This window comes from Peromyscus maniculatus, chromosome 5 (assembly GCF_049852395.1).
Source record: "Peromyscus maniculatus bairdii isolate BWxNUB_F1_BW_parent chromosome 5, HU_Pman_BW_mat_3.1, whole genome shotgun sequence".
NCBI classification, from domain to species: Eukaryota; Metazoa; Chordata; class Mammalia; order Rodentia; family Cricetidae; genus Peromyscus; species Peromyscus maniculatus.
The window spans coordinates 105375035-105889888 of NC_134856.1; the positions used below are offsets into that span (position 1 = coordinate 105375035).

At 45.1% G+C, this 514854-nt stretch overlaps 7 protein-coding genes across 36 annotated transcripts in view; 3 read left to right on the forward strand and 4 right to left on the reverse strand.

The window, feature by feature from the left end:
• Window positions 1–11094: 11094 nt before the first annotated feature.
• Window positions 11095–53791, forward strand: Slc17a1 (solute carrier family 17 member 1). 7 transcript variants are annotated; one of them, XM_042278270.2, is made up of 13 exons: window positions 11095–11314; window positions 14249–14317; window positions 17965–18137; window positions 18799–19032; window positions 19113–19200; window positions 19893–19979; window positions 21975–22093; window positions 22195–22356; window positions 25855–25987; window positions 26079–26226; window positions 33797–33887; window positions 39883–40019; window positions 42849–43134. In XM_042278270.2, the coding sequence occupies exons 2-12, from the start codon at window positions 14290–14292 to the stop codon at window positions 40015–40017; spliced, it is 1398 nt and encodes a 465-aa protein (XP_042134204.2). In that variant the 5' UTR covers window positions 11095–11314; window positions 14249–14289; the 3' UTR covers window positions 40018–40019; window positions 42849–43134. The 7 variants fall into 7 exon arrangements, 6 of the variants coding, with proteins under 6 accessions (XP_042134204.2, XP_042134205.2, XP_076429154.1 ...); XM_042278271.2 differs by lacking the exon at window positions 11095–11314 and adding an exon at window positions 11540–11662; XR_013051526.1 differs by lacking the exons at window positions 11095–11314; window positions 42849–43134 and adding exons at window positions 50490–50929; window positions 53509–53791.
• On the reverse strand, window positions 46768–66317 carry Slc17a4 (solute carrier family 17 member 4). 2 transcript variants are annotated; one of them, XM_015986665.3, is made up of 12 exons: window positions 66190–66317; window positions 57719–57845; window positions 55321–55520; window positions 54256–54489; window positions 54082–54169; window positions 53569–53655; window positions 52458–52576; window positions 52199–52360; window positions 50780–50912; window positions 50557–50704; window positions 49228–49318; window positions 46768–47734 (listed from the first exon to the last, which is right to left on the reverse strand). In XM_015986665.3, exons 2-12 carry the CDS (start codon window positions 57807–57809, stop codon window positions 47600–47602), a joined length of 1488 nt encoding a protein of 495 aa, XP_015842151.3. In that variant the 5' UTR covers window positions 57810–57845; window positions 66190–66317; the 3' UTR covers window positions 46768–47599. The 2 variants fall into 2 exon arrangements, with proteins under 2 accessions (XP_015842151.3, XP_042134203.2); XM_042278269.2 differs by lacking the exon at window positions 66190–66317 and adding an exon at window positions 65078–65313.
• Window positions 66318–92025: 25708 nt separating this feature from the next.
• On the reverse strand, window positions 92026–92517 carry H2bc1 (H2B clustered histone 1). The gene has a single exon (XM_006993136.4). The coding sequence runs from the start codon at window positions 92453–92455 to the stop codon at window positions 92072–92074; it is 384 nt and encodes a 127-aa protein (XP_006993198.1). The 5' UTR covers window positions 92456–92517; the 3' UTR covers window positions 92026–92071.
• Window positions 92518–92740: 223 nt separating this feature from the next.
• Window positions 92741–93271, forward strand: H2ac1 (H2A clustered histone 1). Its single transcript, XM_076573042.1, has one exon. The coding sequence runs from the start codon at window positions 92766–92768 to the stop codon at window positions 93156–93158; it is 393 nt and encodes a 130-aa protein (XP_076429157.1). The 5' UTR covers window positions 92741–92765; the 3' UTR covers window positions 93159–93271.
• A 14826-nt stretch (window positions 93272–108097) lies between these two features.
• Scgn (secretagogin, EF-hand calcium binding protein) lies at window positions 108098–149550 on the reverse strand. The gene is made up of 11 exons (XM_076573043.1): window positions 149199–149550; window positions 148059–148129; window positions 140032–140124; window positions 137662–137751; window positions 134247–134303; window positions 133474–133551; window positions 123762–123817; window positions 116706–116751; window positions 116035–116094; window positions 113603–113671; window positions 108098–108649 (listed from the first exon to the last, which is right to left on the reverse strand). Exons 1-11 carry the CDS (start codon window positions 149278–149280, stop codon window positions 108521–108523), a joined length of 831 nt encoding a protein of 276 aa, XP_076429158.1. The 5' UTR covers window positions 149281–149550; the 3' UTR covers window positions 108098–108520.
• Window positions 149551–170097: 20547 nt separating this feature from the next.
• On the reverse strand, window positions 170098–463741 carry Carmil1 (capping protein regulator and myosin 1 linker 1). 23 transcript variants are annotated; one of them, XM_076573045.1, is made up of 39 exons: window positions 463193–463697; window positions 458953–459050; window positions 342814–342864; window positions 339220–339279; window positions 329976–330097; window positions 317829–317926; window positions 317427–317497; window positions 317126–317199; window positions 305253–305328; window positions 300900–300988; window positions 298939–299033; window positions 278896–278982; window positions 273136–273239; window positions 270216–270293; window positions 270016–270092; window positions 266631–266735; window positions 264047–264116; window positions 256948–257029; window positions 256333–256432; window positions 256178–256232; window positions 251693–251865; window positions 249805–249873; window positions 246033–246126; window positions 238182–238280; window positions 231291–231419; window positions 229302–229433; window positions 222120–222295; window positions 218596–218683; window positions 216003–216152; window positions 201047–201064; window positions 196643–196709; window positions 195868–196064; window positions 189715–189827; window positions 186714–187137; window positions 183766–183847; window positions 182432–182626; window positions 180239–180379; window positions 177335–177484; window positions 170098–171123 (listed from the first exon to the last, which is right to left on the reverse strand). In XM_076573045.1, exons 1-39 carry the CDS (start codon window positions 463230–463232, stop codon window positions 170987–170989), a joined length of 4266 nt encoding a protein of 1421 aa, XP_076429160.1. In that variant the 5' UTR covers window positions 463233–463697; the 3' UTR covers window positions 170098–170986. The 23 variants fall into 23 exon arrangements, with proteins under 23 accessions (XP_076429160.1, XP_042134212.2, XP_076429159.1 ...); XM_042278278.2 differs by having other exon boundaries at window positions 182432–182644; XM_076573044.1 differs by lacking the exon at window positions 201047–201064 and having other exon boundaries at window positions 182432–182644; window positions 463193–463701.
• Window positions 463742–510605: 46864 nt separating this feature from the next.
• The window catches only part of LOC102905039 (cytidine monophosphate-N-acetylneuraminic acid hydroxylase), a 150572-nt gene continuing 146323 nt past the window's right edge, over window positions 510606–514854 (forward strand). The window contains exon 1 of the mRNA XM_042278290.2: window positions 510606–510949. The gene's annotated coding sequence lies outside the window, so the exon portion shown is untranslated. The remainder of the gene's footprint in view (window positions 510950–514854) is intronic.

Genomic DNA, 514854 nt, shown 5'->3' on the forward strand with positions numbered 1-514854 from the left:
CACACAGAGATCTACCTAGCTCTTCTACCAAGTGCTGGGATTAAAGGCGTGCGCTGCCGCTGCCACCACCACCATGTTTTTGCTATAGCTCTAATAGCTCTGACCCCCGGGCAAATTTATTTATTAACATACAATGAAAATCACATTTCAGCACAAATAAAATACCACCATACTCAGCTATCCCTACTTTTCTTTAACCAGCCTACCTACTGTTTCCACCAATGTATATGGAGTATCTGGATCTATGACTTTCTTTGTTCTGTTTCTGCAATGACTTAATGAAACTGCTTTCACATTAGAACATAGAACTTGGAGTAACTTAAATCTATGTTTCCAGGCCATGGTCACTCATATTTGGATCCAGAATAAAATGTGTCTTATCCTCTTTGAGGTTAGTGTTGTGATTTTTGTATCAAGAAAGTGAACACTAAAAGGTTTTGTATAATATTTAAGGGTCCAGACTTAAATTTATATGATTCCAGGGGCCCAGGAGAGACACTACCATTGGCTTGGGAATGAATCCAGTTGCTCAGAGCTCTTTAGTTCAATTTGTCTATTCCTCAGTCCTCATCCTTCAGTCACCAGTTCAATTCTCCAGTCTCTCCTTTCCTTGGTTCCTTTTTCCCTCTTCTCTTAGTTCCCTTAGTTCCAGTTCTCTTAGTTTCCCTAAATCCTAGTTCCCTCAATCCTTAGTTCCCTCCATTCCTCCCCACTTCTCCCGGGGCTGGTCTACATCCTATCCTAAACAGTAACACCTTATGTTTTATATACAGCACAAGATTGTAGGGGTCCTCTCTAGAGGCTTCCTGGCAATTTTATTTGCAACCCAAAAGGGGAGAGATAAGAGTGGAGTCAGTTAGCAGTTGAAATAAATCAGAAAAGGAATTTAAGTGCTGGAAATATATTCTTATTGTGGTTAAGTGAAGGCATTACGAATCTATCAACTATAAACTTACAGGTGACAGGGTAGGGAAAGTCTGTGTAGGTCACTAAAAGTTAAAACTGTCACTTTTTTCTTCTGCCACCAGTTTCCTGACAGGGCAGGGGAAAAGTACTGATAGCTAGCCAATCTGCATCACAGCTTGGTAAGAGGAAAGTCCTTTTTGATCTAAGAGGTTCTCTGGGGTGAGAGAGAGAGGGGGGAGGCCTTGATTTGTACAAGAAACAAAGGTTGTTCGTCTAGTTGGCAGGCATTTGGCCTGTGAGATGTGTAGTCTCAGAAAGGACATTTTATCTTAGTTCTGGGGGATTTCAGGCATCTAACAGATGGCCTGGTAGCTATCTGTTCCTTGTTTGTCTTTAAAGCTTTGTTGGGGGTTGACTCTATCTTAGGAAGTAGCTCAAGGAGGGTATTTGCAAATGGCAGATACCCAAAACCAATGCTAAAGAGGGGGCCTGGAGCTCAGAGGCAGAGGGTTCTGTCTATGTGACTCTCTGGGTGCTTTGAAACAGAGATTCACACGCACACATACACATTTTAGGAGAATTATGAGCACAAGGAATTCATAGCAAGGCACAACTGAATATTAAGCTGCATAACATCAATAGACCTTGCTGATTGGCTTCCCACTTGACTGGCCCTTGGCCTTGTCAAGGTATAGCTTATAATATACAGCTGGACTTCTAGTTCATATTCCTGTGGCTCGCCACAAAAAGGGAGGTAGATCAAGCAACAGAAATATTTTTACAAAGTTTAATTAAAATAAGGATATGGAAATATAGTAGAGGGGTTGTCGGGTAAAGGTCTGACCTAAGAAAGAAGGAAACAGTCCTTAAAGAGACTTTGAAGGAAGAAACAGTGGTAGAATGTATGAAAGAGATGATTCAAAGGCTAGTAGGACACAGCAAAGGCTCTGAGGCAGGAGATTGCCTTCATATAAGTATAAAAATTTTTCAAATATATAAACTTTCAAAAACAGAAGATGTCTTTTTTTCCCTTTTTTGTAAAAGGCCTCTCACAACAATCGCTAAACTAAGTTGGGTATTGAAACGTAGATGCACATTTTCTTGATAGAGTCTCCTTGTTCCCTTTGATCACAACAGCTAGTGCTGACTTACAGGTGCAGCCTGGGAATGTTCCCTTCAGCATCATTGCCTGTTACACTTGCTGCCATTGTAAAGTCGTGACTGTTAAGTAAGTGTCTCTGTGGAAATGAAAAATGGTTAAAACTGAACCAGTTGATGAAAATGACACCACCTTAGGTGCTTTAAAAAAATGGATTATGCAATGAACTATTTGAAGTTTAAGACAACAATTTTACCCTGCTTAGACAGTGGACAGACCCTTAAATGAGACAGATAGGGACTAGCAATCCTGACTAATCATTGGAATGCTCAGGGGAGCCTTGTGACTACTACTGTGGGAGACCAGAAGGTATTTTGGTTCAACATGACTAAGTAGCCAGTGTTGGCTCAAACTTCAGGAGTCTGACCCTGAGAAGTTTATTTTAGACCTGCTTAAGCACATTACAATTTGGTGAAAACTTTCCTGGTGATAATTAACTCGATCCCATGTGTTCAAGCACAAAGGTAAGCTAAATAAAGATTGAGAGGACCAAGCAGACACTATAATAAGCTGCTTGGTCTTCTGTCAGGGATCAGGCCTGCTGTGGGATGGTCTGTATGTCAAATGCTCTGATTGGTCAATAAATAAAACACTGATTGGCCAGTGGTGAGGCAGGAAGTATAGGCGGGACTAACAGAGAGGAGAAAGGAGGGAACAGGAAGACAGAGGGAGTCACTGTCAGCCTCCACCATGACAAGCAGCATGTGAAGACTCCGGTAAGCCATGTGCCACATGGCAAGGTACAGATTTATGGAAATGGATTAATTTAAGCTATAAGAACAGTTAGCCAGAAGCATGCCATGGCCATATAGTTTGTAAGCAATATAAGTCTCTGTGTTTACTTGGTTGGGTCTGAGTGGCTGTGGGACTGGTGGGTCACAAAGATTTGTCCTGATTGTGGACAAGGCAGGAAAACTCTAGCTACACAGGCCTCAATTTCAGTTTCCTGAGACTGAGCAAGCAATTTCTGAGGAAGCCACTAACAAAGGACAATCAATCTTCAATGCCCCTAACAGCAGAGAAGAGGGAGATAGTGCATACCAGTGCATGTTAGGTCAGCCAGCTAACAACAGCTCCAGATCATAACCAAATAAGGTCAGAGCCTGGGACTTGTCCAGGCCTGTCCAAAAATGGAAAAACTGTAGCCTTAAGCCCTTGACTAGCCTTAGCCAAATAGAACATACTAATATGATTGCCACTTGCTTAAGTCAATCATATCAGAAATGACCTAACTGCCCTAGGAACTCCCCTTAACTGTGCTTAAAAGGAGCCCACACATCCCTCTTGGGGTCATTGCCATTTTGCCTTTGTGTAGAATGGTCATCCCCAGAATGCCGGAATAATAAATGCTCTTGCTGATTGCATACATGAATGGTTGTCTTTTGTGAGACTTCTCCAGGACCCTAACAAAGATCAGACATGGCCACATCAAAACTTTTGTAAATATATATGACACCTTCCATAAAGATGGATTGTGCAGAGTAAGTAAAACAAGCTCATGATAAAGATCTGGGGAATATCTGGTGTGGTCTCCACCATAAAGATAGCAAAAGGTCACCAGGCTATTAACCACGTCTGCTCCCAGCCTTCTGAGAAGATAACAGGTTATACATCTTTTCTTTTGAAGGAACAACCTTGTGTGTTTAACATTTCAGGTTCCCCTAGTACTTAACTGTTAGCACAAAGACCTCTCTATGTCCTATAGGAATGTATTCTCGAGATGACACAAGGACACTCAGGACCCAAATCCCATATGGATATTTGTACTTGATATGTTCCTTTAAGCATTAAAAGCTATATCTTGTGCCTTAAACATATCAGGTGTCAAATAAAAGGCAATTGTGAAAGAAAAAAAAAGATAACACAGGCTATGGCAAGGAATATCTAAGGGAGCATTCTACAGTGAAGACTCCAGAACCATGTCCCTGATAAGAAAAGTCAGAAATGCACATTATTTCAAGCAACAAGCTTATCCACTTCACCCGTTAGACATGATGTCTGAAAGATGGGACTGTGGGGGGGAAATGAACTTGTACTTCTCAGGTGCCCTGTCCAGACTGGTAGGCTTTTTGGTGATCAATCAAAACCCCTTTCTTTATTCATCAACATTTAAAACCCTGAGACAAAGAGCCAGGTGTGGTAGCACATATATCTTTAACCCCTGACTTGGGTAGCCAAGGCAGGCAGATCCCTGTGAGTTTGACGTCTGCCTGGTCTACACTGTGAGTTCTACAGGACTACATAGAGAGAAACTGTCAAAACAAAACAAAACACAAACCCCAGACAAGGTCTCCTTCTTGGCAAGACATTTGGGGTCCCCTCTTAATTACTGGGAACTTTTTTTTTTTCCATTTAGTTTCTTCTCATTGCTTCTGCTTCATGGCCCTTATTCTCTGTGGTCACAAGACAAGGACCAAGACCAGAAAACCTGAAATGCTGTTGCAAATAATATAGTTTGCTTTGTTTTGTTGAGGTAGAGTCTCATGTAAACCAGCATGACCTTGAATTTGCTATATAACTGCATAATTTTGGATTTCTGATCCATCAGACTCCATCTCCAGAGTGCTGGGATTAAAAGAGGGCACCTCCATGTTTGTCTCGCAATGATGTCTTTAAAAGTGATTTTGGTTGCCTTCAGAATTCAAAACACATATTTCTCCCCTTGTTTTCTTTAGCTTTATGAGCACCACCAGTGAAGATGTGTTCTACTTGGATCAGGAACATTTGCTAGGAGTCAACAAACTATATTTGTTCATTTATTAAATCTTTATGACAACTCCACAGACTGGCATTTATTATTTCAATTTCCTTATGACCATGAGGTTAAATGGCTTCCTCAAAGTATTACATTAGAGGCAAGAAGTTAATCATGGCTAAAATTTCATAGCACAAAATAAACACACTATGAATCTTGGTTAGTATTTCTATTAATCTCCAAAGAAGTCTTTCCTACATAAAGATGTAACTACAGAGCCTATCAATGAAGGAAAGGGGTGAAAATTAGTGTGGTAAGAAGCTGAATGTATTTGAGACGTTGGTTTGCTTTTCTGAATTTGAAGATGTTGGTGAGCTTGTCCAGATGGCAAGTTGCTCAGGGTGCCATATGTGTAAAATACTAGACTAGCATCATGGGTTAGTGTGGTTCTGACAGTGGGGATGAGCAGAGCCAAAGGGAAACTTCCAGATGGTTTGTAGGTCTAGATGACAACTCAATCAGCATTGCCTCATATATGATAGTCCACTGGGAGAAATTTGTATGTTAACAAATTTACTCATGAATCTGTGTATACAACAGCACACAAAAATGATAATGACTTACTATGTTCACTGTAGAATTTGTCTCAATTTTTTCCCTTTCCTGCTTCATGGTAAATTCAAGTGTGTAAGGCTAATGTTTTTTCCTCTCTGTAATGTTTCAGATTTGCATCAGCCTCTCTGGGCATAGATACTTATTTTCAAATGGACAGAAGTGATTGTTCTTGAGTAATAGCAATAGTGAACATTACTAATGCTCCAAAAATGACTTAGTAGCTTGGCCAAGGTCCAGCCATGAGCAGCAAGACTGAGGTTCAGTCCTGAGCAGTCTAACCCAAAAAAACTGTGCTTGAAGTTTCTGCCTCACACCACCCATGAAGATGTGTTCTACTTGGATCAGGAACACTTGCTAGGAGTCAACAAACTACGTCTGTTCATTTATTAAATCTTTATGACAACTCCACAGACTGGCATTTATTATTTCAATTTCCTTATGACCATGAGGTTAAATGGCTTCCTCAAAGTATTACATTAGAGGCAAGAAATTAATCATGGCTAAAATTTCATAGCACAAAATAAATATACTATGAATCTTGGCTAATATTTTTATTAAACTCCAAAGAAATTGCATGACTGCACTAAACAATGTGTTGTCTTATGCTGCTGGGTCTCCATAAGTGAAAGTTTACCTCATTAGCATAAGATCTATCACAGGCCAAAGACCCACCAGCTAGCTGTCTCTCTGGCACACACAGTAGCTTCTATTTCACCATGGGAGTTGAGAACCATAGAGAGAAGACATCACATGGGTAGGTGAGCTATCAAAGTCCAACCAAATCTCACAGGATAGTCCTCTCAAATACCCCTCTCCCCTGAGGATGGGTATAACCAAGGGTGGCCGTCTCTCTCTGGTCTTCATATGAATTTACCTTTGACACGTTCCAAATTCTATCGTTTGAGTCTATGTGTCTTTCCCAAAGGACCGAGTCATCTAGATAATACTCACTACCTGAATGTGGTGGAGCTCAGCATCATTTAGAAGACTGGTGAGGATTCCTAGTCACTTCCTGAGACTACGTCCAGACCTCATCCAGTACCTTATGTACTATCTGCCAGCCTTCACAAGCCACCCTCTACTTCACACAGCATCAGCAGTTGAGGCGTGTCCAAGGGGCCAATCCTTGTTTTCTCATTTCCTGCCAATTAATTTCCATAATAAAAGTACATATAGGCACATATGTACTATTATTCTTCAATCTCAACATGGCTTCTCCAAAGTCTCAAAAGAAAACTGAACTCCTCCTCAAAAGAAGCATTGTCAAATGAAGGAAGATTATTCAATGAAAGTGAACAGATGAATGCATTTCTGTTGAGGCAAATAACCACTCTAATTAACCTGTTGAAGCAAATAACTGCTCTGCTTCATGTGCAAGCTTTCAATGATGGTAATTTGAAAAGGCATTATGCACAAAAACATGCTGCCAAGTCTGGTTCATATCAAGGACTGTGTTGTAAGGAAAATGAGCGGAGTGGAACAAGAGTCTGTCTTCTCAATAAAAAGCTTTTTTTTTTTTAAGTTGCAATGTAAACAGATTCTCTTACGACAGCTAATTATATGGTAAAATATTTAATAGCAAAAGTACCAAAATCAGTTACTGATGGTGAAGTTATGAAACAATGTAGGGGATAGTGTGGCAGACATAAACCATGCTGAGAAGAAGGGAGGATTACTCAGATCAGTTTTCTCGTCTGGTGAATTAAAGACACTGGAAAATCTATTAAATGAAGTTTAGAGATAAAACTTTTTATTTTAAATCTTATGCTGTGGCCATAGTGGCAGTGCTAGTGACACAAAAACAGCTCAACTAGCAATTTTTTATTAAAGGTGTCAATCAATGAGAACTATAACGTCACCAAGGAAACACACATATAAATCAAGGGATTTATATGAAGCAATCACAGGATATGTTAAAATTGATATTCTTTGTTCACTATCAATATATCTGGTGCAGTTTTTTTCTATTTTTTTTTTTTTTTGAGTAGCTCACTGTATAGCCCTGGCTAGCCTAGAAGTCCCTTTGTAGACCAGGCTGACATGAACTCACAGAGATCCATTTACCTCTGCATCCTGAGTGTGGGATTAAAGGCATGTACCAGGCTTTAGCAATGATAGGTAAAAGAGGGGGGCTTTTCAAATTAATAGAAGAAACTGGTGCCCCAAGCTCATGCTTAATGAAATGTTATCAAGATATTGTATGCACAAAGGCATTAGAAATGGATAACACCAGGCAAATGATCATCAAAACTGACTTTCCTAAGGGCCAAATCATCATCAAATCCAAGAATTTCTTAAAAGTGTTGGTGTGCTGACTATGGCAATGCATCATTTGCATTTGGATATAAGATGAGTAAGTCAAGGACAAATGTTGAGAGATTATCATTTGCTATATGTTATCTAGTCATTTATGGTATCAAAACAGAAGTTTGTACCAAAATTTGCTCATGAAAACAGGCTTATATATTTAGCATTTTTAGAAGCCTCATTGGTTCATTTAAACTAAAACAGATTTCATAATTTTTGGTAAAATAATCAGTATTTTGGTATACTTGCAAGTCCATTTTTAGTTGACACAAGTATATTGCCTGGCAGTTTTTAAATGGAACATCGTCTATTCCAATCTGAGCTGCAAACTGACCTTCCATTTAAAAAAAATCTTTGTTCCTTGTCTTAGTCACTGTTCTCTTCCTGTGAAGAGACACCATGGCCAAGACAACTCTTGTAAAAGAAAGCATTAATTGGGGGCTCGCTTACAGGTTCAGGGAGTTAATCCACCATCATCACAGCAGGAAGTGTGGCAGCAAGTAGGCAGGCAAGGTGCTAGAGCAGCACTTTACATCTTGATGCGCAAGCAGCAGGTAGAGAGGAGAGAGAGAAAGAGACTGGGCCTGGTGTGGGCTTTTGAATTTTCAGTGCGTACCCCCAGTGACATACTTCCTCCAACAAGGCCATACTTCCTCCAAGCAGGTCACATCTCCTAATCCTTCTAATCCTTAAATGGTTCCACTCCCTGGTGACTAATCATTCAAATATAGGAGCCTATGGAGGCCATTCTCATCCAAACCACCACATGCCTCTTTTATTAGACTTCTATAGGTCCCTTCTCCCCAAAGATGAATATCCTTCACTTTTCAATCACACCTTTTATTTGTGTTATAACTTCTTGCCCAGGACTATATTTGTGAGAACCTGTTTTCAAGAATGAAGCACAGTCCAAGCAGAATTAGAAGGAAAATATCTGATGAACACTGTTAGAACTCAGTGAGAAAACAGCTGTTTCCATTAATCCAGATGTTGAGACAGGAGCTTCTCAAATACAACACCAAATGGCCCAGTAGTTCCATGTTACCCTCTTTTCTTTTACTTTTTTTTGAGGGTGGGGTGTAGAGACAGGGTCTTTCTATGTAGTCTTGGCTGTCCTGGAACTAACTCTGTAGACCAGGCTGTCCTCAAATTCACAGAGATCCATCTGCCTCTGCCTTCTGAGTGCTAGGATCAAAGGCATGCACTACCATCGCCTGGCTTTTTCTTTGACTTTTATAATGAATTTTTAAGTCAATGGAGTTTTATTACTTAGATGTGTTTACTTCCTTTATTATTGATCACAAACTTGGAGCCTTCTCATCAACTTTGAAAGACTCTCCTAGTGGGGCACTATATAATTGGGGCTACTGTGTAAGGATGTTGCTTAACTGTAGTGGCAGAAAGACACAGACACTTTTGTTTACTCGTATTTACTGTGTGGAAATTTTTCATCTTATATAGCCTAGGAAAGCCAAAGCGTAGGACACCCCTGGCCTGTGTAGACTATGATCTCTTTCCCTTGACTAGCTGTGCCAGATGATTTCATTACCATGAATGTCCTCAGCTTTAATAGAACTATTTTTTAGAATACTGGATCTTAATATGGATCTCGGGCTGAACTTTGGACCTTTGAACCTTCTGTGTAGTCCTAGTTCACCTCAAGCTCATGACCTTGAGCCTCAATCTCCTGAGAGCTGGGATACAAACATGTTCCACCGCTCCGGGTTCTATATAGCTATTTTTATTACATGATTCATCTATTTATTATTTATTTATTCAGATAAGATCTCAATATTCAAGACAAGTTAGCCTGGAACTCCACATGTATCCCAAGTTGGCCTCAAATTCATGATTCCCCTGCCTCAGTTTCTCAAGTGCTCAGATTTATAAGCCTGTGACAACATTCCTGATTTAATATGAACTTCTTACAGACAGAAGGCATGTGGTACTGGGAGTGAATTGTTTAAGGGTGAGCTATGTTATAAATTTATGGTATAATTTTTCTGATGAATTAAGTTTTTTTTACTGAGGTTTTTATTTTGTTTTTTTGGGTTTGTTTTTTTTTGTAGAAGAAATTACATGATGTCTGATAATTGTGTTAGAACACTACAGAAACAACTATTGGACAGAGAAATTCAATGCTAATAATAGTTGAAGCTAGTTAATAGGTCCATGGTTTCATTGGACTGTTCTATTTCTTCTGTGTATTTGAAATAAGCAAAACAAGGAATCCGGATGAAGCAACTTCAGAGCCTCATGGTGCAATGGAAAGTGGAGACAGTCCTTCTTAGGTAATCTGTACCTAGACCTTGGGACATTGATGCCATGTGGGAGTGCTGTTTATTCCACATGTGGACATTGAACAACTGCTAACTTGGGCCTTTCAATCATTAAAGGTCCCCCTTTCTGGAAAGTGCAAGAAATCACCAGATGTAGTATCCAGCAGATAATAGAGACTTGTTGGGCCACACTGAGGATCAACACCTCCTAGAATCACAACTCTAACAAGACAAGGCTCCAGAGTCAGGGGTTTGAGTCAACATTTGAGTTTTCTTTCCCCTCCTTCCCCTCCCCTTTCTTCTCTCCCTTCTCTTTCCTTTTCTGATACAGGGTCTCATTGTACATCTAGGGCTTGTCTGGACCTTGTTATGTAGCCCAGACCTGCCTCAAACTCATGATTCTCTTGCCTCTGCCTCAAATACAGAGCTCATAGGCCCATACCACATCTAGTTTCAACATCTGTTTAGGAGGAAAAATAGGGTTCAAGTCATGGAGTACCTGCTAAATGTCAACTATTGATGGGAATTGAAAAGGCATAATAAAAATTAAAATGCTCAAGTTGATAATTATTAACCAATTATCAACAGTGAAAAATTTCTGATTCAGGGCTTTGATATCCCTAACTGATTAGCTGATTACATTCAAAGAATTTCAGCTCAAATGTTTCAGAAGACCCAGGAGCTGAGCCAGGAGAAGCCACAGAGCAAGTCATAGCTTTGAGAGGCAGGCCGTAGATGACACACGACCTTCTGAACCTGTCAAATATCAAACAGATACGATCTCTGAGGAGTGGGGAAGAAAGGAGGGGATGGGAGGGGAAAGAAGAAGGCAGCAGAGGAGGATAGGAAAGAGAAGAGAGAAAAGAGAGGAAAGGAGGGACAAAAGGAGGGAGTAGAGGGAGAAGGGAAAGAGAAGGGAAGTGGGTGAAAAGGAGGGAAGGAAGGGAGCAGAGCGGGAGGAAAGACAATAAATCTAATAGGATATCTCTAAAGCCGTGGCATTTCTGCAACAATCCATGGGATTCCAAAGTCCTCCTCAACTGAGACATCTTGGGAACACTTTTGGAAGGCAATCTCCCTTCTGAGTAACCGGTTAAAGATTAAAGGATCTGTTTATTAATACTGAAATTGCTGATGGGTTCCCAGAAGGTTCTAGTGCAGTGGATGATCTCAAGACTTGGGCATCAGAAGATGCAAGGCTACACTAAAAGAAAGGTTAAAAATTAAATGTTCCCCCTTGACGTGACGAGGTCAAAGAATGCAGTATAGGTTTACCAGTGAGTAGAAAAATTCCTCACTGAAGCTGAGTGAAAAGTCTTCCGGGAAGGAGGAAGGGCTGTCTGTCTTAATCAGGTCAGTGTGCTCTTCTTCATATGCCAAGGGAAATTACTTTTTAATTCTTCAGAGGGCTTTGGGGTCCCTAGTGGAGAATCTCCCAAGGTAGTTAGCAAATGTGGGGAAATTTGTTAGAAGAATCTGCTTCTCTGTAGAGGCTTTTCACAAGCAAGTGAGGGAAAGAACATATTTTTAGAAGTAAGTGTGTGTGACATGGGCAGTACTTGCAGGGATACCAGGGAAGAAGAGGTGGAGACTGTGTGGTGAGTGTGACAGGCTGGGGACTGTGTGGTGAGTGTGACTGCTGTAGTGTGACCTGCTGGAGAGAAGAGTAAGTGCTTACAGCCTGTGGTCCGCTGGCTGCAGGTGGGTATGGTGTGTGGTGTGAGCAGTTTGTGCACACGTATCATTATATGCTATAGAGATAGATGTAGAATTGGTTTGTGGGTGGAGGTGTTTCTACCGGATGTGAGGAGGGTTTGCATTATTCGTGTGTGTTGTGTCTGTGTGTAAAGTGCACATTTACATGTGGTTTGTGTATGTACAGTGTGTGTATACTGGGTTTGTGTATAGTAGATTTGTGTGTATAGTAGGAGTGTACTGGGTTTGTGCATAGTGTTTATGCATGATACGTATGTAACATGTTCTTGTGGGTAGAGTCTGTGTGTAGTATGGTTATGGGTGTGAGATGTATGTAGTATATTTGTATGGCTGTTGTATCTGTGTATTGTGTTGCATGTGCAGCATATGTGTGCTTTTCTGTGTGTAGTATGTATTTAGTGCTTCCCTGTGTGTGTATGTGTGTGTGTGTAGTAGTAGTAGTAGTAGTAGTGTCCATGTATTGTCTTGTAAGTATGTTGTATGTGTCATGTTTCTCTTTGTATAATGTTTGTGTGCATGTAGTAGTGTAGTCTGTGTATATTGTTTTATGTGCATAGTGTTTTGTTTGTGTGTAAATTTGTTTACTGTGTTGTATGTATAGTACGTATGTAGTGTTTTTCTCTGTGTGTAATATGTATGTATAAGGGACTTGTGCATTGATTTATATGCATAGGATGAATGTAGTGTTTTGTATATATGTATTATTTATGTGTGTGTGGTGTTTTTCTCTGTGTCAAGTATTTGTGTACTGTGTTGTATGCATAGTATGTATAGAGTGTTTCTCTCTGTGTGTAGTATGCAAGTGTAGGTTTGTATGGTGTGTGTGTAGTATCTGTGTACTGTGTTCTAACTATAGTATGTATGTAGTGTTTTTCTGTGAGTATGTGTAGTATGTCTGTATTGTGTTGTGTGTTTGTTGCATAAACAGCAGTTCAAAAGAGGCTCCAGTGTGTGAAAACTGTGGGTGACACTCTATGCATTCTAGAATGCTTCAAATACACAAATCTTTGGAGTCTTGGGAACACAAGGGTCATGTGAACTGATGAAATCAGATCTCATAGTATAGACTCACAGCATATGTGGGACTGAATTCTAACTCAGCCTCATTACCCCCTCCTCCAGCAGATACAGGCTTGGCTGCAGTAACTCTGTTTCCAGAGAAACTGAGGCTATAGACAGGTTTACATGGGGCTATGGAGAACAGTCTATCTCCAGAGAGTAGAACATTACTAAGAAGACAGTCATACTTCATCTCTCTTGACAAACAAAACAAGCCAGACGGTGGTTGAGCACATCTTTAATTCCAGCACTTGGGAAGCAGTGGTGGGTGGATCTCTGTAAGTTTGGGGCCAGCCTAGTCTACAAAGCAAGTCCCAGGATAGCCAGGGCTGTTACATGGAGAAACTCTGTCTCAAAAAACAAAAAGGAAAAAAAAAATCCAGAAAATGAGTTTTCATTGTATTTACTCCTTTCCCAACATTTAGCTTTTGTTCACTGCAGCCTCTTCCTGACTATAGTCTTCTGTCAGTCTGTCTTGCAGGGCAAGCCTACTGGCAGCAAATGTCCTCAATTTTTGTTTCTGTAATGAAGTCTTTATTTTTCATTGAATAAAAAAAAAACTGGATTGACAGGGTTGCTTGTTTTCTATAGTTACCAAATTTTCAATACATTTAAAATGAACCAAAAAACTAGCCTTCCCCTGTACTCAGATTGGTATCTACCCTAATTGTCATCATAGACCCTACATCCAGTGACTGACAGAAGCAGATGCAGAGACCCACAGCCAAGCACTGGGCCGAGTTCCTGGAATTCAGTTGAAGAGAGGGAGGAGGGACTATAGGAGCAAGTGAGGTCAAGATCATGATAGGAAAAACCACAGGACAGCTGACCCAACCTAGTGGGAGATCATGGACTCTGGACTGACAGCTGGGGAGCCTGCATGGGACTGCACTAGGCCCTCTGAATGTGGGTGACAGTTGTGTGGCTCAATCTGTTTGTGGGTCCCCTGGAAATGTGACCAGGAGTTATCCCGTGTACATTTTTTTGTTTTTTCGAGGCAGGGTTTCTCTGCGTAGCTTTGCAGTGCCTTTCCTGGAGCTCACTTGGTAGTTCAGGCTGGCCTCGAACTCACAGAGATCCGCCTGGCTCTGCCTCCCGAGTGCTAGGATTAAACTGGCTTTTTAGAGCCCATTCCCTATGGTGTGATGCCATCTTCAGCCTTGACTCAGGTGGGAGGGGCTTGGTATACCAGCCTGTGTTGACTCCCCAAGGGAGGCCTTACCCCCCAAGAGGAACGGATGGGGCTGGGATGGAGGAGGATGGAGCTAGTGAGAGAAGGGGAAGGAGGGGGAACAGAGGTCGGTACATAAAATGAAAAAGGGAAATGTAAATAAATAAATAAATAATATTATGACAGTGGAATGTTAACTAAGACCCCCAGGGGGGGTGGAAGGGCACTGGTGTGATGGGGGTGAGTCATCCTTTGATTCTGGCTTTCAGCCAGAGAGGAGTCCTGAGTGCTTGCTCAGTTTCTTCCTTTATTATGCTGACCAGCGTGTTTTGCATCCACAGTGGATGGAGACCAAATCCATCAACAAGAAGATAAGTATCAAATGGAGAACCAGTGCCTTCCCAAGAAAGGTAGTGCTGTCCCCTTGTACGGGGGTTAGAGGGGGTGGAGGAGGCGTCCACCTTCTTAAACACAACACCACTGATGGCATGTGAGAGAACTGTTCTATGGAAGCATAAACTCAGAAATATTCAGAAAAGGCAATAGAGTTTTCACATGATTCTTAATGTTCTTCTGACATCCCATAACTACCATGCAACTAACAGTGCTTAAATATTAGTATATCATCAACAAGTCCCATATAAGTGATAAAAACAAAATAGAAGAAAAAAAAATAATTTGCTTAATACATATATGTATAGTCACAAATGTATTCTTAACAAAACAGGGAAGAAATAAATAGTAAGGATAACTACTGTTGCATTTTCTGGGACTGATCGCATGTCATAGTTAGTATTTATAAATAGGTCATGTGTCATAGCTGATGTTTATAAACACCACCTTCCACAGCCTTTGTCTTCATGAAGCACCTCAATGGACTGAGGTCTTTACCTGGTGAGGGATCTACAGCTTGGTTTCCAAAGGTCTGCATCGTTTGTAGTTCTGCTTGGGTAGGATTGTGATTGAGTCCCATTGGCCTTAATCACTAGGCTGGGAAACCCCAAGAGAGACACTAAAAGACATTGCTGTTTGCCACACTCTTGCTTGCCAAGTTAGAACGGAAGCCAGATTTTCCTATTGGTAGATCAGATTTATCACCCATGAACCTTTAACTCCATTCATAGCCCATTGGCTCAAAGTCCCCAAGGGGAGAAGCCTTATCTTCCCGTGGAGTCCTTGCTACACCATCAGTGTCTGAATTTCTCCCCCTGGAACCAGTATGTAGAGTCCAGCAGAGCAGTGGTTCCTGCAAATAGAAAGTGAAACTTTACTGAAAAATCCCCAGGGGTGATGGTTTCTATTTCAACCCCGTGATCCCTGGATTCATGAATTTTGACTATGGGGAAAACAGCACTATGTGTTGGATGCTGATTCCAAGTATACACAGTTTCCAGCAGAATGATGTTCCAGCTCTTCAGAGTATTGCCACCAAGCTGATGCTGTAACTGTGTCTTCAAAAGGCCATCCCAACACAAGTGTAGTAAGACCAACGAATTCCATGAACACAGGCCCACTACTTGACATCTCTGAATGGGAAGTGAGTGACCTCCTGTTGTGTTATAGAACACCATGATGGGGAAACAAGGCATTCTTTGAATTCAGAGAAAGTTATTTCTAGAGAAACATTGCATAGAGGAAGGAGAAATTCATATCCAGAAGAACTGTCTATCTAGTAAATACAAAACACTGACCCATCTATACAGGAAATTATCTAATACAAACTATCTGCTATCAGCTTGCTAGCTGAACACCCACAGGAACTGGCTTATTGTGGACTCACTGTTGGTGTCTGTTGCTGGCAGGTTGAACATTGAGCAACAGCCATAGATATGTGGGGTTTGGTGAGCGCTGTGCCCATGTGTAACTTCTGTCAATCTTCTAACTGGTGTTGTGAGTTAGTTCGCAGGGATCTTGATTGTTTTTCTCTTTCAGAAGGTATCATAGTGGTCGATTATATCGATGACATTATGTTGATCAGCCTGCATGAGAGGTAGCAGCCTCCAGGGACTTACTGGAAAAAATACTCATCTGAATAGGGACCCAGATTCTAGACCTCTCTGGAAAATTCTCAAAACAAGCCCAAAAGTATAAGTTACCATGTTTCTGGTAGTTTCTCAAAATGGTCAAACTGACAATGAAAATGTACCCTTACAGTTATCAGATTATAACACTTTATACTATTTTATTTTATAAGTAGGATAAAAATTCATATTTTAAAACCCAGTATTTGTTCAGCTGAACTTCAAACCCATTGCGGATTCATGACTTTTTTCTCTTTTAGAATTTTAATGTTCATAGTTTTGCCCCTGCCTGTCCCATTCTTGCATGCTGGCAGTGGTGAGAACTTAAATTTGTCTCTTCAGCAAGTCCACAGGTAGCTATTGTAGCCCAGTCGGATCGTTCCTGTAAGGGTCATCTGGGCCTGATTTAGAGATGGTGAGATTTTGCAGTTTGATGTAATGAACTTTTGATGAGGTTCAAGGTAACATTACAATAAAATGGGGACTGGGGATACTTAGGATGAGTTGACTATGTTTTGCATGTGTGATGAACATAAATGTTTAGGGGTCAGATGATGGACCATGGTAGGCAGAATTCTAAGATCACCCCTAACATATCCTAACCCTGGTACATGCAAACCATTTCCTAGTAAAATAGGGTAATTATCAAGGGGAATCGATTGAATCACATAAGACTCGAAATCCACATTTAGAGGTCACAGATGGAGCAGTCGGACAGATGCAAGACGTGAGATGGATTTGGCATGGTGGAGATTCTCACTGCTGGTTTTGCCTATAGGAGAGGCCACACCAATTATTCTTGACTGTTAGGGGACTTCGTAACAATAGATTGTTGCCACAGAAGACAGCCTTTGGTGACAAGTTCTTTAGCCTAGCATGTTTTGTTGAGATGAATCCAGACAGCTGAGTCTTTCAATGCCTCCTTCCTTTTTAATTCTGATAAGTATGCTTTATATTAGTAAATGCAGTATGTAATTCTTTCTAAACATTCTTTTATTTTGAATAAAATTGATTCAAACACTTTCTACAAATCATTTTTGTGAGCATGTATTAATTTTTCTTGGGAAAAATGCTATTCTTGAAAGCAGACATTATTTTCCTTCGTTGAATTACATTTGCCCAAAGTGTTTAGAAGTTGGGTCATGGATTCATCAGGAAAGCATTTGCAACACTAGCACGGTGACCCAAGTGCAGACCCCTGCAGACCCCAGCACCTATATGAAAGGCTAGGTGTGGTGCTATGTGCCTGTCATCCTGGTGCTGGAGAGATGATAGAGGAGGATTCCTGTGGTCTGTTAGCCAGACAGTCTAGCCTAATCAGAGTTGTCCAGGTTCCATGAGAGATGCTCCCTCGAAAACTAAGGGAGATAAGGTGGAGAGCAATAGGGGGAGATGCTCAGCATTGATCTCTGGACTCCACTTATGCACAACCACTTTCCCCCAATGTGAACATGTATACAGATGTGCAAAACACACACACACACACACACACACACACACACACACCACTTAGTCATAGATGCACATATATTTCTGGAACCCTGCTTTCTTCCACTGATGAACATATTTGGTTTTATACCAATACTACATTCTTTACCACAGCTTGATACTTTCTCGGTAAGTTTATTCTCTTGAGAAAAAAAAAAATCACAATGCGAAAATATGAGTTTTTCAACCACAATCGTCATTCAGTTTGAAGATTAAAGCAGTTTCTTTGAGAGAAAATACACTGATATCACTAAAGGGACTTACTTCCAATGAAAACCAAAGGTATTTGTCAAAGGTTCCTTTAAAATAGACATGCACCAAAGCATTTGCAAACTGGATTAACATTCCAGGACATTCTAATTGAAACTATATCTTAAGGCAATAGGGATTATTACATCAGTCCCACATCTTCCTATTATATGGTAATTTCTAGAAGGATGTTTCTACAATAAAATTTTAATTTACTATCTAAGACATCTAGAGTTCCCAGCGCCTGACTTTTGACTCTAACAGTGTTACTAATTGCGATGTCCTTCTCTACTTCCCAGCTCCAGGTTTCTGTTCCTTTCGATATGGACTGGCTATCTTTTTGCACTTCTGTAATATTGTCATCATGGCCCAGAGAGTATGCTTGAACCTCACCATGGTAGCCATGGTGAACAGCACAGAGCCACCTCATTTACATAATGGATCTACATTGGAGACGCTAGATGATCTAAAGGTATATTGAAAGTATAAAGTACACATTTAAGACTTTATCTTGTTAGCTAGTTTCTACAGAGGTCATATATTATTGACAGAATAATAATAACAATTAGAAAATAAAGTTCAAGTTGCAGTCTATGAGTAAGGATCTAAACAAGCATATTCTGTGATTAAAGACAGCTCAAAAGTTGGAGAGATGGCTCTGCTGCTAAAATAGCTATTGTTCCAGAGGTCCTGAGCATCAGCATTCATCTCTTTCTTCTTCCTAACTGTGGGTGCAAAGCAGCCAGGCATCTTACCCGTGATGCCATGAGCATTCATCTCTTCTTCTTCCTAAATATGAGTGCAATACAACCAGGTGTCTCACCTCTGCTGCCAATTTCTCCAATATCCAAAATGATTTGAAACCTTTCTGGTTCCGAGCATTTCAGATAAGGGTTACTTAACCTATAATTGAAAATATCAATGACAAAAGGTACATATGTATGCTAAATGACATTATAAGATGATAAAAGTTTTTTTTTTTGAGACAAAAACAAATTTTAGAAGGCCGGGGGGGGGGGGGGGAGCTACTTTACACAGACTGAACAGGAAGACCACATTCCTGGAACCCATGAACACCAGATTACATCTCCAGTGCCAAGTCCTCAGACATGTCTTCCCTTTCTTTCTTTTAGAACCCTGTGTATTCCTGGAGTCTTGATATCCAAGGACTTATTCTCAGTTCTGTCATGTTTGGTATGATCACAGCTCAAATTCCTGTTGGGTACCTATCTGGAATATACCCAATGAAGAGAATAATTGGGTCTTCATTGCTCCTCAGCTCTGTGTTGTCCCTGCTCATCCCACCAGCAGCACAAGTTGGAGCAACCTTAGTTATTGTGTGTCGAGTACTCCAGGGAATAGCTCAGGTATTAAGACATGGTTAAAACTGACATAGAACTTGGATGCAGAGTATTAGAGTTCAAAAATCTTTATCTTTCCATTTCAGGGGACAGTGTCAACGGGCCAGCATGGAGTATGGGTCAAATGGGCACCTCCCTTGGAACGAGGCCGACTTACCTCAATGACTCTATCAGGTAAGTACTTAAGCCAAGAATGGTTAAGTCCCGTTTTCACCTCCTTGTGTCAAAGTCTTTCTGAGAGTCATTGAAAATGTGAGCTTTGAATTGCTAGGGGCCTCAGAAACATCCCCTGCAATATTCTTGCTTTAATTAGGGTTGAGAAGGCTTAGTGGATAAAGTTTTTGTCACACAAGCGTGAGGCCCCTGGCACCCATGTGAAGTAGCATCATGGCAGCCCACATCTGTCACCTCAGCACAGTCGGGGCAGAGCCAGTGGCTCACTGGCCAGCCAGCCCCACTGAAACCGTGAGTTCCAAGTCCATTGAGAAACCTTGTCTCAATACAGAGAGCATGCAAAGAGAAGAAAACACTGGACTTCAACCTCTGGCCTCCAAATGAATGCACATGGACACACACACACACACACGCATGCACATACACACGCACACACACACACACACACACACACGCACACGCACGCACGCACGCACACACACACACACAAGTTGTTTTGGAATGAAAAAGAGGTGTCTTTATCTTAAACAACAGAAAGGAGAGAAGAAAAAAGACTTTCTCTGTTCCTCCTGAGCATTGGAAACACAAACTTCTTTCATGGAGATTGTTCATTATGACACAGAGTTTTATTAGCTGCATTTCCAGGTGCCTTTGTTAAGTTAACAGGGGTGTCCTCTGTGCCCTTTGATTAGGGTTTTCAATGGGACCATTTATTGTCCTGCTTGTGAGTGGATTCATCTGTGATCTCCTGGGCTGGCCCATGGTTTTCTACATTTTTGGTGAGTCTCTTTTTATAAAACCTCAGTAAGGCAGCAAAATTTAAGAATACACAAAAAAAAATCTAAATTTAATATAACATAACCCTATTTTTAAAAAAAAAAAAAACCTGCAGGCAGAAGGGAGTTGGGGAGAGGGACTGGGAGGAAAGGAGGGAGGGGAAACTGTGGTTGGGATGTAAAATAATAATAATAATAATAATGATAGCAATAATAACAACAACAACAACAAACAACCCACAGTCTTCACTAAGGGAAAGAGAAATCAGCATTCAGCAGGATGATGATCAGAAATGAAGTTCGTGATTTCCTACCCAGTTTACACAACTACATGTTATGGTTTGGTATATATTACGTAAAAAAACTCTCTGGGGGAATAGACTATCATAATAGTTACCTATACTGATGTCTGAGAGGTCATATGATAAGTGTGTTATATATACTACATACCTGTAGTGCTAGGCTGTAACCAAACATAGCAACATCTTCAGGGGAAAATGCACTGCACAAATTGGAGTAAGTAAGCAGAATAAAGAACAGATGTTACCAAGTGAATTATAGAGTCACTGCTGGATTCAAGCTGTGGTGTCTGCCCCCACAGACTAACTTCCTCCAGTAAAAGTCCCTCCATTTCCCGAAGATTCCACAACCTTTCACTGCTGTGCCACCACCAGCTGGGGACCAAGTGTTCAACACAAAAGCCTCTTAGGACTTCCTACTTCCTGCTCAAGTCACATTGGTCAAAGTCACAATTATGGCAAATTTGAGATTTATTTACTGACTTCTTAACTTTTCTATTGCTGTGATAAGATATCATGACCAAGGCAACTTATTTAAAAAGCATTTAATTTGGGGGCTTGCTTACAGTTCAAGAGGGTAAGTTCATGACCATCACAGTGGGGAGCAGGGCAACAGGCAGGCAGGCATGGCTCTGGATCAGTAGCTGAGAACTTATGTGAGGCAGAGAAAGAGAGAGAGAGAGAGAGAGAGAGAGAGAGAGAGAGAGAGAGAGAGAGAGAGAGAGAGAGAGAGAGAGAGCTAACTGGTGTGGGCTTTTGAAATCACAAAAGGAATACATCTCCTCCAACAAGGCTACACCTTCTAATCCTTCCCAAACAGTTCCACCAACTGAGGATCAAACATTCAAACATATGAGCCTATGGGGGCCACTCTTATTCAAATCATCATATTTACCAAGCAATTACTTTGAAAGACAGATTGTAGAATTACAGGGACAATGTCATAATGTAAAGTTAGGTTACAAGATCTACCACTCTACCCCTGACCCCTACCCCAAGACAGCAAATGAGTCAGAGTTATCAGAACCAGTCAAAAAGTCCCATAGATTGGATGCCTGAAGCACACCCCTGTTTAGTCATTAAAAAAAGGCATATAAGGAGGTAACTCTAGGAGGGAGATGTCATAGGTTTGAAAAGATACTCTGCTCTTGCTCCCTCTCTCCCTCTCATCCCTTCCCAGACTTTCTAATGGCCAAATTCAACAGGAAAGTACAGGGATGGAGGGCCTGTTGATATTTATTCAAGCCATCTTTGGCTAAGTCAGTGTCAGAAGGCTACAGGAAATGCCTAATTCCCATAGTGGGCCAAAGGCAGAGCCAGAACTTGGAAGCACATCTACCCTTTCAGTGATGGTTCAAATCGTTCTGCTGTCTAGCTCTGTGAAAAGTCAGTAGGGCATGCTCTGGAGGTAGGCAGCATTACAAATCTGAGAACATAAAGGGCCAACATTAGGGAGCCCTAAATGAGTGGATGGACTCACTGGATCAGGACAGAACAAGTGCTCACCGACACCAGCATTTCAGTAAAATTCACTCCACAACAAGGACCAGCTGTGGTTACAAAGAACACTTTCAAAGTGTGAGCCTCAGAGGGTTTTGGAGAAGAAAGAGATCACTTAGATTCTCAGACTGGTGCTCTGAAGTGGGCTCGATCCAGAACTCCAGGTAGAACTTCCTTGTGATGTGTGATTCTCTGATAGGTATCATTGGCTGTGTTCTGAGTCTTTCCTGGTTCCTTCTGTTCTATGATGACCCCAAGGACCACCCGTATATGAGCACCAGTGAGAAGGACTACATCACATCCTCTCTTAACCAGCAGGTAAAACACCTAGCTCCTTTTGGACAGCTCCTAGATTTTGCTCCAAACAAGACACATTCCAGCTGATCCTCACTCAGAATGATTCTTGATTTCTTTTCTAGGTAGACTTGCCCAGACAATCTCTGCCAATCAAAGCTATGCTTAAGTCTCTTCCACTCTGGGCTATTATCGTCAATAACTTTGCTTTCATATGGTGCAACAGTTTCCTGGTTACATATACGCCGACATTTATTAGCACAGTGATTCATGTTAATATTAGAGAGGTAAGTGTACTACCTATTCTCACCTTTAACTTATAAAGGACTCTCTCCTTATCTCTCTGTGTTTTGTGACCATAGACTCAGTCTTTGCCTGCCTCATACACTAACTAGTTCTCCTTATCTGGAGATGCATGGTTTCCTACATGTGAATTCTGCCCAGACAAAGGGTGTTGGGACAAATACAGTGTCTGGAATTCTACCATCAACACACATGCAACCACATTTCCACACAGTCCCCCAGCTCCTCTCAATATGTCGTAGTGTGTTACTTAAGAATGTTACAAGTTAGTATTGTGGTAAATGCCTGCCTGCCATCTCAGCACTTAGAAACCTGAACCAGGCAGATTGCTCTAACATTGAGACTAACCTGGGCCACAGTGTGAGATTTTTATCTCAGAAAAATTGAAAATAGCTTGACAGTACCATTCTCTGTAGGGAATGGAGTCCTAATGTGAAAGATACTGAGCCCGCCTCTGTCTGTCATTGTGCCTAGCTGTTGTCAACCTACTGTCTTGGAATAAAGCTACAACCCCTGGGCTTTGGGTCTTACTCTTAAAGGGTTCCCATTGCTCATCTGACATTGGGAGTCAATTGTGCTTAGAAGTGCTTATCATTTGATACCAAAGTAACCAGAAAAGACTCCATTATGGAGTCTCAGCTCCCAACTTTGGAATGTTCTCTGGTGTACTTCCTGCCTCAAGCTAGCGGCCAGCATAATGTTCTGGTCACACAGGTTCTCACTGATTCAGCCTTATCTTAATGAAACCATGGAGTCATTCCTAGAGTTAACCATGGCCAGTTAGGGCAAACATGCAATTGTCTGTCATCAATTATCAATATCATCTCTGTCCTCCATCATTTTCCTCAGGGTCGACACTTCCTGTTCTCAGCAGTCTTCTCTTGCAGTTTTCCAGATGCCATGACACTAAAAACGAAAATCTATAGACTGTTGTTTTTCATTAAATTCAACTCAGTAGCTGTCCCTTATCAAAGACTATAGGGGTCCATCCCTTTTCAGTCTTTTCCCAGGGTACATGGAAGAATCTAACAACCAGCTGAGGATCTAAACACACTGTGCTCTTAATCCATTCACTTATTCTTCTAAGTCAATGATATCTACAGAGCTTCTTTTCTGTTCTCATACTTAGCTCCTCTCTGTCCCTTCTTCCACTGTTCTCTCATTGTTCTATCTTAGTTCTTTCCATCTTCATTCTTCCTCAAGTCTCTGAAGTTTCCAGTTTACATACACACACAATCAGCAATTCTCTGGCCAAGGCAAGGTCACAAGGATTGAATTCTTTCAGGGTCATAAAGGCAGATAAGAGTTTACTGTGGGAGCCCGTTCTGGGGTTCCTCATGGCTTTACCCAGCAGGTCCGAATAGAGGATGATCAGGACCACGGACCTGAGTGCAGGTGTCTGAGATGGTCTGCACTTGGTTGTGCTGGGGGAGGAGGTCTTTTGCTCCACCCCTTGGCATCTTTATAAAAACCCTGGGGCAGAAACAGTCAGGGCCCATTGGAATAGGTTCCAGGCCCTCTCGAGGCTATCCTTTATTTTCTATCTGTTTATCTCCGCAAGATTCTCCGCTATAAATCCTTCTATCTAATATTTCCTGCTGCTCGCACTCAAGAAAACTCTGGGGAACTGTGGGGGTGGTGGGTAAACACCCCACAGTTAATAAGGCTTTCTTCTACAACCCAAAAAAGGGAGTGACTAATGGGAGTTCTCTGGTAAGGTCAACTAAGGGCTGATATCAATTAGGGGATTCTAAAAAGGAATTTATGTGCTCAGACTATGTTCTTAGAAGTGGTTAGGTAAAATGTTAGGAGACTATATGTCAGTAAGTCACTAATAAAGTGAAACTGCCTTTTTCCCCCTTGGTGCCATTTTTGTCCCAGCTTTCTTGGCTGTGCCACTTTCTGGTGTGTGTGTGGGGGGGGGGATTTTACTTGGTTGCTAGGCAAAATGTGTCACAATGTGTAGTATTCAGTTAGTAAAAGCACTTTTGCTCTGAGTTAATTGCTAAGGGGGAGTCTTTAGAAATAGAAATAACACCTGGGCTGAGATAAAAGAGGGGGGATTAAAGCTTGATTTGCACAAGAAACAAAGCTTGGCACCCATCATCCACCTGGCCTTGTTGACAGTCTCCTTGGGACAGCAGGAATAATTACCTTTATGTGTAACTAGTAGATGTCCAAACACCATCTCAGAATAGTAAGTAGTAAATCTCTTAAATTAGAGTCTTGTGTTAATAAACTGGGGTGAAGGTAAGGAGTTAAGGATTTAATTGTCAGTGGTTATTTTCTTTTACCTGTAAGTGAGATGAGCTAATGCTTATCTACCTGCACTCTGTCCTTGGATGTAGGAGAAGTATCTCCGATGAAATACTTTTGTCCAGAGATGGCCCTGGCCAGATGTTTGCTAATGAAGAATAAACACAGCTGGGGAATATTATCCAAAATAACCCAATAGTATAAGCCAAGTCGTGCCCAGCAAATGATCAACCACAGTTAGAAGTTCTCGGGGAAAGAATCAAATGGGAAGGCTACAACAGCACACAAGAAATCCACTGCAGGCTATAGTTAATATATTCAAGAGCCAATGTCACCAATACTCCTTGAGTTTTGGCTTCATCCTCTGGAAGAGTCCCTGACTTTTCCAAGTAACAGCTTTTCCATAGTCAACTAAATTCCTACTTCACATTTCTGTGGCTCACAGCAGCCCCTTAAGCAACTGTGGTCCTAATCTGCAATTGCAACTCTGCAGCTACCAGCAGCTGTTAGGTGAAGTGGCCAAAGTCAGGCAGGAATTCTGTCCCCTCGGGCACCAGCTCTGTCACAGCTGCTGAAGAGAACTTTATCTAGATCTCTATCCTTCTATAGAATTCAGGATTCAAAGGTTGAGGTGAAATCCTGCTCACCCAGAGAGGCTGAATAGCAAGTAGCTAACCTCCTCTCCTAGCTCGCAGCTCCCCTAAAACAGGGCATCCTTCTGCTCAGCCCCCACTTAAGAACCCTAGGTACATGTGGTTCCTCCCTACCACTTCCTGTCAGCTAGTTGCTGACTCAGCCTCCTGACCCCAAGTTAATTTTCTTTAATCAAATGAGTATAACATGTCTTTGCTTCATTAAACAAATATTCTACAGCATAAATGAATGCAATACACCTTAAATTAATATTCCACAACAATAGAGGATGGTGACAATTCTTACCCCAAAACTAAGTTTCTCTTTACATTGGAACTCATATTCCCAGACACAACTCTAGTGCTGCATGTAGCTGGATGGTTTCTTGTATCAAAGTACACATTTAATCCATTCATTAATTAGATGGGACTGGGGATTGAATCCAGTACCTTGTGCATCCCAGACAAGAACTTTACCACTGAGTCACATCTTCAAGTCCAAAGCTTACATTAGTTACTGAATTTCAGTGAAAAAAAAAACTGTACAGGACTGTTTCTCCATCATACACACTCAGAATAATGTTTCCTCCTCAGAATGGGCTGCTATCTAGCCTCTCCTATCTGTTTGCCTACATCTGTGGTATGGTAGCAGGTCAGCTGTCAGACTTTTTCCTGTCCAGGAAGATTTTCAGCGTACTTACTGTCCGGAAACTCTTCACCACACTAGGTAAGGAACATCCAGGGCAGATGAATGCTTGGGGAGTCCTTTGGCTCTGTGTTCAGAAACACTTAACTGTATGGTCCGGATCATTCTGCAGGGATTTTCTGTCCTGTGATCTTCATCATGTGCCTGCTCTACCTGAGCTTCGACTTCTACAGCACCATCATTTTCCTGATTTTTGCCAATTCGATGCTCAGCTTTTCCTTCGGTGGCTGCTTAATCAATGCCTTGGATATTGCTCCCAGGTAGGGCTCTCTTAAAATGTATTTATTTTTGCATTAATAAATAAAATTGCATGCATTTATTGTATACAGCATGATGTTTTGAAATGTATACATTGTAGGATGATTAAATGGAGTTAAGTAATAATATATATATATATATATATATATATATATATATATATAATAGAATTCATTTCTTTTGTAATGAAAATGCTTAAAATCTATCATGGTAACTCTTTTCAAGAATACAAAAGCAGTCACTGTCTTTTGATAAGTCTCTTGAACTTATCATTGAAATTTTATATCTTTCAGTCAGCATCTTCCTAAACATCTCTCTTCACCCCTAGACTCTGATAATACCCTTTCTATTCTCTACTCTAATGAAGTTACCTTCTTTATATTCCACATGTCCATGACATTGTGTGCCATTTGTTTGTGACCTGCTTATTTTGCTCAACATTATATCTTCCAGGGTCATCCATATTGTTAAAAATGACAGGATTTCTTTTTTTAAAGGAAATAGCATTCTATTTTGTGTGTGTGGACACTAGCTTTTTCTGTGTCTTATCTAGGTGGGTAATGTTATAATAAACATACCACTTCAGATGTCTAACATATCGACTCAGTCTCTTTCTAATGTGTGCTTAGCAGCCATAGCTCTAGGAAATATGGTGAGGCTCCTTTATACTGTTTCTCTAGTAGCTGCACTAATTCAGTTTTCTACCTCTTACCAACACCTCTCTCGTTTTTTTTACAGCCATCCTAACATACAAGGTAATGTCTCACTATGTTTTGAATCTGCATTTCTTTGATGATTGGTGATGTTAAACAATTTTCTTATATATTTGTTGACAATTGAGGTCTTTTTTGAAAAGTATCCATTTGGGTTCTTTGCCCATGTTGATTTAGGTTGTGTTTCTGACATATTTCTGATAGTCATCCTCTATCAAATGTGTAGTTTACAAATTTCCTGTTGCCTATGCTACTTCACTAGACTGACTGTTTCCCTGACTTTGCAGAAAAGTGGTAGTTTGAAGGAATTCCATTCTTCTCCTTTTGCTTTTGTTGCTTGTGATTTTTTTTTCAGTCATATAAAAAAAATCATTGTCCAACCAAAGTCTTGGAGTTTCCCACAGTGCTTCTTTGTCATGACTTTATAGTTTCAGGCCTTCAGTTACTTTTGGGTTGATGCACTATATATTGTCTGAAAGAAAGGTACAATTCTGTTTTCTTCTGTGGGTAGACTTACATTGGTTTCAATACTATTTACTGCCCATTTTCTGTTCTCGGCAACTTTGTTAAAAATTAATCCTGCCATAAATACCTAGGCTTATCTCTTGGCTCTGTATTTTGCTTTGTTGCTTTGACGTCGTCAGCCCAGGTCCCTTTGGCTGCTGTACCTTCGAGGTATATTTTGAGGGCAAGTAGGGTGAGACATCCTACTTTGTTATTTGTTCTTGGGATTGCCTATCTTTGTGAGGCCATATACAGTTTAATAATTTGTTTTCTATTTCTGTGAAAAGTGTCATTTGGATTTTCACAGGGCATGGATAGAGTGTTTAGATCACTTTAAGAAACATAGATATTTTACCAGTTTTAATTCTTCTGATCCTTTGCATGTCTTCAGTTCATCAATGCCCTATAGATTTAGAAGTACAGATCATTCCATTCCTTGGTTAAATTTATTCTTAACTACTTTATTTTCCAGTTCTTTTAAAAGTAATTATTGTAATTTTTCTTAGTTTGTTATTGAGTAATAATTTTAAAATACCATTCTTTCTGGTATGGTGGTATATACTCTAATTTCAGTTCTGGATGTTAAGGCAGAAGAAGCAGGAATTCAAATTCAGTCTCAGCTATCTAGAAAATTTCAGGTTACTCTGGGCTATATAAGACCCTATTTCAAAATGCCCAAAAAAGAAAAGGTATTTTTAAAAATACCTTCTTTTTCTTTATTGAATCCTAATTTCAGGGGCACCTTAGGATTTCAAATATTATGACACTCACAGGCATAAGAGTGACAGTTCTGAGGGAAAATCATGTATGTCAAATATAAATAATGATGTGAATAGTTGCACATATAGACTGTACACCTATTACAGACCTATAGAGAATAGCCCAGAGATGGCAAGTGCCTATTTTAAAGTCATATTATTGCATTATTGGTCTAGATGGCCATTGACCTCAAACAAACCTTTGTGTTGATATCCTCATCTATGATCTGGAGAAAAAGGAGAATGCTTAGCTTGTGAGTTGTTAAGAGTATTAAGGAAGCATGTGTTTGGCACATATTTGTAACCCGGCACTCAGGAGGCAGAAGAAGGAGGATTGCAAGACAGAGGCCACCTGGGAGAGTCTCTGACACACAGAGAGAAAATGAAATAATAAAAGAGTCCTGAACAATTCAGTATAGATAAAATGTGCGCAGTAGTGCTTTGGATGTAGCAAATGTCATTGGGACTGTCTATTTCATCGTTCCTGCTATTATGTGCAAGTTTAGATGTTAATTTCTTAACAAACTATACTTATTTATTACCAAGGAGATTTATGTTCAAATACTTAATTATGACCACTGGTTTGGAATTTGTGTTAGTCAGCTCTCTATTACTATAAAAAAAACTTGAAGTAAACCTATTTATAATGAGAAAGGGTTAATTTTGAGTCATAGTTTAGGAGGCTTTAGTCCTTTATGAGTTAGCTCCATCGTTTTGGGTCCATAGGGAGGCAGGTCATTGTGGCAAGAGTTCATGTGAAGCAAAACTACTCATCTTCCTATCTGGGACACAAAAGAAGGGTCAGGAACAGAAAGACTACATCTCCTTTGAGGGCATATCCCCTCAATAACCTAAAGACCTTCCAACAGGTCACCCTTCCATCATCTCCTGTAGTATCAGCCTAGCAACCAAGCTGGGAGCAACCAAGCCCCTGGCAACCAAACCTCTAGAACATACATACAAACCACAGCAGGATCCTACAGAAGATTTTAGTGCATACTTTCTTAGCATGAAAACTGCTTCTTACTATCATATGTCTGTCCTTTGAGAGATTGGTGTGACTAACAGAAACAGCTCTGTAATTCACGCCAGGTTAACAGACAACACTCACACTGTACTGTGGGGCTAACACTCCATGGAGAACACAGGCAAAATATTAATAGGATTATCCAAAGCAGTGACCTCTAGTGACGTAAAACAAACAAAAAAAATCATTATCATAAATTTGAAAAGAGCCTTGCCCACCAGGTTCACATAAAGTATGGGCCATAAGAAACAACAAATGTATCCATTTCATTTATTTAGTCTTGAGGCTTGCCTTTAAAAATGCCAGCAAGTATTCTAATTGCATGGAATTATAGAAAGACACAAAATTATTTGATAAAGAATGAGCAACATCAATTGCTTCTCAGCCTTTTGACTAAGTTCAAGTGTAGAAAGTCAATTAAAATGTGTTCACTTAAAGATTAAGACTATATCCACAAATAATACCTGCAAAATCTTAAGTAATTATCATGTTAGTTATCTTTTTTTCCTTTTATTTTACAATACTATTCAGTTCTACATAACAGCCACAGATTCCCTTGTTCTCCCCCTTCCTGCCCCCTCCCCTTCCCCCCAGCCCACCCCCCATTCCCACCACCTCCAGATCAAGGCCACCCCCAGGACTGAGATTGACCTGATAGACTCAGTCCAGGCAGGTCCAGTCCCCTCCTCCCAGATTGAGCCAAGAGTCCCTGTATAAGTTCCAGGTTTCAAACAGCTATCTCATGCAGCAAGCCCAGGACCTGGTACCACTGCCTAGATGCCTCCCAAACAGATCAAGCCAATCAACTGTCTCACCTATTCAGAGGGCCTGATCCAGTTGGGGGCCCCTCAGCCTTTGGTTCATAGTTCATGTGTTTCCATTCATTTGGCTATTTGTCCTGGACTGCTACTCACATCACCAGTGAGGCTACCTGTAAAACAGGACCCCAAGAAAGACATGGGGATCACCCAATGACGGAGAAATGGGTGAGATCTACATGAACAGCCTGGACATGAGTGGGAGCAATGAACGGTGAGGGTCGAGGGAAAGAGAGCGGGAGATCCCACCTGGATCAAGAACAGAGAGGGAGAACAAGGAATAGGAGACCATGGTAAATGAATACCACATGAGAAAAGGAAGAAACAAAGTGCTAAAGAGGCCCACAGAAATCCACAAAGATACCCCCACTAAAGACTGCTGGCAATGGCCGAGAGACAGCCGGGACTGACCTACTCTGGTGATGGGATGGCCAAACACCCTAATAGTTGTGCCAGAAACCCCATCCAAGGACTGAGGAATCTGGATGCAGACATCCACAGCTAGGCCCCCGGGTGGAGCGCTAGGAGTCTAATTAGTGAGAAAGAGGAAGGTTTATATGAGCAAGAATTGTTGAAACCATGTTAGTTATATCTTATGTGCCTATCATGCCCTGGTATGACTATAATACCACTCTTATAGGGTAGGAAAACAAAGGGTGGAGGCAGTGAGGATCCACACCTAAATATGTCTTTCTGCAAGACTAGCTACAGTCAGTCACGTCCTCAGTGATGCTGTCTATCAGCATCTGGCAGCATGTAAGCTATCTAAGCAGGTAATGACCTGGGTGACATCTAATCTGGCCTAAGCTGCATCACTCCAATGGACTTAAAGTCCTTTTTATGAAGGAGAGTCATGCAGATGTGATTTCATGAAAGCCTGTTTGGGAGGATAAGATTGAGTGAGACAGAGATGGCCTGGGACCGTAGTAGCCACCATGTCTTTGGGGAGCAGTAAGAGAGATGGTACTGGAGGTTCTTAGGATGCTCTGTGGTACAGTCAGACAGCAATGCCATCTTCTCAAGGCAGCTGCAACAGTGATGTCAACAGTTTAGCCATTTAATCAGTAAGTGGATTGTGTGCTCTTGAATTCTCCTTCCCTCCCACAGTGGACTGCACCATTGTTCAGACATCTTAATTTTGTTCAGGTTTGATTCCACCATTTTTATGCTCGAGTATTAAATCAGTAACACGAAAAACCTACTGCCATGTTTCTTTTTAATTTGCTTACAAAATACTTTAAACCATTGGCTGTTCCCCACTGTGAGGGGACTGAGGGACGTGAGATGATGGGTGAAGCCTGCCTGGCCTGTGTCAGAGAGGTGCTCCATCTTGTGGGTGTATAATGGATTCCAGAGGAACACTCCTAACTCTGCCTTAGCCCCCCACATGCTGGGCCTATGAGGGTGTAAGTCCTGTGTCCAACTTCCTGATTTCCTGCACAGGTTAACTTAAATCTACAAGGACATATGGCTCTGCTGCCAAGAAGAGACACTGATTAAATGAACGAGGATTCTAAAATCAACCAAATAAAAAGAAGCCTAGCATTACTATCAAAATATCAGATAAAATACACTTTAAGTTCAAGAAACATGGCTAGAAATTTTAAAATGTACTTCATAATGGTAAAGAGAAATATATCCGACTTCGACTTTTGTTCAAACTAAAATATTCCTTTATTTATTTATCATTATTATGCATGTGCATGCAGGTGTGTGTGTGTGTGTGTGTGTTGCGCGCTCACGCACATGTATGTGCAAGTGTGTATCTGGTGGTCACAGGACAACTTTGTGAAGTCAGTTTTCTCCTTTGACCTTTTTATGGGTTCCAGGGGTTGAACTCAGGCTGCCGGGCTTGCACAGCAAGTGCCTTCACTCACTGACCCACCTGGCCAGCCCAGACAGTTTTATTTATATTCATCATGAACAAAGAGATTCAAAGAATTAAGAGGTTCATGCTGTGTCGACTGAACTAGACAGGCACTACTCTCAAATAATTACACACAATTACAAGTAAGGGACTTTTAGGGGTCTCAACAGATCACCCACAATAAGAGGTAGACAAAAAGTTGGAAATGATTTTGATGATTAGAAGGACAAATGAACATACTTGAACTGATTGACATAGGCAAGGCAGCACTCAATAAGGACTGAGTTTATGTAATTTTGAATGGTCTGTAAGAGTCAACTGAAGCTGACAAACATGCATCATCATAAAGCAAGCTGCAGTTAATTCAACGTGACTGTACTCACCCAGAAGGCATTCTCTGGTCACGGTGGCATATGTTTACCATTGAAAGGAAAAGAAGAAAGTCCATAGCAAGAAATGACTTTAAGAATAAATTCTCACAGTTTCTATTCATCCAAAAGCCAACCCAAATTTAATTCTGAAGCTGCAGTTAGCTGCAAGGGATGCTGTGAATGTAAATATACCTGAGCAACAGGTTCATGCCAGTTTACCAAAAAGACATGGCTCAAGAGGGACCCACACAGGTGTTTCCATTTATTTTAAGATTAAAAGACAAAATATAACTTTTATGGTGACAAAAATAACTCAGTAGTGTTAGTGTATTAGTGTATTTGTCCTTATACAAGTATGTATGTATATATGTGTACACACACACACACACACACACACACACACACACATATATATATATATATATATATTTAAAACTGACTATTTTTATGAAGCTCATAAAGACAGAAGTAACAAGGGCTCAGAAAAGTCATAACTGGCTCCAATTCCATCCAAGGATTCTGTTGCTGTAGCAAATAGGTAAACTGTGGAAACTGAGGCCACTTAATGGTCCCTGCCCCCACCAATCCCTGTGTCTGTTCACAGGCTTAAGTATTCTTCGCAATAGAAATAGGCAAAGGTTAGTATCCTAATGGATATACTATCCACCTCTCCCAAGACTGAGGTCAAAATCTAATCTGTGACCTCACAGTGTTGAGGGTTCAGCTGCGACCCTTTCCTGAGCAGGGGCTGGTGAGTTAACTGACAAGCTCTATGTTCTTCCCACATCAAACATGTAAAGGCAAAGTGAAACAGTATAGACCACAGGAAATAAAACAAAAGATTCTGAAGACTTTCCTACCCATGAGACCTTCTAACTCAGAACCTCTAATGCCGAGCTGAAGGCCAAGGCTCCCAGCCTGAACCAATCTGGTCTCCACTAAGCACTGGCTCGCTCTTTGTGACTGATGGACTTGCCTTCTCCTTGGTCTATGGCTTTCCGTGGCCTCCTCGTTTTTCTTGCTCGTTTCCTGCTAAGGTTGATATGAACATCCAGGATTGGCCAATCATAGGTGCTTACAGACAGCCTTTTCACTTCTTCATCAGAGTCTTGACGGCAATCCTTGGGGTCAGTGGTTCTGGTCTGTGTGATTAGACCAAGTAATCGAACAGAGAGCCTTCAGTCATTAAGTCTCAATCCACTTCCTACGAGCACCTCACATCACCCTCTGAGTTTCTTGGCTGTACTTGGAAGTCTCAAACACTGCTGAGTTTTCCTCTAAACATGGGACCATTTTGATAATGTGGTAGATTCTCTATTGCTGTCAGCCTTTCTGATACTGAAGAACAAGAACATTGCTGCCTTGCGTGCTTTCTGCCGGGCTGATGAACTTAAACAGTTGGAATGAGTATTCGTTGCATCACAGTTCCCTCTTCAGGCCTCATTGGATCGGGGTAGCTTTGCCTGAAGCATTTGGACCACTTACCATCCACGTTCTCTTTCCTTTTTGTACAGATATTATGGACTTATTAAAGCAGTTTCATCTTTATTTGGAATGACTGGAGGCCTAATTTCTTCAACTATGGCTGGGTTGATCCTTAATCAGGTAAGTAGCATGCAGATATACATAGTTGTTTTCAATTTTTTTTTTGCTCTTAATTGTATAAAGAGAGTTATATACACGCATGCACAAAACTTGTTGGAGGAGATGCCAACAGCGAGTGGTCCTCTGGGTCAGCAGACAATATATTCTTTCTCCTACAGACAGTCTATTCTTTCTTGTTGTGCAGCAGCTGCTGGTGTTGGGAACTCTTCAGTTGTTTGAAAGGAAATGGGTCTCTGGTTTGAACAGGGAACAGTAGCTTGAAACGGGATTTGGCTGAGTGAGGGTCGTGGAAGTACGAAGGTGAGCTTTATCAGAAAGGAAGTCAGAAACAGGAAGACATGGAACTAAGGGTTGGGGGGGCACTGTCACTTTTACTGAGGCAGGCACTGTATTGCAATTGTCACAGAGTTATTTAAAATCCTTTTGCTGGACACAATTGAAATACTCTGCCAATTTAAAGTTACTTAAAACACACGCTTCAGGCTAGCATGATGGTTGGGGGGGCAGTGGTAGGGGGTGCAGCACAAGCCTAACACCCTTGTTCGAACCCTGGAACCCACACGATGGTGGAGAGAGAGAACCAACTCCACAAACATTCCCTCCGACCTCCACACCCAGGCTGTGGCACATGCGTTTTCAGATGCACATATCCTGCGACACACACAAATAACAACAATTTTAAAATCCATGCCTCATCGTGAAGAAAACAAGCAAAAGAACATTTTAGAGATTCAGAAAAATTGATTCCAGGGAGGTGAACGACCACAGGGCCACTGGCTGCTGTGGATCATTGGACAAACATTGATCCAAAAAGGCAGAGCCAGGATGAGCATATGGCTTAAGTGTGTAGTGAGAAAGGACTGCACCCTCATTCTGCATCCGAATACTGAAGTTTATGCTCCCTGCCACCACGAAAGCTGTGAGCAGAGGCAGGAATTGCATCTTTAAGTGGCACTTGAATTGGAATGTTCGAACAGTGAGTTGAGAAGGCAGCGGGTTAAGATCCTAGGGAAAACTGTAGCCAGCTGGTTTAAAGGGAAGCAGTTAATCATTCTAGAAGTCCATCTTGCCCCGCTGGTCAGGTGGTCAGCAACATTGCTGAGATTTGTGATGTCTGTACCACTCTGGGTGTTGGGCTTTGCACTTCGCCCTCATTCTCTAGGAGCCTGAGGCCAGTCCCTTCTTGAAATGCTGAGTCTAACTGGCATCTGCCTACATGAACCCTGTGTCCTTCCACGTGGGCTGAAGCATTAATTTACAACAGTCAGATGCTAGCACTGTGTGTGCTCTAAGTTATTGATAGCATGCACGCGCAGGTTCCTTTCTACCTTATGGAGGACAAAAGTACCCTTTACAGTATAGAATACAAAAGGGTCCTTATCTACCCCAACCCCATCCCCTATCAATTTCACTAGCTCATAAACTGGTTTGTTTAGAGAAAAGCTCTGACATGGAGAAGTCATGTTGGGGATTTCTTCAACCCACCACACAGCATGGGCCAGGGTGAGGTGGTCAGCATACATTGTGGCCACATTTCCCATAGAGGAGCTTCCCCAAATCCTGCTTCACATACTTGTGGTATCATAAAGGCGGAAGTCACAGACAGTGCCATGGAGACTCCCTAGGAGGAATGCTGGCCTCATGAGAGAAGGGAAATTCAGGGCAACCAGGATCAGCTCTCTTTCTGAGCATAAGAGCCAACCACACCCTCCTCTCCCACTGCGTCTATTGAATGCCCTGAGCCACTTTCCAATCACGGTCAGCTGGGCAAACTGCTCCTCTAACTTCTGGAAGGTGTGAAGAAATGTGATTTCAGAATTCCACAAAGTTATCTCTGCCCAGGAAAAAATCTCATCTGCTTTTGGCTCAGTGTGAGGGAAGAGAAACATTGACTAAAATGTCCACCGAGCATGTGAAACAGTAAGCCAACAAGAGTTTGAAGTCTACATTCAAATCTCTTTTCTCTCCCAAATCCTTTTTTTGATTGTTTTTATTTTATATAATGGTTGTTTTTCCTGAATATATGCCATGTGTGTGCCTGGTGCCCCCAGAGTCTGGAAGAGAGCATCATTTGCTCTAGAACTGGAGATACAGTTCACTGTGCGACACCATGTGGGTGCTGGAAATAGATAATCCCAGTCCGCTGGAAAAGTAGCTAGTGCTCTTAACCTCTGAGCTCTCTTCCCAGTCCCATCAAATCTTGTTTCTTCTAAATGTCACACACCAAGAATTGTTTTTCAGAACCTTAACTGCCTGACTGGAGCAAATTAAAATTTTCTAGAGAAACATCCTGAATTCATGCTCCATGGGGGTTTAGTAAATATGGCTCAAGACTGAAAAAAAAATCTCAAAACACTCAAAGAAATGTGAAAAAACAACAAACAAACACAAAATTAGAGCCTCAAAGATACTGCAAACAACGCGCACGTTTTAAAAAGTGAAAGAAGAGACTGAAGATGTAAGAAATATGACCTATGACAAGGAATCCAATTTACCCCCTTGTAATCAACAACATACAAATCAAAAATAGAAATATCAGACTTAGTGTGAACAAAAGGAACCTCTAAGGACTCTACTTCCATCAATGGGAGAGTGCACGGTTGGGTCAATTTTCTTACTGGAAACAGTCATCGAGGCTGAAGACTGGAAGGCGCATCTTCTGTGAGGCTTGAGCCGCTGAAGGTGCGGAGACAGTAACAGGCAACATCTGCAAGGAGCAGCAGCCCGGAGAGCTGTTCCAAATGACTGGGTTTGTTTTTCTGTTGGGGAAAGAGCTTCTGATTCTAGGGGTCCTCTCCAGAGTACATGGAGGATAGAGACCCTGATAAACAAAACTTTTGGACTTTCCAAGGGCTGCATCTGAGGAAAAGGGTGATCAGAAATCAATAGCCAGTCCTTGTAATCTGCCTGGTGTCATTTGGGTGGCAGAAAATACCAAGTCAAACTGGGGTGCTTCGGGAGTGCTGAGACCTCCCAGTGAGCCCCAAAGAAGCAAATCAAAATACATCTAGGTAGAGGTGACACCATCCATGAAACTGTCCCTAGAAATTTCCTGTAATTGTAAAGCAGCTTGGGAATTTATAGAAATTGGCCACGTAGAAATTGTTAATGTACAAGTGCAATGACTGTAAACGGACCAAGTCACACACAGTGTACCCTTTCAACCCAAAGACCAAACAACAGTGACTGTAAAAATCTATGCACATCTGAGAGCTTCTTTGCAGGTTCCAGCAGGGGGGCACAGCTACCCATATATCCTTGACCAAAGACTAATCTTCCTCTGTTTAGGGAAGGCTGTCCTCTTGACCAAGCATGCAGCTTCCAGAGGAAAGTACATGGAGCAGTGAGGGATGAAGGGGACCCCCACCTAGCCAGCCAGATCAGCCAAATCAACCCTGGTGATCAATGGGTGACAGATGTCACCCTCACATCCACATGTTTGAAAATAAAAGAAAAATACACTGCACCAGCTAGCCCAATTGTTAGCTCAGTCCTCCCACTGAGAAGAGGGCATTTGTTATCAGTACACGTGGATTTTTGTGGTGGCTCAGTGGATAAAGACTCACCAAGACTCATGGCCTGAGTTTGATCTCCAGAGCCTACATAGTGGAGGGAGAGTACCAACTCCCTGAAAACCATCGTCTGATCTCCACTCTTGTGTCATGACACCCACACACATGGACACACACATACACACAGAGTAAACAACCCAAATGTAAAAGAAAACGCTCTCAAGAGACACTAGTCTGGCGTGTTAGCTACCTTTTCACTAAGAATGACCTCTTCCTGGAGTAAACTGACAGCTCAGAGATAAAGAAGTGGAGCCTACCTTTCCACAGCAGAGGGGAACGTAGGTTACAGAAACTGCAGTTCCGATTCTAGATTAGAATAAGATGGGCCCACATCTAACAGGTAAGGGTGAACTGGAAGTTGGTTATCCCTTATCAGAACGCAAGAGTCACCTTGCAGTTACTGCAGAAAACAGCACAGGTCAGGGCAACGTGAGATGGTTTTCCTTTGACACTGAGAGCAAGAAAAGGAGGCGATGATCTTAGTAGCTTTGTACTGTATTCTAGTTCAAATATGAAAGATACTCATGGAAAAGGGAAGCGATTCAAAGACAATCAGAAGGCTCTACAGCTAAAGTATGATAACAAACAATTTGACATAATTTCTGATATAGTATAAATATATAAATAGTATAAATCAATGGTCTGTATGAATTATTTTCTAAATATCTGAATAAATAGCACAAAATAATTTTAGTATATAATTTATAGCCCTAAAATAAAATAATATATCTAAGAATATATTTAATGAACAGTTTACATACCAGTGGGGAAATCAGGAGATAGTTTTTACAAAATTTAAAAATCTCATAAATGGCAAGATACACCATTTTCTTATATTAAAAGACTTAAAAATTTGTAAAATGCCTTCAAATTCTGTTATAAGATCTGCTGGTCAAAACTTTAGATTATTTTTATGGGAAATGATAATGTTTTTATACAACTAGCATGTGTTCACAAAGGGCTAAGACTAACTGAGGGGATTTGGGGTTTTATTTGAGACAGGACCTCACTGTGTAGGCCTGGCTGACCTGGAACTCACTATGCATCCATGCTGGTCTCCTACTTGCAGCTATCCTCCTGCCTCTGCCTTCTGAATGCTGACACACAGGCGGGTGCCACCACACCCACCACTGTGAAGGCCTTGAAGAAGAAAACCTGGACTGCTTTCTCTTAATTGTATCATGGGAAATATGAGATAATATGAGAGGCATCATAGCAAAATAACAATTACTGTACATAGAGTGGCTAAAAATAATAGTTATAGTGCACAGAATCTGCCAACTGCATTTAAAAACACACTTTCTCGCCGGGTGGTGGTGGCACACGCCTTTAATCCCAGCACTCGGGAGGCAGAGCCAGGTGGATCTCTGTGAGTTCGAGGCCAGCCTGGGCTACCAAGTGAGTCCCAGGAAAGGCGCAAAGCTACACAGAGAAACCCTGTCTCGGAAAAACAAACAAACAAACAAACAAAACCCACTTTCTCTATATACCTATCTGTGGAAGTTCACAGAGGCTTTCTAGTGAGAACCTACTCAGTGTCTGAGAATCTGAGCTAGCTTTACCCAGCAGGGCTGCACAAGGAGATGATTTGGCCACAGGCGTGGTTACCAGGTGTTTGGAAAGGTCTACACTTGGCTGTGCGGTGTGCTTTGATCTTGCAAGGGGGAGGTCTTTTGCCTCTCCCCTTGGCATGTTATAAAAAGACCTTTTCAGTACAGAATGAGGCCGTTGGGTATTGATCCAGGCCCTCCCGAAGCTATCCTGTGTTTCTGTCTTTCTTCTCATTGGCTAGGTCTCTCTATCTATCATTTCTTGAGTCCTCTCTTCTCCACCTAAGAACCCTTGAAAAAGTGGGAGCTAGAGTCCCACACATATCTATACATGCTTATCTGGTATAACACACTGCTGTCTGGATAAGTATCTTGAAAGAGACAGGAAGTTTTAAAATAATAAATCTTGAGAAAAATGATGCATTATTTCTAAGAAACTGATATATTGCCTGGTGGTAGTAGGGTACCCCTTTAAATACAGTAATTGGAAGGCAGAGATAGGTGGATCTCTGAGTTCAAGGCCAGCCTGGTCAACAGAGTGAGTTTCAGGACAGTCAGGGCTACACAGAGAAACAAAACAAAACAAAGAAAAAGGAAAAGAAAAAAGAAAGAATTCACACACACACACACACACACACACACACACACACAAAGAAAAAGAAACTGTCATATTAATAGCTGGTGAAAACAGAAATTTCTATATATAAAAGCAATTACTTGTGTAGAGTGAAATGATGACTTTCTTACTAGTGTTTTGAATGCTTAAGTGACCTGTGTTGAGTCTACATACTACTTTAATACTACATTTTAAATGTTATAAGACACAAAATCAAGATCAGTCACTCACACTTACTTTGTATCTTAATCCCTCAGGATCCAGAAAATGCTTGGCATATAATCTTCTTCTTGATGGCAGGCATTAATGTGGCATCCCTGACTTTCTACCTTCTATTTGCCAAGGGAGAAATTCAGGACTGGGCTAAAGAAACAGAAAACACACGACTGTGAAGGTGAGACATTATCAGATTGAGGAAAGTTTGGAAGCTCAAGATGCAGGCAAGAGAGCAGCTGGTGATGAATCACTGAGAAGCAGATGTGGGCTGGGGGAGCAGGAGCAGGCCACACCTGGAACAATATCACTGACACCACACCGCCCAGCAGTACAGCATCAGAGCTGCTGTAGCAAATTTGGGAAACTGAGCTTCTCACAAATGAACAGCTAAGAAAAATGCAAAAGAGATGTGGACATACCTTCAGAGATGTGGAATAAGGGTTAGAAAAGTGGAGTGTTGGGGAGAAGGAAGCAATATCTCTGGAAAGCGCTGTCCAGGACTAAAATTACATCGGAACTAAAACTTACCACTGGGTTAGGCACAGCTGTCATAGAGATGATCCTGGCAAAAACAACTTTCAGATGAATGATGAAGACAGGGGGGCAGTGAAGGTGTGCTCAAAGAGAAGCTGGCAGTTTGCTTTCCATATAAACTGTGGATGGTGAATAGATGGGAACAGAAATGACTCCTGGATTAGAATTGGCAGGAGTGAAATTGCCCTGTTGCTAAGCCCCACTGAATCAAGACACCCTGTTGTGATGAACGCCAACAGCTGTTAGGAGAGACAAGAGGCTGTGAGCCCACTGTTTTTAGGCATGAGGAAAGAGAGTGCATATGTGTGTCTGGGCTCATGTGCACGTGTGTGTGTGTGTGTGTGTGTGTGTGTGTGTGTGTGTGTGTGTGTGCCAAAGATAGCTTCAGATGTCATCTTCATGCTGCCTACCTCTTTTGAGACCGTCTCTTATTGGTGGGCAGCACAACACTTGAGTCTCCTGGCTGGCCAATCAGGCCCAGTGATCCTCCTGTCTCTGCTTCCCCAGTGATCAAGTTACAAGTATGTGTGTGTCCCTTCTTTTTACATGGATTTGGGGTCTCAAACTCAGGTCTTTGTGCTTGCAAACCATTGAGTCAAATAATTGCTTTCCACAGTTTTCTGTTGTCTGTTCTATCTGTAGAGGGAAAAAAGGAAGAAAGAAAGAAAATATGGTGGGAGGAAATAGAAACAGTCAGAATAGACAGATATTCCTCCTGAAGAGGAAAAGAGAGAAATGTGGAGTCAAAGAGGATTTTCTCGTCGCCCCTGGCTGTTTGATTTGGAGTAGGATATAATTGCTTGTAAGCCGGTGGTACAGCTGAGCCACTGCTCATTGGTCCTTTGTGTTGTTGATGTTAATGTACTTTTATAATATCTGCTTTGGTCTGAGTGTGTTACCAAGTGTGTTATCCCTGGGTAAGAGCTGGTACCAGCATGTGCTGATGTTGGGTGGGCCTGGAACTCGCTATGGAGCCCAGACAGACTATCCCAGAACTTCTGCCCCCACCTCTCAGACACTGACATTACAGATGTACATCACTGTGCCTGGTTTTTAAATTCTACTTTAAGTGGAATGATTTTCTCAGTTTAATTTTTGTATTAAATACAATAGACATGCCCTACATGTTATTAACTTTGTAATGCCCTACAGTTTCATGAAACTCATCCTACCAGCTTCTAGTGGGTACTGTCTGATCTCCACATAAATGATTTTGTTAGCTACAAATATAGGTGATTTTACTTCTGTTTCCAGTCTGAATAACCTTCATTTTTTTCTTCTCTAATTGCTCTGCTTAGAACCTATAGTATAAATGAATGCAAGGGTCAAGAGAAAATATCTCTTATTTGGTGTTTTTCTTTGTTGGTTTGGCTTGACTTGAGGTGTGTGTGTGTGTGTGTGTGTGTGTGTGTGTGTGTGTATTCAGGACCTCAATAAATATAGCTTAGACTAGGCTTGAATTTTCTATATAGCCCAAGCTGACCTGTAGCTCATGATTTTTCCACCTCCATTTCTGAGGGCTTGAGTTATGTGTGTGTGCCATTATGACCAGAATTAAGGACAGACATATTTGTATTGTTCTGACCTTCAGGCAAAACAGGCTTTTTTATATTGTTGCAAAGCCTTTCTCAACCTCAGCTCTCCCAGGGCTTCATTTTGGGGGTGTATATCTGCTATGTGTTCCCTGACCATACTGAAGGCACCATTGTAACATCACAATTTGGCCTATTATTCAAGGACTCACCATGAATTTCTGAGAACCATTTTATCACAGATAGGCTACCCCACATTAGGAGAACAGAAGTAAACTACTGAGAAGAAATCTGTGGATTCAAGGCAGTGACAGCGCCGTTGAGAGGTGTTCCAATACCTCCAGCATCTGGAATGCTTCCTAGAACAGGCAGATGACGCTGGAGTGCAGGACCATGGAAGTTGGAGTGTGTGCCTGGTGCAGAATCACCAAGAAACGTTTTATTTTCATTTTCTTAATAACAAGTTAGTTTATTAAAAGCTGAAATTTGGAGACACGGAGAATGTACCTATTAGCACTATAAATGCACCGTGCTATTTCGAGAGTAGCGATACCAAACCACCGGAGGGCCAGCTCTATGGACACCATGGCTTTTTATCTGCTTGTTTTATTCTCAGGATACAGCCTCAACACATAGCACTGAGGATCTCATGCCCTGAGACTGGACCTAGCATAATGCTGCAGTTACTCAGATATTTTCACATAGATTTCCCATGGTAGGGCAGAGGAAGGAGGCAGGTTGACCCCTGGCAGTCCTATTTATTATTATGTCCATAGTGGAGACATGTGAGGATGGCATGGATAACCTGTCACTGGACAAAAGACAACTTGGGAAAAATGTCCTAGCCTACACTAATTTCTTTGGGGTGTTGGCACAGTCTCCAGGTGCAAGGACTCTCCAGTGATGTCTCTGTGTGTTTTGTTTTCCTTTGTCTACAAAAGTTAATAGAAAAGTGAGCACCTTCGAAGCACAAGGTCAGAGTCCTTATTGAAAGGAAGAGGAACTTGCACGAGACTGCTATCCCCCGGGAGCCACCAACACCAGGAAGGGGTGACATGAGGATCCTGAGGGGCCAGGCTCAGCCACTAAAGTCTGTGTGCGCTTCTTTTTGCACTGTGGATTGTATGTGGCAAGTTCCACATCTGAGTTTAAAGGTGGCTTTATTTATCTGTCTTCCTCTATGATCCAATAAACAAACATAAGATGAAACGTTACAACCTCATGAAAGGCCTTTTAGTTTGGATTTGTTTTTGTTCATTTTGTTTCCGTTTTCAACATTCATTCTTCTTTGTTGCAAATATACAAACCATTTGAAAAAATCTTCAATGATTTTTATTCTTTCAGGATGGCCAATTTTGAAAGAAAATATAGAAGAAATCAGTTTCCTCTTTGATGGGCCCAGGGAGAAATCAAACTTTTTATCTGCAACAGCTAAAGATGAATGATGAACAAACAAAAACTAGGGACTGGCAAGATAGCTCAGCAGTTAAGAAGACTGACTGTTCTCCTAGAGGACCCGGGTTCGATTCCCAGCACCCACATAGCAGCTAACAACCACCAGTAACTCCAGTTTCAAGGGATCCAATGCCCTCTTGTGGCCTCCATAGCCACTGCACACTTACAGTGCACAGGCATAATACATACAGGCAAAACCCTTGTATGCATAAAATCAAAACAAGTGAATTTCAAAAAAGGAAAAGAAAACAAAAACTAAAAGAGTCAAGGGAGGGAAAAAAGATGGATTAATGAAGACTTTGGATAGCTGACTCTGTGCCTTAATGAGACCTGGGTCAGTTCAAGGATTGCCAAAGAGAGTGGTGGTGTCACATCCAGGTTTCTGACACTGTAACACCATAAGAAAAGGAGCCCATGGGCTCTGAAAGCAAGGTGCATAAATTTGGGGCAAAATTGGTTCCTTTTCTCCTGTCTCCATTAGCTTTAACTGTCAACTTGACATAGCCTAGAGTCACCTGAGAAGGGAGTCTCAATCAACGTATTAGTCAGATCAAATTGGCCTTTGGGCATGTGTATGGGATTGATTGATTGTTAGCTGGTGCAAGATGGTCCAGCCTGTTGGTGGGCAGCATCACCCTAAAGCGCATAGTCCTGGGCTGTATAAGGAAGTTAGCAAAATATGAGCCTGTGGGTGAGCTGGCGAGTGGCATTCCTCCATGGCTTCTGCTTCACATCCCTGCTTGAGCCCCCACCCTGACTTCCCTCAATGATGAACCATGACCTAGATGTGTAAGTCAAATAAATCCTTTCCTCCTGTAAGTTGCTTTGGTCATGGCATTTGTCTCAACAACAGGCCAGAAACTAGGACACTTTCCTATTCTTTCTGTCCCCCAACTGGTCTTCTATACCAGCTCAGAGCTGCTCCAATAAGTGACTTATCAAACATTTATTGGTACTTACTGTAAATGGGATCCCACACTTTGCTGAAGATGTGTCAAATAATACATGTCCTGGTTTCTGAACTTTCTGGGTTTATATTCAGGTTGGGTAGTGGAAATTGCCATAAATGGACCAGAAGAGGAAGAATGTGTAGGTATTCCAGGGGTTGTAAGGAAGGCAAAGACCTTGCCTGGCCACCAGCAGGGCATCTCTGCCATGTTGCTCTTCTGTCTAATAAGAACACTGTAGCCTTTGTCTTACCCACAAGCCACAAGCCACATATGCACCCTCTGTACTTCGAAGTAGGAGGAACGATACTAAGAACGAAGCCCTCCTTGGATTTCTCACTAGCAAATATAGGCATGACCTTGGACTGTCAGTGAAAAGGCAAGGCCACCTTCATTCCATTCTTGTTATCTTCCTAGCTGGGCTTTAGGCACAACAGCCCTTCCTCATCCCTCTCCCAGGAATTTTCCATTCATACTTGATGCTTTTGCTTAAGACACTTTGATTTCTCAATGAGCTCTGCCTCAGGGGTCTTCAACAAGCTTGCTCCACACTTTCTTTGATCTGTATCCTCTCACCTTCCTCCCTCCCACTCTTTTGCCCCCCAATGTCTCAGGGCTGGGCGCCTTTCTTCTCACTCTGTTTCTCCTCATCAGCCAGATCTCTGCAGATTGATCACTCCTTTTCATAATTCATTCTTTCCACTTCTCCATCTTAACACTATTTTCTTGGTTTGCCTTCTATACTTTTCTTCCTCCCTTCCTCTCTCTGTCCTTTCCTCCTCCCTCCCTTCTCTGTCTAATTATCCTCTACTGACCATTAAACACTTGAAAAATTAGTCATAGGCTTTCTCTTTTATATCATGCTGTCCACCCACACAACCTTATCCATACTGAAAATTTTAATTATGACCTATGTTTAAATTGTTACCAAATACATAACTGGACTACAAATGTCACATGTGCTATCCAGACCTTTGTGTCCATTTTCCTGTTTGTGGTCTTCATTGTGTATGCTGCTATCATTGTGAGAAGCATCCCCATTGATCTAACAACAAACCAAAATGCAACTGTTGCTGTGGACATCATGCATCCTCTCATAGAGTATGAGTGTGGCCAGGCTATCTACTTGCTTATCTCTCACTACTCCCTCCACCACTACTCTCCTGGACTGCAATGGGACCTCCTCACCAATTCTTTGATGCAGTGTGACTATTGAAAATCAAAACCCTGATTATGTCCTTTTCCATTAAAATACTACCACTGATTTTTTTTTTTTTTTTTTGGTTTTTTTCGAGACAGGGTTTCTCTGTGTAGTTTTGGTGCCTATCCTGGATCTCGCTCTGTAGACCAGGCTGGTCTCGAACTCACAGAGATCTGCCTGGCTCTGCCTCCTGAGTGCTGGGATTAAAGGCATACGCCACCACCACCCAGCTTTTTTTTTTAACCACTGATTTTAACATAAAGACCGATACTCTTCACCAGGTCCCCAATGCCCTGTGTATTCTTGACTTAGATACTTCTATAACCTCCTCACAGCTCAGTTTGCTCTTACTCATTCCTGATTTTTCTTCTTTAATCACCTCCCAGCCAATTCTGCTCTTATTCACTCCTGACATTTCTCTCTTGCCACCAAACCTTTGCATATGCTGCGTATCTTCCCACAGAGTCTTTCTACAACATTCATTCCATTGGCCTCTACATCAGGTGACCTTCAGATACCAGCTCAATTGATGCTCTGTAATGGCGGCCACCACTCACCCTTAAATTAGTGCATGCCACTTCCTTATCTAGTAAGATGTGAGCCTCCTTATTCCATATTCCATAGCTGTCACTGCACGCTCACTTGTGATACTTTTATTAAATCCATCTATCCTCCTGTGATAGTGAGCTATTTTGAGCTATGCGTGACTATGATGTCCGCCATGTCTCCATACACACTAATGTATTCATTAACATTCATTTAGTGTTTGAGTGTTTCTGTTCTTTTGTAGTTCCTGTGTCACCCATGTGGATTCTTTATATATATATATATATATATATATATATATATATATGATTCTTTTTTGAAATAATTTATTTTTATTTATGTGCTTTGGCATTTTGCCTGCCTGTACATCTGTGTGAGGGTGTCAGATCTTGGAGTTACGAACAGTTGTGAGCTGCCACGTGGGTGCTGGGAATTGAATCTCGGTCGTCTGGAAGAGCAGTCAGTGCTCTTAACCACTGAGCCACCTCTCCAGCCCCTATGTAGATTCTTAATGCAAAGAGACACCATACACACTCTCTAGACATTTGAAATGAGCTGAAGCAAGCATGGGTCTTACCAACATTTTAGAAGCCATTTTACATTGAATGAGACCCATTGAACAGTGGCTGAAACCACAAGAGTCAGAGAAGCAGGCACAGGGCAGTCATGATGAGACAGATGCCGCAAAGCAATACATGAGGAGACTAGAGACACACGAGACAAGGTCTACTTACTAAGACTAAGACAGAAGGGATGTGCACAGATCCACATCCAGATGAGGGGCCCAGGTCAGAGGGGTTAGAAAGAAGGTAGCTGTGGAAGAGTTGACTCCAGAGAGCGCCTGGGTGGGGTTTATATTGCAAAAGTGGTTTTGATCCAAAGCCAAGATCCACAGACATAAAGTTGTCCAGAATGGTTGAATTCCATTACCCCTCTTGTATTAGGTGAAGAAAGTTCATTCCTTTTTGCATGACAGACTCACTCTCCGTTGTTCTTTATCCTGACTGGTTTCAGTTAGACACCCTACACACACCAAGGCTCACAATGGCTCCTTAACCCCCTCACTTAACATAAGAGCAACTGTCCACTTTGGCCTCCTGCCCCAGGACTTCAGCCTGTAGACATCCTCTTTTCTGGGTTGTCAGGTCTCTTTTGCTGACAGCTTAAAGAGTTCATGGTACCACACTCCTATGGTTCCAATTCATCACTCCTGTACTTCTGGCTTCCTCTTTAGCTTTGATGGCAAATTGTCCTCCAGCCCCTGATGCTTTTACCATGGCAACAGGGGAAAGTATAGAGGATTCATAGACAGTTGGACACACCTGTGCTTCCAGGAGCATACAGTTATAAACAACCAATCCTTTCCTTTCCTTGTGAAACCTCCAGTTGTGTGGAAAAAATACCTTTAGTGTTACATAGCCAGGATCTCTGAGATGATCCTGGAAACGAAGCCCCTTCCAGTTGGATGGCTTTAGTGGTCAAGCAGGCACAAAAGCAGATCTTTGAAGGGAAGTGTCATGATCTCACACATCATTCCCTTTTCTCAGAAATGGGTGAATGTCTGTTCCTTAGCCCAGTCCTGTACCTCTGCTCGGCCAAAGATGAGGTAGAAGAGCAGGCCTACTACATCAATAGCAGCTGCAAGCAAGAAGACATTTCTCCAGCCAAACTCTGGATCCTGGAGGCAGGAAACTCCTTGTTAGTAACAGTGGCTTACTTCTTGTACAAGGTTCTACGCCTTGATGCTCCTTCTCCTAACTCACCCCCGTCTCTAAGACTCCCATCTTGCTTCTGGAATATACTGCAGCATGTCTGACATTGGACCATCACACCCCCTGTTCCCTCTGCTGGAAAGCATGTCCCATCAGGCACTCTTTCCTGACTTGCTCAATGTCACCTTTTCAAAGATTGCTTCTTTGACCACACTAATAAATTGGTCATGTTTCCCATTCTCTTCTCTCTGCACTTACCACCAATATGTCTACAGTTTTCTGTCAGTTTTTTTTCAATATTCATTTCATGAGGCAGGGTTGGGGGGGGCTTTTGTGGGTTTGTTTGCTAAAACAATTGGCATAGTACACACTAATATTTAATAGTTTTTAATGAATTAATGAATTAATCAATCAACTGGCAAGAGGAACAAGGTTTATGCGAGGATTTTTCTTTTAACCAATCCCTAACAATGTTTTCAGAGACTAGAAAGGGATAGAAGCTTTGAAGGCAAGAGAGGACTTGATTTTATTAAAACAAAAATCCTTTCTTTGTGAATCTCCTGTCTTTTTCTGAGTTACTGATACAAGGTCATGGGAAAGTTAGAAATGAGATTTTCATAAATCTCCCAGACATCCTTTTCCATGTGAAATTTATATCTATATAATTCTTAGGCAATGTTCAAGTCATCAGGTTTAATCATTTGCTTATTCTTACTTTTTTCTTCTTTTAGGGATTTGTTTGTGAGACGGGGTCTGACAGTGTAGACCAAGCTGGCCTCCCACATGCTGGGATTACCAGCATGCACTGCACTGTCTTGCTTATTTTAATGACATCATAGTGCCTCTACAGGAAGGCTTCAGAGTGAAAATCCAGCATCCCAGCAGCACTGGTGGTCCCGGGTGCTTCTGGTCTGAGTAATGAGCAAGATGAATGAATGGCAGAGAGAACTCAGGAGCATAGATGTGAGGTACAGGGAGTTTCCCACTCTGCCATTCATTAAACATCTTGCTCACCAATTTCCAAAGACTTTTTAGCTTCCTAGACAGAAAGCGACCTCATCCTGGTTTGCCCAGAGCATTCAAGATGTTAACACTGAAAACCTCTCAGAAATTCTGAGAGTGCTCAATTTAAGATAAAGCACGATGGATGATCATACTGGACTGTAGGGGAAATGCCATGAATATTACTAGAAATGTGGGATTTTAACACGAGAAGCTCATCTGGTAAGAATTCACAAACCATAACCCACTGCACTGAGCATTCTCACATATACCACAGCCACAGAATATGGAATTTCCCTACGTAAGTTGAGCTGAAAATGAAGGTATGTTAGGGGCTCCAGACTCAAGAGTTCTGAGTTCTTCCTCACTGAGGAATTAACAGTATCTTAGACTGACTTCTGCTAGCTACCGCCATTCAGCTTCTCTTATTACTATTCCTTATGATGTTTAACCTTACCTGACTGAGGAAAAATCCAGCCACAGTAGGAGCTATGCCTCCTGCTATATGAGAGAAGACCTGCAGCAGCCCTTTGAGAAAGCCAGCGTACCTGGGGAGGGGGCAGTCACATGTAAGCAAAGCGCTCATCCTGGTTGCATTGCGCTGCTATATCACTATGCATATATCTGGGGGTGCTTAGGGTGGTGGATACTAAACCTGGACAAAATACACTAACTAATGATCCTTATACTCCTAGGCTACAGGCTCACCCTTTCAGGAATAGTCTACACTAACATGTCAACTTCTTGGTTCTTACTATTGAGCCCAATCTTGCAGCCCTATTTAGGGATACAAAAGTCTCCTCCTTATGCATCAAAAACCTTCATGTGATGAGAGGGTTACTCTCTGAGACCAGCCTATCTCCCACATGTCTCAGTGGCCCATTGCGTAAAGGTGAAGCATATCCTGTTGCTTGAGTTAAACCCTGGAAGTTTTATGTCTGGTCTCAGTTCTCTCAGGCATGACTGGCACCAAAGAAAAGGATTTTTCCTTGGGTTCTATGTCTTTTCCCTTTGTTTTTCTGGATGTATATGTGTTTACATGTGTGACAGTATGCATGCATGTATGTGCACTGCATGTGGAGGCCAGATGACAATCTTGGGTACATCCTTGAGGTGTTGAACATGTTTCTTTTGGAATTAGTGTCTCTTACTAGCTTGGGAATTGCTCATTCGGCTTGGCCCACTGCAAGAAGCCACAGGGCTCTCCGCCTTTCGCCAGCTTCCCGGCACTGGGATTGCAAGTACACACCACTGGGATTGCAAGTACACACCACTGTACTTACCTTATTTGATTTTGTTGTGTGTGTGTGTGTGTGTGTGTGTTTTTTTTTTTTTTTTTTTTTTTTTTTTTTTTTTTTTTTTTTTACAATGTGGGTTCTGGGGATAAAACTCAAGTCCACATGTTTGCCTGGCAAGCATTTACCAGCTGAACCATTCCTCCCAACCCTCTTTCTCCTTATTTAAGCCTCACTTAGGCCTCCATCATGGGATCTCTTGAGACCATTCAGTAACCAACCCAACGGACTTGCTGCATTCTTCAGCAGAGACTGACAGGTCAGGTGTCTGCACGGCCACAGACTGCTCTTGTTTCATCTAGGAAAGGCTGCATTCACAATGGCCAACTAGCCCAGGGTCCCTTCCAGAAATTGCAGAGATGTAGCATTGATGTTACTATCCTCTGTGACCTGATGTGCACACTCTCTTTTACCTTTGCATCAGAGCAAGGGTAGGTAGGTTCCTGGACCTGAACTGAGCTTCTGTGAGGATGAGGCAGAGGGGTCCCTACCGTGGAGCAATATCTAAGAAGTTAATGAGGGCCCCTGAATCACAGAGGCTGCAGAAGACAGAAGATATAACCAAGAAGGCCATTGTGGTGCTGCGGCTGGATCTGACCCAAGGCAGGGGCACGAGGATCCCGGATGAGACAAGGACCCCTGCAGCAGAACAGAAGACATAAGAAAGAGGCTCCCAAGCTCCCACAACCACCTAGCAGTCAGCTTGGCCCTTACCTATAGCAGTGAAAAGCTTCCGGATGGTTACCAGTCGGAGGACTTTCCTGGAGAGGAGAAAATCTGCCAACAGCCCCCCAAGGATGATGCAGACACAGCCAGCCATGAATGGCAGGGCCGACAGGATTCCACTCTGGAGATTGGAGATGGGTAAGTATGAGCATCCTCAGCATCCTTGTCATGGCCCTGACTGATCCTGATGGATGGTCCATGTCTGTGGCTTTGCATTATACATACATCACTTTCTGTATCAATCACCTTCTTTGCCACTAGAATTTCAATTTAACTTTAATTCTGGAGGGGAAATATGCACATAACTCAATCTTCTTAATTTCTTTTTTGACAGAAATTCTCACTGTGTAGTCCTAGTTGACTCAGGATTCACTATGTAGAGCAGGCTGGCTCAAACTCACACATATCTTACAGCCTCTGCCTCACAAGTGCTGGGATTAAAGGCATGCACCACCATACTTGACTTCAATCATTTTTCAATAAAAGCAAAGGACAAAGGCTTTCTTCATATATACATATCATGTATAAATAGCTATTTTAAAGATTTTGAGCTGGGTTTGGTGACACATACCTGTAATCCCACAGTGGGGAGAGAGAGGTCAGAAGACCTGGATTTTGAGGCCAGCCTTGGCTACATAGCAAATTGCAGATCAGCCTAGTCTACTTAGTAAAACCCTATCTCAGAGGAGAGAAAGAAAGAAAGAAAGAAAGAAAGAAAGAGAGAGAGAGAGAGAGAGAGAGAGAGAGAGAGAGAGAAAGAAAGAAAGAAAGAAAGAAAGAAAGAAAGAAAGAAAGAAAGAAAGAAAGAAAGAAAGAAAGAAAGAAAGAAAGAAAGAAAGAAAGAAAGACAGGGAGGGAGGGAGGGAGGGAGGGAGGGAGGGAGGAAGGAAGGAAGGAAGGAAGGAGAGAGAAAGAAGGAGGGAGGGACAGAGGAAGGGAGGGAGGGAGGGAGGGAGGGAGGGAAGGAAGGAAGGAAGGAAGGAAGGAAGGAAGGAAGGAAGGAAGGAAGGAAGGAAGGAAGGAGAAAGAAGGAGGGAGGGACGGAGGGAGGGAGGGAGGGAAGGAGGGAGGAAGGGAAGAAGGGAAAAAAGTCTAACAACATCTTATTTGCAATAGAATTTATTAATCTTTTACAAAATTTTATGCTGCCAATAAAGCATCTTGTTTATAAATGCTGACTTCATTAAGTATAAAATTTTTGCGAAACACTTTTAAAAGTATGACACCATGACCTGATTTGGAACCATATCTCTGCTCAGATAAGCAGTGGGCCACACTGAGGTCAATGTGAATCCAAATTGCATTTCCTGTGGGGGTTCCTGATCTAATCCCTCATCCTGTGGCCATGAGTGAGGTCATACAGAGAAACACAGTGACAGTGCCTGGGTACACTTTCTTTGTACTCACATCTCTGAGGTTTGCTTGAAGTACAGAGCTGATATATGTGGGTGTGTATGCCATTACTGTGGATAGCAGCCAATATTCACAGAAATAAGATACCACAATGGCCCAAAGTGGGAGAGATTTGACCATAGCTTTAATAGGAAGAGACCATCCTGGTGAGCAATCCTAAAAGAAAACACATGTGATTATCCCCTCCATGGCAAGATAGGGGCTCTGAGACGTCCAGGGATAGGGAAAATGACAGGGAAATGCCTCAGTGTACCTCCTCAGCCAGGGAACACACAATGTATCTCTTCTCACCGGTGCTGATAAAGGGGTGATTCTGTGGGTCATCATATACGAGAGGAAACCAGATCAGGCAACAGGCACAGCCAATTCCACCTACGGTAGAAGGCGCAGTCAGCACTGCATTGGCATTTTCTTTCAGTTTGATGACTCCTAAGGCTGACAGAATAACTAGTGCCCACGCCTCACCCCACCCCTGACATTGCACCCTTGAATGGCGAGATCAAGGAGGGTTCTTCCCCACCATTTGGTTTTGGTCTTGTTCATGCAACTTGCTTTCGCCCATGCCCTTCGGCAGCTGCCAGCTGAGGCAGTAAGAGACACTGCCTTTCTTCTTTGTCCTCTATGGAGGAATGAGCTCCCGTGACTCCATGATCCGAGGCAGGCGAGAGAAACAGGGAATAGAGGTCACCAGCTGTTCCATGGGACTTCAGGAAGAATGGCAGCTGCTGCAAACCACTGAGTTCACAGAGGCTTTGAAACACCCCCTCCACACACACACTGTTTCACTAAAGATACACACAAGCTCCTGGTGCGCTTCTCCCTCACAACTGAGCACCAGTCAGCACTTCTGTAGGTTGTACCGCAAAGTTCTCTTCTTCACTGAACCTTTTCCTGCCTTTCTTTTATCTTTCTTGTTGTATGTGCAATTGATTACCTAGATCACTTCTACATGAAGAATGAAATTAACCATCATCAAAGAAAATTTATCTAATATATACGAGTGTTTTGTCTGCATATGCGTATGTGCACCTGTGGAGGTCAGAAGAGGGCATGGGATCCCCTGGAAGTGGAGTTACAGATGCGTATGGGCTATCTTGTGGGTGCATTGAACTGAACCTGGGTCCTCTGCAAGAGCAGCAAATACTCCCAACTGCTAAGCCATCTCTCTGGCCCCCAGAATACTACAATTTAGATGCTCTTTTGTAAATTAGCAAGATTTACACCATGACTAAATTTGAACATTGCCAACTTTATATAAATGCTATGTGTTAGAATTTGGATAACCAGAGATACTTTCATTGCAGATGCCCAGCATTCTGTGTTATAGAGAAACATTTTGAGATTTTAAAAAAGAACAAACTCACCGAAGATGTAGAAGATATAAGGCCATCCAAGGTTCTGGCAAAGAAGCCCACCAGCAATGAGGACAAGGAAGGTCCCAAGCATTGACCCTGAGCAAAAGATACGAGGACATTATGAGGATGAGAGCTGGCCTTGGGAATCAGTATGCTTCCCACAGAGTTGAGGGATAGTGACTGAGGGTATGGACTTCAATCCAGACTACCAAGTACAAACCCTGCTCCTTCACTCATGGACTGTATGATCTCAGACAGTCTATTTGTGTCTTGGATTCTCTACACTGTGTACTTACTTTTAGCTGATTTATAAGGTTCCTATCAGGGTAAAAGAAATGAATGTATACAAAATCCAAAAATGTTTGGTGCATTGTTAACACACCTGATCAAAAAAGATGGTCTAGTTCTTAAAAGCAAGGATTGTGAAGACAGAGTAGCCAGGATACCAGGCTGTCATTCTCTTAGTCCATTGCTGAGTACTTTTAGACAGTGCACATAAAATGAGATTAAGATACCAGTTACCTGATCCAGCAATGGTGGTGAGTTGACTCCTTTCCAATGGGGGAGCCCATTTGACCCACATTGAGTACTGACCTGTCAACACCATAACCTGGGGGAAATTTTCCATTCTTAGAGATAGGAGATCATTTGAGAACATAGATACATGCCAGTTATACTCGGTAAAGATCTCGATACCTGAGCCATGCCTTGGATGACCCGAAGGACAATGAGCAAGGCTACTCCAGCATCAGCCGCCAGGGGAGTGAAGAGGGTCAGGACGGAAGAAATTAGCAAGCCTGCTCCAACCACATACTTGGCTCCAAACACTCCAGCCACATAGCCAGTGGGGATCGGAGCTAAGAATGATCCATAGCTCAGGGAGCTGAGGAGGATTCCCTGGATCTCAGGAGTCCAGTCATACACAGGGGCCTAGGCGACAAGGAGGGCCTCATTGTTGGCTACACAGGTGGCATGTTTCCTTTCCTTTCATTTTGTACTTGAGACAGACAGGTTCTCGCCAGCCCAGGCTGACCTTGATCTCTTAGTCCTTCATTCCCACCTCCAAAATCCTGCGATTACAGCTGTACCTCACACCTGGCTCAGCTGTTGACTGCTCACTGTAAGACTTGAGACACAAGAAGCACTTTGCAGTTCATTTTAACCTCTCTTCAATTCTTCCAATTCACCAGTTTTATAAAGAAAAAAAACAAAAACCTAAGTATATACACATCATACTCTTTCCTATCACCCTGACATGATTAACTGACCAATTAAAATAAGGGAGTTCATGCTGGTACATGCCTGGAATCCAACAACTTAGGAGGCTGAAGCAGGAGGATAATGAGTTTGAAGACAGACATAGAAAGTCCCTGTCTCAGAAAGGCAAGTACATATAATATTCATACTATATTTCATATATTATAGATAGATACATATATACTATATATTTAATAGATTCGGACAGAAGGGAAAGCTCATAAAGAATGAAACATCATAGCTGAGTTACTGAGTATTATGTAGAAGAGAAAGTAGACATAATCTATGAACCTGGTTTCATCCTTACAGAAGAAGAATTTACTTTTACTGGATGATTAACCATGTTTTATTCTGACTTAGCCATGCTTTTATTTACAGATACTAAATAGAGAGGGATGAAAATCTCCTCAGATAATCATTATGTTCTCGTGCCAGGGGAATCTCATTTGCTCATAAGGTAGCCCTGAAAGAAACAGTTCAGATTTTCACAAAACACATCGCTACCTTAGATGCCTGTAGTGTTTCATTCCCGAAGTCTTGGGAGTCAGTAGGGGGCCTTTCGGTGGAAGCATTGAGTGGGCTGGATGCTACTGTGGTGTTCACCATAGCTGTTATGGCAATGCTCAAGTTCATTTGTTGGGTATAAATTGAAAAATTACAGAGATGCAAGATGAAGGCTAGACCATGCCTCAGTGAGCAGAAGCCTAGAGGAAAAAGAGACAAAGGTCATCCAGTCAGCCTGCTTTGTTCCTACACTTTCTAGGTCTGGAGGAGGTAGAAGACTGGTGTCTGCTGTTTCTCGGAAGTACGGGGGGGGGGGGGGGGGGGAGTCCAGACACTGTTCTGTGAGAGGCTCCGTTCTCCTGAGATGGAGAGCTAGTTCCCTTGGAAGCAGAGCCTTGAAGAACGTTTGGGGAGCCAGCCTAAGAGATGGGCTTTTAAGGGCTCTGGGATGAGCCATCAAGGGCAGGAACAGGTTTAGAGCAAGAACTGCCAGGAAGTTGAAATTGCTTTGTGTAGCGTCTGGTGTGTGTGTGTGTGTGTGTGCGTGCGTACAGGGGGTTTGAAAATGACTCCCGGTTCCCTGCTTAAGTTGTGGAGATCAGTGTCACCTGTAACTAGCGGTAGGCTCTTTCACTTGTTCAGGGCTTTGAAGGAGAAGTGTGAGTGGCAGGCTGGTACTAGGTTGAAGATGTCATCTTCATCTTCATACTATAAGCTAGGCTTGCAAAAAGCTTGCCTCTGTTCCAAACACGTTAATTTGACCACAACTGGGAGGCAAAGGTAACATGTGGTCACTGTGGTCAGGCTGAGTTTACAATTTCCACACTTCAGCCAGGCAGCGGACGAAGCTGAGGTAGCCGGCCCTACATCCTGGCATGTGGAGACTCACTTGCTAAGTTCAGGATTGACAGGATTGATGAAATATAAATTAAAATCACCTTGCCCTAAGTCTAGGACCATTTAACTCTGAAAAGCCTCTCTCTGGAAGTTACAGTGGAATTTGGGTCATTGTTTTGACATGTCATATTCCAATAAGAAGGGTGGCCAGGTTGTCTTCTCCACGCTTCACCCATGTAGTCAAGTTTTTCTCCGCCCCAAGAAGAAACTGTAATCATCAGTTAAGCCCTTGTAGGTTTTATGAAGTACTTTGTGTTGCTTCTATAACTGAATTAATTTTACTATCATGGTCTTTATTATCTGTTTGTTGAGACAGGGTTTCATTATACATACCAGGCTGGCCTCGAACTCAAGATCCTACTCTTTTACCCCCCCCCCCCCCCCCAGTGCTGGGATTACAGGTGTGACCACACCGAGTGCATGTCATTTTCATGTTTCTTTTGCTCCTTGGGCTTTGATTGGATAGATGACAGACAGACAGACAGACAGATAATACATATACATGACACATCATGGGGGAAAACAATTCTCTTTACTGTTTGCGGCATTGATATCATCTTTTTATTTTGTCCATCAGCATGGTGCGGGGAGCACTCCTGCTAGATCAGAATTTATTGGAAATACTCCTTTATGTTGTTGCTTGTGAGTGAGTGTGACATGCACTTCAACCACACTAAATATCCCACTCCCATTTTAATATTCTTGGGTTTTATCAAATATCTTTTAATTTTGGAATCAGTCACTTGGATCTCCATTCAAGTTGCTCTACTAGTAGCAACTTTTGAAAGTCTCTGTGGCTCCTGTGCTTCGCCAGGGTTGTAAAAGAATCTGTAGGTGTCATGAGGAGAACTGAAGCATTCACACAATGCACTATGATGGTGGTCGCTAACATCTGAATCTCCTTGCATTCCTGAAATACTCTCTTCTTATTCACAGGCTGTTTCTAATAACAGAACAGCTTGTTTTGTTACTTTAACTAGGATTTTATTTAGCGTATGTAATTGAGTTGAATTTGCTGTCCATGTACATGTCTATCATTCTGTCCTTGTTAGCTTTGTGGGGGGAAAGGTGTAAGTTTTCCAACTTGACAGTGATCTGAAATGATTTAAATAGACCCCAGCCCTTAGCCAAAGACCAAACTCAGTTTCCTATTTCAAATCTGCTCTGAGGTGATTGGAGTTTGTTAGTCTGTTGGTTTTTATGGGTGTTTTGTTTTGTTTTCTTGTTTTTTTGGTTTTTGGTGGGGTTTTCTTTTTGTTGTTGTTGTTATTTTGAGTTTGTGTTTTCACTTCCAGATAATGCCACATGATTCTTATCTGCTGTGTATGCCTTCAAGATTACCTATGCGAAATGAAATAATTAGGAGTAAAAGTGCCTTATCACTATCTAGCTCTGTTGACCATTGGCAGTAATGAAAAAAATGCTAGCTATCAAGAAAAAGGAAGTTGGGGTGACATCGGTCCTATCTTTCACATAACCAGAGGTCTGTGTGTGATTTTACCTTTCTTGAAGGATTGCTCTTGGGCCATGTTTAAATTGCTGTCATTGGGAATGGCTCCCACTCTCGCCTTGGTGTCTGCTCCAGTAGACATTTTGTCTCTCTTCTCCTAAGGTCCAGCATCTACTTACTGAAATAAGAGCATGTAAGAGCAAACACAGACAGGAAAGCATCCTGTATCTTACATAGTGTGGTCCCCATCCTTAGCTCTGTTAGTAACCAAATGTGAGGCCTTGGAAAAGATATAGTTCCCCCAAGTCTTACTAGCTATATCTTTGAAATGGAAGAATCTAGCCTGGATTGTTTAGATCAACCATAAGACTGTTTCTACGTCTGTGTATTCCCTGTTCTTAAACCAGTATTTGTAACACCTGGACATGAAAATTTAACCATTTATTTAAAATCTTATCTGGAAGATTCCAACAGATTAAATTTTCTGGGGTGGTGGAAACTGTCCCTTAAAAACACTTAGACTTGTAAAATATGGCAAACAGTTGTCCTTTGAGGCACATTGTGCCAAAGCTAGAAAGAGCTGCCTCCATGGATTCAGTGAAAACTTAAGGGTTATGTACCATGGTGATGTAGGGGTGGGGTGCAGAGGCAGGGTCCATTGGTGGTGCAGGAGTGCGGCCCAGTGACTCTGAAGGATGAAGCCAGGCCCATGGCAGGAAGGAGATGATGAGGAAGTGAGGAAGATCCTAACACACAGCCAGAAGCCCCAGAGGCCCCAAACTTAAGGAATCTCTGCACTTTCCCCAGCCTCTAGTTTAAAACGGGGACTCTGAAATTTCCTGGAGAACTGGGTTGCTGTGGGATGTTCTGCATGGCAAATGTGTTGCTCTGATTGGTCAATAAATAAAATACTGATTGGCAAGTGGCCAGGCAGGAAGTATATGCGGGACAAACAGAGAGGAGAAAAGAAAGAACAGGAAGGCAGAAGGAGTCACTGCCAGCCGCCACCAGGACAAGCAGCATGTGAAGACACTGGTAAGCCACGAGCCACGTGGCAAGGTGTAGATTTATAGAAATGGGTTAATTTAAGATATAAGAACAGTTAGTAAGAAGCCTGCCATGGCCATACAGTTTGTAGGCAAAATAAGTCTCTGTGTTTACTTGGTTGGGTCTGAGTGGCTGTAGGACTGGGGGGTGACAGGGATTTGTCCTGACTGTGGGCAAGGCAGGAAAACTCTAGCTACACTGGGGTTTTGAATTCACACTATATTGTCTGAGAACTAAGCCCCTAATGCAAAAATCAAGGATTGTAGCTAGGTTCTTTTGGTATACACAGATCACAACAAATTACCACAGGTAAAGTTCCACTTAATATGAGCTTGAGGTTCAAAATGATAAACATCCGGAGAAGAAGCCTTTCTAAGCCAAGTCCTCAGACTTAACACACAGAAGGTAGATAGAAAGTACCTCAAATATACTAGCCTTATAACCACATTATGTAAGCATGCTTAAAGTGATTAAGGAGGGGCCAGAGAGAATGGTTAGCAGTTCAGCTCTTGCAAAGGGCCTGGTTTTGATTTTGGAGTGCTGGAAGGTGCTGTGCACACTACCAGAGGAGAAAAATGATCATCCGCCTTACCCAGCTGCAAACTCTTCAAGCTGCAATCACTACTGACCAGGCAAGACATGCTGCCTTAATTAATCAAGCACCATGACCACAGCAACTTATAGTGAAAAGTGTTTATCTGAGCGTACAATTCCAGAGGTTTAGAATCCACAATAGTGGACTGAAGGCATGACCGCAGGGGCAGGAAGCTGAGGGCTCAGGTCTTGAACTGCAAGCACCAGGCAGAGAGTACACACTGGGAATGGAACATGGTTTTGCCCCCAGTAACATACTTCCTCTAGCAAGGTTACACATTCTGAACCTACCCTGTAGGGAGCAGAGGAAGCCCCGAATGAATGAAGTCCTGAATGAATATGTATTATTGATATGGGTATAGCCATACAAGAACCAAGGGCTCAGAGCCGTGGGAGATGGCAAAGCCTTTCTCCGTGTGGGTGAGGCTTGAAATTGACCAAGCCTCCTTCTTCTAGTCCAAGTACCAGTGTTTATAGACGATTGATGAGTGCATGCAAAAACTAGCAGCTGCAGCTTCCTCCTCCTGGGTGCTTACAGCCGCAGACGGCTCTCCTACAGAGACCTCCCACCAAGACCAGCTAACTTCTCCCTGAGCTGTACATAATAAACACACTAAGGTTCTGGGTTGCAGGAGAAGCAGGTGCAGCTCCACCAGTGTGCACACACCCTACCTGACCCTAGCTTTTCCGTATGTGTGTCTGTCAGTTTTTCACTCCCTCATTGTCCTCTGTTAGGATTGCATAACCAAGCCACACTCCCCAACAGTGCCACCAACTGGGGGATCGAGAAGCCAACGGCCTGAGACGATGGGGTCTTCTTGTTCAAGTCACCACACATGCCCATTAGAACAACAGGGGAACAGACATCATGGCTACAGCCAACCACTTCCTGCTGGTGTTTAAGGCCCTCTCCACAAGGAGACATTCATGCCGGAACCATTAACCAGCCAAGAAGAACTTGTGGACAGGTCACATGCCAGGCTACTATTATTCTGTTGAATGGGTATATTATTAAACCAACTCGTAAAGGTTTAATATACCAATAAATTAATACATCTTATAGCCCTAATCAAAGAAGCCTCTGTTTGCAGCAAGACAGAGGTGTACAGTTGGTCAAGGTGTGGGAAATAAGAGACTGCAGAATGTTCAGCCCTGAATGGCACACACACACACACACACACACACACACATATATACACACACACATAAAATCATGCCCCCACCCTCCCACCCCCCGCAAGACTCAGGGATTATTGCAGAAAAGGACGTAGAAAGATTTTAAGAGCCAGAGGAGTAGAGGACAACAAGAAGAAAATGCGATGCTTTCCAGACACAGCAGAAGTGGCACATATGAACTCACATGACAACATGCCCAGGACCTGTGCAAGCTCTGCAGGACTAAATCCCCAAGGAGAGGGGAAGTGTGCACAAAGTCCCACCCATAGCTGTTAGGACCCGCCCAGCGCCCTGACGTCATCCTACGTCATATTACGTAAAGCCCCCTTTAAGAGAAAAACCCTCCCTCTCCTTCCCCTCTCCCTCTCTTTCTTCACAAGACAGCGTGCACCTCTGCTTCCCTTTCTCTCCTTTCTTTCTCTTTCCCTCTCTCCCTCCCTCTTTCTCTCTATTCTCTCTCCTCTCCCCCTTTAATAAAACTTCCCACGTGGATGCCATGCCTGTGTGGGGTGAGTAACTTTCCACCGCGCTGTGCCCCGCTGGGCCGCTGTCCCAAAAGAACTGTGTCTCCTCAGCTCAAACCTGCCAAGGCCTCTCGCCTGCCATTTCTTAACAACAGCTGAGAAGCTGCTGGCCATTGGTTGCTGCTGGGGAAGGGAAAGGGAACAACACGGGATGTAGGGAGGTGCGGAATGGATCCGAGAGGAGCTGGAGGAGGGCTGGATATGCTGAACACTCATTGCACAAAATTCCCTAAGAACTAATTTAAAAAAATGAGAAAACAAATGAAGTTGTTAGGTGAAAAGCAAGTTGTAGAAAACTAAAAATTAAATAAGACAAACTCACATGAGGATACACTTTACATATTTTATGTGCACATAAGTGAGCTAAAAGTTACGAAAGAAAAATGAACATCCATTAATCTACTGGGGCTTGTCATCTCTGTAAGGGGAGCAAGACAGGTAAAAATGGCCACACAGGAATTTCATTTCATCTCTGAAGTCTAATCAATGTTTGTGAAATATTGGTGTGATTAAAAATAATTTTTAAGGGTCTGGAGTGACAGCCCAATGGTTAAAAGCCCTTGCCACTCTCTCAGAAGAGGACCTGAGGTCAAGGAGGCTCACAACCACCTGGTAATCCAGCAGGTAGCTGACCACCAAGGCCCTCTTCCAGCCTCCTTAGGTACCGCACACAGGTTACACACACACACACACACACACACACACACACACACACACCGCACACAGGTTACACACACACACACACACACACACGCGCGCGCGCGCGCGCCATAAACATAAATGAATAAAATTTAAAGCAACAACAACAAATATTCACCACAGCAAAACTCTGATTACAACCTGTAGGGTGTGGAAATTGTTCATTCTGATGACATCTTCTTGTGTATATGTGTGTGCGTGTGTCTGTGTGCCTCTCTGTATGTAATGGGACTCTTGCCTCCCATCTGAACACATAATGAGAAGAACATGCTACATGCTGACCCCTACCTGAACTTGGAAGAGACCACCTCAGAGGTCTCAGAAGAAAGATGCTGCTGAACTGAATGCAGAGGCACAAGCCAGCTGAGATGGACAAGCAAAAGGAATGTCTTATCCATCCAGATTTTATGAGAGGAAGAGAGACAGGGCCAACTCATAGGGCTACCTGCTAGGGGGCATTTATAGGGCTACATATGTGCCCAATAGAGTTTGTGGGAGGAGGGGCAGAGGCAGAAAGGCAGAGAGAAGGGAACTGGTGAGTTCAGATGCCTTTGAATCCAGAGGGCATGTGCTGTAACTGAGTGTGTGTTGTGTAGAGGAGAAAGCTCCCACCCCACACCGAAAGCCTGTGATGCCTTCACGGTAGCAGGTGCGAACACACTGGGACACAGACCCACACATTCCATTTCAACCAGATGTGCACGACTGGAGAGAAGTCAAAGTCACAACTTTCTAAAGTCTTTCCTGCAGTAGAATACTATTTTAAGGTGTGTTACTTGTGTTTATGTTGCATTTGTTTAACTCTGTGAGGGTGTGTTACTGTGTCTGTCTAAAACACCTGACGGTCTAATAAAGAAGTGAACGGCCAATAACAAGGCAGGAGAAAGGGTAGGCGGGGCTGGCAGGCAGAGAGAATCTACAGAAGAAGAAAACTGGGAAGAGAGCTCTAAGATCTAGCAGCCAGAGAAGGAGGAGGACTCCAGGGGCCAGCCACCCAGCTACACAGCCAGCCACAGAGTAAGAAACAAAGAAATGTATTTAGGAATAGAAAGGGAAAAGCTCAGAAGCCAAAGGTAGATGGGATAGGTTAAGGGAAGCTGGCTAGAAACTAAGCCAAGCTGAGGCTAGGCATCTATGATTAAGTATAAGCCTCTGTGTGTAATTTATTTGGGAGGTGGGTGGCAGGCCCCCCAAAAAGAGCTAAAACCCCCCAACAACACTTTCCAAGAGCACTGCGTAGAAGGTGTTCTGTGACCGCAGCAGAAGTGGACTAAACGAGGTTCAACAGCTGGGAAAGGAGCCGAAAATCACGAGTGACCCCTGACAGGAGACGGGCCATGGAAGTCCCCAGGGAGGTGTCCTAAAGATGCAGTCAGAAAGACACTGCCTGCCTCCTCGCAGCCTCTGTGCCCAGCCCTGGAAGGATGAGAAGCTTCAGCTAGGAGGAGAGCAGAGGGGAGGGGCTGACCAAGAAAGGAAGCACGAGGCTATCCCAACAGCCCCTTCCATCCAGGGTCCAGCCTGGAACTGGGAAGTTTCACTTCAGATAAAGTTTGGAACTTGGTGCTCTCTGCTTTGTTAGGCCTATTATCTATGGGACTGGGATTATAAGGAGTCTGAAAATGCCTTCTTACTGCCTGAGGCTGAACACAGATGACGAAAGGCCAAGCCTGGGTAAAGGAAAAGTAAGGGTGGACGAAGCCTCTGGTGAGGCCAAGCCATTCTTTACCTGCTTTCTAGGGAACATGAAATCTGTTCATACTCAAGAAGATGTGCAGCATGAGCAGGATTTGGTGTGACCCTGTATTTCAGTGCCTTTGGAAATGTTACCTACTGTCCACACATGTCACTACTACAGCTAAAAGTGAACCATCAAAAACAAGATCCCTGCTTCCACCATTGGCGGTTAGATGGGTGAGCCTGTCAGCCTGCATGAGAATTCAGAAATAAACAACTCAACCCAAACCAACACTGCATGGTGGAATCAAACGGGCCAAGCCTGGGAATTCTGCTGGAAAAACTAAACTGAGGTGCGGAGTCTTGTTCACACCTTGGGGGGACCTGGTTGAACAGAAGCTTCCACCACTGGCGGAACGGCAGACAGGATTCAGGGCAGTAGTTTCCTCTTTACAGACCTCCCCGCCAGGTAACGCCTCAGAGCTCACTGACCGCTGGCTCCGTCATTGATTCAGTAAACATTCGTGGAGCAAATGGAATGCTCTGCCTCCGTGGCTTTCTCCAGCGTGACTGAAGGTCTTGACTCTCACTAACTGCTTTCTATGTCTACTTAACCAGCATGGATGCCTGAAAATGGACTTTCTGGAGTTTGTGAGATAAGTGGAGTTTGCCAGTTGAAGGATGAGGGTGGGTCAAGGCTGATGGAGGCAGAGAGACAGGACCGTGAACACCACCCAGGACACGTGCCCTGGTGAATGAGAGGGTGTGCAATATGACAGAAAACAAACAAACAAACAAAAACAAAAAATAAACCAAAAATGGCCTAGCTGGAAAGGACGGGAGAGTCGGGGTGATACCGACTAAGGGGCTAAGACTGCCAGGTAGGGCACCAGCTTTGCCTGGTCTAACCACCTAGTCTGCTGGTACCCAGTGGCTCTCCCTGAGCCGAGAGGGAAGTCCAGCTGCCCATGAGTGTGGCAGCAAAAGGAAAAAGGAGGTTTGGCTTGCTTTTGAAGGCAGAAGGCAGAAGGCAGTCTGACGGAGCGGGCACAGAGTGAGAAAGGAGATTCAAGGTGGGAGCTAAGAGGAAAGCAGCGGGCAGGGCCACAGCAGGCAGGGTCCCACAGGTCTGGCAAGGCACGGGACACAGCAGGCAGGGTCCCACAGGTCTGGCAAGGCACGGGACACAGCAGGCAGGGTCCCACAGGTCTGGCAAGGCACGGGACACAGCAGGCAGGGTCCCACAGGTCTGGCAAGGCACGGGACACAGCAGGCAGGGTCCCACAGGTCTGGCAAGGCACGGGACACAGCAGGCAGGGTCCCACAGGTCTGGCAAGGCACGGGACACAGCAGGCAGGGTCCCACAGGTCTGGCAAGGCACGGGACACAGCAGGCAGGGTCCCACAGGTCTGGCAAGGCACAGGACACAGCAGGCAGGGTCCCACAGGTCTGGCAAGGGACAGGACACAGCAGGCAGGGTCCCACAGGTCTGGCAAGGGACAGGACACAGCAGGCAGGGTCCCACAGGTCTGGCAAGGCACGGGACACAGCAGGCAGGGTCCCACAGGTCTGGCAAGGCACGGGACACAGCAGGGAGGGTCCCACAGGTCTGGCAAGGCACGGGAATTACTCTAGCCGTGTGTGATGCACGCAGGAAGACGGCACAGCAGACCTGGGCGGCAGCTGTTCCCACCCTGTGTGCAGAGTCGATGGTGGGCGGGCTGAGCTGCCTTCCATGAAAAACCCCACATTCAGGTTGTGTTTGGAAACCAGCCAGTGGGACATGCTGAAGAGATGGCTGTGGAGCTGAGGAGGCAGAGCAGTCGCCACTGGAGGCTCTAGGTGGGTGGCTTGAGGTAAGAGTCAGTCATGTCCCATGGAGGTGTAGTGATGGGGGTGGGGTGCCATTTTCCCAAAAGACAGCAAGGGTCCTCCCCCCCCCCCCCCCCCAGTGCACACAGAAAGGAAGAAGGCCAAGCAGGCCCCAGTCTCTGGGGACAGAAGGCTAGGGCAGAGCTATAAATTTGGAATTTCTCAGTCTTATCTATTGCTTCTTAGGGCGGGTAAATTACAAAGAGCCAGGAAAGCAACTGGGTCCACTGACTGTAACACGTTTTCTTACCAAGATGGTTTCTTTCTGAGCCATTGGTGTTAACCTGCTTCCCACCCCTCCCAAGTGCCCGTTTGCAGCGCCTGGTGAGGTTAACAGCTCTCCACTCTGGTTTCTCCTTGTGAGAAACATGGCATCGCTCTCTCCACAGCTCCCAAGTCTCCTCACCCAGGCTCTTTACTCTGCACCACTGCACGAACCTTGGGAGGGTTTGTTTTGTCCCCCCACTTCCCCATGTAAATTCCCTGTGTTTCCTCTGTGTTGGTTAAAAATCCTCTTGAAGATACCAGCCTGGATTGCCCCCATCTGTTGGTTAATGCTATTCTTCAAATTGGTGGATCTCACAAAAGCAAGTTAAACGCATGCGTGCTGTGCTCAACGTTCTAGCATCAGTAACCCTTAGAAACGTAAACCCCGAGCTTACGATCACCATCTACTTCTAGGTGCGTCAGACAGTATTCTCCCCCTCCCCCCCGTCCCCCACTTTCCTCCCCACCCCCCATCTTCTATCTCCCTGCTTCCCTCTTCTTCCAGCGTTCCCAGGGACCTCATTTGTTTTAGGAAAAGGCAGCACCTGTCTCTCGTTTCAGAACCATCTCCCAAGAGAAACACAGTCTTGCTCGCCACCTACAATCTCAACAGGAAAGGACCCGCTCCCACACCAGCAAAACCAGAGCAAGAAGTCGAGAGCGAACCTGAGGAGGGTGGAGTGCGTGGTTCTGGTTCCGGTCACTATCGCTTTCTCAGCTTTCTGAGGCTGTCTAGCCCCTAGGAGTAAATGATTACTCAGAACCTTTAGCCCTTATCTTACCAGCTGGAGGATTTTATTGGCTCAACCGTTTAATTTTTAACTTTGTTTTATTATTTAATTGATAAGCTGATCAAGTTCATTGACTCTTCCTCATACTTTGAGTTCATCTGAGGTCACATATGTCTTCCTCGATTCTCTGAGGATCCTGATACTCTGCCTGTGTCATTTTTCAATTTATGTTTGTGTTTATTTATTTATGTGGTGACGTCTGTGTGGGTAAATGTGCACTTGCTGAGGTCAAAGGGCAACTTTCAAGCATGGGTTCTTTCCTTCCACCATGCTGATCCCAAGGGTGGAATTCAAGTTGTCAAGACAGTGGCGTATATTTCCCTGCCAAGCCATCATGTCAACCCTCAGTCCAGGTCACTAATGCCATTGTCACCTTCTATGGTCTCAGAGGTATTGTAGTCTTCAAAGGACGGGGTGACATCTTGTCTCCTGTGTGGCCAGTTCCTACCATGCCCACGTTTAATAGAACCGATTTTACACAGATGGCAGCTATGGGCCTGCTGCCTCCATCAAAGCCAGCACTGACCGCTCACCACATTCCCAGGCTAGAGGCTTACTGCTCTGGGATCCGTCTGGTGGCTTTGGCTCTTGGCAGCCGCCATCTTCCCCAGCTTCCAGCAGCAGTGGATACAATAAGCCAGTGGCACCTTCTGCCCTGGTACAGGCCTCAGGCATGGCCCTCGGCCCTACAGTGATGGCTGCTGCGTCGTTCAGGATTCTGCGCTGTTGGCTGAGACTGTTTTACAGCTGAGGACCTGCAGTGTCTGAGACCCGTTGGTAGCTCTCAGGAACTCTCCCAATGACCTCCTCTGCTTCTCTTCAGCTCCCCACGGCTCACACCAGCTCTGCCCCACAACCACTTTGCAGCCTTTGCTGTCTCTCCTGTGACCGGTGCTCCAGCTCCACAGATGCAGCTGTCCTCCTCAAGCCCCCTTGTCACCTCACTCTGTCTTCCTGTCACCAGCTAACCCTGCTCTGAAATGATAAAGATCAAACAGGTAAGAATAGACCACTTGAGAGAAGTTCTTCCTCGGGCTGGAGCCTCAGGTTACCACATCAGGATGGTGCCTTCCAGCAGAGTGGCAACAGCCTGCTAATGTAGATAGGACAAGGGACAGCAAGGGAGTCCGCCCCATCCTCCAAAGGATGCTTCCTCCAAAATGAAAACCGCACTTGCATCCCTGGGAGCGGCTCATGCAAGTGAAGGATTGTAGGAACCAGCTACTAATCCTTTTGTGGTCACGGGGTGGTGGGGAGCGCTCCCCCTCTGGTGAGTGAGAGGCTTCTGAAACAGTCTGGGGAAGTGTTGGGGTTATGTTTGAGCAGCTGGCAGCAGTGGTTGCTCTGTTATCCTCTCAAGTGGTCTTTGGGGCATTCAAAGCAGCAGGGCTGGCATAAAAGGAGGGCTGCTGGCTGTAGGGTGGATGGTCCTTCTGCCAAGGCAACCAGGGTACCACAGAAGAACCTAAAAACCGTTCCTTAGGAAGTCAAGTGGCCCTGCTCTCAATACCTTAGCTTATTTGAAAGAAAAATGACTATTGTAAGAAGTGCTTATGATAAAAACGTATTGTTAACATCGACAGCACTCCAACAGTGCTTTGCAATGCTTTAACAAAGCTTAACTCCTGCCCCAGTAACCCAGGGAGAGGTGGGCCCTTCAGCTCAGTGCCACAAGAAGCCGTGGAAAACTGCTGGGCAGAGGAGAGGGTCAGAGGAGCTGAGAGGCAGCCAGGCGCTGTGGTGAATGCCGATAACCCAACACCCAGGATATGGAGGAAGCAGGAAGATCATGGGTTAGAAGCCAGCCTGGGCTACATAAGGAGTTCGATACCAGCCTGACCTACATAGTAAGAAACTAAATCAAGCAAGAGCTGGGCTGTAGCTTAAGAATAGAACATTTGCTCAGCATGTGCAAGGCCCTGGATTAATTCCCAGCTGGAACAAAGGACAGAAGGGAAAGGAGGTATATTAATAAGAAAGATGAATTCTCATGCAGCTAGAAATAATCTCTGCCTATACTACAGAAAATTACAACATAATATCATAAAGACTAATACATCCTACCAAATGAAAATAAAAAAATATCTTTTCAGTTTAAAAATCTCAAAAGAAAAACACAAGAGACCATATGACAAGGAACTGATTTCTTGAATAAAAAGATTCCAGGGGTGGGTGGAGTATATACAGTAATAGCCCTATAGATAAAAAATTACAAAAATATAAATAGATTTATACATATAAAATTAGAATAAGATAAAAAATTGAAACTCTGAGGCAGCTTTTGTAAATGTTCAAAAGTTATCAATGTTCAACATTGTAAATGTTAAAAATTTGATAAAATAGATTTAGAAACTAGGGAAATTCCTGTTCAGGTGTGTGGTTGGTGGAGAAATATGAACTGAATGTCTGTATCCTCAAAGTTTATGGTTAAGGCTTAACATTCCACATGATGGTATTTGGAGTTGGAGCCTGCCAAATATAATTAGGTTTGGATAAGGTACAAGAGTGACCCCCAATAGTATGTGTGTCTGAGGAGAAGGAGGAGGAAGAGGAGCCAGAATTCACTCAGTCCATCCCTCTGCCCCTCTGCCTTTCTCTCCACCCCATCTCTGTGCCATGTGAGCTCACACTGAGGATACAGAAAGCAGACACCAAAAACTGAGCCAGGCCAGACTTTAACCCTGGAGTGCCAGCCTCCAGATCTATGAGACTTTAAATTCCCATTGTTTAAACTACCCAGTCCAGGGTGTCTTGTTTGACTAATGTAATGAGTTTGCAAATTGTTATGATCTCTATAAAAACAGCAACCCTGAGAAGTCTAGTGGTATTTAAATGTCAAACATACCTTGACATAATCATTCAACATGTGAGGTTTTACCTGCACCCACACTTTCGAGTATAGGGTGTACATTAGCAGCTGTTGTTTGTAAAGAGGCCACAACAGCAGCCTTTCTATGGTGTTCAATATGGAGCAGACTCTGTTCAAAGGACTTTACACACATTGGCTCCTTGCCTCCTCTGACCACCATAAGTAATTATACTCTTCAGAGAATTTTTAAACATTTTGTCAATTAAAAATATTGACACTTGGAGGGATTCCTGAGTAGACTGGTAAATGTACTTGGAAGGAAGCAATTTGGAATCCCCATGCAGCTGACAAAGCTTCAAACTACTGCTTGCTTTAATAGGCCATTGCCCCTCCCCCAGCCCTCAACACACACACACACACACACACACACACACACACACACACACAAGACCAGATATCTAGCAAGTTCCACAAAATCTCAGGGACTCCTCTGATGCCTGGCAAGACTCCCTTGAACCTTACTGGTGCCCACCCTCCAGCAAGGCCAGGGTCTCATCCTGAGGCTCTCTCTACACAGGCTGATCTATTAGCTATTAGATTTAGTAATCTCTATAATAAACTCTCCCTTTTCAAAACTAATTGTGTCATTTCTCACTTTTTTTAAAAAGTTGAGCTGAGATTGATTTAAAATGAGCATGTTCAGGAAGAAAATAAAAGACATCAACAGTGAGCTTCCCAAGGCAGAGTCACGCAGATTCCCAGTGAGTGTGTGTGTGTGTGAGAGAGAGAGAGAGTGTGAGTGTGTGTGTGTGTGTGTGTGTGTGTGTGTGTGTGTGTGTGTGAGAGAGAGAGAGAGAGAGAGAGAGAGAGAGAGAGAGAGAGAAAGAGAGCGCACGCATGTGTGTGCCTGTAGAAGCCAGAAGCCCACTGTCTCAGGAACAGTCTGTCTTGTTTGTCTCTCTCACTCTGGCACATGGAATAGGCTAGACTGGCTGGCCAGAGAATCTCAGGGACCCCCTCCCCCAACGCCACCATCACTGCCTTCACAGCACTAAGGGTTGCAAACACGCCAGCGTCCCCTTTATAGCCACGGTGCTCAGGGTTTCTCTGTTGGTGATATTTTTGGAAATTTGTTTTGAAAGGTCTTCGTCTTCAGTGTCAAAGGTTCTTTCTAAGCACTCTGAACTTGGAGGTGGTGATAAGGTGTCTCTTTATTAGCAGTCTATTGCTGGTGAATCAGTCGGCAGCTATGCGGACTGATTTCCACTTTATGACTGAAAGAGGCTGCAGTGGCTGTGACGAAGCAATCTCCAAAGTGATGTCTCATCACTTCTTCCCTTCCCCAAGTTCTGTTCTCAGGGACACACAGCCAACCCAGAGACCAGGGGAGGAGCAGCACAAGACGCTGGAGACAGGGGGCGCTCTCTTGGAAACTGGCTACCACAGTCCTCCAAAAGGGTCATGGTGACTGGGGTTTACCGTGGTAGAGTCTACGCTTAGAAGTTTTGCAGACTATTCTGAGACCTGTGTTGGTGATAGGAATGTTTCTAGGGGAAAGGTGATGATCCCAGTGACAAGAAAACAACTTCATTGCTACACTCAGAGTGTTGGAATTACTTAGGGATGTATCTGTCGGCAGTTTTTAGGATTTATGCCATGATCCCTGAAGCTATAACTGATTCCTTTCTCCTTCTTTCCTTCTACGCTCTTCCTTCTTCCTCTCTCCCTTTCTTCCTTTTTCCCTCTTTCTCTCAAGACCTTCCTTCCCTTCATTTGCTTGTTCTTGTCTTCTCTCACAGTCTTGCTATGTAGTCCAGACTGGCCTGACATGTATGGTTACCCTGACTTAACCTCTCAAGTGCTGGGGTTACAGGCGTGTACCATCATGCCCAGCCATTTCAGTGCATATTTCGTATCTGATCTTATTGATCTCGTTTTATTTCCCGAGTCACTTCTATAGATGCCCTTTTCTAGGGGTCCTGGAAAGTTTGCACTCCGGAGAACAGTCCTGTGAGGCAGTTGTCCAGGGCTCAGGCTACAAATCAGCTGATCGGGTCATCAGGGATGACTTTTTAGAGCACTAAGCTTCTAAGCTAAGAGCTGCCATCAACTCCTAGCTCCTTGAGCACCTGCTCCTGTTGAGAATCATGCAGGTAATTCCCTAAGACATGGGGACTCTTTGTTGGATTTGCATACAGACGTAGCACATGTTCGAATTTACCAGGGTGACTCCGGTTGGATTATCTGTGAGAGCTGCAGAGTCGCTCTCTCCTCTGCTTGAGCCAAGTGTGATCTGCTTCTGGGTGTCTCTGTGAAGTCCGCGGAAGCAGTCTTGTGCGGTGGCACTTTTTCTTGAGAGTCCCTCTGGACATGTTATCTGGACGTTATAGACTGGATATGGGAGGACAGGGTTTTTTCAAATAAAGGAGGAAGGCAGAAATGTGGCTCAGTGGGTAGAGCTCCTGTTGTGCAGGCCTGGCACCTGAGCTCAGTCTCCGGGACCATGGTGGGGGAAAACCGACTCCCAAAAGTTGGCTCCCAACCACCACGCACTTGAGAGTACACACCACACACACACACATACACACACACACACACACACACCTCCCACAGCAGTAACAACAAATTAATGAGAAAATAAAAAAGGTGGAGCTGTAAAGACTCAAGCAGGAGGGCTGACGGGATGGCTCAGTGGGTAAAGAAGCTCACCGTCAAGCCGCAGGACCTGAGTTCTATCCCCGGGTCCCATGTGCCAGAAAGAGAGGACCTAATCCTGCAGGTTACTTTGTCTCCCACCTCCACACATGCATGATGGCATGCACCATCAATCAATCAATCAATCAATCAATGTAGTTTTTAAAGCTTTAGAGTCAAGTGGTGAGTGTCCTAACCTACCACATGGTTTTGGTCCCCACACCTCTCATCCAGATCTGTTTACTGTAAGCCTTTACTGCAGGGGAGGTTGTTCATCCCATACTCTGGCCTCGTGGCCTACAGGACATTGTCTGGATTCAGTAAACGTTAATGTTTCCATTTGGTTCTCTGTGCCTTCTACATCCACATTCCACTTGTGTACTGTTGTGGGGTGTCTTTCTGTATGCTGTGAATAGGCGTTGCTCTGACTGGTTGATAAATAAAGTTGCATTGGCCTATGGCAAGGCGGCTTAGAGGCAGGCGGGAAATCCAAGCAGATATATGGAGAGAAGAAAAGAGAGGGAGAGAGATGAAGCAAGATGCCAGCTGACCAGTAATGCCACAGCCACGTGGCAACTTACAGATTAATAGAAATGGGTTAAGTTATAAGAGCTAGCTAGCAAGAAGCCTGCCATAGGCCATACAATTGGTAATTAATATTAAGCCTTTGAATGATTATTTTATAAGCGGCTGAGGGACCACAGGGCTGGGCAGGACCAGAGGAATGTGGGACTGTGGGGCCAGGCGGGACCTGAGAAACCTTATGGCTACAATGTACTAGTGAATGTTTAACAGCTAGCTACGAGAGAAAAATGAATGAACTTACATACACACCTACAAAACACACACTCATAAAATTCAAAGTCCCACAAAGCTTAATGCAAAATAATTTTCTGGGTTTTTTCAATTTCTTAAATCCTTATTTATTATGTGTATGTATGATGGGGAGTGGAGGCATGTGTGCTGTGGTACATGTGTGGAGGCCAGAGGACAACTTTGTGGAGTCAGCTCTTTCCTTCTGCCTTTATGTGGGTTCTAGGGATTACACAGCAGATGCCCTTTACCTGCTGAGCCATCTCCCCAGCCCCTTAAGTATTTAATATAACTTTTGAAAATAAACGTTAAGCTAGAATGCTTCCTTGGCTTTCGATTTAGACCTGTGGCTGTACAAAAATTGGCATCTGTTGTGAAATCTGCTTTCCACTTAAAAGTAACTTAATTGCCAACAACAGTGCCACAAAGTCAGCCTGAACAGCTGCCTCACTGGCATTTCACCACAGTAGTGACTCACCCTTCCACGCTTAGAATTTGGATATAAAGCATTGAAGATGTGGTCTTCAAGTGGTGGGTCCAGTCTCTGAGAAGTGATTTGCATGAGGGCTCTGACTATCCACTGAGGGATTCCTAAATCGATGGTGTTGCTGGGAAGTGGTGGGAAAACTTGAAGGTAAGGGTCTAGTTGGTAGGACTACATCACAGAAGTGCTCTTGGGGCCACTTCTCATTCCAGATTTTTTCTCTTCCTGCTTCCTGGATGCCATGAGGTAAACAGATCTCTACCACACCTTACCCAGGGCCAAAGACCATGAAGCCAGATCACTACACACTGTGCTCACTGTGAGCCTTATAAACTCTTCTTCCTTTAGAGTGTTTTTAGCAGGCACTTCACCAGAGTTAAAAGTGTTAATGCATTAGCTGAGCTCAATCCCGATACAGGGAATGGTTCTTGAGAACAAGAAAGAAAGAGGAAAGAGAGAAAGAGGAAAGAGGGAGGAAGGAAGGAAGGAAGGAAGGAAGGAAGGAAGGAAGGAAGGAAGGAAGGAAGGAAGGAAGGGAGGAAGGGAAACAGTGAGGAGAGAGAGAAAGAAGGAAGGAAGAAAAAAGACAGACAGACAAAGAAAAAGAAAAAGGCTCACTACATATAATGAAAGTGCATTGGAACTTTGCCAGGTATCAGTGGAATGAGCAATTCCCTTGCCAAACCAGCTTCCTGATTTTGAATACTAAAAGAACATTTCCTTCATGCTGGGTGGAGTCTGTTCATAATGTAACTATGGCTACATCACACCTTTAAGCTCAATCTATGTGTTTAACACTTCCTCCCAGATTTTCATAAGTTTAGACAATAGAAGAATAACTGGAATTCTGATTTCTAAGGTGGAACCAAGTCCAGCCTGATTACCAGCTGCTGGAACATCACTCACGGTGGAGCTGGGGTGCCACACACAGCAGTGTGTCCTTCAACAGCATTTCCCCTTCAGAGAGAATTGTTGACAAACCGCCTTGGAGCCTAGGCAGTAAAATGCAGATGCTGGCAAGCAGAATGCGATGAGCATTCTCACTGTCCTAAATTTATTCTATTGTGATTTTATGTAATTTAATTTTTAATAATGGTAATGCTTACCAGTCGGCGCACACAACGGTGGCTCTGTCTGTGACTGTTTATCGGTAGTAAGAGCAGAGTCCTGTGCTTCAGGGGATGCCGGGTTTCTGGCTTGAGCACAAAGATGCTGGATAAGATCCCTCCCCCACTGTCATCCATCCATGTGGGTCATCTATCCACGTGGGTGCCACCGGCTTCCTAAAACCTCACCCATCTGTTTCACTCCTCTACTCAGAGCTCTCTCTCTCTCCCCTTTTGATTACACATTCCAAAGCTTTGGCCACCCAAAGCTTTGCATCAACATCAACTGACCTCAAGCTGCTACCCAGTCACATCACCCTGCTGCATCCTATATTCTCCAGTCACATTAGATTGCTCTTTATTACTCAGAGAAGCCATCCCTGGCCACACCTCAGTGCTGGAGGACTCTCTTCTATGTCCCTCACTGAATCTTGCCTTTTCCCTGAGTGGCATTTTCTGACACTGTCCTCCAGATGTGGCTCAAATATGTCCTTCCTTGGAAATATTTTCTTGCTCTCCAGTCCCTTCAAATCAGAACAAGACTCTCAACCTCCTAAGTCTCAGCAAGTTTTACACATAAACATTAGCAGTAACTTTGCATTTGCACTGTGGTGGTATTGTGTTCCCCAAAATATTGTGTACCCTAATAAACTTATCTGGGGTCAGAGAACAGAAAAGCCACTAGATACTTAGGATAGGCAGTGGTAACACACACCTTTAATCCTAGCATTCCAGGGGCAGAAATCCATGTGTTCAAGGATACAGCCAAGCATGGTGACTCACACCTTTAATCCCAGAAAGTGAGCCTTTAATCCCAGGGAGTGGTGGTAGAAAGCAGAAAGGTATATAAGGTATGAGGACCAGAAACTAGAAGCATTTGGCTGATTAAGCTTTCAGGCTTTCGAGCAGCATGGTTCAGCTGAGATTCATTCTGGATGAGGATTCAGAAGCTTCCAGTCTGAGGAAACAGGATCAGCTGAGGAATTGGCCAGGTGAGGTAGCTGTGGCTTGTTCTGTCTCTCTGATCTTCCAGCATTCACCCCAATAACTGGCCTCAGGTTTGTTTTTATTAATAAGAACTTTTAAGATTCCTGCTACATTGCACTTAGGATTTTTTCAAATCCTCAGTTCATTCATTTGTTCACTTCTTGATATACAAACTTCTTGAAACACTGTCTAATATGCAACTAATTGTTGATTGCCACTCTGTGTTCCCATGCTCAGTAGCCCTTATTCAGTAAGTGGACAGGGGACTGTTAAGTGTACTGTCACACTTTCTTTTTTCTTAAGGAGATGCTGGAGTCTTGTTTGGCTCTAAATTTGTCTGCTTTGTAGTCATTCCATTTAAGACTTTTCTATCTTAGGGCTGGAGTGATGACTCAGTGGTTAAGAACACTGGCTATTCTGCCAGAGGTCCTGAGTTCAATTCCCAGAAACCACAGGATGGCTCGCATCATCTATATTGGGATCTGATGCCCTCTTCTGGGATGTAGGCAAACATGCACATAAAGCACTCAAAAAATTCATAAATAAATATTTTTAAAGACTTCAGTAATAAGGTTGACTATGACTGGAAGTGGAACTTTCTGTCCTGTACATCTGATTATAACCGGCAGTCACTTCCCAAATTACCACTCAGAGGCTTATATTAATTATAAATTCCTGGCCAATGACTCAGGCTTATTACTAGCTAGCTCTTACATTTAAATTAACCCATATTTCTTATCTACATGGTTCGTGGCTTGTTACCTCATTCTTTACATGTCTTGCTTCCTTGGTGGCTGGCTGGTATCTGTCCCAACTCCACCCTTCTTCATCTCCATCCTCAGTTTGATCATACCGCCTAATCTTATTTTGCTGGGCTATTGGCCAAAACTGTTTTATTACCAACCAATTCACAGCATACAGAAAGACATCCCACAGTATTTCCCTTTTCTGTCTAATCAAAAAGGAAGGTTTTGACTTTAACATAGTAAAATTATATACAACAAAAAAGTTGTCAAGTTAATATATATATCTCAGTTATAATATGCAGTCTATTTATATTTGGGAAAGTTAAAAAAAATGCTCTATCATCTATCCTATCTTTGTGAGTCTAAAGTTTCATATCCGTTTTGCCTATTATCATAACTAAGGAAAACTGTAATTATAACTATCTAGTCTTCAACTCCATCAAAGAGCCCAGAGAATATACTATTACCTGAGTAAACAGGAAGTGCATTGCAAGCAACTTCAAAAAGTTTAGAAATGACAGAGACATCTGGCTGCTTGGACAGTCACCCAAAGTTCTTCTGTAACATTGGGACATCCATCTTCAGCCTACAGGCTTAGAGTATCTGACAGACATTTTAGTGAAGCAAGAAATTTGAAGGACTGTCCTGCCTTGTATTAGCAACTTCAGTCACTTTCCTCTGTGCTCTGCAGAATGTCCAGCAGTTTCTTCTGTGAAGCAGAAACCCTGAATGACCATCCTGCCTTGTGTTGGCAAAGTTCAGCAGCCACTTTCCTATGGTTCCTGCGTATCCAGTGTAATGCAACATACTGTCAAGCAGTCCAGGCAAGAGCAGTTTATTGCCCAAATGGCTAGCCTTGCCACATTGAAAGTAAACTCCATAAGGAGTTTCTTTGATGCCCATTATCCTCTTTGAAGTTTTTGGTGCTGCCAGGAGCAGACATGTCTCACTGTCAAAAAAAAAGTCTAAGTTATTAAAACATTTTAAATGCCATATTTTATAGATCTTAGAAATGTTTGAAGATTACTTATCTAATTAAAATATATCTTTGTATGCCTAGAAAACCTAACTAATATGTCTATAAGTTTGACTATTATAGATGACTGTTAGTTTGTATTTTTAAATGAACTGCATAAACATAATACCTTAAACAAAAGTAGAAATATACATACAGAATAACAAAATTGACTTCAAATGCCTATCAATAAGCTAAAAATCCATACAATGTAAAATATTTTGAGATTAACAGTTATTTTTGGATTAAAGTAGATTCAATAATCTACCCTTTTTTCATCATAATATCTACCCTTTCCCCCATCATTTCTATATCATATCTCTTTAGAAAGTATTTGACTATAACCATTAACAATTTATAACCAACCTCCTAAACAAAGATAAACATCCATAATATATTTTTGAGGAATGTGGGCATAGTTCTCTAGACTACTTCCTGTTGATTTGGGGGCACTGGTAATCTTATGGGGACCTTGAGAAAATTTAGAATTATGGTCAAGCCCTGACTGGGGTATTTTGTGTGGCTGGTCCATTTCAGCCAGCAGTCTTGAAGTTGTTTTAGATGCCGAACTCAAAGGAAACTGTAACAGAGGTGTATTGAAATGTTGGATCATCTGAGCCGTCTGTTTTTATCGGTCCCCTTGTTCTGAAAATACATAAACATTTAAAGGTAACATATATATATATATATATATATATATATATATATATATATATATATGTCTTAATATAAATATAAACTGTGTTGTATATAAGCCAGCTAAAGATAATTTTTTGTTTTATGTCTAAGCAGGTAAAATATATGTCATGTGTCTTGTAGTTACTTTAGGTTTATTTTCCCATGTCTGTAGTCAGGATTTCAGGGGGTCTTCCTCAATCAAACCTGACTTTAATTAACACAGAATGAATCCATAGCTTCTTATTTTCTATGGAAATAAAAGCAGAGCCTCTTTCCTAAAGTAACATATCTAATTTAGCAGCTTTTACAATCAAATGTCTCTCAGCAGTTAGCTTATTAACAGTAAAAAAAAAAAAAAAAAATCCAAACAAAATACAACATACATAATCCAGACTTGCTGTGAATCTTCCATCCTCACATGGCTCATTTTCTTTATACTCCCCCTTTAAGGACTTTCTTTTATTATTTTAAAACTATATTTTTAATTTGAGGCTATATATATTTTTTCCTTTCTCTCTCAAGCCTACGTACATCTTTTAAATGCACCATGACCCATTTAGAGGCCTCTTTGTCTAAATCTATTTTTTACTGTGTATCTTAACCCTTTTTGTTTGTATTAGCAAAAGCTACATCTGGCTTGGAGAGGCCTCTGTGTACTGTGGCAGGAATCTGCTATGTGGGCTCTGTTTTTGTGTATCTAGAACTTTTTCTTTTAAGTTTTTTCAGGCTTTATGTGGATGTATGTGCATCATGTTGGAGCGCTATATGTAATCAGAGGGAAGTTTCTGTCCCACCAGCAAATACCCAAATCTCCCAAATACCCAGCAGCCACTTCCCAAATTGTCACACAGAGGCTTGTATTAATTATAAATGTTTGTCTCATGGCTCAGGCTTATTACTAACTAGCTCTTATATTTAAATTAACCCATTTCTATTAATCTATGTTTTGCCATATGGCCCGTGGCTTGCTGGTCCCTTCACATCTTGCTGCTTGGGTGGCTCACAGTGTCTCTCCTGACTCCACCTCTTGCTCTCTGTATCTCCATTTGGCTTTTCCGCCCAGCCTTATTTTGTCTGGCTATAAGCCAAATCAGCTTTTATTATCAATCAATGAGAGCAACATACATACATTCACAGCTTACAAAGGACCCTCCCACAGCAGGTGACTTCATTTGTTTGTTATTCTGGTCTAGTTCTGAAGAGAGAAATTAAGAATGAGGCCTCTTATATGACACAATACTTAGATTTCTCTGAGGTAATAGGAAGGACATTCATTGGTTAAGTCCCTAATCTTGCTATATATTTAAAAGGGAAAGTGTCAGCTGTGACCATTCAGCAAAAGCAGCAGGCTTAGCTTTTGTTACTAGAATCATGTCACTGGGTAGCACATGATGGTTGCCCTAGTCAGGGTGTCTATTACTGTGATGAAACACCATGACCAAAAATCAAGTTGGAGAGGGAAGGGTTTATTTGGCTTATGCTTCCACATCATAGTCCATCATTGAAGGAAGTCAGGACAGGAACTCAGAGTGGGAACCTGGAGGGAGGGGCTGATGCAGAGGTCATGGAGGGGTGCTGCTTACTGGCTTACTTCACATGGTTTGCTCAGTCTGCTTCCTTATAGAACCCAAAGATGGCACCACCCACAACGGGCTGGGCCCTTCTCCACCAATCACTAATTAAGAAAATGCCTTACAGCCTGATATTATGGAGGCATTTTCTCAGTCAAGGTTCCTTGCTTTCAGATAACTCTAGCTTGTGTCAAGTTGACATATGACACTAGCCAGCACAATGGTGACAGTATACATGTCACATGATGCTCATGTATTGCTAGTTGATTCTCACTGGAGAGTTGAGACTGCAGCAGAAAGCATAAGTCCAGGTAGAAACAATGAGACGTTGATTTTATTGCTGCTCTGTAGGATCCCGAAGGCAGATACAGTTACATGTGGTCAGGTTTTGATGAGTTTCCGGATTTCAGAAGCCACAGCACAGAAAAGGGACTGAAGCAGGCCTGGGCATCCCACCGCTCTCCTGGTTCCTAACAGCAGACGGAAGGGTTGGCCTGACAGTCCCAAGCAAAGAAACCAGGAGAACGCACCAATCTCCTCAAAGGATCAACCATGCCTTCTTGTTCTTGTCGGATTCTGAACTTTTCCTCTGACTGCCTTCTGGTACCAGATACAGAGACAAATCCATCTGTCAGCTTAAATCCGTGCTTCCTCCTTACTCTCTGCTTATCCCTGTGGTCTACTCTAATTAAGAACAAGGCAGAGCAGAAAGATTTAAATTGACCACGGTCCTGGGTGTCGCTTTCAGCATACAAAGTTCAAAGCTGTTGCTCGGGTTTGTCTGAGAGATGAGCATGTGATGAAAGGACCTGCTTGAAACAGATTAAAGAAACAGGGAAGAGCCAGGGACAGGACAGCTCCTGAGATGCACTTGCTACAGGAGGAGAGGCTGCTGGGACGGAAGGCATCTTCTGGGAAGATCTGATACCCACAGTCCTCCACCCTTTCTCCCAACAGCCACAACACTTCTTAGTCTTACATCACTTCCATTTTCGTACTTTACTCCAATAACAAGCACTACGCTCTTGCAGTAAGAGGGGCAGCTCTGCACTCGTCTTTCTGAAGAATTGCCCTGTATGCCACCATTGTGTCCCTTCCAATCACATGTCCCACAATCTCTGGGAGATCTAGTGGCTTAGCTTCTGTCACGCTCCTGTCCTCTGAACCAACCTCGGGGACTGGGTGACTAGAGTTCCTTTCCTGACCCAACTGATGAAGAGCAATAGGACGAAACGGAATGATTCAGAATTAACAGTTTTAGGATCCTTCCACTGTACATTGTCCTGGCAAACTTTTTTTTTTAACCTGTTACTCATATACATGTATTTCTGGGACTTAGTCTTATGATAAAATATATTTTTTAGGTTGTGTTGTGGTAAAAACAATTTTTACAAACTTTTCAACCCTGCTATACATTGTGCATGTCTGAATTGGTCCCCACTTAGGTGTTAATCAGTGAGACAGTTCCCTCTTCCGGGTTTTTCATAAGCAGACATTACAGACACTCACTCTAATCCCTCTGCTTCTCATCCACCCACACTGGAGAGTAATCAGACATACTTAGGCTCTCCCCTGGCTTGAACAGCCAGTCTTATCTGTCCTTGTCTGTTCCCAATTCCATTCGTCTTTAATCCCTTTCCTCCCCCACCCCAGTGTTTACCCACCAACCCCACAGTTCCCCAGAGTTTTCTTGAGTGTGAGCAGCAGGAAATATTAGATAGAAGGATTTAGATTGTGGAGATAAACAGATAGAAAATAAAGGATAGCCTCCAGAGAGCCTGGAACCTATTCCAAAGAGCCCTGACTGTTTCTGCCCTAGGGTTTTTATAGAGACGCCAATGGGGGGAGCAAAAAACCTCCCCCCAGCACAGCTAAGTGCAGACCATCTCAGACACCTGCACGCAGGCCCGTGGTCCTGATCATCCTCTATGTGGACCTGCTGGGTAAAGCCACGAGGAACCCGAGAATGGGCTCTCACAGACTATTTACCAAATGCTTTTGCACTTTTTAAATGAAAAATAACCAATACTACCCAAAAATGTTTTACCAAAATTTCTCCCATATAGTATACTTTTTATGAACTAGAGAGAGAGCAACACTAACATTTTGAAGTGAGCACAATTATTACATCAAATACGTGTTATTTGCTGGAATGGTATTCTTTTGAAACCCAAACCCAGTTCTTCTCAGAAAGCATGCGTGGCTCTGAAGAGGATAGTTGATTCCAATGTGACTTTTTGTGCTCTGTGTGGCATTACATCTCAAAAGTCATGGACATTAATGTTATTTTTTTTCTTTCTGAGGTGCTACATATTATTAATTTGTCTGACATGCTAGGATATTACTAGTGATGGGGAAAGTCCCGTAATAACTACAGGTGTCTTTCCCAGTGTCTTAGTTCGGGTTTCTTTTGCTTTAACAAAACATCATGACCAAAAAGCAAGTAGGAGAGAAAGGGCTTCTTTGACTTACACTTGAACAGCGTTGTTCATTGTTGAAGAAAGTCATGACAGGAACTCAAAAAGGGCAGAATCCTGAAGGCAGGAGCTGATGCAGAGGCGACAGAGGGATGCTGCTTACTGGATTGCTTTCCCTGGCTTGTTCAGCCTGCTTTCTTATAGAACCCAGGACCAGCAGCCCAGGTATGGCACCACCCACCATGGGCTGGGTCTTCCCCCATCAATCATTAATTAAGAAAATGCCTTACAGCCTGATCTTATGGAGTCAACTTCTCAACTAAGGTTCCCTCCTTTCAGAAGACTCTAGCTTGTGTGTCAAGTTGACATAGACCAGACAGCAAACTCAGAGTTATGGAACTCAGTCGGCCATCAAATAGTTTGTAAATGTCTACTGAGTTTGAAATGGAATTGTTTTCCCTTAGTTTATAAAGTGATTGAAGTTTGCATCTTACACAATATTCAAGCAGCCGTATGTTCCTTGACCGACCCTGATTTGCCATTATTGTTTGTCTGTCTGTCTGTTTGTATTTGCTTTTTTATGGGACCCAGTGTTGTCATTCACATTAAAGGAAGATTTGCAGATTCTTGTAACTGAGGCCGTCCTGTGCTCCATGGGGTCAGCACTCTATAGATTTTATTGGATCTTACCATATTTCTAAAACAACGAAAATCAGGTTTGCACAATCTGGAACCATCCCCCTGGAACGTTTGTCCTTTCCTTAAGCGTTTGCGAGTGAGCCGTGGAAACACGTGTGAGGATGTTAGTCCACCCGTGACTTTGGTTTCCTCCTGGCCTCCTTATGCCCCACCGCTTTCTAGATTCATGTTCGTTTTCTATTTTTTGAGAAACTTGCATTCCATCATTATTTTTTAAATATGTTCACATTCTTCAAAACTATACCCCTAGAATTTTAAAACAACCCCTCAATTCATGTTCCAATTCTTTTTACATGAAGTGCTCAGATGTAATTATTTCCCTCAGATGTGTCTCATGCTTAGTTCTGTAGGTTTGGGTTTAACTCCACAGACATGAGTATCAAGACAACTGTTAACTTTGTGACATTCAGGGGAATTTCTGTAGCTTGTCATGGCAGAGTTTTGCTGTTTCATAATCTGCTTGCTGCTGCATGCCTGGTCTGTTCTGTGGCTGTTGACCACTGTGTGCATCATCATCACAGAGCATTTCACCTCTCTCTCGGTGCCCAGTCTTCAGTGTCCAGTGTTCCTGGCTGGCACCAGAGCCCCCTGTCATGCCCATTTCACTATTAAAATGTTTTTTCTTGAGATAATAACCTCTGCATATTACAAAGAAATGTAACTATTATTTTACTAAATGGCTTCACCCCTAGCAAAGATTCGCATATGTCTTTTACAGTTTTGTTTACATGGTACAGTTACAGATGCAGGATACCCTATTGTTCCTGAAAAATCTTGGCTAGAAGACAATAATGATGATTGCACCAGAGGTGCTTATAACATAACTCATCCTGTGTATGTCCGCTCTCCAAACATTAGTTAGCAATTTATTTTCATTCTGAATCCAGTCATTCACAGTTATCTTACCCTTAGAATACCGGAAGGCTCCCAAAGAGAATCACACACCTTCTTCCTTTTTCTCAGGAACTACATAGGTCGGGGCAGCAACAACCACTAGACCTGTTCTTTTCCCCTATAATGACATCACAACCGGGAACCTCCTCCAACCCTCAGCCGGTACCATCCAAGACCATAAATTACAGCCTTGGATCACTGGAAAGAAAACCCCTTCAGACACTCCTTCCACTAGTACTAAAATCTCCTGCCGGGCGGTGGTGGCACATGCCTTTAATCCCAGCACTCGGGAGGCAGAGCCAGGCGGATCTCTGTGAGTTCGAGGCCAGCCTGGGCTACCAAGTGAGCTCCAGGAAAGGCGCAAAGCTACACAGAGAAACCCTGTCTCGAAAAAACAAAAACAAAAATAAAAACAACAACAACAAAAAAAAAATCTCCCTACAGTCCTGTTACTGTGTGAAAGCTGTGGTCTCTTAAACTTATGGCTGATAATCAAATCCTCCGTGACCCTGCAATCCAGCCACACTCTTTATGAGAAGCGTGAGCGGCTCTAAGAAGAGTCTCTTTTCCGCTTCCTGTTTTTCCCTTTGGGAGCCCAGGTCACTCGCTGGCCTTTGCCACATGGGAGGCATTGGCTTGCTTGGAACCGAGTGCAGATGATGGCTTAGCATTTGCATATTGGAGAAGGCACCGTTCCTGGCAATGGTCTCTAGTCACAGCGTGAGCTTGTCCTGATTTCTGCCACCTGAATGTAGACAGGGAAGGTGACCATCTTCTATTCAAACGCCTTGCAGACCCTCTCCGAGTCTCAGTCAGCCTGGCTGTTCACCCAGTATTTCATGCCTGCACCCCGGAACAAAACTGGTCTTGTTGAACATGGCTTAGAGTTGGCAGGGCCCCTCACTGCGGATGGGACTCAGCCTGGGCGTGCGTCTTTCCCCACGAAAGTAGCTGTTATAACAAAAATAACAGAAAGCGGGTGACTGTTAAGACACATTTCGTGCCCACTGTGACGCTAAAGCCAGATTTCTGGCTTCGTGGGTGCCCACTGTGACGCTAAGGCCAGATTTCTGGCTTCGTGGGTGCTGTTAGTCTCTTAGTAACCCCAGAACCTTACCAGTACTGCCTCATTTACATACCTTCAGCTGGTCATGTGACCTTGGTGACTGTAAACCTCACACCTCACTCCAGCTCAGATTCCATTCACTTCGTTTGTTTGCTCGTTTGAAGACAGGGTTTCTTTGTGTAGCCTTGGCTGCCCCGGAACTCACTCTGTAGACCAGGTTGCCCTCGAACTCAGAGAGATCTGTCTGCCTTTGTCTCCTAAGAGCTGAGATTAAAGGCGTGCTCCACCAACGCCAGGCTTTGCTCACCTTTTGCTGTCTTTAGGTACTCTTGTGCAGGCGTGCCAGGCTTGCCACAAAGTGCTCCAGAAGGTTGCTGGCGCTCAGCAAGGCTGGGGAGGCCAGTCATAGTCTACGTCTCACTGAAAGGGGCCTTATCGGGATACCAAGCTCTGGCCAGCGACAACTCTGCTTTGCATGGCACAGCACATGGCATTGTGCCTGGCACGTTTCAACAAGCATCTGCCTGCAGTGGTGGGGGATCTGGACATGGCCTTGTGCTTAGCCCATGTCCGAGAATGAGAACGCCATCCACAGCTACACAGTGGTCTAATAAAACCGGCCGATGGCCACATCAAGTTCACAACTCAAAGGCTTTTTCGTGAGCCACCACCCCACGCTCTGAAGGGGTGCATACTGAAAATGGGGGCTTTTTTGTCCCTCCTGTCCCGCTGCCCCTTGAAAATAATCATTCAGAGACATAATATTATTTATAAATGCTTGATCCATTGTTCAGGCTTATTATTGATTAGCTCTTATAACTTGAATTAACCCATTTCTATTCATCTATGTATTGCGTTGTGGCCATGGCGTTACCTGTCTGTTGGCATCTTGCTCCTTGGGCAGCCGGATGCCATCTTCCCCTGACTCCACCCTTCTTCTCCCTGTATCTCTGCTTTGATTTCCCACTTGGTTCTTAGTCTGCTTTGCCATAGACCAAATCAGCTTTATTTATTAACCAGTGGGAGCAACATATATTTACAGCATACAGAAAGACCTTTCACATTATTTCCCCCTTTCTATCTAACCAAAAAGGAAAGTTTTCATTTTAACATAGTAAAGTTATATGTAATAAAAGTTATCAAGCAAGAATTATAGTTACAATATCTAATCTATTTGTATTTGGCAGAATTAAAGAAAATATTCTATCATCTATCCTATTTTGTGAGTCTAAAGTTTTCATACCTAATTTATCTTTTATCATAATTAAGGAAAATTATAATTATTTAGTCTTCAATTTCATCAAAGACCTCCTCAGAAAGATATATTATCTGAATAAACAGGAAGTATATTGTAAGCAACTTCCAAAATTCTAGAGATGGCAGAGACATCTGGTTGCCTGGACAGTCACCCAAAGTTTCTCTGCAATGTTGGGGCATCCATCATCAGCCTATAGGCCTAGAGTATCTGACAGACATTTTAGTGAAACAGGAAATTTGAAGGATTGTTTCATCTATTTTGGCAAAGTTCATCCAGTTTTTTTTTTTTTCTGTGTCCTGTAGAATGTCTGCCAGTTTCTTCTGTGAAGCAGGAACCCTGAAGGACCATTCCACCTTGTTTTGACAAAGTTCAACAGTCACTTTCCTGTGGGTCCTGCATGTCCAGTTTATACAACATACTGTCAAGCAGTCCAGGCAAGAGAAGTTTCTTGCCCACATGGCTAATTTTTGCCATAATGAAAGTAAACTCCTATGAAGTTTCTTTGATGTCCATCATCCTTTTGTGAAATAAATTGGTGTTGCCAGGAGCAGATGTGTCTCATTGCCATGAAAAGTTCAAAATATTAAAACATTTGAAATGCCATATTTTGTAGGTTTTAAAGTGTTTGAACATTACTTATTTATTTGAAATATATCTCTGTATGTCTAGAAAACCTGATTAATATGACTATAAGTTTGATTATTATAGATGACTATTAATTTGTATTTTTAATTATATATTATATTTTTAAATGAGTTGCATGAACTATTTTTGAGAATGTGGGCATAGTTTTTTAGATTATTTCCTGCTGACTGGGGGCATTGGGGAACCCTGAGAAAATTTAGGATTCTGCTCAAGTCCTGACTGGAGTAGTCTGTGAGGATATATCATCTCAGCCAGCAGCCTTGAAGCTGTTTTTGATGTTGGATCACCTGGATTATTTTTATTGGCATCTCATCACCTTGTTCTGAAAATATATAAATTTTAAAGGTTATATATATATATATATATATATATATATATATGTATAAGTGTGTGTGTATGTATGTATGTATGTATTAATATAAATATAAAGTGTTCATTGTGTATAAGCCAGTTAAAGATAATTTTTTGTTTTATGTCTGAGCAGGTAAAGTATAAGTCATGTATCTTGTAGTTTTTTTTTTAGGTTTATTTATTCATGTCTTTAGACAGAATTTCAGGGGTTTTTTTCTCAGTCAAATCTGATCATTTTTAAATTTGAGTGAATCCATAATCTTTAGTTTCCTATGGAAATAAAAACAGAACCTCTTTCCAAAAGTAATATCTTTTGACTTAAATTTTGAAGTTAAAACATTTTTTAAATATATGTTGGATTAACCCAGAAATATTCATAATCAAACATCTCATAGCAGTTAAAAATCTTAAAGACTATATATTTATATTATTATTATTATTATATATAAAATCCAGATTTTTTTGTCCATTTTCCATCCTCATGTGGCTCATTTTCTTTATTTTATTTTATTCCCCTTTTTAAGGATTTTATTTTATTATTTTAATTTAAGGCTATATATATATATATATATATATATATATATATATATTCTCTTTTTTCTCTCAAGCCTAAGCACATCTTTTAAACACATCCTGACCCCTTTTGTCTGAATCTGTTTTTATTGTGTATCTTTAACCCTTTGTCTTTAGGAGACAAACCTTAACCTGCCTGAAGCTCGCTGCTAGAGCTTGCACTGATAGCTTAAGCCCACAGGCAATCAGTTGAGAGAAGCCTCTCTGTTTTGTGTCCTCTGTGAGAGACTGAGGAAGCCCACCATGTGGCTTGACTCCTGGCGCTTGGCAGCCCGCTCCATTTCATGGGCACCTCAGCTGGCATGAGCGATTAGGAAGCCCAGTGTGGCTCCGTTTCTGTGCATTAGAAACTTTTTAAAGCTTTTTCATGTTTTATGTGGATGTACGAGCTCCACGTTGGGCGCCATTTGTAAACAGGGCTTTTTTTTTTTTTTGTCCCACCCTGTCCCGATGCCCCTTGTAAATAACCATTCTGAGGCTTAATATGATATATAAATGTTTGGACTATTGCTCAGGCTTATTGCTAACCAGCTCTTACAACTTAAATTAACCCATTTCTGTTAATCTATGTATTGCCATGTGGCTGTGGCATCACCAGTGTGTGGGTATCTTGCTTCTTGGTTGGCTGGATGGCACCTGCCCTGACTCTGCCCTTCTTCTCCCTGTATCTCTGCTTGAATTTCCTGCCTGGCTCTGATCCTGCCTTGCCATAGGCCAAAGCAGCTTTATTTATTAGCCAATGGGAGCAACACATAATTATAGCATACAGAAAGACATCCCACCCATATCAGCATACTTTTAACTTTGATGGTATGTCTGGACTTCATGGATTGGATAACAAAATGGATGATAGCAGTGACGCTTGATGTGACAGGCCCACCAGGCAAAATTGCTTCCTAATCGATCCGACTGTATCTCTAAATATCCAGCTGAACTTTGTCATATATTTTAGGGAAAAATCAGATCCCAGGTAAGTCAGGTTAGATTGTCCATGTGAGGGGTGGGGCTTGACATTTTCCAGGCCTCTCTCAGTAATTAGCATCACCAGAGACAAAGGGCAGAAGGTCCCAGAGCTGCAGGTTTGGGGTGAAGCCTGCCATGGGACCAGAGAGGAAGATTTTTTTTCTCTCTTGGCAACATATAGGGGAACTTAGACCCTGTAGGTCAGCACCCTTGAAGCTACTGAGCCAAGGCTGCAGCACCAGGATACTGAGGAGACGCTGTGCATTTATTTGGGTCTCCTAACAAAGCAGATTGAAGTGGAATGTAAAGATCTTGCTTCAAATCATTTGTGTTGGAAACCAACAGTTTGTCCACCAATTGAGTTTGCACTCCTTCATAACTTGTGCTTGGCTCACATTTATGACAGGATACTTTGTGTTCTTCAGTACTAATGGGAGAGGATATAGGTTATCTCATATTTCAGTTAGAGGATTCTGAGTGAAAGAGTCACTCTTCATCACCTGAACTTTCTTCACATACATATACACACCCATGCACATACCTACATATGGTACATACACACACATGCACATACCCACATACTGTATATACACACACATGCACATACCCACATACTGTACATACGCACACATGCACATACACACATGTTGTACATGCATACACGTCATACATACACATGCACATATACATATACTGTACGTACACACATGCACATATCCACATAACTATACACACACACATGTTGCATGAATCTTAAAGGTCTTATTAATAAAATCAAACCTGAGGCCAAGTATTGGGGTGAACACTGGAAGATCAGAGAGACAGAACAAGCCACAGCTACCTCACCTGGCCAACTTCTCAGTTGATCCTGTTTCCTCAGACTGGAAGCCTCTGAATCCTCATCCAGAATGGGTCTCAGCTGAACTGTGCTGCTCCAAAGCCTGAAAGCTTACCCAGCCAAATGCTGCTAGTTTCTGGTCCTCACGCCTTATATACCTTTCTGCTTTCTACCATCACTCCCCGGGATTAAAGGCTCCTTTTCTGGGATTAAAGGCGTGAGTTACCATGCTTGGCTGTATCCTTGAACACATGGATTTCTGCCTCTGGAATGCTAGGATTAAAGGCATGTGCTCCCACTGCCTATCTTAACTATCTAGTGGCTTTTCTGTTCTCTGACCCCAGATAAGTTTATTAGGGTAAACAATATTTTGGGGAACACAATACCACCACACACACACTTGCATACACACATATTGTACATACATACCCATGCACATACTGTACATACACACATGCACATATCCACATAACTATACATACACACATAATTTTTTAATGCATTTTTTTAATTCAGGGGGAAAACCCTTGTACTTTTGTGCACAGTGAAGTGTCTTTGAGGGGAGCTCCTGAGTGCTTAGCTGTGAGACCAAAGAGATAACAGGTGGCATCTGAAGATCCATGTATATAGAAGCATGTGTTGTCTGTAATCAGGGATCCCAGCTGCCACAATGAAACACTTGGAGGCAGCAAATATCTGTTGTGTCTGCCTCTGAAACACTGGCAGATTTTTCAGGCTTGTTCTTTCACTTGGAAGCATAGCTTGAAATTCACCATCTTGTTAGTTGCAGCAATTGTTCCTTTTTCCTTTTCAATCACTGAATAGTACTGTGGAGACATACCATTTGTCCTGGTTGGTTTTGTCAGCTTGACACAGTTATTTAGTAAGAGGACCTACCTTTGAGAATGCCTCCATCAGATTGGTTTGTGTAGGCAAGTCTGTGGGGTGTGTTCTTGATTAGTGTGGGATTGATGTGGGAGGGCCCAGAGTACTGTGCCACCCTGGGCTGGTGGTTCTGGGTTGTATAAGAAAAAGCTGAGCATGCCATTTCCCAGCATTCCTCCATGATCTCGGCTTCAGTTCCTGCCTGCAGGTTCCGGCCTTGAATTCCTGCCCTGAATTCTCATGATGAACTACCACTATAAGATGAAATAAGCACTTTTCTCAAGTTGTTGTTGGTAAGATTTTTCTCACAGCAATAGAAACCTGCTCTCCCTGAAGGAACAGGACCAGAGGGGCCATCCATCTTACATGTCTACATTGCATGGACATTGCACACTGGTATCATTGGCCCGTACTGTGGGATTGGGTCAGACACACCTCCACTTAGTTGTTCTCCTTATTTTCCTTCCCAAAAAGTTCTTTATAAAAACTGTGTTCCTTTCCCTAGTCTCATAACATTTGCTCACTGAGTGAACAGGGTGTGTAAGTGTGCATGTGTGAGTGATTGCATGTGATAAAGGAAGTCCCCAGTAACACAGGGTTTCTGGAGTGAAGTAAACACAAAGGAGAAAATTGTCTCAATCATTTTTGAATGAAGGAAATGGCATCGAAATTTTGGGGGTTAATTTATAAGACCAAAGAAGGCCACACACTATCTGTAATTTATGTAAAATACTCCTGATTCATGTGCTCTGACATTTTGTATGTGAGGCTAAAGGCTAAGGGTCAGGTTTAAGATGTGAAGTGCCATGGATTCAACTGTTTGCAGACAGAATGCTTATGCCTTACCCTTTAAGTATGGCCATGCTTAGAGACGATGTTTGAGGATGTAGTTTTAAGAATGTTGAAATGAGGTCATCTGCATTGCGGAGTGGACCCTTGTAATGGTTTGAGTGTGAGATGTCTCCCATTTGCTCATGTGTTTGAACACTTGGTCCCTGTGGTGGTTTAAATGAGAATGGCCTCATAGGCTCACATATTTAAATGTTTAGTCACCAGGGAGTGGAACTGTTTGAGAAGAAGTTGGAGGAGGTGTGGCCTTACTCGAGATAGATTTTGAGGCTTCAGAAGTATAACCCAGGCTCTCTCTCTCTCTGTGTCTCTCTGTCTCTGTCTCTGTCTGTCTCTGTCTGTCTCTGTCTGTGTCTGTCTGTCTGTCTGTCTGTCTCTCTCTCTCTCTGCCTCCTGTCTTCAGATCAGGATGTAAAGATCTCAGCTACTGCTCCAGATGTCTGTCTGCTTCCTGCCATGATGATCTTGGACTAACCCTCTAAAACTAAGTAAGCTACCAGTTCGTGCTTCCTTCCTGTTATAGAGTTGTCTTGGTCGTATGTCTCTTCAAAACAATAGAGCAGTAACGAAGTGCCCAATGGAGGACTGTTTGGGGAAGTTATGGAAGGCAGTAAGACAATCACTACTTTCAGATATATTAGCGGAAACTATAAGTGTAAGACTGTAATGTACAGACTACTACTGTAAAGATGGGATCTGGGCAGCGGAGCAGGACTCTTCACAGTTGAACCTTTCTGCCCTTGCTGGTCCCGTTCAGCATTACCCCAGCCTAGTCAGCTAACATTTTCTATTACTGCTGCCAGACTATACATGACGTAAAAACTATGTCAGGTTTGGTTTGAAGACAGGAGCCTTTTCTGGCTTTTTCTCTGAACAGTCCTCACTATCGCTGGGTAATTGGGAGTGTGCATTAACAGTGGTCACAAAATTGGCCAGGATCTGAAAACCGGGGCAGCTAGACTCTGCCTAGAGATGGTACCGGCCAACCAAGGCATAGGCCGAGGCGGCCATATTGGCAGGAGCACGGAACTCCGTTATTGCTGTTGGTCAGTTGACTCCGTGTAACACATTCCACTAGGAAGCACTGGTGTCTACAAGACAGCCCCTACCCACCGTGGGTTTTCCCTGCAAAACTAAATCCTAGAACCCTCACTAGACGGAAGACAGTAGGCCAGAAAGCCCTCGGGCTTCGAACGGCTTTGGGATTACGTGGTCCTCCCTGAAAACCAAACCACACTTGAGAAACTGTTCCGACGTCAAGTCCAAGTCCCTTAACTGCAGCCTGGGCCAGGCTCTACTTAGTCAAGCGTCCATATGCCCAGTGCAGCACTAGGACCAGCAACTAAGCACAGCTCTCTTGCCCAAAGAGGTGGGTGGCTCTGAAAAGAGCCTTTGGGTTGCGGTGAGCTCCGCCGCTCACTTGGAGCTGGTGTACTTGGTGACGGCCTTGGTGCCCTCGGACACGGCGTGCTTGGCCAGCTCCCCGGGCAGCAGCAGGCGCACGGCCGTCTGGATCTCCCGGGACGTGATGGTCGAGCGCTTGTTGTAGTGCGCCAGGCGCGACGCCTCGCCCGCGATGCGCTCGAAGATGTCTGTCACAAAGGAATTCATGATGCTCATGGCCTTGGAGGAGATGCCCGTGTCCGGGTGCACCTGCTTCAGCACTTTATAGATGTAGATGGAGTAGCTCTCCTTGCGGCATCTCTTCCGTTTCCGACCCTCCTTCTTCTGAGTCTTCGTGACCGCTTTCTTGAAGCCTTTCTTGGAAATGGTAGTGCCCTTTGCTGCCACCTCCGGCATCGTGAAAGTAACCTTTCACACCCCCAACGGCCCAAAGGAGTTCCAACTGCAACTAAGCACACGGTCTATTTTTAAACTGAGAAGAGTGGTATTTATAGGTGTGGACCTCAAATGACGTATGAGCATACGTTATCTGATTGGGTAATAAGGGCTCTGCGCATGCAAATAAGGGGAATTCAAGTAGTGCTTCCTGATTGGCTAGCCCATTATCAACCAGCCAATCAGGTGGCAATTATGACCTTCCATCAGAGTATAAATAGGCCTGGAAGCTCTCTTTTGCTTACGCTCGTCTTAAGGCTTTTGGAAGACAATGTCTGGACGTGCAAAGCAGGGCGGGAAGGCTCGCGCCAAGGCGAAGTCCCGTTCTTTCCGGGCCGGCCTGCAGTTCCCCGTGGGTCGTGTCCATAGGCTCCTTCGCCAAGGGAACTATGCGGAGCGCATCGGGGCTGGCACACCAGTGTACCTGGCGGCCGTGCTGGAGTACCTGACGGCCGAGATCCTGGAGCTGGCTGGCAACGCGGCCCGCGACAACAAGAAGACGCGCATCATCCCGCGCCACCTGCAGCTGGCCATCCGCAACGACGAGGAGCTCAACAAGCTGCTGGGCCGCGTCACCATCGCGCAGGGCGGCGTCCTGCCCAACATCCAGGCGGTGCTGCTGCCCAAGAAGACCGAGAGCCACCACAAGGCCCAGAGCAAGTGACTCCCAGAACAAGGAACTGTGCTCAATAGTTTGAAACAAACGGCTCTTTTCAGAGCCACCTTCATTTTCAGGAAAGGCTGTACACGAGTGATAGTTTTCTTGAATAAGTATAATTCTGGGCAGTCAAAATTTCATATTTTTACATTATGGAAAACAACTCGACATGTAATTTGAACCAGCGGTTACGTTTTATTAATTCATGACAGTGTGTAGGACCTTCCTTGGGAAAGTTACATGACCTGTGGATATGAAGCTAATACTGCAGCGAGTTATGGAGTAAAACTGCCACTGAATTAGAAGCAGGCCACTAACTCAGCTCCCTCCTACCTAAACGTAGTTGAGAATGACCAGGTTCTACAACTTTACGAAAGCGTTTTAGAAAACTTCCATTACGGAGAAAAAGATGTCATCACAAAGTGAGCTAGAATGTTGGTCGAAGAAGTGAGGCATTTGGAATGCTGTGAATTAGCCCTCAGTTTTAACGTCAGGAGGACACAGCCTATCAAAGTATTTGCACGTGCGCTATGTCACATATGTCAAACATTGAGTAGCTAGAGGCCAGGTGTGGGCTTCGATCCCTTCCTGGAGCCACTGGCTATTGGGGGCTGCCATGAAAGTACTAGAGACCAAACTCAGATCCTCTACAAGAGCAGCAAGTGCTTTTCACAGCTGTGTCACCTGTCCAGCCCAATTGTCATAATTTTTTTAAATCCAGGAATGGGCATGTTTAAAGTTTTGACTGGGAAATAGAGCCATCTGGTTTGTTCATTTTGTAAAACGAAAGAAACCGGGATACACGGTAAGGCTTGTCACATCCTCATCCGCTGACCAGTTCAGTGTGTAGAGGTTCTATGTGGCGTTTCATTTCCTTGTAAGTGCTCTCGTATACCTCTGTCCACCAGGGAAGGATGGGGACTGAACTGTGGTGTCAGGAAGCCTCCCACATCCCGGAGAGATAGCTTGACCGTCCTCCTCAGTTCTTATCTGGTCACGTACCCAGACAGGACTATGCCATAGGTCTAGTCACCCCGATACCATTGGCTGAATAGATCGACACCTCCCACCTCTGTGGGCACCCACGCTCCCGTGTGATAGAGTGTCTCAGCAGCTAAACAAGATTCCTGTGGGACTACACACGACCTTGATCAGTCATTATTGGTCATCCCAGAAGGAAAATTTGCAGATAGCTTGTCTCCCAAAATAATCTGTCTTGCTTGAAGCATACAATTTGAGCAAAGAGAGAGTATGAAACTGCACATAGTCCCCTATGGCTGCAACAATGTCCTCATTTGCAAACCCCTCACCCTACCCCTATAAAGGATTGGAACCACGTTCCTCCCCCTGGCAGACCCCTCTGTTTCCTCCCGAGAGAGGCTGCCCCTCACTGTGCGTGCTAACAAACACCGACTTGTTTGCTGAAGGTCAGACCCTAGTCTCTGTTCTCTGTCTCTTTATGCTGCCTCAGAAATTTTACAATGTGGGCTCACACAAATCAAAAATGATAAACGTAAATCTAAAAAGTTTAACTCTTTTATTCTAAATCAGCTCATTGTGAAATCCTTTTCAGTCTCAATGCCATGAACCTCAGTGACTTAGTTATTTTTCTATTGTTGTAGTAAAATATCATAACCAAGGCAATTTATAGAAGGCAGGGTTTATTTGGACTATGGTTCCAGGGGGATAAGGAGTCCATCACAACGAGGAAGCAGCAGGCGCAGCTGGAAGAGCAAGCAAAGAGCCCACATCTTGAACCACTAGCACAAAGCTGAACGCAAGCTAGAAATGGCATCTTCTAACTTCTCCAGGCCCATCTCTGTGACACACTTCCTCCAGCAAGGCCACACCCGCTAAGCTTCCCAAGCAGCATCACCAACAGGGGACCAAAGATTCAAATGTCCGGGACTAAGGGGACGTTAAATTCAAACTACCACACCCAGTTCTATCTGAGTCAAGGTCCCTAAAAGTTAGTGAGGGCAGCAGTGTGGAACTGTGCCTCTGTCTTCTCACCATTGACAAGTGTGTGTGTGTGTGTGTGTGTGTGTGTGTGTGTGTGTGTGTGTGGTAAATTTAGAAAACGCCAAGGAAACATCAAAACTCTTTGCATTTAGTGGCTCTCTGACTTTTTATTGGCAAATATTACTATTTACATTGTGCTCAGTGTTTAGGTGGAAGCCCCCCCTCGCCCCCCCTCTCCAGACCCCACCCCTGAGAAATCCCACCAAGCAGTGGTTCATCCCCTGCAGTGTCTCAAAGACCATTCCTCCAGGGTATTTAAGACCGGGCCCATAGACTTGCCTTGTGGTCTCCTCTCATGATTTCTCCTCTTCCCCTGGACCACTCAAGAATGCTTTGCTTAGATTAAAGTCTGGACTTTAATTCTGTTTGATTTGGCCTGATCCAATTTACTGTGTTAGCAGAGAACCCCAATATCAGGTATGAAAACCTTTCACTCGGTTCCAGGGTAGTATGCTCTCCCTCTCTCCTTCTTTTATTCTTTCTCTTCTTTCTGTTTCTGTTTTTCAAAACCGGGGTTCATTGTGTAGTTCAGACTGGCCTGGAACTCACTATATAGCCATGCTTTAAACTCACAGCAATCCTCCTGCGTCACCTGCCCCAATGCAGGGATTACAGGCATGGGTCACCACACCCAAAAGCTAACTTCTAATCACTATTTGCCTGTTTTCTCTTCTCTAGACTGCTTCATCCCACAGTCCAAACAGCTGAAGCAAATTCAAAGGCTGCTTCCTTTTTGCTGCTGACAAAGGCTTGGTGACCAGAATGTGGCTGGTGGCTTCCCAGGACCTAGCCTGGGAATCTTGATTTGCTTCTCCTTTGCTGGTTCAACTGCTCTTGGTCACCTCCAAGCATCTGAAAGGCAAATGCATATGTTGGGACGAAGGGTGTAAGGGGTGAAGACAGGAGGCCCTATGTGCTACCCGATTCTCTGTTGCTGTGATGAAACACTGACCAAAAGTAACTTGGGGGAAGAAAAGAGTTTGTTTATAGTCTGCCATTGAGTGAAGCCAAAGCAGGAACTCAAGGCAGGAACTTGAAGAAGAAACCATGAGGATCACTGCTTACTGGCCTGCTCTACGTAGCTTGCTCAGGACCACCTGCCCAGGGTGACACAGCCCACAATGGGCTGGACCCTCCCACATTAATCGTTAGTCATTAACCAAGACAATGTCCTCAGCAAACATGCCAATATGAAGCTAGTCCTCAACTGACATCCCCTCTTCTTCCAGGTGACTCTAGTTTGTGTCATGGTGACAAAATCTAACCAGCACACCTGGGTGTGGCCGTCCTGCTGGATGTGTAAGAGAATTTAGGAGAGTTGAAAACCAACATACCAAAAGAGGATTTATTGAAACGCAGTGCAAATGTTTTGGCAGGCATTCTCCTGGAAAGATCACATGGCAGGGGGGGAGGAGAGTGCTAAAAGGTAAGTAGTTAGGTCTTCTCAGGTGTGGCTCCTGTGTGGAGCTCATAACTGGGTGGCTAGGCAGACATCTCACTCTGGCAGAGGAACGATTTTCACAGTATGTTATTTTCATGAGGCTGAGTCTCTGTAAAAGATGGCACACCTCGCTGGGGGTCCAGTTCTTATCAGTGTCAGGGCAGTATAAATGGAGTTTCTCTGTCCCACCCCATTCCACAGCCACTTCCAAAGAATCACACAAAGGTTTATATTAATTATAAATGATTGGCAAGTAGCTCAGGCTTATTACTAACTAGTTCTTACACTTAAATTAACCCATATTTCTCATCTATGCTTTGCCACATGGTTCGTGGCTTGTTACCTAATTTTCTACATGTCTTGCTTCCTCCCAGGCTGGCTGGCATCTGCCCCAGTGCCACCCTTCTTCATCTCTGTTCTCAGTTTGATTGTACTGCTTAACCTTATCTTGCCTTGCCAGTGGCCAAACAGCTTCATTATCAACCAAGGAGCGCAACACACGTTCACAGCATACAGAAGGACATCCCACAGCAGGGCAGCCTAAGACAGATTGCAGCCAGGGCTTGCTTGTCATGATTTACTCTTTCTGATGAGATAAAGGCTGAATGAAATGAGAACATGGCTGGGTCAATATATGGGTGAGGAGAAGAATTTTATTGTAGATACGAGGCATCTGGAAGGGCTCAGAGCAAGAAGAGAGATCAGTAGACTAAACATGACCAGTAGACGGAACATGGCTATGACAGGAAAGGAGGGCAGGAGCAAGACCGGAAGAGAAGGGGGTAGAAGAGGAGAGAGGACAGGCAGACCAAGAGCATGGCTGAAATGGCAGGGTCATACAGGAATCAGAAGCTGGGGGAAGGGAAGCCCGTGGGCTGGAGAGCTTTAGAGTAGGGGGTGGGCAGGTGAGAAGAGCTGAGAGGAGCCACCACAGGCACTGGGTGAGCCTGTAGACCAGTGTGCTACCAAGCACCACAACCAGCTATTTGCCCTGAGTTTTCTTTGGACCTGACTAAGGCCATGCCTTGAGAGTGCAACAGCCCTGTCCAAGCCCATCCTGGTTTGAGACAAAAGTAACCTTTTTCTTAGGCTACCTTCTTCTAGAACTGCATCCATGGTGTGGAGCCCTTTCCACCAAGGGGAAGCTCCAGGGCTGGGCAGAGGGTTGCACACACAAGCAGGCCCCTAGTGTCTGTCTGTCTCTGTGTCTCTCTGTCTCTGTCTCTTTCTCTGTGTCTGCCTCTCTCTGTCTCTCTCTCACTGTCTCTCTACCTCCCCTATCCCTCTCTCTCTCCCACCCTTCCCTTCCCTCTCCCCCCCCCCCTCTTTCTCTCAAGTTCAGTAACACTGACGGAGCAGCGTGACCAGGAACAGGATGCAGAGCAAACTCAAACCACTCCTTCCGGCAAGAAGGCCTGGGCAGGAAATTGACCTTCAGATTCTACCCCCGCCCCCTTGCCTTTCGCCTGAAACTGCTTTGGGGTCACAAACCCCGCCCCAAGTTCAAGCTGAGTCATCTCCTTGATTGTTTCAAGATGGAAATCTTTCAGAAGATTATCATCCATCCCTTCGGGAGGAACACACCCGGGAATTTCAGAATTTCACTGGGCTCTGTGGAACTAGCACTGTACAAGAAGAGCCTGCTGAGCATTGAGGCATTTGAAAACTGGTTAGAAATACAGATACAGTTGCCTGGGAGACAGGGCCGTGGTGGGTGGTGTCCAGAAAGGGAGATGCACCCCAGCTTCTCCCCACACACCTGACAACATTTCTGCTGCGTTCCCACAGAAGGCCACTGACCAGCTGTGGTTATATCTGCCTGGTGGGATCCTGGAGGCCCCCACACATCCTAGACAACCACATGAGGAAAACAATGTCCTGTGTGTCATGCCTGCACACTCCTGAGCTCTCAAGATCTGAAAGGAGTGTGTAAATGACCCACACTCTAGTAGCGTTAAGTGTATCTGGGCAATCGAGTGCAGGTATCTCCCCAAACCAATGATGTTCTTACAAGGTGCTCCCAGAGAGTGCTTGAAGTAAAGCCATAAACACACAGGACTGGAGACGAGCATAGCTCAGTGGTGCAGCTCTTGCCTAGCGCTCCGAGCCTTGGGTTGGATTCCCAGGCTGCAATAAAGAAGTAAATGAATAGACTGAACTGGCCACCTTGAGGACAGTACTTGTGCTTTCCAGCAGAGACTCTTGTCACGCTCAGGTTGTGTCACTTAGGGTCATTCAGCTTTTGTGAGCCCACAGAATGACATTTTCTCCACGTTTTAACAAGAAATGGCATTGTAGAGACTAAGCAAGTTCCCTGCAGACAAGGACAGGGTTTACATCCTTTTAAAATGTTGGATTCATCATGGGCCAGTATATTCATAGCAAATCCACAGACTTAATCTCTCTCTTTCCCCCAAATATACATATACTCGTGTGTGTGTGTGTGTGTGTGTGTGTGTGTGTGTGTGTGTGTGTGTGAGAGAGAGAGAGAGAGAGAGAGAGAGAGAGAGAGAGAGAGAGAGAGAGAGAGAGAGAGAGAGAACACATGGGGGAGAAGAACGCAGAGACCGCAGGATATGTATCAGAGTATTCCCACAGGCTGGCAGCAGACTGTGGGCTGCACCATTCAGAGGACCAGAGTTTAAACAGCACAGAAACATTGGCAGCAGCCACATGTGGGAAAATGGGGAACATTGCTTAAGGGACATAAACTAGACCCCTATCCTTAGCCTCCCAAGGGTTCTGTGAGTGGTTATTCCTGTCCCATCTCCATGTAAGGAAACTATGAAGGACTTTCCCAAGGACTCATTGGCTGATTGTGGCCCCACAAAGTTCGTATGTTGAGGGCACGTGGAATGGCCCAGTGTGTAAAGGTACTTGCTGCCAAGGCTCTCGACCTGAGTTTAAACCATGGAACCCATTAGTTTTTTTTTTTTTTTCCTCTAATTTCTACATGCCTTCCATACAAAATTAATTGATTTTAAAAATTCATGTACTGAAGTCCTGTTGTCTTGTACCTCAGACTGTAAATTTATTTGGAAGTAGGATCAGTGCAGATGTGATACATAAGATGAAGGCATACTGACCTGCAGACCACCATACACCCAGGAGGAAAGCCATGTGGAGATGAAAGCAGAAACTCGTGATTCTTCTACAAGCCATAGAACACCAAAGATTACGAGCAAACCATAAAAGGCCAGGAGAGGCACCTGGAATGATTGCCCTTGTCACCTGCAGGGTACCAGTCTGGCAATGGTCCCTCCTAGACTGCAGCCCTCACAGTCATAGATCCACACATTTTGGTGTTTAAGTCTCTCAGTTTGCGGCACTTGGATATGGCAAAGTGATGGAATAAATACAGCTCTCCAGAAGGTTCCCTGCAAAACCAGGATCTGGACCCTGTGGTTTTCGGTTCGGCACTCTCTCTCCATATAACAGCTGTCTCAGTTTCAATCTCTTGTGTCTTGATAGTAAGACTAGTCTTCTGGAATAGATGGCTTCCCAGTTTTGCTAAAAGGTCACAGCATTTGGTATGAAAAGGAGAATGAGGAGTAAGGTGTGCACAAATGTTCTCAAGCAATCTTGAGGGAGCGGCAGACCCATATAAGAAAAGCCTGGGCTAAAACTGACTGTTCCCGGAATCTCACAAACATTCTTACAGTGGGTGGTAAATATGCAAGAGATAAAATCTGTATCCAGTCGAGAACCATTTCAGATTCCTCTGAATTTAGACATGGCAATAATCAAAGGCCAGGCTCCCATAAAGCAAGTTTGTTCTTTAGCTTGCTGGCAGGGGCAGGAGGGAGGGTGGGAGAGGAAGACATTCAGCTAATTAATTATAACAAGTAGCCCGACCTGTAGGTGAGCCTCCCTCTCTCTCCTGAGGCTACCCACTCCTGGATTAGGTGGGATCAGTCTGTGTATCCAGATAAAGAATGAGACAAAAATCCTGGGTGAAAAAAAATTAAAAATTTAAATTTCAGAAAATGGTCACGGGACTAGCGATTTGGATTCAATTGACCTCTGGGTTCACCAAATGCAAATGAATCTGGCTCTGTTGACTCCTTCAAGTGATCTGAACAATGACATTTGGAAGCCCTCCCTCCCCGCAGTGCTTATGAAGCAGAGACAAAAACATGAATCAGCTGCCTCCAAAATGTGATTCATTATCCGCTCCAGTCTCAAGGGCTCTTGTGGTGAGACTCCACATCTGTTAAAGGTCATCCTCAGCCCTCCAGCGTGTGAAGTAGGCCTGCCAGCCCCCCTGATGACAGTATGCACAACCTAATTGCAGGCTGCCCTCTTTGATGACGGAGCAAGTGCTGCCTTTTCTATCCCTGGAGTAATTTGGAGCCGCACATACGCTGTGGTCCTGATGTTGCAGCTGAGGATGGCTCTCAGATGATCGCTCCGCAAAGCAACATCATTACAGTGCTAACATTTGCTCTAGGATTACTATAATCATGTGTGAAGTAAGCAGTGCTGACTCAGAGTGGCACAGATTTGTAAATGACACAGCGTTACTAAGCGAGGATTTGCACACAACTGATTCCCCGCCTTTCGTTCAACATTCTGTCACTCAATTGTTCAACCATTTGTACTCCACAAACTAGAGAAGAAAAATGACTCTTCAGTGTCTTGGTTAAAATGGGGTTGCATTTTAATAGATAATGCCGATGATGGTGATAATGAGTATGGTGATGATACTGGATGATACTGCTACTGCTGTTGATGTTAAGGATGCTAATGTTGATGTTAATGATGCTGCTGATGGTAATGATGCTACTGGTGCTAATAGCAATGATGCTAAAAATGGTGGTGGTGGTGGTGCCGCTGCTGATGTTGGAAATGCTGCTGCTGCTGCTGCTCCTAATGGTACTGCTACTAATGATTATGGTGAGGATGCTAATGTAGGTGGTGGTGGTGGTAGTGCTGATGCTGAAGATACTCCTTTTGCTGCTGATGCTAATGATGGTACTGATGTTGATGGTGCTGATTATGATGATGATGATAATGCCAATGCTACTGTCGACAATGGTGATAATGTTGAAAATGATGTTGCTGCGGATTGTGGTGATGGTGAGATGATAATGATGGTGATGATGATGTTTGAGTCATCTGGATTTCTGCTTTTTCTTCATCATACTTAGAACATAGTGAATCTTCATGAGAATAGGAAACATCTGTAGCTAGAGTTTTCCTGCCTTGCCCACAGTCAGGACAAATCTTTGTCACCCGCCAGTCCTACAGCCGCTCAGACCCAACCAAGTAAACACAGAGACTTATATTGCTTACAAACTGTATGGCCGTGGCAGGCTTCTTGCTAACTGTTCTTATATCTTAAATTAATCCATTTCCACAAATCTATACCTTGCCACGTGGCTCATGGCTTACTAGCATCTTCACATGCTGCTTGTCATGGCGGCGGCTGGCAGTGTCTCCTTCTGCCTTCCTGTTCTTTCTTTTCTCCTCTCTGTTAGTCCTGCCTATACTTCCTGCCTGGCCACTGGCCAATCAGTGTTTTATTTATTGACTAATCAGAACATTTGACATACAGACCATCTCACAACAAACATCCAAGATTCCTCTCTAAGACTGTGCTGTTTCAGTAGTGTTCTTTCATGAAGCTAGCAAAAATTCCAGTGCTTTGGGGTCCAGAGAGCTTACTCTGTTAACTCAAGTCAGGTCTATCTCCTTTGTTCTACTTGGAAGAGAGGAGCTCAGCTTGCCCTCCTGGTCCTCCAAGATCCACTGCTTTCTCCTCTCCCACATTTCCTCTCCCTTCTGCATCTTCTCTGAAGACTAAATTCTTAAGCTTTTGAAACAGGAAATTCTGGAAGATTTATGTAGATCAAGGCAATGGGCCGACGGAGTCTGCAAAATTAATAATTTGCTGATTAACAAGTAAAGTAGAGGGAGCTGAAGAGATGGCTCTGTGGTTAAGAGCACATACTACTCCACCAAAGGAATTTCATTCTCAGCACCCACATCAGGTGCCAGCCTTTAACATCCAGAGAATCTGATGCCCTCTTCTGACCTCTGTGGGTACTTCTCTCATGTGCACAATCTCTCTCTCTCTCTCTCTCTCTCTCTCTCTCTCTCTCTCTCTCTCTCTCTCTCTCTCCTCTGTGTGTGTCTGTGTGTCTGTGTGTGTGTCTCTCTCTGTGTCTCTCTCTCTCTCTCTCACACACACACACATGTGCACACACACATTAAATGATAAATACAAATATTTTTTGAAAAGGAAGAACTTGGGAAATGCAAATTTGTCTCCTAGAACTGAAATTTACAATAAGCACTTGTCACCAAAGGCAAACCCACCTCATGGAGCCTGAAACAAAAATGAAGAACACTGGCCCTGTTTTTAGTTGACCTGTTGGTATGCTTTCCATGCTAGGTTTTTGTACATTGTGACTTACTTAAATATTGCATTAAGATTTTCTTGTTTGCTTAGTTAGTTGGTGGTCTGTGCTCTTTTTGTGTTGTGGAACTCAGGGCTTCAACATATGCTAGGCAAATATTCTACCACTGTGCTATATCTTCAGCCCTGTCTTTAATTTTTATTTTGAGACACAGTGTCCTTGAGTTTCTAAGATTGACCTTAAACTTGTTTTATAGCCCAGGCAGGCCTTGAACTTGCAATCCCCCCACCTCAGTATTCTGAGTGTCTGGGATTGCATTCCTGCATTACCAACCCTGACTCAAGTGTTCTTTATTCTAGAAGTGGTTCCTTGTGGTCCTCAGCCTTTGCCTCTGGAGTATGTCAACCTGCTCCATGATAGTCCCTGTCCTAGCTGGAAGTTACTAGTGTTAAAAAAAAATACCACAATTACCTCCTTGATGAAAGCAAAGAATGTTTAAGCCATTTCGTCAAAGCCACTTGAGCCCTGCATCAAAACCCAGAGGTGAGCTGGGTTACTTCCTAGGTAGGAGACCTTAGATGTCTGCTTACTGTCTTCATCCCAGATGTTCTAGTTTATAAAACAGAAATAATAATAGCACCTTCAGCACAGCCCTTCCTTTGCTGAGAATGCAGTTCTTCAACATGATGGACAGCCTTTTTCTACAGTTTCTACACAAGAGCATGTTCCAGCTGTCCCTGGATTCCTTTAAATGCAAGTGTCATAAGAAATCTGGAAAACTTACTACTCTTTCTAATTTGGGAATAAGAACCAGCCTAAAAGAGAAGTGAAGAAAAGTCTAAGGTGATGATGATGATGATGATGATGATGATGACGACAATGACAAAGACAACTTTGACACTGATAATGGTGTGATGAACTGTGTTGATAATATTTGAGTCTTTTTGCCCTCTGATTTTTTTCTTTGACATGCTTGGATGCATGTGCATCCTGTATCCCAGATTTCTAGTGCAAAATGCAGGTCTCAAGGAGAAGCTGGAAAGATCCACTACCCTTTTAAGCCTTGTAATAAGAAATGTGCCTCAAAGATAAATGGGTTAAACACAAGAATGAATTCTGAGCTGACCACAAACATATAAAGTCAGGCCTCAGCCAAGAAGAATGTTTCCCAGTGAGGAGCTTCTGGAAATGGCAGGGGAGAGCACCCGAGGTTTTTTGAAGCTGGGATGGAGCAAGAGAGTAAGATGGTAGTAGATCAAAGCCACTCTCCTTTTCACTGCCTCTGTCCCACCCAGTGTTTGTGTAGAGCGTTATATTTATGAAATACTCACACATTAGCCTGGCAAATAATACAACCTTCCCACTAACCATGGTGACTTACTCTTTCTGCGTGTGTGCACTAGTGGGTACAGGTGCACGTGGAGGCCAGAGATCAGTGTGGATTTCTTCCTCTATCCCCTTCACCTTATTTTCTGAGGCAGGGTTTCTCACTGTACCTGGAGCTCGTCCATTAAGCTGGGTTGGCTGGCCAGCAGCCCCTAAATATCACATCTCTACCTCCCCAGCAAGGGGACTATAGGAGGGCACACCTCTTTGACTGGCGTTTACAGTGCTGGAGATCTGAACTTGAGGCCTGTGCTTGTGCAGCAAATGCGTTATCAGCTGAACCACCACCACACCCAGCCTATTTCTGTTTTAAAAAAAAATGAATTGACCTTAAAAGATTTTACATGAGTATACATGAATGAGATATAGATACCATTATTATAAAACTGGTATATAGTGGGCTCAGAATTTAACCAGGGCTCCTAATTCTAAGATCAGACATTTTATATTTCCCATTTATATTGTTTTTGCTTTGTTTTGCTTCCTATTACATGTGCCTTTGGGCTGGAAATAGCCAAGAGCTTTTAAAATACTGAATGCATTCATTTGACCCAATAGCCTACCTTTGGAGGCACTTACATTCATAAGCCTACCACCTCTTAAAATTAATTAGGAATAAGAAATTGACAAACAATTTGTTTACAGTTCGGCCAAAATGAAGGGAAAACTATTTTTAGTTCCTCTCCAGTTTTTCTGTTCCAGTGTTATAATTTTATAGAAAAATGATGACACTAAGGAAATCTGCCTACGTTAAGTTGTCAGCAGCACGCCGAGTCTCTGGAGCAAGCCCCTCTTTGCGCCAGAGCTTCAACCTTTCCTGTCCACAACCTGGATTCCAAAGGGAATTTTCGTTCTTTGGGGTCCACAGCTCCACTAGCCCAGGAACCTCTATAGACTGTGTCCCTTCCATCCAGGGGGACTATCCTACTGACTTGAGCATATGTTTCGGCCCAGGAAGCACTTCAGTTCACAGAAGAACCTTCCAGCTTTAAAGTTTCTTTAGGGGAATGGTCACTAATATTAGAAGTGATTTTAATCAGTGATGTTCATGATTAAAAACATCAAAGGGAAACATCGGCCACTCTCCTCCACAGCACATATTTGCAGTGTTGAGGCTGGCAGCTCTGCCAGCTTACAGACTACTGTGTTCACTGATGACGACATTTGATGCTCTGCACAGAGCCACGAGTGTGCGCGGGTAACAGAGAAAGGGAGCCATCAGAGCAGTGTTAAAAGGGTGTCTCGGCTACTTTTCCAGTCACTGTGATAAAACGAAATACTTTGACAAGAGCAAGGAATTATTTTAACTCAAGTTCAAGGGCATGGTTCACCATATCCACAGTCATGAAGCAGAGGAATGCGCATGCTGTGCACTTCCCATGTACCCCAGGACCCCAGTCAGGGAAGGCTGCCGCCCTCTGTGGGTGCATCTTCCCGCTTCAGGCAACCCGACCAAGATAACACCTTACAAGCATACCCAGAGGCTTGTCTTTCAGATGATTCTAGATCTCATCAAAACAACTGAGATGAACCATCACAGTGGACTGGGCGTATCCAGAGGTGTCCATGAAAGGCACTGGGGTATAAAATCCCGAGGGTCCCAAATTTTCTGGAAGATATTATTGGAAGAGGACAAGATGTTTGTGTAACCACAGATACATTTTATCTGGATTTCTTGAAGATCCCCTTGTACCAGTAAAATTTTGTTTTGTTTTGTTTTGTTTTTTTACTGTCAGCTTCACACAAAGTTGGGTCATCTAGGAAGAGGGAACCTTGTTTGAGAAAATGCCTCCATCAGACTGGGTTGTAGGCAAGTCTGTGGGGCATTTTCAATAATTAATATGGGAGGGCTCAGCCCACTGTGGGCGGTGCCGTATCTGGGCAAGTTGTCCTGTAAAGTAAAAGAAAGGTATCTCAACGCGAGCCGGGAAAGCAAGCCAGTAAACAGCATCCCTCCACGGTTTCTGCCTCAGTTCCTGCCTACTGGCTCCTGCCCTGCTTAAGTTCCTGCTCTGGCTTTCCTCGTGGATGGAGTGTGATCAAGATGTGTGATTGGGACATATAAGCCAAATAAACCCTTTCCCAAGTTCCTTTAGATCATGGTGTTTATCAAGCAACAGATAGCAAAGTAATAGACCAAAAACAAAACCAAGATGGTCATTGCATGTCTCAAAGTCCAGTACTCCTCAGGAAACAGAGGCAGGAGGGCAGTGTGAGTGTTATAGCTCTGGAGGGAAAGGCATCCTGACTTGTTGGGAAGTCGGGCTATAGCTGAAGCTGGGGTACAGAGGGGGATGGTCTCCCCACGGGATGTAACAATCCTGCTCCTTTCCTACAGAGCCATTACAGCGGAGCAAAAGCTCCGGCTTAGGGGGCTTCCCAGCAGAGCGCTACAGAGAAACCCTGTTGAAAAATGAGGGGGAGGAGGGGAGAGGGGGAGAGGGGGAGAGGGGGAGAGGGGGAGAGGGGGAGAGGGGGAGAGGGGGAGAGGGGGAGAGGGGGAGAGGGGGAGAGGGGGAGAGGGGGAGAGGGGGAGAGGGGAGGGAGAGGAGAGAAAATTTATTTGGGAAGGAGGAGTCCAGGAGAGTGGCTGCCCCTGCCAGGCTGGAGAGCAGCTCATAACCGAACAGGCGGAGAGACTTACTTAGGGCTTCTTAGGGGCAGAGTTTTTCCAGGGAGAAGATTTTCTGCTCAGGGATTGGTTAATTTTCCTGCTCAGGGATTGGTTGGTTTCCTGCTCAGGGATTGGTTAGTTTTCCTGCTCAGGGATTGGTTAATTTTCCTGCTCAGGGATTGGTTGGTTTCCTGCTCAGTGATTGGTCAGTTTTCCTGCTCAGGGATTGGTTGATTTTGTTGGTCAGTTAATCAGGATAGAATTGGCTCTGGTTTCAGGGCCAAACTGTGTTTCTTTCACTGGTTCTTTTTAGCCTTTTGGCTCTAGTTTGAGGGCCAGGGCACATTTCTTTCACTGGCTCTGGTTCTAGGGCCAAAATGTGTTTCTTTGGCTCTGGTTTCTGGGTCAAAGTGAATTTCTTAGGTTCTGAGTTCAGAGCTGAAACATTTCTTTCACTGGCTTGGGTCTCAGGGTAAGGGTGTGTTTCTTTCACTGGCTCCGGGGTCAGGGTCAAGGTACTAGAATTCATGCTCAGGGATTGGTTGGTTTTCTGCTCAGGGATTGGTCAATTTTCCTGCTCAGGGATTGGTTGGTTTTGTTGGTCAGGGAAGATTTGGCTCTGGTTTTAGGGTCAAACTGTGTTTCTTTCACTGGTCCTTTTTAGCCTTTTGGCTCTAGTTTCAGGGCAGGGGCATATTTCTTTTACTGGCTCTGGTTCTAGGGCAGAAGTGTGTTTATTTGGCTCTGGTTTCAGGGTCAGGGTGTGTTTCTTAGGTTCTGAGTTCAGGACTAAAGTGTTTCTTTCACTGGCTCTAGGTTCAGGGCCAGGGTGAGTTTCTTTGGCTGGCCCTTTTACCCTACAGATGGATGTTAGTTAGAGTCCAGTCTGTGCTGTAGAGTAAGATGTAGGCTAGCCTCAGCTACACAGCAAAACACTATCTCAAAGAAATAAACAAAACAACAAAACCTGACCCAGGATGCTCTGCTCCCATCCAATTAAAAAATTATTTGGGGCAATTGCTAGCACCCTGCAGCTAATAGCTGCTTTAGGACGACCCCCCTCAGCACCGACTAAGGCTCCTACCAAATCATCAAGACATTACAAAGCTTATAACTCACACACATCTTTATTCTTGACTACAGAGTTATTTCTGCATGTGGACATGTTTGCAGAGGTGACAGCAGGGCACAGGTGACACTCTGAGCAGAAAACTCAAGGACAAACAGGAGGTGGTAGCTTGGGCTACCCCTATCCACCAGGTGAAGGGGACAGTTGAGCAGAGCAAGACCAGCAGGTAAACTGAGGCTCTAGAGGAGACAGGCCAAGGTCAAGGAGAGAAGACAGAAGAAGCTGCATGGGGGCTTTTCATGGGGCAGGATCATGGCTGCCTCTGGAAGCAGCACCCTAGGGTCCCCCCCTCTGCCCAAGAGTACCACTCCATCAGTGAGAAGGTTTGCTGACCGGGCCCCCGAGAGCAAAGCACAAACACACTTCTCATGGCAAGAGCACAGACACATAAGCAGAGAGCAAGGCAGTCGGGGATCAGGGGTTCATTTTCAGCCCCAGACACAGTGCCAACTCAGACTTCTGGATCTTTCCATCCTTGTTCACATCACAATGGCGAAGCAGAATCTCCCAGAACTTATCAAGATCCACACCGCTGATGCTGGGCTGAGGACAAGAGGACATAGTCATTCAGAAAGCCAGTGTCAAACTCCCTGAGTCCCCTAAGCATTGGGAACTTGGGGGTAGGGCAGATGATGGGCCATGAGGAGCCCAGCACAGCAACTGCCTTTTTATCCCACCCAAGGTCCCTAATGTCTGCTGGCCGTGTCCTGATTTCTTAGCCTGCACATTTAGGAAAGGTAAATAAACATTTCTGAAGTCTTATTTCCATATCACGTCCCACAGTTGTTTCAGAAAAGCCTGCCTTATAAGCAATTGGCTTGAAGGCATTTTGCCCCAAAGCAGAGAACTGTGACAGGAGTCTTTGATGAGTATGCTGATGAGAGAAGACATCTTTTATTATTGTCCGTGGGATGTTTAGTGCCTCTGCTTTACAGAGGGTTCATACACAAGGAAAATCCAGTGTCCATGATAGATAGCAAAGTAGCAGCTGAGGCTGCATTCCAGGCATGCTTCCAGACTAAGGAGGGACAGTTCGACCTGCATGCAGGGAAGCGTTCCAAGCTTCTACACACCACAGCCAGAGAGACTCCTGTCACACCTGTCACCCCATCCTCACAGCTGCCCAGGAGGGAAATAGTGGCCGCCTTTGCCCAGACTAGGGAAGAGGCTTGGAAGAACTCAGCCTTCTTCCCAGGGGAGAGAGCTGAAGTTTTTATGCCAGGTCTCCTGGCTGACCAAGCTCTGGCTCCACCTCACACAGCTCTAGAGGAAGCTGGGGGATGGATCAAAACTGCAGAACTGATATCCAAAGAGAGGAGAATCAGTGAATCTGATGTCCGTTCTTCTTGATTACTTGAGTGAGGAGAAAAAGGGCAGCTTTCTTCCAGAGACTTCTGAGCCCCCGGGGAAGCACTCCCCAGGCCCCCCAACCCTGCCTCAAGCTTTCTTCACTTCCAAAGAAACCTCTGAAAGATCTTCGGTAGGAGAAAAACCTTCCATTCCCAAACTAGAGAGACAACCAGGGGACCTAGTCAACACTCCAGCAGGGAGAATGACGGACCGACGGACACTGCATCTGTCCTGACCGTGGCTGTAAAGGGAGAAGGAGAAAAGAGCAGCAGAAACTAAAGGGGCAGCAGGCTGGGATAGAGTTGGGAGGGGCCGGGGACCACTCACACCTCCATCAGAAGCATCCTGATGGAGCAGGCTGCAAGGACAAGATGAAATGCATTGTTACCAGGTTCCTTTCGCTGGGTTCAAAAAGCATCGTTTCCTGGGTCCTGAGTACAAGGCAGGTGTGTGTGCAGCTCAAGGACATGTAGCTTAGAAGTCTTTATGCAAACCACACAAGAAGTCCCGTGAAGAACTCATCTGTTGTACAGATGCAAAGTGGAGATGTCTGGTCCTCAGCATCCTTAGTAACTCACTGCTATAGCTCTTCTCCAGTAAGTGGCACCCAGCTCCAGTACCCTTATGGTAAATACTTATGCATAGAGAAGACTGGAGTGGTAGACATTTCCACCTAAGCATCAATTATTTGCCAGTGTGTTTACCTCATTCAAATTATCTTAACCTTTTTATTCCTATTTGAAGAATAATATATTTTATTTCAGAATAATTATTTCTTTCGATGGTTGGGTTTTTTGAGTAGTGGGAAGTAAGGAGGGAGGCTGTAAGAGAAATTCCACTGCACTGTGTAAGTTATGCTTTTAATGCTAGGCATGTCACTATGAGTTAGGAAAGCTGCATATTGCTACTTAAAAATATCTGGATCACTGAGGGCGAAACACAGAGCCATGGGGCCTCCATCTTTAAGACTGTCTTACTAGCAAGTCAGTGACACAGGAGCGCTTAGATTCCTGGCCCAGGGGCTCTACAAACATAATCTCAGATCTTCAGATCAAACATAGGAGGTAATGGAGTTTCTTCCTTAATTACAGGTGAGTAAACTACAGCCCAGAGACCGTCTAACAGGCCATCATCATGCAGGTGTCTTGGAGTCAGAAAGCTGACTCAACAGGCAGCCCAGCACCATATTGTAAGCGTTCATTTTAAAAGTGGAACTTCTCTCTCATCTGCCTCAAAGGACCACCTGAGACTAGGCCCAGGGCAACTGAGTGAACACTACTGATCTGCCTCCCATGAGTCTTGGGAATTGGGGTATTTCAGGACTGACCCCCTGACCCCCATGCATGCTCATAGCCAGTGCTTTTTCCTCCTGTCTGTGGATTTGTGAGTGACCCTGTCGCTCAATGTCATCCTCAGGTTTTCATCATACCCCATCCCTTCTGCATTCCAACTCTCCTGAAAGAATGGAGCCAGTGTCCAGCCCATCAGCCAGCATGCCCACGTCTCTGGGCTAGGGCCCTGTATGTGTTATGAACACCAGAGGCCTGGACTATACATGGAGCTCAAGGTCAGCCTAGCCGACGTAGTGAGACTCTGTTTCCAAGTAGAAATGAAAACAGGCTTGGACTTTAGCTCAGTGGCAAAGTGCTTGCCTAGCATGGGTGAGGTCTAGCCTTCAATCTCCACTGTGGCAATCGAAACTAAAGACAAGCAGGAGAGAAAATGGGTCTGTAGATGCTAAATGGCACCCATGATCACCTTGCCAGCTAGTGGGGAACTGGTGCCTGGAACACTAGGTAGTCAGCCTAGAACTTGAACTCTTAGCCTATGTTCTCCTTGGCTTCTTAAGTTTTGGTTTATTTTTGATAATTATAAAAACATTTAAGGATGATTTGTGTGTGTGTGTGTGTGTGTGTACTGGCACGTGCAGTGCCCAAGGAGGACAAAAGAGAGTATCAGATCCCCTGGAGCTAGAGTTACAAGTGATTGGGTGGTTGTGAGCCACCCAATGTGAATGCTGGAAACCACATTCTGGTCTTCTGCAAGAACAAAAATTGTTCTTAATTGCTGAGCTATCTCTCCATATCTTCATTTTTTTATATGCAGAGATAATTTAAAATGAGAAAAGGAAGCAAGCACTTTAAAACTATGGTGAGTCAGTTGCCCTTGGACACAGCCATCCTGTCTTCGAGGCTTTCTCCCATGCCTTTGGCATGCGAGTGTTTCAGACAGAATTATACTCTATGATGTGGTCAGTCATTCGCTGGGCTAAAGATTCCTTTTGGGAAATTCCCTCCCATATGTTTGTCATTTTCCAGATCAGAAATGCACTCTAATGATGACAGCTGATTTGTTCTGAAGCGGTAACAACGACTGGGACTTTGGGAAGCCGTATTGTCTCAGGGACCATGTTATATCTACAGCATCCCTAGTTACCACCTAGCCTCGGAAGGCAAGTCTCACTGGGCACCGCTTGTGGGTGACAAGTCAGGCAACAGAAGGCTCGAGAATCTTGTCCACATTCATAAACTTACAAATAGCTGTATGGGATACAGTTCTGATATGTTGGACAGAAAACTTTCCAAGCAAAGAAGAAAGGAAGAGAAGAAGAAGAAATGGCAGGTGCTGGGGGAGAGGGAGGATCAAACACTGAGTGTCGGGAGAGTGCTTTCCAAGTTCTGCACAGGAGAGGATTTTAGCGCAGCTCTAGTTGGGTCTCCACGTGTGATGTCCGGCCCTGTGTGGGGATCACAGGAGGATTAGCAGAGCAAGCACTCTGCCTGATTATGGAAGACCCAGGCCTACGCTCTGTCAGAACCCAGGTCCTGTGACACAGAGGAAACCAGGCAGCTTGCTTTCCCGTTCAATCTATCAGCGCAAACTAAAACTCCAGTTGGGCCTGTCCATCTGCCATGAAACTTTAATATCCCCGAGATGATTCCTTCATTTCTATTAGCCAAGCTGTTAAAGAGGAAGTGGACAGAATGGGATTGTCCTTTAACCAGCATTCAAAAGGAAATACCACACAAATAGCTGTCACTTATTCTGGTGGAGAATGCCTGTGGTGTCTTCAGCGGGAGCCACAGAGCAAGGAGCGGGGGTGGGGTGGGGAGCCACAGAGCAAGGGGCAGGGGTGGGGTGGGGAGCCACTGAACAAGGGCAGAACAGTTGAGGGGTCACTGGGGTGAGAATAATAAGTAGGGAGACACAGAAGATGTGACAGTGATCCTGACTGAACGTCAGACAGAACTATGCCTGTGTCTGCTCAGCCACAGAATGCCAACGTCCTAGAGATCTGTGCAAAAAAAGGACAACATCCTTTTTTTTGTTGCAAGGTTTCCTAGTTTTAATCATATTTGCAAATAATTCTGAGATTTCAAAAGTAATTAATAACTGTTACTCTAATTTTTTGCTGTCTGGAGCAGCCAGTATGCAATCATTGCGCATCTAATAATGTGCTTCAAAGTAATCCCTGAGTACATAGACGACTAAATCCACTGTCTACACTGCTCCCTGGAGAAAGAGAGACTGGAATTGTCTGTGTAAGGAGATTATAAACAAGTTTAGAGAATAAAGTTCAAAAGACGGAGATTGTCATTTTAGAAACATCGTCTACCCTCCAGAAAACAGCCAGGTGATATAATAAAATCTAAATCACCTCAGCCCGAGACTTAGCAATGTCATAACAATACATATCCTTCCTCGGATGGATGTTTGAAAAACCCCTTGGTTAAAAAATAAAGTGCTGTATGAAATTAAATTTAAAATTGTAGCTACTGTAATAATGAAGTCTGAGAGAGGCAAGTAGAGGGGAGAAAATACTCCAGGCAACTGAAAAATAAATCAGTAAAATACACAGTAACAATGGGCTATTTGGGAAAAGTAAATGACTTTAAAATGATGGTTAAAACACACTTCTATGTTGATTATGTGTTATTTTAACTCGTGTGATCTTAAGAAAGTAAAAAAGATGTGTTGAGTCTCACAGAATCTCAATGGCTATGAAATAGGAAATGAATGTCTCCAGATCTTTCTCTCTAGTATTAATCTTCAGCCTCACTCATTCCCAGAAATAAACAATGCAATTTATCACAATGTCAACCCCAATGCATGATGGGAATAACCCTTCCAGCCTTGTGAACTCACCTGGACCAGCTCCATCATGTCTTTGACAAATCCATCCACCTCTGGGCCTTCCAGGGCTCCAGTCTTACTCTGAAGGATAAAAATGATCCAGTCACTCAAATATCATTTTCTTAATTCAAAAAGCTAAAGAACACATTTGACAAATTGACCAATCAGTGTTCATTTGTAACTGCCAACCAATTTAGAAATGGGGTGCTCCGTTTTTTTTTTATCCTCAAGGGGTTCGAGTGCTCTGCATGAACTAAAAGAATCCCTCATCAACATCTTCCTGCCCCCATCTCTCTGAGCTCCTCAGCAAACAGCACTGACATGAAATGTACTCATGTCTGCTTCCCATGGACTTGTTTCTGTTCAGGGAAGTGTTAACTGCACACCAATCACCCTTAGAAGACAGGTTGGGCATTTAAAATATTTGCTTTATAACTGAGCAATCATTTGGTCACTACTGAAAGTGTAAACTTTAAATAAAGGGAGGCTATATTGAATCAGTATATGAAACATTGTTTTTCCTGTCTATAGGATGTTTTTCCTACTCATTCTGTAACCTATGTAAACATGAAAGTAAAATGAAGTACAGACATTCAAACATGTCCATTTGTCCTAAAGTACCTGTTATAATAATGCCTTCCACCTCACAATGTTGTTAAAGATGTACTGATTTTTATTCCATGTATATGGGTGCTCTGCCTGCCTGTATCTCTGTGCACCAAGTGTGTGCCTGTGCCCCTGGTGGCTGGAGGAGGGTGTCGGATCCCCGAGAACTAGAGTTGCAGACAGTTGGAAGATGTCATGTGGGTGCTGGGAATTGAACACGGGTCTTCCGGAAGAGCGGCTGTTGCTGTTAACCACCCAGCCGTCTCTCTCGCCCCTCCCTACTTCTTATTTTTGAGACAAAAATCTCACTCTGTAATCCACCCTAGTCTTGAACTCACAGCAGATCCTTCTGCCTCAGCCTCCTGGGTTCTGGGATTGAAGGCATGAACCAGCACCCCTGAATCCCATCTACTCTCTCCGTGTGTCCTTTACTCTCATCCTTTAACATGTTATTTTGAAACTGCTTTCTTTCCTGGATTCACTAGCAGGTCAATGCTTCATACCAAACTCTGCTGTAAAAGCTTCACAAATGCAGTTCACACAGCTCTCACAGCTCTGTTCATTCTTAACCTGATCCCCCTAGCTTACAGATAGGGGGGAAAGGCAGGGAGAAGCCAGGCAGTGATGACGCACGCCTTTAATCCCAGCACTCGGGAGACAGAAGCAGGCGGATCTCTGTGAGTTCAAGGCCAGCCTGGTCTACAGAGTGAGTTCCAGGACAGCCAGGGCTACATAAGAAACCCTGTTGCAAAAGGTGGGGTAGGAAGAATAAAGAAATTGAGGTACCTATTCCACGTCACATGACTGACAAATCCAGGTGGAAAGCTGGACAACAGACGAAGTAAGTACCTAAGTGCTGCCTTGCCCAGGCACAGTACTTCTGCTCAAAATGCAGCCCAGGTGTTCTGGGATATTAATTTCATGGAGAGAGTTCTTAGGACCTCCCACCTTCTTGTTCACTTGCCCTTTCTCACATTATCCCACCGTGATCTCCAGAAATTCAGTTTGGTGTTCCAGAATGATTGTCCCCACCTGTCTTGGGGTTTCTATTGCTTTGATGAAACACCGTGAGGAAAGAGCAAGCCGGGGAGGAAAGGGTTTATTTGTCTTACCCTTTCCAGACCATAATCCATCATTGGAGGAAGTCAGAACAGGAACTCAAGCAGGGCTGAATCCTGGAGCAGGGGCTGACGCAGAAGCCATGGAGGAGAGCTGCTTACTGGCTTCCCCTGGTTTCTCAGCCTTTCTTATAGACCCCAGGACCATCAGCCCAGGAAGGCACCACCCCCAATAGGCTGGGTCCTCCCCCACTGATCACTAATAAAGAAAATGCATTACAGCTGGAGCTCACAGAGGCATTTCCTCAGCGGAGGCTCCCTTCTCTCCGCTAACTCTAGCCTGTGTCAAGTTGACGCAGCAACCAGCCAGTGCACCACCTGGGGAGTGGTTGGACAATCACTCCATGAGAGAAACCATTTTACCCTAGGCAGGACTGACTTTGTCTGGATCCTTTGGTGGGACGGGGAGGATTTTTCTGTTTGTTCATTTCTTTTGGCACACACAATAAATGTCTGGTCTTGGAAGGGGAGCCTTTCTCATAGTTTTACAAGCCAATAAAAGCATTATGAATACCTCTCTGTTCAACTATAAATCAGCTTTGCCCATTCTTTAACCATCTGATGTTACATAACGATGTTCAGGGCACCTTGACCGAACAGCACACTCAGGGGACCGCCATTCACTGTCTCGGGCTAGACCTTGTCGGTAGGGTGGTGCCACACGGGAGCAAAGGGAGCTTTCTACCCTAAAGATGGCTTCAAAGCACGAAGAGCACTTACAACATCATAATGGGCGAAGATTTTCTCAAAGTCCCTCTTCCTCTCTTCCGAAGAAGAAGCCTGGGTGTGAAGAAAACATTACGTCAATCCAGCAATGCACAGCCACTGGTGTGTAATCCCCATAAGGTCTTGGGCAACCCTTAGAAACTTCGAATCAATAACCCTTTAAAGTTCCTTGATCATTGTCAGTCTCTAAAAGAGTTAAGACAAATAGATGTCTTCTTGTATAGTTTGAATGGGAAATGTCCTCCACAGGCTCATGTATTTACAGTTTGTTGCCAGATGGTGGCGCTGTTTGGGGAGGCTGTAGAACTGTTAGGAGTTGGGGCCTTGCTGGAGAAAGTGAGTCACCAAGTAGCTAATCTTTAGGTTTTATAGCACAGCCCTACTTCCCACTGGGTCCTCTGCTTCCTGATCTACCCAGATGTAAGCAAGCTCCCATTTTCACAGCTACAGGCTGCTCCAGCCTTCATGCCTCCCCTACCATGACGGCCATGATGGACTGTATCTCTGTAACTGTGAGCCAATATACATCTTCCTCCCTTCTTGCCAGATTTTTTACCTTAGCGACAAGAAAAATAACTAATTTACCTTCCTTTTTTTTCTTTCTTTCCAGATACATAAAGAAACAAGGGTAGCAGAAACCCATCAAGAGAAATGTCATCACTTACATCCATTTTAAATTGGAGAAGGAAGTTTTCCTGAAGAGCCAGAATCCTAAATGGGAAAAAGAATAAAATCCACGTGACCCTCTGTAAACTCTCCCATCAGTTGGCAAATGGGCAAATGCACAGCTCTGGGCAGAGGAAAAGGTGGATGGTTTCCTCGTTACCCTGAAGAACTGTACAGAAGCTTGAAATACAGGAATTCCTACATCATAAATGCAAGGACAGTGATGGGCAAACTTTCCCAGGGATCCCCTTCACCGCACAAAGCTTTAATGACTCTTCCTGGTAGGAATTCTAGACTTCTGAAAGTTTGCCCCACAAGAGCAATGAAAAAATTGGAAAGAATGGTCAGAGCAAGGTTTGTAAAACTCTGAAAAATCATTTAAAGCCTTCAGCAGTCTGGGGAGAGCTTCTTCTGTAAAAACAGTGGGATCAGCATGGTGTGGTGGTGGTGCAGGTCTGTAGGCCCAGCACTCTGGACACTGAGGCAGGAGACTTTTGAGTCTGAAGCCACCAGGGCTTCAAAGACACTGTCTCGAGGAATCAAAATAAAACAAAAACAAAACTTAGAAAAGCCGCTACATGTTGACAAGAAGAAGAAATGTTGTAGCATTCTGTTTCCCCACATGTCCTGGGAATTCACTGTTGCAGACATTTGAGGAAGCCTTGGATTGGGAATATGCTTAGTGGTCGAGGACCAGTCTCACATGGGCAAAGCCTTGGCTGTTATGCCTGGCTCCCATTTCATCCACAACAAAGCAAAAGCCACCTCTTCCTGGCCACAAATTGACCATTCAGCTACCCAAGAAGAGACTTCAGTGGATACATACAATGAAGAAGACAGACTGTATGGAACTCGTTCAGAAATGCCACCAAACAAATGAACAATGAAAGCATCATCACCAACAAATATGTCCTATATGGAAAACTAAATGGAGTCCTTGGTCTGAAATGAGAGGACACTATGCAGAAACTTGAATCCATGTGAAGAACCAAAAGCACTAGCAAAGGTAAGCACAAGAGCAATTATAAAAGGCAGCGGGAGGGGCTGGAGAGACAGTTCAGCGGTTAAGAGCATCGGCTGCTCTGGTAGAGGATCCTGTTTCAACTGTAAGTACGCGGCAGCTCACAACCTCCCATCACTCCAGTTTCTGAGGTTCTGGTGCCCTCTCCCAGCTTTCAAAGGTACCAGGCATGCAAGTGGTGCACAGACATACATGCAGCCAAAACATTCATACACACATACACATTTTAAAAAAGAGGCAGGATTAATGTCATTGTTGTTGTTTATCATGTTTTAGCCTCATCAAGCAATTATTCAAAGTGTATGCCCCAGGCACCTGATGTACTGCCAGTTTCTCAGAAGACTGAGGCAGGAGGATCCTTTGAACATAGTAGTTCAAGGCCCGCCTAGACAACACAGCAATAGCCTATTGAGAAAAAGAAGGAAGGAAGGGAAGGAGGAAGGGAAGAAGGGAGGGAGGGAGGGAAAGAGGGAGGGAGGGAGGGAGGGAGGAAGGAAGGAAGGAAGGAAGGAAGGAAGGAAGGAAGGAAGGAAGGAAGGAAGGAAAGAAAAGAAAAAAAGAATAGAGAAAGAGACAGAGAGAAAGAAAGAAAATAAATAGGTGTTGATGGGTACACAGCATATAATGATGTGATTTGGAGAACATAAAGAACATGGGGGATTTAACAGTAGATTGGAACTGTAAACAAACACAGATTTATTATAATATTGAAATTAAGCTGCTATTAATCCAATTTGTTAATGGCAATCCCCCAGAGACCACTAAGACTATAACCCAAAATGGCACAGCCATATCTGATGGGAATGGCAGAAGTCATAAAGCCAGCACAGCTGCTTGACAAAGATCCAGCAAAGCTGAGCCACATGACGGCCACTGTGCCAGTCTGGGTTTCGATCTCTGTGTATTACATGCTTGGGGGTTTTTAATATTTGTACAATTTGGGGATAGTGGATTGATGGAAATTTTCTTATGAATCATGTATGCCTTCTCCCAGGAATGCTGCTTCTAGGCTTCCCCCAGGAAAGTTCTGAATATACTACCCCTCCCACTTTTAGGGAGGTATCCTTATCTACTTGAAGGTCTTCCTTACGCCTTTAAGGTTGTGACTCACATAAAGACTCCAGAGATCTCTTTATGACGCTCTAATATATCTGCCCCTGTACTTATTCCAGAAAAAAGATAATCAGAGCAAAGTAAACTTAAAAGGTCAACAAGATTTGGAGAGAAGTTGGCAACAGATCACCTTACAAGTCTCTTCCTGCTATACAGGTGATTATGTGGCATATACAGCAACACAGTTAGATTAGCTGAAGTTACCTCTGCCCTACACAGGGACTTCTATGGATGGACAAAGAATGGTGTGGAAAGATGATAAAAGAATGAGATGTCAGGACCTCCCTTTGTTAGAAAAGTTAGCTCGCTCAGAGCCCTGTGATGTCATATGGCCAAAGAACAGAAGAATGCAGGAATATACACATAAATAAATTCTATAAAGATATAAATGCAAACATTGTATTATGCCAGAAATTGAATAATAACTGCAGCAGCTTTGGCCTGAGGATTTTTCTTGGACCTATTGACAAATGGCACTCTGGCCATTAAGAGTTAATAATACACTGCTTAGAACATGACAGTCTACCCAAGCTGCCTTCGAAATTTTCTTTCTGTCTAGCATCCTTGAAGCTACAAGAGCTACCAGCCTGAAAATAGACTGTCATATGCCTCTAAAATTCTAAAAATTGGGCTATGGGGTTGATGAGTAAAAATGATTATAAAAGATAACTCTGTTCTGTCATGGTTCATCAATGATGAATAAAGTTGTGGCCCCAGATGTACAAGAGAAAAAGTTAAACACATGTCTGGATACAAAAAAATGATATGATCTATGTTTTGGAACAACATGAATCTATTCTTGCTTACTAAATTCTATATAAATAAAGAAGCGCTCTGGCTGCTAGTCAGTCAGGCTGCCAGATTCTCACCACCACCAATGGCCTGGCTCACTCCTTCCCTGGACTCCTGCTTGCCTCCTCTCTGGAACCTGTCAACCACAGGGACTGGTCCTGGCACCAAAAAATGTTAATGGTGAAAGGAACCATAGGAGAACAAAAATAGCTCACTACAGAATATTTATTTAACATAAGTTAGAAAGGAGCAACAATAAAAGTAACATGTAACTGTGTGTCACCACACAGGCATGTGGGTTCACGAGGGTCTGTGGAATGGAGACTCAGAGGCATCTTAAGAACAGCCTTTCATGGCTGCAGGGGGGTCCAGCAAAGTTCCCTTTGCCTAGGGCATTTTTATTTATTCTCTGTTACAGTTTAGCCAGTTAATTTCTGTACCATCAAAACACCCTAAAAGGAGCTCCCAAAGACCAAATGCCAAGTGCAAGTTACTTGATTTATCAGGTACCTCGGTTTTCTAGGTTTCCTGAACCAAGTTCTGCACAGGCCTTTGATCCTTGGGGGACTCTTTGATCCTTGACTCTCAGACAAGATTCACATAGGGTGAGAGGAGAAACAAAAGGAAAGAGAAACAAAAGGTGTGGTTAAACAAAGGAAGGATTAGGGCTAGGTGCTGCTCTCAGGAACCAGGCCGGGAGCTCAGCAGGAATGCCCTACAGTAACACAGATAAAACACAGAAAAACAGCAAACAAAAATTCTTACATCATCAGCAATCACATTAAACATATATGGATTAATAGCTCCATTAGAAGCAGAGATTAGCAAAATGTAAAGGGAGAAACAGATTATTGCTATTTGCAAGTGGCATACCAAACAAAATCCTATTCAAGCTAATAAACAAGCCAGCACAGTTGTGGGGCGTTTACCCACCACCCCCACAGCTCCCCAGAGTTTTCTTGAGTGCAGTCAGCAGGAAATATTAGATAGAAGGATTTATAGCGGAGAATCTTGCGGAGATAAACAGATAGAAAATAAAGGATAGCCTTGAGAGGGCCTGGAACCTATTCCAACGGGCCCCGACTGTCTCTGGCCCAGGGTTTTTATAGAGACACCAAGGGGTGGAGCAAAAGACCTCCTCCCCCAGCACAGCCAAGTGCAGGCCATCTCAGACTCCTGCACTCAGGCCCGTGGTCCTGATCATCCTCTATTCGGACCTGCTGGGTAAAGCCACGAGGAACCCGAGAATGGGCTCCCACACACAGTTAACAGGAGACACAGTCCACACAGAACATTCAGTGCATTTTTGTTCACTAGAAACCACCAAAGCAAAGATGCACACCGGTAAGCCCCGCAATCTGGAGGCTGAGGCAGCAGTAGTTCACGGCCAGCCTGCCTGGACTACATGGAGAGACCCTGCATCCAAAACAAAAGGAACAGAGGGAAGGGAGGGAAGAGGGAGAAAAAGACAGCAGGGAGGAAAGAAGGGAGGGAAGGGGGAAGGAGAGAAGGAGGAGAGAGGGAAAGAGGGGGAGGAAGGGGGAAAGGAGCAGGGAGGAAGGAAGGGAAGGAGGGAGGAGAGAAGGGAAGGAAGGAGGGAGGGGAGAAAAGGAAAGCAAAACAGAACTGTGGTGATTTGAATGAGAAATTTCCTCCCATGGGCTCATGTGTTTGAACACTTGGTCCCCAGTTAATGGTGCTGTTTGGGGGTCCGCTAAGGAACCTTTAGGAGGTACAGCCTTGCTAGAGGAAGCACATCACTGAAGGAGTGTTTTGAGGATCTTGTAGCCTCACCACACTTGTCCGTTCCCTCATTCCTTCCTGTGTGTGGATGTCATGTGACCAGGCAGCCTTCTGCTGCCCCCGTGCCTCCCCAGCCATTGCAGACTCTATCTCCCTGGAGCTGAAAGCCAAAATCAACCCTTTCTTAAGCTGCTTCTGGTCAAGGTGTTCTAGCGCAGCAACCGGAAAGAGCTAAGACAAGCTCCAAAGCACCATTCCATATATGACGTCATCGAAAAGAAGCAGATGATTGACAATAAACTGGACAAGAACAGGCTCGACTTATAGACTGAAAACGCCAACGTATCTTCTAGAGAAACTAAAGACCTGAGAAGATGGAAAGACAGCTGTTGTTTGTAAACTTGAAGACAATATTGTTAGAATGACAGTATTTCCCATTTTGAACAGCAGATTCAGAACAAAATCCATGCAAATCTGAGTTGCCTTTATACAGAAGCTGACTATCTAATCCTAAAATTATATCAAGATATGCAAATGGACCCAGAGTAGCCAGAACAATCTTTAAAAAGAACAAGATTGGAGAACTCTACACTTTTAAAACTTACTACAAATATCCAGCAATCAATCAGGGAAGTGTGGAAACCAGTATTTCCATTTGGCAGTGTCATGGAAAAATTAAATATAGAATTACCATGTGAATCAAAATTCTACTTCCAAGAATGTAACCAAGGGGAAAGGCTCATCGCACTCACATAGTAAAACTGTTCATCCTATCTAAAGAGCAGAAGCAACCCAAATGTATGTCAAGTGACAAAGGGACAAAATATGGGGTGTGTGCAGCAGAGTACCCAGCCATAACAAGAAATGACTGGGTCAATGGTCAGTCACAACAGAGACATGCCTTTCAAAACATTATTGCAAGTAATATAGCTAGATATAAAAAGTGCACGCATGATTCCACTCATATTCATGTTTCTCTGTGTGTGTGTGCACATGTGTGTAACGAAACTTACAGTCTTGGCATGCTGGGCACCAAGTCCCTGTACACCAAGCTACCTCCCCTAGTTCCATTTATGTGAAAGGCTGAGAACAGGCAGATGTCAGTGGAGGGAATAATAAAATTAGAAGCTCTCATTGTCGCCCGTATTTCCTTGATTTCAATGAATCTTTTGGACACTGACTTTTATTCTGAGGAGAAACTCTCGAACAAACCTTTCTGACCTCTTCTTGGGGTTGGGGTGAGAATTCTGTCTCAGTTTCCCAAGTGTGAAGTGGAGGGAGCAGAAACAAAATATTCAAGTTGAGGTCCCCTTGCTGGGCTCTGTGAGGAGAAGCACTGTATTCCTCTTTGACTGGTCTCTTAGTGTCCCCTTTTCATCAAAGTGACTCAAAGTTAGGATGAAGGTCTGGAGAGAGTCACTTAGGAAGACACTGCTCCTCAGAAATACAGAAATCCATCTAGTGTGTCAGAGTCAATGTCAGGGTGAGGACTGAAGAGTCTTCCTAGTACGTCTCTTCACAGACAACCTTCAGAACCAGACACAGAGCCTAGAATGCACTAAGCCATGGGTTCAATGTCAAGAACAAGAAAGGGGAAGAGAAGCACACAAACAAGAGCTACACAATACCATGATGTGACACAGCCAAGAAATTCTTTCTAGAAGTTATGTCATGCTTTTCTGATATCCAGCCTCTGAAATGGTAAAATGATTAAATGATTTTTTTTCTTTATCTTTTAACCTACCTCTGACATCTCATTATAGTTATGGAAAGCTGCATAACAATACACATGGTGGCCCATCAATCCCAAGTCACCTGCAAGACTCGAAGACATTCTCATCCTCCCCTCCTCCCCTGCCAGCCTTTGGGAACTGCAGAGGGTAGTCAGCCCTCAAAGGCCAGCAGAAAGCTAGTCCTACTGAAGCCCAATCAGCTGTTACTTTTGTTCTGAATTAACAATTCAACATTCCCAAAGTCAGTGAATAGCTTCAAGATTCCTTCTTTCTTTCATTTATCATCATCATCACTGCTTTTGTTTTGTTAGGTTGGGGTTTGGAGGGGGATATTTTTAATTTGGTCCTAGGATCCCAATGTGGGACTGTGAATGCCTGGCCTCTGTGGGCAAAATCACTCATGTATCCGTGAAATTAAAAAAAACAAAAACCTTGAATTGTATGTCTTGTGCATGTAGGTAGGATGGAGCTTTGATTATCTTCACGAAGGAATCTGTTTCCCAAAGTGCTTCAGAAGCACCACAGTGGTTTGATAAGATGAACCTGTCTCTCAGATCCAGGCTAGAGGGCATCTCAGATTTCAGAGGATGTGTGTTGCCACCAGACCCGTGGACGGGAACGTCTGAATTTGCCACCGTTTCGACACCACTCACCTTGCCAAGTCGTTAAGATCCAAACGGCCATCTTTGTTTTTGTCAAAGATCTTCATCTGAAAGGCAAAAGGGAACATGGATTTGACAAATGCTTGTACCAGGAATTGATCTTGACAGGTTTTTTTGTTTGTTTGTTTTTTGAGACAGGGTTTCTCTGTATCGCCCTGGCTGTCCCAGAGTCCCAGATCTTGTTCTGTAGACCAGTCTGGCCTGGAACTCAGAGATTGTCCAGCCTCTGCCTTAGGAGAGCTGCGATTAGAGGCATGCACTACAGCCACCCAGTGATCCTAAAGTTTTTAAGGCAACTCTCTCTAAAGCAGCTGAGTTGAGGAACACACCTACCTGGGGGAAATGAGTATCTGCCACCAAGTGACTGGCAGCTCAGCTTCTAGTTGGGACAGGTCACAGTGACCAGTCCTCAGTGTGTTATCACAGTACAGGTCCCTGTCTTGTTCCTGTGACTGAGACCCAAGGCTAGCTGGCGCCTCTCCCTCACAGCAGCTAATCTATGGCAGCATTCCTGGTTGCCACGGTAGAAAGAAAACGACAGCTCATTTACTGATTAAAATTCCGTTATTCCCAAGCAAGCTACTGGCCACATCTAAATTCAAAGGAGTGGAGCAGTCAGCCCTGCCATGTGCTTGGAAGGAGAGATGCAGCTATTCAGGGATGGCAGCGATGACTGCTGTGTTTCCAGGAGGGGAACTAAGACTGCACAGTGATGACAGCTTGAAATCTGGTGTTTCGCTTCGAGTCAGGGTTTTATTGAAGTATTTTATATTCACCTACGGCATCTCAGCAACCAAGCCTTGGATGAGGGCATCTTAGAGAAGATGCCTCATTGAGTAGAGCAGAGGGCAAAAGACATCCAGCATTGTCCAAGGAGCCCACTTGCACTGTTAGCCTGTACAAAACTTTAGGAAAGGTAGTATTGAGGTAAAAACCTTCTGTTCTAAGCTCTCAGGGTTTAGGCATGTAGAGGGGACACACTTCTTTACATATAGCAGTGGGAATGTGACTTCAGATTCTAGCGCTCCAGAGTATCTGTGGACAGATCTTGTGAGGAGCCTGCGCAGGCAAAGGAGGCATGAGCTCATTTGAATATATATTAGTTTTAGATCCTTTCTACTCCAAGTTCAGTTTACTTTTAGTATTTGATATTAATTTGAAAGTCTATTCTCCCCAACTTTGGCATAAAAAAATGGTCTATTATAGAACCTACTGAAACAGGGGAAACTTATAATAGTACGTTCCTGTAATCCCTGTACTGAGGAAACTGACGCAGGAGGATCAGTGCAAGTTCAAGGTCAACCTGGGCTACATAGTAAGACTCTATCTCATAAAGCAAAAACAGAGATGTCACAGATGGCCCAGGCGTATCTTGGGACTTCTTACATGTCCTATCATATCCCTTAAATATATATGCTATGTCCAGTCAGATAATGGCACTTTTTGAGGGTGTCCCACAGCTCACTCTTTGTGATGCTGCATTACAGGGGCTTCTAATAGAAAGCAAGGTTAGATTGATCCCTAAGAAAACAGTAACCTCACCTTGAAGGATGTGGGCCTGACTCCATTGCTGGGCAAACACAAAAGGAAAACTTTCTAGGCTGAGAAGTGCTTGAGGAAGAACTGGAAACTAGTGTGGTCAGTTAGACGCCTGCCTTCGAGGTTTACTTCAAATCAGAACTGGAGAACTCAATTGGCAAAGTGCCTATTGTATAAGCATGAGGGCCTGGATTCACCCTCCAGCACCCATGTCAAAGCTGGGCTATGAGTACACACATCTGTAACCCCAGTGCTCATCCAGGCCTGGGAGGCAGCAGACACAGAGTACTCAGTAGCCTGATGGCCAGCTAGACTGGCATGTACAGCTGTGCACAACAGAGGATCTTGACTCTCACAGGGCGGAAGGTGAGGACCTGACCCTGGAAGTTATCCTGTGACCTCCTTATGAGTGCAATGTCGTGGGGAGTACCTGCAGTTACACACTAAGAAGCCTGCATATGCACATACACGTGCACGCATGCGCACACATGCACACACACACACACACACATACACACACACACACACACACACACACACACACACACACACACACACACACGAGATGTAAAACACACAGACACTCTCAGAGACTTGTCTTGTAGGCGATGATAAGTTGACAGTGATCAACCGTCTCATGATAATGACACCCTTAGTGAGAAGACAGCTTTCTGAGCAGAGGTTGTGAAGAAGTGGATGAAAGTAGCATGCATACCTAGGTGAAGGGTATTGGGCAGAGATGGGAGCCATGCAACCTGTGGCACAATACTCAGGCGGCCAGTCTATCAGAAAGTGGAACTGCCAGTAGTGTGGAAAGTCCTGGGTGGCGCTACACAGCACTGTCCCCCCAGATCAAGCCTTCCATCTTGGAAGGAAGCTCTTGAAGACTCATGTTGTTCTAAAAGGAGGCCAAACATTCCATTCTGCAGGAAGCTCCTTAAAACTCAGGAAGCAACAACTCAATTGCTTCAGAAACTCCCAGAAACAGACTAGATTCACAAGGCCCATCTTTCCTCAAGCTTATATAAGCAGGGGGATGCCGAGAGACACTCTCAGACTAGCCGAGCCACCTAGACTTCTAGAACAGCCAAGCTGCCTGGAAGAAGCAGAGACCAGCCGTGCTGCCGAGGAGGGAGGCTTAGACTTTGGAATTGCCTGAAAACTGTGCAGAGAGCTGGGCGTTGTGGCCTTTGTGAGTCATCCCCCGTGTTGGAGTGGGCTCTTCAGTGACGCAGCTGTCTTTGAGTCATCCCTGCTCCTGGAAAGCAGCCACTCACCTGTACTCTGGTCATATAAAAACTCATTGGATAACCAGGTTGGAACCTCGTGCAATTGTTACTTTGGCCTGCTAGGGTTCCCTTTCTAGAGTGAGCAGACATGTTTGTTTTGTCTCCCCAGGAAGAGTCTATCACACAACATGTGGAAGTACATAAAAAGGAGATAAACTGGGACGGGTGGCTTGGTAAATAAGCAGGTAGCAATGCCTTGTCATTTTCTCTGAAATACGGTAGTCACTGGAGGGTTTAAACTGAACTGTGATCTGGCTTACGGCATGATGGGATCACAGGCTGCTCTGCTCAACCCAGAGCATAGAAAGTGAGAGTGAAGGAATGAAACCTCTTCCTTCGCCCATCATTATGGCTTAGGACAGGGTGGGAATGGCCAGGTTCATGACGTCATTTGAATATAGCTGCTATTATGTTGTGAGTCACCCTTAAAAGAACACATGCTGGAAGCTTAGTCTCCAGGGGGCAACGTTGAGATGGGAAAGTTTAGCTTGGTCTCCAGTGAACCAGTTTTGAGTGGTGGAAAGTTTATGAGGTGGGACCCAGGCAAGTGGTTAGCTCATTCTGAGGGCTTCGTGTAGGTCTTTTGTGACTAGGATCCAGGAAGAGTGAGTTGGTAGGAGAAGAATGAGCGTGGCCTCGGGGTGTCCTGCTTCCGTCTCACTCTGTTCTGTTTCTCATACACTTTTCCTGCCATTGGGATGCATCTGCCATGACTTCCTCACCAGAAGCCAGCCAAAGAGGTGAGGACTGGCCAACCTTAGATTCTCAGTTTCCCTAAACTGTCAGCTAAATAGACCTCTTTTGTTTTCATACCACTGTGCTTCAAATATTTTGTTAATAGTGACAGAAGCTAAATTAATATAGTAGTGGATAGGATTTGCTAATTAGACGTAGAGTATCAGAGAAGGCCTCAAGACTGATTGTCTCGACACATCAATCAAGAGGAAGGGAACCAGCAGCAGAGGAAGTTGATGAGACAAGGTCAGAATTTCCATTTTGGACATGCTAAGTTTGAGATGTTGGGTATAAAAGTTGAGACACATGTCCACGTGTGCCCAAGAAGTTCAGAAGAATGGTTTGAGTCAGAGACATAATGCTGTCTGGCATCAGCTTGCATTTTAAACTGGTTAGCACCATCAGCATGTAGAAAGTAGACAGACCGAGAAAATATCCCATAAATGAGTTTAGAGGGTCTCAGATTAGACAGACTTCGTGCAAGTCATAAGGCCAGCTTAACCTCATAGAAATTTCTTTAATGGTCAAAGTGTCAGAATTTCATTTGATGTTTTGTGATAGTAACTCCCAGAGTCATTAGTTTGCATTGAGCACAATTAAATATCATCTAATGATATTGTATCTAGATACACAGTCTCTCCTCCTGCCTGGAGCTGGTAGCATCCTTTCCTCCCTTCCTCCTCCAGAACATTAATTAGGAATCAGGACAGGACACAGTGTGCAGGCCTGAGCCTTTCTCTTGTGACTGGTTGTCACCCTCAGCTCATTTGTGAGCCACGCTTCACACAGCTGTCAATGCGGCCATTCTCATTAGGGTCAATTTGAAGTCATCTGATAGGATACATCTCTTAAGCAAAGCATTGCATGCTAAACCTCGAAAGAAAATCTTCAGTGTATCTTTACAATGATTGTGTTCATCTCTCAGTAAGAAGGCATTAAAGCAGCAGAAATGTGATTCACTTGTAGAGAATCACTCAGCCCTCAGGAGGTACGCAGTTTCCTAGACTTGGGACTCCAGGTGAAACTAGCATTGAAGGATGGAGAGGAAACTCGAACTCAGCTCCTCTTACTGGTCGATGCTTTGTGGTGATGACATTCACAGTGGGAGTAACAGGAATAATCACAGCATTCTGGTCCTCTCCAGATTTCCCCTGACAAAGACTCAAAGGCTGAGGCAGGGGCTGCATCTTCCTTCCCAGATCCTCCCTAAACACATGTCAGTGGCAGAACTCACATCTTCACATGAACTCATTTACCAGATCAAATTTAACCATAAGGAAAAAACATCAGCAGAGTGATGTCCCTCAGTAGAAAAGGGCATCTTCTGAGTCACTTTGAGAGCTGCATGATCATTGAGGAAAGGAGGACATTTAACACCATGGCTCTGAAACACCCCATTGCCATTCCTAACGTTCTTGACATTCAATAGGACAATGAATATTGGAAGAGACCAGAGAGTGACTCCCTTTAATGTTTGAGGGCTGAAGCAAACAAGTGTTCTGGGATAAATCTTTTTGTACACTGTGAAATGTGTCTTTGCCTAAGGCACCTTCTGATTGGTTTAATAAAGAGCTGAATGGCCATTAGCTAGACAGGAGAAAATAGGTGGGACTTCCTGACAGAGATGAACTCAGGGTTAGAACCTAGGTGCACAGAAATGCCAGAGAGATACAGACTAAGTCAGACATAAAGAATGGAGGGGAGGATAAAAAAAAAGCCATGTGGCAACATGTATATTAGTAGAAGCACGTTAATTTAAGTTATTAAAGCTAGTTAAGGACAAGCCTAAGCTAACGGCCAAGCTTTCATATTCAATAAGAAGTCTCCATGTCATTTTTTGGGAGCTGGCAATTGGCAATCCAAAGATAGTCCAACAAGAAAGCTAGCTACAAACGAGAATTCCCTGTGAGGATATGAGGTCATCTGTTCCTTGGAAGGTGGGCATAGGGGACAGAGTAAGTTAAGGCAATGATATCACAAGGCCTTCCCTGTGGATGGAGTCAAGGTATCCTATACAGCCCTATATCAATACTTTGTCCCGCCCCCTTTCTCTCCCCTTAACATCTCATAGTGTCTTATCTCTGGCAACATTCTTCCCATGTCTATTGCAACTTGACTATGAAGATCACACACGCACAGTCCAAAGAGAAGAGCAGAGACTCAGTTTAAGGAAACAAACTGTGATATGAATCCTGGCCCACCGGGACATGTCCTTAGCCCGTTCTTTGTGTCAGCCCTGCCCGAGGGAGTCATCAGGGTTCATAACCGGTGCTCAGGATTTTTCTGCCTGAGAATCTTTCTGCAGCAAAGGACCCCAGAAAGAGTCATAAATAGTGGAATTTGGACCTGCCAGGTGCCATGTCTACTTGGCCCTGGAGCTTTAAGTTTAAGGGAAGGGAAAAACTTGAGACACAGGACATCCTCCATGTGAAATGTGCAGGGTCATGAGGAACTATACAAGCAAGGGTTATAGGAAGGTCCCCAAGAGAATCATTACTTACTCTACTGTGGTTCAGTCATAGCTCATTCTTAGCTAACAACTGAAAATTCAGTGCAATTTATATTAAGCAGCCTGCTGAGTGTCAGACTTCTGTGAGGGCAAGGACTTGGAGATAAGATGCTGCTGTGGGCTATAGTGATGCTATGTGATGGTGAGCTTTAATTGTCAACTTGATACAGTCTAGAATCACCTGGGAAGAGTCTCAGTGAGAAATTATTAACTTTTGGGCTGGCCTGAGACATGTCCATGGGTCACTATCTAAATTAATATGGAAAAACCCAGCCCACTGTGAGTAGTACCATTCCCTAGGCAGGGGTTCCTAGCCCGTATAAAAGTACAGAAAGTGGTACCAGCCATAGTGTGCCATGGTGCTTCAACAGTAAGCAAAAAAAAAAAAAAATGGTAAACAGACTAACCCTTTTTGTCAATAATAAAGAAGTCTGAGTTTCATTTAAGAGAAAACAAGCTAGGCACAAGCAAGCAAGTGAGCACAGAATCACAGCCATTTCTCTCCGCCCTTGACTGTGGATGTGGTGTGACCAGCATTTTAAAGCTCCTGCCTTGACTGCCCCACAAGATAGTCTGTAACCTTAAATTTTAAGCTGAAATAAGTCCCTTTCTCCACTAATTGTCCTTTTGTTGGGACATTTTATCACAGCAACATAAATAAGGCTAGCATACCCTCAGTTCCCTACTGTGCTGGCTCTACGTTTCCACTCTGTCATGCAATGTAATATGGTGATATTTTATTGTGCTGAAATGTGATTTTATTTGTATGTTAATAAATAAAGTTTGCCTGGAGATCAGAGGTCATAGCAAGCCAGGAACAGCAGTCAGGCGGTGGTAGCCCACGCCCTTAATCCGATCACATGGCAGGCAGAGTCTCTGTGTGGTCAAGGACACAGCCAAGCATAGTGAGATAAGCCTTTAATCCTAGTACCAACCATAAAGTCCTGGAAGTCTGTATAGACAGGCGGTGACGAGGAAGTCATGTGGTTGGGTTTAGTCAATGAGAAGGCAGAACAGAAAGGCAATAAAAACACAAGTCAGGCAGGAAGAAGGTCTCTTCTCTCTCTCTCTCTCTCTCTCTCTCTCTCTCTCTCTCTCTCTCTCTCTCTCTCGGGAAGCGAAGGCAGTGAGGTGGTAAGATAAGGTAGTCGTGACTCTCTGATCTCTTTGACTATTTACCTCTGTATTTGGCTCTGTGTTTCTTACTTACTAAGACTGTTTAGAATTTCGTCTACAATATAATTTTTTATTTATTTTATGTGTTGTTACTGCCCAGCTCCTCTTTCCATTTTTCTCACTGTTGACTCCCCAGTGACTAGACTCCTGCCTGGGGCTTGATAAGCACTTAATGACCGTTTGCCGGGTGACTTAGGCGAATGACCGTGATGTTAAGGTGGGGACATGCACAATAGGCTAGACAGAGTGGTACTGGGCTCACTATGAAAGGAGGTTGTAAGGATTTCTTAGGGAAAGATAACATCTAGCTGAATATTGAAGGATGTGCCAGAACCAGGGGAGGGGGAGAAATGTAGACAAAGAACAGCTGAGATCTATAATGAAGCAGAAAGCAGAGATTGGAATTGTTAGCTAGAGGTGGACAGGAGCCCTCTGCTCAAATAGCTTCAAGCTGGAAGAAATGCCAGAAAGCTGCTAGAGATTGAAAATGCAAATCTATTCATTGTGTAGTTCATGTTTTACAAATTAATTAAATTGAGATAACAACAGACAGGCTAACATTCTGTTCAACTGATGTCTTAAATATGTTCAAGGCTTCCTAGTCTGGCCCCTTGAAAGATGCAAACTAGTTCCTTTTTCGTGTCTATTCCATGACAGATCTTCACTGGCACTTAGGTCAGAAGGATCTCAGGGGCTCTTGAATAGGGCACCTGCTTCCCACCCCTGGGAGATCTCCACCCTCCCAGGGCTGAGCCTGTGTCTGCTCGGGATTCCCAATATCATCCTGCATTCAGTTAGAACAAATAAGCCAAATGCTTCCTAGATGTCCTGTCTGGAGTCTGGTTCTCCCTTGAGCATCATCTTTTCTTATTTACAGGTCATCATGGTCAAGATAGCTTTCATTTTTCCCTGGGAAGACTCAGAGTGGCCAAGGTCGAGAGTGACATTCTGGAGGGGTCCAGGGTTGACATCTAGGAAGCTGAGTTTGTGGTGCCTTTGGCTGAGAAACTTGGTTTTTCGTAGTTAGCTGATCTTTGAAATCAGTTTCAGTATTTGAGCAACCCAATTAAAAGCCCATATACAGTGCCAGGAAGACAGGTCAGTGGGTAAAATAGTTCTGCAAGTACAGGGACCTGAGTTTAATCCCTAGAGCCCACAGTTTAAAAGCCAGGGGTGGCAGCATGTGTGCAGTCCTAAATAAACTTGAGGGTCCCTGGGATGACTAGTCAGTCAGCTTAGCCAACTAACCGATAGACCTCAGGTCAGTGAGAGATCCCCATTTTTATGGGATGGTTCCTGAGGAATGACACCTGAGGTTGACTTCATGCCTTCACATGCATATGCATGCCTCCACCCCAGGCACAGATATGCTCATGCGCGCGCGCGCGCGCGCGTGCGCGCGCGCACACACACACACACACACACACACACAGTGGCCCACATTTTAGAAACCCACATACTGTTGTCAGTTGGATATGCTCCAACTTCTCATAAGCTCTGCTCAAGAATTGTTTGTATAAATATAAATGTAACATGGAGACACTGGTTAAAAAAAAAAGAGAAGTGATGTAAATACAGTATTCATGTCTGAAATTCTAAAAAGCATTAAATTAAAAATATAAAATAAATGTGACACTTCTACAATACTCAACTAAGACTGTCTGTAAGTCACTTGCTTACTAATTAAGAAATCTGCAGATGTAATGAGAATGGAACACAGCCCTGGAGACAGGAAGAGGCTGGCATGGCAACAGGTACACTTCAGCACAAACTGCTGAGAGCCTTTTGTGAACACTGAAACAGAAAGCAATGATGAGCCCACCAGAGGCAACTTTTCCCCATCTAACAACTTTCCAAGGAGCTTGACCTGAAATCATCTCATGGTTATTTAGACCAAGAATTCCTTAAGAAGAGTGTGAAATAACGGCATGACCTGCACTAAAAGATGATGACTCCAGGGCACCTGTGCTCTCCGTGGAATGCACAATGCTTCTTCAACATCAACTCGCTTTGTCCTGACATACCCAGGCACCAGTTTATCACTTTCCTAGGTCACGGCCACAGGAAACATGTGCGTTTCCATCTGCATTTCCTCTGCTCTGAGCCCACAGGCTCAGTGAATGAATCACCACGGTGGTGGGAGGCCATGTCCACCTGTTGGGTCCTGATGGCATAGGTTCATGTCTACTTGTCTCTGTGTTCCTTCGATGACCATTGAGTTTGCTAGCAAGGAGCTTAAAAGCCTAGTGTTTTCTGGACATTCCTGGTCTCCCTAAAGACAGCTGAGCAGCCCTCTCTCTGAAATGCATGCATCTGACAGAGGCTACAACAGCTCAGTTTTAGGCACTGTTGCAGAGCCAGGCTCTTCCCAGGCAGCCATCCATCAGCAAACATTTCCTGGGGAAATGAGGAGGCCAGGGCAGGCTCCCCCACAGGCCCACGCTCCTTCACTCACCATGGTGCTGGTGTACTCTTCCAGTTCAGCCTCGGAAATAGCCTTTTTGTGGTGGAGGAAAAGATCCCGGAGGAAGTTCTGTGACACCAAGAGAAGAGTGAACATAGTGAGCGGATAAGATACCAACATGTCTAAGGTCTTTTCTGCCTAAGGTCTTTTCTGGGCTGGGGATTGTGACCTGTTTCATGGAGGAAATAAAATGCTGTTAAATAAGCATTAAGCATAAGCGTGGAGGGCTGCCATTGAAGGATCTCTTGGAAGCCAGAGAGGAACTCCAAGCACTAAACATATCGTAAAAGCTCCATTCACCTCTTTGCCAAGGACAGCAGCATGACAACCAATGTCTAAACCTTTATTTATTTTCTCATTTATTTACTCAATTTTTTATTATTGTGCTGTATGTGTGTGCACACAGACACATGCATATAACATGTAGAGGTGTGCAAGAGTGTGTGAAAATCAGAGGACAACTCTATGGAGTTGTTTTTCTCCTTTCATCTTTACGTGGTTCTAAGGATTGAAGTTGGGTTGTCAGGCTTTTGTGTATCCTGGCTGAGTCATCTTGCCACTTTCTAAATCTTAACATAAATACGCTCTTTTTTAAGTAATAAATTCAAAATCATGCATCTTGGGCCCACAGAAATCAAACTCATGGATAGATAGATATAGGTATAGGTATAGATAGAGACATAGGTATAGGTATAGGTATAGATATAGATAGATATAGGTATAGATATAGAGAACACCCACTGTTATTTCCCCCCGACACTTACGCAAAGCTCAGCAGCTGATATGAAGCCGCTGCTGTCCGCATCGTATTTGCGCCAAATCTGAAACACACAAAAGCCATTTGTCTCAAGCCTTAGCTGCCTGACTTCTTGTAATCTGACAAGAAACAGCCTAATGGAGGGTTGATTTCAGCTCACAGTTCAAGAGAACACAGTCCTTCATAGTGGGGAAGGCTTGGCTGTGGGAGCTCAAAGCAGCTGGTCACATACAGTCAGGAAGCAGAGAATGGACAAAATACGGGGCCAGGCTACGAAACTTCAAATCCCAGGCCCAGTGATCCACTTCCTCCATTCAGGCTCTACCTCCCGAACAATGCCACCAGCAGGGACCAAGAGTTCAAACCTGTGAGCCTAGGGAGGACATCTCACATTCAAACCACACCACTGTACATCCTCAGATAGTTCAGAGTTGGCTTATACTGGATTCCTGTGGGTCGGCAGCTGAAAATGGTCGCTGCCTGGATGCAAACAGACATTTTCCGGGGAGTTCAAGACTTGCTGTGGGGAGAACAATTGTTTGGGTAGAACTCAGCAGAGATGGAGATGCATCCCTGAGATCTCTCAGAGCCACTCCAGAGGACCATGCCTCCCTCCTTTGGAAAACTCAAAATGGAAACCGAAAACAAGAGACTTCTACTGGGAACAGGTACGTAAAGCAGAAATATCTTCTTTGCATTAAAAAGTCTAAAAATGAGAGATACTATGCAAATACTTGTTTAAATATAGAGCTGAGCTGTCACACACGTGAGAGAAGTCCTAAGAGACCCCACAGGACAAAGAACCCCAGTTCCAGGAAGGAAAGAAATGACAGGAACCAAATGTGTCCTAGGCATGTCTGTTGAGCTCTGACCACACAGACAGGTGTACTCGGAGAACTGTGCTCCTGGGAGACAAATCTGAGACAACACAAAGTGGAAAATCTGATTGCTATCTGTTTACAACTAAAACTCTAAAGAGCAATATATCAGTGAAATGATGAACTTCATGGGCAATAAAGGAGCTAAGAGCAAGACAAGGTTGCTTGTGCAATCCTAGCACCAGGGAGACCAAGGCAAGGGTATTGCCCTAAGTATAGGACCAACCTGGGTTACACAGCATGACCTGCCAAAGGAAACACCAAACAAACACTTGGCTCTGACGGCACATGCTTACAATCCCAGAACTTTGGAGAGTGGTGCAGGGGGAATCACAAGTTCAAGGCCTGTGTGGGCCACATAGAGACCCTGTCTCAAAAAGCCTAAAAGCAATGACAGAGAAAACAGACAGACTGTGGAAAATTTCCTAAGGACTTTTGCCTGTGTGACCTCGATTCTGGGTAGAAGGGACAAATTACCACAGACACTTCCCAGTGGCAAGCCTTCCCTCTTGATGGGTAAGGCCAGCACCGATGCACTAAAGAGACAGGTGCAACCTGAACTGGAAGACAGTGCCGGTGAGTGACCTGCAGGCAGCCATGTTTGTCCAGTGCTGTTACTTTGATCACCTCTGATTGTTCTGTGGAGCCACACTATGAAAAGTATCATGAAACTTTCGGGATTTGGCTTTGCCTTGTTTTGATTTTTAGTAGACAAAATTACCCTTCTTTTATACGTGGGGTGTCTGTTACCAATCAGGATTGTTAATCTTCATTGCCAACTTTACTGGTTTAGAATCACCTAGGAGACACACTTCTTTGTGTGTCTGGGAGTCTTTCTAGACAGGTTTACGGGATGGAAGAAACGCCATGAGCATGAGCAGGACCATCTCATGGACAGGGCCCCAACTAAATAAAAGAAGAGCCGGCTGAGTACCTGCATCCATCTTTCTATGCCCCCCCCCCCCCGACTACAGACATAGCGTGACCACTTGCCTGTCACCCCAGCCGCCTTGCTATGTGCCCTCCCTATGATGGACCGTACTGTCAAACTGTAAACCAAAACAAACCCTTCCTAAATTTGCTTTTGTTGGAGATTGTGCCATAGCAACAGGAAAATAATGAATACACCAACTGCCAGGGTCTTCATTTCTAGACATAATGGGATTGTAGACCTTGCAGGGCTAATGTGAGACACTGGTCCTGAAACTGATGCTTAGTGAGAACGAGTCAGAAACATCTCTCCTTTCAGTCTGTGTCATTTGTAACTGGTGTAGCCAGGCTCACAAAATCTATGTCTTAAACGTGATCCACATTCTAACTTTTATACGTAAGTATACCATGATGATGAAAATGACAAGTAAGTTTAAGAAACACGGGTTACAGGAAGTAAGAAATGACAGGAACCAAACGTGTCCTAGGCATGTCTGTGGAGCAGCTGTCTCCCAGCAGTCTCCACTTAATGATCTTAGAGTAATATTGCCTCTGAGCCACCGGAGACTAAAGATTTTGTGTGAATATTCAGTAAGCCCATCTTTAAGAGCACAAAGTAAAAAGAGTCCCAGGCAAACAGAAAAAGCATACTGCCAGCAGACTCATAGGAAAGGTTGCATCCTAGGAAATAGGAGGAACACAAAGGACATTTAAGATGCAATAAAAGTGCTAGGAAAACGGTTCGGTGGGCAGAGTAGTTGCCGCATTCAGACCTGCTGCGTGCTCTTCCCTAGTGCAGTAGAATATTAAGGAGTGTTACTTTTGTTTATGTTGCATTTGTTTAACTCTGTGAAGCTGTGTTACTGTGCCTGTGTAAAACACCTGATGGGCTAATAAAGATCTGAATGGCCAATAGCAAGGCAGGAGAAAGGATAGGTGGGGCTGGCAGGCAGAGAGAAGATATAGAAGGAGAAAACTGGAGATTGGAAAAAAATCTAGCAGCCAGAGAAGGAGGGTTGTGGGGTCCAGCCACCCAGCTACAGGGCAAGCCACAGAGTAAGAGTAAGATTTACAGAAGTAAGAGAATGGGAAGAGCCCAGAGGCAAAAGGTAGATGGATAATTTAAGTTGAGGAAAGCTGGCAAGAAACCAAGCCAAGCTAAGCCTGGGCATTCATAATTAAGAATAAACCTCCATGTTGACTTATTTGGGAGCTGGGTGGAGGGCTCCCCAAAAGAGCAAAAATAAACAACAATATCCTAGCACCTATGGGAAAGATCTGTATGTGATGGCATGCTCTTGTAATCCCAGCTCTGAGAGGTGGAGACAGGAAAATTCCAGGGCTCCTAGCCATGAGCTCTATATTCAGTGAGAGACTTTATTACAAAAGTAAGTAGATAGGTAGATAGATAGATAGATAGATAGATAGATAGATAGATAGATAGATAGATAGATAGGTAGATAGATAGATAGATAGATAGATAGATAGATAGATAGATAGATAGATAGATAGATAGATAGAGACAGACAGATAGACAGACAGGATCTTAGAGACCAGACAGAGGAATGGATGGCAGTCCCATCCTCTTTCTCCGTGGAGACATCAAGCGCTCACCTGCATGAACTCCACGCTGTTATCCAAGGGAGTTTCCAGGCGAAAGAACAGGAGGAAATTTTCATCCTCAGATAAGAACATACTGGCAAGCTACAGGAAACAAAGAGGAATAGTTGTGAACTCTTACTAGGGTCTATTTGAGAAGTAAACCACGCAGTGCACATATTATAGGGGGTGTTTTCAGAGCTCCCAGCATAGAGAGCCCAGCTCAGCTCTGAGCCCTTGATAGTCAGTCATTAATTATTGGCTCTTTCACAAAGTACTATATTCCTTTAGATAGAAACTGCAGATCCTCACAATAGAAAAAATAGCAGTGGCAATGGTGATGCTGCTGAATTTATCATTTAATTTGTTCTACATGCTTCTCTAAGCACTTCCACCATTGAATTGACGGTTCATCTATTGATATTAGAAGGTGTAGCTCTAAGGTTCATACATGCTAACTCAGTCATTTCTGGTTTATTTTATTTTGTTGTTGTTGTTTTTGAGGCAGAGTCCTAATCTATGGCCAGGAACAGCCTTGCACTTATGACAGTTCTCCTGCCTCAGTGTCTCAAGTGCTGAAATTATAAAAGTGAGCTAGCACACCTGGGTAAATTCAAATAATCTTAACAAGCAGCTATAAGGCACACACACACACACACACACACACACACACACACACACACACACACACACCATTACTAATTTTTCTAATTACAGAAATAAAAAAGCTGTCAGAACTGCAGAGCAAGTGGCAGAGTCTATATTACAAATCAGCACCCTCCAGCCCACACTGAATGGCCATGCTTTGCTGATCTTGTTCTTCAGCGCCAGGTGTGGAAGCAGGAATGCCTGCTCTCTACCTAGATTCCAGGGCTCTGGCTGGGGTTTATACCTTAACACAATTAGTATCTATCTTATACTACACTGTGCAAATGTGTTAATATAGAAGAGCAGTTAATGGTTGATTTACTTCACACGGTCTGTGAACCAGGCAGTGTCCTCTCCCCTAGTGACCACAGCGCTGTCTCAGCGCACAGGCAAGGCTGGCTGGGATGGTTCAAGTGTGTGTTGTCTTCTTTCCCGATTGTCACAAGTAAAGGTGATCTCCTGTGGGTCTTATGCCATGTCACAGAGTGAGTCCAGAATGTACCAGTGACTCACATGCTTGTGGTGTGACAAGCTCACTGTGTATGCTCCACACATACAAAGGTGTAGCATGTCCAATCATTTACAAGAAGTCTTGATAATAATTAGTATCCATAGTTTCTGTTTATATATTTACTACAGTAAGTTCTTCGTCATTTTAGTGTATAGTCTGTCTTTTTAATCACAAAGCTGGAGGGATGACTCACTGGACATGATGCAAATGAAGCATGAGGACCTGAGTTCAAATCCTTAGCACCTCTGTAAAAGCCAGGCGTAGTGACCATGTGCCTGTAACCCTAGTGTTGAGGGGCAGAGACAGACAGATCGTAGGAGCTTGAAGGTCAGTCATCCTAGACAAGACAGCAAGCTTCAGGTTCAGTGAGAGACTCTGTCTGAAGGAAGTAAGATGGAATGCAATTGAGAAAGGCCCTCAACACCCTCTCTGACTTTCACATGAATGCTCATGGGCACACATACATATTCACATACACGTATACACCATATACACCATCCACATACAGACATGGCACAAACACACAATTGCTGTAAAGTTGTAAGCTGTATTATAGCAGCAGCAGCCTCATCCATCTCAGGATTACTACTACATCCCTTGATGGAATCACAGCCATACTGAGTGACTGGCTTGTGCCACCTAAGTCTTGGAAGCATGCTCTCTGAAGTTACACAACAACAAAAATCCCCTAACCATGATTGTCTCCCAGCGTATCCTAAGGGACAAGGGGTGTGTGACTGAAGGCAGAAACTCTTTCTGGACAGTAAACCTTCTAACTGGAGGAGGAACAGTCGGTAAGAAGGGGACTGTGGCAGGCAGGCACTGCATGGCTAAGGCAGCAGCTTGCTTTAGGAGGGGCTTAATAAAAGGGGGCTGAGTTGAAGTAAACAAAGGTATTTGCTGGTGTGTGTTTGTTCGTTGCATTATTGGGAATCAAACGTGGGGCTCTACACCTGCCATGAGCTACATGCTCAACCTTTCGGTTTTGTTCTTTGTTTGGTTGGTTCATTTGGGGGGAGGGGGGTGAGACAGTTTTTCTATGTAGCCCTGGCTCTCCTAGAACTTGCTCTGTAGGCCACACTGGCCTCGAACTCAGTGACCTGCCTGCCTCTGCCTCCTGAGAGCTGGGATGCCAGACATGAGTAACCATGTCTGGCTCCCATTGTCCCTAAAAGGAATGGCTGCTCGTGACTCTAAGGAGGTGGGGTGTGTGGTCGTGGAACTACCTCTTTCATCCATATGCGACCTTCTTTAGAGATGCTGCGGACAGTCATTAACTGTTGTTTCACTCTCCGCACGTTTTCTTCCATACGAGCGTCCTGAAACAAACCATGTGTGAGTATGTTAATGCCACCAGGACCCCAAGCATCCAAAGCATGTAGCCCGATCACCATGTTGCTCTAACCACTTAAAGACTTTTCCAGAAGACAGAGCAGTGCCAGACATTTCTTGATCCACCAATCACCTATTAATACCCTGACTAACTAAAACAGATGTAAAGAAGCTTAGCAACCACAGTGGGCATTAAAAGGATGCATTTAAATGTCATCAGCTATTTGGTTGAAAGAAAAGACTGGGTTATAATTAATGTACAAGAATTCTTTCTGAGAACTCAAAGGTTTTGCTCCTTTTTTTTTTTTTTAACTAAACAGTCCAGCCTTGAAGGCTCTTTGGTTTCTCTCTTGGGGAAAAATAATTGTAAGAGAAAAATAATTAAAAAGGAAAGCAAAGAAATGAAGTAGATGTTGAGTTACTGAAGATATGCCAGGTCCCTCCCATGTGTGACATTTCCTACTCACCTGTTTCTCTTCAGACATCTTCCCCAAAAGATGTCAAGGTTAGTGCAGGGAGTATAACATATATAATTAGCAGTGAAGAGTGATTGACACCAAGAACTGAGAGGTAGAGGTGATCCCAAACATTGCCCAATTCTGAATCCATAGGTGTTGGACTTTATGCCACATTTCTTCTTCTTAACACTACTCTCAGCTCCAAGTCCATCAGCTATGAATTACCAGGGCCAAAAAGAGGTGTGACTGTTGAATATCTACCATTGGTGCTGGTGTCGTGGTAAGGTTGACTCAGCTTCTAGAGGGCTCCCTGGGAACCCCATTCATCTATACATGTGCAGGGCAGTTGCTTGGTGGCTTTGGACTAACCCAAATGTCCCCCTTTCTCACATGAAATTCTCAAGAATAATTGTAGACAGTGCTGGGAAATAGAAATCTTCAAATAAAAAAGAAGTTTGGAATGGCTAGGCATTCATTACTCCTGTCTCATCCAGAATAGCATGCCCCAAAACACATTAGCCAAACCCAGCTACAAACCCAGGGCACACTGCTTACTATTGAACACCCTCATGTACTTGCCACACATGCTGCCAGCCCCAGGAACGTGACAGCAGGACAGGCCTGGCCTCTGCCCTCCATCTCACGCTGCTGGAGGGCATCTTTGTCCTGTTGTTCCTTCCACCAGACTTCTTTTTAAGAGATGTCCACAATGGTGAGGAGATAGTAAGAGGGGAAGCTACCTATGTGGAGCTCAGAACAGAAAGGGTGGGCAGGGAAATACAAATTTGGGGAATACCAAATAGGAAATGAGCATGAAGCTAGGGCTTCCATAAAGAACATTTCAGAGCCTTCACAGCAGCTGTGGGAGACAGAAAAATGTCCCTGTACCTTGCAGCCCTTGGCTTCACTATTGACCCCTTGCCATTTTCTTCTTTGAAGGTGTGTTTTTGCACATACACTCGTGAGGGAGTGCATGTGCGTGCGTGTGTGTCTGTGAGCGCACATGCACGCATGCATGTGGTTTGGTTTTCTCTTTTTACTTGACTAACTTATCAGCAGTGTCTTTTTTTTTTTAGGACCAGTCCCTTCAGTTGAGCTGTGTATATGGTGTGTGTTTCCAAGAGTGTAAAACTAGGTTGAAGAGAAACACCAACTCTGTTTTCTCATCTTGAGTTGTCAAAAAAAAAAAAAATCCAATTTATGATCACTGCTCTATCTCTGCCCTCAGATGACACTGCTCTATCACCACCCTCAGATGACACTGCTCTATCACCACCCTCAAATAACCACTGCTCTATCTCTGCCCTCAGATGACACTGCTCTATCACCACCCTCAGATGACACTGCTCTATCACCACCCTCAGATGACACTGCTCTATCACCACCCTCAGATGACACTGCTCTATCACCACCCTCAGATGACACTGCTCTATCACCACCCTCAAATAACCACTGCTCTATCTCTGCCCTCAGATGACACTGCTCTATCACTACCCTCAGGTGACACTGCTCTATCACCACCCTCAGGTGACACTGCTCTATCACTACCCTCAGATGACACTGCTCTATCACCACCCTCAGATGACACTGCTCTATCACTACCCTCAGATGACACTGCTCTATCACCACCCTCAGATGACACTGCTCTATTGCCACCCTCAGATGACACTGCTCTATCACCACCCTCAGATGACACTGCTCTATCACTACCCTCAGATGACACTGCTCTATCACTACCCTCAGGTGACACTGCTCTATCTCTGCCCTCAGATGACACTGCTCTATCTCTACCCTCAGATGACACTGCTCTATCTCTGCCCTCAGATGACACTGCTCTATCTCTGCCCTCAGATGACACTGCTCTATCTCTGCCCTCAGATGACACTGCTCTATCACTACCCTCAGATGACACTGCTCTATCACCACCCTCAGATGACATTGCTCTATCACCACCCTCAGATGACATTGCTCTATCACCACCCTCAGATGACACTGCTCTATCGCTGCCCTCAGATGTCACAGTGTATGTTCCTCCCAGATCAGTCTTGGTGATTCTGAAGATGAAGGAGAAAAGCATCAGAGCATCTGAGGCACCATTACCTCCGGATTTGGAAGCCTGCTGTTTCCCTTTGCCCGCCAGGAAACAGGAATAATGGGTGATTTGACAAGCTGGGCACTTTGAGCCATGTACTCTTGTGCTTCCCTAGGGTACCATTGTTACCTCAAATGGAACAGAGAGCCCCCAGTGGTGCTATTAAAGCCTAGAATTAGGTGGTTTATAAATGAGAAATTATTCAAACAATCCAGCGACAATTGGATGACTTGCTTTGGTAGTTTTTCAAGATAGCTTCTAACAATTAGTTGAACAACATGATTCTCTCTCAGGTGTATCCAACCTTTTGGCATTTTGACAAGACATTGTCATGTACAAAGTTCACAATAGAGAGCCATGTAATCAAATTACCAAGAAAAGCAATCTCATGTTTTAAGTAAGTTTACAAGTTTGGTTGGGCCTTACTCATCACTTCCTTTGAACTCAGGCAACCCATGGACATCCTTGCTTAGCTCTAAACAGTGTAAGATGCTGAAGCTTAAAAGCCAATCCTTGGAAGTCCAGGTACTTTGGTCAATAGAATCTACTTTGTGCTAGGGAAGTCCCAGACATGACTTTGAGAATGTGGTCCCTGGCACTGCATTCCTGTCTCACTAATTGCAGGAAGAAGGTACAGAATGTGTGTTTGGTATTGAGTTATAAACAAGGTAGAAAACCTTGATGATTTGAGCTATTGGATTCTCTAAGATCCTGCTATGTATATCTGGGGTTAAGTGGACTTGGGCAGAGATGGGAGGCATGTAAGCCATGGCACAATACTTAGCAAGGGAGACTTTTGGAAAGTGGCATTGGTGGTGTGGAAAGACTGGGGTGTGTTATATGGCAACCCAGATTAAACCTTCCATCTTGGAAGGATGCTCCTTAAAACTTAGGATTTCTAAAAGGAGGCAAAACATTCCATTCTGGAGGAAGCTCCTTAAAACCACGATCATGGTCATTCCCCATGCCTCTAGGACTGTAGTGGATACCAGAAATATGGGGGGGATGCACTGAGTTTTGTGTCAATTGATCAGTATTTATCTCTTCCCTGTTTAATACTGAGCAAACTTATCAACAAGTATAGAAATGGAGTTGTGGAGCTGGAGAGATGGCTCAGCCGTTAACAACACTTGCTGTTCTTACAGAGGACTTCAGTTCAGTTCCCAGCACTCACATGGTGGCTCACAACCATCTGTAACTCCAGTTCTAGGGGATCTGACTCCCTCTTCTGACCTCTGAGGGCACACGGTATCTATACATGCAGGCAAAACACCCGTACACATAAAAATAAATAAAATAAAATAATTTTTAAATGGAGTTATATCTCAATGTTTTCTACTTTTTACTTACAGCAGTTCTCAACCTGTGGGTCGTGAACCCTTTGGAGATCACATATCAGATATCCTGCATATCAGATATTTACATTGTGATTCATAACTAGCAAAATTACAGTTATAAAGTAGCAATGAAAATAACTTTATGGTTGGGGGTCACCACAGCACGAGGAAGTGTATTAAAGGGTCCCAGCATTAGGAAGGTTGGGAACCACTGCTTTGGAAGGAGGAGATTCAAACACAGAGGCTCATTGACATGCATGCAGGAGAAAAAGGCAGGTGAGTCAATGTCTCAGCAATTCCCCACCTGCAAGTGCAGAATCTGTTTTGTTTGGAATGAGCTTCACAGAGATAAGACTCTATCAGCAAAAACTAAAGATTGAATAAAAGAGCAGTTATTTTCATGTTTAAGCCAAAGCAGAACCACTAGTATTTTATCAAGACAACCTATCAATCAAATGGATTTGTATACTGCAGCCACAGCAAAGCCATCTGCTAGGCTGACGGTTTGGGTCTAATATTTAGAATGATTAAAGTAATGATTAAAATAAGTGGACTTGGACAAATTGACTCTGTAAACACATCAACCAAATGTATTCATTTGAGGATTATAAATGAGGAATAGTGAAGGGCCTTGTTTAAAAAACTGAATATGTTCCTAAGTGAGCTCACACCAAGTGACAGATGTGGGAGGGGACATTAGTGAATTGGGACCCAAGACTCCAGAGACAAAACAGGAAACATTGCCTGGACCATCGAGTCACACTGAGCAAATATTGTGGGCTCCTGTGGTGACGGGCGGCAAACAACCTTCTCTCCTTCAGTGTCTTTCTAACTCTCCGAACCAGTGCTCAAAGGTTTGTCTCCAAGTCTTACAAGCTAGCAATCTCCAGAGTTGGTTTTAGATCTTAGAGGCCTCTAAGGATGAAAAAGTTACCCGTTGGTGACTGTTAGGGTTGCATAATGAAGGCAGGAAAGATAAGATCCCAGGAGACATCATGACATCCGAGAGCTTGTGCCTGGCAGGTGCTTCCTCTACTAGAATGCACTTTCCACTTGTGCTGGCTCCTTGTGAAACGGGAAGGCTAAGACACGATTATTCACACTTTGTGGACACTAAAATCCAGAACTAGTGTATTTCAGTGGCATACTGCTCCTGGCTACAGGTCTGGAGTGAACAATAAATATTAGACTCTGTCTAAACATATAGCTATCTTCCCTCATACCACGAGGCTTCTCTGAAGTGGGCTGTCAGAGACAAAAACTGTATTCTCTTTCTGTGGAAGGTGAACAGGGTTCCATTTGTTTCCAAGATGTCCTGTCAACCTGCTTTCTTCATGTGTCAAAATACTAAATGTGGAGTACCCTGCCTGGGCTCAGTCTCAGAGGTCATCTGTTTGCCTGGGTGACGGTGGCCAGTTCTCAGCATGTAAAAAGAAAAGGTGTGCGGAGAGCCAAGGAAACCCTGAACGAATGTGTAAAGAGTGGATGGAGTCCTGACTGAATGTGTGCTGTTGACACAATCGGGACCGTGTCAGAGACCAATGCCTCAGACCCGTGGAAACTGGCAAGGCTTCCCTCCTGTGCTGAAGCTCAGAGACACGGCAAAGTGTTTCTCTAATCTGAGCACAAATGTTAGCAGTGTATGCAAAACTTCTTCCTTCCACGGCTTCCTTCTCTGGATGTTTACAGTCTGAGACCACTCACCTACAGACACCTTCTACCAAGACTAGCTAACACCACCCCCTGTGCTGGACCTAATGAAAACGCTGAGAGTTCAAGTTGGCACTGCATAGCCAGGTGTGGACTCCATCAGAGGGCATACAGCCCACCTGACCCCAGCCTTCCTGTACACGTGTCTGTGTATCTCCTCTCTTCAGTCCCTCACCACCCTTAGTCAGGTTGCTAGGGTTCCAAGTCATCACCATTTAGAAAGTGAGGTTGGAGTAACAAAAGCAGCCGTGACAGCAGATGGCCCGTGAGTCTAGCCCCACCAGAGGCTTTACGACAGGCACCTGCATGGAGGTTGGCTGAGTGCTCAGTGAGATTGATGAGCAAATAGCTCTCTATTGGAAACCCCAGAATCCTCTCAGAATAAATAAAAACTTTATTTATGCATGTGCGTGCATACGTGTGTGCGTATGTGTGTGCGTGCGTGCGTGCGTGCGTGCGTGCGTGCGTGCGTGCGTGGTTTATTTGAGATGGGGTCTCATGTAGCCCAACCTGGCCTCTACGTTGATATTGTAGCTGAAGATGACCTTGAACTGCTGATCCCACTGCCTCCACTTCCCAAGGGCTAGGATTGCAGGTGTTTGCTACCATGCCTAGCTTATGCAACACAAGATGTAAAACCCAGGGCTTTATACATTTTAGGCAAGCACTATAGCAACTGAGCTACCCCAGCCATCAAAATCCTTCCTCGGGGATCTCTATGATGTTTCTTTTGGGAAGTGATCATCCTGTCTTAGAGTTTGGGACCTTTGAATGATTTTAGCTTCCTCTGTTTGCTTTCTTAAAACATCTCCCATCCAGAGTTGAGTAAATGGTACCTGAATCATGGGTTCCTGTGACACTTTAGCCTGAGCATTTACAGATGCAAGGCTCAGAGGCTTCAGAGTGGGCTGCTGGCACGGGAGACTGGGATACAAAATGGCAATGGGACTCTCAGCTGCTGGATGCTTCCTCAGTGAGACCCAGGGCGAGCATAAAGGCAATAATGAAGGCTGGAGAGAAGCGTGTACAGAGCCCAGAGCAGAAGACAGAGGAGTTCACGGCTCCATGTCTCTTACCTGCCACCCTCTGCCTCACATGAAGCTGGACAATAAGAAAGGAGAGACTCGGAGACCAAGAGTTGGAAGGAGAAACTTACAAGTAAAAACTAAACAGCAGAAAGAGTTGAGACAAAGAGACAGGAAAGAGATAGAAAAGGAGAAATAAAGGACCTGGGGGGGGGGGTAGGAGAGACAAGAGAAAAGTTTGAAAAGTGGGTGGAAATAGAGAAAGGCAGAGGGGAGCTGAAGAATCAGGCGAGAAATGCACAAAGATCACAGAGACACGAGACGGCGAGGTCAGAGAGAGGAGATACTGAGGTGGAGAACACAGATGTGGGCAGAACACCGAGAGATGTAAAGCTGTGCCAACTAGGAGAAAGAGGCACACAGAGGGAGACCAAGAGGGGTCTGCTGTACTGTTTTAATTCCTCAGCTGCCTGTCTCAGCCTCTAACCCTTTTCCTGCACTCTTCTCGGGTGGACACCCAAGGCCATGGCTCTGAAGTGGGACTAAGCACCCCTCAATGTTCCTCCAGGTAAAGGACTTAAAACCTAGAGATGGACAATTTATGTAAACACAGCTGTGCCAGATTCTTTCCTCCTGTGATGACCACCTACCCAAAGGAATTCTCTCCATATGAACACGCAGACTGGCCTGGCCTTGGGGGTTTCTGTGTTATTTATTCCCCTCTTCTTTGGAACAGGAACCTTCTAGAATTAATCCACATCTCTCCAGGCCAGATTTACCATCTGAGTAAACTGCTTTACATTTATATCTGACTCTGAGAAGGTTGGCTTTGTCTGGCTTAGCAGTTCATGAGAAATCTACAACCTTGAATCAAACAGATCATGGGGAAATGATTTTTTAAATGGTTTGTTTGCCATGTGTGACCATGGAACCTTAAAGCTCATATCCTCTCTATTCTTCTGTGGTTTTGGTCTAAGCAATACCCTACCTCTTGTTGAAATCCATTAGCAGAGATGTAACCAAGGAAACATTCAAATTAGAGTTGACTGAGTCCACAAGAGATAGACGCTCTAATTGCATGACAGATGTTTCTATGAAAATCAGGGGCCAGCATGCCTAATATGACAGTACCTTCTATAAAATCTGCCTAAATCTCTCTAGGTTGCTAGGGGAGGGAAAGATGTTACATGCAAAGAAGAAATGAGGTCAGGTGGGATTATAGGTTCAAATCAACACGAGACTCTGAGGCTTGCATTTGGCTGAGAGACACATTCTCTGTGCTCTGTGCCATGAACTTACCCCCGTACCAGATTTTGCCAGCAAATGGTCAAAGAAGGAATCCAGCTCCGTCTCTCTTATGTAGCCTCTTTCTAATGCAAGAAGATAAACATAAATAATAGTCACCAATATAGAATAAATGTGTCAGCATTTGTCTAAAAGAATATTGTAGGTGTGAGGGAGGCTTGCAACAGTGTCTCACAGAGCCCAGGCTGGCCTCAAATTTGCCATGTAGTTGAGGAAGACTTTGAACTCCTGATTCGCCTGCCTCCACCTCATCACAGGCATATGCCACCACACCTTGTCATGTGGATTTGGGCTTAGTCTGGGTTTTATATTTCCTGTGCATGCTTTCTAAAGTTTTTTTTTTTTTAAGATTTGTATTTATCTTAATTGTGTGTATGTGGGGGTGGGGGTGTGAGTCGGTGTAGGTGCCCTCAGAAACCAAAGATGAGCATCACATCCCCTGGAGTTGGGTTACAGGTGGTTGTGAGCTACCCAACAGAGGTGCTGGGACCAAACCCGAGTCTTCTGAGAGAGTAGCCTGTGGGATTCATGGCTGAGCCATCTCTCTATCCCCCACACTTTCGTTATTTTAATAGTTGCCCACTAATATCTTGATGGGGTAAATACTGAATCCTAGCTTTTGTGTGTAAACATGCCTTTCAGATGTTTTCTTTGTGTTTCTTTAATTACTAATGAAACAAAACCAAATGACAAGCAGATGTGTTTCATTTTCAAGAACGTGTTTAGAGGTAGAGGGGAAATAAATCTGAATGTTATTAAAATTCATCCTCTTTTGTAGAGAGTGGAGAGTGGGCAATATGACAGTCACTAATGAAAATCTGTCACATTTACAGACACACCAGAGATTGCTGAATCTTGGCCCAACAGCCTGGAATATGTCTGCAATGATATTTGTTAATATATTAATTGCATGTCATTACACACACCCATGGGTTGGAAAGCAAAATCCCTCAGTCCACACACAATTTTCAGAAGCTTTCTTGATGTGTAAAACCAGCTTGACAAGCCGACTCCGCTGGGTGTACTTTATCAGGCACGAGGTCGTCAACTTTTCCCACAGGGAAAGACGCTTAGGAGAGACTCCAGTTCCCTCGGTGTCTAAGCTATGCGCTCAAAGTAGCCAAAGGGACTCACCTTCCTTGTCGAAGCGCTGCCAGATCTGCCAGAAGCCAGCGGCGTCCAGATGCGCCCGGGACGGTCCGCCTGCGTTGTCCATGGTGCTGACGGCGGTAAGGTCGCCCGGTAATATTTCCCAACTCGTTTGCGCGGTTTCCTCCCTCTATGGCTAGGTACCAGTGGGCAGGGCAGGCTCGAGGGCGCCGGCTCCTCCACGTCGCTGAGCACTCCGCAGCCTGAATGGCAGGCTCTAGAGGCAGCCAGGGAGCCCGCCCTGCCGCTGGCATCCTCCTGCCCCGCCCTGCGCGCCTGGCAGATCACAGCGGGGCTCCTGCCTGCTGCGCTGGTGGTAGTGGTGGTGTGTCAGGGTAGGAGCGGGGAGGTTGGAGGGAGAATCAGGTAGAAAGGAGCTGTCTCTCCTGACCACGGTTCACTGCCTTCCGGTTTAAAGTTGTTTGTCAAACTCACAAAAACATTCCCCTCAGTTTGACTCACCTTTCAAACTAATGTCTCAAGGGGTTTTCTGGAAAGGGCAGTCCGTGTAAAGGGCTGGAAGAGGTGTCAGCGCTGGCATCCTTTGGATCTGATGAGAAGGACACATACTGTGGCCGGAGAGAAGAAGGATGAAGGTGCCCACAGGTGCCCTCTGACAGAAGAGTGAGTCAACAGAGGACACACACCTTGCTGTATTGTAATGTAGGGACTTGCTACTGCAGACTGTAGTTGGTTTTTGTTTTGTTTTGTTTTGACTCCTTACTCTTTGAGGGGCCTGCTACCCAGCTCCAAAATAAACACAAGAAGACTTATACTTACTTATGAATGCCCAGCCCTAGCTTGACTTGTTTCTAAGTCAAGTTTTTTTTTTTCCAGTTTTTTTTCTTAAATTATTCTATCTACCTTTTGCCTCTGGGCTTTCACCTTTCTCTATTCTCTATTCCTTTCTTTCCTTCGTACTCTGTGGCTAGTTGTGTGGCTAGGTGACTGGCCCCTGGTGTCCTGCTCTCCTCCTTTCTCACCCCTCCCTCTTCTTCCTCCTGTTTATTCTCTCTGCCTATATATATATATATATATATATATATATATATATATATATATTGTAAAATATATAAAATCTACCCAGACATGTGCTATCAATGGCCGAGTTCTCAAAGGCTCGCATTTGGCTTCCTGGGGCCACTTTCAGACCGAAAGCCAGCCACCATTTCAAGAACACATTTCCTAGTGGTCAGAACTGTTTGACCAGTTGATCTCCCCAAGAGTAAGGAAATCACACTGCTGGCCTTTGACTTAAAACCTTTTCTTGGGGAATCAGTAAGAGTTTGGGTGTTAGGTAAGAACTGGGATAGATGTGGTAACTTACATCTACAATTCAGGACTCAAGAGTCTGAGGAGCACCATGATTTCCAGGTGAGCCTGGAATGCCATGTGAAACTCAAGAAAGAGAGAGAGAGAGAGAGAGAGAGAGAGAGAGAGAGAGAGAGAGAGAGAGAGAGAGAGAGAGAGGAGGGAGGGAGGAAGGAAAAAGACAGATAGACAGAGAAAGAGAATGAACGAAATTGGTAAAAGTTGGACCAGGAATACCCTTTCTTTGTGGCCTGCCTACTTTGTTATGCTATTAGCATCCAAATTACTCTTTAAAAGCACAGATGTAAGCTATTTAAACTACAGTAGTAACAGGAGCATGAGATTCATCTGATAGTTCTGGCTCATTATCCTGCTGAACCAAATGATAGCTCTGTGATTGATCACTGTTTCTAGCTCTCTAAGCCTCAGTTTTCATATTTCAAACTGGAGTATGAGTCTGCCTTGGAGGGTTGTTGTGAGAATCAGAGATACACATGGAAATGCCCAGGAAATCATGGTCGCTACCACATAGTGCCTGATAACAGAGAGACTGTATTCATTAAAAAGGATTTGGAGGAAAAGTGGAACATTTGTAAATTTACAGCCAAGAGAAGTCTAATGTGACATAATGTTAAATGTGATGTTTAAAATTTTAAATAAATATGGAATTCAGATAATAATATTTAAAATAGGTTAGAAGAAGATAGCCTTGGGTTCAGGATGCAACTTTGCAAGTTACTAGTTATGTGACTGTGGACAAGTTATTTAGAAACAGGTTGTTTTGTTTTTGTTTTATCATTTTTTTTTAGCTTACTATAAAATGAGACCATAATAGCATTTTCCTTGTGGAGTTGTCATAATGTTAAATACATGATGCTATAGATTCTTAGCATAGTATATGCTAAACAGTACAAATTAGACACTAAAATGATTAATCTTCCATAGAAACTTATTGGAGAAATAAATTTAAGAGTTTGGTGGAATATTGTTTAGGTAAAGGGAAGAAAAATAGTATCATCACTTGTGGAGAAAGTGGTGGACACACAAATTGGAGAAGCGTGTAGGGAAGGGGAAAGGGCTCAGTATCCATAGGGATCACTTCTGGCCCTGGGAAATTGTGGGGTACAATCGCAAACATCACTAAGGGACACTAACCTGTGTGAACTCACCGTGTTGCTGACTGGTCTTGTTCTCTGATCAGTAATAGGAGAAGGAAAAGCAAGGCAAAGGGAGTGGCGGGGAGCTAAATCAGGCAGGAAGTTACATCTCTGTGGGCTGCGTCTCCTTGATGGAACTTGCTGCCTACACAGAAAACCTGGGTCACAGAGCATTTCTCAGAAGCCAGGCATGGTGACACACATCTGTAATTCCAGGATTTAGGAGGCTGAGGATAGAGGATTATAGGTTCCAGATCAGCCTGAGCTACACAGAGAGACCATTATCTCAAACAAACAAAAAAAAAAAGTCTCAACATAATAAGGTTAATACTAAAATGCAACTTACAAAAGTGTACATGTAGTCAGATCGATACTATGAGACAAGAGAGTCATGCTTCCATATGGAGCAAAACCAGAAGATAACAATAAAGAAAGGGAAAGCAGTTAAGAGGCCGCTAAAGACTGGAAAGCAAAGGAACCAGCAAGTTCCTAGCGGCACCTGGAGCTTCTACATAGTGGCTGATTCCTCCCATGAACTACATTTTATTACGTTATATTCTCTCTCTCTCTCTCTCTCTCTCTCTCTCTCTCTCTCTCTCTCTCTGTGTGTGTGTGTGTGTGTGTAGACACGCGTCAAAGTGAGCAAAGAGATCAGAGTAGTCAGTTCTCTCTTTCCATGTGGATCCCAGGGATTGAACTTGGAGAATGCAGGTCACCTGGCCGGCAGCAAGTGCCTTTACTCACTGGGCCATCTTGACAGCCCCAGGGACACATTCTTTTTAATGCAATCATCTGTCATGGCACTAGATAAATTCTGTTTGAGTATCTAGGGCTCCTGTAAAGTTTTCTTCTGAGAAAATCACCCAAATTCTCGACAGAGGGAGCTATTAGGGGAGGGTTGAAAGATACCTGGTAGGATTTCCCTGACTTATCTACCAATCAGAGACTTTACAGAAACCCAAATGCTCAAGAGCAGCGGGAATCAGCGGAAGAAGAAGCAGCATGTTGTTTACTGATTGGCTCAGTTCCTCTCACCAAGACTCCAGATTAGGTGGCTTAGAGGGCAAACTCTAGGTAGCATTTTAAAATTTCCCCTGGGGATTGTACTGCAATCACTGACCACACTTTTACCTCTAGTTTTCTTTTGTTTACAGTTTGGTCATTTTGTTATATTTTGATATGGCTCTTTGGAAGGACAGTCTCAAAAGAAAACAAATGTATAAGTAATTTTTTATTGCTACCTCAACTTTGAAAAAACATATATATACTTTAAGTCACTCTGGTTATTTTTGTTTTAACAATCAGTGGTTGAAACTCAGGCCTAAAATGAAGTCTTTTTCTCTTTTCCCCAACTGATGTGTTGTTTCCTCCGGTAATCATTTCCTCATTTGCATAGCTAATAAATGGTTAGTTGCACAAGAAGCAGCTGTAGTCTATAATTTGAAGCATTGCTAATTAACCTTGAAGCTTGCATTCAATTCTAGGTTGAAATATCTGCATCAATTTATAAACTCAATATTTTGAACTGGAAACACCAACTGTGCATTCTCTGGCATCATCTCCTGGTCATTATTGAACATTCACGCCCAGTAGATACCTCACAGGCTGCACAGTCGACTTAGACTTCAAAGGGGTCATCTTCACGGAGAGCCAGAGGGAATAGATACAAAATGGGACAATGTTTACTGTAAGAAAAAATTTTAATCACTGGATATAGAGCTAATGTTTGTTAATATTTCCATTCTTGTGTCCTTTACAATCATCAAGTAGTACACATTCTTTAGATAATAGAGTTTAGAAACAACAAAACAAGGGAAAACTTCTTCGTAATTTCAACTCCCAGAATGAGCCAATAATAATAACATACAGGTATGCGACCTCCCAGGCCTTTTTATATGTGCCAAAATGGGGCTGTTCAGCTGCCATTGGCTGTTTCAGTGAATGCCATGAGTCATGTCATTAAATATTTCCTATGGAGTCATCTCAGTAGTAAATTATAATTTAAGTTCTGATTTGTCTCACAGTTTTCACTATCTGCTGAACGTTGGTTCACTCATAATTATTTTCTCAGTATATAATTACAAACAAGTGCTGGACAGAACAACATCTAACATTTGAAATCTTTAATCTTTAATATGGTTGAGAATGGCTTCTCATCTTGACCACGATTTTCTACTCCCAGTAAAGGTGAAAAAAGACCTTCCTGCTATGCTAACCATGAACAAAAAGCCTCAAATGCAATTCATTCTAAAGTAGTTGCTGTGGGGCTGATTTCATGGTGATTATTTAGAGTTTGTTTGAATTTTAAAGAGGTGGGATATATATTTTTAAAGAGGTCAAGTTTGTAACATACACACGTCTCTCCAAAATCCCTTGTGCACAGTTTCACTGTTCAGTTTTTCTATATTATCCCAATGGGATTTATATTTTCTTAATGAGTTACATGTCACTAAGTCATAGCAGGAGACTAATAACATACGCTAACATTCAACACCATTTCCTAAACCTTCAGGCCTGTTAACGTGAGAGGAAACTTGAAATGTTTTTCCAGCTACTCATACAGCATCTTATCACACATTTAATAATACAATGACAGTATATGTGGCTGGAGAAAGGACTCAGTGGATAAGTACTCGTTGCACAAGCGTGAGGAACTGAGTTTGAGTCCCAGAAAGCACAGAAAGCTGGGTGCACTCGCATGCAGCTGTAATCCCAGTGTTCCTGCTGAGAGATAGGAGATGGATACGGGAGAATCTCCAGAAGTTCAAGGGCCAGCCAGCCAGCCAGCCATATGCAGTGTTGAACAGGAGACTCTCTCAGAAAAGGTGAGAGGTCAGGACTGATGGCCAAGCTTGTCCTCTGACCTCCACATGTTTGCTGCACATGTATATACCCATATTTACATGTACCCGTATACACACACATACCTACACAGACTAATTTAATTATACAAACATAGCATAGGCCTTAATTTTTTTCTTCTTCACTTTTCCCCCTCTGGTTCTATGTATGTTCTGCAACTGCACAGATATTTGGTAACACTAGGAATCATGGCTGAGGCACAGTATTTCCTAAATCAATGGAAGCTAAAGTTAAATCTCTGTGAGCATATGGGGCAGGACTCAGCCATCTCCTTCCCAAACTGACTTTAAACTTTGTTATTCAGGAGGTATTTTTTTTTCTTAACCTGATTGTATGAGCACTTGACCCACTGATTTGCAAATTTCTTTCCTTTCAATATACTTCCTTAAAAGCTACAAATTCCAACTATTGTTTTAGGTACAGCCTATGAGTTTTATTTAATTACACCTTTTTTTTCTAATTACTTTCTGATTTCCTTTGACCTATGAGATAACCTGTTTCTTGTGTATGTGTGCATGTTTTCTAAATAAGTTTTTGGGGCTGATGTTTAGCCTAATCCCATTGTAGATGGAGAATGTGACCTATGGTAATCACATTTACAAATAAGTTGAGCTTTGCTGAATGGGTCTTTATAAGTAAATTTCCATAAACATTTCACTTGTGCTTGAAAAATGGAATTTATCAATTTCAATGATATAGTAATTATATTATTCAGTGCTCTGTGTATCTTGCTTGTTTGTTTTGAGACAAAAAGCTCATTGCACAGTCTAGGAAAGCCTCAAATTAGCAATCCCCCTGACTCAGCCTCTAGAGTGCTGGGACCATAGACATGGCCCCCATGCTTGCTGAAAGCGGGACTTTGAAAGGCTACTTATAGGAGCATTTACATGAGCAGCATTTGGCTGTTATGGGCATGTGCTGAATGAAGAGAGCAACAAAGAGGCCTTAGGGAGTGCATCATCTTCTGCGGGAACTTTTTAAGAATCAAGCAGAAGAGACTACAGGTTCCCAGGTCCTCATGCTGGAAGGTGGAGATCTGCAGGGTCTCTGGGTTGCTTGTTTTCTTCAAGTTACTGCTTCCTTCAAACTGGGAGCCTCCTGAGCTCAAAGCCAACTCCGGCTTGTAGTGTCTGCTGCTGCTCATAGCAATGCCTGTCTGGGATTATGCTCGGGTAGCTGCAATTTTCCATTTAGAGACAAGAAGGTGGCTTTGAGTGCAGACGGGGTACATGTTGAGAAAAATTAGGTCTGGCTCTACATCACAGTATGGGCCTGAGTTCCTGCTTGGCCTGGAAGACGGGTAACTTCAGATCAGAGGAACAGGAGTTTTCCCAGGGGATGCGGTAGGGTGAGGTGGGTTGAGAGGATCCTCTTTTCAGAAAAGTAAATATTTTCTAGGAACCTACTCAGACCTCCATCAGAGTCAGGCTTAGGAAAGCCCACAAACCAAACAATCGAGAATTCTTTCCTTATCTGGTAATCCTGCTTCTAAACTGAATAGAACACACCTCATGGGGCTAGCAGCCACTTTATATGCAGGAAGCTCTGATGTGTCAATATTTACACAGAGATTTCAGGCTGTCCTGATGTCCCCTGGTCTGACATTTCCTTGGAAAAAAATGACAAACCCGGATGCCATGCTGGGTCTAAATGAAAGATTGGAGTGGCTTACAGGTAGGTGGCTCCTCATTCCGAGCATAAATTGATTTTATGTCAAAGCCTGAAGTTGCTGGGGTTAACTAAAGGCACATAGATGGACAAAGGGAAACAGCAGAGACTGGAAATGGCATGTCATGCTGTCATGCTTCTAGCTGCTGCCCCTGTCCCAGGAGGGATCCATTCTACGGCACCAGTTTCTTTCCCTGGTTGAGAAGTACGTCACAGAGCCGGGCAGGTGCAGACCCAAACAGCAGGATGATCGCGGATGTTTGGTTCTGGGTGTGGCACAGGCACTGAGCAGTCAGGAAGGAGACTAGCTGTGGCGCTAGGGTGACCCCTCGGTACCTGCTCCATCAAGCTCCCCGACACTTTCCAGCTACATTATAGCAAAGTCCATGGTCCTGAGACACAGGCTGAGCTTTCTGTGGTGATGGGGGATGGAGCATGGCGTACATTTACAAACAATAAGTAATTCTTGAGAATTGCATCTTCCAGTAAGATTATTCTAGGTGTGTGGTGATCTGAATTTAAGGCTTCCTCTAGGGAAGACAGAAGCATCATATATACAATGCTCCTGCAGGCTATAGAGATTAGAACTGTGTCAGGCAGCAGAGAATGGTGGCCTGGAATAAGAACTCTGATGACAACTTCTTCCCATGATGCAGGTGACTCTGACCACACAGGATGAATCCTAAAACAAGAAACAAAGGATTGCCACAGTCTCCTTTTCTCTGTATGTTGACCAGGACAGCACTTATACATAAGAACTCATGACAGCGGGGACTACACACATAAACTCAAGCCAGCTCAAAATCCCAGCATGGATCAGAAGGAGCAGTTGATAGCTTCTGGGGACGGAGAAGCCGCTTTCCTCAGGGATTTACGCCCTGGGAGGCTATCCAGCTCCAGCAGATGGTCCCACATCCATGTACGCACAGGCAGCAGTAAATGGACTCAGTGGGCATTGAAAACAAAGAGCACATCAAGTTTGGAAGGAAACATTGTGTGTGGGGGGAATGAAGAGGAGAAGTTAGGATGGATTTGATCAAAGTGCATTATGTACATGTATAAATATCAAACAAAATATTTTTAAATACACAAAGAAAAGCTGTGAGAAAGAAATAGGGAAAAAAAGGAGTTCCAGGTATAATAACTATAACTCTATATAACACACCTATAACTCTAGCATTGAGAAGGCTAAGCCAAGAAAAGTGCCACAAGTTCAAGACTAGTTTTATATATATATACATATATATATATATATATATATATATATATGTATATATATATATATGTGTGTGTGTGTGTGTGTGTGTGTATGTGTGTGTGTATGTATGTATAATATGCAGTCCTACTGATATATATCAGTCTTATTTTTATTTTTATATTATATGTTAATATATATATATCTGAGTTTTCAAAAATATAACCCATCTATAAAAAGGGTTACACAGATTTTTGACAGTGTTTTTCATGATAAAAAGAGTAAAAAAGCAAATGAACAGGAAAAAAATGGAAACATAAAATACAACATATTCATATAATGGCATAGAATCCAGCTACTAAAAAAGAAAGAAATGGTGTGTATTACAATATGGGAGAAACTGTGAGTGGAAGAGGGGGACAAATAGGTTACATTGTTTCATTCCACTTGGAAAACACTCCTGAAAGATTCACAGAGTTGGGGAGCAGATCAGTGGCTGCCTAGTGTGAATGAGATGAAGAGGCTTCAACAAAGCCAGAGGAGAGAAGAATTCCTCCAGGGTTTATCTTAGGGTTTCGATTGCTGCGATGAAACACCATGACCAAAGAGCAAGTTGGGGAGGAAAGGGTTTATTTGGCTTACACTTCAACATTGCTATTCATCACTGAAAGAAGCCAAGACAGGAATCAAGCAGGGCAGGATGTTGAAGGCAGAAACTGATGCAGAGGCCGTGTTTCTGCTTACTGGTTTTCTCAGCCTGCTTCCTTATAGAACTCAGGACCACCAGCCCGGGGATGGCACCACCCTGCCATGGGCTGGGCCCTCCCCCATTGATTATTAATTGAGGAAATGCCTCACAGCTGGATTGCATGGTCCTTAAAGGAAGAGACTGGCAGTGTGTGTTAGGCGAGACCTGAGTGTCTGTGATACCTCCCCATTGTGAGTCAGCTACTGTAAAGAATTTTTCCTTGGGCCACCAGCTCACAAAAAACAACACGGAGACTTATTATGAAAGCTTGGCCTATAGCTTAGGCTTGTCACACTAGCTCTTATAACTTGAATTAACCCATTTACATTAATCTATGTTTTGCCTCATGGCTTTTTATCTCTCTACCATCTTGTACCTCCTGTTTCCTGTCTGTATCCTCAGGCATCTCTCTGGGCCTCTGGTTTCATTCCCCCCCACCCCCACCCCTCTTCCTGGAAATCTTGCCTAAGCTCTTCCTGTTTAGCTATTGGCCATTCAGCTTTTTATTAAATCAATCAGAACGTGCTTTGGCAAAGACACATCTTCACAGTATACAAAAAGATTATTCGACAGCAAGCTACACACTGGAAATCAGCCCTGTTAGAGATCATTAGCATAGACTTGAACCAATTTGAGTCACTTTGTTTTAGTTGCCCCCGGCTATATTCTCCAGAAAGCCAATGCTGAGATGAAGTCTGAGTTTCTGGAGTCCCACTCGGGGTCAACCTCTTTGGAAAAGAATGAGTCGGGTGAGCAGAGAGAACAATGAGTGGGGTGCTGTCACAGAGGAAGAAGCCTCAGTCTACCTGAAGTAGCGTTCGGAAGATAGGTTGACCTTCCACAGCTGTGTTGTGGAGGCGTTGGACTTTCACACACCTCCTTTACTCAGTCGTTTGAGGTGCCACCAGGAAAAGGGGTGCAACTATGAGCAAGCCCTTTGGGGAGCTGACATTGTCTGCCAGTGAACTCTGGAGCAGAGAGGGGCAAGACGGGAGGTTAGAGGGTGTAGGAGGCAGGAGCATGCGTGCTCAGCATTGCTCCCTGGTCCCCCAACACTTAGAATCCCAAAAGCAGGGTGCATTTTTCTAGAAATCTCCACCTGTGTGGGGTTTTTGACTCTTTTTGCACTAATGCTGACAGTGCAGGGGGAACCAGGCATCCAGACTGAGTGACACCCCACATTTACCTCAGGGCCTTCTGTGACAAGCAGCCAGGGAGAAAACTTCAGTATTCTGTTAGGGGAAATCAGATTTAGAGAGACGCAAGTTCCTTCCTCCTGCCCTTTCCAGAAGAATTCATCAAATTACCATGTCTGTGCTCCCCAGGCGCTCGCTCAATCTCTGTCTCTCTGTGTCTCTGTCTGTCTGTCTGTCTGTCTCTCTGTGTGTCTTGCTGTCTCTGTCTCTCATCTCCCAGTGTCAGCTGAACTCATCAGTAACAGATGAGTTTGTTTTGGTTTTTACATTGCTGGGAGGCTAGAGTGGTTTGCAAGCCAGGCTTAGAAGCCATTCTTACAGTGACGTCCCAGGATGGTGGACATTCAGCCGTAAGGCTGGGTGGTGGCGTCTCTGCTAGTTTAGGCTTAGTCCATTGGACCAGTTTTCTCTGGGCCAGCTACTTCCAGATCTGAAGCTTGCTCTATTCCCAGACACGCTCGGGTGACCATTCCATCTGAAGAACAGGGTGTGCACAGAGGCTGGGGTGGCTCCTAGTGGAAGATGAGCTGTGAAGATGCCTCCCTCAGCTGTGGAGGCAGACATGTTCACAGAGCATACCCTCCTTCATCCAGGCATCTGGATGGCTTCTGTGGTCACCAGGACCTTTGATTTTCTGTAATTCTGATGCTTTGCTGACAGTGGAGGGACTCTCCTCCCAAAGCTGGCCAGTCCCTGGAGACATTAAAGCCCACATGGCAGCGAGTCTCCTGCCTTTGGTGTCCAGCCTCTTGCCTCCTACCTCCCGGAACCTCCTGCCTCTTATGCCCTGTAGCCTCCCGCCTTGCAGTCATTGTCTTCTGTGCCCCATACCCGGCCCCCGACCTTCCTCCATAGCCTCATGGCTCCCACAGCCTCCTGGCCTCTAGACCTCCCCAGTCTCATGCCCCCAACCCCCTGCTCACCACAGCCTCCTGAGTCTGAGTGGCCCTCATGCTCTGGAGAACTGTTTCCCTTGCTCTATTCACCATCAGGATCGGGTATTAGGAAACCAGACAATTCCGTCTAATGCTTTACAAAGCATCCCCACACACATCTACTGCACAGTTGTGGTAGTTAAAAGACTCTTTACTACATGATGTTCTTTGATGAATTAATAAAGAACACTCCTAAATGAGAAGCCAGGTCAGCCACTCTACCACAAGGTCCACTGAAATTATTTACATGAGCCGATCCCAAGCCTGGGTGCCCTATGCACTACTTTTATGAGCACTGGGACGAAGTAACTAACAGAAGCAGTTTCAGGGAGTGATGCTTACTTGGCTAACAGTTTCAGAAGGCTGTTGATCCATCACGGTGGGGAAGACAAGCAGGGCAGCTTGATCCACAGCACGGGGAACACTGTGGCGGCCACTTCTCCATGCGGCAGTGGACAAAAGGCAGGAGTGAGACTGGAAACCGAGCTGGGCTATGACCGTCACGTGACCACTTGTAGTGACCACCATCTTACCGTCCTCTCCATTCGGTGCCACGAGCTTTGCATTTCATATTCCGTTTATAACACCCTGCTTCACCGAACCTTCTTGCAGAAAGTTCAGTGCACGGTCCTGCCTACATATTTCCCTTGTTCCCTATGGTGCTTCCCCAAACTTGCTCTTCCCACATGGCCTTGCACAGTGAAGGCTGCCCCACTTAACTGTGAAGCAGCCTCCCTCTTCCCCCTCCTCCTCCTCCCTGTGAAGTAGTCTCCCTCTTCCCCCTCTTCCTCCCTGTCCTCCAGTCTCCTTCTTCCCCCTCCTCCTCCCTGTCCCTCAGTCTCCCTCCTTGTTTTTTTGAGATGGGGTCTTACTCTATAGCCTTAACTGGCCAGCTGGCCTTAAACTCATGGCAATCCTCCTGCTTCAGCCTCCTGAAGGCATGAACTGTTGGCTCACAGATCTTTTAGCTGCTTTCTCTTCCAGAAATCCCAGCTGTGGTCCTTTGCTGTCTCCAGACAGTTGGTAAGCAAGCACACAGCGCCCTGCAGCCCTCTGGGTCCCCTCCCTCCCTTCTGCAGCTGCACATGCACCACAGCACATGCACCAGGCCCAGGACAACACAGAAAGCTTCCTTACGTTCACCAGTGTCCCGTGACTTCTGAGGGGGAGGCTAGAACTAACACCCCCATTCTCCCAAATTTCTAAGAGCAAGAAACCCTGCTTTGCTCTCCAGAACTGAAGGATTTGTCTCTCTCTCTCTCTCTCTAGGACCCATCACACTATCCCTGACAGCTGTCCTAATGAAGCTTTTTCTGACCCTGGGACTGTTCTCTCCCTCTTCAGGGCCCCTTCACGGCTACCTGCGACCTTCGAAGGGTAAATAAATAAAATAAAGCTCCTTTGAAGGGTAGGTAAGCTTGTGGTAGTTTCTTTTCTCCCAACCCTAACATCTTTAAGTTATAATATGTGCCACCAACTATCTCTTCAGTGGCTTCCATCTGATAGTCGCGCCATACCCAACAAAAGAAACTACATGACATCATCCTCCAAGGCCCTCTTAGGAAGACAGAATGCCTTCAGTGTTCCTTTGGACACAGGAAAGTAATTTCTCTAGTGTCTGGCCAGGGGCGGCAGGCACACAGAGCTGACTCACCCTGCCTCCTGAGAGCCTTCAAGATGACAGCAAATTGAAGTCTGTACCCTGTTCCATCTTTGAAAGCCAGTTTCGCCTTCTAAAAAGATGTGGACATAAATATGACACCTCTTCATAACCCAATGAGAAAGTTTTCCAGGGGAATACCTGCTACACAGAAGGCAGAAGGAACCACACACTCATACAAGACTTTTTCAATTTCTTGCCAGAGACGTCTGAGAGAGCACACCTATCCTGTTCTGCTGGGCCTGAGTGGAAGCTTTTGAGCTGGCCGTAACATGTTTGCCAACAACCTCTGGGACATCACGTGAAGCTTAGAACTGCTGAGAATTAAGGTTCAATATGAATAAAACAGAGGAGAGATATACAAAGACAATTAACTATGCTGAGACTTAATTTAAAATGTTTTAAATGTGGGGCTTGGAGTACGGCTTACCAATAGCGCGCACGTGCGTGCGTGCGTGCGTGCGTGTGTGTGTACACGTACAAGTGGGTGCATATATGGGGAGACTATTTTAGAAATGGATGCCCTAAAGGGGAAACCACCTGCAGAAATGTAGCAGTCTCCTCCAGCTCTGGCCAGAAGCTGTTAACTTTTTTCTGCTCAACTCCCCTAAGGCAACATCTCAGCAAGGTTCTTGAGTTCTGCAGCAGCAAAAGATCTTCACCCAAAACTCTCTTAAGAAAGAGATTTAATCTATTTGGGAAGGAGGAGTCCAGGAGAGCAGCTGCCTCTGCCAGGGTGGGAAAAGACAGCCAACAATGAACAGGCAGAGGGGCTTACATAGGGCTTCTTAGGGGCGGGGTTTCTCCAGGGAGAGGATTTTCTGCTCAGGGATTGGTTAGTTTTCCTGCTCAGGGATTGGTTGGTTTCATTCATTGGTCAGGGACAGAGTTGGCTCGGGTTTCAGGGCCAAATTGTGTTTCTTTTACTCGTTCTTTTTAGCCCTTTTGCTCTAGTTTTAGGACCGGGCATACTTTTTCACTGGCTCTGCTTCTAGGGCCAAAGTATGTTTCTTTCACTGGCCCTCTTTAGCTCTTTGGCTCTAATTTCGGGCTGAGAGTGTGTTTCTTTCACTGGCTCTGGTTCTAGGGCCCAAATGTGTTTCTTTGGTTCTGGTTTCAGGGCTAAAGTGTTCCTTTCACTGGCTCGGGTCTCAGGGCCAGCGTAGGTTTCTTTCACTCGCCCCTTTTCCCTACACCGCTCCCCTAAGGGAGTTACCCAGCAGAAGTGTTAGCTTTGGTTGGCCCTCTTAACCTACATCCAGGATACCTTCCCTTCACAGCTATAGGTATAGCTCGACTTCCAACAGTTAGGGTACCTTTCTCTTCATAGCTGTAGGTATCCAGGATACTGTCCCTTCACAGCTGCCCGACTTCCCGACAGTCAGAATACCTTTCTCTTCACAGCTATTGATATCCAGGATACCTTCCATTCACAGCTGCCTGACTTCCCCTTCCTTCCCTTCACAGCTGTAAATATAGCCTGACTTCAGACAGTCAGGATACCTTTCCCTCCAGAGCTGTAACACTTGCACAAATAACACAGTTTGTAGCATATACAGTCAGCCTTCTGTTTCTATGTCATCGGCATATGAAGAATGAATTATTAGGAAAAAACTAAAATGCATGCTGGAATTGGTAGAACATGCTTGCAATCCTGGCACTTAGGGCAAAGGTAGAAGGATCCTGAGTCCAGGGACAACCTGGGCTACATAGAGAATTTGAGGCCAGGCTGGGGTACATTGTTAGACTGTCTGAATAAGAACAGTGTACTGAAGATGTATAGAAACCTTCACATCACTGTTTCATAAACAGCACGGCATAGATTCTATTTCCATGGCTCTTACATTTTATTAGGTATTATAGGTAATCTAGAGATTCTTACAATATAGGAGATGTGGATAAGTTACATACAAATATGACCCATTTGTGTAAAGGACTTAGGTAGACCTATGGATTTGGGCATCCATGGGCATGGAATTCTGGAATTAATCCTGTCAGAGACTTTGGGATGATAGCATTCATAAAAGGAACACTAAGTACTGAATGAAGTTCAGCAAGATAAAGGCTTCTGGTTTATAGAATTTAAGCTCTTAAATGCCCCAAATCCTCCTTAGACTGTGGACTCCCAAAGGGCCCTGTCTAGAGCTTGAAAGTCACCAGTAAATTGCTGTCTTCTGCCAAGTATGCTTGGTCCACAGTGGGGCTGGCTGGGGTTCAGAGGCCCTCTCCCGGAGCCTAGTAGCGGTTAGGCAAACAGATCACATCTTCGATGGCAAAGATGTCTGCTCTGACCTCTCACCTGGAAGGGAAAAGGTCACCTGCTTCTTCTGCAGTTGAACAGTGAAGGCTTATGTGGGAGGAGATGCAGCATGGTGACTCTGTGTCTCTAGGGCTGGAAGACCATGGCGGCTCTGTCCTTGTCTCTAGCGACAAAAGGGTGAGGTGGTTCTGGCCCTTTCTGGCAGTGAAACAAGAGTCTCTTGAGCCCCAGAGAGATCTGCAGATAGTGTGTCATTCATGGGCAATGGTGTGGGATCACTATGTACTCATGGATCTTCTGTACTGGGCCCAGGGAGTTTCCAAAGCTGCCCACGAGTTGCCCTGATTTTATAGAATTGGCATTGGGCAGAGGGAAGAGACCAGGAGATGTCAGTGAAAGTGAGAAACAGCGAGCTCTAAGTGACCTGATTACAGAGAAGAACGCCAGGGCCTCTGAGTGAGTGGTGCTGCAAGGGAGTCAGGCCGCAGAGCATGCGCTCTTGGGAAGAGGGGAGTAGCCAGGGCTTAATCCCCACTCCTGAGGGAAGAGCAGGCCTGCTGACTTCCCAGGACTGGTCTAGGAATGCCCCTCCTTTGAGTTCCCCCTGGCACTAGAGTTTCCTCCTCTGCAGGGTCCCCTCCCCATGGTTACTACTGTGGTTAAAACCCTCCTGTGTGCAGGATTCGTGTGTTTTTATTCTGAATCTTTGCAGCGCTTCGGTTTCCTGGAGCTCAAGCTCACCTTCCCAGCAGGTGTCTCTGTCTGCCTCACCCTCTCGTGGACAACCTGAGGGTCCCCCCCGCCCTCAGAAGGCCTTATAACTCCAGACATGAAGTTCAACGGAATCGTTGTACTGTCAGTTGAGACTCCCCATGATCACCGCACCCCAAAGGAGAAGCAGAGGTGTGAGAGCTTAGGTGTGGAAGCCTGAAACAGGCCCCTACTTCAGCGGGGCCTGTGATACAGCAGCCTGCTGATCTGTGCAGGCCATAAAGATGAAGCATGGCTGGATTTTCCTACTTCCCTTGAAATCTGTCACCAGCCTGTGACAACAGGAACAGTGGCCTCGGCAACACAATCCATTTCTTCCGATTTTGAGAAATTTCTTTTTTTCTGAGCTAGGGGATGGGGGAGTATGTAGCTCAGGCTAGCTCGAAGTCACTGTGGAGTTAAGCATGACCTTGAACTCCACCTCCTGAGTACTGTAATCGCAGGAGTGCATTACCACACCTGGTCTAGCTTTGAGACACTGCCGACATAAAGGAAATGTGACCCTGTTGACGATGGGCAAATAGAAGAACTCTGGCTCTTCTTCACACTGATGTCTCCTCTGCTTTAGCAGTTTGGCTACAGCTTGGGTTCTGGGTTCAAAACATGTAGAGGTGTTAGAATACAGACCAGACTACTTCTCAGGCTCCCTGCAGCCTCTGTCTTGCTGTTGCTGAGGAGGAAATGACAAGCTCTCTACCGAGAGCCTGACGGGGACTCTGTGGTACCTGGATTCCAGAATGGCTGCTGCCGTTTTCATTGTCTCGGAGAAATTTATAGGCTCAGCCTGCCTGACTCCGGAGATCAGCGCGCTAACTTTATAATGGGCACAGCCATGTGTGCTCATCTTCCTCCCTCCCTCCACATCTTCAGTCACGAATTTGCCAATTCAGGACTCCATTCCTCCCATCCTGCCCCCAAGGGACAGCCTCACTGCAGGCTGATGCTATGGGCTATTCATCAACCATGTGGCATAAAACCTCCCTTTCCGGAGGTTCTAGTCTGTTCTGCCTCGCGGCAGCCGCCCCCTTCTACTCGGTCACGTTGAGCCGCGCCCGGGCCTGGCCTCGGGTCTCCGCCGCCGCCCGCCCCGCCCCCCCGCCCCCCCCGCCCCCCCCCCGACCATGGATCCCCACAAAGTGGTTTTCCTGGGGGGTATGCCTGGTAATTTCCCTGGAGGAATGCCTGGAATGGGCGCTGGCATGCCTGGAATGGCAGGAATGCCTGGACTCAATGAAATCCTCAGTGATCCAGAGGTTCTTGCAGCCATGCAGGATCCAGAAGTCATGGTGGCTTTCCAGGATGTAGCCCAGAACCCAGCGAATATGTCAAAATATCAGAGCAACCCAAAGGTTATGAATCTCATCAGTAAATTGTCAGCCAAGTTTGGAGGTCAAGCGTCATGTTAAACAGAGCCCTTGCTGAATGAAGAGCGGCTTAGCTCACTGGATGTTGCAATAATACAAACCAGTGTACCTCTGACCTCATCGGGAGAGCTGGGGTGCTTCGAAGATTATCCCTACCCTTCTGCATCAACTGCGGCTGGAGCATTTTACAGTGGTTTGCCATTAGGGTCTTCATTCAGATAGTGTTTCCTACTAGGAAGTACAAACCTGAAACACTTTTCAACCTTAAACATATTTTTAAAAAATTTAGGGGGTGTTAATTCCTACATTTTTCCTTACTAATCTTTTTGGGTTTTTCTTTTGAATTACTGGGCAAGGAAGCTGAATATGGTCGACTTACTGCTCTCATGAATGGAAATAAAGATTTGTTAGTGGGAAGCAAATAAAACCCATTTATGTTGATTGAGTTGGACATATGGTTACTGAAGCATCTTGATTTGTCTTTTTTTTTTTAATGTTTTATTTCAAAATGATCTATTTCAGTGAATCTCTTGGGACCACCAATATTTGGATCTGACTTGGGTAGGACTGAAGTGTTGGACAGAGCAGCAGCAAGTCCTAGGTTTTGTTTGACCTTGTGTAAGCTGCTTTGAAATCTTACACTGTGCTGCAGAGGCGATCTTTGTTTGTAATTTTTTAAGTGTTAAAGTGGAGTTAGAATATCTAGTTCTGCCATTGTCACTGTTTCAAATAAATGTTCCATAGCATTCCCACATCGTGGAAAAAGAGTGCTTTCTGTGTTTCTGTCAAAAATGACCTTTCCTATTAGAGAATACCCCTGTCTGCTTGTCCTTCTCTTAATCTTCTTGAGCTAAGATAGTGTTTTTTCACTAACATCATCAGTTCTATCATTCACAGCGTAATTGTGGAAGCATATTTATTGCTAGTTTATTTCATATATACTACATATGGTAATTGTAAGGTCATACCTGTAACAGCTGTGGTATCGTACTTGGACATGGGGTTGCTTGTTTAAATATTAAAATTCTGCACTTGTGAACGCCTATCATATCAAAAGACATTGGAAGGAGGGATTCCCTTGGTTTTAGGTATGCTTATGAAATTGAGGAACAATTGCGAATTTAGAGTTCATGTTGAAGTATACATCTTTGTATTTTGAAGAGTTTAAATTGTTTACGTATGATGAAAGATTCATTTGTCCTATTTAGCTCTTAAGTACTGTGATGCATTTAATGCCTGTTTTCTCTCCTTCCTTCTGCTGCAAGAATGAAGGAAAATGATATCCAGAGTGCATATTTAAATTAGCACATATCTGAAATCATATGTGCAGGTTTAACTACTTCATACAGCAGACACAGATGCATCTTGTTACATGTAAGAAAAAGCTGTATTTGAACAGAGCATGCGTTTAAAGTCCTTGACAGACATTCATCCCATAATCTTAAATTTGAAGTTTGCACGGTGTTCTTTTTGTTCAAGTGTGTTCTTTCATAAAATTTCCATGGTGTGCTGTGCTTTTCTGAAGATCAGTTTCTTTTGGACTCTGACTATACATGACCTAACTATATTCTAATATTGCAAATACTACCATAAATGGGTGAAATTGCTCTTCTGATAACTGTCCTTTGCTTTTAGACTTCTGAGTTCCATAGATTAAAAAAAAAAGTCTTCTTTTTTTCATAAAGACTCAGTATCATTTCTACACCAGAAGTATTCTTCTTTTTTTCTTCCACTAAAGATACTATAAGAAAAATACTATAAGATGATAAAGGGGGTTTCTGCTTTAAAGATATGTGGTTAATATTCCTAAGATGCTAAAATAAAATATGGTTTCAAACTGGAAAAAAAAAAACAAAAAAAAAAACTCCCTTTCCTCAGCCCTGTAAGGAAAGCCCACTCTGCCTAGAGTGCCTGAACTCTGATCAGAGCCCATAGCATGCTGTCCACTTATACATTGGGCCTACACTGTAATCAGAATCCCCAGCACATTCCTATCTGTGCGTTCATGGCCTTAATGACGCAAGTAAGTCTCTTACTCAAAAGGACAAACCACCTCAGTGTCCTGTTTAGCCCAAACCCCAAACCTTTTAGAAAATACACTTCTGTTGGTCTAAAGCCATGGAGGGGACATCAGTGGAGGGTCTGTGACAGCAGATATGGTCAGCATCACCAGTCAGCAGCTTTCTAAACAGGACCCCGGGGTGTCCTCATCAGCTACGCAAGGCCTTGTCTCCCTGAATGAAGGCCACATGGGGATCGCTGCAGACCTGCCTTGGCAGAGTTTTCAATCCAGCAAGTGCGGAGTGAGCAGAACCCATCTTTCCAAACCTCAGTTAGGATTCTGACAGGTGAGCTGAGGCCAGGTGACTTCTCTGAACTATCATGGCCATGTTGGGGGCTGAGATTTCCTGTTGCATTTCTTCTCTGCAAAATCTTTTCTCTCAGACCCCAGGGCTGGAGAGTAAATGGAACTTTAAGACAAATCACCAATGAGATGAGCTGACCAGAGGAAAGGACCAAAGTCATGTCCATATTCACAGCCCGGCCTTCTCCTACAGTGAAACCCCAAGTGTATAATGGGCAGCAGGGACGCCCTGTGCCACATAGGATTCTAAGTGCACATGAATTTGATCACCGTTGACAACGCACATTGTGTACCTCCCTACTACTCCCTATGACTCCATCCGATGCCACATACGTTCTACGGGAGTGGCCAGAGCCACTATGGAGTGAGTCACCAGGAGGTGTGTTTCCTCTGCCTGCCTTCTTGGGTCCTCACTCAGAAAGCTGCAACAACTTGCCTTTTCCTTTGGGCTGCTGGCCTGAGCCCAGGTATGCTTTCTCTGGTACTGTGGACTTTTCAGTCTCTCTAACGCCACGTCCCTATGCCAGGTAGCTGCGTGCTGACCTCCGTGTCAAACTCAAAGGCATGGCTTTCTCTCTCCTCCATCCCCCTCCTGTGGCGGCTGCCAAGATCTTCAGCTTCCCTGCTCGGTGGCTTTTCTTTTAAACACTAGTAAAATTGTCCTCAAGCTTAAAAAAATAATAATACAGTATACGTAAGAACGAGGCACAGTCCTCATACTTATGAAGGTATCACTTCAAAGCCTTATACAAATGTCACCAAGACTTCGAGAACATCTTGGGGGTTGAGGGGGAAGACACTTTCCATAGTACTGCTTATTCCCAGTGTGGGCTCAACAGGGCTGTGGGTCTGCTGACCAAACCGCCAGCCAGTCTGCCATGCCCATTTCCAGCTCAGTCTTCTCCAGCTCTGGCACCATCCTAGTCATGAACTGATGGTGGAGCCGCCCCTAAAGAGAACAATCTTCCATGTCTGTTGCCGTGAGGTCATCCAGCAAGTGGCCGGGCCTTTAGGACTGGCATTCACTCCCAGGTCAGCCACCCGGGGTGACAAAGGGAGGGGACGAAGTAAACAGCGACACCACACAAGCCCCATCTGTCTTGTTCTTCCTGGCTGGTGAGCGAACCACCTGACTCAAGCCCGCACCCCTCCCATGACTCACCATGGAGCTGGGTACAGAGCAGACGATGAATTCGGTGACCTTCTGGGAAATTCTATCTGTGTTCCGGTGGGAAGAGCAGACCATGGAATTATCAAGTTATATTTATTTTGAAAGTAATGATTTCTAGATGATATGATTATCCGTGGACTGTGATTATTCTAAGTTTTAGAAACTAGCCACAGGCTCACCACCCAAGCCGATCCTAACAAAAGAATCGGAGGAAGCAACAGTCCCACTTGGAGAATCATTTTATTGGTATAAATATACATATGAATAAAATACTTTCAGCCTGTAATGTAAGTGAATATTTGTGAGATGTTTTATAAAGAGTAGTATTTAGACATCTTTTTTTTTTTACAGGTGCCAAAATTTTCTCTTAAAAACCACACGTTAAAAGCTAATAAGCAGACAGAAATTAAAAGCCTTCAAAAACATGAATATTCATAAGACCTCATTCCAATCAACTATATACACGAATCTGGGCTTCTCACACTCTGTTCTTAGCTGTGGTTGCTGGTGGTCTGCAAAGGTTACCAACCAAGCTTTAAATGTACACTTCTCCATGGGGAAGGATGTGCTCCCCCCATGGAAGAATGTAAGAACAATGCCCAAGATCTAATATATATAATTTATACAAATTATTTATTAGTGTGCTCTGTTAATATAATTACAATGTGCAATTGCATACATCAAGAATAAATTGCTATATTGAGTCATGTGTGGGTCTGATGGAAATACACCCTGCAGCATCCCAGAGTCGCCTGGATAGTTACTTGGGTGTGAGTCCAGTTACTTCACTAATTTCCAAAAATCTCACCATGCAGGGCAATGTGTAGCTGCCTCAGAGAAATTCAAGTAGGGCCCGTGGAGTAATTGCTGGCTTTTTGTTGAAGGCATAAGAAACAATGTTTAGAAATCAAATGCTGAGAATGGGAAAGACCAAAAATGTGCTTTGATAACCAAAAAGTGGACTTTGGATATTTTTTTTTTTTTTTTTAAGAAAAAGAAGGAAAGGAGAGAAAGAAGAAAGCACCAGAGAAGGAGAAGACGCACTGCCCGTGGCTCCTCTCTGAGGGCTGAGGAGAGCACCCTGCATGGGAAGGCTTGGGGTGGGCACCATTACACAAAAATAAACTCTTTTTCTGTCTCCTCTCCAGAGTCACTGGATTTGCTTCCCTGGTGACCGTCTTTGCCGGAGGACCGCAGTTTTTGTTCTTGACACTCCTGGGCCTGTGGACCCCAGCTTCTCCTTGAGACTGAAACCAGAAGATAAGGAAGAGGGACAGTTGATTGACAAGGTAATAACAGGACCTGGCCAACAGTAGGCTGAGGGACCCTGAGAAGTGGGGGTGGGAGTGGTCATAATGGACTTTTTCAGAAACAAATGGCCATTGCACTTAGAGACTCTCTGGACAGACGTCAAGGACAAACTGGTGCAACCACAAACAAGTGGACACGAGCAAGCACACACACGCAAGACCAGTCTATGATGGGGTGAACCCGGCATAGATGTGGACGAGAACCAGAGGTGGAGATGATGGTAGACAGGCAGAGGGAGAAACCAGCAGCTGTCACCGAGGCTGCTCTGAGCCACGTGACCTCCACAACCAAGACTGTCCTTTACACAGCACAGAGGACAGGACACACAGAGGCTTGCGGAGGTGCTGGCTAGACAGAGTTCCAATACCATGCCTTCTGCAGATGACCGAAAGCTGGTTACTCCTGCAGTGGGGAGGGATGTCAGACAGACCTTTCTTTCTGTGCATCAGACCACCTGTGCTTCACTCCTACAGATACAGCCTGTGACCAAAATTAAATAATGCCTGTGACAAATTCAATCCTGCAGGTAAAGTACTCCCTCCTGCGGCCTCTTCCGACTGGTACCAGGTAATCTGGAAGGGTTCACAGTGACAGTTGGACCTGGATTTTGTCATGCATCCCAGTGTTCTTCCTAATCACATAGGCAGGTTTGTCTATTTTCCTCTTTAAAGCCCATGGTCTTTCTGCCTACATCCTGGTTCCTCTGCCACCGTACCTGCGAAAAATTCAGTTCAGAGTCTTAACCTCAGTGATATTTAATCAAGCTATTAACTATTACTCCGATGCCTACTGAAGAGAAGCCATCTGAGCTAAAACTACCAAGCCCGCGCCATTTGGAAAGAGGCTTAAAGAAAAGGCATAGCTCTCCTATCACTCAAACCCCAGGAATCCAACCAGGAACAGTCGGCAGTCCTGGGAAAGACAGAGGGAGCATGTGATGCTTCTGGTCACTCGGATTTTTACATTATGTTAAAAAAAAAAAAAAAAAACTCATCTTGTCAGGAGCCTGCAGTTTAAATGACTGCCATTTCAAGAAGGCAAAATTTACGAAACCTATACACAAACATGTCAAGGTTTTCCTGCAAATTTAGTTGCCATGATCGGAGTCTAGCTTTTAACAATAAGCATTTTGATTTTCAGTTAATAACATTAAATTAAATTTACCCCAAATCCTGAAGTGTGTGTGTGGGGGGGGGGGGGGGGGAACTACCCACAAACAACCTATTCAATCTCATTATAAAATCAAGTAATTAAATTATAAAGATTTGGGGTGTGTGTGTGTGTGTGTGTGTGTGTGTGTGTGTGTGTCTGTCTGTCTGTCTGCAGGTACTCACAGAGGCTAGATTTAGTCACAAAATTCTTGTCCTCTATAATACTGAACATATTATACCATTTTTCCAGTCCCTTAAAATTCTGATTTCTTTTTGCCAGTAGTTTGGGGCAAGTTCTCAGAGAGGGTTGGGACATAAGAAATGGATACAGTTGCTTTTTAAAGCTTTTATTAAGAGGGGGAAAAATGTACTTGTGTGATTGGTCCTTTGGAAGCTGTTGGTAAGTCAGGTTTGGAGAAAAAAGATAAATGTCTCTAAATATTTTGCCCTTTGTCACAAAACCAATTTGGTGCTCATATCCAGAGTCTTTTAAGCCTTCAGGCTGATTGTGTGCTAAGGACAGGGGGAGCAGAGAAGACTTATAATATCATCCAAGGATACTCGGCAAGAAATCCAACCTCAGAAGTAAAGGGGGCCTGTGCTGTCTCCGAGAACTTCTGCATTCTAACAAAACCTTGTTTCTCCACAAACAGATGAACGGGAAGAACTGTCTAATACTGCAGTGGGAGACTCAAGGGAAAATAAAGAGGGGGGTGTTCATCTGTCATCAGAGAAAAACACATTTGAGTCCCCAGATTAAGATAATAATCAAATTTTTCATTCTTTCCAATACTTTAACTTCCAGGAAACCCAGGCCAAATCTACCTTGTATGAGAGGACACAAAACTAAACATGGAGACATTCATGCAGCCAAAAGTTTATGTCATCGGTAAAAACAGAAGTAGCCTTATAGATCAAGGCCACAACAGCAAGAATGGAGGAAATCTAGAGGGACACACTATGGGGATCTTCTCGGGAAAGGCAGGCTGTCTTTTCATCTCCAGCCAGGCACGGTCTTCCCAGCTGATCCCAGCTTCTGAGTCCTCCAGGTTAGGGGGCTGTGGCGGGCAGCAACATGGAGCAGTGGGGAGAAGGGAAGAGCAAACATCACCAAGCTAATCTGCTCCTTTCTGGTTGTAACAGTCAGACTTAGCCACTTAGTAAGAACTACCATTTAACCAACGTAGTGACTAAGAGGGAAAATATCCCAATTTCAAGACGGCTATGATTGCATTTCACTATGGTAAGAACATCGGAAATACGTTCTCTAACAGAGGTGGAGCTTGTGGGAGGGCTTGGGTTTGATCCTCAGGACCACTGGGGTAAAGTTCATTCTAAGCACATTCACCTTCATTGATTAAATTATGATTGCATGTGATAAGTATCCTAGTGGCAGCTGGCATGTCCTTAGTATTGGAGAGTGGCAGAAAGAACCTCACCTAACATTTGAACTGAGATCAGCACTCTGCTGGTCTTCTAGCCTGTTTAGTCCTGATCCTTGATGCAAACAACTTTGTAGAAAAAATGATCTCTGTTGAGTCAGTTTCCAGCCCTTAGGGAACCTCTATTTGATTGCATGCAATTAAGATGCTAATTACAATTATATGGAACTAGCTTTTGTCAGGCTTCCATTAAAGGAAGGTCTAAATAGGATTATGTCTGCTTGGAACTTAAAAGACCAGAATTAATTTTTTTTAAAAAATATTATAAAATTTACACTTCCACTAATTACCCAGACTTCTTCCTAACCTTGACTTAATACAAGGTAAAAAGAAAAAAAAACACAATGTTTGATTAAACTTCTCCAATGCAGTCTGGTTAAGAATGCCAGGGTGTCCTGGTAGATGAGTCTATCTATCTATACATGTATTTATTATCATCCCATGTGCTATTGATGAATAAAAGACATTCAAGGATATGGACCAAACATTAACTTTAACTTATTAAGTGGGAATACTGGTTTGCCTCTTTATATCTTGCCCGAGGTGGAAATAAGCGGTGTAGAGAGCCTCAAGCACAAGGTCTTCCATTCTTGAAGACGATTTGACTTTGCATATGTATATATGCAAATTTTAAGCCTTGTGAAATACATGGACAGACTTGGAATTAGAGATTCAGATGCAAACTTGGAAATGATTTTCCCATCATAAACTCCAGGGAGATATATATCTACCAAGAGAAAACAGGGCACTTCCTTAAAATAACACTTTGTAGTTGGCCCTGCTTTTTGAAAATTCTTTCTAGCAACAGTTGAAAAATCTCAAGCAACTGCTAAATTTTTCCTGAAGAATTGTGTTTATTGTTTTGAGACAGAGTCTTATGTTATTCTCAACTCTCTCTGTAGCTGAACATGACCTTGAACTCTAGACCCTCCCCCCTCTACCTGCCAAGTGCTGGGATAGTAGGTGTATACCACTATAGTTATCTGCTCTTGCAGAATCCTTACACAGGAAGTGGACCCTGGATCTGGATCCAGGGGAAGGAGCTGCGCCGAGCACTAGCTCACAGACTGTGAGCCGAGGCAAGTGTCCGTGGCTGCAGGCTGGATTATGGAAGCAGCAAGGGGTACAGGAAGGGACTCCCAGAATCAGATGGCACAAACAGAAAGCTCTGCGACACAAACGAAGCCGAACAAAAGCAGCTATTTTCCCCAAGAAAATAGGATATTTGCTAACAAAAACATCACATCTTATACTCAGAGAGGAAAGAACATGAAATCAGTCTCAAAATGGCCACACAACTAAACCATGTCAACCATGATCAAATATGCAGCATGCTTTGAGAACAACAGCTGCCATTTGTTTCATGAATATAAGGCTTGGGAAGTTAAAAAAGCTGGTTTGGTGTTCCAAGATTGCTCTTAGAACACTTGAGAGTGCACACCATGGTTCTGTCAATTGCTTTGCTAAACGCATTAAAAGCAAACTAACCAGAAACTATTCAAAAAGCGGGGGCTGTGTCGTTCTCAAAGGCAAAGGTACCATGAGAAGAATAGGCACTAACAAAACAAACGTAGTAGACGGAAATGACTTTAATTGAAGCTCCTGTGAAAATTTTGGGGTTCCCTATTTCCAGAAATCAGGCTAGAAAAGCTAATACAAGATGGTCCCATTTAATCCTACCAAAATTTGACCCAACCCATCATAAGGAGAATAGTAAATGACTGAGGTCGTGTAAAAGTCAGAGAGAGACACAGGGATTCTTCTCACAGCGTTTCCAAGAGTTAGCCCGTCCCTGCAAGCATCCCTTTTTCCTCTACATCTTCTTGGTGGATAGATGTGTCCCAGGGGTGGGCACCCAGTGTGCTGTGTAAGTGCTTTTAGTAGTTCTTATTTTTGCACCAAGGTGCCTTGTTAGTAAGAGATGCAAGTCAGTGGCTCTAGTAGTTGAAAATGTTTATTTCCAGGACCTAGAATCATCCATGTAATCTCACTTGTACTTAATGAAGGAGACAATAGAGATTTTGTCCTATTAAGTCTCAAAAAATAACTCTTTTGCTCTTCACAAATGTTGTATCTGTTCACTGACTTTCCTATGATTGAAATGAAGTTTTTTTTTTTTACTTTCCTATGATTGAAATTAAGAGGTTTTTTTTTGTTGTTGTTGTTTTTGCTAACATCAGACTACATTTCTTGTAAAGAGAAGTATTTTTGCAGCTCTGTGATAAAGATACATGTACTCCATAGGGAATCAGTTGAAAGTAAAGAACAGGGATGGAGTGTAGCTGAGCAGTATAGAGCCTGTTAAGCAGGTATAAGGCCCCACATTCCATCTTTAGCACCATACACACCTACCACATCCATTGAAAGCAAAGGGCCAATGGCATTCGTTTTCTCCAGGACAGAGAGAATGAGTGCTCTGTCCTCTCATGACTTGCTTTGTGCTGTGGGCCATCCCTTAACTCCACCCTGTTATCCAGCTGCTTAACTGATCAGGGGAGCAGACAAACAGCCATGGGATCCTTTGATAGCCCTGGCTGGCAAGCCAGGCCCTGCATCTTCTTGCTGGTAGGGACTCTGTGAGCCTTGCATCTGTCCCCAAGCAAGTTCTCTATCATGAGGTCACTCTCACCAACTTGGATTCTAGAATGCTCCGTGAAAATGAAGGTCATGGTGTTCACTACGTTAGAATGTGGGCCTCCTGCCTGACCCCCGGCATCTAAATACCCTCACATGTGAACCTCCGACAAAGTTTTACAGGAAACAAAGAGATTCACTCCAAGGGCAGATGTCCTTTAAGGAGACCTCATGTAGCCGAGCATCTTAGGTACGTCGTTTTTCCTCGTGCATGCTGTTTTCCTTTCAATGAATTTTGCACTGTAGCCATGGGAAGACATCTTCCCTCTGTCAGCAGTGCTGGTTCTCATGCCTCGGAGGGTAACCCCTGGCTTAAGTCTCCCCTGGAACTGTTCTCACCTGAGGAGTTTCGCCAGAGGGCCTAACAGGAGACAGAGCAGAAAGAGCAGCTGCTGGCAGACGCACTGAAGTGCCTCTCAAGGTGAAAACATAACAGAAGGGCAAACATCCACCGAAAGCTCATGCATGGAATTCAAGGTCTGCATTTTACTGGGTGCTTTTTGTTGACCCGCCCCTAACAGTGTTTAGGTAACATCATAGATCAATGTTCTGTAGGGGAATATACTCCATTGCTCTAGGAATTTCTAATTTAACTCCAAGGGAAACTTACTGGGAAAAAAAAGATAGAAAGGAAGAGAATGAGAGAGATGACCCCAATTATGAAAATTAACTTTCATGCTTACTAAAATTTGAATAGACAAACCCCTAAGGTGACCCGGAGCTCCTCATAACCTAGTTTTAGATTTTGATTTACTACCCCCCCACCACCCGCGGAGGGACCATCCTGTTGCCCCGTAGAACAGAATTCCGATCTGTGAACTATCTGATCCAGCCCCACCAGCAGCTACTCAATTAAAGCTCGTTTGTTAGTGCCAGCTCGTCAGCTTGGGGCAGCGGGGATGAAAACCGAAGGCTCTAACCATTTGTTGGCTGTGACTTCCTGTACCCAGGTGCGTTCACTTCCTCTTCCGCAATGGTGGAGTAGAGTTTTGAAGATCTCTTCCCTCTACCAGAAGGCTTGCCTCTGTCATGATCTGAATGCCTTTTGAAATAATCTCCTCTTTGCAGTACTAAGGAAAAGGGGTCCATTTTACCCTTTATAGTAGCAAATACATCCATGTGTTGACATCCACGTTAAAATTATTAATATTAAAACTTAAATAGCAGCTTATCCACCCCGAGTTAGGATTCAAAGAACTTATATTGGTCCTGGGCAGATCCACTGTTGTCTACGGAATGTTGTCTACAGCCAACATTATGGAAATGTGCAAAATGAGGTGAGTTCTGATCCTGCCCCAGAAAGGTAGTAACAAAAATGTCCCAGTATTATCATTTTGATTCCAAGATGGATTAACAAAAATCACATTCACTATGGAATAATCCAGAAGAATTAGTCATTTACCTGTTTCAGAAATTAGTTGGGCACGCTAGTCCAGAGGGAGGCAGAGAACAAGGAAATGAAAGTAACCAGCATAAATAACACACGACAGGAAGAGACAAAAGGGATGTCTTCCGGAGAGAGAGGCAGGGCGCATGCGTGGCTGCCATGTCTTCTACCCCTATTGAAGATCAGCTAGTTCACAAGCTGAAGTCAAAATCTCACCCCCTCAAACATTGGAAAGCTGTGCCCAGACCTTGTATATTTTCAGCCTGACATCAGTGCCGAGTACTGTGACAGTGACTAGTTCCTTCTGGACCTAGACGGAAAAGCAATCTCAGAGCTCTGTAGTTTCAATCAGCCCATGGTGGACAAGTGTATGAAGCATCACTAGTTCTTGAGAAATGGCTCCCTTATTTGGAATTCCTCACTTTCCACAGCAGCTCTGGGTTTGCTAGTGGTGTCCTATGTCACATGTGTTGTCACCAGAGGCTCCGGGACACATTCCGATTCCCGATAGTTTTGATCACCTATCAAGTATGTCCAACTTTTTGACACTTGGGAACCATGCAATTGAGTTAAAAACAAAACAAAACAACAAAAACCCACAAACACCTGCTGAAAACACAATTGCTTATAGTAAGCTTATCATTTTGTGTTGGGCTGGAGTCATATCTATCCTCAGCCAAACTCACCTGCAGGTGGCCCTTGGGTGAGTACAGATTGGACACTCCCAAGCTGGTATCATTTTCCAAAAAAATGCTAATGAGAAATTTACTAAACTCAACACTCTGGCCCCCACCTACCCTGTTTTGTGTAAATCCTCCTGCATTTCAATTGTTTTTAACAAGATGAATATTTGTGCACATCACCAACCTCCGTCCCCATTCCTTCCCATTGAAATCCTCTCAGGCATTTTCAAAGCTTCCTTGAAAAGCAAGAGGTAAAGGCAGAAACTGCAGAATGGAAGGAGAAGAAGGGCGCCAGTGGAGAGGAATTGCATGGGCAACCTGACTGGGGGGCTCTCAGGGTCAGAGTTTGCTTCGAGCAGCACCATTAAAGGTTCTTCTCCACATAGTGACTCATTCTAAAGCTTTGCCTGTGATACCAAGTACAGCATCCATGCCCTCGATGTGAAATGAGAACTGATACCAGTCCCCTCTTCGGATTCGTTAACAATAGTAGTCTACCACCTTCAGCCAAGTCCCTACCGTCCTTCATCTATAAACAGTAGGAGAAACTTCCACCTATAAAATAAATTTGCAGAATGGAGACAGGAGAGCAAAACATATTAACAAATAACACTTCTTTAATTGTTTTTATTCGACTCCTAGGACACGAAAATATTAGGCAACTGTGCCCACTATTGGCTTCCACCCAAGACTCTTGCCAAGAAAAGAAACCAGGAGCTATCAGAACCAGGGAAGTCACAGGACTCTAAAGCACTGAGCAAACAGAGTTAACGATGCAGCCCAAAGCACAGCAAGGGTCTGCACGTGGGGCGAAGAGCCCTTCACAGGGCACATCTGGTGCAGGGCCAGCACGGGGTGACACTGACCCCAAAGCCACCTGTGCATTTGAAATAATAAGGAAGGCCAGGCCTGGCGACTCGCTCCTGTGATCCCAGCATTTGGGAGGCTGAGGCAGGAGAATCGCCATGAGTTAGATTGAAGCCAGCCTGAGTTACATTGTGAGTTTCAGGCCAGCCACTACATGATGAGAGCCCTGCCTCAAAATAAAAATAACAATTAAAAGAATGACATAACATCACATAAAATAAGTGGGAGAAATGATAGAAACATCAAAGATGCTACAGTTACCCCAGCGTGCCTTAGCCCCGTTTTGGGGCTCAAGTCTGTTCCTTAGGGGCAGCATATAAATCACAGGAAACCCCCATTCCCACCACAGGGACCTGGTGGAAACACATTTGTACAGGGACACCCTGGGAGTGTCTACACAGGGGCCACACATCTGAGAAGGCAGAACATTTACTCATGACCCAGAGAGTACAGTGAGCTTCAGGGTTGCTCAGGGCAGGTGACCTGCTCCTGAGCCATGGCAAAGATGGCAAAGAATGTACTACAGCTGCTCTTCAACCATGGCAGGCAACGGTTGACATGCCGACTAGGGGCTGCTTTCCTTAGAAATAACGGGACCTAGAAACCTCTTCAAAAGTGTGCCCTAGCATGCTGTGACCCAACTGAGCAGTGTCTGGCAATTACTCCTGCAGAGAACGTGGGTCTTTGGATAGGTGGCTCAGCTATACTTTTCATTCTTCATGAATGTGTCCGACAGAATGTCAAATCAAGTGCCCACGCTGGTCCCCATATTCAACCCAAGGGATGTTGACTTGAACACCAGGATACTAGTGAGGTTTGGGACCAAGGTCTTCCTTTTGAAATGACACTCCTCGGGGAGAATGGGGCTAGAAGAAAGATGTTCTTACCTTCCTGGGGGAGGGTCCTGGGACTGGCCTGGGGGCTGTTCTGGCCATCGCGCTCCTTGTCCGAGGGGGCTTTTTTGAGGGTGGGTGGAAGAAGAGCAACTTTAGGGGAACTCGGACCAGATGGAGAGTCTGGGGTGTCTTCTACAGAGGTGCAAAGACACAAAACAAACTGGTCTACAAAGTGGACTTTAAGCATAAGCCAGGTAAATCTTGACATGCAGATGACTCATAGAGAAAGAAAAACTATCAGAATGTTTCCAGTCAAAGCTTACTTCTGTAGTTCTGCTAAGGGAAGTAATTAGCATCCAAGAAGAGCCAAGAAAAAAGTGAGGACAACTATGAAAAGCTGACATACATACAGATCTGAATCTATGCTGCAAATGTTCAGTGAGCTAATACTTGAAAATGAGACTATAAGTAAACCACGGGTTCTTTCTGCCTCAGACACAAAGTTGTTGATTGTCTTAAAACATGTACTGCATATAACACAACGCCATTGTCAGAGCTAGTGAGTCACAACACACATGTATCTAAACACACACATATGTTCATGTAGCTACATGCATGGAATCCAGTGCCTTAGGAGTAATTTGGAATCATGGACTTTTGGACCCATCAAGGACTTTGTTTTCTGGACCCATGAGAAGATTAAATGATCTCCTGGGCTGAAAGGGTGTAAAGATGGCCAGGATTAGAATTCTAGGCTCTTATCTGAAGGCCAGCGTCACTTCACTGAAATCAAAAGGACTTAAGGAACTGTGTGGGGTTCTCAAGCAAGTGTGTGCACCTACACGCGTGTGGAAGACAGCCCACAGGCAGGCTCCCCTCAGTCTTACACTCTCACTTCCAGTCTCCTATTTGTGCCACCACAGAAGAACAGCTCTGACAGACATGATGACCCTGTATCTCTTAGAACTGTCATGAAGAGGAACTGAGAAGACACGCTTAGAAATACTGCTGAATTCTCAAGCTTTATCAGAGCACCTATCAGTTTCTGAGCCTAATTTTTGATATAAAATGCACTAGGAGATAAACAACACAGTTGAGAGGGAAAGCCTAAAGCAGAATACAAGGAATCTAGCTCGCTTTACATTCGGTATTGGCAGCTGGGCAGCCGAGATTCTCCACGAAGTAGGCCAGAAGTTATGAGTCCTGTCCCTACTTCAAACTAGAAACACATGTAGCTCAGAAAAACATCAGTCCTTCTGTTCACAACTTTCTGCTTTTCATTTACTTAGTCTGTTTTCGATATGTCTCATCCTGCAGCTCATGCTGGCCTAAAACTCACTATGCAGCCCAGGCTAACTACAGACTCATAGTAATTCTCCTGCCTCGGCTCATCAATTGGAGGATAAAGAGGAAGATAATGGCAATGGTGAAGATGAAGACAGCAAAGGTCTGGCTGCATCTCTACCCTGTTTCCTGATCTTCCTGGGGAAATATATGAGAGGCGAAGAGCTGAAAGAGGTTCATCATATTTCATCACATTGCTCATTCAACTTTTGATGTTTTGAAAATGTTTACAATAGTTTTTAAAGAAGACCTGATATAGACTTTTTTGCATAATAAAATAAGACAGAACTCAATTTTAAGGCTTCTTCTATAAGACTTTCTACTTTAAGTCAGCAAACACCTTTGTATCTGACCAAAGGCTACGTCTCTTGGACTTCAAAGCCACAAAGGCCTCGGCTGTACCTAGCATACTCGGCCACATCTGCAATGCAGCTGCAGAACATTTGCACCATTTGAGGAAACCTTATTTCAAACCAGGCCCACAGTGTGCCAAATTCTGTTCTACGCCTCCGAATGCTACAGGACATGGTGGATAACCACACAAACCTGTGCCGCTCTTCGGCCTTTGTCCCTAAACTGGCCTTTTGCATCATCTGCATCCCCCGGAGACTGATTTCAGAAGTCAGCCTCTGCTGATGGGCCAGCATGCCTAGGCTGGTTTTCCTGACGGGCAGGGAGTCTCAGCTTCTGCTCTTGTATATGGAGGCCTTGGTGTTGAATCTCTTAGCACTCCCCAGTTCCCAGCTCCTTCAGGTTTCACGTGTTTTCTAGTTCCAGCTTCCTATTTTCTGCCCACTTTTTTTCCTCCGAAGAGTCTACCACATTCTACCTACTCTTGAGACACCTGTGGGTACAGCCAGACCAGGCCCAGCCTGACTCCCAGACCACTAATGCCCTTACCAGGTCGGGAGGCAGTTCTTGGCTTCTGGGGAATGGAGGGCCGGGTTCCTGGGCTGGGCTTGGGGGTCTGCAGGAGGGGCTTCGGGCTGGTGGGCACGCTGGAGGAGCTTCGAGACCTGCAGCCCCCATCCACTCTGGGTTCTGCTTTGGCATTCTTTTCTGGTGTTCCCAAACCAAAGCGGGCCTCTGGAAGACCTGGGTGCAATTTGGGCACTAAAATGAGAAGTGGTCCAAAAAACATTTTAAACATCCAAAGTCAATGAAACTAATCTTCCGAATACAGAAATGTGGTGCACACTGTGGTTATCATTCCTCATCACAGATCCTGAGAACAAAAGCATCCATGTCAGTGTGCTTTCAGAGTCAACGCTAGTGGAAGACTGACTTTCTTCATAGAAACCTCTCAAAAGGGTCTCACCGGTCCAGGGATTACCAGGTAGGAGGCAGAGACTGCAGAGTGGCAGAGCTGGGAAAAAGGAGTCTCATAAAAGGCCTAAGTCCTCCTTCCTGTCTGTGGAGCCTGCTAGGCTGCTGGCCCATTCTGGGACAGGCCACTTCAATTTCTCCGTGACATGCTTGCTTTGCTAAATAAACTGCTTTAACAGTCAGGGTCTCCCGCTGTATTCCTTCCTTCCAGAAGACAAGAACTGGGAGATCCTTGCAATAAGATATAAAACCTTACTCTGCACCATGTACCATTCTATATTCATATGCAAAGAGAAGCTAATTCTTCATGGATTTGGAGTCTTCAGGTCTTTCTGGAACCTGACAGGCCGGACAGACATACCAACAGGAAGTGCCTCCGTTCTGGATGTCGTCTGACCCCTTAGGGATCTGCTCCAAGCTGAGGGAGAAAGGCTGGGCTGAGGGCTGTGATCTGATCTCAGTCTTAAAGGGGAAAACAGTTCTGGAGGATTCCATTCCCACTGGAGTCACGGGGTGGAGGATTTCCTCCTGGCAAACAAAACAACCGCCCTCCTTCCACACCCGGTGCGGAGTTTGCTGTTCAAAACATCATGCTATGTTCATTCACCAGAATGCCCATGATTTAGGAATGTGTCAAAAAAGAAAAGGTGAGGAAGGTAATCTTAATCTCCTCCATCTGGGAAATCAGAAGGAAAAAAAAAAGTCCCCTGAGATCATGGCTACGGGGATGGGAGTAGCTCCCTCGGGGTGGCCGGGACAGGAAGGGACTGGTGGGTTAGCTTGGAGGGGAGAACATGAAGACTTGCTCTTTCATCTGTATTTTTCTCTCCAATCACAGGCGACACCACACTTCTAAAGTCAGAAGGTGAAAGGTTGTCCTGGGGGATGCAAGCAATAGCTCTGCTTACCTGTCCCACCTCCATCCGTCCGCTCAGTGCTGCTCAAGACTGGGCTGGAGGAATCCTGGGAGGTGATGTCATTGACAAGCTTCTAAAAATTCAAGACCCCCCACCCCCCCAAAAGAGAACACATTTGAGATATAAGGGGAAAGAAAACAAAATAATAAAGCAGATAATGAATAACAACAGATTTTTCCTGCACTCTGTCACTGTTGAAGGGACCATGTTGAAGGGACAGTGATTACGGGCACTACCTCAAATGCGACACCCCCAAATACACTATGGTGGTTCCTGCCTATCGTCTCAGCACTGGGAAGGCTGAGGCAGGGGGATTGTGGCCAAGACCTACATAGTGAGGTCAGAGTCAGCCTGAGCTACAGTGTGAGATTCTGTCTCAAGACAAACTTGTGATTAATAATTAAAATACAAAACTGAGGTGACCAGGTAGAGCAGTAGGCACTCCGACCTGTAGCCTGAATATCACGCTTCATTTAAATAGCACGAATCTGCCACCCACTCCTGGATTCAACATGGTGTCCACAGCACAGGTGATTAATCCCTATGACACACTGGTGCAGCTTCACTACCTCACTGCATTGGTTGACTAGGAGGTAGCAGGGAGGTGGACTGGTCTCTCAGCGGGACCACAGCCCCAGGTTCTCAGGGTGCTGAGCAGTAACGCTCTCACAGAGAGCGTATGATCTGGCATCGCTATGGAAAAATGACCTCAAGAGAAGAGGGTCTCACGCTATAGTCCTCTGTGCAGGCGCCTGCAGGACATGCGACAGGCCATGAAGCCTTATCCATGTGGGACTCCCTGCTCTGCTCTTCCAAAGGCAAGGCCAACTGTGTATCAACCATGGATGCTTACACTGCGACCTTTGCAGACAAGTCAGTGATACATTTCGGGAAACATTCGAATACTAAGTTTTTAAAAAGCTTCTATTATTCTGGTGGAATAGCCATGACTGGTCTAAATCGTAATTGCTTAGTTTTTTGTTTTTTGTTTTTAAAAACAGAGGCTGTTGAAAAGAACGCTAGATGGCGCTATGAGAGCATTAACATAAACCTGGACCGAGCACGTTCACTAAACCAGAAGGATCTGTCACTCTGAGCCAATTTATGGATCAATCTCAAACACATGGGAAACCACTCTACAACTCTTGTCTTTTCAACAAAATTAGCTGCTCATCACAGGAAACGGTGATAAACAGTTCATTAGGAAAACACAACATTGGCTGTTGTAAATTTATAAAATATTCAGGCATCTGGCTCATGGTAGGAATGCAGTATTTTTTTCAGTATTCTGCGTGAAGGTTAATAATGTCTCCTTTACAGCACCAACAGGAGGTAATTGTGTGGGCTCTCCCAACTCTGGGCTAGAGTGGGGGGCTGGGGGAGACTAAGGCAGGTATCTGTAGCTGGCAAATTGCTGGAGAGTAGAAGAGCTGTGGTGAACAGCTGCAGGGTCTTACGGGATGCAGAGTTTAATAAAAAGCAGATGTTGAGAGGCAACACAAGAGTCCTCTGCATCTGCTCTGCAGTCCACCTTTTTCTTCCTCTAAGTCGAGGTCCACTGGGAGAACCATTTTCTTCTGAGGCCTCAAGAAAAACAGATGCCTAACTTCCCTTTCTCTGGGGGCCTTCTCAGATCTCAGGCTGAGGCATATCACCTGGGCACATTTATCTTAATAATCACAAGGATACATTCCTTTAAGGAACTTTGGAAGCAAATAGACAAACCTGAAAGAGACTCTGAGCAGTAACAGAGCTGGGACTGAGGCATGGTGGAGGCTGACTGCACAATCACACAAGACCCTGCGGGCTTGCTCTCTAGTCCCACACAGCTTAGAGCAATGGAGGGAGGGAGGAGGGAAAGCACCTTTCAACTGGACTTCGGGGAGACTCAACAGTTTTTTTCTTCCTTTTTAAAAATTAACCTTTGCTCTGCTGGGGAATGAACTCAGGTTCTTATACATGCCAGGCACACACTGTACCACCAAGCGACCACTCTACCTTGTCCCTGAAACTTAGCACCTTCTAAACCAGGGCTGCTGTCTTCACAGCAGCAGCAGTGGCCTCAGCAATCTAGCAGTTCTGACAGGAGACCCTGACTTTTTCTTTTGCCATTTAAATCTGGAATATGGCAAAGGACTTTGAAGCCTGAACTTCATGGGGCATGTAGTGGGCCTTTAATGATTATCTGCCAGCCATCTGTCCTTTGCCTGTTTGTTGGTCTTGCCACTTCCAGCTACCCTTGGCATCTCCACTCAGATTCACCCAAACCCGTCTTATTTGGGGATCAGTTCTTGCAGGCTTCTATCGAAAGCACAGGGAAGACAGGTAAGTGGGGCAAAGCTTATTTCTCCAGAGTGCAGCTCTGAGCTGGACAGGAATCCCAGGAAGAGACAGGGGATTGAAACAGAGGCATCACCAGGAGTTTGGGGCCACCCAGTGCTACAACCTGGGCCACAAAGTGAGTCTGAGGCAAGCCTGTGCTACTGTGTGAGACCCTGTCTCAAAACAGCCAACAGATTACACAAACAAGGCATGACCTGGGGCAGTGAAAACAAGCAAACAGTACTGGATCCAGGCTCTAAATTCTTTAGGAATAAATCTTTAGGATTTACATTTTTAAAACTTTTTTTTTGTAAAATGATTTTATGAGCGTTTGCTTGCATGCGTACGCATGCGCACCTCATGCATATCTGGTGCCCACGGTTCAGAAGACGGTGTCTGGTTCCCTGGAACTGAAGTTAGTGATGGTTGTGAATTACCATATGGGTTCTGGGAATTGAACCAGGCTACAAGAGTCACAAGTGCTCTTAACCACAGAACCATCTCTCCATCATCCAGTACTGACATTTTATTTCAGCAACAAGCTATTTTTCAGTATCTCTTTCCCCATAAAAACAGAGAAGCGAACGCACAAACCCAGCACCGGGACCCTTCCTCACCTTCTGCGCGCATGCTGCTCTCCGTTCCTGCTTGGCCTTCATCTCAGCCAGCAGCCCGCTGCCCATCACCTGCACATAGCGCCGGCCACCCTGTGGGCTACCCCTGCTGTCGCTGCGCTCCACCCTGCCGGATTCCTCGGCCGGACCCTCCTCCAGGGGTTCCGGTGTCTTCGCCTCCTCTGTGCGTTCGGCAGCACCATTGTGCTCAGCTGCCTTTATGTCCTTCCTGGCGGTGTCCACCGGTGGACTCCGGATGGCCCCCTTTGGTGAGGAGAGCTCTTCTGGCATCAGGACTGTGGGCGGCCGCTCAGATCGGGACCGCGATTTGATTAGGTTAAGAAAGCCACTTCTCCGAGAATCTCGCTTTTTCTTCTCATCTCCTTCGGCCAGTTCGTGGGCATCAGAGCAGCGTGTGGATGACCTCCTGCACCACAACCAAGACACAGAAATCGTTGGCTTGGCCATGAAGACAAGTCCCATGAGGACTTAAGTCAACGAATATGAAGGTGACCACTGCATAAACAGCCACATTCTGTGGCGTTTAAAATGTTAAGCCTGTGCTTGGGGACAGAAGAACTTAGGCTACCCATGAGGAAACCAAGCACACAGATTATGAGCGAATCTGAAGGAGTCAGGCAGGGTTGGGGACAGACCTTTGTAATGATTAAAGGCTTAAGTGTGAGCTTCTCCGAGGCTGGCTTCAGACGTGATTGGGCAATTACCCTGTTTAATTTGGGGGATACTGGAAAGGGCTTCTTTGACCATCTGTTAATTATTAGGTAATAGGTGAAATCCAACATACTTGCTCAATCCTGGCAAATATTTGGATCTTTGCTTAAACGGAATAAATTACCAGAAGAAGCAACAAAGTAAGACTCAAGGTCAGGATGCTGGTGCCATGCCATACCTGAGAGATGGAGTAGGAGGGTCAGGAGTTCAAAGCCAACCTCAGCTATATAAAGTTTAAGGTCAGGTTGGGTTAAAGGAGACCTTATATCTAAAAACAAAACTAGACAGAATAATAAATTTAAATTTTGGGATAGATTGTCAGGAAGAAAAAAAAATTGAAACTTGGGAAATGGAGAAAAAGAACAAACAAAAAAAAAAGTGTGCCAAAAGGAATCTGCCAGTCAAAGCCAGAGACTGGATCTCTACTTAGCTCCCCAGAAACTCCACCAAAACCAGAACCAAAGACAAACACAAAACACAAAACCACACAGGCGAGAACAGGCAACACCACTTGCAAGTCCAAAGAGCACGGAACAGCTTCACGGAGCTGAGCAGCTAGAATATAAACTGAGGGCCTAGGAGCAGCTCGACCCTCAGGGGCTGCAGACCGCGGAGCAGGCACACTTTACGAGGGGAAGCGGCTGGGAAGCTGAGAGAGAGCAGGACTGGCTGAAAGCCAATTCACCAAGTATTATTTCCTCTTCCCAAGCCACAGGGTCAACAAGGCCCAGCCCACCCCTAAATTCATTGTCTGCAGAGCCAACCAGAGAAACAGTGCAGCTGAGGGCATGCGGCACAGCCACAAAACAGAAATAAAAGCAAAACGTGGCCAAAGTGGAAGATGCACACTACAGATGTATATGGGTTAGGGGGCGGAGGAGAGGCATGATGCCAGGAATCAGCAGGATTTGATTTGTGGGAATGAAGCATTATCAAAGAATAAACGACATATTGGTGGGTCTTGAAAGACAGAATCCTGCCCAGTTATGCTATGCTAAGCTGCAAGACTAGTGTCAATGACAAACAAGAATCAGGCGTTAAAGCCTACAAGCGTCTATAAGCTCCACTGCCGTGGATATGAGACTTCACTTATTTCTACTTTGCCATCCTGCAGAGGATAGATAAGACTCATCCATCACAGCCCAGAGGAGCTCTTCCCTAGCTCTCCTGTCTGCCTGGCCTCAGCAATGCATTCCTGAACTTCATCTCTAAGGTGAAGCATTCTTCACAAACATAACCCAAGCTTGGAGTCTGTTCTGAGATGGATCAGCTTTCAGTAACCGATCGAATAACTTCAGAAAAAAGCATGTATAAAGACAGGAGTGTTTTAAGTTGAACTATATAGCTCAGGCTGACCTGGAATTCACTATGTATTCCAGGCTGACTTCAAATTTATTTCAGTCCTCCTGCCCCAAGCTCTGAGTGTTAGGACTATGCACCACCACACCCAGCTCAAGTTACAGTATCACTGACCTCTCTTCTAAGGAAGCAACAACCCTAGCAATAAGGAAATGTAGAGAAAAGTCTTTAGAGGGCCCGTCGTTACTTTCCCTCTTGTGAGGAAATACCCAGAGACCAAAGCTATTTAAGGAAGGAAGGGTTTGCTTGGGCTCACAGTTCCAGGGTACAGAGGCAGTCACAGGTATAGTGTGAGTTGTACGCATACAAGAAGGGAGCACGCTCAGCTGGCTTGTTCCTTTCATTGTAGTCTGGGGCTGGATGTAGTACCGCCATCTGCAATCAGGCTGCACCTTCCCCTCTCAATGAACGTGATCTAGATAATCCCCCACAGGCATGCCTAGAGGCTTGCCTTGTCTAGAGATGACCTAGAGCCTGTCGAGCTGACAAACCCAACCACAGCATAGGGTAAGTCGGAGGACCCTACACCAGCTCTCCCGTCATCTTACTGTCCAACCTGCCGGCAGATCAAATTATGAATAAGAAAGTTCAAAGGATGCTCACTGCCCTGCAACAGAACCTTCCAGGCGAATGCCAGAAAAGCCCCTGGCATAGCAGATGTTTGGTCTGGATGCGACTGAACTGCTATGCAACAGGTCCCACAGTTGCTTCAGCAGGTCAGTGGTAAGAGCTTGAGAGTTTGAATTTCAAACTAGTTCCCAAGCAACACCAATGATGCTCTGTTAGAGACCACATTTTATAAATTCAAATGGTAAATCTCTTGTATGAGACTGTGATGCCTAGATAAATTATAATCATTAGCCATTTAGATATGAATGAAAGACTGTGTTTAATGAAATGACTAGAAACTTACTTGCTATCCATTTTAGTCACTTTCTTGGTGAAAAATTCATCTACGCCTTCATCCACTCTGCCCATGAGGCCGTTCTGTTCTCCATCATGGGGGATGATGCTGATGTTACAGATCTGCAAAACAAACAGGACCTCACTCCACAGTCAATTCAGTGTACCTTCAGTTCTGCCGGATTCAACAACCTACAACACGGCCATGGCTCACTATGATAGGGACCATGTGATTTACAGCAACAGAGGCCAGGTGTAGAACCATAACCTAGTAAGGGGAAAAACAGGTTTACAGACGAGCTAAGCACGGTATGGCTGTAGATGGGAACAGGTTTTGAGACAGTCTCTGCTAGTAGCCCTGGCTGGCCTGTAACTCATTATATAGATCGGGCTGGTTTTGAACTGGCAGCTGCCCTGCTTTTGCCTCACTAGGACTGGGATTACAGGCATATATCACCACATTCACCCACGAAACAGGTTTACAAAATGTAGTGTAAACAATGCACGATGGGGGATTTGTATGGCTGGACCTAATAGGCTGTGAAAAATTCATGCTTGCAAAATGCTACAAAGTAAAAACCCAACTATAATCTCAGTACCAGAGGCAAGAGGGTAGCTAAGAGCAGCTTCCTTTAGCGGCCTCACCAACCACCCCCCTTCTTGATCCAGCAAATGAAGGGTTATAGTTTTCTCATTCAGTTCCTCCACTCACCCCTTTTGGCTTGTCCTGCTTTGAAAATGGAATTCCTAGTTGCGCCCTCCCCCCTCCCAGTTCTCTGGTAGTATGGAGATCATGGAGGCTCCAGAGATGGAGGGAAAAGCTGAACAAAGTGCAGCTCCTCCCCTCCCCCAGGAGCAGCAGCTTAAAGGGCTGGGCTGCACCTCCTAGCCCCCCGCCACGGCACCCCTGACATTTTAGAGATAAAGAACAGAGGAGACACCCAGCATGACTGGGTACATCCCAAGAGGCTCTTTAAAGGCGGCAGTGAAAGGGAAGCTCAGGTGGAGCGGGCCCGGGAAGAGCAGCCCACACCCAGACTATGATGAAGAGAATCAGGCCAGTAGAGTTCAAGGCCAAAAGCACATGCTGTTAACACTCATTTTCTCGCAAAAGGGAGAGCTGTGATGTGACTCAAGTCTCTTCTGTCAACCAGAATCAGCATCAGATGCAAAGCGCAGCAGGGCTGCTGGAGATGGAGAGCAGGGATCACCCTGCATGGGCTGGACCCCACTCGCCTCGGGAGCTGGCTAGCTTCCTCAGATAAGTCACTGGTGCCTGCACCTCCAGGGAACGCGTACTCTCTGAAAGGTTAATTTGTGGATGATGAGAAGCTAAGTGGGTGCTGTGAGGTTAAAGCAGTTCAGGCCACCCTCTTATCCCCCTCACCAGGGTGACCGAGCAGAACACTCGGGCATAGCAGATACCTGGATTTGGCATGGCTTTAGGAGCCACAAGGAAATAAGGGCATGTGGGTCTGTTAGAGGCACTGTGAGCAAATGTGCGCAGGGAGAACACCTTAGGGAGCTGAGTGACCACACGCCTCCCATGCATGCCTCCCACCGCAACAAGCAAGGAAGACAGACAGCCAAAGGAAAGTAGTCAGGACTCCATCAAAGCAAGGCAAGGCAGGAGAATACGCAGTGGCCCGGGGAGGGAGAGGAAAACTGAGAGGCAATTCTTTGAAAACAGACTACTGACACATCTACCCGATGTTTGGAAGCCATGAGAAGAGGTCAGCAATGGGGCCGAGCATGGTGGCTCATGCCTGTGATCAGTACTGGGAAAGGTGAGGCTGGAGGATGGCTGTAAATTCCACGCCAGCCTAGGCTGCACAGTGAATTTGAGGCTGGCTTAGAGACCAAACAAAATCTTGTCTCAGAAAATAAAACCAGAAGAAAATATTAACGAATTAAAAACAGGGAATGAGAAAGGGAGACATAGTTAATGATGGTTAAGAGCAATTCAAATTCTAATCCTATGTAAATGATCAATTTGATCAAATGGACAATAGTCTATGAAAATATAAATTACTAAAGTGGCCTTAAGAACAAGTTGAAGGACTGGCCAGCTACCATACATGTCTAAGAGAATGCATACACACTTTAAGAAGTGGGGAAAAAGGAGGGGAGAAATTATTGTTTTTACAAAGATCTTGCTTTTGCATGAGCACAGGGAACAGTTAAAGTATGGAGGGCAGACACCTGTATCTATCTGTCAGCCACAGATAGCTGGCAGAACTGGAGAGATGGCTCAGAGGTCAAGAGCACTGGGTATTCTCCCAGGGTCCTGAGTTCAATTCCCACCAACCACGTGGTGGCTCACAACCATCTGTAATGAGCTCTGGTGCCCTCTTCTGGCCTGCAGGGACACGTGCAGGCAGAACACTGCATATATAATAAATCTTTAAAAAAAAAAAAGATAGCTGGCAATTTGACATGATTGAAGTCTGATCAAAGAGTGAGTGTGTGTGTGTGTGTGTGTGTGTGTGTGTGTGTGTGTGTGTGTGTGTGTTTAAATATATGCTGGGCTATAGCTCATAGATGAGTTCTCACTCTCCATGCATGTGCCAAGTCCTGGGTTTCATTTCCATCACTGGGGGGTGGGGGTGGGGGGAGATCATCTGTGTTTCGTTCCATACTGTGAACTTCATGATGCTCTGGAGAAGCTGCCTCTGTGTTAAAGATCCTGCACACTGCTGGACCTCTGGTGGGGGTAACATGGCAACTGGAGAGGAAACAGTTCCTCTTGTCAACTTGACCAAATCTGGAATCAGGCAGGAGACACACTTCCGGGTATGTTTGGAGGGAGTTTCCAGGAAGCTTTAACTGGGGGAAAGCTGCACCCTGAGAGTAGGCAACACCTTTCGGTGGGTGCCTCATATATAAAGAGGTCCAAGGAAAGACTGGTGTTGCCTGCTTTTGCTTCCTGCTGGTGACCGCGTCTATCGATGCTTCTCGGTCTGGCACCATGGCCACCGCCACCCTCCACTCTCGTCAGACTCCAGCTTCTTCAGCCTTCCAATGTAGACAGGAGTCATTGGTGCCTTCAGCATTGGATTTGAACTGCCGAAGCACCCAACTTCACTGGCTGAGCAGCTACTAGGTCCTCAGCCTCTCCAGCATGGCCATGGCCGAGCTGCCTAGCCTCTACTGTGTATGCCATCCCAGTAAATCCATTTTTATTATGCATAGCTACACAGTCTGTTGGTTCTGTTCATCCAGAGAACCCCAGATAACACGGATGGAATGCTGATGGTCGAGAGACAAAGCTGTTTTGTACTCTTAGTCACTGCATAGCCAGTGACTGTGAAGCTCAGTATCTGCTCCAATCCTCTCATGCCTTTTTAAATGTCTCCTTCCTAAGCCTGGCCCCACACGCCTCCACATGCTCTAAAGCTGAGAGTGCTGTGAAACCTCCCTGATGAACCTCTGTGCTTTTGTGAACACAGTGACTTGTGACCTTCTTTCCTGTGACTTTAAAGCTTTTCGATGGTGGTACACAAGTCTGTGTTGCTAGGAACAGCTACTCAGATTTGGGTTATTTCCTTAAAGGAGAGTTCATATTTTTACATTGACAGTGTTTATGCAATTTTGTTAATTTTGGCATGAAAATCAGAGTGACAGCATTATTAGCTTTGGCTCAGTGACAATGACATGTGGGCATCTGAACCAGCCCTGGCTTTCAGAATTCGGATGTCTAGGGCAGCTCAGTGGTGCAGTAGAGGTCAAAGGCAGAAGACTTCAGACATGCCAAAGTCAACTCAGGACGAGCTGGTTCTACATAGGCCTGGCGAAAACCCTGATGGTCACACCAGACAACGGTTGAGACTAAACACTAGTAACAGAAGCAGCCCAAACTATTTTGTTCGGTTACGTTTATCTCCAGCTTTTTGCTTCTTCCTGATGCTAACCTGGAAAATGTGAGTGACCCCCAATAAGGGTGTTGTAAGAGACAGTACTCAGGAAACAGTGAGCCTTGAGAAATCATATGGTAATGAACGGACCTTCACTGCATATCCAAGAATGACCACAGTCCTCTGCTCCCCTGTGGTTCTTCTTACTTTTCAGAGGGCCTCAGGTAGCCCAGGCTGGCTCCCAGGGAGATGTATACTGAAGGATATCCTTGCGGTCCTGATTCACCTCCCTGGCCCTCAAAACCTCTAGGATTACAGGCAAGAACCGCCATGCCTGGTTCTCTTTAGTTTTTTTAAATGCAGGAAGAAAGAATAGCTTGCACATGACTGTGTGGTTTGATCCCCAGAATCATAAAAGCAAAATGAATAAGCAAGTGCACAAACCCACAAAATGTTTCTCTCCAAGGGTACAGAGACACTGAACCCATCATTTCTCATTGAAGTAATGCTGCTAATGATTGCAGAAGTGACAGCTGAAGAGGGACCATTTACACAGCAGCAATCTAGAGTATAGAGTCCGAGCCAGCACAGGGGAAGGTGTCTCTTTCCTTACCTGATAAGCACCTCTCCCTTATTTAAAACAGCAATAAGTGCTTATACATCTAAGCTTGCGTAATGCTGTTATAAGACTCCAAAATCAAATAAGCTGGAAAGGAAACTATGAAACTATGCCCAGCTCTTCAGATTCAAATGAACACACCTAAACACCAATCTTCTAAAGTGACCTATAGACCACGAGGACAAGTGCAGAAAGCCTTGAGTCTCTGTACGTTCAGCTAACCCCAAGTATCCATTAAACCCTGGGGGGCACTCACTGCCTTGTACTCTCAACCCATAGCATCAGGCACATTCCTATAGTCACAGGCCATGCCTCCCTGGAATTCACAGGCGAAGAGGAGAGAGCTGGGGATATATGTGATGAGAGCTACCTCAGGGTAAATACCGATTTCCATGGTGGGTGTCACATGCCCTGTGCCAAGCACAAATCCATGAGAACCACTTTTCCCTGCAGCGGTCACCTCTAGAGGACCAGAGAGAAGAGGCAAGGAGAGCTTCCTGGAAGAAGTTTTGTTTCCATGGAGATCGGAAAGACCTGCCAATCATCATCAGCTCCAGGGAAAGCAGTAAGAATAGCGGATGGAGAGAAGCCAGCATCCAGGATGGGAGTTGGGGATGACTGGGTGGTAGTGGTGTGCAGTCGCAGGCACAGCCAGGTTTGCCTGTGGTTTGTTTTCCTTTGTTTGAGACAGGGTCTCTCTATGTAGCCTTGGCAGGCCTGGAACACTTGCTCTATAGATCAAGTTTGCCTTGAACTCACAGAAATTCACCTACCTCTGTCTCCTGTGTGCTGGGATTAAAGAGATGTGCCACTATGCCCCGCTACAGCCAGATTTTTAATATGTCAGCTGGTGAGACCCCACAGGGGACAGAAGATAAACAGGGAAAAGCAGGGTGACAGGGAAGACAGGGTCCTAGTTTAGAAATTGCTTAGCCTGAGGGCTTCCAGAACATCCCAGATCTGAAAAAGCAGAGCTCTGTGTTGGGGGCCATTCCCCACCCCCACATTTCCCCAGAGTGCTCTTGAGTAGAAGCAACAGGAAATATCAGTTAGAGGATAGAAGGGAGAGAAAAAAATAGAAAATACAGGATAGACTCAGGAGGGCCTAGATCCTAATCCTTTGGCCTTGACTGTCTCTGCCCTAGGGTATTTAAAGGAATGCCAAGGGGTGGAGCAAAAGACCTCCCCCCAGCACAGCCAAGTGCAGACCATGGCACGCAGGCCCATGGTCCAATCATCCTCTTTATGCAGACCTGCTGGGTAAGGCTACTAAGAAACCTAAAAATGGGCTCCAATAGCTCTGGAAATGGGTTCACATGGAATCAGCCAGCAGCAAAGATACACAAGGCCACACCAGAGAGCCGAGGACCTCTTTTTTCTTTTGTATGTACATGCATGTTCATATATGTGAGTGCTAGCATGCACGCAGCAGCTGGAGGACAATCTTAGGTGTCAGTCACTGCCTTCATTGAGACAGTCTCTTTGCTGTCTGCTGCTGCATATGCCAGGCTAGCAGGCCCAAGGACTTCCGGGGATTCACCATCTCTATGATGGTTTAAAGGAGAAATGCCCCAGTAGGCTCACATATTTGAACATTTATTCGATCCCCAGTTAGTGGTACTATTTACAGTTCTGGAACCTTTAGGAGGTGGAGGAAAGGAGGGGCCTGAGGAGGCCTGTGGACACCCACCGCTGCCTGTGTGGGCTGCTGCTTCTTGTTCCGCTTGGGCCGTAACTTGGTGAAGTGTTCCAGTCTCCTGCCTTCCTCTGAGGGCAGCTCAGAAATGAACCCTGAGCTTCGCTTCTCCTGCCGGACTGATGGGAAAGGCGGGTCTTCAATGTGAATCGGAACCTCTTCCAGGGCTTTGTCAAGATCAAACTCCATTTCTGAAATAAAACAGAGCCCAAAGCAAAGGGTGATGCAAAGAGTATAATAGAAAATTTCCCAGTCCCAGCACTGGGAAAGCTGAGGCAGGAGGATTGCTGAGTTCAGGCCAACCTGGGGTACACACTCAGACCTTCTAAAAAACAGAATAAGAACAGGAAGAAGAAGAAAAGAGAGGAAGAAAGGCAGGGGAGGAGGGAGAAAGGGGTAAGAGAAAGGAAGAATAGAGAAGCCCAGTTCCATCATGAGCAATAAGAAAGCCCTAAGAAATCTATGCAAGTCATTTTTTTGCTTTGTTCTGTTTTTCAGGCAGGATCTCATTCTGTAGCCAGGCTAGCCTGGAACTCACTGTGTGCCCAGGCTGACCTCCAATTCACATCCGTCCTCCTACCTTAGTCTCACAGGATTATAGGAATGAGAAACATACCTGCCCTCTACAAGTGATTTCTAAGTCTACTGCCCCTCACCAATTACCCAAATCTTTCTCAAGTTATGGAGTGGACCCCTGTGGAAAGTGCGAGCTCCCTGCTGGGATGCTTTCCAGCTACAGGGAAGCGGCTGGCATGGGTAGCACACTCACCGAACGCCCTGGAGACAGGCCGCAGCATTCGGCTATGGATGCTCTTCCTCTTGGACTTGGGAGTCATCTGGCAATCAGACAGAGGCGGTACTTAGGTGAGCATGGAAACTTGTCTCAAACTCCAAGGCCCCAGGGATCAGCTGGTTAAACTAGGTTCCCGCTTCACAGTGGTTCCACCGGAGCAGCAGCTCGGTTGATTCAGGAGATGCAGAGACGGATTTCTAAATGTTTAGAACCTTCCCGAGTGATCCAGTCAACTGCTCTTTTATCCTACACCTCTAACCGGTTAAAAAATCTATTCCTAGGGCTGAAAAGAACAGGGAATGATAATTTAACTCTAAGCCATACGTGAGAATGTCAGAATGGAGATAAAGAATCAGACTCGAAGACTGTAAAAATCAGTCACAAAGCACCGAAAGAGATTATTCATGACTGTAATTGTCGGTTGTCACAGCAACACCGGTGCCGGCATACTGTATGCGGGCTCTGTGTGTCACTTCAGCGCTTCAGGTAGCTCAACTCTTTGTTTCACAGTGTGTGATTAAAATTTTAGGATCATGTGCCACAACTCAAAACTCTCAGCTGGTACTTCTCAGTAAATGTCTTAGATCCTGCTAGACAAATAAGTCCCACAGCAAGGTCAAACTTGAGAACATTTCCCAAGTGCTGGCATCAAATATGGAGCATCCACCACCACCCACAACTGTCATTCATCACAGACCATCGATCGCCAATCACATCTGTCATCCAGTGTGGATCTTCCATCACCACCCACACTTGTCATCCAGCACAGGCCATTTACTGACAACATTGCATCACAGTATGGATGATCCACTGCCTCCTACACTTGTCACCCAGCATGGGCCATCTACCACCCATGAAGTGTCACACAGTGTGGCTCACCTACTGCCACCCACAGCTGTCATTCGGCACGGGCCATCTACCACCACTGGCACTGGCACCCAGTGTGGACCCTCCACTACCACCCAGTGCTATCTCCCTCAGAAGATAGACAGATTGTGAGGCTGGGCAGAACCTCAGGCATCAGCTACACAGATAAACTTGAAGGTCAATACCAAGTCATGGGATGGGTGAGAAACACTAACAGATCTGAGCTATTAGAGGTCTGGGCCAGGACATAAACCTGTAATCTTCCTACTACACCATTGCTACCAATACAGATAGTGGACTGCAGCTGTGTTTAAACCAGCACGACACTAATTTTTTAACTTCATTGGGGGGGGGGGAGAGTAGGGAAAGGTGAGGGTTCTTGCTTTGTTGTTGAGACAAGGTCTTATTATGTAGCCTAGGCTAGCCTCAAACTCATCATCCTCCTGACTCAGACTCTGTTATGCTGGGATTTCAGACAGGTATCTCCAAGCCTGGCTCAAAAAACTGACCCACATACAAATTAAGAGAAAGCAGAGTTGAAAGAGTGCTGTATATGTTGATGAAAGGGTTGTCGGCTGAGGCTTCCTCAAAGTCTATGTCCTTTAAAAGAATAAACTGGCTGACACCGACCTGGAAAAGCAAAAAGCCTTTCAGTTTTGACAGTTGCCCTGGTTTTAATAAAAACAACAACAACAACAAACCCCACTCATTTGCTATTAAATGTTGGGAGACTAGAGAGAGAAAAGCTGAGCAATGAGATTCCCACACAAATGATGGCTTTCCTGAAAGGCCAGTGTGACTGGCTGGAGGCAGACAGGCTGCGTGGGAAGAGCAGTGACGTGGCCTGGAAAGCAACTCACTCCTCAGATTCAGCAAAAATCCAGTAGGCATCTATTTATAAGAAGAACCTCTGCTAAGGCACATGTTGTGTTTAGTTCTGCAGAGTTCTATACACCTTTCATACAGTCTCGGTAGTGAAAGGATCAACAGGGAAGCCAGAAACAGGACTTATGGTGTTCACCGATGATGGCAAACTCAAGGCCAACCTGGACTTAACATGTTTAAAGTGAGCCTTGCTTGACTACACACGACCCTGTCTGAAATACACACAAAAACACTACACATTTCATCAGATAATCACTCATTTCAATAATCATAACTAGGAAAGAAGTTTAAAATATAGTTGTATAGGGGACCTGAAGTTTTGTGTCCTTGTGCCTCAGGATTAGTTTTTTTTTTTTCACAAAGAGCATTCACAGACAAAACCAGCCTAGCTCAGGATTCCACCTCCTTAAACCCAGTATGATAGGTAAGAAATACATGTGAACTGTGTCAAAATGGTAACATTTGTACACGCACATATAGTAGCTTTAATATTTGAAAAAGGACGAATGTATAATTTCATGTACAGATAAAGAATAGAGAATATCTAGAGAAAGAAAGTCCTTCGCAGACTTGGTGAATGATCTGTCAATAAGTCATGTAGTTTAACCTAATTTTGGAGACACATAAACACATGAAAGTCACTGGCATTTCACTGGCTGACGGGGATCAGAATGGAATTAGTTTTCTTATTATAACTGTGTTTTCTAATGTTTCAAAGCCTGGTATTAAGTTCCAAATATCAGGGGGAAAATGTCTTCTAAGTACATTCCACTGCATTCTTGCATTTTGAATGACCTAAGAGCAGAGAACTGCTAATTATGTTTCCCATAAAAGTCTTTCTTGATCTTACCATTTCTGTTAGTTCCCAAGTTTTGCCATCCTTACAAAGGGCCGATGGTCTTTGGCTAAAGTGAGAAACTGTAGCTCAGCTGGTTTCTACATCAAGAATGTGATCTACTTCCAGCCTGTAGTCCCACCATGGAAGAGGCTGAAGCAGGGAACTGCTGCGAGTTTGAAGCCAGCGGGCTACACACAGACCCCGTCCCAAGGCAACGAAAGACCCTCCAATGCCAATGGCTTCCACCCCTCTCTCTCATAGGGCTTACATATAACACAGGAGGAAAAAGAAAAGTGGACTCCACCTCTCACGAGCGGGGCCTTTGCTTTGTAATGCTTTCCTTCTCAGTGCTGGGGAAAGTACAGACTTGCTCAGGCTCACTTGCCTTGCTTATGACTTCAGCCCCTCGCTCCTAAAGTGAGGACATGTAAAGATGGACAGATTTTTTTTGTACAAGGGCTTATTTAGCAGCAAATAGTCCAGCTTCTCTAGAAATCCACTTGTTCGCACTGTTCTTCCTCTCCCCAGTGGTTAGGCTGATAAACTGTAACCTGGGAGGAGGAGGGCAGTGGCCCATCTTTAGAACTGTCCGTGCTCTTCTTCTGTGCCCAAATGAAAGGGTTAATTCCTTCCGACTGTGCCTTAGTCCCCTTCCACTGTCCCTGCACACTTGTCAAAGCTAAGCACCTTTCTGAGGCAAGGAAACCCCAAGCTTCTCAGAGATGAAGGGCAAGGGCAGCTGAAGCAGAAGGAGCAGGCTAGCTTTCAGCTCAGACAGAACTAACTTTTAAAAATGCATTTTATGAGTAAGAAGGGGAAAATATGTTAAATCTTCATTTTAAAATGCAATTTTAGAAGGGAACCCTAAATATAGACTTTCTTATCTTGACACCATAAAGTGCCAATAAATTTGCACTGTGCTATAAGCGTGAACAGCATATCATGGCTGTTTGTGAAGAGACCAAAGCAGGGTGGATATCTACATTACTTGGAAATCTTTCTCACTGGATCCAATTTTTATAATGTGGAAAACTATTCTGCATGTAACTCAACAAAAATTTGTTCACCGTCAACACAGTTTACAAAGTAATGATAGATCTTGGTTCACAACAGTTTCCCTCTCTCACACCCACTTCTAACAGGTGATCTCTAAGCATAACAGTTTTTATAAATGAGACTTAAATTGCTTGAAATCACCATGAAGATAGGATAAAGCAGTTTCCTTATTAAAGCATTTTTTATTTTTGCTAAGTTTTCACAAAGAGTATTATATAATGCTCTCATTCTAAGCTCAAGCACCAAAATTATTTTTTTCTTCCTTCTCCAGGGCAAAAAGGAAAAAATAACCCCCCCCCCAAACACACACAAAACCAGTACCAGCTGAGAAGCAGATTAGGGACGTCTAATCTGAGAAACAAATTATAATGCCAATTTTCTACAATCCTGGGCCTGCAACAAGCAATATGACAAGAATGAGAAATACTTGGGCATTTGCTCCTTGTGTCTTAAGAACTTCCTCCCTCCCTCAAATGCGGCACCCTCTTCACCAAAGCTCTCTCACTCCCAGTCACCCAGCTGGAGAGATTTTCAATACATCCCCTGGTTTATTTAAGACTGAGCCATCTGGTCAACCCCAATCCTGTCTCTAAATTAGTGCCTGTTTCATTCAGGATCTGCCGAGGGGATGACAGCATCTCCCGGGAGACCAGCCAGGCAGTGCAGCAACAAATGGAGCATGAGAATGCAAACCAGCATGGTCAGGGGCTGCAGCGCCACTGGGGGATACTTACACTTGTACAGCAGAGAGTCTCCATGCAGCAAAAGGAAAGGAAAAAAAAATATGAATGGAAGAGAGACAAAGCAACAGCATTACAGGAAAAGGGGAGGGAGAGAGGCCGCACATAAACAAAGCAGAAAAAGCTAAAATACACAAAAAGCCATCGCAGCAAAGGAACAGGGGGGAGTAGTGCCAAGTTCACGGCGTAAAGCATCCAGCCAAGCTCTGAATAAGCAGCAGCGCAGCTACAGCTTGAGAAATCGCAACGTTCATACATATAGATATTAACTCTTATTCTAAGAATGTCTCCAAATCCATGGTGACATCATCAGCTGCCAGGGAACTCAGTGGGCAGGACACTGGACAGATACTAGAACCCCCACACAGGTCTCGTCTTAGCCTGCGACAGTGTGGGGACTGGGAATCTTTGTGTAAGCACAGATGTCCCCTGAAAGGCCACTTTCACTGCATCTCAGGAGATAAGCATTTGCAGTTCTCTCACTTACAGAACTTCTTACACAGAATCTGATGCCACTGACCAGTCCAAGTACAACTCAATATTTCCTGGTAGAAATTGACATTTTACATTAAAACTTTAAATACATTGGTCACCATGTACAGTTGTCAATACATCTTCCCACTTTTAAAGTAAGGATAATATATTTTAAAAGGCCCACTTGAGTCATCAGTGTGTGTGAAAATAGCATGAGGTGACCGAGAATCCTTCTTAACCTTCCAGAAGACATCTTTTGCAGAAGGCTCCCTACTCCATCTATCTGAGGCTGTATTTTTCTTAGTTCTGTATTTCTTTTTTCTTTTCTTTTCTTTTGTTTTTCTGAGACAGGGTTTCTCTGTGTAGCTTTGCACCTTTCCTGGATCTCACTCTGTAGACCAGGCTGGCCTTGAACTCACAAAGATCCGCCTGCCTCTGCCTCCTGAGTGTTGGGATTAAAGGCGTGGGCCACCGCTGCCCGGCTTAGTTTTGTATTTCATGTGTCACTTTTTCCCCACATAAAATGAAATGACAATATAAAGCTCCTCAGGCTGTGTGTGCAAACAGTGTGGGTCACTGCAGAAGATGGGGGGATGCAAGGACAAACCACTTCCCAATACCATCCCTGCCATCATCCGTACTCACAGACAGGCTTTAGCTGGCAATGTGTGGGGTGAAATCTCACTCTCAGAACTCTAATTTCATACTTACTAGGCATTTTCCTGCAGACATGGTTCATTTTATGACCTATCAAGTGAGCTCAAAAACATCTTTGCTAAATGACAGGAAAAAGAGTAAAACTGTATTTCCAAATCTTCAATTGTCATGCCTGTGTTAACTCACATGTCCCTGGAGCATCCACAAGTGTGACTATGGCTCCAAGTATGAGGAATCAGTCTTATAGATCATCTTAAGACTTCCCTTCTCTTCCTGAAAGATTACCTTATCAGGACAAAGTCCTCTGTCCACATTACACCTCAATGATCACTACTAGTAACATTGAAGAGCCTCTCGGTTGGCTCATTTCCTAAAGCGACAGTTCCATGAAGAGGGAAACCATGGCAACCAAAAACTCAACATTTAGACAAGGTGAAGACTCTTCACTCTCATGCCTGTAAGTTCTTGAAACTCACTTAGGCTGTCTTGATGTCACCACCTCCTCACTAAAAGACAGGAAGGAGTTGTCAGTGGAAAGCAGCTCCCCATACCCAGGCACCCCAGAGATGGGCTCAAAGCTTGGATCTCCCATTTGCTCAGTTATGGAGTCTGGGCCAATGTTTTTTGCAACGTCGGGCTGGTTTTCCAGTTTCAAATAGATTATTGTGGGAATTAAATAAGATGTAGACTATGAAGTGTTTACTACAGCACCCAGCATGCTGTGTGGCACCATCAGTGACCTCACTGAGCTTCCGTGACGGGTCCAGACTGGGAGTGAATATAATCTTTTCCCCCTTTCTTCTCTCTTCTCAAAGGGAAGAGTAGGGTTGGGAGAGATTATGTGTAAAGCAGATTTTTCACAGAAAAAATACCTAGAATGAATCTAAAAGCCCCTGTTAGAGAATGAGCAAAAGAAACAGGCAGGAAATAGCAGTTGATAGATACAAAAGTAAATGATGGAACAGCAGCTAAAAGGAAAAAAATATAGAGAGGTGGCTCTCAGCCTTCCTAATGCTGCGACCCTTTAACACAGTTCCCCGTGTTGTGGTGACCTCCCAACAACAAAATTACTTCCTTGCTACTTCATAACGGTAATTTTGCTACTATTATGAAATGTAATATCTGATATGCACTCCCCAAAAGGGTCGTAACCCACGGGTTGAGAACCACTGATATAGAACGACATGAAGAAATCTCAAAACACTGTTCAGCAAACAGTTTCAGGAAGATACACGTTGGCATGCCTGCTACATACATTCTAAAACCACCAGACTGCACTATCAGCTAGCTGCTGGTGAACAGATGCACACTTAAACATGGAAAACAATGTGTCCTGTCTGACCCCGATGGTGCCTATGGGAAGAGGGAGGTGAGAAAGATGGCTGGTAGTGGCAAAGGGGGCCATTATGCTATTTGTAATGCTTCAGATCAATCAAGGTTCTGCAAAGGTTACAGAATACCTACTGTGTGCTGCTTCCTCTTGGAGAAGGGACAGAATGGCAGTGAATGAAATACACTCCCATGCTGAGTTCATGTTCTAGTTAGACCAAAGATGTTGGCATGCCAAAAGCTAGCTCACGAGTAGCTGGGAATACTGGCACTGAGCAAATTATTTTAGTAACTGTCCGGTTTTGCCCCCTCCCCAAACTAGAGTTATCTGAGAAGAGGGAACCACAACTGAGAAAACCCGTGCCTCCATAAGGCTCCACAGGCAAACTTGTGGGGCACTTTCTTAGTTAATGATTGATATGGAAGGGCTCAGTAGGTGATACCACCATGGGGCGGGTGCTCTGGGGTGGATTAGCCAGGAGGCTGAGCAAGTCATGAAGAACAAACCAGTATAAGCGGCATCCTTCCTTGGCTTCTGCTTGACTTCCTGCCCCAACTTCCCTCAGTTAGCGATGGAGTGGGACCTGAGATCTGTAATCGGAAATAAACTTTCCTCTCCAAGTTGCTTTTGGTCATGATATTTTATCACAGCAACAGAAGCCCTAACCGAGACAAACACCTTAAGATGTTTGTTCACAATCACTCCGACCCATGGAAAGGAATCACTCTAGATACAGGGTAACTACTGACAGTCTGGGCTTATTCCTATAAGAGCTCAACGGAACACCCCACACACTACCTCCAAGGCCACCTCCTGTTAGGTGTTCATGATGAAATGACCTAGCAGATCAAAAGAATTTGGGATAAGAAAATAATGTACTATAATAGTCAGGAAGAAAGTTATAAATTTCTTAAATAACTCAGGGTTGTTTTACATGAGTAAGTATTTTTGTTTAACACTATTGTTAACTCATGTCTTTTCCAGAAAAGCTGCCTTCCAGCATTCAGGAGACAACATTCTTTTGAACTCAAGATCCAAATAAATACCGAGGTCCAGTATCACAGGCACATTTTTCATTTACTTTAATGAAAACTTCTCAAGAGAGATGGATTTAAAAAAATCAATATGAGTTCCAATGGCACTGGTGTTTATCCCACTTAACAAAAAGATATAAATCTTTTGTCAGACATTTAGTACTTCCTAGTAAGCCAGCAAATCTGACTTCAAGAACTGTCCCAGACCAGGTAGGATGAGGGGAAAACTCCCAGAACAGTAGGAGACGATCGAGGGTCAAACTCCAAGGGCAGCAGCTTGGGCAATGGGACCCCCCTCCCAGCAGAGGGGCTGCCTCAGGCCCACATATCCCAACTACAAGTAGGTGCTGGTCAAGTAGATGTACCTTTGTAAATGAGCGTAGAGCACAAACAGGAGGTGTCTAGTTGGAGGTAAACACTTTTTAAAAGTTAATGGCCAGAACATTTAGTATAGCATCTTTTATTACAAAAAACAGGGATTTTGTTGTTGTTTTCAGATAGGGTCTGTGAAGCCTTGACTGTCCTAGAACTCAATATGTACACACAGGTTGGCCTCAAACTCACAAAGATCTGCTAGGCTCTGCTTCCAGAGTACTGGGAAAAAGTCATACACCACCACACCCATCTGGAATGTTTAAATATATAGTAGGGTGCTTTTTGAAACATCTTAACCATTGTGCTAAAAACAGATCTGGAAAGATGGCATAAATTTGGCTGAAATAAGAGAATGCCTAGAGACGAGCTCAAAAGCTTCCTGTGGGGCACCTCCTTCCCACCTCACTTCCGAGACGTCTATTGGAGGACTAAATGAACATCTTTAGGTAGGAAAGATAAGCCGGGAGGAAGCTGGTAAGGGAATGAGCAAACTGAATCAGTGTCGGTTCCACATGTTACACAGCTGTAATTAGAACCACGGTATGGAAGGGGCATTGGGTACAAAGGAAGGACGGTGAGGACTCGTCTACTCCACGGCCGATCCTCTCAGGACTGGCCACGGCTCAGCTGAGCACTCACCTCGCATGTGCAAGACTCAGACTTCAGTGTCCAGCACTGAGGGAGACACAACAGGAAATCCAAACAGTCCTTCAAATCAGACACACTCACCCGACTCCCGTCTCTCCATCCTTGACTCACATCCGTATGATAAAATCTTTCCCGTGGACTCTCACTCAGGGGTCATAAACCGGCATCCACTTCTTTGGACGTGAAACTCTTCAAATGTGTACATCTACTCTTTCAACTATTTAAACACTTTCAATTTTATGAGGAGAGGGGAAATAAATAAAAGTGTTCCTCCCTTGTGCTCACCAGGCGGCATTTCTGTCACACCCAATCACTTTACGTCCTTCATTTGACCCCCTGTCCCTGCAGATTTACACCTACAGACCTTGTTGGAACCATTTATTACATTTATTTATGTAAGCGTGTGTGTGTGTGTGTGTGTGTGTGTGTGTGTGTGTGTGTGTGTGTGTGTGTGGTGTGTGTGGTGTGTGGTGTGTGTGTGGTGTGTGTGTGGTGTGTGTGGTGTGTGGTATGTGTGGTGTGTGTGTGTGTGGTGTGTGTGGTGTGTGTGTGTGTGTGGTGTGTGTGGTGTGTGTGGTGTGTGTGGTGTGTGGTGTGTGTGTGTGTGTGTGGTGTGTGGTGTGTGGTGTGTGGTGTGTGTGTGTGTGTGGTGTGTGTGTGTGGTGTGTGTGGTGTGTGTGTGTGGTGTGTGTGTGGTGTGTGTGGTGTGTGTGTGTGTGGTGTGTGTGTGTGCTGTGTGTGGTGTGTGTGTGTGGTGTGTGTGTGGGGTGTGTGTGTGTGTGTGTGTAGTGTGTGTGTGTGTGTGTGTGTGTGTGTGTGTGTGTGTGTGTGTGCCAAAGCACATGTGTGGAGGTGGAAAGTCAGCCTGCAGAAGCCAGCTCTCTCCTTCTGCCATGTGGGTCCTGGTGACTGAACTCAGGTTGTCAGGCTTGGCAATAATCACCTTTAGCTGCTGAGTCATCTTGCCATGGTGGACACATTTAAAGGTTAGGATTTTTATATTTCTTCCTTATGCACCTCTATATGATCATCCCAGACATGATATACTCCTCTATAACCACACGATTGGTGACCCAAAGAAAATTAATAGTCATCACATACTATACAATCCACATGCTATAGTCTATGTTCAAATTTCCTCAGTTAGGATTCTTTAAGTCTTTTCTTTGAGACAGGGTCACAAGTAGCCCAGGCTGGCCTCAAACTTCCCTGTAGCTGAGGATGATGCTGGACTGTTCTTCCTGTCTCTACAATCTACGTGCTGGCATATGCCAGTACACTCGGCCTCCCTCAATTCTCTTTCAGACTTATAAACCCCCTCCTCTTTAGATCCAGAACCTAATGGAGAATTGTCCATTATGTGTGAGAATGTATCTTGAACCTCTTCTATCTAACCCAGCACCTCCTCTTTCCCCTACCTCAACGCAGCTTTTCTTCCGTCCACTTCCTCATAATAAGATGCAGGTTAAAACGGTTTGGGCAGGAATTTCACACAGCGGGAGCGGGGACCTGCTGAGTCAGTCACAACAGGTAGCCCGCATCAGGAGGGCCCACCATTGTTGAGGATGCTGTTCGGTCACTTGATTGGAGTGGGGACTTCCCGGGTGCTTCATTGTCAAGTGCCATTCCTCTGTGATTAATAGCTACTCTGGAAAGTGCTGCTCCCAGTCCACACAGAAGAGCCTACTTATAAGCAACTACTGGCAATTCTTGCCTTAATTAGTGAACACAATGAGAGCTGAAAGATGGAATTTTCTGCATTCTCCTTCCTGTATCTATTAGTTAACCCCCTTCTCTTATGTCCCCCTATAGCCACTCCTTTCATAATTTTTTTTGAGCACTGCTATGAACAATTGTATTTTTTAAAAAATTGATTCAGTGTATCATAAGATTTTGCAATCGCTATTCTTTCCGGCACTCAGTGTCCCACAGCATCTATTCAATCCTCCCCACATGTCCTTTGAGATGGTCTCTTTGGACATAACACCAATCCTTGCTCTTTGATTTAAGGCCTCCTTGGCTGACCTTGTACTTTTCCGTGCACTTTGAAAATGGATATAGGTAATCCCTGTTTAATGAACTACATGAGAAAACCTAAGTGCTTCTGACTAGATTATCTGCTGAGTCAATGCTCAAAGGGGAGCCGATTCTGTTCCTAATTGATTTATAGCCTCAAATGTCTAGCCTAATGTTACCACACTTGGAGTTAGAAAGTCATTTTCAACGTATTTCTATTTTCAGAAGTCCGAGGTAGCATAAATCAGCTGAGAGAAACAGATACAGCTCTTTCTTTGGTAATGGCTGGACAGCACAGAGCCTTCCTCTTCAGCCAGAGGAAAGCATCAACCGTGAGAGGGCTGCAGTAAGTCAGGGGGCAAAAGGAGGAAGGGAAGGACTGGAGGATACCCCACCACTAAATCTGGCTCCTCACTGCCCTCATCAGCTCACACCCATGGCCTTGTGTCCCATCCAGCAGGAGCTGGCACTGTGATGCTCAGACATGCGCGTTCTGAGAACAGTACTGGCCAGAGACTGCCATTATATCAGCGGAGTGCTATCCTGAAATTGAAATGGTTCATTTCCTTATTTTATCAGATCGACAGATATTTTTTAATGAAAGAAAATTAAGCCATTACCTTCCTACTATATTACACTTTCTCCATGGAACAGGAATCATTTTACTTTTTATTCTCTTTAATCTGGTAAATGAGCCCAAAGTGAAATTTCACACTTGAGTACTCTCTTTGCAAATGAATAGAATGAAATATTTTTCTTGATATTAGCAAAAAAATGAAATTATCTGGTACTGATTTCAATAATATATATATGTATATATATACATATATATATATTCTTTTCCTTTCTTTCTTTCTTTTTTCTTTTTTTTTTTTTTTTTTTTTTTGCTGTTCTGAAATGGGTTCTCATTGTAGCTCAGGCTGGCCTTAAACTTTCTACATAGCTGAGGCTAGCCTTGAACTTCTAGATCCACCTGCCCCCATGTCCAGAGTGCTGGAATTATACTCGTGCTCAATTACAACTGAGGTACCATCATATTATCTCAAGCATGTATCTAAGCAAGTGCTAATTCAGATGGACCTGGGCACATGATACGTCCTCTCTGCCCTACAACAGTGGAAGAGAAAGTAGAGAAAATTCCTAAGAACATTGCTGTACAGTGAGACTATGGTACTCCAAGCTTCACAGAAGCTTTGCCAGCATCTGTTCTAATTACTGCGAAAGAAGAATGAGGAAAACCCTACCGAGTAGTACATCTTTGTATTTTTAATGGAATTTTCTATTCATTTTACATACCAACCACAGATCCCTCTCCGAGTAGCACATCTATAGAATATATTTTAAAACTACTTAATTTAGAAAACCCATTTACCACGGAAGGCAAGAATAAGGAGGTTAGGTGAAGACGTCCATCCTGTCTTGGGAATAAACTCTACAGTTTGGTGACATCATGAAATTAGCTCTGTAAACATGGCCCAGCTAAGAGCTGGCCACAGTGCTAATGGAGAACATATTAAAGCTTATGATAATTTTTTCCTTAAAAAAATAATTTGGGTGGTGAGATGGCTCAGCGGGTTTATAAAAGCTTTTGCCACCAATCCTGAGGACTGGAGCTCCATCTCCAGAGCCAATATGGTAGAAGGAGAGAACTGACTCTCAAGTTGTCCACACACATACACACACACACACACACACACACATACACACACACACACACACACACACATATACACAGACACACACACACACATACAGACACACACACACACATACAGACACACACACACACACACACACACACACACACACACACACACACCACACACACACAAGTAAAAGAACAAACATGAAACAGTCAAACTAACTGCAGTGGTACCGAGCGGGGGACCGCAGGGCTGCTGAGTGCAGACTCTGGGTGGATGGATGGATGGATGGATGCTGTAGGCACCAACTGGCCACCAGCAGGTCTCACCACAAGGCTCAAATCCCATGAACCCCAAGCTTTTCTGAGATCAAGTCCTCAATTTCCTTCATTCTAACTCTATCCTCAAACAGGGCTTTGGATAAAGACAGCACAGCACTTAAACTGGGGAACCTGGTCTGTACTAGAAACCAGAATATTTGCCGTGTTTTGTCTGTTTGTATATACAGTATGTGTGTGTGTATGGGTGGCACATGTAATTGTGTGTGTGTGTGGGGGGTTCCTCATGTATATGTACGCATATGTATGCAGAGGTAGAGGTAGACTGAACTGGAGAGCTTCCTTAAGTGCTCTCTACCCTTATCAGGGTCTGTGGCTGAATCTGGAGCTTACTGATTGCCTATCCTGGTTGGTCAGCAAGCCCCAGGGACCAGCCTGCCTCTGCCTCCCCATCAACAGTACTTTGAGGGCATTGCAGCCACACTTGGACTTTTATGTGGGTGCAGGAGCTTAAACCCAAGTCTTTATCATCTCCCCAGGTTCCATCATGTTCCCATTAACTCCTTTGACTTCTCATCCCTCCTGACTGGATTCTAAAAAGAGACACTGAAAATTGTCGATTCGTTACTTGATTTACTTATCATTGTTTTTGGTTTGAGACAGGGTCTCATTCTATACTGCAGGTATAATTAGAATGCACTATGTAGCCTGGGCTAGCCTTAAGAGAAAAATATTAAATTCAATCCTTCTGTGTCAGCCTACTGAACGCAGCGATTATTGGTATGCACATGATACCCTACTGTTTTCATAATTCTATATCATTCCTTTCTGCTGGCTTTTGGTGAGAAAGTTTGAGGAAGGATCTCATGAACCTCAGGCTGGCCGTGGCACTTACTACATAGCCAAAGATGACTCTGAACTCCTGAGCCTCCTTGCCTCCACCCCCTAAATCCTAGGATTACAGGTATGCACCACCATGCCTAGCTTAGGAAATATTTGTACAGAATCTATTTCACCAATGAGAGAATATGTCAACAACACAGCAATATAGTCAAGCTACTTTTCATTTGCTTTGAGCTTGCTTAAAATGAATTCAAGATTTACAGCCGCTATCGTGAAGAGTTGGGTAAATTTTCTATCAAACATACTTCCCATATATTTCCAAAGGTATTGTTTTATAGCAAAACATGAGTACCCATGGGAGCAGTTTCTTATTGTCCCCAGAAGAGTCTTTATGGGGTCTCCACCACTTAGAGTTTCAATATCAAGTAGCTGCCCACGGGCTTTGACTCCTTCAGTCACTTGGGAAAGAGGCCACAGAGCACAGAGTGAAATGCTTTGTTACAGCACCAACGAGAATCTTTAAAAACTGCGCATGGTGGCCAGACAAGACCCTGTCTCAAAGTACATAGAGAGCAAAGCTAGCCTGGGGCACATATTTGAGACATGAGCTTACGTGGGTGTGACTATTAATTCAGAACTGCCCACTGAGCCCAGAGCCCTGTCATTTATTTCCCACAAACCAACAGCTCACCCAGGTCCTTGTAAGCATCTCCACAGACATCACTAACATCCGATTCTGCCCAAACCTCCCAGCCCACTCCCCTTGCATCACAAGGCTATGTGTGATGAAATGGCTTCTGCTTCCCTTTCAGCCTCAGCGATCCCGTTTCCCTTTATTCTTGTTACACTATAATGAGCAGCATTCTAACCGTCTCCTTATTCCAAGCTCTTGGGGCTCTCTCCTGGGTTGACTTACTCATTCTCTTCCCCACCAACTTCGTATCCAAACGCCAGTGTAACATCAGTAACTGCACGTGGCACAATGCTTAGAACCTTCCTCCAGGAAGCCTTCCTTGACAACATCCCTGTTGTCAAGGGCTTCTCTGATTCCATAGCAACTGGCACTCCTGTCTTAGAACACACGTTCCCATTGTATCTAACTTTCAGGTTTATTAATGAAGAACCACTTCAATCTAAAAATGAGCTTAAGCACAAATAAGACAAATCTTTTTAAAAATGAGTAAATTAGGATGAAGAAAAAATGAAGTCTCTGCATCTGCTTCTATCAGTCACTAGATGTAGGTTCTATGATGACAATTAGGGTAGTCACCAATCTGACTACAGGGGAAGGCTAGTTCAGGCACCCCCTCTCCACCATTGCTAGGAGTCTTAGCTGGGGTCATCCTTGTGGGTTCCTGGGGATTTCCCTAGCACCAGGTTTCTCCCTAACCCCATATTGGCTCACTCTGTTGAGATATCTCTTTCACTGCTCTCCCTCTTTGTCCCTCCCCCACCTTGGCCATCTCAAACCCTCATGTTCCCACCCCTTATCCCCTCTCCTCTATTCCCCTCTTCCAGTTTACCCAGGAGATCTTAACCATTTCCCCTTCCTGGGGAGATCCATGTGTGTCTCATCCCTGGGTACATGAACTGGCTTTATAGAGCCCATTCCCTACAGTGAATGCCTTACTCAGCCTTGATGCAGGGCAAGGAGGGGCTTGGTCCTGCCCTAACTTGGTATGTCAGCCTGTGTTGACTACCCAAGAGAGGCCTTACCCTCTATGAGGAGTGGATGGGGGATAGGATGGGGGATGTGGGGAACAGGAGAAGGAGAGGGAGGGAGAACAGTGGTTGGTATGCAAAATGAAAAAAAAATTCATAAATAAAAAAAACAAAGTCAGAATTATGGCTGAATAACACAAGTAATATTTCTTAAGGCTCTGGCTACTTTTTATAGTCAAATACATTCATTCAGCTCTGAATTTTCAGTAAGCACACAACTGTGTCTAAGGTGCAGAGTATACTGCTGGGAACATCTGTCACTGTTGGTTAAAATCTGGCAATTTCTTTTGTAACAATGACATTTGGGGATGAAATCGGCAGTGACCACAGCAATGATACAGAACATGTAAATAGCATAACAATATCTTTTTTAGTTTGTTTTTGAGACAGGATCTCTCTATGTAGAGCAGGTTGTCCTGGAACTCACAGAGATCCTCCTGTCTCTGCCTTCCAAGTGCTGGGATTAAAGGAATGCACCACCACACCTAGCCAGTGATACATTTTATAGGGGTGCTTATTCAATGGGCCCTTAATAGAGATTAATGACATAAATCAAATTCATACCTCAGTCCAGAGAAGGACTTGGGGGCTCAAAAAACAGAGACAATGGGTAAAGAGTTATTCTACAAAGCCCAGACTCTAAAGGGTACCACATCCTCTTCCACCCTACATTTCTGCTTTTGCCCTTAGATTTCCTCCCTTCAGACTGAAGAGACTGATGTCAATCCCTGCAGCTGCTATGAGCTTCTATTTAAGACATTCATTATTCTCTAGTGTGTGGTATATGCTGATATGCTCACATGTGTGCAGTGGCCAGAGGTGGATGTCATGTGTCTTCCTATGTATCATTCTCCACATCATGTTTTGAGAAAGGGTCTCCTTGAACCTGGAGCTCGTCAGCACCCACATAGATGCTCACAACTGTCTGTAACTCCAGTCCCAGGGAATCTAACACCCTCACACAGACATACATGCCATACATACAGGCAAAACACCAAAGCATATAAAATTTTTAAAAAAGAAAAGAAACCCAAATTTAAATATCACTGAATTCAGAACCAAGACAAAAATCTCTGCCTCAAAAAACAAAACAAACAAACAACAACAAACAAAACAACAAAAAACATTAACTTTTTTTTCCTCAAGAGGTATAGTGAGTACACATGACAATCCAAACATTAGGAAACTAGAAACTGGAGCATCAGGAGTTCCAGGCAGCCTGGACTACATGACAGCCTGTCAACACACACACACACACACACACACACACACACACACACACACACACACACACACAGTGTTTCTATTGTGAGCTAAAATAAAGCTCCCCCCTTTTGTCAGAGTATTTTCACAGCAGTAGAAATGACACTAAGACCCCGGGGGTCCAGGGGGGCTGGTGAACCTAGGAGCTAAAAAGTCATCACATCTCTTCTTTCCGAAGTGCTATCCATAAGAAAAGGCTGTCACAGAGTAAAACTGCAAGGAATAACTTAACAGTCGTGACGAGGACCATCTGTCCTGCAGTGAACACCCGTGCAGCTAGCTGTGAAGGAGACCGGCTGACCACAGCCTGTGGCGAGCCATCTCGTGAACAAACCGTTTAACTAATAACTGCTGGCTTTGACCAGATCGGTGCCTCAGCCGTCTAAAAAGCACAAAGACCTGAGCTCAAGTGCCAGAACCCAGCTAAAAAGCCAAACACAGTGTCATGGAGCTGTGTCTCTGCAGAGGCGACAGGAACCAGCAAGCGCCACATCCCAGTGGGAGACACTGTATCAAAATCCATGGGAGGCGGTTACCAACGACTGACTTGGTTCTCCATTTATGCACCTATGCACCCACACGCCAACAAATACACACAGAGAAAGAGAAGACCCGCTGCTGCCACGAGCTGACATGGTGACTGAACACAGCACTGAGTTCACGGTGGCAGGAGGATCAGAAGTTCAAGATCACCGTCAGTTTCACAGAAGTCGAAGGTCTAGCCTGGGCTATAGGAAACCCTATCTGAACTCCCACCCATGTGAACTGCTGGTATCAGAAAATGAGGCAATTTCTTCAGTTTAAAAAAAAAAAAAAAAACAGTTTCTTGACCAGGTCAAGTACACGTTCGCTAAATTTTAGACTGCATTCAAAACTTAAAATTATATACTGAATTCGGCGGCTGGCAAGTATTGAGGGAAATAATTGCTGCTTTATCGCTGGAGACAGGGTTTGCAGGGTGGTGTTCCAGTTAATTCAAGCCTGCTCCAATTCTCCTCCAAGCAAGCAGCAGTTGGAGATAAATGGTTCTTCAGCAGCGATGTCTTTTTTGATTCTGAACGGGTCTGACACTCGTTAGAATAACGGAGAGAACAGCAGACAATTAGTGAACCTGCAAGTCACAGACGCTGCCTTCTCACCTCCACCCCAGCTCCTGGCGGTGTTTCAAGGTATTATATTAGAAGTAGTGACAAATTAGGGATAATCAATCAGGAACACAAGGACTGCACCCTTCAAACTTGGAATGCCGGCAAGAAGTGGGGGTAGCCGCTGCAGATCGGGCATCCTGAGTTCCTGAGATGCCCTGCTCTGTGAAAGGAGCAGGTGGTGTGGACAGCAAATATATTTTGTACAGATTTATCTTATTACTTATTTGTGTGTGTGTGTGTGTGTGTGTGTGTGTGTAAGTGTGTGCGTGTGTAAGTGTGTGTATGCACATGTGTGCATGTACCTACTTGTGAATAACCAAGGAGGCCAGAAAAAGTGTCAGATTCCCTGGAGTTTGAGTTTTTGAGGTTAAGAACTAGGTGCTGATTCTATTCCTCTGAAAGAGCAGCAAGTACTATTAATCACTAAGTCATTTCTCTACCCCATCCAGCCCCCTTTAAAAAAGACCCTCTTTCTGACATTGTTTTTTGTTTTGTTTTGGTTTTGTTTTTCAAGACAGGGTTTCTCTGTGTAACAGCCCTGGCTGTCCTGGAACTTGCTTTGGAGAGCAGGCTGGTCTCAAACTCACAGAGATCTGCCTGCCTCTGCCTCCGAGTGCCTGGATTAAAGGTGTGTACCACCATATCCGACAAATATCAAAGCAGGGGATGGTAAGCACAGCTGTCATCCTAGTGCTTGGATACCTGAATTAGGATGTGGAATTCAAAGTCATCCTCTACATATAGGAGTTTGAGGTCAGAGTTACCAACACCCTGTCTCAAAGCCAAAACAAAACAGAACAAAAGACCACCAACAACAACAACAACAACAAAAAAAGAGCATTCTTTGCTTGAACTTTATGGCGGCTCACATCTGTAACCCCAGGCATGAGGCATGAAGATTGTCATGAGTTCAAGACCACCCCAGGTAACATATTTAGTCCTAGGTAAACCTGGGCTATCAAGAAAGAAAACACCTTGTCTCAAAACAACCCCACCACTACCAAAAGAACCCCGCCCTTATGAATTCAGGTTGTTTTCAAGGCTTTCAGTCATGCTCTTCTTAACAGTTGTTGACCAAGAACTGATTTTTTTCCCCAGAGAGATCAGTGGTATTCATTATGTTCTGTGCTCTTGGAGGTAACCCTTCAATCCAAATTAATGCAATTTCTAAGCCTAACTTAGGGCCTTAACCCTCCCCCAGTACAACTGAATTTATTGGGTCTTCACAGAAATGTAAGCCCTGAAACTGAAGCTAAGGTCAAATCCAAGGGCCATCAGACCCTGAGAAAGGCTATTCCTGACTGAGTCATCCTGAGGTTCCATCCAGGAGGTGCATGCCTCCTTCTGGCTATACAACAAACATGTTTTCCGAAAGCGGAAGCTGCTTCATACATGTGGTCCTGGATGGCTTTCTCCATGTTCTGATGAGTGTCTGATCTCAAACAATGAGACTTTAAAAACTAACCAGGGGCACGGCACAGTGGGGGTGGGCAGGGCACCGGCAGGGGCTGCGGCTTACCATACAGGTGTCTAGGTCTTCCAGCCTCTCCACCTCGGTGAGATCCTCCACCATAAGTGTGGCACGTTTCACCGGCTTCTCCTCCACCAGCTCCACCTCTAGGGCCTCTCGCTGGGGAAGGCTCTTGCCTCGCCTACTGAAATGGTCCGCCTAGGGGTTAAGAGAGCACAAGCAGAAATTAGAGCAGGAAACAAGGAGGAATTGGTTAGCGAATTCCTGAAGGTGTCCTCCACAAGGGGGCGCTGTAGAGATCTACCCTGCAAGTCGTCAAGGAAATTCTATTTAATTAAGCGATTAAAAAATTAACTCAGCGTTTTTTAAATACGCCTCATTATCTAATCCTGCCCGACCTAGAACCTCCCTGATTCAGCCTGCACTTCAGAGTGCTGGGATCCCAGGTGTGTACCACCAGACCCAGCTTCAGTGACGTCTCTGAATCAATATACATTAGCGTAGCGCTCCTTTTCTGACTTTTGGGGGCCTAGTAAGTGAGAAATAAGAAACCTCATAAGGGAGGGTACTGGCAAGGGGGCTCAGCGGGTAAAAGCACCTGCCGCCAAGTCATACCATGGAAGTGAACTCTGAGGTTCACTTTGCACATGGTGGGAAGAGAGAACTGACTCCCACAAATTGTCCTCTGACCTCCATATGCCTGCCAGCACATCGATACACCCAAACACTCCCAATAAAAAATAAATTTTTGAAAAAATCTTTTTTAATTAATAAATGAAAATACTACCTGAGAAGAAAATAAGTAGCTTTCTTTTTACTAATCTTATTTAATAAGAATTTTATTCTGTATCTAGTTGCTTAATAATATTTAATGATGGTAAAATGATTCCAACTTTCATTATTTTTAAATACTAAAAGGAAATAAATGAAAACTTAGTAAGTTACCTCCCCACTGTTTTCATGTGTGGAATACCATATTTGATGAGCCGTTATTCCCATTTTTTATGTTTTAGTAAATGTACAAAAGCAAATAGTAGGAAGTGGGATGTGCTGGGTTGATTTAAACACTAGAAACTATTTCTGAAGGATGAGAAGCTGCTGAGGAAGTCTACACAAGCCTGGAGGACTTCCTATGGGCAGAAACTAGTTGACCAGTTTCATTGCAAAGGTAGCATTATTTTCCTACAACACTGAATTTCTCTTTTTATAAGCCAGAGCCCCAGAATGGATGTTCAGATGAATCACAAAGCAATGTGAGCGTACGCTGCAGGTTCATTATGAGACCCACCCAGGAATCACACCTGGGCCTGTCTGTGACTGAGCGGGGAAGGCCTGCCCTGAAGATGGGTGTCTCCCTCCCCCAGGCTGGGGTCCCAGACAGAAGGGAACGTGGAAAAGGGCAGTGAGTTGCAGCATTCACGTCTCTCTGCTTCCTGTTCACGGATGCCATGTGACCTGCCGCCTCCACACCTGCGGCTGTGTGAGCCACACCAGGGTGGACCCTCCAACCATGAGCTGAAAGAAACCCTTCCATTCCGAAGGGTTCATCAACTATTTTGTTATAGCAATGATAAAGTACAAAATAGAGTACATTAATACAAAACTTTTCCAAGCATAAAAAAAAATCAATATTCTGAGTAAATTCTTAATAAAAGACAAAAAAAAGTGAAAATTTCAAACTTCCCATGAAGGCTTTCCAGGTGGAGTCAAGCCAAGACGTCATCCAGAATTGGTGGCACCCTGTCAGCATTCTGAGGCAGCTCCAGTGCCCATGGGACATCAATAAAATGTTTCTAAAATAGAATGTGCCAGCCTGGCCAGAGCTATATAGTGAGGCCATGTCTCTAAATGAATAAATAAATTTTTAAAGAGCACGCTCCACTGAGTCTGAATTGGGGACTCTAGACAATGAAGTTACTCCTGGCTGCCAGGAGACAAGAATACAGCATCTTCAGCTTGATGGGCCAGGAATCCGTTTTCTATACAATTTGGCACAGGGCTGCAATGCTGATAAAATACAACACAGAAAAATTTTAGAAAATATTATGTGCTTGAATATCGTGGTCCTGTCAAATTGCTCTAGAAACTTCTTAGTGGCCCCTGCTGGTTTCTTAACTAATGAATGATCACAGTCTGGTAACGTGTGTTAGGTGCCAGCTGGAATCCACAGGGGACATTTGGAGTACTGCTGCTACAGATAAACTGTCTTTTGGATTTTAAAGAATAGGCTTAGCTGGGCAGGACAGCATACACATTTGGAAGGGAGAGGAAGGAGAATCAGAAGTTTAAGGATATCCTTGGCTATGTAGAGAATTGAGGCTAGCATGGGCTACATGACTCTCTCTCTACACACACACACACACACACACACACACACACACACACACACACACAAATGTGTGTTTGACCTTCATTAAAACTGGACAAGATTTCTAATACTGCTCACTTCTACCCTCTGCCATTCAATTCTGATGCATTCCAGGATGTCTAGAAGCAACAGAAGAAGGAGGAGGAATGCCAGGCTCTCCACCCATTATGCTGCAAAGAAGACAGAGAAAAGAAGGCCCACTCCTTCCTGGAACCCACTCCGCATCGAGGCAGGGCCACACCAGAAGGGCTCGCTCCGGACGCCGGCACTCACCAGCTTCCGATGGCTGCTGGAGAGCGCCTCCAGGATCTCATCCACGATGCGGTCAGACAGGAAAGAGGCCACTGTCAGCTTCACCTCACTGCGGACACCAAAGGGGAGAGAAGCTTTTCAGCCTGTATTCGGGGGAGGGAGGAGCATGCGCCTGTGAGGTCATGCAGTCTTTGAAAATGGACTGGAAGAATATGGGACAGGACTAAGGAATACCAAAAGTAACCCTTAAACAATGCCACAAACACACAGGTGACAGGCATCCATTGCCAATGTCGACTTGTCTCTGAGTTTGAAGCCTGAGATTTAATGGTAGAAATGAAAACCACCTGGATAAAGACAAACTCAACAGGAACCCACATGTGCCACGTGACACACAGCACCTACCGTCACAGACATGAGCTGACTCGACTGCAGAAAGTTCAGAGAGTCTAGTCAGGCTAGTACCCCTCAGTTATCACTGCAATGTGCACACACAGCACATAAAAGGTTTGCACCAACGGAACTGTGCCACTCTATTTCTGCTTTGACTTATCATTATGCTAGGCATGTCAAAAATCCACAGTGCTCCACCTTTTGTAATAGAGGTTATTACAATTTTTAGTTTGGGTGCCTCTTAATCTGACCTCAGACAATTCCTCAGCAAGAGGAAAGAGGTTTATAGTTTTTAAGTAACAGGCTCTGGTTCCTACAGACGACTCCTGTTTTAGTTCACACTTCAGCCATTCACAAGGATTCACCTACTCTAAAGCGGAAGTGTACACAGGTCCAAGATTTGAGGGAGAGAGTTAGGAAGTCAGTCACATACCTACACTCTAGAATCATCTTATGAGTTTAGCCTGCTTTTGAAGTCAACAATTTTATGTTTTCAGAACAGACAAATGAGCTGTCAAAACAAAATTACTGAATCCTAAAGCTGTGGTTGAATGTGTATTTGGGTAACAGGAAAATCCCTGTAACCCGAGTGTGACAATTTGTACTGAGACTTCTTCCTCAGGAAGATTACTGCTAGGATGCAGGAGGGGGATTAACTCTGATACTTGTGTAAATCTCCAGGAGGATTCTTCAATTCTTTTTTGATGAAACAAAGTCTCACTGGTATTTGACTGTCTAATATTTAATTATCTAATACTTTAAGCTGGGTGTGATGGTTCACAATCAGAATTCCAGGACTCAGAAGGCTGAGGCAGAAAGATAGCTGTGAGTCTAAGGCTGGCCTAAACTAGAGATGGTGGTGGTGGTGGGGGGGGGGATGACATTTAGTTAAACACATCAGCGTCATCCAGGTGAGATTCACTCTTGTCTCACACTAAAAACATGGAACAGAGTCCTACCCAGGATTCCAGAGGATGCTGGAATCTGGTGATAACAAGGATTTCCTGATTCTCATTAGTCATACCTGAGATTCTGTCTCTTTCTAACCCTCTAGTACAGCACTTCATACCTCTCTTTCTCCCTCCTCTGAAGACGGGGAGGGGTGGTTTATAGACTCCAAGGTGAAGACTTTAAAATGCCACTGTCGTTTGATGTCTCTGGACTGTTCTATCATTTTGTTGCTGGGGTTCTGCTTCCTTTGGAGTCCCTCACCCTGCACGACCTCTCATACAAATGTGCCTGTATGCGGGCGGTGGTGGCGCACGCCTTTAATCCCAGCACTCGGGAGGCAGAGCCAGGCGGATCTCTGTGAGTTCGAGGCCAGCCTGGGCTACCAAGTGAGCTCCAGGAAAGGCGCAAACCTACGCAGAGAAACCCTGTCTCGAAAAACCAAAAACCAAAAACCAAAAAAAAACCAAATGTGCCTGTATTATCCCTGTATGTATGTGAGTTGTCAGCGCTCAGCTTACTCTATGCATTATAAAAATCCAAGAAGTGAGTCTATGGACATACAACTGATTCACCCATGTAAAGGGTTCTACGCTCCTGTGCGACTTTCTGAATTTTCCAGTGTTCAGGGAAGGTGACCACATTTGACAGAATTTGCTAATAAAAAACAGAAGGAGGCTGGGTTGGGAAGAGGGGCAGGATTAACCAGAGTGGAGCAGCAGTGGTGGTGAATATGACTGGATGCATTGTGTACATGTGCGGGAATGTCATAAGGAAAGCCATTACTGTGTATGTATAACTAATGTGATGATATGAAAATGTTTTTAGAAGGGAGAGAGAAAACAAAAGGAATTTGATACTGCAGTACAGACATCAGCCCATGTTCTCTATTGGTGTCAGAAACTATTCCCATGAAAGAATACTGGCTAACACAGTTTTCATGCTAATAGTTAAAGGGGATATTTAATACTTATGCACTTCCCATTTTAAATATTCACATTTAAAATATGTGATACTTAAATATTTATTTTCAATAACAAAGCTGAGTCTTAGATAACTAAAGTTTGTAAGCACACCTGTAAGGGCTGGAATGCATAAACTCGATAATCCTCAAGTGGTTCTGTAAACTCAAAATCCTTTTTTCTAACTTCTCAGAGTTTTCAAACTGCTTTAGACTTCATCCCAGTAGATACCAGAAGCTTATTAAACCAACAGAATGCAAAGCCGGGTCTCCAATCTGAGGCCATCCAGTGCCGTGGGTTTACAGCCCAGAGACTCTGTTTGGCTACCTGGCTTGCTCTGGCTGGAGCCAATCGGCTTCTTAGATGTGTGGTCGGACTATTCCCAGCTCTCCACAACTGCTAATTTTCTTGCTCATCTAAATATCTTTATCAATATTCAGAAACAGGTGAAAGGGGAAACTTAACCTGTTTGGAACTGGGCTTCCAGCCATCTCACTCCCCACCTAAGAGGCATAAGGAGGATGAACTGAGTACAACACAACGCTCAGGACCCCAGGGGTCTCTCCTCGAAAATCAAGGAAGTTTGTAATTACGTCTTCTAAATACTGAAGCCCTGAGATACTGCTCAAGCCTCTCCAAACACATACCTGGGGACTTCAAAGCCCACCATCCTACCCTGGGGTGAACACATCATGATTCACTCTAGAGGTCTGAGGCAGGAGGACTGCTATAAATTTCAGGCTAGTCTGAGCTACAGAGTTCCAGTAAAGCCTGGGCTATAGATTGAGGTCCCCTCAACAAAACAAACAAAATAACCAAACACCAAAACAACAACAATAACAAAACTGACAGGGAGGGAGGGGGAACGGGGTGTGTGTGTGTGTGTGTGTGTGTGTGTGTGTGAAATATCCTCAGACTTAAGCCAGTGAGAAAGTGGAAGATAAATGCTGGATTCAGAACCCAGGAATTACAATTTTGTCTTCCTCCTGATATATAAAACCCTTAAAGAGCCACAGACTCTGTGCTCTTAGGTAATGCAGATATAACATGTCCAGAACTCTGACCTGTGTATATAACCTATGTTTACATACATTGCTTGTGTGCATAACTATGTTTACATACATTCTCCTCGGTCCGTTAGACACATCTCAACACACTCCTTGATGATGAAGCCACCAACACTATCTTCTCGGGAAGATAAGAACCTGGACCGTGTCTCACATACTAACACAATGAACATACCTAATTTTGTTAAGAATGTCGATTCCGGACTGTTCCAACAGGACATTTTTAACAAAGGTGCGTGGGATGGAAATCTTTTCAGTGCTGGCATGGATCAGGTCCTGTCGGATGTGGGCTTTTTTCATCACACTGGGGCAGAGGTTCTCAGCCGCATCCACCATGTTTTCAAGCAAACCCTGCAATACAGAAGAGGGAGATAAGGACGCAGCCACCAGAACCTTTGGAGGATAGGAACCCCTGGGGCGCAACCAAGGACTCCAGACAGCCCCTAAGAGATCTGTAACTCCTGGGCGACTGATGAACTCAAGGGATCACTTGAAATCAGACACCAGAAGAACCTGTGCTTCGCTCAGGCCTCTGAAGTCTTCCAGGCAGCAGGTGGACTTAAGACAGCTATGAATGAGAATAATAAAACATGCTTTTCAAAGCAACTTGCCACAGCAGACTAAGGTCCCAGGTCCTAGAAAGCATGCTTAACAGATACAAACTTAAGATTAGAAATCGCTAAAATATGTATGTGACTTCCCAAATCACACAAACCTCTAAATTATAATGAGCCGTTCAATAGTTCTACCAAAACACAACAGCAGAAAAATAACAAAATCACTGAAATGACTGCCAATTTTTCTCCTCTAAGAGAAAAGTTTTCCTAACTGTAAAACAGTAGTTATAAGAACAGCGATAAACAACAGGAATAATAACAGATGAAAACGTTTACAGAGAAACAACCTCAATAGCAACGCCAAAACATGTTTTCTCACAGCCCTGCAGCATCTGAGAAAAAACACAGCACATTCCACCCTCCCAACATCTGTGCAGATGGATGGGGTAGCTGCTCAAGGGATCTTCCCTCACAGGTGAGAAATGTGTGCACTAAGGAATGTTAAATGACTTGCTCAAGACGGGTGGCGGGATTGCTCCATGGAAAAGGCATCTGTGTTTCTGTCAGACCCAAAGTTGAACCCTAGCTGAATGACAAAATTATCCACCTATAACCTTAATACCAAGGGACGGATCAAGGCCGCGCTTCACTCTACAAAATAAATCTCATCCAGGACGCTTGTCAGTCCACACAATCCTCTGTAAACGAAGGCTGATTCTGACATACTTCGTCTATAGACAAGGAGAGTGGGGCTCAGAGGAGGTCAGCGACTTGTTCAGGGCTAGCCAGTGCTTACGGGAATTGGTGCATGAGGGCTCAGGGTCTCCTGTCCAGTTCTCCTGTTTCCTCCTCTAGTATTCTCTTCCGACACCCCAGTCTGTCCAAACCTTTGCTCCAGGACCTACAGTTTTCTTTCCCTGTTCTCTGAGCAACAGCAGCTAAGGTCTCCAGGGTGATCGTGTGATACAGGGCTGGGAGAAAGGGTCCTAGGACACATCCCAATGCTGCGGGCTCCAGCTCAGCTATTACACTGCATCTCCACCACACAGTACCCGCCCTTCAATAGCCCGCCTTCCGGAGCCCTGCGCTGTGCCTCGGGCTTTAATGAGTCTCAAGCAAACACTTATCTACAGTGATGTGGGAGGCAGAGAGTTGCTGAGAGTCTGAATTTTAAGTTTTACCAGATGTTAATTAGCTTAAATTTAAATGAGCACAAATAGGAAACAGTAGCCATGGTGAGTGGTGAGCTAGGTCTAATGTTACATTGATTCATCACCACAGGATTAGGTAGGGCATGGGAAAGTTTCAGTTCATTGTCCTGAGATACACACACACACACACACACACACACACACACACACACACACACACACACACACACACATTTGGTTTTTCTTAGTTGTTGGCACACTGGAATTGAAATGTTGTTTCGGAAAACCAGTGTTTCTATTTAGCAACACTACATTTTCCCCGTTCCTTGTTTCATGAAGCTCAGATATTTTTTTCTCTGATAGCTTTTATTTTGACCCAAGGTATAACCCTTAATTTTTAGTGTAGTCTAGGAAAAGAAAGCTAATCTGGTTGTTGTTGTTGTTGTATGTGTGTGTTTCTTCTTTTTCTTTTGAAGATGTAGCTTTAATCATGTAGGCTGGGAGTGGGTGGGCAGGAGAAGAAGGTATAGGATCTCCTGGAGCCAAAGTTAGGTGTGGATGTGAACGGCTTGAGGTGGGTGCTGGGAACTGGACTTGGTCCTCTGCAGGAGCAGTTCAGTGCTCTTCATTTCTGAGCTGCGGCTCCAGCCCCGCTGTCTCGGTTTCTGGATGAACTGTCTTTTCATTGCATCCGTCTTAAGCACTGGGTCAGCTGGATGTGTAACTCTGCACTAACAGTTCATGTGTGTGGGGAAGTGTGCCGACATCATCTCATTGTCTTCTGGCTTTAACTGCTGAGCAGTGAGTTGCCACAGCTCCACAGGTGTGTGTGTGTGTGTGTGTGTGTGTGTGTGTGTGTGTGTGTGTGTGTGTGTACGTGCGCGCGTGCGTGAAGTCCAGAGAAAGAGGAAGTTTTCCTCCCCTGGACTCTGCTCCCCATCCCTCCCGATCTGGGCTTGCTGGGCTTCTGCAGCCAGTCTGCCAATCCCCAGTTCCTGACTCTCTCCAGTGCCACCGTCTCTCGTTTCTGTTTCCCTCCTTCTGGAAAGCCAAGCCAGGCTGCTGTGAACTCTGTGCACATCTCTGTACTTTTCTGACCTTGTTTTCATTCTGTCGGTCTCTGTGTTATTGTCTTCAGACAACGTTCAGTGAGCAGGCCCTGGATCTGAAACGGGACAGAACTCAGTTCCCTTAAGACAGTCTCAAGGTGTGTGCCTCTGAACTGTAAAATAACCAACACTCCCACTGGGTGTTGGGAAATCTGTATAATGTCTGTAAAGCAAGCTGGATCAATATCTTTAAGATGGCAGCTACCTTTTTGTGCTTGGTATTGGGCCTCAGAATTGCAAATGTAATGTCCATACTGAAGTGTTCGGGAACTTTTTCTTTTGCTGTGGAGACACTCAGTACAGGGTTGTGGATGTAGCTCAGTGGTAGAGCACCTGCCTAGCATGTTCAAGGTCCTGATGTCCATCCCAGAACTGCAAAACACCACCACCAGCAGCAGCAGCAGCAACAGTAACAATAACAAGAACAACAACAGCAGCAACAATAAAAACAGCAGCAGCAACCACCACAGCAACAGTAGCAACTACAACATCAAAACCCTAAATACAGAAAACAAACTCTTTTGAATAAATCAAGATCTGACTGGACAGAATTCCGCCCAAACCCATCAGGCTTCCTATCCTAAGTGAATCTGAAATTTACCAGTGCAAACTTTCACCATTTAAGCCTGAGGGAAAGAAAGCAAGAACTTTCCAGACTCAAGGAAGCATGTTAAAATGTAAGGCCAGAGGGGGAAAAAGGTCCCAAGCCCATGTATTCTCTATGATTGTCCCAGCAGTGACGTTAGGGGGCAAAGGGAGGGGCGGAGGTGAGGAGCCATTCTGACATCTTGACACAGGCCAGTCCAGAGAACACAGGGCCCTCAGAGAAAGAACTCTGCAGACCCCTGCTCTAGGGCATGGTGAAGAGGCTGACCCACCTGCCCATTTTCTTCTGCTTTCTGAAATAATCACTTTGAAAAAGAGCCCACAGAACCATTTGAATTTTTTTCATCTAATAATTAAAACCCCACCATTGATTGCAATAAAGCCTTATGCTGATCAAATATCAGAGCGAGAAGAAATCACCATGGTTGCTACACAAGCCTGAGTAAAGAACTGTGGTCCAGCCATCCTGGGCCACTGTCAGGATGAATAAACTCGGGGTGCTGAGCCAGGCCTCCCCCTTTTCCATTCTCTGCAGTAAAAAACTATTTTTACAAAATAATAATTCCTTTTTTTTTAAATACCAAAAAAAAAATCCACCTCCTTAAGCTGGTATGATATGCTTTAGAGACTGCAAACAGGAACAGGGCCCCTTTAACAATGAGGAGTAAGGAATGGTCCTTACAGCTTAGTTAATTATATAAAATGCACTTTGTTACCTAATTTTTAGGAAATCAATGCATTACATGGTTACTGTAAGTAGGAAAATTGGCCAGGCAGTGACGGCACAGGCCTTTAAAAATCCCAGCACTTAGAAGACAGAAGCAGGTGGATTTCTATGAGTTGGAGTCCAGCCTGAACTACAAAGCAAGTACCAGAACAGCCAAGGCTACACAGAGAAACCATCTCGAAAAACCAAATCAAACAAAAAAAGAATCTTAAAAAAAAAAAGGAGGAAAACATGGTGTCGTCATCATCACCACCCCACCCCCACCCCTTCACCCCTGCAAAAGGTCATTTGTCAGGTCAGCAGAAGAAAGAAAGGAAGTGGAAGTTCTTCAGGGCATGGAAAATGTAAGAAAGTAAATGTTTCAGCAGAACACGTGAATCTCTGAATGAGGACTTGCTGTGATTCATGACAGATGTTTTGAGAGGGAAAGGGACTTGAATCTCACAAGGTCCGGGAAGGACATGTAAGCAAGGAGCAGGAAAAACACAAACACAGGCCACTGCAGGCTTGGGGCCTGGGAGCTAGTGACACAGAAGACCAGTGGCACAGGGAAAGCAGAGGACATTGGTGCCGTCCAGCAAGGGCTCAGAAAAGCCCACAACAAAAAGGCAAAGCCTATCCACAGGACAGTAGCATCTATACTATCTCAGGCTTTTTAAATGCAAATGTATTTTATTTTGGATATTTGTGCCCTAGTCCTCCCAAGAAAAATTAGCCATAATCAATTTCAACTGCTCCAGGCAGTTTCAGGGAAAGAGACAGCTAAGGTCAGGGCAGTCTATGGCTCAGACAAGATGAAAAACCAGCAACAGTTGGAAGCTGTTGGACAGGAAGGGACCTGTTACCGCATTTCATGCCAATTTAAATGACAGCCATTCATACAGTAGGAAGAAATTCTTACAGATGTGCTAAAGGGAGGGGGGGCGGGGAACAGATGGAAATAGGCCTTTTTCAATAGAAAAAACACAGGGCTGGGTATATAGCTCACTGATCAAATGCTTACCCAGCAAGCATACAGCCCTGAGGCCAAGCTCCAGCACCATAAATAAATAAATACTTATGCACTACTCTGCTATTAAGGAAATAAAAACATACAATGGGTTGTTTTTTTTTTTTTTAAATGTTAGAGGTGTCCCGCTGTACCCAGTACCACTAGGAGTACGATAAATGAGCAGTTCCATGCACTACTTGACATGTTTGCCAATCCATACAAAAGCATAATGCGATTAACCCAGGAATGGAGCGATTACATAAATTCACCCTAACAAAGCTTATCAGAAATTAGAACAGGCACATCTATGCAGTGGAATGCATCTTTAATGCAGCCATGAGAAATGGTGCTTCCTCGCTACTACAACTGCACTTGTAATAATGACTCCCTGTGTAAAAGGTTCCTAATCATTTGCATGGCATCGTCACAAAGATAAGGCGGAGTACCTAGGCAGAATCCGATGGGATTTTTGTTTCCGTAATTCTTTACAAATTTACTGTTGGTATTGCTTAAGCATTTCTCATTAGTTTTCATTTTTTACAGTCAGAAATAAGCAACCTAGTTGTTTATTACTAACTTTAAAAAGTATATGCCTTGTACAGGCAGACCCTTGTAGATCCTTGAACAAGCAGACCCTTGTAGTGGGTAGCCATTCCAGCTTGGATCTGGAAGTTCCAACCCCCATTGAGACTCTGGCAACTGTCACGCCTACGAGGCAGGGTCAGGGGAGGCGCCTGGAGACCCCAGAGCTGGATGGGCCAGCGCTCTCTCTGTGCGCTCTCTCTGTGCCGGGAAGCTGAACGGTGGAGGTTGACTGAGCAGAGCTCCAGAGAACACTGCTGGACTGTGATACACCTTCCCCAGACCCTGCGACCTACCTATTACTTAATTTGTGAGTTACACCATTAAATAAATATCCTTTTAACTACGTGGAGTGGCCAAAATAATTTCACCAATAGACCCTTATAGATCTTTGTACAGGCAGACCCTTGCAGACCTTTGTACAGGCAGACCCTTGCAGACCTTTGTACAGGCAGACCCTTGCAGACTTTTGTACAGGCAGACCCTTGCATATCTTTGTACAGGCAGACCCTTGCAGACCTTTGTACAGGCAGACCCTTGCAGACCTTTGTACAGGCAGACCCTTGCAGACTTTTGTACAGGCAGACCCTTGCATATCTTTGTACAGGCAGACCCTTGCAGATCTTTATACAGGCAGGCCGTACAGAGGATCCAAGAGCAATTTAATACCATGTGGTCTAGAAAGACTCAGAAGCAGCACACTGCTCTTTTCTGTCCCTGTCTTTTCAGTCCAAATTTAAATAGCCACAGGTAAATAAAATTTACAGACTACGTGTGTGTCTTTGAGGCGTGCACAGGGAGATAGATTAACACCTAATACTCCACAGCATTTTCTGCCCTATTAGCGTGATTTTCGGAGACTAACCAGCATCCTGGGGAGGTGTCGATCGTTTGCGCCTCCACTCCAGCACTTGCTGCAGAAGGAAACAGACTAAACAATGACAGGAACTCAAGGGCTTCAAGGCATCCTTCAAGACAAGAATCCTTCTGAATGAGAAACACCTGTGGGCAGCTGATTTCTGAAATCACCTTTGGAAAAAGCTGCTCTTAGGTTACCCACATCCTCTAAAGTCTTAGGGACCTTTTAAAGCCTTTTTTCAGCCTGTAAGCCAATAGCAGACCTCTGTTTATTTGGGTGCCCTATAGCTCCATTCTGATAAGTCAGTTTCTCCATTCCTAAGCATGTCAAGGATGGATGGCTATGCCTCTACTATCCTTCTCCATGTAAGCAGCATGGCAGTACTTACTCACAGGCCCCACCACTTTTTCCACTCTCAAAATCCAATATATTTCCCCAGAGCACTTTTTTTGGCGTCTTCTATGTGGAAATCATCCCCATCAGTAACAACCAACCATATTAAGTGCATTTAAAGATTCCCCATCAAATGCGAGACTAACTATGTAGGAAAGCATTCTAAAACACAGAAACTAGACTAGATGTTGTATTTACTTTTACCCATGTATTTCCCAGTTAGTGTAAACACACAGGCACACACTACAAATACACACACACACACACACACACACACACACACACACTTGCATCCTATAAATACGGGCAGCTACAGTATAGAATGCCATCAAACAATTACATCATCACAAATTCACTCCCCCAAATAACAGGATCCACAGACCTTCAGTTGTTCATCGACAACTCTTGTGACTTCTCCGGCCATTGATTCCAGGGTCTCCTGAATGGGACTGGATGACAGGCCACTGGCTCCTGCCCAGGAAGCACCGCCCACATGGTATAAGTTCGGTAACAACTGTAAGAAAGGTGAAAAGTAACCTTGTTGTAATTGAAAAACATATTTTGATAAGCATTAAGACCACTGCGAAGTTATGGAGAACTAAAGAAACATATTAGAGATCATCAGTCCTCCACCAAAGCCACAGATGGTAAATTGAGGCCCATGCTCTTTACTGGCATCTGGTCATCTTGGTGAAAACCAGCAATGCTAGCACCTCAACACAGTGGCACTGGGAGACGGCACAATCATTACTGGCCCTCAGTAGCTCTGAGGCCATGGAGTCAGTCAGTGTCCTCGACATTCCTGTCTCTGTCTGGGATGTGAGGGTTAAACTATTTTCAGCACGTTTTTGTCACCAAAGGTGCACCAAATAATGCCACTTCTCTTCAGATGCCAATCGATTGTCCCAGGATTCCACTCGGTTCTGATACTCTCTGCCTAGATTGTCATCAGATGCCACAAGAAAGGACTCACACCTCCAAGACTATATAACTCATCTGCCAGTCACAAATCCTAGGTCATCACGGGTACAGAAAACTGATCACAAAGTCAAGGGGTCCCTACCACCTAGTCCTTGGGTTTAGTGACCTGCAGGAATGCCTCATGAATCCCAGGAAAGCGCCTTCCTCACCACTGCTGGTTTCCCAATCAGACAGTGAAATGACCTCACAAATGGCTCTACAGGGGCTGGGGGAGAGGGCTTCCATGCTGTCTCCAGGTATGCCAGCTCCCAAGCCCCTTGATAGCAGAAGCTATCTAAACCCCTGTTTTAAGACTCCCTCAAAGGTACAGCGGAGGCATGGTTGATGATGTCACTGGTCATGGGTGACTGATCCAGTCTCCAGCCCTTCCCACTGGCAGGGGGTGTGGACTGGACAGAAGAGCCCATGTTCGTCTATGGTTGGTTCATCCACATCCACTCATTAAGATGAATGCTGCTGTGTTGAAAAGCTTTGGTTATCAGTAGCTAAAGATGTTATTGTTACCTCTGTCACTTAGAATGTTCCAGGGATTTAGAGGCTCTGTGCCAGGATACAAGGACAACGGCTCAGTATATATTATTATTGCACCATAGGACCATTGGATGACTAATCTGTAAGTTGTGATTCTGGGGCCAGTAAGATATCTCAGTGGGTACTCGCCACCAAGGCCACCAAGCTTACCAAACTGAGTTTGATCCCCAGGACCTACATTGTGGAAGGAGAGAACAGATTCCCACAAGTTACCCTTTCACACACACACACACACACACACACACACACACACACACACACACACACAAATAAATGCAAGTTAAACAATAATGAAACAACTAAATAAAACTACTTATATGAGCCGGGCGGTGGTGGCACACGCCTTTATTACCAGCACTCACAGAGGCAGGGGAATCTCTGAGTTCCAGGACAGCCAGGGCTACACAGAGAAACCCTGTCTCAAAAAATAAAAACAAACAAAATTGATAACAACAACAACAACAAAAAAAAAAAAACCCTACTTATGTGACCCCAACAGAAGAAGAGCCCAGGCTCTGACTCACACTGAGTCTATTTTCTATTATGCCACACTTTGGAGACTAAAGTCTTTGTAGACAGGCTCTTACTATGCTGCCCAGGCTGGCCTCAAACTTGCTGCAACCTTCCTGCCTCAGTACCCTGAGTTCTAGGATTACAGGTGTGAGTAACCTGGGAACCAAATTTTACCACAGAGGATGTGTCCTGTCAGAGATGACAGTGGGAGTATTGTGCTGTCAGTTACTCAGGGTTTAATTTTAAAACTCTCACCATGCTCCGCTCCTTATCTCATTATTAGAAATTCAGGTACAAACAGGATAAACACAATACAGACTCTCATGAATTCCGAGGAGGAACTCACCGTTTTAGAGTTCTTCGCATCACGCATGATCCGCTCCGCTGCCTTTAAATCCTCCTGAATAGCGTCACCCCCACAGGATCGCAAGGAGTTGAGGTGATCCTGAACCTTCACACACACCCGGTCAATCATCTGTGGGAACCAGCGAAGCATCCGAGTTGGTGCAGAAATGAAGACACAGAATGGACAATGAAAATTCAAGAAAACAGAATGCATGAGGTTGAAAAGCCTTTTGCTGGCATCTTCCAGAAGGGAGGTTAACCAATTATTAAATTAGTCTAACCAAACATGTAAGAAACCAATGGCACATTAACTCCAGGAAAAGATAATAAGGCACTTTGGGTCTCTTTTCTGCCTTAAGAAGAACGCTGTGCAGTGGATCATCTTAATGATTCAAATCTTGTAGCTCCCGGTGATGTCCTGCTAGACAGTGGCCCTCATTAGCTGTCATCGAGTGCCCTGTGTGTGTCAGACACAGCGAGAGATGCTGCAGACACAAAGTGTTTCACGTTGCCAAGACTGGGGACGTGACAATCAAATCCTGACAACTGCCGGTTAGCCTCAGTTGTATAGAAACCAAAACAGTTTCTGGAAGTTGACAGTTTAAAAATTCTATTACATGAGGTGCTTCCCTTTACAAATGAAGAACCACCAAAGCATAGAGGCAAGTTAGGGCAGCCAGAGACATAACTCGGTTGAGATAATGCTTGCCTAGCATCCATGAAGCCCTGGGTTCGATTGCCAGTACTATATAAACTGGGCATGGTGGTACACATCAGGTATCTCAATACTTGGGTGGGTGAGACAGGAAAAGCTGGATGTTCAAGGTCATCTTTGGCTACAAAGCGAGTTGAAGAACGGATTGGGCTATGTGAGACATTGTCTCAGTCGATAAGGTGGGATGTGTCTTGCCATATTAGCATGGGTAACAGGAAGTTGATGCCACCTAGTGTCTACCCAGCAGCCTAGCCTCACAAGCCATTTGGACTCGAATCATTTTCAGTGGGTCCGGGATGGGATTGAACTGAAGAACACAAAGGAAGTGGCAGAGCCTTGCCCACACAATGACAGGAGCAGATGGTTACCACATCCTTATTTGAAATCTGCTTGGGGCAGACCTGCTCTTGAGTGACCCAGTTCTCCCCAGGCTGGTGGGTGTCATATGGAATGGGCATCCTTTACTCAGGGTCTCACTTCTGGTCCTTACAACCTCTGGGACCATGGGCTGAAATAACCTCTATTTTTTTTACAGCCAGCCAAGTGTGGGTAGACAGCAGAAAATGAAGTAGATTCATCTCGAGGACACGGCAGTCACAGTGCTCTTCAAAAGCTTCTCTGGCATCCTCATCACAGCAAAACATGGTCTATTTTATGATCTTAAAAAATAATGTTTAGCTAGGCAGTTGGAAGATAGACAATTTAAAAATCATCCTCCGATACAAAGTCAATTACAAAGTCAGTCTGGAGTGTTAGACTTGTCTCATGAAATAAAAATAATATAATAATTGTTAGGTTGGTGAGATGGCTTAGCAGGTAAAGGTACATGGAGTCTGGCCTGAAGAACTGAGTTCTAGGCCTAGAACCCACATGACAAAGGAGACAATTGGCTTCTGCAAGGAAGGTGCCCAAGGTGCCCTCTGATCTCTGTTTGTGAATGCAAGGCACACGGGCATGCCTACCTCCCACTCCCACGTACAAATAAATAAATGAGTAAAATGAAATGAATGAATAAAAAAAAGAACAAAATAGATGAATAAAAGGAAAAGTGTCCACTCTTTGGTGACTTTATAAGAAGTGTCCTGCCCCACCTGATAAGTCAGTTGAATCAACAAAGTTTAATTGTTCTCTTTTTAAGCTAAATTACCCTTTTCTTTTTATTTGGAATAATTTGACATTATGTCAATAGGAAGCTAAAGTCTCCCTTCCTTTTCCTACAGATTCCAAAACAACAGAGCCCCCAGCAAAGAGGATGGGACTCCTTGGTAGAGATTGCATCGCATGCTTGATGCACTGGGTCCAATCCCGGCACTGCAAAATGAAATATAATTGGAATCAGTTTTCAGGCCTTGTAATCCAAGTACTCCAGAGGCAGAGACAGGAGGAGCATCACAAGTCTGAGGCTAGCCTGGGCTACATAGCATTTGCAGGACAGCCAGGGCAACATTGGGAGACCCTCAGGGGAGGGATGGGTGTGTTCTCAGGACAGCACAGAGGACGGACTCTGACCTCAGAGGGAAGGTCTACTGCTGTGGGGCTGCCGTCTCTCTCCTCTTCCCTTTTATAGCCAGGCTCACAGTGTCTTTCCGGGCATTACCCAGACAAGCCAGTAAACCAGCACCTCTCACAGCCTCTATCCTGTCGACAAGGGCCTAGTAGGAGCAGCGTTGATGCGCACAGCAGCCCTCCACTGTCCCCTTCTCAGACTTCCTGTAAGTGACTATCTCGAGCCCCTCATAGGAACATTGTGTGAACAGTTTCTCATTTCACCTCCAATCCATGCTTTCAGGCAGGAATCGAAAACTTTCTGTATTCCCACAATACCCTGCAGAGAGCTGACTCCGTGTTTCTAAAACGCTTCATGATGGACATAAATCTTTACTCTTCAAACTGGCATATTGATTGAAACAAAAGTGGCCATCAATAATTCACATCTTACTAAGAATGATTTTCTAATTTCAGAAGATAAACCAGATGCACATCTGAAGCCACAAAAGGCCAACCCAAGAAGCATGTGGAAGCGACCCAATAAAGTCAATCCTCTCCACTAATCCTCAAGAGCTCCCTGAAGTGTGTACCATCAGCGCGCACGGAGGAGGGAGTGTTTAAATGAACTCCACAAAAATGGTCTCCACACGGAACAGTTTTAAAGCCAAAAGGAAAATAAAATTTTAGTTCTTCAAACGAGACAAACTCATATCACAAGGGCTCATCCAAGCATTTGTTCGATTTTTGACAACAGCACATTTGGAGCCCAGGGATGGGACGGGCACTTACTTAAGATGAGACAGGGCAAAGTGCAAAGTTAAATTTGGGGGGGGGGGGGGAGGAAATCTAAGCGTTTCACTCTCATTTTATAAGTCATACCCATAAGCATATCATTGAAAACAATGACAGGAGAGGTAGAAACAGACTCCTCTGGTTACCCCATCACAAATGTGGTCCTTTCCGTTAACCTTTCCTCTCTCATCTGACACACACACTGCTGTTGTCCAGTTTCTTTTCTTAAATTAACACACAAAAGTGTTGACTGCTGTGGTCGGTGTTATTTGTTAACTTGACAGAACCTAGAGTCATCTGGGAGTCTGGCCTCTGAGCTGGCTTGTGCAGGATTATTTTGATGACATCAAGGCACAGCCTGTTCACTCTGAGTGGCTCCACTCCCTGGATGGGAGCCTGGACTGCATAAACGGACAAGGGAATTGAGCAGCAGCCTGTACCCGCCATTCTCTGCGTCCTCTTTGTGGATGCCGTATGCCCAGCAGCTGCAAGGCTCTGCTCCCTTAACTGCCCTGCCATGAGGATGAGCCCCGGAACTGTGAGCCACAGTCAGCTCTTCCTCCCCGAAGCTGCTTGTCAGAGTATTTCATCACAGCAACAGCAAAAGAGACCACGGATGCCAGAGCTCCATAGAACTGCTTCTTCGTCTGTCACTGCTCAGCACGCACTTCGTTTACCTGTGCCATCTAGCTTCCTCAACTCTTACCATACATGCCCCATTTCCCCCTTGCGAACCTGAAGAGTTCCTAGAGAGCATCATGCACGCATTTAAACATAACTCTTTTCTTCCTTTGTCTCTTCATCTTAGCATTCCCAGTCATTACATTAACGATGATTGTTTTCCCAATGGTACAGTTCAGTGGTCATCAGCAGGCTGGCCCTAGTTGAGATACAGCTTCCCTGAATTTGCTGCTCTGTCTGAACCCCTCCGTAGAGTGGATGGTAACACAGGAGGCGTGGGCAGAGCTGGACTACCCACTTCCGTCCTCTGAGTTGGCAGAAGTGCAGTTGGCTTCTTCAGCCACCTCATCACACAACTAATTCATACTACACTTGCAGGGACAAGCAGGCTCCTTCAGAGCTACCAGGCTGCTGAATCAAAGCATAGGAACCTCTCACAGTAAATGCTGTCATCCCGAGTCACTCTCAACTTGTTACAACGGTCCCCACTTCCTCCACCAAACAACTTCTTTGTGAAAACAATGTTCTTTTCCTCTGTGGCTACTTCTTTACTCAAGAAAAATATAGCCGTATACCTGATGCTGAAGACAGAAAATCCTGAATAAGGCAATAGCTCTGCCCCCAAGCGATGTCAACAGAGTGGGAAGAGACCTTTACAGTCAACGCTAATGTATGGCCTAGGTGTGCTGGCACAGGCCTATAGTCCATGGGAAGGTGGAGACAGGAGCTTCAAGGCTCTCCTCAGCTGCACAGGGAATTGGAAGCTAGCCAGAACAATAAACAGCCTCAATAAGAAAGGACTCTTAGACTTGCTGACAAGGACAATTACTCAGAGCCATTTCAGTGGCTACATACAGGGGTCACGTTTCTGGATGTTACAGAATGAGGAGGTTAGGCAAGTAATGATCTCCAGGAGAAAAGTCAGCTCAAGAAAGAGTGTTGAGAAAACAGCTCTTTGGGGTCACACAATTCCAGGCCTGACTTTGTGATTTCTTTAATACACAGCTAATCTCACGGTGCATGCACTATGCCTGGTAGACGGTATATGGCTGAGTCTACTCCACAGTGGCAGAAGGTGGTCCCTGCAGTAGGTACACAAAGCCTAGAATGTTTACTAAGTCAACGTTTCCTAAGACCTGGTTAAGAGGGCTCATCAGGTCAGGGAAAGGGGAGAATTCAAAAGCAAAAACACAGTATTAATTCCTTAAAATCCTAGATGAAGACAAAAACCAATGCCTGAAGAGCCATGGGATTTCAGTGTTCCCATCAAACATGGAGTCTTCCCTTGTCTTCTGGGGCGTGGCCACCAGAGGTCACAGAGGGTCTATTCTTCCTGTATTTGAATACCTCAACGCTTCAAAGTTTCCCCTAAAGCCGCTGAAATGACTCCAGTAGGAAAATAGCTAGTCATAAAATCCCAAGGACTCCCGGAAGTGAAAGACGGCAATGTACCCAGTGTGTAATGACTCAGACAATTCCGAATGAGCCCCCACGGCAGGGCTAAGCATCCACAGAGCTCTCCTGTGTGCAGCTGCTTTCCATGAGAAGAGGGAATCTGATGGGAAGATTGACCACCAAAGATGATGAGTTTTCGTAGGGCTTTGTTTGCTTGGTTGTTTGTTTTGGGGGGATTGTGTTTTATTGGTTTTTTTGTGTGAGATTAGGGGCTGCCCTCTCAAACAGAAAGAGGTTGGAAAGACATTGGATTAAGAAAGAAGCCTACATACTGGTATCTCATTAAGGAAAAGGAAGCAAAGGTAGGATGTTAACAGTCTTGTTGCTTTGAAGGTTAAGCACTGAAAACGGGGCTGAAGTGATGGTTCAGTGCATGCTTAAAAGTCCGGCTGCTCTTGTCGAGAACCTGAGTTTGGGTCGCAGCACGCACAGACCAAGCCGCTCACAGCAGCAGCCTGTAAGTCCTGCTGCGGGTGACCTGATACTTCTTCTGGCTACTGTGGGCACTTACACTCATAAGCACATATGTGCTCCCCCCAATTAAAAATAAAAATAGATCTTGGCCGGGCGGTGGTGGCGCACGCCTTTAGTCCCAGCACTCGGGAGGCAGAGCCAGGCGGATCTCTGTGAGTTCGAGGCCAGCCTGGGCTACCAAGTGAGTTCCAGGAAAGGCGCAAAGCTACACAGAGAAACCCTGTCTCGAAAAACCAAAAAAAAAAAAAAAATAGATCTTAAGAAAAAATTAAAACATGCTAGTAACAGTAAGCTATAAAATACTCAAGCAATATTAGTCCCTAACGGGGTTAATTAGATTTTTAAGAACTAGCAAAATCTAAATAATCTTTTTCTTTCTCAAAAGTTCTGGTAGGTCAGACATTTTTTTTGTTTTTGTTTTTTGTTTTTCGAGACAGGGTTTCTCTGTAGCTTTGGAGCCTTTGCTGGAACTCACTCTGTAGACCAGGCTGGCCTTGAACTCACAGAAATCCACCTGCCCCTGCCTCCCGAGTAATCCACGCTGGGATTAAAGGCGTGTGCCACCACCGCCCAGCTAGGTCAGAAATATTTTTAAAAATTTGTCTTGACACATATTAGTTGACTGTTCCCAATTATGTAATGCATGTGAACAGCTGAGATGTCTAGGCGGGCAGCTTCACTGAGCACACTTGGAGATAACCACGACAGGGAAATAGATCCTGTCAGTGTCTCTCGACCCTCAGAGACAAGCACCTGGCTCAATTCTGCTGTGGCTTTCATCCCAAGTTGTTTGTATGTTTTGTTTTTAATGTTTTGATACGGGGTCTTAGGTAGCCCAGGCTGACTCAAACTCTGTACACAGGCAAAGATGACTTGGAACTCCTAATTCTCCTGTTTCTGATGCCCAGGCTGGGATTATAGGCCTGAATCATTGTCTTCAGTTTCTGTACCAAATGTATCTTTGCTATTCGTATGTATTAATGATGAAAAATAGCATTTGATTCCATGACTATAAAATAAAACTCAGCTCTCTTCTTCATCCCCCATCCTGAGCCGCCACCTTCACAGTCTCCCAATTTTTAACACTTACGAAGCAGCAATTTAAAAAAAAAAAAATCCCTTCAGGTTGTGGCATCTAGGATTCCATTTCTTAATGCAGTTTCTTCTTTCTGCCTCAAATACACCTTCCTCTCTTTCCATCTACTGTGACTTCCCCAAGCCAGCCCTTCTGGGACTGTGCTCTGCCAGCCTCTGCTGAGCGTGAGGAGACAGCGTTGGTGCCCTTACCTGCTGGGTAGTGCTGGTGACGATGCCCTGCTGGAGACGGTAGGCCTGCTCCTGAAGGTATTTTCTAGTCTCATGATTCCGGAGCAGATAGTTTTCTATCTGGAAATGGAGCACACATATCTCTCAAGATCACATTTTTACTCCTTGGGGAATAAAGTGGTCAGAAAATGAGTCAGCAGCATGAGCCCCCAGCAGCTCCCTGATCCACCACCCACACCGGCCCAGACCCCCCAGCACCTCTCTGACCCACCACCCACACAGGCTCAGACACACCAGTACCTCTCTGACTCACCACCCACACAGGCTCAGACACACCAGTACCTCTCTGACCCACCACCCACGCAGGCTCAGACCCCCAGTACCTCTCTGACCCACCACCCACACAGGCTCAGACCCCCAGTACCTCTCTGACCCACCACCCACACAGGCTCAGACCCCCAGTACCTCTCTGACCCACCACCCACACAGGCTCAGACCCCCAGTACCTCTCTGATCCACCACCCACACAGGCTCAGACCCCCCAGCGGCTCGCTGATCCACCACCCACACAGGCTCAGACCCACCAGTACCTCTCTGACCCACCACCCACACAGGCTCAGGCCCCCCAGTACCTCTCTGACCCACCACCCACACGGGCTCAGGCAGCGCTCTGACACTAGAGTGTATCAGAGGTGCTTTTAGCGGGAAGATGAGCTTTCAGGTAACTGGAGTCATTGCTGTGTGACTCTGAAACTGACAGAGATAGGCCAGGATTTGGTGGCAGCTGCTGCCAGCTCCGGCTTCTCATTCCTGGGTGTCATGAGATCAGCAGTTTTAACTGCCATGCAGCTCAGAAGTGATTTTCCTCCAAGGAGAACAATGGTGCCCTCTGAATCTCAGCCTCGTCTACACCCCAGAACTGATCAGCAAGCACCTGGCAAATTATTTTGAGGAAGAAAGGGAAGAGAGAAAGGCATGTATGGGTGGGGTGTGGGGTAAGGAGGAGGATTGGGAAAAGGGAAAGAGAGGAAGAGGTTGAGAACAAGGGACGGATGGGATGAAGGGAAGAAAACATGGATGGAGGTAGGGAGAAAGAGATAAAGTGGGAAGAAAAACCATAAAAATAGTAACTTTGGTATATTCTAACTTTAATAAGCTATCAGATTTTCATAGTTTCTCAAAACAGGTTGGATTTTACTAGAATCACAGCAAATAAGAAAACATAGTCCTACACAAAACAAGAAACCCTGAAAACTGGGAAGGCACAAATTATAACCAGATGGAAAGGAAGTGTTTATGAAGATCAACAGACCATGGGATGGGCACTCTGAACAAGAGCGCAGGATGAACTAGTTAGGATGATGAACGCCTAAAAAGAGGGTTTTCACTGGGCGTGGTGTTCAAAGCCTACAATTTCGATACTCTGGAGGCAGAAGCAGGAGGATCACTGCGAGTTTAAGGTCAGCCTGGGGTACACAGTGAGTTTCAGGACAGCCTGGGCTACATAAAGAGAGCCGTCTCAGAAAATAAATATACTTTCAAAGAACAATCTGAGGGGCAGTGGCTCAGTTAATGGAGTGCTTACGTAGCACACACGAGACCCTTTGTTCAATCCCCAGCACCACATAAACATGGTGGTGTATGCCTGTGATCCCAGCACTGGGCAGGTGGTAGCAGAGGACTCAGAAGTTCATATCTACAACCACCTGGGAGATGGGCTTCTGGGCATGCCTGTGGAGGATATTTAAGTTACTGTTAATGGATGTGGGAAAAACCATCTCAGTTGTGGGCAGGACTATTCACTGGGCAGGGGATCCAGGACTACATAAAATAGAGAAAGTGAACTGAACACAAGCATTTTTCTCTGCTTCCTGACCTCCGAAGTACTGTGAGCAGCTCTCCGAAGCCCCTATGCCTATGGCGTGCCCGTCATGGACTATAGCTTGGAACGATGAGCCACCCTTAACCCTTCCTCCCTTGAGTTGCTTTGGTTGGAGTGTTTTATCACAGCAACAGGAAAATAAACTAAGACACAGGTTACAAAGTGTTGTATGTGTGACTGCCCAGTAAGTGTACACACACACACACACACACACACACACACACACACACACACACACACACACACCTTCCTAGAAATATTAGCAGTTACAGCATAAGAATCGACCGTACACAGTGAAATCAGAAATGACAAAGCCCAGATAAAAAGGCCAAGCTGAGCTATCTGAGACAATATCTCAAAAAGAAAAAAGATTTAAGGTGGGTAAATTGTGCCATCTTGGTTTATTTTTCCCTTCTTTATTGTTTGAATAACGTGTCTTAACCATTTGGCTTTTAATTTGTCACTGTGGTTCCCTGGTTAAGAATGTCTAATAACTGTGAAGCTCTTGCTGTTATTACATTTTCATTTTCATTTTCCATATGCTAAAATAACTACTACTCAATAGCAATTAGGAACAATTAAAACCCAGACAGTAATTACCTGCATCCCAGGAAACTAGAAAGCGGAGCCAGAGATGCTTCCCACCAAACGCAGCCGAGGCAATACGAGAAAAGAAAGCCCCCTTCCCCCTCCTAAAGCATCCCTGACACCCAGTGCAGACCCCGGAGCCGGATCACAGGGCTCCTCTCACTGCCTCCCAGCAGCCACGACTTGCCAAGGTGACACACCCACGGGAAATGTTTTGCTACAGAGGTTCCAAAAATGACAGACACTTGAGGTCACCCAGCCTTGGGTCCTTTGCTCCTTCTTTCTATCTTTTCACAGCTGGACTCACACTGGGCCCAAACCGGAGAGCACTCTGTTCATTCAGGAGGCTCATCTCACACAGATGTGGTACAGACAAGGCGGCAGGGCCTGTGTTTCCAGACCTTTCCCAGGGCCAGCCATCCTGCTTCACAAACCAAGCCAGGAAGGAGCTTTATGGTCTTGTTGTTGTTTTAAGAAAAATAATATGTGAAGTTTGCTTCTTTTTGTGTATGTATGTGTGGTAGTCTGAATGTAATTGGCCCACATAATCTCACAGGGAAGTGGTACTATTAGGAGGTGTGGCTTTGTAGAGTGGGGATGGCCTTGTTAGAGGAAGTGTGTCACTGTGGAGGTAGGCTTTGAGGTTTCCTATGCTCAGGATACTGCCCAGTGTCTCAGTTGACTTCCTGTTGCCTTCTGATCAGGCTGTAGCCAGCACCAGGTCTGCCTACACACCAACATGTTCCCTGCCATGATGATAATGTACCGAACCTCTGAAACTGTAAGCAAGCCACCCCAGTTAAATATTTTCCTTATAAGAGTTGCTGTGGTCACGGTGTCTGTTCACAGCAATGGAAACCCTAACTAATACAGTGTGTGCACATGATCACGTGTATACAGTGCCAGTGTCCACACACGCCAAAGGTCAACCTGGAATGTCATGTCTGTGTCACTCTCCACTTCGGTGTTTGAGACAGTCTTTCTCTCTGGCCCGGAACTCAACACCTAGGCTACAAAGTGAGTACCAGGAACCCTCCCATCTCTGCCTCTCCAGTGCCAGGATTAATAAGAACATGCCACTACACCCAGCTTTTATGTGGGTCTGAGAGCAAACTCAAGTCTTCACGTATGTGCAATAAGCACTTTACTGACTGAGCCATATCCCCAGCCCCCAAAGCTTGTTCTGAAAATAAATTTAAAGGCAAGAGGAATTATAAGATCCATGTGTCTTTGTTTTAAGTCATTACCTATTACTACTGAACTTAGCAGGGTGAGATTTCACTCCACACTACATTCCAGACTGAAGATGTAAACCTATCTCCTGGGGACTAAGAGCTCAGAGCCTGGTTAGGGTCACACGAGGAGAAGCCAAAACAGGCATTGTCCCGGTGAGGAGATGGGAGCAGGGGCAAGATGGAGGAGGTCCAAACCCAGGGATATGTCTCCAGACATCTCCAGAGGCAGGACTTACACAAGAGGAAAAAGTCCTGGATCAAAGTGAAGGAAATCTGCATTTAAAAACAATTTACAAAGATTGAATATATTTTTGTTTATAGAAAAGTTAAAGTAGATAGAAGACTGAATCTAGCTGTCAAGATAAAAACAGGTTCAGTTGAGCATGAACACACAATAAATTCAAGGTACAAAATACCCATGCACCCCATCCCCCAACACACACACATACACCGAAACCCACAAGCAAGCACACTTCTACTCTCCTCACTTCGTTTGGGCCATTTCATACATTCCAGGCAGGCCTCCAACTCACTAGAGGTAAGAGTGACTGTGGCGATATATCGTGCACCCTAATAAACTTGCCTGAGGATCAGAGGACAGAGCCAGCCACTAGATTAGACAAAGAGGTCAGGCAGTGGTGACACACACCCTTAATCCTATCACTCGGGAGGCAGAGATCCTTCTGGATCTCTGTGAGTTCAAGGCCACACTGGAAACAGAACCACACAGTGGTGACACACGCCTTTAATCCCAGGAAGTGATATCTGGGTAGAGAAAGGTATATAAGGCATGAGGAAACAGGGACTCATTCTCTTTAGGCTGAGGATTTCGTAGAGGTGAGAACTAGTGGCTGGCTGTTCTGCTTCTCTGATCTTTCAGCTTTCACCCTGATATGTGGCTCTGGGTTTCTTATTAAAAGACCATCTAAGATTCGAACAACAAGTGACCTTGACCTTCTGATTCTCCTGCCTCACTCTCCCAGCATGCACTATCACTGCTTGTTTTCTGTCTTTTTTAAGTTTTCCTCTGTGGAAAGTGTATCTTCATAGGGCTGCTACCTGTAACAGCCCTATGCTGTTTTTATTTGTGCTCTTCTTTTTTTCTCTCCCCTCTTTGTCTTCCCCAAAGATTTATCTGATTTTTATTTTTCTTCTCTTTTCCAGCATATCAGATTTAGAGAATGAGCATTTATAATCTACAATTCAAAGCCTGAAATATTCCAAAATCCAAATTTTCTAAACACTGGCATGTTGTTCTAAGGTGGAAATTTTCATATCTGACCTGAGGTGACGGGCTGTGGTGAGAACACAAATACACTAAACACAGTTGAAAACTCCCTGTTGGGCATGTGCACAAGATACATATAGACATACATAAATTCATATTTGGACCTGGGTGTTAACCCCACAGAATTTCATTACACACCAGCAAACATTCCCAAATTCTACCCACCAGAAAAAAAAAATACCCATCTGGAAACATTTCTAGTCAAGCGTTTCAAGTATTCTTTTTTTTTTTTTTTCAGTGTTTGTCTTTATGTCCACAATACAAGTTTACAATACATTCAAGTCTACTTCCAAGTAGCATTACACATTTCATAAAAAGTGCAATCCCTTGTCATGAGGACTGCTGGTCTACCTCCGTCCTTTCTCACATGCTGTCACTTGCTTCATGTCACTGTGCACTAAGATACCCAGTCACCTTGCATCTCCACACTGTGACATCCAGTCATCTCCCATCTCCACACGGAATGACATTTAGTCACCTGAGGTCACCACAGCTATGATCCCCAGTCGCCTCATATGTCTCCACACATCATGACTGACATCCAGCACACTGGTGCTAGTATTTCATTACGGAAGCAGTCCTCTCTTAGGGCAGTTTGAACTAAGAAAATTAGACTTTATTTTGCCTTAATTCCCTCTTTAGTGCTTTAACACTCTCTCTATGCATCTGAAGAACTTGCATGCAACAGAACTCAGTTTCTGTCTTTACTTCCCAGCTGGGCTTGGTAATGGGTGCCTGTACTCCTAGCCAAATTCTTAGTGCCCTTCCCTTCCATTTCCTCATCTACACAGTGGGGAAGAAACTGAAAATCTCATTTGCTATTTTAAAGACACACCCATGTTAATGTATGATAAACATTTGAATGGTGTACCTCATGCTCATGTATTAACATATTTGTTAGATGTCCACTAAACATAATTAGGGTATAACTTAATTTTTCCTATTTACATAATATATGTATACACACATGCATGTACACACACACGTGAGAGTGTGTATGTGTGTGAAAATTAAAGTTCAGAAGAATTAACTAATTACTGGAGGCTACAAAGTTGGAAAAAGTTGGGGGTTTTGTTTATTTTTTGAGATAGGGTCCACTCTATAGTTCAGATTGACCTTGAACTCAGAGAGATCTTCCTGGGAGTATAGAAGTGAGCTACTATACTTACTTAAGAATTGGTTTTAAGGTCATATATTTCAAACAAAAATCTGGGATAATTTCTCTTGCCATTTTAGATCTTTCCCTACCACTTCCTATTATTCATTTTCATTCAAAATGGTTAAGAAGGATCTAAGCTAATTGCAGGAAATGAAAAATTTGAAAACCACATGGGCTTCTCCTTCAAGAAGTGTGGTGGTTTGAAGCAGAAATGTCCCCTGTAGGCTCGTTGAATACTTGGTCCTCGGCTGGTGGTGCACCCGGGGGAGGTTATGGAACCTTGAGAAGGGAAAGCCTTGCTGAAGGAAGTACATCACTGGGGATGGAAAGCCTTGAGGCTTTATAGCCTTGCCTGACTTCCTGTTCTGCTTCTCTGCTTCCTGTGTATGGCTAGAAATGTGATCAGCTTCCTGCTCCTGCCTCCATGCTTCCCTTGCCTGTGTTCATGCCTTCCTCTCCACAATGGACTCCATCCCTCAGGAACCATAAGCCAAACTAAGCCCTTTTTCCTTCAGATTGGCTTTGGCCATTGCATTTGATCACAACAACAGAACGTAATGAATAGAGTCTGACATGTGAGGAAAGCCCAGGAAGGCCACTCTGTCAGGGGAGTGAAAGTGCCCCCAGGAGTCACTGTGGTGCTCTAAACACTAGATTTCAACTCAACAGCCAAGCACAGTAATGTAGAAAGAGCCGAGTCCTGACCAGAAAAAGGCAATGGTTCTCAAACGTCAACGACCAGAAGAACTGGTGCAAACAGATATTAAATCTTTCCACGGATTCAAAATTGCAGTCCCTTGAGATGGGACGGAATGAAAAGTTAGAGCTGGTAATAGACAGAGCAGGAGGCAGACAGAAGGCAGGTCCTAGATAGAACAGCATTCTCTGTTAGAGAGACCAAGCTTTATTTATCAGAAAAGCTGCCAGTGAGGGATGGCATGAAGGTTTGCCATAAAAGATGGTGTAATTTTAACATGGAAAAGAGACAGGGGTTACCAAATGCGGCAAGATCATGGTGGGAGATAAAGTCTTGAAGAAAGGTATTGTATCAACACAGGGGCAGGAGAAAGAGCAAAGAGCTTTAGGCTACATAATCTGGCAAATGGGTGGCCCATTGGCTAACAAAGATGTGAGAAACAAAAAGTCAGGTTTGGGAGCCTGGCTAGAGGATGGTACCATCAAAGAGAGACAACAAAGAGGGACAAACTCTAGAAAAAGCATCAGAGTAAGAATGGAACTTAAGAGCACATCCTAACTGAGAGGAAACATAGCCATAAAAAGCAAAGGATGCTTGCAATACTGTCCCTTGACGGATGAAGGCAGAAGGACCAGAAGCTCAGGTCATCCTCCGACACATAGTGAGTCTGAGGCTACCTTGGGCTATAGCAGACCCTGTTTCAAAAAACCAAAAGAAAAAAAAGCACTCTGAAAGATGAGATATAGGAAAGCCATAGAGCAAAAGATGTCTTAGCTCCCCACATTCTCCAAAGATGGGGAGGTGTCTACATTTGGACATGTTGATATTATAAGAATGTTACTGTATTTGCTTAAAAGTTCATGTCAGATTTCAGCCTTCATTATTTTTTCCATACCCAGTCAAAAATTATGCCAGGCATGATCTTAAGAATACATGGTTTTCAAAAGCTTTATGTTAAAGTCATGGTCATATGTCCAGAATAAGTATGAACACAATTCAATGTGAGCACAGAGTTCTTGATACCTTCTGTAGGGCCTCTTCTGTCTTCTCGGGGTTTGTTTTAAGAGCTTGGGAGGCATCATACATAGGAATGGGCATGAATCTCAGTGTGTAGTTCCTGGAGAAAGGAACAAAAACATACATTTTAAATGCCGTTCTGTTACCTCAGTTGAGCACTGTTTTTTAGATCTAAAAAGATAGTTGTAAGAATACCTTTTAAAAGCCAGATACAGCCAGGCAGTGGTGGTCACACCTTTAATCCCAGCACTTGGGAGACACAGGTAGGTGCTTCTATGTGAGTTTGAGGCCAGCCTGGTCTACAGAGTGAGTTCCAGGAGAGGCCTCAAAGCTACACAGAGAAACCCTGTCTCGAAAAATCCAAAATAAAAATAAAGTCAGATACAGTTCACGTTTTTAATCCCAGCATTCTGGAGACAGAGGCAGGCAGATCTCTGGGAGTTTGAGGGCTACTTAGAAAGATGCTGTCTCAAAACAAACACACAAATGAATATCTTTTTATCCTCGCTAAACTGGTGTATACCTATTATCTTAGTACTGGGAAGGGTGAGGCAGGAGGATTGCTTTGAGTTTGAGGCCAGCCTGGGCTACACAGAAAGTATTAGGCCAGCCAAGGCTACAAAACAAAACACCTCTCTAAGTCATCCAGGCATCAAAAGGCCCTCGACAGCAGAGTGGTTTTTACTTCCCATGCTCATTAAGGCTGGCTGGCCCCATTAATTTGCACTGTCCTATAAAACAGAGATGAAGTTGATGAATGTAGTTTTGCTTTCCATTCTGAATTAACGTGAAAGACAAAAACTTTCTCATTGTGATTACAAGATAGATAGAGAAAAAGTCTAGGAAGAAAGTCTAGTCTCAAATGGTTTCATGGTATCATCTATCTACTGATCTGATGGTACCTGGCAATCACATGTGACAGCCAGACTAAAATGGGTACAAGAAGGAAACACAAAAACAAACAAGATGCCAAGCCATTAGCATTCACAAAACATTCTGCTCTATTCTGGCATTCTTTGAATAAACACATCCATAACAGGTGGCCATCTCTAGAACGAGCCTGGAGGAAAAGGGTGGCCTGCCTGGGTAGGCACCCTGATCCCCGTGGGCCACTATACAGCTTGCCTAATACATCAGCCAGAGCCCATCGGGTAAAGGAACCAACTGTGGGGCACTGTGCCCATGCTACGTCATTGCTACTGGCAGGCTGATCAGATGCAAGAGTGCAGGGGACAGCCACCTGGGGTGAAAAACAGCCAGTCCGAGTCTGGCCCACCTCAGAGCCTGCCCTGCTTCCTGTTGCTGTGTGCCTAGACAAGCACTCCCACTTGCTCTGAAACACACCCCAACACAACAGATGCTTGCTCACCCCCACCCACAAGGTGACTGTCCACTTCTACAGATGCTGTTCAGAAAAAAGAAAAACAAACAAATAAAACAAAACAAAACAAAAAACCCTGTTGGGCCATTTGGTGGTGACCTGGGCATTCTTCACATACAATGGAGCAAGGCCAGGGTCATGCTTTAGATCTCCAAATGGTGAGGAGCTGTCATCTCATGGGCATTTAGGTGGCTATCACTGGATTGGTGACTTAGCAACTAACCCCCCCCCCCAATAAGGCACTAGTAATGAAAACATAATCAAGAAAAAAATCATTTTATTAGCAGCAACAATTTAGATAGCTGTTTCCCCCTAGAGATAGAGTACTTCACTATAGAACTGAACCAAGGAAAGCTGCCATCCCTACAAGTGTAATTTCTACCTTTGTTTACTTTGTTTTACACAGTTGTTTGTTTATGAAAGGAACCAGCCAAATGGAATTAAAAGACTATACATCTTTTTATTATCTTTCCCGCATCCAATCTGTAGCCCATTGCAGACCAGCATGGCTTATTTCAACAACAGTAGAAGAGCCGGCATCTTGGAGAACAGCATACATAACTGACTGAGACACCACTAGCCACCTGGAAATGGTGAGTGCTGACAGGGTGTGTTCCTGGCTTCTCCTAATTGCCAGCCTGGGCTGGCAGTGTTCCATACGACTGGGGATGGCTGCTGGGATGTGAACACGATGAAGATCACCGTGCCTGCTCTGGGAACAGAGTCGCTGTAGAACAGCTGGTTCTGTGGTCACAGACAGCTCTTGGAGGAGGTGGTGTACTGGGATGTGGTCAGCTGCCTCACCCACCCCCTGCAATGGCCTGGTGTTACTATAAACAAGGGAGCCAGGCATGGTGCTTTCCCTGTAACCCCAGGACTCTAAGGCAGAGAGAGGCAAGAGGACTGTTACAAGTATCTGAAATCCCAGTACGTAGGAGGCAGAGACAAGTGGATCTCTGTGAATTTAAGGCCAGCCAGGAATACATGGTGAAAACCTGTCTCAAAATAAAACAAAACAAAAAGTGCTTGAAGACCATTAGCTCTGATCCTCTCCCTTGGGGGGAAAAAAAAAAAAGAATAAATGAAGAAGTGAGATACGCCATAGGAAACTGGGGGTGGCCAGAGATCCAGGACAGTGAGAATTTCCTCCCTTTCCTGGGGAAAAGGTTTCTCTGTGGCAGCCCCCATCTCCCCTTGTGTTTTAGAACATCTCCTTTCCAAGGCTCAGAATCTGCTTAGAGCGTTCTAGAATCTGATGGTGGCCAGGCCCCACTCTGGTCACATCGGTCCACACTAGACCTAGGGATTAATGAGGGCAGGTTCCTGCCTGCAAGTCTCAGATAAATAGTGACACAATCCTTCCAATTCCGGACACACCATGGTCCATGTGTACAAGTTCCAGTAAGAAAATGTCATCTGCTGGACAGTGGTGGCACATGCCTTTAATCCCAGCACTGGGGAGGCAGAGGCAGGCGGATCTCTGTGAGTTCGAGGCCAGCCTGGGCTACCAAGTGAGTTCCAGGAAAGGCGCAAAGCTATGCAGAGAAACCCTGTCTCGAAAAACCAAAAAAAAAAAAGAAAATAATGTCATCTTTAACATTTTTTAAGGCTGTAGCAATTAAGACAAGATGCTCTGGAAGTCTTGTCTGGCAACAGCACCTCCATCATGAGCTGACGTCAGGTTCTGCCTCAGGTCCAGTAAGCTCAGTGAAGTGGCCCTGTTTGTCTTGCCTCAACCTCTGTGAATGTGCTCAAGGACTACAGAGGCACATAGGTTCTCTATGTGATGGATGTTTTGCTCTTCTGGTGAGTACCGTAAATACCTCTCTGCTTTGGAGACACTCGATTGATTTCTTAGATTGACATTGGCCAAAAAGAGATACTAGTATTATTTTCATTTGTGTCTAGTATTGTTACTTTTTCATTTCATTGATCAGAAAAGTACCTTTGACAGCAAATAACAAATGTCGTTATCAATTACAAAAAAAAAAAAAATGTCCTAGCAATAAAATAATAAGACTCACTAATAATTAATTTCACTTTTATTTTCTGGACTATAGACACTCCCCACCCCCACCCCCGCTTCATCCCCACCTTCACACACACACACCCATGCTGTCCAGATAAACAGAAAAGTAAACCCAGTGCAGAGAGTCTGTAGACCGCAAACTCAGGAGAAACAGTGATGCTGATGACCATCTGCCTTGGCAGATCAGCACCTCCACCCTTGTACACATGAGCAAACTCAGTCAGGACAGAGCCGCTGTCCTCCCGACCCCCGGGGCTGGTTTGCAAAGAGCTGACATCTACCTATGGTTTCTTCTCCCACCCCGCCGGTGGCACTAATACCATTGGTTCTTCAGTGCTGTCTCAGAGAATATCCTAATTAAAACTTACTTTTCCATGGCAACTGCTATATCTTGAAAGCCTTGGGCGGTGATGTTGTTTTTGTCCCAGATGACTGTCCTGTTTGGAAATGAAACCATATCAATGATCAGACACCGAGGTGTGGCGGAGATGATCGTCCCACTGGAGATAAATGGCTTCGAATCAACACTGTCTAGGCACATCCAACTGTTTGACGTCCTGACGCAACACTCATGACCAAAAGCCATGCAGTGCAGTTACTTAATTTTTTAAAAACATCATAATGTTTTAAGTAAATTCAAGAGTATATATTAGACTGAATTCAAAGCTATCTTTGGTTGCATGCAATGGCATACCATCCACAAGACAAAGGTTGGACAGGCCTGTAAGCATTTTAACAGCATTATGTAAATGATGAATAACATCCATTTGTTTCATCAAAACAAAAATGGTCATCCCACCTAATACTCTATCATCTATCAATCTAGCTTGCTTTCTTTCTGTCTATCAATTGATCAATGCTGGGGTTGAACCTAGAATGTCATGCATGCTAAGCACACACTATATCACTGAGCTATACTACCAGCCCCTACATTATAGCTTAACACAGCTATCACACAAGTATTTTTGAAAATCAACACCTAAAAGTGCAAGAAATAGGTTGACTTATTGCAATTCTTAAGACTGTACCAGCCAGAAAGCTAGAAGACCTGGCCCCTCTGTTCTCCAGACGGCATCCTCAGATTCACATAGAAACTGAAGCTCCGACCAAAGATGCTACCCAGCCCTGTGCCCAACATAAACATCTTCAAGTACAGGACCTTCTCTAGCCTCAAAACCTAGAAGGAACTTTGCTCTCTCTCCTGTTTTCTCATGTCCCTGTCCTGGTGTGATTGTGAGAATTTCACTTACTCTGTTGGCAAAGACTATAAAACAGGAGGCTGTTTACTTACTGGTGTAGGAAAAATAGAATATGTACACTTCCGAGGTGTTTTAGGAATGCTCCTGGACACAAAAACTACCCTTCATTTGCCTGGAGGACCCCAGCCTGACAGCTGTTACTGATTTACCACGCCAAGCCAAGGACCTCCTTTATTCACACTGACTTTCAAAGACCCTGCCCCTGTTCTTGCCTTGTGGCTTCAGTTTCAACAGAAGGTTCCAATTCTGTCTCATGTGAGAGAAAGAGAAGCATCCCAAAAGAGCCCTGGAAGAGCAACAGGCATTTGCTCTTCGTTCAGACAAGCCACAAACCCCAATCTTACTCTGCGTATCAGGACAATAATGGGGTGAAGCGTAGCTGGTCCTGAAGAAGAGTTGTGTGTATAAGAACTCTAGGGCAAAGCTGGGAAACAGAGAAATAGTTCACCTGGGGACCAGTCCTTGAGCAGCACACTTCCAGCGCCCTTGGGTTTCAAGTCTTTATACAGAGGTGGGAAGCGGAGGAAAGGCCTCGATCCACAACCACATATGGTCGGTGATGGACCACTAACTACTGCCCAGGGATCTCATGGTTGGCTTCTTTTGTGCGAGCAGGTTCTGAGATGCTTGCTGAGTTGAATCACATGAGGACACATCTCTTAAGACATGGCCTGTCACTAAAAGACACAGACCTCCTGGGTCCGCTCCTCAGGGTGACCTACAAAGGTTTCCCTGTTTCTCACTGCCATTATTATCTCCCCGGTTAGCTTTCAAGACTCCAGTGAAAAAGGAACCACAGCACTCTGTCAGGGTTTTATATCACAGAGGACTTGTGAAGACAAACATCTGAGGAAATACTATGCATGCATTCAAGAGTGTCCCAACCAAGTACTCTGATGAAAGTTATGAAATTGCTTTCTTCCCAGTGAGGATCCTGAGAGGCCCAGACTCCTGAGAAGGAGCACCCGCCCCTCAGGGCCAGGACAGCCCTGCCTACCTGAGCTTGGTGTTGATCTGCAGAGCCTTGGCGAGCATCTTCGCTCCCATATCACCCATGCCATTTCCACTGATGTCCACTTTGGTCAGGGAGGTGTTGCTGCCCAGGGCATTGATGATGATGGTGACCTCAGCCTTGAGTTTTGAGTCAGCCAGGGACAAGGACTGCAGAGGCTGCAGGGCAGACAGCACACAGCACTGAATGGCCTCATCAAAGTCATGACCACTGTCCAGCTTTCCACGGAGAACCAGGGGCTGGACCCACTGAACTGTCTGCTTTGGAACTGCTGTCTAAAGCCACGGGCACGGATGAGGCTGGAAGCTGAAGGTTCCAGCATCAAACAGACCTCCTGGGTGAAACCTGGAGAACAGGTGCTTTGTTGCTGAATATCTGGGGCTTCTATGCGCAGCCATGGATCACCAGTGTCCCAAATGAGGTATTATTCTTTTCTACCCATTTTATTTTCTATAAGTGAAATAATAACCCCAAAACACAGAGGCCAAGAGCAAAATAAAAACCACCCAAGATGAATAATGTTTGGCCAATGAATATTTATTAATGATTTATTATATCTAACCACCACGTACTCTTTTCATGTGTTGATCACATTTTTGTGAGCCCAGCCTTTAACAGCTGAGCCATCTCTCTAGACCAATTAACCCTCTTAGCCATTCATTACATGGACACAATTCCCATCGTCATTTACCAAACAGGAAACAGAAGGGTTAAGCAACTCAACCAAAGTCACACAGCTAAATGGCATGGAGGGGTGGGGAGTACAAATGTGTAATCCCAGCACTTAAGGAGTGGAAGCAGAAGTTCAAAACCAGCACAGGGTGCATGGTGTTCCATCTTACCAAAAACAAAACAGCCAAACAGAACCAAAGTCCCAGAGTTAGAAAGGAGCTGAATCGGGATCAGCTTGAACGAGCTGGTTTCAGACTGTGTGCTCTCAAGAACTCCGTCACTCTACCCCCAGGAGCTTATTTTAGAACAGTTTTGGTCATCATCATCTAACTCTCTTAAGTTTCCATAAGAAGCTATGTCTGCAGTTCAGAAACAAAAAGTCCTATCTGTATGACCTGTTCAGCTGACCACACACTGCATGTGACTGCACACTAGCACCTTCTCTGTTTTCTTAAAATAGAGACTGAAAGCTACACAGGCTGGACACAGGCTTGGTTTGGCCAACAGAGTACTTGACCAAACTCTTAACAGGGCTTCTTCCTTGTGCCCAGATGACTCAACCTGCTCTACTGTCTCCCTAATCCTGTGGGCATCTGCGTTTGTTGGGCTTGGTGCAAATGGGATGAATTCCAAAGCACAAACCACAAAGGCACTAAAAGTCCCACTTTAGACCTGAGAATGCAGACATCTTCTGGGAGATGTGGAGTGGTCTACTCTAGCCTCATTCCCTGCAGCAGCTCTGACATCCCAAGCAGGTGAATGGCTAGAAGATTCTAAGGTGTCTCTTCGTGGCCTATGAAATTAGGGCACAGTATGAACCTGAGTGATCTCCATGACAACAAGCAAACACAACATAGGATCTACCTGTGTCTGCCCCACCAGGTTGCACTGATCACACACCAAAGTATATAAAAGAAAGAGGTCTCTCTCAATGAAGTACAAGGGACAGGATGAGGGGGGTGGGATGGAGTTAAAATTTAGACATCAGTCAGGCATGGTGGCTCACACCTGTGATCTCAGCACCTGAGAGAGACAGGCCGAGGAGAAATCGCAGCCAGACTGCACTATATGAGACCCTGTTTCAAAGGAGGAGGAGGATAAAAAATGAAAAACTCAAATATCTACACAGCACTATCATGTGACTCGGTTAGACTGAGTGACCACATCATCATCCTTGACATCCAAATGAAATGCTGCTGCTGAGACTCAACCCAGGACAAATCAGAAGGTACTGGTACCTCAGTCAGAATCAAACCTATGCAAACAAAAGGGACAATGACATCTCAGCCAAAGAGCTAAGTGGTACAGTGTTCTTAATATCTTACATTCAGATGAATGAAAAATGCTCAGACTCAGGCAACCTGACACCATAAGCAAAAACACAGGCAATGTTGCCTATGGAAAGCTGTAGCCAGCTCCTCATTTCTGAGCGCTATTCCACCACGGCAGAAATGATCTGTCATGGCTTCTTTCTGATATTAGGAAACAGAAGCTACCAAACTACTATTCTATCACGACATTCAAATTCCAACACACCCCAATTAACACTGAAGAATAATGGGTGGAGCCATAATGGGAACAGGAGTGTCTGAACCACATACATATTTATAAGGTCAGTTCTCCCGATTCATCGCCCTTCTATGCAGCCGTACTACCTGAATGCTTAATGCTTAATCTAGACTCGGTCTCCAGGTTGCAGGCCCTCCTGGGGGATCTCATCCTATTCTGTGGATCACATAGGTTTTTATGCAGTTCTTCAGAAAAGATTCTCTGCCTTGTTGGCCACTCACTGTCACCATCTCATGAATCTGGGTGCAGTCACCTTCATCTACAGTGGAAGATGACACTGGGACTCTCAGGAATCTGGGTTTTCCCACCAAGTGTCATGTGCAGTTCTGGGTGACTAAGATACCCCATGGGCTGCCAAGGAACATGTTCCACCAAAGTGTCAAAGGAGGAGATTACTTCTGATGTCCAACTTAAGCAAAACCAAAAACAGGCCCAAACGAATCAGTTTTCTGTGGAATTTTTGAGTGCATGAGGCTCAACTCCTAATCACTTTAAATTGGTTTGCATATTACAGATTCATTAAGTTAAAAAAAGGGGGTGGTGATTGCCTTTTGGAAAACTCACATCATTTGCAGTGACACAAAAATAAAAAGCTATTCATCGTAGCGTTATTATCAACATTCGAATCAGACCTGCAACTTGGCAGGATTCACATTTACATAGCAAATGTGTCATCTCCAAATGTGTTTTCAGGTGCGTTTTTAAATATCAAAATTATCTTTAAGTGGGAAACTCTAAAACTACAAAAACCATTTGAAGACCCTTAAGCAATAATCAGAACTTGAAATATATACAGTCTTCATAAACTCAAAAACTTCTTAAGTTACTTACTAAGACACATATTTGGGGATGGATACTAAGTATGATTTTGTAATATTAAGTTCTCAAATCTTTTAAAATTGGGCAAATCTCAGGAAATCTGAAATGTTATTAAAGCAGAGTGGAACAAAGTCAAAATAAATGTATAAAATTAGAATTACACTCCAATTTTACCCTTGACTTTAATAATCTAATAGAAGGGGAGCAGAATACCGAGGTTCTTAGCAGATGAGGTCACAGTAAAGCAGCAGAATCCATTCAATAATTAATCGAATTGTTTAGCACAGGTTAGAAATTATAGCTACATGTGAGAATATCAAGAAAACAGAATTTTCACATCTTAGTTGAGGGGGCTATCAAGGTAGAGGTACCTGAACCCCAAAACCCCATAGCTGCCTTAGGGAAGTCAGCTTACAGAGGTCATAGAATTTTCTAACATTTCCTGGTTTCAGTTCAAAAGCAGAAATGATATTTTCAGAATGTGACATGCCTCACCTGTTTAAAAAAAAATTAGCTTACAACCCACAGTATGGCTCTTCATAATGGCAACAAGAGTTTGAATTTTAGAAACTGTTTCATGACTAAATATGACTTTGAGAAGGACAAAATCTTAAGGAGCATCAATAAAATGTAATGCAAGGCACAGCACTCTCAACTGAATGAATTCGTGACAGTTCTACTTTTGGTTAAATAGCTTCCTTCTCACGCACAATAGAATTCTATCTGAAACTCAGCACCTTCACTCTGATCTGAGTCTTGCTCAGAAGCAACTAAAAAGGCATAAAAACACAAGGAAGAGGTCCAGAGGCCTTGCAAGCAGCCCTGAAAATGAGAGCAAACTTCCTTAGTACCTGAAATTCGGTATAATTACTAGGTGAAGTCCAAATTGAGAACATGATGTTTCTTGGCATAACACATGGTAAAAACAACTAGCCAGGTAATCTGCAGATCGATGGATTAGCTGGTTAGGATGCAGACAGGCTGAAGAGTTACTTTACACCTTTGACAATCTCTTAGTTTGGACCAGTGAGATGACCCAGTGGATAACAGTCCTGCCGCCAAGCCTCACAACCTAAAATCCCCAAGACCCACACAGTGGAAGAGGAGAACTGACTCCTGTGAGGCACCCTCTGACCTCGGGACACGCACCGTGGCACTTCCGATTGAGTGCACACGCACAAATTAATAATAATAATAATTATCAATGTTTGCAAAAGTTCTTGGTTTTAATCTTCCTGATGAATAGGAGAATAGAATTTTAAATATATTCAAAACTCTACTAAGGCATAGTCTATTTTTAAAACACTGATAAAATGTAAAACATGTAAATTATCTGAAAGCCCACCCGCATCAACCCGATAGAAACAACCACAAAGAGGAAACAAGCAAAGTGGGTCACGTGGTACTCACAGAGTCTTCATCTTGGATCATCTGCACTAAGTTGTCCAACACGGGCGTCAGATTTCTAAAGAGATTTTAAAGACGTGGACAGTGGAATCAAATCAAAAGCTGCCAGGAGGCTGGTTATTTTCATCATTGTCATATAGAAAATTCAAAACTCTTACTTGGATTTCATATTATTAAAATTTTTGCCTAACGCCAGGTGCTGTATGGATCTGTTTTTACTGAGCCACACTATTAGGGTAGACAGGTCGGATTCTAAGCCTGGAAAGGAAAGGAAAGACCGCATTAAAACACAAGTGGAGAAGTGAATTACTGCTGTGCTGAGCTCAGTGCCCCTTGACCTTCTTCTCAGAGGAGCTCTCTGCCCTCTTTTCAGGGCACATTGGCTCACAGGGGTGAACTCGGTCTCTTCAAGGACTTACCTAAGGCTCCTCTACAGTCAGTGTCTGTGCAAAGTCAGCGGGACCCAGAAATCATATGGGCGGACAGTTTCCCCTCTCCACCACTGCTCACTGCTAGGTAACTTGTTATACAAGTTTTCTATACAAATTTAACAGGATCAGAACAGTCACTAAAGCAGCAGAAATGAAGCTAATTATGTAAAAATTTGGAAACAGTTTTATACTACCAAGAAGCTAAAACGGCTGGATGCAGATCTTCACCACAGAATAGAAGATATGATTTGTTTTAGAGTTTGCACATCGGGCTGTGGCTAGTGGGCCATTTTCCTGTTCCTTGCTTGTTCCGGTAGTGTTTTAGTTTCTTTCGTGTCTTACCGTTGTCGGAGATATCCAGGCTGACGATGTTGTGGATTTCGGCGATGCAGCCTTCTAGCACTTGAGCTCCGCCTGACCTCAGCTAGAGAAACAGAGCAAACACAAGGTGAGGTCCTCTTCCTGCTGCAGGAGAGACTGAAAAATCACTAACAGAACGCTTAAAATAAGCCATCGAGAAGCAAAGGTTTATCAGCTCCAAATAGAGGGAGGATGCTGCTATCGGTGGTAAAGGAATGATACTGTTTGCTACACCACACGATCCAACCTTAAATCCTAAAGTTCTCAGAAAGAGAAGAGGGGGAAGTGGGGGACAGGCAGGTCAACTTGACTCAGTGGAGGGCGGGGGGATGCAGCTCAGTGGTAGGGAGCTTATCTCACATGCTCAAGGCTCTGGGCTCGACCTCCAGCACCCAACACCAAACCAAACCAAAACAAACAACAAAAAGACAATGTACGTCAGTGCACAAGAACTTTTGTTCAAATTCTGGAAACCAAGCGAATCCCTTCAGACAGTAGAACACTAGCATTTCAAGCCATTGCTTCTGCTTCCAAGGTTTGACTTGTCATCCCAGGGAGCAGCAAGGCAGCCGCCATTCGAGACGAGCTCGACCCCTCAGTCTTTCCCTATGCAGTCAAAGCAAGTTTGCAGGGGCTCCCATCTTTCCAATTCTCTGATAACACTGGACTACCATAAGTCCTTCTACATGACGCAAGGTGCCCACAGCCCTTCCTCGTCAGGAAACTCATCATCTAACTGGAAGAGACCAGTTATCATTTATTAGGAACCTACTACATACCCAGGAACATGAAGCATTTTTATAGCATTTATGTCCATTTCTACACTATACCATTTTCTAATTGTTCAAACTGATACAGGAATTTAAAGAATCCTCATTTCTTAGTTCATACGCAATAGTTTTATGATGCCTGCAGCCAATCTACAAACTCTGCTGTGCACTCCTGTTTGTTAAGCACACATCTCTGGGGTCACTCTTTGTCCAGGAGTACTTAAGGATATTCCACTATTTTTACTTTTTAAGGTGACAGCAAATTTGTCAGGTGCCTTGGGTGAGAGTCACCCAGAGGGAGACCTCTCAAAGAGACTGATCTGCCCACTACTAGGGAACAGAGACCAGCCCTACAGGGGAGAGTTTGCCTAGTTCCTCTCACTCTAAGGTGGCCATGTCCATAGGGATGGGCTGGTTCCCAGGACCCCTGTAGACACCACAACCCAGCATGCTCTTTACACCACATCCTTTATACATAGACCACACGGGAGCTGCATGTGAGGTACACATGCCCTCCCTTGACGTTAATTCATCTCCACATTACTTCCAACACTCAACCCTGAACAACGGCATGTGAAGAGTTTCTGTGAGGTACTGTTTAAGGACTGGTGACGAGTAGACACCATTTCCCCAAATATTCTGGACCCACAGTTGATGATCTCTCAGATACAGATTCCAAAGCTGCCGAGGAGCTGCTGCACTTTGCTAGTTATTGTCTGGTACTCTTCAGCTTTGCCCCAAGGCCTGGCAAGCCTGTCTCACCACAGCAACTCCATACAAACCTTGTTTGTTTGTTTGTTTGTTTGTTTGTTTCCCAGCAAAAGGTTTTAAGGATTTGTTGTTTTTATTTTAATTTTTTAAGAGTGTATGTGTGTGTGTGTGTGTGTGTGTGTGTGTGTGTACGAGCACACAAGCGCACACTTGGTTACTCTCAGAGACCAGCAGAGGGCCTCCAATCCCCAAGGGCTACGGGGTTTCTTAACTGCTGAGCCATCTCTTCATTCCTCATTGGCAGCTCTAAAGGTTCCCAGAACTACGCTATTCTAAGAGCCACGGGCAAGCTCATACTCATCTATAAACAGTGGATATCTGGTCTAGGATAAGGTTGAAATTTGTTGGGAGGCTTTGCTGGTTAGTCAGAGGTTGCGGTCTATCATGGCCTGGCAGCTCTTCCCAAAGCTTGGTGACATGGGGACTTCCTCCCCCACAGTGGCATTTCCTGCTCTCTACCTGCCCTTATCTGGAGAATGTCCCGGGGCCTGGAGGACTGACCTTATCTGAAATCTGTCTCTAAACATGGATGCCTGGTTTCTCTCTAGGGTGACTCTTGGCACACTTGCCTGCTAGAAGGCCCCTCTGCTGCACATACGGTAACTAAGACTTGTGCTAGGAGCTTTGAATAGGACCCTGCTGCCACATAGGAAGCCTTATGATAGGCCTGTGCCACTTAATGCAAATTAGGGTTTGTCTCCAGGCTCTCCAATCCTATAGATTCCTTTTACCCCAGAATAAAGTTGAGCTGATTCATTGAAGTCCTCTCCCAGAGGGCTGTCTCCATTGTACCCAAAGCCGTCTGAACCCTCTTCCCCTCTTCTGCCCCCTCCACCCTCATGGACCAGTCCACCAATGATCCCAAGGAAGAAGCAGAACCACAGAAATGAAATATAAACTCCTCAGAGCCCTTAGTAGCAACTGGAGGCCTATTGTGCATAATAACAAAAATGGAGGACTTGTATATTTTGTCTTTGTAGGTATTTCTAGGAACTAATTCTAAATATATTTTATGAAAGTGTCACTTTGGGACTGCCAACTTTAAGAGTAAACAGAAAAAGAAGAAAAGGCAGATTCTTCACCATCCATAGCTCTTGAGATGCCTTGCTCTAACCACAGCTTTGTTAACCCTTGAAGCGGACCTGCCTGACACACGCCAAAGCTAAAGTAGAAGCCATCAGGAAACACAGCATGATATTCAGAGCATGAAAGGGGGCAAATTTAAGAAGATAAGCCCAAGTTCCTCAGCCTTTCTGACATGCTATGTGCTGACAATAACTCTGGTATAGAAATAAAATTATACAAGAAAATCTATCACTATAGGCGCAGTAAAAGAAATATTCCATTCACAGAAACAAAAAATGCAAATGACATGTAGTGATCGATTCTGTTCATCTTGGAACTATTTTTAGTGATGCACTTGTAGAATAGACACATTAGTATGTTTTTCCGATGCTTAAGAGCAGTGAACTAGTTGTACACAACCTAAGTTATTGAGGCGTGAAGGTACTTACACAGTGGCCAAGCTACGGGAAGCCCAGGGAGGAAAAAGACAAAAAGCGTTATCAGCAGCAGGCAGAACAAGAATAAAGGCAAAGCTCTCAACACCCTGCCTAACCAGTCAAGTCCAAAGACACTTTCAACACAATTCAAAAATGAAAATACTCATCTTCGGTTACCAAGAGTATTCAATTACATTTATAAGTTATTAGGTGCCCCAAATTCCCTTAAAGCTAAAGCTTTCCCAAAACAGTAAAAGCTTTTCCATTACTGTAAATGAAAATCCTTTTAAATAAATTTGCATAATTAGAGCCACGTGAGCATATGTGAATATAAAACTGGTTTTTAAATCATGCTCATTTGCATCCCCCCCACCAGCATTATTTAAAAGAAAGCAAGATGGCGCTGGGGATGGGAGTGGCAGGTAGTCCATTTATCATCCCACACTCAGGAACTTACTGCAGGAAGATGGTCAGTTTGAAGCCAGATTGTGCTACATGGTGGCTTCTAGTTAGAGATCGAGACCTTGACTCAAACAATAACCAACAGATAAGGAAAAATAGCAAAATGGAGCCAGTGTGGTGGTACACACCTGCATTTCCAACATTGGGGGACAGGGATTGCTACAAACTTGAGGCCAGACTACCTGGTCTACATAGAGTCCTAGCCATCTAGAGATATATAAGATCCCTTCTAAAAAAAAAAAAAAAAAAAAAAAAAAAGGAAACCAGAGGGCAATTAAGTGTTACTACATCACTGAACAATTTAACTGCATTGCTTTCCTGAGTGTCCTCTCATGGCGCACTGTAGACAGTACAGTTCTAAGTGAAAACTCAAATCTAACCTTCAAACATGTATGGAATAGGGACGTGGGTGTGATAACACATGCCTGCAGTCCCAATCCTTGGGATTAACAGTTCAAGGTCATCCTTGGCTATAAAGCAAATTTTTGGACTGGCTAGTCTGCAAGAGACCCTGTCTCTCAAAAATTTAACATATCTCTCAAAACTGTTTTAAAAATTGTATTTATCTGATCATGAGGAGAAAGTTAAGTGTGGAGTTCTTCCATGATTTTGACTAGCATACTAAGATTGAGGGAAGCTGCATCTAAGGTGGAGAAGGAGAGAATTGATAGTAGAATAATATTTCTATGTTAAGGAGAGTTCCCTTCTGAGAGCAATGCATAGAGTCTTAGTACCCCAAACTGGGGACTGATGGTCAAACCCACGAAACAGCCAGTGTCTCAATTATCTTGTAACTCCAAGACTGTGACTGTGTCGTGAAGAAATCCAGCTATATTTGGACATCTAGCTCTAAGAAGCAAGTATGGAACAAAATACTGGATTGACTTAGAAAAGTAATTTTGTGCTGCACCAAGTTTAATGAGCAGCAATGTAACACATAACCAGGAAGCATGGTCACTGGTCCTGGAACTTCAGCTATGAAACTGGATAAACACAGGACTATGATACCTCTAAGGCTTGCTTTCTTAGCACTGTAAATTTTCCTATAACCCATAAATGAAAGACTGAAATTAAGATAAAATTATCATAACAATAATGGTCAATCCCACTGTCAAAAGGAATCATTTGATCAGGATTCCTATTGTCATAAAAAGAAAACTACAAGCACAAAGGCCTATCAGTAGTTAGGTTGACTTTTATAAAAATGGCCGTAGAAACTGTGTGATGCCCCTGCCCTCAAATGTATCCTCCACTATCCTAATGCTTGGATTTCAGGAGTGTACCACCATGCCTGGTCTGTCTGACATTTTTAACCTATCAAAATATTTTATATGGGTCATCTAATATAACCTTCAAAAGATTTTCAAGAAACAAGAAGAGATTTAAGAACAAGTTTTAAACCAGGTCCACCTGGTAGTCTTTGAGCAAAGTCCTGTCTCAAATTGCTAAGAAGAACACATCTGATCATATTTAATGTTCTAGTGATTGCCAATGTTGGCATTAACCCAGTACCATCAGAGAGCTGGACTGCTTCAAATACGTTAGACTTCACCATTTCCTCATCTGTACGTGAGACCAACAGATCACTCACACCTGTCACAGCTTGATCCTGGGGACAGACTGTCTCCGATCAGGCTGAAAAAACCGCAGCTGAGTCACAGCTAATATAGCTTGGCTAGTGTTAGTGTTTGGTTATAGTACTCTCACCAACTTCCTGTTCCTGAGAGAATGACCCCTAGCAGACCCCGACAGCCCATTCCCATGATAAATGGTTTTTATTACTGGCACACCCTTAGCAAAATGTTAATAAGCAAAACGGTCATATTGCTGGAGTTGCTTTCTACTTCATGTCTGTCTTTATAAAGAGAGGGCCAATGATTGGATTTACATTTCCATACTCAAAATTAATATTCTAGAGTGTTTTTCTTTGGTTTTTTTACTTTTGTGGAGTTTTGCTTTTCCAAAGCAATAAGGTTAATAGGTCACAAAAGTGACCTTCACACTAAAATTAAAGAAAAATGTAATACTGATAATTCATATGAACAATTTCAGTCTTGTCAACTTCTAGACTCTTCATATATGGATGTAAATCTTACTCAGTATCTAGTGTTGGTTTGGTGCCTGGCATTTTGTGAATCAGTAAGGAAGACCATGTCAGAATGACACAAACATTACCCTTCAGAAGAAAGCCACAACCCGGCTAGGAAAGCAAACACAATTTTATAATGGTGTGTGAGTGCGGCACATCAACGAAGGAATGATAGGCAGTGAATTAAATGGGAACACAGCCAGAGAAGACGACTCGGGGTACTTTTCCAAACAAGCTCCTTCAGATCTCGTGACATCTTCCTAGGAGAACACTAATACTTCTATTTCGCACAAACCCAGAGGTTCAGTGACGTCATAGGTGATAGCTCATCTACACTATCAACCCAGACTGGATCTGGAACCACCTAGGAGGCACAGTTCTGGGCGTGCCTATGGGGGCATTCCCAGAAAGAAGTCCCACATGATGTAGACAGAACCAGCCCATGAACTGGAGGTCCTACATTTAATAATAATAATAATAATAAAAAGATAAAGCAACCAGCACCAGCATCCATTGCTGTCTGCTTTTTGGCTATGGCAACAGGGTCACAGCTGCTTGGTTCTCCACACCTTGCCTTCCTGAGATGATGGACTGCAGCCTTGAAGAGTGAGCCAAAATCAACCTGTCTTCCTCAGTTCTCTTTGTCAGATATTTGCCACAGGAACGAGCCAAATACTACTACGTCAGCCAGTCCACCTAGGATGACATAGTCTGATGGATTTATAAGGAAGACTGGCTTCGACTTAGGTCCTCAAAGAGGGTGGCCTTGAGGAGGAGGGCTGAGGTGGGGGGACGGGACCTTGGCACAGTAAACCTAAAGGCACAAACAGGACCACAGACAGCCAGGAAGAAGAGATGGGGAGGACACACTGGGCAAAGCCAGACTCAGAACAGTGTCTGCACCTGGGATTGTCTTACTAATCTCCACATGAGCTGACAGTTTCCAGACAAGGAAACTCTAAGTGTCCTCTAACACACACAAGCCTTTAGCCTCGGCTCTTCTCTGAGGGCTCTTCCATTGCAAGTGTTCAGAGCTGCTGCATAATTTCAAGAGATGTTTTAATGCTCCTGCCTTAAACTAAGATATTAAAAAGAGTTAATAAGAAGATAGCCATTCTGTTTTACATCCTACAAATCCAAATTCAGCTCTACATATTTGTCTCCTGAAAGCAATGTGGTACACTGTATTTCGTGACGGTGAAGCTACTTTATGGTTTTATATCGTGGGGATTCATCATAAAACACTCAGGCAACAGGCGCTAAGAAGGAGGGGAAAGTCATTAAAAGCATCCTCAAAAGTAATTGGAAAGGTGTGCTGTGGTGACTTGTAGATAAAATTGCAAAACACAGAACATGTGACACTTGTATAATGTGCTTTTCCACTTCATTTCTCTCTATGGAATCACAGTATCACACTTTCCCAGGGAGAATGCAAAAACAATTTTGAGGCTGTTATCTATTCCAGTGTGCTTTCAGGGTGGTCTTACCTCACAGTTGCTGAGGTCCAGAGAAACCCCCTTCAGGCTATGATTGCAGGCCAGGCCCAAGAGCAGTGCCCTGGAGAAAGGAAACACACATATTAAGCATAACTTCACATGAAGAACAGCAAATGCATCACACACACACACACACACACACACACACACACACACACACACACACACACACACCATACAGCAAGCACACTGAGTAAAGTCTGGAAAACGAACACATTTTCTGAAACACGGGTCAGACACCAAGCACCCTCTCACTTTTTGAAAATGCCAACTGCATTCTGTCTCTGACAACGGTGGGCACGTGACACTTGTGCATTCTTCTGTCTGACAGGAGGTGACTCCATCAGAAATGCAAGCCTTGAAAACCCTGCCATTCCTATGCAAATAAACCCACAGCCCACCTAATTGCATATTGAAATCAAATTTTGTTCAGCGCAGATAAAGTCCCACCTGCATCTGCTTGAGAACAGCTTTAATGATCGTTAAAATATTATTAGGTGATTGTTATTAGCATAGCACAGTGAGGCTGGCTTTCCCCAAGGAACAGACAGTGAGGGAGTCTGGCCCCACAGTATTCCAGGGGATGAAATGAGAGCTAGATGACTGTATTAAGTCACCTAGCAGAAGGTGCAGGTAAGGATACAGATACCCTGGAGATAGGGGACAACATGACTATGGCTGTGTCTAGGATCCTAGCAGTCCAGCCAGCTGCAGGACAGGGCAGATGTTATCTCTCATCCACAAATTGAGGGACTGCGTTCACTGCCCAGATAGCAAAACTCAAAAGCAGATTTCCGTGGCTCTGAGTCAGTCCTGTGAAGTCCAACACAGTTGAATGCGCCTGCACAGCAGCTCTGAAATCTACAGAATGGAGGCTCAGTGGGAAAAGGCACCGGCTACCAGGCCTGATGACCCGAGCGAGTTCAACCCCAGTCACACTGATGACAGACAGAAGCAATCCCTGAACGTTGTCCTCTGACCTCTTCACACATACCATGGTATACTCAGACACACACATACACACACTAAATAGACAAATGTAAAAACAAGAGAAAAAAAAAACAAAAAATAAATTCCACAAAATGAATAAAAGTCCTCAATCAGACCTCATGATGAACTCTAACTTGGGCAGCGGGAAGGAAACAACAAACCTGAAACTGACCAGGACTCAAGGCAGACAGTGCACACTAAACATCTCCTACCAGGTATTTATTTCCTACCTGGTGTGACACCTGTTCCCAGTGAACCTAGAGAAAGGACCTCCACCCAGGGAAAGGACCTCTGCCCCAGAGGATGAGAGGGCAAAGGGAATGTGGGACAAAAAGGAACTCACGCCAGGTTCCTGAGGATTTGTCCTTCCAGCAATTCTCAGGCCTTGTGCACACAGTGAGAACTCCACGGTAGTCAATGGACAGCTAGTCTACATGTACAAGGGTCAGCCATCCTTAAGGAAGCAAACGCTGTGTACACCCAAACCATCGTGAATGTGCCATCTCCTAATCTACTCTATGAGCAAAGAGGAGTTCAAAGTAAGTATGAGCTGAGTGAGTATGTCAACAATAGGATTAAACTATAAAAGAATATCTGTAGACTACTAATCCTGACAGCTGTTTCAACAAGGCACCAGCAACCAATCACAAGGGGTGTGGGGTGTGTGTGTGTGTGTGTGTGTGTGTGTGTGTGTGTGTGTGTGTGTGTGTGTAGACACTGTCCAAGTGAAAAAAGAGGTCATAGTCGTCAGTTCTCTTTTTCTATTCACAAACATGTGTGCATGTAAGAGTGCTGCACATGAATACCACAACACATATGTAGAGGTCAAAGGACAACTTTCGGGAGACAGTTTTCTCCTTCCACCTTTCCATGGGTTTTTGGGGTTGAAGCTCAGGTTGTCAGGATCATGTGGCAAGAGCTTGTCCTACTGAGCCACCCCACCAGCCAAACATTGCCTATTCTACACCGTAACTACCTTGCCACAAACTGATGTCCTTGTACAGACGTGATATGTTGTACAAGTGACTGTTAGTAGTTGCAGAAATAGTTAAACACTGGTTAAGACATACACAAAAGAGCATGTCCAAAAAAGGACAGTGGTACCTGGGATACGATCTCAAACTCTCCTCACTTTTGCACATTATCTACACACAAGTGGAGTTCACTGTGTTATTTCTGCACATGCCTGGGACTCAACTTTTTTCTGTGACAGCGTATACAGAAGGCCAAAAGCCACAGAAAGACAGTAACAGGAGATACAGCAACATCCATTGTGCACTATTTACTATTATGCACTGTCAACCTGCAAGTCACTCTGCTGCCTCAGAAGGCTTTCTCACGGGCCTGTTCCACCTGCCTGCCTTCCTTCCAGTACATTCATAGTCACAAATGTAACTTTAAAAGCTCTAGAGACAGGAGGCCTTACCTTGTCGGAGGAGGGAATAGGGGGGAGGTTGGGGGGGGGGGGAGGTTGGGGGACGAGAGAAGAGAAGAGAGGGGGATCTGTAGTTGGTATGTAAAATGAAATGTAAAAAATTTCTTTAAAAAAAAAAAAAGCTCTAGAGACGACAAATGAATCACTCACTTCAAGGGCTCGGGAGCCAGTTTCGTGCCTGAAAGATTGATTTGCATCAAAGCCAGAGAACTGCTGAAAAACTGCTTGAAAGACAGGGGGACTTCCTTTCCTTTCCTGAGAAAAAGACAGAAAACAAAACACAAGCGTCAAACGGGTGCTTATATTCTATGCATCCTGCTATTGGGTATGGAGACGTGAGATCCACAGTCAGCCATTTCTCCAGCAGACCTTCAAAGAGGAAACAAGTGTCTAAATGCTAACTCAAGGCCATCCAACCCACGAAACAATTCATTCCTGTTTTTGGTATCTGATAAACCCACTGTATTCTAGCCCACTGATCTTCAAGAAACATTCAAATAGGAGGTTAGAATTATGTGTTGCTCATCAAGGTTGGGACCTTTGCCACTGGACGGCAGCGGTGGGGCGGGGCGCACTGAAGCTGCATTGGGCAGTGTGCCTTAGTGACGGTTCATTTGCTTGTGTGCCTCTTGGTTTTTTCCTGTACCAGACACTGAACCTACGACTCCATGCACGAGAAGTAAGCCCTCTACCACTGAGTCACAGAGCCAGCTCTGTGTTTTGAGACAGTCTCATGCACCCCAGGCTGCTCTTAAATTTACTATAAAGCTAAAGACAACCCCAAACTCCTCAGCTCCTGTCTCCACCTCCCAAATGCTGGGGTGACAGGAATACATCACCACAGCCAGTTTTGTTTTGAAATCATCTTACTATGCACCCAATGCTGGCCAGACAGGGAGATTCCATGAGATGGCGACCTGAGGTGGAACCGAGGAACAGCTCGACTACACGGCATCAAGCCTGGAGGACGAAGAGCCCACTTGTCCACTACAGCCACACTGTAAACCTCATCACTTCAGGCCAAACATTAGAATAAAGACAAGTGGAAAATGAAGTGACTGGAGAGTGCTTCCTCTTGCTACATCAGTCAAAACTGGATCAAGCCATACTGCTGAGTCAAACCCGTACTATAATGGTTTGCAAAGGAACAAGCCTCAAGCACCCACAGGGAGGGTACAGGCTTGGCTCAGTCCACTCGCTAAGAATTGGGAACGACTCAGCAGCATGAAGCACTTAGCTGAAGCCCATGATGCCACTTAGAGGACTGCAAGTCATACAGAGGGCAGCGGGCACCTCAGGGGTCTAGGTCCACCACATAATATGCAACAGCATTTAGTGTGTGCCGAGAGAGGTCTTTCAAAACCTGTGATACTTGAGAGCTTTAAAAGCAACGTCTTGAAAACGTGACGATCTCCAGCTCTTTGGGAAGGAAAATGTAAGCCACAAAATCTTTACCTGAGAAGAGAAAAGGCCAACTAGGAATAAGCAGGATTCTGGTCAGATATTTCAGAGAGCTGTTTCCAGATGGTAGAGTCTGTCCGCTTGTACAGTTCTGTTTATTTTGCAGTAAGTAAATGTGGTTTACATTGCTGTTTTGAAATCCTTCTATTTCTGTTCTCCTGCTTTGGAGTTGCTTGAACATTCCCTAATATTCACTTCCCTTTATAAGAGACAGTGACCTGTTACCACTGCAGTGACAGGTGGCTTCGCCCTGTGAGCCTCTGTGGCCAGTGGAATGCGAAAGGACCCGATGTGACTCTCAGAAAGCAGCTTTCTGAGCCAGGGCACACACTGACAGGCCCATCCTGTCCTCTGTTACATCTTCCAGATAAAGGATGCTTCCTCCCAGGCTGAAGGTGACAATGGTCGGCCCACATGGGGCACTCAGAACTACGAAATCATTTGTGAACAAAATCTGACGAGCCTGGCTAACAATCTGTGCCTCAATACAAACTCACTAATTTTAACAGATTAACCAAGGGCTTTCCAGGAGTCTATCCAAGGAAGGTGCCGAGTATTAACGGTTTAATCATAATCTTTCATCCGGATGACAAGACAATGTGTTAGCACCGTTCTGTTACATGCAAAGAACAGCGCCACTGAGGACCAGTTACAGCAGAATTCACAGCGACTGAACTCAAAAGAGCTGATTATACAAAAACCTTTGTAAGAGGAGCTGTCATCCTGTAATTCAGTTCCTCAGTCAATTACAGGTCTGTCAAAGTGAGGCTTCGTGACCTGCCTCCAAACATATACGACAGGACAGCCCGGGTGAACACTCTCTCACCATGCTGTCTCCCAGACTTTGACATCTCTAACTACACTCTATTGAGGGATTGGAAGCATAGTTTTGGTATGTAAAGGCTCATGTTTCTCTCTCTCTGTTTTGTTCTGTTTGCTTGTTTGAGACAGGGGCCGATGTAGTCTTGGCTATTCTCAAACTCACCATGTGACTGAGGATCACCTTGAACTCTCAACTCTCCTGCCTCCACCATCTAGGAATATGGGCATGTGCCACCATATGGGAAATGTCCATATCACTCTTGAATAATGGACCCAAAGTATTTGGAAATATATATTGACATGTTTGCAGGGCATGGTATAGAATAAAGCATGCCACCAAGCTGAATTTTCCAAATAAGTCAAGTTATTTTCTTGAATATAGAAAGCTTTTAAAAGATTAGCTAGTAAATATGGAGAAAGCACTACTCTTATGTGGTTCTGCAGATCATTAAAGAGTATAATGTGTAAAATACAATCGATGCCATGTGTTCATGATCCTGCATGGCGAGGGTTGAACCTGACTAATGCACAGAATGGCCATGGATGCCGCACCTGGGAGGCACAAGCACTTTTCATCACTCACTCCTTGCAAAGTGGCCAATGTTTATGAATCCTTGCTGCTTCTAATGCACTGTGTCAGCAGGCCTAAGTCTGGAACTGAGATGTAAGTAGAACTGAGATGCTATAATCAGCCCTCCCCTCCTGCAAACACAGTCAGGAGCCCCAGAGTGACCTCTCTTCTTGGTTTCCAGAGGTTGTTCATATTTACTTCTAACTTCCTCCCTGAGAAGAAGACGTAGACATTTTTAAAAGGGGTTTTACTATATTAGAGAGTACCTGTCCACATATGTGAATCCATGCACATATATGCAGTTCATATAAGCAGGCTAGTGTTGTAGACAAAGCCCTTAACTTGTGTTTTAGTTAAAAGACACAGCAACAACAACAACAACAAATAAAATCTTTAACTTTCAAGGCCCAAAACTTACAGCTATGATTTAAGACCATCTTTCATGTACAACATTTAGTTCCCAAGCCAGGTATGATGGTCTACAAGGCTGTAATCCAGGCTCTTGGGAGGCCAAGGCAGGAATATTGACATGAGTTTGAAGCCAGGCTACAGTGTGAAACTCTGTCTCAAACAACAACAACAAATTCTCTTCCCATCACTCACTCTACATTCACTATCCTCACGCCTCTTCCCGGAAGAAGAGATGCCAAGACAGCCACGGCAGCAGGGGGACAGCCGTACCTGTGAGAGAAGACCGATCTGGAGAGATTGAGCACAGCGAGACACTGAAGGCACCCCCGGAGAAGAGCACTGCACACCTGAGGAAGAACCGGAGTTATCATTTCCACATAATTCTAGGTCGGTGAGAATATTTCACCCGAAGAGACAGGGTGTGTCAAAGGAGGCATGCTGAGAGCCGGAGGGGCAGACAAAGGCATTACCATGTCCAGAGAACATTCTGTATTAGATAAATCCAGATGAACAATGGTGTTGGGCTGCGCCAGAAAATTGTACATGTGCTGGAAAGAAACAGAAGAGTGATGTTAGGCTCTAGAAAGACACCGCCATGCAAGCTGATGCTTCAGTACAGTCAGCCACGTGCCCCTGACCTTCCTGACTGCTCCTCAGAATGTCTGCAGACTTGTTGTTATCCTAGCTCCTTCCTTAAGAGCGAAAACCCAAAGGGCACTTAAAGAGAAACTGCACAGGCAAAAAACCATGGCCACGAGGAATCTTACCGACATACACCCCTCTTTTACATTGGCTGTTTTCTTGATTAGTTCAATCTTTGTTGCATAATCTGAGCACGGCTAACTGACTTTAACTCCTTAGTCTGAAAGAGCACCTGGACTGCAGTCACCCTATCAAAATTCGAGTCACTCAAAGTGTTAGAAAAGTGCTGTTTGAATTTGAACCATGGATGGTCTCAGACTATGTTCTCTTCTCCCCAGTATAATGATTTTTCCACCTTTAGGGACTTCTAAAACTCTAACAAGATTGTTCTGAGGAAACTATTAGGAAAACAAAACCAAAAGAACTCAAAATTTAAGTACTGCTAAAATTCCTGGTTTGGGGACACCACAATGCCCAAAATTTCCTTACCTCCCACAACCATGCATGGGCATGAAAACAATGAAATAAATCCCTTTAATGTCCTTAATTCCCAGTGTAAACAGGACCCCAGGTGACAACCTTGACTTCTCCTCTGCTCCCCTGGGTGAGGCTGATGCTACAGAGGCTCCTTCCTGAGCTAACACTCACTAAATGCTGCAGTGTGACTCTATGGTACTTCAGAAAGTTCCTCTGCAGCCAGGAGTTCAAAAGAACACAGAACAAAGACTGCAGATGCAGGACTAACCAGAGGCCCAGAAAGGATGACATGGTGGCAAGGTCTGCTTCAGCAGAAACGTCTTGCCTTCCTTTACATGAAATCCCCCTGGCTCTGGCTCCAGCTCCCCGACCTTCCTTAAGGCCAGTTTATTTTGGTGTGGTTTTGCTTCCTTCTACCAGGTGGGGGAGCTCTTCCTCCCTGAAGTAGTGATGGGGCCCTTTCCATGTGGCTTTCCCAGAAAGCAGAGAGCCAGGAGTCTTTGCACCTGCTGAGGACTCCAGAACCTTGGTGTGTCCCTGGCTGGGAGCCCAAGTTCACTCAGCCCCTCCACTGCACTCCCCTGTACCCAGAGGCAAACTGGAACAAGCTGTACCCCTGGACCAGGAAATGTGGAGCTATTCTGTTGTCTGAGATCTTTATTCATGTTCCTATTATAGATGAGTCTTATAATTTAACTCCAGCCTCTTCTTCCTGTTTGCCTTTGCTTTTGTTTCAATTATTTTAAAATATTTACTCATTTATTTTATGAGTATGCACATGAGTGTATGTATGTGTGTGTGCACATGAGTGTATGTATGTGTATAAGCACACGAGTGTATGCATGTGTACCATATCCATGCACACAGGGACCCACAGGGATAAGAAGAGGGCATCCGATCCCCTGGAACTAGAGTTACAGGTGGCTGTGAGCTGCCATGTGGGTGCTGAGATCTGAACCCAGGTCCTCTGCAAGAGTAGTGAGCACTCTAACCACTGAACCATCTCTGCAGCCCCTATTTTATTTTTTGAGACTGGGTTTTACACTGTAACTCAGGGTGGCCTGGAACTTATAACTTTATAACTTATAACTTTGTAACCCAGGCTAACCTCAATCTCATTGCAACCCCCCTGTCTCAGCCTCTTGAGTACTAGGAATGTGCTGCCACACCCAGCTTTCCACCTCGTTTACCCTCCACGGTGCCACCTGAAGGCTGTGGTCCTTCCCACGGAGCTCCTTGCTTTATCTTAGGAGGAGGTAGGTTTGAGGATCATTACAGAAGTGGACACCAGAATGACAAAGGGAGGTCAAAAGGCAGTAGGAAACAAGCTCTGTTAAAATGATTTCAACTGGGAGGGGAGGGGAGCTCAATTAAATAAGCACATCCACAAAAAGCTTTCATTTTGCATTCCCTCGCCTTCTAGGTAAAGTAAAACAATGGAAATGAGAACAAGTTCCAGTGTTTCTCATCTCTGTGGAGTAGTAGTATACACATGAAGGCCCTTTCCAAACACCCGTGGTCTGCATGCCCTGTTGTCAACAGTAAACTCCAGCATGGGAACCAGAAGGGACCCTTTACCATGTAATGAACTCATAACCAACCCCACACACACCAGGAAGATCTGTCAAACATTTATATTTCTATTCAAGTGCATAAAACATGCTGTTAGAATTGAGGGGAATTTTATCCAACCATCTATCTATCTATCTATCTATCTATCTATCTATCTATCTATCTATTTTTATTTTGGCCTTCAAAATCAAACTCTAATGAGTAGCTCCTGATTACTTTTATCTTATTTATGGAATAGTCTGTGACTAGGGTTATCCTAATGCCCCTTTAGTAGCAACATAAATAAACAAACAAAAGCTGGGCGCCTGGCTCGTATCCTCCATCTCAACACTGAAGAGACTGGATTAGGACAATCACCTTGAGGCAGAGCCCAGCGTTCTGATACATAGTGGGTTCTAGACTTCTCTCAAAACAAACAAACAGCACTAGTATCCCAACAACGCTATTGGATGATGAAACCATTTCCAAAAAGGATGTGAACCTCAGCACCATGAAGTGAAAGTGCAACTTGATTAAGACGAGAGGCCACATTCAATCAAGGCAGGTTCTGGAGCTGTCACACCATTCCACAAGCCTTTCACACGACCTTCCAGTGTGGTGATCAGAGTGTGGAAGAGGAACAAGCTGAACAGCGGGCTTAGAAGCGATCGATCGCAGGCTTTCTGAAAACGGCCCCTTAGAGAAGAGAGGAAAACTTACCGAGAGGTCATCTCCACGGAGAGCATTCCCTGAGAGGTCCAGGTGGGTGAGGGTAGAGGCAGTCAGAGGGTTGGCACTGAGAGACTGACAAAGGCTGTTCACCCCTGCAACGAGAGAGACCACCCATGCTCAGTGTCCACTCTAAGAAACAATGAGGCTCGTGAGTTTCCACAAACAGCAACATCGTCAAATCTACTTGCCAGGCCTGCAAGGCCAGAGCTCTGTCCTTGGAGGGGACCACTGGTTGTGGGTTCCGTGACAATCCCTCCGGGAAGCCACACTTCTCACAGACAAACTGCACTTTAGTCTTACAATTTATACAAGAACAGAAAGTGTTTTACTTTCAAGTCCCCGAGTGACGAAAGCCATCTGGCTGATGATTTTGAGCCTACATTTAATCCTACCAGATGATTGTTGACTTTGTGAATAGTACTTAAACGATACACATGCAAATATCAGTCATTCGGGCTACTTAAGTATTGGGAGCTTGATAGAGGAATATATTATTCTATTTAAGTGCATTTATGATCCAGGTAAAACTTGAAGTGGATTTTTAAACAGTGACATGAAATGCTCACAATGTGAAGGAATAAAAAAGAATAAACTGTTTCCTCTGGTTCTTGTTAGAAACAGGGTTTCAACTATGTATCCCAGAGTAAACTCAAACAAGAGGAAATCCTCCAGCCTCTGCCTCCTGGGGGTTAGGATGACAGAATAGACCACCATGCCTGGCTAAAATGAAAACTTGCATTTAACACACTATAAATTTTTTATATTCATGACAGAAATGGCTCAGGCTGAACTTAACTAAGCTGAGAGGTGATCATTCCAACGGGAACCTGTAAAAGACCCCTGAGCTCCAGGAAGACTGAACACTGGGGTATGGAAAAAGAGGAGACAGACGCATTGAGAAATATTTCAAACAGGTATAAAGAAGAACCCCTTGACTATGAACTCAACATTTATTGCTTATAACATGTAGTATTATACAAAGACACATTCTTTGTCCTCGAAGAATCTAGAGACCATCATGAAAAATGTTAAAATCCAGAACTAACAGTGCTACATACATACATACATGCATGCATACATACATACATACATACATACATACATACATACATACACACACACACACAGAAAGAGAGAGAGGGAAAGAATTTCAAAAATTCTTTATTGAAAGCCTAACATACAGTAGAAAGAGGTGTCTGAGGCTCAAAGACATCACCTGACAACATAGAGTGGCAGACACAGACAGAGCAGCGCAGGACTTTCTTCCCGGGGGCTCTGCATTTGTGGATTCAGCCAACCATCACAGAAATGTTCCAAAGTTTGGATTGTTTTGTTTTGTTTTAAAGTTACAGTTCATGCTGACATCAAGCACTAGGGAGGCTGACATAAAAGAGGATTGCCAAGAGTTTAACAAGCAACCTGAACTACGTTGCCTGAGGGACAGGCTACACAGGACCGCCTCCCAAAAAAGCCACCACAAATTTGAGCTATATTCTGAGACCCATCTCAAAAACCCAGAAACAAAAGAGGCCTATATATGAGCATATGCCAATGTTTTTCTAGGTCAGCATCCCCTAAGTGATACAATATATAGATGCGCTGGTTAAGGTTTTTTGTTGTTGTTGTTGTTGTTGTTGTTGTTTTGTTTTGTTTTGTTTTTTGTCAACTTGACACAAGCTAGAGCCATCTCGGAAGAAGGAATCTCAATCAAGAAAATGCCCCCATCAGAGTTCCTGTAGCTAAATCTGTAGGCCATTTTCTTGATCAATGATTGATGGTGCCACTCAACAGCAGGTGGTCCACAGAATTATAAGAAACCAGACTGAACAAGTCATGAAGAGCAAGCGAGCTGGCAGCACTTCTCCATGGTCTCTGCTTCAGTTCCTGCCTCGAGGTTCCTGCCTTGAATTCTATCTAGCCCTGGCTTCCTCTGATTATGGACTGTAATCTATAAGCTAAATAAAACTTTTCCTACCTAAGTGGGTTTTGATTAGTGTTTTATCACAGCAATAGAAAACAAACTAAGATAATGACTATTTACACAGACTTAAATTATAGCACGTACTCTAAATAATCTAGAGATGACCTAATACATACAACAAGATGTGTGGGTTATATGCAAAGGTTATGCCACTTTATATAAGGGACTTGGCACATGGAGCGGGAGATGTTGGAACCAATCTCTAATATCCCACAGACCCTGGGGACAGCCATCCTCAGGATCCAGTGAGGCAGCTGCCACCAGCCACACAAGGACCAAGAGCATCCAATGCAAGGAGGTGAACTTAACTGTTTCACAGATAGAACCTGCAGTATCATCCCAGAGCAACCCTCTATAACATATATGTATATATGATATAGAATCTATATGAATGCATGAATTGCCAACATCCTTTCTTTTATCCTGTCATCCAGATTCATCTTTTTGTGTGTGTGCACATCCTTGTGTGTATGGGGGAGGGAGGGATGTGTTCATGTGGAGGCCATTAGTCAGCCTTAGGAGCTATCCACCTAGTTTGTTGAAACAGGATATCATACTGACCTGGGGCTCACCAATTAGGTTAAGCTGACCAGTTAATGAACCCCAGGGATTCACCTCTCTCCTCCTCAGTGCTAGATGACAAGTATCTGCCACCAGGTCTGTATTTTGCTTTGTTTTTTTGTTTTGTTTTGTTTTGTTTTTTCCATGTGGGTTCTGAAGATCAAGATCTAAACTTCACACTAATAAGGAAAGTGCTTTGCTTTCTCCCCAGTCATTTCTCCAGCCCTCAGTGGTCACCATTCTCTTTTTAATGGAATGACTGAGCCTAAGATATATGGAGAATACCAGACTCTCATCAAGAAAATCATTTATAAAGTCATGTATGTAAGTGAAGTATTATAAAACCCAATAAATTCCAAACTGAGAAGACCAAATTAATCCTGACAGCAAAGAGCCCCTTGGCAAGTGTAGGTGCCTGGCAAGTAGCCAGCCTCTGACTAGACTCCAGAGAGACCCCGTTACCAGCCCAGCTTCATGCTCCTAAAGCAGAAGCCCCTGGCCCCCACCCCAGCCCATGTTTCACACGAGACCTGTATTAATAAGCTCGGGAATGGCAGGAAGTCACACACGATAGCACTGGAGAAATTCGGGGCTCTTACGACCCAAACACAGCACAGATTGGCATGCCATCCTCGGCTCTGGTTAGTGTGGGATTCTGACCAGGCTTCGTATTCATGATTGGAGAGTTTACAGCTGGAAGTGGGGCTCCAGATGGTCCTGCCTTGACATCATCTGCCAGCCAGCAGGATGCTAGTGTGAGTCCAGGAAGCCATCAAGCAGCGAGTGTCTGAGGTGAGTGAGAGTACATGTGGTTGGGGCCATGGGAGATTGTCAAAAGTCTGTCTTCTGTTATGGAACCATGAATATGCATGCTTTCTAGGAACTAAAACATGCCACAGTTAGGAGAAGCTTCAAACTGCCATTTAAAAACTCTAAACCTTTCAGAACCTGCATATATGCCTTGAAGAGACCAGTATTTTTTAGACTGAACAGTTCAAGATACATGTCTCAAAGGGACAATTTATGATTCTCTGGATCCTATTTTATAAAACAATACTGATTCCCAAAGCACACATTTTCATACAGACACTTGATTATATGAAGGAGACAAGTCGGAAAACACTAGTTATGACGGTTTCAGTCACCGGATGTCCTCAGCCAAGGACATAAAGAACCTTTTATTGCCAGTACAGTCACCGACTCCTGCCTCTCCGGAGAGGCAGGACAGGAGTGGGGACAGGCCACCTCAGAACCCAAGCCCGTCCTGCAAAGGACAGAGGGTCACTGGAGCCCTCTATTTGTTTTACCATAACTAACAAATACAGGAACCCGGGTGCATATTAGTATATGTAGAGAACTTCCATACATTAAGAAAACCTATTTAGCCCTGTAATTAGAAAACTGCCCAAGAATGTCCGGTAGCAACATTCCAAGAAGATACAGAAAAGACTAAGGGAAAGTGGGGGGAATGGCCTAGGCCAGTGGTTCTCAACATGTGGGTCATGACCCCAAAAGACCGTTGGAAATTACAGTTATGAGGTAAAAGTGGAAATGATTTTCTGGTTGGGAGGTCACCACACCATGAGGAACTGTATTAAAGGGTCACAGCATTAGGAAGGCTGAAAAGCACCACTAGAGAAAAAGAGAATGCCGGGCGGCAGTGACGCACGCCTTTAATCCCAGAACTCAGGAAGCAGAGCCAGGCGGATCTCTGTGAGTTCCAGGCCAGCAAAGGTTTGGTGCCAGCCACTGTGAGGGTGATAATAAGAGTGACAATCATAACAGTGATGACGGTGACAATGAACGTGGTCGTGATGGTGATAGAGATAATGATGGTGATGCTGAGTGTGATGGTGAGTGTGACAATGATACCACGGTGACAGTGATCGTGTGAAGGTAGTGGCAACTGCTGGCAGTATTTATTAAAGTGCCTGAAGCTGTGCCATGTTTATCAATTCATTGAACACCACTACTGTGACAAAACAGCGATTCGTGTCTATCTCACTAGTCAATCGGGGAATAGAGACAAGGACGGCAGTTCCCAGGAAGTGGGAAAGCCAGGCTTCAACCACAGGTAGTATGAACCGACTGATGGACAGCAGCAGAGAATGCCACTTAAGAAATGGCAAGTTGTTCAATTCTAGAAGCCTCCTTGAACCCCACAATGGCACAGGCATCGTGCCAGGAACTGAAGATTCAGACACAAGAGCAGCACGGACCCCAGGGGACCCATTCTCATAGAAAGGACACAGCACTGAGACAGTAACACCCCGGGTGTGATCCATAAACAGACAGAGGGAGAGGCAAGGGACCCGGTGGTCTCAGGAGTGGGGAGTCTGTCGAAGCAGAGTCCCCCACGGATGACGACTGTGTCGGGTTCGCTGGAGCTCTGTGAATATCTGGAGACGAAAGGATGTTCGGGCACCAAGCAGAGCATGGAGACAAATTAAGAGGGAGTGTGGGGGGCGGGATTTTCCGAGACTGTTAAAAGCTGCTGCTGGACACAGCAACAAAAGGCAGAGGTTTGACAAGGAGTGACAAGATAAATGACAGGGACAGGAGGGAGTCAGACCTGAGAGAAAAAGAAACCATTTCTGAGAAGAGAAACTAGAATTGGGGGGCTATGGTGGGGACTCAGTAGCAAGCCCCAGGGCCTCGGTGTGGAGTAGACATCCGCTCTGACAGCTGGAGAAGGCAACATCTTTTGCCAAAAATGAACCAAGAGCAGGCGCCTCCAGGAAGTTACGAGGCCAGAAGCAGCCAGCCTGTGAGCACTCCCTGGCTCAAAGCTTAAACAATTAGGACTGCATGTAAATTTAAAAATTGTTTTCTACAAAGAAGCCATCTAAATTTAGATTATTAAATTTGAATTGTACAATATCTTTACCTTAAAACTGCCATCGTCATATAACTTGTCCATTTTAATCAACAACATAGCAGAGTAATAGCTAGTCAAAAGCAACAGGTATGGGCTGGAGAGATGGCTCAGAGGTTAAGAGCACTGACTGCTCTTCCAGAGGTCCTGAGTTCAATTCCCAGCAACCACATGGTGGCTCACAACCATCTGTAATGGGATCTAGTGCCCTCTTCTGGCCTGTAGTCATACATGCTGTATACATAATAAATAAATAAATCTTTAAAAAAAAAAAAAAGCAACAGGTATAACAATTGGAGACACAATATGGAGCACATCATGCGTACTGTACCTTTAGGTGACAATGAGGTTTTAGAAAGGTTTAAATGCTTCAATCCCTTTGGGAGTTTGGCAAATTGAATGCTTAAGGAGGACACACCTGAGAAAGGAAAACAGATTGTTAGAATTTCAAGTACTCAGAAGCATGACTGTTTTACAACGTGTGAAAATTAAGTAGGAGTTCAGGAAAGTGGATGTCCTTTTCTGTCTGAAGTTAGGGCTGCTTTTGTGGCCATTCTCTGTCCTGGCCCCCTTCCTCGTGTGCTACCCACTGAGCTGAGAAGCGGCAGGGGCTATGCGTACAAACAGTGTCTAAATCTTTATCCTTACATACCCCAGTCACCATGCTGTTCACAGCAAATCCATGGCCAGCGAACTGACTCCGTCAGTGAGTGCCTAATATGCAGGCCCCAGGGACTGAGTTTGAGCCCCAGGGACTGCATTTTCAAAAAGCCAGACACAGTGGCACACGCCTATCATCCCACCACTGAACAGGCAGAGATGGTGGATTCCTGAGGCTTGTGGCCCAGTCTCGCCAAATAGACAAGTTTTAAATAAAAGTAAGAGCTCCAACCTCAAACACAGTAGACAATGTCACTGGAGGCTGGAGGTGGACCTCTGGCCTCCACAACACAGGCACACCCATGTGCACGCTGGCACATGCACGCATATGTGCACCCACATAAAGACACACACATATGAATATAAAATAATGAACAAATAAGCATGTGCTCTTCAAGCGGCTTCAGGTTGCTGGTGACCTGTTACCAGCTGGGATATGTTCTCAGAGGTCAGTAAACAAGTTCTCCTAAACCAAAGTCTTCAATCCAAGCAGCCATAAAGAACTGTTGTCCCTCTGTCTCTCTGTCCCTCTGTCTCTGTGTCCCTGTCCCTCTGTCTCTGTCTGTCTCTGTCTGTCTGTTTCTTCTCCTGGGTAAATAAGACACAACTCCTCTAGGAAGGGAGAGGAAGACCCTTCCTCATCTCTGTAACCTCTGTCTTAATGAGCTGATTTCTCTTTGGAATGAACAGATGCAATTTCATTATTGTCAAGAGCAGGGTCATTTTAACTACTCAAGTAACAGCTCTGCTATTACCAGATGAATTCTGGTACTTAATTAGCTTATGGCTAACAACCTCAAACAGAGAGCTGGGTTTTGAGGCTCAAGATACCTCACAAAGAAATTCTCCTATTTAAAATTAGGTGTCTTGTACAGTTCACAGCAAGTGTCGGGGACTGGAAATACTAGTTCACTCACTCAGGAACTGCAAGGAACTAAGTGTTCTTGTAAATAGAAATAAGGAACAGATGAGCATGTGCCCTTTCTAAAGTCCTTCAAGCAGCCTCAGACTGCAGGTGAACGATGCTCCCCATAGGAACTGTAAACGAAGAAAAAACCCAGTGCCACACATGAGGAACCTCTACTTGAGTAGCAGGTCAGAGGAGTCCAGGTGCTAGGCCATTGCTGTTGCCCTTGGTTACCTCTCAGAGTTGAGATAAGTACCCACTGCCAAAAACACTACACTCTTCAGGCACAGAAGTAGAAGATTCAAACTAGAGCAAACCTGAAAACCTCTAACTTGCCAAGGGAGGGAAGCAATCAATGGTTTTTATCCAGCTGACCATCAATGAACTAAAAAACAAAGCCCAGCTCGGCAAGATAGCCCTAAAGGTACAATGGCGGAACTCATCTTGGTGGCACCCAACAACTGTCTAATTAGACTTAGGGCCCACTCGACAGGAGGAAAATGGTGCCTGGGACTAAAAACCTAACCAACTACTTGAGGCCAATCAGGTCATGAATCTTAAACGAGAGCCTGCTACTGCCATTTTAATAGGCCACCATTGCCAGCTGCATTCTAAATTTTGTCGTTATACCAACAGATAAGTACAGCTCTCCCACATCGGAGCTTCTCTTCACAGCAAATGCACATCATTACAGAAAACCTCAACAGGTCATAATGCAACACAACTCCTGCACCTAAGGCACAAGAAACACTGCACAAGAGGGAGCAGAAAGACTGTAAGAGCCAGAGGAGCAGAATGTGCGCTGTGAGATGTGCCTCTAGAAATGATTGGGATGCCACACTCATAATACCGCAACAATATGGCTGACTAACCAAACCTGAACAATGATGGTATCAATATATATCTTAACAGAAGAGAAAAATCTCATGGGATCCCACCATTAGACAAAAAAACTACAGGCAGCTGATGACTGCTGAAAGAGAGAGAATTAGCTTCTTCAAGGGATGAGTCCCTTAACTGGTTATTCAATACAAAGTGGCCAACCCTGATAGCATATACACACGAGCTACACTAACCAGACTCAGCAGGTTGTATTTATATATTTATGCATGTATGTATATATGTGTAATGATAATAAAAATACACAATCAATTGGGGAGGGCAAGAAAGAAGGAAAGTGATATAATCATTTAATTTAAAAAAATTAATTTCAAAGATTGCATAGGAATATAAATGTTATAAATATTCAAAAGTCAAAAAAGGACAGGAGAGGGGAGAAGGGAGTAGGAGGGAAGAGGGAGGGGAGGCTGTGGTTGGGATGTAAAATAAATAAATAAATAAATTTTTTAAAAAGTAAAAAATGGCTTATCTGAATAAAAATATGAGATGCTAAGAGACATATCTACACATGTGTGTTTAAAAGCCAAAAATGGAAAAATGTAAAAAATACACCAAAATCACAAACTCAAACAAACATTGTGTAGTTGTAATAAAATAAGTTAGATTTCCAAAGTATCACCAGAGATAAGTGTGACATTTCACCAATGAAGAGGCTATAATTATTCTAGTCTGTATGCTCTGACCAGCATTCTGAAAATCTATTAAATGAGTCTGACAGAAATGAAAACACATGCATTCCTACACATAGGCACACACATATACAGACAGAAATCTTTTCTCCAAAGAGCACTTTGAGCATACATGCACCAGTGGTGACCATAAGTTAAGTCAAAAAGTGTATCTTAATAGTGCAATATTACTTAAATAATGAGAATGGAAGGAACTATTCTCTAACTTCAATGCTGTATGTTTTCTAAATGTTACTAATACTGTGAGATAAAACTAGAAGCTTGATAGAAAAGTAATCAGGAGATCTCCAGATACCTAAAACTTAAGCAGTATAAAAAACATAACAAATGAAGCCTGAAAAATATTGAGTAGAAGAAAAATTATGATGCCAACATTCATGAAATACAATTGAATCATTAGTCATATAAAGCTATTAAAATTTAATGAAGGTAGTTCTTCAAAAACCTAATAGAATTAATAAATTCCACAAAGACTAGTTTAAAGGAGACTATCAGTGAATGCTTATAGACACTACACACACAAGCAAAGGCAAAAATACGCTACGCTTAAAAATTATTTTAGAAAAAGTGGACAAACTCCTTAGGAAAGACACAAGTAAAGCTCGTGTAGGAAGAAATAGTTTAGCCCTTCAAGAACACACATCTGCAACTATTCCAGTGCTGGCGATTGGAGTCAGGGCCTTGCACAAGCTGAGCAAGTGCCTACCACTGCACTACACACTAGTCCCCAAGAATTGAAATCTCTAAAATCCTCTCCACAAAGAGAACCAAAAGCCACGAAGTACATTATGAGTTCTTGCTATCTAAGTCATTATTTATAAAATTCTGTTACTTATGAGCAACTGCATTAACCTACCAAAACAGGTGTCAGAGGACAGGCATCATTTCCCAGTGGTGGGGGCAGGAGACACAAACCCTACAGGTAATGTGTAGCATGAGTAGAGCTCCTTTTTCTTGCTCTTGGCAGTGGCTGCATTGGAATATTCACTTTGCAAACACTCATTACAATGTAAATATGGTGCTATAGTAGCTATGGGGCTTGAATGAAGGACCTGGTGCCTAAAATAGTGCCATTGGGAGTGGTGTAGCCTCTGAAAGATGGGGCTTTCTGGAGGCTGCTTATGTCATTAGGGATATGTCTTTCAAGGGGACTGCGCAATTCTGGTCTCTTTCTCTTTCTTCCCTCACTAGTGTTGTTCTGACACAAGATCCATCCACAATGCAGTACCTGAGGACAGGCCCAGAGGAAAAGTGCCAATCCACTGTGAAGTGGAGCCCGCAGAACTGTGAGGCCTGAGCAAGACTCTTCTCCTTCCACTCAGCTGTGAGTGTAATACTTGAGGGGTTACAGTAGCCTGGCACAGCTGGGGTTTAATGGGCTTTTTTGAATGTTCTTTGTCTTTCCATGAGAGAATTTATTTCAAAAAATAGAAAACAAGTGTGGCGGCACATACCTGTAATCACAACACTCAAGAGACTGAGGCAGGAGGACTGTGAGTTTGGATCTAGCCTGGGCTGCATAATGAGATCTTATCTCAAAAAAAAAAAATGGGGGGAAGAATGGGAATGCCAGACTCTCATTTTTAAATTGACAAGTGGTAGTTTGAATAGGAACAGCCCCCAGAGACTCATGTGTTTGAATGCTTGGCCCATAGGAAGTGGCACTATTAGGAGATGCCTTGTTGGAGGAAGTGCATCACTGTGGAGGTGGGCTTTGAGGTCTTATATGCTCAAGCCACTCCCAGTGTGACAGTTCACTTCCTATTGCCTGTGGATCAAGATATAGAACTCTCACCACCTTCTCCAGCACCATGTCTGCCTGTGTGCCGCCATGTCCTGCCATGATAATAATGAACTAAATCTCTGAAACTAAACCAGCACCAGTGAAATGTTTTCCTTTATAAGAGTTGCTGTGGTCATGGTGTCTCTTCATATCAGTAGAAACCCTAATTAAGACAACTGGCATCAACACTGCCCACTCTTGATCCTTTTCCAATATATGATTTTTTTACTTAGCAAAATGCATTCTGTGACATTTTAACACTCTATCCTTAAAGCCACATTCTGTATCTTCAAATCACTGAAAGCACTGTAGCTGGGACAGACAGGGATCCTGGCAGTCCCAAGCCAAGTGTTGGGATCAGAATGGCTCTGACCCCTCTAAGATTGCCCCCACCTCCCTTGTTCTGAGTGCGCTGAGGTCAGGCTGTTCTGTGGATGTTTTGCTGCTTGGTATATCTCGTGGTTTGGCAGCTGTGGCTTCCTGGAGCATGCTGACCATTCCTTGACCCTGGATGAATAGAACAGAATTGATAAACAATTCTGTTTGTTCCTCCTGAAAGGGTATATAAGATGGGGAAGAAAGAATAAAAGGGTCCTGATGCTTGCAACTTGACTAGTGTGTGCTGTGTTCATCCTGACTTCCCTCGCCAGGTTTCGGGCCCAATTGCTGTGCAGGCATGGCAAATGGAGGTCCCACCAAGATCTGGAAATAGAGGTTTGAAGGATGGGGTCGCTCCTGGGATAGCAAACGGAAAGAACTGGGGATAATTAAGGTACATACCATGGGGAATGCTACAAGTAAATCTCAGATGGCCACTGAAATCACCAAGGTTTTAAAACAGCAAGGAACAGAAATTAAGGGAAATACCCCAGCTGCATTTGTTACAGTTGTTGCAGAAGTCAGTCCTTGGTTTTTAACAGGAGGGGGATTGAATATCCCTAATTGGGAACAAGTGAAACAGGACTTACAAAGGGCCCTTCATGAGAGGGGCCCAGATAACTTACCTATATCTACATTTTCCTTATGGAGATTAGTTAAAGATGCCTTGCTAACAGAGAAAGTTAAAGTACAAGAACAATTAGCTGAGGCTACTAGACTTTTTAATGAGGCTCAAGAGGAAGAAACTAAGAAATCTTTAAGCACTGTTGATGAGAAACCAGACGTGTTATGGGACATGGAGACCGAGTTGTCAGAATCAGAAGGAGAGGACTCTGAGGAGAGATTAAAGCAAGAAATCAAGGAGTTAAAGAAAAAATTAAAATAATATAAAGTGAAACCAAAAGTCAGTTCAGGCAAAGAGGACGCTGTCGGCACTCAGCCGTCTGCACCACCTCTACCTCCGGCCTGTGAGGAGGAGGATTGGAAATGGCCAAATGTAAAGGAGTGTTGAGGAGTAACCTTCCAAAAATCAGGTGCCCATGCATTTCCGGCCATAGAGACAGATGAGAAATGCTGCTTCTGATGTATCAAGTGAAGCCAGAGACAGTGTATGGGAGTCTGGTAAAAAAAAAAAAATCCCCCAGTGCTGATGCCTGTAGGGATACATAGCCCTATCTTCCTTCTGTTTATGCTAGTGGTTGGACTATGGGCCGTCCGTCGGCTCGTATACCTATGGATAAAACTTTAATGATTCTATTCCATCTCATCCTGACTTTTGAGGAGTCTGTTAAAGTCAATTATTCTTCTGGGAAAAATTTTAGCATTTCCTCCTTTCCCTGTTTATTATACTGAGGCGGGAAGGGGTGCTTTATTAAAATTGTTATGTTCAGAATTGCATGCAGCCTTAGCAGTTGCTGGCTTGATGATGAAGAATTCCTGCTGCCATTCTGATGCCGATGGAAGCATCTTCTCAGTTTCCTGTCCAATTGCATAGAATAAGGAGAGGTTTTGGAATCACTGCTGCCATTGTTACTGCCATTGCTGTTTCTGTTGTTGCTGCTGCTACTGCAGGAATTGCCCTTTCTCAAAATCCCCAGCAAGCTGATGTGGTGAAAAGAGTCTCTAATGCTTTGGACATTCAAAATCAGATAAATGGACATGTACATTCTGGACTGCCAACACTTAATCAACAGATGGTGTTGGTACAAGAACAATTTGATTTCTTATGGACTCAACAACATTCGACCTGCTCTCAGATGTACATATCTATGTGTGTGACCCTGGGGAGGGTTGTTGATGCCTCTCATGAAGTTTGGAGGCTGAGTGGGTATGTTTCAGGGTCCTTGGGTATGACATTTGTGGATTTTGCTGTGCAGCTTTTTTATGCCATACAGGCCATTGATGATGCCGGCGTTGTTCCAATTTCGGATATTGGATGGTGGGGTTGGGTGGCTCAGGTTGGAGGCTGGTTTCAAAAATGGTCAGGATCGCTTGCTATGGCAACCCTAGGACGTCTTGGAATCGGGGTATGCTTCTGGGCCCTCTGCCAACTTAAAACGCAATGCAGGTGTCTCCCGACAGGCCCCGCTAGCTGTCTCAGTACACACTGAATCCACGCAAGTCCTGTGGATTCAGAAGCTTGATAAGCGGTAACCAGAGACGGGTAACTTCCTAGGATAGCATGGGCGCCTAAGACAGGAAGTATGGAGGGCACTTTCCTATGACGGGTAAGTTCATGCAATTGCCGTGCAGGCGCGGCACCAAGCAATACCACAAAGCTCACTGTTCTGCTTCAGGGAAAGGTTTGCCTAATGTAACTCCGGCAGGGGAGTTTGCCCAAGCAAAGCTGTTAGAGCTTTACTCAGATCCCCTGGAGTGTTACAGTTCGGCTCTGCCCGGCCCCCTCCAATCTGGCTCCTCTGAAAGTTGTTTCTTCTCTGCTCCACTCTGGTGAAAGAAGGTCTTCACCCAAATCTCATTCAAGAGATTTATTGGGAGGGAGGAATCCGGGAGGGTGGCTGCCTCTGCCACGGTGAAAAGGCCGCAGCAAACTGAATAGGCACAGGGCTTATACAGGGCTTCTTTGAGTTGCAGTTTTTCCAGGATGGAGATTTTCAGGGCTGGAATTGGTCAGATTTCAATCCCTGAGCTTGGACAAGCTCAGCGATTGGCTGGATTTCATGCTCAGGCATTGGTTGGTTTTCCTGCTCAGTGATTGGTTGGTTTTTGTGCTAAGTTGGTCAAGGGCAGGGTATGTTTCATCGGCTCTGGTTTCAGGGCCAAATTATGTTTCTTTCACTGGTCCTTTTTAACCCTTTGCTTCTGGTTTCAGGAATGAATTGGCTCTGGTCTCAGGGTCAGGGTGTGTTTCTTTGGATCTGGTTTCAGGGCCAAAGTATGTTTCTTTGGCTGGACTTTTTACTCTACAGTCACTTTGAAAGTAATACCTCTCAGGACAAAATTTATCTGCTAGACATTAGCATTAAACCTAAGTTTTGCTGTATTTGGGTTGATTTCAGTTACTTTAACTTTTTTCTTTGAGGAGACACAGTTTTTAAACATTTAACGTGTGTGTGTGTGTGTGTGTGTGTGTGTGTGTAAAACATTTGACATCTGTGAATGCCCACACTCAAATCAAAGACAAAAATGGACCATATGCTTTAGGTATAGATGGAGTGTGTGCTTTACACAACCAGGCATACTCACACCTCTGTTTACTCATTACCTGTAAACACACTTTAAAAAGGAAGGTACCCCAAACCTAGCAGTATTTTCTTTTGAAATACTGCAAAGCAACTCAAAGCATCACAAGTGATAAATAGCAAACTCCTAAGTTTCAAATACATGCAAAGTCATGCTGTGTAGTTCTGAATTATTTTTCAATAGGTCTAAAAGCAAGGAGAATTATTAAAGGCAAATAAATAAAAGCAAAGATAAATATCTTTTTATGAAATTTTAGATAATTAATTAGAAACATATAATGGCTATGTAAGAAAATACATCATTAAAAACATTTTTCTCAAGTAGGCCAGACTGGCCTTGAACCCCCTCCTGGCCCCACCTGCAGAGTGTTGTGATCATAGACATTTGCCAAAACAGCTGTCTTTAAAACATAGTTTTATATCATAGAGGAGGAAGAGGTTATAATGAATTATTGTTCTGGATGGTTTAAAAACAAGAATTAAAAAAAAAAAACAAATACTGATTATAGTCCTTGTTAAAGCTGTTCCTGCCTTCCTTAGTGGAATGTGGCATCCATTAAGACAGTTTCTTCAACAAAATAAAGAGAAAGAAGGACAGAGGAAAAGAAGGAAGGGGAGAGAATAGAAGGAGAAAAAGACTATACATGTGTACATCCTTGTACACACACACACACACACACACACACACACACACACACACACACACACAAAGAGAAGTACGATGTATTTACCCTGAGGAAGAGAAGAGTGAGACACTGACCACGAGAGCTCCACAAGCTACCACACAAAAGCCCCCGCTTCGGCACAGTTCCGAAATAGAGTCTCAGCGGGTATGAGACTGTAGGTGTTGCCAGGAGACAGGGAAGAAACACAGATGCTCTGCACTGGCTGAAGCTGGTTTCCCGATGGCATAGGAGCAGAAAGTGATCACAAATGAACAAGGTCTTTACAGAAAGGACAGGGGACATGGTGAAACTTTGGGCCAAGACTATTCAATTCAACCATCTGAACTAAACAAAATAAAGCAAAGCCTCCAGAGCATTCCATGAGCATTACAACCGAGTCTACCACCTAAAGCCTCCATTGGAGATTTTATTACTGGATCTTCTTAGGATTTTTAAAAAGTATGTAGAAGATGTATTTTTCCCTTCGAAATGCAACTGTTCTGGCTTCCTCTACTTCAAAGCATTTTTATCTAATGAAAGAGTAATTATACAATATTTCATATGCTAATTTGCTGTCCATCATTATTAACTCCCATACACAGGAAAATTAAATTTGACATTGTAAATTTAACCCCATTAGTCACATGTGCACTTAAAAGCTTCCAACACCATATAGTTTCAACATTGGGCCACCCTGGTGTCACCGAGATTCACATGGTGAGAAATGGGATCAATAGGCCCTGACTAATCTAAAGCATTATGTTAATAAGCTAACAAAATTCTGCCTGCAGAGCTCAGCAACGTGGTAAGGAGAAATAAATGCAAGTCTTATTCTGTGTCTGTCACGAAGCATGTAGGGACCAGCATGGCTCCCACCCCTTGGAGAGCTGAAACAGGTTGACAGACATGATTTCAGAGCAGTCTGATTTGGAGAACCTACCTCAAAAAGGAAAACAAAACACAAATATATAGAGATAGGGACTCCAAAAATATCCAATCACATTAAAATTTAGAGATTTCAGAGCTGAAGAGATGGCTTACGATAGTTAGGAGCAATGGCTGCTTTTCCAGAGGAGCAAGTTTCAATTCCTAGCACACAGCTGTCTATACCTCCAGTTCCAAGGGATCAGATGCCCTCTTCTGGCCTCCATGGGCACCAGGCATGCACATGGTGCACAGACAGACATATGGGCAAAACACCCACACTCAAAAAATTTAAACCCAAAAAAGTCATAGATTTCTACCAATTCCTGTTGGAAAGTGGAGGAAAACTAAAACAGAGTTAATAACTGAATGAAATAAAATGAACTGTTTCTATTTTTTCAAATAAAAGAAAACCAGGTGTGGTGGCTCATGCCTGAAATCTAAGCACTCAAATGAGGAAAGCAGGAGGATGGTCATGAGAGATACCAGACCGGACCAGGGAGTGAGTTCAAGGGAAGCCTGGGCTGCAGGGGGAAAAGAAGGGTCACAGGGTTACAAGGTTATCAGGGCTTCAGGATCCCAGGGCAACAGACCTCCAAGGAAACAGGGCAACAAGGTTACAGGGCTACAGGGGAAACAGGGAAGTAGGGCAACCGGCAAATAGGACCACGGGGCGGCTACAGGACCACAGGGCTACTAGAGGACCACGGGACTGCTACAGGACCATGGGGCTCTGAGCAACAGGGCAAGGAGGGAAGAAGGAGAGAAAGAAAGGCTGAAAATAGAGGTTTTAGGAGAGAAGGGAAGAAAGAGAAAAAGAAAACAGATTAAGAAGAAAGAATTTGAAAGTTAAGGGATATTGGTGGGTGAAGAGGAAACGGACTCAACCTACCTACCTTTTTATGTTCTGAAATTCAGACCTATGACATTTAAAAAGTATTGTATTGCTCCACTCTACTTAACAATGAGGATATTAAACGTGATTAAAATGATCAATCAAAGAAAGCACTGTTTTATATCTGCCACAGAGAAACTTGACATTTGAATCAGAGCAATGGTTTAAGAAATGCCTTTGACATATAATGGAACAAACTAACCTGTTCAAACAGCACAGAACTGCTTAATTCTACCTCTGAAGGGGACCTGTATAGCCAGATTCAAACCTACCATGCACAGTACACTGATCCATTGACCTGAACAAGTGAGGCAGGAAATCACAGGGAGAGTCTGCACACACGGTCTCCTCCATCATTGTCCCAGACACCTAAAGATGCAACAGTTTCCTCGCCCTTAAGGCATGAGCGAGAATATCTGCACCACATCCTCTGTCATCAGGTAGAGGCAGGAAGCCTGGGGATTCCTGGATGCACAGCCACAGGCTGCTCTTACTCTGTGGACCATCTCCTCCTCCCCTTCTCAGAACATCCTCCTGGCAGGCATTCTCGTTATCGACTATTCTAAAGATGAGCCAGCTCCTGAGACATGAAGAAGTCAGGTGACCTGCCTGACACAACTCTGTCAACAGTTGGGAGGCCCAGAATCAAGCCCATGTACTACAACTTCAAACCTGATACACAGGGATAGGCAGGATCAGAAGCCCCCAAAGAGGTCAACAACAATCCCAAGAGCTATTTCAAATCAGAGCCACCAAGGATGGTCAGAAGATAAACACTGGGTACCTCGGGTCAACACTCGTAAAATAAACAGCATTAGGTGGGAATCTAAATCACCTTTAAGTTCAATAATCATACTTGGAATAAAATAAGGGAGGAAGATGAACCTGACCAAGCTGACATCATATGAACTGAACTGAGCTAGGTAGGTAGCTCATCCTAAAAAACGGAGGTAGGAGGATCGCTGAGAGGTTGAAGCCATCCTGGGCTACAGACTGAGACACAGTCTCAAAAAATCCAAAGGAATGCCATGATGAACCCATTACTTTTATGCTAGACTAAGGTTTTTTTTTTTATTAAAAACACATAAAATTATATAACTGGAAGTTCACCAGGAAGAGGAGACTGCCATACTTAGGGAAGAAGATGAAGTGAGCATCTTCACTGGCTTCCGGGAAAACATGTAACTTCAATTCAGGAAGCAAAAGCAGATGGGCAGTCAGCATCACAAAGTGACGGACAACACAAAGTTCTCATACCCATCACTGTGGAGCTCACTGTGGGGCCAGTAAACAAAGTCCTGTGAGAAGGAGGGTGTGATGGCTAGTGTATGGTCAACTTAACACAAGCTAGAGTCATCTGGGAAGATGGAACCCCAGGTGAGAAAATGATCCCCTCCAAATTGGCATGTAGGCAAGTCCACGGGACATTATCTTAATTGGTTATTGATATGGGAGGACCCAGCCCATTGTGGGTGGTGCCACCCCTGGGCCAGTGGTCTTGGGGTGCCATAAGAAAGCAGGCTGAGCTAGCCTTGGAGAGCAAACCAGGAAATAGCATGACTTGCTTCAGTTCCAGCCTCCATGCATGTACCTTGAGTTCTACCCCGACTTCTTTTGATAATGAGCCGTGATGTGGAAGTATAAGGCAAATAAACCCTTTCCTCTCAAAGTTGCTTATGCCTGGTGTTTTATCACAAAATAAAAGTCCTAATTAAAGACAGAAATTGGTACCAGGAGTGGGGTATTGCTATGAAAGACCTGGTGTTTCATAGCAGCATGGACAATGACTTTCCCATAGCTGCATAGATAGGGTCCCCTCTTTAGTACATCTCCCCCTCTATGTACTCTAACATCTCCCATGACCACAAGGCCATGTAATTGGGGTGAAACGATACAGTTAGCTGGGAGATGCAGAAGAGAGTGACCTAGATAAGGTGAGGGTCCAATAACTATTCTCCCTACATCCCTCCTTTTGTGAGACAATGTCAATAGCCCTATCTTGAAGGTCTCTTGTAAGCAGTCATAGCTGCTCTAAGGATGACGACAGCTGTTAGGTTGAAAGGATAACAGTACATAGCACCCTGTACCTCCCTCTGGTGTTTACATTCTTCTACACCCCCACCCATGTTCCCTGGGTCCTGGAGGAAGGTGGCATAGATAGGTGATTATTCTCCTCTGAAAGTTCATTGTTGACTCTTTCAAGGAAGTGTCAGTTAATCCCAGGAGTCAGCAGCTAAAGTGATACCAAAGTAAAATGTAAGCATGAAAAGATTCTCTTACTTGTATCTGTTGGTCCATTAGAAGAGCAATGTTTTGGTACAGTAGCATGGATTGGAGTCCCACCTTAGTTAGCTGTCCATAATCCAAGGACATTCTCCCTGAGCTGAACCCCTTATTCATCCTGGACAGTTCCATGGGGCCTCTGTGCATCTTCTCACCTCTGATAACGTGAATAGGACTGGCTCAACCTATGTGGCCAGGCCCAAGGCCAAAAGGGAATAGGGCAGTCCACAGGCCTGCTGCTTCCCAGGACCATGGCCCACTATCAGGGCTGCTCCAGATAGCCAGCCCTTGGATTCAGCAGACCCCTAGCTAGCCCTGTACTTCAGTTGCAGTTAGCCAATGCCTCTCCACAGGCCACACCAAGCTGCTGAGAGGGCCCCTAGATGGGCACACAAGCTGTATTTGGGGAGAAGGGGAGGAATGGACACAGCACACTCAGGAAGAAAGCTGCCAAGCCCTGGATCAAGAATAATCACTTTCACCTGCACAGCTCTAGTCCCTTATGTATCAGCTGACTCATGGCCTCTGATGCTCCTGGGGCCACCAGGAACCACAGCACACCCGGGCCCTACACATATCCTGCACCCTAAGTATTTTGAAAACAATAAATTCACAATGCTCTCCATTAGCCTGCAGAAGACCCTGGCCTTCTCATTAGGGAAGCAGCTGGGGGGGGAGGTACCACCCCTAGAGATCTTCCTCTATACCAGGGGTGCCCTCTGTGCCTCTCTGCTCTGTTTCTTTTACCCCTGTGGTGAACTGCTGGTCACGCTTTAAGGCCTTCCAAAGATTCCCCGGCACCACATCTGACCTTCTATCAATTTTGACTCTGTCTTCTGACTCACATTGGCTTCCAAGTGACTAGGAGAGGCCCCTCCGCTTGGCTTTCTGTTCTCCTACCTGCTCACAATTGCCAATGGGCATGACCTACATGTCTATATTACCTCAAAGAGATAATATAATGCCCACCATGGGGCTCAGAAATGTCCCCAGAGCTCCAGCCCTGCCTCGCCGTCCTCCATGAACTAACGTCTTTCTCTGTCCTAGAGGGACCTGCACACTGGCCATCAAACACTGCCTCCCCCATGCCCAATTTCCTGGGCACTGCCTGTCTCTTCTATTGTCCTGCAGTCTCTGATGACTGTGGGACCTCTGAGGGTGGCCAAGTGTCTCTAACAGCTCCTGTGAGCCAGTCTGTCATGGGTGATTTCCCTTTGTACAGCCTTTGTCTCCCGGAGGACTGTGTGGTGATATTATTCAATTTCTCTGCTACTGTAGCACTTAGACTGACACCATCAATCCCACACCCGCCAGCCTCATGAGAAGGCTGGAGAGCTTTGTTGTTTGTTAAAAGGTTTTTCCAATTTAAGCAGTTCAGGTACTATGTACTTCCCGATTACCAGTCTCTCACACTAGGCCACTGTTAAGCTCCCAGATGCATTTGAATCATGGATTATCTTTTTCTCTGTATTAATGGGAGGCTTGAGGAGTGTCATCCATCACTTCTAACTCACTTTCTTCCTCTTCATCCTCCAACTTCCCTCATGTTCCACAGATTTGGGTCCCAAAAGGACTCATCAAAGCTCCTCGAATCTATCTTCTTTTCTCCTTCCCGCCCCACAGCCATAAGAAGTGGCAAGCCAACACCTCCATCTCCTGGCCTCTCTTATTGAATTTACCCATCAAATCAGAACCCAACCGGGGGTGGGGGTGCTGGAAGCATGGCCTCTTCCCATTCTAATTCTTCCTTCACACAAATAAATTCCCTCTGGATAGCCAGCTCTGCCTGAGATGAGTGTCTCAGTACATATAGTAAAAGCCGCTAAGTCCGCAGGAGCTGGCTGGTACTTCCGCTCCTTAGTGATGCTCTTGAAGACTGCAAAGTCTGCCTTAGACCTTCTTGGGGAATCTCCATATTCACCCAGTAGGGTCCCCTAATCAAGCAGGCAAGCCTCTTTATACCGGAGAAGGCTGCCGCCACTCTGGGAACCTTCCCACCCTCCTCCTCCTGATGGCTCAGCCTTAGTTAGGGGTCTTACTCCCCATAGCAAGGACAATGCAGCTGTCACTACAGTAGAAGGCTCCCCATTTCATAACACATAGAGAAAGGGCCATACTGGGATTCCCTGCCTCTGACGCACAGAGATGCCCCCCACCCCCACCCCCCAACCCCTCACCCCACCCCCCCCACCTCCCACCCCCCGCCGCAGTTCTTCATTCACAGCAGAAACAGCACCACTGCTCTTCTTCCCTGGTCTTGGGGGTCTCATGCCAGGAGTCACGGTTGCTTTGATGAGGGTGACAGCTGTCATGCCTCTACAACAGCCTTGGATGCACTTACCCAGACACTCTCTCCCTCTGCTCACTAAATCACACCTTAGGCTTCCTCTCCACAAGCCCATGATAATCCCAAGGCTGCAGACTGTCCTTAGACTCTGGTATGACAAGTAGTCCGTGCTGTAAATAACCAGGGTTTGCTGTATCGATATTCATATCACAAAGCCAACGAACTTTCTGTCTGAGAGCTGTCAAATAGGGCTCAGGGTAGGTGGTTCAGGGGCGAAGTCAAATTCCACGTGGTGTTTAATGCCTCAGAATTCTGGTCTATTAACACACTGAGGTTCTATCTGCCTCAGGTTTGAGCTTCCTTGGAAATAATCGTCACTGCCCCAGGCTGTCTCTTCTATGCCACAGACCCTCCTCGCTGATCCTTCAACCCACCCCAGCTTTTGATTGTTTTAAAATACAAATCGTTGTCATTGGAAAGTTCAGAACTGCTGCCATGGTGGCACACACCTATAATTCCAGCACTCAGGAGGTAAAGGCAGGACAAACTGGAGTTCAAAGACAACCTAAGTTACATGAGACCCTGTCTCAAAACTAAATAAATAGGACAAGAAAGAAGAAACAAAAGTTATTACTCTTTTTTTTTTTTTTCTTTTTTTGGTTTTTTCAAGACAGGGTTTCTCTGTGTAGCTTTGCGCCTTTCCTGGGACTCACTTGGTAGTCCAGGCTGGCCTCGAACTCACAGAGATCCGCCTGCCTCTGCCTCCCAAGTGCTGGGATTAAAGGCGTGCGCCACCACCACCCGGCTAAAAGTTATTACTCTTGAGATTGAAATTTCAATAAATATTTTACACATAGCTAAATTTCCTATGATATTCCTACCTATGATTTTAAAAACGACCAAGCATATTTGATAATTAGCCTAAACAAAAAGAATCAATGAAAAGCATTCCATTCCAGCTGTGGAGCAGAGGTACATTAGCAGCACCATCATCCCAGCACTCGGGAAGCAGAGACAGGAGGCTTGGTCCAAATTTAAAGCCAGTCTGGGCTACATAGCGAGGCCCTGTCTATATACACACACCTCTCCCCTCATGGTGGGGCCTGTCTATATACACACACCTCTCCTCTCATAGTGAGGCCCTGTCTATATACACACACCTCTCCCCTCATGGTGAGGCCTGTCTATATGCACACACCTCTCCCCCCTCACAGTGAGACCCTGTCTATATACACACACCTCTCCCCTCATGGTGAGACCTGTCTGTATACACACACCTCTCCCCTCATGGTGAGACCTGTCTGTATACACACATTTCTCCCCATCAGAGTGAGGCCCTGTCTATATGCACATACCTCTCCCCTCATGGTGAGGCCCTGTCTATATACAAACACCTCTCCCCCTTATGGTGAGGCCTGTCTATATGCACACACCTCTCCCTGTCAGAGTGAGGCCCTGTCTATATGCACACATCTCTCCCCTCACAGTGAGACCCTGTCTGTATACACACATCTGCCCCCCTTACTCCTCTCTCCTAAAAGAAAAAGACAATGAAAATAGTTTCTAAAGGCTCAACCCCAAGAGTGAAGTAGGTGTTGACTGCCAGCCAAGGTAGTGGCAAACACAGCAATGAATGAACTTGGAGGAGAAATGGGCAAGTTTCAGGCTGCAAAAATATTTTCAGGTGTCCAAACTGAGGGAATGTTGACAGAATACACACTGGAGGTCTGGTGAGCAAATAGCGGAGCAACGCTCCCAATGACCCATGGCAACCGTATCTGTAGCAGACACAGTTGATGGCGGTGGATAAAAACACACACAAGGTAGCATCGCCGAGGTCGGAAGGTGGAGGGAAAAGCATCTTTGTTGGGCACAGACCCTCACTCACACAAAAGACCCCTCTATAAACTTCACCATGACTGTCCAGTGCCATTTTTAAAAGCAAACTTTTCAAAACAGAATGAAGTTAAATTCAATCCAACTCCATTTAAGGGAAGTTCTTGTTGCAGATGAAAAGTCTCGCACTAGATGCTGTGTGTCTAAGGAGGAATAGGAGGAGGCAGGCATGGAGAGGGGGTGACGGGCAGTGGGTGCCCCAGGAGTGGGGCCCAGCTGCCCGTGCTCAGCTACAGCACGAGCAGAACACAGTGAGTTCAACCAAAGGATTTCGGGGGCTCCAGGGGAGGAGGACCTGAGAGAAGGAACAGTACCTGAGGGGACAAGTCGTCCAAGAGTACATGAAGGACACAGGACGGGAGATAAAGGGCCTGAGGCTCACTCTTCCCCTCCCAGGCCCACAACCTGACTTGTGGTCTCCTAGGTGGGTCTCCTTTCTGAGGTTCAACCACACTGATGCTGGGACAAATGCACCACTTCCATTTATCCAAGTGTATTACATCCCATTTATCCACTGGTGATCACTAGGCTGCTTCCACGTGTGTGTGTGTGTGTGTGTGTGTGTGTGTGTGTGTGTGTGTGTGTATGTGTGTGTATGTATGTGTGTGTATGTATGTGTGTGTGTGTATGTGTGTGTGTATGTATGTGTGTGTGTATGTGTGTGTATGTATGTGTGTGTATGTATGTGTGTGTGTGTATGTATGTGTGTGTGTGTATGTATGTGTGTGTGTGTGTGTGTGTGTGTGTGTGTATGTATGTGTGTGTGTATGTATGTGTGTGTGTGTATGTATGTGTGTGTGTGTGTGTGGGTATGTGTGTGTGTGTGTGTGTGTGTGTGTGTGTGTGTTGCTCCTCTAAGCCTGTGCTTACAGCAGTCTTTGTGCAGACCGTCTCATTTCTTTTGATGGCCAGGAGTAGAATTGCTAGGTCCTTTGGAACATGTGTGTTTAACCTTTTAAAACCTCTCTCTCTCTGGTTTCCAAATGGCTGCATCTTTTCCCGTTGCCCCCAGCAATGGCAGCATTCTCCTCTCCTCGCACCCTCTCGGATCCATTTATTTCTACCACAGGCAGATGACTGGCTATGAACTAGTATCCCACTGTGCCTTTAATTTCCATTTCCCTAATGACTCAAGGTGCCCTGCTAGCCCCACCGGTCTTCTGGAGTTCACCTCCTTAGAGACATGACTACTTCCCTCTACTGATCCAGCCCAGTCAGTAGCTAAATACAGCCAGATCCCCCCCTTCTTACAAACAAACCCAACACAGCTCCCCTGACTCCAGGAGGTGCTGGGGACAGTTTCCACGTCACCACACTCACCACTCTGCCACTTCTAACAGAGCCGGCAGAGAGAACAGCTGCTTTTCCTACAGAAATGACGACACCCCAGAGCACCCCGCACTCCAGCCCCCTGTCTTTATTTTCAGCCTGGGCTCATGCTTAGGCTGCTTACCAGGTAACCTAGTTCTGGATTCGGCCTCCACCTTCCTTCAGACTCCCTACTTCAGATGACGGAAGTTACCCCTGAGGTTCCCGTGTGAATGCTACAAAGGAATCCTTTTCCACGCACAGCAGCATCCCAGTCAGAAAGTAAATGTGAAGCTGCCTGGGTGCCCTCAGCTCAGTTGAATAATTAATCTTCATCAAATACCTAACACTGAAAGATGAAAGGCCCTACTCAACAAGGCTGGAAAACATTTCCAGCAGCAAATGAAAACAAAATGTTCCCTCCAGAGATAGTGCGATTCCTTCTCCAACCCCATCCATCAATGTTCTGAGACCAAGACGGAGAACTCAGCCACAGGCCTCCCTTCCTGGGTCAGCGGCAGGCACTGCCTTTGCCACTTATGAGCACTTTCCTTTGAGTTCCCTTTCTGTTTGCAGTGGTGGGATTGTCCCGGGAACTCACACATGACAAGCAAGCCCCTGCCATACCCCAGCCCCAGATGCAAACAGGTTTGAGAAATCTTTCTCCTCACAAATCTGGTCCTTCAATCTCGTCATAATCACACATTCAAGTCTAATCAAGTATTCAAAGATACATGTGGCAGGCACAAATTTAAACTGGTCACCCAGATTCCGGCCCCCTCTTAAATGCTTCCTATAGAGCAGGACAGACAGGTTACTATAAGAGGGGCTCACCGCATGATTATCAAATCAATGAATTCTAAGCTTATCTACAAAGAAACCACAGGCTGGGGATGGAACTCAGCAGTACCGCATTCACCCTGCATGCCCAAGGCTCTGGGTTCACTACAAGGGGGGCTGGGAATTGTACTGATGCACAGGCCTGCTTTCTCAGAACTTTCAAGGCAGAGGCACAAATATACAAATGTGGGACCAGGCTAAGCTACATAGCTTAAGTCTTGTCTCAAAAAAATAAGGGCCCTAGGGGGTATATGTTGAGTGGGTCACCCTATCACAGAGGTATCTGGAAGAAACAAACGCTTCTGAGACAAGTTCTAGCTGGTCCCTAACATCACAAAGTGCCCTCTGAGAGGTGGAAGATACAACCTAAGCAGCCTCTTGGATCTGGGAGTGGTCTCCACCAGCAGTGAGCAAAAGCAGAGGGACCCTGAGTCCTTCGCTCCAAGGGAAGTTAATCTTCTGTTGACCAGAGATAAGGAAGACTTAGGGTGGGTGTGGGTGGGACTCCACCTGGGTGTGGGGAGAATTCCTGGTAGGTGTAGGAAGGATTCTGGGTGGGTGTGGAGAAGGTTCCAGGTGCATGTGGGGAGAGTTGGTATGCAGAGTGCTCCAGGTACGTGTGGAAGACTGGGTAGGTATGACAAGGGCCCCAGGCGACTAAAGTGAAGCTGTCACAACGCCCCAGCCCTGGATAAACTAGTAGGACCCTAGTATCCTACACCTCTGGCATTCCTGATCTTACATATGGTTCAGTACCTCGATCCTCCAGCGGGTTCCCGGCGAGGTTGATCGTGTGAAGTCCTGAGTTAGGATTATGTGCTAGAGCACTGGCCAATTTTTGTGCAAAATCTCTGCAAGGAAACAAAATAGCACGAGTAATAAAAAAAAAAAATGCAAACTGTTCAAATGAAACATTTAAGGATTAAAATGGAATGAAACCAAAAAGGAAGAAACTCTCCCTTACGGTTTTCCATGTAGAGCTACCAGTACAGCTCAGGGATAGAACACACACTTGCCTACACGGGGGAGGCTCTTGGTACAACTGCCGCTCTGTGAGTGGGATGCAGGGAAAACACACACACACACATATATATAAAATACTCAATTCATTCTGACCTGACAAAACCTCACACAAAGGAACAGAGACAATACGGTATCTCCCCTTGGTTACCTGTGAAAAATCCTCCACTGGTTCCTTTGGTCCCCATGCACTAGTCCTACTTTGGAAGGGTGTGGAGTGCTTAAGAGGTGGACCCGCACTGGAGTAAGTGGGTCACTAGGAATAGGCCTTGTGGTTTTAAAGCTGGGTCACACTTCTTATGGGCTGTTTGCTTCCTGAGTACAGACAAATATGACCAGCCACCTCACGTTCCTGCTGCTACACCTTCCCTGGTATGAAGAACTTTATTCTTAACTACTGTGCCAAAAGACATCGCCCTCACCCCACCCCCACCCCCACATGTCCACCTGCTGCAGCCAGATGTTTGGCTCTGGAGACACTACCAAATGCTGCTCACAGTATCACTGATCCCTTCCTGTTGTTTAAAAATTCCACAGCAAACCTGCTTTCTTGAAAATTCTAGCAGGCTCTTCACTGTACCTTACTTCTCATTTCCTCTAATACTCACAAATATAAAACTGATTGCTTTAATTACTGAGTTAAAGACCACCATTGCTAGCACCCTATTTTACACAAAAAGAAAAATCACTGTTTTAGTTACATTTTAACCTGAAATAGCACACTAAGTGCTAGGATTACAAAATACCTGCCTTGCTCATTAACGACAATGAAGCCTTTGTTCCAACAGATTCTCACTCATGCTCTTCAGTATTAAACTCAGGGGTGGCATTAAATCACCAGGAGAAGATTAGGAGAAATGACTAAAACTGATTAATGTAAGAAGATCACAGGGACTCTGTTGGTATCATGACTACAATAGTAAAAGCTGCGCCGGCGTCTTCAGTGAGGAAGGTATTTTCTAAGTACTACACACACATCAATTCGCTTACTCCACAACCTCAGTTACTGCCCCCATTCCCAAGGTAAAGACACTGAGATGTAGGACTTCTACACTCCCTGCTTGAAGCAGGAGGCACTTTACTAAGACCCATACTCTTATCTACTACACTATGAGCCCTCAGAATGCCCCACAACACAGAACATGCTATTAAACACCTGGCTTTCGTGATTATAATGGTATTGTGGACTGGTTGATTTGTGTTGTGATTTCAGTGTGAAATTTACCCCATGGGCTCATGTATCTTAACATGTGCCCCTACTCCCAGCTAGCAGTGGTGTTTAGGGAGGTTGAGAAACATCGGCAGTTGGGGGCTTAGCTAGCCGATGCAGGGCCATAGATTTGGGGATACAGATTATAGCCTGGCCTTTGTTCTGTTTCCTGACCCCTGACGTACATAACTGCCACATGTGCCCAATGGCACCGTGCCTTCCACACCTGGATTCATGATGCACTGCATTTGTATCTATGCTGATTCTAGACAAACCCTTTTGCCCTCCTTCTGGTGAGTATTTGGTTACAGTAAGAAGATTAATATGGTTTTTGCTCATTCCGGTTGTTTGTTTTTGGTATTTTTTTTTCCAGAAGGAAACACTATATGTGAGCGCCTCAACTTTTTAAAAGATCATGTACTAATTAAAGGGGCAAATGGCCTAAAATTTTAAAGCAACATGTTCACATATTCAGGAAAATACTCACGTTCTGAGTCCAGCATTTTCCAACACCAATTCTTCCAGCCGGTTGGACCGACTCACCACCCTCAAGATCTGTTCACAGACATCCGTGGACTGTAACAGAAAACACTTGTTGGTCATTCTGCACGTCTGATGGAAAACATTTCACTCGAGTGCTATAAATCTACACAACCCAGAAATACAAGTAAATGAGACACTCGTCCACACACATTCATTCGGGAACTCGTCAGCGAGCATCCCCACTACACGCCACTATGAGAACCTGGGGACTCCATGGTACAAAACACAGTCTCCCAGTGTGCCACTCCCCAAGGAAGAGACCCAAATGCTGTGGCCGGAGCTGGCGCCCAGCCCCACACCCTCACTCACTAAAGCAAACCCAGCCATGTGATGGCGGCAGCAGGTGGGTTTGGAGGGCGAGGGTGTCCTGGGGTGTGCACCCTAAAGAATGGAGCTGGTGGCCTGGTAAAGGAGTCCCGGAGGGCTGCCTTGCCCCTCCCACCACAGAATGGCACAGCTAACGGAGCTGTCTGCAGACCAGAAAGTGGATGCCACTGCACAGCGAACGGGCTACTGCCTGAACTGTGGACTCCTCGGCGTCCAGAACTGTGGGAAACAAACTTCTGCTGTATAATACCTATGGTGTTGTTATAAGCAGGCTGAATGGAGTGAGATAAAATACACAACCGTGATGCACTACCAAAGGCCTTTTCAGCAGTGCTACAAATCCACATAAAGCCTTCTTACCCTTTCTTTGGAAAAGCAAAATGACTTCCAAAGGCACTGATAGATGTCCCAGGTGAGGCCCTGAGGACTAAGCGATAGTGATGATGACATTGAGGGTCTTTTACATTTGTCACTGTGGACCAGGCACTGAGCTACACCTCATATGCATATGTCACTAACAAACTAGTAGCTACATATTATTCTCTATTACGAATAAGAACAGTAAGGGATAGATTGTTCTGCACTTCAGCAGGGACCAGCCCCATCATGGTATGGTTGGTCACTAGGATTCACTAAAGCAGGAGAAAGGGGAAATGTCAAAGAACTAAATAAATGTCTCTGTATAAATAGTATTTTTTAATTATTTTAAATTGTGTGTGTGAGTATATGTGAATATGGGTGAGTATCTATGAGTATATGCGTGAGTATCTGTGTCTGAGTATGTGCATGTGAGTGCAGGTACTCACAGAGGCCGGAGAAATAGGATCCCCTAGAGCTGGAGCTATGAGCTGACTGATACAGGTGTTAGACGTGGAGGAACTCAAGTCCTCTAGAAGAGCAATATGCACTCTTAACTGCTGAGCCAGCTCTCCAGGTCACTAAAGTTTTGGGGTTTTGTTTTTAAATCATGTATTTATATAATTATTATACAGGGGAATTGAATATTGAAGAACTGTGCCACACGCCATGGTGGTAGAGTTGGACATGAGGTTTTAATGTTTGGATTTCTATGAAATCTATGTTCATATTTTTATTTATACTGACTTACTGCAAAACTTACAGTAGCTCCGGTGCTGATAAATGATTTTACACAACTGCATTGAAACCAAGGGCTTACTTGAATTTTTTACGGTATAAATAAGAGACAACCTGCCCGTGTGCCATAGCATATAGCAAGGCAATTTTTAAAACAAACAGAGCCATCGCATAAATATATATGCGTTCTCTGACTTATCTGGTGGCACATGTCTAGCTGGCGTCCCCAATAACTGAAACACGGTCTGAAATGAAGTGCCCCAGAGCTCTCCAGTGGGTAATCTTTACAAAAGGCTACCCTGAAATATCTGAAGTCCCACTGTAGAACTCGCATCTCTCTTACATGCTGCTTTGCTCAATTCAGTCCAATTCCTGGGCTGAACAGTTTGGGTGAATTGACAGCAAAGGCAAAAATGAGCTCGAGCCGAGCCAATGCCATTTCCACTAGGCCGACAGCAGTGATTGTCCATGCCTTGGCCCTTATGTGTGCAGACCTCTTTGTTTCATGATGTATGTGCAAGGGGATTGATTGAGCTAGGTGTTGTCAAGGCTTAAAGTGAGCATTTGGATCATGTTTTAGCAGGAATTATTCTCATTTTTAGAAGCAATCCAAGCAGTCATGCACTGTCCTGGCTACCCAGCAGAGCATCCAGAAAAGGAATTCACCCAAAGGGAGTTTTAAAGATTATCCACACTTAGTTAAACACTGGAACGAAAATGTATTTAAGAGAGTGTATGCAGGTGTGGCCAACTCTTCTTTAAGAGGTCCATAAAGCAGAGTTCTAACAAGTTATTCATAGCTCCATTAATGGTACTAACTTATACTTATGCCAACTACATGAAAAGCAGTCTTTCCTGTATCCAAGAATGTACAATGGTGACATGTTTAAAGAAATGCATACACAAACCTAGACATGAAAAGAATGTAATAACCATAAAAGTTTTTCTTGTCTACCACATTCTCAGTACAGGATCAGAACAATTCAGTTGCAAAACTAGGAATACAGTAGCTCTCTCGGCTTATATTTAGCTTATATTTAAACATTTGATATTTTGAAATGAAATGTGGTCTCTGTGGATATTATACTGCAAGGCTTCATAAAAGACAATGACTGAAGCATAGTGGAAGAGGGGGTGGACAGAATGTGAGAGCCGGACGATGGGGAAGAAGGCTGTAGAATGCTGCCCCACTGTACAGCTTTTATCTCTTCCACGCTGCTTCATCCCATTCAGTAGGAAGCCTGTCCCAGACCATTCCGGGGCTTTGACACATCCCGGGGAACTGACAGCAGGATAAAAAGCAATCATACACACAACTGGAACCCCTGAGAAGGAACAAGGGCATTCTCCAAGGTCTCCCCTTTCCCACCTGCAACCTCTGCTAGCTCAGTCCTTGAGATGGTCCCACCCTAGCAGACCTGAGGCTCCCATTCTCATGTTATCATTCATGGATACCTGTTCATTCACTACCTACGTTATTAGGTAGGGCTACCCTACGTTATTCCTGCTATCCCAACCCCATCACAATACGTAAACACAGGGTTACCTAGCTGGGTTCATTCTCAACCTACCCAGTCCCACATCAGTTTGTTTCTCAACCTCTTTACTACTCTGTGATGATGACTATGTTAAGGGGCAATAGTTGTGAAGTTCCTGGGTAGTCGGGGACTAGTTAAAACAAAAAACCTGCTCACTGTGATCTCTGTGACATGCTACTCATCTCAGCAAGGGCAGGTCATTTTCATGGTTGGGTTCTCTCATTCATTTATTCAGTGATTTTACTCTATATTTATGAAGCAAGTTTTTACCATGCAGCTACTTCAGCAAGAAACTACAATACCCACACAGTATGCTAAACACAGGACAGAGATAGGCAAGACTGCAACTATCGCACAATCATAGGCACACAGGAAGCTGGGGTCCAGGAAGGTGAGATAACTCATCTCCACTCCCACAGTCTGGGTGGAAGAGTCAGGGTAAGAACTCAGGTTTCTGACTCCATGCTCTTTTCCTATGCCACCATGACTCCTAAGGGCCCCCAAATGAGTCTAGCTCATTTTGAATCCATAATGCCTTAAGTCATACCTTTCTTAGGTCAGTTTAAACGCCCAAGAAACCTGTTCACACGCTCCATTTCTACAAAGCCCTTTCTCAATCCAATGTCTTTATTAGAAAAATCTTACCCCCAGATTCCAAGGCTCTATAAACAAATCTAATTTACTTCCCATCCTAAATGAAATATCTGAAAACTAACCTGTGGATAAGGTCTCTTTCCATATAGCAGCAGCTTTGAATCTGTCTAGTTTCCAACAGTGTCTACTACCAGAACAGACCAACTATTTGGCTGCTCTATTTAATATAAAAACCAACAGATTTCACTTTGATTTTATTGTGTCTATATATAAATCCCCTCGCTAACCCCCCCCCAAAAGAACATCTACAGAGTTAATATTAACTATTATAATCCAATCAGACTAAGTCTACCTGTTGATATTTCCTGAACTTGTTCTCATGGAAAACCTAGTGGTGATGAACAGGAAGGCGGAAATATAAAGCCAGGTGTTTACAGCTGTGCAAATGTGACTTTAATAGCTTTTGCCAACTGAATGAGTGTGTACAGAAGACAATACTAAACGTGCCTTTCTGGTCGAAAATTGCCAGAAGCAACTGGAAACAGGAGGGTGGATCTCTCTGAAGCTCTCACATTCCAAACATCACACAATGTCATGTTAATCATTCCTAGGAAGGAGATCTCCTCAAGAAATAGTGTGTGCAGCTCACCAGCATGGTACTAAAATAAAATCTTTCTGACAACGATCGGGCTTTTGAAGTCCAGCAAAGCTGGGCAATGCTGGCTGCCTCTTCAGTGACTTACCAGCTTAAGATCCTTGGAGGACAGTTTCGTGAACCACTGATTATATTCCAGGGCCGCAATGATGGGGATCAGGTCTCTAGAAGCAAAATTAACGAAGAACATGAGCATGGTCCTGCAAAAGAGCTGCAGCAACACTGCAGTTTTAGGTAGGTGTGTGGAGCATGCTTGGCCTCTTCTCACTTTTGGAAGCCGGAGTATCAGGAGTTCAAGGTCAGCCTTGGTATATAGGTAATTCAAGCCAGTCCAGGATATGTGAGGCTCTGTCTCAAAACAAAGAAAACTAAAACCTTATATCTTTATTAAAAGTGTGTGTGTGTGTGTGTGTGTGTGTGTGTGTGTGTGTGTGTGTGGTGTGTGTGTGTATGTGTGTGTTGTGTGTGTGTATATATATGTGCACATGCCAAAAACGTATGTGTGTAGGTCAGAAGCTAACTCTCAAGAGTAGGCTCCTGAGTTTTTCACCTTGCTGAGGTGGAGTCTCTCCTGTCTCTCTGTTGTGTTCTTCAGACCAGTTGGCCTGAGAGCTTGGGCAGTTGTGTCTCTGGGAGCCTGCTTCCCACCTCACTGTGAAGTGCTGCGGTTACAAATGAATGCCACCACATCTGCTCTTCACGCGGTTTCCAAGGACTGAACTGTGATTGGCAGGTTTATGCAGCAAGCACCTTTACCTAATGAGCTATAGCTCTTGAGCCTCCAAACAATTTTAGTAGTAAACCATTCAATTCTCTGCAACAGATCCTCATACAGCAGCATACGAACAGAGAATTCCACGAAATTAAAGTACATTATCCCCAGCACCTCCAATTCCTACTTTCCAGGGGAAAGAAGCTGATGCCAGCATTCAGAAAGAAATCACATCTAACACTACATTAATGGGCCTATTTCCTTAGACTTTTTCATAGATTCACAAGCATCAAGGATCTCATGCAGTGTCTGAGAGGTTGGTCTCTGACAGCAAATACCATCAAACGGATTCTCAGTGCTCAGTAAGTGTCCTGCAACCATTTGGTAGTTCTTACACTTCCCAGCAGTGATCCCATCCTTGAAACAGAGCAGCTGTAATTATCTCTGGTGCTTCCTATGAGCTCGTAAGCTATGGGGTAAAGGTTTGCATGTGAAATCCCGGCCTTTACACCATTTTCCCAACTATTGGCCCCTGCCACCCATTCCTCATCTGCCTCACCACGGGACTGCACAGGCAGAATTACCCTTCACTGCTGAGCCGTGTTTTGAAAGTCCCCATGCCGCCTTCACCACACATCTCCTTTTCTGTTCGCTTTCCTGTTGACTCGCACTCCAGCATGGTGCATGCCTCTCCACTTCGTACTTAGCTCTCCTGTATTCATTGCTTCTACAACCTCAGACTGTAAATCTTTGAAACCTAAGCTCCAATTCTAGTTTTGTGTAAGATATGACACAGATGCTGCAATTTCACCTGAACGGCAAAGACGGGCAGGAGGTGGAAAGAGCTCAGAAATGCAGCTGGTCTGCTGGCTTATCGAAAAGCACCTCAGTTAGCCTGCAAACAAGCCAGGAGGCACCGGTTGTTTTATAGGCAAAGGGATTGATATGCAGAGACATGACGTGAGGCTGGACCAGAGAGAGAATGAGATTCTTTTCTTTATTAAAATGATTTTCCCCCTTTGGAGGAGACATATTAATCATACAAAACACAGTTCACTGTGACATATTTGTGTATGCATATAATATATTTTGATCATGTTCACCGTCTCCCCATTACTTCTTCCCTCCACTCCACCCTCCTCATGATCAGCTTGCTGTTCCCTGGTAGAGACACTTCTACTTTCCTCTTGTTCTTCCCCAGCTCCACGCACTATGCTCAGGTTCCATGCACTGGGGGCGGGGAGAATACATGATGCTTGTCTTCCTGAATCTGACTTATTTCAGTTAGCATGGTGAGCTATGCAATTTCATCCATTTTCCTGCATATGCTATGATTTCATTCTTCTTTGTGGCTGAATGAAATTACATTGTGGAAATAATCCATGTTTTCTGACCCAGTCTTCTATAAACAGACACCTAGGCTGATTTCCTAACTTGACTATAATAGAAATGGCTAGATACATGATAGACAATACATACATACATACATACATACATACATACATACATATATACATAGAGATAGAAGATAGATATATAAATACATGAGATAGATAGATAGATAGATAGATAGATAGATAGATAGATAGATAGACAGACACATAAATACATAGAGAGGAAGAGAAGATAAATACATAAATACATGAGAGAGGAAGATAGATAAGTAGATAGACAGATATATAAATACATAGAGATAGTAGATAGATACATAAATACATGAGAGAGATAGAAGATAGATAGATAGATAGATAGATAGATAGATAGATAGATAGATAGATAGATAGATAGATAGATAGAGATAGAAGACAGGCAGACAGATTGATGGACAGACAGACAGACAAATAAATAAAGCAGATGTCACTGATATATTCTGACTCTGGTTCCTAATAGTTTATGCCCACAAAACTACAGCCTTTGGCAGATTTTGAAGCACCGTGTGTGAGCTCATCAGACATGAGTAAGAAGATGAGCTGCAGCCTCACGGGCAGCCCAGAAAACATGCACAGAAATGAGCAGCTTCATCCACAGGTTCCATCTGCCAGCTTCTCTGTCTGTGTGTCTCTTGGTTAACTTGCTCAAAGTTAACGTTATTTTTAAGTTAAAATTAAAATCCAGGCATGGTGACTCATACCTGTAATCCCATAACTTGGGAAGTAGAGGCAGGAGGCATTTGAAGGTCAGCCTTAACTAGAAGAGGTAATTTGATGGCAACCGCTACATCTACCTCAACAAAACAAATGAATAATAAAACATAGCCATTAGAAGGAGACAGTCATGTATCTTAATTCAAACAGTAAACACTGTTCCAGTGCTTAATAAATACTGGGTATTTATTATACCTGTGCAGATGAAGACGTGAGTGCTTTGTTCTCCTGCCCCTCCCCCATGATACAAGGAAGAAGAAAGACAACCGGGAGCCATCCCAAACACTGGGAATGTTAAAGTGCCCCAGAACATGGGGACCAAGAAATCCCACCTGGAGCAGATGGGCACAGGTTCACAGGGCTCCAAAGATGGGAAGAAAAGAACAGAATACTTAAAATAATTAGGGACAGATGTGTGCAGGCATGGGAAACTGACTATGCCCAGTAATTCAATCCATTCATATATTCAGTGAGTGCCAGCCACCATGCATGAATCACAGGGTCTAATGTAACAATGAACATAGCACCCAGTCCCGGCCCTGTAACAGTGACAGCCTGGCACAGCCTAGCAGGCAACCGGGGGAGGAAAGCAAGTATAATGAAGGAAAGAAGCCACATGCACCAAGAGGAATGTGACACGCACCCTAAATTCAATCCCCAGCAGCCAGAGAAAAGCCAAGCAAGGTGGCACATGTCTGTAACCCCAGTGCTTGGAGTGTGAAGATAAACAGTTTCCAGGGGCAGCTGTCCAGTGAGTTCAGTCAAAATAACAAATATCAGGCTCGTTGGGACAAACCCTACCTCAAAAAACATGGTGAAGCCATTGAGGAAGACATCCAGACATCCACCACTGATCTGTCCACAAGTCCACATGCATACCACACCACACCACACCCACCCACATGCTCCCGCAACACACACAGACCACCACTGATCTGTCCACACGTCCACATGCATACCATACGACACCCACATACCTTCCCCACACACAGGCAGAAGCAAACACTACAATTTTAAAACTGGACATAAGATCTATAAGATCTAAAGAGGCATTCCACCAAAGTTTATACATTTACACATATCGAAGAAGCACATAAGAAGGATCAAGGGACCAGCCACTAGAGGAATGCAATTCAAAGCCAAAATCAAAAATATCCCATTTCCACAGGTGTGTACTGGGTGGCAAAATTTCAGACCATACCCTGCCAAAATTTCAGATCCATACCAAATGTGGATCAAGACACAGCACAGCTGGACCTGTCAGATGCAGCCCAAGAAAGACAAATGGAAGACTCGGTGCAGGAGACAGCTCGACTCTGTCTTGAGTTTGCTATGCACCTGCCACGTGACCTACTGACCTCACACTTGGGTATTTGCCCAACAGAAGCAAAAACACAAACCATCTTATTTATCATCACTGTATTTATAACCACCCAAACGTAGAAACACCACAGATGTCCTTCAGTGACGGCACATGCACTGGAGGTGGGGTTAGAAGCGACCATGTTCAGTTTCTGCCTGACTCTGACTCTTGCAAGTTCATTCACAGAGCTCAGGTACTTTATGAGGAAGCCAAGATCACAGGGAAGTGCCACATCTAGGTCTCCCAGCAGCCAGCTAGCTGACACCAACCACCAGAAGACTGAATGAAAAAAGGCATCACTATGGGTTATAGGTGCATTTGCTATGGGCCATTAACTTTAGAGGTTTACCACATAGTAACACATACCCACAACACTTGCTATCTACGAAAGAAGGTTTGACCACTGTGTAAAGAAACCTGACTGGAGGAAAAGCATGCAGAGCCTTTCAGTAAAGAGATTTTTCAAAAAAGCTAATATATGCAAGGCTGGGAAGATGTACCCAAGGAAGCTGGGGGGGGGGGGGTGGAGCATCAGAGGGACGAGAGAAGCCTCAGGTGCAAGGAGTGTTCTGAGGCTAGAACAAGAAGCAAAAGAAGATAGAGAATTCTTCCCAATTGGATTTACAGGATTTCCTGTCAAATATGCATATGTGGTAGCTAATCTTGGCTGTCAACCTAACACACCTGGGAAGAAGGAACCTGAATTGAAGAACTGCCTCCCTCAGTTTGGCCTGTGGTTGTGCTGTAGGCTATTTTCTTGGTTGGTAATTGATGTAGTGGTACCCAGTCCACTGTAGGCAATACCAGCCCTAGGCAGGTGACTCTGGGCTATGTAAAAAAGGCAGCTGAACACAAGCCAGTAGAAGCAGTGTTCCTTCAAGGTTTCTGCCTTGAGTTCCTGCTTTGGCCAAGTAGATTCTTTCCTCCTAAGTTGCTCTGGTCATGATATTTGATCACAGTAACAGAAAACCAAATTAGAACAGCATATTTCCATCATAAAACCCAAAAAAAGATTGGGGAAATTCTTACAATTGGATAGAGTAGTGGGGAGGAGGGAACCATGACTAGGAATTAATATATACAAGTCCAGAGTGAGGCAGGAGCCTCTTTCTTGATCTAAGTGGTAGACATAATGGCTGAATTTACAATTATTTGCATCCTGGTACACATCTGCCCATTTTTCTCTAAGAGAACAAGTACAAGAATGGCCTTAACAGAATTGTTCATTAATAGACAATAAGCTAAGTAGAATGTCTGGTCAACAGCAGAATGGCTAGACTGTACAATGTCCTACATTAGAAAGAAAAACTGAAACAAAAGTCAATGGACCGTGGCGGCACATGGCACCCTAGAAAGCCCCGTCTTCCAGAGTTAACAATCTTCCAACCTGGCTGGAACATGTAGAGAATGGGGAGCCTCAAATCTGGGTAGGTGGATGCCCAGAAAATACCTCAGAAAACTCCTGTGTCAAACAAATTAAGGTCTGAACTGGACCCTCTGAACCACAAGTCAACATGACGGCTAGGGAGAAAATGAGAACAAGGATGAGGACGCAGTCCTGCATTCAATCAACAGCATCATGGAGTCAGCAAGGAGAAAACACCGGGAACTCCCATTTAAGTGGAAAATACACAAGGCAGCAGGTGCCTGTCTTCACTTCCTAGAGCTCGTCCTGAAAGGCTTCATCAGCACTTTACAGATGCACATAGAAGCAAACCTCAGACAAAACTCCACTGGATGCGCGCGCTCTCTCTCTCTCTCTCTCTCTCTCTCTCTCTCTCTCTCTCTCTCTCTCTCACACACACACACACACACACACACACACACACACACACACACACACATCGAAGTTTCTGGTCATGCAGAAACATCTCCTTGGTTGATTCTTGAGGTAGTTCCTTTGGCACTAGAGTCCTGTTCAGAAAAGGTTTAGCAGGCACTTAGAACTTGAAATGTATTTGAAATTTTGTTTGTTTGTTCAGCCAGGTCTTGAATAGCTCAGATACTCTTAAGTTACAGTGACCCTTCTGCCTCCACCTCCTATGTGCAGGATTATCAATGTGTGCTGCCATGCCTGGCTATTTGAACATTTCTATGTATAAAATGCACAGACAGATGATGGTTCCCAAGACCTAGGGAAGTTAGTCGGTCTGTGCTCTCACACCAAGTCCCACAACTTGAACAGCTTTAAAACTTAAAAGGGTCCTAGGGAAATGGCTGAGTGGTTAAAGTTCTTATTTGCAAGAAAGAATACCAGAGTTCACATTCCCAGCACCCACCTAAATATTGGGTGGATATGGAGACCCACCTGTAATTCCAGCCTCTTAAGCTGGAGACAGAATTCCCCCAAAACAGCTAGATAGTAAGACTAGTCTTATGGGTGAGCTCTGAGTTTGACTGAAAGACTCTGCCTCAAAGAATGAAGCAGAGAAAGATTGAGGAAGATGCCCAAATCAGCTGTGGACCTGAAAAGACACATGCACATGCATGCACACATGTACACACACATGAAAATAAATACAGTTTAAAAATAGCTAGGGCTGTAGCTAATGGTCAGGATGCTTCCCTAGTACGCAGGACAGTCTAGATTCCATGCTCTAATATCACAAAACCTGGGAATAGTGGATCATGTCTATATCCCAGGGCTGGAGAGGTAGTAGCAGGATCAAAACTCCAAGATCATCCTCAGCTACATATCTGAGTTCAAGACTAGCATGGGGTATATGAGACTCTGTCTTAGAATTGGGGAAAGCATTGCAAATGAGTGATTCCTTCCTGGTTCCTAGTTTACAGAGGTATGTCCTGTACACTCTCAGCTTACTAACTGAACAGCATTCAATCCTCAGATATCCCCAGGGTATCAGAGCAGTCTTTAAAAATCTTCTAATAAGCCAGGCAGTGGTTGTACACAGCTTTAATCCCAGTACTCGAGAGACAGAGGCAAGTGGATCTCTGTAAATTCAAGACCAGCCTGGTCTACAGAGATAGTTCCAGGTCAGCCAGGGCTACACAGAGAAACCCTGCCTTGAAAAATCAAACAAAAAGACCACAAACTTCTGATACTGGGCCAGAAAACAGCAGAGGTAAAGCTGCTTGCCACAAAGGCCTGACAGCTTGAAGCCAATTCCTGAGACCCGTGTGAAGATGGAAGGAACGATCTAACTTCACAAAACTATCCTCCAAATTCCATGTATATGCCCTGGCACATGCCCACACCACATATGGCATGTGTGTGTGCACAAACACTTCCAAATAATACATTTTATAAAGTTTTAATATTCTGATTATTCATTTCTAACAACAAAGGGTTATAAGTGTACCCTGTGTGAGTTTACTTATAATCACATACATGTGCTATAGCACTAAAATATTAACTTTAGAATAAAACACGTGTGCACATGCACACACACAAATTCAGAGAAATTTAGCGATGGAGACAAAATCCAGACCCACCCCTTCGGTACCACCTCCTGATCCACAAGAGAGAAGGAATGAGGAACTGGGCCTGGGGCAGAAAAGACTGTCCCCGTGACCTCAGAACCACCTTGCCACATACACATAAGCTGTTCTAGAACTCATTCTTGCTAGCTCCCTGCTCAGGAATATCACCTGCATGACCAAGAAATACGACAAGCCAAGAGCATGAATCAGCGGGAAGGACTCTCTCGGGCCAAGTTTAAACTCAGCGGTGTGTGTCCAACCGGGCTGCAGAGGATTAAAGAGATGAGCTCCTCTTCAAAGTCTGCTGGGAGGCAGAGAAATCAGTGCGTCCAAGGCCATCTATTCTCCTCTGCCTTGGCAGCACGGCCTGCCCTCACGCTTCCTGCCGTGTCAAATTACAGTGTAATTACATTTCTAACACGTCGGCTGGAAACCCTTCCAGACACCCCAAGAGAAATGTGGAAGGAGGCGTCTCTCCATCTCTGCCTCTCCTTGGCACAGCATTCACTGTGACGGGGCAAACTGTAAAAGCATACTAAGCAAACCAAATCCCCTACAATAAAATGTTGGAACCTAAAACTAATAACTGAGCAGGCATCTTTCCCAGCCAGCCGTCCCTAATTACTAATCCCCTCTAGAGACAGACAGGGGGAGTCCAGCAGGACCACTCTGAAGCCCACACCTGAATGCTTATGCGGCCACAGCAGGAAGCCAGTTCTTGAATACAAATGCCACAGGCAAGAGAAGGAAAAAGGGAGGTGGGTGAGGAGGGGCAGTAGAGTAAGAGGCAGAAACAGAAACTATGAATGAATATGAGCATGAATGGGAGAGAATGAATTAAACCACATAACCCTAGCCCTGACGAAGCTCAAAGATGAAAATTTGCAGAATGGTTTCTATTGAGTGAGTATTGCTTTCACATCCTTGTGCAGTCAAGAGATCCTTAAGTAAAACCATCCCAGTCAGGACCTGCTGTAATTGCTACAGCAACTGTCTGGCTCACAGAGCCTAAAGTAGTTATTACCCAGCATGGATGAGATGGTCCATAATGAAAAGAGACCTTTTATTTTATCTTATTTCTTTGACACAGGGTCTCACTATGTAGCCCTGGCTGGCCTGGAACTCTCTATGTAGACCAGGCTGGCCTTGAACTCACAGAGATCTGCCTTTGCCTTCCAAGTTCTGAGATTAAAATTGTGTGCCACGACGTCTGGTCAAAAAGAGTCCTTTTAATTCCCTAACTGAGCAAAAAAGAGAAGGTGATCTTCATCTATCTGTCCCATTAACTCAGTGCTTGCAAACAAACTGAAAATTCTCCATCCTTGAAATGAGTAAATCCCCTTGCAGGGCAAGTCTGGTGGCCCTAACAGTAGTTCTTGGCATCAGCTACTTTGCTATAACTGTAGGCTTCTGCATCACATGGCTCCCTTAGCTTCCTTTTGGAACTAGTGGAGCAACTAATTCAGCTGATGAGCAGCAAAGCTCAGCACCAAACGGCACAACCGACTAACAGACCATGATCACTAAGGATGCAACACAGACATGAGCTGCAGAAACACCTCAAGTGCCGTGCCCTGAAGTGTCCTGCAGAACCTCCACTTCCGCCGGCCATATGCCTTCTAATCACGGTCCATGCACTCCTGGGGTCCTGGAGACAACTGGCCTACTCACAGCTCAAACAGCTTCATAATAGTGCTGGAAACACTCCTCTGCCATGCTGCCATTTACACACGTGTCACACAAGCAACAGCTGAAAAGGCGAGGCAGCCATTCTCTGCAGACACTCCCCCACTGTCACACTCCCCCACTGTCACACTCCCCCACTGTCACACTCACCCCCTGTCACACTCACCCACTGTCACACTCACCCACTGTCACACTCACCCCGTCACACTCACCCCTGTCACACTCACCCACTGTCACACTCACCCACTGTCGCACTCACCCACTGTCACACTCACCCCACTGTCACACTCACCCACTGTCACACTCACCCCACTGTCACACTCACCCCCCACTGTCACACTCACCCCCACTGTCACACTCACCCCACTGTCACACTCACCCCACTGTCACACTCACCCCACTGTCACACTCACCCACTGTCGCACTCACCCCACTGTCGCACTCACCCACTGTCACACTCACCCCACTGTCACACTCACCCACTGTCACACTCACCCACTGTCACACTCACCCCCCACTGTCACACTCACCCACTGTCACACTCACCCACTGTCACACTCACCCCACTGTCACACTCACCCCCCACTGTCACACTCACCCACTGTCACACTCACCCCCCACTGTCACACTCACCCCACTGTCACACTCACCCCCCACTGTCACACTCACCCACTGTCACACTCACCCCCCACTGTCACACTCCCCCACTGTCACACTCACCCCGCTGTCACACTCACCCACTGTCACACTCACCCCACTGTCACACTCCCCCCGCTGTCACACTCACCCCACTGTCACACTCCCCCCGCTGTCACACTCACCCACTGTCACACACACCCCACTGTCACACTCACCCACTGTCACACTCACCCACTGTCACACTCACCCCACTATCACACTCACCCACTGTCACACTCACCCCACGGTCACACTCTCCCCACTGTCACACTGTCTGTTTGGTCTTAAATGTCGGTTTTGTTTTGGAATGCTCTTGATGAAGAAATGGAAGCTTCTCGTCTTGGGCTATCCAGGCACCTGCATGAACCCTTCCAATATTCAGTGTTACAAATGTGGAAGTATATACAGAATTCTTCTCCAGTCTCCCAAAGAGATAATTGTCTTAGTACAAAGTATGAGTTAATGGAAGCTGTCAGCAAAAATAGTTCCCTTTCATTGAATGTCAAAAAAAAACAAAAAAAGGACCATTGTTACTCAGATTGGGGAGGAGCTGACAATTTCTAAATTTAACAGGTGACAGTCACTTCAGAGCACTCATGTGCCACATCTCAATGTGTGTGCTGGTCAGAGGACCTGACTCTCGCCTTGTTTAAGCCAGGGTATGGTGGCTGTCAACCTGCCACAGTCTACAGTCACCCAGGAAGAGAGCCTCTTCGAGAAATGCCTAAGTCAGGCTGGCCTGTGGCTGTGCCTGCAAGGAATTTTCTTAACTTGGTCATGAGCTGTGAAGACCAACTCTGAATTTGGGTGGCACCAGCTCACGGTTTGGGGCCCTGGCCTGTGTAACAGGAGAGAAAGCTTGCTGAGCATTAAGCAGGAATAATTCATTTCATTCTGCTCTTGTCTGTGGCTGCGATGTGACCAGATGTTTTAAGTTCTGCTGAAGATGGACTGTAACCTGGAACTGTGAAAGAAAATAACCCTTTTCTCCCCGAAACTACTTATTTGGTCTCGACATTTTATCACAGCAACAGAAATAAAGAAAGGACACAATGTCGTTTCACCACGGAGTGTACCAGGGTAGGTGGGCCAAACCCCAAGAACTCCCTGTCTCTGCCTTTTTCCCAACTCACATTGGGATCTCTGCAGCATCTGGCTTTTTCACATGGCTTCTGGGGATTTGAACTCAGTTCTTTGTGCTTGCATTACAGGCACTCTCCCCACTCAGCTATCTCCTGAGAATGCTATTTTTCCCATTCAGGTCAGGGCTGAAAAACCGTGAAAAAAGTTTGTCAAACGACTTACAACATGCTTTTATTATCAGTATTGCCAGGCAGATAGTGACAAACTGATTTTCACCAGTAAGTGCATATATAAAGGAGTAACTCCCCAGGCATAAAGAAGTTGTAACAAACAGTCATTTATTAGAAATGAAGTTTAGACTTTCACCATAGAAATACTATTATAAAGAAGGAACTTGGCACAACAGTATTATGTTTTTATAGAGAGTTGGTCAATGGACTTTTAACATTTATTTTTAAATATGTGCATGTGTGTGGGTGTGGGTGCAGGTTCCCTCTGAGGCCAGAGGCATCAAACCCCAGTGGAGCTGCCCAAAATGGCTGCTGGGAACTGAATCTAGGTCTTTTCCAGAAGCAGCATGTACTCTCTTAACTGGTGACCTGTCTCTCCAGCCCCTCAAATAAGCTTTTATAAGCTACATCCACAGTAAATGTCAGGGCATTTTCCAAACATGGACTTTAGTCTTGGTATACAGAAGCACCTCCACAAACCATCTGTGGTGATGAGCAAGGCCTCTTAGAGTTTGCTCACTTCTGTGGTTCTCTGAAAGTTACCTTTGTCTCTAAGTGACAACAAAGAGGGAGCGTCCTGAGAACAGGGAAGGGACAGAGGAAAGGGAGAAAGACGGGGCTCACCTGTGCTCAAGATGACTGAAGTCTTGTAAGTTCAATTCCCTGGTGTCTTGTGTCAGGTAAATTGTATCCACATCCTGTTTAAAGCAAAACTCGGTTAGACGATTAATCCATGTACATAAACAGAGAAGCCAGACAAGCTCAGAGAGCTGCATAAGGACACAGGCAGATTTCTGAGTAATCTGAACAAGAAAGACAATAATCAAAATGAACAAAACAAAAGAGTGGGTGGGGGGTGCGGGAGGACGATGCTAACAGACCGCACGCCGGGTACGTGTGCACACAGATGGACAGGCTGACTTACCCACTGCACCTCTTCCCTGTAGGAAAACCCCAGCCAGTCGCACACACAGGCATACATCTGGGAAAACCCACCTGAAGCATGAAGCAGAAATGTTGATGTTGACAGGCTTGCAGTAAAACAATTGTTACAAGTTTACAGCTTCAATCTGGCGGCTGGTGGCAATCGGGTTATCTTTCCCATCTAGAGAAGCAGCAAGGATTCTCCCCAGCTCCGTGGTGCATACACAGCAGGCTGCAGCTGGGCTTAAATATAGGACTTCTGTCCACCAATCTAAAGTCTGTGCATGCTAATTACACCTTGAACTAATTGTACTCTACAGTAGCAGACCAGGAATAGACTGGGCTTCCTGGCAAGGGGACGGGCATCCAACCCCTCCTGTCGGAGTTTAAAATGCATGCTCACCACAGGGCCCTGGCTCAGCCAAGGTCTGGCTGTCCCACAGGGCCTGGAGACTGGCCAGGCGCTCAGATGGCTCCATGGAGACTTTCTTCATGATTCTCCTGAAAGGTTAACCCCAACAACACATTTCAAAGCTCTTGATTTTGGAACAGTATATAGACTTTTATTTTGTACTATGCTTTTTGTTTGTTTGTTTTAAACCAACATGAGTGTTACTTCAATTCTGGTCAAAATAATTCCATTATGTGGGCACTAGGGGAATGGCAAGCTATAGGGACATATTAATACTTTGATGTGCTTCCCCTTGTAGATACAGACATTAAATATTATTATTATTATTTATTATTATTATTATTATTATTATTATTATTATTTGAGACAATGTTTCTCTGTGTAGCTTTGGAGCCTCTCCTGGAACTCGCTTTGTAGACCAGGCTGGCCTCGAACTCACAGAGATCCGCCAGGCTCTGCCTCCCGAGTGCTGGGATTAAAGGCGTGCACCACCACCGCCCAGCTTCATTGTTGTTTTCTAAGGTGAAATTTTGGAATTTAGGACATTGACCAGACCAGCCTTGGACTTAGAGATCTGCCTGCTTCTAGTTAGGGTTACTAGGGTTACTATGGCCAGGATGAAACACCATGTCCAAAGCAAGCTGGGGAGAAAAGGGTTTATTTGGCTTACACTTCCACATTGTAGTCCATCACTGTAGTCAGGACAGGAATGAAAACAGGACAGGAACCAGGAGGTAGATGTGAGGCAGAGGCCGTGGATTAACAAAGTGTCCTATAGGGCTTGCCTGCAGTCTGGTTTCAGGGAGGCATTTTCTCAATTGAAGTTCCCTCCTCTCTGATGACTCTAGCTTGCATAAATTGACATTAAACTAGCCAGCACACCTTTGGAGTGCTGGGACAATGCCCAGCCAGTTGTGATTTAAATGAGAAATGTCCCCTGGGGTTAAAGTATTTAAACAGAGTTCCCAGCAAGCTTAGCTGTTTGGGGAAGTACATCTCTAGGGGTGGGCTTTGGGAGTTTATGACCTTGTTCCACTGCCAGTTTTCTCTCTCTGCACATGGTTGGGGATTTGATCTCTCAGCTTCCTGTTCCTGCTACCTGTTGCCACGCCTCCCCTGCCATTGGGAACTCCCCCTCTGGAACCACAAGTGAAAATAAACTCTTCCTTCTATACACTGCTTTGGGTCATGGTATTTTATCACAGCAACAGTGAAGTGGAGGAGTGCAGACCCCACCCTCAGTGCACACCACAGCTGAGAACCAGCACTGCATCTCCCCTCCAGTGAGGGAGTGCAGACATCCTCAGTGTACACAGTGCACCCTCAATGTACAGCTAAGAAATGTGTCTGGAATGCTTTGGGCAGAAGCACTCAAAAAGCTTCAGATTTTAGAGCATGTCAGATGTTGAATTTTCCAGTTAGGAACGCTCATCTTGGACATGTTGGCACAAAGAGACCTTTGGGTGAGGACAGGAGAAGCAGTGAGCCTGCAGCTAGGGAAAAAAAGTCTCAGATAAAGGGTTGATGAAAGCTCAGGCCCACCAGAGTCTCTATAGTTCAAACTAGTCAGCAGAAAGGGAGAGGAGGCCGGGGGCTCAGAGCTAAGCAGGACCTGGTCCCTGGGGAGCCCTGCAAGTCAAACTAAAGAAGAAGTCTGGATTTTACTGTCAGGGCAGTGAGGAGCCACAGGAGACCATGCAGAGGGGAAGAGTGAGACAGCCAGGCACTGGCACACTCACCTTCACAGGGGAGGGCAGTGGGGAGCGGGTAACTTGAGAAACAGGAAAGAAGCTCACAGGACCAGATAGAGCTCTTGCTGAGAATGAAGCCTATGATCCCCCCCACACACACCCCTGAGACAGCAAGCTCAACAGCTGAGGGTTTTCTCCTGGAACCTTCTGGGGCCCAAATGTGTATGGAGAAAGGATCGGCCTTCCAGGAGGGCACGCCAGAGAAACAGTGGGGGCAGGAGTAAAGAACATGAACAAGGCCTTCCCAGAGTGATGGGCACTGTGGACCTGGTGGTCAAGGCGCAGAGAGAATGAAGGGGAGAGAGAATCGAGACCTGCGCAAACATGAAGCCATGAAAAAGGCAAAATCCAAGGTCACGAGTGGTAGCATACATCCGTAATCCCAGCACTTAGGAGGTGGAGGCAGGAAGATCAACGGTTCAAAGTCATCCTCTGCTGTAAGTGAATTCAAGGCCACCTTTAGTTACATGAAGCTCCATTTCTCCCAGAGACAGAGACGTCAAAAAAGGAAAAGTAAAGAAAAAGTCCAAACACAAGTACTTCCAAGGAAGCAAAAGTAAAAGGACCAAACGTTATGTCATCAGTAGTGATGGCTAGGTGACCCGTGCACCATGGGAACAGATGTTCCAGAGGCCGGGCAGCACCACAAAGTCAGGGGGATAAAGTGGTGACCAGGTGGAGAGGGTATCATCTGAAAAAGGGGGGCGCTGTTGGTGACTTGGAACTACGACACAATTTGAGATGTCCCAGTGAAATGAACACACATGTAGAAAGGTCACAAACTGGTTCAGAGGTTTTGCAGGTGGGGATGTTGCATGTGCATAGTAGAAACTTGAATCACACACACTGTGGTCATAGCCTGAAGCTTCATTGGTTACTTATTTGGGGGACTTCTGAGGCAGAGTCTCACTATGTAGCCCAGTCTGGCCTGGAACTCACTACATAGCCCAGGCTACCCTGGTATTCTTAGCAATACTCTTGGCCTCAACTCTAGTTTCCCAGGTAACTAGATGGAAGCTTTGAGCCACCAAGGCTAGAAATGAAGACAGGCTGATGCAGTCTTTTTAAATAATTTCAAGCTTTATGATAAGGTAGGGCTGAGAGATGGATCACTGGGTAAGAACACTTGCTGCACAAATGCAAGGACCTCAGTTCAAATCCCCAGCACCCATGGAAAGACCTGGTGGTAGCCAGCATGTGCCTGTTTGGGGTGGAAATGCTGCCATTAACATAGGCTTCCTAAGAGACCCTATGCAGAGTGGAAGAGTGAGAGAGGGGCAGAGAATGATAGAGCAGGACACTGACATCCTCCTCTGGCCACCATTAGCACACGTATAGATACACATGTATGCATATATGTTATATATATATAACACAAAGGTACATATCCTGGGGAAGTGTTTCAACTTATGATATCACATTGCCTCCCAAAACCTTTAGATTTTGGATTTTCAGATTACAGTTGTTCAGCCTATGTGCTGGCTAATATTATCAACTTGACACAAGCTAGAGTCATCTGAGAGGAAGGAACCTCAATTGAGAAAATGCCTCAAGATCAGGTTGTAGGCAAGCCTGCAGGGCATGTTCTTAATTAGTGATTGATGGGGGAGGGCCCAGCCCACTGTGGGTGGCGCCATCCCTGGGCTGGTGGTCCTGGCTTCTATAAGAAAACAGACTGAGTAACCCATGAGGAGCAAGCCAGTATGCAGCCCTCCTCCGTGGCTTCTGCATCAGCTCCTGCCTCCAGGTTCCTGCTCTGTTTGAGTTCCTGTCCTGACTTCCTTCAGTGATGAACAGTGATGTGGAAGTGTACGCCTAATAAACCTTTCCTCCCCAGCTTGTTCTTTGGCCATGGTGTTTCATCACAGCAATAGAAACTCTAACTAAGATAGCCCATATGTCATGCCAATCATAGCTTAATCTCCTTAACGGGTGTTTTTTTGCTTAAGTTTTGTTTGGTCTTGGCTCTCTCTATAGCCCAGACTAGCTTTGAACTCCCAGGCACCCCTCTGCTTCAGCTTTCAAAGTGGTAGGACTACAATTGTGCACCACTCTGCCCTCTTGTCTCTGGGTACTTTTTTACATTTATTTATGTGTATGTACATGTGCCACAATGCATGTGTGGAGGTCAAAGGACAACTTAAGGGAGTCAGGTCTCTCCTTCCATCAAGTGGGGTCCAGGGATTGAACTCAGGTCCTCAGTCTTGGCAGCAAGCATCATTATCCACTGGCCTCCTGACTGGCCCTATTTGGGAATTTAAAAGGAATTCTGCTCTATGAGGGTCTCTCAATCATCTTTGAACATTTCAACCACTTTCCACACACTCAAAGAAAATCATTCCAGTTACGTTCATTTTTCTGATGGATAGATTCCAGAAAGAATCTGCTGGAACCTCCTCACTGCCTGGGCAATCTGTTCTACTCCCACAGATGACTACAAAATACACCAAAACATTAAACATAAACAGACTGTTGCCACTTCATAGCATTTATGAATAAGTTGAAATCAGGTAGACTCAACTGCTGTCTAAGGCCTTCAAGTTCTTCAAGGCCCACATACACATCCCAGATCTGTAGGTATAGCATGGTTTCTTTTTCCTTTACATGAACATATTTAACTAAGTTTAATATTATTCCAAAGCTCTTTAATTTGAGGGTGGCAGGGTTAAAAAAAAAAAAAAAGCATTCACAAGTAAATGGTGGAACAGAATCCAGTGATTTGGAAAATTTCATTTTTATCCGATACCATCATTCTAACACATCATTATTTCCTGGCTATGTTAACACTGGGAATCCAGATGTCACAAGAAGAAATAGCAGAGCCTCCAGAAGCAGTCCCAAGCACTTGGGCAGCAAAATTAAGTCAACTTCCACATACTGAGCAGGATGTTGGTCTGACTGTATCCAGACTCGCACTTCTCTTTAAAAATTCTTGCACTGAGGCTAGTGGTGGTGCACACCTTTGATCCCAGCACTGGAGGCAGAGGCGGGTGGATCTCTGAGTTTAAGGCCAGCCTGGTCTACAGATCAAGTTCCATGACAAACCCTGTCTCCAAAAACAAAAACAAAAATTCTTGTTTTGTCTACGTAGAACTGCAGGGCATGTTTTTCCAATGACAGATAGGACAGGGATTGGAGAGACAAAGGTAGGTAGAAAGTAAAGCAGAAATGGCCAGATGCTGGTGAAATGAGTTAAAGATGGCTACTTGTAGGAGGACAGGCCCATAGGGTCAAAGAAATTGGCTCAGACCAGTTGCCAAGGCATGCACATAACGTACTTCCTTAAGAGCCAACCTGGAGTCTGCCTGAGGGCCCAGCAACAGGAGCTGTCAGAGTGCCTGGTCTCTGCCCAGCCAATGAGGGATGACCACACAGACTAGGTGCTGGGAGGAAGGTATATAAGGCCTACCCTGTTACAATGAGTTCCTTATTGGCCTTCAACAGACTCCTGGTGTCTGTGTCATTGATGCCACACCTTGTCACCCTGTCCCCTGAGGCAGCCCTTAGAATCCAAGCAACAGCTACTGTGATTTGCATTAAGTGTGCATTCCAAGCATGTGTCTCTAATATGGCATGCTGGGGTAGTGAGACCTTTAAGGGGTGGGGTCTGGTAGTAGGGAATTAAGTCATAGAGGGAAAATATACTCTAAGACAAGATTAATGCTGGTTTCTGGGACTTGGTTCTCTCCAGATAGGGTTTACTAAAGCAAACCCACCCCCATCTGCTTACCCCCTTTTGCATGAGGCTGCCTCTATTCCTGGTTGGTTGGTTTGTTTGTTTTCTTTTTGTTTTTTTTCCCATGTAACATAGTCCACAGGGACCTATGTCCTCACCAGAGGTCAGTGAGATAAAGACACTCAATCTTGAAATTTTTCCCTCCAAAAGTATGAGCTAAACAACTTCTTTTCTTTGTAAAGTGCCTGGCCTAAGGTGCTTTGCTATCAGAGAAAACTGATTGTGCCAATAGCACTCTAAGAATACAGAAGACTAAAACAAAATAAGCAGACTTGCAGAGCAGAGGCTTCTACTTCCAAAGCAGCACAGAGCGCTCATACCCAGAGGGAAGGAGATGAGTGGAAGAGAAGAGGCAGCTGGTACAGAAGTCTCCGTGAGCCGCTCAGCAGAAGCATCCATCTGGGCTTTACCAAGCAGCTCCACTTTTCAATAGTTCTCGCCTTCTGGTTTTTTTTGCTGAGATGTCAGGAGCCAAAGGAGCCTTGCAAAACATGTGCATGGATTTCCATAGGAGATAAAGAGCTAAGCTTGCAGAGACGGCTGAGGGGGCTGCTTCTGCTCTAGGCCTGCACATATATGTGTGAGAGGAAAATCCTGTAACATGTTTTCTGCCTTCAGCTAAATGACAGCTCAGAGCAGTCATGTGCCACCCAGCTCACACACAAGCAAACTGAAGCTCCAGCCAGACACAGCATTTGCTGTGAGAGCAGGTGCGATACGCTTGGGCCCTAGACTGCTTACTGGCTCTAGTAATAAACCAATGGTGGTTTTGAGACTCAAAACAAAAAAAAAAAAAAAAAAAAAAAAAAATTCCTGTGTGTGTGTGGCAAAAAGACAAAAAGAAAACATCTCCAGTGCGCGTACCAGCTCTTCATGCATGTCTCATAGTAAGCTGCTGGCATGAAAATATCTCTGAATGATTTTAAGCCATGGAGAATAACTGAGTTAAAAATCCAGCCCAGTGTGCATCCAAAGCAGTGACTGTCCTCAACAGTCACCATTTAAGCATCTCTTATAACATTTATTTATTTAGTGTGGAGGTGGGAGTGTGTGTTATGGAACAATCTTTTTGTACACTGTGAAGATGTATCTTGGTCAAAGCACTTTCTGGTTGGTTTAATAAAGAGCTAAGTGGCCAATAGCTAGACAGGCAGTATAGGCAGGACTTCCAGGTACAGAGAGGGTGCTGGAAAGAACAGAGGCAGAGAAGTCAGCCAGACATGGTCAGACACACAGAATGAGATAGAGGTAAAAGTCACATGGTAGAACGTAGATCAATAAAAATATGGATCAATTTAAGTTATAAAGACTAGTTAGGAACAAGCCTAAGCTATAGGCCAAGCTTTCATAATTAATAAAAGGTCTCCATGTCATTTTTGAGAGCTGACTAGCAGGACAGAGAAAGACGTACGTGTGTGTGTGTGTGTGTGTGTGTGTGTGTGTGTGTGTGTGTGTGTGTGTGTGTTCCAGGGCACGTGCATGTACCACATGAGCATATGGAGGTCAGGGGACAATTTGTGGGGGTCAGTTCTCTCCTTCCACCATGTGGGACTGAGAATGTAAAGTATCCCATCAACATGCTTGGCAGCAGCAAGTGCTTTACCTCATAAGCCCCAGTCCATGATTCAATGATAGCACCCTAACATGACATGCTGCCCACAGCTTTAGGAAGTGAAGAGAATCTCAGAGTGGTAAACCACTTTCCTTCCCATATAAATTCCTCTTGGGCCATTTTTCTTCAAAGTAACTGCATTTTTCATATTTCCATCAATGTTTGTCTTCTAGAGAAATTCACAGTATCAGTTTGTTTAGAAGTAAAGAACACTGTTGTAATACACCAGCCTTAACAGCCAGTCCTTAAACATTTCACACTCATGAAAGGATCACAGGAAGCATGTCAAAGCCATATTACACAGCCACTATCCTGCTATTACTGTGTATGCTAGTATAGAAGACAGACAAGATTTTTTTAAAGTAGGGAATAATATAATTATTATTTATTAATTCAGATAATTCAGTAGAGCCAGAAATTCAGATTTGAGAACTGTAGTTTCACTTGCATACAATCAGACAGATTCGTGAGCTTTTTTTTTTTCCAGACAGGGTTTCTCTGTGTAGTTTTGGTGACTGTCGAAGATCTCACTCTATAGACCAGGCTGGCCTCAAACTCACAGAGATCTGCCTGGCTCTGCCTCCTGAGTGCTGGGATTAAAGGCATGTGCCACTGCCGCTCAGCTGGCTGTTTGTTTTTTGAGACAGGTCTTGCTGCTGTGTCAGGCTGGTCTTGAATCTTGAAATCCCATCTCCACCTGCAGAGTCCTGTGATTGCCACAAGCTTGAGGCCAGTCTGAGCTACAGTGTTCTGAGGGTGTCAGGGGGAGTGCCTCCTGTGTGTCAGGGACTGGGGATTGAAGAAGAGTCCAAACCATGGTGACAGCCAAAAAGCTCACGGGTAAAGGAGACAGGTGCGGGCAGCAATGGCCTGTCCGCTATTCCTCTCACTGTCTCAGGACATCGATGTATTTATTACAGCTCGCTCAAATGCCTGATCGCATGCTGCTCAATCACACACTCTCTCTTTATTACCCTCACTCACTCACTGCCTCCCTGACTTAAATATCACCCATTCTCAACACTGGCAAACATTCCCTAGAACCCCCCAGAGCCCTCAAGTCACGCCCTACTCAGCAGTTCTCCAAAGGAAAACTTCCCTAAGAATCTATCCACACGCTCACTCCTGAGTCATCTGAACAGTGCCTGTGAGCCTGTGGAGGGGGTTTCCATCACACATAGCAGGGCTAATCGGGGAAGGAGCCTTCATAAAGAGGATGGAAGTGCAAGCATCTGCCGCATTCTGAAATAAGCTGATCATATGGTAGGAAAGTAAATCTCTCCTGGGCCGGGAGATACAATTTCAGTTTTCTCAGGAAGCTAGCCATCAGGCAGTTCTGCAAGACACAGACACCGCTTGAGCTACACAAAGACAAGTGCTATCAAGATGGAGGGCTGGTGGCACAGGAAAGCCGAGGTCCAGAGACGAGGTCCAGAGACATTTCAGTGGAGAAAGCGGCAGCCACCGTCTGAACGGAGGCAAGGGAAACAAAAAGAGAGACAGAGGACCCGGCTGAGACTCACTGAGATGACATCAGGAGCTTGGTAACTAACTCATGGCTTCTTCCTCATGAGACCACAAACAACAAAGCCAATCCTTGGGCAATACGGGTGGTTTTACAGGGTAAGATGAACAGTTCTTCTGGGACAGACTGAGTGCATGTGGCCTGAGGACAGCCCCCTGGAGATGCACACCAGACAGACTAGAGGGGAGAATGTGGGTCACCAACAGGGGAACGCCAGGAACGAAGGAGCCAATGCTTCATCAAAGCTGCCTAGCTACAAATGGGTGTTACACGAAGTTACATTGAAACATTATTCTGTACTAAATGTTCTCTGGAAGGAAAAAAAAAAATCCCCTGATAGTAGAAAAAGAAGCCAACTCCCACAAGTTGTCCTCTGCTATCTGTGTGTGGCATGCTGTGGAACACACATGACTACACACACACACACACACACACACACACACACACACACACACACACTTACATACAAATAAATAAGTAAATAAATAGATATTAAAATTTGAAATCAGGCTGGTAGGTAGACTAGTTGGTAGCAGAGTGGCTGGTTAGTGCCTAGGAGGCCCTGAGTTCAAACCCCAGTACCACTACTGAAACAGACTGTTTTAGTTTTAAACACTTTTTGACAAACTTCCGTTCCTTTATGAGAAGCTCACACCCACTCTCTTGGGTAGAGATATATTTGGTCTGTTTTAGGGTGGTGGGGGTTCGAGACAGTGTTTCCCTGTGTAGCTTTGGAGCCTTCCTGGAACCTTCGGTCTTTTTTTTTTTTAAGATTTTTCTTTCAATTTTTATTAAAAGCCCAACTTTACTTCTGACTAGTCCTGAAATTCTATTCGGTATCAAAGGAACCAATGCTGAGCTTGCCTGATTCGAGATCTCTAAAAGATTAAGGAAACTCCTCACTGCTGAGGGTGACAGGGTAGAGCTGTCCGTCTGTCCCTTCACAATACATTAAGGGGAAGGCTCAGATATTGGGAACTCAGGTTTTCTCCACATGGTCAGTCTTCTGATGTAGATGGGGTAGCAGGAGCCCCACTGTTACTGATGTGGCAGCCAGCAGGAAGTGCAGAAACCATACCAAAAAAAAAAAAAAACCCAGGCACAATCAGAGCTGGAAATCGGCTGAATGTGACAGCCTGGAACGGGGATAGAACAATCCCAGTGATGATCTATCGGAGCCAACCGTAACAGAAGGACACCTCCAGGTAGTGATCACGGCAGCAGTCTTTTGGACAATCATCACAGCAACACTGCCACGGCCACTAGACACTGTTTCAGACTTCCAGACATGACAATCCTGTGGCACCCTTCCTTGTACTTGCCACCCTGCCACTTCTGTGGAAGAAAGGAGCCACACCTGTTGAGAACTCTTTTGGCAGGTTTAGGTCTCCCTCTTTCTTCCAGGATTGATAGCTCTTCCCTAATTGGTCCTATTCTTGCCTAATTTGCATAAGCCACACCCACATATACGTGAGAGGGAGTATTGGGGGGGGGGTCAAAGACTCTGAAGTGGTTCTCAACCTTCCTAATGCTGCAACCCTTTAATACAGTTCCTCATATTTCCTTGCTCCTTTGAAACTTTAATTTTGCGACTGTTATGAATCACAATGTAAATGTCTGATATGAAGGACATCTGATATTTCCCACAGGTTGAGAAGCATGGACACAACTCCCTGCCAGAAAGCAAGGCTGTCCGTGCCCTCAAGACCTGCTGGAGACAGACTCCCTGTCCCTGGGCTACCACTGCTCTGGCCTGGCAGACCTGCGGCTGCAGTCTGGGTGACTGCTTCCTACCTCAACCTCTCTGTCTTGGCTACAGCAGAGTGACTGATTCCTGACTCAACCTCCAAGATTCAACCTGTGGTTGCAGGCAGGAAGTTGTTTCTGCTGGGCACCTACTGCTTCAGGCCCTCTGAGACCTGCTGCTCCTGCCCCACCCCTCCCCCAGCCTGGGAGAGCTCTAACTCTCCTAACATTTTCCTCAAGTTCTTGGTTTGTATCCTGTTGCAAAGCAAGAATTCAGATCTCTCCCTGTTGCACTGAGGTGACACTCCTGCATGGCGACTGCTTTTCCTGTGTGGTTCCACTGTTAATCTTTCGTTAATAAAAAAAGTCCTGCTTTGTCATGCTTCACTGTCTGCTCACTTCCTTCATGGACGGGGCAAGGTAGGAAGAACCTGGCCGGAAGGTAAGGGTGACCAGAAACCACTCCAGAGGAAGTGTCCCTTCTGAGTGTCTCCCCACGGCCGCTGTGACTGACCTCACCCTCACCTCCCAGCCTACCCTGCAGGCATGTGCTTCTGCGAACATGCACATTGGGACCGGACATCAGCAGCGCTTTCCTTAAAAAACACTCGAGACTTGAAATACTGCAGGCAGGCAGCAGGGCACAACCCCAGCTTCCCTTCCCCTGTACCACCATGAGGCCGGGCACACACTGTAATCTCAGCAACCAGCCATGCTGAGAATGCTCACTTAGCATGTCTGTGATGGGAACAAGGAGAACCTAGCAGAGCCACGCAGGTCCGCTCAGCATAAAGCAAGAGAAACAGTCCCTAATCCCGATGCCCCCTTTAGCCCTTTGCTATGAAGGCACAAAGATTCCTTTTCCTAAGGCTGGCCTTCCTTCCTTCCTTCATGTTCCAGAAAGGGCAAGCGTCCCCACTCACCACCAGGAAAGAGCCACCACAAATCAGCACACACAGGCACGAGGCTTTAGCCTCCCTGGCACCCCTCAGCATGCTCACTGGGCAATGGGAAGGGGTTTCCCACAACCCCTGGAACACATCCTCCTGTCAGGAAGGTATCTTAGCCCAGAGTTCCCCGACAGAAGCCTCTGTCTACATCATAAACCTCAGTCGATCCACCCTCCATTCCAACACCCCACCCCCAATGTGGACTGTTAGCGAAACCACTATCCTAAACCAGACATGGTGACTCATGCCTATAATCCCATCACCTGGGGGCCGCTGCTGAAGAAAGTCCTGGACCAGCCTTGGGCTATGTGGTAAAACTGTTTGTTCCCCACCCCCTTCCTGTCCTCCCTGACCCAGAAAAAAGGAAGGAAGAAGAAAAGGAAGAGATGTTGTAAGAAAAGGAAGATGAGGTAGTAAAGGAGGAAAAGGAGGAGGTGGGGGGTGGAGGGGTAGTGGTGGAGGAGGGGAGGGGTGGAGGTTAGTGACGGAGGAGGTGATAGAGGATATGGTTGTGGTAGTTGGGGTGAGAGTAGTGAAGAGGTAGTGGTGGTGGTGGAGGTGATGGTGATGCTGGTGGTGGTGGTGCTGGTGGTGGTGGTGGTGGTGGTGCTGGTGGTGGTGGTGGTGCTGGTGGTGGTGGTGGTGCTGGTGGTGGTGCTGGTGGTGGTGGTGGTGGTGGTGGTGGTGGTGGTGGTGGTGGTGGTCGTCGTCTAGAGGGCTGAGAAAAGAAGAGGCAAAGGGACAAAGCCAAGAGGAAAACATTTTCACATGTGTGAGTCTGATGAAGAACAAGGTCTTTGCTCTTCCGCAGGACTTACAGTGGGGAGAGGCCTGGAAATATCCTCCGCAAGCAGGTGCCTATGTGAGCCAGCACGTCACTCACGTCCTCAGCTGATGCCATCTTCATGGACAGGCTACACTTCTCAGTTTCTACGACCATCTGCAAGAACAAGTGGCACACTTACCGAGGGGCCATGTCTTCCCTCTTTAATACCATTATAAAGTGAGGTCTGTAAGGAGCATATGTACGGGTGGGGTGTAACCTGGTACAGCAACAATGTAAGTCACCACGGAGGGCTCTCAGAAACTAACACCATAACCACCGGGGGACACAGCTGTATCACTCTTGAGAATACACCCAAAAGATACTAGATCAACATACCATATACTTGCACATCCATGTTTATTGCTGGGATAGTCACAACAGCCAGGAAATAGAATCAGCCTAGGTATCTGTGGTAGTTACTTTGAATTATCAGTCTGACACAGCCTCAGATGACTGGGAAGAACGTCTTAGTAAGGGTCTGTGTGGGTCAGATTGGGCTGTGAGGAAGTCTCTGGTGGATGTCTGATGTGAAAAGAGGAAGTCTACCATGAGTGGTTCCATTCCCTAGGCAGGAATTCCTAAACAATATTAGAATAAAGAAACAGAGCCGAGTATAATTAAGCAAGAATCCATTTCTTTATTCTCTGCTCCTGACTAAGGATGTGATCAGGAAACTGAATCAGGATCCCAGAGTCCAAACTGATATGAATAGAGCTCTCTGGTGATGTGACCACATCCCACACATTCCAGTCTGATCCAATCCTGAGAAACATCTGCCTAAGCTTGTGGTAGCTCTGCTCTTGGATATGACCTCATCGATTTGGTGTTTCTTATTCTTTCTTTTGAAAGTGTGTTTTTAAGATAAGAAATCTTATAAAATACTTAAATAAAAGTTAGTCATCTTTTTCACTAGGAGCAAAGGGAAATTCAAGTTATTGTTAAAAGGCCAACCTGTCTAAGCAGAGAGAGACCTGCAAGAGAAAACACTGGAATAGCAAGGTAACAAAATCTTCTGCTAGGCTTAATGTCCAAGAGTGGGCTGGAGACCCCAGAAAGAACTGAGATGTATTCCTCACCTAGTCCCAAAAGTAAGTCAAAATCCATCTGAAAAGAGGCTGAGCCACAAAACAAGCAACTTGCTGATGACGGGAATGTTTCATAAGAAATAGTCACTGGTCACTTTCCTAAAAGATGGCATTATCTTAATCCTCAAAGTCAGTGGTTCTCAACCTGGAAATTGTGACCCCCAAAGGGTCAATATCAATATTAATATTAACTTCAAATATCAGTTATCCTGCATATCAAATATTTATATCATGATTCATAACAGTAGCAAAATTACAGTTATGAAGTAGCAAAGAAATATTTTTATGGCTGGGGGGTCACCACAACACGAGGAACTGTATTAAAGGGTCACAGCATTAAGAAGGTTGAGGACCACTGCTCTAAGTAGCCATGTACAATGAAATCCATTGGGACTATCACAGTATCTAATCCTCAGCATTTGTTCCTTCTTGTCACTTAAATATGTATGAAAAGGAAACAGAATTCCATGTGCAATTAGCCAGGGAGAGTAACAAAGCAATGCTCACAGTTTGTTTTAGATTTCCATAAAATTAGCCAATTTGAAAATAAGAATAATCTAAATCAATGTATTCTTGCTAAGGAGAAAAGGAATGGGAATGTGTTAAAATGCTGAGATCCAGTTAACAATCCTAGCAGTGTTACAAAAGCTCATTTACAGAAATTTCAGAGGGTTAGCTCTCAGTGTTACCTAGCAAGGGGGCGAATTTTAACTCTCAACATATTCTTTAAAAAAAAAAAAAAATGGTAACAGAAGCTCACCTGGTGGCTAACACCCATAATCCCAGCACATGGGAGGCTGAAGCAGGAGGATCACCATGAGCTTGAAGCCAGCCTGAGCTATACACTAAGTTTCAGGTCAAACTGAGCTACAATTATAAGGACACTGTCAAGAAAGAAATGGGGTAGGGGAGGTGGCAGGGGAAGAGAGGAAGAGAGGGAGGGAGGGAGGGAGGGAGGGAGGGAGGGAGGGAGGGAGGGAGGGAGGGAGGGAGGGAAGAAAAGAGGGACAGTGGGATTTTTCAGTACTTAAAGGCACCGGCCACCATGCTTAACAACCTGAGTTTGTTCTCCAGAACCCACATGGTGGGAGGAGGGAACCAGTTCCCAAAGGTTGTCCTCTGATTTCCACATGTACATGGTGGCAAGCACGCACACATGTGTATACACATAGGTGCGCGCGCACGAGCACACACACACACACACACACACACACACACACACACACACACAAAAGCCATAAAAAATATAAAATTAATAAGATCTTAAAAAAAAAAAATGACCCAAGCATGGTAGTGCATACCTGTAACCTCAACACTCTGAAGGCTGAAACGGAAAGATAAGTTCAAGGTCAGCTTGGCATAGACACAAGAAGACCAGGAGGAAACAAAGAATGGGAGAGAGGGAAGGAGGGAGGAGAGGGAAGCAGGGAGGAAGGAAATTACAGAATTCGCTAGGTGAAGTCCCACCCTGTCCTGTACACAGTGGTCCAGGAGACAAGTATGCTCCTGGACCACTGCAGAACAATGCAGCTGCCCCATGCGCAGGGAAGCTTTGTAGCTGGCTTCCTACCAGACTCCACTGTGTCAGGGAGGAGGCTAAGTCAGGATGCTGCTGCCCACATTGGGCTCCTTTGTGTGGTGGTATTGTGTTCCCCGAAATATTGTGCACCCTAATAAACTTATCTGGGGTCAGACACAGAACAGCCACAATATTAAACATAGAGGATAGGCAGTGGTAGCATACGCCCTTAATCCTAGCATTCCAGAGGCAGAAATCCATGTGTTCAGGGATACAGCCAAGCATAGTGACTCATGCCTTTAACAGCAGAAAACAAGCCTTTAATCCCAAGGAGTGATGGTAGAAAGCAGAAAGGTATATAAGGCGTGAGGACCAGAAACTAGAAGCATTTGGCCTGGTTAAGCATTCAGGCTTTTGAGCAGCAATTCAGCTGAGACGCATTCTGGATGAGGACTCAGAGGCTCCAGTCTGAGGAAGCAAGACCAGCTGAGGATCCGGCGAGGTGAGGTAGCTGTGGCTTGTTCTGGCTCTCTGATCTTCTAGTGTTCACCCCAATAACTGGCCTCAGGTTTGATTTTATTAATAAGAACTTTTAAGATTCATGCTATACCTTTGCTTCACATGCTGACAGTCCTTGCTAAAGCCAGCTTGTGTGGCAGCCATTGTGTGTCTAGGCTTGACACCCTGCCCCCAGCCCTCTGTGAAGGCCCTTTCCATTCCTCACTTCCAGGCAGTTCACAGTCTGGGTGCACACCAACGATTCATAATTAGCCTATTCTCATCCCACCTCATCTTCGCACATAATCATCTCTAATTACACAGGACTGAACAGGATGGCAGGGAGGAGAAAGGGCAACAGGTGGGGGAAGAAATGAGCCTTCAGATCCAACCTGACAGGAGGGGCTTACAAAGCCCGGCTGGTGATGGATGTCAACACCTCTGCATAACGTAAAGTCTGCAACAAAGCCACCAAGGTGGAGCCACCCAGCACATCAAGGCCTCAGCAAAAAGAGCTGTCTGTCACATGCTGGCTTCCTTCTGCTCCAGGCTGAGCAGAAACAGAATGTTCAAACACCTCACAGGGCAGAACTCGTCACCTCTACTCCCATTTAAAACAGTAACCCAGAAAGTGCTTGCCCAGTGTGCATAAGGTCCTAGGGCTGACCTCCAGGCCCTTGGTTAAAATCACCAGCGATGACAGGCCACCATCACTACTCCTGATCACCGAACCCAGCGCAAGCATCCTCTGGACTGGGTGAGCTACGTCCCCTACCTTTTTTCTCTTTTCCATCTTGAGACAGGGTCTCACTAAATTGATTGGGCTCAACTTGAGCTCACTCAGTAGTGCTGGCAGGTTTTGAATTTGCCATCCTCCTGCCTCAGCATCCAGTGGCTTGGACTACAGACCTAATCCACTGGGCCAAGATATAGGCAGCATTTTTTACTAAACCACAGTCGATAAACTTTTGTGGTGATTTTATTTCCTCTAACAGAAACGAGCAGAGGTTGGCTTACCTGTGTCACTCTATGACAGGGCAGCATTTTAGTTTTAATAATAACAACAACAACAATAGCAGGTCTTGGTCTGCAGATGAAAATCTAAAAATCCCATAGTACAGAGGTGTAAGACCATGAGCACCAAAGGTGTGCTGACAACATCAAGACTTGAAAATAAGATTTCAGCATCCCAGATTACCACAAAGGAAAGGAAAAGAGCAATAATTAAGACAAACTTCACTAATTCGGTAACATATTTACTCAGTCATTCACATACAGGCACTTTACCTGAATTGATAAACTACACATAAATGGTAAAAATAGCAACAGCAAAAGTTTAATAACCCCAGAATGTTAGCAAGAATTCACTATCAAGTTAGACTGTAGGGAATGGAGTTAAGACATCAGTTAAGACACTGGTTCTCGACCTCTGGGTCATGACCCCTTTGGGAGTCAAACAACCCTTCCAGAAGGGTCGCCTAAGACCATCGGAAAAAAATGAATATTTACATTATGATTCATAACAGTAGCAATTTATAGTTATGATGTAGCAATGAAGATAATTTTATGGCTGGGGGTCACATCAACATGAGGAACTGTATTAAAGGGTCGCAGCATCAGGAAGGTTAGACCCACTGGGTTAAGTGCACCGGCCGCTCTTCCACAGGACCCAGATTCAGTTTCCAGCACCCATTTCAAGCATCACCAGTAACTCCAACTTGAGGGATCTGATGCCCTCTTCTTGCCTCTAGCAGGCATCTGCATACAGGAGCATTCATATTCTCTCTCAAAAATAAAAACAAAATAAAATCTCTACTCAAAAAGGGGGGGGAGGGTTAGTGTGATTGCAACTGGCAGATGTCATTGTCCTCATGACTGCACAAACTAGAGACTCGAGGGGTGTGAGGCTCTCGAGTTCCTGATCCTCCCTTGGGGTTACATGGGCTACCGAGTCTCGATCTTCAGAACGCAGAGAACCAAAGTGTGTTGTTGATTTAAAACAAACCAACCACTCAGATTTATTCAATCCAAATTGCCCTAAATGTTGTGTATGTAGGCATACATGCAAAGGTTTGGGGGTGATGTGAAAGGAAGAGACCGGGCCGCTGAGTGGGCATCTGAGTGGGCATCTGTACTTCGTCCCGCACACACTGGAGGCCACTGTGAAACACAGCAGAGCTTGAGCAGCACTACAGAACTGGGGTGGAGTCTAGCCTGTAAGACCACAGAACCGTGGCCATCGGTACACTCTCATCTCCCAAGCCCCCCTCACTGGGGAGCACACATGGGAACTCTAAGAGCTTCCTATCAGGGGCTCCCTGTAGCTGGGAAGCTCTGTCACTGACGCTGAGCTGCCTACCCAGTGCTGCTAAGTGGTTGGCATACAGAGGTGATGAGACTACAGGTTATGGAATAGTCAACTCCTGCAGCCACAGGGGAAACTTCATCTTGCTGTACCAACATCTTGTTCATAATTAAATACCACAGCCCAATCATACTTTCAATATAAATTTGGCATTAACATCCGCTAATGCCCTCTGCTCCCATCCTGAATCATAAGCAGACATTCCTCAATAGAGACCAGCCAAGGGTGCTATCACCATCCATCACTCACGAGTGACGACTCACTCCTCTATATGTTTGGCCATTTGGGCAAACATATGTTGCCGTGATTTTTTTGTTGTTGTTGTTCAAAATCTTGTTTCTGGAGAATGATAAAATATTGCTCTCAGCTGAACTATGGAAAACTTCCAAGGATTTTTATATAATCTCAGCTGTCATAAATGACAGTTTTGACAGTTTCTTTTTAAAAGCATAACCAACAACCTAAACACACATATGCTTTTTAGAGATAAAACAATCAGTTATAGAAATAAAGATCAGAGAAGGAACCAACATAACAGAAAAGCAATTTAACCAGAAAACAAGTTTTTGAGATGAAAAATAAATGTCTAACAAAACTAGCACAAAGAGAACAAAAGATACCAAATTATCAATATCAGGAAAGATTTCTACAGATAACACAAGTGAATACCATGAGCCGGTTGGAGGATGGTGGCATTACCTGAAAGCATAGACAACCTCCAAATGTCTAAGTAAGAATTAATGCTAACACCATTCATATATGAAGAGAGAAAAAGAGGAGAGACTCCTTCCTACTTCATCCGGTAACACCACAACTATGTTAACATCTTGGAGGAAGAAAAGAGAAAAGGAAAATGACAAACCAGTATCTTTAACAGCAGTGCAAAACCTCCTTCCCAAAGTTTAACATATGGAATATATATATATATAATAACATGTGAAAGGACAATAGAAAAGATGATATTCTGAAAAAATGAAATGTAATTTAAAAGATAAAAGATATACATGTAGAAAATGATGGAAACGATAAAGAGGGTGTACCTATGAGGTGATATAACAAGATAAACAGACTATAAAATAAAAAATTAATTATATTTTTCAATATAATACACTATAAAAAGGTAATATGTTATGATTCATGGGGACTGTCCTAGGAATGAAAGACTCAATATAAATAAATAAATAAATAAATAAATAAATAAATAAATAAATAAATAAATAAAATTCTTCGTGGAAGGCAAGGGAAGAAATCATAATAAACTCATCAACTTCAGGAAATAAAGAAAAACACTGGACAAAATTCACCACCTGTCCTGATAAAAACTCAAGGAATAGAAAGGAATGGCCCTAATTGGTAAAACAATCATTTACAGAACAATCTACAGCAATGCCATCCTTGATGGGGGAAGAACATCTGGTCTGGCCGCTGCTGCTCAGCACTGTCCTGGAGGTGCTGGCTGGGGTGCCCCCAAGGTCTGAGACTTGGTTCTACCCTCCCTGGGAGCCAGGGGATTGGCTTGTTTCTGTTCCACAGACGTTGGCTGGAGCCAGGAAGCTCCTTGTCCACAAAGTTAATGAATGGAATAACAAAGGGGCATGGGCACCATAATATACTCCCCAGAGCTCAATGTCCCCCCAGAGTGACACGGAGAGAGTCATGGGTGCCTGCACACACACAAGAGAGGAACCATTGTGTCTGTGCGGTCTCCTGTTTCCAGGGGAAACGGTAAGTAAGCCCGCTCTTTCGTAGAGAAACATTCCATCTTTCTACAAGGTAGCTGACTGCAGAATAACTCTGGGAGACAGCCTAGGGAAAAAGAAGTCAGTGTACTGAGTTCTTAATACATCAGCAAGATGTGTGGGAGCACATACAACTCAGGAGCACCCTCCCCATGGGAGCAAGGCAAGAAAAAGGAAAGCTGTCCATAGTCACACAAATGATGAGAGCATCTCTACAGAAACAAAGAGATTGGGAAGAAATGCTGGCTCCACCAGGTGAGGACAGCAAGGTGAAGAGAAGGTAAGACCAAAATGCCAAAGTCAATTATTTGTATCCAGAATATTGTTTTTAAATTCAGAAGAGGAAACACACACACACACACACACACACACACACACACACACACACACACACACCTGTCAGGTGCTTAAATAAAAAAAAAAAATTAATTTGTACAAAGGGACCTTACCTATGTTCAGGGAGATATAAAAGAACCAGATCTCTAGCACACTGTTGATGGCAACCTAAAACAGTACTACCTGAGGGCAGACTGGCAGTACTCAATATACCTACCAGAGGGGCCTGCAGACGAAAGCATGTGTGTAGAGGGTAAGCAGTCCTGTGTGTGGAAAGAACACTGGAGAAGCCAGCAAAGTTCAAAACAAAGGAAGGTGTTGGCCAGTCTTCCACCCGAAATGCTGGGGATGTAGTTTACAGCCTGGTGATGTATCCCCCAGAACATTGTTTATCCCAGACTCTCCCCCCCTAAATCTTGAGCATTGTTCCTCAGTCCATAAACTCATCCTTATGAGATGTCACTTGTACTTGACAACACCCCAAGTAACTAAGTCTATGTTGTCTTCGGCCAGCCCAATCCTGACAGTAACTCTATGTTGTCTTCGGGCAGCCCAATCCTGACTCCCACCGGTGTATGTTGACCTCAGTCATTCTCCCTAGACCCTTATCTTGAGCACTGTTTCTGAGTCAACAAAACCCATCTTTAAACAGTTTCAATGTAAACATCTCTTAAGCTTTGTTGTACACACGAGACTAAAGGACTTGTCACCAGAAAACTTTTTTTTCCCAAATTATGCTGTGCTTAAATATAGCTCAAATAAAAGACCTGGTGCCAGGCTCTTGAAGTTTGGCCCAGCACCAGCTAAGTCAGGCTCAACTGAGTTTCATTCTTACCTCACCCAGATCGTTTCCCTACCGGCTGTGATGCCTGCAGGGACCCCCACATCTGTGTCCAAAGAAGCAGCTGTTCCTGATACAGTCGGAACTGGGAACAGCACACTCTCTAGCCCTGGCTGCAAGGGTGGACAAACTGACACATCTGTGAGGCAACACACCACTCGGCAACATGCAATAAATCCTCCTCAAAACAGTTAACTGAACGAGGAGGGCCATGATAAACTATGTGATTCCATCCACATGAAATGTTACCAAGTGTGACCACTCTACGGTGACAGAAAGCAGGTGCCTGTAGGAGACTGCAGATGGGGAGGGATGAATATAATCAGCTTCCTGGTTGTCCTAACACTTTCGTAGGTGTGCTTATGCCAAAAGTTACCGAATTTACACTTCACTGCAACAACTTACAGCTGAAATGAAACTATTTTTAATCAGCTTTAAAGCACCAAAAAGAAACCACTTATCACTTCCTTCCAAGAAAGACTTTCATAAAGCCAGGCCCATAGCTCATACCTGTGATCCCCATACTTCGGAGGCTGAGGCAGGAGGATGGCTGAGAACTTGAGGCCAGCCTTGCCTGGGGTGAGGGGTATTTTACACGGGACTTTATGAAAGTCACAAAGGTTTGGTGTTACTATCTGTCATACACAATATGTTCACAGCAGCAGCTGGCGAGGTTCTCTCAGTTCCCTCTCGTTTATCATTTTTCTTATCAGAAGGAGCTCCTGGCCCCTCTCACACAGCCTCTGCAGTCTCTCCTTCAGAAAACCCTACTCTTCTCTTGCTTTTCTGTTCTGTCTCAAGAAATCTTCACTTACGTGACCTCATAGTGATGGGTCCTAGAGCTCATACTTACTTGAGCTGGCTTGTGGCAGATGACTCCATGAATCTCCAGATAGCTGAAGGTTAACTCGAGCTGTAATGAGAGGGAAAGGGGAGGAAAAGACCTGTAATGAGGGCTTAAAAACATATCATTTGAGGTTCAAAACGTGCTATAATCAGAACTACCCGAGGCAAAGTAAGGTTTGTGCACCTCCTGAAGCCAGGCTACTGGATACCTCTGTCCACAGTAACAGAGCTGGGATTCACCATAACTCAAAAGAGGCATCACCCACCTCACAAACAGAAGGGAGGAAGCGGCACGCATACCTGACTTTCACATTACATGCAGGCTCAAACCAAATCAAGGACCTGCACTCTACTCCACTGTGTATACTGGCAAAAGCCTTCAGGAGACCGAGCCACCAAATGCACATTGTTTCCCCTTTCTCCGTCATGTTCCTTTGGAAAGGCTCAGTCCCCATGGCCTGGTCTTTCTTCTAAACCTTTACCTTCCTCCAGTCTCTCACTAAGTCACATTCTTCCTCAAAATCCATAAAATTCCTCTTTTAGATGGATTTGGAGGAACATAGTTTATGTTATTAATGGCATGTGCATTGTTAAAGCTACCCTTTCTCCAAGTATTCATATATTATTTCTTTTGTATTTTATTTATTCATTTTTTATTTTATGATGCTAGGCACCAAACCAACCCAGCGTGCACAAGCCAGACAAACACCCTACCACTCGGCTGCGTCTTTTCAACTAGGAAGCTCCCTCCATTTCTTTTCCTGCGGTCATCATCTCTCTCCATCTGCAACATTCTCCGGACTGTGGAGTACCTTCCCAGATCTATCTCTGGTCACTAACGTTTCTCCAGACTGTGGAGTACCTTCCCAGATCTATCTCTGGTCACTAACGTTTCTCCGGACTGTGGAGTACCTTCCCAGATCTATCTCTGGTCACTAACATTTCTCCAGACTGTGGAGTACCTTCCCAGATCTATCTCTGGTCATTAACGTTTCTCCGGACTGTGGAGTGCCTTCCCAGATCTATCTCTGGTCACTAATGTTTCTCCTAGCTGTTCAGTCTTTCATCTCACACCAAACAGTCACCAGATGTGAGTCCAGGAGACAGGGGGAGATGACAGGGTCGAGTGTGTGCCCCATCTCTTTTTTTTCTTAAAGAAAAAAAAGAGCATTTGAAGGCACCTGCTTTGCAGGTGAGCACAGGCGTGTTCTAGATTATGCTTCTTACTCCGCCTCTGTGTGGACCTTAGGGTGTCGATTTTCTCAATAACTCACTTCCGCTGGCCTCCACGATGTCACAGGCACTCCCCCTTGTATACTCACATCCGGTTGCTATGGAGAACACCTCTCGTTTAAAGTACCTAACATAAGTGCTACATAAAGAGCAGGCCAGGGACCCTCAACGGTCATCGCATCCAACAGACGCAGGGTGGGTGCGCAGCCCTGAACGCTGCGCTGGTGTGAGTCACCAGGTGGGACTCCGCCACCTGTCAATTTGTCTTGCTGATGCTGGACCACAATTAAGATGCTGGCATTGTGCCCAACAAGGGCTTGCACTGGGCTAGCAGAACCAGGGAAGCCTGTAGAGACTGCAGGTAGTCCTCAAAGGAAAACCTCCAGCTCAATGAGCCTACAAGAGGTGGAAAGGGACCAACATTCAATAACGGATGACGGGCTGAGCCTGGCTGAGTCAGAGCTTTGGGGTGTCATTAGACATGCCTAAGACAGGGCTTGGGGTGTGACTTAAATTGTCAAAATGCTTGCCTCACATGCATGAGGTACTGGGTTCAACCTCCAACACCACACAAACACCCTTCCCCCTGTTCACCTTCCCTCTCCCATTCTTTTTTAGGCTGGCTGGTACCCACTGTAAAGCCCAGGGGTACCTTGAATTCACAGTCATCCTCCTGTCTCCAACTCCCCAAAACACTGCAACTATAGGTGTGTGTCCCGCTGCCTAGCTAAGTCTTCATGAGTGTCCTGAGACACGACTCAATTGTGTGCCCATGTCTATACATTTGGGATATCTCACATATTTACCCAAATATTACCCTGAAGCCTTTTCTTTTTCTTTTCCAGATAGTATCTCTCATATTGCCCAGGTCGGCCTTCAATCTACTATGTAGCCCAGGTTAGCCTGGAATTAATTCATTATGTAGCTGAGGATGCCCTTTAACTCCTGAACCTCGTGTCTCTACCCCCCTAGTGCTAGAATCGTGTGTAAGAGCCAGCACATTCAGCTTTGGAGTCTTCCCTTCAGTAGGGCAAGCTATTTTTCTCAAGCCCGGAAGAACTCCCTCTGCAATAAAGCAGCATTAGCTCTGTTACAGGCAGCCGTCCGGATGTGCCTCCATCCCCACCCCCACCCCCACCCCCACCCCGCCTCTCCATCCTTGCCCCTGTCCTGTTCTAAGCTTACTATGTAGCCTAAGCTGGCCTGGAACCCACGACCCTCCTCTCTCAGATTCTGAAGTGCAATACCACACCAGCTCTGCCTTGGGTATTTTAGAGAGAATTTAGTCCAGCCTTGCTGCCATAGTCACCGATTAGTTTACACCACAGTAAACATGTATCACTTTACATGTCAAAGGGTGAGAACCTGAAGTACCTTTCCTTAGAGAAGCTTGTAAGCTTGGAGCTTAGTATGCAGCTCACACCTGGGAAGCTGAGGAAGGAGGGGTGCTGTGAGTTCAAGGTCAGCCTGAGGTACACAGGGAGTATGGGGCCAGAGAAAGAAACTAAGGAAAGGGAAGAGGCAAGGGAAGGAGGAGGGGAGGGCAGGGGAAGGGGGAAGGGGGAGTGAAGGGAGGGGTGGGGGAAAGAAAGGAGAGAAGGGGGGTAGAAAAAAGGGAGGGGGAAGAGGAAGTTAATGGAGGAAAGGAAGGAAGAGGGAAAAGGAAAAGAAGGAAAGGGTGGGAAGATGAGAAGAGAAGGGAGGAGGTGAGGCAGGAAAGAAGAGAGTGGGAGAGGGAGGGGTGGGGAGGGAAGAGAGGAGGGGAGGGGACAGGGAGTTTGAAATGTTCTTTCCATGGGCAGAACAAACGAGAGGGCTGCGGCGCTCACAACCCGGCACGCCCCTTCAGAACCAGGATTATTGCCCACATATCTAAACCTGACAGACAAACGCTGCTACCGCGGGACTGAGGCAAATAGGAAAGGGACTTGACAGCAGAGCCGAGGGACAAAAGTGACTGGGGACATGGAACACAAGCTGCGTCACCATTTTTCTTGGGATGGCTTTCCACAGAGAGCTGAAAGGAAATGAAAAGCATCCTTCATGACAACCTCTCTGGGGGCCTTCTGGAGAGGAATGAAACAAAATGTGTGCGCTAAGACAACTCTAGACACATCAGTCTAAACCCTACCTCTGTGTAACGAATCTGTGAGCACATGTGGCTTGTCCAATCTGCAGAGAGCATGCATCCCAGAACAGCTGCGAGGGCAGCTCAACACATCTGCAGATGACGACATCATATGGAAATGTCAAAGGTTGGACGCCCCTTCATTTGAGTATCTCTGGATATGTGCAAGAGTTGTGCATGTGGCTGTGTCCTGAGTATGTCTGCCAGTCGGTTTCAGACGGAGAACTTAGCACTGCTTACCTTGGTGGGGATGCGGGCTGACAGGAGGAAGGCTCGGCATGATGTGAGCACCTGTAACAAAAGCAGATGTTGGCGTCAGTACTGCAAATGGATCCGGGGGGCGTCAGTCTCACCTGCCTGACGTCAATGACCCTGAGACCCTAAAACTTTCCCTGTCGCCACTGCGGCAGGTGGCAAGATTCAGTGCTGGAGTGGGGCTTAGTTCTTGTCATAGAAGAGTAAGTGACCAGGGACAGCTTCTTGGTCCCCTAGAATTAGTTCCAGTCCAGGGATGCCTGCATGGAGGCCTATCTTGAACAAGGAACCCATGAACTCTCTGTTGAGCAGCCGGCCCGAAGACTAGGTCACCGTGGCTGAACGAATGGGCAAGGCACTGCAATGTGGCTGTGTTGCACAGTGTCCTAAGTCATCTACGTCGACAGCACACTCAGCGAAGGTCGGTACCTTCTCATTCCCACCCCCCAATGACAAGCGGCACCCAGGTTGGCCCTCCTGTTTCTACCACGAGGGTGCAGGCTGATGGCACTCACATAACGCACAGGCAGAAAAATCAGGCTAGTTTCCAAGAGACCTTCCCAACGCTGCTTCTTTAGAAAGGACACTATTGGACTTTCTTCCTGACAACCAGCTAACGACATCGGGACACCATGGGGTCCTGTGGATCTATAAGCCTCTCTTGCCACCCGAGGACCCCTCTTGAATCCAAAGAAGCTGATGCCTGGCTTTGAGCAGGGTACCGACCTGTTATCTAACTTGGCTCTCTGCACCACAGAGATCCCTATGGGCCTCATGAGCGGGCTTTTGAAGGAGAGAACAAAACCCTGTGAGCAGTAACAGGAGCATTGCCTTCCTTCACTTTCCAAAGAACGTCCTTTTCACTAAATGCCCGTTAAGCAAATGAGACTCATGTACTAATCGAAGAATCCTAGGTTTGAATAGAATCTTAGAAGCTACACGTCAGGACTTGGGGGTGATATGGTTCAGAGTTATAGTGCTTGGCTAGCATGCACTAGAGCAGTGGTTCTCAACCTATGGGTCGCGATCTTTTAGGGGTCAAACAACCCTTTCACAGGGGTTGCCTACCAGACATCCTGCATACCAAATATTTACATTACAATTCGTAACAGTAGCAAAATTACAGTTATGAACCAGCAACAAAAATAATTTCATGGTAAGGGGTCAACACAACGTGATGAACTGTATTAGAAGGTTTTGGCAATCGGAGGGTTGAGAACCACCGCATTAGGACCTAGGTCAGTCTTTACTAAGGAAGAGGGAAGGGGGCTGTGCCCAGGATCCATTCTTGCCTAAAACCTTCACTGCTGGATTTTAGAAGTGGGCCTGCTCTAAACAACTCTAATAAGTTCTGGCAACAGAAGATATCATCATTTGAAGATTTGATATGCCATGAGTCAGTCACAGCTCTTGGGGGCCAGGCAAAGGAACAAAGCAATAAACATGAAAAATGTCAAGGTAAGTGTGGGCAGCTTTGCTGGTCATGAGAATGAATGTAGGATGCAGAGAGCCTGAGAGAAGCAACCTAAGAGGAAGAGACATTTCTTTTGTCTGGTGGGTCAGAGATCAGCCCATGACCACTTACGTTCATTGGGGGTCAGAGATCAGAACAGTATAGCAGGCCATACATGGAGGAGCACATCTGTAACTACTTCTTGGTAGCCAGGAAGAATGAGAAGTGGAGAGAGCCAGGGTACCAATACCTGGATCCTTTGATGAGTCGATCTCTGTTATACACACTGAACTGTCCGGACGTGTGCCTGTGTTCAAGTTATGGGAGAAACACTATCCTTATTCCCATTTCACGCCAACGGAGCTGGAGCAGACAGAGACTATCCACCTTGTATAGCAAGAATGGGCTTTCCTTGTGATCCCGGTGCTGGCCCCTTCATCCCCCTTTCTGCTTCCTGACTGACGTGTGGGGAGCAGCTCTGCTCCCCCATACTTTCCGCATTCCCACAGCAAGCACAGCAGCACATGGCAGAGCTGGAGTTCTGACTCTAGCTACACTTCTGGGGTGCTTCCTGCTACTCACCCCAGATTCTAATCTTCCTCTAAGAGCCAGATTCCTCAGGCATTGGCAGACATGGAACCCCAAACAAGTCACAGAAGAGTAAAGCCTCATGAAGCAAATAGATACACAGGTCATCAGCAGCCAGAGGGATGAGTGGTACCCTGAGAAAAAGGTGGAGTTCCTATTGGTGAGTCAGAATGCCTTCCCGCCTCCATCTCTCTGGTCATGGCTTGGTCTCTGTCACTGTCACCATCCTCCTCTGTCTGCCTGGGTCCGGATGCAGACCTCGCACGCAGTCTTTGTCCCTCCTCACTGTCTCCCAGTTCTTCCCCTCCGACCCCCTCTCTGCCACTGCTGCCATTTTCCCACCAGATCCCTTCCCAGTCTGCTCCAGCCTCTTCCTTCCCCTGCTTTCTACACCCGTGCAGCCCTTTTTTCCCCAACCCTTTCTCTAAAGGTCACTGTAGACCCTGGGTTGTCCTCAGGCCTTCTGAGAAAACCAACAGACACTGATCACAGAAGAAATACTGCATTCCAGGAGAGCATTTCATCTGCAACACAGTCACAGAGAAGTGTGAACAACGCATAGACGGAAATGAAGAGATGCCTTTGGACATCAATGAGCAGCACACAGGTAATTAAGCACTTACAAGGTCCCCTGTGTGCACCTCATTAATAAGTCTTGAAAACCAATCTCCAAACACGCACTTAAGCAACTGGAACAGGGAAGCATATGGCATTGCTAGCCTTCCACCAGCCACCAAGCTCAGCCAAACTGGGGGTCCTCTCCCGCCACGCCCCTTCCACAGGTGCTATCACAAGGTATTTCTGGGGGTCACGGGCTGAGTATTAAGTAGTATTTGTCATTTAAACATAAAAGCGATAGAAAAGAAAAGCAAAACCACACATTCGCCTTTGAGTGAGGACCATTTCTTGGTCACAGGAGACATGTCGTTTTCTAATGATTATTCTGCTTTCACCCTGGAACTTCACAGGCTCACAGTCTGTGGCCTGGTGTGTCAACCTCCTATCTTTACAAGGATGTGTGGCCGTGCTGTGTAAGTGCACAGGATCCTTTTGAAGTTGGACACAGTTCAAAATAAGTTGTTTGAGAAGAGATGCATCCATGAGGAAGCCCAGGCTTTGAAGGAAGACAGACAAGCCATGAAAGATTTGTGCTGGCTGGTCCTACTTTCTGAGAGCTAGCTCCAGTCTCCAGGGTCATGTGGAAGTTCTCAGAAAAATTATAACAAAGGAGAAGTGAAGTAGAGCCGATCTTTCAGCACCTCAGAGCACAGTGTGACAACACAGTGTGTCCGGAGAGCACAGTGGGTCTGGAGAGCACAGTGGGTCCGGAGAGCACAGTGTGACAACACAGTGGGTCCAGAGAGCACAGTGGGTCCAGAGAGCACAGTGGGTCTGGAGAACACAGTGGGTCCGGAGAGCACAGTGGGTCCGGAGAGCACAGTGGGTCTGGAGAACACAGTGGGTCCGGAGAGCACAGTGGGTCCGGAGAGCACAGTGGGTCTGGAGAACACAGTGGGTCCGGAGAGCACAGTGGGTCCGGAGAGCACAGTGGGTCTGGAGGGCACAGTGGGTCCGGAGAGCACAGTGGGTCCGGAGAGCACAGTGGGTCTGGAGAACACAGTGGGTCGGGAGAGCATAGTGGGTCCAGAGAACACAGTGGGTCGGGAGAGCACAGTGGGTCCGGAGAACACAGTGGGTCCGGAGAACACAGTGGGTCTGGAGAACACAGTGGGTCCAGAGAACACAGTGGGTCTGGAGAGCATAGTGGGTCTGGAGAGCACAGTGGGTCGGGAGAGCACAGTGGGTCCGGAGAGCACAGTGGGTCTGTTGAGCACAGTGGGTCCTCTTATTTCAAGACTGAAAGCTACAGACACTATCATTCTGAACCATGCCTCTTCCTTTACCGGCACAAACTGAGTCAATAAATGAGGCTCCAGCCATGCTGGGAAGGCCCATCCATCCACGCAGTTTCCAAACTGCCCCAAGATGTAGCCCCAGAGGATTTGCAGGCACAGGTATGGATTCTACCTACATGGGAACGGCCAGGATCATACTCATGGGGGATGTGCTTGAGTAACCCTTCACCTTGGTGTGACCACACACCTCACAAGAACCAGCTTAGGGGAAGAGGCCGAGTTTGGGCTTACAGTTCAAGGGGCTACAGTCCCCTGAGGCAGGGAAGGCGCTATGGGAGGAGCATATGGTGAGCTGGTAGCACTGTGTCGTAGACAGGAAGCAGAGAGCAGCCAGAAAGCAGAGCAGACCTCATGCAGTAACCCAAGCAGTGGGCTCCTAAGACACCCTAAGTTCCACAACCTTCCCCAACAGCACCGTACACTGGGGACCAAGTGTGGGCTCCACACCCTAAGTTCCACAACCTTCCCCAACAGCACCGTACACTGGGGACCAAGTGTGCGCTCCACACCCTAAGTTCCAGAACCTTCCCCAACAGCACCGTACACTGGGGACCAAGTGTGGGCTCCTAAGACACCCTAAGTTCCACAACCTTCCCCAACAGCACCGTACACTGGGGACCAAGTGTTCGACCACATATTCTTCATGCTCAAACCAAAACCTCCTCAATGACCAGGACTTCCATCATGGCCAAACCTCCTCATTTCGGAGGACATTTCCGGTGTTGGCACCGAGAATCTTGTCGGGAACCAGGTCAACCTACATGCCTGGATTTGGGCTTCAGGAAAAACTTGGATTGAAATTCGGGTTCTCTCACTCTCTTCCACAAAGCTGACACGCCCAGCAGATGAAAGGTTGCGGGCAGTGTCAAGTGAGGAAATGAGACACTCAGGCAAGAACAGCCACCCCCAGGACCGTGATGAGGAAACAGCAGTTGACAGCAGAGTGTCGCTCCAGCACCTAGCACACGCTTACTGAACACAAGCTTTCCTTATCAATCTTTCTTTAGGTCTCAAGGGGTACGCAGGTCCACTTCCTCAGTTTTGTTCAACAAAACAAAACCCTAAGCTGAAATTTTCTGTCAATACACAAATTTTGACCTTGAAGGAGAAAAATTTTCTTGCAAAGTTAAAAAAAAAAAAAATGAGGAAAGGTAACGTGATAACTCACACCTGTAATCACACCTGGGGGCTGAGGCAGAAGGATCACTGTCACTTCCAGACTTGAGCTACTGAGTAAGAAACCTTGACTAGGGGAGCTGGAGAGATGGCTCAGAGGTTAAGAGCACTGGCTGCTCTTCCAGAGGTCCTGAGTTCAATTCCCAGCAACCACATGGTGGCTCACAACCATCTGTAATGAGATCTGGTGCCCTCTTCTGGCCTGCAGGCAGAACACTGTATACATAATAAATAATAAGCCTTTAAAAAAAAAAGAAAAGAAAAAAGAAACCTTGACTCTAAGACACCGGGAGAGTGGAGTATGGAGAACTTACATACACGTAGTCAAGGGACCCTCATCACCAAGAGCAAAGGCATCACTGCCCTCCAGCCCCAAAGACTCATTCTCCCACAGAGGCTTAGTGTGCACCCCACAGGGCCACCTCTAATGAGTTCCATCTGATCTTCACGGAAAGGCAGGCACCTGCCCCTTTCTTCTAAAGGAATTCCGATCAAAGGCTCACTCGGCAGTACTTTCTAAAAACTCTGCACACTGTTAAAGTACACGGCTCACAGCGATGCCTACATTTTCTTACAGGGGTGATGCGCTCTGAGGTGGACCCCGGAACCCTCTCCAACACTAATAAGAATGTTACCCTTTTAATTTCATTGCCTAAACCCACGCTCATGCAGGGATCTTACACCCTGAGGGTCTTACACCCTGAGGCATCCTGTAAATTCCAAGCAAACCAAATGATAATAGTTGTTCTCCTCTCTTCCAAACGCCCAGCCCCTTGGGGATCATCTGCAAGCCTTGTGTGATCCACCACACACACCTGAGTAAGGAGCACGGGCAAGTGGTGAGAAGGCTGGGTGACAGATACTGGGAGATTCCTGCAAGGTCACATGGGTTTTAAGGCTCTTAGCACCACACACCGCCACAGTAGCCACCGAGCTTTCTAGCTGAGGCGGGAGGACACTTTACCCAAAAGGAACATCAGAAATGCTTCAAGGTAGGGCCACCCCACATCCCAGATCCCAAGTCCCTCTTTTTTTTTTTTTTTTTGTTTTGTTTTGTTTTGGTTTGGTTTGGTTTGGTTTGGTTTGGTTTGGTTTTTGGTTTTTGGTTTTTGGTTTTTGGTTTTTCGAGACAAGGTTTCTCTGTGTAGCTTTGGAGCCTGTCCTGGAACTCACTCTGTAGCCCAGGCCTGCCTCGAACTCACAGAGATCCACCTGCCTCTGCCTCCCTAGTGCTGGGATTAAAGGCGTGCGCCACCACCGCCCAGCTCCAAGTCCCTTTCAAAACGGAAGCATCATTCCTGATTGGCAAGTGTGGGTTCTCCCGTCACTACTAAGTGTTCTCACTGTACAATACAGCCTGGCACAGGATTCACCAACTATGGCAAAAGCATACATCCATCTCTTTTGTGGAGTGTGGTGGGGACTGCTGCTTATTTGGTTTCATTTTTAGTTTTAGGAGATGAAGCCTTGCTATGTCGCCCTTGAGCTTGAGTTTCCTACCTCCTAAGGCAGTTGTGAGCTACCCCATGAGATGGCTCAGCAGGTGAGGGCATTTGCTGCTCTTCTAGCAACAGTAGACCTTGCTCATAGTCGGGTCACTCAGCTAGCTTTTCCACTCAGGTTAAATCTAGACACCTCTCCTCTCGGCTTCATTGCATTATAGTCATGCTATAAATTGAATTATAACCAAATTTAAACAGTGTAATGTGTCTGGGTCCCTGTGTCCAGCTTCATACTTTTGTAAATAGGGTTGTTGGATTTTTTTATTTTTTTTATTTTATTTATTTATTTATTTATTTAGAGACAACATTTCTTTGTGTAACATCATTGGCTGTCCAGGAACTCGCTTTGTAGACCAGGCTTGCCTCAAACTCACAAAGGTTTGCCTGCCTCTGGCTCTGCTTCCCAAGTGCTAGGATTAAAGGCGTGCACCACCATACCTGCCTGGCTCAGTTTTACTGTTATATAACCACAGCAGTTTGTAAAATATATCATCTATGGCATTTAAAGAATTTGAATTATGTGTACTTAGATGTGTCCACATGGGAGCATGCGCACGTGAGTTCAAGTGCACTGGGGCTCATGATTGGGTGCCAGGTCCCCTGGAGCTGGAGTCAGAGGCAATTACATACCATCTGATAGGCGTGCTGGGTCTAGCAGTGTCCGGCTGTGACTACAGCATCAGTATTTACTATTTCTATGACCTTGAGGCAAATTACTAAACCTTTGCTATGCCTCAGTTTCTTCCTTTGTGACTGAGAGCAATAAACCCAGTGTGGCGGCACATACTTATAATCCCAATCTCAAGAGGCTAAAACAAGAGGAACAGTGACTTTGAAGCCAGTCTATACTACGTAGTGAGAACCTGTCTCAAAACAAATAAGGGGGGGGACGGGACGACCCAAGGGTTGGGGAGGTGGCTCAGTGGGTAAAGAGTCTGCCATCAAATAAAAGCATGAAGAATGGAGTTAAATGCCAGGAAGACACAGCAGCCAACCTGTGTCCCCAGTGCTTAGAAGATGGAGCGGGGGATCCACAGAACAAACTGACTGGTGGCACTAGCTGGATAAGTGAGCTCCGGGCTCAAGTGAGAGACCCTGACTCAATATGTACAGCAGAGAACGAATCAAGGAAGAGGTCTGACACCAACTTGTGGCCTTCACATACACACACACACACACACACACACACACACACACACACACTGTGCACACAAACAATTAAGAATTTTAAAATAGTATCTGTGTTTCATAGAGCTGTGAGGGTTAAATGAGCTAATACACAAAGTGCTCAAAGGGATTCTGTTCTATGGGGCATGGTATAGTGTCTTTCTATATTGTTATAATTGAATTTATAGTATAACCATAATGTAATGAAACTGAGGGGAGAGGCATCTAGATTTAGCCTGAGTGAATAAGCTAATCGGGTGAACCAACTGTGAATAGCTTTAATGTCTCTGGAGGAGCATGGAGGAGCAGCAGGTCCACTTAACTGCTGAGCTATCTCAGCACCCACAGTGGGTAGGGTAGCTCACAGCTGCCTGTAACTCAGGCTCCAGAGGAATCTGATGCCCTCTTCTGGCCTACACAGGCAATGCAAATACACAGAGTACATATTCATACTCAGACACACACACAACACATAAATCTTTTTTTTACTTAAAAAAAATACACTAATTATATCAGCTTAATTGAGAGAGAGAGAGAGAGAGAGAGAGAGAGAGAGAGAGAGAGAGAGAGAGAGAGAGATTGAATTTGCCTATAATCCCAGAACTTGGGGAAAGAAAGGCCATGAGTACAAGGCCAGTCTGGGCTGCACTATGAGATACTGTTATTCATGAATGAATGAAGTGAATGAGTGAATGAATGTTGAAATGAGTTTTTAAGTTACATTCCAAAATTCTGAACCCTGTCTTGCTTAGGCCCTCTCTGGGCTTCCCTGCCCTTGGTGTATGTGGACTTCTAGGAATAACAGGCCCCTGGTGGTAAATGTTTACTAAAAGGATGTCACTCTCGTGGTCCTGATCCTGCAGAAAGGGACAAGAAGCCGCTGAGGTCAGCTTCTATTCTGGTGCCTGGCGCCAGCAGAGGCTTTGTGCTCTAACACCTGTGCAAATCCTTTCCTCCCGCCTGGTTATTTCTGCTTACACAGAAATGGAATGTTTACACACGGCTTGTCAGACATAATCGCTCCATTCTTCCTGCTATCCCATTGCTGCGAGCTGGAAGAAGTCAAGCATGCAGGAAACAAACCAGCTGAACCTCTCCCCACAGGTGAGCATGCGCCTCCTTCAAAACAGTATCAATGCTGGGTGCTTTTTCGGTTTATTTTAATGGACAGGTTCTCGCTATGTAACACTGCCTGGCATAGAATTCACTGTGTTTGCCAGGCTGACCTCAAACTACCACAATTGTCCTGTCTCTGCCTCTTGAGCACTCAGATTACGGGCGTGAACCACCATGTCCAGTCGGTTCTAAATTATACATTTAAAATACCAGGTGATACAAAATTCTGTAATCTAACACATGATTTTTTAATGACATTTTTAAAGACAGGGGAGTAGCACAATGTTTTTAATTACAGTGCCCTAGTAGTGACACATAGTCAGAAACAGGCCTTCTTTTAAAGTGTCTTAGGGCTGGAGGGACAGCCCAGAAGTTAAGAGCACTTACCACTCTTTTCAAAGGGCCAAAAGTCCAGCTCTTAGAACTCACGTCAGGTGGCCCACAAGCAGCTGTAACTCCAGCTCTGAATGATCCACCACAAACCAACAGCAACAATGAATGATGGACTGGAAGCAAGACCAAGTTCAATTCTGTTAATGTCCCCTCATCACCTACCTAGCTTCTGAACTCCATGGATACACACACACACACACACACACACACACACACACACACACACACCCATGTGCACATAAAAAAAAACAAACAAATAAATGGAGGCATCATGATCACAGGCACTAGAATGAGACCTTCTTAGGCCCAGGGCGAAGGTAAATCAAAGGCCAAGCTCTAGACCCAGATCAGAGGGTTCATATGGAAGCTTCATGAGGAGGCACTTGGCCTGCATGGCAGCATTTCTGGCCACACCGGCCAGTACCTTCCGACTCTCTAGACATAAGCAAGCTTGTACGAGAAGTCCTTCCAGCTGAATCAACTCTCATCATTTCCCCTTGTCCAACCCTCTCCAGATCCACATCCCATGCAAGAGTCCTTCATCCTGTGCATCACATCCGACAAGGGCCAGGCCGTGCAAGATCACTCCAAAGGACAGACAGTAACAGTGACAGCCCACGACTGTGGCCAGTGCACGCCTTGGGAGAGCACGTCCTCAGACAAAAGGACCGATGATGACAGCTAACAACTGGACAAGTGCAGGACAGGAATGCAAGGTGTCATTTGTCTTTGTGTCGTTCGACCGCCACATACACCCTCCCCCACCCACTTACAGAATTTCAGCCTCACAATCCGTGTGTGGCCAGCCCACAGAGGCACAGGTATCCCTTCTTCCCTTTTGTCCTGTTAGAATAATCAAATAAAAAAAAAAATGTGTTCTCTTTCCTTCCTCAGAGCAAACCTACAAAACAGTCTCCCACTTTGCGAAAGTGCAGGTGGCTCAGAGCCCAAGGACCTGACTCCACCTAATATGATTATAAAATAGAGGTGGAGGAGTGAGAATATGCACTCATTCCAGAGAAGAGAAACGGAGAGGGGATATGGTAACAGCCAGCAACAACGAACATGGGATGGAATTCCACGTCGAATTCTCCTGGTAATGCCCACTCGCTGGCTACCTGACCACTTCCAAACGCTTCCAGCATTCTCTGACCTCTAAGGTGCCTTTAGAGCAGGCGAGAGGATTAACTCAGTTGGGGCACTGAAGACCAGGTGCTCGCCTAAATACTTCAGTTAACTTCACACGTGGCCCCAAGACCCGGGGCCCCAAGACCCGGCTCCACTCTGCCTTCGCGGCCCCACATATGTCCTCAGGAACAATGGTGCCTCCATTCACACAGAATACTACATCCTGAAGATGAGCCACCCTAGTACAAATTCTGACTCACTGCAAAACCTCGCAAGCACGGGATTTTTAGGCAGCTGTATCTCTGTGCCCTGCCTGTTCTCCTGATTGTAGAACTAAGGGCCACACTGCCCACCTCGGTGAGGCTGTCACAAGTGTTCAAAATGTGGGCTCTTCCTCCACGTGGTCTTCCCATCCCTCGACCTCCTCCTCCATCCCACCACGCCCTGGCCTGGGCTGGTTATTACCTCTAAGATGTCCTTTCTGTTTGTTTGGTGTGATGCTTGGGCTCATCCTACAACTTCAAAGGCAATAGTCAACCGTTCCGCTGTCATCTCCCCGGCTACCTTGAGGATTGCTAACTCAGGCATCCTTCTTTCTGCCACCTCCTTCTCCTTCTTCTCCCCTTCTAGGAGTGGGAGTATGGTCATGCCATCATAAGAGCTTGGAACATCTTGCCTACCTTCGCAGGACTGCCAAGCCATAAATAAAGTATGGCTTCCCTTCCCCAGAGTGCTATCCATGAATGCTGCACAGCTCTTGCAGGCCCCTTCAGCTTCCTTCCCCATTTTAACACAGCTTTTCAGAACAGGTTTGTATCCTCAGTCGGAGGTTTGGGGACAAAATCACTACTCTGGTATTCAAAAGTGGCTTCTCTCCCACAACTCAACTGAAATTCCTCTTACAGAATTCTTGATCAACTTTCTGTTTCCTGGGTTGGTCTTGAATTCCTCAACTCCAGCCACCCCAACCTTAGTTTCCAGAGCATGGGGGTTACAGGCTTACTATGCCACACCCTGCTTTTAAATGCTCCCCCTCCCACTGCTGGCTCATCCCACCCCCCAACTCACATTCCAACCTAAAGGACATCTCTAAGGAAGAACCTGAGACTCATGTGTCCCTGTCACAGACTCCCATCCTACTTTCCCAGAACAATCGGAATGCTGGGATTGTGTATGTCTTATCTGCCAACCTTACCAGACCATAGGGTATGTGGGAAGAGGAAAAGGCTGTGTCCTCTTCATTCAGTGCCCCCATGGTACCTGGCACACAGCCTGCTTGCATCTCTGCCTCATGAACGCTCACTTTTCTTCCTTGCTTTATTTCCAGCAGCAAAAATTCTAGATTTTAGAAGGGGAGAAGTTGCTACACCTGTGATACTGATTATTTTTATTTCACGTGTCTGAGAGTATTCTGCCTAAATGCATGTCTGGGGTGTGCAATGCCGGTTGAGGTCAGATCCCTGGAGCTCACAGACAGCTGGGAGTCACCATGTGGGTCTAAGAATTGAACTCAGGTCCTCTGGAAAAGCAGCCATTGCTCTCAACCACTGAGCCATCTCTCCAGCACCTATGAATCTAATTCTAAAATCTGAATTCTCTCTAGCACCATCCTCTGCCTACCATGTAACTAATACATCCTTCTGAGTTAATTATCATATTCCATAAGGAAAAGACCAGAAAATCTTCTGTTTCCAACTTACCTGCACCCTCTTCAAACACATCTACTAGCTGTCCAAAGAAGAGGAACAAGGAAAAAAACTAGCAGAGGAGAGCTACGGGGCGTCGGGCACTGCTGTCTGCCTGCTGCCTACTGTGCTCAAAGACCCAATGAAACAGCTCCAGCCTTCTGCACTGCCCAGGGGCTGCGACGTCACTTCCGCAATGGATGAGGGCTCAGGGAAACCCACTTTAATAAAAGCTTTCAGATGTCTGCTCATGGAAGTTAATGATGGATGAAGGATGGGTCAGGATCCCAGTGAGAAAGACTTTACAGGAAATATAAAAATTATCATGTATTATTTTATTGACAATTGATAGATAATTTAAATACTACAGACGCCATCTTTGAAAGCCAGGGCACAGAGTTGGGCCTGTTTGCACTCAAGAGATGGAAGTAGAAAGATTATCAAGTATGAGAGTATCCTGGTTACACGGCAAATCCCAGGTCAGCCAGAACTGCACAGAGAAAATTTATCTCAAAATCACAAAGAAAGTGAGGCATGATGGAAAAGCATGCTGAGGAGGTTTTTCTTTCTTTCTTTCTTTTTTTCTAAGATGGCACAATTTTTCTTCCTCAGAGCTACGTGGAGAAGTGTTTTGCTCGGAGAACAGAGAAATCATCATTCCTCTATTACGGCCACTAAGTGCCCTGCCAAATGGGCAGAGTTTTTGAAATCAAACTGTTTGCATCCGAGGGAAGAAGTTAAAAGTTGCAAGGCTCCTGCACCAACTCTTCCACCAGCCCTGCCTCTGCCTCCCTTCTGAGCAGGGAGTAGCAGAAAGTAGGTGACTCTTCCTTCTTTAACGCCCCCAACCCTTCCCAAAGTGTCCCCTCTGTGCTGGCCGCAGACCAGATGCTCAACCTGGCATCCGTGACTTCCCATGGCTGGGGACTGGCTTCCAACTCTATAAACTGCAGAGCAGATCCTTCCCCCACTGCCTCTATCTATGGACCTCTAATACCCCGGCTCTGACTCTTCTGCATCCCCCAGGGCGCTGGTGTGATGGCTACAGCCAACAGGAAACTGAGCAGACCTCCAGCCCCACCCCCTTCTCCCCACATTCCACACCAGGAACTCTGGGTAAACCCCCTTCTTCCTGAGCCCATGAGGGAGCAGGAGGAGAACTTAGGTCTCCCACAGAGGCAGACGAATGAAATGGCCTGAAACCAGAGCAATGGCTGTGTGGGTAGAAACCAGCTTCCACCTGGGGATGCTCCTTACCAGGAGGGGGCTTGGGCTTTTCTCTCTTGCAAATAATGAATTTAAATTTGTAGGAACCTTTGTTTCCAAAACAACAGATTCCCTTTCAAACCAAGAGTAGTGGCACACCTCTATAATCCCAGCACTTAGGAGGAAAAAGGGGGAGGATTCCACTTTTAAAATCATCTCCCACCTCCCAAGGCAGGGGTGGTGGGAGAGTAACAAACAAAAACCAAAATAGTCACTTCAGTATGCTTGATCTATTCCATTTTCTTTCTGGGCCATGGTGAAATACGATCAAAGTCAATATTAAATATTTAAGTAAATAGTTTATTCATTCAACAAACAAATAATTACTCTGGCTGCACGGTGCTAGACACTAAATAGTAAAGGATGCAGGCTCTGCCTTCCAGTGGCTCATATTCTACTGGAGTGGCGACACATTACAGGCAAATAAGACATGGGTCCATGACTAGTGGTAAGTGAAGTGGAGAAACACATGGCATTGGGGAAACAGGGCTAACAATGATGGCGTACCTGTAACCCCAAAACTCAGCCAAGGCATGAGAATTGCCCCAAGCTTAAGGCCAGCCTGGGCTACATAGCAAGTTTCAGGCCAGCTGACCTACATAGTGGGGGGGGGGGGGGGGGGGGGGCGGGAAGAAAGGGGAAGCCTTGCAGTCTGGGGGATGGGAACAGACGATGCCATGCTGGTAAGACCCCACATGGGTATCTTAAGATAAGAGTGGTCCAAGCAGAGAAATCAGTATCTGCTCAATTGGAGGCCAAAAAAGAGCTTCTGGCAGCTGGAAGACAAAAGCTGACAGCTCAGGAGGCTGCCACTGGGACCCAGAGATCTGAGGCCTAAGACAAGTGACCACACTCTGCTCCCACTGGTGACCGAGGTGGCTGCCAACTAGAAAGTGGGCAGGAGGGCAGAGCGTACCCAGGTGGACTCAGTTGGGAGGCAGCTGCTACGATTCAGAAGAGGGTCGACAACAGCAGGCATGCAATGGAGAGAGGCATCCTAAGACTCTGTGCAGTAAGAATGGAGCCCAACTGTTTTTGGTGATGGAAAATACTTGAAACTAAGATTTATTTCACCAAAAGTTGCCAGTTTGACTTATACTCATGAAATAATTATATAACAACTCAAGACGACCTGTGACTCCGGGTCTTCTAGATTGATCTAGATAAAGTCTTACCTAATAAAGCAAGAAGACTGCGTGGAGTTGGTTGATGGGCTCATTGTTGAAGCAGCATCTCACTCTGGCCCAGGTTGGCCTGTAGTTGAGATTGGCTCAAGCTGACAAGGATCTTCCCGCCTCAGCCCCCTAAATGCTAGAATTACGATTAGGAGCCCCCACACCTAGCTAGGCAAGGAAATGTTTACAGAAAAAGTGCAACTTCAAAGCAAACTGGTCCAGCAAGATGGCTGAGGTAGTAGTGGCACCTGCCGCCAACGCTGATGACCTGAGTTTGATCTCTGCAGCCCACATGGTAAAAGAGCCAAGTTGCCTTCTGACACCCACACGTGCGCCTATATACATACGTGCAAATACATACATTCACACAAATAAATAAGCAATTGTAATAAAAATTTGTCTTAATAAAAGCAAAGAACTCATTCCAGGGTTTTTCAAATATTCTCTGAAGCTTTAGCAGAACAGCGACATCCTTATTCTGAATAGAGGAAAATGGTTCTTTTATCAGAATGATGCCCAACCACCATCCTGCCCCTTCATCATTTCAAAATCATAATAAGCCAGATGTTCTAATTCTAAAGAGTAACTTTGAGGAAGAAAAGGACAAGGCTATCTTTTTACACTCTCCATTCTTCTAGAACACTGCTCTCACAGAACTTTCCACCAATGTCCTGTTTGTGGATATCCTGACACATAATCCACTGGCCACATGTGGATAGAGTAAGTATATAAGCATTTGCAATGTGACTAGAGTAACCGAGGGTTTTATTTACGTTCTGTGAAGTTAACATGGGCCTTGTGGCTGATAGTTACCATATTAGACCTCCATATTACCTCCAGAAAAAAATTCCACCACGCATTCACGAATTACTTTTCAAGTGTCCTACTTAACACTGTCAACTTGACATCCTAGAATAACCTAGAAAGAATCACAATTGAGTAATTGCCTTTATCAGGCTGGCCTGTGACATGTCCATGAGGGGTTGTCTTGATTGTTAATTGATGTAGGGTAGGAGGGCCCAGCCCACTGTGGGTAGTGCCATTCCCCTGGCAGGTGGTCCTGGAGTACATGAGGAAGGCAGATGAGCATAAGCCTGTGAGTGAGCCAGCAAGCAGGATTCCTCCATGGTTTCTGCCCTGCCTTCCCTTGAGGGTGGCCTGTACGCCGAAATAAACCATTACTTCCCCTCCATGTTGCTTTTGGTGCTGGTATCTGCCACAGCAAAAAAACACAAACTAAAATAAGCAAACAAAATAAATTCATGGGCTCTAAAAGGCCATGTTCTATTTTATTACCATCAAAGTCTCCTGTTTTTCACACAAGATGCACTTTCCTAGTGTTTATGCAAGTCTACTATATCCCAGGCCATCCCTTACTTTGGCAATATCATTCAGATGAGATTTCCTCCCCTGATCTGGATTCAATGCTAACATCTTGCATGCCGCATGGAAATAAAGACTTAAGAGCTGTCTTCCCGGCTCTAGGTTAAAGGCCCCTCGCAGCATCAGCATCTCATTTCTTCTCCAGATCACAGCCAATGGCAAGGCTGGGTCAGCCTCAGCATTTCCCGCTTTTAAAGATTCCAGGCAGAGGAAGATTAAGAGCAGTCTGCTTCACAGTGTATCCTCCGCTTAATCAGAAAAGGAGAGCTCGGAAGAAAATTACTTCAAAAGGAGACGAAGAAAACTGCACACAAGTCCATAATCTCCCAGTTCAAAGGCAGCTGGCAGCCAGGCCTCAAAATGCCAACTGCTGAGGAAACCCAGTTCCTGCCTCTGTCTGTCCTTTAGGCTGGACTTTCAAGGCTTCCAGGCATCTCAGCAATGGCCCCAAGGTCTGCCAAGATCCTGATACACAACCAAGTGAAGAGGACTAGGTAACGAGGCTGGGGCCCCATTCATGAGTTGCCTACTGCTATACCAGGGTTCATTTGTTCCCCACCAAGTCCTCACAGATTCAATGAACAGGACAACGGTGTTCAGGGACAATCTTTAGCCTGACAGCTGGAGAACGAGCCATCATCCACCTTGCCCTTGAACCTCAGAGGCTAACCCTGCAGACAGCACTGACTCGCATATCCCAGAGGGAAACAGGGCAGGCAGGTCAATTAAGTTTACAGTCGTCTTTGAAATCAGTTAAATTCCTTGAGAATGAAGGCACTGAGTCGAAGAAAAACTGATACTGGCAGAAAACCACATTCCTCACTCAGGCACGATGGATGCTACATCCTGTATGAGCCGCTAAATGCTGACTGCCCTTGTGCTTGTAGTTGCTATACAACTGGAAAAGGGTCTCTATAGATGTAGGAAATATGGAATTTCTCTCATTGTGAGGATATTGAAATTATCAGATAAATCCCTAAACAAAACTATTAAATCAGAATCCAGGTATGTTATTTTTATTTAAAAAAAAAAAAAAAAAAAAAAAAAAAAAAACGTATAAGCCACTGAATTAATTTAAAATTGGGCTGGTGGGATGGTTCCGTGGGTAACAAGCACTTGTCATACAAGCCTGACAAGCAGAATTAAATCTCCAGTATCCATGATGGAAAGCAAGAACCAAGTCCTGCAGGAGAACAGAGGCCCACAGTTGTCCTCCGACCTCTGCGTGCATGCGATAACACATGAGCATATGCATGTGAACACACACAATAAAACAAATTTTAAAATTAACAGTAATAACATCATTCAAGCAGCAGCTCCTATGAAATAAGCTTAACTACACTAAAGACATTACATATTGAAACAAACTAGAACCATGTCATAAGTCTAAGCCAAAATCATTGCTAGTCAATTAATAACATTTTGTTTTGCTTTTTCCAACTGAGGCTGGCTCCTTGTTTATCTAGCCTGGTCTCTGGAGTGCACCTAAGCAAGGCTCCTCTGACTGAGCAGACAATCAAGCTGTCCCCACCTTGGCACAATGAATGCCAAATGTCAAATCTGAGCAGCGATTTTACATGTGTTTCCTAAGGACAGTGACGATGTTAGTGATGACTGAGTTTTCAACACAGAAACAACTTTCTCAACTCTATTGTTTTATGTGCTATAGGCTACCCACCCAAACAGGCAATGCTGTCATGATGTCACTTGGCTGATTATTTTGATAGCCACTATTCATATTCTTTCACAAAGTAGTTTTATTAATTCCCCAACTCGGACATGTTTAAAAGAACTTAATAGGAATCGAGCAGGGAATGTAGCTAAATGGTAGAACACTTGCCTAGCACATCGAGGCTCTGGGCTTGGTCTCCGTAAGAGACCCTGTTATTAAGGCAGATGTGGTGGTTCACACCTATAATCCCAGCTCTTGGAAGGCTGAAGCAGGAAGAGTGTAATGAGTCTAGGCTATGCTGAACTACATAGTTGAGTTTTGGGATAGCCTGAGCTGACAGTATGTATGCCTCTGACTTAACAGGTTGAGAGAGTGGGGAATCCATCCAAAAACTTTCCAGTCCTAATCCTGGAAGGGAGGTAAGTGAGGAGAAGCATTATTAAGAATGAAAGAGGATTCAGACCCAGCGGCGGCCCACAGAGGTAGACAGGCCCGGCGGCGGAGACAAGCAGACGCAGGTAGGCCTGTGGCGGCGGCCCGTGGAGGTAGACGGGCCCAGCAGCAGCCCGCTGAGGTAGACGTGCCCAGCGGCGGCAGCCGACAGGGATATTCAGACCCAGCGGCAGCCGGCAGAGACATTCAGGCCCAGCGGCGGCCCACAGAGGTAGACGGGCCCAGCGGCGGCCCACAGAGGTAGACGGGCCCGGCGACAGCAGACAACAGGGACATTCAGGCCCGGCGGAAGCCGGCAGAGACATTCAGGCCCAGTGGCGGCCCACAGAGGTAGACAGGCCCAGCGGCAGAGACAAGCAGACGCAGGTAGGCCTGCGGCGGCAGCCCGCAGAGGTAGACGGGCCCAGCAGCAGCCCGCTGAGGTAGACGTGCCCAGCGGCGGCAGCCAACAGGGCTATTCAGGCCCGGCGGCAGCCAGCAGAAACATTCAGGCCCAGCGGGGCCCACGGGCCCAGCGGCGGCCTGCTGAGGTAAACTGGCCCGGCGGCAGCGGCCAACAGGGACATTCAGTCCGGGCGGCAGCCGGCAGAGACATTCAGGCCCGGTGGCGGCCCCCAGAGGCAGACAGACCCAGCGGCAGCTGACAGGGACATATAGGCCCGGCGGCGGACCGCAGAGGTAGACAGGCCCAGGGATGGAGACAAGCAGACGCAGCTTGGAACAGGGACGCCCCTAACCCCAACATCTGGGGAAGAAGCTATCTCCGTGGGTCAGAACCAGAACGAATCTGAACACTTCTTCTGAGGACAACCCAGGGCCCAGCTGCTGATCCTGTGAAACCCAACAACTTGGAGGTGTTGGTGAGACTACCCTGCTCAGCTGAAACCCATCTGGGAGAGGATTCAGATGCCTACAGTTTAAAGTCTGAAGAAACAAGATCAGCTGAGGAGTTGACAAATGAACAAAACGTGACCTGGGAACACAGAAGAAGGCGCTACCCAGACACCAAACCAGATCACCAGAATCATAAGTATATAATTCACCGATCGAAATCAGCTGCCCCTGAAGAAATAGCCCAATAGCACCAATTTAACCAAGAACCACTACTAAACCAAGACTAAAAATTAGAACAAGAGAGGCACTCTCAGACACAGACACCAACTGCACCGCACAGAGGAAGAGATGAGTAGACGCCAGTGCAAAAATACAGGCAACAACATAAAGTCCGACATGGCAACATCAGAACCTAGTGATTCTACACCTGGAAGACCTAAACATACCATGACAGAAGAAACAGAAGAAATCAACCCTAAAAATGACTTTAAGAAGATGATAGAGGCCCTTAAAGAAGAAATAAAACATTCCCTCAATGAGGAAATAAAAACTTTTCTTAAAGAGGAAATGAAAAACTACCTTAAAGAGGAAATAAAAACTTTCCTTAAAGAGGAAATAAAAAACTCCCTTAAAGAGGAAATAAAAACTTCCCTTAAAGAGGAAATGAAAAACTCCATTAAAGAGGAAATAAAAAACTCCCTTAAAGAAATGGAAGAAAAAACGAACAAAAAATGGGAAGAAATCAAATCAAGGGATAGAAGAAGGAGAAGAATACCAACTCAAAGGCACAGAAAATATATTCAACAAAATCATAGAAGAAAACTTTCCTAACCTAAAGAAAGAAATACCTATGAAGATACAAGAAGCTTACAGAACACCGAATAGGCTGGATCCAAAAAAAAAGTCCCCTCGCCACATAATAATCAAAACACTAAACACACAGAATAAAGAAAAAATATTAAGAGCTGCAAAGGAAAAGGACCAAGTAACATATAAAGGCAAACCCATCAGAATAACACCAGACTACTCAATAGAGACTATGAAAGCTAGAAGATCATGGACAAACCTCATGCAGACACTAAGAGACCACGGATGCCAACCCAGACTATTATACCCAGCAAAACTCTCAATCACCATAGGCGGAGTAAACAAAATATTCCAGGATAAAACCAGATTTAATCAATACCTGTCCACAAACCCAGCCCTACAGAAAGCACTAGAAGGGAAAATTCAACCCAAAGAAGTTAAACACATCCATGAAAAATCAAGCAATAGATAATCCTACACCAACATACACCACAGAAGGACAACACAACACAACCAAAAAAATAACAGGAATTAACAATCACTGGTCATTAATATCCATCAATATCAATGGTCATAAAAAGACACAGGCTAACAGAACAGATAAGAAAACAGGACCCATCCATATGCTGCATACAAGAAACACACCTTAACTCCAAAGACAGACACTACCTCCGAGTAAAGGGCTGGGAAAAGGTTTTCCAAGCAAATGGACCTAAGAAACAAGCTGGTGTAGCTATCCTAATATCTAATAAAATAGACTTCAAACTAAAATCAATCAAAAGAGACCAGGATGGACATTACATATTCATCACGGGAAAAATCCACCAAGATGAAGTCTCGATTCTAAACATTTATGCTCCAAATACAAAAGCACCCACATTCATAAAAGAAACACTACTAAAGTTTAAAACGCACATCAAACCCCACACATTAGTAGTGGGAGATTTTAACACACCACTCTCACCAAAAGATAGATCTACCAGACTGAAACTTAACAAAGAAATAAAGGACCTAACAGATGTTATGACTCAAATGGACCTAATAGATATCTACAGAATATTCCATCCTAAAACAAAAGAATATACCTTCTTCTCAGCACCCCATGGAACCTTCTCAAAAATTGACCACATGCTTGGACACAAAACAAATCTCAACAGATACAAAAAAATTGGAATAACCTCCTGTATCTTATCAGACCACCATGCCTTAAAGTTAGAACTCAATAACAACAAAAATTATAGAAAACCCAAAAACTCATGGAAACTGAATAATGCCCACCTGAAACATCAATGGGTCAAGGAAGAAATAAAAACAGAAATTAAAGAGTTCCTAGAATTCAATGAAAATGAAAGTACAACATACCCAAACTTATGGGACACTATGAAAGCAGTGCTAAGAGGAAAATTCATAGCTCTAAATGCACACATAAAGAAGATGGAGCAATCCCATACCAATGAATTAACAGCACAACTGAAAGCTCTAGAACAAAAAGAAACAAACTCACCCAGGAGAAATAGACGCCAGGAAATAATCAAATTGAGGGCTGAAATCAACGAAATAGAAAACAAGAGAACAATACAAAAAATCAATGAAACAAAGAGTTGGTTCTTTGAAAAAATCAACAAGATAGACAAACCACTAGCCAAATTAACCAAAAGGCAAAGAGAGAGCACCCAAATTCACAAAATCAGAAATGAAAAGGGAGACATAACAACAGACAATGAGGAAATCCAGAGAATCATCAGATCATACTTCAAAAACCTGTACTCCACAAAAATGGAAAACCAGGAAGAAATGGACAATTTTCTGGATAAATACCACATACCAAAATTAAATCAAGACCAGATAAACCATTTAAATAGACCAATAACCCCTAAAGAAATAGAAACAGTCATCAAAAGTCTCCCAACCAAAAAAAGCCCAGGACCAGATGGTTTCAGTGCAGAATTCTACCAGACTTTCAAAGAAGAACTAATACCAATCCTCTTCAAAGTGTTCCACACAATAGAAACAGAAGGAACACTACCAAACTCTTTTTATGAGGCTACAATTACCCTGATACCCAAACCACACAAAGATACAACAAAGAAAGAGAACTACAGACCAATCTCCCTCATGAACATTGATGCAAAAATACTCAACAAAATATTGGCAAACCGAATCCAAGAATACATCAAAACAATCATCCATCACAACCAAGTAGGATTCATCCCAGGGATGCAAGGATGGTTCAACATACGGAAATCAGTCAATGTAATACACCATATAAACAAACTGAAAGAAAAAAACGACATGATCATCTCCTTAGATGCTGAAAAAGCCTTTGACAAAATCCAACACCCCTTCATGATAAAGGTCTTAGAAAGATTAGGAATACAAGGAACATTTCTAAGCATAATAAAAGCAATTTATAGCAAGCCAACAGCAAACATCAAATTAAATGGAGAGAAACTCAAAGCGATACCACTAAATTCAGGAACAAGACAAGGCTGTCCACTCTCCCCATATTTATTCAATATAGTACTAGAAGTTTTAGCCAGAGCAATAAGACAACAAAAGGAGATCAAAGGGATACAAATTGGCAAGGAAGAAGTCAAACTTTCACCATTTGCAGATGATATGATAGTATACATAAGTGACCCCAAAAACTCTACCAGGGAACTTCTACAGCTGATAAACTCCTTCAGTAAAGTGGCAGGATACAAGATCAACTCAAAAAAATCAGTAGCCCTCCTATACACAAATGATAAAAGGGCTGAGAAAGAAGTCAGAGAAACATCACCCTTTACAATAGCCACAGATAATATAAAATACCTTGGGATAACACTAACTAAACAAGTGAAAGACCTTTTTGATAAGAACTTTAAATCTCTAAAGAAAGAAATTGAAGAAGATATCAGAAAATGGAAGGATCTCCCATGCTCATGGATAGGTAGGATTAACATAGTAAAAATGGCAATCTTACCAAAAGTAATCTACAGATTCAATGCAATCCCCATCAAAATCCCAACACAATTCTTCACAGACTTGCAAAGAAAAATACTCAACTTTATATGGAAAAACAAAAGACCCAGGATAGCTAAAAGAATCCTATACGATAAAGCAACCCTTGGAGGCATCACCATCCCGGACCTCAAACTCTACTATAGAGCTATAGTAATAAAAACAGCTTGGTACTGGTATAAAAACCGACATACGGACCAATGGAATCGAATTGAAGACCCTGACATTAATCCATGCACATATGAACACCTGGTTTTTGACAAAGGAGCCAAAACTATACAATGGAACAAAGAAAGTATCTTCAACAAATGGTGCTGGCATAACTGGAAGTCAATATGTAAAAGATTACAAATAGATCCATATCTGTCACCATGCACAAAACTCAAGTCCAAGTGGATCAAAGACCTAAACATAAATCCAGTTACACTAAACTTAATAGAAAAGAAGATAGGAAGCACTCTTGAACGCATTGGCACCGGAGACCATTTCCTAAATAAAACACTGACAGCACAGACCCTGAGCACAACTATTAATAAATGGGACCTCTCGAAACTGAGAAGCTTTTGCAGGGCAAAAGACACAGTCAGTAAGACAAAAAGACAGCCAACAGATTGGGAAAAGATCTTCACCAACCCCACATCTGACAGAGGATTGATCTCCACAATATATAAAGAACTCAAGAAACTAGACATCAAAGCACTGAACAGTCCAATTAAAAAATGGGCTAAAGAGCTAAACAGAGAATTCACAAAACAAGAACTACAAATGGCTGAAAGACATTTAAAGAAATGCTCAACATCCTTAATCATCAGAGAAATGCAAATCAAAACGACTCTGAGATACCACCTTACACCTGTCAGAATGGCTGCGATCAAAAACACCAATGACAACCAATGTTGAAGAGGATGTGGAGCAAAGGGAACACTCCTCCACTGTTGGTGGGAATGTAAACTTGTACAACCACTGTGGAAATCAGTATGGCGGTTTCTCAGAAAATTAGGAATCGAACTACCTCAAGACCCAGCCATCCCACTCTTGGGCATATACCCAAGGAATGCTGATTTATACCATAAAGATACATGCTCAGCTATGTTCATAGCAGCACTATTTGTAATAGCCAGAACCTGGAAACAACCTAGATGCCCATCAACGGAACAATGGATGAAAAAAATGTGGTACATATACACAATGGAGTACTACTCAGCAGAGAAAAACAATGAAAGCATGAAATTTGCAGGCAAATGGATGGAACTAGAAAAAATCATCCTGAGTGAGGTAACCCAAACCCAGAAAGACAGTTATGGTATGTACTCACTCATTGGTGGATTCTAGATATAAAATAAAGAACAATCAGACCACAACCCATAGAACCATAGAGGCTATATATATAGCATGGAGGTCCCTAGGACGACTGTGGCATATGATAAATTTCAGTTTTACTCAATTATTAAAAAAAAAATAGCCAAATGAATGGAAACACATGACCTATGAACCAAAGGCTGAGGGGCTCCCAGCTGGATCAGGCCCTCTGAATAGGTGAGACAGTTGATTGGCTTGATCAGTTTGGGAGGCATCTAGGCAGTGGGACCAAGTCCTGTGCTCATTGCATGAGTTGGCTGTCTGAAACCTGGAACTTATGCAGGGACACTTGGCTTAGTCTGGGAGGAAGGGACTGGACCTCCCTGGACTGAGTCTACCAAGTTGATCACAGTCCTCGGGGGAGGACTTGTCCTGGAGGAGGTGGGAATGGAGGGTGGGCTGGGGGTAAGGGGAGGGCGTGGGAGGGGGGAGAATAGGGGAACCCATGGCTGATATGTAGAACTGAATGATATTGTAAAATAAAAAATATATATCACAAAAAAATAAATAAATAAATATATAAATATATAAATAAATAAAAAAAAAAAAGAATGAAAGAGAGGCCGGGCGTTGGTGGTGCACGCCTTTAATCCCAGCACTCGGGAGGCAGAGCCAGGCGGATCTCTGTGAGTTCGAGGCCAGCCTGGGCTACCAAGTGAGCTCCAGGAAAGGCGCAAAGCTACACAAAGAAACCCTGTCTCGAAAAACCAAAAAAAAAAAAAAAAAGAATGAAAGAGAATAAGTCAAAATTCCATCTTCATACTAAGAAACATCACTCTCACTCCATGGGAAACCTCCATGGTGGGAAGACTGACTGTAATTCTAATGTTCCAGACACACAGAGGGGGAAAGGCATCCAGGAAGGCCCAGGTCAGCCTAACAGAAGCTCAGGCCCCAGAACTGGCCTAGGGGAGCCCTCGGATGGACTTTCCTTCCTGGGTCTTCCCACTCTTTCCCTGACGATGCTGGAATGTTCCACACTATGCTAAAGCAGCATAGGATCCATGGAAGTTCTGGGGTGAAAACAGACCTGGAGGCAAAGCAATAGCTGCTGCGGCCACATCTGGAGCTGCCCAGACACAGCACATCAATTCTGCAAGTCAGGTCATCTCCACAGCTCAAATCTCCCAGGACAGACATGTCTGGGCCTGCCTCCTTGTTCATTACCTGCATGATCGGAGCGAATGACCCAAGGCCCTCACACCTCATAGATGTCCCTATAAATCCACACAGAACAGTAGCTACCACACATGGGTGATGTAAGCATTACATAAGGGTTCATGTAACGGCTTTCAGCAAAGTGCCTCGGCAGCAACAGACCCAGTAAATACCAGCTGTGTAAGGCACATCACTGAGTCTCCTTGGTGAAGAATGCTCTGTCCTTCACCAAGCTTGCCTGCAAGCATACTTTATCTGAGTGGATCACTCCTTGTAGCCTAGCTAGTCTCACTTCCACATCCTATCTCCCCCACAGTGCTGATGACATCCTCCCTCATCTGATAGTTGTTCATGAAAAGTGTCCATCAGCCAGAGCCACAGCGGCCAAAAGTAAATGGCTTCCTGTCATGAAGACACTGGACTGGCCACCAGAGAGGGAAACATCTCTGCCTAGCCATACACCAGCCAGAAAATGTCCAGTTGTCCTTCTTAACCCGTCTCTTATATATACAGAGTCAACCAGGTCATCTCCAACACACCTGTGGCTCAGCCAGTGTGTGCATTCAGATAAGAACTTCCTAGCCGGACAGTGGTAGCACATGCCTTTAATCCCAGCGCTTGGGAGGCAGAAGCAGGCAGATCTCTGTGAGTCCAAGGCTGGCCTGGGCTACAGAGTGAGCTCCAGGACAGCCAGGGCTACACAGAGAAACCCTGTCTCAAAAAACCAAAATAAATAAATGAATGAATGAATATAATAAAAAAAAAAATAAAATAAAAATGTTACCAAGGCCAAAGGAGTCAGAAAACCTGAAGCAAGAAATGTCTCCATTCCCAGTGGCTTTGCCATTGATCACCAAGAATGGCTTTGTTCTGGATGTATACAAGTTCTTCGCTGTGTGTTCCACCAGCACTGACGAAGGGAGTCACTGTGGCTGCTGGTTTCTGCAGTCTGTAATCCTTCCCGGGAAGTTACTTCCTCCTGCCTCCTTCCCAACACTGCAGATTCTAATTTCAGCGGTTGCAAACAGGCTCCCACACAGTAGCCTGGGCTAGGCTGAACTAACGTATATCTGAGGCTGGCTTCAAACTTGAGGTAACCTTCCTGACCTGATCTCTTAGAAGACTGGGGGTGACAGGCATGAGCCACCACACCTAGACAATGGGCTAGGGAACAAGAGTGCACAGACCTTCATCTACCCACCACCTGAGGAAACTCTAGCCCCCTTGCAGGCTTTATGGTTTATTCATTTGTTTGAGACAGGCTTTAATGTAGCCCAGGCTAGCCTCAAATACTAAATATAACCAAGACCAGCCTTGAACTCCTAATTCTCGAGCCTCTCCCTCCCAAGGGTATGCACCACCAAGCCCTTGAGATCTCAATTTCCTGTTTGATTTGTTTGTGTAATATATTGGCAGGCTTAGACAATAAGAGATACAGAGAAAGAAACATGGAACACACTAATTCCACAGATCTTTATAAAAAGAGGGTGTGGGAGGGGTATATCCAAGTGATTGTACTTCACCTCTCACTGGTTGCATGATACTCTGTGGATCAGTTTAGCCCCTTTGTGCCTCAGTTTCCACTTCTGAGCAACAGAGGTGAGTGGCAGCACGTGTCTCCTAGCGTTGAAGATGAAATGAGCGGTGGAACGTGGGGCAGGCTTGCTGCCGTCCTCATCAGAGTCATCGGTCACTGCTGAAAGATGAACTGACCGTGTGGCAGGGCGTGGGCTCCAGGGGCGGTAGGCACCAAGCCTCCTGCTCTGTTATCACGATCCCAAACGCCGGCTAGCGACAGAGGCCCAAACAGGTAGGTTAAGTCAAATGCAGATGACAGAAACCAGGTGGTCCTATGTGGATGAAGAGTAGGACAACTAGTTTCCCTACGTGTTTGAAACAATTCATAATAAAAGAACAAGACAAATACATGAAAAGGAAAAGAGAAATCAGCATGAAAGTCCACCTCCCTGTTTTCCCCCAAGAGCATCATTCAGCTACAACAGCAACCACAACTGGGTAACTATCACACACAGGGATACTGATCAAAAGCCAGCCTCAAAGAAGAAACCGTTTCTTGTGCCAAGCCCTGCACAGAAAAGCCTGCCCGGCACCTCTGGAAACTGGTGTGAAATTCATCAGCATCCCTGACTGTACACCGGCTAGCTAACTATGTAACCATGGGCAAGTCCTCTAGGTCTAGCATCTATAGCACCTGCTCTGCTCCTCCGTCTGGGAGCCTCCAGGGCCCATGTAGCTCACGCATTTGAGGAAATACTAACCTAAACATAATTATCAATCCTACCTCACTGCAACTGTCTTACAGAGACAACCACAGATGCCTAACAGCTTCTGTCATGTGTAGCAAATCATTAGTGATATCCAACGAGGCAACGGAAGGGGAAAGTCAATTTCCAGATCACAACAGCACAGAGACAAGCGGAAGCGAAGGAAGAATAAAAATGAGAACACTGGAAGACGTCACCGGCTTTCCCTCTTTCCCTCGGAGGTGCAGGCTAGCATCCCTGTATCTTCTGATGGTCCTGAGCTGGGCCCCACACTGAAGTGTGCAATGTAATGAGCTTCCTGGGAAGGGGACCAGAGAGAAGCCAGGCCGTTGGGAAAGTCCACCAGCCAGCTGTCCTAATTAAAGGACATTAGAGAAGTTATTACTGGAATATTTTCAAATAATTATTGACTATTAATGAATAGTCACATTCCCTGTGTTGTACAAACAGCTATCTCTTATGAAATCCATCATCAGAGTTACTTTAGCTTTCAAATCAAATTAACTAAAAGCTGGAGCTGAGGTGTAACTCACTGGTAGACCACGTGTTTGCCATGTACTCGACCCTGGGTTTGCTCCTTAGGGCAGGAGGGCAGGGGAGAGGAAGAGTAAGTCTGGAAACTGTTGGGAGCAGAGGAAGGCCTGAGTGGATGCATGTAGTTGACACGAGCTGCTCATATCAAAAACCACAACCTCAGTACCTGGTCCCTGTCTGGATGTTGACAGTGTATAGAGAAAATGTCCACCACAGCTTCCCTGCCCCATATTCAGAGCCTGAAGGACTGCTCCCTACAGAGACTGCTCTGAGATTGGCTAACGCCATCTCCTTGTTAGGCTCTTTGTAGTGACCTGCCTCTGTGTGACTGTAATAAACACACGGTGCTGCAGGGTGCTGCTGGGTGCTGCCAGGTGCTGCAGCATCTCCATCAGAGAGCCTAGACCACCCAATCCAGCTCTTTCTGTACGTGTGTCTGTGTGTTTGTCTTCCCTTCTTTCCCTGAATACCACAGTCAGGTCCATCCCTGGAGCTGTGCTGAATACAGCACATGCCCTCACCCAACCTTCAAAAGAGGGAAAAAAAAACTTGCTTTTGAAAAATTAACAGGTTTAGTAAGAGTATACAGAAGTTTAAGGGAAGCCGGGAACAAATGTCCTAACATATATTAATAAAGCCAGCCTTCCAGTGCAGAAGGCGACATCAACAAGTAATTGGGCAGTGAGCTGTCCTGTACCAATGGTCCCCATCAGGAAAGACAGGCCATCTAGGAAGCTCTTTTGTGTACCACTCCACCTTTGCAATATTCTAAAGTTGTTTGCTTGCTTTTACATGGGGTCGTGTTCTGCTGACCTCAATATCACAATCCTCCTGCCTCGGCCTTCAATCTCTTGGGATCACAGGCCTCCCCCCAACAGGCCTAGGTTTGTCCTCTTTTAAAACAGGCGATGGCCACCAGAAGAGCCAACCACCTGTTTATAAGGGAAATATTTTCTGACAATGTATACTCATCTGGCATCTGCCACATAGAGAATTCTTCTGCATAAAAAATTCGGGGTCTGCTTGCTAATTCTTAATGCTTAAAGTATGTCCTGATGTGACTGCATCCCTGTTGTAATCATCACAGGATCTACTCCTCCTGGCTGTGGCCCACACCCAGCATCAGCTTCCCTGCCCTCCTGGGCTCCAATCACTGCATGGAGAAAGAATTAACTGCCTTCTTGTCCACAGTGACTTGTTTTCCCCAGTGTCTAGAATTAAATACATACATATAGGGAGAGGGGGATTCAACTTCAGTGATTATTCCATTTTAGACTTTGAAGAAAAGATTTGATAAACGGCTTCCAATCCAACTAAAACCTCGAGCAACTATCATTTTGCAGGGGGATTTGTGACATAAAGAGGATTTGCAGTTATAAAAACATATGACAGACAGCTCCATAATTTCTAAGCATTTAGTGAGAAGCTGAAGGATGGGTCCCTTTGAAGTCAGCTCAGTGTCTCTTGAAAGAAAACTGCTGACATTTCAGATGTTGCCCCTGCATATCCTGAGGGATTTATTTTAGGACACCTTGGGGATACCAAATCCATGCCGCTGAATGTTTAAGCTCTCTACACTGAGTGGCGGGCATTTGCATATAAACTATGTATATCCTCCTGCATACTAAACTATCTCTGGTGCACCTACAATACCTAACATATTATACAAAGGCTGTGTAGACAGTTGGTATTCAGTGTACTGGTATAGGGAACCAGGATGAGGAAATCAGTCTGCAGAGGTGCAGCAGAGATAATGCCTTTGCCCGTTGAAAGTAGTTGAATCCTTTACATCCAGATACAAGGCGGACTGGTTCCCAGTCAAAGAAGCCTGGTGGCATCACAGATCCCAACATGAGGATACCACATCTGGGTAATGTGGGAGGTGCAAACCTGAATATGGGGTGTGCAGGGTGCTGGGAGAGGGGAACTCACAGCACACCGAGTGGAAGCTGACCCCATGAAGTGGTCATTGCTAGGGAGACACAAAGTTAAGATAATGTAAAGCCTTCATATCCATCACGGATGCTCCACTATTTCAAATCACACAGACACCACCAGAAGCAGCTTTTCCAAGTTTACAGCCTACATTAACAAATTCAATAACAGATACTACATTGTAGATATCATGTTGTGTCCTGAAGTATTTTGATATTGAAAATGATTAATGTGATTGGCAGTGTAATTAAATGTGCTGATTACCAGGCTACTACCCACACCAAATTTCCAAGGTGAATTGCACTCTTCTGTGCGAATGGGCTCACACTTGCCTGATACACACAAAGGGAGCATCAACCACACCAGCAAGAAAGCAAGAGCCAAACACAGGAGCAACCAGAGACCATCTGCAGCCTCGTTTTACAAAGTCAAGACTAATTGCATTGCCTGCATTATCAAACCTGCCAAGAAGCATCCAGTCAGCCTAGAGCTCATCGTGCCTTTGTCCTCATGATTAGGCAGAAGTATTCGTGAACAGTAAATAGCCTCTAAGGCCCAGAATAATCTACAGGCCCTAAGAATCGGTCCTAGAAAATTCCAGAGCAGATGTCAAAGCCCCCACTAATCTGCACCGTGGATGAGACTATCCACCACATCAGAGCTCACTAATCTAAAAGCCCAGATGAAACAGTCACACACCAGTTCATTCCTCAAGAAAACAGCATGGATCCATGGGTCTGTCATTACCAAACCCAGTAAACTCTGCAACTCATTGGGGATTAGCCAAATAAATAAATATGGCTAATTCTCTCCTATTGGTGCATGTAAACATATAATACCAAGTACTCAGAAGAGAGTACTCAAGTCAGTGAGTACTAAGTTAAATGTAGGGATGAATAATTAAAATAATTAGGCCCAGCATTACGACCTGGTTCTTTCATCCTTAAAAAACACAATCCAGAACGGAGAAATGGCTCAGCAGTTTAAGAGTGGTTGCTGCTCTTGCAGAGGACCGAGTTAGTTCCCAGCACCTACCCAGCAGCTAACAATCACGGGCAACTCCAATTACAGGGGATCCGTCACCCTCTTCTGGCCTCTACAGGCACTGCACCCGGGTAGTGCACAGACATACACACACACACACATGTAAGATACTCACATATAAAATTAAATAATCTTACCCAAACAAAATAAACCAAAAAAGTGCCCACAGTACCCATAGGAAGTCTTCCTAAACACAGATACCCATGCCACTAAACAACCAAGTCTCCCCTGAAGGAGGCTGACTAGCAAACAGAGCTCAAATTCATTTTTCAATTTTGACATCCAATTTCAAAAGGTTTGTTTCTGACAATAAAGGCCAGTGCTCCTCACTGTTCTCCTGGAGACACTGCCTGGAGTACGGAACACGGGTGTGGTGGGGAGGCACCCTTTGCTCCTGCTCCAGCTCAGCCCAAACCAGTTAAAGCACCTCTGTCTGCCTTTGGCCACGTAGGTGCTCAGCGCTCCCTGTGACAACACACAGCACCTGTGCAAAGGTGACAACTGCCATGAAGACACACGCCAGAGCACGTGTGGAGCCCTTTGGAGGAGCCGCTGGGGTCGCATCACATACTCCAATTGTCTCTTCCACTCGGAACAGCGGGGCTAGTGTGTCCTTTGGGTGATAGACAAGATCTTAAGCTAGTCCTCTCCCGGGACCACTCAGTGGAACTGCCAGGCCTGCAAGGCACTGCATGGACCCCATTTTTTTTCCTTGGTGCTGGCTGAAAGCCATTTGTTGGTGGATCTGCCTTCAGACCTTGCCCTCTGAAACAGAGAGCCCTAGGATGCTAGGCCACCACTTCTGCTCCCTGCCCACTGTGAAGTGAAGCTACATGCAGATTAACTGCCATCACTCCTAACAGTGACAGGCATTTGCTAGGAAATCCGGCTCCATTTCTTTCTTCTCTTTGGGAGCCTGGTATGCGCAGCCTCTCCAATGCTTCCTCTTTTTTTAAGACAGATTGGGACAAAAGAGATGGTCCAGAAGTTGTGAGCACTCACTGCTCTTCCAGGACTGGAGTCTGGGTCTCAACACCCATGTCGGGTGGCTTCAACCACCTGTAACTCGAGTTCCGATGGATCGGGTGCCTTCTTCTGACTTCCAAAGACACCTGTGAACATGTGGTACACACACACACACACACAGGCACATAAGTAAAAAATTAAAACGATGTCTGGGGAGAGCAGTAGGGGAGCAGATGAGTTAGAACAAAGTATGATGACATGTTTATGAAAATTCCATAAGGAGACGAATTCACCTTGGATGGTAACATTAAAACTTAAGAACAGAGGAAGCAGGCACTGGTGACTTTTCTGATAGCCATACTCTGCTGTGGCCCCACTCATTCAGGAAGCAGCCATCAGGGACCTGCTCTGCACCCGGCATTTAGCTAGATGCCTTGGAGAGGAGCTTCCTCAGAGAGGCCCTCTAAGGGGAAATCATTTGTGCCCTTGAAATACATTTTTATTTCTAAGAGACTTTAGACAAACATGGTGCTTTTTGCTCTTCATTTACATTTATCAATGTTTACATTTTTACATAGAATTTTCAGGGCATACTCAAAGCTGCAACTGAGTCCCAGCCTTACTCCCGGCCGGAAGGGTCTGTGTGTACTAAGGTAGAATCGGCCCAGATTTCAAGCCACTCATTGTTTTGTTTTATGTATGTGAGTTTTGCCTGCAGGGGTGTGTGTGTGTGTGTGTGTGGTGCCCACAGAGCCAGAAGAGGGCATCGGATCCTCTGCAATCGGAGTTAAGGGCAGTTGTGAGCTGCCAGGGAGGTGCTGACCACCACACCTACATCCTCTGCGAGAGCAGCAAGTGCTCTTAAACTCCGAGTCATCCATCTCTCCAGCCCGGGACAAGCCGCTGTTTAAGTGAGACACAAATGGCCTTTCCTCTGCTTTTATACCAGAATGCACAAGTGATTGCCATTATATTTTTATACTCACATCCTTATCATGCGTTTATCGTTGGCATATTCTACCAACTATATTTGTTTTTTAAAAAAAAAATCTCTTTTTTTAATCTCTCACCTCAAAGTACTTCACTGACTCAGTGACCTTTCCATAGCTGTGAGGAAAACGGGAGGAAAGTAAAAAGCTGACGTTTTTGCCGAAGCCTCTCCCATGGGCCCTTGGTGCCTTGAAGCTACTGTGTCGCCTTCCTGTCTCCTCCCCGTCCCCTGGGCTTCCTTTGCGACTGTCAGTCATCAAGGCTCCTCCTCAGATCACGATCCTCACTCTACTGTTCACACGTGAGAGACCACACAGTTCCTAACGTCCCGCCAAGTCACCCACAACGCCGGGCATTTCATCCTGCTCGGGATCAGAGGGTCCAGTTCCATACCCAAGGGGACCTCGGGGCCTTTCTCCTTCCTCACATCCTTCTCCTTCTTCACCCAGCCTCACCGTGGTGAGGAATGGACATCTGTTCTTCAACTCTAGCTCCCTGCAGAGAGCCTCTAAAACCACTGGGACCTCCTGAGCCACAGGAATGGAAAGGGCATTTGTTTGCTTTTTCTCATACTAAGCCCCTTTCAGTAACTCCTAAGTTTAGGCCAAAGGGAGCTTGTTGTAAAAACTTGGACAGGTTCAGGATGAAAACCAGTAGATGGCAAGAGCCAACCATGTGCTTGGAAGGGGAATTTTCAGAACCCCACCCCTACAGGAAGGAGAAGACTGGATGAATCACCACTGGTCAATAATTAAATCACCAGTGACCATAATGGGCCCTTCCGCTTTTTTTTTTTTTTTCCCCCTTTTTCTCTTGGAGACAAGATCTCTCTATGTGTAGCCCTGGCTGTCCTGGAGCTATGTAGACCAGGCTGGCCTCAAACTCACAGAGATCTACCTGCCTCTGCCTCTTGAGTGCTGGGGTTAAAGGCAAGTGCCAGTACACCCAGACTGAGCCCTCTTTAAAAACCCTTAATCACAGGGTTCGGAGACGCTGGTTTGGTGAGTACAGGGGCGCTGAGGGGGCAAGGTATCTGGAGAAGGCAGGGAAGCTCCACGCAGCTCTCCCATAGGGCTGGCTGAGGTCCAGCCTTTCTAAGAACGAGGAAAGAAAGAAAGGCATGACCACTCTGTGAGCCGCTCTAGCCAATATGGAACCCAAGGACGAGTTCATAGGAACTCCAGTTTTACAACCAGTTGAGCTAAAATATAGGCAGCCTGGACTGTTCAGCTTGCGGCTCTGAGCCCATAAGCTGCAAGACTGCACTAGCTCCTGGTCGGGGGATGGGTTGACAAATTAAGGACTGGATACACAGCTATGGCCTATGATCCTCCTGCCTCCACCTCCCAAGTGCTGGGGTGACGGGAGTACACGCGCATGCGCACGCGTACACGTGTACACACACACACACACACACACACACACACACACACGAAGCCTGGCTCTGTATCCGAGGGTTAAAGCACTGACTGGGAGGTGGGGCGGGGTGCTGGATTATTTGGTGCCAGAAGTGTTATGAACAGAAACAGACAGACACATTGAATTTAAAAGGGCCAGAAGGGTTGAGGGATAGACACACAAACAGAGATTGGAAAGGAGTTGCTAGACAGACAGACAAACACACAAACAGGGGTTGCTAGACAGAGGACAGACACACAGAAGGATACTCAGGAGGGGCTGCTAGACATAAAGGGACCATTATTTTGAACCTACTCCAGGGCAAAGCCTTCTGCAGTCAGGTACAGGTTATTTATAATTCGGCCAGCAGAACTTACAAAAATTCAAAACACAAACTAAGTGAAAACTCTAAAGGGCAGGAAAACAATCCCTTGAGTCATCAAGACTGGGAATTTTGACAGCTAAGTTATTAAAATATTTTCACTGCTTGTAAATTCTTCCAGACTTTCTCTACTATATACACAGGAAGAAAAAAAAAAACAGGAAAAAGGAAAGAAGAAAAACGAAGCAAAACAAAACAAAAACCACTTTCCCAAACACATACGCAGCAGACAGAGGAAAAGGCCAAGTGTCTTTTGCAACACACGGTTCCTGGTGCCCTAGGCCTTGTGTTTGATGTGGTGGACGGCAAGAGCCCACATCTGACTAGGAGGATAAAGTCCAGCCGGCTGCTCCCCCAAAGGAAACTTTTGTGACTTAAGCAACTTGTAAATTTCCAAAGCCTGGTGGGAAGAAGACATCCCATAAACAGATGCTAAATTAAAAAGGGGGGCGGGCGCTCTATCTGAATGGTAGGAAAACAAGAAAAAGTACAGATAATGATGTTTAGGGTTTATTTACAAACCACTGTTAACTTTCCAGTTTAATTCAAGCAATACCCCATTATCCAGAGGGAGTGGGTTCGCCAAGCCCAGGAGAATCCTGAAGATGGGCAGAGACACTGCCCACACTGCTTGCACCTTTCCCTGCACACCTGGATCAACATTTCACTTATAAATACAGCAAGAGTTTAGCAACAATGATACAATGCAGAAGGCTTAACAATATACTGTAGTTCAACTGCCCCAATTCACTCCCCGTGCTCGGGGACGTTCACTCCAGCAAAAAACTCAGTTACTTGAGTGCAGAGACTGTGATACTGAAACTAAGGTACTGCTGAGGGACGACTGGCTGGATGTCCAAGTGGTGCACACACCTGTAATTCCAGTACTCAGGAGGTGTAAGGTCAGAGTTCAAGGTCATCCCTCAGCTGCACAATGAGTGCACAAGCCAGCCTTAGATACAGGGGAACTGCTCTCAAAGAGGTGGAGGGTGGAGGGGGGGCGGGGAACAGCAAAATTTTGTCACTCTATGCAGAATGACATTCAATTTTAAATTAAGGATTTGTTTATTTCTGGCATTCTCCATTTGAAACACAGATAATCACTGATAACTAAACACCTTATTTAGAAGTAAGTTAGTTTTTTGTTATTGTTGTTTGTTTATTACAAGATCTAAAACTCACTATGTATCTCAGGATGGCCTTGAACTTCTGACCCTTCTGCCTCTACCTACAAAGTGCTCAGATGAGAGGCATGCACCACCACACCTGGAGGACCATGTGTTACTAAAGCCTTTGCAAATGAAACCATGGGTAAAAGCACACCACAGCAGGAGCAAAAAACAACTAAGTGTCACCTTTGTGGAGTTATCTTTTAATTGTGTGGCTCATCCCACTTTAACTTTGATTTACTTTCTCTCACTACGAAGTATCTTTGGAGCAGGGGGCAGTGGACACTTCAGAGACCCAAACCTGGCCGGTTCCCATAAATTAAAACTTCAGTACAAAGCGACCAGTCTCTGTGCATCCTGCCCATAGCAAGGGTCACGTGCACACACTTGACAGCAGGCCGGGGTCTGTGCCACAGAACTGACTGATGAGTCTAAATATTTGCTCTCTGTCTCTCTATTAAAAAATGTTTGAGAGCCAGGCAGTGGTTGCGCATGCCTTTAGTCCCGGCACTTGGGAGTCGGAGGCAGAGGCAGGAGGATCTCAGTGAGTTCAAGGACAGCTGGGTCTACAAAGAGAGTTCCAGGACAGTCAGAGCTGTTACATAGAGAAAATCGGGGTGGGGGTGGGAGGGTCGAGGGAGTGAGATCTTTGTTTCAGGGTATCATGTAAATACTGAATAGATAGTAAAAATACTAGTGTGTGTGTGTGTGTGTGTGTGTGTGTGTGTGTGTGTGTGTGTGTGTGTGTGTGTAGTGTGCATGCCATGAGTGAAAAGTCAGAGGACAACTGTCAGGAATCTCCCCTTCTACCACATGAAATCAGAGAATTGCACTTCAGTCATCAGACTGACAACAAACGCCTTTACCTGCGGAGCATGTGGCTGGACCAAATAGCGTGTACTGTAAACAACTTGGAGGATCTGCTGACTGGAGGTCATTTTACATGAGAACCAAATCTGGGGTTTTCTCCTGATCCCTACAATTTTACTTAGAGCTTCACAATGGAAATCTGCCAACATGCCGAAACACTTAAAACCCGGGGGCCCTCGCTGACCCTCTAGACCCCCCAACAGACTTGTTTAAGAAGAACAAATTCCTACGCAGGTAAGAAAAGTAACGGAAACCCCGCAGGGCTGAGCAAGGTCTGTTACCACACACTTGAAATTCCCGCTCAGGAAGCTGAGGCAGGAGACCTGGGAGTTCAAGGCCATCCTGGTCTCTACGGGATGACCTTCCCTCCACAGAGGGCATGGCTTAAAACAGAAATGGTGGCCAAGGCAACACGGACCTTCACAGCGTCATACGTGTAACATACAACGTCTACATAAATGGGACCTAAGTGTTCAGGAAAGCAACAGAACCGGAGAGTCAGTCTTCCACAAAGGTGCCTTCTGGGAAATACAACAGCCTTCTGGGAAATACAGATCGGAAGCAAGGGTGTCTCCATGGAAACGTGAAGAGAGCATCACATTTCACCTGACCTGAACCACCCAGCAGGATGCTCCTTCCACCAGCTAGCAGGGATGACCACCAGCCCACTCACCTGCTCCAAACCAAAGCCTCCCACCACTGGGAGACCTCACATGCCCTGAAGGACCTTGTGCAGTCCCACCAAACTAGTGTGTACACACACACACACACACACACACACACACACACCGTCCACCTATCTAAAAGCCTTATATCCTTTAGGGTCCTTTCCAAAACCCCAGACATTACAAATGCACCACTGCAGGTGGGCCATTCAGAAAAAAACTGATGGTACTCCTAGGGCGTGAGTAATGTGACAGCCTTAATCCCAATGCCTCCACCAAGTCCCTCTGGCCACACCACAGGAGCCCGGGGTTCAAGGCAGCCTCAGCTACAAAGCAATTTCAGGACAGCTTGGGCTTCCGGAGATGCTTTCTCAAAAAGAAAGATCCAGAAAGATAGAGGCAGGGAAGGGAAGGAGAGGAAACAAGAGTTTCCAGTGGTTGCAAGCTCCCAGCGACACCACCACTATGAAGATCACCTTCCAACAGCAGTTCACACTGGTTCCCCTGCAGAGCTACACACACACACACACACACACACACACACACACACACACACATACACACACAATCCTGATCAGTGACTTACAGCCTTCTGGGCTGAAAGCTCCCAAAAGGCAGGACTCACTCCATTTGCTTTTTTGGTTCCCGACTCAATAAGAACACTAAAAACAAGTGTCCCTAGGCAATCGCTGCATACATTATCTTAACGCTAAAAACAGTCCTAGAGGCAGGCAGGATTATCACTATCCACCTTTACTGCTGGGGAGCCCAGGCCCCCAAATGCTCAATTTGATGGAGGCCTTTCTAAAACTGGCTGAACCAGGGTATCCACTAGGGTCTGTCTGAGTCTAAGGCTAACATCAAACCCGCCACTTTGGCCTGAAGGCATCTAGTACTATCTACTTAGTGAATTAAAACAGACCAAAAAACTGGTTATACTATCTTCCTTTAATTTTTCCATTTCCTTTTTTTGGGGGTGGGGTAAAGACAGGGTTGTGCTCTATGGCCCAGGTTGGCCTCCAACTTGTAGGAATCCTTCTGCCTCAGCTTCATCAATCACATCAGACTTGCACAAGTTACCAGGGGGGCAGGGCCACAGCAGAAAGGCCCTACAGCATCCTGCAAGCCACACAAATGCTTGGCCTAGGGAACTCCGTTCTTTGACTCTGACAAGTAGTCGCACCATGCAGACAGCTCACGATTATTTTCTACTGGTCTTCGTTTACTAGTGAAGCCATCCAGGTCTTTAGAGCTGACAGCCATTAACGTCAACACAGTCTCAAAAATAAACCACTGCCAGGGAAAGTCCAGTCAACTCCAGGCTGATGTGCATCAGAAAGCGTTGCCCACAGGAGCTGGGGTCCCCGTGATCTGAGAGACCCCTTTCTCTCCTTCACCTTCCCCCTCCTGCCTCCAGCTGCAGGAAGGTTGGGGAAGGGGCCAGAAGCTTCAGAAATAAAAACACTCGCTTGTCAAAGCATGAAGAGGGTCCCTTATTGAGCTAGTTCCCAGTGCTTAATTCCTGTGGTTATAGTCCTTGGTTTCTAAGGCACTTGGAAGGAGAGGTGGGATCCTGGCGTGTTTTTGTGTGTACTCTAACAGCGTGCCCAGGGAGGCTGAGGCAAACAGATACACCTTTAAGAAGGTGACAAGGGAAAGCAAAAGCAGCTCAGCAGAGGAGAGAGCAGGGCCACAGCCAGGGCCACAGATGCTTTGCCACCTTCCTGGGAAGCAGAAGCATCCGCAGTACCAGCCTGGATCCCATCCAGGGAAAAACTGTCCTGCCGCAGGCTTCCAGCAAGGCTCGGGATGGGTACCAGGGGGAGCTACCCTGGATCACAAAAAGGACCTTTCAGCCTCCCTGCCAGTACTTCCAAGCCAAGGAGGAACATCCACACCCAAGTAACTCTGGCGCTTCCGAGAGAGCAAGGGTCCACCCACAGCTGGTCCCCTCCTGGGCAGGGCTCTGCTGATGAAAGAAGCTAGTGTGACCCAAAGGCCCAGACCTCCCTGCAGGACACAGAGTCCATCTCACCTCAACGCACAGAAAGTACACAGGCTGGAGAGGGGGCGGAGGGCTAGGAAGGGATGTGGGGGAGGCGACTGTGATGTTAAAACATACTTACACAGAGCTTCCAGGAGTGTACACACTTACTCCATGAGAAGCAGCTACGGTAACTTCTGAAATACCTTGGGGGAAAACAAAATCCAAATGCAGCGTGGTTGTCAACTGCAAGCAAGCAGGCTCAATGAATGGGTTGAGAGCCAAGCCGGAGCCACGGCTCACGGGCCTCGCTCTAATGGTACCTATGGCACCGAGCGTGCTGTATGGTGAAACCTACTCATTTTGAGTTCCCTTCCTGGACCCACCCCCAGCACAGGCCCCAGAAAGACCGACCACTATTTGACTTCCGCCTCTCAGGTCGCCCTGGAGCTGGGGGCACGACACCGCGCTAAAGTGTTTGCCTAGAACAAATGAGGCCTTGGGGCTCCCTCCCCAGTTTTGTTAGATACATGACAGGCAGGCAGGTGATCACAAGGTGAGTTTTAAATGTGGCCAAAAATCACATAGGAAACAGGGGCATACAGGCCATTCTTTGCTAAATCTGGAGGGGGAGGGGACTCCAAACTCTCCTAACAATCATTTCATTAGATAACTCCTCACTATGAATCAGGAATTCTCACATTCTGTGTATTACATTAGGCGGCACAACATATTTTGCCCAATTAAATGTTTTGATAAAAAAATGCATCTAAGACAAGAGACACTAAGCCAATTGTCATATTAAAGTATATTTAGTAGCATCGGAGGGATGCAAAATTCTCCTTACCTCTACACCCAGCTGCGTGCAGTGTTGCACATCTGTAATCCTGGCACTTGGAAGGAGGAGAAATGACTGGGAGTTCAAGGTGAGCCACAGCTACTTAGCAAGTTCAAGGCCAGCCTGACTTGTTTAAAAAAAAAATCCACATCTAGGTATTTCAACTATTTCTGAAATGGGGGCGGGGGGAGGACACAAAAGTAAAGTGTGTCAGATTTAAACATTTCCAGAGGAAAATTCCGGAACTGTCAGGCCACCACGGGTTGCTAGTTATGTCATTCTACAGGTGGCCTTGCCTGAGACCGCAGTGCTGTGTCTGTCCTGTCTGCTTGTGTTGGCTGTCTGTCCTGGTTTTCACCTAAAAACACAGATCTGAATGTAAGCGGTGTTTGTTAGGAGGCATTAACTGCCTGCTTTATGAGTTCTAAAAGTGATGTATTGGGCTAATTTAATCCAATGGTTTTGTAATTCTTTCTCAACCTCTTTGCAATTGCCTGCTCTTCCAAGGCAGGAAAATGGAAATTATTTCAAGAAATGGTAAAAGTGCACTGTGCTTTAGGGAACTCGACTGAGCTTATTTCCCTGAGGAAAAGAGCAGCTAAGGATTATTCTCAGAAACTGTCCGTGTCTGACCTCTATTAGTTATTTAAGTTCAACAGTACTTTCAAGTAACAAAGACAGTCTTCTCGTGGCTCTAGGGAGCATCAGGAAGTACCAAGTGTCTGAACTCTGAACTTCTCCCCTTGCTGACGTGGAAAAGTGGGAAGCCAACACAGGGACATGCTTAAGGAAAGTCTAAAGATGATGAAGGTTTGAGCTACTGAAGTCTTAGCTACTGAAGTGTTAACTGTCCCCAAATATTCCTTCCTGGTTGCAGTAATATTCTCCTTTCATTGTTCCTTCTTCAGGTCACCTAATGCACGCCAAACCCACTAACAGGAAAGACATACACAGTTACGCCATAAACAGCTCTGAGTGTCTGGATCACCGGCAGGGTGAGCCCTCCCTTAGGAGAGCATCCCCCGCCACAGATGACTGCCCTTCCTGTTCCTCACCGCAGCATCCCAAACCACCAACACAGCCTCAAAGAGACCAGACCTTTGCCAGCTCAGCAAGCACCTATCTACCAGGTCCAGCTTTCTCAAAGGCCACACTGTTCTTGGTAGATGGTGTGCATGTTACCTAAAGTATCCCAAAGGCAACACTTACTTCATTTTCCCTTCTGAGTACTCACAAAAACACTCAAGAGGCAGAGAAATTGAAACCAAAAGTTTGCTTCCATCACCGAACCAAGCTCTCCCAAATGAGAATGGCAGTTTTCCTTCCCAATGTACAAGAGGAAGCAATTTACACAGTAGCAGTCAACATGTGAAAATACTTTGATTGTCAAATTGAAGAGTGTAGCCCAGAAAACACACAGCAGCATGCTAACACGTGTAATTACATGGGAGGGCTGTGCAAACCCCAAACGTGTGCTTGAACTTGGCAGAAATCTAAACACTTCTAGGATAGTTTGCATGCAAGGCTCAGTTACTCAGATCCGCTGGTTAATTCCCTCTACATCCCAAAGTGCTCCCCAAAGCTAATCATCTTCCACTAGGGAAGTCACTACTAGAAGCATGCTGAGTAAGCCTGTACTAGGCGGCCGCATAGTGACTGGATTGTTCTCCAGAGTCCTGGAAGAAGGAGCAGCTACCTACCTTTTGTTACATTTTACTGATTTCGCATGTGTGTTGTAAGTTTAGCCACATGCATTCTAAGAGCCTTTAGAGAGGAAGAGGGCATTGATCCCTGGAACTGGAGTTACAGGCGGTTGTGAGCTACCAACGTGGCTCCTGGGAGCCGAACCCAAGTCTACTCAAGAGCAGCAAGACTGAGGGTCAGGCGCTCTTCCTGGGCTCCTCCTGGCTTCCTGGCCCACTAACTGTCCGGCTTCCCTGCCTCAGTGACGGAAGGGAATTCATCCTTTTGTGGAACTGCTGCAGAGGTTAGAATAATAGATTCAAATAGCCAGCCTATTAAAAAGCTGAACTCAAAAACATACATACCATATGATCCATTTATAGAATCTGCCTGAAAGGATAAAATTATAGGCATGGAGAATTAGTGGTTGTCAGGGGCTGGGGATTGAAGGGGAGGGGAAGAATTGGTTATGGTTATAAAAGGATACCACTCAGGGCCCTAGGGAGGGGACTCTTCTGTAGTTTGTAGTGGTAACTACAAGAGTGTCTTGTACTAAAATTGTCCAGAGCTAATGGCACGCCAGAGCACATGATAAACCTACGGGATCTAGAGACAGGTCAACGACTACATCCATGTGAATTTCCTCAGCTCAAACTTGTGTTGCTATGCGACACTTCACGAGTTACTTTTCCCTGACTGCAACCAAAGAAGCAGCTGAAGAAAGAGAGGGTTTAATTTGAATCACTGTTCAGGTGATACAGCCTGCCTCGTGCAGGGAAGTTGGGGCGACTCAGCTTGTTCAGGGGAGACAGGGTGACTTGCAGTTGGATTAGGTCTGGTCTTATTGAGAGGCTGATCTGGCTTTCTCCTTTTTTACTCTGTCTTGGGCTCCCAGTCCACAGACTGGATGATCCCACCCACACTTAGTATGGCTCTTCTCTCCTCAATCAAACCTCCCTGGAAATACATGGACACACCCAAAGGTGGATCTCCCTAAAGCTCTGGGTGTTTCCTAATCCAATCAAGTTGGCATAGAAATTAGTCACCGCAAATGTGCCACTCTTGGAGGAAATGAGTGGTACTCGGGTCACTGTGTTATTTCTGGCAGCTGTGTTCAGTCTACAATTATCTCAAATAAGTGTTTTATAAAATCTCATCATCTTATAAAAGTGCCGGGTGTGTATTCTTGGTATACCGTCAGGTTTTCCTCCCGCCCACAAAACAAGCTGCTATTTCCTACTTCCCACTAACAAGAGTCTAGCAGGATTGCCCTTCAGGTCCTTACTGATGCCCAGGAGAAATGCAAAGCGTCCTTACGAACTGATGAAGAAACCCACACATAGGATAGCCACAGAGGCAAAGGCTTTCTGTATGAATGACAGACATGGGCATCAATGGGAAAAAGTCTCAGGAAAAAGGGGGCAGGTAGACTTCGCTGACCTGGAGCAGTATTTGTCCAAGTGTCCTCTGTGATGCCGTGATTCCCTAACATGTTCCAAGATAAAGGATCACAGAACTTTCAAGTCCTACACACATCCTCTGGTACCGTCAATTAAAATAAGCACCTATTGACTTCACCTAGCCCATCTCTTTCTACAAACTGACTTGTTCAAAGGATCATTCAAACCTACGGCATCCAAGCAAGTGCTCCCCGGTCTAGAACTTTGGAAGGAGAGAGGGGGGCTCAATCACAGAAGCACAGCCGGGGCTACTCAGGGACCTCCCCACCCAGGCACCAGAACACACCCTTAGGGGAGAATTCACTTCTAAGACTTTCCCAGCACCCCAAAGGCACTGCAAGGAGGTGAGGTAAACTGAGGAGCAGTTCGTGCAGATGTCAGTACATTCCCACGTGAGCCTCAGGTGAGCTGGCATGGCGGTGAGAGGATGCTCAGTGCCATCCTCCTCAGCCCCACCCTCACGCCAAACCCCTACTCCTGGACACACTAACTAGAAGAGCTTTATTTGAGGGTCTCCACCTTCTCCTCTTGTAGGCTTACAATGTACAAATGTACAACCAAGAAATCCACCCACTGAGCTATTTTGTAGACTCAGAATCATTTATTAGGACTAATAGCAATGTAAAAACAGCCAATCAGGACAAATCTCAACAAATTTTAGCAGCCAACTATCTGCATATCCAAAACAAGAAGTATCTGAACTCTGAAGGTGGAAAATCTATAAAGTCTTTATCAGACAGAAGAGTGGAGCCAAGTTTACTACAAATACCAAACTGATTCCTTTGTCTGTCACTAACCAGAAAGTGCCTAGTGTGAAATAGATAGCCAGCTTTTAAAGTTTTGTTTTTTTGTTTAGTGTTGTTTTGGTTTTTGGTTTTTCAGGACAGGGTTTCTCTGTGTAATAGTCTTGGCTGTCCTGGAACTCACTTTGTAGACCAGGCTGGCCTCAAACTCACAGAGATCCACCTGCCTCTGGGATCAAAGATGTGTGCCACCATTGCCTGGCTTTTAATAGCCAGCTTTTAATACCATCTTGCCCACAGAAAGGCAAAGTGTTCTATGATTACAAAAAGCAGCAATCAGGCCAGGTATGGTGGTACACACGGTGACCCTGGGAGCCTCTGAGAGGTGGTGGCAGAAGGATCAGAAATTCAAGGTCAGCCTCAGTCAAAAGTCAAGTGTGAAGCCTACTTGCCTCAAAAAATGTAATCCTGAAATTCCCACTCTTCCCCTGGCTTACCAGCCCTTATTAAATCCTAAATACGGAACACATGTCAAGTACTGGCAGGCAGTGTTCGTGTGTTACAGTAATAGGCACAAATGGTGACTGACTGACCTGCCAAAGCTCTGCTTCCTCTGAAGCTGATGGCAGCTTCTGTGTTTCGGGCTAGAAATTTCTGATCTCTTCTTTCATTTCTTAATTAATTTCTTTTAGTTAGCATACAAAGTCGTGTGTTTCACGGTGGCATTTTCTATTTGTATCTCTAGACTCTGCTCTTCCCCCACTCCTCACACTGCTGGTCCTCTCCCCACCCCACCCCCACCATTGGCCCCAGCTCTGCAGCGGAGGGCAGCGCTGCAACTCGGAGGTGGAGAACTTGTGTATCCTGCCGAAGGCCTGGGTTTCAGCTCCTGCAAAGGTCAGTAGGAAGGTGAACACCTACCTGCTGGACGTCTGAACCTTCTGAGAACGTTTCCCTTCCCACTCCTTCCTCCATGACAGTCCTCTCCTTATGGCCTTTCCTTCTCCCTCCCTGGTCGGACACAGAGACTACCCAGAATTCCCTTGCAAACAGGAGACGTCCAGGTGTCTCCGTTCCTAACCCACAGTCCTATCAACAGGACTGCAAACTCCCAAGTGTTGTGTGAGCAGCCAGGGAGTGCATGGGTGGGAACAATGGCTGCTCTGTGCCGCAAGGCATGCCCTCACACCTCAGGAAGAGAAGAGAGGTGCTCACTGGCGCGCACACTCTCTCTCCCTCCCTCCCTCCCTCCCTCTCTCTCTTTCAGTTTTTTTGAGATAGTGGTCCAGGCTGCCCCCAGCGCTGCTGTGACCCTCCCACCTCTGCCTCTCAGAACGCAGTCCTCTCTAGCAGCCTCCACTTGGACAAGATACACCCGCAAAGGTGGCAGGTCCGGCCAAGCATCCGTAAAAGTCCCAACATTGCTCACTTAGGCCAACAATGCTAATAAGTATTAAAAGTCAAACCTTTTCAACTTTGCCCTTCATGTTAGAAAAAGCACTTTCGTTCTCACTGAATGACTAAGCCATTCAGCCAGACTTGGTGAGACCTTCTATTTGCACAGTAGAAAATACTAACAACTAAACCGAACACTCCACTCCTAAAGGAAACACCACACCCAACTCAGAAATCAAAAAAATGACCCCAGGTCAGCTTCCTGTCCCCCCCCCCAACACACACACACACCACTGTGCACATGAGGCAGCCTGTGGGAAAAGATTCCTACTTGAATTTCTTGCAGCTCGATCCTCAGAGTTCCTCCTCTCAAAGTCCAAACACAGACCACAGACCAGGAAGCTGGAAGGAGCGAGGGGGGCTAGGCGAATCTCCCCTTGCTTTGTGTGCAGCTTTGAGCCCTGGGCCAGCTGGGAGGCTAACACATCTGACTTGGGACCTGCTCATCAACAAGCTGGGGGTGAGTCTGGGAAGCGGGTGCCCTGTCCTGCCATTCTGTAACACCAGCATGCTGGAGGCCACTTAAAGGCTTCCAGCATCAGGGCTCAAAGTGTGTCTGCTCACAACAGCCAGGGAAAGTCCTTAGGCTTCCGTTTCTGGCCAGTGTGGGAGAGTCAGCTCTAAGAGCAAGGTGAAGCCGAAGACACCTGGGCCTGGTTGGACAAGGCCTTTATACAGCAGCCTCACCTGGTAGGCGACAAATAACGAGGGGACAGAAGCTCCTCTTACCTCCCTATCTCCACTCACTGCCCGCTGTCTAACATAACAAAGACATTGCCTCCTGTGCCAAGTAATAACTCGGGGGAGGAAGGTTCATTCAGGCTCCTGGCTTGAGGACATCGTCACAGCGGGGAAGGCAAGGGGGCAGGGGTGTGAGGCTCCTCCTCAAAAACCCACAGGCCAGGCAGGGGGCAGAGACGGGTATGGCACCACGAAGTGGCTTTCCATTCCTCCCTTTTTATTCAGCCTGGGACCCTAGCCACGGTCAGGATGTGTCTTCCCTGGAAACACCATCTCCGACACCCTAGACCCATCGTGAGACCAATCAAGCTGACAGGCAGAATTCACCTCTGCCATAGGCAAGGCCCTTCTGGGGAGCTCCTTATACAGACGGGCAAAATCAGGAAAAAAAAAATCTGTCAGCCTGTGCTTTTGAGCCAGAGCCTTACAACCAGCTCAGTTAGACTGAAAAGGCTCAGAAGGAGGATTCCAAACACTGGGGGGGCTCGCCTAGAAAGTCAAAGCCAGCAGAAGCATTCCATCAAAAATAGCCACTCCCTTCCTTCATTTACCAACTGCTTGTCACTAAGCATCCGTAAGAGGTAACAAAACTCTTGCATCATCGGCCCCCTGAACTAGGGAACTTGCCCTTAAGTCATTGTGGACTATAAACAGCTTCTAAAGACTTCCCCTTAGCTAAAATAGTAACACCACAAGTGCTGTGAGCTTTGTTCTGGGCTTTTGTGCTTGGTGCTGCTCTCCTAATTGTAAAACACAAGCAACCTCACCCCCGCCAGTCCCTCCAGGGAAATCCCAATTATACAACCGAATCTATTTCATTCTAGAGGTGAGAGGTCCCTTGAGAAAAATTCAAGTTAACTGACTCTAATATTTTATGCTGCCACAAAAATAATAAAGGCACTCTTAGAACAAAGTGTCTACCCCATCCCTAGAAAACCCACTGAAATAGTTACTATGCAGTGAGAGCCACAACCCACCTGCAAAGTAAGTAGCCAGGCAGGCAGAGTGGCCCACGCCATTAGTCCCATCACTCGGGAGGCAGAGGCAGGCAGATCTCCATGAATTCCAGGCCAGCCTGGTTGACTTAGAGTTCTAGGTCAGCCAGGGCTACATAATGAGAGCCTACCTCAATTAAAAAAAAAAAAAAAAAAAAAAAGAGCGGGGAGAGGGTCTTAGAGATAAAGACAAGGCCATCACCAAAAGATCTACGAAGAACCTCTCTTTCCCAGCACCAATTACTAAAGCTTGAGCAGAAAGCACTCTCCCCCAAAGTGAGTCTGCTGTGTGGCCAGGCAGCCAGGACTCCAGACTGATGACACACTGATGAATTCATGGGCCGAAGAAGCCTCACAGACAGCAGCCAAAGCTCAATTAACTCAAAACTGGACAAAGCCTGTCATCTGTGGTTGGGCTCCCTTGAGATAAGAGCCAGGGTGTGATCAGAACTAGGGAACTGCTGTGGGGGAAGCTGGGGGTGGGAGGGAAGGGTAGGTGCTGGGAAAAACACCTTTGCATATTGTTACAGCCTGACCTTGAGTAAGATGGAGAGGACAGTTTCAGTTGTTGCCTGGTGAAGTCAACCCCCTAAGCAACCGAGAATCCTTAGTCTCTCCAGATACTCACTGCTTGTATTCAAATTCCCCTCTACTTTGAACCCCACCTAAGAGCTTGCACGATCTAAATTTTACTAGAGCAAACTCACTGATCAGCTGGCCCACAGTATTAGGAGAAGGAGGAATCTGGTTCTTGTACTAAGTGGGAATCACAAGATGCAGGCGAGAGTATTACAAAGACTCGGGTCACCCAGCCCAGCCATAAACAGTATTCCACAGACAAGATGAGAAAGTTCCCATCTACAGCCCAGCAATGGGAGCATACTAATCCTGCTGAACTGAGCTCAAAGCTAGTTTAGGGAGCCCGGGGCAACAGCTCAGTTGGTAAAACACCTACCATGCAAATATGACGACCCGAGTTTGAGTCTCAGACCCACATAAAAATGCCAGAAGTGGTATTTGTTTGTTGTGTGCTGGTAATCCAGCTCTGGGAAGTCAGAGATGGGGGTGGGGTGGGAGCGCGGGGGGATCTCTGAAGCTTACTGACTGTCCAGCCTATCCTCCTTGGCCAGTTCCAGGCAAATTCCAAGCTGCATCAAGAACAAGGTAGCCAGCTCCTGAAGAAGGGCATCAGAGGTTGTCCTCCAGATTCTGCATGGATCTGCACATGTGTGCTTGCTAAGAGAGGGCTTTATGCGCATGAAACCATAGGTTTGATAACGAACACAACAAAAAGTAAAATAATAAAGTAGCCAGGAGAGTCTTGTGGTTTGAATACAAAATATGTGTTGAATGCGTGGTCCCCACCTGGTGGCGCTCTCTTGGGACATTCTGGAAACATAAGAGAAAGTGCTTAATACAGGAAGTAGGGCTCTGAGGATGGGTCTCTGGTTCTCCTTCCTCCATCTCTACTTATGGTTCATTATCAGGTAAAGAGCATCCCACACCTCACACTCTCGGTGCCTTGATGCTCGGCCCAAGTATATAGGGTGTTTAAAAGGGGGGACGGCGGGGTTGAGGATTTAGCTCAGTGGTAGAGCACTTGCCTAGCAAGCACAAGGCCCCGGGTTTGGTCCTCAGCTCCAGAAAGAAAAAAAAAAGGGGGGGTGGGCAGAGGTATGCTAGGCTTGAGATAGAACTCAGCAGTGTGCTTGCCTAAGAAGCATGACAGCTGAACTCGATCCTCAGCTCTGCATAAACTGGGCATGGTGGAAAGCACCAGTAACTCCATCATTTAGTCATATTTACATTTAAAGGTGGAGGCAGGAAGATCAGAAGTTCAGAGCTAGCCTCAGCTCCAGTAGAGAGTCTGAGGCCAGCCTAGGCTATACATTGCAGTCGGGTTAAGGTTAAAATGACAGCTCTCCAGCACTTGGTCTCAGAGTTATGAGACACTTCTTGGGAGACAGACTTGATGGATGCAGATGCCCTAAGAAAGCAGTTCCAGGCAGCTGTGAGTCAAGAGGGACCGTGAGGCGGCTCCACACTGTTCACAAGATAAAGCAGAGGCACATACTCTATCCCTGCTGGCAGTTCCAAGGGGATTCTTTCGCACAGGACCCTGCCTGAGGATCTTGGCTGTGGGAGATGTCCAAGGAGAAGGTGTTAGGTTATAGGATGCAGGCCATTCTAGAATATCTGGAGGAGAATGTGTGTCGGCAAACTTGCCAGCTTTATGAGGACGGCTCTCCAGTGACTTCCATAAGAGAGTTTGGGTTAAAAGAGCCAAGAAGACAAAGTCCTAAGTGAGCAGAAGTCCACACCCTCTGGCTTTCACTCCCCCAGGAGCGACTGTTCTCCAGAAATGGCAGGGCAAACATCTTTACAAGATAATGGGCCGAGGTCCTTTCCCATTAAGTCTCTGGCATGGCAGTTAAGAATACTTTCACTTCAGCCGGGCGGTGGTGGCGCACGCCTTTAATCCCAGCACTCGGGAGGCAGAGGCAGGCGGATCTTTGTGAGTTCGAGGCCAGCCTGGGCTACCAAGTGAGTTCCAGGAAAGGCGCAAAGCTACACGGAGAAACCCTGTCTCGAAAAACCAAAAAAAAAAAAAAAAAGAAAAAGAAAAAAAAAAAGAAACCTATAAAAAAAAAAAAAAAAAAAAAGAATACTTTCACTTCAAATACGAGAATACCAGAAACTTTTTTTTTTCATCCCATGAGCATGCTGACATCTCTCTTCTCATCCATGGCCACTTGGTCACAAGATTTTTAGTTCTAGGATCTAGCCTCTGCTGCGGGCAGAAGAGACTAAAACAGGAAAGGACTGCTATCTCAGGAGAACAAAATTTTTTTTTTTTTTTTTTTTGGTTTTTCGAGACAGGGTTTCTCTGCGTAGTTTTGCGCCTTTCCTGGAGCTCACTTGGTAGCCCAGGCTGGCCTCGAACTCACAGCGATCCACCTGGCTCTGCCTCCCGAGTGCTGGGATTAAAGGCGTGCGCCACCAACGCCCGGCAGAACAAAATTTTTCCAGAAAGCTGCAAGCCAAGTGCTACTGATATGCACTGACATGTAATTAGAGACCATTGTCACATGAACACTGCCAGGCCACTCCTCAGCCTCGGCGCCATTGACATCTGTGCACAGATAGTATGTGGGAGAGGGCTGCTGAGGCAGGGTCTTGCTAAATATAGCCCAGGCTAGCCTGACATTCTCCGCACCCCTCCTGCCTCCAGAGGGCTGGGATTATGCGCATCTATCTACATTCCTAGTGCAGATAATTCTTTCATCTATGCCATGTTTAATAGCAGCTAGCATCTCCAACTTTACTGTGGTGATATTTTGTTTGTGCTTTAACAAAGCTTGCCTGGAGATCAGAGTGTGGGGCCAGCTATTAGTTAACCATAGAGGCCAGGCAGTGGTGGCTCACACCTTTAATCCCAACACTTGGGATCTCATGCCTTTGATCCCAGCACTTAGGGAGGTGGAGACAGGAAGTGACATGGCTGGGCAGAGAGAGGACTATAAGGCAGGAGGAGACAGGAGCTCGGCCCCCTCCCCATCCGAGGATGCAGCAGAGGTTAAGAAGTCTCTCTAGTGGCGGACTCCTTTACTTCTCTGGTCTTTCAGCACTTACCCCCATATCTGACACAGGGTTTTTATTAAGGCCACTTAGAATTCAGGCTACACTTTACTGTGACAATTAAAACTATCTCAGCTCACAACTGTCTGTAACTCCAGGACCCAACACCCTCACACAGACATACATACAGGCAAAACACCAATAAAGTAAAATTTAAAAAAAAAAAAAAAAAGCTACCTCTCACTATGAGATAGAAGATCCTGCAGAGCAAAACTGCTCCTAGTTGGAAACCATTTAGACCAATCCCCAGCTCCGTGGGCTAAGATGCAGAGTAAATGGAACTGGTTACACACCCATTTGGATGAGCTTACTCGCTACTGAACTATTTATGAAAATTTAAGAGAAATATACAATGTCCTCACGTCACAAATACTGACAATAAAGTTTGTAAATTCAAAACCTATGTATAAGAAACAGTCAAGGAGAAAATACAGAGTCAAAGTCCTGCAGCGACAGGCCAGACATCCTTCAGCTGGCTCAGTTTGGGGGAGGGGCGGTAAAAACCACTCAGTGATGCAACCTGGTGTCCGCAATGAAATGTCACTTCAGAGGAGAGTTTGTGCTCCACAAAGACCAGAAAAAAAAAAAAAAAAAAAAAAAAAGGAGTGTGAATCTAGACTCCAGACCCAGCTCTGCAGACTCTGAGACTCCAGGCAGCTTAACTGACCTTCTGTGCCTCAGTTTCATCATCTGAATAATGGGAATCTGAGCATCTAACCCCCAGGGCACTGAGAGAGGCAAGTGAGAATCAATGGTCAAAGTCACCTGCCAGAAAGCTATAACAACAATTTATATGTAATATAACAATAGCTATAATCACATGCCATAGTAATGCTTCTATTAGTAGGACAAGTTATTTAATAATCAATACTATACAGGAAGAGAGGCCAGATGTCCAGGCACAGGATCCTGCTAAAACACAGCTTCCTACCCTGATGACCTATTGCCCTGTCACATCCTAAGCATGACACCAGACCTGTAAAATGTGTGACTAGAGCCAGGTCCTCTGAACAGGCCCACCCTTTTCATGGTGCCTCAGTGATAGAGCAGATCCTCACTCCAGCTCCTGCCCTCTGCAGGTGCTATGCTATAGAGAGCCCAACATACTTGTTTCTATGTAAAAGCCCAAATCATTCCATGCTTTCTTAAACATTTCTTCTCTGAAGGCTTCCAAGAACAATGACCATCAATAGGAGGGGTTAGTGTGCTTATTATAATGGTCCAGGCCATGGATGCAGTGCACAGACAAGACCCACTTGAATGTGCTGACATTGTGCCCTTAACATCACACAATGGGAGGAGTCATCAATGTCCCTGTGGAATTCAGATAATGAGGTTTATAGACATCAAAATGATTGACCTGAGGCCAAATGTCTGAGTGGAATCCAAACCAGCACCTGCATGACTCCTAGTTCATTTCTCTTGACCCTCAGTAAGTGTCATAGTTAGGGTTTCTATTGCTTAATAAAATACCATGACCCACAGCAACTTGAGGAGGAAAGAGTTTATCGTAGTTTGTAGATCATCATCTAGGGAGGGGTACTGCTTACTGGCCTGTTCCTTCATGGTTCTCAGCTTGCTTTCTCACAGCACCCAGGACCACCACCACCCAGGGTCACCACCCACAAAGAGATGGGCCCTTCCATATTAATCATCAATCAAGAAAACGCACCACAGGCTTGACCACAGGCCAATCTGGTTGGGGTATTTTCTCTTCCAAAATGTCTGTATCTTGTATCAAGTTGACATAAAGTGAGCCAGTACCTCGAGGGACAAAGACGACCTCAAATCCATCTCAGTACCCCAGAGACACTGCCATGAGCAGTGAGACCCCGGAGATGTTGCCGTGAGCAGTGAGACAGCGGAGACGCTGCCGTGAGCAGTGAGACCCCGGAGACGCTGCCGTGAGCAGTGAGACCCCGGAGACACTGCCGTGAGCAGTGAGACCCCGGAGACACTGCCGTGAGCAGTGAGACGCCGGAGACGCTGCCGTGAGCAGTGAGACACTGCCGTGAGCAGTGAGACACCGGAGACGCTGCACCAGAGACACTGCCATGAGCAGTGAGACCCCGGAGACGCTGCACCAGAGACACTGCCGTGAGCAGTGAGAGAGACACTGCCGTGAGCAGTGAGACCCCGGAGACGCTGGCGTGAGCGGCGAGACCCCGGAGACGCTGGCGTGAGCGGCGAGACCCCGGAGACGCTGCCGTGAGCGGCGAGACCCCGGAGACGCTGCCGTGAGCGGCGAGACCCCGGAGACGCTGCCGTGAGCAGTGAGACACAGGAGACGCTGCCATGAGCAGTGAGCGGGACATTATGAGAGCCGAGGGCTGTGCAAACAGCTCTCCACTGCCTCCATTTGCCCTCTGTGCTTTACCAAGGCCTGGAAAACAGACTGCTAATTCTCTCTTAGCACCAAGTGCAGCGGGACCTAGAATATCAGGGAACAAAAAAACAGGTTACAGGGCATACGCTCTGTGTGTATAAGACTGAACTGTCTTGTAGCCACGGAAGGCAGGGAGGAAGGAGGAGAGAGAGAAGAGGAAGGGGGAGGAAATAGGATACTAACTTTTAGAATATTTTATTTAAGACAGGCATGGAGACACGGACCTATAATCTTTGTACTTCAGAAGGTAAGGCAAGAAATTTGCCTCATATATGAGGCCACCCTAGACCACACAGTAAGTTTAAGTCCAACCTGAGCACAGAATGAGAACTGGACCAAAAATCTAAAATACTAATAGTAATGATGTTAACTTATTTAACTGCACAGATCTACAATTTTATCACACAAATACTCAATAAAAAAAATGATCAATGAGACACCCCACATTCTTTCCTCACAGTGTGAAATATGGTGTGTATTTTACACTCACAATACATCACAATCCAAACAGGTCCACTCCAAACGTGCTCGGGGCTGCATGTGATTGGCATCTATCACTGAGGGCAGCCTGTACCCAGTCCTTAGGCTTACACAAATTCAAAATATTAATCTTAAGTTCTGCTGTGGAAGCCCAGGGTTAAGAGAGGTAGAGGTAGTTGGGTCTGTCGGTCTATTCATACAGGCTTGGGGATAAGTGTTACCAAGTTTCAACGGTTAGACTTTTAAGCGCGTGCCCACTTTTCCATAGTGATCTGAAATGGAACTGCTTTGCTCTCATTTCTACACTTCCTGCCGTGGATGAGGGGCCGGAGCTACCAGCAGCAAATACCAAAATTCCAGTGTGGCTTCCACTTCATTCTTTAAATATCATGCTCTGAGTTGTGTGCAAACAAAACATGCTCCAGAAAGGTGAACATGCTAAGCTGGTATGTCAGTCATGAGACCTTTAGATGACACAGACGGAATGGACAGCATGTCTGGAGAGATGGAGGGCACAGGAAACAGAGACATGTAACTACTTTGAACACACCTCATCTATCACAAGTGCCTCTCTCATGAGCACATAATCACATACAACACCACACATGGAAACAAACAAGGGGGGGAGGGGGGGGAGGGAGGGAGATCTACTGGGTTTACTTTGGTTCCAACATAACAACCTCAGGCAAGCACTGTGAATTCCAGGGCCCCCAGAGACTGGAGCAGGCCCCTCAGAGGAAAGGGGTACCAGGTAAACATACACCCAGCAGAGGGAACAACGGAACCCGGGCAAGGAAACAGGCTGACAACGAATTTCTCAAAAATGATCCCACTTGCAAGTGGAGAGATGGCTCATTGGTTAAGAGCCTTTGGTGTTGCCGTAGGAGACGTGTGCCCACCCAGTGAGTGCTGGGAACCAGGTTCCTCAGGAGGAGTCAAAAATGAAGGTAGTTCTAGGGAAAAAAGACTTTTAATCACTGCATTCAAGTCACATTTGAGAAAGCCTGTGGGTCAGATTCAGTCCCAAAAAGCCGGTTTTGGGGGTGACCGCTCGGTCAGGACCCTCCTTCCTCCAGCCTTCCCCTGGTCAAGACTTCACATAATAACCCTCGGCAGTAACACAAACCCCTGGTCAGGTGTGGTGGAGCAGCCCTGCAATCCCAGTGTCAGAAGGCCGAAGCAGCAGGACTGCCACGTGGCTGGGGCTAGCCTAGGCTCCATAAGGAGTTCTAGGTCAGCCTGGACTACCTGGCACACACACGGTCCCTTGCCTGCTAATGCAGGTGCTGTCGCCAGCAGAACACGAACCACAGGACTTTTGGTACAATATTACACAGCCACGTGTGGACAACGGGATTAACTGGACTTGGACTAAGCAAGCTGTCAAACAGCCGCCAGCGTTTCCCCGTAGACTCTAAATGAGCTCTCCTTTGGAGTGCTGCAGACTTCATTACCCAGACAGCAGAGGTGGAACCGAAGCAAGGAGTACGACGAAAGCAGTGGCCGACCGCGCCACAGACAGACTCAGACCTCCAGAAGTGACGCTGTGGCATAAATACGGAAGTCCCAACTTCCTAACATCACCACATTCCCAGGTGGCCCCTTGATTCGCTGTCCCATAATAAGGCAATGAGCCAGCAGAGTTCCTAACAGCTACACTGTGAACGTTCTCACTGAAAAGAAACAGCGGGCAGCATGGAGAAACCTCCCCTGGCTCATCCTGAATCACTGGTAGGATGTTCTTCCGTCAGACACAAATAGTAAATACAGTTTCAGAGAAAACTTGAGATTGATCATGACCTGCAGAAGTGCTTTCTGGCAGTTTCACAGGGAATTTAAAGCAAAAGAATGCCCAGATTTATGCCGTGGCCCCTGGGAATGGGTAGTGGGCTAAACAGAGGCCCCTGACCTTGTGGGATAGTCCAGGAGGTAAGGAGACAAGGAATGAGATAAATAGAATATATGCCACTAGGCTACAGCAAACACTAAGGGATGAGAACTTGTGCAAGATGAACAGAAAGAGGAGGATAGGCATCAGATAGGTGGTCAGAAAGCCCTCACTGAAAGGGAACATTTGAGGGCTAGCCAATAGCTCAGTGGGTAAGGGTACCGCCATGCAAGTCTGACAACCTTTAAGCCCCAGAACCCACCATGGAAAGAAGAAACAACCCTATAAACTTGTTCTCTGACCTCTACATGAACGCCATGCATGCCTGGACCCGCACACAGACATATGCGATATGCACACAGAGGCATACACAATAGCAGTTCTTAAAGAGGTATCTGAGGAAAGACCTGAAGGAAATGAGGGAGCCACCTGGATAGATGGCAGGAAGTGGCAAGAGACACTAGGCAGAGGGGAGAGCCGATGGAGGCCACAGCAGCCCTGCAAATGGGGAGGGAGGGGGATGTGCAGGACGTGTCAGAAAGTGACAGAGGGTAAACTGCATACTATTCTTGCAGGTCACGGGAATAACATTGGCTCTTGCTATGAGGGAGGTAGGAGGTGCCAGCTACAGTCTATGTCCATCCGATGACTGAAGAAGATCAAGCAGTGAGCGGAAAGGCCAGCTACAAGGATACATCATTAATCTACAGATAAATGAATGAAGTCTGGCCTGGGTGATAGCAGTGCAGGTGGAAAACTGACGGACTCTAGATAGAGCCTGAAGCATCTGCTGGAAAGGGTGTGTGAGAACACCACATCGTGAACGCTACAGCGGCTTCTCTGAGGGAATAGTGTGGGCTGCCAGCCAAGGCAGGATCATCCCGGGCATTAGCAGAGACCGCTTCCCTCCTGGACAAGCCATATCTGAAACACCCACTGTGTTTGAAGGACCCCACTGGAGGCCCGGCTAGTGACTGGATAAAGAGGCCTGCGATGAGGTGGGAGCTGTAGATAAGAACTTCATCTTACAGACATGTTTCTATAGGTGAGTGTAACTATAGATAAGTACATGGAGCATGCAGCCAGAGGCACTCCATTTAGAGGGAAAACAGATGAGGAACCAGAAACGAGGGCTAAAGAGCAGCTTATAGGAAAAAGAACAGCCAGGGATGTTGTCCGGGGATCCCAGGAAGAAGGATGTCAAGGAGGAAATAATGGACTGCATGCAGTAAATGCAGAGTAAGAGTTGACAGGGACCTGACCACGGGCTTCAGCAAAGAAACACTCCTGATGTCCTGACCAAGGCAGAGGGAGCGAGCGGAGTGTGTGCAGGGTCTGAAGTCAGGGCCGTGCTCAGGAAAGCGCGCAAGAGGAGACACTGGACACTGAACACAGGCAAGCTACTCAGAGGGTCCATGTGAAGAGGATGAAAACACCTATGGCCATAAGAGGATAAAGGAAACCAGCCAGAGGCAAGAGGACACCAGAATCTAGAGAAGACGCTTTTATTCAATGAAGGGAAATATGTGTGCCAGAGGGTATGCGGTCAAAACTGATGACAGGGGAAAGAGCAGGAAACTTGTATGCAGCGATGTCCTCGAGGAAATGTACAGGGAGGGAGACAGACGGGTGTGCAGGCCTGAGATGGGGGGGAGGGCAGCTGGGGTGGCCAGGGAGGATGAGTGGAGAGAGCCAGGGCAGGAGCCAGGGAATGGTTGGGTGGGCAGCTGGGGTGGCCAGGGAGGGCGAGTGGAGAGAGCCGGAGCAGGAGCCAGGAAATGGTTAGGTGGGCAGCTGAGGAGGATGGAAGCCGTCTTCTGATTATCTCTGCTTCTTGCTGAAAAAGGAAACAATTGAAAGGAAGGAGTCTGTGGACGTCTGCAGAGCAAGTACAACACAGTACAGTTGTCAAAGAGAGTGGACAGGCACAGCATGGTGTGACCGACGGGCAGCCTCTTGGGTACCTAACGTCAGGGTGCAGTGATCAATGTGGCAGGGTGAAGCTGGGCACGGCGGAAGTGGCTGTGACCTGCTGCCTGGGAGGTAAAGGCAGAAGGGTCAGGAGTAGTTCAAGTTCATCTTCAGCTGCAGAGGGGGTTTGGAGGCCATTCTAGATGATGTGAGAACCTTTTAAAAAGAATAATACTATGTGGTTTTCTCAAGGCATGTTCAGCTATGGGTACATGTGGAAAATGGGTGATGTAAGAGCTGAGGAAATCCCTGCCAAGGTACATTATTCTGCAGATCCCAAGACATTCTGAGAAGGATTGTTACAGGCCATATGCTTCACGGGATTCTTCAAAGGAAGCTGTGTCCTCATTTCAGACTGGAAAACAAGATTGGACAGATAGACACATCGTAGTTCCCGACAGGACTACGGGAGTGTGGTTACCACAGCAACAAAAACTGCTCCCACAGCTGCGACACCGAGAAAGTCAGGAGCATCTTTTTCAAAAGGAATGAAATCCAAATGTTTAGAGCTAGAAATGGTTCTGCCAGGCTCTGACTCCTTCCCACGCCTTAGACCATCATCTTTACATCTAGAAAACTTTAAGGAATGTCCTTACACAGTCACAGAGCCACAAGAGAAACCTCTTGGCCATGATGGCACATGCCTCTAAGCCAGGACTCAGGAGGCTAAAGCAAGGAGATCCTGAGTTCAAGGCCAGCCTGAACCATACAGTGAGACTGTCTCAAAACAAAAACAAGAAACTTAACTACAAAGGTTAAAGAAAGAGTTCTGGTCTAACTAGAGAGGGCACGTATTTAGCCCTCACAGTTTGTTCAGCCTTTATCTTCAGTTGGGTACAATACTGAGAGCTACAGGATCAGTAGTAGAGCTGGATCTGAATTCGAGGCCCCACTCCCAACCCGGACGAGCATCAGTGAAGAACAGACACAGGGGAGCAGTCGGCTTACAGCTGAGTGGCCTTGGGAAAGTAGTTCCAGCCTCTCTAAACTTGACTTTCTCCTTATGGAAATGAGATTTAAATGACCTTGGCTCAAATGGAAAACCAAACATCCAGACAAGGATCTGGTCCAATTTCATATGCATACGAACTGCTTTCTCAGAAGGAAATGGCAATGACCTTTATCAGTGAGTATGGAAGTCTCCCAAGCATGGGCCACTCACTAGCTAATAAAGAAACTTGCTGAGTCCTTCTACAGGTTTCTATAGGGTAAGACTGAAGTATGTTAAAATAAATAAATGAATGAATGAATACAAATAAATAAATGAATGAATGAATAATAAAGGCTTCACAGCCTTTTACTCAGCAAGAGCACGGGTCATTCATCTTACAAGGGTCATATGGGTCATTACATCTTAAGGAAGCTCTGTCCTTCCTTAGAGATCATGGTCATGGCCAAACAATCTGTATCCCAAATGTTCTTTTTGTTTGCTAGTTTGTGGTACTGGGGACTAAACCCAGGGCCTCATGTATGCTAGGCCACTGTTCTTCCACTAAATTGGATCCATAGCCTTATGTCAAAAGTACTCTCAGGACCCTGAAACAAGTCCTACTAAGATCCTTAAATTAGGAGTAGGGAGTCTAGTTTACTGGCTAGACTGCTTGCCTAAGCAAGTATGAAGCCCTGGGTTTGAACCGTAGCACCGAATAAAAACTGGATGTAATGACACACACAAGAATTTCTAGCAGTTAGAGGCCATCCTGGGCTACATGGCAAGACCTTGTTGGAAATAAATTCATTTAGTAAAACTAAATCTTTATTACTTCTCAAACATATATTTTTAACATAGTAGGTATTTCTGCTAATTTATTTAGTTTGGTGGGTTGTTTTTTCTTCTTGTAGTCTTTTTATTTTCTTTTGTTTTGGTTTGGCTTGGTTTTTTGGAACAGTATCTCTGCAGGTAGCCAAGGCTGGCTTTAAACTTGGCATCTTTCTGCTTTGGCTTCTAGAATCACAGGATTCCAAGTGTTCGGAACAACAGCCAACTCTGAAAACTTCCTTTAATAATTTTTGTCTTTACTCACCTTCTGCAAGTCTCAGATCCTTCTGGAATCAGATGACCTCAACTTAAACTCCAGCTCAGCTACTTAAGTAGCTGTATCGAATATCTAAAAACTCCGCCCCTTGGTTTGCCCTGCTCTGACACACAATGATGGCGGAACCAGGACCCAGAATGTTCACAGCAGCGCTTAGCAACGGTGTGCAAACATCTGTTACTGAGGGTCCCCTGGGCCAGGCCCCCACCTTCTGCGAAGGTGTTTTTCATATCTAAATTCATATGAAAACTGCCATTGTCAAGTCCCTTTGAATACAACCGCTTACCTTTTTGTCACTGAAGCATCTAAAATCAGAATTCAGACACCTAAGGTTTTCCTAAACTCTGAGGTTCTGGAGATCTGTCACTTAGCAACACTTATCCCCATTCTTTGAATGTTTAGTTTTACAGTTATTTGTCAACCTCCTTCACCTCCGGAGTCATCACCCACCGACACACAGGCTCCTCACACCACCACACTCAGTGGTCTCCGCGGGCCTCACTTTGGAGTCTGCCGACGGCACACTCCCAACACTATCTGACAATGCAGGTCATCATTCTCTCCTCGCAGTGTGGGGGGTCGCAGGTCTTCGGAGGATCCGTCCAGTCCCTTGACTACTGTGACCAATGCTTCTGTGGTCAACAGTGACATTTCAAAGATTGCCAGTTTGATCTGAGGTTACAAAACAAATCTGCACTCATTGGCCTACAGGTCTCTGGCTTCTTTAAGAATCAACCAAGAGATGCCCATATTATTGGCATATAGCCAAAGTAATACATTCTAGTCAGGTGAGTCCTCGTCTATAAATCCCAACAAGCTGAAAGTCAACAGGCAGTGAATATTCTATGCTCATAGTATTATGATATAAACGTGTTAAAAAAAAAAAAAAAAAAAAACAGCAATCTCTGGCTGGGTGATGGTGGAGCACGCCTTTAATCACAGCCCTTAGCAGGCAGAGGCAGATGAATTTCTGTGAGTTCAAGGCTGGTCTGGTCTACAAATCAAGTTCCAGGACAGCTAGGCCCACACAGAGAAACCCTGTCTCAAAAAACAAAACACAAAACAAACAAACAAAAAAACAGCAACCTCTGGGCTTGGTGATGCACATCTGTAACTCCAGTACTTGGGGAGAAGAGAGGCAGGTTCATAGGTTCAAAGTCATCCTCAGTTACTTAGCAATTTGGAGGCCCATCTGCACTGCATGGGGATCTGCCTCAGAAATAAACAACAACAAAAAGCCAGAGCTATCTTTTCACAAGACATGATGCTGCACTCTGAAGATGGACGATTTCATGGAAACTGACTTCTGAAGGAACAAGGACCCCTTACTGCTTTTCCACTCTCCTAAGGAAGGTCTGTGCAGCTGGGTTCACTCAGGAGAGACTCAGACAAGGATGCTCAAGTCTCTGCTTTAGTTCTACTTACAGAAGACGATCTGAGTCAGCATGCTGGGGCATGGCTACTGGGAAATCACAAGTTAGAGGCCAGCCTGGGCTATGTAGCAAGACCCCATGAAAGATGGGAGGGAGGGAGGGAGGAAGGATTGAAATCGCCTGACTATGGCAGGACCAAAGAAAAAGCAATCTTGAAAATAAGAGCCACGTGTCTGTAACATGGCGTTGGCGGTTTGGGTTTGAGAACAGGCAGGGCGAGCCCGGGGCCTGGATGCTGGCATCTATATTCCGCTCTGTGCTAATGAAATCATCACTCTCGGGCTGTGGTGCAGCAGAGTGCTGGCTCAGCATAAACAAAGCTGTACCACACAAAACTGAGCACAGTGGTCCATGCCTGTAATATCGGTACTGGGGAAGTCAAGACAAGAGGATCAGGAGCTCAGAGTCATCCTCAGCTATGTGGAGAGTTTGAAGCCAGCCTGAGCTACATTAAACAGAAAAAGAAAAAGAAAAAAACAAACAAAAACCACCTCTCCACAATTTACTTTGCTCATAAATGGCTTTGTACTCTACCCTTTAACTCTAATCTTTACAAAAAGCCCAATGACAAGATCATTGAAGTTTAACAAAGTAAAGACCTGGGCCTAGGCTGCATGAAGCAGGGCTGGGATTCAAGCCCAGAGAGCATCAACCACAGACCCATTCCTGCATCAGCAGATGTCCTACTGGGTGAGCCCACAACACCAGTAATGACAACTTCCTTTTCTGTTGTGGTCCTTCTGTTTTTCACTCATAAGAAAACTAAAATGTGGCAAAGGGGGTATCGCAAAGAGTGAATTCCACAGGCTTCTTTCACTCATGGAATACGCAAATTCCATCAAAATACAACATTACCTTTAAGGGGCCACTGAGGGAGGAATTTCACAGGCCAAGGCCCCAATGCATCAACACGGTCACCCGTCCACGGTCACCTCTGCATACAAACCACACATGCAGAGCTCTTTAATTTTAAATAACTGTCTAAACACAAAAGCAGCACAGCCCCAAGAAACACTGGGTGAAATCCTGTCACAGACAGAACTCCTCATTCATGAAATTAGGTGCTCGTTCTGTCCGTGGCCCACTTATTGGAAGAGCATCAAAAACATGCAGAGAAAAGAAATTTTTTTTATTCTGTCAATTAAATGTGGCAGTTAACATTTGCTCAGAGGTGACGACAAGATGGAAAACTGCTACCACACACAGACTTTCCTCACAAAACCAGTGAGGAACTAGAGAAGAGGCCGGAGAGAAGGCTTAGTCAGTGAAGAGCCGACTGGACAATGAGTAACTGAACTCTGACTGGAGCACTCGTGCAGAAAGACAGAGCAGTGACGTGCATTGATAATGCCAGCAATGAGGGGAATGGCAGCTGGATGCCTGAGGCTCACTGGCCGGGCAATCTAACCAAAACAGCAAGCTCCAGGCTCAGGAAGAGACTCCATCTCAAAAAATAGAAGGCCATCCCAACATTGTCCTCTGTCTTCTGCATGAACACACACACATATGCTCTTGCACGCATGCAGACACAAGCATATACACACACACACACACACACACACACACACACACACACACACACACACGGGGGGGGGGGGGATAGCTACAAGCTAATATTAAGGAACTATTAAGACACCCTGAAGCATAAGCTCCAAACTGCTTCCATCTCTTGTGAGGACAGCAATCCCCTAAGACACTACACAAGACATTCACCCAGAGTCCAATGACACTTTAAATATTACATATTCGCAGCTATAATAGAGAGTACCTGCCAATACCAACCAATACTTTATTGGAACATTGATCTTTACTGAGCCGAAACATCAGTCACTGAATGAAAACTTTCAAACACTCCACAGCACTATGTCCATTCTGGCAAAGCAGCATCCTTTGTTAGAGACACTTTCTAGTACTTGATGTCACCTTGTGACAAAAGAATCATTCACTGTGCTGTCCCCATTTGGTGCTGGCCTCATTCACTGCACTTGAACAGGCTCTGGCCCACAGCTGCCATAATCACCCTGGACACTGGGCTTTCTCTCTATGGCTTGTCAGAGAACAACTCCATACAGTTCAGCTGTCACCAGGGCCACTGTGGACGTGGGCTCTCAGAGGATGTTGGCTGATTACACCATTGTGTGCCCACTCAATTGACTCCATCCACTTTTCTAGACTCAGTCTAGATCTCATTTTTCTTCTAGCATGCTTACATTCTATAAGGGGTGAGGTCGACAGGTTAGAAGACATGTGATCAATTACTGTAATGTACATGAGCCAGAAATATACAAAAAAAGAAAACAGCAGAGTGCATGCCTAGTGTGTGTGCACAAGGCTGTGGGTTGGAGCACCAGTCCTGTAGGCAGGCAAGGAACAAAGTAGGAACGTAGCAGTGAGGCTGGAAGGAAAAATGAAGTTTAAGAGATCAGAAATATTAAACGCATATTACTGAATACACATATATGCAAATACCTGGAAACTAAACTGCCAGCATCTGAATTAATACGGTTAAGGTGCAGCAAGGCATTTATTAACCTGCAAACAGATAACTTACAATAAGGAAGTACTTCGTGACTGACATTGTTAAGCACAAAAAGACAATGCAGGTTTAAGTCCCTAGGCCTCATGACATAATACTCCAATATAAGTGCTTTATGGCTAAGTTTATTAGCATAGGTATACTGTGAGTTTATACACAGTATTTATATTCGACCTATCCACTGACTCTTAAAGGGAACTGTGCCAAAATTATAAATGTGTTAGTGGAAAGTCTACAGTCAGAACAGGCATCACCTATAATCCCATATTTAAGCATCAGGAGTTCAAAGCCAGCATTGGCTACAGAGTGCATTCAAAGCCAGAGTGGGTTATATATAGGATACAGTAAAAAAAAAAAAAAAAAAATCTAGAGCCAAGTAATCCATGCTAACCTCTCAAGAGGCTGAGACAGGAGGATTCCTGCCAGGTTTGAAGCCAGCCTGATGTACATAGCAAGTTTCAGACAGCCTAAGGTATAGAGCAGGGTCCTGTCTCAAAAGACATCAAAATCAACTAAGAGAGCAGTGGTGTAGCTCACTGGCAAAGCATGTGCTTGGGATGCAGGAAACCCAGAGTTTAATGCCCAGGACCCAAAACATGAAAAACAGAATCAAAATAGAATAAGAATAGATCTTAGCTTAATAAAATGTACTAATACATTTAAATAAACAAATAGAGCATTTGAGCAGGCACTTTCATGAATAATTAACATGCTTGGATATGGCTTATCCTAACATCACCTTAGCACGTAAACATGCTTTTATATACAGGCAAGAACTGAAACAGAGTGGGTAAGAGACTTATGAGTGACACACAGCAGCTAGGTTTGATCCCAGACAGTCTGGGACCACAGAGCACCTTAATTACCCTGGAAGATATTAAGTCACAGCCAGGCTCAGGGAAGGTGGTGAAGAGAGGCCATGTCATGAAGGGCTCTGCAGAGGCTAAGTCCTGAAGTATGGACCAGAGAAAATAGGGACAAGGGCATTCTGCTCATGGGGCAATACAACCTACAAGCGTGGAGGCCGGGACCTGATCTTGTCAGGACAGCAAATAGTCTGCAAAGAGGATGCTGAGAGCACCCTACATCAGGATTGTAAGTGGACACATTTGTCCCTTTCCATAATATTAGTATCTATTGAATAACAAATTCACAAGTTACACAGGCTTCCAGTTTTGTTGGTAATGATTCACTGAGTAATGCTAATTTCTCCCTACAGTGTGACCATTAGCAATTATTTTTTTTATTTCAATGTCAATTATTAATATCAACTCAAAGATCATACAGGACACTTCACACAGTGACATGTGAGTTGCAGAATGGTAAAGAAGGAATGAAAGACACTACTAACGGCAGAGACAGGAACCAACAGAGACGTACGTAAAGAGAATCAGGAAGTCCCTGGAGGCTCACAGCCCTTCACGGCAAGCTGCGTAGAGGCAAAGGAGCTCTAGACCAGGCTGAGGCAAGGCAAGTTCCAGTGGACGATGTAAGCAAAGGAGGCCTGTGCTGAGCTAACACCTTGGGGACAGTAGAGAAATTGTCTGTCACCTGTCCATCCCACCCCACAACACAGGCACCAGATGGTCAGTGGGTGTCCCTGTGTCCCTGTCCCAAAGTGGGCTTCTGTCCAATGGATGCAGGTGAGACCATTGTGCCCTCCACTGGTCGGGTGTGCTCAAAAGCTCACAGGCAGGTTTCTGGTTGTGTCATGCCCAGGTGCCTCTGTTGTCCTATCGACATTGTTAAGTTCCTTAGGGGGACTTGCTGCTTAAGTGGGCAGTCATTTCTGTCTGTGCCCTCCAGGTTCACACTGGGAGAGCAGAGGCTGTTTGTTAAATCAAACAACACACACAATCATGCTATCATCCTAACCAACTTTCTGTTGCTACGACAGTGATCATGGCCAAAGAGAACTTGTGGGAAAGGGGGTTATTTGGCTTACACATCCTATCCACAATTCATCAATGAGGGAAACCCAGGCAGGAACTCAAGCAGGGCAGGAACATGGAGGGGGAAACTGAAGCAGACACCACGAAGGATGATGCTTACTTGCTCCCCATGGGTTGCTCGGCCTGTTTTCTTATACTACCCAGCACCACCTGCCCAGGGGTGGCACCCACTTCCTGGCCTGGCCCTCCCACGTCAATCATTAATCAAGAAAATGCCCCACTGGTCTGCCTACGGGCTAATCTGATGGAGGCCTAAAACAAAACCAAACAACCCTCTCAGCACAACCTGCCTCTGCGTTGGCACTCAAAATACAGCTGGTGGAACAAAGCGCAGCCTGCAACCCCGTTCCACACAGCCTGGAGTCGCTCAGAGAAGGGCACGGGCTGCTGATCACGGAGGCTTAAGAGAGGCTGGGAAGGACCTGAACGCTTTGGAGGGGTTTTCCCAGAGTACAGAGCATGGGAGAACCAGGAAGTGGAGGGCTGGTTGAGAAGCAGCTGCAGGCCAGACTGAGGTAATGGAAATGACAGAAACAGGATGGCTGGTCTGCAGAGTGCAGAGCTAGCCAGGGATGAGAGAGCCCAAGTCTCACACACACACACACACACACACACACACACTGTCTTCCACAGAGGCGAGTCTGGTGGCTGTCGGGGATGCAGAAGGCAAAGGCAGCCAGAAAGCGAGCCTGCAAAGGACCCGTGAGGGGAGTGCACATGGCAGGTCACTCTTCATGGGGGCACACGGAGGGGGGGGGCACACAGGGTCTCCATGGATTGGTTCTCCGCAATCAATCTAGAAACACACTGGGTCCTCTTCATACCCTGAAAGGCACTTCTGATCTGGGGATGTGCCAGAATCGGTAAAATATCTTACCCATTTATCGTCTCTCTCGGTCGATTTCAAACAGTTGTAACATTCAGGCACAGCTTCAGAAAGATCGTGGAGATGAAAAATAACATGACCACATCCTTAGAAAGTATATCCTTTTAATAATAGTGGCATCAAACTGGAAATTGTTTAAGAGAGCTTGGATTATTTTTCAATTGTACACATCCTAATTTCAAGCCACTGTTATTTACATAACTCATCTTACATGGAAATCCAATCAACAGATTGGCATGCTGTCGGAACTCATATGAATTAACTGTCCATCTGCAGAGGAGGGCCGAGTAACACAGTAAGTACCAACCAGACCTACAAGCTGCAATACAAACTGAAATGTAAAACCCACACAAGCAGGGCAGGGAGGTGGCAAAACACCCCTAATCCCAGCACTTGGGAGCCAGAGTACGAGTCAAGGTCATCCCACTCTACATAGTGAGTTAGAGGCTGCCCTGAGCTATGTGAGACCCTGCCTCATAAAACAAAGGAGAGGAGAAGGAAGGGAGCGGGCAAGGTGGGTGGGAGGGAGGGAGGGAGGGAGGGAGGGAGGGAGGGAGGGCAGGCATTTTGGAAACCAAGGATTCAGGGGAGCACAGGTGATCAGCTAGAGGACCGAGCTCAGAGAACGCTGACGTTGACAGACTGCATGTCCCTGTCTGACGCAGGCTCAAATGGTAAGGTAGCCCCCGAAACACCAGAATTCACCCTAGGGAGAAAGCAATTCACCTCTCCCACAGTTCAACTCAGGAGAAGAGAGACAGCAAGCCACTCACAGTCACACAACCTTCCTCTCTGAAGAGCACCTTTGCAGGAGGGGCCTGGCTATGTTGTCGAGACCGGCCTTTAGGAATCAAGCAGTCCTCCAGCCTCATCCTCCCACACAGCAGTTGACACGGTAAACTTGTGTGAGGTTAGGGACAACCAGGTTTTTCTGTGGCACCAGAATCCTCACAGAGCAGAGAGTTCCTCCAAACCCCAGCCACGTCTCTACACACTGCTGCCTGAGGCCACAACCATGAGCTGCAGCTTTGTCATCAACACCAGTGTCACTCACTCAGTCCCTCCAGCTGCTCCACTGGCCAGGACGTGTTCCCAGAGCCGCTGAAGGAAGATGTCTGTAGATGTAATGGTCTTATTAAATAAGAAACACAGAGCTAAATGCAGAGATTCGTGCTACAAGATGTCCTGCTTCTCTCTTCCTTCTCTCTCTCTCTCTCTCTCTCTCTCTCTCTCTCTCTCTCTCTCTCTCTCTCTCCTCCCTCCCTCCCTCCCTCCCTCCCTCACCTGAATATGAGAAATCATGGAGAGCACAGAATAGAGAGAGTCCTTTATGTCACCAGTGCTGTGTGTGACTCTAAGCAAGTCACAGAGTCAAAACTAGCAGCAGAGGATAAAATCTGGCTCTAACTATGGTCACCTTAGTAGTCTAAAACATCAAGAAAGCACAGAGAGCTGGGCATGGTGGGCATGATGCCCCATGCCCAGAATCCGAGCACGTGGTGGTGGAGGCAGGAGCCTGGAGTTCAAGGCAGTCTCAGCTACAAAGCAATTTCAGGACAGCTTGGGCTTCCGGAGACCCATTCTCAAGAAGAAAGATCCAGAATGATAGAGGCAGGGAAGGGAAAAAGAGGAAACAGAGTTACCAGTGGTTGCAAGCTCCTAGCGACACCACAACTATGAAGATCACCTTCCAACAGCAGTTCACACTGGTTCCCCTGCAGAGCTAGACACACACACACACACACACACACACACACACACACACACACACACACACACACACACACCACACCTCTCATGGAAACAAACCAAAGCGCTCCACCATCAAATAACTTCAGGAAACACTGCACACCAGCCTGCCTTGGGCAGCAGGAAGCACTCCTGATACAAAATGTTCTAAAAGTTTCTACCATCAGGAACCTCTTCTTAAACTTGCTGACCAAAGTTTCACTTATCTAACACCATGCCGCCTTGGCTTTCCGAGGGATGCAGTGTAGCGAATAATATCAGCAGGTCCACAGCTCTCCAGTCTCTGCACTCCTGGGAAAGTCTCTCCTCTACTCTGCAGGGCTTCCTTGACAGAGCAGGCAGCAAAGAGAGATGTGTGAATCTCTTCAATGCTGTATTTCCAAAGTCCCGGTGAGGGGCACCTGCTTGAGTCACATGAACAACTGTAGCCAGAAAACTAGGGCACAGGAGCCATGGACACAAAAATCACAGGGTCTTCCCTGAAGCTGGGGAAGCCAAACCACCCAAGGATCGTGTGGTTTCAGTTGGCGGCACAAGTTCCCTTCAGAAGTGTGTTTGAGTGTGTGCACCTGCATGCAAGGTTTGTGCATCTGAACCCTGAAGGCTAGGGATAGAGCGGGGAAGGAATCTGCACACTGAGCTCTGGAGCATTAAATATCATCTCTCTCGGCCTGAGTAATGACTATTTCCGATGTAAAAGTCTCACATGCTCAGCTTTCCTGCCCCCTCCCGTTTGCTCCTCCTCCCCATCTCAGCACAAGTCATCACTGTACGTGGATCAAAACCTGAGAACGGCTGGGCTTGGGGGAAGGCGGTTGTCATGGTAGCAGGGGTGAGGCAGAGGCTGGAGGATCCATTCAGTCTCAGGGCCATCCTGAGTTCTAATCCAGCCCAGACTACACAGTGAGAGGCCCTGCCTCAAAACAACAAAGACCTTAAGAACATTCCTGTTTCTCTTTTTCCCTCTTTCCCACTTCTGAGCTACAGAGAAACTATTCAACATGAAAATATCCAGACCCCACCTGCTTATCTGTAGTGTCCTTGCCAACCTCATCCAATTCACATCACATCACTGGAGTATTATCAAAGCCCAGAGTGTGAGCAAGGGCGAGACTTCAGTCCTCAGCTTCCTGTAGGTAGAGACAGGTGTGTGCCTCCTCCCAGAAGTCTCCTGCTTCTGGGAGGGATTTCCCATAGAAACAATGGTATGATCAGGGTCTAGTACAACTTATCTCTTCAACATGGCTCACTTCTGCTAAACTTATCAAAATGACGGTAACAGGACTGGAGATAAGGCTGAGTGATACACACAGCACTTGTCTGGCATGCTCAAGGGCCTGGGTTCCAGCTTTGTAGGCCTGGGCCGGGGTGGGGTGGGAAAACCTTTTGAAATAAGCTGGATCGACAAAAAGGCACACACTTCTGGAAAGCGTCCCACCTAAAGCTGCAGGGAACATGTGGCCTTGGCCACTCCAGAACCCTGACTCTTCCCTCCGAAGCCAAGAGGACTTTTTAAACGTGGATGCCACTTTTCTGGTGTTCTGGAGTCTAGTCCTGCCATCCTGGTGGCCTCATCCTTCCTCTCTGCCTCCCCAAAATCCTCAGCAAAGCCCTCTGGGAGGCCATCTTCCACCCACCTCCCACCATGCATCACCGCGAGTTCTAGATGCCTCTCCCAGGGGCACCAGTTCCAGGCATGGATTTCTCCACAGAAGCATCCACCCAGCCCTGAGTGGGCACAGTGCCAGCTGCTCTAACCCCAGGGCCATGGGTGTGACTCTCCTCACACGGCACTGGAATCTTTTGTCAAAGTCCTGTTTTGTCAAAACCCCACTGCATCTAAAACGGTCCCAAAAGCAGAAGGCAGCAAAGAGAAGTGGTGAGTGTGGCGTGAGGACTGGTCACCGTGGCAGAAGGCACTGGAGACCAGAGACACACAGCTTCAGAATCACACACAGGACAACAGTCGACATGGACAGAAAGATGCACGCCCTGAGAGGCAGCGGACAGGGGACTCCGGGCAGCCCAGGACAGAACAAAGGGAACGACATGTACAGGAAGACAAAAGCCAAGACATACAGACTTCTCAAAAAGTATCAACAAAGCAGGAGAGCTCGCTAAGTCCATGGTACGACGTTTGCTTGGTGTGTGCAAAGACCCCAGTTGAATCTCCAGCCCTGGAAATAAACGAAAACTATTAAGAGCCCAATATCAGTGAAGAAATGGTCTGAGTGTGACAGGAAACACTTGGCCTGGCCTGATTGTGTGTGCGGGTTTGTGTGTATACACGCATGAGCAGCTACACATTGCTTTCCACCTTATTTAGAGACAGAGTCTGTCCCTGAACCTTCAGCTTGTCAATAAGCTAGCCCGCAGGGATCCTCCTCTCCCTCTGTCTTCCCACAGAGACGCAGGAGCCCTAGGTTTACAGATGAACATCACTGAGTACATCTTTTCACATGGATGCTTGGGATCCAAACTCAGGTCCTCATGCCTGCATGGCACGCATTTTATCCACGAACCATTTCCCCAGGGTCGTGGCTGTGTGCCTTAAAAACTACTTATTCCATTGGGATTAAAATCCGTGCCAAGGTCACCCAACGAACAAAAAGGTAGCTATGCCCAAGATGGCTGTGCAGGCCAAGCTGGATCCCTACTAGTCTGCACATTCTCTTTATCTTATCTTCCTTCTCCCTGCAGCAATAAAAAGGCCTGACCACCCTTGTGGGGCATCCCAGGGGTGTTCACTGAACCATTGAATGAAGCTTTGTTTTTCTGCTACCTCATCTACTCCTACCTTCCGGTCTTGGGCCGCCCCCATGCTCTCCAGTGTGTGCAGATGGCTTCTGTTAGCCATGCGTCCTCAGTGGGGACAGGACCGCATGCCTCTCATAGGTTCATTATTAAACAACTTATCGTGACGATATGGGGAACCAGGGTTTGGAAAACACCCTCCGGTACATCAAGGCTGCAGAGCAGCTCCCAGGGAAAGAAAACCCTGACGCTCTTCTCACTGGCTTCCTCAGCCCTGCCATTCAAAACACTCAAACAGGGCCGGAGAGGAGAGGGCTCATTGGATAACGCACTAAAGCCACGCAGGAGTGAAGGCCAGGGCTAGGACCCCTAGAGCCCAAGTAAAAGTGAAGCGGGTGTATCTGACACTCACAACCCTAGCCCTGGGGCAGCAGAGGCAGAGGACCCCTGGCTGTGCTAGTTAGTTTTATGTCAATTTTGAAAGGTAACCTCGACTAAAAAAAAAAAAAAGCTCCCATCTGACTGGTCTGTGGGCAAGCCTGTGGTGCGTTCACTGTCTTGACTGGTGATGGATGTGTGAGGGCCAAGCTTGTTGTGGGCAGTGCCACCCTGGGCTGTTGGTGGTCCTATGAGAAAGTAGTCTGAGAAAACTAGGAGGAGCCAGCCAGTCAGCAGTGTTCCTCCATGGCCTCTGCATCAGTGCCTGCCCCGACCTCTCTACGTCTCCAGATGATGGACTACAAGCTGTAAGCTGGAATAAACCCTTTCCTATCCAGCTGCTGTCGGTCACGGTGTTTGATCACAGCAGTCGAAACCCTAAGACACTGGGGTCAGCTGACGAAGCAGGCTAACTGGAATTGGCAAGCTCTGGGTTTCACAAGAGATCCCAACTCAATACATAGGAGTGGTCAAGAAAGACTTTGGGCCTTACAACCACACGTAGACCGGAGCATGCACACCCACACCCACACACACACACACACACACACACACACACACACACACACACACCCCACACACACATGAGCTCACACACATGTAAACACAAATGCGCATGCACACACATGCACACACACACACATACACACACACACACATGAGCTCACACACATGTAAACACAAATGCACATGCACACACATGCACAAACCACATATCACGGCAATTGAGAGTGTGAATCTTTGAAAACAATCTGTCTGGCACAAGAAGAAATCTGTATTGAGTTATGACTAAAAACCTAATCAAATCCTTCCATTCACTTCTTTGCACGCTCTGGCTAGGGTTGCCCACCCAGGCTAGTATCAAACTCGTGAGACTCCCCATGCCCCTCACCCTCCCTGACAGGAGGGAACCAGAGTGCTGTGATTACAGGAATACATGTGTAACTGTGCCCGATTCAAATCCTCCTTTTCAGCTTCTCGCAGGATGCCCTATGAATTCCACTGAATCGAGTGCTCCCTTTTACTCACACCTCGGTCTGCCAGCTCTGTCTCTTCAAAGGCAGTTCCTCATCCTTAACCTTCATAAAGATAACAGTCACAGCTCAATTTGTAAGGAGGATTGACTCAACTGCACCTTCGGAGACAAAAACCCTCGTCTCAAAGGGCAGTCTTTGCATGTAATTCAAACACGTTCCTTCATGTACTTCAAAGCCTCCCTAGGTTCCTTATAGTATTTAATATGGTGCAAATGGCACAGGTTATCATCCTTAGATGTGATGGAAATCCATAGTGTAAATGTCATAGTTAAACTGCAGTATTTGGGGGATAATGATGAGGGGAAAATGTATGCATACTTATAAAAGATACAGGTTTTTGTTTCTTTTTTTTTATTTTTGACCTATGGTTGGTCACATCCACACATGAGAAACCGACAGAGTCAAGGAACTGGCTGCCCAAACTGCTAACTATGTCACCTCTTGATCATTATGTTAAAAGTCTAACATAGCCCAGGTTGGCCTCAACCTTACTATGCAGTCAAAGTTGGCCTTGACCTCCTGACCCTCCTGCCTCTACTTCCCTGACCTAGATTTAAACAGGCATTTTCGTAGACTGGAACAGAGCTCAGTGGTAGATCACTTGCCTGGCATGGACAAGGCCATAACTTCCATCCCTAACACTGTAAAAAATCACTGGCATGGGCTAGGGCCGGTGTTCTCTCCCCAGCACGACAAAGATTATTGACATTGGTGGCGGGGATGGCGGGGATGACAGCAATGGTGACAAGCGCTACCTTTAGTAGTCAGTCTCTTCATCTGCAAGAGTAGAAAATACCATTACCTCATAATAGTGATGAAATGAAATAACTCCAAAGACCCCAAATCAAGCATGAAACAGATCCGAGGACTCACTACCACCAGATCCTCCCACCTGAGTCCCAGCATTTCATAACCACCCAAAATGTAAAAACAATTAAGACACAGCAACTCCATTTGAACAGCAACCTGAAGGGGCCTAAAGTTACCAGCCTTTTGTACTGTTAGTAGAAATCTGCCGAGTGCCAGATTAGCTCTGTGACTGTCAATTCCAAGACACCAGGTTCCGGAAGTGTAGGAAGCCCAGAGGCCCACAAGGAGATCAGGGATCACATTTATTACAGCCTGCTAGGCTAGCTACCTGGAAATTCTGTTTTATCTTGAATGTAGTCTCAAATATAGTAATAAATGAAAATATGGCCGGCTGTCGAAGTCCATATGCTCTTCTTTTCAAGACAACAAAATGCTCATCCAGTATGTGTTTGCTCACAGCAGTGGCAGCTGGACGGGAGCCAGAGAAATCAATGAAGGCTTGATGTTTGGAAAACCACTAAATACAAAAGAGGGGCTGTGCATCTCTGGTTCCTTCTATTGAAAAATTCCCGTTGCAAATTCCCATCCTAGATGGCTCATTCTCATTCTTATTCATCCATATACTCTGCCTCTCTCTGCTCTTCCCCCCCTCCTCCCCCTCCTCCCCCTCTCCCCTTTCCCCTCTCCCCTCTCAAATTCAGTTGGTAGTAGAAGATGACTTTGAACTCTTGATCCTCCTGCCTCCAACTTCCAGATGCTGGGATTGTACACGTGTAGCACCACACCCAGCTCTTTTCTCTGTTTAAAACCAAACTCCAAGGGCTGGAGAGATGACCCGATGGCTAAGAGCACACACTGCTCTTGCAGAAGAGCCAGTTTCAGTTTACCGCACCCACGTGGCAGCTCCCAACCATCTGTAACTACTGTCGCAGGGAATCCAGCTGATGCCTTCTTCTGGCCTCCACGGGCTCCAGTATACACAAGGGGCACAGAAACTGATGTTAATACACACACATACAAATAATAATAACAATAACAAATTTTAAAACCTAACTCCAAGCCATGCATGATGTCACACATTTACAATTCTAACTAGCACACAGGAGATGGACAGCAGAATCTGGAGTTTAAAAGTCCAGTCTGACCTACATGAGATCTTATCTCAAAAATAATAATAATAATAATAATAATAATAATAATAAGCAATATGACTGAGGACATGGTTCCGTGGTAAAGTGCTTGCCATGAAAGCATGAGGACCTGAGTTTGGATGCCCAGCTTCCGTGTCAAAAGCCAGGCATGGTACCATGTGCCCTATACGTTCCCATCCCACTTCAAACATCACTTGTGGATGCTTTTTTGATCTTACCACAAGCAACATGCATGCAAAGTGCTGTGGGTTGAGGTGACCTGTCCCACTAAGCTGTGAGTGCCAGAAGCTCCATCCTGAGTGTGGAGATGACGGAACCGTTAAGATGCAGGACCTAATGGGTACTTAGATCATTGGTAGTGGTACTCTTGCAAAAGACTAACACAGTTCTCCGGGACTTCAGTCAGCCAGCTCTCAAGAACAAGTTGTAACACAAAAGAGCAAGCAGGCCCTTGATGGGTCTTTGCTCTGTCACCCTCCCTCTCCCAGAATCTCTTATCAGTGGGATACCACCAAGCAAGAAGACCTCAACAGAGGTTTTCACCCTCCAAAGCAGCTAAATAAACCTTTCTTCCTCTATCACCGACCCAGCCTTGGGCACTTTATTATAGCAATAGAAAAGGGACTAAGATCAGGTCATTTGTCTGTCTCTCTTGCCGCCTAGATGGTAGTGAATGCATTTCTATTATCTCTATGAGAGGATAAGTAAACAAAGAACTGTATAATCCAGGCAGTGAGAGCAAACTTCAAGCTAATGTAATTATGCAAACTGTCAGACTATTTCAGTAAGTCTCTTTAAGATAAGTTATCTTCCCTCCCTGTCAAAACAATACCATATGAGAGCTGCGGGAGGGAGACGGCCACTTAGCAACAGTCCTGCGGCAAGTGCTCGAGACTGGAAGTGGGTCCTCTTTCCCCGCATCTTTCTAAGGCACTTGACTATCAACCTTCCCAGCAGATGACGCAGCACAAATCCTTCCAGACCGCACAGCTCTCGGCAATATGTGAACACTCTCACAAAACAAATGCTCCTGCCTCATGTTGGCAAATATTCCTATCTCCATGGCTGTCCCCCACCCAAATGGTGACAAGCTCCTCTCTGAGAATTGTTCTCACAGATACCCAAGAGCAAATGGAGCACATTCACACACGGCTCAGAGGAACCTGGTCCCCGAGACAGAGTGTGCCCTTCTCTGCTGGCTGAGGGAAGGCATCCTCCACACCTGCGCAGCCGGAAAACATGTATAACGCAATGAACGAATGAACGAACAAACGAACGACAGATGGATGGCACATAGGAGGCTGATACAGGAGGATCGGGAGTTCAAAGCCAGCCTAGGACACTTGAAACAGAAAGGAAGATGAGACGAAAGGTCAGGGAGAAAGAGAAAAAGAAAGCGGGGGAGGGTAAGGGGAGAGAGAAAGTCACCTTCAGCAGCATTTTATAGCATCTGCCTTTGGCATAACCCCTTCCAAATCCATTGTCAGTCTCCTCAGGGGCTGCTCCGAAGCCTCCCCTGGCTCCAGGGGCCTTCAAGGAAAGCTCTCTTCTCTTTAGTACTATGTGCCCACACCCTTTCTCTTCTCTTCCCTGGCTGCTTTCCACGCTTCTGGCTGTATTTCACTTCTCTCCACATCCTACCTACTTCCAGTTCTGGAATGGAGTCCATCTTCCTTTGGCTCCAGAGCCCTCCCCACACCCTTCCGTCACAGTGTGACACACACACTCTCTCATGGCCTTTCAAGGCCTAGTTATGTGGACTGAATTCAGGCCGCACAGCAATCTCTGCTCATCCCTACCATATGTAGCTTTCCTTGTAGGAAACCAAAGAATATTTGATTTACTTGCTTTTTCCTCAAAGATACTGTGATATCCTTTAGGGTCAGATTTGGGCTGAATCCATTTCCTGTCTCAAATCCTATAAGCCAGGTTCATAAGGAAGTAACCGACGGCTGAGGGTGTGCCTCAGTTGGTAGAGGGCTTACCTAGCACTCACACTCACAGCCTATGTTCAGTCCTTAGCACTGCAGAAACTGGGTGAGGAGGTGCTTGTCTGTAACCTCAGCTCTCAGGCGGTAGAGACAGAAAAAGCAGATGTTTAAGGCCATCCTTGGACTTACAAGTCAGCCTTAGCTACAAACCATCCTACCTTTAAAAAAAAAAAAAAGGAGCCAGGTGGTGGTGGCGCACGCCTTTAGTCCCAGCACTCAGGAGGCAGAGCCAGGCGGATCTCTGTGAGTTCCAGTACAAAGCAAGATCCAGGACAAGTACCAAAACTACACAGAGAAACCTTGTTTTGAAAAAAATTAAAATTTAAATTTAAAAAAAGTAACTATATCCAGGAGGAGGCCACAATTCAAATGTTCATCTACAGCTGAGTGGTATGCATGCTCAAAGGAGCGGCAGCCTTTAGAAAGTATAGAAATCCTGACATGCACTAAGAGCATGGGAAACAATCTCTTGTAGCTCCAGAGGAGTCTGCACCTCCTGCCTTCTGCTATCGTTCCTAGATGAGCCCACAGAGAAGCAAACAGACACTCCCTGACTTACAGGGGTGGTGCTGAGTGTGGAGTGCTGGGCAGCAGCACTGTGCCGGGCATCGGCTCTCACCATGGCTCTCACATTCCAGCCACCAACCTACAGCACTGGAATTTCCCCTCCTGCACTAGAATAGGTTAAAATGTCAATCAATGTGAACACTGTTCGGCTGAAATACTTTTCCTAGCGACTGCCCATCAATACAGCAGTGATCTGAAGCTGGCATTACATGAACATGCAAGAAACAGGCCAAGAAAGCCAGCCACACACTGGCATCTCCTCTATGCCCAGGGAGCCGTGCAGACACACATCATCTGTTTTATTCCATTACCTCATTGGTCAGACCTGACAAGTGTTTTCCATCTACTTCACACTTCTCCCTCAGAAGTGTCTCCACGGCCCTGTAACACACTCTGGCATCAATCAAAAAAATTCTGTCGATTCTAAGTACATGGGGAGCAATGTCTACTCCCCATGGGGGAGCGGGCATTGCAAAGTGTGTGCCACATGCACAGACAGCCTTGTGTTGCCCAAACAGCATGCGTACTGCACGTGTAAGTGCACACACACTTGAGTGCCATCCATGGGCTCTAGAAAAACTGTTCTTCTTATTTCTCTTCATTTCTCTAGAACTAACTTAAACAGCCTGGTATCGTGGCACAACTCTGTAATTATAACGCATGGGAGGTAGAGACAGGAAGATCAAGAGTCCAAGGCTAATGATACCAGTGGTTAGCCTCAGCTACATCAGAGTCCAAAACAAGAAAGACAGGACAGGCAGGGAGCTGTTTACACAGACTGCTGAATGTGAGTGGAGGTGGGGTACAGAAAGGTCTAGATCGTCAAGGTTCTCCCCATTCCAGAAACCTCTGAAATAGCCAGTGAAGACCCCTGCCCCTAGACTCCACAGGAAGCGAGGGGCAGTGTCCAGTTGAAGGACCTGGGCTACCATGGATGCCAAGTAACAGGGGGACCCCTGAAGCAGCCAGCCCAGCCAGCACAGGAAAAGATTACAGCTACCTCTCTGAGGACCTACTCAGGGGAACTAGTAGTGTGTTGCTGGGTTGCAGGGCATGAGCTGAGTTAGACGTTAAACATGCAGAATTGATCGCGAGCAGAGGGGAAGCAGGAAGCATGTGCCTGTCAGCTGTTAACATTTCTTGCTTTCCTTTTAGCCCCTCCCTCTTCCTGGAGCCAGCCCCATCTTTTCCACTGGTGAATATAGCAGCTCTGGCCCACCCTGCTTTCTCTCACCCACTGGAAATCACTCCTGGGCTCCTCCCTCCCCCAAGCTTGTGGCTCGCACATATACAGAGGGCTGGGCAGACCAGCGGGAGAAACAGAATACGTTTTTCTATCTTACCTGGCTTGTTTTAAAACATTACAAACTAGTGAGGTTCACCCGCCGTCTAAGGCTTCTCTGTGGGCTGGCACAGTCTAGCTGTGTAGCCCAGGCTGACTCTAGATGTGAGCTGCTCTCGTCCTGGCCTTCTGCACGCTGAGATGACGGGTGTGCACGACCATGTCCAGCTTTTCTGTCAGTGTTTTTAAGGCTGGGATTCAATCAGTAGCCCAGGCTGGTCTCAAACTTACTAGGTAGCTCAGACGAGCCTACCACTGATGGCAATCCTCCTGCATTACCCACCCGAGTGCTGAGATTACAGACACACACTACCATGTCTGGTTTTTATTCTGGGTCTTAAAGTGAGATGAGCTATGCTCCTGCCTGCCCTCGGCCTCCGAGCTCCATTAACCGACTCTTGTGTAAACCTAAGATGCACTCAGGGATTTTGATATCCAAGCAGACAAGGTGAGTGGTACTTTACTAATCCTCCTTCAGAGAGCCATGTATTTTTATTTGTTTGTTTTGTTTTGTTTTTAGAGACAGGGTTTCTCTATGAAGCCGTGGAAGTTCTGGAACTCAATCTGTAGACCAGGCTGGCCTCAAACTCAGAGATTCACCTGCCTCTGCCTTGAGTGCTGGGATTAAAGGCATGTGCCACCACCACCTGGCTAGCTGTGCATTCTTAAAGAGGTGAGAACACGGTAGGATTCAGTATTTTAAAAATCTGCAGCGATTTTATGATCCTCAGAGAAACATTTTGCACGAGTTTTGAGTTTCTAGGGATCATCCACTCCTTAAGAGTAGCAAATGGCGTCTTTAAAAAGAGGCTGAGGAAGGCCACTCTTCGTGGGGCCTGCCTCCCTTTGCTCACATAAAGTTGACTAATTCAAGAGTCCAAAGAACCCAGCTCCAATAGCAGCATGGGCTCCAGAAAAAAAAAAGAAACAACAACAACAATAATAATAAATATCAAACTTGCATGTGTGGTTCCGGATGTTAGTGGGCTCTAGATTTGGATTGTTAGCCTGAAAATGTGACTAACCTCTCAGATCACCCAGCCACCTCCGAAGCCAGTGATCCTCCCGTAATTGGCTCCTGCTAGATTCATAGACTCTTCCTTTTAAGGAAATGGAGCCCTCTGAAATTAGCATAACTTTTTAGTATCAAAGGGCACAGATTAGAGGAATACATGCTAATATTCCCCGTAAAATTTTCTCTAAATTATTGCACTAAATTACTGCCACACATCAACGGTAAGAACTGATTTTTTTTTTTTTTTAATGGCAAATACAAAGTCCCACCAGGAAGGCAGCCAAGGGAAACCTGACCTCATGCAAGGATTTCTCAGAGGAAAGGAGAGCAGCTCACAACTGCTCTAGTTAGCTAACTGCAAGTGTAAGCTGAGGCTTCTGCTGGACTCGAAAAGGAGGCGATGTTCCCCATTGTTCCAAAGCAGGCCGCTCCTTGTTGGGCCTGCCTTCCCTTACTGACACTAAGATGTCTAGCTCCAGAGAGTCCAAAGAGCCCAGTCTCCCATAAATGCATTTTTCAAATTTTAGAGTTCACTGAATGAGGCTTTGCCTGTGTAGGGGGTGTGTCCAGCTCCTGTTTTGGGGTCCAGAGAAATGGAACACATTGACCTTCTGGGTGTACTCATGGCCCTCCTCCAGAGAGAAGGGAACCCTGTCCCTGGGAGGGGACCTAGGAAATACTTCTCCCTTCTCCACACCCAGAACTTCACCATGCATCAGGAGTTTGACGGATGAAGGAGTGCTGATTCAGCAGTAATCCAGTCTCCTCCCTCTCCGCACAAACTGAACTATGGGGCAGGGGAAAAGAAACAAATGTAACCATGCCACACTTCCAAGGACGGCTGACCTTGGGAGCTTTACAGCTCTCCTAGATTTTGAAGGCAGGCCTCTCAGTGAACCTAGAACACCCGCTTAGCTAGACGGCAGGCCAGCAAGCCCCTGGGGTCCTCCTCATCCGCCTCTCTGAAGCTGGGACTACAGCACCGTGCTTCCACACACAGCTTGCTGCTGCATGCTAGGGTATCAAGCTCAAACCTTACTCTGTGTGGCGAGCACTTGGACAACGGAGCGATCTCCCTAGGCCATGTTTATGTTTGCTTTGCTTCTGTCTTTGAGACAGGCTCATCTCATATAGACCTGGCTGGCCTGGAACTCATGGCGGTCCTCCTGCCTCAGCCCCCTCACAGGAGCACACCACCACGCCTGACTTAGGGTGAAGTGGGGGAAGAGAGTGTGGCAAATGGGACTTTTCAAAGTTTCTCCGCTGACCCAAGGAAAGACCATCAAAATCTAAAAGATTTTCCCCAAGACAGCACCAAGGTCTGAAGCAGGCTCGCGAACACAGGCAGTCTCCCTTTCCTCACTCTCCTCACCTCATGGGCAGCCAGGATGGGGCTTCTTTCGTCCCGTCTTCATCCTCTCCTCTCCAGTTTCCGTGTGGATGCCCAATCTGAGACCACAGAGATGGCCGGCCTTCCTGCCCCAGAATGGCTGCCGTGGTGCACAGAGCCCCGCTGCACACAAGCAGCAAAGACTGACAGAGGAGAAAGCCAGTGAGCATGCTCGCTCCTTCTCCCCATACTCTACCCAGATCAGTGTGTTCCCTCCCTCCTGACTCCCAAAAGAAACTCGAGAGCAAACAAAAATGAAGACTCTGGAACACTAAGTCAGATATGACTGCTGTAAGAAGATCACTGCAAGTTGAAGGCCAGCCTAGACAATAGAATGAGGCCATAAAAAAAAAAAAAAAAGACGGGGGAGTGAGGGGAGAGAGCAAGGAGCATGGGTGGGGTACACATGTTCAAGGCAAGTCTAGAAACAGGCATGGTAGGGGGTAGGGAGTGTAGGCATGCTCACAGTGTCCCTTGAATGTAACTTACAGTCACCACAGCATGCCTGAGGACTCCCGATCCCTGTTCTGACAGGGATGAGATTCTTCTGAACGAGTAACGGTGACTGTGGACCACAATTGGAGCAGAGAGCCTCTGGAGTGCTTTTGTTTTTCACTCTGTTGTCCCTAATTTGAGTGAGGACAGTGGACAGAAAAGTGAGGATGAAAAACAGACTAAGCAATCCCGCTAACTCGGCGTCCATCTGGACAATGGGGCAGAAGTAACGCGTTCACTATGTCACAAGGAGTGAAAGGAGGCAGGAAACGGAATTAAGCTGCTTGGATGAAAAGACCAAGAATGAAAAGCGGTGCAGGAAGAGGCTGCTGAGAAGTGAAGGAGGAAGTGGTGTGGGGGAGGTGTGAGGACTGGATGTGCTGCCCACCACTGCAAATAGATTCCCGCAGCCCTTCAAGGTGAGCAAGGGAGGGGGCAGGCACGCCAAGGCTGCACCTGCAGGGAGACAAGTGTCACTGAGAGGACCTTGCCTCTCTCCAAGAGCGAGTTAGGCACTCCAGAAGATGCCTGCCAGCTGAGCGTGGTGGGCCTGCAATTCCAGTCCTGTGGAGCCAGAGGCAAGGGGATCATAGTAAGCTGGAGAGCAGCCTGGACTATATACTGAGCCTCTGTCATAAAGTAAAGTAATAAAATAAAATAAAGCCCTGCGATGATTAGCTTTAATTGTCAGCTTGACACAACCTGGAATTAGGTCCTGAACTGTGTAAAGTGACACGTGCATCAGCTTGTGGTGGTGACGGGATCAGCCGTCTCAAGAGTTCGTTCTGGAAGAGAAGGCAGAAAGACTGTAAGACAGAGGTGATGGATGAACACAGGGAAACAATGTCCTCGGAACTCAGCATGGCAGCTGCTCATACAAACTCACAGGGACAGTGCTGAGAGAGGAAACGTCGGCTTTCCAGGGGAGGGCAGCCTCCTGGTAAGTGGACCACACTCCAGTGGGGCCCATTCCTCCAAGAACACACGGACAGCACAGATTGGAGAAAATGACAGTGACGATGGGCAGTTAGGGGGAGGGGAAGCAGGGGTGCATCTGGGAGGAGTGTGGAGAAAGTAAATATGATCAGCACACATTGTATCAAATTCTCAAAGGACCAATAAGAAAATAAAACAAGACATTTTAAAAATAATGATAGCTATAATAATATTCATTGGGAGCAGGGGAGAGTTGAGACAGGATTTCTCTGTATCCCTGGCTGTCCTGGAACTTACTCTGTAGACCAGGCTGGCCTTGAACTCAGAGATCCACCTGCCTCTGCCACCAAGTGCTGGAATTAAAGGCATGTGCCACCACCACCTGACTTAACATTCTTTTTTTTTTTTTTTTTTTAATTAAAAAAAAGACCCTATTGCTTAAAACATCACAAACTTAAACACAAGACTCGGTGAACTGAGCGGGAACTGCCCTGGAAGCCTCCTCCCGATGCCTAGCTCTCCTAGTATTATCAAAGTTGCTATGCAAGCTGCCGAGAGAGAGGAGCGACCTGTTGTCCTGCCCAGCCGTAAACCACTAGGAACCACACAATGAACTGGCTGGCCCAGCGAGATTTCCCCACTGGTGAACTAGCAGCACTGCTGGACTTCAGGCCCACCCAACAATAGGGAATTCATGCGTGGTACTGTAAACCTAGCCAACCACCCATGGGCGGGGAGAACACAGATCCTCAAAACAGCCCACTACTGCCACTTTCCTAAACCAGCATAATTTCTAATTGTATTCTAAATATTTATCCTTATGCCCACAGATAAACGTCACTCTTGTCAGGTGCCGCACGCCTTTTAATCCCAGCACTCGGGAGGCAGAAACAGGTGGATCTCTGTGAGTTCAAGGTCAGCCTGGTCTAGAGAGTGAGATCAGGACAGGCACCAAAACTACACAGAGAAACCCTGCCTCAAAAAACCAAAAAAAAAAAAAAGTCACTCTTACCCCTCATCAAAGAAGCTTCTTTGTGCAATGGCTGGGGACCATTACAGGATCCAAAGTGGTCAAACGCAGAGGACAGAGATCATGGAGTGCCCACCCCACGTGATACATTTGCAATACAACTCCCACACACAGGCTTGGGGAAAGCTGTGGGAGAGGGAACAAAAGATTATGAAAGCCAGAAGACCAGGACATCTGCTACAAGATTAGATAGTGTGTCCTCTAGACACGACAGCGAAAACACCCGTGAAATCTCAACAACATGGATGTGTAGTGACACACCAGCATGACAGAGAGATTCCACAAACTTCCACTCACAGTTGAAGAGGTTCAGGTGACCAGCGGCTCCCAGGGAAGGACAATCCGTTTCCTCTGGAGAGAAACACCCCTCAGAGGCCATCCAACCCCAAGTGGTCAGCCCCGCACACATGTGCATGCAAGCAATGCTAAATGGACTCAGCAGGTTATATGTACACATGCACGCATGTGCAATATTTCATAATAGACAAGAGATTGTGAGTGGGAATAAGGGGGACACAGGAGGAGTTGGGAAAGCAGGGGTGATTTAGATGCAGTGCTCATGTATCTAGCTCTAACTTTTTTTTTTAACCTTTAAAAATGTCAAAGCATTCTAAAATCAGAAGTGACTTGGGGCACTTATCTACAGCATATCAGCTGAAGCCACAGCCACCTTGGGAAGGGCAATGGTAGTGGTTTGGTGTAGTTTGGTGTTGGAGACAGGGTTTCATTCTGTACCTGACCTTGAACTCCTGGGGTTTCTGCCTCCACCACCCAAGTGCTGGGACTACAGGTCTGTGCCACCGTGATAGGCTTGCTTTTCTTTTTATTTTTGTACCAGTGTGCATCTGGGTCTATAAAGCCAAAGATACCGGGTGTGGAGAGATGTGGGATGGGATGCTAGTCAGCCTGGCCACATAGTGAGTTCAAGGCCAATCTGGGCTACATGAGACCCTGTCTCAAAAAACCCAAGCAATAACAAGAGAAACATCCCGAACAGGGAACAAACCATGAGGACAAGCCAATGGGCAGGAGCCAGGATTCCTTTGAACCCTGCTAGGGAGCTAACCCTAGGCAGACTGGGCACAGGAAGGGAAAGGTCAAAAGGCCAGAGGGCCCTGCCCTCCTTCTGGGTTGACGTAGGGTTATTATTGCTGTGGTGAAACATCATGCCCAAACTCAACTTGAGAAGGAAAGGGTTTATTTGCCTTACACGTCCATGTCACTGTTTATCATCAAAAAAAGTCAGGACAGGAACTCAAACAGGGCAGGAACCTGGGGGCAGGAGCTGCTGCGGAGGCCATGGAGGAGTGCTGCTTACTGGCTTGCTCTCCATGGTGTTCAGCCTGCTTTCTTATAGAAGCCAGGACCACCAGCCCAGGGATGGCACTACCCACAATGTGTTGGGCCTTGCCCTGTAAATCATTCATTAAGAAAATGCCCTACAGGCTTGTCTACAGCCTGATCTTATGGAAGCACTGTGGGAGTCCAAGAGGCTTCCTAGTGAGGAATTACTCAGGGCCAGAGAATCTGAGCTTGCTTTACCCAGCAGGGCTGCATAAGGAGATGATTTGGCCATGAGCGTGTTTGCCAGGTGTTTGGAAGGGTCTACACTTGGCTGTATGGTGTACTTTAATCTAGCAAGGGGGAGATCTTTTGCCTGTCCCCCTGGCATGTTATAAAAAACCCTTTTCAACAAAGGACAAAGCTGGTGGCTATTGACCCAGGCCCTCCCGAAGCTATCCTGTGTTTCTGTCTTTCTTTTCGTCGAGGTCTCTTTCTATCATTTCTTAATTCCTCTCTCCTCTACCTAAGAACCCTTCAAAAGGTGGGAGTGGGCTCCCACAAGGCATTTTCTCAATTGTGGCTCTCTCCTCTCTGATGACTCTAACGTGTCAAATTGACATAAAACTAACCAATCCATGAGTAACTGGAAGTCTGCCTTCATGCAAATCTCTATTGGTTGATTTTCTCTCAACCATCCCCACCCTCCCAAAGACAGTCATATCGTGAAGCAGAAATAAATTCTGTTCTATTTGGTTTATATTCCTAACTAAAATTGCAGGAGATCCTCCAGCATCTGAGTTCCTCCAAGGTGAAGAAGGGGGAGGGATTCCCTCGGTTCAGCACAGGCTAGAGACTGGCTAGTTCCCTGAAGCCTGCACAAAGGCCCTTGCAGTCCAGAACGGGAAGCACGCTGCCTTCTCCTCCCACCCGCTGGCTCAATCTGATCCCTAGCTTTTTCTGTTTCTTTTTTTTTTTAACTGAGTCATGCGAAGGAAATTTCAAGTAGTGGCAGAGCCGAGGTGGACACTACAGAGCCGGGCCAGCTGTCTCCCCAAGCAATGGACAACTTACAGCCTGGCAATGTGACCCTGGCTCCAACCTTCTTAGTGAAAAAAAGACACAAGTCACTTGAAGGGGGGCAGGATGGGCAACTCTAAAGCCATCCCTAGACAGAATGACAAAAATGCAAATCAATAAGCTGTATCGTCTCCAAAGTAAGGTATGATGGTGCACACCTGGCCTGTAATCTCAGCAATTTGGGAGAGCTGAGGCAGGAGGATGGTAGCAAATGTGAGCTCAACTGGGCTACAGAGTGAGACACCCTACGTTAAAAAAAAAAAAAAAAAAGGTTCCATTCATAATACGAATCTCCCAACCTAGTGGCCTCCATTTTAGAGACATGCCACGCATGTGAATAAAAACAAAACAAACCATGTTGAGAATCAACAGTCAAATCCCTGGTTTATCGTGGGTGTTGGCCCTCTGGAAATCTTGCTTTCTCACATTCACAGAACTTAGCCTGCCTGCATAATTGATGGCTTATGTTTTGCAACGCTGCTGGCCCTTTTCCTAAAAGGAAGAAAAGGGAAAGGAAGGCTGCTTAAAATTCAGAACCCCCCTCAACATCTGAACCTCTGAACAGCTCCTGGTCTGGGTTTGGGGGACATGCGATCTTGGGCTAACACAGGATTTCAGTACTTCATTACAAACAGCCCAGCCTCTGCTAAAGACACTGTAGAAAGCCCCGGCTGGGCACCGAGCTCACAGGTGCAAACAGGACAGAAGAACAAAGCGGGGAGCTGACCCTCACCTGACCAGATACCTTTTTCTGAAAGTATTTGAGCCAGATGTAGTGGCATACATCTGTAATTCCAAGCACTCCAGAGGCTGAAGCAGGAGGATTGCCACAAGTTTGAGGCCAACCTGGTCTCAAAACAAAACAAAACAAAACAAAACAAAACAAAAAAAAAAGGTTGTAATTTAGAATTTATTCAGTAACTAAAAACCTGCTTGAATGTTCAATATCTTCCCCTCCCTTTTGGCTTTCCTTTGTGTGACCATCCAGGCAGAAATGGAGACATTTTAAAGGGACTTTTGTGCCCCTCCTTTTGGGTTGTCAGTTGGCTATCAAACAATGGAACCCGAGAAATTGGATTTTCCCCAGGAATTCTGGGAGGAGGAATGAAGCCTGGAGCCAACAAGGGGACCAGCTTGTCTCCCAGGAAGTGCTCTCAAGCAGTTCTGAGGACTGTTAGTCCGCCTTGCAGGAAAGCTAGAGATGAAACAATGACGGGGTCCATGGTGGGCAGGGCCAGGCCTCGACCTGAGGGCTGCACATGCCTCCTGCCCTCCATCTAAATCTACAGCCCGAATCAGGACCCCCTGAAGAGGGAAGTTCTTGGGAGGGGTCACTGGACCACGTCTTCTTCCTAGTGTAACCCCGTCAAATGACTCTTTTTCTTTCACTCCTAATTGTCTTGTTTATTTGGTCACTGAGGACTGTAGCTCAGCCTTGTTTGTTAGGCTGCCAGGGCACAGACTGACCCCAGCAATTCCGTGATTTTGCCACCAAGCCAGGTGGCAAAATAGATAGAATCCGAGACCAGAAAGCAAAGATGAGGGAGGAAGACAGTATCTTCTGCAATCCTCTAGAGCAGCGGTTTCTTGTGGGATATTAATTGAAGATGTGTTGCATTCTTTTATGTTGTATTTGTTTAACTCTGTGAAGCTGTGTGACTTTGCCTGTCTAAGACACCTGATTGGTCTAATAAAGATCTAAATGGCCCATGGGGGAGAAAGGATAGGCAGGGCTGCCAGGCAGAGAGAATAAATAGAAAGAGAAAAAGAGAAGAGGAAGGATCAAGAAAAGGAGGAGGAGAGGAGGATGCCAGGGACCAGCCACCCAACCACACAGTCAGACACGGAATAAGAAGAAAAGAAAAGATACACAGAAATAGAGAAAGATAAAAGCCCAGAGGCAAAAGGTAGACAGGATAATTTAAGAAAAGCTGGCTAGAAATAAACTAAGCTAAGTCTGGGCATTTATAAGTAATATAAATAATAAGTAATAAATAATAAGTCTCCATGTGATTATTTGGAAGCTGGGTGGTAGGCCCCCCAAAGAGTAAAGAGTTTAAAAAAAAAAACTACAGCGGTTCTCAATCTGTGGGTGAAGCTCCCTCGGGGGCAGGGGTGTCAAATGCTGATTTCATAGGAGTTGCCTAAGACCATCAGAAAACACAGACACTTATATTACAATACATAACAGTAGCAAATTACAGTTATGAAATAGCAATGAAAATAATGTCATGGTTGGGGGTCACCACAACATGAGGAACTGTATTAAATGGTCGCAGCACTAGAAGGCTGAGAACCACTGTTCTAGAGGCAGCTTTTCATCAGCACAGTCTCCAGCCCTCTGAGATCACAAGTCCCTTTGTCCTTCCCTGACTCCATCTAGGAACGTCATTCTGACATTTTCACGCATGCCGATAGCTAAGTATGTCTCACCATACCTGCATGCCCACTCAGGATGTGAAATCGGGAATTTAGGGTTGCCCTCCACTGCTACATAGCAAGTTCAGGCCAAGGTCCGATACACACGATCCTCTTGCAAAAAACAACAACAGTAGCCAGGAATGGTAGTGAATGGCTTTAGTCCCAGCACCCGGAGGCAGAGGCAGGCCGATCTCTGAGTTCAAAGCCACCCTGGTCCGCAAAGTGAGTTCCAGGACAGCCAGGCCTATTACACAGAGAAACCCTGTCTCAAAAAAACAAACAAAACAGTAATAGTAACAGGGGATGAGGAGACAGTTCAGTCAATAAAGTGCTCTGGCCTTGCAAGCCTGAGGGCCTGGGTTCAATCCCCAGCACCCACATCAGCAGGTGGCCACGGTTGGGCACTGGGAAGGCAGAGACACGAGGATTCCTAGAGCTTACTGGCCAGCCTAGCCTCGCTGAAAAGTGTTTTTGAAGACGAGCTAAATCTGAGAGCCCTGGGATCCAGCAAGAAACTTTTGTTCAGTGAGCTACACATAAAAGTAGGAGGAAGACCTTTGGAGAAGGAGGGTTCCAGAGTAAGGAGGAGAAGAGATGGGGATAGGGGTGCAACAAACTAAAATTCCTTCTAGTCAAGTGTGAAACTGACAAAGAATAGAAAAATCGGAAAAATAAGGTGGATAATGACTTAGGAATGATGCTCGATCCTGACCTCTTGCCTCCATACTGTGTACACAGTATCCGCTTGGAGACATTCAAGGGATGGACACACACACACAGGCTAATAACAATAACAATGGTGACTGCAGTACTGGCTGAGACTCCTGACCCCGGGGAAGCTTCCACCTGAGGAGACTCCTGGTAAACACCTGAGGAAGGAAAATGAACTTTGCTTTCACTAACCAATGCCCACACCTCCAGTCCTTCACCCTTGAAGAGTCTCAACGATTTTTTTTTCTTTGCATGTATGTGTGGTTTGAGTGTGTATGTCACTGTGCTTGCATGTGTGGAGGTACATGTGAAGATGCAGTCATGTGTGTGTGCACGTGGAGGCTAAAGGTTGATGCCATGGGGGGGGTGAGCAGGGGGAGGGGGGTATGACAGGGTTTCTGTCAAGTCCTGGCTGTTAATCCCTCTCCACCCTTCTTCATTAAGACAGGGTCTCTACCAGAATCCAGAATGCATCAACTCAGCCACTCGCGCCGGTCAGTGGGGGTTCCCAGGCTCACCTCACAAGCACTGGGATTACAGGCAGGCCACCGCCCCACCTGGAATCTGTGTGAGTGCCGGGGATCTGAACTCTGGTCTTCAAGTCTTCACAGCAAGTACTTTGCCCACTCGTCATCTCCCTAGCCCTGGATTTTTTTTTTTTTTTTCTTCAAGAGACAAAAATAAGCATGGCATGATGGCAAATGCCATTTATCCCAGCAACTGGGAGGCAAAGGCAGGTGGATCTCTGAGTTCAAGGCCAGCCCGTGTCTATAAAGTGAGTTCCGGGACAGCCAACACTACAAAGAGAAACCCTGAACAAAAAAACAACAAAACAAAACATAAACCAAGAGACAAAAATATTGTTTCACCACCTGTTCCGCTTTGGAGGGGAGAGCTGTGCAATGCTGTCCTGTAGAATTTTGTAGGACAGTCGGCTAATGAGAACTTTCTAGGCCCATCAAGAAGAACAGAGAAAGCCCTGGCCTCATGCCAAGTGCAAATTTAAGCTTAATTCCTACAAAAACAGTTGCAGCTCAGCTATGACCAACACTTAGGCACAAAAGAGATAAGAAATACAGGCTCATGTATCCTTGGGAAAACAGAGAAATCCAAAAGGGATCACTGGTACCTTTGTTAAAAAGAGTAAATTTTATGGCAATGTGAAATAGAGAGCTTAATGCGGCCGTTTTAGCCAGAGCGTAACTGGTGACTACCCATTTAAAGTCTTATCATTGTTGTGTTTGAAAGCCAACATCCACGGTCACCTTCAAGGTATGTTTTTGGGGAATAAGTGGACACACACACACACTTACTTTCCTTCTGTGAGGTAGGTACTGTGTAGCTCAGACCAGCTTTTAATTCCTAATCTCCTGGCCTCTGCCACCAATTGTCGAGATTACAGGCTTGGGTCACCATGCCTGGCTAAAGAGTGGACAGCATTCTGACTCAAGCTGTGAAAATCCTCAGTATGCAATAAAAACAAAATCAGCAAGGACTATAATCCATCTTTCACTCACCCCCTCATCTCTCAAAAAGATAGTTTAAAATTTTAAGCCAGGTAATTCAAATACTCAGGAAGCAGAGGCAGGAGGATTGCTATAAATTCCACGCCAAATGGACTTCACAGTGAGATTCTGTCTGGAAAAAAAAAGGGGAGGAGGTGCTGGAGTGGCTAAAGAGATAGCTCAGTGGTTAAAAGCACTCGTTGCTCTTACAGAAGACCCAAGTTCAATTCTCAGCATCCACATGGAGGCTAACAACCAGCTCTAGTTCCAGGGGATCCAATGCCTTCTTCCAGCCTCCTCAGGCACCAAGCATGAACGAGGTATACATACATACATGCAGAAAAGCATTCACACATAAAATAAAATGGATATATCTAATTAAAAAAAAAACTTAAGATGCAAAGAAAAAACTGCAGATTTCTATGCTACCAGGGAGCCACAGGAAAGACAGTATATAAACAAAATGAGGACAAGGTAGCGTAAGATAGCTAACAATAGAATCTCTTCCCACACTATTTGGACTCCATGTGGAAGCTGGCCCTGCTGTCTAAATACTTCCCTCTGTTGACTATCTTCTTAATGTTTGTTTTCAAATGGCAGGAATACTTCCTCTTCTGTAGCCAAAACAAATGCAGAGATGACATCAGATCTTAAACGTAGCAAAGCGAAAGCAACGCATCGTAAGCAGATCTGTCTTTATGGTTTAGAGTAATGCTGTATGTACATCTAATCAACATCTCAACTGCTACGGAAAATACAAAAAAGTGATCGAAGATGGGAGAGTGCAAATCAGGTGAAAGAAAGGAGGGAACTCGCAGGTACCCAAACACTGACAAGCAAGGAACAAACAGAAAATTCCATGATATGATTAAGAAACCACATGACTAAAGGACACTCTGTTCTTGTCCCTAGTTGAAAATTCCAAGTGGCTGATAAATATGAGGACATTTCTCACAAGCCTGGTTACTGTTGCTTGGTTCTAAAAATGAGCGGGGCAGGACACAGCCTGACGATTCTCTAGCAGGACCCCTGCTGTTCCTGAATGATACAGCAGCTCCTCAGCACATGGGAACAGAGCACAGGGCAGTGACCTGCCAGACTGAGGCAGCTCCCAGAACTGTCCATACTGCCAACAGGAAGAAGCAGTTCGTGTTCAAAGAATGAACGAGAAACAAACAAAAAACATAAAGACGGTTCCGTGGAACCAAGAAGGTTCCGTGGTAAGTGTTTGCCAAACAAGCCCCAGAACTCAATAGGTAAAAGCAGAGAAGTAACTCCTGAGAAGTTACACTCTGACCTCCACGATCACCCTGACACATGCACACCTACGTGCAGGTACCACACACACACACACACACACACCATATACACATACACATACAGAGCCAATAATAAAATAAAAATTAAAGGGGAGAACATGCATACATAATCAGAATATTATTCAGCCTTTAAAAAGAATGGATTTCTGATACATGCTGGGATCAACCTTGAAAACATGTAACAACCATGTGTGGAGGCATGCAGAGGCAGGAGGATCACCACAAATTCTTGGTCAGACCGAACTACATAGGAAAACCATCTCTCGGTAAACAAAGAAAATGAAAGATAAAGGAAAATACTATGCTAGATAAAATATGCCAGACACAAAAGGTCAAATGTCATAGGATTCCACTTCTACAAGTGTTCAGAATGAACGCACTTTAGAGACTGAGAATAAGAGGGTAGTCACAGGGGCCAGGAACCAGCATGGGGAACAGGTGCAGAGGGGACGCAGCAGAAATGATAAACTCACCCAGGGCCACTGAACAATCTACTCGGCATTGTACTACATGGATTCACTGTAATGATAAACTCACCCAGGGCCACTGAACAATCTACTCGGCATTGTACTACATGGATTCACTGTAATGGTGGAAAGATGGTTATGTTTATTGAGGGAACTTCCCATATGGATTTTTTTTTTTTTGAGACAAAATTTCACTACATAGCCCAGACTAGCCTAGAACTTAATCCTTTAGCCTCCCCAGTATATAGAACATGTGCTACCATGCCTCACTTTAGGGTTGTGTGTGTGTGTGTGTGTGTGTGTGTGTGTGTGTGTGTGTGTGTGTGTGTGTAAGGCCCACCTGAAGGTAGGTGGCACAATGTCAGCAGCTAGGGAAGGTCAAGGTCCTGGTCTGAAGAAAAAGGAAAGGGAAAAGCCAGCTCAGCACCAGCATTCACCTTTCTCTGCTCACTGACTGCGGGCCACCCAGTTGGGTGCCTCACAGACCTGAGCCATGCTTTCTCCCATGCAGACCTGGGCCATGCTTTCCCCCCTGCAGACCTGGACCATGCTTTCCCCCATGCAGACCTGGACCATGCTTTCCCCCCTGCAGACCTGGACCATGCTTTCCCCCATGCAGACCTGGACCATGCTTTCACCCCTGCAGACCTGGACCATGCTTTCCCCCCTGCAGACCTGGGCCATGCTTTCCCCCCTGCAGACCTGGGCCATGCTTTCCCCCCTGCAGACCTGGACCATGCTTTCACCCCTGCAGACCTGGGCCATGCTTTCCCCCCTGCAGACCTGGGCCATGCTTTCCCCCATGCAGACCTGGGCCATGCTTTCTCTCTGCAGACCTGGGCCATGCTTTCCCTGATGCAATGGACTATATCTTCGAGACGGGCCAAAATAAATCTATCCTTCCCTAAGTTGCTTCTGTCCATTATTTCATCATAGTAATGAAAAAAATAAATAAATAAAAAATAAAAAAATAACTAACATAGCCATTGCATTAGCTTTTCAACCTGTTCTCCTGACATCCCAAAGGCTCTACTTCCTCTGAACTTCAAAACATCCCTAGAAGGAGTCTTTCCCACAGCAACACTGCTGACCAAAATTGCAGGCCTGAAAGAAAACATTTTCAAAACCGTTAGCCTTAACCCTCCTGCACCCTACTCTCAAACTCTTGAAGCCACAATGTCGTTTTAAATGTCTTTGTATCCTTCCTTGTAGAGACACACACAACAGCCACAGTTTTCTGCCATCCAAAGAGCAGGGAGAGAGTTGTTCTCATGTAAGATCCAGAAGGGTAAAAATCAAAGCCTGGGGCTATGGCTAGGGTGTTACAGTGCTTGTCTAGATGAAGCCCTGAATTCCATCCACAGCACAAGAGAGGCCAGGTGTGGCAGCACGCTCCTATAATCCCAGCACTCAGGAGGTGAACACTGGATCAGAAAATCCAAGGTCATCCTCAGCCACTTAGTGAGTTTGAGGCCAGCTGGCCTGGACTACGAGAGACCCTGTCTTTTAAAAAAATGAGAAGAAAAGCAAAAGGCAAACACTGCTTAATTTGTTCAAGATGTTTTCTCTCATCTCTACCAGAGCGAAATGCAGCAAACCCAGCGGAGAGCCTTGAGCAGACTTCCTCGTTCTGTTCAGTGTCAAAGTGATCACACTCAGCATGGAGCCAAAGGAGCGGCCAGTGAGAGACTGCACAGTGCTTAGTGTCCGCTTTATCAGACATCACTAAGGGAAGTTTTAAGGGACCGTTTTAATATCTTTGTTGCTTTTATTTATATGCATGTGCATGTGCCTCCAGGAGAACGTGTGCACTGTGTGCATGCAGATATCTGTGGAGGCGAGAGGGCATCAGATCCCCAGAACTGGAATGACAGGTGGTTGTGCGCCACTTGATGTGGATGCTGAGAACTGAATCCAGATCCTCTGCAAAGAGAGTAAGTGTTCTTAACCTCTAAGCCATCTCTCCAGCCCTCATTTGACGTTTTTAATGGTGAAACTGTGACACTCACCATGTGGTTTGACACATGAGCAGTGAACATTGTGAATCCCAAAAGTATTTCACACCTGAATGCCCTAGGGCATCCACTGAGAAGGCCAAACAATCTTCAGGACAAACAATCTCCATGTGCACCTGTCCAGCTGCTGGGTGGGAGCTCAGTCTCCCTCCCCTGGCCATCAGCATCCTATTACTAAATGGCTTGGACCGTTGGAAAGGCACTTCTTAACTGTAACCTTTCCTTCCACACCCTGCCCATGACCCCCTTTTCAGACCATAGATGCCGGGCAGTTGTAACGCACACCTTTAACCCCAGCACTTGGGAAGCAGAGGTAGGGGGATCTCTGAGTTCGAGGCCAGCATGGTCTACAGGGTGAGTTTCAGGACAGCCAGGGTGACACAGAGAAATCTATTCCTCTCTTCACGTGGCCTTCTGTGTATAAAGGCCACTCAGCAGCTTCACGACAAAGAGCCACTTCGTAGGCACAATGAAATTATTTTCAGAACCTTTCTTGGCCCTATTCCTCAATGTTTTTTAAACAGGATTGTTTAAAGTATCTTTTAACAGTTACAACATGCGGGCTACTATCTTATCTGATAGTCCACGAAGACAGTCCCTGGGAAAGGGACTTCATTTTTAGATCTATGGCCAGTGATTCCCAAGACACTGTGTTCTTCCTCCTTTATGGTACAGCATACAGCTCCTTTTCATAAAGTACTCAATAATAATAAACAATATAATATATACATGGCCTCAGGTAATTCAGGCTGGCCTTAAACCTGCTTTGTAGCCAACGCTAGCCGTGAACTTCTGATCTTGTCGCCACCAATTCTGGGGCAACAGGCATGTGCCATCATTCCCACCGCAATAATTTCGAATGAAACACTTCAATAATCTTCCTAAAGAAATGGAATGAATGAATGGGCCTTATTCACATATTTTTTTCCAGCTGGCTAATTTGTAAAATGTCACAGACAGACGTGACAACAGCCCAAATTCTCATAAACGCACTGCTTGCTTGTGTAGAGGATAAAATACCACAGCCATAGCCTGTCCGCCAGCGTTTCTGAGGTTCTTGTGAAATGGGAAGTAGGGCTTCAGGAAATGTTGAGCCAGTGCTGCAGGGATGGTGGAGGTGCTGAGGGCTGCGAGGTGGATGCCCACTGAGACTCCCACTGGAGTGTAAAACACACAGGGTCAAGGCCTTGAGCACACAGCTCCAAGAACATCTATTTCTAACCGGGAAATGAGTCTGTACCTTGAGCCACAAGAGATTTCTGCTTTATATGCCCAAAGAACCAACAGGAAATACGAGGCTTTCTTGGCCAACAACTAGATATAGTTCAGGTAAAAGTTTACTCATTAAAAATAATCCATATCCCAGAGCCGAGGCCCTACCAGTATCTCAGCATTATAGAGATAAGGCAAGAAATTTAGGAGTTCAAGGTCATCCTAGGGAGGGGGGTAGGCCAGTTTGCAATACATGAGACCCTGTCTCAAAAGGAAAAAGGCTGGGGATACACCTCAATTAGAAGATTACTTGCCCAGCATGAACAAGGCCTGGTCTGATCCCACACACTGAAGAAAACTGGGCTTACTGGTGTAAACCAAGCACTCGGGAGGTAAGAGCAGGAGGATCAGAAGTTCAAGGCCATCTGCATACTAACTTCAGGGCCAGTTTAGGCCGCATGTGATCCCGTCTCAACAACCAAAAAAGGCCTGGTGAAATATCTTAGTGTGTAGACCAGGAAGAGGCTCTTGTCACCTGGCTACTTGAGTTTGAGCCCCAGAGTCCATATGGTGGAAGCAGAGAACCAACTCCACTCCAAGCTGTCCTCTGCCCTCTATACACTTACCATAACACATGCATGCACACAAATAGTAAATGCAAGGAAATCTAAATCAATAAAATAAAGCTAGGCAAAGACATAACGGCTCACACAATCTCAGCCTTCAAGAGGCTGAGACAGGAAAACCTCTAGTTCAAATCTAGCCTGGAGCACACAATGAGACCTTTTGTGTCCACAAACAAACATCCATACAAAAAGAGAAATGAAGTGTCAGCACTGAAAACATAAGAAAAAAGTATTTCATTCAGTTGGCACAAATATCTGTACTGGCTAGGGCTTTTTTTTTTTTTTGAGGAGGGAGGGGGATGGTTGTTTTTGACAACCTGATACACGCTGGGGTCCTTTCTCAAACTCAGTTGAGAAAATGCCTTTATAAGATGGGCCTGTAGACAAAGCTCTGGGATGTTTTCTTGGTTGACATTTGATGTGGAAGGGTCCCCAGGCAGGCGGTCCTGGGGTGTACAGGAAAGCAGGCTGAGCCTATAAGCCAGGAAGCAGCACTCCTCTGTGGCTTCTGCTTCAGCTCCCCACTCCAGGTGCCTGTCCTGATTCCTTCAGTGATGAACCGGGATGTGGAAGTGTAAGCTGAAATACACTCCGCCCCCGCCCACCCCCCAGGTTGCTTTTAGTCATGGTGTTCTAACACAGCATTAGAAACCCTGAGATTATATCTCTCACAAATGAGGAAGAGAATATCCTGTCCAGCAAGAGCTGAGGCGGAAGTCCATCTGATATATCCCTGTCCTGTGTGTGTGTGTGTGTGTGTGTGTGTGTGTGTGTGTGTGTGTGTTATGAAAAGGATGAGATCAAGCCTTCCCCAGCAGAAAATAAATTGCTCTCTCAAATGACAGAGCAGAAGAGGAAACAGGACAAGTGCCTTACCTACTGGCTGTGACTCATTGTCCTAAGGCCACAGCAGGAACACCATGCCACCCACGTGGAGGGCAGGGCAGGGAGAGGATGTGTTTTCTCCCTTAGCTTTGGGGAACCTCCAGGGTTAGGAACTGAGTGGGATGGAAAGCAGAGCTCAGACAGTCCAATCCACGGGCCCCTAATGGCTTTCAAACTGTTCCATGGGGTCCAGTTCACAGGCTATGAGGGGCAGCAGCATGCGGCTGACCATTCTCCCATCTCTGTCTCTGTTATCAATCCTGCATCTTGCTTTATAAAGCTAATTAAAGTTGAGCTAGATCAGATGTGGCTGCTGAGTAGAGACTCTCCGAGGCCCTGCAAAACCAGTTTGGGCTTGAATTTCATAGCCAGGTCTCAGTCATTTACTGGGCAAACAAGCTTTGCATGTCCTGAAAAGACCATCATTAGGACCAAAGCACTTGATAAAGAAATACAATCAACTGTCCTGGAGCCGGCCTGCTGCTGCACACCTGTCATTGAAGCCTGTGGGGGAGCAGGAGGATCAGCAGCTCAGGGTCATCTTAGGCAGTTCAAAGCCAGCCTGGGCTACAGTAGACTCGATCTCAAAAAACCAAAAGAAGAAAACTGAAAAGATCCAGGAATCCTGAGTAGCTTTTTTGAGAATACAGGTCTCCATTGCACTGTTAGCTGGAACCCGGTTTTTTTAACACTGGCCTTGAAGACAGGTACTAAACACAAGCCCAGGGTGGCTGTAACTTGACCAACTTGTTCACACCTGAACAGCCATGTGGAATACTCTGCATGTCACTCACCCTCCTTGATTCATGTGGAAGAACCAGAGGACTGTGCTGCACACAAAGACTCTGGGGCTTGTGTCCTCTCTCTGGCTTTAAAGGGAAGGAGAAGAAATGGTAGACCAGGAGCCAGGCGGCGCCAGCCAACAAGAGAACCTATGTCAACCATTCACATTAGGGAGCTATGCCTTTAGGTTTACTGCATTTTTATAAGATGCTCCACAGGCTGGAATCAGTACAGCACTCCCTGTCCATCCAATGCTGGTATGTTCATGTGTTCGCTGTTGCTCTATTCTTAAGGTACTAGCTTTGGTCCCTGTCAATGCGTCTTGGCAGGAACAGTAAGAGAAAACCTGGAGGGTTCAGCGGGGAAGGTCTTGACCAGCATGCGCAGGCCCACGCACATAAAAAATGCCAAAGCACTGGACCTCAAGAGCAGAGACAGTCGGGGCTCTTTGCTTTCATCTAGGAAGGTAAAGTAGGGCCCCAGGCTTCCTGGAACATGCCTTAGGCAGTGTCCTTTGGTAAAGGATCCACATGCTGAAAGGAACCTTCCCCAGACCCGTCCCCAGGCCTCGCATATGCTAGTCGAGTACTCTGCACTGAGGTACATCTAAGCCCTGCCCTAGACTGTGCTCTCAGGTTAAAACAAAAAGCAGTAGTTCTGAGTGCCCTTGCTCTGAGGAAGTGACTGCAGAGACACTCGCCTTCTCTCTATCTTGTCTGTTCTGTTTGTTTTAGAACGGGTTTCATACAGCTGGGAATGGACAGGTTTGGAACTCACTATGTAGCTGAAGATGATTTTGAGTTTCTTTTTTTGTTTGCTTTTTTTTTTTTTTTTTTTTTTTTGAGACGGGTTTCTCTGTAGCTTTGGAGCCTGTCCCAGAACTCACTCTGTAGCCCAGGCTGGCCTCGAACTCACAGAGATCCACCTGTCTCTGCCTCCAGAGTGCTGGGATTAAAGGCGTGCGCCACTGCCACCACCACCAGGTGATTTTGAGTTTCTGATCCTCCTTGCCTCCACCTCCCAAGTGCTGGGGTTACTGTGTGCATCAGTGAGCTCAGGGGACCACTGTGCACTCCACAGTCTCCTCCACTAAGAATGAACAACAGCATCCTGGTGTGGCCTCAGGTCATAGTGCTCTCCCTCCCATAAGGGTATCAAAGAAGTAAACAGAAGAGGAAGAGGCTAGAAGCCATGTCAGCAGCTTTATTAGGCTGGGCCTGGAGTTAACTGGAAACACTGTTTATGGATACATTCACTGAGCCCTCCAACTCAACTTCAGATTGAGCGTTACCCTTTCCAAAGCAGCTGTGCAGTGACATCATCTGATTCCAGCCTCCCAGACACCTCCTGGGTCTGCATATCCAAGAGCTTTGAGGTCTGGGGTCTTGGATTCTCACTCCAATTTTGATGCAAACACCTGACAGGAAGACAGGAAGGGTTCCAATCCAATGTACATGTCAGGGAGTGGCATGAGGCTCTGGCTGCTGCTGGCCCACACACACTTGCCCTTTGGTCAAGTACACCCCTTCCCAGCCTAACCCGGAAAGCCAGGCTGTGGAGGTTCGTGTTCAAATATCCAGAACACTGATAAAAGAAAACTTTCTAGCCAAATGCAATGGCTCACATCTCTAGTCCCAGCACACAGGAGACTGAAGCTAAAGGATAAATGTTACTTTGCAGCCAGCCTGAGATATATAGTGAGTTCAAGTCCAGCCTGGACTCTATCATGAGATTCTATTTCTAAACAAGAGAGGTAAAGGTAGCTGTGGAGTCTTCTAGATAAGACAGTGGACTGGAGGCTGCCTCTGTGTGAACTGTTGAAAGACAGAATCAAAATAAGACAGAATTGATTTTATTCCCAAAAGAAGAGGAGAAAATGAGCTTTAGAAATTTATGAAGCAAGGGATCCAGGCAAATAAAATGATGCTCGATACAGCAAAGCACTAGATACGGCCCTGGCCTCACAGCAGCCAGCTGGGACCAGACTTAGAAGCCGCTTCCAAAGGTTTGTGTTCTCCCCACCAAAGGGTGCTGGGGATTGATCCTTCATGAGTAGGCTGTTCAATGTACACACACACACACACACACACACACACACACACACACACACACACGCCGGAAACAACAACAAAAGCAGAAGATCTAGCCAAAACCAAACAAGACCTGCGCAGGAGCACATACAGCTGAGCACACAGCAGCTCCGGAAGGATGACAGACAGCAAAGACATCTGCTTGACCAGCCTAGTGAAGCCGGTTTCCTAAGCAGGTAGGCTGGGACTGCCCAGCTTAGCCACAGGCCTCTAATGGGACCTGGCCTCCGTAACAAAGCCAGCAACATCTCAAACTTCAGTAGGCATCTGAATTACCCAAACAGCTTGTTAAAGCAGACTGCCAGCCTGGCATGGTGGCACACGCCTATCCCCTGAGCACTCGGGTGGCTGAGGCAGGAAGAGTTTGAATCAGTCTTGGCTATACAACTAGTTCCAGGCCCCCTAGGGTTACATAGTAAGACACTGCCTCAAAAACACAGGACTGGGTGCAGGGCGGGGCACTGCAAGAACAGAAAAAGAAAACCAGACAATAAAACAGTGAGAATCCAGAGCACCTGCAGGTTAAGTATTCGGCACGTCAGGAACCCTCTGAGCATAACTACAACACAAGCTAGAAGAGCACAGCCCCAAACAATGCCTCCTCCCCTTGAAACAGTCCTTTAAATTGTTAATTACATTTATTATTTATTTGTGTGTGTGATGCACATACGAGCTACAGTATGTGTGTAGAGGTCAGAGAACAACTTTTGGGAATCAGCACTCTCTTCCCTTACGTTATGTTGGGTCTTAGCCTTGGAACAAATGTCATTAGGGTTGGTAGCAGACACCTTTGCCTGCTATACCATGCTGCTGCACCCCCATAAAACAATCTTAGGCCAGGCAGTGTCTACATCTTAAATCGAAGCACTTGGAAGGTAGGCGCAGATGGGATCTCTGAGTTCAGGGCCAGCCTCATCTACATACTGAACAGGGCTGAAGTGAGGTTCTGTTTGAAAACCAAACAAAAACCAATCTTAATCTTAATCTGTAAAAAAAATCTTAACTGAAATCTGAGAGAGAGAAAGCAACGGGAAGGAGGGACCAGCCCCAGGCAGCCGGTGCTGGGAAAGCAAACCCTTCAATGCAGGCGGCTGCCAGTGACTGAATATTTAACAATGTTACCGAGTAACTTGAAAGAGAATGGTAGAGTTTGGCCTATTTCCTAACGCCTTCCTTGTAGAGTCAAAAGGAGACGAGAAATGATAGATGTGCACAATGCTGCCTTCAGAAACATACATTCAATCGTGTACTTGAACCTTTTGTTTAAAAAAAATTTAATCAGGGAGTGGTGGCGCACGGCTTTGATCCCAGCACTCAGGAGGCAGAGGCAGCCTGGTCCACAGAGTGAGTTTCAGGACACAGAGGGCAACAGAGAAACCCTGTCTTGAAAAACTAAAACTAAAAAAAAAAAAAAAGGGGGGGGGGAGTTTTTTTTTTTGTTTTTTCGAGACAGGGTTTCACTGTGTAGCTTTGCTCCTTTCCTGGAACTCACTCTGTAGCCCAGGCTGGCCTCGAACTCACAGAGATCCGCCTGGCTCTGCCTCCCGAGTGCTGGGATTAAAGGCGTGTGCCACCACTGCCCGGCCAGAGAGATTTCTTAATCAGACACACTGTTACACACCTGTTATCCCTGAATTTGGAAGGTAAAGCAAGGGGGTGGGGGCAGGGCAGGGATCAACCCAGAATTCTGCACACCATAATCCCAACAAGAGTTTAAGGTCATCCTCAGCTACAAGCAAATTTGATGCCATCATGGGCTGTATGAGATGCTACCTCAAAACGATAACAAAGATCTGTGAAAAGCAACCACATTTGTGCCTAGGGAGATGGCTGGGCAGGTGTGCTTGCTGCCCGAGCATCCAGATCTGGGTTCAAATCCCCAGCACCTACATACATAAAAGGCAAGGCATAGCACACACACCCATAACCCCCACTGGAGGGCAGGGCAGAGACAGGAGGATGGCCAGGGCCAGCTACCTGCAAGTCCAGCACCAACCTCAGTGAGAGACCCTAAATTAAGGGAATGAGGTAGAGTATGATAGAGCAGGACATTCAACCTCCACCTCTACAAATGCACATGTAGGTGTGCACACCTGTACACACATGTGCACACACCACACACAGTTTAAAATAAAAATCAGACACTATCCTTTTAAGAGGAGCAGGGCGAAAGATCACCAGACCATTTCCAGAGCAAGCCAGCTCTGGTTTAAAATAGCACTGTGTAGACAGAGTGGCAGCAAATATCCACAGCCAGCCAGGAGGGATGCAGGATGAGAGTTTCCTCCTGAAATATTTATAAAATACACCTGAGTCATCTGTAGTGGTGACTATGCAGATTCTCACTACGGAAGCACTCTGCCTGATTTAGAACAAAAGTAGCTAAAATGTCCAGTGGCCTAATGTGCGCTAGACACACATAAGATATTGTATATGCAATGTGTCTTTAAATTTTCAAAAAGCATGGCAAAGTGGATTCTGTGGTTACTCATTTTATAGACGGAAAGTAAGTCTAAGAGAGCTTAGAACTGCAGTTCTCAAACTGTGGGTCATGACCCCCCCTTCACAGGGGTCACCTAAGACCATCAGAAAACACAGATATTTACAAGACAATTCATAACAGTAGAAAGATTACAGTTATGAAGTAGCACAAAAATAATGTTATGGTTGGAGGTCACCACAGCGTGAGGAACTGTATTAAAGGGTCGCAGTATTAGGAAGGCTGGGAGGCACTCACTGGCTTTAGAGCCTCACTTGCCTGGGTTAAACGGAAACAAATGGAAGTTTGGAAATTTCGTCCTAAACTGATGCCCAGAGTAAGCCACTGGAGGGATGAAGATATAAATTGAAGACACGGAAGCAGCAAACTGCTGTCCCCAGGCTAACACAGCTGCAGCATCTCCTCGGAACATTAAGGGGAGACCCTGTGATGACTGAAGCTACTCCCAGAGAACACAGCTGGGCCAAAAAGAAGCGGTATGAAGCCTCTGTGCACACACAGCACTACCTACCGCCCGGCCCTGCAGTCAACCTGCACACGTCCAACAGAACAGGGGCCTCTTTCACTCGGTCTCTGTGGCAAGAACACTCCACAGCGCAGGGCTGAGAAAACCCTGAGTGACGGGTGCTGGTAATCTCACCTTTGCCCTCAGGGCCAGTGCTAACCAGCAAGGCTAGGAAGGGAAAGCTAAACCAGCTCCTACAGCCAAGCTTAGAACAAGAGACGGAGCTGGGGAGGTGACATGCATGCCTATCATCACAGAACTCCCAGGCTGAGGCAGGAGGAACTCAAGTTTCAGGCCAGCCTGGGCTACATCATGAGCTCAAACAAGGTAAGCACAGGCTATACAGTGAGTCCTTGTGTCAAAAGAAAACACCAAGTTAAGCAGTAAGAGCTCAGCACTTGCCTGATGTGAGGTTGAGGATCAACACCCGGGACCCTAAAAAAAAGCTAATTAAATGAAAGGAAGAGAAAAACTCAACAATAGAGCTCTAATAGTTCTGGACACAGTAAAATAAGGGGTCACAGACTATTTCAACACCACGCCCCGTTTTTTGTTTTTTTTTTAAGAGACAAGCTGTTGAAAGGGAGATCACGCCCAGAACTTCAGTTAATTCATAAACACTGGACTTGGAGGAAGTAAAAGTTCTGATAAGAAGCCGGTCGAAGAGCTGGCAGTAGCAGGCTGGGGACAAGCATCGCAGCTGTACATGTCCACAGGCAGTGAGGGCTGTCGTCTTCCCGTGGCGGGTGCCTGCTCCCCAGGGGACCAAGCTTCGGCATGCCTCCCTGACCGGCACTGTGGATGCTGTTCCAAGGATTCAGACAGACTTTGCTAGAAATGGAAGAAAGAGGGTGCCAGGCTTGACACAAACGAAAGACACAGCTGTTTCTTCCCAGTCCACAGTTCTGGTGGGAGATAAAACCTTGAGAGGGCCTTCATGATAACTGGCTCAGGCTGGATGACTTCAGGAAAACAAAAAGCATTCTCTGGTAACACTTCATCCAACAGCCTGGACTTCAGCCAGGGTGGAGGCTATGCCAGATTCACAAGCAGGGAGCTACCTCAAGGAACCTTGCGAGGGTCCTACACTTTGCCAACTCCACTAGGCCATGTCTGGTTGACTTGACTTGACTCTTTCACAGAGTGAGCGAAAGTGAATCCCCTATATGACAGTTAACCTTGGTTGTCAAGTTGACTGGATCTGGATGGTGGCCACTCCTGTGAGAGACTGTCTAGATCAGATTAGTTGACTCATCCTAAGTACAGATGACACCTTCTGTGGGCAGCCCAGATAAGAGGACATGGAAGAAAGATGCTTTGCTCTTTGCCTACTTTCTTCCACTCTGTTGGCAAGTTCATCTACTGTTGATGCTGCCGCCACATTCTTTCACTGATATTAGAACAACCTTCTTCCAGCTTCCAGTGTAGACAGAAGACCAGCAGATCTGCAAGAGTCCTCCATGCCTTCTGGGTTGGGGAGCATCTAACAGATACTTGGCTTCTCTGGTGTGAGATGCCATTTGTTGATGATTATGTAGACCAGATAAACCCCCTTTTAATGTGTATTCATTCTATCAGCTCTATTCCTCTGGAGAACCCTAACTAACATACCTGGGAATGGAAAGGGTGCTGGGTGCTTGAATACTGGGTAGTACTGGGGGGAACCACTGAGCCACACCACCAGCCAGCCCCTCACTGGGTGATTGGTGATTCTAGACAGGTGCTCTACCTCTGGACTACATCCCCAGCCCCTCTCTGTCAGTCTTGGAAGGACAGCCATTGCTACACAGTGCCATGCACACTGGTAGTCTTGAAGGGTAGCCAGATTGGACCATGACAGCTTCAGTGAGGAAAAGCAACAGACCATGATCACGAGGCCCATCTACCCGAAAGTCAAGGTGACACAGATAAAGAAGGTGGGGAAGGTAAATGAGGCTGGAGAAGGACAGGACCGCCGGATTTCAGAGACTGTTGCCATGCCAGTGAACTATGGGGCGAAGGCAGTCTTTATACTCTACTAAAGACTTTGGTCTAACTCTGAATGCATGAGCTCACGGCACTTACTAAGTATACTTTACCTGCTGAATGCACCGTGTACCTTATCATGTACAAGTCCACTCACTATCATTTATTGGAGCATTCATAGACCCCAAGGCAAGACCGTTCCATGACGAGGGCAAAGGTCTAAGCCATATAATGCAACCTCACTCCTCGGCAGCTTCCAGCCTGAGGAACAAGCTACAGCAAGGAGCAAAGAGATCAATTCTACTAAGTATCTTAAAAAACTAAAACAAAACAACAATAACAAAAAAAACCCACTAATATTGGTGAAGTAGAATTCTTCTCTATTGAGACTTTCTGCATAATAATTAGGTAGAAAATCATCCTTTAAATGCCTGCCCCACAGCAATCCTCTTCCAGAAATTTCTCCAAGAAAAATGAGGTCGTGTGTACTTTGAAGGTCAGATATTGGAGACAATTAGAATATCTAAAAATAGAGAACATGGTTACATTATAGTCTGCAGGGATGAACACAGGACCACACAGAAATTCAAATTTGGACAAGAGTTACTGCCACAAAGCTGAGAGTTAAAGTGTGGTTCAGAAGACCACAAAATAGTACTGAGATCTCCTGTTTAAAAATAGAATCATAGATTATCTAGGTATTGTGGTACATGTCTGCAATCCCACCACGGGGGAGGCTGAGGCAGAAGGATTGCAATTTCAAGGATAGCCTAAGGTACCTGGCAAATTCCAGGGTATATCAGACTACAGAGTAAGACTCCCATCTCAAAAGCTAAGTTAAATTTTAAAAATTTAAACAGAGGCTGGGGTTTAGCTTGGCAGTCGAGTGCTTGCCTAGCATGCGCAAGGCTCCAATTCCTTCCATGGAAAAGAAATTGTTGTCTAAATCCAAAATGTTTAATCATTTTGTCTTCTTTTAAAATGTTATTTCCCAGAGGAAGGACTGGTGTGTGTGTGTGTGTGTGTGTGTGTGTGTGTGTGTGTGTGTACATGCACACATGCCATCCACCTTTTTTTTTTTTTTAGAAAAAATCTCTGGTCCCGGAACTCACCCCACAGGCTATGCTGGCCAGTAAGGCCCAGGGAATCCTAGTCTCCTGCCCAGTGCTGGGATTACAAAAGCATGCTTCTTTTCTTTACGTTGGCTAAGGGATCAAACTCACATCCCTAGAGTCAAGCACTTCACTGACTGGGCTATCTCCCCAGCTTGGTTTTTTATTTGTTTGTGGTTTGGTTTGTTTGTCTCACTAAGTAGCACTGGCTGACCTGAAACTGGTATGCAGACTAGCCTTGAGCTCAGAGACCTGCCTGCCTCTACCTCCCGAGTACTGAGATTAAAGGCCATGTACCTTCCTTCCCCGGCTTGTTTGGGAGACAGTCTCTAGCCTACGCTGCACTCAAATTTGCTGCTATAGTCCAGAGTCCAAATTCGCTAGATTGCAGGTACAAACCCCATGTAAAGTCTCATATTCTACTAACAGATACAAGCATTTTAGGGAGAGGATGACACGGGGGGGGGGGGGGGGGGGGGCGGGGGAGTTCTTGAAGTTAAACCTGGGGTACACAAGAGATTTTTTTCTCTATGAAATTAAAACAAACAAACAAACAAACAAAAAACTAAAGACCAGAAATAGCGATATAGCTCAATTGGTAGACAGCTTACAGGTAGAATGTACAAAGCACACCCTCTCTAGCACTGAGTAAATCCAGGGTAGTGGCCCATGACTGTAACCTCAACACTGGGGAGACAGAGCCAAAGGATCAGAAGTTCAAAGTCATCTTCAACTACAGAGTAAAAGCCAGGCTACCCTGGACTATATGAGATTCTGTCTCCAGAAATTAAATAAAAGGCCAGGCTTGGCTCCTACCTGTAATCCCTGTACTTCAGAGGTTGGGGCAGGAGGATTGAGGCTAGTCTGGGTTATATTGAGGTGAAAACCAGCCTGGGTTACAGAAAGAGACCCTCTCTCAAAAGAACAAAACATTGTTTCGATTTCCAATTTACTTGAACAATAAATGTGAACAATGTTTCCAAGGAATGGAAAGTGAGGTAAACGGCTCATAATGTCTTTTTGTTTCCTCTGTAACTATTCTATAAACTCGAAAAGGGAGTTCTCCCCATTCATTCCATATTTTGGTGAGCTTTCCTGGCTCCTTGCTTAATACAATGCCCCTTTCATACCCCTCGGCTCCCAGCTCCTCGGTGGCCCTCCTCCCAGCTACATTCTGCCAGTTCCCAGGGAGGCGGAATCCCAGAAGCTGGAAAAACAGTATCTACTTAACAATGAAAAGTTACACCGAGCGGGTATTCGTCCAGCAGCTTCCTTGCCCAAGGTCATTTGACTCTAGCAGGCGATGCTAACGACAGCAGAAACTGGGCCACTTGCAGACCTGGGTAGAATGTGAATGCAGCTCAGGTACCAGTTCACCCACAGGCAGAACTGCATCCTGGGAAAGTGTGGCCACCCCCACCCTTGCCCAGAGATGAGAAACACCGCCAGGTGGGCACTGACCACAGTTTTAGGTTCAGGGAAATTCTGAAACACTCAGACACGGCTTCTTTTATTTTGAATTTCCCAGAACTTGTGCCAGGCTCCTTGGCAGCAAGTACATGCCTCCAACACCCACCCCTGAGGATCAGTTCAATGTGGCTGCTGTTTTCTAAAGCTCGGCTTTCTAGAGCTGTGTAACTTCACCCAGGTGCTTTGAAAATCACCTGTGTGCTGAATTGTAAGCGACCCTGAAAAGCTGAGACTCCTCATGGTACACAAAGAGAGCTGTTCAAATTACAGGACAACTGTCCCACAGCCCTGCAGAGGATCTAACTAAACCCAAGGCCAAGAACCATGACACCCAACCGTTATCTGCAAGAGCAACTGCAGTCAGTCTATGCATGCTAGACGCAATTTCCACTCTTTCATACTTAAACAGCAGCACTAACATGCCAATACCCACAGTCAAATCAGCAATGTGTTCAAGACCTACCTAGGAGCTTCTGCTTACCCAGAGAGGGCCCGGAGATCAGAAGGTAGCTATCCCAAACACTGTGAAGGCGGCTGGAATCTCTCCAGATCAACCAAATAGCCTTCCTGGGCTTGGAGTGTTACTCAGTGGTAGGACATTTGCCCAGTATGCTCAAGGTTATTGGGGGAGGTGGGAAGACAGAAGTACAGCTTCACTGTTTGGAGGTTACCTATAAACTTGCAAAACATACTCTTAAAAAGCTACTTCTTAATGACTCCTGTGGAAAATTATGTGGGTTTGTTCTTGCTGCTGTTTTGTTTGTTCGTCTGTTTTAATTTACTGCTAGGATTTGGGGGGGGGGGGTGGCTTTTTGATACAGTGTTTCTTTGTGTCACAGCCCTAGCTGTCCTGTCACTTTGTAGACCAGGCTGGCCTGGAACTCAGAGAGATCCGCCTGGCTCTGCCTCCTGAGTGCTGGGATTAAAGGTGTGCACCACCACCACCCAGCGATTTTTTTTTTTTTTTAATGTATGGCAACCACTGACAACCTGTTTTCACTGAACATCACTGTTTCCAGAGGGGACATTCATAGAAGAGGGGGTGTAGCACAGGTACTGTTGTACCAAGCTAGGAGCTAGGGAATGGGAGAGCTAGAGGGCAGGGATGGGGAAAGTATTAGACAAGCCAGCCACAAAAAACACATGGCCAAGAGTAGGAGATCGGCACCTTCCATACCGGAGTATATCAGAGACTTAATACATAGCATATTAAGCCAGCAAATGCTTACAAAATCTGAGATATTCCATTTTTGAGAGGAAAAAAAGTTATAGCCCCTCCCGCTCCATGTTCCACCAACCTGACCCAGCTGGTAGGGCAAGGCATGGAGACCCGCCGGAGCTCCTTTGAATCAATGACAGCTGCCACCTAAATATTTCAGGGAAACGTGTCGTCCAGAACAACACCCTAAAGCCCAGCCACGGTAGTGCACCCCTTTAATCCTAGCACTCCAAAGTCAAAGACAAGTAAATCTGTGAGTTGGAGGCTAGCCTGGTCTACAAAGTGACAGGACAGCTAAGGCTGTGACAGCAGTAGTAAGTTCCAGGCTAGTCACCGCTACATTGTGCGACTCAACAAATAAACGGCAAAAAATAATAATAAAACACCTCATAGTTCATACTTTTCAACATTTTAAAAGTTAGAGGCAAGAGAATCATCATCAAGACTGAGGCAAGGCTAGGTTATAGAGTGAGACCTTGTCGTACACACACTCAAAAGTATTAAAATTTAAATGAATAAAAACATAACTTAGACTTACTATAAGCAAACCTAATTAAGATATTCAAAAGATATTCAACCACAGCATCATGGTTCCCAACAATAATCCTAGCACTCAGGTGCTGAGGCATGGTTTCCTCCACCTGTGGGCTGCCTGGTGTATACACAGAGGCCTTTTCCCAAAAAGCAGAGAGGAGGGAGGGAGGCAGGAAGGAGGGAAAAGGAGAAGAAAATAATGCTAAGAAGATATACAATCGCCAAGCCGAGTAAAGAGTTCAAGACAGGCATACATGTACATAATCTCATCACTGAGATGGAAGCAGATGGATCCAGAGCCCAAGGCCATTCTTGGCAACAGAGCAAGTTCTGAGCTACATAAACTAGCCTGAGCTACATAAACCCATATATAAAAAAAAAAAAAAAAAAAAAAAAAAAATGAGGGGATGAAGGAAGAAGGGCAGGGAAGGTGGGAGGGGGAAGGGCAGGGAAGGGGGGGAAGGAGAGAGAGAGTCTTGCTTCTGATTCCACATCCTCCCACATTTATGGAAGAACAAGTGCTTATAGCCTGAATTCAAGAATCAAACAGAAAACAGCCAAGCTGAGACCAGGACTGGACCTTCCGGCTGCTTCTGAGCCGCCATCCTAGAGGGAGGCACAGCACACCTGCCCAAAGGGAGCTGCTGGGAAGACCTCAGCAGGCCTGCTCCCTCCTCAGAGTTGTTGAAGTATTTGTTTGTTTGTTTGTTTGTTTGGGTTCATTTGGTTTTTTAGGATTGACTTACTTATGATGTACACAGTATTCTGCCTGCACATATGCCTGCATACCAGAAGGCACCAGATCTCATTACAGATGGTTGTGAACCACCATGTGGGAATTGAACTCAGGACCTCTAAAAGAGCAGTCCGTGCTCTTAACCTCTGAGCCATCTCTCCAGTCTGGTTTTTTTGTTTGAATTTCAATCAGTCTGTTAAGAAAAGGAAGAGATTCAGACCATACCAAGTGCTACCAAAGAGGTGGAGAAACTGGATGGTTCACATGTAGCAGGTAGGATTACATAATGGCATGGCCATTCTGGGAATGCTGGCCAGTTTCTAAGAAAACATGCAATTCCCACACAAACCAGCAACTGTGATCCTCAGCGGTTATCACAAGAAATATAAGCGTGTGCTCACACAAAAACTGCCGATGGATATCTATATCCTTTTCATTCCTAACAGCCAAAAACTGGGACTAACCCAGGAGACCATTCATTGTGAACAAGCAAACTATGGGACACTTACTGCCAACAAAAAAGGTACAACTGATACAGAAACTTGATGTAAGAAGCTGAGTAAGAAAAGCCAACCCCAAATCATGCTCATAGTACATGATTATTTCTGTAAAGTTTCCTTAGTACCTCATTCCATTCTGGGACTGGTCATAAGCTCTAGGTGACACTCTTGCACCTGCCTAAGCACTAGGAGTACAGAGCTGAGCTACCATATCCAACAAAGACCTAAGCTACCATGTCCAACAAAGACCTGAGCTATCATACCCAACAATCTAGCTTTCTTGAAATGACAGCACAATAGAAAGAACGGATTAAAGCCCTTAGCAGTGGGAAGATGGAAGCAGGAGAATCATGAGTTCAAGGCCAGCCCCTCCACTATACAGCAGGTTTGAGGGTAGCCTGGGCTACCAGGAGGGATACCTATGGAAAGATATTTTTAGTTCACAATCAATATCAGGATCTCAGTTGCAATATTATACAATTTTGCAAGACAGGGAAAGCTGGTCAGGAGGTAAGAGGACCATTATATGATTTGTTTTAACTGTATAAATCTGAAATTATCTAGAAGTGAACATTTTAATTCAGTTAGCAAATGATTGAACAAGAACCTAAGGCATACAGGGTCACTGGCTAAAAAACATCTCCTTAAGACAAAATAAAGAGGCATCTCAACAGCAGAGGAGCTGGCTCTCCATCATGGCCACAGAGACCCAGTTCCCACTAGGACGACCCGAGCTGAAGGACTGTTCTCTGGAAGAGCACTTAGCATGAACGATGGACCATTCTAGTCTTTAACCTTCCAGAGCTCGGGCCTGTCCTACCCCAGCTCCCCATGTTGTAGCACTAGGTTCTCTGACCAAGTGTGGGACCCAGCCTACTTCATTCTTTAAGATTTCCGATGCACAGAAGCATGCTAACGTCCCGGGGCTGAAGACATGGCTCAGGAATGCAGAGCACTGGCGATCTCTAAAAGATCCCTTTGGTTCCCATCATCACACGGCTGCTCACAATGATCTCTAGTGGATCCTGGGGATCCAATGTCCTCTTCTAACCCCTTTGGGCATCAGCCATGCATGTGGTACACATACATTTATGCAGACAAAACACTCATACACATTAACAATAAAAGATAGTAATAATAAAAATGATTTTAAAATAAAATTTAAGAAAGAGGTATATTCCCTGAAAATCCGAAGTTGAGGCCCATTTATTGTTAACACCTGATTGCCAAATTTATATAAGCACAAAATTACTTTCTCACTAAGAAACCATAGTCTGCTGCCTTCTATTCTGCCAATAAGGTGCCACCAACTATGAATAAACTATCTTGGCCTTACAAGCTAATCTAGGCCCTCAGTAGAAGTACCAGGTACTTGAGTTTAAGATTAACATGTTCTGGTCACTGACAGAAGAGAATGTAGGCCCCTTGGTTAGTGGAGCATCACGACAAAGCATTGAGCATTCACAGTATGCCTGTTGTGATGCTAACCAGTATTTAAATATCCGCACTTAATCCGCAAAGGAGGCATACAGAGGGCTCTTGTTACAATCTCTGCTTCATTCAAGAACGCAATTAACTAACATTGTTCTAAAGTCACCAAGCCCTTCCCACAGAGGCCTCCTGCTGCCCGGAGAATAAAGTGGGGATCATCAGAACAGGTGGTGAGAAGAAAAGAGACCTGTCTGACCAGTCCCGGCTTCCCGATAAGAGAGCTGCAGGGAATTCGCCACCAGGCCCTTCGACTGCTCTCCACGACTCCTCTCATCTAGCTGACCACCTCCTTAGGTTTCACCTCTTTCTGAAGTCCTCCCTACCCCTCCTGTGCACTCTCCCCATCCCCATTCATTCCTACAGAGCACATATGAAACCCACAGTCTGGTTCCTGTTAGTATACAGTATATAGTATACAGTGTATAGTATATAGTATATAGTGCATAGTGTACAGTGCACTGTGTATAGTGTATAATGTATAGTATAGGTGTTTCCATACCAGACTGATGCCTGAAATCCTATAAAGAGACTACACTCAACTTGTCAAGCCATGTACCTGGCACTCAGCTGGGTCAACCAATCAAAGGCAAGCATTTTGATTCTTCTAAACCCCCATTTTCTCCTGCCAGTGAAGTTAGCAGCCACCAAACAAGCAAAGATGTTTTCCTGTTATTTTGAGCACAAGCAAAGAAAGTATCTGTGTACAGAAGGTCTGGGTCCAAATCCCTTCTTTATCCTTAACTCACTGGATGACCCGAAGCAAATCACTTCAGTCTCTCCAAATCTCAACCTTCTCATCTGAAAATCAGACCTACGAAAAGTATCCCTACTTCACAGGGTTGTGGTAGGAATGGGAGGTAATGCTCAAAGAACTCAGCATAGTACCTAGCACTTGTTCAGTGTTCCAAAACATGAGCCATCTGCTCATGAGAAGAAAGGTGAAGACAAACCTCTACCCAAAGATAAAGGGGAAAGAAATAGGACACTCTCGGGCAGTCATGGCACCTCATAACTGTGATCTCAGTGCTACAGAGACCCTGTCAGAAAGAAGAAAGAGAGAGAGAGAGAGAGAGAAGAAAGAGATGAAAGAAAGAAAGAAAGAAAGAAAGAAAGAAGGAAGGAAGGAAGGAAGGAAGGAAGGAAGGAAGGAAGGAAGGAAGGAAGGAAGGAAGGAAGGAAGGACACGGGGCTGGGAAGAAGGCTCAGTGGGTAAATTGCTTTGCAAATGTGGGGACCTGAGTTTGAATCCCCAGCATTCACAAAAGCCAAGTATGACTGTAACCTCAGTGATAAAAGGCAGAGACGGGAATCCTGGGAGCTGGCTAGCCAACCAGCCTAGCAGAAATGGAGAGCTTCAGGTTCAGTGAGAGACCCTGTCACAAGGGACCAGGTAGAGAGCAGTAGAGGGAGACACCCAACCTCTTCCTGCCAGCTTCCTCATGAGGACACCCACACACTCACATGCATGCACGCGCGCGCGCGCGCGCGCGCGCACACACACACACACACACACACACACACACACACACTCAAAAAAGTACATGTAAAGAATTAAACTCATTAACAACCTGTTCGGGTAGATTGATAATTAGTTCAATTTCTCTGTGTTGAAAACTTCAAAAACCAAACTGTGAAGGTTACTTCCTGGAGCTTTTTGCTCAAACTTAAAGCCTGTCAAAGAAAGCCAGACCTTAATTAAATAACAGTTCAAGCCAAGCGTCTAAAAATCATGAGGATTCCGATTCGGGGAGATAAATGATTAATTCAAATCCATCTGTAAGTTGATCACAACTTTCATGAACTCCAGAAGGTGAGCCAAAAACTTCCAGGAAGTACTCATATCCCTTATTTTCATTTCTTTCAGCAGGGCTGGGGAATGCACGCACACAGGGCCTTCTCATGCAAGGCGAGCACTCTGCCACTGATCTGTCCACAGCCTCCGCCATCATCCCAGACATTTCAAAATGGCACCAACTTTATGTGGGCACCATTCTGTCTTTGAGATGTTACCAGTAAATTTGAGCCAGGGCACCGCTTATCTAGTGTAATGCAGAACATAAACACCAAATGATACCAAACGTCCTTCTTCAGGCTGCTGGAGCAAATAGGACTTGATGTTTATGCTATAGACTACAGAAACAAAGCATCATATGGGAACTGGGGGTATTGCTCAGTGGTAAAGCATTTGTCCAGGATGTGTAAGGCCCTGGGGTCAAAAGTACACACTGGGCTTTATGGAGCTCAATGATAGATATAGATGGGTTTGATTCCTACCACAGGAAGGAATGGAAGAGGAGAATCCCAAAACAAAGTAATTTTGAACATACACAAGAACACATGGCAGCAACAGTTCTCCCTGCACTGCTGTTTCCAAAAGGTAATACAAACGCTGTTGGACACTCTCAAGAAAAAACAATTTAAGAGATCTGACTATTTAAAGCTAAGTAAAATAGAGCAAGCAGGGCATCAATCATTTTCGCTATTAATAACCTGAATCTCGTGTCTACAGGAGCACATTTCAGAGCAGGGCAAAGGTCGCCTGAGCTTTCCCACCCTGAAGCCCCCACCATCTGACTGTGTAACAGAGAACTAGAGTCATATCAACAGCACAATCCTCATAGCCACACAAGACAATCACATTTCCTGAGTCAATGATCTTCTTATGAGATTCTTAAGACAGGTATGATCAGGAAGACACTAGGTTTTGGAGCCAATTCCACTGAAGAAATGAAATATTGGAAATATTCTCTTTCAATGCCATCTGCTCCAGATTTGTTCTAAAATAGTTGAGGGGGAAAAAAATCTGTAGTAGAGGGTGATAGATAAATTAGCAATATTGGCAAAACACTAAAAGTTATTAGAGCTAAATGACAAACATAGGATTCAATATAATATGCTGCTCTAATTTTGCATATTTGCAATTTCCCACAGCAAAATGTTGGAAAATATTCTGCTGCACTGTGACAGTGTGTGCCTATGATCCAAGTAACCAAAAGCCTGAGGGGGGGGAGAACAGAGAGAGAGAGTGGGGAGAGAGAGAGAGAGAGAGAGAGAGAGAGAGAGAGAGAGAGAAAGGGAGAGAGAGGAGAGAGGGGGGAAGGGAGAGAGAGGGAGGGGAGAGAGAGAAAGAGAGAGAGAGAGAGAGAGAGAGAGAGAGAGAGAGAGAGAGAGAGAAAGAAAGAAAGAAAGAAAGAAGAAAGAAAAAAGGAAAAGGAACAGAAAAGAAGAAAAAGAAAGGAAATGAGGTAGGGTGGGGGTGGCAGCAGCACATACCTTTAATCCCAGCACTCAGGAAGCAGAGGCAGGTGGATCTCTCTGAATTCGAGACTAGCCTGGTCTACAGAGCTAGTTCCAAGACAGCCAGGGCTACCCAGAGAAATCGTATCTCAAAAAGCCAAAAAATAAAATAAAATAATTTTTCCACCTGCACTGGCTTTATTGAGGCTGGGAGGTACTTTTTTTCTATATATATATTTTTTTTAGATTTATTCTATTTTATTGTATGTGTAAGAGTGTTGTGCCGGAATGTGTGTGTGTGCACCATGTGCATGCCTGGTGTCTGCAAAAGCCAGAAGTGCCGGAATGTGTGTGTGTGCACCATGTGCATGCCTGGTGTCTGCAAAAGCCAGAAGAGACTGTTAGTTCCCCTGGAACTAGAGTTACAAATGGTTGTGAGCTACCATGTGGATACCAGGGTTCTCTACAAAAGCAGCAAGTACCCTTACACACTGAGCCATCTCTCCAGGTCCTGTTTAGTTTCTTTTTTGGAGATGATATCTCATGTCCCAGGATGGCCACAAACTCAAGACAACTCTCCCGTCGCACCTTCTCAAGGGCTGGGATTATAGGTGTGAGCCAGCCACAACACCACCCACGCAGCTTCTCACCTGCACTCAAATGTAGACTTCTGATACTCCCAACCAAGAAAAGTGGTGAAATACAACCAATCACTTTGCACGCCTTGCACTAGTCAGCCACTGGAGGCCCCTAAAGACTTGTGCTAAGAGGAAGAAAACACCAAGTCCAACAGCAGCCCAAAGACAACTGCACCTAAAAACTAGCGATTCCTCTAGAACACCATCTCTCCAGAGAAGGCGACAGGTGCACTCTCGAGTCATCAGCCCTCAGATGACCTCATGCATGGAACACTTGAGAACATTTTGTTAAACCAATGAGACAAGAATTTCTTAAAATCCTCCAGGAGATTTTCCTGGGTAAAACAAGTCACATGAGCAGCCCTTCTGGAAGGTCCAACTTTCAACAAGGGAAGAGTCCAGTGAATGGAAGAAACTGGTCATCGGACTTTTGAAGAAACGATCAAGCATAGAAGGACGGCAGCATGAAACCCAGCACACGGGAAGAAGAAGACACGTCAGCTCATGGATGGCTCCAGAACAGGAACCAGGACACTCACCAGCACTTTGTTTTCCACCCTGTCTCCCTTCACTTCCAACTTCACTTTCTTCTTCACTGAGATTTTGATCTTTCTGCCAATAACATCCTTTATGCTTTCTGAAAGAAAGAAAAAGTTTCATTATAGTCCTTCTTTAGCAAGAAAAAGGGGCATTGGTGCAGAGCAGACATTTGGAGGAGAGTCTAGCTGTTCTTATCGTTGGCCCTTTACTTTCTTTCTGCTAGATTAACAAGTCTGATAGTTGTCAGCCTTCAAGAGGTTTTTGTTTTGAGACAGAGTCTGGGAACCAAATGCAAGTCTGCTGGAAGGCAAGTACTCTGAACAGCTGAGCCATCTCTCCAGTTCTGAATATTAAAGTCTTGACAGCAGTGGTCTGTGGTGTAGCCCAGTGGCAGAGATTTGAAAGTTTGGAAAAAAGAATGTCTTCCTGTCACTCTCACGAGCTGCCCAACCCGAATCAAACCCAGTGCCATCTTCACTGGCAACTATGAAAGCTGGACAACCTTGCTCTTCTCCAACTCTCTGAGGGAATTAGGAGTTGAGGTTCCCAAAAATCCACCTGCTTGCTGCACAGATCCTGAGCCCCAAGGATGACTGCACCAAGACACTTGGCATCTCTCCCTAAATCTGCCCCTGGCCTTCCTAACCACAGTGGCCTTTCTGAATGCCCAGCTTGAGTGTGCCTTTCCTGGTTAGAGGTATGGTCATTTGGGGAAGAATCCAATGGTTGCAGTGTGTAAGTCTCACATTTCCCAGCTTGATTTCTCAGTACATACACAAGGGCCCATGTCTCCCTGGATTTTCACAAGCCTGGGATTTTCTATGGATTCTCTTTTCTGGGATGTCTTTGCCCTATTCTCCTGATAATATCATACTTGTCCTTCAAATGCCAGTTCCATCTTCTAGGCTGTCATAGCTCTGTATTCTGTATTCTAACCATCTTGGCTTGTTCAGGGAGTCAAAAACATGAACAGCCCTACTACCTGCTTGCTATGGTGGTTTACCATCTAGCGAAAGCTACTCGAGACACCACTAAATGAATCTTCACACAGCACACCTGCTCACAGACAGGGCAGGGGTGGAAGTTTGAGACAAGAGAATCTTGAGCTGAAGAGGCAGGAAATGGACCTCTGGTTTCCACACTGGGGTATCCAACATGGCCCACTAAGGTGTAGAATGTTGACTCTTTACACCGTAGATGTTTTAGCACATACAGACTAAAGTCTATCATTCTGAGCAACAGCTACACAGCAGGTAGACAAAAGGTGAGAGAAGTAAAGGAAGGAGAGAGAGAGAGAGAGAGAGAGAGAGAGAGAGAGAGAGAGAGAGAGAGAGCGAGCAGCTCAAGGACCAGCAAGGAGGCAGAGTTAGGAAGGGTCCATATCTGGAGATTGGGCACTGGGAGTTCTCTGTCCGGCTGTTTCATCAGAACTAAAAGCAACACAGACTATCCCTACCCCACCCCACTGAGAGACGTGTGGGAAGTGGGCCACTGAAATTCACTTACTATATGCACATGAAAGGAGACAGAAGTTACAATCCAAAAGAGTAGTGTCTCTGGTGGGGATGAATGACATGTGACAGGTGTTCTTGTTCTCTGCCTTGTTGTTGTTGTTGTTGTTGTTGAGACAAGGTCTCCCTATGCACTCTTGACTAGCCTAGAACTCACTCTGTAGACCAAGCTGGCCTCAAGCTCACAGAGATCTACCTCCTCAGTGTTAGGATTAATAGCTTGGGCCACTGCAACCCCTCTCACATACACACACACACACACACACACACACACACACACACATACACACACACACACACACACACACACATACACACACACACACACACATACACACACACACACACACACACACACATACACACACACATACACACACACACACACACACATACACACACACACACACATACACACACACACACACACACACATACACACACATACACACACACACACACACACATACACACACACACACACACACACATACACACACATACACACACACACACACATACACACACACACACACATACACACACACACACACACACACACATACACACACACACACACACACACATACACACACACACACACATACACACACACACACACACACATACACACACATACACACACACACACACACATACACACACACACACACACATACACACACATATACACACACACACACACACACATACACACACACACACACACACACACACACACACACACATTTGTTTTCTGCATTTAAAACTGTTCTACAAAATTCAAGAGGTGGCTCACAGGAGACTGGGGCAGGAGTGAGAACAGTTTAAGGCCAGCCTCAGCTACATAGTAAGTTGGCACCCACCCTGGGCTATAAGAGCTCCATCAAAAAAAAAAAAATCTTAATCATACACAGCTCACAGGCCTCCAAAGAGACATTCAGGAGACAACAGTGAGGCGTTTGCAGTCTGGTGGTTTGAACTAATCAGAAATCTTATGAGTCCCTGGAAGTAGAAGCAATAGCAGGTGTATTTTCCCACCATAGCCAAAAGAGACCATGTAAAGGCCTAGAAAAATGCTATTAGGCATATCACAGAAGGAGGGTGGAGAAATACACTAAATGATTTAGCCAGAGAAGGATCCTGCCAGCTGCTGTCCTTCCAAACATCACCGAGACACAATAGTGAATAAGCACAAAAATTCCTTGCAAAAGAGGGGTCAAATTCAACTTTTAAGCATACTGCAGTACTGAAAACCGCTGATTAAAAACAGCCTTTTTCCCTCATCCTCCACATTTTCCCGAGTCTAAATCACCTGAACTTCAGGTCCCAGGACAACGCTACACAACTTTCTAAAAATCTACACCCTTGGAGGCATCTTGGAGCATCCAGTGTTAGTCTCCCGTTCAGGCAGGGTGTTGGAAACACCCAGAACCTGATGGGCCACTCGCTGATGTCTCAGAACTGACTCCCGGGATTGGGGAGAGGGCCTGGAACAAAATAGGGGTGTGCAAGAGTATATCACTCGATTTTTTTGTTATTGTGGTGGTGGTGGTGGCGGTGGCGGCGTGTCTTTAATTCAACAAAAGCAAAGTTCCATACAAAACCAGCAACAGCTTCTTCCCGCCAAGTTTCACCTGCAGAGTAAGCAGCTTCACAAGGGGACACCAAGTCCTCTCAAGTATAAGCTGCGAGGACGACGTGTAGCAAAGGGGCAAAGTCCAGCCTGCGGTGAACCTTCAGTGAAAGCTTTCCCTCCTGGTCTGCACCCAGGAAACATCAAGGCCCAGCATGGTACCTCAAGGAATACAGGTCACAGAGGCTCAAAGCACGCCCATGCTGACAAGTTCACCTTAATGCAAGTCAACATACTCCACAACCAGAGCGTGAGCGCTGGTTCCCAGCACTCCTAGGCCATTTGTCATTTACCATTTAACCTTTCCTGCTAAAGCAAAGCCCCAAGACTTAAATTCCAAGCAATGCTCTCTCCACCCTCCACTCCAAAAGAGGACAGCCTCCCCCTGCCCGCCCCCTCCAGCCCGCCGCCAACCAGGAGGGCCTCAAGCGACCGGTCACCTGGCACAGAGTACCACATACGTGTTCCCAAAGAGACCGGGGGTGGTCGGTAGGTAAATCATTTTTAAAATGAGGCTTTTATCATTAACCCTCCATTTCCTGGCCCTAGTAGACGTCAGTCGAGTAACCCTCTCGCTTCCAGCTCCATCCCCTAAGCCACGCCTTGCCAGACCCGGTCCTGACGCTGGGCCGGCGCCTCCATCCCTGAGGCTGTCGGTGAGAGGGGCAGCCCCAGACGGGAATTTCCTGGAGGGTGCCTGGCACCAGCCGCGGGGACCTAAATGCTGTCGCCAGGCATCCTCCTGCTAGGCTTTCCCGGACTTTCCCGAGTTAGGGGTCACGGGGCCGGCCGCTGGAAGGGACGCCCCTCCAGCTCCACGTTCCACCAACCTGACCCACCTGGTGGGGCAGGGCAGGGAGACCCGCCCGGAGCCCTCCAGCGCTCCAGATGCCTCCCCACGCCTTCTTCTCTGTGGACCCCGCTCCTGCGGCCATCAGGCCAGCAAACTTCTAGGCGCCCCCCGGCAACCCTGCCCCACACCTCTCGCGCGCCAGGGCGCGGGGACTCTGCGGGAGGACGGAGGTGGAAAGGGAGGAGGAGAGGAGGTGTGCACAGAGGAAGATAGCCAGTCGGCCACCGCGCCAAGCTTACCCATCAACTCCTGGGGCACATCGGAGCTCTCGTCGGTCATGGTTGCCCACTGGGCGCGGGGAGATCCCGGGTCCCACTCTGACTCTCGGCCCCGCGCCCTTCCCTAAACCCTTTAATGTTTCCGCGAGGGAGCCGCAGCTTGCAAGGGAAGAGTGGGCCGAAGCAGCGGGGCGTTGATCCAAGGTTGCCGCGCGCCCGCAATACGCCCCCCCCCCAAAAAAAAAAAAATTCCGAAGAGTTGCAAATCCGAGCTGGCTCTGCGGCCGCCGCTACATGCCGCCCGCTCGGCTCGCAGCTCCCGGGGCCGAACGCAAGGCGGCTGCAGCACCGGCTCCTCCTCGCGCCGGCGCCGCGCAGCCGGGCCTCTGCGCCGCACCTTGGGCGTAGGTGAAGCGGAAGGCGAGGGTTGGGCGGCCCGGCTGGTCTCGGCCTCCAGCGGGGCTGGGCTGGGCAGGGGCGGGTCGGCCCTGCTCTCCTCCTTCCCCTTCTCCCGCTCCTCCTCCTCTCCTTCACCCGCTCCTGCTCCTCCTCCTGGTCCCCCTGCGTCTCCTCCCCGCCTCGCGAGAGCGGCCTCCGCACGGGTCCCCGGCCGGCCTCCGGGCCTGGGCGCACGGTGCCCGGCGCGGGGCACAGCCCGGGGACCGACGCGGAGCTCGGCTGCGGTGGCTGCTTCCCTGACGGCTGCGGCGGCGCCGGGCTCCGCGCCCCTCCTCGCAGCCTCGCTCCGGTGCAGCAGGCGCTTGCGTCTGGAGAGGGGTCGATGGAGCTGTAGAGAGAGCCCGAGAGCCATCTGCTGGCTGCAGGCGAGGAGATCCCGGGCTGTCCCCAAATCCCGGCCGGCCAATGGACCCTGAGGCCCGGAGCTGCAGAACCCGGCGGGTGCTGCAGAGGCCCCTGGGCGGAAACTGGCGTTTTCAGGAATCCTTCCGTGCACTTCTGGATCTCAGGCCCCTCTGAGAGCGGTGTCATCGCACCCGCGTTATTAATGCCCCATCTGTGGTGATTGAGAGCTACGCGCAATCAATAGACAACCGTAAGATGAGAAGACAGGAACCTCTTTGGAAAATGCCTTTTGATGGCGACCCTGTCTCCCTAAGCCTCAGTGCACGTCGGAGGGCCAGATGTCGTTCACAAAAGCCGAATATTCGGCTACTCGTTCTACCTGATCCAACCCATCCACGTGCCTTCGGATTCTGGAGAGCTCGTGTGCACTTTCATCACCCGCAGCTGGGAATGTCCCTGACTGACCAATCAGGTTCTGACTTTAAAGGGCAGAAACCCGGGAGGGAGGAAAAGAAAGGGAATATCCGGTATTCGGCAGCTTAATTTTTGTTATTGTTGTATTGGTTGGTTGGTTGGTTTTTGAGACCGGGTCTCATGATGTAACTCTGGCTGACCTGGAACTTGCTGTGTAGACCAAGCTGGCCTCCAACTAAAAGATCCCTCTGCCTCCCAGAGTGCTGGGATCAAAGGTGTGTGGCACCACGTCTGACTGCTTAGTTTTTTGTTTTTTATTAAAGTGTCTCTCTGGTGGCCTGGGCCACAGTTCTCCTGCCTCAACCTCCCGGGGACTGAGACTCCTAGTGTGAGCTCTCTGTCTGAGTTGGAAGTCTAGTTTTAAAGACCGCTGTGGACCTTGCGACCTTGCTTCCCTAAGAATAATCTGCAGTTTCTACTCTGACGTTCCTCTGGATTGCTGTTGGTGGAACTCTTTCCTTGGGAAGACTGTAAATACTCTCCTTATGGTTCCCCAACTACAGAGTTCAATTCCACCGAACTCCGTCTTGGAGAACCAATGAGGTTACTAGACTTGACAGAACATGGGTGAGGGGTTACTTGAAGGAGTTTTGGTGACCCCAAAACAGCCACATACCCTTGCATGGATGAAGATTTCCCCACAGCTGTACAAATGGTGTGCCTCTTTTCTGTTAGGAGATCACCCTTTACATACCCTCGCACCTCCAAGACCATAAGGCCACAGGCAATGAGAGTCAAATCACATACCACTGGCTCCGAAGTGTAGAAGAGAGCAGCTGGAATCTCAGATAAGGCTCAGTCAAAAGATTTCTTGCAAGTAATTAACCACTGTTCTGATGAAAATGGTGACCGTTCTGGGAGAGTACCTTCTAAAAGAGAGTCTCTGGCTGGCCCTTCCCACCTGGTTCACCCCACCCCACCCCCCACCCTGACTCAGCAAGACACCATTCTTTTGTAATTTACTGTTACTGTGAGTGCACAAAATGGTGGTGGGGAGGTCAGAGGACGACTTGTGGGAATCAGTTTGATCGCTCTATGTGGATTTCAGAGAGATCAAAGGACCTTCGCAGCTGAGCCATCTCCCAGTCCCCCAGACTCCACTCTTTCCAAGCCTCTCCCGGGCTATCTGCTTCTTGTTGTTTGCAAACCCATCATTTGTGTACCTTCTTGATGAAACTTCTACAGGGGTTTTTAGATGGCTGAGATTCCTAAGACTAAAACACACTGAGAAACCCAAGCAGACAAGGGCCTTCCTTCATTCTTCTGGCTTTGTCCAGTTTTGTTATTTAACCCTTGAATCCTGGACTGGAGTGGGGGGAGGTGAGAGTTGGTTGTTTCCTAACTAGACGGTAGGTAGTTTGAAGGCGGGAAGTGTAGGAAGTATCTCTGTGTGATTGGGAACTGAACCCAGGGCCTCACACACTGTCAGAGGAGCCTCCGCCACCCAGCTAAGCACCTCTGTCTGCCTCAACAACCTGGACAAGGCATATTGTTCATTGGAACCTCCAGCTCCATCTACACTGAGAAGCCCCATTCCTATGGCTCCAAACCCCGCCCACTCAGAGACTCTCTGAAGTAAAGGAAGGTACCAAAAAGCCCATTTTGGCATTCTTGGCAGCCGCTTGCAGCTTCCTCCCCTGAAATTGCCAGCCACCCAAGTCTCCACCTAAAGCAGGCAGCGTTTGACCATATTTAGGCACAAACCCAGCTTGTGGCAGAAACCTCATCACCCCTCACCTACAACCTATATAATCTCCCTGCTTTAGTTCAGGGGTGCGGCTTCTCTGGCCTTGATCTCTGGGACTGAGAACCCGTCAGGAATTGCTTCACTCAAATAAACCAGTTCTTACACTTTTTCAATTCACCTTGATCCGGCTTACTGCGTTGGCAGAGAAACCTATTATGGGTGGGCAGAAAATCTATTACAGATGCCCAGTAAACACTTGTGACTTGAGTTTTCTACCTCAGACCTTTCCCTCTTTGTTATTAAAGTTGGCAATTTGTATAAACCACATATTTTCTTCATATATTAACTATTTTCCCCCTACAGTAAGTGGGTAGCACTACCCAAAACAGTCTTTCAAATGCACGTGGTTTAACAATGTTTTTCTGGATAAACCAATGAAGTTTCAAAAATAGCCCCGAAGGCGCCACACTATAGTGGGTGGCTGTTTGAGCCATGCCCTGAAGCACCCCCCCCCCCCAGTGAGGTAGCAGGTAGCTGTTACACCTGCCTATGATGTTAATGTACATGCCCCTGGGGTGTGGCCGCTGGGGGACCCTTAAGAGCTGGGATGCACTACAATCTCTCTTTCTTTGCTATGTCATGGTTTTGGATGCTGAGATCTTGGACCAGGCAGACCAGCGTGGGACATAGCTCAACTTTCTTAGACTCTACAATAAGTCTCCCATGGTTGTGAGTTAACCCCCAAATAAATTCCTTTGCTCATAAAATAGACTCCATAGATTAGTCCCATTACTACACAATGGGAAAATTGTGAAAATAAGAACAAAGTTCTTTGGCCTTTGGCCTGGATAGGTGCAAGGGTAAAGGAAGGCTGAGTGGTACTCCTGTGATCCAGGACTTCTGAGCTTCTTGATTTTATTGATATTTTTGTGGTTTTTAATTTTTTTTAGATTTTTTTAAGATTTATTTTTATATGTGTGTGCTACCTGTGTGTATATCAGTATACCAGGTGTGTGAAATTCCTGAAGAGACCAAAAGAGGGTGTAAGACCCTTGGTAATGGAGTTATGGTGGGTTTTAAGCCATCATGTGGGTGCTGATATGAACTGCAGTGCTCTTAATTGATAAATCACTCTCCAACCCTTGGGGTGTTTTGAGACAAAATGTCACCAGTAGCCCAGTCTGGTCTCAAACTTACTATGTAGGCATGGGTGACCTAGGACTGTTGATCTTCCTGTCTTTACCTTATGAGTGCTAAAAGTACAGCATGCACCATCCTGCCTGGCCCTGTGCTGTTGGGGATAGAACTCAAGGAAGGCTTCTACATTTTAGGCAAGCACACTACCATCTAAGCCCCATCTGTGGCCCCTACTTCATTTTCTTTCTTTCATTCTTCCTTCCTTCCTTTCTTTCTTTCTTTCTTTTTTTTTTTTTCATTTTCTGAGACAGAGTCTTACTCTGTAGCCAGATTAACCTGGAACTCATTATGTAGCCAAGGCTTGACCTCAAACCTGAAGCCTCCAAAGGGCTAGTATTATAGATGTGCACCATCACAGCCAGCTTCCTCCACCCCCTTTTTCCTTATTGTGATCTACACTGAACCCAGAATCACAGTGCAATAAACTTAACAAATACTGGATGACAAAGTTAATTTGGGAAATCGTTGTAGAATATTATTTTAAGGTGCGTTAATTTTGTTTATGTAGCATTTGTTTAACTCTGTGACGCTGTGTTACTGTGCCTGTCTAAAGCACCTGATGGTCTAATAAAGAACTGAACAGCCAAGAGCAAGGAAGGAGGAAAGTATAGGCGTGGCTAGCAGGCAGAGAGAATATATAGAAGGAGAAATCGGAGAGAAGGAGCAAGAGAAGGAGGAGGACATCATGGGCCAACCACCCAGCTACAGAACCAGCAATGGACTAGGAAAGAAAGATATACAGAAATAGAGAAAGGTAAAAGCCCAGAGGCAAAAGGTAGACAGGATAATTTAAGTTAAGAAAAGTTGGTAAGAAACAAGCCAAGCTAGGCCAGGCGTTTGTAATTAAGAATAAGCCTCCATGTATGATTTATTTGGGAACTGGATGGTGGGCTCCCAAAACATCAAAAAACAAACATTTTGGCCTTCCAATGGGGGCCCAATTTCTACATAGGCTTAAGAAAGCTGAGGGAAAAAAAAGAGAGGTTATGGCTCCTTTAAGAGTTTCTGCAAGGTGAGCCCTTGAGCAGCCAGTACATTAAGTAGAAACAAAAATTTAAATAAAAATGCTTGCCACAGCACAAGCATTGACATTTTAGAGCTCTAGGAAGGCTGAATGCAGTGCTCAGCATGAGCTTTCAGCTTGGCTTTCCCAAAACTAGAAGTGGGCAGAGGTCCACACTGCTTAGCAGTCTATCTAGTCTATATTTGGCAAATTTAAAGAAAATATTTTATCTATCCTATATTTGTGAGTCTAAGGTTTCATATCTAATTTATCTTTTATGATAACGAAGGAAAATTATAATTATCTAGTCTTCAACTACATCAAAGACCCCAGAAGGATATAATATTACCTATGTAAATAGAAAGAACATTGTAAGCAACTTCCAAAAATCTAGAATGACAGAGACACCTGGCTAGCTGAGATAATCCAGCCTCAAAGGAGCAAGGACTTGAGATAAGCCCTGCACTTTCACATTATGCAGATACTGGACAACAAATGATATAGCTACCTCTCCCAGGACTTGACAATTAACTCAACATTTTTCTTTTCAGGAACCCCTAAAGATGCCTTCACCCCCAGACAGCAGGAAGTAATTTTAAGACCATGATACCCACATTCCCAAGAGGTGGGGTGGGTGGTTTTGGGTTTTTCAATGGATTTTGGATAATTGTCATTGTTTAGGATGGTTGGTTACAAGTTGTTATTGTTAATGGTCAGGAAAAAGGCTAAACAAAGGAGATTAGATTTAAGGTTCTTGTTTGGAAAAAAAGAGGATATAGATAAGAGGTAGATGATTGAATCTGCTCTGAAAAAAAAGATATAGAAATGATAGAATAAAGGGTAGATTATTGAATCTATTCTGACAAGAAAAAAGAAAGGATATAAATATGATATAGATAAAAAGGTAGATTATTGAATCTACTTTTAAAAGGCAACTACTAGTTTTAAATATTATATTTAGTACTAGTCTAAACTACTAGTTTTAAACTACTAGTTTAAAAAATTACATTGGATTGGATTTTTGTATGCTGTATAAAATTATGTATATTGCTACTAATTTAAGATTGATTTATATAGATATGAAAAGATAAAAAGATAGATTATTGAATCTACTTTTAGAAAGCAACTACTAGTTTTAAATATTTTGCATTGGATTGGATTTTTGTATATTGTATACAAATTATGTATATTGATACAAATTTGAGATTGATTTTGTTAGAAAATATTGTACATATATTTCTAATCTTGTTTAAGATATTGTACCTATACAGTTCATTTAACAATGTAATGCAATTTGCTAATCATTGAAAGTTATTACCAACTATTTAGGATAAAAAAGAAATGTAAGTTAGTAGTTAGACATTGCAATTGAACTTGTAGTCATATTAGGTATGTTTTCAATGTCAAGCAGAGATATATTTTAAATAGACAGGTCATCTTCAAATATTTCAGAGATCTGCAGAATACAGCATTTAAGATGTTTTAATAACATATTTTTTTCCCCTTTGTTTATGACTATGAGACATGTCTGCTCCTGGCAGCACCAATCTACCTCATAGATGATGGGCACTGAAGAGACTCCACCTGGAGTTTACTTTCGTTGTGACAGAAGTTAGCCACTGCGCAAGAAAGTGCCCTCGAATGGACTACTGACAGTATGCTGTCCAAAATGGACAAGAAGGACACAAAACAAAGGGCTGCTGATCTTTGCCAAGACAAAGTAGGAAGGCTCTTTAGATCCCTTTAAATCCTACTTCACAGATGAATCTGTCAGATATGCTAAGCCTGTAGGATGAAGATGATGCCTCAACATTGCAGAGAAACCTCGGGTGACTGTCCAGACAGCTGACTGTTTCTGCCATAACTCACATTTTTTTGGAAGTCGCTTGTTTACACTCCTGTTTTACTAGGTAATATTTCCATCTTGGGTCTCTGAGGGAGCTGAAGATTAGATAGTTATAGTTTTCCTTGTTAAGAAATCCAGAAAAGAAACTCACTAAGAGGTATTAAGTGTATAAGTTTAAAAGACATAAAAAGATAGTTTTGGTTATGCAAATTAGGATAGAAGGTAAATTAGATACAATCCCTTGGATTCACAAAAATAGGATAGATAATGGAATATTTTCTCTGAATTTGTCAAATGCAAATGGACTAGACATTGTTGATGTATTTATTGCTTATACATATTGTATATAGTTAATGTACTTATTATATATAGTTTTTCTCATATTAGTTATAATTTTTTATTTTTTATTTTAGACATAAAAGGGGGAATGTGGTGACATATTGTGTCCCCCAATGTACTGTGCACCCTAATAAAGTTTATCTGAGGATCAGAGGAAAAAGCCAGCCACTATAGTAAACATAGAAGTCAGGCAATGATAGCACATGCCTTTAATGCTAGCATTCAGGAGGCAGAGATCTATCCAGATCTCTGTGAGTTCAAGGCCACACTGGGAACAGAGCCAGGTGTGGTGGCATATGCCTTGAATTCCAACACTAGTTAACCATAAAGGTCTGGAGGTCTGTACAGACAGACAGGAAGTGATAGAGCTGGACAGGAAGAGGAAGTGATATAGCTGGGTGAAGAGAGGAAGTGAGACTGCAGGGGCAGAAAGGCATATAGGCATGGGTATATAGGAAGTAGGTCTCTTTGGAAACTGAGATGTTGGTGAGGTGAGGTTGGCTGTGGCTTGTCCTATTCCTCTGATCTCTCAGTTTTAACCCCAATATCTGGCTCCAGATTTTTATTAATAAGACCATTTAGTGATTCATCTTGCAGTGTGTTACTTTTGTTTATGTTGCATTTGTTTAACTCTGTGAAGCTGTGTTACTGTGCCTGTCTAAAACACCTGATGATCTAATAAAGAACTGAACAGCCAATAGCCAGGCAGGAGAGAGAGGGTAGGTGTGGCTAGCAGGCACAGAGAATAAATAGAAGGAGAAATCTGAGAGGAGAGAAGAAGGAGTGAGAGTGATATTTTGTATGTATTCAAACAAAGCTTGCCTGAAGATCAGAGTGTGGAGTGAAGCTGCTAGTTAGCCACAGAGGCCAGGCAGTGGTGGCACACACCTTCAATCCCAGAACTCAGGAGGTAGAGGCAGACTGATCTCTGTGAGTTCAAGGCCACCCTGGGCTATATAAGATTGATCCAGTCTAAAAGAAACAAAGCCAGGCAGTGGTGGCACACACCTTTGATCCCAGCACTAGGGAGGTGGAGGCAGGGAGAGGAATGTAAGGCGGGAGGAGACAGGAGCTCAGCCCCTTTCAGTCTGAGGATTCTGAGAGGTAAGAAGAAGTCTTTCTAGTGGCTGGCTCCTATGCTTCTCTGATCTTTCAACTTTCTCACTGATATCTGACTCCAGGTTTTTATTACTAAGATCAGTTAGGATTTGTGCTACAAGGGAGAGAAGGAGGAGAACATCGGGGGCAGCCACCCAGCTCTACAACCAGCAACAGAGTAAAAAAGGAGAAGTATACAGAAATGGAGCAAGATGAAAGCCCAGAGGCAAAAGGTAGATGGGATAATTTAGGTTAAGAAAAGCTGGCAAGAAACAAGCCAAGCTAAGGCCAGGCATTCATAATTAAGAATAAGTCTCTGTGTGTGATTTATTTGGGAACTGGGTGGTGGGCCCTCAAAAGAGCAAAAACAACAGGAAATGACATGTGCTTTTTTGTTTGTTTGTTTTTTGTTTTTTTTTTGAAACAGGGTTTCTCTGTGTAGCCCTGGCTGTCCTGGAACTCGATTTGTAGACCAGGCTGGCCTTGAACTGACAGAGATCCGCCTGCCTCTGCCTCTCTAGTGCTGGGATTAAAGGTGTGCGCCACCACACCTGGCTTGACACGTGCATTTTTATTTTAAATTCTACGTGAGCATCTGTGTCGTTGTATCACATTTTGCATTTCATTATGATGAGAAAATACAATCTGAATAAAGCACTTGCCAAAAATACTTAATGCTTTTATGATGACTTAAAATACTACCATTCAGACAATATTGTCTAGTGACTAAACCCTCAGTGACAGAACACACAGAAGTGGAGATGTCAGCAAGCTAACAGAAAACCCCCGACTCAGTTCTGGTCCTTCCTGTGACAGTGAAAACCAATAGCATTTCTTAAAAATGTATATAGCATTTATTTATTTGTTGGTTTAGTGTGTGTGTGTGTGTGTGTGTGTGTGTGTGTGTGTGTGTGTGTGTGTGTGTATGTGCTGGGAAGCAAGCAGGAGTTTGCCAATGTCAGGTAAGCACTCTATCACTGAACTATAACTCCACCCCTTACCTTTTAATGATTTTAAGATAATCTCACACCCCAGAAACTACCATGTGTTAAGGGGCCTTCATAAAGGAATGTATAAAATGGGGTTGAGAGCTCACACCTACAATACTCGTATTTGCCACCTGAGACAGGAGTTCAAAGCCAGGTTGGACTATATAGTGAGTTCTAGACCAACCTTCTTTAGGATGAGACTCTGTTAAAAAAATAAAATAAAAATGTCCTTCTCAGTGAATTAATAGAGACCTTTCAAAAGTGTGTTATGCCAACCAACAGTGTCGCTCAGTGGTCAGCACTTGGCTGTAGCATGTTTGAGGGCCCGATTCAATCCCAAGTACCACAAAAAAGTCTGTGATTCTAACTAATTTGGGAATATCTTTAGGAAGACCCAGTTTGCAGACTTGGGGTATAGTTCAGCTCACAGAGTGCTTTCACAGCATGCCCAGAGCCCCAGGGTTAATCCTCAGCACAGCACTCTCTGGGCGTGGTGGCGCATGCCTGCTCTGTAATCGTAGCGCTCAGGAGGTGGAGGCAGTAATGTTCTAAGTCATTCTTAGACATATGACAAGTTCTAGACTAATATGGGCTACATGAGCCAGGGTGGGGCCAAATAAGAGGAGGGAGAGAGGAAGAGAGGAGAGAAAAAGAAGGGAAGGAAGAAGAAAAGGGGGAGGACTTAGCTCACTGTTCACTTAGCATTGGAGATGATAGGAGGTAAACAGCTTTTAAACAAAACTCCTGCCAAGTATTAACAAGTGAAATTATATAAAATCTGCCATTTGCTTAGAAATAATCAATGAGGGGAACTAGGGGCCATGTTTAACAGGGATGCCGAAGAAACTCAGTGGCTAGGGTTGATTTTCACTGTAGCTGGGTCTTGGATTCAGGCATTTTCTTTCCCTTTCCTTGCCTGCACTTTACAATCTACCAAAACCACTAAGTAGCACTTCTCAGGGAGCAGAAGGGAAAAAACCAACTCAGTATTAATTCAGAAACAGTTGCACTTCGATGGTAGTCATGCTGTCATGATACATAGAAGCCCTTCCTTGTAACTAATGAAATGAGATACATTCCATAATTGGTGAAGATGTTAACATTATGCTTCTTACCCCACTCCTAATACAAATACTCAACTTACCATTACATCTACATGCACCTGACATGAAGAGATGAGGTTTGGCATAGCCAAGATACCCAGAAGCAATTCAGTTCAGGAGATGTAATAAATAGATCTTTATCGTGGGTTATCAAGACATTTAGATTTGTGGAGAAACTTTAAAGCCAGAGTACTCTCAAGACTCAAGCCAAAAGAGAACTTAAGACTTCCTGGCCAAGGTTCATCTCACTATAGTATTTGTTCCCCTCCACTGGGTTCCTGGGCTAGGCTCCCAGGGAAATACAGAGGTAACTGGGCTTGGCTTAGTAACTGGACTTTTAGGGCAGAAGCCTGGGCTCTGGCATTTGCTCAAATTGTGCTTGGCACCCATCCCAATGTACCAATTAAAGAGACAAGCCATGGTGAAAAGCAGAGAAAGGAGATTTAATAGGACCACACTGGGAAAAAAGATCAATGGCATTGTCTTAGGGTTTCTGTTGGGGCAAAGAGACATTATGACCATGGCAACTCTTCTAAAGGAAAACATTTAATTGGAGCCGACTTACATTTTCAGAGATTTAGCCATTATCACCTTGGTGGAACATGGCGGTATACAGGCAGATGTGGTGCTGGAGAAGGAGCTGAGAGTTCTACATCTTGATCGACAGACAGCAGCAGGAATCTAAAACACACTGGCAAGACTTGAGCTTATGAGACCTTAAAGCCCACCTCTACAATGGCACACTTCCTCCAACAAGGCCACACCTACTCCAACATAGCCACATCTCCTAATAGTGCCACTCCCTATGGACCAAGCATTCAAACAGATGAGTGTATGGAGGCTATACCTATTCAAACCACCACAGAAGTCCAGTGACTTGGAGTATTAACATGAACTTCAGTGGGAAATGGGGAGTTTTGTTGTTGTTGTTGTTTTGGGGACAGGGTCTCATTGTACTTCAGACTGGCCTGGAACTCACGATGTAGCTTAGGCTAGTTTCAAACTCATAGCAATCCTCCTGACTCAGCCTTCTAAGTGTTGGGATTACCAGCTCTAGCTACCACAATCACACAAGACATGAGCTTTAGGTTAAAAGAGAGGAAAAATTAGAATAAGAAGTCTGGGTCAGAGTGTGGCCCTGCCTCATGACGTTGAATCTGTTCATTCCTGTTACAACCATAAGGGATCAATCTTAGGTTCCTTACCCGATCTGCTCCAGGATGTAGCTTCTCATCTCAAGGGCAATTTCCCTGCGGGCTCCACATAGCTGGGGGTGGCCAATGAGGGGGCTTCAGTCCTTTGTCACTGAAGTGTTTATAGATCAGTCCTATTGGTTCTGACACCCAAATGACTCAAGGGAAAAAGTCAGAGGCAGTGACTCATCTCTGTGCCTCTAGGATGGCCAAGGGATAAGATGGTTACATGTTACTTGTTTCTGTTGTTGCTGGGACCAGCTACCTGACAAAGAGCAAGTGAATAGAAGAATTTATTTTGGCTCACAGTTTGAGAGGACACAATCCATCATGATGGTAACATGGATGAAGGGGTATGAATGGCTCTTCACATTGTGCCCACAGTCAGGAAGCAGAGCTGTAAATACTGCTGCTCAGATGACATTTTTCCATTGGATGGTGCAAGCCACATCACAACTTGGCCCTCCCTCACTTAAACCTCTCAAGGAACATTGTCAAAGACATGCCTAGAGGTGAGTCTCCTAGGCGATTCTAAATCCAGTAGACAATGAAGACAGGCAGAGTCAAGCAGAAACCTGAGCCCAGGTAAAGGAGACAGACTCAGATAGGAGGGCATAACCCAGAAACCAGGAAAGCGACCACTTTGGGGGGACCAGGAGTAGGAATCTCAGGGTACAGGGGATAGGAAGGGAGAATGGGGCGGATGGGGAGGATGGCTTTAGTTGGGGAGCAAAGGGATGTCAGTGCAGCACAGGGGACAGGAAGAACAAATAGCACTTAAAGATGTTTGAAAATCCATAAGGAATTATTTTACATGTACCTAAAATTACACATACTACATACATCTACCAAATCAAGCTGTGCCACTTGGGCTGACAGTGCTCCCTACATAAGCCGTAGACACTAACAAAAACCCCAACACCAAGCATAAGAAACCCCCTTTTCTAGCTGGATCTGACAGAAAGTCCCTGCACCCCACCCCGACACACACACACACACAACACACACACACACACACACACACACACACACACACACACACACACACACACAAACACGGTCTAGTTTTCATAGCACCAAAGGTGCTATGCTAGTTGCCAAGTAAAGAAAGCAATTAAAACTCCTTTCCAGCTGTGTCAACTATAAACTGTAACAATTGCTAGCATGGCAAGATATCCCTAAGGTTTGCAATAGTGGTATTCATATCTTTACGGTAACCAACCGCTGTCTAACTGGACTTAAAGCCTGCTCAGCAGGAGGGAAATCATGCTTGGTTGGAAATCCAGACAACTACCCAAGGCTGGTGAGATCACAGAGCTTAGGGAACCTACTACTTCCACTTGACTAGATCAGCATAATTTCTGACTGCATTCTAAACTTTGTCCTTGAACCCACAGATAAGTGTGGCTCTCACCCCTCATCAAAGAAGCTTCCCTTTGTAGTAGATGAACATCATCACAGAAAATCACAACTGGTCAAAATGTAGAGGGCAGCTGATCCAGGAGTGCCCTGCCCCAGTGGATGCATCTATAACACAGCTCCTGCACCTAAGGCTCGGGGACCATTGCAGAAAAAGGGACAGGAAGATCGTGTGAGGTCAAGGATACCCTGTCTCCAAAAGACCAAAACAGGGGCTGGAGGGCTGGCTCTGCAGTTAAGAGTAGGTGCTGCTCCTGTAGAGGACCTGAGTTCAGCTCCCATCACCTACATTGGGCTTATAACTGCTTTTAACTCTGTCTCCAGGCTTCTGCGGACACCTGTACATGGACACATGTGTACATATAAATACAAATAAAACAAATTTTTCTAAAAGGTCAAGCTAAAGAAATAACCATCAAGTAGATGCCCATGACCCTGAAGATATTGATTCTTCTTCCCCATGTAGCAACATGGACTAGCTCTCTCTGAGTCTCTCTCTTTTTCTCTGACAGTTTCATATGGCCTGGGATGGCCTTGAACTCCCTATGTAGCCAAGAATTATATTGGTTTTGTTTTGTTTTATAGCCCTGGCTGTCATGGAACTCGCTCAGTAGACCAGGCTGGCCTAGAACTCATTGAGATCTGCCTGCTTCCCAAGTGCTGAGATTAAAGGCAAGAATTCTATTTATTTATTTTTATTTATTATTATTATTATTAAGACAGGGTTTCTCTGTATAGCAGCCCTGGCTGTCCTGGGACTGGCTTTGTAGATCAAACTAGTCTCGAACTCCCAGAGATCCTCTGCCTCTACCTTCTGAGTGCTTGGATTTAAGGCATGCACCACCACTGCCTGGCTAAGAATTCTATTTTTTAATAGATGAAGCAATTTATTAACAAAGCAGCCTTTGTTCTAATGCTTCTTGTTGGCAGCTGCCACCAGCCCTGAGATCCTGTCAAGATTTCTCTGTTCCTGAGATGTTAGCTTGTAGCCTCCAACCTGATCTTCAACCACTTTGAGCAATTTTAAGATTTTAGAGGATCCCTTGGGCCACACTCTTGGAGCCTCAACTGAAGTCATTGAGCCTGATGCCTGCCTAGATCTCGGTCATGACACCAACCCCAGCACCACCCCACAGGTACAGGGACTGTGGTATGGAAGTAGTTGACGTGTAGAAACAGTTCTCATCATCATCTGGAGCAAGCTCTTTGTTTGGTCAACTGGACTATGGCTACCCATTGGGGATTTGTTGTAGAATATTATTTTAAGGTGTATTACTTTTGTTTATGTTGCATTTGTTTAACTCTGTGAAGATGTGTTACTGTGCCTGTCTAAAATACATGATGGCCTAATAAAGAACTGAACCTCCAATAACAAGGCAGGAGAAAGGATAGGCAGGGCTGGCAGACAGAGAGTATATATAAAAGGAAAAAAACTGGGAGGAGAGATTTAGAAGCCAGAGAAGGAGGAGGACTCCAGGGGCCAGCCACCCAGCTACACAGCAAGCTCAGAGTAAGATTTACAGAAGTAAGAGAATAGGAAAAGTCCAGAGGGAAAAGACAGACAGGATAATTTAAGATAAGGAAAGCTGGCTAGAAACTAAGACAAGCTAAGGCCAGGCATTCATAGTTAAGAATAAGCCTCTGTGTGTGATGTATTTGGGAGCTGGGTGGCGGGACCCCCAAAGAAGTAAAAACCACCACCAACAGGGCCTTTCAGTTTTGGGTACTTTTAAAGGAAGGCCACTGGAGCTCTGAAGACCTCTGATTGACATCCTTTTCAGTAACTCAGGCATCCTGTAGCCTCTGAGCTACCAGCCAGGGGAAAGGGCTCAACAGCAATCTTGAACTGCTCATCTTCCTGACTCTACCTCCCACGTCCCAAGACTGCAGGCATTCACCATTATGCTCAATTTATGCCGTGATGGAGAATAAAAGCCAGGGCACTGGATGCTAGGCAAGCACACTGCTAACCTAGCTGCAGCCAGGAACCCCGATTTTCTTTATCGGTGCCTTTTCTTGTTGCTGAAATCATGTGCTTGACAAGAAGCACTGTAAGCGGGAAAGGGTTGATTTCGGCTTGCAGTTATTGTTATTGTTCTTGATTGGGGCAGGCATGGCGGCAGGAGTGTGAAGCTGATAGTCAAGGTGTGTTCCTATGCAGGAGGCACAAAATGGACAGGAAGTGGGGTTGCGCTATAAAACCTCAAGACCAGCCCCTAATGATCGACTTCCTCCCACAAGGATCCACTCCCTAAAGGTTCCACGACCTTCCAGAACATCGCCACCAACTGGGGACAAGTGTTCAAACACAGGAACCTTTTGGAGACATTTCACAGTCAAACCACAACAACTGCAGAATGCAAGAAAAACCTCAGGAGGAGGTGACTGTCATCCCAGCTCTTGGGAGGTGAAGGCAACAGGATCAGTATTCATGAACATCCTCAGCTACATAATGGGTTAGGGACCAGCCTGGGCTAGATAAGAATCTGTCTTTAAGAACTGAAGGGAAGAATCCCAAGAACGAGAGAAACAGGTTATCTCTGAGTCAGAAGCTGGCGTAAAGGGGTGAGGGATAAGACAGACAGTACAGACAGGTCATCGAGTTCTCCTGCACCTCACACGGTCCCTGCTGTTCATAGCTGCCTAACTTTGGAGGTGAACTCTTAAAAGAGCAAACCCAAAACAACCTAGTCAGAAGCAGATGAGGAAAGGGCAAGAGGCAACGCCGTAGAAGGGGCACTAAGAGCTGCTTTTCTGAGGGTTGGCCCGATGGCTAGATGGTCCAGAGTGCCTGCAGCTTTTCCAGAGGGCGCCATTTCCCGGTTGGGCAGCTCACAGCAGCTTGAACCTTGAGTTCCAGCCCTCTTCCAGCCCGGTGCCCTCCCCTGGCTGCCGCTCCCTGCACTCACGTGCACACACTCACACACAGATGTACATAACTAAACATGAACCAGAAGCTGCTTGTGCTCAAGAGCAGGAGCGTGAGGTGACTGAAGCAGATGAGAGCCGGAAGCTCCGCCTTCATTCTGTCTGGCTCAGCACCACACTCAGTGAGCGGCTCCATCCTGCACAGGTGTGACAATCGCTCAGGCAGTGTCTGTCTAACTAATTGCCTCACCCCCCTCTCAGGGCACAAAGGTAACCACTGACATAAATCTGCAGCCACTTTGGATTCCAAGAGCTGTAAAACCTGGCAGGACAGGACCACACCCCAGACGGGGGCAATTATCTCAGCGGTGAGGTTGCCCTGGGGCAGATAGGTTCACCTCCTGAGAACCAGCTTGACTTGAACATTACAGACTTCTCTGGAATGCCTTGCAGATCTAGAGTGGAGACAGTGATGAAGCCATCCCTGCCCTGACCAGGGCTGCAGACTCAGCAACAATTCTTTCTCTCCTGCTCCAGTTCTTCCTTTGCTTAAACACAAGGCTCATGTGCCGTGAAGGTGAACTCCAGTCACAGGACCCCTGCATCTGTTTTCTCTTCCAACATGTTGAGTAAATCTCTGTTTTCTACCATGACTGTCTCTTTTATTGGCTGCCAGGATGCATGGCCCATGCAACCTACTGGGGCTTTAGCAACCCGGTCTTCTGCCCTAAAACTCCCAAGTATAATACAATACGTAAAGGGGGGGGGGGAGTCAGAGAAATCTGCTTCCAACTATAGCCCCAAATAATCTCCTTCTCCAGTGAGTCGACTGAGGTCAGCAACAAGGTTTATAACCTGCGACAATGACTAAAAGACTCCTCTGCTAAGTTTTTGAGACAGGATTGTGTGGAGCTCAAGCTAGCCTCCAACTCTCCAGGCAGCCACAGATGATCTGGAACTCTGCATGTCTCCGCCAGCTGTGTGCCACCATGCCCAGTGTTTATGAGTGCTTCATGTACGCCAGCCAAGCACTCTACAAACCGAGCTCCATGCCCAGCCCCACTCCGCAAGGTTATTGATCATCCTTGAATGAAAAGTCTGCAGGGGCACAGTGAACTGCTGTCCACAGAAGGAAGCTCATTCCTGCACCAAAGCTCAGAAGTTCTTGAGTGCGACAAGCTAGAATGTTGTAGATCTAGAGCAAATGTTTCTTGAGCCGCCGTTAATCCCCTTAACAGTCACATATGACCTACTTGTAATTACAGAGTGAGGAACATATTACCTGCTTTCTGTACTTGATGTAACATCCTTTGACTATTCAGTAAAATCTTTGGACTATATTTTTAGCAGATTACTAGCTTCCACCAATCTCATGCATCTTTTGCCTCTGGGCTTTTATCTTTCTCTATTCTATGTCCCTCTCTTTCTTTCTTACTTGGTGGTTTGCTGTGTAGCTGGGTGGCTGACCCCTGATGTCCTCCTCTCCTTCTCCTATTCTCACTCCTCCTCTTCTCTTTTTCTCCTTTTATTTATTATCTCTGTCTGTCAGCCCCACCTATCCTTTCTTCTGCCTAGCTATTGGCCGTTCAGCTCTTTATTAGACCAATTAGGTGTTTTAGACAGGCAAAGTAACACAGCTTCATGGAGTTAAACAAATGCAACACATCTTTGCATCATTAAACAAATGTTCCACAGCATAAACAAATGTAACACACCTTCAACTAATATTCCACAACACTGGACCATTTTTTAACCTTACCTCAAAGATGCCCAACATCATTAGATAACATAAAAGCTATAGCAAAGATGTCTTCTCTTTGCTGTTACCCACCTTACTGCTGTCCCCCTAAAGTATTTGGTAAACAGTAAATTGTGACTTTTTTTTTTTTTTTTTGGTTCTGTGACTGTGGAAGTTCATATAACAATTTCCACAACCTGGAACTACCTAAGTCTTTTTTCCAGGCCCTGACCCATTGTGTTTGGCTCAGAATAAACTCTCTCTTACTCTGCTTGAGGGGATAACAATGTTTCAAATCAACAGTTTTGACATCTGGGGACTGGCTAACAAAAGGCCACCTGTTCCCCTCTGAGGACTACTTGGCAAGCCCTGATCATGGGTGGGAAACTTCAGAGCTACATGGTTATGCTTTGCTATGAACATGTACATCCAGGCAGGCGTTCTGGGAGGCCTCTATCACGATTTTCAGGGACACCAGCAAGTCCCAGCAGGGAACGGGGGATGCAGCGGGCATGTACGTGTAGGAGGCTCAGAAGTGCAGGGGGCATGGGAGTTGATGGAGCAAAGTGAAGCTTCGAAAGCTGGGGGTATGGAGGAGGGTGGGTCTGGCTGTGGCAGAAGATCAAAGATCAATGGTCCCCCCCATCAAAAATAGAAAACTAGTCATCAGGACTGGTGGCTCATGCCTGGAGTTCTAGCACTCCAAAGGCTAAGGCAGTAGGATTGTTCAGTTCAAGGCCTGCTTAGGCTACAGGAGATCTTATCTTAAGAAAAGGGACACACACACACACACACACACACACACACACACACACACACACTTGAAAATGCTGCCTACAGTTGTTTCTGTTCTGTTTTGCTTTACTTAGTCTTGGGGGAAGGAGGAAAAAAAACAGCCACAGAAAAGAAGTATTTCCAGTCATTTTAATAAGTTAATGAAAATCATTATTTTTCATGCTTAAGTTTTAATTAAAATATAATTACATAATCTCCCCCTTCCCTTTCCTCCCTCCAACTCCTCAGTGTACACCCCCTCTCAAATTCATGGCCCCCTCTTTCTTTGATTATTACTGTTTTATACACACACACACACACACACACACACACACAACCTGCTGTTTCAGCCTAATGTTGCGTGTGTGTGTGTGTGTGTGTGTGTGTGTGTGTGTGTGTGTGTGAATGATTTCAGGACTGACAACTTGGTTCTATGCAATCAATGAGGGAGCTCATCCTTGGGGAAGACTAATTCTCCTCTTTGCAGTCCTTAGCTGCCTATAGGTCTTTGTCCAGGAGTGGATCCCGTCAGATTTCTCCCATCCACTTCAGCTCTGCCATTGGTGTTGCCATTGTTTAGGTCTTCTTCAGGCAGCCATATTGTTGAGGTATCATGTGTTGTGGGGTACCCCCCCAAAGAAGACTGCTCAAGCATGAGTGTAAGCCAATAGAAAGTCTTTATTAGTTGGCCGGCAACTACACGGGGTGTTCAGGATCCCAGTGGAGCCCCAAGTATTTTTAGGGTGCATTTTTAAGCACAAAATCCTTATGCTGGGTTGACATACTTCATTTTACAAGAACAGTTAGCCAGAAGCAGAAATACAGAAGCCAAAAAGCACGATGAGTACATTTAGAGATTTTCTCAGAACTATGGACTTTGATGGATTAGGTCTTTGTTTTCATCTTGGCAGGTGGTGCTGCCTACATGCTGAGTTTTACAGCCGGAATGGTACTTCCATCATGGAGTCAGTTGTGCTAAGGTCTGGGGGTCCTGCTACACGTGGATGCAGCTTCCCTGACATTTCTAGGAGACCCAGTCTCACAGCTGGCTTCCTGGTCCTCTGGCTCTTCCAGTCTTCCAGTCGCCTCTTCTGTGCCGGTTCCTGAGCCTTAGGTGCAGGAGCTGTGTTGTCACTGCATCCCCTGGGGCAGGGATCAGGTGTGGTTTTCTGTGACGGTGCTGCAAAGGGAAGCTTCTGGGACGAGGGGACAGAGCCACCCTTCTCAGGCAACTAGAGCTGGAGAGCCACACTCTTTGTCTTTCATCACTGTGTGCTCAGCTTAACCCACATCCCCACTGTTAGGAAAAGCTGGGCATGTTTGAGGTAAGGTTAAGAAATAGGTCCAAGACAGGCATGGTGGCACACGCCTTTAATCCCAGCACTCGGGAGGCAGAGGCAGGCAGATCTCTGTGAGTTCGAGGCCAGGTAGAGAAACTCTGTTTCCAAAAACCAAAACCCAAACCAAAGCACTAGAAGAAAACACTCCCTGATACTCGCGATGAGGAGGTGAGTGCCGCATGAGAACTACAAATGAGAAGAAAAGGTTCTGTGAGGCTACCACCATCACCAGTTAGAGAGAATATCCACAAGATGAAAGAGAAGGCATCGATTTTCTTAATATGTATAAATAAATAAACAGCCCTCTCCACGAATTCTTAGCCACAGGCCAAAAAAAAAAAAAAAAAAAAATCACCAGAAAAACAGTGACCAAGGATCCTGTTAAGATGGATGACCCTGTTCCTAACTAAGGACAGGCTACTTAAAACAAGAAGGTATTCTTTTCCATCTGTCAAAGACCCAAAACGGCCAGGGACAGGACTACACCGGGCTGGTACTTTTCAAATTTCCTAATCTAAACAAATCTAGCCATGTGACAAATTTATGTATTTATTTTTTTTACATTTATTTCTTTATTTGTGTGTATGTGTGTGTACCACAATGTTCATGCAGCAGTCAGAGCACAACTTCTTGGAACTGGGTCTCTCTACCATGTAGGTCCTGGGGATAAAGTCTGATCATCAGGCTTGGCAGCAAGGACCCTTACCTGCTGATCCACATCTTGCTAATGTGAGAAGTGAAATAATCCTAAGAGCTGATGCCTGATGATCTTAAGATATCAGCGTTGTCTGTGTGTTTCCTCCTTGTTCCTTTGTATCATAGGAATGTTACACAAATGAGGTTATTGTTATAGAAATGCTTATCAAACTGAGGCAACTGCTACCACAGCCAGTGTTGCCCATCAGTTCAGACTGCAGTGATCTCCCTGCAAAAATAGCCTTTCCCTAGACATCAAAATACTGAACAGTCCAATTAAAAAATGGGCTAAAGAGCTAAACAGAGAATTCACAAAACAAGAACTACAAATGGCTGAAAGGCATTTAAAGAAATGCTCAACATCCTTAATCATCAGAGAAATGCAAATCAAAACGACTCTGAGATACCACTTTATACCTGTTAGAATGGCTACGATCAAAAACACCAATGACAACCAATGTTGGAGAGGATGTGGAACAAAGGGAACACTCCTCCACTCTTGGTGGGAATGTAAACTTGTACGACCACTGTGGAAATCAGTATGGCGGTTTCTCAGAAAATTAGGAATCGAACTACCTCAAGACCCAGTCATCCCAATCTTGGGCATATACCCAAGGAATGCTGATTCATACCATAAAGATACATGCTCAGCTATGTTCATAGCAGCACTATTTGTAATAGCTAGAACCTGGAAACAACCTAGATGCCCATCAACGGAAGAATGGATGAAAAAAATGTGGTACATATACACAATGGAGTACTACTCAGCAGAGAAAAACAATGAAAGCATGAAATTTGCAGGCAAATGGATGGAACTAGAAAAAATCATCCTGAGTGAGGTAACCCAAACCCAGAAAGACAGTCATGGTATGTACTCACTCATAGGTGGATTCTAGATATAAAGAACAATCAGACCACAACCCATAGAACCATAGAGGCTATATATATAGCATGGAGGTCCTTAGGACGACTGTGGCTTATAATAAATTTCGGTTTTACTCAATTATTGAAAAAAAAATAGCCTTTCCTGGGTTGGGGATGTAGCTAGTCGGTGGAGTCCTCGCCTAGCAAGGAGGAAGACCTGTGTTTGACCCCACCCAGCACCTCCTGGAGTCCTCGGACTGGAAAGACAATCTCAAATTCAACATCATCCTTTCCCACAAAGCTTCTCCACTTGCTACCTGGGAGAAGTTTGGAATTACAGTTAGAACTGGTTTGCCTCTTTAACAGACTGCTTGAGGTTCTTCTGACGTTACCCACACCCTAAAGTTCATAATTACTCCCATGATGGAATCATTCTTCTCCCAACCTTACCTCCAATTGTGTCCTCTATTCCCCCACCCCCAATCTTTACAGGAAGTGAGGTAAGTTTACTCTGAGGCTTCCAAATTCTGGCTCAATTTATCTGAGTCATTTGGTGGTCCAACTGTGTTCCCTTTGTCCAAGGAACAAAGACATGGAGTCAAACCCAGCTCTCTGGTAGCTTTGTAATTCCTTGGCTGTGGGGCTACCCTTTGCAAGCCAAATACCCCCCACCCCCCACCCCCCACCCCACCCCGACCAGCAGCCACAAAGAATCTGTAAAGACCTTGAGCTAATGAGCTAGGGTGTGACAGCCCAGTACTCCCAAACGTCCTGTGGAGAAAGCAACCACTTCGAATCTTTCCAGCTTCTTGCCTTACGCTTGTGCTGGATTCTGTTGTACTTGTTTTCCTGTGGTGGGAGTTGCTAGAGTCCTGCCAGGCAGTCTTCTTTTGGCCTTCTGATTTGATTTCTCTCTTGGCAGATTGGCATTTTGTAAAATGTCAGATCAGTATCAGGCATGCTAAATAATATGTCCTGTCTGTGAGCCCGTCCCTTGTGACAGGAACTTCAGATGCCTTGAATCTCTCTTCATCCTCAAGCTAGTCCTTTGAGGACTTGCACTTACGTTTCAGATGTGAAGCCTTCACCCTGGTGACCGTCCCTGAGACGTACATGAGCACGAAAACAGTTGATGGCAGGTTCGGTTAGAGGGCTTAATCCAATTGCCATCGTCTACTACTGCCATCTGCTGGTGGCAGGCAGGGTTGCTGCACTCCAACCCTTGCTATGTGCAGAGATGAAGGTTAGGTTCACACCAGTGCCTGACACATTGTAGGTGCTCAATATTTGGGAAATGAACAAATGGAGATCTTGACAGCATGAGACTCTTTCTGTGTTGCCCAGAAGAGTCTTAAGCTCTTACACTCAGGTGATCATCATGCCTTTCACTTCCCACATACCCCTAGCACAAGAGAATTTGATGTTTTGAAATGGAGTCTTGCTATGTAGCCCAGGCTAGCCTCCAACTGGTGGCAATCCTCTTGCCCCAGCTTTTTAAGTGCTAGGATAATGGTTGTGTACCAACACACACAGCTTTCACGATGCCTTCAAAGAATACACCAATTACTCCAAACGCAGCAATGATTTTGTTTATGGTCTGCTCACTTCATCAACAGTTACTGGCTCTGCATTCGCACACCACTTATCACCTCTTATGATTTTAATCTGGTGTGAAGTTGAGAGCCCCATCATTTAAATGACATAGTTTCAAAAGGAGATTGTGTGTGTGTGTGTGTGTGTGTGTGTGTGTGTGTATTCATACATACACGTGTGTATACAGATGTGTGTGCATGTGGAGGTCAGAGGTAGATGTCAAGTATCTCTTCTATCACTTTCAATTTTGATTTTGGAGGCAGGATCTCTCACTGAAGCCGGAGCTCACCGGTGGTCAAGACTGGCTGACCAGGGTTCCTTGTCTTCACCTCATGTGCTGCTGGGTAACAGTTTCCTCTGAAACATCCATCCTGCAGGGATGTCCTTAAACCAGAAGGCAAACGACTCAAAGGAGCTCCAGGAAGTCCCTGAAACTGACCAGATTCACTAGGCTCCTCCCTGCCAGAGGAAGCAATAAAAGCTGAGAGTCCCTTTGAGAATTAGCCAGACAGAGCTGCAAAGATTTTAACAAGCCATCCTGCAAAGGAGACTCAGACAAGAAAAGCTGCAAAGAAAATTGTACGAACAGACCAGCTCCCTGGAAGAAGCAGAAACCAGCTGAACTGCCTGGATGATGTTTAGAGCAATTGAGGCACTTGGAAGGGACACTCTGCAACCTGCTGAGTGGGGTGCCTGCAGGGTGAGCAGTGTGCTCCATTTTCCCAGATTTGTAAGCTGTCACCTATGCTTGGATGGGCTTGGATGATGTAGCTGTCTTTGGGTTATTTCTATTCGTAACATTACACCCATATTCTTATAAGTAACTCCAATAAAACTCATTCGCCAAGTTGGAGTTCATGATATCCATATTTTGGTCTGTCATGGTGTCTTCTATTGCTGTGAAGAGACAACATGGCCACAGCAACTTTTACAAAGGAAAAACATTTAATTGGGTAGCTTAAAGTTTCAGAGGTTTAGTCCATTATCATCATGGCAGGACATTGGGGCATGCAGGCAGACATGGTGCTGGAGAAGGAGCTGAGGGTAAAGAAGGAGCTACATCTTGATCCCTCAGGCAACAGGAAATGATCTGAGTGTCACACTGCTTGAAGCTTGAGCAAAGGTAACCTCAAAGCCCACCCCCACAGTGACATACTTCCTCCAATAAGGCCACACCTACTTCAACAGAGCCATACCTCCTAATAATGCCACTCCTTATGACTTTATGAGGGCCAATTGCATTCAAACTACCACATGTGGGTTCCCCATCTGGGGTGAAGAAACATGTATTGCATCTCCCCAGGAAAAGCTCTGTCACACAGCCTATGCCCAGCTTTTTACGTGCATACTGGAGATTTGAACTCAAGGACTCTTTGGGTTTGATTCCCAGTACCCACATAGTGGTTCATAACCATCCATAACTAACTCCAGGGGATCTGATACCTTCTTCCATCCTCTGCAGGTACCAAGTGAGCATGTGGTGCACAGACATACATGCAGGCAACTTGCACATAAAATAAAATAAATGTTAATGCACAGCAAGCACCCTACCTGCTGAGCTACCTCCCTGACTCCATAGGAAAAACAGTCGTTTCAGAGCTGGAAAATCCTGGCTGGCGTCCTCGTGCCCTGCTTCAGAAGATGGTGAGGGGAGCGTGTAGAAACAATGCAGGAAATAGAGTCCCTTTGTTTCACGCAGGACTTAGAATACCTAACGCGTGGCTGTGCATTAGAAATTGTGTGAGGAACAACGATCTGTGCAGCTGGATTGAGCTGCTCAGGCTGTGAGCACGAAATACTCTCGTGGATTAAACAGTACAGACCATGTCCTGGTTGTTTTTGCTGTGTCAACTCGACACAACCTAGAGTCGACTGTGAAGAGGGAACCTCAGTTGAGAAAATCCTCCATAAGATTGGCCTGTGGGCAAGGCTGTGGGTCATTTTCTTGGTTGATGATTGATATGGAAGGGCCCAGCTCACTGTGGGTGGTGCCATACCTGGGCTGGTGGTTGGGGGTGGGGCTGAGGTTCTATAAGAAAACAGGCTGAGCAAGCCATGGGCAGCATGTCAGTAAGCAGCACCCCTCCATGGCCTCTGCTTCAGTTCCTGCTCCCAGGTTCCAGCCTTGAGTTCTGCTCTAGCTTCCCTCAGTGACAGAGTGTGACCTAAGAGTTGTAAGCTAAAATAAACCCTTTCACCTATAAGTTGGGTCATGGTGTTTTATCACAGCAATAACTCTAAGACAGATCTATTTTCTTACAGTTTTAGAAGCTACAAGCTGAAGAATAAGGTATAACCCAGTGTCTTCATGTAGCATTTCTTGGTGAGTTGGTACTGGGTGGGAAAAGGGAGATTCTTCTTCTAATTGTACTGATCCTCCTGGATGAGGTCCTGCATACATGGGTGAAAACATCTGGTGGGTGAGTTTCAGCAAAGCAGGGAAGTCTCCGCTGTAGGTCTCAGATGCTGTCTCGTAACAGTCTTGGGTTTGCGGGCTGTGGAAGGTAGGAGTTTGTTAATGTTTCCCAAGAAGTTTTTCCTGGTAGTGTTGGAACAGACTGAAGTGGTTATTAAAGGGTTATTAAAGAGAGCTCAAGCTAATCTTGGCTCTGAATTTGTAACATTCCAGTTCTCTATAGTCACAAAGTTGTTTTAAACTATTTATTATTTATTTATTTAAATGTTTTTCAGTTTTATGTGCATGGGTGTTTTGCCTGCATGTGGGGCTGTGTACCACGTGCATGCCTGGTACCCAGGGAGACCAGAAGAAACTGTCAGAGACTTATAGCATTTTCATGTGTTTGTGTCGCCATAATCTGTTATCAGCAGTAGTATATTTCTACCCATATCTCCATAGTTGTGGTAATCATAATGTCTTCATTTAACTTTAAAATACTTTTTTTTAATTTATTTTTTTAATTTATTTATTATGTATACAGCATGTATGACTGCAGGCCAGAAGAGAGCACCAGATCTCATTACAGATGGTTGTGAGCCACCGTGTGGTTGCTGGGAATTGAACTCAGGACCTCTGGAAGAGCAGTCAGTGCTCTTAACCTCTGAGCCATCTCTCCAGCCCTAACTTTAAAATACTTTATTTTATTTGTATGAGTATTTGCCTGTGTGTATATCTGTGCATCACTTGTGTGCCTGGCTCCCCGAGAAGGCCAAAAGGCCAAAGGCCAAAAGAAAGTGTTTGATTCCCCTGAAACTGGAGATACAGATAATTGTGAGCTGTTGTGTGGGTGCTGGGACTCAAACCCAGGTCCTCTGGAAGAGCAGCCAGTGCTCTTAATCAGTGGAACATCTCTCCAGTCCCTAGATTCAATTTTTCTTTCTTTCTTTCTTTCTTTCTTTCTTTCTTTCTTTCTTTCTTTCTTTCTTTCTTTCTTTCTTTCTTTCTTCCTTCCTTCCTTCCTTCCTTCCTTCCTTCCTTCCTTCCTTTCTTTCTTTCTTCCTTTCTTTCTTTTTTGAGACAGGATTTCTTTGTGTAGCCTGGCTGTCCTGGAACTTGTTCTGTAGACCAGACTGGCCTAAGTGCTGGGATTAAAGGTGTCCACCACCACGCCCAGCTCTTGATCTAATTTTTAAACCTAATTAATGGATCAATTAACAGGGATTTGAGTTGCACAGTCAAGAATGCTTTCCACTAAGTTACATCCTGAGCCTGATTTATTTCATTTAAATTGTGAAGTAAACTACAATGCTTCTCTCTCATTCTTTTTGGGGTACTGGGGATCAGACCCAGGGCTTTCTGTATGCTAAAGTAAGCGCCCTGCCATGGAGCTACAGCCCCAGCTCTTGTTCTAGGGCTTTTATTTTGAGGCAGGTCTCACTAGACTGCCGAAACTGCCCCTGACTCCCTGTAGCCCACAGGATTTTGAATTTGAGATCCATCTGCCTTAGCCTCTTGAGTGGCTGGAAGTACAGGCTTGTGGCAATGGGTGTGGCCTCTGAATTTTAGTTTTAATGTTTTTGGGTTGTTTGTTTGTTTTGAGACACTCGTGCTGTGTAGCTCAAGCGGGCCTCAAACTTGTGGCAATCCAACTGCCGTAGGCTCCCAAGTGCTAGGAGGGGGCTCCCTCTTCTGCCTAAGAAGGTATTTCAGCCGCGAATACAATGTGTGACTATCACAATGGGAAACCAGCCCACTCCAGCCCTTGTTGTTTCTTTAGGTTTGAAGGCTTCAGGCTCCTCTTTTCTAGTTCTTCATGAGATGGCTCAGCAAGCTAGAGATGCTTGCCACCAAGCTAGAGATGCTTGCCACCAAGTCTGACCACCCTAGCCTAGCTCAATCTCTGAATTGACATCTGGAAGTTGTCTTTTGGGCTACACACACACACACACACACACACACACACACACACACACACACACTAAAATGGGTTATTCTAGAGTATCATCCCTTTTGACTACAAGCATTGGGATGTATTTCTCTTACTAACCAAATGTTGGTACCTGTTACCCATCCCGGCTGTGTCTCCTCTCCCCACATTACAGGGTTCTCTCCATTCTTGTCTTCTCAAAGAATTCAGTGAAGAGGCACAGACAATTTAAGCAGAAGTTTATTATATAAGCAAAGCATTGCAGAGATTGGAGTAGGTTGTCCCAAAGAGGGTGGGGGACAGCCAGAGCGTTCTGCATATGGGGTTTTAAAGAGGCTCCTAGGAGTGTTTGTCAGGTGGGTGGCAGATTCAAGAGGTAAGGTGGCCTATTTTCCCTTCCAAATCACTATGATCCAGCTCTCTCCTGGGGAGTATTTCTTCTCAGGGTCTTTTGAAGATAGTCATATGTGTGGGAGAATGTCCTGGTGCGGTTGCTTTTGATACAATGGGAACAACCTATCAGCAGCCCCAAGGGCGTTCCACACAAAACAGCCTTCTGACTGTCATGAGACACAGTCCACCAAGACCAGCTGCAGTTTGTTTCCATCGCGTTTGATTCCTTAGGAGATGTTCAGAGTCCCATGACTGATCTCGTGGCTCTGTCCATTAAGTTCTGTTGTCCTGGGGTTAGGCCGTTCTGTTATCTGTAACTGAGGTTTTCCACTGAAGGCTAGGGTGTTACAGGAGACTGGCAGGCTGCACAAACACGAAAGAGGACTGAGGCCATCTTCAGGACTCTCTTCTCACAGCTCCACCATGCCTGCTCATCTTCTACCCAATACCCTCCTCCTCTCTTAACCACTAATAACCCTGATACCACTCTCCCCTTCAGATCAGTGTGTTTCACTTCCACAGGGGAAGTGTGCACATGGATTTAATGTTTCCAAATGATGGGGCTGAATGAACTGTGAGTCTGCTTAAGGACGACTGCCTTGTGCTAAGGCTTTCTCAACGCGGGCTGGATGTCTTGAGTATTACATTGGAAGAGGCAAGTGCATGTGGTTAATACATTAAATAAATCAGTGTTCAGGTTCATTTGTTTTGAGACAGAGTCTCACTCTGTAGTCCAGGTTGACCTTGAAGTCAAGACAATCCTTTCTCAGTCTCTAGAATGCTGTGATTGCAGGCATGGACTACTACCTCCATCTAAGGGTCCTTCTTGTGTCCCTAGGTTCTTTGTGTCACATCAACTGTTTACAAATAAACAATGGGTTAACAGCTTAAAAAAAGAGGGCACTGGTGGTGCTCGCATGCTTTGATCACAGCACTGGGGAGGCAGAGGCAGGTGGATCTCTGAGTTGGAGGTCAGCCTGGTCTACAGGGAGAGTTCCAGGACAGTCAGGGCTACACAGGGAAACCCTGCTTGAAAAACCAAGGGAAAAAAAAAAAAAGAAAAAGAAAAAGATTCAGTCCACTTGTAGGAAGAGCTCCTGAGCTCTGCTCTGGAAACAAGGTACGTCTTGTGTTTTTCTTTCTGAGATGTAAAATGCAGGTTGGCATCATATCTAGCCCAAAAGGGGAAAATGCAATTAAAGTCTCAGTACGAGAAGTTCCTTTGGGAATTCCCCACACAGAGATGCTCTATCACTTATGACATGCCTTTCAACAGGGAGTTTGAAAGGGGCCCAATACTTGCTATACAATACAAAACAAACCTGTCTTCTGAAATAAGGATGATGGGCACAGTTTATAAAACCCACTCCCTAAACAGGTCATGCTTGTGGTGATATTTCCAATAAAGGTGGTGAGGCCAAGGATTTTTCCTCCTTTATATGCTTTGCTCCACAGAGCCTTGCAGAATGACACTTGTGATGAGGCCATATGCAAAGAATATAAATAGAGGGAATTTATTTCAAGGGAAATCTCAGATGGAAGCAAATTGATTGGGAATGGCTTCAGTCTTATGACTTGATGGAAATAGTTTCCCCAGGACTGAAGTGAGGGGCTGGGGGCTGCGAGAAGCAGACGGGGGTGCTGACATGAGAAGTGTAAAATAGAGGCCACATATGAAAGGCTCCCCCTCTTCTCCTGGAGAAAGAAAGCCAGCACCAAAACTCCATTCTGAGGATGACATGGTGAGAGAGATCACGGACTCAAGGAGGCTGAGCCTTTACAAAAGAGGCCAGGGCCTGGAAAAGGGAGGCAAGGATCAGAGACGGGTCCATGTCTAGGCTGCAAGGTTGGTGTTTGGACCCACCTAGCCTCAGTGTATGAGGAGCGGCTCCACACCACTGTGAGGGATGCACGGGACTAGCAGTGCACAGGGTGCCATTCACCTCGGGCGTGAGCAGATGAAAGTGTGATCCTGGGCAGCAGCAAGGCCACTTAGGTCACAGGGCATGGTGACACACACCTGTAATTCCAACGCCTGGGAGATGGAGGCAGGAGGATCAGGGGATCAAGATGGTCTTTGACTGCATAGTGAGCCTGAACTCAGCCAGGGCTACACGACACCATGTCTATAAAATAAAATAAAATAAAATAAAATAAAATAAAATAAAATAAAATAAAATAAAATAAAATAAAATAAAATAAAATAAAATAAAATAAAATAAAAACTAGCCAGGCATGTGGCACATGTCCTCGATCCTAGCACTTGGGAGGCAGAGGTAGGTAGGCAGATTTCTGTGAGTTCCAGGCCAATCTGGTCTACACAGTGAGACCCTGTTTCTTTTCTTTTCTTTTTTCTTTTTTTTTTAAAAGATTTATTTATTTATTATGTATACAGTATTCTGCCTGCATGTGTCCCTGGAGGCCGAGACCCTGTTTCAAAACCAACCAAACAAAATAAATTTAAAAACCAAACCAAACAAAAAGACTCATTAATCCCCCAAATTTGGATGAGAAAGAGGAATACTTCTAGGGGTTAGAATGAACATAATAGGGTTGGAGAGATGGCTCAGTGATTAAGAGCATTGGCTGCTCTTCCAGAGGACCTGGGTTTAATTCCCAGCACCCACATGGCAGCTCACCACTGTCCGTAACTCCTGTCCCAGGGGCTCTGACACCCTCACACAGTCATACATGTAGGCAAAACACCAATGTGCATAAAATAAAAATAAATTAAAAAAGTAACTCTGCCTCCTTGTTTATCTGTATTCAATATCTCTGCCTCCATGTATAACAAACATGCCAAGCTTTTAGGATGCTACGGCTTTTTCCACTAGAAAGCTCAGAACACCCAACCCCGGCTCTTCTGAGTCTTTGTATCTGTCATTTCCTCAGTGTCTGTCTTTTCTTCATTCTCTCATCACCCTAATCATGGTTCAGGAACTCTGGCTGTGCAGGGATGCGGCACCACACGTAACTGATGGCTTTAGGCATTGATCGTTTGCTAGGGAGCTCTGCAGGAAAAGCAAGCAGGTTCTCTGTTACAGTCATTCCTAGGATCAAGACCATGCTCACTCGTGTGTTTGTTTTTAATAAGCTTTTAAAAATAATTGTAAGGAGAATATAGAGTTCCTGATATAAACGTCTGCCTGTCTGTCTGTCTGTCTATCTATCTATCTATCTACCTACCTATCTATCTACCTATTTATTTATCTGGCATGAATGTTGTTCATATCCCAAAGTTCCAAGTATTGAAAACTTGTTTTCCCAGTAGGTCAAAGTTCAAATGAAGGAGGCTCTTCAAGAGGTGGGTCCTGGTGCAAGGCCCTTAGGTCAACACTGCCCTCAGAAGAGAGTGAGGTCACTCCCATGGGACACTGGTTAGTCCTTCTGAGTGGGTAGTTTGAAAAGAGTCAGATGGGGCAAGGGGTACAGCTCAGTGGCAAAGAACTTCACTAGCATGTGCAAGGTTCTGAGTTCTACTCCCAGCGCTGTAGGGAAGAAAGAAAGAAAAAGAAGGAAGGAAAGAGGGAAAGAAGGAAGGAAGGGAGGAAGGGAGGAAGGGAGGAAGGAAAGAAAGAAGAAAAGAAAGAAAGGAGAAAGGAAGGAAGGAAGGAAGGAAGGAAGGGAGGAAGGAAGGAAGGGAGGAAGGAAGGAAGGGAGGAAGGAAGGAAGAAAGAAAGAAAGAAAGTTAGTTCTGTTCACTGTGACTTCCTATCACGCTTCGTTGACTCTTATTCTGCCTCCATACTGTTTTCAATGACAATGCAGCTGGGGGCTGGGATCAGAGCCAATACCATGCTCATTGGACCATGCTAATTTCTAAAACTGAGAACTAAAACTTTTTTTTCTTGTGTGTGTGTGAGAGAGAGAGGTGGGGGGCAGGGTTTCTCTGGGTAGTCTTGGCTATCCTGGAATTTGCTCTGTAGACCAGGCTGGCCTTGAACTTATAGAGATCCATCTGCCTCTTGAGTGCTGGGATCAAAGGCGTGCGCCACTACCATGGAACTTTTCTTTACACATGATGCAGCCTTTGGTATGCGGTTGTTGCAATGGGTGTTAGAATAGTTCCCTACATACTTCTCACCCAGTTTTCATCATTTTTAGCATTTGTATTACTGTGATTAAGAAACTACCTTTGGCCGGGCGGTGGTGGTGCATGCCTTTAATCCCAGCACTCAGGAGGCAGAGGCAGGGGGATCTCTGTGAGATCCAGGACAGGCACCAAAACTACACAGAAAAACCCTGTCTCTGGAGGAAAAAGAAAGAAAGAATGAAAGAAAGAAAGAAAGAAAGAAAGAAAGAAAGAAAGAAAGAAAGAAAGAAAGAAAGAAAGAAAGAAAGGAAGGAAGAAAAAGAAACTCACTTTGGTAAAATATTGTTTCAACTAAGAGTTCTTAACATTTTCTTTTATATAAAAGCATTCCAGGGGCTGGAGAGACAGTAAGAACAACTCTTGCTACCCTTAAAGAGGACTAGAGTTCCATTCCCAGCACCCATATTAGGTAGGTCACAACTGTTAGGTCCCAACTCCCAAATGACTATCTGCACTCAGCTCAAGCTGGATTCTGACTGGGTAAATACTCAGCATTCTTCAGAAACCTTGCAAAGTGGGTCTCTGTTTGCCAAGAAAATCCATTATTCTCTTATCTAACCCTACAGCCCCCAACCTCTAGAAAGAACATTTAGTGTCCTATTAACTCAAACACGCCTCCAGCAGATTAACGCTCCATGCTGATTCCAAGGTTGTTACTGCCCTCCGCTACAACATAACCCTTTTTAACTGGCAAGACTCTCCAACAGTTCTTGCTGCTCCCTTTACCTCTCAAGAGGTAGCCACGGCAGGCAGCTTTGGACTCCTCCAAGTGCCTCTGGCTATCTCCCTCTACTGCCTGAGAGAGAGCCCCCCAGTAGTTTCATATTTACAAGAAATCTTTCTTTTCACCCTTGGGTCAGTCCAGTTCAGTACAATAGCTGCCTTCAACTGAAGCCTCAAGGGGATCTGATGCCCTCTGCTGGCCTGAAGGGCACCTGCAGGCACACGTGCATATTAATGTGGCAGGAAGGCATAAAGAACATTCCAAACTCAAAGCTTGGAGGATTCGGATGTTTGGGGTGCAGGCCACAGCTCTCAAAGGCATCCAGTTGGTGGATACTCATACCCATTCTGAAGATCATATGCCAGCTCCATGAGTTGAAATACTTCCTTTGGCCTTGAACATTCCAGACTACATACTTGGAGAAAGGCTGGCATCTCAGAGGGGGTTTTGGCCCTACAGGATGATGGCGAATTTTCCTAAGACTTTGCTCCTGGTGTCCTTGGGGGCTGGGCTGAAATACGAATGGAAGTCTTAGGGTCTCCCTCTGGTCAGCCTGTGGTGGCTGGCTGTAGCACCCCCTCACTCTTCCACTTTTCTTGGGGAAACACTGGCCTACTTCAGGCAGCAGGTATCCTCTGGTTTTTAGAAGCCAAGCTGTTGGGGCAAGGGAGCCCCGAAGAGCAGGGTTCAGTATGCAGGCTCACACTCCATCCCTCCTGAAAGGACAGAAACTTCAGATCCAATGCCTTCTTTTCGTGAGGTGTTCTCATTTGCAGGCTATGACGGATAAATTCTAGTCATAGCTGTATTTCTGGCTCAGAGCCATGTGAAAAGTTGCCGATGGCAGATTCCATGGCGTGAGGCAGGTCCTCAAGACATGTGATTCCAGTAAGCACCTTGGATGATTCCCATTCAAGCTCCTGGTGTGTCAGCCAGGTCTGTTCGTTCTGACCATCCTGGACTCTAGAATTTTGGCTGTTGGCAGCTGGGGGTGGGGTTACTATTTTTATCAGAAGTGGTATTTGTTTTTGTGTTTTGTTTTCAGATAGGATCTCACGTAATGGTCCAGACTGGCTTCAAACTGTAGCTAACAATAACCTTGTACTCCCGATCCTTCCTCCTCTACCTTCTGAGTGCTAGGATCACAAGGCATGAGCCACAGTGTCGGCTTCAGGTGGATAATTAAGATGTTACAAAAAGCAAGGTGGACCAGCCTCACTTTCATGTTCCTCTGCTGGTCTGTCAGTGAAGACCAGCATCCAGAATATTTGTGTGTGTCTATATCATTGCTGTCCACTAGACTTCACTGCCCTGATGAGAATACTCTGTCCATGAAGCGATCACTCTGCACAGGTGGTAGCTGAGTATTTCCAGTGCTTAGTACAGTGGCAACATGACTTTCTAGTTCAATGTTTGGTGTGTGTGTGTGTGTGTGTGTGTGTGTGTGTGTGTGTGTGTGTGTATGTGTGTGTGTGTGTGTGTGTTTATATGTGTGTGTATGTGTGTGTATATGTGTGTGTGTATGTTTGTGTGTGTATGTTTGTGTATGTGTGTGTATGTGTGTGTCTATGTGTGTGTGTCTATGTGTGTGTGTGTGTGTGTATGTGTGTAGGCCAGGCTGGCCAGTGAGCTCGGGGGATCTGCCTGTCTGCGTCCCTGCCCGCCAGCCCTGAGGCTGCAGATGTACTCCAGCATACTCAGCTTTTAACTGAATCAGGGGATGAGAATTCAGGTCCTTATACCTGAATGCCAAACCCTTAACTAACTGAACCATCTTACCAACCCTTAACTTAACTTTAGTGCATTCATATTTAAACTTGAATAGCCACAGGAGCCCAGCAACCATTTCCCTCCTTTACCCAGCTCCTCCAGCCAGGCTCACCTCCAATAGCACCACGTGCTGGGGAGAAGTGTTCAACTATGGGAGCCTGTGAGGCCATTTCACATTCAAACCACAGCTCAGGAGAACTGCATTTGTTCCTTTCTAAGGACAGTCCCTAAGAACCCCATCCTTCCCACAGGGGGCACCACATTTCCAGTGGGCTGACACACTCAAAAGTCTGCCTTTTCTTAGTATGCTTGGTCATAGCAGCCACTTTGAGCATCATGGGTCTAGAGAATAGATGTGAATATTGCACTCTATGATTTTGGTTTAGTTTTTTTTTTTTGTTTGTTTTGTTTTTGTTCTTTAATTTTTTTGTTTTTTATAGCAGTTTTGATACTTTATTTTCTTGAACATAGAGTAAGGTCCTCTTTACTCTAAAATCTAGGTTGTAATAGATAATATATAAAAACTAAAGAGGATAAAAGTCCCAAATAAGGGGTGGTTTACAATCAAAAGCACCTGATCCCCCTAGTCAGGTGAATTGTGGCTTTTGGAAAGCTCGTCTATGTTTTTCTGCAAACATCCATCTAGGGAAGGATTGATTTCCCCTTAGAACATAATGTGAGTATTGTCTGGCACTGATACCCACTGCAGCTAATAAAAAGACAGATTATGTTTCCGCTCAAACTGGCCGGTGATGATAAATGGCCACAGGGGCAGATTTCAGGAGCAATCTCAGTAGCTCAGTGTGCCCATTGTTTGTGCCTGTCAAGGAACCACCTTACCTTGTATGAAATGGGATGAATATAAAGTGGGATGGGAAGCTGGAGAGATGGCTCAGAGGTTGAGAGCACTGACTGGTCTTCCAGAGGTCTTGAGTTCAATTCCCAGCACCCACATGGTGGCTCACAACCATCTGTAATGAGATCCGGCACCCTCTTCTGTGTACATAATAAATAAATAAATAAAGAGCTTAAAAATAAAAATAAAAAATAAATAAAATGGTATGGGGTGGTTCACACCTGCAATCCCAGAATTGAGGGGCTGGGCCAGGAGGATCACTATGAGGTTGAGGCCAGTCAGGCCTACAAACCAACCTGGGCTATAGTATAAGATTGTCTCAAAAAGCAAAGAACATAAAAATGTCTATACCAATATGGTTTCGTATTAAAACATGAATACCAGGATCTTCTCTCTCAACTGCCCTCTTTCTTGTGTGTGCTAGATAAATACTCTCCCAATGATCTGTATCATCATCAGACCCTCTTTGTAGTGCAATTTGCCCGTCCCCCAGCCCCTGCTACTGCTTCTCTATGGCTTTTAGCTTCAAAATATTCTCAAGATTGCTCTGCATTCTCTTCTGTCTCCTTATTTCCCTCCTGCTTTCCTGCTGCTTCCTGTTTTTCCTCCTTTCCTTCCTTCCTTCCTTCCTTCCTTCCTTCCTTCCTTCCTTCCTTCCTTCCTTCCTTCTTTCTTTCTTTCTTTCTTTTTTTCTTTCTTTCTTTCTTTCATTTTTATTTATTTTAAGACATGGTCTCACCATATAGCCCTGGCTAGCCTGCCACTTACTATGTGTGGTGGTTTGAAAGAAAATGGCCCCCAAAAGAAATGGCACTATTAGGAGGTGTGGCTTTATTCGAGGACTTATGGCCTTGTTGGAGGAAGTGTGTCACTGTGGAGGCGGGCTTTGAGGTCTCATATATGCTCAAGTCACACCCAGTGTCTAAGATCACTTCCTGTTGCCTGCAGGATCAAGATGTAAGAACTCTCAGCTACTTCTCCAGCACCATCACTGCCTGCAGGCTCCCTTGCTTCTGCCATGATGATAATGAACTAAACCTCTGAACTGTAAATGAGCCACTATAATTAAATGTTTTCCGTTATAAGAGTTGCAATGGCCATAGTGTCTCTTCACAGCAATGGAAACCCTAGCTAAGATAGAAATTGGTACCAGGGTCAGGGGTATTGCTGTGATAGACCTGACCATGCTTTGTTTGAAGGAATATGGACCTTGGGACTGTGGATTAGAAAAGCAGTTGAACACTTTAAATACTACTTAATGGTCCATACTAGCAGGAACCTAGTAAGAACATGGTGCTGAGTGTGATTTGAACTGTGGGGGCCAAGCAAGAGGGTTCAGAGAAGAAGAATGTTAGTATGTGATCTAGAGACTGGTCTTGTGATAGTCTGACGAAGGATATGCTTGCCTTTTGCCCTTGTCCGAAGAGACTGCTTGAGGCTAAAGAGAAGAGTTTTGGATTAATTCCATTGGCAGAGGAAATCTCAAAACAGCCTTGTATAGGCTCTTGTGTGGTTACTAGTGTTAACTCTAATGAAGACTTATATTGAAAAGGAGCAAGCTGAGCAGGGTAAATCACAAAATGTAAAATTTGAGCAGAAAAAGAACACCAGGAAGTGTAATGGAGCTAAATCCTGTGTTCAAGGAGACAAATAGATTAAGCAATGGAATAAAGGGAGTGGTAACCTCAGGGCAAGATCCAGCTAAGTTTCCAATCTGTGAAAAGGAATTAAAGAAAAGTTTAGAGCTTGATGTGATGGTGCATGCCTTTAATCCCAGCACTCCAGAGGCAGAGGCTGGCAGATCTCTGAGTTTGAGGCCAGCCTGGTGTACAGAACAAGTTCCAGAACAGCTAAGCTTAGCCAGTGAAGGTAACTATGGAAAACAGAAAGCTGGCAAAGATGCAATTGAAAGACCTCTCAGTTCAAGGACAGCCTGGTCTACAGATCCAGTTTTAGGACAGCTAAGTTTAGGCAGTGAATGAAACCATCAAAAACAGAAAGTTGGTGAAGATATGCTTGAACAAGGGGGCCATGTTCCAGCCCCAGTAAGCAGCAGAACTTGGCAGCTTTGGTGACGTGGTTCTGGAGTTGAGGCTAGAAGACGCTATGGAATTTGCTTTATGACAAAGGAAAGCCCCTGAGGCCAGGCATGTGTCACAGGTGTCCCTGAATGGAGGCCTAGAGAGGCTGTTGTGTGAAGCTGTAAAGCTGAAGCCTGAATTGCCTTGGAGGACCCAAGATGTTAGAGAAGCCAGAGTCGTGAGATACCTGCTCCCTTCCCTATGTTTTGGAATGGTAATGTATATCCTATGCCACTATATGTTGGAAGTATGTGATCTGCTTTTCGATTTTGACTTTACAGGGGGATTACAGTTAAGAGATTGCACTATGGGGACTTTTGAAGTTAGATGAATGCATTTTTGCATTATGATATGGCTACAAGCCTTTGGGGACCAGGGAGTGGAATATGGGGAATAAAATGGCCCCCAAAAGGACTGACACTATTGGGAGGTGTGACTTTGTTGGAGGAAGTGTGTTACTGTAGAGGCAGGCTTTGAGGTCTCATATATCTTCAAGCCACACCCAGTGTCTAAGATCACTTCCTGTAGCCTGCAGGATCAAGATGTAAGGACTCTCAGCTACTTCTCCAGCACCATGTCTTCCTGCAGGCTGTCTTGCTTCCACCATGACGGTAATGAACTGTAAGTGAGCCATTATAATTAAATGTTTTCCTTTATAAGAGTTGCCATGGTCATGGTGTCTCTTCACAGCAATAGAAACCATTACAAAGACACTATGTCAACCAGGCTGACCCAGAATTAATAGAGATCTTACCTGCCTCTGTCTCTGCATCCTGAGTGCTGGGATTAAAGGCATGTGTCACCACACCTGATCTGAGGTCTTTTTTTTTTTTTTTTAGACAGAATCTCACAATATAGCCTTGGCTGATCTGTACTTATTATGTAGCTCAGGCTGGCTGTGAGTTTATGGCAATCCTTCTGCCTCTCCTTCATGAATGATGTCATCACAGACCTGCATGACCATGTGCTATGGATATCGCTCTATATAAATAAAACACTGATGGCCAGTGACCAGACAGGAAGCATAGGCGGGACAAGGAGAGAGGAGAATTGGGGAAACAGGAAGAAGGAGGGAGAGACACTACAGCCACTGCCAGGACAAGCAGCATGTAAAGACGCCGGTAAGCCACCAGCCACGTGGCAAGGTATAGAATTATAAAAATGGGTTAATTTAAGATATAAGAACAGTTAACAAGAAGTCTGCCATGGCCATACAGTTTGTAAGTAATGTAAGTGTCTGGGTGATTATTTTATATGTGGATTGTGGGACTGCAGGGCTTGGTGGACCTGGAGAGAAGCCCTCCAGCAATAAATGGCGCCCAACATCTCGAGTTTCCACCTTAAACCTGAAAATATTTAATAACCAATTCTAAACAGAGCCAAAACCAGGTTCCTGCTTCATGTCTCATAAGGGCACCTAGATGCCTCAAAATTCGGGTTTGAAATACTGGCGGGTTCCTGGCATTTCCGTTTGACCAGCAGTATGGTAGTAATGAGGTGTCTGCCAGCGACACATTACGCTGTGTGGTAGATTTAGTCTTTACTAGTATAAAAAAAAAAAAAGGTTTCTGGGCTACATGCTGCTTTGATAAAAGCTTAGACCCACTATTTCTGAGACTTGATGACTCACAAAACTGGCAGAAAACGCCATGTTGGTAAGCTGAAATGGGCAGAGCCAGCAGCCACGGAGCCGTTTCAGTCTTAGAATACTACAGTTTAAAACAATAGATTCACAATAAGACTGATTCAGATAAAATTGTTTACAATGTGTGTAAAATATATGTAGGCTTGAAAGAGACAAAAAAAAGATAAATTAATATAAAAAAGCCACGTAAAGATGAATATTACACAGAGAATCTGGATTGTGTTGTCTTTGGGATTTTTAACTGCAAAAAAACATTTGATCGAAAAAGATGTTGAATTAAACCAATATATATATTTTAAAGGTACCTTGACTTCAAAATTTGGATGTAAGGATATGTTGCTTTGGAAAAGAGGTTCTGCTTTTGTTTCCACAGAAAGCCAGAGGCTATGGATTTTTTCCAGATTAAGATACATCAGGTTTCACCAGCTAAGACCCCCTGAAAGGTCTCCGATGACACCATGGCCCAGATAATCTAACATCCAGATCGGTTTCAAGGCAACTGACTCACAATACAGCCTCACGGACTACCCCATAGGCCTAAAATTTTCTTTGCATCCCATAAGATACAGCGCCCCCCTCCAGCAGGAAGTAGTAAGAAATGCTACGCCCAAATTCCCAAATATACCAAGCTGGCTTTAGAGGTGGCTTTAGAGGCTCACTCCCCCTCTAAACCCAGACATATTGCTTTAAAAAAATGGTTAAGACATTCTTGTGTCCCAAATCAGAAGAGCCCTCTGGTGTGGGACAGAAAAAAACTAAAATTTTTATTTAAAACAGGTTGATTATAAATGTGATCTCTTTCTAAAAAAGAAAAGGGAATATGATATAGATATATAGGAGGATATAGAGATGATAAGATAAAAGGGTAGATTAATGAACCTACTTTTAAAGAACAACTTGTTTAAAATGTTTTACATTGGTATAGATTTTAGTTTATGTTTAAAATGTTTTACATTGGTATAAATTTTAGTTTATTGATACAAACTTGAAGTTAATTTTGTTATACTGTATGTATATATATATATATTTCTATTCTTGTTTGAGGTATTATGTTTATATAACTCATTTAAAATTGTAATGGATAATTAAAAAATAGATTAATAATTAGTCATCTATGATAATCATATTTTAGCCATGTTAGTTAAGTCTTCTAGGTATACATAGATTTATTTCAGATAGGTAGGTAATCTTCAAACACTTCATAGACCTAGAGAATATGGCATTTAAATAACTTAGAATTCTGTTGACATGAGACACAATTGCTCCTGGCTGCACCAATTTGATCCCGAGAGAATGTTGGGCTTCTAAGACATTTACATTTGTCTTCTTTGGCACAAAATGGCCTACTGGACAAAGAACTGCCCTTGCCTTGACAGCTGACAGTACGAATACAATGCTCTCCTTTCTGGACAAGCGGGACACAAGGAAAGCGACCACTGTACTCTGCCAAGACAGGGTAAGATGGTCTTTCAGAATTCCTGCTTCTGAAAATGGTCTGTCAGATACTCTAGGCCTGTAGCCAATTTGAATGCACCAACAATGCTGAGAAACATTAGGTGACTGTCCAGGCTGCCAGCTGTCTCTGTCTACTCTTGCAAGATTCCCGAAAGTTATTTGCATTCATCTACCATTTCTCAGGTACCATTATGTTCCTTCTCAGGTCTTTGATGTGGTTAAAGACTAGATAGTTGTAATTTCCTCAGTTATGATAAAAGATAAGTTAGATATAAAACCTTAAACTCACAAATATAAGATAGATAGGACATCTTCTTTAATATTGTAACTATAATTCTTGCTCAATAATTGTTTTGTTATATGTAATTTTACCATGTTAAAGTTAAAACCTTCCTTTTTAAAAAAAGAAAAAAAGGGGAAGTGCTGTGGATATCGCTCTAGATAAATAAAACACTGATGGCCAGTGACCAGACAGGAAGTATAGGTGGGACAAGGAGAGAGGAGAATTGGGGAAACAGGAAGAAGGAGGGAGAGACACTGCAGCCACTGCCAGGACAAGCAGCATGTAAAGACACCGGTAAGCCACAAGCGATGTGGCAAGGTATAGATTTATAGAAATGGGTTAATTTAAGATATAAGAACAGTTATCAAGAAGCCTGCCACGGCCATACAGTTTGTAAGTAATATAAGCGTCTGAGTGATTATTTTATATGTGGATTGTGGGACTGCGGGGCTTGGTGGAACCTGGAGAGAAGCTCTCCAGCAACACCATGCCTGGCCAAACATCCTTAATGAAAAGTCATAGTCATTTTTTTTTTTTTGGTTGTATTTTTAAGTGAGGCCTCATGTAGCCATGGCTAGCATCAAGGTTTTGATCCCTCTGCCTCTGTGTCCTGAGGTCTGGGGTTAAAAATACACAGCCACTATACCTGCTTTCTCACTGACATTTCTAACCTTTACCCTACTTGCATTTCCTTAGTTCATCTTCTAACACAGCAGACAATGTGTCTTATTTATCAAGTCCAGTTCCACAGTGGTGTTTCCCCCTTTCCAGAACATAGGTGTTGTATGATATTTTGTTCGTGTTCTGACAAATAAAGCTTGCCTGGAGATCAAAGGGCAGAGCCAGCCACTAGTTAACCATAGAGGTAGTGGTGGCTCACACCTTTGATCCCAGCACTTGGGAGGCTCATGCCTTTAACCCCAGCACAACTGGGAGGTGGATACAGGAATATAAGGCTGGTGGAGACAGGATCTTTTCCGTCTGAGGAGTCGGAGAGGTAAGAAGAGATTGTGGTTACTCCTTTGCTTCTCTGATCTTTCAGCTTTTACTCCAATATCTGATTCCTGGTTTTTATTGACAAGACTAATTAGGATGGTGCTTCACACAGGAATCACTCTGGATACTGCCTGAGACATAACCCATCAGTTTGTCATACTTCTAACCCCCAACATCAAGCAGTGGGAAGAGGAAGAACTATAAACTGGGCTTATTGGAAAGGTCTGTCACCACCAATGGAGAGTGTTGCCTTGATGATAACTGGTGAAGGGAGGATTGAAGGGTCCAGGAATATAGAAATATAAAATTGTAAACCTGAGGAAAATAAAAAGCTGACAGTCATCAGCTCTAAAGGTTAACTTCTAACAGTGGCTCTCTGCTACTCTGTCGAAAGCCAGGAGTTAACTTTTAACCCCTTGCCCCTTACAGCCAACAACTGCCTGGACCAAAGTTAACTTTTAATAGATGTCTATGTGACTCTTAGCATACGCCCCATGACTGATGCTTTCACCCTCACTCAAAAAAGGGGGCCAGAGGGGCTGGAGAGATGGCTCAGAGGTTAAGAGCACTGCTTGTTTCTTCCAGAAGTCCTGAGTTCAATTCCCAGCAACCACATGGTGACTCACAACCATCTGTAATGAGATCTGGGGCCCTCTTCTGGTCTGTGGGTGTACATGCAGACAGAACACTCTATACATACTAAATAAATCTTTAAAAAAAAGGGGGGGCCAGAACCCACTTCCATTGCCCCAGCCTCAAAATCCAAGTCTGGCTGTGGTCTCAGCTAGCTGATAAGCTTTTGTGCCCTGTGGGGATATTTTTTTTTTCTTCTTTTTTTTCTGGAATGAAGTTTGCTTCTGGTTTAATAGACTTTGGTGGTCTGTTCCCCATCACTGCGCAACCCTGGGCCTAACAGGCTGCTTCTACACCTGAAAGCACCCTGTGCTGATTGATATAGGGTAGAAGTGCCGGGGAAAAGGAAACCTTAACTGAGGAACTGCATCCATCACGAAAGCCTGTAGGACATTTTCTTGATTAATGATCGGCGATGACTAGTGAAAAGATGATAAACGGCGCTGGTTACCGCGTGGAAAGGTCACAGTCACGAGAGAACCCGGTGTTAGTTTTCAGCGCTTTATTAGGAGAGAAAAGGGGGTGGGGAGGGGACCAGGCCTGGTGAGAGGGAAAGATGGTGGGGTGGGGGAAGAGGGGAGCAGATCAGAGCAGAACAGAGAGAGAGGGTAGGGTCTGCATTCGGCTTTTAGGGCGCAGATTGTGCAACCACACCGCACGTATGTAGTTGCCAGCATCCCCTGATGACGTAAGACACAAGACCCCCAGCTGCGCATGTGCAGGAGTGAGGGCAGGATCCTAACATTCCAGACTTTTTGCTTATTATAAAAAAGTGAGTGAATAGGAATAGGGCCGTCGTTTCTCCTTGAAAAACTGCTTCCAGCTGACTTGGTGGGCGTCGGTTGGCTCTTAGGGGTGTTAGGGAAGGGGGCCTTCTGAGGTAGACAGGTGTTGTTGGATGATGGGCTGTCCTGCTGCCCTGGAGCCGTCCATCACTCTTGGCTTGGCACTCTGGCTGCTTTTGTGTCTGACAGGACGCTGGTGAGACAGAAAAAGCCTGAAGTAGATCTGACCTGTCCAGATGGATTTAAGCTGGTTTCTGGAGCTTGGGAACAATTTTGAACATGTTAAGAAGCAGCCATGAAAAAATTAGTGACCATGGTAGTGTTTGGTATTCTGCTTAGTTTTTTCCTGAGATAAAGTTTATTAGAGGTAGATTATTTAAGGCACTTGCTTATTAGTTTAGCATTTAGGAGACACAGGTGATCAATTGTTGAGCACATTTAACAGTAATAGATGGCTATATTAAAGTCTGTTTTTGTAGAGCCCAGACACTTTTGGGTCTGGGGGTGTAAATGCCTTTTAGCTGCTACAGTTTCTTACTTGATGATCTCTGGACTCCAGTTCTGTGGTGGTCCTGCACCATTCGCTGAGCAGTGAGTTAGAACAGGGAACTGGGAAGAGAAAAGCTTGTGGTGCATGAGAACTTATTTCTTTGGAATTAGGGACAGTGCAGAGATCAGGGCCCTGTCTGTGTGCATGAGGAGGAGAAGCACTCTGACAGGTCTGGAGTGAGGCACATGGAGGGAGCAATGAAATGAAAGCTCCTACCTTAGCTGGAAAACCTTTTCCTGTTAGGTAACCCTGAAAGTGCAATTAAATCTGGTGAGGTGGGTACGGCTGTCTTCCCTAGGGAAATGAGGAGAGGTGAGACTCCCAAACTCCCAGGACTGGTATCCAGAAGGAAAGAAAGGGACTGTTTCCATGCTGCATTCTGGGTTCCCTGTGAACGAGCCTGTGGCCAAGCCTAGAGGTCTGCTGGAGGTCTTTGTCTGTCCCACGTGGGCTAGTGCATGCCCTGCCAGGCCATCAGTTGAGCCTTGTTCGGAGTGCCACCTAGATCTAAGGCTGACTGCACCCGGGCACCAAGGGCCAGGGGGACAAAGACAATGTATGCAGTATAGCCCTAAGGGGACGGCTGCAAACCTAGCCTCCATCTGTTCCGAAGAGGAGCTTCCTTGATGAGAAGCGAGGACTACGTTTATCTGTGGGCATAAAGACAAATGTTTAGATTGTTGTTTGGGCTTATGCTGGTTTAGGAAAGTGGTGGTTGTAGTTCTCTCCTCCAAGACCCATGACTTCACTAGACCTGACTGGCTAGGTTTGCAGTACCAGGCACAGTTTCCCTCCTGTTGAATGGTCTTAACTGCCAATGCTGTACGCTTAGGGCTATAGTGCCCTGCTGGTCTCGTGGTGGTGTCTTTAGCCCGAGGGACTTACCTTCTACCACTAGGGGGCAACCAAAGCAATAGCAATTGGCAGTATGTTTTGGTAGTCTCTTGTGTAACTCTGACCAACAACTCAAAAGAGGGCTTCTCATGCCTGCTGTTGGGGTTTTGTTAGTCAATGGTCTTGGAGGAAGCATTGTCAGCCCAGATGAGAAAATTTCATTTAAACTATATACGCATATTTATACACAGACTAAGGTATGCCATGGTGGGTTTTTTTGTTTTAACAGTTAATAGTATGATTCCTTCTGGCCTTTCAGAAAGCCGTATTTTACCCTCTCCCCTCATTCTTCTATATTTCTCTCTTCTCTTTCCTAATGAGAGCCTCCCTTCTCTCCACTTTCCTATCAGGTTATTCGTACACTGATGTCTTACTCAGGGTTACTATTGCTGTATTTAAACACCTTGACCAAAAGCAACCCAGGGAGGAAAGGGTTTAAGTGGCTTACACTTCTACATTGTGGTCATCCCTGAAGGAAGTCAGGACAGGGCAGGTCCTGGAGACAGGAGCTGATGCAGAGGCCATGGAGGGGTGCTGCTTACTGGCTTGCTCCTTCTGGTGTGCTCAGCCTGCTTTCTTACAGAACCCAGGACCACCAGCACGGGGATGGCACCACCCACAAGGGCGGGACCCTCCCCTATGAATCACTAATTAAGAAAATGCCCTACAGGCTTGCCTACTGTTATGGAGTTTGTGGCCCCTGGGAAAAGACCATAGGCTCAATCCAATTATAATGAAAAGATTTCTTAACTGCTAGCAGGATGAACACTCTCTGAGCCATATTTGAAATTGCCGTGAAAGAGAATATGGGGAAGGGCTTTGAAAGGGGAAACCCACACGAAGACCTTCAATATCTGTGTAAGCAAGCAAAAACTGTTCTGTTATGCCAAGTCGAGTGGTTAAGGCAACTCAAAACCATCTTTGGGTATCTGTGTAGGCAAATTACAGAAGCAAAAAAGGCAGTTAGTCATATCACAAGCAGATAGTCACAGCTGCACATTTGTGGGTGGGAGTCACTGAGTCAGGGTTACTGGGAACTTATCTTCCAGGGACTGGAGCCAGAGGCAAACGGTTGGTGGGTACCAACATGGATGCCTAGCATTAAAATGGAGCTTCTTTAGCTACAACACCTACAGGCTGATCTTTCGGAGGTATTTTCTCAGTTGAGGCTCCCTCCTCTCAGGTGGCTATAGCTCGTGGCAAACTGACATAAACTAGCCAGGACACCTGCTGATCCCCCCTCTAATACTTTTCAACCTTCCTGCCCCAGCAATGGTTTCTTTTTACTTTCCTGCTTTCTGCACTTACTCCAGGATATGTACTCATGTCTGAAGACCTGGAGCTAGGAGCCTATGATAAGAGAGAATAGTTTTTCTTCTGAGTTACCCCATTCAATAAGATCATTTCCAGTCCCATCCATTTACCTGCAGAGTTCATGTTTTTTAGCTAGCTCTTATTGTTGTCATTCCTAGCCACTTTACAGCTACGTGACTGTGCATGCGCTGTCCAGCAGTCAAGCAAAATGCTTAGTCACTCCAGGGCCTTCTGTCCTACATAATCCATGTGCTGCGTGGTCCTCGTAATCTGTGAGCAGCATGATCACGTAGTAAGCCCATATTCGCATGCTTGAGGTTACTCATAAAAGCAGGCTCCACCCACTCCCCTGACCCCCTCCACATTCCCCCCTCAGGCCAATTTGCACATCCCCCTTTCTCTTCCCTAATGTACCTCGTGTTTTCTCTCACCCAGTAAACAGCACCACAAATAAATAACACTTATAATTTAAATGAACCCATTTCTGTTAAACTATGTGCTTCTCCAGGCTCGTTTACCTCATGTATGTACTTCCCATCCTGCTCACTCTGTGTCTCATGGCGTCTCCTCAGACTCCGCCCTTCTTCTTCCCAGAATTCTCTCTGCCCCCCAAATCCTGCCTAGCCATCAGCCAATCAGATTTTTATTAACAATGGGAGCAACACATCCTCACAGTTTACAAAAGGATTATTTCACAGCAGGGATATGAGGTGAGACACTGTCTCATAAAACAAATAAGCAAACAAAACAGCCTCCTTCATTCTGAGACGAGCTGGAAGATGTCCGTGAACCTGGAGTCGTGTTGGGATGCATCAGCACTGCACAGCTGTTCAGAGGCTTTTGTGTCGGGGTCCAGCCTGGTCTGTCAAACAGTCCTTGAAGGGGGAGTGAGGAATTGAGAAATACTAGATAGGAAAAAATATAGACGTAGAAGAAGAAAAAGGAAGAGACACAGGCTAGCTTCAGGGGGGCCCTGGGTCAATACCCAGTCGCATTGAGTTTATTTCTAATGGGCTTTTTATACACTACCAAGGGGAGAGGCAAAAGATCTCCCCCTTTCAAGGTCAAGGTACAATGTACTATCAAGTGTAGACCCTTCCTCAATTTTCAAAACACCTGGTAACCAAGTCTTACGGCAAAGCATCTTGTAATTAGGCCTTGGAGTATAAGGCACCTGGTAACCACACCTTGAGCCAAAACATCTATTGTGCAGCCCTTGTGAGGCAAAGCAAGCTCAGACTCTCTGACCTTGAGCCAGGATGGAATAAGGCCTCACTCTGGAGTCTCTGGTGCCTCCACACTTTGAGTTTTTTGAGACAGCGTCTCATGTAGCCCAGATTATAAAACAGAGAACACAACAGTCCATTTTCCAGACAGAAGTACCCTCAGTCAGCTTTGGTCTATCCACAGATGAACAGGAAGTGCTGGGCACCTGCTGGTGCCTGATAGACTAACTATCCCACTCATACTAGAAGTTTAGAATAGAAAATTATTAACAGTCAAGCTTGCGTAATGACCTTCAGACGTGACAAAGTTAAGGCACCCAAAAAGCTTTAAAACACGTGGGATGTAACATGCGGAGATAGCACACACACACACACCCCCCCCTCCCAGTCATTGCTGAGAAACAGACGTAAGTGGAAGAGGCAACCAAGAGCACGTAGAAGGCTTTGGACACAGTGTGACTCTATGGCTAAGACACAGATGTCAGGAAGCTCTGATGCACCCCAGGGACCAGAAGGAAGCCTTCCACGGTGAAAGGTCTCGCTGGAGGCAGTGAGATTGCTGGCTCAGTTAGAGCTGCTTTGCGCAAGCCCTGTCAACTCTGGCCCCTTTCCCGACGCCGTGGCCCGCTGTGCTCTGTGCTCTGGCTGCCACTGTTCCTGCTACTGTGGTTCCGAGAAGCTGGGATTACTGCTGCTGCTGCTGGAGACCCGGACCCACCAGCAAAGGAAGGTAGTAAGGAAAGAGTCTTGGGCCAAGCGTGCATTTCATCTGCTATGCTAATAGATGTGTTCTTCAAAGAACTTCCTATTGCGGCGTGGGCTTCCTATCTTCCAAATCAATGCTGGGGCTTTGCCTCCACTCCTGTCTCATTACTGTTGTTACTATGACTGCTCTTCAGAGGTAGGGTCCCCTGTGGAGCTAGGCTGGCCTCGAACTCACTACCGCCTTCTTATATTTTTGGTTGTGAGCCGAGCCTTTAAATGGCCAAGCCATCTTCCGGCCTCACTACCGTCTTCTTGGGGGAGCCTCCCAAGTGTTGGGATTACAGGCCTGGGTCATGCCCAACTACGCTGTGACTATCACATGGAAAGAATTTCACCCTGCGGAAAGTATCAGACTAATTTCGGGAATCAGATGAGTGGACTCATACTTCTGGAAACTGTCACTTCCCACTAGGCAAGATGGTGGAAGTGACATTTCCTGTTACTGCCTTCCCGAGTCTCCATGAAATGCTTCCTTCAGTGGGTGCAGTATCTGCACCAGGGCAGAAATATCTGGATTCACAGCTGCATTATAGCACCTGGGAACTGGGCTGGAGGGAAAATTATTTAGAGTGAGTTTGGTAGCAGATGTCTCCGGTAGAGCTTCTGTTGGTTCTCAGCAGGGATGCTATTGTTGGGGAAAGACCAGTTTGTCTGTGCTCACAGACATTTGGAAGAGATCTTGAATCAGCTTTATAATCTCCCTAGCATCTTGTTTTCTTTCTTTTCTTCTCTCTCTCTGCCTTCCTTTCTTTCTTTATTGGTTTTTCGAGATGGGGTTTCTCTGTGTATCCTTGGCTGTCCTGGAACTCACTCTGTAGACCAGGCTGGCCTTGAATTTACAGAGATTCACATGCCTCTGACTCCCAAGTACCCCTAGGATTAAAGGTGTGCACCACCACCATTTGGCTCTTGCTTTTTTTTTTTTTTTTTTTTTTTTTTGAGGAAGGTTTTCTTGTAGATGAGGCTGATCTCCAACTGACTGTGTAGTTGAGAATGACCTTCAACTCCTAAAAAATTTTCTTTTACATATATGTATTTATTTTGTGTTAGGGGGCCTCCACATGTCACAGCACATGTGTGGAGATCACAGGACAACTTTTGGGAGTTGTCCTGTGATCTCCTTTCACCTTATGGGTGCCGGGGACTGAATTCAGGTCATCAGGCTTGACAGCAAGTTCTTTTAACCACTGAGCCATCTCTATGACTGCAACCTGGACCAGCAGGTGGTCCTTCAGTGACAAGATCCTGAGTGGGGAATGCCAAGGGATAAAAGAAGACACAGCACAGGTGGACTCGGGAGGTCTTCCGTGGTCTGTATCCTAGGTCAGACGCAAGCGTATTAAGAGGTATAGCATCTTATGTACTATTTACAGGGGAGGGAACGGGCTGAAGTTGGCAGACTCGATCATACAGTGGCCCTGACCTCTGTAAGCAGGGCTTCTAGAAGAAGCAGATGTTCGCCATAGCGGGCTGCTGGCTTGGAGAAGCGTGGCTCCAGCAAGCCTTTGCTGGAGATCTAATGCAAATGGCTTGGAGGGTTTGACACATCTGCATTGACACCACTGTGGCTGATGACGCTGGGCTCTGTCCTAGGGCCCTGCCCTCTGACATAGAACAGAATCCCCAGGGAATCTTACTCCACAGAGGTACAAAGCTGTAGCCAATGGAGGGATGGCTCACACGTGGAAGGCCCCGCACTCAGGAGGCTGAGGCATAAGCAGCTGTTAGTTTGAGAGTTGGCTGGGTTTCACAGTGAGTTTCAGGTCTGAGAAATTTGTCTCATCTCACAAACAGGTTTAATAACTGTGCCTGCTTTGGTTAGATTAGTTTAGTTTGTTTAACCACATGTATTCAGTTTCCTGAAATGTTGATTCATCGCTGAAGTTGAGACCATGTACACTCATAAATTCCTGGAATATTTCAGTGTTTAAATCTTGTCATATCTATATCTTCCCTCTGGTCTCCTTCCCCAGGTGCTTTCCAAGGTAACACATTGGGCTGTGTGATGGGCTAGTGAGGGAGAGCCAGGTTCCCCATGCCCTAGGGATAAAAGACAGAAGCCACCCTGACCATGTGTGCTTACTCTGAATTTCAGACCATACAGCCTTCCAAGCAGAAGTCACTCAAGTGTCACCAAGACACTGTAATTGATGAGGTAGTCCTCTCCTTTTTATTGAACACATTTCTAACACAGGCCAGCCTGGGCTAGAATGACAGCCTGTGTCGTCAAAGTCTGAAATGGAACCTTCCTGTCCTGGCCTGGTGTGTTTTGCTCATGGCTGTGCTGACCTCCATTTGAGCTAGTTGGGGAGGATTTTGATGCAATATTGAAAACAATATTTTCTTGGTTATCTGAGGCAAAACACATAGACTGTAAACCTACCCATTTATTATTATTTGTGTTTGTGTGCACATACCTGTATTTGCAAGTGTGCTCAAGTGTGTAGAGGGCAGAGGATGACATCTGGTGTCATTCCTCAGGCACCTTTGTCTTTTTGTTTGAGACAGTGTCTCTTGTTAGCCTGGGGCTCTGCAGCCTGGGCTAGACCAGCTGGCCAGCATGCTTCTGAGGATCTCCCTGTCTCATCTCCCATTTCTCCATAACTGGGGTTACAAGTATATATATTGGTCAGGCTTTTTACCTGGATTCTGGTTAACCAAACTCAGGTCTTTACGTGTGTGAGGCAGGGGCTTTATCAACTGAGACATGTCCCCAGCCTATGTCTAGTTTATTGACAAGTACTGTGGAAAGCTGGCAAGCTCTATAGACACATGAATTCTTTGTTTTTCCTTTAACTGAAAATAGATTTTTTCCTTCCCATAATATATCCCGATTATGGTTCTCCCCCGTCTCCTCTTCCCAACTTTTCCCCACCTCCTCTCCCATTACATCCATCTCTTTTCTGTCTCTCATTTGAATCAGGCTTCTATGGAATAATAATAAAATAGAATATAATAAGATAAAACAAAAAAACGAACACATTGGGATTGGACAACAAACACACAAAATAAAGAGAGCCTAAGAAAAGGCACAAGAAACAGAGAACTACTTGTGTTTACATACTCAGGAATCCCATAAAAACACTAAACTGGAAGCCAAAATATATATAAAGGATCTGTAGGGTAAAGAAAGAGAAAAAAAAAGTAAAATAAAAATATGATAAAATTTTAAAAGAGGAGGGGTGGAGGAGCCCTGACATGATATTATGACATAAGGTACCACCAAAGATGCTGTTGAGTTCGTTTTCAGTTGGCCATTTTTTTTAACTTTTATCAATTCTTTGTGGATTTCACATCATGCATTCCAATCCTGATGGGTTTTTTTTTTCCGCAGTGCTCTTGCCCCCAAAGGAAAAGTCACGACATGACAGAATCCACTAACAAGAGTTTTATCAAGACAGAGAAAGGGATAGAGGTGATCAGGCCTGTGGAAGGACGAGAGAGAGAGAGAGAGAGAGAGAGAGAGAGAGAGAGAGAGAGAGAGAGAGAGAGAGAGAGAGAGAAGGGTAACATGGGGCCTGCCTTATAAAGGCCAGGACGCACCTGAGCACAGGCCCACGCATGCGCATAGAACATGTGGTCAAGTCCGTGCGACTACATGACCACGTGTGACTACATGACCACATAACCATGGGACATGGGTCACGCAGGACGTATGACCTGGAAATGACTAGGCGGAGATGACTGAGTGTCCAGCACGGCCATGGGGGCGTGGTTGGAATTCCTATCAGATCCTACTTATCTCCCTGTCCCCTGGCATCCACCCTCTTCCCTGACAACTGTTGGTTATGCTGCGGTGGCGGCGCTGCTCCTGGCTGGCCTCCGCCCGTGGAGGCCATGCCAACAGAGGAGATTGCTGGTCTGGTCGGA

Bases quoted from the DNA above. Each gene is read 5' to 3' on its own strand.
- H2bc1 (XM_006993136.4), bottom strand. From the start codon at position 92,455: ATGCCGGAGGTGGCAGCAAAGGGCACTACCATTTCCAAGAAAGGCTTC.
- H2ac1 (XM_076573042.1), top strand. From the start codon at position 92,766: ATGTCTGGACGTGCAAAGCAGGGCGGGAAGGCTCGCGCCAAGGCGAAG.
- Slc17a4 (XM_015986665.3), bottom strand. From the start codon at position 57,809: ATGTCTACTGGAGCAGACACCAAGGCGAGAGTGGGAGCCATTCCCAAT. The intron at 52,577-53,568 runs GTGAGTTTGTTC...CTTCTACCGTAG, and splicing joins TTATATCTTCTACATCTTCG to GTGGAATTGGCTGTGCCTGT. The intron at 50,913-52,198 runs GTGAGTACAAAG...TCCAATCTCCAG, and splicing joins TTCAAGCAAACCTCAGAGAT to AGTGGAATCCTGTCGGCCCT.
- Scgn (XM_076573043.1), bottom strand. From the start codon at position 149,280: ATGGACAACGCAGGCGGACCGTCCCGGGCGCATCTGGACGCCGCTGGC. The intron at 133,552-134,246 runs GTAAGTGTCGGG...TTGGTGTCACAG, and splicing joins TATCAGCTGCTGAGCTTTGC to AACTTCCTCCGGGATCTTTT. The intron at 123,818-133,473 runs GTGAGTGAAGGA...TTTGCCTTTCAG, and splicing joins AAGAGTACACCAGCACCATG to ATGAAGATCTTTGACAAAAA.
- Slc17a1 (XM_042278270.2), top strand. From the start codon at position 14,290: ATGGAGAACCAGTGCCTTCCCAAGAAAG. The intron at 18,138-18,798 runs GTATATTGAAAG...TCTTTCTTTTAG, and splicing joins AGACGCTAGATGATCTAAAG to AACCCTGTGTATTCCTGGAG. The intron at 19,033-19,112 runs GTATTAAGACAT...TTTCCATTTCAG, and splicing joins TACTCCAGGGAATAGCTCAG to GGGACAGTGTCAACGGGCCA.
- Carmil1 (XM_042278278.2), bottom strand. From the start codon at position 463,232: ATGACCGACGAGAGCTCCGATGTGCCCCAGGAGTTGATGG. The intron at 317,200-317,426 runs GTAAGTCAGCCT...TGCTTTAAACAG, and splicing joins ACAGGGAAGAGGTGCAGTGG to GATGTGGATACAATTTACCT. The intron at 182,645-183,765 runs GTAAGCAGAGCT...TTCTCATTTTAG, and splicing joins GACGGATGGAGGTGGGACAG to TGCCCAAATTGCACCCAGGT.